The sequence below is a fragment of the Megalopta genalis genome, chromosome 3, assembly GCF_051020955.1.
Source record: "Megalopta genalis isolate 19385.01 chromosome 3, iyMegGena1_principal, whole genome shotgun sequence".
Lineage (NCBI taxonomy): Eukaryota > Metazoa > Arthropoda > Insecta > Hymenoptera > Halictidae > Megalopta > Megalopta genalis.
In genome coordinates, this window is record NC_135015.1 from 4,494,937 (window position 1) to 4,941,725 (window position 446,789).

General features: G+C 38.4%; 13 protein-coding genes and 2 long non-coding RNA genes across 28 annotated transcripts; 11 read left to right on the top strand and 4 right to left on the bottom strand.

The window, feature by feature from the left end:
- The first annotated feature begins 1,447 nt into the window (after window positions 1-1,447).
- LOC143259252 (uncharacterized) lies at window positions 1,448-13,058 on the top strand. Its single transcript, XR_013033066.1, has 3 exons — window positions 1,448-1,576; window positions 11,093-11,201; window positions 11,307-13,058. It is a non-coding gene; the product is annotated as an uncharacterized LOC143259252 (long non-coding RNA).
- LOC143258986 (uncharacterized) lies at window positions 2,893-8,280 on the bottom strand. Of its 2 annotated transcripts, none has more exons than XR_013032895.1 (3): window positions 7,165-8,280; window positions 4,753-5,955; window positions 2,893-4,353 (listed from the first exon to the last, which is right to left on the bottom strand). It is a non-coding gene; the product is annotated as an uncharacterized LOC143258986 (long non-coding RNA). The 2 variants fall into 2 exon arrangements; XR_013032894.1 differs by having other exon boundaries at window positions 4,749-5,955.
- A 4,566-nt stretch (window positions 13,059-17,624) lies between the features above and the next one.
- Sytbeta (Synaptotagmin beta) lies at window positions 17,625-143,527 on the top strand. 4 transcript variants are annotated; one of them, XM_076519670.1, is made up of 10 exons: window positions 17,626-18,036; window positions 55,885-56,237; window positions 129,472-129,535; window positions 131,486-131,717; window positions 133,689-133,925; window positions 134,949-135,044; window positions 135,486-135,759; window positions 136,333-136,566; window positions 136,682-136,843; window positions 138,616-143,527. In XM_076519670.1, exons 2-10 carry the CDS (start codon window positions 55,971-55,973, stop codon window positions 138,799-138,801), a joined length of 1,752 nt encoding a protein of 583 aa, XP_076375785.1. In that variant the 5' UTR covers window positions 17,626-18,036; window positions 55,885-55,970; the 3' UTR covers window positions 138,802-143,527. The 4 variants fall into 4 exon arrangements, with proteins under 4 accessions (XP_076375788.1, XP_076375785.1, XP_076375786.1 ...); XM_076519671.1 differs by lacking the exons at window positions 17,626-18,036; window positions 55,885-56,237 and adding exons at window positions 75,453-75,649; window positions 89,900-90,357; XM_076519672.1 differs by lacking the exons at window positions 17,626-18,036; window positions 55,885-56,237 and adding exons at window positions 75,453-75,649; window positions 89,905-90,357.
- An 86-nt stretch (window positions 143,528-143,613) lies between these two features.
- LOC143258988 (mitochondrial disaggregase) lies at window positions 143,614-146,952 on the bottom strand. 2 transcript variants are annotated; one of them, XM_076519669.1, is made up of 10 exons: window positions 146,158-146,952; window positions 146,037-146,089; window positions 145,785-145,974; window positions 145,453-145,703; window positions 145,294-145,384; window positions 145,010-145,217; window positions 144,809-144,941; window positions 144,517-144,729; window positions 144,136-144,433; window positions 143,614-144,066 (listed from the first exon to the last, which is right to left on the bottom strand). In XM_076519669.1, the coding sequence occupies exons 1-10, from the start codon at window positions 146,510-146,512 to the stop codon at window positions 143,921-143,923; spliced, it is 1,938 nt and encodes a 645-aa protein (XP_076375784.1). In that variant the 5' UTR covers window positions 146,513-146,952; the 3' UTR covers window positions 143,614-143,920. The 2 variants fall into 2 exon arrangements, with proteins under 2 accessions (XP_076375784.1, XP_076375783.1); XM_076519668.1 differs by having other exon boundaries at window positions 146,037-146,092; window positions 146,158-146,951.
- A 487-nt stretch (window positions 146,953-147,439) lies between these two features.
- Hsc70Cb (heat shock protein 70Cb) lies at window positions 147,440-156,073 on the top strand. Of its 2 annotated transcripts, XM_076519666.1 has the most exons (12): window positions 147,440-147,805; window positions 148,681-148,879; window positions 149,251-149,607; window positions 149,699-150,020; window positions 150,093-150,348; window positions 150,434-150,564; window positions 150,642-150,922; window positions 151,260-151,367; window positions 152,656-152,781; window positions 152,860-153,099; window positions 153,184-153,462; window positions 153,537-156,073. In XM_076519666.1, the coding sequence occupies exons 1-12, from the start codon at window positions 147,690-147,692 to the stop codon at window positions 153,717-153,719; spliced, it is 2,598 nt and encodes an 865-aa protein (XP_076375781.1). In that variant the 5' UTR covers window positions 147,440-147,689; the 3' UTR covers window positions 153,720-156,073. The 2 variants fall into 2 exon arrangements, with proteins under 2 accessions (XP_076375781.1, XP_076375782.1); XM_076519667.1 differs by lacking the exon at window positions 151,260-151,367 and having other exon boundaries at window positions 147,441-147,805.
- On the bottom strand, window positions 155,312-156,659 carry LOC143258992 (vacuolar ATPase assembly integral membrane protein VMA21 homolog). The gene is made up of 3 exons (XM_076519681.1): window positions 156,282-156,659; window positions 156,092-156,197; window positions 155,312-155,692 (listed from the first exon to the last, which is right to left on the bottom strand). Exons 1-3 carry the CDS (start codon window positions 156,294-156,296, stop codon window positions 155,553-155,555), a joined length of 261 nt encoding a protein of 86 aa, XP_076375796.1. The 5' UTR covers window positions 156,297-156,659; the 3' UTR covers window positions 155,312-155,552.
- A 115-nt stretch (window positions 156,660-156,774) lies between these two features.
- Window positions 156,775-159,138, top strand: Lamtor1 (Late endosomal/lysosomal adaptor, MAPK and MTOR activator 1). 2 transcript variants are annotated; one of them, XM_076519679.1, is made up of 5 exons: window positions 156,788-157,006; window positions 157,226-157,302; window positions 157,373-157,462; window positions 157,585-157,783; window positions 157,858-159,138. In XM_076519679.1, the coding sequence occupies exons 1-5, from the start codon at window positions 156,962-156,964 to the stop codon at window positions 157,945-157,947; spliced, it is 501 nt and encodes a 166-aa protein (XP_076375794.1). In that variant the 5' UTR covers window positions 156,788-156,961; the 3' UTR covers window positions 157,948-159,138. The 2 variants fall into 2 exon arrangements, with proteins under 2 accessions (XP_076375795.1, XP_076375794.1); XM_076519680.1 differs by lacking the exon at window positions 157,373-157,462 and having other exon boundaries at window positions 156,775-157,006.
- A 477-nt stretch (window positions 159,139-159,615) lies between these two features.
- Window positions 159,616-163,440, top strand: Nf-YA (nuclear factor Y-box A). 5 transcript variants are annotated; one of them, XM_076519676.1, is made up of 7 exons: window positions 159,616-159,765; window positions 160,533-160,842; window positions 160,913-161,049; window positions 161,278-161,451; window positions 161,525-161,616; window positions 161,719-161,863; window positions 161,947-163,440. In XM_076519676.1, the coding sequence occupies exons 2-7, from the start codon at window positions 160,551-160,553 to the stop codon at window positions 162,016-162,018; spliced, it is 912 nt and encodes a 303-aa protein (XP_076375791.1). In that variant the 5' UTR covers window positions 159,616-159,765; window positions 160,533-160,550; the 3' UTR covers window positions 162,019-163,440. The 5 variants fall into 5 exon arrangements, with proteins under 5 accessions (XP_076375791.1, XP_076375790.1, XP_076375789.1 ...); XM_076519675.1 differs by lacking the exon at window positions 159,616-159,765 and adding an exon at window positions 159,779-160,459; XM_076519674.1 differs by lacking the exon at window positions 159,616-159,765 and adding an exon at window positions 159,779-160,104.
- A 10,107-nt stretch (window positions 163,441-173,547) lies between these two features.
- Window positions 173,548-186,124, top strand: LOC143258993 (xibalbin-1). 2 transcript variants are annotated; one of them, XM_076519682.1, is made up of 3 exons: window positions 173,548-173,773; window positions 182,674-182,752; window positions 183,604-186,124. In XM_076519682.1, exons 1-3 carry the CDS (start codon window positions 173,689-173,691, stop codon window positions 183,764-183,766), a joined length of 327 nt encoding a protein of 108 aa, XP_076375797.1. In that variant the 5' UTR covers window positions 173,548-173,688; the 3' UTR covers window positions 183,767-186,124. The 2 variants fall into 2 exon arrangements, with proteins under 2 accessions (XP_076375797.1, XP_076375798.1); XM_076519683.1 differs by having other exon boundaries at window positions 173,549-173,773; window positions 183,631-186,124.
- An 18,056-nt stretch (window positions 186,125-204,180) lies between these two features.
- On the top strand, window positions 204,181-282,505 carry LOC143258995 (uncharacterized). Its single transcript, XM_076519686.1, has 6 exons — window positions 204,181-206,273; window positions 252,995-253,102; window positions 253,663-253,827; window positions 256,072-256,169; window positions 265,425-265,584; window positions 275,868-282,505. Exons 1-6 carry the CDS (start codon window positions 206,081-206,083, stop codon window positions 276,110-276,112), a joined length of 969 nt encoding a protein of 322 aa, XP_076375801.1. The 5' UTR covers window positions 204,181-206,080; the 3' UTR covers window positions 276,113-282,505.
- A 1,495-nt stretch (window positions 282,506-284,000) lies between these two features.
- Window positions 284,001-319,871, bottom strand: RhoGAP102A (Rho GTPase activating protein at 102A). Of its 2 annotated transcripts, none has more exons than XM_076519684.1 (12): window positions 316,856-319,871; window positions 309,378-309,534; window positions 308,406-308,522; window positions 302,733-302,914; window positions 294,944-295,159; window positions 294,540-294,690; window positions 293,877-294,067; window positions 292,993-293,219; window positions 290,555-290,666; window positions 289,545-289,872; window positions 287,925-288,225; window positions 284,001-287,113 (listed from the first exon to the last, which is right to left on the bottom strand). In XM_076519684.1, the coding sequence occupies exons 1-12, from the start codon at window positions 318,728-318,730 to the stop codon at window positions 286,774-286,776; spliced, it is 4,197 nt and encodes a 1,398-aa protein (XP_076375799.1). In that variant the 5' UTR covers window positions 318,731-319,871; the 3' UTR covers window positions 284,001-286,773. The 2 variants fall into 2 exon arrangements, with proteins under 2 accessions (XP_076375799.1, XP_076375800.1); XM_076519685.1 differs by having other exon boundaries at window positions 287,925-288,210; window positions 316,856-319,869.
- A 47,123-nt stretch (window positions 319,872-366,994) lies between these two features.
- On the top strand, window positions 366,995-368,746 carry LOC143258997 (uncharacterized). The gene is made up of 4 exons (XM_076519688.1): window positions 366,995-367,490; window positions 367,685-368,077; window positions 368,137-368,275; window positions 368,427-368,746. Exons 2-4 carry the CDS (start codon window positions 367,799-367,801, stop codon window positions 368,693-368,695), a joined length of 687 nt encoding a protein of 228 aa, XP_076375803.1. The 5' UTR covers window positions 366,995-367,490; window positions 367,685-367,798; the 3' UTR covers window positions 368,696-368,746.
- Window positions 368,747-368,885: 139 nt separating this feature from the next.
- Window positions 368,886-373,373, top strand: LOC143258996 (uncharacterized). The gene is made up of 4 exons (XM_076519687.1): window positions 368,886-369,125; window positions 369,474-369,693; window positions 369,960-370,268; window positions 372,537-373,373. The coding sequence occupies exons 1-4, from the start codon at window positions 369,073-369,075 to the stop codon at window positions 372,942-372,944; spliced, it is 990 nt and encodes a 329-aa protein (XP_076375802.1). The 5' UTR covers window positions 368,886-369,072; the 3' UTR covers window positions 372,945-373,373.
- A 296-nt stretch (window positions 373,374-373,669) lies between these two features.
- On the top strand, window positions 373,670-375,497 carry LOC143259253 (uncharacterized). Its single transcript, XM_076520706.1, has 5 exons — window positions 373,670-374,032; window positions 374,400-374,610; window positions 374,738-374,895; window positions 374,957-375,133; window positions 375,268-375,497. The coding sequence occupies exons 2-5, from the start codon at window positions 374,426-374,428 to the stop codon at window positions 375,423-375,425; spliced, it is 678 nt and encodes a 225-aa protein (XP_076376821.1). The 5' UTR covers window positions 373,670-374,032; window positions 374,400-374,425; the 3' UTR covers window positions 375,426-375,497.
- Window positions 375,498-375,658: 161 nt separating this feature from the next.
- Window positions 375,659-379,665, top strand: LOC143259254 (uncharacterized). Its single transcript, XM_076520707.1, has 4 exons — window positions 375,659-375,779; window positions 375,842-376,005; window positions 376,102-376,254; window positions 378,480-379,665. The coding sequence occupies exons 1-4, from the start codon at window positions 375,703-375,705 to the stop codon at window positions 378,665-378,667; spliced, it is 582 nt and encodes a 193-aa protein (XP_076376822.1). The 5' UTR covers window positions 375,659-375,702; the 3' UTR covers window positions 378,668-379,665.
- Window positions 379,666-446,789: the final 67,124 nt, after the last annotated feature.

Below are 446,789 nucleotides of genomic sequence, written 5' to 3' on the forward strand. Positions count from 1 at the left end.
CTATTTTCACCAAAAACTGTAAGAAATCTGCAGTTTTTTAAATCTTTCAACGCCTGTAGCTCGACTCTGGGTTAACCGATTTCAATTAAATTTTCATCGCGCATATAAGTTACCAAGATCTACAAAAGGCATTATTTTAAATTTTTGTTATAGGCTTAGATAAAAAAGTTAAAAAAACAAGTTTTTTAAATTTCTTTCTTTCATTCCAAGTAATAGCAAAATTAAAAGAAAGCTTTTAGTCATCGTCTAGTAGACTAATCCCTCTGACATCTAAAAAAAAATTCAAGTCATTTAGTTCAGTTTTGAAAAAGTCATTGCGTTTTAAAAGGTATAGGAACACTTTTGTGGGCCACTGTAAAGCTAGACTTTACACCTAATGTATTATTTTGTTATCCAAAAATGAGATTCAGAGACATTCATACTCAAGAAATTACTCCATATTTCTCAAATTAAATGGCAAAATAGCCAAGGAGGTGCTTAACCATATTCATAACAAAGAAATTTGATTAACCCTAGAAAGATAACCATATGACAACGTACGTAAAAGATAACCATACGCTTCAGAGGCGCATGCTTTTCTAAGGCGTCAATTTTATACTAACAATGGATATTTATTTAAGTTAATCTAGTCATTTTAAAGGTTTGGCATTATTGTAAAAATAAAATGCATTTATATTATATTTTTTTATATTTTAAGTAATTTTAAACTTAAATCACTAGACCTCTATGAAAAATTAACAAAAATCAACAGTCTTCGCAGGCGCCTCTGCGACGTAGGTTATCTTTCTCGGGTTAAATAACCCATCGATCAGTTTGTGCAATAAACAGTCTCTTGTTATTTAATTCTCGTATCTCCTGCCGCACGGTGTGCCGTAATCCAGCGCATCTTTCTGGTCTTATTATTAACAACATTAACATTAAATATCTCAAAAACTATAAGTCGTTTGCATTGAAAACCGAGTATATCATTGGATTCAGCTTTACAATCTCTATCACTGTGCGAAATCTCATCAAAAAGTGGGCGCGGACTCTGGGGACCTCTTCTAGTTAATCGTATCTCTAACAAACGGAGTTGTTATAAATATTAAGAAACCAGAAATAATAAATTTATTAATGAAAGGAGTTCGATCTAATAACGCATCAATCGATTTGTACAATTAAAATCGGCTTTTAATCTGTGTTGCGTCCAGAGACAAAGACCCATAAAAAGGTCCCACCATTGAGGAAAAACCCTCTCAGGCTCCAACAAGGGTCAAGGCAGACACCCCCCTCCAAGGGGTGATTCGTGCCTTGACCGATAACAAACAATGTACCTCCATCCACGGGTGCTCTTCCACGAATTTCCAGCGTTGGAAGAGCATTCTTCCACCAGCGCTCGCAGAGAGTATAACCTAAAAAATAAAGTTCTCTAATACTACTAGAGACCCTTCCACGTCATTAATTTGCCGTAGGAAGCGCGAATCGAGCGTACATTAGTTCGGTCGCGCATGTACGTTAGGCGACTAACCAAACGTACGGACAAAACAATCTGAAGAAAGAAAAACAGGCGATAGGCTGACCTTTTCTTCCATGAGTCGTAAATATATTGTTATTGTTCTATTCATCGCGCCGACTCGAGGTCGAAGGACCAAATAGATAGCTTACAAAGAAACCTAAATTATTTTTGCAGCAACTCAATATCACATTAACAAACTATTGCTATATGTGTACCACCACTAGTTATGTAATTAGTAGAAATAATTGCTCAATTGTCCACAAAAATAATTACAACGTATAACATATTTATACATACTATTTCCACCATTTAACATTTAAATAATGTTCGTGCTGTATACACTTATTGTCTCCATATTGTATTCAGCACCCGTAGAAGAAATGAAATATACAAGATATTCGCTTCTTGCTAACGTGCCTATTTTTCGTGAACTATCGGTAAAGCTGAGTGCGAGACGAAATGGTAAGGGGCCTCTGGAGCCCTCCAAAACTGAGACAAAAAGCCCATAAGATGCAATGTCTATACGGATCCTAAATCTATATCCTAAGTCTGTGCCTCTGTATTTTAGCGACATTGGTATTTCAGAACATGTGACACGATACCCCGTATGGTATTCAATGTACTGTGATACTTCGTTCGTGCTAACGTCACAGTTGAGTTATACTCGTCTGTGCTAGCACCCAATGTAATGTATTTTTGTGTCACTCAAAAATGGAACTCCTTAAGCCTCATTAACATTTCCGCGTCGCATTCATAGTTACCGATATTTTCAATATTTAAGCTTCGTAGTGAGAATTGAGTATTCTGTATACCTCATTTGCATTACGACACGTTTTATGATTTAGCAGCCAGATATTCATTCGGCGAACATATTCAAACGATGAAAGCGGAAATATAAACAGCAATTTAATTTATTTAAAAATTATGTTTTATATCGAGTCAAGCAAAAATTTATAATGTATTAGCATTGAATATCTGGAATACACAAAAATGGCAATTGGGTTCCAGCACCATCTAGTTTGAAAGAGTAGATTTATGGAGATAACTTGGGTAACAGTTTCAGCTTCTTATCACTATTTGAACTGACGCATTAATATAAATCTATTGTCTAGTCTAAATACCAAAGCTTTTAAAATTGTTATAGATTTTTTTAACAAAAATGATATCAAGTTGTGAACATGTACAAATAGTATTCAAATATTAATTATAATATAATTAAAGACAATGTTAAGAGAGTTAAATTAATAGATAAGTTTATATAGAAACAAGTTAGATAGAATTACATTGTAACACGTAATTCAGATTGGTGTATACTCAGGAATAGAGATGAGAGAGTTTATTAACTTCTGAGGGCTTACATTACAGCTGAAAGATCACATTTTATGACAGGATCTTGAAAAATTTTAATCTCTACCTTTATTGGATCAATTTGCTGCTTCTAGTTGTTTAATATTTGTAACAATCTTTTTTTGACAACAATGTTGATTAGCGCATCCATGACTATTTTATCATACATTTTTTAACAATTACGTGAAAATAAAGTATGAAATTTATAATTGAAGACTCTTGAGCTAAATTATAATACATACGTATTTCACTTATTCAAGCGCAAATACAAATTTATTTTGTAATAACATAATATTCAAATGTAATATATAACGTATACAAAAAAACAAACTAAATTATAATACATACGTATTTCACTTATTCAAGCGCAAATACAAATTTATTTTGTAATAACATAATATTCAAATGTAATATATAACGTATAAAAAAAACTAAATTATAATACATACGTATTTCACTTATTTAAGGCAAATACAAATTTATTTTGTAAAATCATAATATTCAAATGTAATACATAACGTATACAAAAAAAACATTACGAATTAAATTATATTAAATTATCCTACATGATATCAGATTCCCTGCTGCCTTTTAATTTTTAAATTAATCAAATGATCTAAACAGCTTATTGATTAAAAAATGATTTTTATATAAAAATAAGATATTGTATTTTGCGAGGATCAATGATTTTTTCGCAGTTATGATTCACTCTTAAAAATAACAAACTCACTTCGATTAATAAATATGTCACTAAATATATCACAAAAATCTAAATACAATATCGCACTAAATATCACACTGTTGATTTCTGATATTTACGGTACTTAATTCCGATAAAGCACCAATGATTAACGACACTTCCAGATATGAATTATTGTATTAACCGTTTGAGTCCCAGGGGTTATATTCAGAAAACACGGTCGAAAAATGCCGAACAGCGTGATAGCGCTTGTCTTAATTAATTGCGAAGAAAACAAAACAAAAATGAAAAAAGCAGCTATGCGATGTATGTGCGTCACTAAATACTTTTTAAAGTTTTGAAAAGAATTAAATAAGGTTCTACGTAAAAAAATATTAAACTTTTCTTTGCAAATCAAGCAATAATAGTTTAAAACGAGTGATATTTTCGATCAAAAGTTGGGTTAAGTCTTCGGTTTTATAAAACTCGCTGTTTGTTTGGTTTTGATTATTATTAGTTTGTGTAGCTACAGAGACGTTCGGAACCGCAGCTTTTTTTGTTTGCTTCTCAGTTTGAGTAGATGCAGAAACTTTAGGATTCCCAGTTTCTTTTGTTTGCGTCTGGGTCGATCTAGTCTTATTATTTGCTTTCCTAAAAGGCCCCGATGCATATTGAGAGCGAGACGATGGATTAGATATACGTCTGCTTCCATATTTTGATCTCGGATAGCATTTATGATTCGATGTAAGAAAAATTCCACAGTAATCACAGCGATTTTCATTGTAACCGTCCGATCGTTGGGTACTGTTCCATTGTCGTGACATGTTTAATACTAAAACAATGAAAAATGTTCTAAGAAAAACAGAAATTCACCGAACCTAAGTTAAGATTGATTTTGGTGGAACACGTGTCTTTATGCAAAATTAGAAATTTGTGTATCGAATGCAAGAAGCAGAAGCTAGATGGACAATTCTTTCTTGAATAATTTTAACATGTTGATTTTGATCGTAAATTCAAAAAATCCATGGTCTAAATATTATTATGTAATTATATTACGACGTAACAGTAATTCTGCTAAATCCTTGAAATTATCAATCATTTTTAATATCTCAACTTAAATACTACTGTACAATTGATAGTAATATATATATACGATGCATTCTAACTGATTTAAGCTTTTAAACGCGTGGAAATCGTTATCGAGACGATAAGTATATCCATACTCACTGACTTTATTATTCCTTATCCTTCGTCGTGAGCTGTTTCGTGAAATATCAACATCAGAATGCGCCATGTATCGTGTATCAAGCACGGAAGCACGTGGCGTTGGTCACGAATCACAATACATTACAATATGTAATCCGAATCGAGCACCATCTATGTCACAGTCGATGTATCATCACCAGTTTGATACTGTACACTCTACAGTCTACGTGGTAAATTAAAATCACTCTTTTAGATTTGCATTTTACGTGATCGAAATACAAAATCCAAAGATGAAATCGAATTTATAAAATTTCATCTCTGCGCTAAATTCATCTCTCTGCATACTAAAATATTGATTAACAAGTTCAATTTGGGAATTCTGCGAAATCTGTCCAGAGGGGTAAATTTGCATAATTATTTATTCAGTGGTTTATGCGACATTATACAAAGTTTATGCGATACTTTACACACTGATTTCATTTCAGTATACATCTGAGAACGTCTAAGTAAAATCTAAGACAATGAATTCTGAACAAGTTTTATTTTGTATTTTATTGAATCATTTGATTCTTAATTAATATACCACATATTTGTGATAAATGTAGAGCTGAAATGAATAGCTGCAATTGAAAACAAATATACTGGAATCCATTGCTGTCGATTGATTAAAATTATTAAATGAAAAAATGAATTTTCACCTAGCTCTTCATTTCGTATAAAAATTCAATCTACTAATTATTAGCTTAGCCAGAAAATCATCTCACACATTTCAATACTTCAAAAGTATCACATTGTTAAATTGAAATTATTACTTTCACTCTAAGAATTACTAATTAAATATTGAACAGAATTACGTTTCATCCTTTTCTAGCAAATGATCAATTTCTATTTTGAACCGCAATGACCAATTTTGGTGCCGAATTGCATGATCTCTAACATAACTCTATTCCAATAATCGACTGTTTGCGTCAAAGAGCTAGTTTCACAGATCAATGATTTACGACCCTTATTAAGGGTTTGTATATAGCACCGTGATCCATACAGCGACACATGGCGTTGATTTGTGTCTGTAAAGTTGGTGTCTCGTTAGGTAACATCATTATGCGCCCGATACGTGATTCGTTTTGCGTTGTAATGATCACGCAATTCAGTTCCGACAGAATAGCCCGTTGTCACTTCATAACTGTTGATACTTGTCGGTGCACACGATCCACTTCAGTCATCGAATCTGCAATTACGTTCACAACAGTGTATCAATTAATATGTGTCCATCAAGGTAACGCTCATATTAGTAAATGGCGTAATGATAATTAAGAAGCTTTATAAACGCCTTTACAATGTACATGATCGATCCAAAATGTAGAATATAATAATTTATGCACCCCTGATTTGTCTACCATTAATGAGAGATAAACTAGATTGTATTCAGAAATACATTAGAGAATATAAAAGCTCATTCTAAACAATTTACTTTAAAAATTCAATCCAAATAAAAACCACTTCGTATCCTAATCGATCAGCGATTGTTAAAAATAGGATCAATTGTTCAAAACCACTTTGGATTTTCATTCATACAATAACTAATTACAAAGATATTTTTATTGGAAATAATTTGTATAACTCTTCATAAAGTTCACTCGACACTGGCCATAATTAAAATAGTAACAATATAAAATGATCCGAGCAGTATTGTGAAATATTTAAAGTACTAAACAAATTAGCTCCCATACTCGACTCAGGAAATTGATCAATTTATCTCATTTTGTGTGGAATCATTGTATGCAATAATAACTGTGTTGTATATTTGGTAATTATATTCGGTAATATACAGGGTGTCCCAAAAATGTCTCGCAATACGGAAATGTGGGGTAGCTGAGGTCATTCTAAGTAACTTTTTCCTTTGCGAAAATGCAATTTGCGGCTTTGTTTACGAGTTATTAACGAAAAACACTGGCCAATGAGAGGTGACGGCGCGAGAGAGTCTGCAGCACGAGGCTTTGACAGAAGGTCGGGACGGACTCGAGCCGCGTTCGAAGTATTGAACAAGTTACGAAGCGTGAACTTTCCGGATTTTTTTTTATTACGTAAAAGTGATATTTTTAAGAAAAACGTGATTCACCTCTACTTTAGAACGTCTGAAGAATATTTACTAATTTTTCGGACCCGAAATATTATAATATGTAGTTTAACCGTGACAGCCGTTTTAATTTTCTGGTGTGCATGACACCTCATGTGTACCATATGAAATTTTTATGCAAGGTGTACAGTGAAGATTAACAAAGTTCGTAAATGATATTTTAATTTAAATAATTCCGTGTCCGAACAGAATTCAACGAATGATTCGCAAAGCTGATTTAATAATAAATAATCGCGTTAAGGTACGTAAAGGATTTGTTTATTAGAGAAATATGAAAAATATTATCAATAAGAAACTCACCCATTTAGTTAAGGATGCATTTACTGACTCGTACGCACTGACCTCGTACAACGAACAGGTCGATGACCGCAAAATTGACACTTAACTTATTATTAACACTGATCACTTAATTAATCACTGATAATCCGAATCACTTGTGGATATTAAGAAAAATCACTGAGACTCGTTCGCGGATAATCGTTTATTCGACGCATTCGTTCGGGAGTCGACGTTTCACTGCCGAAAAATTCAGGCCTTGACTATGGGCCCTTGTTGTTCGTCGTTCGGTCGTCCGAGGAAATGGCACCCGATACCATTTTCTTCGAACGGCCAAAAGCGTAGCGTACTCCGCCATATAAAATAAACCAGATGTGCAGAAACGTAAACTACGGACGACCCGCTGTCACCGACGGTACCCTGCGCTTTTAGAACGTAAAGGCCGTTCGAAGACCGTTGCGGCACACGCAACGTCACTCACAGAACCGTTATAAATATTAAGAAGCCCGAAACAAAACATAGATACGCAATTCAATCCGCTTCTAATCCGGGCTTCGTCACGTCTCAAAGAAAAAAATTGTTATGGTTGTATTATTCGCGCTGACTCGAGATCGTCCGTTACCCTAATTACCTCGGCTGTAATACGCACTAGGATTTCGAAAACGTAATACGGTAACTCGAAGGTCAGGATTTGATTAACGTCATCCAAGGAGAGGGAACGCGACCGCTAGTTCGACATTGCTTCCATTCATTCGGGTGTCAGTCACGGGTTGCGAAGGGTGGGTGTTATCGTCGGTCGCTCCGCGGAACGTCTCAGTGTTCGGAAAATTTTATTCATGGGGTATTATATCGTTCAGACGTTCGGTCGCTGTATATAACCATCGACTTCGGCTGTCGCGTATTCGGCTTGGTTATAATATTATATTTCTATTATCATTTTTCTCGAAATCGAAGAAGCTTGAGATCGCGCTTGACATCGCGTTTGGGATCGCGTTTGGAATCGTACTATTGAAATCACGTTTGAGCGTTTGAGATTTATTTGACACTACATTGAGATCGTGCTATTGAAATCGCGTTTGAGCGTTTGAGATTTATTTGACACTACATTGAGATCGTGCTATTGAAATCGCGTCTTTGAGATCGTGGTATATTGAGATCGCAGTATATTGAGATCGCGATATTGAGATTACGTTTTTGAGATCGTGTTTGAGATCGTGCTGAAGATCGCGCTTGGGATCGGGCCCATGAATCGTCGTTCGACAATTAGGAATCGCGTTCAATCCAATCCGTGGTGACATATCCGTTTCCGATCGCGTCTGCTAGATAGGGCATTTTATTCGACTCGCGCTGAGCAAAGCTAAGCCGAGCTTTCCTAGTCGATGCAAAGCCAAGCGAGCAAAGCCGTGCCGAGCTGAGCGAAGCCGGGTCGAACGCGCTTCAGATCGCGCTTGGGATCGGGCCCATGAGTCGTCGTTCGACAATTAGGAATCGCGTTTAATGCAATCCGTGATATTCGCTTCTGTCCGGTAAGACATTTCGATCGACTCGTGCCGAGCGAAGCTAAGCCGAGTTTTCCTAGTCGATGCAAAGCCGAACTGAGCAAAACCGTGCCGAGCTGAGCGAAGCCGAGTTGAACGCGCTTGAGTCGTGCTTGAGATCGTGCTTGAGATCGTGCTTGAAATCGTGCTTAGATCGCTCTCATTTCCGCTCTCAATTTCGCTCTCAATTCCATGTTTAATTTCGTGCTTGGGATCGCGCCCATGATTCGTAAAGGAGCAGCGGTTTTCGACAGGTCTCGAAGAAAAAAATTGTTTTTTTTACTGCGTAACAGAGTGCTATTTTTAAGAAAAACGCTGTTCACCTTTATTTTAGAACGTCTGAAGAATATTTACTAATTTTTCGGACCCGAAATAGTAAGTAATTTAACCGTGACGGCCATTTTAATTTTCTAGTGTGCATGACACATTGTGTGTAATATAACCTTGATATAACCTTGACATGACCTCGATTGACACGACCTTTATATGACCTTGACACGATCTTGATATGTCAAGGTTATGTCAAGGTTATTTGAAGGTTATTTGAAGGTTATTGATAATATTCTTCATATTTCTCTAACAAGAGAATCATTCGCTGAACTGTGTTCGGACACGGAATTATTTAAATTAAAATATCATTTACGTACTTTGTTAATCTTCACTGTACGCCTTGCTTAAAAATTTCATATGTTACACACAAAGTGTCATGCACACTAGAAAATTAAAACGGCCGTCACGGTTAAATTACTTACTATTTTGGGACCGAAAAATTAGTAAATATTCTTCAGATGTTCTAAAGTAAAGGTGAACAGCGTTTTTCTTAAAAATATCACTGTTACGTAGTTAAAAAAAATCCGGAAAGTTCTCGCTTCGTGATTTGTTCAATACGTCGAACGCGGCTCGAGGCCGTCCAGACCATCTGTCAAAGCCTCGTGCTGCGGGCACTCGAACTTCGCGCCGTCACCTCTCATTGGTCAGTGTTTTCCGTTAATAACTCGTAAACAAAGCCGCAGATTGCATTTTCGCAAAGGAAAAAGTTACTTCAAATGACCTCAGCTACCCCTCATTTTCGGCTGTTAAAATAATTGTAGAACACCCTGTATATATATATATATATATATATTTATATGTATATTTTTAAATTATTGTTACGAAGTTAATATTGAACATCGTAGTCACTTTTCAAGAAATAATTTTTCAATAATTATCACATACATATATTCAATAAATTCAATAATTTTCAATAACAATCTTAGCCCGAGAAACTAATGACATTCTTTTTAGATAGGATTTTCAGAGATCCGAGGTACCATGCTCATTGCTGGAATCCTTGCGTGGTACGATATTTAATAACAATTGCGACTGACAATGGCTAGCGCATCGTGCACGACGTAACTTCCACTTCGCGCGCGCGCGCGCGCGCGCGTGTGTGTGTGTGTGTGTGTGTGTGTGATTAAGCAGTGGATTTTGCGTCGGTTCTTTGAAATCGGAATTAATTATAATCGAACATATTCCATACCGATCTGTGTCGTGCAACGCGGATCTGTATGGTAATATGTACACACAGAATGCTAATCTTTTTATTCTTGAATTTTACTTCTGAATTTTCAAGTACAATAGCTTCGAGTATAACGTCGTGAACTGATCGCGATTTTGCTCTGAATTTTCAAGTACAATAACTTTGAATATAACGTTGTGAACTGATCGCGATTTTTCTCTGAATTTTCAAGTACAACAGCTTCGAGTTTAACGTTGCGAACTGATCGCGATATTTCCCTAAATTATCAATTGCTTGCCCACATTATCAGTTACTTGTCGCACAGCCGCCGTCGAGAGATTTCCTTGTAGCGTTGCGGGAGTGCACGCGGGAGTTTTCGACTTCGTACCGAGTAAATTAACGTCGAGATTATATATCGATGCACTGCTCGCGCGTTGCTATCGAGAGATTCTGAATCTTGTAGATTAGCGTCGCGAGAAATATACCCACGTCTTGTGTCCCTTTGTCTCCGATCTCCTCTCTGCATGCGAAATATAATTGTAATTCCTTCGGCATCGTAACGAAATTCGATCATATTAGAATATGGAATTGCAATTATTAAAGTATGCAGAGCGGATGATCCGCTGTAAATACGCAACGGTTCATCGCGTTTCCATTTAGAGTTACGGTTTGCATTTAGAGCCACGGTTTCCATTTAGCGTTGCGCACAGAAAAATGAAAGTGCACGGGAGTTCTACACTTTCAATGAGATATAAATTAGCGTCGCGATACATAATGCACTGATCGCGTTTGCTACGTATGTTCCTTAAAATAGCGTTGCGCAAGCACGGTCCACTCGCCCGTTTGTTTTTGCAAATATATATCGAGTGGACCACCGTTTATCCAATGTGATTGCACTTTTTGCTTTATGTTCCAGAGTTATAACGTACTTTCCTTGATCTGTCAAGGTTAACACGCACAATGTTGACGGGTCATAGGAGGAAGCCTTACTTACTCGCCTGGCGGATTCAAAATCGGTGTGCGAGGTTTGAAAGAATTTATTTCTTAATAAATATTTAATATTTTCAGGATAAACATTTTCAAATGACAGCGAGATTTTTTGACGATGGATACGTAACGATGATTTTTAGGATTTCAAAGGAGATTCTTTTACCTCATAGAACGGATACCTCGTATAGGTATATGGCATAATTTGTGGGAGGACATTTATAGAAAGTTATTGATACTAATTACGAGGATGAACCATACTTACAAGCGGATTGAAAACCAGTGTGAGGTTTGAACAAACCTATTTCTTAATAAATATTTAATTTTTCCAGGACAAATATTTTCAGAATAAATATTTTGAAACGATAATAAAGTTGTTTGATAATGGTACGTATTGATAACCTTTAGGATTTCAGAGGAACTTCTTTCAGATATATCACATAATTTGTGAAAGGGCATTTTTATAAAGGTATTGATATTAATCCTAACGATAGTGAGTTTAGTCTGTTTCAGATTTTTAGAAATGAAATGGAAATGGAATGGAAATGATGATGATGATAGAAGGATGCCATCCAATTTAACCGAAGGAATATGAGTCTTGTTGGATTTTCATTGAGAGATTACTTACCTATTAAGGCGTTAGTTTTTAAGGCGTTAGTTTTTAAGGCGTTAGTTATTAAGGCGTTAGTTATTAAGGGGTAGTTGTTAAGGTGTTAGTTATTAAGTCGTTATTTATTAAGGGGTAGTTATTAAGGCGTTAGTTATTAAGTCGTTATTTATTAAGGCGTAATTATTAAGGAGTAATTATTAAGGGGTAGTTATTAAGGGGTAATTATTAAGTCGTTATTTATTAAGGGCTAATTATTAAGTTGTTATTTATTATGTCGTTATTTATTAAGGAGTAATTGTTAAGGCTTTAGTTATTAAGTCATTATTTATTAAGACTTTAGTTAATAAGTAAAACTTGTTGTTGTAAGGAAGGGGGTCATAACGGATTCTGGTTTCGTTCTGACTTCCTTTCGGGTCTCCAGTCACAGCAACCTTCACGTGGTGAGACTCGGGCAATCGATGTAATTTTCTATTTCCAGTCGGTTATAAATTGAAAGAAAATCTATAATTACACCGAGCTAATGGCTGTGAAGCAGAGCTGGAGAAAAATAGATTTTTTAAAATAATAAATAGATCACACACACACACAGAAACAATATTATATATATATATCCTCATGTGATACAGAATTCAATAAATAATAGTCATACATATGAAAATACCATTTCAAATGTATTTAACTACATAATATCCGAATGTAACTAACATGTCCGAAAAAGTTTACTAAAATATCATTTACGAACTTTGTTAATCTTCACTGTACACCTTGCATAAAAATTTCATATGGTACACATGAGGTGTCATGCACACCAGAAAATTAAAACGGCTGTCACGGTTAAACTACATATTATAATATTTCGGGTCCGAAAAATTAGTAAATATTCTTCAGACGTTCTAAAGTAGAGGTGAACAGCGTTTTTCTTAAAAATATCACTTTTACGTAATAAAAAAAAAATCCGGAAAGTTCACGCTTCGTAACTTGTTCAATACCTCGAACGCGGCTCGAGTCCGTCCCGACCTTCTGTCAAAGCCTCGTGCTGCGGACTCTCTCGCGGACTCTCTCTCGCGCCGTCACCTCTCATTGGCCAGTGTTTTTCGTTAATAACTCGTAAACAAAGCCGTAGATTGCATTTTCGCAAAGGAAAAAGTTACTTAGAATGATCTCAAGTACCCCATATTTCTGTATTGCGAGACATTTTTGGGACATCCTGTATATTACCGAATATAATTACCAAATATACAACACAGTTATTATTGTATACAATGATTCCACACAAAATAAGATAAATTGAATATGAAATAAAAGATTATATGAGATCATGCAAATATACGTACTATAAATTTAATTTTTCATATTTATATGTACGTTGAACATACGCGTAAATTTATAAAAAAAACTATAAAGAAGAGAAAGGAGAGGAATTATCAATTCTATTTTTATTGTATTTCCCCGTGTTCGTTGTAGCACTTTGTTGTAATGAGAAAATCTGCTCGTTGCAGCATTCGTTCGTTGTAGATTAATCCGCTGTACTTTGGCAGCTCTAAAACGATTCAGCCCGAGCCACAGGTTGTGGAACAGATCTTTAACTGGTCAAATAATGCCCGGAGTATCGATCAAAATTTCTTGAGTCGAGGGCGCATCGCACGTATGGGAGCTAATTAAGCGAAACAAGAAACTGGGAATTTCTTGGCGTCGAAGTTTTTTTCCTTCCTTCTCGAGGCCTTTGCGGCGCGAGAACGCCGCGCCGCACATAAAATAGAGGAACCTTCCTTGAGAAACTTTATTCCAAGGATAGAAGTATAACATTTTCTCTATGCTTTCAAGTTGGATATGCACAAGGTTCCTTCGTCCCACATAATGCTTTCTTGCACAAACTCAATTCTCGGCGTCTCTCCTTTTATTCTTTGTCCATTCTAGCAACCATTCTCACTTAGCAATCGGATTTACTGTAATAGGTATTTGCTACATCCTGAAAAATTATTATTATTGCTGTTATGAGACGCCAAGACAGAGGACGTCGGAAATTAATACAGAGAAACATTGTGTATCTTGGAAGCATTTTTTCCCTTATTTCGTTGTTCGTGAAATAGCGACTTCTTTCGCTGAATGATGACATTCGTCATTCTCAAAATGAGAAGATGTAGGTACTGATATATTTGCTTCTTATTATATTTCAACGTTATCTTCGTGTTCCCTTTTTTCTCGGAAATAAAGAGAGTCAAGGGAATCGAGACATCACTGTCTGAAACAGGCCGTACACATTTCACCAGACTGTCAGCGCCTGTGTTTTGTCGAAGCTATGCATCTTTCAACAGCAGCCCCCGCTTCTTCAACCATAAAACTTTTCGCTATCTATTACCCTGATAGTGTAAATAGAACAGAAGTTGCTGGGAAATAAGGAAACGCCTGGATCAACTTCATATCGAAGTTCTTTTCATAAAATGTCGCTCAAGAAATCCTAGGATAATGCTTCATCGATTTTTGCTTCACACTTTGAATCGATATTTTATATTTCATTTATGTCAGACATTAAAGAAATACATGTCAAAATCCAAACGTAGAAATTGAACATTTTGCAGTAAGAAATAATAGCCTAATTTTCGATCTACATCGATGTCAAACTACTTATTATGAGTGATATTAATTGAGCCTGATTTAGTTACATATCTTGGTGGAGAAAAATACCGACTATAAATCGAAAATTATATCCAATCTAGCCATTGTTACGAATTTCGTTACTTTCCACAACCACGAAGAAGGAAATGCATGAATTTTTATTCTGAGGAAGGAATTAAGGTTAATAAGGAGAATTTCTAGACCACGTCTAGCAGCATTTGATGTAATTATCCTCGCGAGACGCTTGAAAATACGCGGGTGAAGTTGGACTGGTTAGCCTAAGATTATTTTGTTATCCTCAGGGTTATCTTGTCTCGAAAGTGGCAGCTCCACGTGGCTAGTCCCCGAGGGATGAAGATAAATACTTTATGTCAGTCCTCCGGCCAAATCCTCGATATGATGCGGTACATGTGCGTGTCCCCGAGAAGCGGAACAGACAGGGAACTGAAATGATTTCGTAGAAACGAACTCTGTTCGAGGATGACGACTGTAAAAACATCGATAAACAGTCCGCTGTTAGAAAGTTGGCAGAAATTCATGGGAAACAATTTTTAGGATCGACGTTGAGCCGATTAAACTTTGTTGGGAATTTTCAGTGCCTTCGTAAATCCCTTTTAATGCAATAGTTGAAAAAAGAAGTTAAATACGGTGTTAGATTATTAAAATACAACGATGGATTCAGTTGTAAAGATAAAGTTTTTCCATCCTTCTTCAGTGCTCGAGATTTTTTACTTTATTAAAAACAGTATGGATTTATCTAGCTACGTATACGACACTGTAGCCCGAGCTTTTCTGGAATATTTCTGAACCATATTTTTCTTCAGCATACATAAGCTCGCTTTTGAAACACATTAATTTCTCTCACATTGTCCCTCAGCATCGAAACGAAAATGCGGCTCGTTTTTATAGTTGCATTTATTATCAACAACTATAAAAACGAGCCGCGAGGCTCGAATAATCGTGTCTCCCCTTTTCAAGTTGTTCATTTTTGTTTTAGATTTCAGGGATAACGTGAGAGAAATTACTGTAATTTGTAATGTACGTCGACCAAGATTATTTTTATTTCTGCACTAGTTACTCACTGTAATTCGTGTTTTATGTTATAATAGTTTGTATTTTTTCAATAGCATCAAACCAATCCTTCAATTCCATTAAATGGAATTTCAAATTTCAAATTTCATCGAGTTAATCCTGAAACTGCATCAAATTAATCCTCGCATCGCATAAAATTCAATTAAATAAAAATGTATTTTTTCTTTCGACAATTTTATTCAGTAGAGAATAGTGTAACGAAGTTCTTAAAATTTTTTTATAATATCTTCACAGTTTCATATTCTCCTGTATATTTTGAACGAAGAACTTCTACCATATTTTGCGGACAGATGCCAGCAAAAGGCAGGCAACGCACATCAATCCACCAATTGTAACCGAAGTTCGTTCTCCGAACGTGAATTCCACGATATCCATTGTGAATCACGCAACAGAAAAATCGGACGGAAACGCGTTAAAACCGCCCTTATCGATAAAGAATTGGACAGGCACTCGCCGGCAAGTAATTCACCAACAAAGGTCAAATGTCAGAGAGATACGCGACCCATTGAATTGCGTTGAATTCGCCGACTCAGGTTCCGCCGACATCGTTCTGAGCAACGAGAGACCGAACCTAAGCTTGAGGGATAGGCTAACCAACGATACAACATTGATCGACATTCCACTGGCTAGTGTAATAGACACTATACTGTACTTAATATGTCATGATAAGAACTGTGTAACGTTTTGATAAAATGTTTTAATGAAAAGATTTCATGTATACCGACATTTTGCTATATTCGGTGGATATAAAATAGAAATGTACGCAGATGCACATAAATGGCAGTGGTGATTATCAATGACACCGTACTAATATTCTTTATCATTATTTTGGAAAAGCAGATCATAAAAATACTTGTTCTCTATCCAGCATCTATCTTTTCAAGACTAGTATATTGAAACAAATCACTGTAACATTAAAGAAAATTATTATCGGTGTACACTAAAAATTGTAGTACGTTTCTAAAAGACTGATAAATATGTTAACTATTTTTTACATTAATACGTTGATTGGTGTTGTTTCCAAAAATTGTTAAACATCAATCTTCTATCGCCAGATTGTAGAAGATTCGTATTGAAGGTACACTTTGGGAATTTATTTGACATACATATATTTTTACACATATATGAACCATATCCACAACTTTGTATATCCTGTTATCAGATCTTTTTTCTCTCGCAACTCGAGCGACAATCACCAGTAACTACATATATAAAAACGAAGGCCTAAGGATTTGTAAGGCTGTAAGTATAAAAAGTTTCATAAGTGTATGTTGTTGGATTTGTCAGAAAATAATTTCCAAAGTAGTTCTGCATTGCAGAAATTGTGTGGTGAAATGGAAACACCACCCAATATCAATAAGAGTATGTGTAGAAAGAAACTATGATCGGATATAAGCCGTTTAACAATCTGTATAAATTCAAGAACATAGCTTAGGAGTGCATAAACAAATTCTCAAAGTTTCATAATGATATATCGCTTTGTTAGAAACATATTCCCAAAGTGCATCCGTTGTAGAAATAGGTAAAAAGAAAAAACCTCTTCAATATCAACGAAAGTATGGGTTGAGAGAAAATACGCTTAGAGAAGATTCCGAATGTTTAGCGATCTATAAAAATTCAATAACATAACTTAAGAGTGCATAAACAAATTTACAAGGTTTCATAAAGATACATCAACCGGTTTGTCAGAAAAAAAATTCCAAAACTGCAAACTCGAAGAAATCGATAAAATGGACGAACTCCTGCAACGTTAACGAAAGTATAGATTGAAAGGAAGTATGATAAAAAAAAAGACCGAGAACGTTCAGCGGTCTATAAAAATTCAACAACATAATTTAAGGGTGTATAAACAAATTCGTAAAGTTTCATAAAGTTGTGACACTCGGTTTGTCAGAAAAAAATTCTCAAAGCGTGTCGTCGAAGAGATCGGTAAAATGTACAAAACCCCATCAATGAAAATCCAAAAGATTACCCTTTGCCACGGTGCTCGGTTTTCTCCTAGACCTGTCCGTGCCTTTCACTCACCCCGTGTTGATACTTTCGCCCTTTTCCAGGCGACCCCACGCGGTCGCCCGGCTGAGAGCCATGGCGACCGAGCGAAGACCGAACGCGTTCAGTTGTCAGCGCACCGCGCCGCGAGCAACCGCCATCGTTCTCCATAGTGATCGCTACCGGAAATTCCCTGGGTCCACCGAATCGATCAACATCTCTCCACTCGGGTTCGAATCGAGATTATTCCGTAGATTCTGATCCGAGCAGATGAACTCGAACGATTTCCTTCGGCGATCTAGCGATCGAGATTTTTCTATCGAGATTCGCAGTTCGCATTGTATTTTTAGTGAAAAATAGTGTTCTGTCGGTAGTGAGTCTGTAAACCTGACGTCGGTTTTCGGTGTTCTCGGTTTTTCCACTTTTTTTCCCAATTAAATTTTGAAAGCGTCGCCACCGGAAGTCGGGCTGCCGCCGACAGCTGTCCGAAGAGATCCAATTTCTCCTGGTGTTTCTGGTTTGTGGGGGTCCATGGCCGCTCCTTGATCTTGCCAAGGATCAAAAACGTAAATGCTGCTCTTTTGTTGTTAATTTTTAATGTTGACATGCTGATCTTCGTAGATCGATTTAGCGAAATATCTATGTTATGTTTAATTTCTTCGCCTGAGTTTCGCTTTTTTATTCTTTGCACGAATAAAATAATGAAGTCGATAGTTAATTAGTGTAATTCTAATTATGTTCGCACGACATTTTCAGAGATCGGCGTACCTTCAAATTCTCGTATACTTGTATACTATGTCTACTTATCCCTTGTATTATTTGTTTGATTATTTATAGTACAAGTGCGTGACAGTTGCAATGCGTATTTTCACGAATCCCAATAATTAACAATTATCGGTTACGGATCGAAATCGAGGTCGTCCATGCAGTATGGATAATGTAGAAATTATTAATCGCTCGAGAGAGTGATACACATTTGAATACTATACAAGAGTTTTGCGATGTTGAGTAACATGTGGAATAATGCGATTGAAAATTTGAGGCATTAAAAATCGAAGCAGTCGCTCCGCGTAGACTCTGATCAATTTAATCACACATTTTGTTAATAAGGATCCTATCGCGTTTAAAGAAACTTTTGCACAATTTGCTACACTTTCGCAATTCCATCGACAGCTACAAAGCGCGCGATTAAAGGATTGAGAAGTTGCACGAATCGGAGACGACATTTTGCGATTTTCCTAACAGCTGCTCCTCACCGTTCAGGATGCAAACAAATCAATCCCGAATTGGCGAAGCAAACTTCCAGTAGGGAAGTGAAAAGTTAATCCGCTGGAAAAATTTTATGAACTTTAGTCCCGTAGAGTTGGAAAACATATTTCAGGAGAATGTTTCGCAACTTCTTCCCCTCGCCAACGTTATTGTATTAACTTCACCCGAGTGAACTCTACTGAGTATGATAGACAGTCATTTGCATTAGAGAACTCCGCGATTGCAATTTTTTCAAAATTTCTCATATAATCGGCTTCGCTGAAAGCCTCATTCAGAAGAAATAAAAATGGAATGTTTCCAGTCCTTTGACACCGATATCGATCAACATCACATTTAATCAAGCCATTTTAAAATGCGAGTAAAAGTAATAATTCGAAATTTTATAATTTTATTATTCGAAATAATTGCCATATTTAAATTAGCGGGCTCTATTTGAAACATTCAAGAGTCCAGCTCGATATAATAAAGGGTTAAATGAACTGCTTAAACAGAAGATCGAGCAAAATTATATTCTGTTATCTCAGCTGTTCCACTGTCTGTAGTTCATGTGCTTCCGAATCGTGTTGAAGTTTCGAATTTGGAACTACGTTAGAAGATTCTTTCATTACCGAATGTCCTCTCGCGTGATTACCCCGTTGTCGTGCTTCGTGCCGACACAGAGAACCTGTGAGAGTGACTATTGGGAGGTTATCCAACTCGATGGGGCAATATTCTGATAACAAACCCGCGTCGCAGGACAATTTTCACAGCGAATCAATATCGCTTATCGAACGCGCTGTGTAAACTGTCCTAATCGGGATCCACAATTTTCATATGGAGCAAATCGCCACGTTCCGAAGAACATTCGCCGGTAACTCGCGTTCCCCAGATCATCCTCTGAGTCACTTGCTCGTCTTTCATCATCTCGGATAAGCTCCTTTTGTACTTTGAAAATCCCAGAAACACGCTACTTCGTTATACGAGCATTTTCATGATTATTGGTTACGTGGAACTCATTAACTCTTAAAACCAGAAGTACCGAGCTCTAAAGGTTGCTTCGTTACGACTTATGAACACCGGGCGCTTGAGATACTGCACCGTTTTTTATTATAATGCTTGCAAGAATAATGAAATTCATCATTAGTTCGTTAGAAGAACGCATCGTTACATTATTCTATAAAATTGAAGGACCATTAAATTGAAACTCCGTGTAAAAATATCTTAGGTTATTCTTTCGGTGCACATTTTAAAGGGTGAAGCCTCCACTTTTACACTCTGATACGCAGTTTCTTTGAAAACTACTTCACGAATCATTTTTATTGTAAAATTTAGTGAGAAAATAATTATCAGGTTGTATTTTCTGCCTTTCAAATTTTCATAAATTCAAACGACGAATTTGAAAGATTTTGTTCGATATTCGTTCCATCGCGAGCTGTTTTAAAAAAATGTCTTATCATGAAAAGCCTGAAACCTAAATCGATCATACTGACATACCTGATATTTTGAGGTTTCAAATAAAACATTATCTCGTGACAATAGAATTGCTATCATAATTAGGGATTTAGGTTCCTAAAGAAAGTAATAATTTTACCTCCGATTGAATAAAAAAAACGTTCTGTTTCAAACACGCACGCGAGGCATTCGCTAATACGAGATTTTATTTTCGAGAAAAATGTGACTGAAAGTTAATTAATTCCGCGATCTATGTATGATTCTCACTGCCGATGCTACGAGTTCCGGAATGCGTTCGAACGAAATGAAGCGTCAATCTGCCACTAAAGCAAACAAATTATTTTATTCCGCTCAACCGATATTCACGGGAGGCGAACATTTTGAAATTGTTTTCCGAGGAAGCGAGACAATGGAAGCTCCTCTTGGTGCTGTCACTTTTGCAGATGAAATGCGCAAATCTCCGATTATCCTCCGTTTCGTAGACCCGCCCTAGAACGTTACAGAGTCAACATTCATTTGTTTCCCTTCTTCAAGCAAATATTATATTTCCAGAAATGTGTCTTGAAGGATTTATGTAAATTCATAAAAATAATAAAGTAATGACTGCCAAAATAGTCAAAACGATAGGTTTCCGATTCTGTCTTTTACAGTTACAGAAATTATAAAAGTCTTTTCTATAAGACACTTTTTAAAAAGTTTTACATCGAAACATATGTTAGAATAGAAAAACGTACAAAATTTGATGAAATCCAATTATATCATTGTTATGGAATGATAGCGTTTAGGGCTCGACATAAGTAGTTTCATGTAACTTGGATTGCACATTTGCAACAAAATAAATCAGATAAATTAGGAAGCTGCGCAGACATTAGAAAAGTTTAAGAATGTCATTACATTGTTTCATTTTTACTTATCTGCCGGTTATTGCGAACGATTCGAAGGTTTCGATTCGAACGAAGGTTTCGTTTGCACGAGAAACCGCAGTCAATGCGTAATTGTGTTAGACCGTATATTTCTACAGATTCCGCGAACGTAAATTGCCCTAAAAGTCTGGAAGGGAACCGTTTGATAATGGGCTATTGTTAGTAAAGGGGTCGCAAAGGGCAGCTTATGTTCACCGTTCCGGAGCTTAATTTTATGGTGTGCAGAAAAATGACTTCGAGGCGAATATTAAATTCTATGAATATGGAAACAACAAAACCGGGCAAGTGGAAAATGAATACCGGGAAACACGTAGCACAGTAAGGGTATAGCTTTTCCTAACTGCGGCATCGTTTCGTTACGCGGCATTATTGTTGGTGCTGTCGCTTCCTCTCCCACTGGCAAATCCTCGCGGAGAGGATGTTTTCCCAGCCTTTTCGCTGAGCACGCAATAATCATAAAATGAGTCGGGTATGGTCAGTGGGCAGAGATAGAAAGAGAGAGAGCTAGACATACCTGGCTCCCTTACAGAGAAATAAATATAAAAACCAAGTGGCAATGAATCACCGGAAACGCGACATCAGCATTGTGATGATGATAGTAGAAGCCTTCGAACATCATTCGCCGTTGTGCAACCTTGGAATCGAGCAATCTACCGTATCCCACCCCTCTTGGTCTTCTATGGCGAAAAACCATCTGCTCCAGGCTCCACCATATTTCTTCTCGCCTATGGTAGAAGATGGACCAACGAGAAATTGAAGCGTAGCAGCATCTGTAACGCGAAACGTTAAACTTCGTGATCCCAGTTTTCAAATGTCAGGCTGCACGAAGACTTAGGACATCGGATTCTTTCGTCTGTTTTCGATATTTCTTCCCCAGTTTGATGCTAGAAAATTTCCAAAACTATAACTTCTCTAAAAACTCGAAATTACTCAGACCTACTATTTCCTCTGCATCTGTTCGTACGTGTCAATTTCGCCGCTTTCACTACAATTTTCACCTTTTAATTTTAAGATAGAATTTAGAATGCGGCGCTATCCGATTCTAAATAGTTAAATAATTTTGATCAGTTTAATTTGATTAAAGTATTTCTTTGTGCCATTGTACATCGCAGAAAGATCGTAGAAATATCTTCTTTCTCTATTTTTTCTTAGTTTTAGATTTTTGTTGAAACGTGCTACATCAGACTCCAGATGAGAGAAAATCGAAGCTTCGTCGAATTTCTAATGGATTTAATCGTCAGAGACATCAGGGACGCTGAAATTTTCCAAAGTATAAATTCACTAATTAAGCTTCTGGAATTCTACAAGTCCGGCAGGGCTTTATTAGCATTGTATTATAGATATTGGATATCAGATATCGACAAGCAATTGCGTCAGCATAGAAACGGCGAAGTTGCTCGAATGTAGTCGGATCTAGGATACAGTGCACCTCTTGGATCGTCGGGCAAAGCAATTGAACGGAATTTATAGTTTCGTCACATGTCTCATAACGAGATTGGTATCGAGAAGGTCAGAAAACTAATTTGGGAATAGTGATTATACGGTGTTACGTGATACGTATTAATCGCGTCGTCATTTTCTAAATTTCTGTAACGCACACGTGTCGTGATAAATTGCTGCTCTTCATTTCCGTCGGCGTAACGATGTAGTTTTCAGTGGGACGATTTCATCGGACAGCTTTTCAACCAGCGGAACTGCTTTTTCTTCGTGACACTTGGACTCGTCCGTTCCGTCTTTATGTCACAATCGCCGTGAGAAATGATCAGTGCGGATGGCAAATCCTACCGAATAAAACGGGCGCAGTAGAAATTGTACCGCCGACTATGAAAATAACAGTTCTCTCGTTCCGTTCCTTATCGGATTAGCTTTGACATGAACGCTGCTGTAATTTCGAGACGCGAAACGTTCCGCTCTACAAATTGCTGGATTGCGGAGCGTTTGCTTCTATACAAAACTTGAAAAAAGAGTGCATCTAGAGTTTTAATAGAATTTAACAGCGGCTACCTTTCCGAGGCAAGAAAGTTTCTTATAGTTGCAATTCGATTTGCGCGAGTGTACACTAACAGCCTTTGTGCTTGCTAATGATAGAAAGCCATCTTCGTTTCCTAGAAAGTGATATTTAGTAAATATTAACGCAGCTTTGCAAAGGAGACGAAGTTCCTTCCAGCTTCAGTTTCTTGCAACTTTCCCGCGAAAGACTGAATTTGCATAAATTGACACGGCCTGCCAACGATGCAGAGGATTACTGATTTATTTCTAAAAATGACAAAATGGCATGAAAATTTTAAACACTTTTAAACAAAGGTTCCCCTTGTTTACCGTTTCACCGGTCGTCGCAAAAAAAAAACTTTTGTTTCGGTGAACGGTAACGCGTATTTAACGGCGACGAAAATAGCGCTGTCAAGCCAAACTAGTTGTGTAATATACAATATGCGCAAAAAAAAGGTAAGGAAGTTTCGTTAACGTTCTGATGAAAAACAAAAACCTTCCTTCTGCTTCCGGCGTCGCTTCGAACGTTTACCGTGACAGTTGAAGTTGTTCCGAGCAATGACACTATCGGTGAGACGTTAAAGAAGTGATCGAGTACTACAAAAATAAAGAGTGTAACGCGCATTGATACTGTTTCTTGCAAAAGGCGACTTATTGAAAGAACGATAAAGTTCAACAACGAAATTTCGTAAATTGGAAGAATGGAAACTAATCTCGATATTTCGCAACGTTATGAAGATCGTTAGCTCGCGGTCCCATTCGGCGCAAAAAATTGGATGTCATCCGGATATCCTGGAAAATAATATACGGCGGAACATGAGATACAAATGCCGAAGATCGTCAAGCTTTCGGTTCTATGTTCTCAGCTTCCACTATTGATTACCTGCGTCAATAAATCGCATAACAATAAGACATATTGTGTCACAATTGATCACAGAGTCCGAAAACGGATCAACAAAATAGAGAAAAAACTTCGATTTTATTAACACACGTTTCTTTTTCAGAAAATTGAAACGCTATAAAAGTCGCCAATCTTTGAAACATCGGGAATTCAGTGTTCTCCACTTCTCGTATGCAGCAAGTAATATTTATCTTCACCGCCGTTCTCCAAGAGACTTTTTACTTGGAAATTCTGCATTATAAATGAAATATACCCGGGCTCAACAACCGACCGCATAGTAAATAAAAAGCAATTGAGTTTATTGCGGTAAGTATAAATAAGTCGTGGGTGTTACTCTCGAGTAACGAAATTAATGTCGCAGCTGTCGAGCGTTTCCGTTTCGAATGTATCGCGAGATATTGCGCCGGAATGCCAACGCGATTTTCCAGAAAACCCCGTGTCCATTGACGGAGCATTTCGCAGATTCGTGAAACAGAGAAAGGACTTCGTACATTATCCGGATTCTACCGATTTCGTGGATACTGTTCGTGAATGCGCGGTGAATGGGTATCGATTTTACTGGAGTTTCTGGAATCATTAGCGCTATAATGGCATAGGTAATTCGCGAGATTTATATCGCAAATGTTATTATCTTCCTACTGTCGTTTATCAGTTAGAATTCACAATTGGACATTAGGACAATCGGACATTAATGTACATCGATTTTTAGGTTTTGTACAAAACATTCTATTTTGCACACTTCTTGAGATTGAAAATACCCTGCTAGGTTTATCTTGAATGATTTTATTAGTTTTATGTTTCTTAGATTTCGATTTTTAGAATTTTCGGTTTAAATCTTTGTTTGATAGATATTGTAATGTGAATTTTATATACAATTTTTTTGATGGTTTTAGTGGAGAGTAGAGAAGTTGTGGCATTTTTTAAAAGTGTATTTCATATTTCATAGAATCGCTCAGATTATTTGTAATAACAAAAATGTTTGTCGCGAGGAATCGTTTAGACAATTGAAAGAAATTCCATTGTTTTAGTTTCCGGGGAAATGAGTAATAAAAATGAAAATATACATAAAGATCTGCAGTCTAATACGAAACAATAAAAGCATCTGATATTATTTTTAGCTTACAACTAGAATGCCCGAAAAAAGAAATAAACTTTCGTTCAACTGTTTCGCCTTGCAAAGATACAGCATACATTACTTTTGCTTGAAGATCCACAATACATTTCCACAGTGTGCTTGGTTTGCTTGTCTGACCATTGTCAGCAGTTTCTACTTAACACGTTTACGCTATGATGGTCCCTGGAGGCTTTGGCACTTTTTTAAAAGAGTTTATTAAAACAATTTAATCAAAAACGAGATTTACCTTTGTCGTCTATCTACGGACATATTTTACGTGCCAGAATTATGTATCCAGACTTAAAAATTAATCTTTACGTTATTATATTGACCCTTTAAAATCTATATGCCCACAAAATGCAAGAAAATTATGTATATTAATTCAAGTTTTTAATTTTCATTTTTCAAATAAATTACTTTTATGAAACTTTTAAGATTGCAAAGTGTCACAGCGAACCATCGTCTAAAAGTTTAATTGCTTTTTACCATAAATCAGATCCTATTTTCTAATGAACCACAAACTACTTACTTTATTCTATAATATAAGGAGCATAAAGATCGTTCTTTCTGTTTGATTTAGCGACAACTCTAATAATTAATTACTTGTCGTTCACTTAACGATGTCCCAAACAGAAATATTTTCGTCGTTAACTTGCACAAGTTATTATTGGACTGCGGAGTTTCATGCAAAATAAAACTTGCCTGCATGAATTGAACAGAACAAGAGGTAAATGAAGATGTACTTCTTTTTTCAATAGTTTCAATAGACTAAAAATAATGTAGCCAGATTTTGAAATTCTGATGTCTTCATTGTTCTGTATTTAACTTAGCCAATTCTATCATAATTGTATAAAATCCACGGTTTAGTTATTATTACCAAGCAAACACACAGACAATAAATTCCTTTCTTCTGCCTAATTGTTTCTGCGCTCTGCACCACAAGGGAACAATACCAAACTTCCGTCATTAAGAGTCCGCTGCAAAACGGAGACTGTTTTGTAGCTGACTGCTCGTCTCTATTAACCAATTATTCCGTTGTCAGCGGCGACAGTCTTCCGAGTTTCGTCGACAACCGTGTATGAGCAATGAACTCTTTTAATCGACACGCGTCACGCGCAATCGGAACCTGTCCAGAGCCGAGCTGGTCTCGTTAGGGAAGCGTTGCGAAAGTGAAAAGACTGTCTCTTATCTTGTCCTTTCTTTTTTTGGCCGTTTAAACGTTCGCTTTGTTCTCGCGCTTTTTTATCGAACTAGTAACAGCAACGCTGATTCGAGTGTTAAATCGCGTTATAAAATACGACTTGTTCAGTCTTTTGAGTGCACTCGTCAGTTCTCTCTGGCCGTTCGTTTGGCGCAGGTGACAATTAAACAAGATCGGAATTTCGTTTGAACGCTGATTGCTCGCGCTGTGGAATTAATTAAAATATTTTGTTCGAATGGACTGCGATATTTTTAAACACTTTTTGGAGCGACGCAACATCGATTTGGAAATTTGATGACAAATAGATAAGGTTTTAAGTATTTGTATTTATAGTAACTGCAGATTGGAATACAAAGGAATTTATCTTAATAATAGTTAATAAAAGATTTCTTTTGTTTTTTCAAAAAGTAACTTGCAGGTAACGGGAGGAATTCTTCATTCATTATTTTTATGAGATTGCGTATAGATATTATAACGATTATAATATCTATATTATCTAGATTATAACGATCAGCTATTTAATAATAATAAGTGTATAAAATGTACTGGCTAAACTGTGAATATGTTGCTGTAATATAGCAGCCTGCATCTTGTACAGCATCATTGAGTTCGCTAAATCGATTGAAAAAATAATCTTCGCGATTTAATGAGACTTTGTAAACATCGAAGAAAGTTTCTGTCTCGTATTTATTTTTGTATAACAACATTAATTTGGAATTTGCCAAAAAATTTTTTAATAAATGATGTACAAAATGAAGTGATCCATGATTTTCAATGAAATTTAATGGGTGAAGGATTTCGACGGAAGTTTCGATATTCGATCGTGGGCGAGAGCAATTTCGAGCGGTTTTAATAAGAACCACTTGGATGAGCTCGATATTGGATAAATCGAGAGAGGCCTGTCCGACCAGGAAATATCGAATCGCCGCCAAGTTAATTGAAAGTCGATTAAATCCGACGACGTTCAAAAAGCGTATCTACCCGAGTGATAAAACAAAATAATTGATTTACGGCTAATGAGATTGTAGTTTTCCTTCGAGTTCCCGCTTTCCTCGGCTAGCGTATGAAGTCGAAATTAAGGAAAATATTTTTTCCTCTAAAAACAACCATGTTTTCTATGCATTTTATAAATTTATGCAGTGATGAATATTCAGTTACTAACATTTCCATAAAGTGATTCATATTTCTATCTCTTTTTTTTATATATTTTTATACGAACGAATGCTAATCTTACAGTTTCTGTTATTGCAAATATTTTCGGTGATCACTCGCCAATTCGTCGCTAGTATTGACATTTGTTGACCGTTGGAAAAACACTGCGGTGTCATGCTAGAACAAATATCAATTTATCAATTCCAATCCTCGTGAAATTTCGTGCGAAAAACGACATCTTTGTGATACGGTAGACAGTACACTCGCGATCTCTACTTTACATTATAAATTATTGATTTCCGTGGTTTTGCAAAAACCACGCTGACCCCGGTTTTACGTTCGATCGATGCCTCCCATCCAAATCCATTGTGGGCGAACGAATTTCGTGCGCGCATCCGTTTCTCATAGGAATTTGTTCGCAAACTACGATACGCTGTATGAAAACCTGCTGTACTTTTCCTTGCACTTTGCGTATTTCGTGCACGTAAGTGCATTTCGGACAAGAGTATTCAACTTCAGCCGATGAGGGACAGAAATGTTAACAAATTGAATAATGTTGCTGCGGTTGACAACGTATCGAACACTGTTAGAGAATTCCACATGATATTAATGCACAGTTTTTATTTTTCTCCTGCTTCTGATGTTTCTTATTAACATAAGCGTTATCGATTGATACTTCAACCACATTACGATGTAAATATTCGTGGCCTATATTAATACACAACCAGCTCATTTGTTACAACAGCTAACAAATTTTCTTGCGTACCTAAGTATTGACAAGTGCAGTGCTTAAATTAGAATGTAAGTGAGGCGATTAGAATATAATTATAGGGAATTAATGATTGATGTTGCAATCCTAATGTTCCAAAAAAAAGGTGGCAATATTACGTAACAGTGGCAAAACAAAAACGAAACACCCAATTTCAACTAATTTTGAAAGAAAATTATTGTCACCCTCCCCTTCATCATAATTAGACAAATATGGTTTTAATGCTGTAATTAATTTCTTAATTGAAAATAGAAACCATCTGGATATTACAAACTGTGGAGATTTCAAATTGAAACTGGTGACATTAGTGCCGCAAAACGGACACTTTGGGGACATGACAAGATTACTAATAATTATGGCACGTTCAAAATAAAAATATTTTATTTCGTATTGATCTGTATTACGCTACGATCTTGTTCCAAATTCTATTGTTTCCAACGATATGTAACTTCGTATTTTATTTGAATCGTTAGTTAATACTACTTTACAAATAATTACTTGTTGATAGCTGATCTGAGAAACTTCTTCGAGTTCGAACGGTTAAACTGCTTCGTCGAATCATCGAGATCATCGAAGCATTTATTTCAGCCATGATCCGAAAGAAGATTGGGAAACACTGATCTACGTAGAGTAGCATGATCTAACAATTCGTCCAGTTTCAAGTTTGGACAATTGTTTTTCAGATTTGTTAACATCATCGTGCTGGACAATATATCGCAGCGATTTTAACGACGCAAAAACCGTGTTCCAGTTTGTTTGAAACAGTTCAGAAGTGTTCGCAGCAATGGTTCAGAAACATTCGAACGCGAATTTCATTTCGTCTGGTTGCGTTTCCCTCCAACGCGCTAGTTTAACTACCTACCCTTCGTGTTTGTGAGTCGGATCAGTTCGTGATCATGTTGTCGAGTTTATAACGCGGCAGGTAACTGAAACTTGAATTGTAGGGGCCAATGAGAGTCCCGGGGGAAACGACGAGTTCTCTGATGCACCGTTTCCCAGTAATTACGAACATAGACGCGATAGTCTCAAGTCGGGGGTAGCGGAGCTGTTAAAGGCGCGTGGGTGTAATTTTCGCGTGCAACAAGAACGCGGAGAGAATTGCTAGGATCGTGATTCACCGGGCGTAAAGCAATTTGTTGATTTCAATTCAACGAGAACGACCGGACCGGCGATGGAAAACAGACAATGAAAAGTTGCTTAAAGTCGTTCTCGCAGTGTACCAAAAGCTTCAGCAATTAAAAGTTTTGATTACCACGATGTGAATGTTTTTACGGTTTCACGCATGCTTGGATAAATTCAGGGAATCTGAAATTAAAACGAATGATATTTTATGCGTTGTAATAATACTTTTAGTACGTATTTCACCAGTATGAGAATAATATAATTTCGTGGAATTGCGAGACATAACTTCAAGGAATATGTTTCTTGAATACAAAGTAAGACATATGGATGAATCCAAGAGAAGATAATATATGCGCCCTAGCTTTACTGCACACAATTTTACCAAAATTTTAGGTTACTCGGGATAGATAGGAAAAAATATTTTCAAGAAGCGGTTCCGTGAGACAGTTCAATAAGTATCTACTTCAAGAAGCTCCTAGATTTATAATTGCATTTCTCGGTGACTATATAAGATATCCGAACGAATCCAGGCGCAAATAATACGCGCATCTTAACTCTACTTCACATAACTTTTCTAAAATTGTAGGTCATTTGGGAAGGACAGAAAAAATTACATTTTAGGGACACCTCCACAAGACACCTCAATGAATAAAAATTCAGAGGACCTGCAAGTTTAATAATGTTAAATAAGTATTTTCCGGCGAATGCAAAAATTCGTTTCATTTGTCGTTCAGCACGCGAGCAAGTATCAATCAATTCGGCCACTGCGCCGCGGTAATTTCCGGTCTCGTGATACCGTTGTCTGGCTGCTAATTGGGAACTCGCATGGCGGCGAATCGTCGGCAGGACACATAATTCGGAGAATAATCGAACAGAGCATTAGCAGCCTTAACACCTGAGAGGCAACGTTCGGGTCATTGAAAATCAATCGTTGCTGTACACATGTGGGCGGATGGATTTTACCTTGTAGCCGCATTTCTCTCGTTCGGCGTCCTGTAACCGTCGAATCCATTATCGATCGATCGGTCGAAAGTAATTGATCAGGTGTATGGATCTTGCTGCGCGAACAAAAAGCAAGTATGGCTGCGGACGCGGTACGTGCAACAACATTTTAATATAGTCTTGTGCTTCTTTAATCTTACATATAAATGCAAACAAGGTTGAAAATCTTTGTAGAGTATTGTCTTTTTTACATTTTTAACATATTCAGTAAGAAGGTTCATTAATTTCTAGCTGTTAATAACTATTCTGTATCTACAACTTTATAGTGGCTTCATTGGCTTTTCGAAAAATTGTTGATTCACCATTATTCATGTTCATCTAAAATTTGTATGCTTGATATAGTAAGTACAAAACTATGATCATGTTTTTTCTAGAAAATGTTACAAATTGAAACAATTTCGTCTCTGATTAAATTCATCACATACATGAAGATTGAAGCTTTTTTCTTTCGATAATACCTCAGAAATTGCTGTGCAACTGTTTTTGGTTATTTTATGGAATAAAAATGAGCACCATAAATACAGAAATCCAACTGGTAATTAAAAAAATCAATCTTTTGTGTCCTTGTTCAGGAAATCTCTGAACAACATATATAATATAAAAAACCTATATATAAAAATATATGACATTTTGTTTCAAGTAATGTTGACTGTAGATTCGTAATCAGCAACCTCCGAAACTCCTGAATACTATTTTTTTCCTCAATTACGGTTTTCTTATCGATGTATTTATATTTTTTTCGCATTTTTAACATTTCGAACCATTCTGTGCCGTGGATTGACCCGACAGCCAAACGCCTGCCGTAACAGACAATTCGAAAGTTCCAAAAGATACAATAGTTCAAAGATTACCAGAAGTTCCAAAAGTTCCAAAAGCTTCTAACATTCCAAATAATCCAAAAGTTTCAACAGTTCCAGGAGCTCCAGAAGTTCCAAAAGTTCCAGAAGTTTCAAAAGTTCTAAAAGTTTCGAAAGTTACAGAAGTTCTAAAAATTCAACAAGTTCCAAAAGTTTCGAAAGTCCGTTACTTTGCGTGTGAAATCATTTTAAGCTAGCTGCAATAAATTCGCCAAATATGCGAAAAATCGTCTCGATTTGCTGGTTCACGCTTTCAAAAAAGGCATCAAGTGCAAAGGTTTAACTTGCAAGGTAATTTGCAAGCATGAGTGGTTGGATTAAATATTAACCAACGGACGGAAGCCTGTAGCTGTCGTAATAGAAATTACAGTGTTAATACGTGCGTTATTGACATCGGGAATCGATAGGGAGTTTAAAAGCTGCCACGCCTATCTCGTTTACCAATTTATTCTGCTTTTCCTCCAATTAACCCTCGCCGCAACACATCCGGATTTTTTCAGACCCAGAGCTGGCGGCCTGCCTTGATCATTTGACATTTGACGCCATCTGCCTGTTGTTTATGCTGGAGCAATGGCAACAAATACGTAAACAAATGTAACAAGTGTAATTACTATGTAAAAGAAAGTACGGTAAGATAATAGTAATAGTAATAATAATAACAATAATGGTAATAATAGGAAAATTCAATTCAAAATATTTGTGTATATTTAATATATTATATTATATTATATTATATTATATTATATTATATTATATTATATTATATTATATTATATTATATTATATTATATTATATTATATTATATTATATTATATTATATTATATTATATTATATTATATTATATTATATTATATTATATTATATATTATATATATATATAATATTATATATATATTATATTATATTAAATTAATTCGTTTCTGTTCGATGGTAATGAACACACCTGTACACAAAACGTCAAATCGCAAAACTAGATTACGTTTTCCCTCGAAACATGCATATTGCGTATCCTAAAATATTTTATATTCCAAGTAATTTTTCAAGTCTACAGTTCTGGATTTTAAAGATGGCAAAAGGGCTAAATTTTATTTCTTATGAACGATATAGCGAAGACACTTGTACATACAATTTAAATCGCATAACTTGATCGTGTTGCTTTTGAAAAAAGGTATAATTTAAAAATACTCGATTTAATACATCGTTATTTTCCGGGTCAGGGATTTCATCGCGCTCGTAACTACAGAAAGTTTCCTTTTATTAAAACAGGGTGTCCGTTTTTATTGTGACGTAACATAAAAAAACAGTAATAGAAATTGAAGGAACTACAGTTGCGTAATATTTCGCTGTAGGATAATATTATTTATTGGTTTTGTAATCTTTTTTATCCAGAAAATTATAATTACGATTTCTCTTCGAAATTTCAGCTTGCCGCCCGCGCATTGTTCGACATCAACGACCGCTTAATAATAATATTTGATTAAGTTCTGGCATTATATATCTACACTTTGCTCTATCAACCTTTAAATAACACTTATAATATCCATGCATGCACTTCGTTATTGTAAACAACGCGTCAACGCGAAAATGGAATCAATTTGTATAATGACAAATCGTCTTCTCTTTTATTTCCATTTTAATCTTTATTCGAAAATGTAGATCCGCCATTTTACCTCACCACTGTGGATCTCTGCGATGGATTTAATCCAGTTCCTTCAAAGTTTTCCCAGAGCGGGAATTATTTCCAGTGCATTAATACTTTTATAACCATTTCTATCGCAATCCTTTCGGGACAATGCTAATCCCGCCGTGCTTGTATTCATATCGCACGAGATCCTATCCGGATTTATCCATTATCAATACTTTTATCAAAAATTTGTATGCATAGACTATCGAATGAAATAAAACTCCGACAAGTAGAACTCCAAAGCAGGAATTTTCTGCATAGAAACTCTGATGCATATCAAAAGCTTGCATACACTCCACAGTGTGGAACTTTGAAAACTTAAATTAAGATTCCAGGAGACCTCGAGAGATTAAAATCGCTCAGAACTTCCAAAGAATTTAGCTATTGAGACTCGAGTCCTTAGAGTATGGAGTAATCGATTTCTCGTAGATCAATAATTTTTCGCAGTTGATAAGATTCAAATGGTATAAGCCTGTTCGCGAATTGTCATAACATTATCAAATATTCGAACTTTATGTTAATCGGGACTCGGCGAAAATTTCACTCGCAATTCGACGTAATTGAAACGTGACTTCGAATTGCTGATTTACGCGAACCAGTGGTAGTACAGCTGCAATTTGGATCAGGATTCTTTACCAGGCCATTGTGGTTGAGACCTCGAGGGTTCATTGTCATTCAAGAACGGTCTTCGTGGGAGAAGGACGCAGAAACTTTTGAGAGGAAAATTCGCTACGAGCATTCCCTCGGGAATTAATGTCACTTATTTCGTGTCGGGGAATAAAGAATCCGTCTGTGCGGCGTTCTCTAATTTTTTCGATTACCCAGTTAATTATGCTCGAAGAATCAGACGCAATTATCCAATCGATATCTGTTCCGTCTTTTAACCAGATGGTGTAAATGGATTCGTTCGATTTTAGAGACCATAATAATCTCTGGCGTACAGTGGCAGAAAAGCGTTCGTGCACCTTCTAAAATGTAGTAACTTTTTTAAAACTGGACTAAACGATTTGAATTCTTTTTAGGTGATAGAGGGACCAGTCTACCATACAGTGATTGAAATGCCTTTTTTTAAATTTTTCTATTAACTTGGTATTTAAAAGAAGATAAGAAACTCTCGTTTTTTAACTATTTTATCCGAGCCTATAACAAAAATTAAAAAAATGCCTCTCGTAGATCTCGGTAACTTGTACGTGTGTTGAAAATTTTACCAAAATCGGTAAACCAAGAATCGAGCTACAGGCATTGAAAGATTTAAAAAAACTGCAGATTTTTTCCAATTTTTGGTCAAAATGGTTTGTTTGAGTGTGAGTGAAGCAAGAAAAACAACGGAGCTACAAGATACCGAATTGTCTCCGAATAGTGGCACGTGGCCACCGAATTGCCTTTAAATCGTGGCAAAAAATTAGAAAAAATTATTGCGACTTAGCGCGACTTAGTATTCTCAGATCTGCGTGTTTCGATTCCGACTCCAACATTTTCTGGAAGAAATTATTATACATACAGTGACTCTAATTAATATTCGGGCACCTTTTAAAACGCAATAACTTTTTTAGAACTGGACTAAACGGCTTGAATTTTTTGTAGATGATAGACTGGAATGCTTTTTTAAAATTTTGCCATTGCTTAGAATGAAAAAAAAATAAAAATATTCATTTCTTAACTTTTTCATCTAGTATTTAGTATTGAAGAAATCTAACAATTAAAATACATATTCCTTAAAATCGTTACGACTTTCTTAAAAATTGTGTCTGATAAGGATATTACTGATAAGTGAATGACTTAGCACCATGTTCAGACTCATTCATCAGACTTTTTAAAAACCATCTCCACTGCTTTAAACATCTGTATAAAAGTTGTACGAGTTCTCATTATTGCAAACAGAGATAACGAAAAATTTGAGAAGGAGCAGAAATCTTCGACTAATCGCATCGAATCGGCGGTCTAATGGGAAATGAATGGCAGAAAGATGGAACTTTGACGAAACAACAGGTCTCGCGTATAAATTATAGAGCCAAATCAAGAATAATTTATCCAATCGTTGTGACAATGGTTTCGGCAAATCACCAAAGGGAATACGCCGTGAAGTATCGATCATCGGATGCGCTTGTATCGCAAACACTGCGCGACAGCTAAACAATTATCGAACTAACTGGTTAACAGGTTTAATTAATCTCTAGTCGACCGATCTGTCTGCGATATCTCGTTCCAAACCACTTAGAAGACCATTCGATGAATTAGCAGACAAGACGGAAATAACTCTCGATGTAGCGGTAATTGTTCCTATCGATTGCGTCAGCTATCGATTCTGTAATCTCCTGTTTGACACTGCGTGAAAATACATTTGTGAGAGGCATTAATAAATACAAACAAAAACAGTAGAAAAATTGGAAGAATTTAAGAACATCGATATGTTATTTTCAGTCTGTGGGGATTGTTAAAGAGAGAAATATTCATGCAGTTCTGGCTTTTCAGTATTGTTGTTAAAATTTTTTATTTTGCAACATTATAACGGGGTCGTGGATCTTTACATATTTATAGAATACCTAAATGTGTCAAATCAAAGAAACTGTGTTATTATTATTATTATTATTATTATTATTATTATTATTATTATCTTTTATCATTCATGGATTAGGAAAATCATTAGGAACGTAATGTGGTACAAAAAGAATAGTATAAACATAAAAAATTCATAAATGAATTAATGTCTGCGGCATGATCTATGAAAATCGATTGGCATGAAGATACACACACAGGTTAATTATATTATAGAAATATTTCATAACGATCTATGACGAAGTTATTCGAGTTATTATATAATGTATGCGTATTACCACACAATTTGTAAAAATCTGCCGAAATGGTCTCTGCGGTGGACGTGTTAATTATGCTAATTGCGATACTGACGCACGCCTGTTAATGCATGATTGCGAACAACATGGTTGGGGGTATAGAATTATTAATTAATTTATCGATTTTGATGTCGCCTATTATTGTATCAGCTGCAGCGATGATTTTGAGTGAAAATGAAAGACAAGGAGTTCGGATTGAAGGTATTGATTAATACAGTCAAATTGTTTACCAGAAATTAATTATTAGCAAAGTTCCACTTTCAATTTAAGACTAAAATTTTTGTGAATATTATCCAGACAATGAAATTCACGATTTAATCACGAACGAATCAAACTTGTCCTGAATAAAATCATGAAAAAAGGATGATAAAATTATATTTCTATCAAACATTGCGAATTCGAAATGAAATTCTCGCAACTCACGGTACAATACAGCAAACGCGAAATCGTATCACCGGAATTATATTAAAATTATTTTGCGAACTTGCATGTTCAATAATTTCAGCGGTTCCATTGCAATTGAAACTGTTTGCAACTGTCAAACGAAGTTCACAGCAGGCTACAATTATTTAACAGCATACTTCGAGACACATCGAAACTGCAACAATATTGCAAATTGTACAGTTTCACAGGCATACGTAGCAAAACAGCTGCATTACCATATTTATAGGTGCCTGTGAAACAGGAATCCAATATCTGCGCGACATTATTGAAGCATACACACTCTCGAGGATTTCGAACAAATTCAATAAATTCATGCGAATCTAGGTTTCGTATAATACTATGTCGCATATTTCACAACAAGGAGTAATTGAACTTAAAAGCTGTAACATAACAGTGAAACGAATTTTAATTGTTTGATGTTTATTATCGTAGCTGTTCGTAGCTCATTTATAATCTGTTTGTAAATTATTTGTAATTTGTTTGTAATTTATTCATAATTTATTTGTAATTTGTATGGTATTCGTATGTAATTTGTGTGTGTTTGGAATTTATTCGTAATTTAATTGGAATTTATTTGTAATTTGTTTATAATTTGTTTGGAATTTGTTTGGAATTTGTTTGGAATTTATTCATAATTTATTCATAATTTAGTTGGAATTTATTTGTAATTTGTTTATAATTTGTTTGGAATTTATTCGTAATTTATTCGTAATTTGTATGGTATTTCTATGTAATTTGTTTGGAATTTATTTGTAATTTGATTGGAATTTATTTGTGATTTGTTAGTAATTTATTTGTAATTTGTTTGTAATTTGTTTGGAATTTATTTGTAATTTGTTCGGAATTTATTTGTAATTTGTTTATAATTTGTTTGTAATTTATTTGTAATTTATTTGTAATTTATTCGTAATTTAGTTGGAATTTATTTGTAATTTGTTTATAGTTTGTTCGTAATTTATTCGTAATTTGTATGGTATTTGTATGTAATTTGTTTGGAATTTATTTGTAATTTGGTTGGAATGTATTTGTAATTTAGTTGGAATTTATTTGTAATTTATTTGTAATTTGTTCGTAATTTGTTTGGAATTTATTTGTAATTTGTTTGGAATTTATTTGTAATTTGTTTGGAATTTGTTACTAATTGACGCGTTAATTTCTATACCGCGTAACGGATCTCTAATTGGGACTGTTATGTCCTTAGACGAAAAGAAGCTAAGCGAAGTTTGTCTAATGATTTCCTATTCACAGTTCCTCGCAGTATAAAAAAGGCAACTGAAGCTAAACATCCCTTTCAGCTAAGGCCCCTCCTACATATATCATAGCTTTTTCTTTCATACTCTTGACATATTTCACTATGGCAACGCTTCGCGTTATATTTGAGACGCTACTATTTCACCAGCACTCGACCGACGTGTTGTAATATTGCGCGTTTTTGTGTAAATGAAAATAAATCGCCCATTGTCCCTACAAAGCGGCAGTACATCAGGTAAATTGGCGATTAATTCGAGGAACTTGAACGAAGCTGCACTAAATAATTTTATAATATTAATGAAAGACCTATGGATCGGTTTATCCTCTTATTTAGTGGCAAACTAGTGCGCTAAAGTTATTCATTAAAAATGTTTAACACTAAAACCATCGTGCATCGAAATTAGTTCGTAAATAAATATATTCAGTAATTACCCACAAAAACATCAATAATTGTAAAATAAAATATTTGAAGTCCGTCATTTTGACGAATCTAGTAGTTCTAGTTCTTCATCCATTCTCCAATAAAATGCTTAATAGGATGAAATAATTTTTCTTTGATCTAAGCTCCTTTAAATTCAGTGATGAGAAACAGTATTTACTTGTATAGCTGTACTCTACTATCTACTTTTTCAGCCTAAAGTCTATTTCAGTGATAATTCGCCATGTTAGGCCAACATTACTCGAGCAAATTCATTTTGATTTATTCGATGGTGCGAGAAAAACTACTCCACCGAAATGTTCTAACTATATTTCGTACGTGACCGAGCCTTTCATCCTCGAAAACGTAGTGCACAATATCCTACAATCTGCAAGACACACCGCAAAATAAATTCAACAAGCGCAAACAGGTGTATAATACTATTACCGTCTCTTTCTCTGCGATTAAATCCGCGTTTCTATACCCGCTCATTGAAATGCTCTCCGTGGCAATGGTTGCACCACGTTCTCGCCAATAACGTAAAGTGACGGCTCTAATTTCTAATTCCATGCGCCAGCCAATTACCGATCATCGGATTTACGAAGCTCCGGAGCTTCCCAACTTTTTTTCTCATTTGATTGCGCACGAGCAACGCGTTCGAACCGCATTCGTTCGATTGTCAGCGAGTCAATTTACACGCCCGCGACTGCGAAGTGCGAATCCTCGCACCAGCGTGCATTTCTTTCTTCCGCTACGCAATCCTGCTCTTTTTATTTCCCCGTGACACGAGGTCGCGGCGTTTTATCTCGACAGAACGTAGTCGAAAGGTATAGGTATCACTCAAATAAAGAGGTTTGCAATTTTTAATATGAAGATATGTTTCTGGACGACTCTGGATTGACATCTGACATATGTCTACAAATTATTTACAGCGCAAACCCTTCATTTGTTTATGAGTAGGTTGTGGATCTTTATGCGGAATGAAAATTTGTACGAATACACCGCAGATCTTCGTGCAAAATTAAAGTATCAATAAGTAGAGCGAAGATCTTGATACGAAATAAAAATATCGATGAGTGGACTGCAAATGGTCAGCAAAACAGCAGAAAGGTTTAACGAATTCAAGGATATCGAAACGTTACTTTGAACTAATTACAGTTATTTAAGGAAGAAAGTTTTATCCTAACTCTTAATGCAGGAATCTCCTCCACAATTTATTAATAACAGTTAAATAGAAATTCACTTCTTCTCTTGACAATCTTAACGAGTTGCAACTAATCCAACAGTGAAGTCCAATTGTTTTTTTATGTTTCTACTGTTATGCGTCGTGTCTGCTCAATTTTATCACGAATATTATTTGAGCAACACTCTAAAATGAAATTACAGTTAAAATCACTGCCAAGTCAACGACGTTGCATTCTCTCGTTTTCCGATTATTCCTACCGAATCCCTTCTGAATAGCGAAGCCAGCCACGCGTGTTCTAGCCATGCGTGTCATACGAACAATACATTAATTTGATGAAAGGAGCACGCATCAATATCACCGACGTCTATTGAGGACCGCGGTGCCAGTCGAATGGGACTTAATGAGGGTGATTATTGGTCACAATTGCGGCTAAAAATCGGATTAAACCCTGTTCGTCTGCTATTGAACCAGCCGGTACACCTGCCACGGAATTTTGGAAACGGCCACGGTAGCGAGACTGCTCCAGGTAAAGCAGCGGCGTGAATGCTAAATCAATTAATTTGCCCCAGCAACACAGGCGTGTCAAACGACCTGGACGAGCGGCTGTTTGGCCAGGTGTTGCCGATGGGCTATCAAGAGGAACGATTACGTGGCTACTCGACGTGACTAGGCTCGGCACTCGCTGAATATAAACTTTAATCGTAAAGTTTGTCTAGCTCCGCCGTGTGTATTGCTATTAAGCGAATACCGTGTGCGAACGTGGAGTTTCGCGAGGATCCTACTGCTGAAGGATCACGGAAAGTCGTGTTCATTTTTTAAGACGGTAGTCGACTTTAACTTTCAGCATATTAAATTCGAAGCTAGAACAACTTTAAGCTGTTGTGACAATTTATTCTAGTATTTAGTAAAGGGGAAGATTGATGATCGTACAGGCTTATTTAGACAGGTGTCGAGCTATTTTGTAGACCGCAGTTCACAAATTACTATGAATATTTCACCTCGACGAAAATGTAAGTCGGTGCTCTTTTTCACGGTACTAATTTTAAAATGGGAATAACCGGTGACAATTTGTTGCTTTAAATTACATTAATAATTTATTCTAGTACTTAGTAAAGGGGAAGCTTGATTATCGTACAAACTTATTCAGACAGGTTTCGAGGTATTTTGTAGACCGCAGTTCACAAATTACTATGAATATTTCATCTCGACGAAAATGTAAGTCGGTAGTTGTGTGATGGTGCTCTTGATTTTCAGGATACTGAATTTAAAATGGAAATAAGGGTGACAATTTGTTGCTTTAGATTATATTAATAATTTATTCTAGTATTTACAAAAGGGGTAGCTTCATGATCGTACAAACTTATTTAGACAGGTTTCGAGCAATTTTCTAGACCACAGTTCACAAATTACTATGAATATTTCATCTCGACGAAAATGTAAGTCGATAGTTGTGTGATGGTGCTCTTGATTTTCAGGATATTGAGTTTAAAATGGAAATAAGGGTGACAATTTGTTGCTTTAAATTACATTCATAATTTATTCTAGTATTTACAAAAGGGGTAGCTTCATGATCGTACAAACTTATTTAGACAGGTTTCGAGCAGTTTTCTAGACCACAATTCACAAATTACTATGAATATTTCATCTCGAAGAAAATGTAAGTCGGTAGTTGTGTGATGGTGCTCATGATTTTCAGGATATTGAGTTTAAAATGGAAATAAAGGTGACAATTTGTTGCTTTAAACTACATTAATAATTTATATTATTATTTAGGAAAGGAAAAGCTTGATGATCGTACAGACTTAGAACCATTGAGACAGGTATGGAGCAATTTTCTAGACCACAGTTCACAGATTACTTTGAATATTTCATCTGGACGAAAATGTAAAACTGTTGCCATCTGGAAAGTAAAGGAAACTATTGTAGGTAGTACATCGGTACACATTTCATTGGCAAACAGAGCTTCACAGACTGTAACAGAGTATTCCTCGGATAACCACTAACGCAGCAGATTACAAGGAATCGTTTCAGAGCTAGAGGACGACGATTACTTTTATATGTGTCTCCTGCACAGCGATCGTAACTTGGAATGGAATAAAAGTTTTATAACGAGCATCCGGCAAGATTTTATAGATTCCCCTTAACGATTTCTCGAAAGTTCTTGAACAACTGCGAGACCTTTAGATACCAGAAGAAAGGAACGTGCTGTTCATTCAGAGTTTCGTACAGGAAGAAATTCTCCCCGCGGAAAGAGACAATTGCATTGTAGATTTCAAGTTAGCTGACTTAAATATTCTCCTTTTGTAACGTGTGTACAATGTCCAAATGTAAGAGTGTGTCCATGTTAGTTAATATGAGACTATTCTTTTGACGGGAGAGTCGATTGTTTGTTGTCGTTAAAAAATGTTCTTGTAATAATGTACAGTATCTGTGATAGCTACGCGAGGTTATTCTCACGTTCTCTACATTTTGTCTTACAAAATTCTTAAAATTTAAAGACTCTTTCACAGAAAATTATTAAATCGATATCTTAATTACACAGGGTGTCCCAGGTTCCAATGTTGAAACTTTGTCAGTATATTCTATGGCACAAAGTAAGAAAAAAATGGTATGTAAACATAGATCATATAGAGCTTTATTAAGAAGTTATAACAAAAATTCAGAATAGGATTAATAATGCGTTCAATGAAATGAAAGAGAATAGAAACGAAATTCGCACGGTCATAAATTCGATCTTCGATCGATGTCAATCATGTATTGTCAACAACGGTAGACATTTCGAAATGTATTAATAAACACAGCTTACATAAACACACGGCATGTGCTGATCTATTCAAGCCAATGCTCACAGTAACAGCAAGTTCATTACTATTCCTATTCTGAATTTTTGTTATAACTTATTAATAAAGCTCTATATGACCTACATTTACATAATATTTTTTTCTTACTTTGTGCCATAGAATACACTGACAAAGTTTGAACATTAAAATCTGGGACACCCTGTATATCTTAGATATGTTATAACAGAAATAATCTGACTGAATTCGATCGTGTCATTCTTATATAAAGTAAAACTTTTAGTTTACGTTAGTCGCTCTTAGAGCTCTGTAGGTTTAGCGTTAACAATGTACAAATTGAAGTAAGAAACGATGAAGGCGCTGAACAAAACTATTACATACTTTCATTTCAACATATTGCAGCCACTTGCAGTGTGAAAGTCAAGTATTTTATTCGTTGTCTCGAGTGCATATCACGTTTTTCCATAGTAACCTGCTATCCTCGTTATTGTCTTCGCTTTGAAGAAGCGCTAAGGCGGAAATCATGTCGGGATCGAAAAAACGACCTCTTAAAAACGCGTATCGGTAAACAGGAATCATTTTATCAGATCTCAAACCCTACAATATTCTCTCCTCTTACGGACCACTATGAACACACAAAATCCATAGACTAATTTTTACGAATAGATTGCGAATTTTATGCATTTGTGTTAGAATCGGGCAGCTACTATTTGAAGCGACAGAAAGATTAAAAGAGTTTAAGAACAACAACATATTGTTCGGAACCCTTTAAAATGATAACAAATATAAAGTTCTGGTTCTTACAATTAACACAGATAAGTTTTATTTGGCATAAAGATCCGCGGTCTCTAATTGTGAAATAATCCTGAAGAAGCAGCAATGCAGCATCGACTGCAGCTATCATCGAGTAGCTCCGTGAGTTCGCAGAAGTTCACCGTTCAAAATTTTCCGGTTATTGAAACACCTGTCCGAACTTATTCCTGAGACACTTTGTTCGGTCTGTAAACTTCGAAGACCAGGTTCCAGGCAACGGTCTCCTCGCATTGCACTTTGCAAATTCATGCGATCACGGACTAGTCCGCTCGTCCATTTCATCTTTGTAAGTTGGTTGGAAACGAATATTCTATCGGGAATTGACCGACGAAGGCGTAAGAGGAATTGTTCTTTCCAAAGTGGATTAAAGAATTTCGCTGGAACCTTTGTCCTCGATAGGGATTTGCGTTGACACTGGGCTTAACAATTGCGTGAATTGGTTTACGGTTGGCGGTACACTGTGTGGGCCGTTGATTTCATTGTCGAGAATGTCCGTGAGCATAAGCCGATTCAGAAAACAAATACCCGTTGGAAAATTCCAAAAATGTTTTCGGTTCAATCTGGCAAATCGCATGGTATTCGCGTTTTTCACGTGACGCTTCAGTTTTCTATAAATCGGTGTAATTTCGAAGTCACGTACAGATCTATCATGATTTGTAATCTAAATTCACTTTTAAGTGCAGGAAATTTGGATCGCGATGCTACTCCTTGGAGACGTAAAGAAGAGAACTGCGCGGTTCTGAGATTAAAAAGGTTTTATATTCGTCTAATAATAGTCAAACTCGCGCGCATTTTATTCCGCAAGAATCATCCGAAGACGACACATACGACGCGCTATTCAACTCACACTCAGACTCGCACTTTCAAAATTTCCTTGAACTTCGTTCATTCTATGGAATCGCACGAACTTTCGTTCTGAACTTCAGCGCGGCCTCCGTGCAAGTCACGATCTCGGAGATAAGTTTAATCGAACCGGGACAAGTTCTGATAGACTCAATCAAGTTTTATTGCCTTTGCTTCATGAGGGGATAGCTTGAATAAAAACCAGCACGCTAACTAATTCGCCCGTTTATTTTTACGATAATTGGATCCGTATCGCCTTAGACGAGTTTGTAATCAACGAGATGACCACGATTGCGTAAACTGTGCTATAATCACTGGACCAGTTTCCATTACAGAGTTCGTTAATTATTCATAGAAATCAAACCGGAGTGGCAGCTGCATTAAACATTTCATTCCACTTTGAATATAGCTTCCATCTCTGGAAATTCGTTAAATATTTTACGCTGCATTAAACAATCATGTATATTCATGATAATACCGATCCTGGATCTCTTAGCTTCTTTGTGACAGAATCAAATCCTCGTCAAGAGGAACAAATTCTGCTGGATTGTACATTCGGTTGAAAGCTTTTGCGATGTGCATGAAACTATTAAAACAACTTGTTGCGGACCCTGAATATCCTATATACAACTGAGCAAATACGTAATAAATCAAACTTTATATTCAATTAGAAGTAAACTCTTCCGCTGGACAAAGTCCTAGGTACAGTAATCTCTCCCTAAAACACGCGAGGTCGGAATTGTGACCGACAGGTATGAGAATAGTAAGAAACGATTCTTCGAGCTTTGCGGGCCGCTTTTATAGTTGTCGATATCTCATGAAAGAGAGAGAGAGAGAGAGAGAGAGAGAGAACGAAACTACCAGGAAAGGCAGCGGCCAGCATTGTACATTACTATGAATACAGTATGTTCTCCCTAATTGACGATCAGATTCTGCACAAAAATGGACACTTTGGGAAGAGAAAATACGATTACTTGTTTTTAAAGTATATTATATTTATTATTTTTATTGTTACCGATTGTTGACAACTATTGTCAACAACTTCTTTTCCCAAATTGTCCATTTCTGTTTCCAAGCTGAGCATCAATTAGGGAGAATTTACTGTACATTGAAATGCTAGAATAAAAACGATGATTTAACTTTTTTATTTCTAATTTTTTATATATGACAATTTTTTAATATATTTGCCAGATTTTTCCAATTAAAATGAGACCAAACACGACGTGCTTGAGACCATATGTATTCATTATACATAGCAAGTAACTTACTTTATTTACGAAAAAGGCATCAGAAAAACCGATTCTTATATGATATATTAAAGGCAACGAGACTCCGACGAACCTTCATACCGCGTCATTCATGGCGTAGCAAGATTTTGACATTTGGGGAGAGAATACTGTACATCTATATCTAAAACGAGATTGATATTACTTTCTGAAGTTCCTATATAGTGATAGACAATTAAATAATAAATGAAAGTATAACCAGTTAGCTACTTTCGAGGAGTATATTTGTAATAACAGAAAATGTCATTTCTTCATGACAAGTACAGTAAATTCTCTCCAATTATCCCTCAATTTGTAAACAAAAATGGACAATTTTATAGTCACCGATTGTCAACAAGTATAAGAAGTTAATCGTTCCAAATTGTCCATTTTTGTTTACAAGCTGAGGGAAACTTTTATTAAATAGGAAATTACTGAATGTAACTGCTTAAGGAAGGGATATACTTCGATATTCTTCATTAAATTATATATTTTTAAATAAGTGTTGCATTTAACACTAGATTTACGGAGCACAAAAAACAGCTGTTTTATATTAGTTTATAAATGTAACAATAAGACATTTATTCTTATTTTTAATAAGTGTTATTGTAGCATTTGCTGTAAGTAACATATAAATTGAATAAATAACTCATAAATACATCTTTACGATATAAACAATCGTAAATTAAAAAATTAGTGATCTAAATCTAGTGTTAAACAAAATATGAAAAAAATCAAACGTTACACAGTAACATACATTATAGTAATTTACATACTTTTCAAACGAATTGCAACAGCTAACTGGTTAAATTGCATTAGAAATGAACTTCTCAGCTAGATAGAATTCCAGATACATTTTGCTCTAAAATGAGATGTTGCTTTCAAAATCGAATTAGGAAAATGCAGATATTCGTGCGAAGTGTCAACAGATTTCAAGGAAAAGGCAGCATCATTTCGACGAATTTCTCCGACGGAAATGTCAAGACCTACCCGCCGATGGAAATTAGTATTCCGCGTACGTGTCACCGGTGAATATAATTACGAGGCCGACGTTGCCACGAACAACACAACTCTGCACTCGGGGAGGGCAGACTGATAAGGAGGATCGATTCGTTGCGTGACTGAAAAACCGAATGTAGGATAAGAAAATTCTCGGGCAAGGGATAGGGATCGAAAGATACGAAGATAAGAGGATTTCACGAACCGGCTGAATGTTATCGCAGTGTTCAAAGAAGTTTGCTGGCCGATGAAACTTTGAAACGATAAAGCTCGCGTCTTGCTCGGATAATATTGAATCGATCAACGTCTTCTGTTGTGCTGTCTCGTCGACGAGTTATTCTGTTATTCAACCTTCATTGGAGTTTCTGGGAACCCGACTTTCCTCGGAAATTGCCAAAGTTAAGCAGTGGGATGTATAGATGATGCATATTTGAGCCGTTTATTTTAAAAGTGGCATAAGTCACTTTACCGTAATGAAAAGTGGTGATTTTTTAATGTTTATACGAAATTATTTATACCGAGAAAAATATCTCAGTATGCTGAGATAACAAATACAAGTAAATCTTCTCGAAAGTTAGCATCCATATTTTTAAACGTGTTAAAACGCAAACCCTTAAATATATCGACTTAAAAACAAAGTGACTTATGCCACTTTCAAAATAAACGGCTCATTTATAGTACAGGGTTCCCCGGAAAGAATCATCCGATTTCAAAAATTTATATTTTTAAAAATTACACACAGAAAATTATAATTCAAACACGAATATAACGGGAAAATGTGCGAGTTTTACTTTTTACCCCATTGGCACTTGGAGGTTCGGAATTTTCTTAACACGGAACTACCAAACCGTTAGATTGGTCGCAGTTCATCCGATAATATGGTTCTACACAGTTGGCCTCCGAGATCACCCGACCTAACCCCATGCGACTTCTTTCTTTGGAGATTTGTGGAGGATCTTGTCTTTGTACCACCTTTACCTACAAGTGTAAATGAACTGAAAAAAACGCATTTGTGATGCTGTACAAACAATTACCAGAGATACATTACACCGTGTTTGGCATGAACTTTCATATCGCAATGATATCATACGTGTAACGAAAGGAAGTCATATTGAACACTTGTAAACAAAAACTCACACATTTTCCCATTATATTCGTGTTTGAATTACAATTTTCTGTGTGTAATTTTTTAAAATATAAATTTTTGAAATCGGATGATTCTTTCCGGGGAACCCTGTGTTGCGTCCAGAGACAAGGGCCATAAAAAGGTCCCACCATTGGGGAAACCCTCTCAGGCCCCAACAAGGGTCAAGGCAGACACCCCCCTCCAAGGGGTGATTCGTGCCTTGACCAATAATAAACAATCTACCTCCATCCACGGGTGCTCTTCCACGACTTTCCAGCGTTGGAAGAGCATTCTTCCACCAGCGCTCGCAGAGAGTACAACACAAAAAATAAAGTTCTCTAAGACTACTAGAGACCCTTCCACGTCATTAATTTGCCGTAGGAAGCGCGAATCGAGCGTACAATAGTTCGGTCGCGCATGTACGTTAGGCGACTAACCGAACGTACGGACAAAACACCCTATATATCGCTAGATGTATAGATGTGCATTTATAAATGATAAAAATTTACGAAATATACGGCGACGCAAAGTTCAATCTTTAATATGATTTCAAATTGTCTTCGTATTTATTTACGAAACTGTATGAATTTACGATTATTTACTGAATTGCAGGAACGTGTCTCTCTATTGTCCAATTAACAGTCTCTGAGTTGCGTTCCATCTCTTCGCAGGACGCAAAAGACCAACACTGTTACATTTGTGTATGCTCTTAACTAAGGTACCTTGAACATAATTTCTCAGTGAAAATTGTGTGTTATTACGGAGAACAGTAAACTCTCCCCAATTTTCCTTCATTTCGTAAACAAAAATGGACAATCTTGGAAGAGGAGATACGATTATTCGAGCCTCGTGGTTCATTTTTATAGTTTCCGATTGTTAACAATTATAAAAACGAGTTGCAAGGCTCAAATAATCGTATCTTCTCTTCCCAATCTCTTCATTTTTGTTTACAAGCTAAAGGAAAATTAGGGAGAATTTACTGTACAGTAATTTCTCCCAGAAATATTCGGAGATCGGAATTGAAACCGGCAGATCTGAAAATACTAAGTCGCGATTCTTCGGACCTCGCGGCTCGTTTTTATAGAAACTCGAGACTGACGGCAAAAAAGGCAGCAGCAAGCATGTCGGTGTACATTAATGTGAATACATAGTAATGCTAGAATAAAAACGAGGACTTAACTTTTTTAATTGCAATTCTCTGCCACGACTCGAAGGCAATTCGGAGGCCACATGCCACGATTCGAAGGCAATTTGGAGGCCGCATTACACGATTCGAAGGCAATTCGGAGGCCACATGCCATGATTCGAAGGCAATTCGGAAGCTACATACCACTATTCGAAGGCAATTCAGAGTTCACATGCCACGATTCTCAAATTGCCCATTTTTGTGTAGAATCTAAGCATCAATTAGGGAGAATTTACTGTACGTGGTAGATACGAGATACATGTCCGTCGAATCGTGGCATGTGTCCTCCGAATTGCCTTCGAATCGTGGCATGTGGCCTCCGAATTGCCTTCGAATCGTGGCAAAAATTTAGAAATAAAAAAGTTAAGTTATCGTTTTTATTCTGGCATGAATGTACACCGACAAGCTGGTCGCTGTCTTTTTCTTCTCTCACGAGGTGTCGGCATCTACAAAAACGAGCCGCGAGGCTCGAAGAATTGTGTCCGAGTGTCCGCCGATTACCGTTTTCAATTTCGAGACCGTGCCTTTTAAGGGGAAGATTTACTGTACAGTAAATTCTCCCTAATTGACACTCATCTTGAACACAAAAATGGACAATTTTGGAAGAGAAGATACGATTATTCGAGCCTTGCGAATCATTTTTATAATTACCGATTATCAACAACTATAAAAACGAGCCGCAATGATCGTACGAGCTCGAATAATCGTACTTTCTCTTTCCAAATTGTCCATTTATGTTTACAAGCTGAGGAACAATTGGGGAGAATTTACTGTATTCTGTTTCTAAATCGAGTAGATTATGTTTTTAACATTTCTTCCGGAAGTCGTATACAACTCGCGAGCCACAATTTCTCCGAGACCTGTTCTATATATCTACCTAAAGTTCTACATCAGGATTCCAGGAACGTCGATGAAATCGTATTACTATGAATCGACTCGATGCTTCTTCCTCGAAACTCGGACACGAGCGTTCGCAGCCGAAATGAAATTGATCTCGTCGGACGAAAATTCCTGAGACGCATTACGGAATCGAAGTGATGATTCGAGCGACTTTCAACGAGACGATTACCTGTTTTTCATTCTTGCAGTACAATTGCGAGCGTTTCTCATCGTCGGGATACGTTGTTGAAACGACTCGAACGTGGCACCGATCGCGGAATTACCGGAAATAATTCTCGCGTTCGAATGAACGCGTTGGAAAACGTATTGCTTTATTGAAACGGCAGTATTACGTTCTCATTCTTGTTCTCGTTTCGTTGACACTTCAGGTAATGAAAACAGAAGAATGAGAGAACTGTCGGTCCATTTGAAGAAGTGAGCCGTTTATTTTAAGGGTTTGCGTTTTAACACGTTTAAAAATATGGATGCTAACTTTCGAGAAGATTTACTTGTATTTGTTATCTCAGAATACTGATATTTTTCTCAGTATAAATAATTTCGTATAAACATTAAAAAATCACCACTTTTCATTACGGTAAAGTGACTTATGCCACTTTCACAATAAACGGCTCGAGTAATGACAGAAGAGCTTCGGGAATCTTTCTGGAGTTTCGTTTTTTTAGCAATTATTACGATCACGTCAAAAGTTCGCAGTTCTAGAATGATTAAATTTACCAGTCCGTGAATTTTAAGGATCTACAATAAATTCTCCCTAATTTACGCTCAGATTGAGCACAAAAATTCAGAATTTAAGAAGAGGAGATACAATTATTCGAGCCTTGCGGCCCGTTTTTATAGTTGTTAACAATCGGTAAGTATATTATGCGAGCTGCAAGGCTCGAATAATCGTATCTCCTCTTCTTAAATTCTGAATTTTTGTGCTCAATCTGAGTGTAAATTAGGGAGAATTTATTGTAGATCCTTAAAATTCACGGACTGGTAAATTTAATCATTCTAGAACTGCGAACTTTTGACGTGATCGTAATAATTGCTAAAAAAACGAAACTCCAGAAAGATTCCCGAAGCTCTTCTGTCATTACTCGAGCCGTTTATTGTGAAAGTGGCATAAGTCACTTTATCGTAATGAAAAGTGGTGATTTTTTAATGTTTATACGAAATTATTTATACTGAGAAAAATATCAGTATTCTGAGATAACAAATACAAGTAAATCTTTGTCCATTTTTGTGCACAATCTGAGCGTTAATTAGGGAGAATTTATTGTATTCAGTTTTGTCTATCGAAATGTTTATTTTGATCTTTTTTTGGTAAGTTGTCACTGCAAATTGACTCATAGTTTTGTGGCACAATTATGCAGATATCGAGATTAATTAATTAATTAATTAAATAATAATTAATCATCATGGAATTCAGTTTGAATCTTCATGGCTCGTTTATTCAATTAATGAAGTGTGCTTTTAAAATAACAGCAGAAATTGGAGATCTTTACGCGACTTACTTTATTTGCCACATCAATTTTCGCATTAATGAATCTCTTGGAAAACGTTATCGTTGGCGAACTTACGACGACCTGTATCATTTTGATACCTAATATGAGAAAAACCTAGATAAGAGAGCTTGCAATAAGAAAAACATCGAACATGTTCCAATGAAAATCACACGGCCCTGTTCTTGCGGGACGTCTATTATGCATATACGAAAAACGTCCAAGAAGCCCCATTTCTTCGAATACAATGGCAGGCAACAGACCGCGCTGCTCACAACCACGAAACAAAGAATCCAAAAGGTTTCTGGGTCATATTTGAGAAATAAAATTCCTCTTCTGTCGAACAATGGAACCTCATATTTTTACGGATGATCGAATAAAGAACGAATACAACGAACGTGCTGCGAGATTTTCTCATAGCAACGTCGTCAGAAATTTCGTTCGTAATATTTCGTCTATGGTCGCTGTGGCATTTATTTCACGTTTCTCAGGTGTTCTATTTGGACGGCATTGGAAAAGTATAGAAGTAAGCATTTCGTTCAAAATATACGATGTTTAAACTGTTATGATTTTGTGAGAAAAAACTCATTTTGAACCTCGATGTATCTATTTTTGTAAATCATTATTCATTTTAGCAGGTGTGTAACTAGAGACATAATTTTCCAAAAAAGGAGTGGTACAAACTGAAACGTCCGTAGAATCGCTGTCAAATTTTTCCTCTGATTTAATCTGTCCTAGACTTGAAGAATGAAGCTTTCTCTTTGCAACGACATCTCAAAATTTGATTCAGAATTTCTTAAAAATATTTTACGAAATAAAAATTATGTAAAGTTGGCAGTGTACCCTTCATTCAGATCTCAATAAAACGATCAAAAGAACTCGTATTTTAAGATTAAGGTGTTATAAAGGAGAAACTTGAATTTTCATTTCGAAAATAGGTTCAATCAGAGGAAATAAATTTTTCGACGATTTTAGAGACATTTCAACTCTCTGCATTTTCGAGAGAAGACGTGTCTTCAGTTTTCCATCGGTCACAGAAAAATTCCTAGAAAGAAACGTAATGTCTTACGAAACTAGAAACTTGAAGCTTTAAAATGATTCCAGATTGGCTAAAGTATGACAATTTTTGACAAAGTTACAACAGTTCAAACATCGCCACTGGTCAAGAATCGTGTTGCGACGGCAACACCGAAGGTCGAACGTCCCTGGCCATCCCTTGAGCAATTAAGCAATATACCTGCGACAGTAAAAAATGCATCCGAACGAAAGTACCCTTCGACCCGACGAACGGACAACACGTGCGACAGACTCATAAATTCCATATTTGACAAAACGAAAAAATTACAACCCGAACTTTCGAACAGTTTCCCACTCCTCATTTCAAGTTCCTTCCGACACACCCATCTCCAATCAAAAACGCTTCATTTCCTCCACCAATCAACAAAAAACCGAGGTGACAAGCGGAAAGGCACCTAGAACGTTAGTCAGAACTGTTAGAACTCCCAGAACTCGTAGAACTCTAAGAATGCAGATAGAACGCAAATAACGCATCGCTAAGACCATAGCTGTACTGTAATATTATTAAAGTGTACATAAAAGCAACCAGCGACTTCGTTTCAACTTAATTCCATTTGGAAACAACGCGCATATACAAATCGGAAACACAGTGTTCGAACATTTTCCTAAGTCAATCTATTTTCGATGAAACAATTTCCGCGTGAAGGCTAGCCATTCAGATAATAATATGAAAAGGCCAGTAAACCTTTGACCTTCTGAAGAGCAGGATAATAACACCCTTTCCCTCTTCATGGTTTAATCAATGGCGAAAGGAACGGAGATGGTCATTGGACTCTCGATTCGTGCCGCTAACAATTCACACGTGCGCGCTCGTTCGTCGACGAGCAATAGGAAGCTCGTTCTCATTTTTTTTTATGATCGCACTCATTGTCTCAGCGAGGAAGAAAAATCACCTATGTGCGATCGCCATAGCAACTGAATAGATTAATCCGCGACAAGCGCCCAATTACGCAAAACGAGAAACGTCGAAGTTCAACGAGCCCCTCGATTCGCAAAGATGAAGGAAACCGGTCTAATTTGATCCGGAAATTGCGCAATGCGCGTCAAAATTTAATAGCAACCCGAAGACGGGCCGAATCAGCTCGTAAGAACTTCTGCGATATCTGCGATTTCGTTATTGCTTTTGCCAGTGGTATTAACGCTTAAATGACCGCATATTATTTCAATTTAAATTGAAATTATTATGAGTATGCTGAAGTATCCAGCAAGCTCAAGATTTACAGGGTGTCCTAAAGTTATGATACTTCCAGAAAAATAAGGGATTCCTGAGGTCATTTGAAGTAACCTTTTCCTTAGCAAAAATGCAGTCCGCGGCTTTGTTTACGAGTTATTAACGAAAAACACTGACCAATGAGAGATCGCGTACGGCTGAAGCCCCGCTCTCGCGACCACTGCCGCTGCGTCAGGCGGCCAGCACGACGCGGCAAGGGCGGAGCACCGGTCGCACTCGCTCTCCGATTGGTCAATGTTTTGCGTTAATAACTTGTAAACAAAGCCGCGGTTTGCATTTTCGCTAAGGAAAAAGTTACTTCAAATAACATCAGGAATCTCTCATTTCCGGGAAGCACCATAATTTTGAGACACCCTGTGCCATTGCCGGTTTTTTACGTCTCAGCATTGAAACACGAGAAATCTCGTAAGCGGTCGTTTAAGTTTTAAAGAAGAATGTAAGTTCAATGGCATCGTGAGTAAACTATGAATCTTTGTATGAGTCCCAATGTTATAGAATAGTATTATTCCTTGTTAATATATATATATATATATATATTCCTTTATAAATTTTAAAAATTTTAAAAGTGTATAAAGATTCTGAATTTATCATACGCCCATCCGTATTTCCATTAATAATATTATAATCGTAAAGGTAAACGAAAGTTCTCCATTCGAGATTAGAAAATTCTTTTCCGTGAAAATGGGGCAATATTATTCCTTGAAAATAAACACGTCTTTCACAAATATTGAAGCGACCGTAAATCCACGAAGAGCTTTCCATTTCAAATTCTGCAAAATGTCATGGCTTCTTTTATGACAACAGAGACGAGATCAAGGCACAGTAAAAACATAACTATCGCTCGGTAACACGCGCGCGCGTTTCACTCCAGAAATTTACGACTGCCGGTATGGCGAAGATTCCCAATCTATTCGTCGCGAAAGTGCGAAAATCAGTGACTCCGTTTTTCTCCCGATTTATCTGTTTTCACGATAGCGAACAACATCGACCGGCTCGTAAGTTTCGCCGTGGTATTCGCTGTTCTTCGTCTGGAACAGCTCATTTTCCTTTTCCCGCATTCAGGTGGAATGGCTCGTGGTGTCGCTTTCTGCAAGCTCACTCGTAAACGCGATCGTAACGTCGAGGCACCGCAAAAATATATGTGACGGCAATGGTATTAAACCTGCCCCGTTGTTGTATGTTTATACTTCTTCGTTTCCCAGCGCACGTTCGACAGTAAAGTCCGGGCTTTAGCGTCGGATTGGTTTCATTAGGGCCACTTACTACATGCTTTCTTTCTACCCTAAACGATCGCCGGAACGATAAAATGGGAAACATTTGACGAATGTTGATGGCAGCTTGAGATTTAATTCAGCCTCTGTAAACCAATTTCTTTCGTGTCTGACCAAGTAGTATATAACTTGAACGGAGCTTCGAAACCGTAATAAACAGATTTTTCAATTGGAAACAGATTGTAGAAAAAAGAATAAAATAATGGATTAAATTCTGGCGAAAAAACGAAATCAGGAGACGCATACAATATATGTCCGATTTCAAAGTTACGGTTATTAAAAAAATTGTTGGACTTTTTTCGATGACATCAGACGTGTTTCGAATGATTGTTACACTATTTTCCATTGTATACTACTGTGATCAAAAAGTAAGGTGAATTTGTTTATAAAATGTAAATTCTTTGTTTATTCTTCCAAATCAATTTCATCCCCTTCAAAGTAATCCCCGTCCGATAAAACGCACTGTTTCCGACGCTTTCTCCAGTCCTCGAAACAGTCGGAATAGTCTTTTTCCGGTATAGCCTTCAAGACCTTCTTCGATTCGGTTTTTATCTCCTCAATCGTGTCAAAACGGCGTCCCCGCATTGGCTTTTTGAGTTTGCTGAATAACCAGAAGTCGCACGGAGCCAAATCAGGCGAATACGGTGTTTGCGGAACGATATGAGTCGAGTTTTTGGCAAAAAAGTCGCGAAGAACCAATGCAGTATGACATGGCACCAATCGAGACTTGACGCGTTTGAGACACATATCATCCTTCAAAATGGTTTGGACTGAGCCAAATGATATTCCAACACTATCAGCGAGGTCTCTCATTGTCAGTCGACGATTTTCAAGCACCAAATCTTCGATTTTTTTGGACGTCCAGAGCGCGGTTCGTCTTCAACGCGTTCTCGGCCTGCTTTGAACTTGTTGTACCACTTATAAACGTTTTTTTGTGCCATAGTTTGATCACCAAAGGCCTTCCGTAACATTTTCAACGTGTCCGCACAAGAATATTCGTTCCGCAAACAAAATTTGATGCAAGTTCTTTGCTCAACAAAATCACCCATTGTAAAAATCGAAAAATTCACTTTTGGTTGTTTAAAAAAACACGTGTAACTCGGAGATAATTAAACCTTTTGACAAATAGACACTTGGCAAATGTTACAGACAGTCCTACCAACCTAGGAAAAAAAAATTACCTGCCTTCCTAATGCCCGGAAGTTTTAAATGACAATTTCACCTTACTTTTTGATCACAGTAGTATAATCATTACATGAAAGAGTACAATTTTGATTTAGCTTCAGTTTCCGCAATCTGCTTGGACAATATTTATTTTCTACAAAAAAATGCAGTTTAATTACGGTAAAGTAGGAAGTTGAACAAGTTAAAGCAGCTTTTAATTTTAATAAAATACGAAGCTTAACGAAATTTACTGGAGTTCCTGTAGTTTTTGAACTGCACGACCTAAAAATTTATTCATCGACCGTCCGCCCAAACTTTGCCAACTGCGATAAACAAAAATATATGTAGAAAGAAAAACATATTAACAACGTAAACGAACCAAGCCGAGCATGATCTATTTGATGATTCAAACATAACCTGCCTACAAACATTCTCCTCGAACATTTTAAACTTTTCGAATTTGTTTCGAAACCGATCCAAACGTAATCGCACAAACCGTGGATGACATTTAGCGTGAGCGCGTTTCTCAGAGGTCATCGCGGCGAGCATTTAGCGAGCATAACTCCAACTAATTTCCCGAGAGGAAATAAGTGGTAGCGTGGCACCAGAGTCTAATCTAATCGAGCCTTCTCGCGCGGCGTTTCTTGTCCCGGACGAACCTTTCTTGATCCGTGGATTTTTTTTTTGCAGACACCATCGGAAACAGAGGAGGTGTCCGCATTAATCAACGTGAACGTTGAGGTCTCTCTCGAGAGAGAAACAAAAGTCTAGGCGTAATGGTGACCTCGGCGATCTTCGGGGCAGCTGCAGGTACGGGTTTGGCCCTGGTCGTCGCGGTGACGATCGTGGTGTACCGTTACTATTCCGTGAAACGAAAGGGAACATACTGGAGCAATCTCGATCGTTGGCCCGATCCACCCGCGACCAGGAGACCGGAACCTCGGCAAGAAGATCCGCTGCAGCAGTCACACGCTGCGACCTCCTCCCACGTGCTCAACTGCTGGAACAAACAACAGAAGAACTACTGCGCGGTGCAGTCTGGGGTGAGTGAATGAAACTAATTTTGTGAACGCTGAACCTGCTGAGCCGATCCAAGTGACCGTAATTATGAAGACTCTTTCGCGGGAAAAGATGGAATTTTCTTAGTTTATGCATACATTGTAAGAAGAACGCCGAAAGGTCTAAATAAATACGGGATTGTCATTCTTTTAAAGCAAAACACGTTAGACACTGTTAACCCTTTCGGTACGAGCGCCGGATATATCCGGCATCCATCTAGTCACCTGTGTGGCCGAGCGCCGGATATATCCGGCATCCATCTGATGACCAATATGGACGAGTGCCAAATACATCTGGCATCCATGTAAGCCATATTTCTGTAGGCCCTTTACAGAATGTTTACAGGAAACATTTAACACGTTGACTGCCACGCGTATTTACAACAAAATCTCCTACAGGCCACCCGTGCCGCTATAGGAAGCGTGCGCTGTTAATTCATATCTGTTTCTGTTACTGCATGAACAGTTGGAATCTTTGCCGAGTACCGAATGGTATAACTTAAAATCTCTGCCCTTATTTTTTTCAATAATGAAAAGAGATCGGATTGCCCGGAAGGAGAAGCATAAATAAAATTACATCGTCAGATTCTGATTTGGATACTGATAAATATAATCTTAATGATAATGAATGTTATGAAGATACTATTGACGAGATTTTACGAGAATTGGTCATGGAAGAAGAAAGAAATGTTGATGATACTGAGGAAGCTACAGTTCAAATAAAAGATACGAAATGGACCGATCAGAGGCACGAGCATATCTGAAAAAACAAACAACTTTTTGTCCAAGCTGTCCTGATCAACCTCAACTTTGCAGAGAATGTTTTAATATTATACACTGTGAATAATTTTTTTAATGAACCATTTTTATAAGAATTCAATAGTTTCATTACCTCCTGTAGAATATTTGTCGAAATATTTTCGGAAATCCTTTGTAAGTAGTCAAATCAGCGTCACCCGAATTACGGGTGACGTGGCCTGATGAGAACTTTTGCTGTCACCCGAATACGGGTGACGCGGCAGTCAACGTGTTAAAGAAAGATTTAGAAACGGATTAAGCACAGTCATTACTTAACGCTTAAGAAAATCTTCGTACAAAAGTGGACCGACCCTGCGTTATGTGCGCATTTTCGGCGCGGCACCCCGTACAGTGGGAGTGTCACGGTGGACAACGCGCTCGTACCGAAAGGGTTAAAGCTCGGCATGTTAAGTGTTCAGAGAAATTTAGGGGAACAACCTGGGATCACCGAAATGTTCATTGGACGAACATTTAAGAGATGGATGTTGAGAGACATTTCTGTGACTCGAATCTCTCACGGAGCAATTTTTTCTCGGTCTAAAATGAATGTATTTGACAGAAAAGGTGCTTGAAAATGCCACAACAAAATGTTTACACAATGGAGGGTTGGTGAAACGATAACATTTTACGCTAAATTCTAGCGATAAAATGAAACAAGATTTGAGAAATATACAATGATAAACGTGAGACTTCAAAGTTTTCTCAGAAGTAGGTATTGTTTGTTTTCCAATGTGGGAGGACAGCGTGGGATGCGCTGGTCACTTCGTGAAACACTACATCCGTTACTTTTACGAACTACAGTAAATTCTTCCCATTTTTCCTTCGGCATGTAAACAAAAATGGACAATTTGGGAAGAGAAGATACGATTGTTCGAGTCTCGCGGCTCATTTTTATAGCTCGCGATTGTCGACAATTATAAAAACGAGGTGCAAGATTATTAAGGATAATTTACTGTATTTTTTTGTAGAACAATCCATTTGAGAAAACATTTTTAATTGCCATTTATATATATATATATATATATTCGAGATTAACATCGAAGAGGGGGAGTGAATGGTTACATAAATTTTGATTACTACATATTGTTGATCCCAGCGAAGAATCGAAATAATTTTTCCCAATTAATTGTACGTTCTTGGTAAGTAAACTTGGGGTCGTATGAGGAATAAAAGAAGCTATCAATTAGCCAGCGACTCGCTATCAAAGAACCGATATGTCAACTTACACGTTGAGCATCCTGAGTCGACAGGTAATTATCCGGCTATTTGTATTAAGGGTAATAGCATCCGTCGTTTGTTTTACCCAGTTAATTACCCCGGTTCTTTAGACGGAACATACACGCTATCGTGTGTAACACACTCCATCATCGGAATAACTCGAACGCTGTTCGTGTGATATTTCATAAAAACTTCCGTTAATTTCTCGTTTCCGCTCACAGCTACTTGTACAGGTAATTAAATAATTGTACCGTGTTAATGTATTAGGTCGAAGCAGTGGTCGATGGATGTTAATATGATCTTTTTTTTATATTGTTGAAGCGTCTGTCCGATTACAATAGCAATACGTTTTGTTATCTAACAAAACTAGAAGCAGACTATCATAATAGGCACTAGTATAAATTAGTAGGATATTTTCACATGGAGATTATCCACGGAAAGGAATCATCGATAATAGTTTTCGCATCCATCAAAGCTGAGTGTGCGGGCTACAAACATGTCAGGTTTCCATATGTCGACTGGTTAATCTGGTCAATTTAATTGTGAGCATACGCTGTGTGTACAGAAAACAAATATCAAGAATCAATCCACCTTCGTATCACACAACCGAAGGGTTTTGATATTGAACTGCTTAAACGACTATGCCTGATAGTTTTAATAATCCGGAACGTTATGAAATACTTCAGTACATGATTTGGAAAGCAACTCAATGAAAGAAAGAAAATCTTCGTGTAAAGAAAGATTAATTATATAAGATATTTTCTGCATTTTCTTGATATTGAACTCGTGAAACGATTTACAAGTACTATCGTAAATTATTTTTGCCTTTTCGCCCACAACTCACTGTTTCAGTATGCCCAAAGGCACATTATAATAAATATTATAATAAATAAATTTATATATTTATATATATTTAAATTTATATATATTTATTATAATAAATTATAATTAATACCAAAGTATTTAATATTCATTCGATGCACTTAATTGTTTGCAAACTTATAAATAGATACTATATACATGGTGTCCCAAAAATGTCTCGTAATACGGAAATGGGAGATAGCTGAGGTCATTTGAAGTAATTCTTTCCTTAGCGACAATTCAATCTGCGACTTTGTTTTCGAGATATTAACGAAAAACACTGACCAATGAGAGGCGAGCGCGCGAACTACAACGTGATCGATCACTCAAGCGCAACGTGCTCCAACCGCGGAGCTTGACAGAAGAAGGGGAACGCCATGCCGCGTTCGAATCAATGAACAAGTCACGGAGCGTGAACTTTCCGATTTTGTTTACCACGTGACAGTGACTATTTTAAGAAAAACACTGCTTATCCTTATTTCAAAATGTCTGAAGAATATTTACTAATTTTTCAGACCCGAAATAATAAGTAGCTTAATCGTGACAGCCATTTAAATTTTCTTAAGTGCATGACACCTTACATGTCGATTCGCAAAGTTAATTTAATAATAAATAATCGCGTTAAAGAACATGCAGGATATGTTTGTAAAAGAATTGTAAAGAATATCATTAACAGTAAACTCATCCATTTAGTTGATGATGCATTTGCTGTTCGAAATTGTGGGTCACAATGTCTGTGCACTGACCTCGTACAATGCACAGCTGATCGACGACGCAGCGTTCAAGGGATACTGTCGGAGGGACCTCAGATAACACAAAGTTCACTTTCATTGAACTGTCACCAAACACTGACCAGTTAATTAATCACTGATAATCCGAAACACTGATAATCCAAAATCGTAGAGGTATCCTATGGAGGGAGGGGAGGGTGACGAATTGTTCGATTCTGCGTTAAAATGGAGTGGCCCTGAAATGGGCCGATAAAATCATAAAAATCTTCTATTGCCATGATTCTTCAGGATCATGGCCTCCTTACTTCGTCGCCAATTCTGCGGGGCACGTCGATGGAATAAAACGTGATACTAAATTCTTCTTGAACCGTATACATCTTAACGGAAAACGCTGACGATATTTTACGAGGCACGATCTGCGAGCGAGTGAATCTGACTTTTTCGACTCGTTGGTAAAATTCCTATCGAAGATATGAATGCACGTATTGCAGTTCCCCAACGTAGTCAGTGTTCTTCGTCAATAACTTATAAGATAAAGCCGCAGATTGAAGTTTCGCTAAGGAAAAAGTTATTTCAAATGATATCAGCTACCCTTCATTTCCGTATTGCGAGACATTTTTGGGACACCCTGTATAGTTATTTTCAAATGCTCAAATAGCGCCAGTTCATGGAGTGGTAGAACATTGAAACTACTTGCCAAATATAACCTACAGATGATAATGGCAGCGCCACCATGCTAAACCTGTACCGGATGTAGATAACGTAAATTTCTACTTTATCAATCTTATCAGTTTTCTATTTGATCGACTAATGATGAATAAACTGTAGTGCTTTCGGAATTAACAGGTTACTACTAGAAATCTTCATTAAGAGTTAGACTCGTTAAATTACGGCAAGGAGTTAACAATCCTAAACTAAGACGCACGCAATTATTAACTAAGTCGCATGCAGTTATTAACTGACACGCATCCTTCGGCGGATGATAATCTCTCGGCGGATGATGATCCCACGGCGGATGATAATCCCTCAGCGGATGATAATAGTAAACCAGAAACGACTGACTATTGTTAATGAGAATACAAAAATTGTGACGGGCCTAAATAGGGAACCTAACACCAGCACATGAGCGCCGCGCTGATCTGCACACGAATGCAATTTCTGCGAAAATAATGGAAACGAAATCTGACAAACTTAAATTAAAAATCCTAACGACCTATAAGCGCCTCGGGTATCTCAGGAACGCTACCCCCCGCACTTACTCACAAGCCACTCTCGTGAGCGAGATCCCCTGCGGGATCTCCCATCGACGAAACATCAATTTCAAGAATTTCCGGCCGAAATCTTGTTCCGAACCCTGACTCAAAGTATAATCCACACACTTTATTTAAAAATCATACAGTACAATTATTACAGTCTTATTCCCAACTTTACAATATCGGAAAGGATTCAAAGTTTACAGCTATTAGCTCGGTGTCATCCTCGACTCAAATTGCTGAATTGTCCGGATCTCACCGCGAGGAGATTCCTGTTTTAGAGACTCGAAAGGGAGCCAGTACGAAATCGGTATTTCCTCCGACTTCCATTCTTACAATGACTAACAATGATTTACTCTACTCGTCTACAATGATTTACTCAACTAACAGTATGTACACTCTCGTCTATTTTACAATTTAATGTTTAAACAAAACTAACTAGGAAATAGCTAACAGTACCCGAGCTACAGAAAAATGTTTGAAATACAGTATTTCGAAAATTTATTTCGGTAAATCATTTTCATCGCGCACATATTTTGAAATTTGGAAAGCTCCCAGCTTCAGAAGAGTTTTAAAAGAGTTATTTGTGAATATACGCGTCTTATGAATTTATGGCTTCTAAATCATAGAAGGGTCGTAATACGAATGAGGTATACAGCATACTCGATTCTCACTAAATTTCTGAAATATCGGTAACAATGAGCGCGATACAGAAATGATAATGGCTTTCTCAGAGTCCCACTTTCGTGTGACGCAAAAATCGCAACATCGAGTGCTAGCTCTACTCTTATACCTCATTTGTGGTGACAGTTTCTTTAATATTCTGTATTCAGGGGTTCGTACAGCGCCAATCCACGCTGTGACAAAATGCTCAAACTGTTAGCTAGAATCGACAGTAGGCTATTTTCTGTATGAGCTTCAACATTTTGATATTGCATGTAATAGCGCTATTTTAGCGTAGAAAATTCGTGCTAGATTTTACATTACCTCTTATGGGAAAAGCGTCACGAATCATTTCATCGAATATTTATTTATTTTATTATTGAATATTTATATATATAAATATTTCAATTACAGAAGTGAAACGAAATTCGAAACCTCTCTTGGCGTGTGAAGAAATCAGTATACCTCGATTGTTAACACAAAAGATGATTTTACAATATTTTCCCATTACGGTTTGTTTAAAAGCTCTAATTAAACATTTTACTTTAATTAATATTATTTTATTTACTTTAATTAATTATTATACATTTTACTAATTATACCATTTACTTTAATATAGATGACATACATATAGATCCTTAATATAGATTCTTGATATGATATAGATCCTTTACGAAAAAGGATCCATGTTTGAAAAATGATTGCAACTCTGACTTGTACACTATTTTGAAATCATTGAAACATCGAGTTCCCGTTGGAAATTCAACTCGCTTTCGTCGAAAAACCAATTTTGCATCCAAACAACGAGTATATTAACAGACAAACCTACAAGCGTATCGAAAATCGAACAAAGAAGTTGATTTTCCAAAGCCTGCAAAAATGGAACAATTTTCTGCACACGGAGGACGTTTTTCCAACGTTTACACCATAGGTTTTTAATTGGCAAATTTTTCGAGCAAAAAACTGATTAAAATTGTCGCTGCGACTTCTGACCTTCCATTGTCTACGATTTCAATGAAATCCTTTCGACGTTTAATTACGTGAAAACGTGAACAAAATCGCATAATTCCTCCGAGAGCAAAATAAAGAAAAAAGCATACATTATTAGCTTTTCTTCGGTAAAAGGATACTTCGGAAGAAGGCAAAACTTATTACGCTTTCTGATAAATTGAATGCTAGAGAGTTATGACAATATCACGACATCTACACATTTTTATAAAGACAAAATTCCATATATTTCAAAGTCTTTCTTCGTATTCTGTTTTCTGACAGTTATGTTCTCAATACTTCCAGAAAAACTGAGGGGAGAATACGATCGCAAATATACTTGGAAAAAATAACTTTTTTTATCACAAAATTTATAAAAACTTACAATCGTAAATGTTTTAATTAATTGTTCAACGGGGACAGCAATTTAATTCGTAAACCAAGTTATCTTGAGTAATGTAACCCAACAACAACAACAACACACACACACACACACACACACACACACACACACACACACACGCACGCGGAAATTTCATTGTTACGATGAGTACGTACATCACGCGGAAAAATTACTATTTGCCTGTTTATTAAAATTTTCCCAAAGATTAAAACATTCCTAAATTTTAAGTAATAAACAAGTAAACGATTTACTTCAGAGAAACTGTTTATCTAACACGTGAAAAATATCAACCACAAATAATACCACAAAATCATAAAGTAATTTAACGAAAATCCTGTACGAAAACTTATTAGACTGATTGTATATTGCACAAATACAGCAAATACAAAATTATATTTTTTAACTGTAGTCTTAGAGATTTGAAAGTTTCAACAGATTATCAAATTATTATACACAATTATTATATACACAACATAATTGATAATAATTTGATAATCTGTTGAAACTTATATATATATATATATATATATATATATATATATATTAAAATTAGTGGAGACTATATTTTGCTAATGTTTAATAATAGCTATATTAAACTTATACAGTAAATTCTCCCTAATTGACTCTCAGCTTGGAAACAAAAGTAGACAGTTTGGAAAGTGAAAGTACGATTATTCGAGCCTTGTAGCTCGTTTTTATAGTTGTTGATATAAAATTATAAAAACGAGCCGCGAGACTCGACTAATCGTATCGTACCTCCTGCTCACAAATTGTCTATTCTTTTGTACAATCTGACGGTCAATTAGAGAGAATTTACTGTACATATTTAGTAAGAACTTATATACAATAGCTTATGTCTAGTGTGACTTCTTTGGACAAGACAATTTACAATCTTAATATTAGGATAATGATTCCTTGTTTTCTAAATTCCATTTAGTGTTTGGTGTGTGTCTAGTGTGACTTCCTTGGTCAAGAAAATTTACAATCTTAATATTAGGATAATGATTCCTTGTTTCCTAAATTCCATTTAGTGTTTGGTGTGTTGTGAATTTGTAGTTTTATGTTTTTGGTTTGTAAAAATTTGGATATATGATCATGATTCATCTTCGGGAATGAGTATTGGAAATAATGAAAATGAACAGAGCGTCAGCTATCGGATGTTAGGTTTTTCCCTTAGATCTGGACGACGCGACGCGACGACCGAAGCTCGCGGTCGATACACGATTCAACGAAACTCGTGATGTCCCTTATCGGTTACGCCAGTATACGCGTGCAGTTAGAGAAACTTCATATTCCGACCGAAAATATAAAACCTGGAATTCGGATCGATACATCTCTCCACAACGCAACGTCCGATAAATATCGCGCACTGAAACCAACGCACACGACGCACTGTACACAAACGCGATTTGCGAACAGATAGAACGTCCGATCAGCGTGGAAACAGACGATACGCAGATATTTTCTTGACGCTTTTCTCTTCCTATTCCTTTATTTCACCATCCGTTTATCAGCAGTGACCAGAAACATTATTTCGCGGAACACTGCCGATTGGCCGACTATTCTACTTTGTTTCTTTCGTTCAGGAACGGAAGAACAAAGAAGGAGAAATCAAAAGTTTTTCCATATATCTCGTAATTATACAACGAAATTAGAACGAATGGATAGCAATTCTCTTGGTGGGATAATTTATGCTGTCTTTTCTAGCTTGAATAATTCAATCTTCATTCGCTTGGTTTAGTTTCATAATATACATATATGAGCCGTTCACTGCACAAATTGATTAACTCCATGAAACAAAAAGTGGAGAAATACAATGAAATAATGTGCATTGTTTTTTAAAATTCCTTTTATAATTTAAATCGAAATAAATATTGTAGAATGCATAAATACAAATGTAACTTTCATCTAACGGTATATAAAGTTAATAAGAAAAAATAGTCAAAAGGTGATCGTTAGTAGTGTTACCATTTTTATATTACTGGAGGAGTTAATCGATTTGGCAAGTGAAAAAAGTAATCAATTTAAATTCGGTGTTTAAATTTTTAAGTTTTTTAGCACACAAATTATAAAATATTTTTATTGCAGATTTTTCATAAAAATGAATATTAATGGTTCTATTATAATATATTATTTTTTGTGATATATAAACGAAATATAAACGATGTATTCTTCATCAGCTGCATGTGATGACTCGTCACTTCAATTTATTCTCAAGCTTTTATAGTAATCATGTTTAACAGGAGAAATGAATTTCAGCAGGTCCATCATGTCTCTCCTTTTTCCCTTGTAACAGTTCTACCTCTAGGATATAATAAAAGCTGCTCTACATTTTACAAACTTCGTGGTCTACCTGCTACAGATTTCCTTATATTAATGACGTTAATATATTGACAAATATTTTTGTAGATATTAAATTTCCTCCTCTATTCCTGTATGCCAAATCTTTTGTTCTTTTAAGCAGTTATATATTTCGGGCCCTATTATCAGGATTACAACTTCTTTTCCTCCCAATCAATGTGTTTGTTGCAATATTTTTACTGTTGCAATCAGAAGAATCTGAAGATAACCATAAACGTTTCCTTGAGCCAGCACTTTTTATTGATAAATCGTATTGAAGAACCATCAGATGTTTCACTATTTTGCACATCCACATTATTATTAGTCTCACTCATCTCAATTATAAGGGTATAATTTTTTTTTCAAACCACTGACAAATTGAAATAATTGTTTATAATAATTCAAACTAATATACGATCTGAAAGTGATGTTGAAAAGGCTGAAAAAATATGTGTAGTCCTGTATGACTGGTAAAATACACAGTAGAAGTTAAAATATACCAAATTAAACTTTATTCTTAATAATAATTAATTTGACTTCACAAGTACTTGATTCTGCGACAATTAGACTATGACTGACTAATTTATTTTACTTAAATTCTGGTAAGACGGCACTAGAAAATTCGCCGTTATCAATCATGGCTTGCTAGTACATTTGAGTTTCATTATTGCAACGATTTACATTAGAGTACGGAGTTAATCAAAGTGACCTCTGAAATAAATTATTTATTATTCAGTGGCCAAACAATTTTTGTCGTTTATTGGTGTTAATCTTAATTATTAGGGAAAGTTATTATAAATATAAAATGTTATAACTATACCAAGTGCTTTGACACGTAAATTTAAGATTTTTCGAAAAGCGGAGTTAACGATTTATGCAGTGAACGGCTCATATGTATATCTAATTCCGTTTGACATCAAGCTTCGATTATTCTATGGTAGAATTAGCTGTTTGTTAACATAATACAGCGTAATGACAAGCAGAATATGTATCATCAAAAACAGCTATTTATTCTGATTCAATCATGTTCCATCAAAGTACAAAAGATATTACATCAAAATGGTAGAAATTAATTTTAAAAATAAGAACTTTTTAATTATAATTATTGCAGAATTCGATTATCACCCGTCTAATAATTTCGTTATACAGGGTGTCCCAAATGTCTCGCAATCTGGAAATGGATTTTTGTTAATAACTCGTAGCAAAGCCGCGGATTGCATTCTTGCTAAGGAAAAAGCTACTACAAATGACCTGAAGAACCCCCCATTTCCGGATTGCGAGACATTTTTGGGACACCCTGTAGTCATTAGTGAATATCATAACTTAGCGAAGACTGTTCCAAGCTCGCAGGTACATACATACGTATGTACTTTCAAGAGATATTTTTGTATTACAGACGCGTGAACAGCGACGCGTTTTCGAGTCTTAATAAAAAAAAGTCGCACATAGCGACAGCATTTTGGTATATGTAAATATGCCTAGGTGGAGCTTTATCGGGAGTAACTTTTTTGCTGCGACACGATTCCGATCGTAAACCCGCATTTACAGTGATACATTTACGGCTTCCTGATAGCGGTCACCATTTTTACGCCTGTGTTTCACGCATCGCAAAGAATAATTGAGGGATCGTCCCAAAGTTTTCATAAATCATTCGCGTCCCATTTCTACAACGTTTTATCCCCATGAATTTACAATACCATTTCTAGCTCCGCCGCGACATTTACACGAACTTTTTCCATTTATTCTTACACCGAGATAATTCGATTTAACCTCCCAGATATTCCAAATAAATTTTTTCTTTAAACGGTCTTACCAGTACCGTTGTAAATAGTTTCGAAGAAAATAATTATTCGTGCTTAGCAAATTTTGGGTACATTCTTCAAATTCTTGTTAACGAGAGTACAACGTCTCGAGTTATAATACTTGATATAATTCACGGACAATAAACAATTCGGTTTAACCTCGCAGATATTCCAATTAATTTTTTCTTTAAACGCTCTTACTAGTATTGCTGTAGATTTGAAGAAAATAATTACTCATGCTTAACAAATTTTAGGTACATTCTTCAAATCCTTGTTAACAAGAGTACAACGTTTCGAGTTATAGTACTTGATATAATTCACGGACAATAAACAATTCGGTTTAACCTCGCAGATATTCCAATCAATTTTTTCTTTAAACGCTCTTACTAGTATTGCTGTAGTTTTGAAGAAAATAATTACTCATGCTTAACAAATTTTAGGTACATTCTTCAAATTCTTGTTAATAAGACCACAAAGTTTCGAGTTATAATACTTGATATAATTCACGGACAATAAACAATTCGGTTTAACCTCGCAGATATTCCAATCAATTTTTTCTTTAAACGCTCTTACTAGTATTGCTGTAGTTTTGAAAAAAATAATTACTCATGCTTAACAAATTTTGGGTACATTCTTCAAATTCTTGTTAACGAGAGTACAACGTCTCGAGTTATAATACTTGATATAATTCACGGACAATAAACAATTCGGTTTAACCTCGCAGATATTCCAATTAATTTTTTCTTTAAACGCTCTTACTAGTATTGCTGTAGATTTGAAGAAAATAATTACTCATGCTTAACAAATTTTAGGTACATTCTTCAAATCCTTGTTAACAAGAGTACAACGTTTCGAGTTATAGTACTTGATATAATTCACGGACAATAAACAATTCGGTTTAACCTCGCAGATATTCCAATCAATTTTTTCTTTAAACGCTCTTACTAGTATTGCTGTAGTTTTGAAGAAAATAATTACTCATGCTTAACAAATTTTAGGTACATTCTTCAAATTCTTGTTAATAAGACCACAAAGTTTCGAGTTATAATACTTGATATAATACACGAACGTTTTTTCCTCGAAACGTTTCTATAATACTAGCACTGCTGTAAATTCGAACTACATATTACAGCTTAGAAAAATTCACCCGCATTCTCCGTATATCAACCGACGAAGGTGCGACATTTAGAATGATAAGAATTATAAGAATTATATGGTACCTAATCCTGTAGAACTAAATTTGGTACTAATTCTCAGTGTTATGACTTTAGAAATATTTGTATACCCTACGAATGCATAGAGATCCCTGTCCAATCTCACCGAAAAATGCATCAAGTTATGATTGAGTCACGACACAGACCTCACGTATATATCAAACTTACATAAGACTCTCCAGTCTCCGGGAAGAAATGATTCCCTCGCCGTCGTAGGCGACCGCGGGCCAAGGAATTGCTTTGGAGGGTTCTCCCGATGTAAGTAATGAAATTTCCCAGGTTACGTAAAGGCGCAACGACGGTCCTGTGCGCATAACGCGCATGCAACTCGGTCATCTATCAAAAAACAGTCGATCGTGGAAGACGCTCGCTCGTTATTGATATCGAACGAGCCGCTAGGGGGGTTACATTATTTACCGGCACGCGGAAAACAAGTTTCTTCGGCCGAATCGATAAGCGAGAGGTTGAAAGGCTGTGCGGGGCTGCCAGATAGAGTGTGGTCGGTTCGGAACGCTCGGTTCGAAGCGGAGATGGTTCTCTGAACGGGTTCCCGCGATCGATTCCGCCAAGCTGGAAATGTAGATCGTGTCGGAAGTTTCTTTCGTTTAAAATTCTATCCGGCGGCAAGTTGAACGCAACACAGTGATCTATAATGCAAAAGCGCGAGCCGAGCCGAGCCGAGCCCTCGATAGGCTCGTACCATTGCACACGCGGCCTGAACGATCCAACGATCGACTATCGTCGATCCGATCGATGAGAGAGAGAGTTCGGCCGCCGTTGCTCGCGATCCTCCTCTTTTATTGAAGCCGCAAACCTTTTGTCCGGCGAATTCGATGCTTTCCTTCCGTTCCGCGAGAATTTCAAACAACCGGCGAGACCAACCTAAACGTTTCCGTGTTACAGCTAACTATAGCCGCTGGGTACTTAAGCCGGTTATAGCCGCGTGTGTAACTTTTGCATTTGCGAGTGACCACGACGGAGTTTGCAATACAATCGCATTATTACGCCGTGTGTTTGTCTCTGCTCGTCGTTAAGCGAATATACTACTGTGATCAAAAAGTAAGGTGAAATTGTCATTTAAAACTCCCGGACATTAGGAAGGCAGGCAATTGTTTTTTTCCTAGGTTGGTAGGACTGTCTATAACAATTGCCAAGCGTCTGTTTGTTAAAAGGTTTAATTATCTCCGAGTTACACGTGTTTTAGTAAACGACCAAAAGTGAATTTTTCGATTTTTACAATGGGTGATTTTGTTGAGCAAGGAACTTGCATCAAATTTTGTTTGCGGAACGAATATTCTTGTGCGGACACGTTGAAAATGTTGCGGAAGGCCTTTGGTGATCAAACTATGGCACAAAAAAACGTTTATAAGTGGTACAACGAGTTCAAAGCGGGCCGAGAACGCGTTGAAGACGAACCGCGCTCTGGACGACCATCAACGTCTACCGACGAGGGCCACGTACAAAAAATCGAAGATTTGGTGCTTGAAAATCGTCGATTGACAATAAGAGACCTCGCTGATAGTGTTGGAATATCATTTGGTTCAGCCCAAACCATTTTGAAGGATGTTTTGTGTCTCAAACGCGTCAAGTCTCGATTGGTGCCATGTCATACTGCATTGGTCCTTCGCGACTTTTTTGCCAAAAACTCGACTCATATCGTTCCGCAACCACCGTATTCGCCTGATTTGGCTCCGTGCGACTTCTGGTTATTCAGCAAACTCAAAAAGCCAATGCGGGGACGCCGTTTTGACACGATTGAGGAGATAAAAACCGAATCGAAGAAGGTCTTGAAGGCTATACCGGAAAAAGACTATTCCGACTGTTTCGAGGACTGGAAAAAGCGTCGGAAACAGTGCGTTTTATCGGACGGGGATTACTTTGAAGGGGATGAAATTGATTTGGAAGAATAAATAAAGAATTTACATTTTATAAACAAATTCACCTTACTTTTTGATCACAGTAGTATACATGCGAATTCCAATTCTCTTAGATGATTTCGGGAAAGATTGACGTAAAATTCTTTGCAGTCAATTTCGAGAAAGAATCATTTCGAGTTTTGTCGACATACACGTTTTATTGTACTTTACGAATGTGCTTTTGCAATTGCATAAAAATCTGCAATCCGATCATCGTACATTCGCTGACCAGTGACAAATCGAATGAATGTTAAAGATTGCAGGAAAGTAACAGAAGCTACTCTCTCCTTATGTCAAAGTGAAAATACGCGAGAAGTTGTGTTGCAATGAAATGGTTGAAGCTCTGAAAACCAAGTAAAACACTTATTGTAGGCAATTTAAATTTCGAATGCTATAATGCCCGTGTCGATTTGACCGAACTTCTAAACTCGGTTTCAATATTGCAGCGAGTATCGTCCTAGTTTAAGTTAAATTGCTTGGAAACACCTGTAACGATGGTACACAGGAATCATACGGAACCATCCTATAGCCGTGATAGCGTTGAGTCAATTGAACAATTTACGACTCGTTTGGAGTCATGCAGAACGCTCAAGTGTGAAAGTCGGTAAATTGGCGTAAAATATTCATGCGTTTCACTAGGAAACTTGATTGATTGCACTGTAGACCACGGGAGTCGAAGAAAACATCTAGTTAGCTTAAGAACAGAAAATATTGATAAGGGTCACGATTGCTTTAATAAATTTCCATGAATTTCCTAATGATGAGACTACGGATTTTATGTATTTATAGTACATATAACGATTACCGAGAAGAAACAACAAACTGGAGCAATTTAAGGGCGTTATTATTAAAACTTTTTATGCGGCTTCTGTTTCCTGATATAAATAATTTTCATTTTACACACGACACAATTTCTATTGCGATCTATCAAAATTTGCAATTTATTACAAACTCATCAAAATTTGCAATTTATTACAAATTCATCAAAATTTACAATTCATTACAAATTCATCAAAATTTACGATTTATTACAAATTAGTCAAAATTTACAATTCATAGGATGCTTTAGATCGAAGTGGATTTAAAATCTTCATGTTAAGTTTTCAATTTACAATTCTCTGCAGCGAAACAACTTCGACGAACATTAATTACTGTCGAAACGAAATACTTCATTATTCGTTCGATCATTATGGATCGATGTCCTTTTGATCGTGGCAACATTCTCTCTTGTTCCTCGATGTCCACTGAACACTGAAAAAGTTTAGCAACACTCGATTAATTTGCTCAAAGTTCGGAACAACGCGAGATAGATTTCCAGCAACGTCTATTTAATTAAACATTCCGAATGAAACGTAAATGCAACGAAGGCTCTTTTCGACGAAGGTCATATCTAATTAAAAATTTGTAGAAAACATGACCCTCGGAAGCTTTTTCTGCAAAAAGTTAATAGATTTCTCTTTGAACGAATACTTTATCTAAAAGCATACAGAGTTATCTTTCCGCTGAAAAATCATAAAAAACGCACGATCTCGCGGAACTGGATTCTGCGAAATAAAAAATTGATGGAGATCCTGCTGAAATATGATTTTATCTAGAAGACCAACAAGGGGTTCGTGAAAAAATTGTTTCATTATGAAATGGTAACCGTTTAAAGCGAAACTACTACGCAGAGTCTGCAAGAGAACAGTTTCGAGGAACAAAACTGTTACCACGGCTCACGTCTGTTTAAGATTTTGCAACGGTTAAATTATTACAAGTTGTGCAATATATGCACTTCAAGATAAGGTATTTTTTTATACAACTGAGTTGACTAGTTTGTTGAGGAAAAATTCCCGATGACACGATTTTTCTAAGATCGTTAAGTGAACGTGATTCTTTAATTCTGAGGTTTTTTCCAGTGGAATACGCCGGCGAAGGTCAGCCATTGGCTCGGACAGTTTAAGGAAGATGGTGGGTAGTAAACTTGGCCGCGAAATAAGCAATAAGACCGCGGAAATTTGCCAGTCGGAATTTAATAAATTTATCCTCGAGCGGGAGCGGAGCGAGTTTCAAATGCGACCTTGCCGCATACTTTATCGCGAGTTAATGACGGATGATGGCGGTGTCTTGACGCCGAGCCTCCATCGCGGCTCTGAGAAATGAAATTTCCCGTGACGCAACTTTACGAGTCACGGGAAGATCCACCGGCAACGAACAAACTTTTCTACGCTCTTGGGAACCGTCAAGCCCAAAACAAATTGGTTCTATTGCTATTCGTTTTATAAGCCGGTACATGGTAAACACGCACAAATGTACACCTAGCGTACGTAGTTCAGGAAAATCTTTAAGGACACGTAAGAGGAAAGAAAGTTGTGCTCGTTGAATCGAACCGAAACGGTGCGATAATAGTTTCAGTTTCCTTGGTGCAAGTATAAATCAGCAGAAAATCTACAAACTTTTCCTTTGAGAAATCATGGCAGTGAAGATTTGTTCTCTGTTTCGGATTTTTACTGGGGAAGCTGAATTTTGGAGTGCTCTACATGTTCATATAGCGGTTTTTTTTAATCATGTGATGGATGATGCATTGTATAACAAATGTGAAACAACGCTCTTTTGCTTCACACATTAATTTTTTGAAAGAATTGTGCACGAGTGGGAATTTTTAAAATAGAAGAAAATGCGTATGTTAGCAAACATAATAATTTTGTCAAAAATAGAATAATATTCTTGATGAACGGAATATAACAGAAACATTATTTTCTTATCGGTGCTTTCCGGATTCATGTTTTCATATTTATTTTACGATAACTAAAATATGGATGAAATTCCCCTCGTGCGTGAACTTTCTTCCGGTAAAAACATTGCGAAAATATTATCAATTTTTGCTAACATTTCAATTTCGATGTTCTGACAAATTCCCATTTCAAAGTAAAAAAAATGTTGGCGAATAAAATATAGGAGGAGCAGTATTCGTTTTTATTCATACACACATTCTTCTTCGATGCTCTGCAAATCCCCGTTTTCATGGTTATTGCATGAAAACTGAAATACGAGAAAAATGTACTCTATTGACTAAAAGTTTCTAAATATGATGTAAATATGTGATTACCTTAATGTCAATATATATGTATATTGATATATAATGTATATTAGCATTAAGATAATCACATGTTTACATCAATTAATACACATATATAACTTAAGCTGTCCAGATTTCTAAGAGCGAATCAGAAAGGTCCATCAATTGTATTACTGCAATGGCTGTACAGGGGTCGCAATTGACCCAACTCGGCGATCGAATCGTTAATGGACCGATGCTCAGAGATAATCTCATTCGAGTGACTGATTCACACCGAATCGTTGTGAACGAGCCACGCTCCGCATTTACATTCCTACTTAAGCAGATTACACGGAACGATAAACATTCGCAGAAACGGTTCCAGTCCCTCGATAGCCGAGTCTACGGGGATAGGAAGTCGACGATATCTCGACGGAAATTCAGACGTGAATTAAGCGAAATCCCCCCTTGTAAGATATGCGCTAGGATACGTATTGCTGAGATTTATAAAATTTGATCGCGCTACTTCGAATTATACCCTACACGTTCAAACAAATATTTAACTAACGTACATTTTAACCTACATCAACCAGGAAAACAAACTTTTTACCTCTTCCATTATCTTTTTAAGTTACTACGAATATATTCGTTTGTTCCACTGCTACCAAAAATTACAGCATCCGCGAAAGTTTGATTACATTCTGGGCCCTGCAATTCCTTATTCTCCCATTGAGAAAACCTTGCCACTCCATTTTCCTTTTCCTCACGAAAATCGACTCTCTTGTGCAAAAAATGCTACAAAATCTGCAACTAGCATAGCATCACAAAATTGTACGCTTATTTTGAAACACTCTAAATAAGGCTCAACGGCTCAAAAGGCACTATAGAATAGACTGAAATAATAGATACAAATAACAGAATTATCTCGTATTTTTACCTAGGCGTATTTTCACCATAAAATACGCTTGGTGTCATAGTTTCACGGCAATTACTGAAAATTCTACTTGTGAATTGATTTTAATATTCTGCAGAAATGATAAAGTAGAAACATTTTGAAACTTAAAAACCTTTCTATTTAAAAATCCTGCCATCTTTCTCTCCTTTTCTCAGGCATGAAACCCTTAGAGCCTTCACAAATTTTATTTACATTCCGGACCAAACTGTTTGTCTACTTAAAAATTCTGCTATTTCTTATTCCTTCGAAAAATTGTTCATCAACGCTCCCGGAGCCAAACTGTGACACAAAATCCGCAACAACCACAGACGTCGAAAAACCGGCAAAACTTCCAAAATTCCATGTACCACGAAGAAGATTCGCCACCGCCCTGAAACCTCCATGAAACCTCGGAAGCCACGGCAGCAGAGCCTCGCAAAAAGATTCTCCTTCGCCCGCAAATAACAAGAATCATAATCGCGCGAAGCCCATATTAATATCCGCCTTTCCGCACGAACCATTACCAGACCCAGAACAGCACCGAAGAAAACACGCAAGAAGGGAGTAAAAAAATCCGCGGAAACCTCGAAGGGTGGATTGAACGAAGGAACGAGAGAGAGAGAGAGAGAGAAAGAAACGTGGGGTTGAAAGTAGCTCTGGAGGAAGCAGGAATAGGATGAGGGAGGGAGGAATAAATGGGAAGGTCGAGAGAAGAGGTGCGAGAGGTGTAGACTGGCCGTAGGTAGGGGAGGCTCGAGGAGGATTCCAGGAGCGTATCGAAGGGGAGAGTAACCTGTTGCGGCGCACGCATTCTATTCGGTTGTCCTTGTCCGATTCACCAGTCGCCGCACGTACATTCGGCAAACACACATCCACCAGTGCTCGTCGTTTGCTGTCTTTGTCGCGCCTTCTTCCCTTCGCATCTCTCTCTCTCTCTCTTTCTCGCTCTCTCATCCTCTCTCTCCGTCCCTCTTTAGTCACCCTTCCAGTGAGCCAACCACCACCCCATGCCCGGCCACGATCCACGAATCGCCGTTTACTGGTGGCACACAGACCCCGACGTAGGCACCGTGAACACGGTCGAGAGTAGTTTAGTCGGAGTCGGGCTACTAGCTAGCAGAGGGTCCTCATCGTCCTCGTCGCAGGAAATCGACGTGGCCACGCTAAACGGGACATGCTGATAGAAGAACGCTCCTGTTGATCCTGACCCACCTGCGTCGCACCTGCCGGGCCGATCTCGGTAACGCATTTCTAATCTTGATTTGCCGCGAGACGAGTTTCGAAGGGACGAGTAGTATACCTCCGCCTTTGATCAGACAGATTGGCAAGGCTACAGCGAGGTGTGGGGACCTGTTTGGATTTGATCAGAGTTCTGCTTGAACGCTGGTCTCTGGATTGCTCAGTTCTTGTGTCTTCTGTGGTTTCTCTCTGTTGATACTGGCTCGGTAGGTTTGTCTTCCTAAACTCTTTCGGCGCTACTGGGTGTGTTTGTATCGAAATGGTCGACACCGTTCGGTGTATTTGTGTCACAGGAATATTTGACAATTGTTTTTCACGATCGAATTTTATCACGAATTTCGTGGAACGTTTTTATTGTTCATGCGAAATTGATCTTACCTGTGTGTATCTATTTTGTGATAGAACACTGTTGGACATGTGTTGTTGCAAATAGTGACAGGAGAAAGTATTCGCAGATCTTCTAAGCCTATTTTATGTTATAATAATCGTCATAGTTGTTCAGTTTTATGAGAAATGCGGTACGGTTGAATCGGTTGTAGGTTTCTTCTGATTACAGCAGGGCTTCTCGTTTGCGATAGTAATTGATGGCAGACCGCCAGTGAAAAATGATGCGCGAGAGTGGATGTTATTAATAATGAATTCAATCCACTTTGGAAATTTGCTTTGCGTTTCTTAATGGAGAATCGATGAGGATTGTGATAAATAGACGCGGCAACGTTCATGCTAGAATTAATTTACCGCGTTGCTTCGTGCACTTTTATGAGGAATCTAAAAGTGGCTCTGCTAACAATATCCAGTTATTACGTGTTACAGTTGCGGTATATTTCAAATTAGCTTCGACGAATATTCTCGAGTCTACCACAATTTGTCACGAAATTTGTTGGTGCTTGTTTCTTGGAAGAATGATTTTTACCTTTCGTAGCACATGAACACGGTTCTGTTTGTTGTTATTATTTGTTTGTCAGTATTGTATGTTAGTTTGTTACTATTTTTGTTGAAACGTGAGCAGATTTTTCCGGGAATGTCGAACGCATTCGGCTACTTCGCGATCGTTAATATATTTACATAAAAGGGATATAAAAGGGTTACGGAATATCGTTATGCACGTCGATGGAGTACAACAAAAAATCATGCGTGCGCGCCGAGAAACGTAATACGTCCACGCCGAGCAAAAAATCGGCATGAAGTCGTGGCTTAAAATTGCAAACCAGCTTTCGGAAATTATTCTCCCGGTGACTCGACACGATTGTCCAGTCTTTGAAAAATTTCTAATTTATACTCCAGTAAAAAATACAAGAAACGGTGGATCAAATGAAAAATGTTTCCCCATGCAGCACGATATGAAATATGAAAGTTGACCGAATCGAATATCTTAGTCATCCTCTTGAAAATTGCTATTTTACACCCCGTTGAAGAAATATAAGAAATATTGGATCGCATTATATCTCTAGCACAAAATTTTCTGTGTCGAATTCTTTCTCTGAATTCAACGCTTTTGATTGAATTCATTCAAAACATTCTCTCGTATCCGAATTCTTATAACGAACAAAACTCTAAATAGGCTAGCTAACCGATTACTGGGGGTGACCAATTGCTGTCCCATTGATCTGTTCTCGAGCATAATTAACTTTATATTTATCGATTAAGATATATTAGATTTTTTTATTAAAAAATGAAATAAAACAATAAAAGAACTTAACAAAATTTAATCAAAAGAATTTAATAAAAAGAATTGGAACTCAATAAAGTTTTTAGTAAAAATATACGTGAGGTGATCTAGCGATTCCAGTATTTTTAAACGATGCTATTTTGCAAATAAAAATTCTCTGCTGCAGTTTCTTCTGCATCCAAATTTTAAATACAAAGATTGTCTCAATTGCGATGTTGTAAGAAATTATGTCATGCAACAAGGAAGGACGTGATTGCACAACGATCTTCAGACCACAGCGTACGTTCGATGAGTGCAACTCAAATGTTACTGCCCATGTTAAAATGATTTACTTCGGCAAATTGCTTTGTCACACGGCAGAAGCGAACCTCTCGCGTCGGGCCGTATAATTTTTCAATGTTCCATCGATCGAGCCGCCGTCGTACCAGTAATTTTTGGTTAATCGAAGGTATTCCATCGGTGGCTCGATCCCATCGCCGGGATCCATTATAATCATCGAACGTAACGCTTTACCCGGTCATGATCGACAGCATGAACTAATTGTGACCTCCGTTCGATGGAGTCGGGTCAAAGGAACGTACTGGTCATTCATCCACGAAATAGTACGTAGAGGAAGCTGGTTCACCGGATGTAAATGAACGAAATGTGTTCCATCTGACTACGGAATCTATCGGACTCGTGCACGCTGATTTTGATCGTGTTTTCGCGACGCGGTGCTCTCAGAAACGTTGCACACTACATTTAATAGTACTTTTATGTTAACTCTTGTATGAATAATTCAGTTGGTACGATCTCCGAACATAGCCGTTAAAACGATTTTTATTAATACCTGAGAAATTGAAGATTATCCAGACTACTTTATTTTAGAAATAGCGTAGTTTGCAATCAGGAATCTAGTTCTGCAGATCTTTAACACTTTATCTGCAGGCCAACAACCGAAAAATTTTATAAAATTAAAGTACTTTATTTCATCGAATTAAGATTGAACCGTTAAGTTATATATCGCATCGATTACTTCCTTAACATTCTTACGTTTTGCAGATCCTAATAAAATTAGGAAGATAAAATAGATTAGCATAGAAATTAATTTTCAACTCTGAGCAAATAATTCCGTCACCCACATTTAGATGACGTGGTAGTCGAAATGATAAAAAGGAAAATTAGTTGTTGAAATTGTAGTATTAAGATGGAGAGTGTAAGAAAACATTTTATTTTCTGATCGGTACAATCTAGAATCGAGAATCCAGTGGCATCAAAATTACAAAAGAAAAATTATTAGCTGTTACTGACTGTTACCGTTAAATATAAAATTTTGGAATTAAACTAAGTTTTGGAATTTATGATTTAAGATATGGTATTGTAGAATCTTTTATTCGTTGTATGATCGTGATTGTGGTTGTGACGTACGGTCTTTCGTCGTTCTTTATGGGGCAAGATCTATCGAACAGTAGATTGCGGAAGGTATCATAAGCTTGCCAGTGTTTGACGCCACTATTAGGTAATATACATCGTTAGTTGTCCCTTCAGCAGCCAGAAGATGCATACCGCAGGTACAAATGTGACACTGTATTAATCAGTTGAGTCCATGAAACTCGGCTCGTCGCTCTTGGCAAACCATTAAATTGATGCACATGAAATTGCTGTTTGGCGTAGAAGGGTTTCTATGAAAGTATTTCATGTTCTCTACCTAGACTAATTTATTTGCTCAAAATAGTTTCCATTTGCATACGTACGCCCATTACATCAGAGAGCTAAACGATTCCATATGTAATTTTTGCTCTAATATCTGTGTTCACGGTGGAGTTCCAAGTATAAATTTCAACAACTTGAACATTGTCGCACATTGGATAATGTTTCGAACTAGATGAAAATTCCATTCATTGTGAAAAGTACCATGAATTTATTCGAAGTGGTTTATTGCTGTAGAATCAAACTCGTCATTGTTATGAAAAAGTTTGTCAAGATTCTCTCTGACAAGGCAAAATGATTAAAAACACTGGCAATAGAATTCTATTAGATAATGCATTAATATACACGTGTTCTTGTATTTTAAATATCCACAGATGCCAGAAGTGCACGAAATCATTTTAAAATGCATCTGATTAAATTATTAAAGGCTGAACGAATGAAGATAATAAACCAATGCCACGAATTGTTAACTTTATCTCGAATCATAGAAAGGTTAAACACTATGCTATCAGCAATCTCGTATGCACCAACCAACTATTCATACATTTCAATGGGGAGAGAGGACCGTTTATATTCTTTTCCGGACTCGCAGACGTTCTTTCTCAATGTCGTCGACTTCTGTAGCGAACTCCTCGTGAGAGCTCCTATTCTTCGCCGGAATAAAAAGCGGCATTGTCCGCGGACATATAGGTTAAACCATTAATTGTTAATCGAGTTGCTCGCGGGAGCACAGCTTCCGTGGTGGACATTAGACATTTCCTTTTACGTACCATTGTCCGGCGGGACCATTTAATGTCCAATTCGTGGGCGTTTCGTCTTTCCGTATCCTCGCGAATCGTTAATCCGTCTCGTTCGTATCGTCCTGTGAAAAATAGCATTGCGAATACAGGTTTCATTCGAATGCATAATTTATTCATTTATTATACTGCTAATGGGGTTAAGTATGAAATAATTATGAAAGGCGTTCCCGAACCTCGCCGCACGCATATATTTCTCATTGTTAATTATCATCGTGTTTGCAACAGCAACAAGAGTTGTTTATTCATCTCCCAGTTTGTGTGATTACCGTGATATTATTAATGAAACTCTATGCGATATCTGGGTCTGCATGCAAATGAGTGTTTCTATTCATTAATGTAACGATGCAATAGCATCCGGTATCCGAAAATTGAAAATTATATAACGTAAAAAGTATCATGTTTTGTGTGTTAACTTTATCGAAATTCCTGTTCTGCCAAAATGTATTTGCCAATGTAAGCCATTGATGCACGAAGACCCACGATGTATGTTATTAACATTTGTTTCTAATGAGTGTAAACAATAATCGGGTGAGAGACGCGAAAATTCGCGTGGTAATCAACGCGATAAGGAGCAACTAACACAGTTGCTGGTCGAATAATGAAGAGAGGACGGTAGGGGGGGAGGGGCTTACTTTGTCAGAGAAGGTAGCAGAGAACAAGGGCAACAATTAGTGTAAATATCGATTCCGACCCGGCGGTCTGATCGACCTAGCCACTCTCTACTCTTACGTTCCCGTAGGAAAACAATCGGCTATTGTTTGAGGTGCGTGTCTTTGATGTTTCCATTCCGTGTTAGCATTTACCGGGGAATGTATTCTTCTCGCTCGATTTCTGACAGCGGCGTTCGATCATTGATAACCTATTTTTATACACCTACGGTGTTCGCCGCGGTCTACAGGAAAATTGAAACGAATCACCGATAGTTGTACAAAGTTCTTGAAAACATGAGCACACGAGCTGAAAATATTCTCTGCAGACAATTGATACAGATAAGCTAGAATTTGTGAACTTAGTGCCATCAAATTTTGTTGGAGGAACAGCAAAATGGTGCGAAAAGATTCTTAACTCTTGTCCACTCTTCAGGAATATTAGTATTAAAAATATTTAAGATACTATTGCACCCATTTTCGCGCTTTATGCACTAAATTAACAAATGTTGTATCAGCTATAATGTTACATTTTTTGAAAATGTATCGTAGAACACTGCGAAATTAAATATTTCGCAAGATCTAAAAATAGAAAATTCATGTAATTTTATCCTGAGGAACGTACGAGGTTTCAAAATTTACAGGATGTCACAAAAATTATGGTAGATCTCTCAAAAAAAAGAACGGTTTCATTTAAAGATGAAAATTTCGATGATTATGTTACGATAAAGTGGAACGTTATGAGAAAAATCGTGATAAAGAATTGATTCAGCTCATTTGTTATGGAGTATAGTGTGTGTGTCTGACCGTTATCGACTAGTTCTACTTGCAGCGGATATTGATTATTCAAGAATGCTGCCTGCAACGCTTCCATCATGTTATTTTCTATCAGTATAGATCACATTAAGGTAGACGATATTACAGACAACATTTACGAGCACCGAGTACAAGTACAATTCGACGGTGATTATCAGACGCTATTCATTAAAGTGAAGAACTTTCAATAAAAGTAAAAGAAAGAAAGCCTACAGAATTAAACTGGAGCTTCGAGGAGTCCTTATTTTTTAAAACCACTGGAGATATCTTATTCGTTTTCAATCAACTCCATTCATTTTTCGCTCGGAAGTACTTTTTAATAATACCTTGTCCAAGAAAACACAGCTCCAGCATTTTTAAGTATTCGAACTCGAAAAGACGCGACATTGTCGGCGCGTTGACGTTAGTATAAATGGGCCTTAAAAGTGACACCCTAGATCAGAGTATCTTCTTAGAGAGAAAACACTCGCCTCATCTTCTCGAAGAAGAAGCCGAAAGCTATGAAGAGCCATCAGCTGTGTCTCCCGAAACTCGGTTACGTTCCGCAGCGGTTCGTCCAGCTAATTAAGAAATTCCATCGCGAAGTTGTTCTCGCAGCAGACACGGAGCTGCCTGCCGGGTGTCCCTCGGTTCTGGAAGTTCGGGCTATAGCTTCTCGAGATGCGAGATGTTCCAACGACTGCGAAATTTGTCTGTTCTATCGCGAAGAGTATTCGAGGTCCTCTCCTTGTAAGAAGGGTGCTCCGTTCGAGGAGAGCTTTTCTCTTGCCGCGGAGAATGAAACACGGAAAGGGGAGAATTTTCACGAGCGGGAAAAAGATTTTCCCCCGGCTGTCCTCCGCCTTTCGACGGGATCGAACGAGCCGGGATGAAAAGGAACCGAAACAGGGTCTCCTGGCTAAATCCTGCGAACTAATTGAATCCTGTCCGGCAGATCTCTGGGAAAGCGTGAGTGAGGCTCAAGGTCGGGACTCCTAATTCTCGGTAAAACTCGATTTTTGCTCGCCGAAGAAACTGAATGACGGGGCCAAGCAAACTTACGGCGTCAAATACGATTCGGACGATACTCGACACTTTATCTGTCGTCGATTACTTGACAGTCCGCTAAAAATTAGAAGACAGAAAACATCTTACTATATTGTTCCATAATGATAGCAATTTTATTCTCGCATCAAGGAGTTGTATTCGGTAATAGAACGCAATAATTTATTCTAAGATTATTATTTAAAGTAATACTCTCTCTTTGGAACTAAATTTCTGTGCTGGAAGCAATTTTGACTCATTGACTCGATACTTATCAATTTTCATTAAACCAGAACGTTTGTTATTAAACAGATTAAAATTTTAGAAACTTGTCAACAAGTTGTGTGCTGCGTTTTCAAAATTCATTTCTATTTTAATGTATTAGAACTAAGTGAATTGTACAAGGATGTTTAGAATGCAAACAAGTTAAAATACCATACGCTATGGTAAATTTTAAATTTCTAGTTTCAGTTCCGTTAATAAAATTATTTAGATTTTGTGGACATTGTAGAAGTGAATTTTCGGCACCCGAGGTGTTAATCACAGAATTATGTAAGCTTCGAATTACAGTACGATCACTATACCTACAGTATCTCCATTTCAGTGCAAAGTTTCGAATTTCTTCGAAGTACAGCAGATTGATTCAAAAGCCTTCCAGTAGACGAGAAGTATGAATTTGTCGTAAAAATAATCTGTAAAGACAATCGTAAAAATGTAAAAGTTTCGATGAATTTTTGCGCAATTATTCGATCTTTTCGGTCGCGACCATTAGTTTTTGACAAGAACGACGTGAAATCTATTTCCAATTGAAACAAATTCGAGCGCGCGTTTTTCGACTTGAGACTATAGAATAACATTTTCAACGTGCATAAGTAAACACTGATCATGGTGCTACACCGTGTGCGTCCTATCGATTATGAATGGTCATGAGAAGCGGACGGCATGGCACCGCGACGCGGCGTACAGTGTTTATAAGCCATTATCATAAGTAGAATTCATCAGCGATGCACGGTCACGAGAGCTAACAATTGGTAATCATTGGACACACGATTATGCGATGAATTCGCAGTGTAATTTAACCGGAAGTGAAGCTCGTTCTGCGAATCATTTTTTAAATAACGTAGTCGATTGTGTTTCATTTGGAGGTTTTTCATTTTTCACATGAATGCAAGTGATTCCTTCTATAATTTCTGTAAAGAGATAGAACCATATTCGATTATTATAATCATTCTTTCAAACGTTATCAATTGTTCTTCTTTGATGTACAAATCGTTCTCCAATTTAAACGTCAATAGGATAACAATATCTCTAAAATGACAGGACCATGTTTAATCTCTTTAATAACTTCTTCAAACTAGCAGTCAACTAGTTTGCTTTTTCGATGCACAAATCATTCCGCAATTTCAACATCAATACGATAATAACTTCTCTAAAGTCTCAGGACCATTTGCGATTTTTTTAACAATTTTTTTAAACGTCGTCGAACTATTGTAATTCTTTCGTGCACAAATCATTCCAGAATATCAACGTCAACACGTTAACAATTTTCCTAAAATGTCAAAACCATTTCCGATCATTTCAACCACTACTTCAAACGTCGTCAACTATTCTGCTTCTTTGCTGCACAAATCGTTCCGCATTTTTAACGCAAATGCAAGTATTTCCTTCGCTTGACACGTCAATAATTTCACCAAAGAGTCAAAACGATTTCCGATCTTTTCAACGACTCCTTCATACACCATCGTCGTCTATCGTGCTTCTATAATCCACAAATAATTTCGTGTTTTTAATACGAACGCGCATGTAATTCCCTCCCTCGGACCGTGAATAATACGGACTGTCCGTTCTCCATCGGGCGTAATAATTATGCCCGCCTGAATATCTCGGCGAAAGAGAAACTATATTACGCTTTGCTAGCACCACGCAACAAGATCTTCCTGTCGCGTGTCCTTCGTGATTTAACTATCATCCTCGCCGCGTCGTGTAGTTAAGCTAATTAAGATATTTCGTTTCAAAGACCCGCCGGCTGCATAAAGACGACTTGCGGCGTCTATCCGCGAATACTGGAGGTCTGATTACTTCGTTCGAGCAATGTTTCGAACTTACTATTACTCGCACGGTTAATGACAATTGACGCTCAGGCTGTGCATAAAAATGGATAATTTGGCAAGAGGAGATACGATTATTCGAGCTTTGCGGCTCGTTTTTATAATTGTTGACAATCGGCAACTATAAAAACGAGCCGCAAGGCTTGAATAATCGTATTTCTTCTTCCAAAATTGTCCATTTTTGTATACAATTTGAGCATCAATTAGGGAGAATTGACTGCAGAGACAACGAATGTCCGCCAACTATCCAAACGTGTTTCCTTGTTGGTTCCCAGATTCTCGTTTGATCGGAAAAATCCCGGAGCTACAGGGAAATTGACATTCGTTTTGCTTTCGTGGAAACTCGGTGGAGCTTCTTTGTGCTCGCTCGATATGCTTTTATTAGCAGACACGAACGGAAGAGTAATATTATTGTTGCAACGATACCGAACGACCGGTGAAAATTATACGATATATCGAGGGAAAACATCGTTTATACGTGCCTCGTCTGTACGAGCGAAGTTTCTGAAGTTTCTTCTTCTTCACTCTGAGAACTTTTGGACCTCCTTGAAACGCGAACGAAAGTGTACGCGAAAACGTCGTGGCAAAAGGTTCCGTACTTTGCAGAGAAATCTCATGAAACTGCAGAGAAAATTCATTTCTATTGTGGTGTACGTTCATTAGAATTTTTATGATATAAAAGGCCTAAAACAATAATATCTATGACGAACTTTAATTTAAGCGATATAGTTTGCTCATTCACTAAATAACTTTGAAATCTATTTTTGAAGATGGCGACTCAGCAATCGACATTATACATTTCACTGGACTGATAAATTTGCATTGTCGCCTCAACATTCCACTGCAACGTTTTATTGAAATGCAGAGAATCGCACGATAGTCGGGGTGTAAATTTTCTACGAGGCGTGAACAAAGCGCGACGGTTCCTTGCATGCAATGGAGGATCAATTCCTCAGCGTAATTCAATATTCCTTCGTATCTTGCTGGCGCGAAAAGAATCGCGAATATAATACACGGTACTCGACAGCTTATCGCGTTCATTGAACACATTCAATAGAATTCTAATAATTCTACTCGAGCTTCGGCTGTCACCCCTTCAACAACGGAATTCGGGAAATCCTTTTCTTCCGAGCACTGAACTCTTCGAACCTCCGTATTTTCCCCGGTCGGGTCGTTGATGAAATCTTAAAACAGTTGACATCACGTAACTGTCGAAAGAATATACTGAAATGCAGAATTATTCGCATCTGTAGTTGAAACACATCGCGTTGACAATTCTCTTAGAAGATGCAACTGTTCAAAATGCAGACTGAAGCGTATAATTATTTGCATCTGTTTTGTTGATATTTTTCTCTGAAATATGGCTTTGTGAATTCTGTTTGAAAATAGTAAAAAGAATTGATAATATGCAACTGTTGAAAATACATCCTAAAAAGCATATTTATTTGCATCTGTTTCATTTATGCATGGCTCATTTATGCATGTATCTTTGAAACATGGCTTCGTAAATCCTTTGGAAAATAGTAAAAAGAATAAATAATGTGCAATTGATGAAAATATAAATTAAAAGGCATATTTATTTGCATTTACTTCATTGGTGCAGTATTAAATACTTTTTGGTTGCAACATAGCGTCGTCAGTTTTCGTGAAAAATATTAAAATCGTTAATGATACGCGACAGTTTTTTAAATCTTTTTAAACGTTTTTATGCAGTCTAAAATGCGCAATTGCGCCCCTTTTATCGAGAGAATATTAAATAATTTATAATTAAAACTTCGCTTTGAAAATTCCGTTGGAAAATTGTGAAACGATTATTAATACTGAACACCTGTTAAAAGTGCAGACTAAGATGGATCAATTATGTACTTCTCTTCCATCGGAATGAAGTGAAATCTTTCTAATCGAAAACTTACTGTGAAAATGCAGCCTAAGATGCATAATCATTTGCACCTTCTTCAGTCAAGTAGTATAGAATCTTTTCTTAATTGAAACTGGACTTCGTCAATTCTCTCGGAAAATCGTGAGACGATTAATGTTGCACGGGTACCGAATCGTAAAGTAAAGTGCATAATTACTTGTATTCGTTTCATTCAACTATTATCGAATTATTTTCTGTTCAAACATCACCTTAACCCGAGAAAGATAACCTACGTCGCAGAGGCGCCTGCGAAGACTGTTGATTTTTGTTAATTTTTCATAGAGGTCTAGTGATTTAAGTTTAAAATTACTTAAAATATAAAAAAATATAATATAAATGCATTTTATTTTTACAATAATGCCAAACCTTTAAAATGACTAGATTAACTTAAATAAATATCCATTGTTAGTATAAAATTGACGCCTTAGAAAAGCATGCGCCTCTGAAGCGTATGGTTATCTTTTACGTACGTTGTCATATGGTTATCTTTCTAGGGTTAAAAATACGCTACGGAAAGTCGTAAAACCATTTACATTTCGCAACTATTTACCGTGTGAACCACTATGCCCAAATAGTAGCATCTTCTCCATTGGCGTAACACCGAATCTTTAGCCCAAACTTTGCCGAGGAAGTTCCCGGAGAATAATCGTAAACTCTGACTTATTGTCCCCGGCATGAGGTGAACAGCTGTTATTGGGAAATATCGCGCGGTCCTCAACAAAGTGGAATAGATGCCGTATCGAAACCTAGCTTCGGTCTTCCGAATATTTCTGCAAACGAAATTCGAGATTCTCTTTGTCGGAATCGAAGAATCAACTTCGCCCGCGGCGATTCTCTTCCGTGCTCCAGCAATGACAATAACGTTCAAGTATGTCAAATATATTCCGGGCTGAACTTGCGTGCGACCATTGTTCCGACGATGTAAAGTCAAAGTTCGCCGTCCACATTATTTATCGAAGCAACAAGCGCTACGTAACCGTGCGCAGGCATCGGGCAAAAACCTCTTGTCCGGCGAACGTAACGCGTATAAAACACGCTTTGTCCCTTTGTTTATAGCGGCGGCACGATGTTTACCGGCTTTTCCGCCCCCGGTAATTCCGTGCAATTTATTATAGCGGTTTAACAACATTCAGTTTAATGAAAATTTTAATTAAAATCTGCGGCACAGACACGCCGCAAGTATTTCGTCCTCCGTTTCGTCAATTAACCTAATTAGCTACCCGCTGGCCGATGCATTTTTAACGGTGGTTCGGGACGGGCCGACGATAGCTTGCTAAGAAACCGTGCCGACCCAAGTGCCCCGCGTTTCATTTCTCCTGGATTTCCGGCGGTATTCATCAATGGGAAATCGTCGGGACCGTCGAAGCCTCGAGTTGTCGAACGTGCATAGGAGCAACGCCGCTAACTTGTTTCGGATCGGATCCCGACACGGCTTTATCCGCGGTGTTTCCGACGGAACTTACCCACGGCATTCAGCCGAGCAGAATCGTCTTGGAACTTTGAGTCTTACCGTGTGTTCCGGTGCTCTCCGCGTCGGTCCAAATTGTTTCCCATGCACTCGACAGGTCGATCAATAAAACCGGGACATAGAGCGTCTCAACATATCTCACTGTGAGCTATTAGGATCGCCTCGATGCTGGTTTTCAACAAACGCCCCCATGACCATCTTTCTCATCCTCTCTGGACAATGTTCAATGCTTCTGTCAGCACTTTGAAACTGTTGCACTATTTTATTTCGCTGCTTGAAAATGTTGCCGATGGTCTGCAGCTTTTTATGCAGATCTGCATTTTTATAAGAAGATTGCGAATTGTATGAGTGTTTGATGGAAGCAGTAAAGAATATACAGTGGGTCACAAAAGTGTTCGTACACTTTCTGAAACGCGATAATTTTTTTTAAACTGGACTAAGTGACTCGAATTTTTTTAGGTGATAGAGGGACTAGTCTACTAGACGATGACTAAAATGCCTTTTTTAAATTTTGCTATTACTTGGGATGAAAAGACAAAATTAAAAAGCCTTGTTGTTTAACTTTTTTATCTAAGCCTATAATGAAAAATTTTAAAAATGTCTTTTGTAGATCTCGACAACTTACATGCGTGCTGAAAATTTGATCGGAATCGGTTAACCGAGAGTCGAGCTACAGGCGTTGAAGGATTTTAAAAACTACAGATTTCTTACAGTTTTTGGTCAAAATTGTGTTAAACCTGCGATTTTTACGATCTTTAATTTGTTGTAACTCATAAAAACGTGAACCGATTTCGATAAAATTTTCAACATGCATATAAGTTACCGAAATCTACGAAAGACATTTTTTAAATTTTTATCATAGACTCAGATAAAAAGAGTTAAAAAACGTGAGATTTTTTTGTCATTCCAAGTAACAGCAAAATTTAAAAAATAAGCATTTCAGTCATCGTCTGGTAAACTAGCCCCGCTATCATCTAAAAAAAAAACGCAAGTCGCTTAGTACAGTTTCAAAAAAGTTATTGCGTTCTAAAAGGTGTGCGTACACTGTATGAACTAGCAGAAGAATCGGACGGTTCTAAAACCGATTCCTGTATTCATATCTTCATAATCGACATCAGTAATTATTACACCTGCAGATTACTGTATGTATCCAAAAGAAGAAGGTATTTCTAACTAATTTCTAATTTCGAAACAAATAAACCGGGTACACGTAGTTTTATCATTCACACGCAGTCTATTATTTAGGACGGAAAGCTTCGATTTACTGTTTCAGTAAGGATGAATAAGGTGGATTTGTAACACGGTATGTTGTAATTTCAAGCATGGACACGCCCACGTATGTTACAAGTCTCTCCCCGTTCCGTTTGGAAATGTCTATCACTGCTCTAGCCATGGGAACAAATAGTAACGTGTTTGACATTTCTCCTGAAAATGTCGTGACACAGAGGCTCGACAATGAGAAAAACGAAGCGGGAGAACGTCTGCGAGTAATCATTGCGGTGACCTTAACGCTTAACCACTCAGCAGCCTGTTAGTAGGCTATTTCTAGTCTGTCAAGTGGGAGAGTAATCATTTTTATTTGGACAATGATATCGTGAATTCTCTGGAAAACGTTCGGTAGGCTAAACCTTCCTCCGAGGTACATTGCAGATAATTATGGTATCGAGGTTGACAAATTGAAAGCCCCGTTTCGAATATTACATTACGCTTGATCCGTAAAGGTTGCGCTATCCTTGGAGGAGGGATCCGCGTTACTTTAGCTGGCAAAGGGAGCATTCGCATTATTTTGGTTACCAAAGAAGGCAATCTGGTCGCTTTTCTACAATTGAAGACACGAGTGCAACAAGAACATGAGGATTTAGGCATTTATAACCGGAACGAGATAACGTGCATGAAATTTCACGTAAAGATCATTCTTCTTAACGCGCACATTTTCCTGTAGCCGAGAATTCCAAAATTGCCATAAATGCGCTAATGTCTGCAGTCTAATTGTTGCGCTCGCATTCTTCTTGCAGAAAAACCATAAATTACCGGCATTATTTCTCACTTTGGTTCTCGCTTCCAAACTCGTAAGCCAGGCCCGGTAGGTGGTGTTAACGAAGGTTGACGTCAGTCTAGGTCATAGTGTAGCGACCGAGGTCTATCACAGGAACGAGGATCTTTGGGCAGCCTGTCCACATCGAAGGTGATCAGCGTTGGAAACGAGTTAGCGCTGCTAGCGAAGGCGCCGCAGCGGAATCAGGGTCCCTGGGGACCCTGTGAGAAAGGTTCCCTTGAGAAGAGGACTTGGACACCCTCGGCAAAGTGCCGAGTAAGTTGTCCGAGGTCCTGGGCGATGTCCTGGAGCTAGCATGCGGCGGAGGAGGCGGCGCTGGAGCCGTCAGCGGGAGCGGTGGAAATGAAGCAGCCGCGAAGCCCGAGAACTCGATCGGAAATGCAGCCAGCAGGATCGGAGTTATGACCGGAGTGGCGACCATAAGGGACAAATGGGCGCAGCGGGGTCGCAGGTCGCCGCTGTCATCTGTGGCGAACACCGACAGCGCGGACAGTACCACTTCGACCAGCTCGGAGGTTAGTGAGTCCGCTAAATCGAACGATGTTCTGTTACTGATCAGGGCTAGTTATGATTGGCTCCGCTATATCAAGTAATAGTCTGTCATTGATCAGGACCAACTATGATCGAACCTGCTATATCAGACGTACTAGATCAAGCAATAGTCTGTAGTTGACCAGGCCCAACGATCATTACGTCCGCCAAATCATTTTCTATAGCCTGCCTTCTGAAAGAAAACACCTGAAATATTTTTAGCTAGATTGTGAATCTTCACGCAAATTCCTGTTTCCCTAGTCTGTTTTATAAAAAAATAGAATAAGAAAGATTCGTTAATGTCGAGGTAATATATGAATACATTGAAAATGATGGTTATCAGGCTCATTTTTGCAATGTTCCTAATCTTTATATAGTTCTTGCGTAAATCTCAAATAAAGCTAGAGAACGGCTTAGTAGATTGGATCTTAGAAATTTGGTCATGCCATAAATGCATAGAGATCCGCAATCTAGTCATAATAAAGCGGATATTTCAGGTATGTTCTTTCGAAAAGCGTATGTTTTTTTTATACAAATTCTTTACATTTTTTACGCGAAAGAGATTGCAACAAAATTAAATTGTAGTATGTACACATCAGTGATGATCTGCAACTGATATGATCATCTGTATGTGTTATATAGGCTGTCACTGAAAAATTTAGATAATACACGTATACATAAAAGAACTGAAGCATTTTTTTATGCTTGCTACATTATTTTATATTTTTTACATGAGAAAGAGTCATAGAAATTTGTCGAAAGTAGTAAATAACTACTGAGTATTTTATACAGCATTATTAATCAAAACATCGACAGCTAAATAATTAAAGCACTAATTACTAAAATTACGTCAGAACTGGTCGAAATATAATTTTTTCATACCGAACATATGGAAACAAATTAAACAAATTGAAATGGAACCTTGCAATTGCGATGTACATTTTTTACGCAGTTCGTAAAAAATTTTTGCAGCGCTTTATGAAAAAGGCTCCGTTACTACCTGCTTCACCTCCCTTCACTCGCAGAGCACACATAACTTCCTACGCAGTGCCGTAGCGAGTTCCATAGTTCCACAGGTGTACCTCGAAATTCAAATGTATCGCATTTGAACAGCATTTGTTCAATATTTTCATCGAAAATATTCTTTCTTCTCGCCACGAGTAATTTATTTCTCTCTGAGTCAGAGGTAACACACAGACAAGATGTCGGAACGCCTTGACTTTGAAGCCGTTAATTTATGGAAGATTAAAGGAAATGTAACGAATGTTTTCCTTGATCATTAACGACAGATTTGATGTTTCATTCCCGGACAAATATTAATTTCGTACAGTTCGCCGAACGTATGCTCGTACATTTTCTGCGAATAATATGCATCGTCCGTGTCGCATAAATATTTTAAACGTGTATCGAACAATCGAACAACCGCACCGCGCCTCCCAGATTACATAATCCAAAAGCACGGAATTAAAAAGTTGCTTGACAATTCATGTTTAATAATCGACAGTCTTCTTACGTTCGACAAAGTGATTGCGTTATTAAACTGCCTCGACAATGGTGCTTAATGACTATTTATTTATACATTCGCGAAAAAAAGAATATTCGCAATTACTGCCGCAGGAAATTGCTACTTCACTTTGTAATTTTAATTAAAGTCTCATTTACGAGAGCGACAATAATTCGAAATTATTTTTAATTTTCGAAAAATACTCTATTTACACTTCTCTACATTTTATTCGGTTTTAAACGTCAAGTTGCATCAAACTTTAAGCAAAGAGGCAGTATTGTCCGGAGACCGCGATTCCAATGAATTTATCTGTCGTCACATTAGTGCATAATTTGTTTCAACATTCTGTGTCCAAATATCGAATGATGTCCGCATTCACTGTCGGCTACCTCGAACCGTACAATTTCCTGGTGGATAAAAATTGAGAATCATGCAAGTGATTCCGGAAAAAAGAGGGAAAAACATGGAACTATTTTATTACGTTTTTCCCGATAACAAGCTTCGGATCGAGTAGCAACGAGCACTGGCTCCATCATAATTTGTCAAACACATGTAGAACAGCGTTTTTCCTTCGGTTGTGAATGTTTCCCACAATGGGATACACACGCTCTATCCGTCGACCACTAATGATGGAAACGGAATCGAGAATTGCTCCCGCGAGTCTTGAACCACAGAGTGCACCTTTACTTATACCGAATCGGAGACCATAGGATAACGAGCAAGTAACGAGAAACCAGCAGCGGAAATTGTGAAGTAACAGTTTTTTCTCTCGAATGAGGCAAAACGTTTTCCCAAAAGAGTTAATCAATTATTCATTTGACCTTTTACGGTGAACCGAGAGAATGTAAATTAGCATCGTGCCAACGTTCGGTGTCCTTCTTGTTATCAAATAATGGTTGAGAAATTTCGATGAGGCAGCACCCGAAAATGCAGTATCAATGCAGTATCGGTGATTTCTGGAAAAAGTTCCATCGATTTTTCATAAGGTAATTTTCTGGATTCCCTGGAGTATGTGGGGAGAAATACAAACACCAATACGAAACAAATCACGTCGAAACACGTAACGAATTGATCGACATAAAGTGCAAACGTTGCAAAATGCATAGGTTCGGACGCAGACGCACTCAAACAACGCGCAACTCGATTCGTGTTCGTACGGTGAAGATTATTTGTTAATAGAAAAACCGCGATAAATATTAAAACAGATAGGATAGCATTCAAACAGATAGGATCCGGAAACAAAGATGATTCTGAATGACGAAAAATTATAAAGAAACTCATCTGAGTTTGAATAATAAATCGTTACAAATATTTTGATCTAAAACGTAGCAATTTTCTAAAAATTTTAATCAAATCACAAATAGAATCGATTATTTGAAACTTTGCTTGAGTCTACATTTACCTTTAGCTTACTACTCAAACCTTTTCAGTTCTGTTGGCTTCTGTGATAATAATTATTTGGACCGCACATTTTATGTATTTTCAACAAAAATGAATAGGTCAAACAATAAATGCGACAAAGGAATTGAAGGATACTAATTATATTTCTTAACCCTCGAACGGCAGACCACCGTGACAAAAATATTATTTGAGTATGCTTAGGATCACGTATAATTTTGCTTATCAATTTTCTTCAACATAATTCTCAAGACACTTTTTCTATACGAGTTAGTTTTCCAATAGATCTTAATGAAACTAATTAAAATTCATTTTTATTGAAAAAATTGAATGTTATTAGGATTTTTTTAATACAAAAGGGTTAAGCTAATATTTCCTTAACGTATTAACTGTCAGAAACTAAACAAGTAAGAATAAATATTAAAATAAGAATTGATACTCTGCGTTCTCAAGTGAACTCAAGTCGTCACTGTCCGAGTGCTAAAATTATAGAGCAAGACACTAATTTAATTTGTAAAATTTTTATTTTCGAACTGATAATTATTGTCTGCTAATGATTTTTGTTGAAAAATCAAATGTCCAGTTCCAAGAGGTGTTCCGAGAGGATTTTTGAACAGATGCAGCTTCCTAGGCAAGATCAACGTCGTTGGAAATCTAAATGCACTTGTTGCATTGATCTTACCGCGGCTGTTGCATTTGCATATCGCACGTGCGCTTTCGGCGCCGAGAACAGAGGACCATCTATCGATGGCCACTGCACTCCCGGCCGTGTTTAAAGGTAAACTAATACCGTCGTTGTTCCGAATCCACCGATAGACGTTCGGTCATTTGATTTTATTGTGTTCGAACCGCTATCCGTCGCATTCATGCTTGCTTCCCGTTCTGCATCGCGATATCGAATCACGGAATTTCGCGTTCCGCGGTTCACGCGTGTACTGTCGTCAATATCTCAGTCAGATGGAAATGTTGCAAACATGACAATGCAACAACGCCGCAATTCTATGCACTTTCCTGTGCCTTCCATGGGACATCCTTTCGAAATTTGCTCGTATGCAGGGTGCGGAGAAAATTGTGTCTCTCTCTCTCTCTCTCTCTCTCTCTCTCTCTATATATATATATATATATATATATATATATATATATATATATATTTAGCTGCTTTAGAAATAGGGACACTTCAATTTATAATATTCTATATATTTTACCAGTTTAACAAAACATATTAATCGCAAAACTGGACAATAAAATTTACATTAAATGTTCAAAAGCTGTTTCTGCTTCAATACATCTTCGAAGCCTTTTTCGAAAATTATTAATGATTGACGCGCACTCGGTTATTGTATTTTCGTTCCACGCATTTTGTGACGCCAGTTTTAACTGAATTCGTCGACTTGAATGATTGATGGAAGGTCTTTTACCTTCAATAATTCAATCATTGTAAAATTAATAAATTAATAATCATTGTATTTTTATTTTATTTTTACAATGAGAAAGCTATTGATTATTAATGGAGGATACTTTCTCTCATTTCTGATTGTTATGAATTGGCCTAACAACATAAGAATTTGCTTACAGCAGGATTATGTTAGATATAGCTTATGACATAACAGCTTATGATACAGAATGCCATAACATTTTGTTCACCGTTCTTGGACATTCAGCGCGTACGTTATCGATCAGAAATTATGTTCGGACCGCGATCGCCATTTATTCCACGGCGCGCAACCATGCGAAAAACAGATTGATCTCCGCGGAAGATTCGAGGGTATCGATTCTTGAATTCCTTAGCTGGAATACACAATTTCATCGCTCCGTATCGACTTGGGAATCAAGCAGTGCGAGTCACGCGCTCCACGAACAGGTCATGGGATGCATAAATGATGTACAGGGGGATGTTTCTCCGTTGACTGGATCGAGGACGATTCGAGATTCCGCGAGAAATTCCTCTCTTTCTTCCACGTGGTTGTTTGAACGTCGATTCCGGCCGATAGGTATCCTCTTCACGGTCCAGTTCGAAAGTGTTTGCAAATGAAATCTATTTCTCGTTAGTTTTCCGTGCCGGCCCAGCGGTTCGCCGGCAGCTGCGTCCCTCGGCAACTCTTGTCATCGAGCGAAATTGAAAAGCAATTCGATATTTTAATGGAGTCAAACAGTGAGTCTTAATAGCTGTTTGAGACACGCGCGGCCAAGTTACTGAGACGGGGTATTTCAACGGGCAGGAGAAATTCAATCGCGTCGTTCTCAAGGTGAAAATAAAAACTGCGCTCTGAAAGTGGACGTACTGTTTGCGCGGAAGCGTGATTTTAGCGATTATTCTCTTCTAGGAAGCTGTTGATTTTAAGAATCTGTCGATCTGCAACTTTTTCTTTGTTCTTCTTTGTTCTGTTTGCATTGTCATTGGACTTCATAAATTTGAATACCTCTAAGTACTCTGTGATCATATTCTCGCGCAAGAATAGTATATTTACATGTGATTGCTAGACAGCGGATTTTCTGCATTTTCGACAAAAAATAGATGAATGGAAAACAATTTTGTGGAGAGATTAAAACGATTTAATAATGTTATTACATTGTTGTCTGTGTATTAAAATCATCGGAAGGAGAAATATAGTACATTTTCAGCTAACTCCTATTGCTTACAATCGACTTGGACCATTTTTATTTTGCATAAAGATCTGCAGTCTAGTGATTGCTCTTTGGACAACGATACTTCAACTTCTTGCATCGATATTCGATATCTTAGAGTCACGTTTTCAGCTAATTTATCTCTTGTAATACATATATGAGATTATAACGAAAATCTTGGATTTGTACACAGAGTTCCTACATTTTTTAAGAATGAAAATACTATGAAATTACTATATGCCTCATTTGTTCGGTCTATTCTGGAATATGTATCTCCAGCCTGGTCTCCTTAATAGAGTTATCTATCCGATCAATGGCCGTCCTACACGCGGTATGTCCTATACCATTATTTGATAACAATTACATACCGCTTCGAACTAACAATAAGCTTAATTTCTTACCGCTCGAAAGCAGACGCATGATACACGACATTATTTTTGCTCACAATGTAATACTTAATGGCTTCATTGTCTGTCCGGAATTATTGGCTTTATTTTGTTTAAGTTGCTCACCAGCGTCTATTAGATCAAAAATACTTCGACAAGGAACCCACCGCACACTTTTTTGCCGAACAGAATTGTGTAAATCGCGACTTGATCAATGTGAATCGCTGTTGTGAAGCGTTTGATATTTTCTCCCCGTTTAACCTTTTTTAAACAGGTACTTAATTTACTTATCTCCCGTCGTTTATTGAATCAATAAATAAATGAATTATGGAAACATTTTTTATGGAAATGTTTGCTGTTGCAGATTGTTTTACATTGCCGTTCTCGAACAATTAATTTAGCATTGCATTGTTGGTTCCGTACGAGTACCGCCGTAATTGCTGGTGAAAACAACTTGATCAATACGATACAAATAATACGGTTTAATTGTAGGTCAAAACGATGCGCTTGTTCGAGCAAGTAGAAACTGCGAGCACTGGCCAGACATATCAATCAATCGCATTCAATCTCGCTTGTCTTCCGAAAAATGTTTACAGCAGATTTTCCTGAAAATGTAACACGTGAAAATATTTAATATAAATCTGCAATTTTAATTTTTTTTTTGTTTCCGAGAATTTTCATATACTCCGAACAAATAATACTGACTCTGCATGATACGTTTCTCATTCTTGTTTATATCAAATAGCACTCTGTATTTATTGACACTGTATTTACTCGGATCTCTAAGTAAGTATAAAATTAGAAATTGAAGGAAAGACGAATCATGACAAAATATTAAATCATGATAAATATCAATACACTTCATGTTGTTGATGGAGAATTAATGAAACATATACAACAAACGAAAACACGAAAGTTCATGTAGCCTGCCTGCATTTTTCATAAAAATAATATCATGACCTTTAACACTGGATTCACGGAACCCGTCAAAATGACGGGTTCCTAATTTTTTAATTTACGATTATTCATATCGTAAAGATACATTTATGAGTTATTTATTCATTTTATATGTTACTTACGGCAAATGTAACACTAACACTTGTTAAAAATCAAAATAAATGTCTTATTGTTACTTTTATAAACTAATATAAAACAGCTGTTTTTTGTGCTCCGTAAATCTAGTGTTAATAAATCCCGAATCGACACTGTGCGAAGGTGACGAACGCAGTACATATCAATGAATTTCTTGACAGCTCTGAACTCGGAAAGCGACATCGGTAATAAATCTATCGGACATAACGTTATATCCGCGTTGATAAATGCTCACGAAAAATGAATTAATTCATGCAATGCTGGACACGGTAGCCAAATGAAATGCTGAACTTGTCACACGGTATCCAGAGAACGAACCGACCGCAGTTCAACCTTGCCATTCTCTCTTCTCGCTTTGATGTCATATGTCGTGTCGCGTCACGTTCACAGACCGACGATTACAATCGCATTCGGAATGGTATCGAAGATAAGAATTGACAAGGCCGCGTCTGGCCGAGTGTTATCGACACCGTGCTGGGAAGGCCTTTCTGTCGTTAAGGACGATGAAAACCGACGTTCCTTGCTAATTGAATCGACCAACCTTGAATCCTTCGTTTCCTCGTTTGAAAGCACGGTCAGGGTTAACGCGACCCCCTAGAACCGCAAATCCAACCAAACGCTAAAAAGCAAGGTAGCTAAATGTCTAGAGAAAAAAGAAACAGCAAAAATTTTACCTCTTCAATCTTTTTCAGCTCAATTTATACTACTTGTAAACAATACTTTTTCATTACACATTTTTCCATGAAAATGTTGAAATTAGTTTAACCCTTAACCGGGCTGCTAATTACTGTCAATTATTGGTTCAGTAAATATGTCCATATTAATAGGTACAAGTACGTTGAAACATTGCAAGATTGATGAGTTAATAGAGGATTACATGAACTTTTAAATAATTACATTGATGTATATTAATGACGACTTGTTTAAAGTCGCAGCCATCATAATCCGATTAAGGATTGTGGACTTATGGCAAGGTCATCGTTCTTATGATCCCGGAGATAGGTCGCAAGATGAATCACAATTTTTAGAATAATTTTGGATCGATTTGCATTCACTAAATTTTAAATGACTTATACCCCTAGCACTACAACTGCGTTAATTATCACTTCTTCTTTATTAATTATTTCTCTGATAGATCGTTTTTTGTGTATGTTATCACTTACTTTCATACCCAGATTTTGATAACAGAAGGATAAAATTTTGTTTCGATTCAGAAGAAATGACCGACATCCACATTTAGTAGATAACGTATAAAATGTTCGTCACGCGTCCAACTCGTTATTGAGAAGAAGAAGTTAATATATAGAAGGAGTTAAACTTATTGGATGTCGTAGAAAATTATAGTTATCGATACAATAATTTACTATTCAATGCACTCTAAGGAACAGAAATTAGGAAAAAGAATGTTTCCCTGATCATACGATCCTGTTAGAGTTTCCAATCGACGAATCTTGTTCCCTGTAAGCAAAACTTCTTATCGCTGAACGTCGAAGCGACGCAGCAGCCCTTTTGAAAGGGTGTCCTTAAGAATCAGAATCCGCATCGCCGTCGAATACACCCCGAGACGAACGAGGATCCCCGGTCGTAAATCATATCTCGATAATGAGAGAACCCGAGAACCAGGGCCGCGCGATGACGATAACGAAGTCGGCAATATGATTTATTTCGCCTCCTCGGCGTCGACGGCGACGTCGACGTTTTTACCGCGGCCGCTATGCCGCGTCATTGGCATAACGAGCCGTTCAACGTCGACAAGCGAAACGTCCGGCTGGATAGAAAAACGCTCCGGATTATCACCTGGATTCGTGACACTCGTCTCTGATTCTTGTGGAACCACGGTTTGATCGGCACATATGTATAGCAAAATATTTTTTATTCATTTATTAAATCTTTGGACCTATGTTAGTCTATAAGTTACAAATGGTGACTTTATTATTATGTCAAAAATAAAATATGTTACTGGATTATAAAAGTGATTGAAAGATGACAATGTGCAGCTCCGTTTAAGCAGCTGTTTATTCATATTCTAAAACATACTCTTTTATATCAGTTTGTCCGAATGCTTCTTATTGCATCCATTCATACAATCTTCGATTGAAATTAATCACCAGGAGCTAAATAACTATAGACGATGTCTTTGAAATTCTAACTTAAGAAAATAGAATATTCTTAAAACGCAGGCCATGTTTCTGTAAAAATTAGCAACTACAATCCGTTCTTTGTCACCGAATTTATCAGCATTTTACAGAGACGGCGTCGGAAACGACGTTTAAATAATCGTCCTTTAGGGACGCACGTGTCTAAAGCCATTAATAAACTCGTGAGCAGAATCGGCACCGTGCGAAAGCGTTTTCGCATATAACCGCAGGAACAAAGGTACAGATTAAAACATACAGCGACCTGACAATACGTCGAACACGATGTTCAAAGGTACCGATTAGTCTCCATCGGACAGGCGGTGTGTGCTGCACTAAAAAAGAACGCGGGTGAACGAGTGGTACAAGTCGGCGTAATTGAACATCCTATCGTTCGGCCGGGTCTCCCATATGCACCGAAGTTACGGCGAGCCGTTCCAACAAAGATTATATCCAGGATAACGAAACCGAAATTAGCTTGATCCAATATTTTTACGACAACGCCGAAATTGCTTTTTAATTGTCCCTCTTTGCCGGCCGCTGTTCCTCCGCTCGGGCCGCGCCATCGATCTCCACCATCCCCAGGATTATCGCTCATTCTTCGTCGACGAAGGGCTGTCCAATAATTCCAGCAAACATGCACGCGTGTCCCGTTATCTAGGGGATAGAAGATTAAAGATGGGAGCGGCGGGATAGACCGGTTGGTCGAGGGAGGAAGGTCGATTTTACTCGTTCCTTCGATTACTGATCCTTGCGCGTTCACTTCGCAGAATTTTACTGCTTAACGCTAGTTAATCCTGTGCAACTTTGAACTCGCTCATTTGTTAGTTGCGTTCTTCAAGTTGTTCCGACTTCGCATTTAGCTGTAGGTCGCAACCATTGACTGCTCAAACCACTTCAAACACGATTAAACAGCTCTCCTCATCACGTCCGCGTGAAACAGCTTCGCCATGTTAATTTAACGACAAGCATTTGGTATTCGTGGCGGTCATTTTGTTTGTAGATTGAAGAACAGAACACATAAAACATCCCTATCGTAATATTATACCATTACGCAAGTCTTGTTTAATTTTATCGTCAGAACTTATAGCGACACTGTATTGTTTTCCCACTTCTTTGCAAATGTAGAATTTTTTCGTTACGATGAAACATTGATGCACATTGTACAAACAAATTTTACTCGATGATCATTTTGTTTCGAAATAGAATCAGTGGATTATGAGACGTTTCTGTTGTTCCTGAATGGTATTTTCAACAATACTTTACGAAGAAATGATAATGACACAACACATGATTTGAATTCGAAACATTTCGGGATATTTAATGTTTAATTTTAAAGCACCGGAATGAAGGACGTTGTGCAAAGAGGATGTTATTGAAACAGTATGAACACTTTATTTACGCGAAGCAAATATTGAATTCGATAAAAAAGAATTGACAACTACTTGTTTGTTCGTCTAATAAAATGCTGAAGTTGAAATGTACCTTCATTTTTATATCGCTTCGATTACTTATAGTAGATTTTCTCCACAAATATGTGCGAACAAATACAGTACATATAATAAATACATCTACACAGTTTCCACATGTCCCCGATAATGAACAGTAATATATCCGTAGAAACGTGTGAGAAATATTTCCATTGTCGCAATTTTTATTGAGTTAAATCTTCAGGGATTGTATTCGATAAAACGTCACACCCTTGGTTACCGACGCGTTAATTAGTCCACTTTCAATTAGTCATTTCCATGTGGACCGACGAACGACATAATGTTTATTTTTTAGGAAATATTAATTGATCTGGCCTCTGGCCTGAATTTTGCATAATCGAATACGCGCCGGCCATGTTCCCAATGAATTTATCGAAACGAGAATAATTAATTGTTTGCGCTGCATGTATTAATTAGCATTATTTACGGTGCTCACATTTTAGCGAATTATTTAGAGCGTTCGCGAAAGTATTGGGATGAAAATGTGAAAAACAATGTGAACGATCGGGAAACGTTCATTGATTAACTGTTCCATGTGATAATTAATGAGCCTACACGAACCGAATTTCAAATGATCGCTTGTAAAATGTTCCTTATGGTGATTACATTTTAGTAAATAATTCTTCTTCTGAGACACTGGTTAAAATCATAGAATTATCCTGCATATGAGCAATTATAATATCAAATGTATCTTTAAGCCACTTCATAAGTTGCAAATTTTCATTCTTTTGAAGCGCAGATGTAATAATACCACAAGTCAACATTTTTTATTCAATCTTTATTCTCAACTAGGCCCGGAAGCTGCTGTAAAGCAAAAAGTGTCTGCCGTATATAGACGACGCTAGTTTTGTAAAAGGGTTAAAAATAAAATAATAGAAACTATCCAGATCATTTTGATCAATACGTTGAAGATCACAAAATTTGATTGTTTAACAGAAAAAGGCATTTACTATTCAGTTGGCAAGTAAGTTCCCGCCGTTTTATTTTAATTTTTGGCATAATGTTTTAAATCATTCGAAAGAAAATATTTTGTTCTAGCGGAATCTATGTTTAGTTTTTTTGTTCGAGTTAATTTATGTTAATTTTCAGATCATTAAAGTGGAATGTCCTTCTTTTTGCTTTTAATCAATCATTTTGCTGTAATCAATTTTTTAAAAGTTTATTTTTCAATAAAAATTAACAACTAATTAATCAATAATGTATCCTCCCTTGTTGTTTACAACTTCTTCTCACAACGTTCAGCAAGATATTCACTACCTCGTTGGTAGTAATCACCCGGTTTTGAAAGAATCATCCAACCAAGCTCGTTGATTTTTGTTGTTGTCACTTAAAGCATGCGGAACCCATGCTCCACACTTCTGAACCTTTCTCATTGAGTGAAAATGCTTCTCTATAGCAGCGTGGGAGCATTCCATTTTCTCTATCAGTTCCCTTGCCGTTTGATGCGAATTTTTGTACAAAAGTTGGTTTAATCGCTCTTCATCGAACTCAACTGGACGGCCAGAACGAGATATGTCTTTTTTTGGTCAAAATTTCCATTTTTGAACTTGGCATGCCAATCACGAGCGGTTCTTTTAGCTATGGCACCCTCTCCATACACAGCACAAATGTCGCGAGCAGCTTTTGCGGCCTTAGAACCTTGATTAACAGCAAAACAAAGGAAAATACTCATTTTTTTTTAACATAAATTAACTCGAACAAAAAGACTAATCATAGATTCCGATAGAACAAAACATCCTCTTTCGAATGATTTAAAACATTATGCCAAAAACATTTAATGACATGGGGAATGTTAAAATTTAAAAAAAAACGGCGGAAATTTAGTTGCCAACCCAATATTTACTCCGATAATGACTGTACTAAGAACCATTGTTGCCGTGATTGTAAAAAATGGTAGCAATGTCGTGGCTCTCGTAGAGAATCTCTGTAATTCGGTTTATCTCTCGCGTGCATCTTAGAGCGATTAATCTCGGCTCAACAGTCTGTTCTCAGTCTCTGGCCCTCGCCTCGTTCGCACAGCCGAGATCAATGTCGAGTGGTTGTTACTCTTGACCGAAAAGTGGGTCAGAGTTCAACGATTAGAGGCGCCTAGTAAATCGATTCCGTCTGCTGGGCCCAAACAATATAATCCCGATTTGAATGCGTCATTACCCGAGGCTATACACCGAACACAATAGTTTCGCGATGACACGTTTCCGCCACGATTCAGCCGCAATGTCAGTCTCACCGAAGACGCCAACACAAATCCACACAAATAATCAATTGTTTTTCCCAAATATCCCCGAGATATTAGTTCCGCAAACAGAAATCTGCTGGACGCGAAACGCGCGTTTAGTCATCTGCTCTAAGTGTTGCGATATTGTGCATTTCTGTAATATGATAAAAAACACAATTCCTTTATTAAATAGTAAAATGGATAAAAATAGTGAGAGTATCTTTCGTACAATTATTTATAAGGTTTGTATGAGATTTAAGAGCAAACTATGATTTCAGTAAAACGGAATTCGTGCTACGTACAGTGACATTTTTTTCAAAGTGAACGAAATCTGTTGAATTTGTTGTAAATGTTACAGGTACTAGTTTACTATACAGTGACTACAATACGTTTATTTTTTTTTAATTTCACTATTACTTGGAATGACAAAAACAGTAAAAAGACGGTTTTTAACTTTTTTATCTGTTTAAATTGTCGTAAAAATTAAGAGTTAAAAAATTAAAGAAAGGCGAGTGTCTTACCCTTTTTTCCATTCCTGCCAATTGAAATTTTTACAAAACATTTTGTAGACATTGCTTAGTAAACTGGTCTCTTTAACATTTCAAAAAAATATATACGAGTTATTACATCCACTTTTGAAAAACTTCTGTTTTATAAGGTATTTGAAAATTAATGCGAGTCACTGTATGAACGAATGCATGTAATTAACTTTAAACATGCACCGTTGTTTCATACAACCAAGACTAATTATCAACGGTAAATTACTAAAATGTTCTAAATGTTGGTTTTTCAACTGGATAATCGATTTCGAAAGCACGAGAATTTTTCCAGGTGCAAATTGATATCGCCAGTTTTATTCGCCCGAATCGTGTGACACTCTGTGCAAACAAATATTGCATTAAATTGCGTACAAATGGTAGGTGAAATGTTTTAAATAAAGGTCCTTGTGGAAAACAGTGACGAACTTGTCCTACATTTATTCCGATATTTCAAAAATAACTCAACCGAGTACAATACAACAGCAATATCAAGCGATATAATTCTTCGATCGTAATCAAAATTTAATTATCGTCGAGCAAACTTTAACTGTGAAGTTTGTGTCTCAAATTTCTCGTTTTAAGATCGTTATCATTATACGGATTCTTTCGTAGAAAATGATTACAAAATTTTCTTTGTTCAAGACCACGTTAAATCAAAATGGCAAAAAGTCTAAACAAATTCAGTCTCGTCATTCTTTTGAAGCGCAACAGGCGTCAGTCAATTTTAATGCTCATCAACTTAGGAACTTTCTCGAATATTCGGGGTTGTATTAACACTAGATTTATGGAGCACAAAAAGAACCAGCTGTTTTATATCAGTTTATAAAAGTAACAATAAGACATTTATTCTGATTTTTAAAAATTGTTATTGTAACATTTGCTATAAGTAACAATATAAACAAGTATAATATAAGTAATAATATAAACGATATAAATATAACAGTATAAATTGAATAAATGACTCATAAATGTATCTTTACTAAATTAAAAAATTACTGGCCCGCCATTTTGACGGGTTCCGTATATCTAGTGTTAAAGATCGTTTGATTTCGGAATGCGAATGATTAATAAAAATATTCGAAATGCAAGCGTGAACCGGGATATCCGGTGTAAGCCTGGCATAATCAAGCTTCGATCTCAATTCATCAGAAACCATGCTATAAACTGCGCCACATTAATGGCTCTCGTAGCTCGTATAGCCGGATCGTAACAGCCGATACGGTATAATAGGAGCATCGCTATTCATCAAAGATCAATTTGCAGCTCCGAATCCGTACGCGAAACGATTTATTCGTAACTAGACGGAACGTAAACCTCGACAAACGTGAACGCACGTAATCACGATCAGTCGGCAGAGGAGCCAGCAGTACGTTCTTTAATTAGCCGAGGCGGCGCGCATTACAGGCCATTTCACGCAATCTCGCAAATTACAGGGGGCACCATGTTTGACGACACACAGGAGCTTTCAATTTGGCGGGCACACGTAACTGTTTCGCACCGTAAATCGTGGACCACGACCTCGTTACACCTGGGTGAGTTTCACGTCGGTTACGATCGAGCCAATTAACGCGAAATTACTAGAGAAAAGTGCTACGGCACGGCACATGGGAATCGACAACGGTCCGAAGTTGTTTGAGATCTGTTTGTTCGGGTTTGTATCAAACCTGAACATCAACTTCTGTTAAAACTAATTGTAAGGGCAAAATGTCTCGAGAAAACGATTCATTCATTCAAGAGGCTATCTCGTAGTGTAAATCACATTTTTAACATCTTTTGCAGGGTTTAAAACTACATCATATTTACAAGGTTTATTTATACATGTTTCAATAACATTTAAAAATTTGTGGCGTAGCCACAAATTAAATATAGTAAAATTTAAAAAAAATCGACCTATTGGTGACCGTGATTGCGATCAGTTTGTCTATCTGAATTGGAAAAACGTGTCAATAATTACAAAACTTGATAATTAAAAAAATGGTAACATTTTGAAATTTGATTATCGATTTTTTATATATATTGACCGTCTATAGCCCGAATTGTTTATATGTATTCAGGATAATTTATATTAACCACTACTATTATGTCCGATGGGAAATCTGAAAATGATGTAACACATTCTTGATGGTAACGAAGAAACAACAGAACAAGATACTTTTGCAATATTCTAGCTAAAAATGAAGTCGTATTAAAAGATAATGATAAATTGGTTCTTGTAACTTCCAAAATATTTATATTAATACGTTATTGTCGTCTTGGTAAAATCATCAGAACAGGTCCTTTAAGTTCTCTCCGAAATGATTGTCTTTTTAATCTACATCTTGTAACTATGTAAATCTATGTTTAGAAGACAAATAGAATTTTCTGATAGATCTAGTATAACAGAATACAGTTCGCACAACTCGATACCGTGCAATCTCCGCATAATCCACGATTGTATTTGATCTACAATGGCCAACATGGCTGCCGCCTCTTACATATTATGCAAGACATCAATGTCAGATTCTCGGCAACCTACTAAACACGATTCAATATGTAGGTTCCTGTTATAAACACAGTATTATCCTGTTCCTTGTTCTCAGAACACAATATCGTAGATGTGCCTTACTAAATCGGCTTTGAGACGCGCTATGTAACGTGCTGCACACGAGAGTAGACGTCGGCCATGTTGGACACTAAAGACCCTGATGACTCGCATATCTTTGGCAGTATTGATTTCTTTAACACTTTATACTGTGTTGCTACTTTGAACTACCAATTTCAATAGAATATTACAGCCATTTTTATTTAACGTATTAACTCAACCAATATGAATATCGAAAAAGTTTCCCGGTTAAAAAATTAAGCGAAAGAACGAGCTTTCGTTCTATAGAAACCTACATCGCTAATTAAATATATATTTTAGCTTCCGACTGAAATATCGGCAAAAATTCTGTAACCTTCGTTGAGATACTGCGGTAACCTAAATGGTCGAAGTTAAATCAACCTTAATTCAATTTCAAACGGTTCGAAGAATCTATAATAATTTTCGAAAATATGTATGTTAGGATATTTTCTATTTGAAAGCCTCGAAGCAGTAAAAACAAAAGCAGACATTTCCAACAGAACGCAGGCGAACATATTTTTAGCGCATTCCATCCACAGCGTTTCCCTCGAAGGAGATCATGATTTCCGGAGATATTTTCCATCCCGAAGTTTGCATTTTGCACGTACGTCGAATGTAAGCAGAAACGAGTTCCAACTCTACCCGGTATCGAAAGTATCCCGTCAAGATCGGATCCTTGGGAAGAGGAAGATGAACGGATGCACGTCGGGTAATCCGGCTCGATCATAAACGTACAGTCGACGATCGTGTTTCTGTCAGCTACTTCAACGCCAATTAACCGCTCTTCCGTTTCTCGCCGAGTGGAAAGCATCGATCCGGGAACACGAATGCCGAGTGCATCGTCGGCTAGGCAGCTGCTCGGCGGACTTTAATTAATCGCGCGAGCGTGACGATTATTGCCTGTCATTCTTAAGTCACCGGCCGGCGACTTCCGGCCGATCATCATGCCGAGACACCATTTACAGCGTCTTTTATCCATGCCCCAGCTGTATCTATCCGATACAATTAACCCTTACAAGTCTCTTTCAAGTAGATTAAAAATTCATCCGTTCATCGAGAAAATCTCGTACTCATTCCTAGTGCACATTCCTAGCGTACTTTCTTTAATGCGTGCATTAAACAAAGTCTCCAGAAAATTTGATTGGAAAATATTTGTACACGCAGTAATTAATGAAGTGAACGTACTACAAAAATATAGACAATTATATGCAGATTTGTACGTCGTCGATTAAAGCTATGAAACGAAAGAAGAATTTTTCATCATTTCAAATATCCTTATAACCATGATTTAGGGCATATTTTGAAGTAGATTTCCCGAAGATTTCGTCAAAAAATATTGATATTTGTAGACATGGCAGCCGACGGAATGAAGACTTTCAGAAAACATACACAAAACAAGAATTTGTCACTTGTCGGAGAAGCTCTGGCATAAAATGTAGCAGTAACTTGTTAAACAATATTTATGACCACATTGCAGTACGTATTTTAAATTATATCTTCAGACAGCTTCGCCAAAATGTCCATGATTACTCTCAAAAAATATTTCCACCGACAAATGCTGTTGTACAAAACACAAGAAAAATGAACAAATTGTATTTCATACAATTGACAAACTAGTGCTTCATGTTTGAATGATGCTATTGGATATCTTTTGGTACAGCTTCTTCCAGTCGGCCAGTGAAATTTCGGTTAATGAAAGAGCTGTACGAAATAAAGGATTGATTATTTTGCGTACGCGTGCAGAGAACAGTATTCCCGTTGCACAATGATCGGTTGAATTCATAGCGAATATAGAAAAGCCAGTCGTGCTCGACGCTACGCTCGGTCCATTTCATTTAGCGATTTAATATTTTATTAGACGTTGCGTTTTAAAATGTAAGCCGCGCGCCTCCGCCCGGAAAATCCACTCGCGCTTTGATCCGCTCGGCGAACAATCGCAAGCTTGTTGAATGCAGAATATTATGAAGCTCTTTATTATTGGTTCGCCTCTATTATATTCTGTATATCAATTACACGACGTTCTGTTCGGCGCTATATTATAATTCGTTAACTATAAGTCCTCTTGCAGGGGCAATGGCGATTTAACGATTCACTGCCTCCGAAACGAGAAATATTAACACCCGTTGGTGCGTAAAATGGCCGATATTTTGACATCAAGATAACGAGAAGATAAACAATTACGTTGCATTGGTATCGAGAGAGAACAAATAGGGAGAGAAATTACTCGAGAGAAAATAGATCAGTCGTAAAAATAGATGGTTAGCTTATTTTATTAAACCATTTTGCATTCCTTCATTACAATTCTAGAGGGCGTAGAAAAAATCTTCACACAAAATTAATAGAACATAAACAATTGTTTTACATGGATGTAATACAGTCGAAGGAATGCAAAATTAATTATTCTCCTACAGTTCTTCACTGCATTTGTTGTTATATTGTATTGTGTTTAGTTTGTATTTTCTATAGAAGTGTTCAAAACTTTCCTAACCGATCAAACAATATTTCTGTTCATTTACAGCTACAAAGCGGGAAGGAAACGCAAAAGGTTAAGATAAGTACAGGCTGACGCTTCACGCTGTTAATTTATCGTGCGAAATAAAAAGAGTGAAAAATTTAGATAATTAAACGTGTAAAACATGAAATGTATCCTCTGTTATACACCTGCATAGAACCCAGGACGTCAATTATGCAAGCGGCAGAACGCGACGAAAGTCGTGTACCGTGTTTACGTTTACGTTGGAGTAGAAGTTCGCAATAATTTGCGAGCGAACCTAGCCCACTGCGTTCTGTGAATACACAGTCAAGAATCTCGGTTGGTTGCGAATAAACAAAATGAGAAGCAACGGTGAAAGAAAAAGAGCCTGGGCTTTAACGTCGAGTCGACGATGTTGAACGAAAATGTATTTCTTGCGTTCTAATTTTCTAGGAGCCGATTCGAATCATTAGCTGTTTATTAGTATTGTAAGTTCAATAAGTTGATCTCAAAGAACTAGGCTCAAAAATGTGTAGAAAGATCTTCTGTGTAAAAATTCGAATGAAGACGTAGCGATAGCTGTCAGAGGTGTGCGAGGGCACAGAAACATCGGGTCGGTCTGAAACTACCTCCATGGTTCGAGAATGTTTGGACTCCAACGAATTTCGGGATTCTAGGAAATTTGGTGCTGCACTCGTCTACGAAATCCAGGAATTCTCGGGAATCTATAAATTCTCGGGAATCACTAAATTCTCAGATGTCTAAATATTCTCGGAAATCTCGGTACAGGCGGGAAACGTAAATCTCTTGGAAACTTTAACCACCTCGAATCACAACACATCCGATCCCAAGATGAATCCTGAACCCGGCAGGATATTTGCGTGTTCTCGTACACTTTCAGCCACCACGAAATTTCCAAAAGCAGTCACGCGAGGGTCGATTCCCATTTTCACCGGTTTCGTCGGTCATCTGTTTCCTGTATTGATTCCACGGTTAAGTTGACCTCCTTTCGCGAGATCTTTTGTGTACCCAGCGTTCAGGATGGCCGGCCACGGTGATAAGCAATCGGCGTGACGCTAGAAGCGTTGCCGCGCTTTGTTGCTGCACATTGTCGAGCCATTTTATGGTGCAACTGCATTTGCGTTTTTGCTATCGGTGCTCGATGGTATTGCAGAGGCGAACCGTGCGCGCCGAGAACCATAGCGGAGGAAACGCGTTTATTTTTCCTTGGGGACAGAGAAGTGGGATTCGAGAGGGTTGGGCGGGTAATTGATATAGAAACGACCCCCAACGTTTTACCGTTAGCGACGAATCGACGGATGTTTACTCGAGAGGAGACCACGCGGCGCCTGCGTTTCTTACGATTGCTGCGAACGGATCTGGGACACGATCAGGATGTTCTTGTAACTTGTGCGTCAATTAGCGACGCGTGAATTCCGCGAAGAAATCATGGAACTTTGAAGAGAACGATCCTGCGAGTCTTTTGTTTCAACACATAATTATTGTTAGATGTCACGAGTAAAATTTTCCAATTACATGGCAATTGATTAGAATGCTAAGGTTTCCAAATAAATTTCTATATAGCTTTGAAATGATTCAACCATTTCTGATCCTCTCTTGAGTGTTATCGTTAATAAAAAGTTTTACAAAGTTTTTGATGTAATTATTTTTGAACATCGTGCGAGGATAGATGGCAGTCCTCTTTTTTAAGATTTATTGATTCAGCCCTCAGGTGAAACTGTCTCTGGCTATATCCGTCCAATTCTTGAATCTTAAAAAGTCAGATTGAGGAAATTCCAATGCCCTCCGGATCTACCCGACACCCACGTTGGCTAACTATAACTTAGACGATCGAAGAGACAGATCTCTTCTCTCAGTCCTCTTTTTCTTCCAAGTTTAAACGATTAAATGAAAAGCAAGTAACTGGGTTCGATACTTTTATTTCTCACAGGAGTTCGAGAGTTTGGAAAATTCAATTGTTTGTTTAATCGGTCCAGTCGTTTTACTACTGAAGATCTTACTTGGGTTTGTATTAAATAGATTTTTGACGTTCTTACTGTCTTGTATCTCACCTACCAATTATGAATGTAATCGATGTAACGTGGCAGTCACATTGTTCCCAAAGATGTCGCGTTCACCAACATTTTCCATTAAAACTTTCCGAATCTAGCGTCAGAGAATGAATACTGCTGACGCACGATAGTCCCGCGATTTGTTTCAAGCTCGGCTCGAGTATCAACCGATAGATTGCAAAGTTTTTCATATTATTCCACTGGAGTTGATCTGTTTTGATCGAACAATAAAGCGAATTCCACGGTCAGAGACGACGTCACCGATGACTGACATCAATGGCGAACGCGTATATCGCGTGCAGGTCCTCGACGAAAACACATGGGGGGAGTGAGAACAAAAAAGGAAAAGTTTGTCGCTGGTAAAAAAGGAGAAGAGAGAGACAGGGAGAGAGAGAGAGAGAGAGAGAGAGAATGAATCGAGCTACTCATGGGAATACGGAACTGAACAATCGACAGTGGAAGCCATGAGAAAAGCTATTATCTCGGTCGGGTCAGGGTCGCGCGTTCGTTATCAGTCAAGGCCGCACTTTTGCCATAACATCAAAGCGTCTTCGATTGTGAAAACATTTTTATCGAATAACAAACTTCTATATATGCAATGCTAAGGCGATTAAAGTTCGGAAAAATGAAATCTACCAATCAGACGCCCTATTCTATCATATTGGACCTCGGGACAATGATTTCATGGAACTTCAGTAACAACGAACGTTTGTGTTTCGAGTATTTGGGACTTCTGAAATGACGTTTTATTGGAAATGGAAGAGATACGCGTGAGCGACTCGTGGGAAAATGGAAACAAAAGATTCAATAGTATCGAATTACTGTTTGCCAGAAATACAGTACAGGAATACTCCAGAGTTTTTCAGAAAGATGCACATTCTCTGCGAAAAATGTACTCGATCAAATTACTCGCAACAATGTGTGAAAGAAACTCGTTTGCCACAGAAATGAGTGTGTTTAATTAATTAAAATTACCACAGGAAGGTTGAAATTCCATGAAAATTGTTCCTAGCAACAACAAAACTTCATGCAAGCATCTTTTATATTATAATTAGTATTATATTTATATTATATATTCGGAGTTCAATGCTGAGTTAATAGAATTATTGACACAGAGAGAGAGAATCTTCATAAGAAAGATTTTATTTTACATAAAATTTCACGCTGTGCATATTTGTTATGCTGATATTATTCTCAGATCTGAATCATTTACCGTTACAAAATAAATTCAGGCTATTGATAAGTAATTTAAAGCAATCTCCAAATGCGAAGAATCATACAAAAACTAAATTTACATATAATTTTAGCCTTCGTAGAAAACGTATTTAGCAGGAAAGCTGTATTCAGCATGAGGATCCGCAGTCCGTTCATTAAACCAATATTACTCTCAGATTAAACAAAGTTAACTTTGCAAAATGAGTTGTTCGAAAGCAGTTCTCGATTCTACATCGGGCTATTACTGCGAATGCAACTCAAATCGACGCGTAATATCGTAGACTAAGCTGTCGGAAAGTTCGTATCAGATCAGTGTACACGTGAGAATTCTGATCCGCAGACGGAAACGCTGCGGAACGCTTTACGAGAGAGAAAAAGCGGTCGAAAGCAGTCTATTCCCCGGAATAAAGCTCCGATCAACACGTGGCCGTACGCCCACTGGATGCAGTCGCCTGACCTAGACACTGCCACCCAATTCCGACACCTACGTGTCCGCCTGATAATCTGATTATGAAGATCAGGAAGTGACGTGTTAATTGTGCAATCTGCCGGTTAAGGTCACTCGAAACAGTCACGGGACCTGGTGTCCACGGTGTCCAGGGAGCCTGAGCTCGTCGCATCGAAGAGAATTAATTAAGCGGATATTGTCCACGGTTATCGGCGTATTGTAATGTTCGGATCGTAATTAAACTCTGGCCTTGCTACAGAAACCGATGGAACACGATTTTTTCGTGAAATTAATTTCGTCGACATTCTCATTGGTAATTAGTACGCCGTCGAGAGGAAGTCTTAAAATAACTCGATGTGGGACAGTGTTTGTTTTTAACACTGCAATCTTCTGCACTTCAACCCAGCTTTATACAGCAGGCAAATAAAATTAACTAAATAATAATTAACCCTCTAACCGCGATCGGGTATTATTGGTTATGCAATTGCGTCTTAGGAATTAGATTAAGAAGGATATAAAAAGAAAAACACTAGTTTTAAAAAACATAAGATGTTTTATTAATGTCGTGTTACATTTTCAGTAAATGTGACTATTGTATTTAACAAGAAGTAGCAAAAGAAACCTAAACTAGAAAAATATTTAGAACACGAATTCCGTGTTATCCGCAGTTGATGGGTTGAGTGAAGTGAAAGAAGTCGGAGTCGCCATTCGAGTACAAATGGTTAAAATATCGAACTCAGAATTTAACAGTAGCCCACAAATTTCCAAGTTAAAATTTAATGTTTCCAAAAAATATCGTCTTCTAATTGAAAAAAAAGAAACGAAGCTGCTTTAACGATCACAATAATTCCTCTGTTCCACAAACGTTCCGTCGGATAACATTATTTTCCTTTCACAGTTGCGGGAAAGTGTTAACTGTTAAAGACCCTCCAGTGTTCACGCGAGCCGCGTGTTTATTGTTCGGAAAATGGTGTAGTGAACGAGCGGAATCGTTATTTACGAATCGTAAATTTTACGGCTACCCGTAACACGATTCCTGGCGTACATAACCGGCCGAAATGTGAAACATAACACGGTCCGATGCGAATTCGATTTGCATGCACATCTGACGCTAATACAACTGGTAATCTTCTCTTTGTCGTTCGGTAACACTTGTCCGATTTATTACGCTCTGCTTCACTGATTATATCCTGCTATTTGTGTTTCCAATCGAAATCGTAACTATTGCTACACTACCTTTCGTTAGAATTTCCTTCCCGCAGAATGTATATCCGAACTGCGCACACAAATTAATACAAACGTTGTAGTAACGTTCTTTAAAAGCTGTATTTGTTTGAATTGGATATTGAATATCTTTCATAGTGTTCGCTTAGCTTGTTTCCTTTACATTTTACAAATAATCTAATAATCTTGTTACGATTACTATTACAGAAGAATGACTAATCTCTCGACATCAATCTTCAAATAAAAACTAAACAAATAGTTTTTTTTGCAGGAAGTAATATAGTAACAAGAATGTAAATGAGACTTCAATTTTTGGTGGTGAATTAATTGTTTAGTTTTCATTTGAAGATTGATGTCAAGAGACTAGTCATTCTTCTGTAATATAGTAATAGTCACAAGATTATTAGTGAACTGTATAATTCCATCAACTTTTTCGTCCACCGTTGTCGTAATTCTTCGATCAACAAAATCAACGTTTCGATGAATCAGGAAATACAGATCTAGTTTACAGTCTGAGATATAGAACCATGGAAAGCTTGTAGGTATTATTAACTGATTTGAATCCGTAGTTTCACGTAGCATCACCTGATCTCGGCCGCGCCAAGAACCACACATAGACACCAGGAAGATTCCCTACGGGAATGGGTCATCGTGGTGCAAGCGTTCCAAGGCGGCTTGATTATTTACCGGGCCCTGTCACCACCTTCCCCTTTGCGTCGGACAGGTGAAACTTTCCCGAATAATTGCTTCTACGTAGAGCAACTCTTGGGCTGTTACAATGGCGGAATAAGTGCCCCGGAGGCTCTCTAATAGGTATTTTCGAACTTCCGCAACACCGACTTTACCTAACAAGTTCGATTATCAGCAGGTAGAGTCCGACTCAGAATGAAACTTTTCTCCCGGCCATTGTTACTGCCAAGTTGATTCTCAGGCTGTAAGTATTTATAAGATCTAAACAAAGTTTCCTCTCGCGGCTGTTAAAAGTGACCGGATGGTTTTAAGGCGATCGTTGTCACCCTCTCTCTGTTTGTACACCGAAGCTGACACTCATCTTTGAAGGCTATGTAATTCAGACGCATTAGGGTAATGGAGTCGATTACTATGAGATTACCAATTGCTGCGCCTTCGGTTTGTTTTCGGGCATAATTAACATTGTATTTATCGAATAAAATATGTTCAATTTTATTATTCTTTTATTTTATTTATTTTTGAATAAATAAATGTAATATGTGTTGTTCGATAAATACAAAGTTAATTATCTACGGGTCTACGTTTTTTAATGAGATACGCTGTTGATCAAACGAGTGCAGTCGTTACGGCGAGCTACAAACTCTTCTTGGGCGAAACAAAACACAGAATTCATTCAGATGCGCTATTAATAATATTCTGCCTTTATCGAAGGGATACATTGTTGATCAAAAGAGAGCTGTCGTTAAAGCAAATTGCAAACTTTGCTTGGACGAAACAAGATGCAAATGAAAGCACTGAATCTTTCTACATTTGCAAGCCAAAACAAAAGATTATACTGTCTTCTTGTTCTCTGTAGTATAAACATTGTAGGTTGCTAATGAATTTGTCCTGGGTTCAGAGAAGCGAGGCTCCGCTGTATAAAGTACCATGAAAGTGGAGAACATTTTCATTAACGATGACGACAAATGCAATGACGAGACTTGTAATGCATAACGGAAATATGAAGCTGAAAATGAATATGCTTTCCTGCACTGGATGAGAAAATACCTTGTCTCTAGGAAGTGTTCAGTCAACCATAAATGCTGCTTCATCCTACGAAATAAATATTCTTAAAACCCACATTCTATGTATGAGTTAGCGTTCTAATACCTTTCGATGCACAAGCATGATATTTCGCGGAATAATCAGCGAGACACTTTCTAAGGGCGACGAGGTGCAGCAAACTCAACGGCAGGAAGCCTTTCCTGCAACAACGCACAAAGAGCAAGCGCAGTTTAAACTGCAACAGGGCGGTATCATCGAGAGCAACGACTCCTCCGGGGTCGCCGCGAATTTAGGATGGCTTTTCTCGAGGCGGGCCAACGTAACATAATTTTGCATTATTACGCAGGGAAATGTATTGCCACTCTCAATTAGGCGAGCTGAAAGCATCATTGCTATTGTAGGCCTAGGGCAGGCGCGACGCAGTTTCGCGTCGGCGACCGTGGACACGGCCGTTGATCCTGAAATTTAATTGTCTCCACCTCTGGCCTGGATTCTCTGTAACGATATTACTATCCCTTATCACCCGCCCCCTCCCCCTTCCACCGTTACCGTGCAACATTTATGCGACCCACTATGTATTAATTAGTAAGAAACGGTTTACCGTGGATACATAATCAAAACGGCGTAGGACATTCGAATGGATCCTTCGGCGTGCTCGACCAGGTTACGTTGCTCCCCTGCGGCCTGCTCCTGGAATTAGGGTCGTTCATGAAGTTTTAGTAGACTTTAGGTTACGACCGGTAAGCCGGTAAATCCGTGTTGTGACGTAACTGGACCAAACAACCTCCATCGGGTTTACCGTCGACGTTGCGCCGATAGTTCCCGGCCAATATCTCCGAGATTAGGCGATCCTTCAATTATGGACGTTGTTTCGGTCATTGGTACCGCGTCGCCTCGTGCATCGACTGCTGACCACGTTTTTATTCAATTTAGGAGACTTTGTCTTATCCTTTTAGCTACGGCTTCGCTATTGGAACGTGGATCTTTCAAAAATATGATTAACAGAAATTGAATAAAACTAAATTGTTTCTTTTAATAACTTTGATAAGTTGAAAATAATATTATTATTACATACTTCTTATGTTTTCACGATTTTATACATTGGCTGCTCATCATCATAACTGCGTAAACTCCGCAGTCTACTAATTAATAAGGTGATAAATTTCTTGATGAACTTCTCTATAGCAGCAATTTACGGTCATTGAGAATTCTATAGGATTTTTAATTATGTCCTTCTATGTCAGACGTACCCTACATTTTATTTACCAATCTTTGCCATAAATGTGTAAAATCCGCAGTGGATATTGCATAATTAATATATACATATGCATGTAAACTAACTATGCCAGGTTCACATCGCTAATGGTATTATTGTTGAAATTACCTGTTTTGTACCGGGCTTGCTCATCACGACATGGTCAGGTATTATTATTATTGTGAATGGATAATGCAAGCACAGCAATACATCTCCTTCGTTCTAGTTTTGCTGGAAACCAATTTGTAGGAATGGTAAATGGCATGAGAATCCATAGTTCAATGAAAAGTCCCGAGAAACGTTCAATAGTGTTTCGTCGCAAACGGAATCGCGTTAGGAATAATTCCGTTGGGTGGTTCCAAAGCTTGATAATAATCGAGCGGAAAAAGCAAGGACACCGATGACGATCATTGTACCTGCTAAGAGAGTAGCTGCTGGAGCAGGGGCTTTCAAGTTACCTAAATGGCGGTACGTTTCGTTAGATAATGATGGAAATTGCATTCCCAAGGCGCTCTAGTACACAAGTCGGATGCACTCGACTACTCGCGTACAATGTTCCACGGTGATTCATCTTTGTGAAGAAGACAATTCAATGCACTTCACACATACTGGCAAGATCTACTTTTGTGTTCCCGTTAATTATTTGTAATTATTTGACGATCGCCGTCTATTAAATTTATTATACTCGCACGTTCGTTGCGGCTATAGTAACAGACGCTATTGAACCGTCGACATACAGTATGCTCAACAAGTGTATCAATGGTTCCTGAAACATAATGTTTTCTATTAACACAGATTGAAAGAGTCGAATCTTCGATTAGATGTAAATATCTGCATTTAAAACAATTTGAACAGATATTTATGGTAGGAGCCTGGCTAATAAAGTGAGCCATATCAGTATAATCAGTATAAACACAATATATGTAGCATTGTAGAAACAAAAATATTTCATTGAATCCTCTCGCTATTTTCCTAGCCACGATATGTATGTTCTTCGATCAATTTTAGTAACAATTTGCCAGATGAAAAAGCTATCGTAACTCCGACAATTATAAAATTGACTTTGCTGTAAATTTCTTCGGTCACACCATCAACGTAATTTCTGGGACATGAAAATGTGTAAATACATGTTTTCCAAGTCACTTGCGCCAGCGTGCTCTACTGAGATTTATTTAACACATTTCAGTCGCAACGAACAATTTCAACAGTCAGGCACATAGAGCTGATGCGAATTCTTCGCGAATTCCCATTAATTGTCGAGTGAAAAACGAAGTTATCCTTTCGAGCGAAAATAAAATATGCGGCCGGCGAGACGTGAATCGCATAAAGCGGCAGTCCCCTTAAAACCGCGTATAATTCGTTACCTTAAAAACGAAATTCTAAAGACGGGACTTCCACCCACGAGTTAGCACACATTCAATCCCGCATAAATACGTTACGGTGGACTAAGTTCTATTCGACGCACAGAGAATTGAATGTCAAAGATGGAACGTCTACTTTGTGGTTCGTACATTGGAAAAATGAGAATAAATTTTCAGGACAAATTTTGAAAATGATTCTGGTCAGTATCGCTAAAATATGAACATAATCAAAGACTGAACACTTTTAAAAAATCCACTGCTTCAAGACACAAAAATATAATCAAAAATTCTACAGTGTAAAGTCCAAAGTGTGTAAAGTGCGTTTTTCTTTAACTTTCTTCGAGATTTTTTTATGAAGAAACTGTAACACGTTTTGCAGTCACATTTACTGTGCTTATTTATACATGTTTCAACGATACTTACAAATTTTTTGGGTTCAAAAAATTATAAGTAGTTGGCTAGTTTGAAACATAGATAAATTTTATAAAGATGGTACCACGGAGACCACAATTACGGTCACTTTGTTTATCTGAAATGAAAAAACGTGTAAGATACTTGATGAGTTTCGTTATAACAGATACTAGAAGAAAAGAAAAAAGTCGACAATTAAACAAATGGCGCCATTTTGAAATTTGTTTATCGATTTTTCCTACTGATTTAAAAAACCTGAAAAAATATAAAAATAAGAATTTTGGGTTGGTTCTAGTTCGGACCTGCATTTTTTGGAAGACAATTGGTTAAGTAAATTTGGAGAAATCATGGTCACATTTGAAAAACATACATTTGATAAAAACACATTAAGGTTTTATATACTACTTCATACAGAAGGCCTAAAAGAATCAATGTTTTCAAAGATTCACATTAGGATACACCCTTAAATAATTCGCGATTTTATTTACTAAATTAATAAGCCTGATCAAAGAGTAGCATCATCCACGTACTGCTAACGTGGTAATTAACAAATAAAGTTTTGCACTGTCGAGTATCTTGAAAGTAAAAGAAGAAGAAGATGTTGCAGGAAGCCATTTGAATAAACGAAATTTCTCGCCGGAGGCGACTGCAGTTTTTAACAGCTCTCGTGGACCAAGCATGAAACAATTGCAGTCGTTTCGAGTCCTTATCGCATTTTCTTGGCGAGGATCTCTTACGTCGCGGACTGGAAAACTCGTGAATACGCTTTGAAACGGGCCTCTTAGTTGGCGTTACTTTTTCACATAAAGGGAAAAGGAGTTATCGCGTTTTGCACTCGACGTTATTAGAGAACGCTTTGAAGGACCCGCTCGAAGACGGAAAACTCGGCTCGCAGCCGCTTTTAACGCGGTTGGAGAAACGAATCATTACTTAACACGACGTCGTCGTCGCCGAGAAAAATATTGCCTTCAACTAATTGTAAGTAACGAACTAAGAAGTTATACGATGATCGTGTGAAACGAAAAATTAAATGGGACGCTGCAACATTTCATATTTATAAAGCAAAGCTCCTAAGAAACTAAAAGCTTCGTATTCTGCCTCTGGTTTATTGCTATTCGACGTCTACTTATCAGGCACAATTCTTACGGAACTAGAAGTTATAGATACATAGAGGGAATTTTCTATAAATATGTTGGAGACTTCAAGCGTGTTATCGAAATATCTTATCCTATCTCGAAATATACTACCTTGATTTTCATGGTTCAGCAGGATTCAATGCGAGTTCGAGCTCGAAAGTGACTCAGTATCGAGGCGCGGGGTTTAAAGAATGTACCGTTTCAATATTAGTTTCGAGATCGAACCGTGGTTTCCGATGGTCCATTTTCGCGATCGCTCCTACCGGGCGCGACAAAACACGGGGACAAAACTTCAAACAAACACGTAACAAAACAAACGTATAGACAAACACATATCTTCTTTGATCCTTTTTATGCATCATATAATCGGACTGCGGAGGTTACGTATTTCTCACGCGAAATTGGGTAGTTCCAATTTAAAACACTATAAAGATTAAATGAATTTTACATAGAATCATTGCATAGTTTATAAAATAGTAGAGCTGGTTATTGTGAGCTGACCAATTGCTGTGCTTGTTTATTCTTTATATTTATCGAAGAAGATACATTAGATTCTTTTATTCAAAAATAGAAAAAATAAAAGGATAAAAAGTTTAGTTCAAACAAGTCTGTAAAAGTGCAGCATAGACCGTAACTTTAAAATAAAGTTAAAAACACGTGTTCGAAACTATCAGATGTTTTGATTGATCCTGTACGCTAGCCACGTCAGCGAGGTTTCACTCAGTATAAAGTTGACGAAACAATTAGTACAGGGAACTATACTTCGCCGATGCTAAATCGTTTATGCTTTCTTGACCGCGTTTAATTAATTGACCTTAATGGGTCTTGACAGCACAGTTGAACTTTTTTTAAACCTTGTGTGTGCAAGCGTCCAGACACGGTGGAGCCTCCATTATGTGAATTAATCGGAAGATATTGATTGCTCGACGTTTACGGGTCTGCTCGACGGTACTAAAAACGTTCGTAGTTCGTTGAAAATTTCAACATGCGAGAAATTTCACTGAACGATTCGTTTTCATGATAAATAAAGCAACGTTACCAATGTATCGAATTTTTCAAGATGTTGTAAATCAGAATACAACAATGCGAAAACGATAATTAAATATCTGTTCAAAAGTTCCTCTACATTTTTGCTCAACTCATTGGGATAATTATATGTTTATTAGTTGATTGTGGATTTTTACGAGAACGATGAACTTTTATAAAATACAAAAACAGTTGTATATTAACAAAAATTAATATCACATTTCCCTCGAAAAATTAATTTTCCCTTCGTTTTAATTTTCAAAAAATGAGCTGCTTAAGATCGAGCTTGTATAAAGATATTCTATAGTCTGTTCACGAGATTATAAGTGTTGTTGTTCTGAAATTAATTTTTAAACAATTAATACCCGACGAATCCCAGTTTTGTAAACCACGATTTTTTGAACATATTTTTATAGCAGCATACAATAGTAAAAGTGAAAACTTATTGGTTCTGGCTGTATGCGCTCGATAATGAATCTCTAACCACTCGATTCGTGAAACACGATCCACTCGACAGTCTAGTAACAAAATGGCGGCTACTTGAAACCGTGTATTTTTGTCGCCTGGTAGAGTCTCTGTGTTTCCCGATTTGTTTCCAGTCGGCGGGGTATAATGAAACATCAAATATGCATTCCCACGTTTTCCATCGTTTCGACGCGTGTTTCCTCATTCGAGATGATATAGCAACCGTCTCTAAACTTTATAATTAAATTAATTGGCGAAATATCAACGCCCCTTTTTCTTTGATTATTATTAAATTGTACGAGTCTGAAATCGCTGTACAACTTCAAAATACGCATTCTATGATCCTTTGTTTAAACTTGCACTTGGCTAGCTTATTAATGAGTTGTGGAGGTCTAACCAAAGCAGGCAGGGCCAAACTTTCATGAAATTTAGTCATTAATAAGTTTCGCAGTTCTGAAACAATTGTGTACGTCACTAAATTACGCAGTTCTGGCATCCTTATACAGCATCGAATTCTGATTTCTTCATACTCTATCGATCAAACTTGCGTTTTACCTACTTATTACTAAATTATGTAAGTCCGAAACCATTATGCAACTTCAAATTCTTGTTTCCTTACCCCCATTGAATAACCTTGCACGGAACTTGTTCACCGACATCAAATTCTCACACATCCGCAAAAGATTGAATTAAAATGCGTGTCAATAAGCAGTGCAGATTGGAATGGGAATTATTAAAATAGTGGGACGTATTCCACTCTTGCAGTCATGCTATATACTGTAAATTCTCCCTAATTGACGCTCTGGTTGTACACAAAAATGGACAATTTGGGAAAAGAAGAATAGTTACCGATTGTCAACAACTATAAAAATAATGCCAATAATCGTATCTTTTCTTTCCAATTTGTCCATTTTTGTGCACAATCTGAGCGTCAACTAGGGAGAATTTAATATATAAGTTTAATGTAGCTATTAGAGTAAACATTAGCAAAATATAGCCTCCACTAATCTTAAGTAAAATATAATTTGATTCTATACGTATACAACATAATACTATTATACTTGTCAATTTGATAATCTGTTAAAATTTAAAAATCTCTAAGACTACGTAAAAATGACTCTTTCCAATTTGTCCATTTTTGTGTACAATCTGAGCGTCATTTAGGGAGAATTTACAGTATTCCTGCAATTCGTCTCCTATTCGCAACTCAACAATCTTTGGACGCCTTTAGATGATCATCTTTCATACTTGCGGCTTATCTTTCGCTTAGAATTGTATCATTTGAAGCTGCTCTTAACGGACGCTCCCTCGCAAAATTTGCGTGACAAAGCGAACTAATTTCTCTGTATTCGTGCTGAATTAAAACATCGCCGAGAATGGGACAAAGAAGTCCGTCTTCCCGGAGTGTTTTGAAAGTGTCGTCGAATGCGATTTCTATTTGAATGTTTAACACATTGAACGTCGCGCAAATTATACATAACGTAAATGTAATCAGTTAACTGTTGCGACCTCTTCGGAAAGTGCGTACTATACAATTTTTCCATAATAATTATTTATATTTTTTTATTTGTTCGTTTTATTTCGTCGCGACTTCAAAATATTCGAAACACCTCAACTTTACGAATATAGCTTAGTTTTTACTAAAATTGCAATTTAAACGAAACGTTGTAACTACTTTTTATACATGACGAGTACGCTCGTCGTAACACAAAATATTGTCGTTCCTTCGTGGCGAGAATACTCGCCAAAAACAGCTGACTATAGTTGAACAATGTAAATCCAAACTCTGTCAAATCCATTTTCAAGAGAAAGCGAGAACAAAGGCATCTAGTCCGGGGGATCAGTGCCCTTTCTCTGCTTTGCCGTTTAACTCGCAGCTCTTTGCTCCAGCTGTCGCGTTTCTCGTTTATCACGGGAATATTTCGCGCAAATGAAAACCGAGCACATCCACGGCAATTATCTTCCGTTAAGTTCGCAGTCGTCCCTGTAAGAATTCACGGACACTATGTAAGCGTTTATCGCGAGCGCGTCGGAAACAAGAATGGTTATAATTGAATAATGGCCGTGTTTGCGGCGGCAAGTTTGCGCGAACTATATTCATTATACGGACGCGTAGAAAGGACATGGTGAAATCTGAAATATGGAGCAGCAACATAGCTGGCCAGATCCAAGGAAAGTCGTAAAAATTGTTATTTCACTGAATCCTTCTCGGATGACGCACATCCTCACACGCGTGAAATACGTTCTGCATTCTTTCGTCGGGAAAGTCGAGTCATCCTTGCTCTTTAAATTTTCTAGAAAATATTCAAAATTTCAACATTTGTCAATGTTTTTGTCACACGAAATTCATTGAATTTAAATTACAATTTTTGAGTTTTGTCTGAAAAGTGTGCACAATTAGCATTTAATTAGGATTAGGATTTAATTGTTGTGCCTTTGGTTTGTTTTCGCGTATAATTAACTTTATATTTATCGAATAAGACACGTTAAATTTTTTGTTAGAAAATGGACAAAATTAAACAATAAAAATATTTAATATGTCTTATTCGGTAAGTGTAAAGTTAATTATGTCCGCAAACAATCCAAAGACACAGTAATTGGTCACCTCACAATACCCGGCCCTACTACCCTATTTGGTTGAAAACAGATGAGAATTTCGTTTGAAATAAACCAGCAGTATCGATTTTACGGACGCACGGTTCACAGTTTACTTAACCGCGTATATTTTTCATACAAATGTAATCTACATAAAAATTGCATCCTGGCCGTAAAACAAAGCTCGTTCTCGTGAAAACACGAATAAGTTCGCACTTTTATAAAATATATTCACGTGTACATCCAAAGCTAACATTGATGGGTTATTCTTGAAAGTATTTAAAGCATGAAAAATGCATGACGAATGAGTTATTTCTTTAGAGCATGCTTTTTCACTTACGTAGAGACGAGAATGCAACGAATGAATGAAATTTTTGTCGCGAAGTATATAACGAAAGTGACTTTCGAAATTTCACGCTCCTTTACGATTACATTTGCGAAATATCATAACCATATTTCAGAAAAAAGATAGCAAACATTGCCCAAGAGAATTGGTTTTCATTCGAAGTAAAACAATTTCCTTTCGTTACACAGTGTCTAAAATCCACTTCCGCCAGAAATCCTAATTTTCACATTATTGAGAGGATGTAGGAAACTATATAAAATAAAGAAGAAAAGTTCAATAAAAGGTTGTAGTGTTTTTATTTTCTATATTACAAGAGAATTAAAACTTCAAAAAATTATGGTTGATGCAAGTGAATTTCGATAAAGAAGGCTATATGAATGACGCAGTCTCAATGTAAGTCTATTTACCTTAAAATTGAGATAAATAAGAATTTTGCAAGTTACTTGTAAAAACTAACAATATCACTAATAATGCAAAGCACAATTTTTATTGTAAGATGACATACGAATAAACTTAATCAGAAGAGAAACAAAAGAAAAATGTCAATGCTGTTTTGGAAAAAACAATTCCCTCTGAACAATTTTGTTTAGGCATTATTTATGAAGAAATCGACTGTATTGATATATCGAGCGAAAGATCCTATATTTTCAAAGAAAAATGAACTTACACTGATGGGCTTCTGAAATGTCCATATAGTTTCCTAAATATTCACTATTTTGAATTGATTGTATCTCCATTAATTTAACAACAATTTATTTATTAATATCTATCGCAGTTCTGATCAACCGTAATTTTCTTAAAAATTTTTTACTTCATCATCTGGTAAACTAATCCTTCTAACGCCCCACCGAAATTCAAGTCCTCTGTTCAAACTACAAAAGAGGTATTTTGCTCAGAGATTGTTTGGAAACTTGTTCAATCCATTTCATGCTTTAAAATGTTTCCACGTGTTGGAAACAACTCAAACAATCTCGTTGCAAGGTATCCGAGCAGAGATCGATCTAGGAACGTTGAATCGCGACTGCTACCGTTTACAAGAGCCATTTCCCCGTTAAAATTACAGCGGCTCAACGCGTTTCGATCTCTCGGCATTGGAAACGACGTCGTCGACACGTTTGTACGATTTACACGCGACAGGAAACGGGCGAGCGTTTATCGGCGTGCGATGCCGGAGCTGAATCGAAGTCGCGGGATCGGAGGGTGAAAAAGAGAGGAATTTGCCGAAGATTTGATATTTCGGCACGATGGGCGGAACCATGGGTTCTGTCCGCGCTGCTAGAGTATCGACCCGTGAAAGACAGCTTCCAGCGACCTCGCCCCTATCTGCTTGGCTATCTCCGCGTCGACACGCCGAAACTTCGGTTCCGAAACTGTTTCTCGCCAACTGTCCTCTACCTGTTGCCCTAACAGCACGTTCCTAGCATCTTACCCATCAATGCTTGTCTAATGTTCCTCTAGAAATCAATCAACCATCGAAAAAGTTGCAGTGACATGACAGATCCATCTTTTACACATTTTGTCGACTGATCTCTATCTGTTGCCTTAACAGCTCGTTTTTAACATCTTACCCGAAAATGCTTACTTTCTCCTCTAAACTCAATCGACTATCGGAGGATTTTTGAATGAATGTCAACATACTTCAAAAAAATAACTTGATTATGTAACATAAGATCAGGACATATTTGAACTTGGAATTCAAAATAATTTTCCCGATTTATAGTACATATTTCCATTTTATATAAACTAGTTTATAGATACGAAATTGAATTTTGTCACTCATGCAACAGTTACACTTTCAACGGTTTTTCCCAATATAAACAAATTTGAACATGTGAAAATTCGTTTGAAACGTGATATGTATAAATATGTATAAATGTATATATGATATATATAATTTTCAAGTTCGCCACTCGAGTACAAAGGATTAATTGTTCCCATCAAATCTTCGATATATGATCTAATACTTTGAAGAATATATTTTCTTAGTCATTTAAGAGATGTGAAGATGATTTCAGTGTATCAATACTTCTCTCATTTAAGATACTTTCTCTTTTAGAATTTCTTCGATGGTCATTGTCAGGTAAATACAATAATTGCGGTTTTAGCTTGAACATCCAATCGATAATTTGCAACGTGAAAGCGGCAAGCATTACGAGATTCAAATTGAATCTAAGTTCCCACTGATTCAAATGCCGTCTGCATACCTAGCATTGAGAGGTTTGTCACCCTTCAGTCTCGTCAAACGCTCGCTAGAATCTTTTGCGTGGGACGCTCAAAGGACTGACGGCTTCTGTGGACTGTGTACCTGCTTGTTTTGATCGATTTTTCCCAGAACTAGGATCGGCGTGATCAGCCGTTTCAGTTTTTCAACGCGTTTGTGACCGAATCCTTCACAGAACGCACAAACACGCTCTTTTTCTCGTTGACCTCGCTTTGTCGGGAAAATCAAATAACACGCGGATTTAGCAGCGAACGAACGAGAAAGAATTCGTAGAAATGTAAAAAAGCCACTTTTCGAATCTCCGCCTTAACGAGTGAGCAAATCTCGAAGCATACAATGTATTAGGATGCTTTCCAATTAACTCATGCTTTTAATTACTTAGAAAATGTTTTCGTTGCAGATGCTGGATTTGTAACTCGAAATCCCTGGCCGGAATTATTATGTCGATTTATTTCACAAATTCGCGAGTAGGAATTTACAGATGGCGAACTGAGAAGATTGAAAGTTCCAGTATTTACCCGGCACACAGTCTGTGTCGTACAATTGCGTTTAAACATGTACGTATCTGCGGGAACGTTTACGTTTAAGACTGTATTACGCTGGCAATAAATAATATTCGATAATGGCCGTGACACGTGTTTCGCGTTCTACATACGCAAAATGCGCGACATTGAACAAAAATATCAATCCGTGAACGTTCTTAGTCTAAAAATAATGGCGGCGGTTTTGTGGTAGAGAAACCTTTAAATCGACTAAAACAACTTTTGTATTAGTAACAAACAATAGTCTTTCTTTTAATTAAAGCTCGGTCTCGACTGTGACGATTATTGGCCAAAATGGTAAAATTTGTTAAAAGGCAATTAATTTTATTAGCAACAAGTCAGGTTTCTTAGGATATCTAGACTGGGGATCTACATGCAAAATAAAAATTTTCTATATCTATTGCAAGAAACAGGAGTCACTTAGGAGTTAATAGGCTGAAAATACTGTATTGACACTTCTTCAATACTTTTACTTCTTTAATTGATTAAAATTATGGTTATTCATATTTGTTGTAAATGCATAAAATCCGCGATCGAATGATTATAAAAGACGTGAGAAATTGTTTATATTTGAACTACTATTTGTAAGAATTGAATTTTTTGTACAGCAAAATTGAACAAAACCAACAGAGCTTAAAAATTTGTTTTCCCTCATTCATTTCAGTGTGTTGTTGTAAAAAACAGCAACTCCTTTGCAATAACCTGTTGTTAGTTGATTTGCTATTTTTTATCGTACTCTGAACGAAAAATGTGCCGTAGGCGTTCATATTTTTAAAGTAATTTTCAGATTTTACAAATGTGTTGAAATAAACTGGTTTCTCGGTGAATGTCGAATTTTTGATCTTTTATTTCGTAAAATCCCTGTTTGATCTACAACAGCCAACCGACGGGTAATACATATTTGTCGACGATTTTTAATTTGCGATGCCGGGATAAACAAGTTTTTACAGGATATCAGACCTGCTCAGAAACGAAATGGTACTACAGAAACGGTCGGTTACAGAAAAATTCGACAAATCGTCGGCGAGTTCTGCGACTTGGTCAAACGATATTACGCTACACCGAGAATAGACGTTTCTCTATATTTTTCTTTCACGTTTATTTTTTTTTTTTATTCGCTGACCCACATTGTTCGCGGTTCTTTGTTTTGAAAAAACGCCACGTACTGGGAAAAGTTAACTTTTGAAATCGAAATCCCGTTCCATAGATATAATCTTCCGCGCAGGTAACGGTCGCGTCACGTTCTCCTCTTAAAAAAAGAGAATTTCCTGCGGGAATTGTTCTTCATAGTTCCTTTTCGGTAAATGAACGCTGAAGAACTAGAAGTGATAACTTTCTACTGCGTTATAAAAAAAAAAACGAGAACGTATTGAAACCAGAGTTGGACATTATTCAAATTATTTCAAATATAAATATTTACCTAAAATAATTATCCTAATGAATTTTTTTTAGTCGAATATTTTATTCCACTAACAATTATTCATTATTTGTAACAAATTATTCTATCTATTTATTCCAATAATTCTTCATTCTTTATTCGAATGAATTATTCGAGTAGAGATTGTAAAGTCGTTCGAATAATAATGTCGTAAATATGAATCCTGGAATGTATAAATAACTCCTGCACCCGAGGAACAATTCCTAAGTTATGCACCGACGATTAATCTATACAAAGGAAACATACTTTCCTATGCAGCAGTTGAAAAAAAAGTAATTGTAAATTAACATGGAAGAAATTAATAATAAACTATGGAAAAGCACTATATTCTATAATTTGTGTTCAAATCAATTATCTTCCGAATTAATTCCTTAATTCTTATTTGTATGAAATTTTTTTTTTTTGCTGAATAAAATCTTTTTGAATTTTTGCTGAATAAAATCTTATTCAGATAAATTGTTATCTAGATAAATTTTCATTCGATAATGTCGAATAATATTTTATTCGTTAATCCTTATCTCTTATCCATCATCTGAATAAAATTTTTCCCAGCCCTAATTAAAACATATTAGGCGATCATTATCGTCATAAAATTCAACATAATAGTTCATAGCTCAATTGTCTTTATTTCTTGTAGATATTATAACTGAGTCTTCTGAAATATGCTATAGTGAATTTCACGAAGGAACACAGAGTCGTAATACAGTAGAGATTCTCTTGTCTGAAAGTTTATTTTTGTAATATCCTGATACTAAAACATTCTATTATCTAAAAATTTAATTCAAGTTCTCTACTGAGCGATAATATATCTAAATAATACAATGATTAGATAATGGAACATTTGTATATCAGAATATTGTAAAAATAAATGTTCGGATAAGGGAGCGCCAATTGTACTGGAATTTTATTTTCAATCTACAGTAAAATCTACAGTAATTTGTCTGAAACATATCAAAATGCTGGAAATCGGAGAAAATTGAGATTTGCAAAGAACGATTTTAATGTGAAAATATTTATTTGAAACATTGTGTCTAAGGATTATTATCTTTTGCTATATACAGTGGGGTGAATTAAGGTTACACTAAGCTTGTTCTGATAACTTTTTATTTTATCGAACATTAAAGATCCTAATAAAGAATTCTTGTTTCAGGAATTCAATGTTGCTAAAGAGAAACGCGCTGTGCAGCCATGCTCCTCGGTGGTGGTCGAATCTGGTAAGATTATTCCCTCCAGAATTCTAAATAAACGCCAGCGAACCTCGACTCTTTTATGAAACGAGGAATAAACGAGCTTTCCGTAAAACAATCTTTCTTTATAAACTGTACAAATGAACATCATCTGTTTATTCTCTTCATAAAAAGCAACACTAATAAATCGAATCTGGAATTTCCATCCCAAGTAACTTTAATACAATTGAATCAGCATCACAGTACCTTCAGAAACTTTCGTTTTCTCAGAATCGAATACTAAATAAAGTCTATTCTCTAGAAGATTAAAACGAATGTTGGGAATTTACGGGAACTTTCTTAATCAAGCTGACCAGCGGGTCAGTGGTAGATATAATACTTACTTTATGACAGAGAACTGCGTCTAATTGTACGAGAGTTCGATTAGCCCTTAAATGATGTAAAACGCTGATGTAAAAACAATTCGTCCTTTGGACAATAATCATTTCCGACGAATTTACATCGGTGAATAAACTAGCTCCCGGGAGACAAAAATTCGTCGAATCGTGTTAGGTCCTAACTAATCCTCGCCTGTTGCCGCACGTCAAAATGGCGGATGGCGAAACGTGTGCAGGATGCAGAAACGGGGATGTCCCTTTGCTTGGCTCTCTACGATCGAAATTCTGATCCCGGATAACTTGGTCAGCAGGGAACAATACGATCGCGAGAACGTGAAAGCAGACCAATTGTCTGTGCAAGAATGAACTCTCGCAATAATCAATTGAAAGGTCGCAATATCGGTTTGTACAGAATACAATTTGGAGCGCAGCAACAGATTAATTTATCTAAATGACCGACTCTGGAACCTCCCGCATTGCAATCTGAAAGTTTCAAATTGGAATTCACTGTAGGCGTGATCATCTTTGAGCATATCGATCGTCGACTCGGAAACAGCAGAAGTTCGATGGAATCAACGCAAGTCAAATTAAGTTTGTGTATATCATTATGTTATAATTGTATGACATTTAATAGGAGATTATATCTGCAAAGACTGTTTCTGAAAGTTTTGATCCTGAACGTTAATTAATTAATTGCTATTTGAATCCGCTTAAACTTTGCAGACCGTGATCGGAAATGAACTTTTAAACCTGTGCAAATAATTGAACGCATTAAAATACGTATTGTGATTCAAACAATTTTTGAAGCTTGCATTGCGTTTGGCACTTTTTCTAGACGACTTTCTGATTCGCTTTAAAAGCACAGGAAACGTCAACGTAAAACCCGACGTTTCAAGTTTATTCGCTCTCTTAAAATATACTACGATGTCTCGTAAAAAGAGCCGTAACTACCGGTGCGTCAACGAGTGAACATGAACCAATAAACGCGAAGCAATTATACGTATCGTGCTCGCCACATTAAATATTTAATTGGAAAATCGACTTAAGGGGAGCCCGCAATTTTCCACATAGTACATTTTGCGTTCTTCGTATTAAATATTTCATTGAGAAACCCTGCTTGGAGACTTTCATGTATGATCTAATTTTCTAAGAATTAACAACCTTTTATTTAACAAAAAGAAAGTCGACTGAATTATCTATACAGCAAAAGTTCGTATTTTTTTTTCTATCTGAGGCTTCAATCAAAACTAAGACAAGATATTTGAATTATTTGATTAATAAAAGATCGACATATATATTATTCCAATTATTATCTCTCATATTATATCATATATTATTAGATCATTATCTCTATTTTTAGAGAATTATCTCTAAAAATCAATAACAATTAGCGGCAAAGGCCAAGTACGAAATACCGAAAAAACTTCGCCTGCAAGGAATTAAAGTGTTAATCTGTTCAGCCGGTTTTCTTTCCCTCTGCCTAAGTAGCTTACGAGATAAGAATTGTTGCCGCGGCGACAGTGGGGATAATAGGGTGTAAAACACCGGGATAATTCCTCTTTGCTGACACGCGATTACCTTGAATTCCGGGTTGATGCAGGGAGTCTGCCGCATCAGAGCCGAAGCTACCCGAGCGGAAGCAGCGGAAGTGGAGGAAGCAGTGGTCGGTTGTACACCAGGACTTCGTCGGTCAGCTCTCAAAGTTCTTTGGAAGGACAACCAGGACATCGAAGCTCATCCCACACGAGGTCCTTCGGGCCTGACGGACGCCATCATCATCATCGCGAACCCCTGCATACCGCCTCCTCCTACCCGCCCAGCAGAAGTTCAAGGTCAGCTCCTCGTACACTGAAAAAAGTCATTTGCACTTTTCATTAGATTGCAATCTGCCGTAGAAACTTCAGTATCGAGTGGCTACAAATAAAACTGATCTTTACTGTGCACGAAATGAATACATAATACGTGAAATGCGCACAATTTTGGCATTCAACGTATTGTTAGGTCCTGGTTAGAACGCTAAAAATGAGATCATTTTTACGATTAATTTTTGCCCCTAAAGAAATTTGTAGTAATTCTTTATGATGCTTATACAATGATTTACCTGGTACTTGAAAAATACATACTTAAGTAACAATTTTTCTACACACTCCACTTAAAACAATGAAAATAAGCTGCGACATTTTTTGAAAGAAACCACAAATTGGTTCATTTTGAAACATTAAGGATAATTGAAGGAATAATTTAAGGAACGTACGTGAATTCTTTAGCTGACAAATACAGATGTATAAAGACAATTATCATTAGATTGCAGATCTGTATGCTGTATAACAATGGTGAAACTTTATCGATCAAATGAACCATGAGCAAAATAGAAATCGACAATAACATTTCCGCTCACTCGTTGTATAAAGAATGTTTAATGGATAGCAGTCTACTTGTAACAAAGTTGCAAACGGTCAGATCAACCTATCGACACACAGTTCACTCGAAGCTGCGATTCGAGGCAGATCGAATTCTCTGCCAGGTTTCCCGAAATTGAACGTATTAAAATTGCTTCGATTGACTCGATTTGCCAGGACAAATTATTGGATCGGCCGTCCAATAACGCTACCCGGGCGATAAAACTCGGCGAGTTATTAACGCGATATCGTGGACGGTAGGCCGGTATCGCTGAACAGATGGTCGATGTTTAAATATCGATGCGTCGGGAAGGGAAGGCAGATGTCGATCATTTGCCAGCCCGAGTTCAACGTTAACTCGCGTGTAAACGCCGCGCCATGAAAAGTAATTAAATGGATCGAAACGACCGCTGCCGGACAACAATTTACGTTGACTACACCAGGAGCTGGTTCCGCGAAAATGGATTCGTTAGTTTGAAGCTCCGCCCGGACTGGAAGACCTTCGCCTCGACGTGGAAACTCGTTACTTCGGGATTCCGTTCGCACGATTTCACCATGAATTTGTTTCCTGCGGATATCCATAATCGTTTCCCATGCTGACAATATAGACTGGACTCCTGACGGAATAAAGTTGCAGAGAATCGCGGGGTAGAGATTACTGTTACAATCGAATTCTATTTTGTCATTCTGAAGTTACTTAGCGTTTGTAATTACTAGGCTGCGGATTTGATGCATTTTAGACAAAAATGAGCGGATGAATCCTAAAACTAGTAGTGACATTATTAGAAGAATTTAACAATTCGATTGTATTATTTATAATTCGTTGAAATCATTCAAGACACAGGGATCAATGTCTATTCATTTCCTGTTCCGTGAAATCGAGGCAGAAACGTTTTATTCTGCATGAAGATCCGCAGTCTAATAATTACAGTAGAACACCTTAAAAGTGATCTGAACATAATATTATTTATTCTGTACATCAATCGGCACTTTACTTATGTAACTGTTCTGTTATGCTGTTATCACAGCATAAAAGTTACACCATAAAATTGTTATTACATTCTCAAAAGCATCAGATAGGCACAGAGATTTTGTATCAGAGCAATGCGACAATAAACTAAGCCAGAATGCTAAAGAAACTATCTAACTAACAATGAGCTAAAGAAAGAAGTTACTCCTGTAACCTTGAGTAAAAAATGTTAAATATTTCGTGTGCCTGGGACCTGTAAAAAGAGACCCAATATTTTAGAATGAGCACATAGGTCATACGAATGTTGGATACGAAGTTGCTGTAGTTGAAATGTCAGCAACTCGTTTTTAATTCCGTGGAGAGGTTTAGTGGCAATTAAAATCGATACTGTCAAAAATTAAGATGCACCACGTAGAGAAATCCTATGCACACAGATCACCATCACCTGGCCGTGCAGCATCGCTAGATGCACGTTGCGGAAGTCCAGCCAGTTGTTCCGGAAGCCTTCTGAGCAGCAACGCGTCACGCTCCCAGAGCTCTCTGTCCTCTCTGGCAACAGGTGTGAGCTCATCCTGCGGGGGCTCTTCGATAAGCGTTGCCCACGGAGCTTCCAGATCAGCTGGCAGAAGCCTCTCGCCCCTTCTTATTCCACCGTTGCGTACATCTGGAAGGTGAGAGACCTCGAGAACCGGATTACGCGCGAAATCACTTTGACGCTTGCCTGCTTTTCATCTGGCTACCATTGCACACCGTTTCTTTCCTCCTTTCTAGATGTTTGCATGTGGTAACAGTGATAACTATATCATAGATGTTTATGCAAATGCATAATCTAATTTTAGAAAATTGTAGTCGAGAACAAGTGCATTCCTCAAAGAAGTGAAAAATTTCATTGAACCTTTTTCTAGAGTTTTAGAAGACGCATGATACATAACTATAAATCCACTCAAAAATGTTTAGTTTTTATACATTGTAGTTAATCAATGAAGTATGCCATATTTGGGATTGAATCGGAAAACGATATTTTTCTAAAATGGGATCAATTTTATTAGATGAGAATAGAAAAACAGAAAGGAAATAATTTATTCTTGCTTCATAATTAAAGAAGCAACAGAATAGAACACTTTATTACACAAGAATCCAACGAAAAACAATAAAGCAATAAAATGAAATTATAACAATTTAGTAATGCGTGTCGTTTAGTAATCCGCCTCTACATTCAGTGAGTTCTAATATTCGAACAAAACTGACCATCTATCTACGAAAAACGACCTTTAGAATTTTGGTTCTGTAATTATGAAACACTAACGAACTTGAAAATTACATTTAAAAAGATACATTGTTTCTCAATACGATTTCGGGTATGGCATATTTCATTCATTATATTAATACCTATGTATAAGAACTGAAAATATTTTAGTGGTTTTATATTTATGAGACGTAGTGTAGTATAAATGTATGAACTCCGTAATGTAGTTACCGTTGAAACTGGTAAAGTGTTCTAAATGATTTTAGGTTTCTTATTTTAAGGTCGACCAATTGATACAGCTTGACATCGTTTTTGACATCGTGTTCAATAAAAACTTGGCTTATCTATTCTACGAATGCTAATTCTCAATTTGTGTGCGCAGTGTTCTGGTCCTGTTACTAGAATATGGATAATTAAGGCATTGTCTTTTTCATTTTTGGTGCAATAGTGAGGGTGGGCCGCAGCCTCCAGCTTCGCCATTGGGTTCCATTCAGCCTGATCTCTATTTGCCGAGAAACGGTCCCATTTTCCTAAAATCTCTCGGGTATGCGACAATTTTAAACTTAAATTTCCCATAAATTACCACAAATTTAGTTACTCGAATGAACAAACTAACTTTTCAATGAAATTTTAAAGAAGTGGTAGTACTATTTGCAAATAAGAGATATTGCATTTTTATAGAAATATTACTTTTTATATTATTTTTCCTTTATACAACTTTTGTTCATTCTTCTGAAAATATTTTCGTTTACGAAAAAAATTTCTAATTTCTGAACGCTATTACATCGCTTCATAGTTTTAAAACCAAAATTAGTAAAGAATTAGAAGAGTCGTGAAGCTGTAGTTCTTTGGACACTATTATATCGATTTACAGTTTCAAAGTGCGTATACAGAATTTCTTAAATACTGAAGCTTTATGATGATGAATACATACATTCTGATGGCTCACACAAGGATAGACTGATGAAGATGAACGGAATTTTAGGAACGGCAAGAGCCTAGGTCGATTACACTTGCGGTTTAAGTACGACTTCAATCGATCGGACCTGCACGTTCACCTGATCGAGGCACACAACCTGGCTGGCACTGATCAAGGAGGATTCAACGAACCTTACGTGAAGTTGACTCTCACCCCTGTGGTGGACTCGAGGAAACGAGAGACACAGATATACCGTAACGAGGCGAACCCGTTCTTCGATCAGCAATTCAAGTTCCCTGTCAGCCATGATGAATTCCACGATAAAACCCTCGTTCTGCAGGCAATTACCACGAATATATATCTTTATTCGGCAATCGATCTGTCACAATCTATCATGCTACAGACGTAATATACCACGCACCCTTTTGCATATGGCGAGCCACATAATTGAACACGCCCTGCCACCTCTTTTCGTAAACGAATATGTCAACATTTATGACGAGATTTAACAAAAATTGATGCCGCTTCTTCATAGTGATTAAGACATAACATCAGGCATATCCTTAAAAGCTATGAAAAGAATTTCCACATCTTTTCTTAAATTGTCTGTTCACGCACGTTACTTTGAAAATAAATCGTAAGGCAAAGGGTTATACTGAATAGTATAACGCAACATAAAGCGAAAAAACAACCTTAAGGATAATTAACTCAATTTAAATTTGATCTATATAAAAACTTCTAAATATTTTTTCTAGAAACTAGAAACTCCATGTTTTGTTCAATTCAAACTATTCAGTGAACATTTGGGTTTACTTAAGGAGTCATGGGTCTTTTAAAGGAAAAATCATTGGCTACACCACCAATTTCAAGACAGTGCAAAATAATATTGAAAAGACTGTTTTTTCTGCGCCAGGTGTTAGATTACGATCGGTTCTCCAGGAATGACATCGTAGGCTCTGTAAAGGTACCATTGAACATTCTTCGATTAGACTCCCCTTCGTCGACAGAAGAAGTTTGGGGTCAGATTGAACGCGAACGAAAGCCACCAGAGCAAATACAAGAAGTTCTGCTCTCGCTGTCCTACCTGCCAAGCGCGGAACGTTTGAAGGTCGTCATCGTAGAAGCGAGAAATCTGTTCCCACCACAGGTAACATCTTCATCCCTTAAACGAATAGCTCTCCAAACGTGTCGCATCCTGTGTTCATCCAATTCGTGTCAAAATTTCATACCTTCGAGCTTCCTTCTCGATTCTTTTTGCACAGGAAAAGGAGACGCTGAATTCGTTCGTGAAGGTGAATCTTCTCTGCGCGGAGAAACGGATGAAGAAGAAAACTACAGTGAAGAAAGCGACAACTAGTCCTATGTGGAACGAGGCGATGTCCTTCGATATTCCCTCGAGCTCCCTTGCGTCGTCCGCCATTGAAGTAAGGCATCAACTTATTTATTGAGAACAGCTTCCAATCCTGTGAAGACAGTTTAACGATGTGACTAGATTTTTCAGTGACTCTTTATTTGTTTTTTTAGTTATGTCAGAATATTATTTATTTATTATTTAGTCTTCTATTTTATTTAGTCTCACTTACACGAGATTTCATTCATTCGTTTACTGTGCTTCGAAATTTGGCAACTGAAAAAGATTTTCATACTTGGGAGCTTAAACTATTTATATTTAAAATATTATCAATTTTTCCAATAACATCTGACAATGAGCAATTGTTTCAACTAAATTATGTTAGTCTCTTATCCTGCGATTTCTTTCAGAAACAAAATATTAGACAAAATATTAGGTTCCATAGTTTTAGACATTTCACTTGACTATCTTAATTTTCTTATCAAGAATAAATGACTTTATTCAAGCAGATATAATAAAAATCGTGCAAGATCTAAATAAATGAAATGATATCGTTTTTATGAGGTAATATGTATCATTTTTACGTATTTTATGAGAAATTCGTTGATAATTTTCTTTCTGAGAGCTTCATTTTACGGGAACGTTAACACAATCATTTATGGATACTAATTGAGGAAATACGAGTGAAAAAGTATAGGATACTGTGAGAATGTTTCAGTAACACTGCGAAGTAATTATATCTCATTTCGTAACACAAGCTTTTACAAAAAAATGTCTTTTTATAAAGACAAATAAATATTACAGAGTTCTATAATGATCATAGGCAGCCCGAGTTTATTCGATCCGTATTTTTGCGCAATCCGTTTTCGACGGAAGTAACCACTTTGCCGGGGCATAATTATCTCGGATGAGGTTTTTAACACTGGATCCGAGAAAAACGCAAAATTATTATTTAACTCAAAAGCTCGCGAATCGATGCACATAACAAAATTCTCCGTGACGCGTCAGTCAATAACGCCCCCGTTAACGAGGGAAAAAGAGCCGATAAGAACAAAGGAAGAGACAAAAATCGAGTCTTTATCGGCACGAAAGAAATTTCATTCTTATAAAGTTTATGCCGCGGAACGTAATTTCCTCCGTTCATTTCCGCCTTTTTTGCACAGGCATTTTCCAAATATTAGAACGAAAATCGTGCTGGAATGAATTTCTCTTCTGCTCCGCTGAAGGCGTTTGAATTTTTGTAAATCTCGCCGACGAAGGGAATTTTTCTGAAAAACATTTTTCATATCGCGTTACAAAAGATCCTGTATAAGGCAAACTTTGTAGCAAAGTTTTGTGTCAAATATTTCTTCTTGTTGGCGCCTAATTCTTACAAAGCCGAACAATCTTTCACTGTTGGGAAAATTCCTTCAGCAACAGAAACGACGGATCGCGAAAATGCACCTTGAGGTGCATTTCAAAATTTTTGCTGCGTTGCTTATGGACGAAGTTGTAACGATGTAAAGAATTTTAAAAATTGTGCTCAACTCATTCGAAGGACAATTTTCACTTTAAAATTGTAGAACTCAGTCAAGGAAAGTCGTACAACAAACAACCAACGTTAATTTTACACAGAAAATAGCTCGATCTTTGAATGATTCCATTTCTCGTGATCTTCGAGATAATCATCCGCTGTTTTCCCACAAATTGCACTAGCCGATAAACTTGTTAACATGTTGACTGCCCAACCAGCACCCTGAAAAGTGCTGTAGAAAATTAAATTGATTTAATGAGACCCAAAGTGCAGTGAACGTGTTAATTCGATTTGTGGAGCGATAACTATATACTAACCCGAGTTTCCAAAAGGTGCGGGTAATGGACTCGAGCAACGAATTCATCGGCGGCAATGCGATCGTGGGCTCCTGCATCATCGGTCCAGCAACCGGTGCAATTCCAGGTGTGGAGAACAGCGGCAGTCAGGGAAGGGAACACTGGCTGCACATGACCCAGTCTCCCAGGGAGACCATCCAAATGTGGCACACGTTGCACTAAATCGTCCATCTAAAAATTCGTGTCACCGTTCACTAAAAGGAAAACACAGATGAGAGAACGAAGATTTCCGTTTGATCCATTGCAGGTAAACAGGGGGTAAAAGAGAGGAAAAACGGTGCTGCGGCATGCTGCAGGCGTACAATCAATGTTTCTAGGGTAAATAATCGTTAAACGGTATATGTAAACAAAAGTAGCCGTGTTATATGCGGAACCGCTTCTATGGGTGTACTCTCGAAACCACTAACCGGAAACGAAAACCACGAGCGACCCGTGTCGCCCACTGATCGATGTCTCCCGAGCCTCTATTAACCCTCTCGTTCCTAGAGACGGCTATAGTCGCCCTATGTCCAACAATTACTATGTTCTGGGGGTGACTAGGATGGGCTAACGCAGAGCGTTCACTGTGCCAGGTGACTGAACTTACCTAGTCAAATTGTATTCTGCTTGACAGATCTGGTTGTGTTTATATTTGCGTCTTGAAAATCTGGTGATGCTTGGATCTATTTACCTACCCTTAGTTAGTAATTTCTTAATTATGTTCCAGGGGTCAGTTCTTGTATGACAGTTGATCTTATTGCACCTGTTTAAACAGGTATTTAGTTCATTTCATAGCTGAAAACTGAGTAATCAGATCATAGTTTCAAAATATCAAAATGGTCTCGGATACGTTTGCCCAAGGGTTAATTATGTTTTCATTTTGTGTTAACACTTTACCAGAAACTTATTAACAGACTGGCCTTCGATAAACTTGATAGCCTTCTATTAAAAAATAACAATCTTAAAAGAACTGATTACATTTCTCAAGGTGAATTGCTATTGGATAAATTATCAAGAAATCGTAAGTTATGAATCATACGACTTTGTTATTATTTAACAAATTACTGAGAATTCTTTAGCTACGATTCGTGCGAAAAACTACCCCCTATAGATTGTCAGCGAACTGATAAACGCATGCATCGTTACGAGAGGGATAATATTTAATTACTTCAGACTTTTCCTGGTTGATTCGCGACCTGTCTGAATTACATGCCAGAACGAGAAATTATAACTCAACGACGATGAATGACTGATAATGGAGTCGTGAATTTGGCCCAATTTCGTCAGCCATTTACACGCTCGACGACTGGGGACAAATCTGTTGTGCGGTGATGCAACCGTGGAACGAATGGTACTTTGATTTCCGCAATCTATTCTTTGACGATGGTTGTCTCTGATCTAAGATAGTACTACATTCGGGGCAATCTGAAAGAACAAAATGGAATCCGCTAAATCAAAGTTACGGCCTTTCTATTATAACGTCTGCCTTAATGAAAATTTCTTGGCCTTGTTTAATTAATCTAGTACAAGCAGTGCAGAAAATAGGGAAATCGAAATGATTACTCGCTAATGGAACGAACGGGATTCAGTGGTTACATTGTATGTAACGACGATAAGAGAGACACGTCATGCTTCAGTTTACAGAACAGATTCAGTTTTCGTTGTACATACATATTCAGTATAAATATGTTTGATCGATACAGTAATGTAATATATCCTGAAAAATAATGCGCGTTTTGTGTCTGATTCTTTCTTAATATTCTTTTCACGCCGAAGGCAATACATATACCAGCCAAAATATTTGTTGCATTAGTGGATTATCTGGCACCGTAATCTGTTATACCACACTTTGTGCTAACACATCAACGACCGAAAGTCTATTAATAGACTCTTTAATAAATTTGTTGTAAATGTAAGAAACTTAATTTTCTTTTTAAACACTGATATCTGAAAAAGCTTATACAACCATGGCACAAATAGTTCAATCAAACGTTTATTATTTGGTAAGGAAAATTTTATCGTTAACGATAAAAACAAGTAGAATGATAAGACTCCTCATAAACGCGGAAAATATTTATGTAAAAATGAATAAGTTTATCTTTGTATAAAATACAGACTTTTTTGTTTAGATTAACATATATAGTCACAAAATATTTTCTGTCAAAGCAAGTATTGCTCCAGATAATTTTCTATTGAACAATGCATTACAAAATCCTCAATCATCCATTCTGTTTCATTACTGTGTGAATCAGAGCGACGATTCTCTCTGTGAAAGACCGCAAATGATTTTGATAATGTACTGAACCACAGATTGAAACGAACACTATTTTTTGGAATATCCTGCAACCTAAACAATGTATACACGTACGCAGACGTGCGTTCTAGGCCTAATAAGTACTACGCTACAACACTGACCTGAGGAGTAACGCCTTGATTTCGTGGTGCGCATGATTTCCAATGAATCGGGAACCTAAAAACAGTCCCCTACCAATATAGCATGACAGCGTTCATCGTTGTTAATATTGTCAATACCATTTCGTCGGGTAATTGACGCGAAACAGCAACAGAGAATGCAAACCTACAACTAGTACCGATAGCAGACCTGAATCGTGGAACCCATCCACTTCCGGTCGAACGGAGATCATTGGATCGTAGGATCGAATGCGAGTTTTTCACGAAGATCGTGTCGCGTGGACCGGTTCCGGTCACGTTTTTTGACAGATTTCTCTAGTTTTTACGTTCCTATTTCGCGAGCCGCAGAGAAAAAATACCAAACCAGTTCTTCTGGGAGCCTCAGAAAGGAGAACCTGAACATTTCCGACCAAAGTTCGTCATATCATATTGTAATACTGATAATTTTCGAAGATTCTCCCAGAGCTTAGATCTATTTAATTCCTAAATTAGGGGCTCGATTAAGAAACCCGCACGTGTGTTGCGACGATTTCGCGTTTCTGATTCATTAGTAGACTGCGGGTTTTATGTGACGGGAATGAGTAGATGCAGTTTGATATAGTAGAAAGATTGAAAGAAAAACATTTCTATTTGGCTCCTGTTCCTTGCAACTGGCGCAGAACATCCTTATTTTTGCATAAAGATCCGCAGTCTATTCATTAGCAACGGGGAGGAAAAAGTGATAACAAGAGCGCTGCATAACCACCGTTACCTGGAAGCAGAGGATATAAATTAAATGTTGATGATCGTTAAGTATGTTGAATAAATATCATACATTATATTATAAATATAATTGCGTACGGGATGTAGCCACCATTTTTATCACCTAGGGTATCTTCGTCATTTTTGGAGATGCAGGGACATTTTAATTACTATGTCAGTGGCGTCTGTTTGGTTTTAAATCTTATATACTTTTTGCTCCTTGTGGAGGACATTTAGGGATTTATTTACTGATTGATCAAGGCTAAAAAAGTGTAACACGTCATTTAATGAAATGGAATCCAAATTCCTTAAAAATTCTCTACTCACCAAAAAGTGAAGAGCGTTTTTCTAAACGCAGTTTCTTCCATTCTCTAAGGATGATGAAGATTTTAGATGGTGAAAGTTATAGTTACACACTGTATTTAAGTAACGAATGCGTTAAAACGTAAAAACTTACTGGAAAGTTGTAATGGTTCGTTGGGAAGAAACGCTTAACAATACAAGCGCGGTCCGAATCGTACGCTTAACTTACTACTTAACAGTATTTCTATTATATTCTACGCGTCACGAGAATGCGCGTAGTATTTATATTCAAAACAAAATATATATATTATGTATACATACATATACATATACACTATATAAAGATGTTCTTCTTATATGTGCACCATGTCGTATATACAATCAATTTGGGTGTCTAATGAAACGTGCTTTAATCTACTGATATTTATAAATAATTACAGTACCATTGATGATTTACACTGCTGACCATGTGCATATATAATTTTCTTGTAGATCCCTCGAAATTAAATATGAAAACGATGAAAATCGTTGGAAAACATTATCATAATCTATTCTATGCTGTACAACAAAAATTTAATTTGTATTATTACAGTGAGGAAAATTCAAAATGGGGTTTAACGATTTAAAAATAATAAACTTATTTCATGAATGTACCCAAGAATTGTTCTTGCGTATAATAAAAAATAATCATTTTTCTTAAGCTTTTCTCATGTAATAAATGATTGGAATTATCGTCAGTGATGTGCTTGGAATAAATCTATAAATACAGGGTGCTTCCAATATAAAGACACTAGTTTGATATCTGATCGAAAATTCAATCCTGTCCCAACACTTGTAATAAAACAAAATTTTTATAAGCAAAATTTGATTACATTTAATTTACAACTTTCTTGGAAGTTTTAGGTGAAAAATGTAACAAATTTTTAAGCGAGCACGCGCACATTGACTAGAACTCTAACTTAGAATGAATTTTCCAATCAGATTTTAAACTCCATAGTATCTTTATTCTAAAAGGGTCACCTTATATGCATGTCAAACAAAATTCGTATAACTCCGCATTTACAACTCAAAGTGTCAAAACATTCTGTGAAATTTCTGGTTTCTACCACCGAACTGTGAATACTGATTTCGATGGATAATAGTGGTCTTTAAATCAACAGGATACCCTGAATGTTGATCTGAATTTGCCTTGCGCTATACGGTGAAGCAAAAAGAAGACGGCCACCGCGAATGGGCCACGATCGTACAAAAAATTGAATAATGAAATACAATTTACAATGTTACTAACTAATCGTTGGGCAAGGCAAGTTTTCTGAGTGTTTTCGAGGATGTTTCTTGTCTTATTGCGTGGTAAAGAATGTACAATGTATTCTAAATGTGATGTGTAACCGATATTTTCATGTAATGTATCCTTATGATTCAAATAAAAATAAAGAATCACTTATTTCCGTCATATCCCAGCTTTTTACTTTTCTTTCAGAATATGTACTGCCATCATAGACGAAAGCAAAGGATTGTCTCAACGATACACAACACTCGTTTACAGGTTGTTACATGTTTTATAATGTACAGTTTCCATTTACAGTCAGTAATAAGAATTAAAAGAAATATTGCAAACTTACTCTGCTACATATATTTCTATGTTGCATTAAAGAGTATTTTCTGTTACAAAATATGTTTTGCGAACGATGCATATATCTACAATAAATATTATTACAAGTATTCTTTGAGGATAACTAGATTCATTTAAATTAATATTAACTCATCTACGAAAGTTTCAGAGATCAACTATGAATAACATTCTATACTTAGCAAAATTGTACATTAGAAATAATTATTCACAGCATTAGAAGGACGAATTTACAGTTTTCTTTAAGTTATCTGCGTCGACAATATCAACAAACTCCTTCACACCTTTCGATCGTACAGACAAAACTATAGTGGCGCCATTTTCATGCCATTTGGGTTTAAGCAAAACGCAGCATCCTTTCTCTGTATGTAATCAAACACTTTGTTAAAATGTAATTGAATCTTGACAGAAAATAAGAAAAATATACGTACCTAATTGGCCCCGTTCGTGGGCAGCAGCCAACTGATTAACGACACGTCTCTCGACTTCATATTTAATAGAACGGGCACCATAATGAGTGTCATATCCATCTGCTAAAATGGAGAGAACCTCCCTGTCCCACTTTAAATCTATCATGTGTCTTTCCTTTGCACGTATCGCCCACGCTTCCAATTCTTTAGCAACTAGTTTTATAAGTTCTGATCGAGAAAATGGTAAAAAATATACAATCTCATTTATCCTTCCCAAAAATTCATCCCTTCGGAAATGAATTTTCAGTATTGGTCGTACCTACGATACATATAATATTTGAAACAAAATAAAAAATTTCAGTACTAATACATTCCATAGTATACAGATAGAAAGCTGCGAACCACTTCATCCTTAAATTTACGGGATATTTCGATGTGCTCCGGAGACTGATCCTCATCGGAATTTTTATCCAATCTAAGGTTTAGAACTCGTTGTGCTTCTTCTCTAAGTTGTATCGCGTGTTCAGCAATTACTTCACTCGCTAAATTCGATGTCATTATAAACGTTGCATCTTTACATTGAATTGTTTTTCCTTTGCCATCTGTTAATCTTCCCTGTAAGAAAATAAAAGTTAACATTTTAGCAGGATCTTTGATCTCATGTGCCAATGTGTAGTATCAAAAATATTTATACCTCATCGAAAAGCTGTAATAGAACGGTTAACACATCAGGATGAGCTTTATCGACCTCATCAAACAATACAACGGCATTTGGACATTTCTTTAGAAGTTTTGTTAATTGCCCACCATCATCGTGGCCTACATACCTACAGAATAAAACAATATAAAAAAATGTTTCGGTAATAACAAGATATGATTATATGACTATATATACCCAGGTGGTGCGCCAATCAACTTAGCAACTTCATGTTTTTGCTGATATTCGGACATATCTAATCTGATAAATCCTTCCTGTTTATTCTTATGAATATATGCAGCCAGCTGTTTTGCCAATTCAGTTTTTCCAATGCCTGATGAACCTAAGAATAAGAATACCAGGGGGTGTTCTTCGTCTATCCAACCATTTTCTTTTCTCCTGATAGCTATAAATACACAGGATCATATTAATTTATAATCTATTTAGAACTTATCATAATTATTAAATAAAATAAATCGTACTAGATGCTACAACTGATATTGGTCCCTCTTGACCAACAATATGTTGCTTCAAGCGTTGTTCTATTGGAAATCTACGACGTTCTTCTTTTTCCTATTTATAATATTCGGATCAGAAATAGTATCATATCGAAATTAATATTTTAATTTAAATGGATGTACTTTTTCCTTCATTATTTCATCATATTTCGAAGCATATTTTTTGAGCATTTCTTTAAGCTCTCCATCTTTAGCATATTCTACTGCACGATGACCAGATTCATTTTCTATTGTTGGATCAGCTCCTCCATCCAATAATGCTTTTACACACGTTTTAGAGTCCACTAATACAGCATAATGTAGAGGTGTGAAACCTTTAAAAGTAGCTTTACTATTCAAAACATCAGAAAACTCCTTGTCCCTTATCATTAATACTGAAAATTTTTAAAAAACGTACACATAATTTAATAATTAAAATGTCACTTAAGTGCTACAAATAATATTTACAAACTTACCATCTAAAGTATCTATTCCTTTTTCAATAGCTGTCTTATAAACATTAACAAATTCATCTCCTGCATTAACATCAGCACCATTCTTTAATAAAATCTGTATAATTTCCAATTTTTCATTAATAGCAGCAACATGTAACGCTGTCCAACCCAATGAATGACGTACATTCACATCAACACCTTCTTTTAGAGTCTACAAACAACACTTTTGTTATAAAGACATTGGTATACAGTAAAATATATTTTTTAACATACCCTTTCTAGCTCAGGAACATTGCCATACTGTGCAGCCCTTAAGAACTGTTTTTCTGCTAAAAAAGCTTCGTTGAAAAGTGATATTTTCTAATATAGAATTCTTAATATAAATAGTACATACCCTGCTTTTGGTTCTGTGCCTCGCAAAGGACTATAGTCAATCCAATTCCACTTAATAGGAATCTCAAGTTATTGTTGTATTTCTTTCTGCAATTAGTGTCATACTTATTGAACACTATTTTCGTTGTCGTTAATAGAGGATGATATTGATTCGATATAAGTATTTTTAGTAACTTGTACAATGGATAAAAATGTTTCTCCAAATTCCAACATATTCGTGCATAACCTATACTCCTACGATAACAAACATTTTCGGCTCCACTGTTTTTCAGAAGTTTTAGATTACTTAACAAAGCATCCGAATTTTTCAAGGTTTTTACGCGAAAATAAATCAACAAATTACATAAACGTGACATTTCGTATGTGCTTTACAAATGTATGTTTGTACGTCCAAAGCATGGGTTTTTTCTTAAGAATTGCACATTAATACTACTGTATACTAAATTATCGATGAGTAAAATTCTTGAGTAACTGCCAAAGACGTTATATACGAAGATTCACGATATAAACACATTTTTCATTTTTCGTTCATATTTATGGAAAGGTTTGCTTCGTGTTAGATTCTCACGTGCAAACGTACAGACAACACTGTGCATCACTGCAAGATAAGTAGAACATTTCCGAATTATGTACAACTGTACATATTATCATGACGCAATCGAAAACGAAAAACATTTGCATACATAAAATGCCAATATATACACCTAAACTTATTTATTCGTGCATATGTAATAGCAATTTGGACAAAACGTTGTTTCATACAAATATCCAAATATAAAAGATATTGGATATGCACGATAGAGATATTAAACAATTTTCTATAAGTAAAAGTTAATTCAATTGTTCATGCTTCGATATCGGCGATTATCGAGAAGCAATTTGCGATTCCATGGAGTTAAACAATTCGAGGATGATTAAAACATTTGAATATTCGTTTCACAACCGACATATTGGCGCTTAAACCAATCATACCGATGCGCGATCTATGCCATATATAAATTCGAAATTCATTGCGAAAGGATAGGCAAAATATAAACTGAACATCTGTTAGAAATAGCGCCTCTTATTGGACATTAATTTTCAGATCCAGCAGAGTCCTTCTTAGGTCACTTGTTTCGTATTGATCCGTTACTTTCGATCCTTCCAGAACGAATAGGCAGGTAACTTGCGTTAGACAGATTCCGGCGCACAATTCCAGAATGTTCCAGAGCATTGATTCGACCAATCAGAGACGAGCACCGCGACTACATGATTGGTGAATTTTCAACAGAAGTTAGCAGAAAGAAGTATACATAATCGCAGTCATCGTGCGGAACAGTGCGGAAGGCATTTCGTTTAGTCTGTTGAGTGAGTGGATCCGAGAATCAAAGTGGAATCGTGAGTTCAATATTCACGTTGAATAAACCAACGAAGAGACCAAACGTTCAGTGATCAATTATAAATCGTTCTCGACGACAAACATCGAATACACGGTCTAATTTCGACGATTAATTCAGTGTCGCACAGAAAACGTTGTTTCAGTCTCTATCAGCCATGGCTGCTATGTCCGTAATCGGAATCGACTTCGGCAACGAGAGCTGTTATGTGGCTGTAGCACGTGCTGGAGGCATTGAAACAATAGCTAATGATTACAGTCTTCGAAACACACCGTAAGTTTCCGTCACTGGTACAATCATCTTCTAATTGTTTAAATAACGTTACATTTTACCGGTGCATCGAGCCGGCCTTCGAATTCAGTCGTCTTCTATCGTGAATTTTTTGATGGAAATTTATTCGAAAGAAAATGAAAGTCTACCAAAAGAACCGGGAGAATCTCGATATCATAAATATTCATATAAAAATTCAATCATTACCATTTACGTCTACAACGTTTCGTGTATTTAGGTGTCCCTGTGCTCACTTTCATATGACTAACAGTGTACAAAAAAGTTCATCGCGTAGTCGTAATCGATGAGCTATTTTTTCCGTCTTATTCAAAATCTGATATGCTCAAGACACGATATGCTGTCGATCTATAAAAGACATTTTTAGAGGGACTGTTATTAATGTCAGGTGTTATTGCATCTGCATTTTTTATTTCCGTGGATCAAAGGAAATGTTACTTGGTTTTGATTAAAAGACATTGAAAAAGTACGAGTGTTCTGTGCAGAGAATTTAGGGCGGCTCGCAATGAAGAGAATCAAAATGTTAATGAATTTTAAAGAATATTGTTATTAGTTATGTGTTATAACTTACTGAACACATTTAATCATTAAAATTAGTGTAAGCAATGTCATTTAAAGTTGTAAATTATTTTTTATTCAATTTGTACTATTTTTTAATGGTGTCATGACCTTGAACACTATGCAAGGTTTTCTAATGAAGTTATCTGTGAATGGTAACAAGTTTAATGTCTTGTAATACATTGATATAATTCCTTCTGAGTCTAAAAATATATTAATTACAAAAGTTACACAAATTTTATGTGCTTAAACTTCTAAAATTCTTTATTCATTTTTTAATTAATGAGAATTATTATTTTTAGGTCATGTGTGGCATTTAGTGGGAAAAATCGAATTCTTGGAGTTGCAGCTAAGAATCAGATGGTAACTAACATGAAAAATACTATTTATGGATTTAAACGATTGTTAGGTAGAGAATATAATGATCCTCAAGTACAATATGAAATGAAGATGTTACCTTTCAAAGCATCTCAGCAGTCAGATGGAAATATTGGTATACATGTAAGTACTTGTCAATTTTTTTGTTTTTATTGTTTTAATATTAATAATTAAGTATAAGTTAATAAAAATACTTGTAAATGAATAGCTCCTAATGTTAAGGTTTCTAATAATTTCTCGTGATTTTATTATTATTTAAATTCCAGGCATAATAAATATAATTATAGTTTTTAATGTGAATGAATTCAATTGTAATTTGGGCATGTTGCCAGGTTTCTCACATTTATGGAGTCTCATATTTTATTTATATCACTTTAGAGCAGTTATATTTGACGAATCATATTGCCTGTGTGCACTATATACTATGTACAATACATATAAATAGTAGTGTTTACAACTCTAAAAGATTGTATACATTCATTCATGAATTATAGGTACAATACTTAGGAGAAGAACACATTTTTACACCAGAACAAATTGCTGCAATGTTGTTCACAAAATTGAAGGATATATCTGAAACAGCTCTACAAACTGTTATTAACGATTGCGTTATTTCTGTTCCTTCATATTACACGCAAGCTGAGCGTATGGCATTGTTAGATGCTGCAAGAATCGCAGGATTAAATGTCCTCAGATTATTCAATGAAACAACAGCTACTGCTTTATGCTACGGTATTTATAAACAAGATTTGCCTGCAACTGAGGCACCTCCAAGAAATGTAGTTTTTGTAGATTGTGGTTATGCCAGTTTACAAGTATGTATTTGTGCATTCCACAAAGGAAAATTACAAGTGAGTATCTGTCCATGTCTCATAGATCTGATTATATCACCTGTAACAAACTTCTATGATGCATGATTATAATCTTAAACATTAATTGTAGATGTTAGCGAGTGCTGCCGACAGCCAGTTAGGTGGAAGGGATATAGATTTTATTTTGGCTGAACATTTTTGCAAAGAATTTCAGTCGCGTTATAACATTGATGCACATACTAGTCCACGTGCTTATATAAGATTATTAGCAGAGGTAGAAAAGTTGAAGAAACAGATGTCAGCTAATTCAACGACACTTCCTCTTAACATTGAATGTTTCATGGATGAAAAAGATGTGCATGGCACCATGAAACGTGCAGATATGGAATCAATGTGTGCACATTTATTTAAACGAGTGGAATCTACTTTGCAGAAGTGCCTTGAAAACTCTAGTAAGTTCATTGGCTACGTGATTAAATTCGCATAGGGGAAATATGTTACTAATTGATACCTTACTTTTTTAGAATTAAAATTGGATGATATTCATTCAGTAGAGTTGGCGGGGGGTTCTAGTCGTGTTCCTGCTATTAAACGATTAGTAGAAGAAGTCTTTGCCCGTCCTGTGTCTACGACATTGAATCAGGATGAAGCTGTCGCGAGAGGTTGTGCACTTCAATGTGCAATATTAAGTCCTGCAGTAAGAGTTCGTGATTTCTCTGTAACGGATATTCAACCATATCCGATAACAGTGAAATTGAGTACTAATCAAATCGAAGATTCGTATGTATATTTTACTAATATACTTTTATTATTATTATTAATAATGTATCTATTTTATTATTATTAATGTACCTTTCCATTTTAGAGAAATGGAAGTGTTTGGACATAATCATGCTGTACCTTTCTCGAAGGTATTAACGTTCTATCGATCAAACCCATTTTCACTCACTGCCAGCTACAGTGTCACACCACCGTCGTATCCTAAAAATCATATTGGTATGAAGTTGATTTTTACGTTGCAGTAATTATTGTCATTGGTATATTTCTATCTAACGGCAATATTCTTTTTATAGGTACATTTGTAATAAAGAATGTAAAGCCAACACCAGAAGGAGAATCTTCAAAAGTGAAGGTAAAAGTGAGGATAAATTTGAATGGAATATTCACGATTACCTCAGCGTCGCTTATTGAAAAACACGAGCTTTCACAACAAGAGAAAGAAGAGGAGGAGAAACAGCAGCAACAACAACAACAGCAGCAGCAACAGAAACAGCAAATGGATGTTGATCAACAAGCGGAACAAAAAGAGAAACCTGATCAGGAAGCACAGGCTAACGAACCGCCAGCACCGGAGGTACGTATATGCACGATCACATTTCGTTTCTTCTTTTTAATAAATATGCATATGTAAGCGATGCGGTAGTCAATGTGTAATAATAGTACATAATATTTTCTTTTTAATGTATTCATGAAATTGTGTTAGCTACATTTCTTCTTTTTTCATTGAATAATGATGAAATTAATTTTACTTGGAAAGGGGAGATTAGCGCTTAATTAACACTTGAATCACATACATAACAAAGTTACCAGATTCATTTTATTGGGGGAGCTAACTTCTTACGCAGGAGTAAAAGAAATTCATATGGTCATGAGTGTCTGGTGCATAACTATGTGAGTTTGTTGCGGTTTAGGTGAGCATGGATAAAACGCGACGGAATTCAGATGCTGATGATGGTGGAAGAGGTTCGTCGGGTTCTGGCCCTTCCTACTCCTCCAGGATTCTCTCTTGGTTCAGCTCGGTACGCGACACACTATCATTACTTGGACCCATATGCATATGTTAATTGAAACATATGCAATGATTTCCGACATTTGTCTTAGATCGTTGCATTGTTGTAATTCGCAATGGCTACACGAGTATATTTTTATGTGTAAAGGTGATATACATACATATCTATATTATAGATCTTTTATTTCTTTCATCACGTCAGCATCGTCAGTCACTTGTTACGAGATCACTGTGACTAATACAACTCAAATATCCTGCATGATTGTAACGAACACGTGTTATAAATGACACTGCAAAACTTGTATATATGTATATTCTTCTATCATTCTTCAACGTTTCATATTACACGAAAAATAACGTGTCTGTGCAAACGATTTTATTCATAAAATGCGCGATATATATATACGAAGTATTCTTCTTCTAAATTCCGTGTATAAAGTCGTTCTCTCATTCTATGGAAGGTGCAAACGATTTCGTAAAGTAGGCCAGATGTTGAGAGTATGAAAATCATAATTGTACAATGCAAATGGTGCATCGCTGCAGAAGCGCATTATTTATTGTAGTTCGTTTAGTGCATGGCATTAGTTCTGTTGAGAATCCTGAAACCTGTGTCGATTTCTTCTGCAAACTCGACCGATTCCAGTCGTAGTGTGAAAGCGTGTATAAAAATGAAAGAACATTAATCATACGTTGATTGATATTTTTATTGATGTAAAAATGTATAGAAGTGTGAATCCATAACGTGTCACAATGCATATGGGTCCAAGGTACAGCTGTGTCACGCCGTGCTGTCTTGTCTTTGTTCTGTTATTCTTTCCACTGGGTCGCAGAAGGAAAAGAGACAGTGATTTTCTAATACGTTCAATAGTTGTCGGTATTCTAAAAAAAAAAAACACTTTGTGAAACCAGGCGATGCGGTTCGATTTTCAATCGGTGTTATGGACGATGATTTTTAGAAGAATTCGTATGCAATAGCTACAAAATTATAAAATTATGCCTCTTTTTATATTCTGCTCGTATCTATCATCACCTGACTTCTAATTTACCATTATGTGTCTTAGTATATTTCTGATATGTCTTTGATATAAAATATGCCATTGTTGTCCTCGTTTTGTACCTTATGGGTAAGTTACTGGTAACAACTGTGCAGAGGGAAAATGAGAAACGAAAAATTCAATTTATTTTCACCATTAAGTGTTTTGTATATATATTTTCTTAACGTTTACGCAAAAGAGAAGTTGCATCGAATTGGAAAATTATGTAATTAATAATTTAGGTTTCGTTATATTGATTTTTAGGGAGACGATAAAGGCGAAGACAGTAAAAGTAAAAAGAAAATTCCTATTCGTACCGTTGACTTACCCTGGGAGACACATGGATTCGGTCTTTCTCAGCAGGACCTGGATTCTGCACAAGATAAAGAGGTATGTTACGCAATTAATTACAGGATAACACGACGATTTGCACGTAACGCCCATTAATATGTACATTTTGTATTACAGTGTAGAATGATTGCCGCAGATAGACAAGAGAAAGAGCGCATCGATGTCCGCAATGCATTGGAGGAATATGTTTACGATTTACGTTCAAAATTGTCAGAAGAGGATGAGTTAGCAACATTCGTCACAGAAGCAGACAAAGAAGCACTTTCTCGCACTCTAAATGAAACTGAAGATTGGCTCTATGAAGAAGGTGAAGATTGTCAACGACAGGTTTACGCAGAACGGCTGCAACGTCTTAAAGTGAGTTTCGCTATTTAAAGGGTAATTAATCAAGAGTATACTAAGATCTATGTTTGAGACAACATGTGTTCTATAATTTTTCAGCAACAAGGCGAGCCAATTAAAGAGAGGCGACATGAATTCGAAGGCAGGAATCAGGCGATAGACGAATTTACACATGCATTAATGGAAGTATCTGGGATTGTAGCAAACTTTGGAAAAGATGACAAATACTCAAATTTAACAAAAGAAGACATCAGGAAGCTTGAGGAAGCTGCACATGAAAAATGGACATGGTTCGAGTTGAAACGCATAGGGCTCGACTCAGCAAAACGCACAGACCCACCACGGGTTACTATCGCTGAACTACGTGCACAAAAACAGGTACTTACAAATTTTAATTACCGTACATAAAATTTTATACAGTTTTCGTTATTGTAATTAAATTTTGCTTACAGTCATTGGAGAGTATTATCTACCCAATTCTCAATAAACCAAAACCTAAAGTCGAGGTTCCAAAGGAAGACAAACCAAAAGATAAAAATACTGTAGATCATCACGAAACCAATCAAAATAATCGAGGCGACGGTCAGCCACAAGCTAATCAACAACGATCACAGGAAGAGATGGATGTTGAGTAACACTCATCCCGTTTTATGTTTTAATACTATTGAATCTATCATAATTAAAATAATGAAAATTATTTCATCATACAAGTCATCTGTAACATGTCACAAAGCACTTGATTCGTCTGGTTAGCGCATGCGATGTTTCGTTTTCTTTTTTCTTGATATGATATATTCTTCTTATTGATATGATAACTTGACCTACTTAAGGACAAAATATCATCAATTCAAGTATATTGAAAATTAAAGAATTTTTTTTCGATCGTAATTGAGAATGATTTCATATGTTCATTTTGCATTAACTTGATTTGACAAACATTTTGTTGAGGCGAATAAGGATATTAAAAAAATTGACGCGTAATTGAGAATATACTCTGAAATTCGTCTCGAACACATTGTAATTTTTTTATTTTACTTCAGTCATAGAAATATATGAATAATTTCTCTCGTGAAATTGTAGATTTTCTATCTTATTTTAAACAAGTGATCAAAACAGGACTGTACAGAATTTTTGTTTATTGAAAGATGTAGTTCTTTTATTTTTCACGGAAACACGGTATCTCTTCGATATTAAAAAATTCTCTAATCTTTAGTATACTGATAGGAAAAAGTGCAACAAAATTTTTATCAGTGGAAAACTCTACAAGAGATCCCTGATTTCATTGCCAGTAAGAAGATTTAAGACAAATGCTAAGTTAGAGCTAATGACTAAATTAAAGTGTGAAGTAGTTAATATCGCTGGCGATCTTATGTATTTAATACAGTAAGCATTCATTCCAACACTTCCCAGGCCGACAGCAAACTATCCTGTCACACAAAACTTCTGTTGCATTTACAATACTTAAATAAATTAATATTTCATTAACGAAGTTTATACAGCTTGTAGGATTTGTTTTGCTATGTCAGCAAAGTGGCATCTGTATAGGAGCTAAAAAAGTTCACTTTATATACATATTACAATATTTTATTTTTTAAATGCTATCAAATTTTGATGACATGACATTTCTAAACAAACAAAATTATAGTTAGGTATATTGATGTACATAATAGCGGTTCACAAAGGTAAAATTATTTCCTTCCTCGAATTGTATGCTATATAATGAGAAATAGAAATAATTTAACATCAGTGTTTGAGAAATACATTACTTTAGTTCTTATAATTTCTCTAACGATTTTCATTGGTACTCTCACCTTGTATATTAATTAAAATTCATTTGTCATATTTATTCTGTGTAGAAATGAAAAGATAAAAAGTCCGTACTGCTGTTCATTGTCTCTTAGGGGTGAATCTGTTTTAAGCTTTTTATAATAGTTTCTATATTTTCAATTTAGAAATTACTGTTCCTGTGTGTTTGTAAAGGAACTAATTGTTAGCTCAAAATACCACCAAACATTGCAAATTCGCCCCTAATTGCCATTGTACTGTGATCATGAAGTGCACTACAATTAATTTATCCATCAGGTATTATATTTATATATATAAATATAGCGGCACTATAAAATAATCTATCGCAAAATTATTTAAAGATAAAAACAGAATATATCAAGGAATTATATTCTAAATAGATGTATGAATGTTACAAAGTTTGTGCTGTACAATATGCAAGTTTTGTGTGGGAATGTCTTTGCTCTTTATTTAACAATTGTGTTTTCGTATTAACTGATGCAATACAGGTATATTCAATTTCTACATATTTTACAGTATTCAATAAAAAGAAAGAATATTACCTAAATATTGATGGGAACTGTGAGAATTATAAGATACAATACAATGTAACATCTTTTTTTCAATAACACGCGAATGAAGATGTACTTAAGTACATATTTATATGAAACACAGAAATAGGCTTAATCTTGTTTCGACTGCGTTTTAGATTGATCATCGAAATATGCACGGTATATAAAAGCTCCGAGAGCCACGTGTAACACGAGAATCGCGACTACAGCTGAATATACATTGCTTGGCACATGATTCAGCCCCAATAAACCTAAAATGTATAAAAAAGAAAAGTTTTAATTTATATCACGCATTCGTTCCGCAAAATACAGGAGTAATTTTTTAATTCAGAGCATGCTAATTGACTATCATTTAAACGAATATATGATGTAAGTAGTACACCACACATTTGTACACATAATAGGCTGAACAATTATTGACCAGAAGAAAATAAAAGAGAACAGAAGAGGTATAACACCTATAACACCCCTAGTTTGTAATAGGAATTTTAATTCTTTTGTGTAAAATATATATATCTAAATCATTTAGTTTTCTTAAGTTTTCTTAAATGTTTGTAAAGAATTATGAAGTATATATGTTTTGCAAATAACAAGAATGTAAAACTGAAAACAATTAAATATTCAAATAATAATATTGATTGCTTCCATACCATCAAAGATAAAAATCTTGCTAGTAAAAAATGATAGTACAGGTAAGGCTATAATAACTACACAGTGGAATAATACTGTTTTGAAGACCTGTAGCTCAGGCAATTCCTGAAAATAAAATTGCATGTCAGCTTCAAATCAAAATGTATAATATATTCATTAATTCCAAACAACCAGTATAAGAATACATACCTTTATAGTGGTCATGATGAAATTAGAATTGATGTTTGCCTTTAAAACTTCAACTTTATTTAGTATCCCACAATTGCGATAAAATTTTAATAATATTCGCTTATTAGCTTTAATTTACATACTACTGTGAAATGTATCGAATTAATTTAGTTCTTGTGCAAAGAATGATTTGTAGATTTATTGTAGCTTATATAGCGACTTGAAAAATCATATTTTTATTTTTAGATACAGATTTATTATATGACGCAGTATGTAGTAACACTTCAAAAATCTGATATTCTGTGATAAGAACTTTAGTAATTTACAATTTGATTAACTAAACTGTCATTTTACAGAGAATTCACAAAATTCATACATCAATGGACTACGACCTGTTATAGGTTATGTTTTTGGCTTAGTACTGCTTAGTACGCTCAAAATTCCGCTAGGGACGTCACATGTGCTGATGCGCTTGACATTTTTCAATGGAGTTTTCGTGTCTGGTTTAAAAAGTTTGTCATTTGTCACACATTCACACACATTGCAGTACATTTGAGTACATTTTATTTGTAGATAGTGGCAAAAACGCAGTTTCGTACGTGCACAGCTGATTCATTCGATTGTTTACAGGAATGAGACTTAAAAAATAGTACGTTGTGATACGTATTATTAGCGAAACTGTCTCATCGATACGCTTAAGTATGGGATGTTGTTACAGTTTGTGTAAAGAGGACAGCGGGTCACAGGTAAACTAAATTGGCGAAATTAGTATTAATATCAGTTGTCTGGAATGTTATCGCCCAACGTTCTATATACATACTAAGCATCCGGACTTTTATCTATTCTGCCTACTCGGACAATATCAATTTACACGAATTATTTTTTAGTAAAATTAAAATGTTTAATGTATTGTTCACTACACTTAAATTATTCGATGATTGAAATGATTTTATAATTTTTTATAGAGCGGGGAAGTAAATGAAAGGACACATTTGTTGGTGGATCCTGTCAGTAACAACACAAACATACCCAGAGTACACAGGTATATATTCATATTCTATGAAGTTTCACAACATTAAGTACTAAGCTTTTTCGCTTATTTCGTCTTTCAGTGATGATTATGTTAACCAATATGCAAGCTCTGCACCCAAGAAAACAGATGAACAAAGCGCATTAAATAGAATCTTACATGAAACAGCAGCGTGAGTGTTTGTCTCTCTTGGATTTTATATTTGTGTTGCATTCTTGCTTAATTTCATTGTATGTTTCATTGTAATCAATGAGCTATTTGCGATGGATGTACTATTGTTTAATTTTATTGCAGTAATGTGATAGATGTTGGAGCACTAGACTCACATAACTTGGAGCAACATGAATACATGGAGAGATCACGGGCATATTCTAAACGCATTGAAGCTGGAAAAGTCAAAGTCCCTCAAACTACATCTTGTCTACTTAAAGATATTCCTGCCCCAGAGAAAATATTAGCCACTGATCCTCTAGGATCTGGTGATCATGGACTGGTAAATAATTATAAACATAAGAAAATATAAAAAACTAATTATAATAATAAAATAATTATTTACCGTTTTTACAGATTACTGAAATGGTCAGTAAGGCTGTCACAGCATTAGGAGATGTAAAAGTTGAACACAAAGAAGATCTAGTTGTACCTTTCTTATCGTGATCTTATTGTATTTCCTCAACAGGATTGCATCCTGTCTGAGTGAAATTCATGTGCTACATGACACTATGCAACATACATCTTCTCAAAAATCAATTTTCAATACATTAATCAAAGTCTGAAATTCCTTCAGAATTTACTTGAACGTCGATATCAATAAAAAACTAAGATGCAAGTGTATTATAGATAGAGATTCAAGTACTATTTCACACAAATAACGTGTTAATTGCTTGATTGTTGCTAAATGTACAAGGCTATTTTGAAATGTTACATATGACAGTGTTTCCAAAAAAACAGTTTCTAACGAATGAACTGAATTTGGGTAATACTATATTGTAAAAAGCTGATTCACTGTTATAATTCCTCACTAAGATATAAACTGGAAAATAAGTAACACGAATGCTAGTTTGTCATGATTTCACAAATGCATTGACGATTTAGATTTATGAATCTTTATGTGTGTAAATTGCAAATTGAATTTTATTTAAATTGGTAAAAGATTTCTATCAATTTCTAACGAACTGCTTAATGTACATTAAATGCTATTGAAAGTGATAAGTTACGAATAGTTTTAGTAAATCTCAACAGTTAAGATTGGCTTAAGTTAAGTATCTCTTCTTGCCTACATTAAGCTGTGTTTCAATTAACATTGACATTTTAATATTTATCACGTCTATACCACGGTAAAAGATTTTGATATCACAATTATACATACCCAAACTCCTGATTCAAAGATTCGTGTGATATTTCTATTGATTTAATTAGTTTTATTAGCACCATTGTATTGCTTGGTAATTGCCAGTTTTTGGTACACACATTATGTTAATTGAAACTCGTTAATTATAAATATTTTAAAAATTGTGTTGAATTATTATACAGTTACGATCGTCTATTCATTTAAGTGCAGTGTAATGAATTAAAAATGAATGATAAATATATCATTTTGTGAATAGAAAAATCTGATACGAAATAAAAATAATTATCTAAGCAATAAATCCACAAATTCGTAATATTCTTAAACAAAATTCATTCAAAAAGAATAGTGAACTTTGTTTTCTATAGAAAATGTATTTACGTTTACAAAGCATCGGGGCTTCTTAATTTTGTCGTTTTTTTTCATATCTTACATTATATTTTCTCAGAATATACACGCTAACATATTGATTGTAAAATATACAAATTTTTGCAAATTAATTCCTGTGTGTTTCAATTCATACCACTCCATTAATTATAAATATAATATTAAAAAGGATTGTACATTTTACGCATGAAATATAATTCTTACGTTGTACTAGGAATTTTATATTCTAATACTATGAACTCTGTATTCTAGTATTATGAAATATAAATTTCATTATTTTAGTTAAGACAAATGAAAAAAGACGATAGTTTAAAATGTACTGCAAGAATTTAAATTTCTATACATTTCTGTCTCTTTTTAAAGAAACAATTGTTGTAATTATATAAAATCAATGATACTTATGCTGAATCGATCGTACATAAAAATCTTAAATCTCGCAGATAGTTATCGAATATCGGTTGAATCGATTTGAAAGGAAGCGGGAAATAAGCTGTTAGGAACGCGCGAAGTTTGACGATAGCGCGGGAACGGCTGGGTGGGGATAAGTCAAGCCAGTAGATTGGTTAGGCGCATCGAGGCGCGGAGGGGCATCGACCGGTGTGGCATCGGGCTGCTATCGGACTGGCAGGTCCCCCCGTTCAGTACCACCAATACACAAGAGCCGAGGACTCTCTATCGTCGACCATTGGTCCTCAATTTGCCGACCAATCATTGGGAAAGTGCCCACGAAAATATCCAATGTAAGTCCACAAATTATCAAACATCAACGGGGTACGCGTACGGCCGCGCACGGCTGCACGATTAAACGTGTTCTCGTCCCGTGAACCGTTTCGAGTGCGGGCTCGCGTCTTTCCGACATTGAAAATGCCTTTCTGCACGGCCATGTTTGTCGAGACGAGCGTTTCTGGTCCGAAATCCGCGTCGTTCGTCGCCGAGTATGTCGCGTTCCGTTCGTCGCGGGTCGGTTCATCCTTCGACCCTCAACGTTCGCGCGTTCAACATTCACGAGGATACGAGGTTAATCATACCAGCGAGAGCAGCATCGATATCCTCCGAAACCGTCTTCTGGTCAGCAGAAGGTGATGATTGCTGTCTGGCCTCGATTCACAGTCCCACGTATCTAACATTCCGCACGTGGGCTTTCAAACCCCCAGTGTGCTCGCCACGTTGGCGATCTTTATCGGTGACCGCAACCGTGAACCGCAGCTTGAAAAATTGGTGAAGCACCCCAGGAGCCTAACCTTTCGAAACTCCTATACACGGGCGAACGCTATTTTTATTTATCTCCGTTCGGTGGAACAAAGACAGCAGTTGTATTGTATATGATTCATGGCACTGTATACGATGTGTTTACCTCTATACATAGTCGTACTCGTGGCGTGCATGTACCTATGTATCTGAATCTTTGCAATATGTAATGTTAATTCTAGAGAGGTCATTTTCGTTGATTAACTTTGTGTATGTTGTTCAGTTAGTTTCTGTTGCAATGTTAATGCCTTTTGTTTAGTGATAAGAAGAGCCCAGGATGGAACAACTTGGAGAAGGGCAAGCTGTTGTGGTTGGCGGAGCTGGTGGCACTGTCCAGGTTGTTCAGATGGGTCAAGGAGGTCAAGCTATGATGTTGCCACAAGCTATACAAGTTGCAGCACCTAATGGTCAAATACAAGTAGTTCCAGTCTCTAGTTTAACTAGTACAGGGCAGCAGATTGTAATTCAACAGCCACAGACACCACAAATCATTCAAACTCCAGATGGGCAAACATATATTTATCAACCTGTACAATTGGAAGGACAAGTGCAGCAGACACAACCAACAGGTAATGTATTTCATTGGATCTTTGCCGGTTGTTTCGTAAGAACTGTTACTAATATGAAAATCATTTGTAGTTATTAATATTAATGGGAACCTTATGCAAATTGCTGGAACAACATCCCAGACAGCGACCACAGCAGCAACAACAGCACCAGTACAACCTCTAGCAAGTCCTACAGCAACCGCTTCACAGGCAGGAAATGTTGTCATGGTACTAATAGAATGTCTCTTTCACTTACATAGTCTGTGTATGTATATTATACTGACTTGTAGTGACTATAGAGCAAAATTACTGTCAGCACATTGTCTTATTCTATTGTGTATACAATGAATGTGACATGGACATGACAACATAATGTGTTTTCAATGTGTCTAATCTATGTAGAGATTAATGCATTCAAAGATTTAGTGATATGAAATTGTAATCTTTTGTAACTAGATGGTGCCAGGAAACAGTGGTCAGACACAGTTTCAAAGGGTAGCATTGCCTAACGCTGAAGTGTTTGAAGAAGAACCTCTCTATGTAAACGCGAAGCAGTACAGGCGTATCCTAAAACGTCGTCAAGCTCGCGCCAAATTAGAAGCTGAAGGAAAGATACCTAAGGAGAGACCAGTAAGTTATGATTCGTCTGTCGAAATTACTGTCGGAATTCTTTGCGATAAATTAATTCTATTTCATTTGTCAGAAATACCTACACGAGTCTCGACACCGGCATGCAATGAATAGAATTCGCGGTGAAGGCGGTCGTTTTCACTCTGGTCAAGTCAAGAAACGAAAGTAAGTGTCTATTGGTGCCTTATTACCTGCGTTGGTCTTTGTACAAAGCAAGCACAGTGTCTCATTCAATATTTTACGCATATAAGAGTGTAATGGTTCCAGTAGAACAAGTGAAAACTCCATGATAACCCAGCACATCACAACTTCGGCCAGCACCAATACCGTTCGTACTATAGCAATAGCAGCAGCAAATGTAGATGTGCAGTATCACGACACAGACAATATGGCATCCACTATTGTTCTCGAAGTGAGTGCGGTTTTCATAATATAAATAGTAATAAATATATTCTCAAATAGTTCTTAAACGTTCAAATTATCTTCTTTTTACAGAAACCGGCTATTCCTCTTCAGGACATGATCTCTGAAGATGATATCGTTACATCGAACAACCGTTTACTGTAGATAAACATCGAAATCGGATGGGATGGATGAAACAAGTAGCAAAAAAGGAAAATGTGTCAGTGATAACAGTCTACTTACATTTGCGTTTAAGTCTTGAAAGAAAACATCTTTGTAAATAATACTCATCTTCATTGGAAGAGTAGTGCAAATATGATTGTCGGGGACAAGGAAGAGCTGTGAGGAGTTAACAAAGTTGTATATATTACGCTTATAAAAGCGCCTTAGGTATCATATTTTTTTTAACTTCTCTTTGCCGAACATAAACCCGATAATATTGCACAGTACCATGTCGCGATATGATGGAAAATTTCATCAGAAAATGATTTCTCTTTGCTATTTTGACAAAAAATAGAAAAAAGAATTGTATTATAGCTTAGCTAATATCATGCATTCTACATATACATTCAACATGTACATACATACTGAAACTTGCACTGTAACATATCGAGTGTAAAGTGTTTGTACAATTTCATATAACAAACAAACGTATCGTTACATTGGATCGAGAGACTGAACTATAATTTATTATTTCGTGCTGGGTACCACTTGTAGTGTAGATTTTATAAGTGAATTAGTCCTTAACTTTCTTTGCAAATGGTTGAACGGAAGAAGTGTGTGAGTCGATGAGACATTTTTGTACAATTTTTGAGTGCAAGTACAATTAATTTAGTCGAATGAGAAGGAAAGCTTTATGGGACATCGTAAATCAATTAAGATTACATCGTAAGAGATAATTTTAATTTGTGTAGTGGCTTATTGTAAATAATACGTTTAATTTTTGATTGCTAACTACTTTGGCTTATTAAAGAATGTAAGTGACACCTAAATAGCTATTCAAATAATTGAATTTTGATTGTTACACTTGATTTGTTTTTCCTACGTATGAACTACGAATTAAAGAATAAAAAGTGATGTAAATTTTCGAAGAATTTAGAAAAATCAAATAAAGAGATAATAATTATTATTTTAAATTGTACGATGACAAGTGTATATCTCAGATTAATTAAATTTATTCTGCAATACTTTCTAGGAATTCAATTATTTTATGAACACTGTAACATGACAATTTTTATGGAATTAAGTTAAATTTATTCTTAGCAGATAAATGAAGAAGGAAATCAGATGTTTGGTACCTTGGAACTGTCTTAAATGAAATAAACATACAGTACCTCTTTTATTAAAGATTACATCTCGTGTTCATAAAGAAGTATCGTGAAATGATCACTACTACAATCATGAGCATGTAAATAATCTTTAAGACTAAGAATGTAAAATTTGTTCGAATTATAATGATATAATGTGGGTGATGCGTGGGTGTGATTATGTGTAAATTGATAATTAAGATAGACGAGAGTAAAAAATAATATATTTGTAAAGTTATTCAGTATGTACAACAAAAACAACACGGGTTGTGTTTTATAACTTTCCTGTGGTAATTTACTTATGATTCCTCCACCTATAATTGTAAGCGTAAAACATAATTTTTTCTATAGTATATTAATTACCAAATTAGATCACGTTAGACGGAATTGCAAGTTTCTTTTCCGCTAATATCTGAGAGCATTCAGAAGGTGGACTGTCTGGTGCTTTAACATATATTTTTGGTTGAATCGGAAGTGGTTCTCCTAATCGCTTTTCTTGAATTACTTTAGTTCCAGTAGCGGTAATTGTAGTGTCGTACTCTGTATCTCCAGTTCTAAAGAAGGATAACACTTAGAAAATTAATTCTGGTATACAAAGTCAGAATAAATTACTAATTTTGTACCGTATGCGAAGAATTTCTCTCTCCTTCTGACTAGGAACTAAATTGTCAGGAGGTTTTCCATGTCTGTTAACACGAAGCAAAATTTCAGAAGCAATATTCCATGGATTTCTGTAGGATTTTCTTTGAATTGTCTCTGATATCACCCAACCTTCCGGTAAAGGAATATTTTTCCATCTTCCATATATGTTGGCTCTTGGCGAATATTCACCTACGTTAATAAACAGTTACATACTCGTATACTGATCAAATTGTGATCCACGACTATTCTGTAAAAACACGAATGTTTGAGTAAACTATGTCGAACCCTTAGAGTAATCAAAGCTGTACACAGTTTGCTTCGATTCATTTTCGTTTTGTTCAATTAACTCCTCGTCTGGCACCAATTCCGGAAATACGTTCCTCAAACGTTGATGCTTTTCTCGGATCTAGACATTAATTATTCTTCTAAAAATTATGTAGAAACATATATAACAATACAGTAAAACGTCTACTGTAATTAATATTCGGTCATAACAATTGATTTACCCGCTTTAAACATTCGTCAGGATTTTCGGTTTGTTCCTCCAACGGTAACGATAAATTCTTTCGTCGAGTGTTCAGACATTTTTTATACGGCCCATTTAAAAGATTTAAAGGCAACTCATAAGCGGTTTTCGGTCTGTACTCCTTTCGTTTCTCGGTTTCCCTTCCGAGGAAATCCTTTTTGTAGATCGTAACAAAATCGCGTGTTTCGTCTTCTATTTCGAGAAACATTTCTTTTGATTCTTGAAATTACGCGAACACATGGCAAAAGATTCTTACAAAAAGTGAAAAGCTAGAAATAGGGTTGTGTGTTGATAAAGTGGTGAAAGATACTGAAGTTGTCGACTAAGAAGCTTAAAATTCAATATTAAATCTATAAAATTGTACTGACACATATATTTATCAGTAATTTTAGTAATTAAAGAAGCAGCAAGACTGACGAAGCAAGATGTAAAATGGGGCGTTTGAAAAGGCAAGAAAATACAGAGCCTAATGATTCTCCGATTTCTCGTGGCTCATTATGGGGGAAATATAACAAGAGCTGAGGCATGGCACCCTTGTGTACTATAAACGCCAATTAGGACGCGACATCGAATTACCCCGGTATAGGTGCGTTCTTGTTGCGGCTCGCTTACTCTTTCTTCCCCTTTCGATCTCCTTTCTCCCTTGGCTCTTAAGGAGGGTTAAAAAATAGACACGCCGGGTCTGAATTTAGCACGAAAATTTTTCATCGTGAATGGGGCGAGCTCCTGCGATTTTTCAGTGGAGTTTCTTTAGCGTATTTCCCCTTATCCTCAATTCGACTTCTTCCTCTGCGATTTCTTCGGTTCGTTGATCAGATCTTCCTTGTTAATAATTTCCTACGAGAATTTCATTTCGATTTAAAATAATTTAATGACATAATAGATTTATAAGTTAGTTTAATCTTTTTCGACCCTCGAATAAACTAGTAGTCCTCCAATTACATTAATAAGCTCTAATCCAATTTACATTAATAATTATCTAATGTGCAATTGTTTGTAGACTCGTATATATTTGCATTGTTTCACTGCATTTTCTTACCAAGCAAAATTAATTTACAATTATTCACGTAACTCCATATAACGGTTAAATTCGTTCGTAAACGGTTAAATTCGCAACGTAAGTCTCGTACAACTTGATAATTATTTTCATATAGCTTCAGCAGCACATTCGTATTATAGTTCCTCAACCGCAAGCAATTTGTACTCTACCCTTCAACTCTCCCCTTTCTAGTTACCAGTTACCACCCACGTAACGGATTCATAGCTTTCTCGAGAGGCAGACCAGGAGCTTTCTCTTGCACCTCTCTTAATGTCGCGTCTTCTAACTCACCTTTTCTTCCGATCCATTGTGAATCTCCTTTATATTTCGATCACGCACGAATTTCGTTATTCGCCGAGAGTCACCGTGCAAGTGGGCGTAACGGGCGCCGCCCTTGAAAACTGGGTACTACGTATTCTGAAACCCGCTGAAAAAATGTTTAAAGCAGAAACTTCCCTTTTCGGGAGCCCCAGCTTCGCGATCGTGGGTGTTGCGTGGGCATCCTCGCTATTCCAGGCAGTTTCAAACATTGTTCGCTTCGATCTACTCCGAGAGAGCCGAATATATTTCTCCAATACAGTTTAATTATATCGAGCAATTTTGTACGTCGTTCGTTTTAATTACGGTTAGGATCATTAAACCCGATATATACATCTTTCCGTCAGTTTTATCCGAGATATTACGTTACGATGCCGTAATATGTACTTAGTACATCCATCTTCTCGTTAGTTTTATTGGAGACCCAGTGCCCAGACACCGTGATTTAATGAGCATTGATGTAGCTATTTAATATACATTTTCTTGGTTGTTCATTTCGTTTTCGGTGCTGCGAAGCAAAAGTAACCTTCTTTTATTTACGCATTAATATGAAATAAGACTGTTCTGCATGATTTGCACGAGAACAGGAGCCAGAACAGGTAAGCTCTGTAATAAATTTAATAAATTGATAATAATTTACCGATATTCCTCAATCTTATACTACTTTTTGTAATTTCATTTATTCATTTTTCGTATAAATGTACAGAACATGCGGTTTATTGTCATACGCTTCTCAATTGCAAGAATGGAAGAACCAATTAGAATGCTCCCAATATGGACTTTCAAATTTAACGTGATAAACATTCGTAAATACATTTAATCAGATTTAACAATTTGCAGTTTATTGTCACGGGCTTCCTAATTGCAATGATCGATAAACAAATATTGGGTTGGCAACTAAGTAATTGCCGATTTCAGTTATAGATGTCTCTCACTCCCATTTTTATGATATCCGTAAATGTTATACTATAAAATTATTATTATTATTATTATTATGTTATTTTTTATTATCCGTGAATGTTAGCAACTGGACAAATTGAATGCAGCGGTCAAGGAAAAGCGACCAGAATTGGTCAATCGTAAAGGTGTCATTTTCCAGCAGGACAATGCTAGGCCGCACACGTCTTTGACCACTCGGCAAAAATTGATGGATAAAATATTAATTAATAAAAATTGATGTTACACCCACCATATAGCCCTGATCTCGCGCCATCGAATTACCATGGATGATTATTATTTCGATCCCTGAACAACTCCCTTCGTGGTAAAACTTTTAATGATGATGACGCTGTAAAATCTCACTTAACTCAGTTTTTGGCCGAAAAGGATCAGACTTTCTACGAGCGTGGAATTTTCAAGTTGTCAGAGAGATGGCAAAAGATCATCGAACAAAATGGAAAATACATTACAGATTAAATTTCATTCCAAGTAAAAAAAAATTTTTTATTTCATTGAACAAGTCGGCAATTACTTAGTTGCCAACCCAATAGAAATTAGAGATTACTCTCAGCAGCAACATCGCATCGAACAGTAAAATGACGATCTGAAAGTTCAAAATTTGTAGGAAATCTGGTAATAAATTGTCAGGAACAGAGAGAGTTTCGGGATTAGAAGCGGTTCCATCGTCTGTGTCATCGAAAACGTGAGCGGTCGTCCATGCATTCGACAACGTGTGTATTTATTCGTTAGCACACGTCGATCACAGGCAGGTTTCGTTTCGACTCCCGTTGAAAGGGCCTCTTGAATAATCTGAATTACGCACCCCCGATGAATGGTATCGAGTGCATTACATAAGTAATTTTGCCATTGAACCTACCATTACCCCTGGCACAATGTGATCATTTTAGCGGCGTTCTCATGCGGAAGACTCTGATTTATCTTCGCGCGGTATGGATTCCCATTCTTTTTTTTCTTTCACGTGTTCGGGCTGCTTTATATTTTACGGGGAAATAGCCGTAGGGAGCTCGGATCGGATCGATGGCTGCAAACAAATGGGCATGTCATGGTTGTCGTGGTGAGAACAGGGTCAAGGTGGAAGACATCATACGCGAGCGTATTTTGAAGCCGATTTATTCGTTATCGTCGAAGACGCACAAATCAGAAACGAGAAAACTCTGTGATAAATTCGACATAAAGCAAATACGGAAGAGTATCCAAAGCCGAGAAGTATAATGATAATTTTGTACTCAGGTTAGCTGACAGCTTGATCCGCAAATCCGAGCTTGCGATTGGTTAATCGGCAATGATTCTCGCGGTTTAAATAGCAAACCAGAAATCCATATTGTCGCGAACAACAAACGTGAAAATCTGCAACGTGACCAGGGTAATTCCGAGCAAAAATATTTTACACGGATTTACATGGTTCGCGAGGTAGTTTCTAACTGATCGTATCCTTTCGGAAATCGCAGGCTCGATTTCTGTAATATTGAGCGTACTGTTACTCCGTTCCGACAACGAAGTTTTGTCATCATCAATAACGCGCGGATACCGGGGAAAGTCGAGCCGTCGAATAATTTTTCGCTAACGATGAAACGCGAGAAAAAGAAGTAGGATGTTCACTATTTTTCTCTTTTCACTATTTTCTTCACGCGGCTAACACAAGCGGAAGATCTGTGAAAGATAAAGTACGAATAAAATATATTTCTATTAGCGATGTAATATAAAGCAGAAGTTGAAAAGAACCGCGAAGTTTTATCTTTTTACGATCCGTAATTACGGACATTTATTGTGCACAAACAAGCGTTCTATTGATTTTTGCTTTAATTAGGTTTAACTGTTACAAGTCTATTTTCTTGTCTCGCAGCGAGGCGAGGGAATTAATTAACGGTGGATTACATCACTTATTAATCAAGTTAAGGAAGTTCATCGAAAAGTCAACTATACAAGGCATTTCGATCCGAGCTGCCGCTTCAATCAACGTCGATTAAACTTTTAATACACTCGCGCGTGAATGAAAGTCTGTTGAACAGTGTTCTATTGCGAAGATCGCGATGCAAAGTTCCCTCTATGAAGTTATGGCATCTTTCAATACCTCGTCAGCAACTAGACAGAAACCTGTTAACCAAAAATAATTTGTGACCTATTATTTATTGGAAGACACATTAGTTTTATTTACTGATATTGGATTATTTTCTCTCTTTTGAATACTCAGAAGTTTTTCCTTCTAGCATATAAGTTACAAAAACGAATCGACGCCGAGAGTCTCGACAGAGTACCATTAGATAAACAATGATTTCATATGTATATAGAACAGAGTGCTCTTTGTCTCTAGGTGACGTTTTTGGTTTCGTCTTTGTGAATAGTCTTCAGTCTCCTGGAGCAATCAGGAGAGTAAAGACGGTCCTTCCTCGTACATCAAATTAATAAACTAAAAGGGATAAGTTTAATTCATTGCGTTTTACTTTTATTTATCTACCCATTTCCAATAACTGATGAACTGAATTATTATAGTAATTTGAGCTTTTTTTACAAATTATTTGTCTAGATTTGAAAGCGAATTTTTATATTAACATAGTCAGTTTAATAGATTTTTACTTCAACAAGTATCTGTAATTTATATTATGAATAGAGTTTACTATTATAAATTATCAGGTCGCTATGATGCTATATATGGACAAATGAACGATCGACAGAGGGTGGAAGCAAATTAAATGCAAGTCATTTTGTTCCACGGTGGATTGTGATCTTCTGAGAATCATTTCCTCTTGGTGAAACAATTTTGATTAAGTTGGCATTCAAGCTTCTGTAATTAACGTTCGCGGAACTCTCATTGCGCTTTCTAGCCCTTATTAACTGAGGTAGAAGCTAAGATAAAAGTGATATTCGATTTAGAGCCCTTCAAGTTATTTCGAAGTAAAGTAAGAAGAAATGAGCAGACCTAATTTAGCAGAAAAATTAACTTTCGGCGGTATTTCTGTTTTATATAACTCTTTGCATTTTATGCGCACGACATTCAGCCTATTTGTTCATAAAACAGCTTCGTTATTTTAAAAATGTATTAAATATTAACTAAAATAATATAAAAATTCGTTTGAAAGATAGCATGTAAATGCATATTTTGCTCTCATCCGTTGTAACTGCCGCAGAGAAAATGTTCATTTCGCATTAGGATAGGTGGTATCGTAATTAAATAACAAAGTGATCCAAAGATCGCATATATGCTCCGATATGGGATGCGCAGGAACTAATGGCATCTAACTCACTTATCACGGACAATAACATTGCTTGCGTTTCGATCCTGTGCTTGTTTAGCTTCCATGTCTGTTCAGTTTACGTACTTGTTTATTTGCAATTATCCAGGACGTTTATTTGCGTGGCGCCACGCCCGCACGCACGCCCGCAACGTATCGATATCCTGTCCTATTCTTCTCACTTTTCCATATTAACTTTGGCATTTCGTCATTCAAAGTCCTCCACCATCGGTGCGAACGTTATCTTTTTGTCATAACGAACCGCGCGCATTTCCTATCGTGTAGGATTCATCCTCTTTTTTTTCCATCAAACCGTGATAGGATGCGATGTTTCGTAGTTTCCCGGTCGTTTGGTCTACCCGTTGATTAAATAAAATATTATTTTCGCAGTAGCCTGCTACGATCGCAAATTAGAAACAGAAATTCCTGTTCAGGAAGTTCGCGTGGTTCAATCAATCACGTTTGACTTCGATAAGGGGTGCTTCATCATCCGAGATGCGGTATAATCGATTTCCCTCGCATTCTAAGAAATCGATTGTGCGAATTGATTTCGTAAATCAACCGTACCGAAATCGATTTCGAATTTCTCGACTTCGTAAGATGACCGTGCTGAAAACAATTTTTGTTTGATTCAGAAGCGTTTCGCGAGAGCCAAACGAACTTTGGGGCATGTTTCAGTAGAATGCTCATATTGCCTCGGTTATCCTCCCACGTCCAAGCTTGTAAACTCTGCTTAGATAGCCATTTCGTTAATAAAAGTGATTATAGTCATCCATTGCCGAGGGCTTGTTTTCTAAAGGTAACAGGTCGTTCCTCAAAATTTCATACTAAGACCCTATGAGATTACGTACTGTATATAAACTATGATGACTCCTACACAGTTTGAAACAGGGCGCAATAATTTTAATAGGATCAGTAATTCTTGGTAAAATGTTAAGTAAACGGTAAATCATTCCCCGCAGATAGAGCAATTTTCACATTAATTTTCGCCCTAGAATATTTATTGAATGCTGTGAAAAATCGCTTCTGTTGGAAATTGATAGGTTCACCTTTTTATTGCTGTAATAAATCATTGTTTGTAATAGAGGCGCACAGAGTGTAGCTTGTTGATCCTCGGGTGTTCCTCAGTGTGAAAATGTCCCCATTTTCTTCTCTCAGATGTTGCAAGGTATTTTTGAAAAATCTGACATTATAAATAGGACATGTTTTGTTGACTCAAAGTGCTAAGAAAATAAAGAAAATATTGTCCTAGGATCATTTCTGCATCTATGACTCGATTTTACATTTTTTATTTTCAACTTAATGTTTTAAGATTGCAAAATTTTGCAATAATTTATGGACGTTTCTATGATAGAAATAATTTATTTAAAGTGGTTGGCGGATTTGAAAAAGTGATTGTAAGCTAGAGTGATATGTGTCAACTATGACACAGAATATTGCTGATGGGACGAGAAACCCCGAGAAACTTTAGATCACATTACGGGCGACATAATCACGATAGGCACATCGAGGATACCAGTTGCTTCGCAACCAGTTGCTCGTTTTAAAGCTGGAGCGTGGTTGACGTAATAAGCCTGGGCTAGCTACCCTGTCGACGTTGCGAATATTTACAAAAATTTTCACTCCTTTGCTAATTTCAGTTATTAATCCCCGTACGTTTGTCAGACGAAAATCCACCCGTTTTCCATTTTAAATACCGCGAGATCTTTGATTTTAGTTGACTGTCATTTCATAAATTTATTATATATATATATATATATATATATATATATATATATATATATATATATATATATATATATTTTGTTGGGATTATGGAATGAAAATGAATATGATTCTAATTCTTTTCTTAAAAAGGACTTTATTTTATTCCTTTATTGAGAGAAGGTATATGAGCGAAACCGATCGAGCGACCAAACTCTACTGAGAGTCCGGTAAGAAGAAACGCTTCTTTTATACCCTTTTTGGGTTCGTCGTGTCCACCAATCAGAAACGTTTGATTTGTCGCGTCTTACATTGTATACGTGACGCTGGGATCCCCAAACAGTCAGGGCACGATGTGTATCTAATGATACCGGTGATGATGTATCGCGGTATCTATTATATACAGTTTACATCACCGTCGTTGCCCGCTGACGGAGCCGGCGAAATGTAAACCGATATCTTAACTGAAGATATCTTACTAAGTAAACTATAGATTAATTTTTGTTCGAGGCTAAAATTTCAACATATTTAATTTCATAATATTTCGTTATTAGATTTAATTTAAGTAAGCACCAATTTAAGCAGGGTGCTAAAAGATTAAAGTTTCGGTGGAACATTTGTTTTCCAACGTTTGGGTAAAATGGACCCATTTAGGCAATGTTCGAATTCTGCCTGAAAGTTTCATGACAGGTAAATGAATGTTACTGCTTCTTCCATAAAATGCTCCAATTAAAAAAGAACGAATTGTCGTGCAAGAAATACGCTGCCTGATCCTCTACATCATGAACATTTGGCAGAGATAATTAATTAAATAAAGTCTGCTGCAACTGTTACCTCCACAGGTTGTCATGACAGTTATGCGAATATGCTTGTGAAATTACTACCAGCAGCTACTGGACAACCATTGTAAATTAAGCTATGTGTAATTTGAATCAAATATTTCACGTCTATCCTCGCAAAGATTCTAATTGCAAACACATATTTAATTTCTGAACAAAAGATTCAACTTTATTTTAATCACAAAGATTTGGAAAGTCGAATTTGTAGAAAAACTTGTTTTGCGAAAGTATGAATTTGATCCATAAAAAGGTGAATTTGAAGCGCAAACCTTGTAAATGTTTGATTTATTTGATTAAATATTGAACGATTTTTGCGGCAGATAGTGCTTCTACAGATCGGAGGAAGAGGGAAAATGGAGGGTAGACTTGCTCTGCAAAAGGGTGAATTATATTTGCAAAGCGGGGAATTCTATTTGCAAAGCGGGGAATTCTATTTGTAAACGGGTTAATTTTATTTGAATAAAGGTGAATTTGTTATGTGAACTCTGTAGATGCTTCATTTGTTTGGTCGCATCATTTCTTTTCCAGGAGGGTAGTATTTTTGAAGATCGTAGGAAAAGGAATAGTTGGTAAATGCTGTTGTGGCAAGGGGTGGGTTTGATGTACAAAGAGGTGAAGTGAATTTTGAAAAGGGCGAATTTGTAATACAAACCCTGCAGACACTGTGATTCGTCTGGTCGAATAATTTCTTCCGAGGGTAGCACTTTTGAAAATTGAAAGGGGAGGCAAAATGAGCAACCACCATGCTAGCTGAAGCTAAATTTGACCAGCGAAAGGGTGAATTTAATCAGTAAAAAGGTGTGACTGGATCTACAAACCTTGTAGATGCTGATCTAACAACTGGCGGGAGGGTAGCAGTTTCAAGGATCGGAGGAAAGAAAATTAGGAAGTGGTCGCGTTGCAAGAGGGTGGTTAGGCATCTCCGAAAGAGTCCAGCTGGCCATCGGGCAGATAGTCATCCCCCTTCGATCCAGATGTCCTGCGAAACCATCGGGACGGTGTCCAGACACCACCAGCGACCGTAGAATTTCCCCGAAGTCTTATCCTCTGGTCTCGCTCTCCGCAACGAGATCCTCGTGGGGGCAAGTCGCCACGCCTCCCGCGTCTATATAAGCTACCGGACCGGTGTGGAAACCTCACTTGCACTCCGGCTACGGACTGGGAAGGGTACGCAACATCCACGAGGATTGTTTCACCGAACACAAGGACTAAACGCAACCACCAACTACCCCCGAAACTGATATCACCGCCGAGGAACACCATTGGAATCATGAAGTTCTGTTTACTCTGGCTATTCTGCTTCCTGGTACTGCTCGCCGACAGGTCCCTGGGTAGCCCGTACATCGACGACGAAGGTGAGTATCGCGCCACCCTTGTTGTTCATTTCCGAAGGATCGTGAATGGAGAACGAGCTCCGAGAAACTGGACTTGCGGTCAAGGTTTCTCAGGGGGTGAGTGTCGCTATAGGGTTGTTCTTTGGTAGCTAGAGAGGGGGATTGCTAGTTTTTCACGTGGAACAGATGGTAGCGGTTCGTCGGGGATGAAAATTCAATTGCACGAATTCCTGTCACGGAATCTGTTCTAATGGATCGAGAAAGGGGTAGTTGTTGGCTCGTGGCAACGAAGGGTTGCTATTATTGTTTGGTTGATATTATTCTTAAGACCCATGCAGGTCTGCGTTCTTTGCGCAATCTACGATCTTCCTTCATCCCGTTTCGCTCCTCTGGGAGAGACACCTTCCGTGGTTCTGCAGTTTGTTGGGTCTGCAACAAATTGCACGGGGCGGAAATTCCAAGGGACTTCATTTTCTTTATATTTTATATAGCGTGGTTGTATGTTTGTTATTTTGAGGAAATATCTTCATCGCGTGATTGTTTGAAAAGAAAATAACATTTTTCGAATCGAGTCGAAAGAAAAATTCTGTAAAAATCATTTATCATTTATTCTACAAAAAAGTTACATTTTTTTTTTCAATTTTGTGGATTTCTCCTGACTCTGGACAAATTTTCTGTGTTGCAACTTTTGCGTCCGTTCTGCAAGCTGGTTGTAAATATGAAATCTTTTGAACATTTGGATTTTGATTAATTTTTACGCTGAGGATACGGTATAACATCTCGTGTTTAAAATAAAAATGATAAATTTTGATTGAAATATTTCGTTACTTGGTCGTCTTTTCTTCAGGAACTTATCGATCATTTCCGAACAACCAAAATACATCTTGTTCTCGAATTCGAACGAAAACTATGCAGAACTGAGGACCACGATTAGAAAGCCTTTCGAGTCGATCATTTCGATTGGATTCCCAGCTAAAACCAGCCCACAATTCTAATTGTGGAGACCGGCGTGACGCTAATCAAGACAGACGCGCGGCATAAAATTAGAGCTGCGAACAATGATTACTATTTTAAAGCCGGGAACAATATTGGTTATTTTCAGAATCAAAGTTCGATATTTCGTTTTTATATGGAGGTTTATTTCTGAGTTACACGATAGCCTGGAGTTGACATGCTTTAAACGTATTAGTTCGTTAATGATTATTTGTCACGGGGGCTACGGATACCTTTTCAGGATACCACACGTACACGCGCACACATCGCTCGGCAGCTGCTATAGTAATTGAGTACAAAACCGTAGGGAGTTGACGCGCTAAATAGATAGATGAATGGAATTTCATTTCGGACACCCCTGGTGGTTTAATATTTTTATACGGCGAAGAGTAATAGCGCTGGAACCACCGTGACGAGACCTATATCTGTCATAATTCCGCGAACGAGATACACTATGATGGCGCGGGATAGGGAATTATTATGGAATCGTTTGAATTGCAAATCGTACGGTGCTCCAAGAAAGTGGGGCCGCAGTCAGCGAGCATTATCACATTGTGCTTTTGACATTTCTTTCTGTCATTTTTACAAAAATGGTTCACCTCAAAAAGCCGAAATAATTGGTAACATATTCGGCGCTGTTCTCTTGTTTTTTTTTCTTCTTTTGTTTAGTGTAGCGTCCGTGAGGAAATGGGGACACAGTCAGCAAGCGTTACACAGCTGTGGATTTTTATGCAAAATTCACATTGCCCACGCTAATTGCGGGAGACTATATGTGCATTTATTTATTTTCTTATGAATTCTAACAATTTCAAAATAACGCAACTGTGTTTCAAAATTCTTGACATGTTTTCAATATTTATTTCATAGTTATTCCAATTATCCTTCCAATAAATACATAAAAAATTATAGCGATGTACGTCCACGATCTCATTTAATAATTTTAAATAAAATATTTACATTGAGAAAGCAAAAGCACAGTTATCATCGAATATTTATGTAATATTGGTTATTTATTACAAGACTCTGCCTCTGGAATCAATTTTGACAACTTTTTCGAAAAGGAGCATATCAAACAGTCTCATACTTTCAGCAGAATCGGGGTTATAATGTCATTGTAAATTACCTTAAAACGTAATGATCGAAGTTCGTATAGGTTTATATAACTAATTAAGTACTTCGGTTAAATTATTAGCTGTTCATTTCTTTTAACAACGTTCCCTGTTACATTGTTATCGACGCCAGCCAATTGATACGATGGTATCAGCACTCGATCGAAATGTATTACGCAAGGGGTGACGATTGCGAATAAAATTGCATCAGCATCAAGCTGCGATCGCCCTTGCATTGCGCTTTAATTGAACGTGCGTTTAATTAATTTCGAGGGCTTCCCTACACACTTCTCACTCCAAGACACGTAACAAAATGCACAATCGTCCACTGGTGAACTTAAAGGAATTATAGGAGCTCTTAATCAAGTGACACATAACAAAAGCACGCGTGAAAGTCATAATTGATAATCCAGATACAAATAAATTACATCTCATGGAGAAGGATCATCCACTTTTACATGCCTACAAACAGAATTAACAAGAAACGTGCGCCTCGATAAATATTCTTAATTACGAACAATAACATGTGTAATCGCAAATGATTGAATGATCGATTAAATGAACAATCATTCAGAATTGAACTAAAGCCGTTCTGCATTTACATCGTGCACAATTTCATGATCGTCCAGGTTAAAATTTTTAATTCACAGGTTACTATGATTAGACCGCGGACCCCTATGCGAAATAAAAATGTTTCGCGTCAATTACAACGAACAGAAATTGCACAGAAATTTTATTTCTTCGTATAATCTTAGTAATTTTAAAATAGCATCTCTCTTATATTCTCCCAGTGTTTCTACTATTTTGTGTTTCACGTTATCATTTCTTATCATTTTAAAATAAAAATTAGTAACAACTGCCGAGAGCGTTATTTATAATTGTGAACAGGGTTACGATATTTGGTGTGCGATTCGAGTTCAGCGTGGCATAATGAACGCGATCATAATGCCGGAACTTGTCCCGCACGTTGCTCGCGCGGAATTTATGCGTCGACGTGCCAACCGCGGGGATGTAAATCACGAAATAATCAGGATGTCTCGTTACGTAAACCACGCTTCTCCTTCTTAGCCATTCTCTTCGATGCGTTTCCTCGAACGGATATAGAAATTCCTAGACTGCGGGAAAATCCACCGAAGCTCGGCGTTCTACTTACAATGCCACTCTCTCGGGATCGTACATTTTACTCTGAGTTTCTCCGCGTTCCTTAAGTCGGCTGGAAATTAAAGGTATCGTGTGTTCTCGTAAACAAGGGAAAATGTTGATCCAACGAATCCACGTTCTTCTTGGAATTCTGTTCCGCGCCGCGTAAGCAGCTTTCGGGGATAACACTTCTAGAGAATTAGTTCTGCAATTAGCGCCGTTGCAGGGCTTCAATCTGTGCTTTCAAATAAAATTCTGTAATAATACCCTGAGGTATTGGTGATGATTATCTCTCAATGTTCAGATTTTATTAAAGTTTCCAAGGTAGATCTTTTACAAGCTAGAAGAAAGTAGACATTGTTACAAATGTTTATGAAAGCATTTGCAAAATATTCAAATAGAATTTGTAAAATATTCAGTAGTCTTATTAAAATGAAAATTATTATTGAATATTTTTATTATTGAATATTATTATATTATTATTGAATATAGACAATTTTTAGTAACAGACAATTTAAGTAGCAGAAATAATTTCAAAACGTTCAGTACTCTTCGTAAAACGGAGATCAGCATATCACTGTGCATTACATTAAAATTATTCAACAATGAGTTCTCCTATTGTCACACCTTCGTTAAGTCTATGACTCGTACGAATGCATGAAGTGATTTAAGACTGACAGCCCCACAATCTGCAATCTAAGACAAATTATACCTCGCGTCAATTAATAAGAAATAATTCGAATTTCATTTAATACAGCATGAACTTGAATAACAGCATTCCTCTCGTGCACATCCCTCTCGATCCCGCGCAACAAGTAGCTAAAATCAATCCGAAAAATCGCGCGGCAGGTCACGAACGTTCGTCGATAGCTTAGGTTGGGTTCGATCAGCTTCGACGGAGAAAATGTTCGCGACAGCACCCGAAGGAAGGTTTCATAATTTCATAGGGAATATTGAAACATTGGCAACATCCTCGGGGCAATGCCAATAGAGAGAAAGAGAGGGTGGTCGGGAAAGGTAAGAGGGAGAAGACGTCACGTCGGATTATCTTAATCCCGGAGGCCGTCGATGGGAATACCGAGGACCAAGAAAATGGAGGAAGCGAAGATAACGAATTGTCATTGCGTGTACAGCTGGTCTGTGTAGTATGAAGCCTCCGCGAATCCTGTCGGGATTACCTCGAAAAAATTAATGAATTCTTTGCTGGTTTCGGGGTTCCATAGCGGTCCTCGCAGTGAATCATAGATTACTTGAATCACTGTAACATTCGATCGGGATCTTCTTCCTTAACCCTAGAAAGATAACCATATGACAACGTACGTAAAAGATAACCATACGCTTCAGAGGCGCATGCTTTTCTAAGGCGTCAATTTTATACTAACAATGGATATTTATTTAAGTTAATCTAGTCATTTTAAAGGTTTGGCATTATTGTAAAAATAAAATGCATTTATATTATATTTTTTTATATTTTAAGTAATTTTAAACTTAAATCACTAGACCTCTATGAAAAATTAACAAAAATCAACAGTCTTCGCAGGCGCCTCTGCGACGTAGGTTATCTTTCTCGGGTTAAACTGGACCTTGAGAATGGTGCAGCAATTTCTCTCTAATTCGTGCTCAGGTTGCGCACAAAAATGGACAATTTGGGAACAGGAGATACGATTATTTCCAAATTGCCCATTTTTGTGCACAATCTGAGCGCGAATTAGGGAGAATTTACTGTATATGGAAATGACGCTTTGAGTCTCTGGAAAATGTTAATGCAGGTCGTAGTCAGATCCTTTTATGCATTCACGGTGTTCGCTCATTTTTTTAATGCGAGGAAATTTCTACATTATACATAATTTCTCGTTTAAACTGGACCTTTGACAATGGTATTTTAAATAACGGTCAACACGACACTTTCCCTGCAAATTGTCGTCGGTAGATTGTGGATCCTTATGCATTTATGATACTTACGTATTTTTAATATTTAAGCAAACTTTTACATGGATAAAAATTGCTTTACATTTGCAGTAGAGAATTTTCTAGTTGGTAAATTGAATTTGTTTCTTATCTTGATTTTTATGAAAATTTGCATAGAGATTCGCAATCTCATGCAGTGATCTCATGCAGAGAATCTCTTCTGTGAATATCAATATTTCCTTGAGAGGAAATATGTCTCTTTCTGTTCAAATTTTACAGTGAGTAGTTTGCGAGATTATTTAAATTTTTCATTCAACGATTGTTCATAATATTTGAAGACAGATCTCTGATTTTTCACTTACACATTTTATGTTTTCTGTATATGTTTTAAATCGTGCAGTATTTTATCCGAGTGTTCGTCTTACTCAAATCAAATGTAAACCAGCGCATTTAAATGACTAAATTAAAAGCAAACTCTGAGAGATTAAGTTTCCTATCATTTACATACTTTGACAGACACGCCGAAGCCATGTTGACATTTATTCGCCGCGATTAATTCCACGGGAATGTTGCATGCAGTCAGTTTTGCATCCAGCTTTCGCGAAAGGGGATGGAAAATAGAGTTGAAGATTTTCTTCAAGGTTTTCACGCGGTGTGTTTAATATTCGCATCGCGTTAAGTAGTCTGTTTACGTGACGCGCTTTTCAAAAAGGGTCTGCGAAACGTGCTTGTTAAAGGACGCGCGTACCCTTGCGAATTACAATTCACTTCTTGCTATTACGCTGACCTTCTTCGACTAGTCGGTAAAGTCGATATTTTGCACCAATGCTCGATAACGGAGTAAAATTGTTTTTGTGGATTGATCGATTGAAGAATTAATCAAGAATCTCTTCTGGAAAAGTTTTCGTCTTCGTGCAAATGAAAATTTGTCTGGGCTAATTGTCTGGAGGATTGGCCAAGAATTTCGTCTGGAAAAAATTCATTCGTGTTTCTCTGCCCATGTTCGTGCAAATTGAAAATTCTCTGCGCCAATTTGACTGAAGGATCATCCAAATCCTTATTTTTAAGGACTACCAGAATCAAGGATATTATTTACATGCAGGATATATTATTACTTGCAGGATCTTCAGTCGATGTTAATGCAAATTCTAGATTTTGGTAAACTAATAGACTGATTAATCACGAATCCCGGCTGAACTTTTGTGAACCAGTTGACTGGAGGATTAATCAAGAATTCAGAATAATGTTTCGGAACTTCTCTAATTCGTTGATTAGAAGTTGTCCCCTTGTTGACGCACGACGAAATGTCGCGGGATGAATATTACATTGTTGGGGAACGCTTTTCCCTTATTCAGTCGCAAACCCTCGCGCACGTGTTTTACGACGACGAAAACTCCGCGACCGTGAATTTTATTCGACCTTTTTACTTTACTGCTTTTCGTCCCACTTTTCGCCCTACTGTCTATGAATGCAAATAAACCGATCCCGGAGCGAATCATGGAATCATAAATTCAATAACATATCGTGGTGCTTCTTTCACGTTACTTTTACGGGTTTCCCACTGATCGGAGGAATTACCGACGATTCTGCAGGTGAAGGCATTTAGCTTTCGTCACTGAAGCTTTCCAATTTCCATAGTGCATTTTTAGTACTACAATTTATTTTTACGAAATAAATGGATCTGTGATCATTCCACTTTTAATGCTTGTACACTGAAGTTAATGAATTTTTTTAATACTAGTGAAGCATGATTGTTCATTTTCCCTTTATACTGTGACTCCCGTTAATATTCGGACACTCTTCAAAACGCAATAACTATTTTAGAACTGGACTAAACAATTTGATTTTTTCCTAGATGATAGAGCGATCAGTTTACTAGACCATAACTAGAATGCATTTTTTTTTAAAATTTTCTATTGCTTAGAATGACAAAAGAAAATAAAAAAGCTCGTGTTTTTTTAACTTTTTTATCTGAGCCTGTAACGAAAATTTTTAAAATATGTTTTGTAAATCTCGATAAGTTATGTGTATGTTAAAAACCGAATCTGTTCAAAGAAATCGGTTGACCTTCGTACAAGCTGTAAACAATTTAAGATCGCAAAAATCGCAGTTTTGTCGCTATTCTTGACACTTTCGACCAATAAGTGTGAGAAATTTGCAGTTTTTAAAATCTTTCAACGCTTGTAACCTGACTTTGCGATAACCGATTTCGATGAAGTTTTCAGCATGCATATATCTTACCGAGATCTACAAATTTTCATTATAATTTCAGATAGAAAAGTTAAAAAACAAGAATCTTTTATTTTGTTTTGCCATTCAAAGTGATAGCAAAATTGTAACAAAGTAGTTTGATCATTGTGTAGCCTCTGTGATCCTCTATCATCTAAAAAAAAGTTCCAATCATTTATTCTAATTTTTAACAATTCATTACATTTCTGTAGTTTTTTTGATAGATTATATTAATGAATGCTTTCATCAATGAACTTCTTCCAGAGTAAGATAATGTTACGTTTGTTCGGTTGAAAGTTATGCAAGTTCCATCCTCATTTCGTAGTTCTCACATTAAATTATCAATTATTTTTATCAAGCGCAAAAAAAACTAAATTGACCTCTAGAAATGGACCATTTTGTGGGCAACGAAAGCAGTCTCATAGAAAAATTCAAGTTTTACAAGTTTTACAAGTTTTTGCATAAATGAAGGATCGCTCAGCTCGGTGACGAAATAGTGGTGGCAGTATGACGGCACCTCTGACCTTCGTGCAAGCAGATATCTTGGGTGATTCCAAGTCCCATGTAATCCGCTTTGCATTCCCGCGGAGCGTGCTGCGGTAGCTCACAGTCCTTAGTCGTTACTCACGGAACGATTGAGTCACCTAAATACCAAGAATAAAGGGAGATGTCACACCCATGCGATTTTCGTGCGACAATTAAACACATCCGACAAAAGATCCTTTTTATTTTCATCCCTTCCGGAGCTAGTCTTTAAAAGCCCGTTAACGATCTGTCGCGTCGGTGATTAATCGATTGTTAAACGATACGTTCCCCCTGCTGGAAGATTGATTCCCCGACTGATACTTTCCGACGATCCTGTAAATTGCTTTTCCAAAGGTTTCCGGTCGACATTTTCTCCCGATTGGTGGGAATATATGGCTCGGCGCCGTTCTCGGATAGAAAAGACGCGCAGAACCGCCCGTCACTTAAATTTATTGTCAAGCGATGCTCCGAAACTTGATGCATTTGATATTTGAAACTGTGTTTCGATTAAATTTCGCTCACGAAACTGGCAATTCTATTTTCTAATTAATTTTTGAAAATTGTTACACGAGAGATTCTCTTTAATACACTAATTGTGTTCTACCCTCCCACGTTTGAACTCTATGCTAGTTGATGCTATCTTCATTTAACATATTCTTCTTTTCTCATATTTTAATTTGTGTTCTATACGCTCATATTTTAACCAATCGTCGCGATAAATTGCAATTGTGGAGAAACGAAGCATTTACAGTGTTTAATCCTCCGACTACTGAAGCGTAGCCTCCTGTGTTGAAGACATTTCTGCCTCAAATTGAAATTCTACTAATATATATTTACATCCCTTCTCACCACTCTTGCTCGCCGTGACTACGGCACAGTAGACGGATGGTTAACGGAGAGAATAAATGATTTTTCGCTTGGTAACGTGCGAGGGTTTAAAGGCTAGCTCTCGTTTTATAAAATCATTGAAATCTATCGTCTCAGATGATTAATATCGCACTTTTTGGCTTATTGCAGAAGAAGATGGTCTACAGGATGTAGACACCGATTATACAGATAATGCATTAGAAAATCTGTTACGAGCAGCCCAACAAAAGTGAGTATTTACTACTCTGTGTCGTCTATTTCCATCCCCGTCTCATCTTTCTCATGAATCTCATCTATACATCCCCTCAAACACTTTTAACCCTTGTTGCGTGGAAATACATGCTGTGACGAGCGAATCATACTTGTGCGTTACTTTAATGTTGCAGCGAATGAAGAGTATCTGAACCAATAATTTATTCTCATCGTGATATTCACAAACTTTGCGTCGGTTTCCAACAAATCCGATGATAAATGATCCAAGTTACTGTACGAGTAACGTCTTTTAATTTTTATCCAAAAGTATAGTAAACAGATTAGCTATTGTGACTTAGTTAGCGACTTTAACGTTAATATTTTGTACGAAATTAAATATTTGAAATAAATGAATACACTACATGATGCTAAAGTATATTTCAACAAAATGAGCCACATATATTATAAGAACTGATATAACGACTTTCTGTCTATCTAATAGATAATAACTTGTTGATTAGAATGGATTATTGATTGGTGTACCCAAACTCCGAATCCCTGAGGCATCTAGCGATGTGACGTATGTTTTCCAATAATCTTTATGCGTTACGAAATGCAAGAACACGTTCCAGTTAAGAAATAGCCACTGAAAATGGGAAATTGCACGAAGATCCACTAGTCTACTTATAATCAAATGTATTTCGTACGTTCTGATAAAAAGACAAGCTTTTGATTCTCACGAAGTGTCGAAAACAACGTCGCTCCGCAAGATGTCTTCCCGGAGATGCGAAAGGCTTGATTGGACAGCCGCCATCTTCCCTCCTATCCCCGTGTCGGTGTCTCGATGTCACGACAAGGCATTGTTCTGATACCCCTAATCCCGAATAGACGTTCCTCGTTGATTTACCTGTTTAGGCGAGCCTGCATAAAACGAGCCGGAAACTGTGACCACCGGCCGAAAGATTGTTGCCACAGCTCCAGCTGCAGGTGCAACTTGTGGGGCTCGAACTGCCGGTGCCAGCGGGCCGGCGTCTTCCAGAAATGGGGCTAAAAACGTCACTCATCCGAGCGACGCCCGACGCAAAAAACTCGCAACGACATCATTTAATTACCGACTACCTCGAAGTTCCTTTGATTTCTCGCGATCGTTTCATACCCTAGATCAGATCTGATCCCTTGTGCTCTTCGTTCTTCTTTTTATCTTTTTAGAAATACAAGACACCTTTAACATCTGAAACTTGGCGAACGTCAACCTTGATCTGTTTCTGATAAATCAAAAGACGCATCGATAATCAAAGATGATGGCACAAGTTGGATAGATTCACGCGCAAAGGGTTGACACGTTCACTATCAATCAAGATTATATGTTTAAAAGCTCGGTGTAAATCGATTAATGAGTTTGCTCTCGATGGAAAAATTGCTTGGCGTTTAATAACGTTACACGATCGTAGCGGTTGATGTTTTGCGAAGTTTCAAGTGTCTTAGTTCATGGCAGTGAACGCGTTAACCCTTTGTCTCCGAATTTAGTATTTATTCAGCGGATTATTTCAACAAATTTTTGCGTGTTTTGAATGTCATTGTTCGAAAATCAACTGCAATTGCTGAAAAGACGAAAACAGTGAAACGCAAACAGCAGATGTCGCGCGAAATGCGCGAACGGGAATTTGTTTAAATAATTGCTGCTGACATTAGACCAGTTCCTTTATTCGCGTTTTATTCGCTCCATCGTCGAGTCGGTGAACCGTTCGAACAGAAACTCCGCAGGAGATGAATTTTTCATGCGAATTATTCCGGAGTTAGCTCGTCGATGTTCTTTACTCTCTGTTGTCCGTTTTCGTTTTTTGTTTCCGTGCGGTGCACGTCTCGTATCTACCTCCCTCGCGTGCAATACTCGGCTAACAAATTCGCCGCGAGTTTATTCTCCGTTTTTATCTTTCCCGTTTCGTTTCACCCGCGACATTATACAGCGCCAACTGGCTTCTGTTATTGTAATGCCACCGCCGTCTCGCCCATCTCTTCTTTGAACAGCTCTTCGGACAATAAAGTTTTTCTATCCTCTCCCGCGGATGGAACGATTCCTTCTCGCATTCCGTTTACAGTCCGAGCTTCGCTTTTTAACGCGCACTTTGAGGCCTTTCGCGATCTGTTGCGAACACGGAAACCCCATCGAAGCACCGAAGAATGGCACAAAGTCGGACTTCGCAACTTTATTTCTTTTAGTAGAGAGGAAAAGTTCGTGACCATAGGAAGCTGTCTTCCAACAGACTCTGCGCGGATGATAATAACATGGCGGAGAGTTGCTGTACTAGCAAACGCAAGCGACTTTTCAGAAAGATTCTCTGTTTCGACGATTATCAAATTATTTCGTTGGATTAACGATCGCCTAGAACGTTTGCTAGAATATTTTAATATGTCACGATATGATGCAGTTGGAATAGGAAACATTTGATGACACAGAAAGTCGTCTTCTAGGTGGCAGACTTTGCGCGAATAATTCTCCTTTTTATCGATTGTTGAATTATTGTGCTGGATTAACGATTGTTTAGTACGTTAGTTCGATTATTCTGGTATGTTTGAACGATGCAGATCGAACTGGAAAGAGTAAAAGGACATAGAAAGCAAACTTCCAGAAGGCAGACGCTGTGCGGGCGACAGTGAAATGTCGGAGAGTCGTCAAACTAGAAGATCCTTTCTGTTGTCGAATGTAAAATTATTTGGTTGGTTTGACGATCATTTAGAACGTTCGCAAGATTATGTCAATATGGTAAAACAATGCGGAAAGATGCAGATGGAGTGGCCGAATTAACGGGGATTTCGATGATTCCCTTGAGTTCCTATGTTTCAGTTCCTGGCGAAACGATCGTTCATCCGATCTTTGCGATTGATTTCATTAAGTAGGAAAGAAACTTGTACAAATTTACCATAGGAGAGGCAAAGTGCGGTAAATTCCGAGGATACTTTTTCTGTCCCGATTCTCTGGCCTCAAGACGCGCCATCTTCGTTCGCGCGGCGAAAGAAATTCGGAGAACGTGTTCGACGAACCCTCGACGGACAATCCGAAGATCCTGTTGGAACACTATTCTCTGATTGGTGTTTCTTCTAGCCACTTTTTCCCAACCAGACGACAGTGTTCCATCCCCTCTAATTCGTCGGCCGCGGAGATGACCGCGCGTATATACATACGTAGAGTAATTGAAATTTGTCGAATTGATTTGTCGATCAGAAGAAAGAATTATTTCGGAGGTACGTTCCTCCCCTATTGAATCTTGAAACGTGTATGTACGTATCCACGTTTATGCATACTAATTATAAATTGAAAAATACAATAATGGATGTTATCGTATCGTATCGGAAGGTGGATGTACATGTACCGATATATTATGGAAATATAATATATATTATATATGTACTAGCACAACTGATTCTGTCGCCTCAATTCCCATCCGATTCTTGTCAACGATCCCTTTTCGTTTCGTCGGAACATTTTCCTGTAGATTAATCATTGATTTTATGCATTTACGACAAAAGTGAGTAAGCGAAATTTAAAATGATGTTCCAGTTTTTTGAAATTGATGCTGGAGATTTGTGTTTTGTTTAAAGAATCTACAGTCTGCGAATTACTGTTAATTACAGAAACTATTCTATTCTATGCAAGTTTATACTTACATGTATAGTATCGTATTTGCATTATTAAATGGAGAATATCCCTGCAATTTTTATTTTGCGAAGCACAGTTCTTCAAGAGCGAGTTTTTATTTTCATGAGCCATTGTCTGAAGGTACTATACCAACTCCCACTCAGTCACGAATGAACGGCCCCTTTTTACAACTTCAAGTAGCTTATACACAGGAGACTTCTTCAACTGTAACGTCGACTAATCCTTTGATCGCACGCTTTTACAAACAGCCATCAATATCGTGCAGCACGATATCAGTACGACAGTTCTGAGACAATTATACAGTTATTATCGATTGAATTTCTTCGTGAAGAATGAAAAATAAAGGTCGTTCGAAAGATCTGCGAATTGTACCGAGGCAGACTGGACATATGAGCCGTTTATTTTGAAAGTGGCATAAGTCACTTTTTCAAAAAAATCGAGTTAATGATAACACTAATTACAATTGAACGGTATCTTTTCATTTAAAAAATATTTGCAATCAATAAGTTGAGAACTATTGAGATTTGTTCGAGAGAAGTTTTGCTAATTAACGGTATAACAAACATGTTTATTTTGAAAGTGGCGTAAGTCGCTGTACTCAGGAAATTAATTGCGGGACTTAGTGTAAAAGAAGTAGAAACGTATGATAAGTGTGTGTGAAGTATTGTATTGAATTATTTTTAGTATTTTTAAAAAAGTTGTGATCACTGGACTTATTTTTATAAGTGCGAAAGAGAATAGTGCAGTTTTGTAAATTATATTATAGTGATGTGACGGCTACCTCCAGACCCGCCAGCAGATGGCTATAAAATGTTTTATAAACTAACTTTAGATGAAAAAGATGAATTTCTAACTTTGGATTTGTCACCAAAAAGAGGAAGACCTAGGCGTTATTCGCAAATAGAAATGGATCCGTTATACGCTGGATCTCGTCCTGTTTCTTCAGCAAAATAGAAAGACATGATGGACTTGCTTAATTATATACCCCCAATATACCATAGTTATTTTAAAAATTTGAAACAAAACACGATTTCCGGGGACTTAATCACTCCTATTGATGACGAAAAATAAATTGAACCGATGTATTTTCATATAAATTACTTATACTTATGTTTCAAAATGTACTAATTATTTTTGTATTTTATGAATATTAAAATAAAAAATACTTAAATGAAACCTTTATATTAAATATGTTCATGGTATAAATTATTATTATATATGTAATTTATTCAACAATTTTAGTAAATCACTGTCCTTTCAAAACATCACTTCAGTAAAATACGTCGGACAAAATTAATATATGTTAGTCATTTTTCTAAACTATTTATTTTGAAAGTGGCTTAAGTCACTTTACCATAATGAAAAGTGGTGATTTTTTAATGTTTAAACGAAATTATTTATACTGAGAAAAATATCAGTATCTTGAGATAACAAATACAAGTAAATTTTCTCGAAAGTTAGCATTCATATTTTTAAACGTGTTAAAACGCAAACTCTTAAATATATCGACTTAAAAACAAAGTGACTTATGCCACTTTCAAAATAAACGGCTCATATGAGGAATGTTTATAAAAAACTTTTTAAAATATTCTGTGCCAATGGGAATACGTTAGTATACCATTTAGGCACAATATCTTTTTATAAATAGTTATAAATAATGCTAATAAGACATTGTAAGTATCATTGCATCACGTGGAGGACAAGCAATGTACTGTGAAAAAACTTAGGTTCTGGAGGACATAAAAGTAAGTATTGAAACAGAGCGAGACTTCCAAGCTTTGTATGGGAATATATGGATAGTAAATATCATGACTTTTACAAAAGTTTACCTGAAATATCATAAAATAAAAATTCTTGCAATACCTCCTAATAAGAAACTTAAAACATCATCTAAAAGAAACATATTTTAGTTCCTCTTATAATTTCTATACATTGATATTCTTATGTAATTTGCGATAGAGAGAGTTTGTCACTTACAGTACTTTCAGATTTAAAGAATCGGTACTTTCAGTTCTTTCTACAATTAGAATGTGACACGTACAGGCTTTTCTCTGAAAACAATTCTTTACTTCATAAATTTGTGTATTATTAATGTGATAAATAAAAAAACTTTGTTATGATTTTAAGCTATGGTCGTCCAATTGGTTACGTCTAAAGATAAGAATAAATCAAGTTTTGTTAATAGTTCGAAGGTAGCAGTGTTTTCTCTTCCTCCTAAAAATTACATTTTTGTTGTTCCTATTACAATTATTCTTGCTCAATATGCTGTTTAATATATTAATTCTCAATGCTTCTCACTTTTCCAAATCTTCTGAACTGTGCATCTTATTGATCAACGTTATATTTATTTTTCGAACGTTGTGACTAAAATAATCTCTCTAAATAAACAGGTATTTTAACTGCATTTTGCAGGTTATAAACAAATTAGGCACGCTTGATCCAGCCGTGGAGAAATTAACTTTAAACTGTGGTTGAACAATTCCATCACCTAGATATAAGTGATACTGCATTCACACGTGTCATTCATTGTCCTAACTCGGCCTATCCTTTGATACGAAATAGATAAAGCCATGATAAAGGTATTATTAGAATAAGATTGTTTGCATCGTGTGCAAATACTAAAGCAATAATGATAGTTAACACTGGAAACTTCATTTCTTTTCCAATATATCAATCAAACCAAACTTTACTAGAATCCACAAGATATAAAGAGGCTACAAAATCAATTACAGCAACAAATTTTTTTCCCTACCATTATTCTAATTTGATGTTAATCATCTAAATTTTAACTTCGCTCTCCCATGATCCATATACGACTAACTTATTCCGATCTTAATCGTATCATCTATCATGTAACACATTTATGTAGTCTCTTCGTCACTCATCACTAAATTGCCGATTTGTATGCAAAATAAAACTCGTCTACACTAATTGCAAGATAGTGATGCAACACAAACATCTCCTTCTCTCTCTCTCTCTCTCTCTCTCTCTCTCTCTCTCTCTCTATCTCTATCTCTCTCAAATCATTTTATCCAGTTGACAGTAATACAGCAGCGCATTTAAATGTTTCTACTGTTTTGTATTTGATCTACTCATTTTTATCACAAACGCATAAAATCCGCACTCTACTCATCACGCACTGTCTATAATGTAATATAAAATATAAACCGAATACTGTGCAGATTGCTATTTCAGTTTGTAATAAAAATTCAGTATTATGGTTAGAAAACTGAATTTTTGCGGATGACCCTAACTCGATGGCACGTGTCAGAACTCTTTTTTCACAGTAAATGCTACTAAAAGAACCGAGCAAGCTGAGTTAGAAGGAAGGCACCATCCATCAGCATGGCTCATGGTCCCGTGCCCGTTGAATCGGGCAATTCGTAGGACACGAGTGAGCAGCGTAAAGGACACGACGGACGATCTGTCTGACAGGACGATCGGGGAGCATGCCTGGGAGAGTCACGAGCCCGAAACTCGGCCGGGACACGAAAGAAGACGTTGTCACGGATCAGCCGGCGACCTCCTGGTACGACACGAGCGGGTACCGTGCTGGTGTCGGTATGTCGAGTGGGTCGAGTAACTGGATCGTGACGTTCTGGTATCGCGATGGTGGTTGGTTACTGGCGAGGATATCGGGCCCAAGTAAAACGCAGGACCTCGAAACCTCGTGGACCAACGAGAGCGTCCCGATCGAACGACAGACGTATCTTGGATCGAGCAGATCCTCGATATCTCGGCCGACCATGGCAGGGGAAGGTTAAACGAGTTAACCTCGAGGGACCGGGTCGACCTACGGCTCCGCGTCGTAAAGAATCTCGCCTCGCAGCAATGAAACGTGCGGCCACGACCGGTCACCCGGATTATTCGGGATCGCCGGCCTCTAAGGAAGTTTCTTCAGGGGTTGATCCTCCCGCGGGATGTTTCGAGGACAACTTCGAAGAGGAATCGCGGAACCGAGAAGCCTGGAGACGTCGTTACGACGAGACAGATGCCACTGCTTTGAATTTATTCGGCCGACTTTGAATAGCTCGTTTCTGACGAGGGTGTGGAGTGTCGTTCGCTGGGGTAGCTGATTGTTGGGGGAGGAAAGCTCGGCAGGAATCGGATGGCAGTTTTATGGGCCTGGTGGCGATGGGCTTGCCCTTCTTGGATTTATTAAGTGCGATCGTGATGGTGGGTGGATGGGAAATGTTACTAACTAGGGTTCAAATGAAGTTGTATGCTTCGTTTGAGGCCAGGTTACCTTGGAACGATGTTGCCAATTAGTCTGGAGGAATTTAATCTGTTGTGGTCGAGTGATGACTCTGAGCCAGCACTCAAAATTGTTAAAAGTGTGAGCGTTGTACGAGTCAACAACTTTTTTTTTATTTGCAGTTAAAATGGCTACCAGTGCTAATTTGTTAGCTGTGCAAGATTTTAAGCAAATGTGCAAAATCTCTTCAGAATTGCTGAAAAGGAATTGCATGGTACAGTAAATCCTCTCCAATTGTCCCTCAGCTTCTAAACAAAAGTGAACGATTTGGGAAGAGGTGATATGATTATTCGAGTCTTCCAGCTCGTTTTTATAATCACCGATTGTCTACAACTATAAAAACGAGCCGCATGGCTCGAATAATCGTATCTCCTCTTCCCAAATCGTTCACTTTTGTTTAGAAACTGAGGGACAATTGAAGAGGATTTACTGTACCATGCAATTCTGTACAATAAATTCTCTCCAATTTTGCTCCAGTTCGGAAACAAAAATGGACAATTTGAGAAGAGGAGATACGATTATTCCAGCCTTGCGGCTCGTTTTTATAATCACCGATTGTCTACAACTATAAAAACGAGCCGCATGGCTCGAATAATCGTATCTCCTCTTCCCAAATTGTCCATTTTTGTTTCTGAACTGGGAGAAAATTGGAGAGAATTTATTGTATATATCCTTCAGGGATTTTTCTCGAAAGAAATGTTACTTTCGAAAACATTTATCACTATATCAACAAATGTATTTGTTACAATTGCTTTTGTAATCTTCTTATGCCTTGTGAAACCTAAATTTAACGGGTAACGCGGTGCGACGTTCGCTGCGTATTTAGATGTTTAAAAACCACATAAATTTGATCTAATTGTTAAAAAAAATTATTATGATTTTTACACATTCTCTTATTTTTTCTTGTATCTATAATTATGCCAATATATTGTTATAATAAAATATTAGAAAATAAACAATATCAAAAAGGAATTTCGATAGTTTGTAAATTTCATTCATAGCAATTTCAATCATGTTGAGAATTTTTTTCTTAATTTCATTGTAACTTAGAATGAATAGTTTTCAATTTTTATTTAATATTAGCTGTCCTATTATAAATCTGCACACGCATGTTTCTTTGAAAATAGGTCGTAAGGCGAGGGGTTACGATAAAAATAAATTTTGAAGTTTAATACAAAAAATTTTCGTCGCCTGTACACACCTGGTTAAAGTGTTACGAAGTTATTCTAGAATGTTTATTTCAAACAGACCCATTAGAGTAACACAAGCAAGCATTGATCGATATTTTTTTGATTAATAGGCCTCTATAAAAATTTATTTACTCCGTTGAGCATGGAAAAAATAGTTGGCTGATCGCGAGTGTCCAATTTGTCGGATAACGAGCGCACCAATAGCGCCGGATTTTTCTATTTTACATTCGCCAAATGGAACGTCTCTTTGTATCGTTTTATTTTTAAAATCGACGCCGGCAATAACATTGCAGGAATGTTGAAAATGCGTGCATATTTATAGCACAGTATCCGGCGCTAAAGTTAATCGGCCGTGTAGGTTTAACTGGGTGAGATTAAATCGATCGGCCAGGAATTCTCATTGAAACATGCGTGCATTCCTTTCCAGCCGGGTTGACCAGCGATCGAACTTGGCCTTCTTTTCTTTGCAATTTTCACCAGTCGGGGTTACATCGCGTCGTAACTTTCCCGCATTACAACGTGCAATATTTTCGTGTCGAACGACTCGGACAGGAAACGCGTTCTCGTTGAACCCAATATGGAGATAATTTTAGATCGTTCGCTGTGCACGAAGAAGTAATTGATCGAGTTATTGCCATTTTTATACATCATCTGGCTGCAAATATTTACAAGCTATATTTATAAGTTGTAAGAAACGAATTAGGTTTAGTATTTCTCGTACTCAATTTTGTTACAAATACTGCAACTTTTTCTTTTAATAATTTTAGTAAATTCCTCTAACGTTTTTACTCTCTTGCATATACGTTACATTTTGTTTGTCATAATTGCATGAAATCCGTGCTCGTGCTGGTCACGAAAAATATAAATCCTACTTTTAATAATTTTCATAAATTCCTCTCATATTTTTGCTCTCTTCCGCCCCGCCTGAAGCTTTGCCGCAAATGCATAAAAATCGAACGACCACGCGTATTATAAAAATAACCAGACTCGTTCTGCTACATATTGAGCTGCTCCAAACACGTCGTACACGTAGATTATCACGCGGAAATGTATTTCATTTAAATGCATCCAGTTGCGCAAGTTCTGTTGCGTTTCATTAATTCCGAAGTAGTCGTTAATTCGAGACGAATGAATACGGCAAAGATTAGCCCGTTAAAACGAGCGACACCGATAAAGTTGACGGATTCTTGTGACGGGGCATGTCACACTTTCTCTCGGGCACGTTTCAACGTTTTATTGGACTTAGGTCAATTGGTTTTCCAGGTCGTGCGGCCTCTCTCAATTACGTCGCCTAGCGTAATCCAGTTAAGGAAAATAAAGTGCTCGCCGAGGTGACGAAATCCTAACAAGCTCTTCGGTTGAGCCTCTCCTCTGTCGTTCGATGAGCTCCTTAGGTTCGTTCCAAGTATCCCGGGACTTCGATCATTTCACGTGCAGCGCGATATAATCTTCGAGAATAATTGATATCCCCAGACTGGGAGTTGCATCGGTGTCTGAAGCGCCGAGGTGCACATTTGCTACTTACATCGAGTGAGTCACCTAGATTGCCATACGTAGATGATTGAAGCAGTGACATCATCGAGTACACAGCCTATTCGCATCTCGCAGACACCCGAAAATAACGAACTGTGACGGAGATGGCCTTGAAGCACTTCCATGTGCCAAAAATGGGGATTCACGCCTCACTTTGAGTGACACAATTTATTAAATTGTTCTGTCACTGTTCACGCTTCATCCGACCAATTCACGCTTGATGATCGCTCACTGCAGATTTTATGCATTTATCGAAATTAATTGAAGAATATCGATACGCTGCTTTCAGTTTATTTTTAATTTAATTTTAATTTATTTATATATACGGCTAAAAAATCATTTTTATAATAACAGAAATGTCTTGAAATGATTCAAGTCATTTGAATCAATTTGAAAAAAATTAATTTTGTTTGAAAAGCTATCAACATACTTCCCGCGGCGAGTGTATATGACCTGTTAAAACGGGTCAGTCGAACTAAATCTCGATTTATTAAAATTATTATAAATTATAATTATTATTATAAATAATCTTAATTATACTTTTAATTATTATTATTATATTAAATTAAATTATTATTATATTAATTATTATTATAAAAGAATTTTTACGTGACTCATATTTTTTGCAACTGATACAGAAAGTGTCTATCTTGCATAAAGATCTACTGTTTAGCGATTAAGCCCGTCGTCAAAATGAACGTCATATGCATTCGTCATATGATTTGGTGATGCATTGAATGGTTGATGAATTCTATGGTGTTCGCACAACTTGTTTCTTTGAAATAAAACGTCGCGCGAATTAATTTCGAGCAAATATTGCACATATATTCCATGAAACATTACAGATGTCATCATATAATTGCAGATTTAATCATCATATAAATCGATCGATACAGATCCGAGAAAGTCACATTGTAAAAGGAAATGATACGTTTTGAGTGCATCAAATCATGGTAGCCATCAAATCGCCTGAAACGACCGCCCTCAAGGGTGAAATAGTCAATAACAGGATTGCAATTGCGCTCTGTTTCCGAGGTAAAGTTGCGATAGAATTCCCAATTGGCGTAGCGCATTCTTAGCCTGTAATTGATATTTGTGCACGCTTGTGGCATGATTGGATTCGGAGTGAAAGGTTGGGAACGAAGCTCGGAATCACTGTCAGCGAGTTCGATGACACGGGCGCAGGAGGAACCACAATCTGTGGATCACGTTTTGCACGAGGTTCGAGTTCAACGAACCTTCTGGCCTGATCATCTACGGCGCCATCCTGTTTTTCGGTGTCCGTGCCATCGAGGTAGTGAAAGGTTAGCGGGGGTCGCTGGAAAGGATCTGCTTATCGTCTATCCAGTCCGATCACGGATTGCTTTCTCTCGAAGTCTGGCGATCTTCTTCCAAAAATAAGAACGTACTGTCCAATCGGCGAAAATTCGAGATTCGATTTACATATTTAGCCGTAGCGAAGTGGAATGTTCGAATTAAAATACGTTCCTTTGTTTCTCTCGTGGCATTTCCTCTTATCCAAGCGAATAATCTTGACCTTTTCAGTTCACCGACCCAGCAAACAGCTAACCTAGCAAAGTACTTACTCCACTCTCGGTTCCGATTCCAACGGCGTTTCCTTAAATATTTTCACAGAACAAATGTTAGCAGACGATTTCTCGAAATGAAAAATGGTCGGTGCCTACTTAGTCTGCGCATATACAAGCAAGGTTCAATATTTGTGTGAGATTTTTTAATCAAGACTAGGACGAACGCTGATCCTTTTCGTTTATTAAAATCATTTGACTAAGTTTTTCTGCAGGTATTTTCATTGTCCCCGGGTAAATATGGCGTCTGCGTTGTAGTTCTTCTAAAACCGTTTTAATTACAAACGGAAGAAAGAATGGCGAAGAGAAGCGGAGAAGAATGGAAGGCAGGGAAAAGAAAGGTTGTAGTTTTAGCGTAATTTCGAGATTATGCTCGTGGGAAGGTCCTGCGCTTCCTTCTGCTCGGATAAAATTGTGCGTCGCTAACGGAGCTGCCCGACCATTCAACTCCCAGTTGTTGGTTTCCTTCCTCCCGTTTCTTTTACACCAGTTTCGTCAATTGTCTACATAATTTCTGTCAATTTCCAGCAGCCGTTCTTATCATTCGCCAACATTTGACTACCTAATGAAATGTGGATGCATGGACGTCGAGACGCGCATTAGGAACCATGTAACATGCTGCTCATGGTTGCTACGCAACTAATTCGCATACTCTTCATTTATTTCCAACTTTATCTTGGAGATAACGACATTAACCGATCAAACGACTGTGTAAATAGCATTCCATCGCTTAACGAGCAGTGGTCCAGAGTACAAATGACCGGAGAAATTCTGCGCCATTTATCACGAGCACGTCGTTACAGGAACGAAGAATGCATCGATCTCGCTACCGATTCGCGCGCGATGCGATCGGTCGCGATTTGCGAATTCATATCGCACACAATGGCATTCCACGGGCAGCTTTAATATTCACGACGCGCCGGGTATACGTACGGCCTGATCCGTGGGATTTATCTTTCTCGAATCCGTTCGACCTTTATCGGCCGATCGATCGATCCTCCCGCCGCGAACACGTGCTTCAAGAGCGCGCGGCATCAGTTAACTAACGGTGGTTCGCTTTCAAACGTGCACCGTTTTCTGTGCTCGTTAAATCACCGGTCCCGATGAATCGGCTTTCCTCGGGGTGCCTTCTATCGACACGTCTGCCAACGGAACGATCTAAACACCGTCTTTTGACGCGAACAGATGTTCATCCCTCGCCGATCACGAGATCGACGCGACTTATCCGATCATACGTTCGCTTGTGTATTCTAACAGCGTGGGTTGCTCGGAACGTTTCGCATTGTTGTTCAGGCCGGATTACGGTCAGCGTAAAAGTATTCGAACAACTTTTAAAACGTCCTTAAGTTGGAAGAAGATCGCTTCTTTTATTTCGTTTTTCATTCCAAATAATTGCAATTCTTGGGAACTATTTTTTAGCCATTACCTAGTACAGTGATCTTTCTAACATCCCAACAAATGTCGATCGCTTGGCTTAATTATAAAAAAGGTATTCCTTTTTCAAATGCGTACGAATATTTTTTACACCGACTGTATATCAAATATGAATGCAAGAAGTTCGAGATTTGATACAGTATTTTCATTTGCATAAAAATCTATTAGGTGAAATTCGAAACTGTAAACACATTGGTAGAAGTTGGGAATGTTTTTGTACAACTTATTAAAATGATTAAGAGAGGGTAGACATTTTCATTTGGCTTCTATTTCTTACAATTAATTTAGACAATTTTTATTTTGCACAAAGATTCGCTGTCTAGTAATAGTTGGCACAGTTTTCGTTTGTTCGTACAGTGTATCGTGTATCATTAACGTGATTTTTAAGTCATCTCTTTGAGAGAACTTGTTACAAAAATTAAACTGAAACATTTATTTTTCTCTTCTTGATACTTTAATTTCAATCTACAGAAGTTCGAACAGAACTCATTAACCCGAGAAAGATAACCTACGTCGCAGAGGCGCCTGCGAAGACTGTTGATTTTTGTTAATTTTTCATAGAGGTCTAGTGATTTAAGTTTAAAATTACTTAAAATATAAAAAAATATAATATAAATGCATTTTATTTTTACAATAATGCCAAACCTTTAAAATGACTAGATTAACTTAAATAAATATCCATTGTTAGTATAAAATTGACGCCTTAGAAAAGCATGCGCCTCTGAAGCGTATGGTTATCTTTTACGTACGTTGTCATATGGTTATCTTTCTAGGGTTAACGAAAGTGCTAGAAACGTTACACGCCGCTAGTTGAGGATCGAGGACGTTTCTTCGAATAAAATAATAGTGGCACGATCTGATCGCAATAACCGCCGTCAAAGAGAATGAACGTGTTGTCCGTTGACTTTCATGGAATTCCTCAGACCGCGATAACGACGCCCCTGTCACCTTTAACGACACGTGAACTGCGCTAATTACGAGATCGCCTCGATTACGATTTCTAATATGATCTCAGCTTCCTCGTTGGTCGTTCTCGCAACACCCCCGAGTTGTCGACTTGTGTGTTTTACCTCTTGTCTTGGTTATTGCGTAAGATTACTATGCAAGAGTGCAACGAGTAACCTTGAGAAGCCTCAGGCGAGCTGCCTACGCCTTGACGTCGTTGCTCGGGACATTCTCCGGGTACTCTCTTGATATAATAAAGCGTGCTCGGTGCTTGCGCCGATTTTAATAAGAAATCAATAGTTTTCAGCGCGAACATGACCGTCGCACTCGGAGACGTCGAACAAAAGGTTCTCTGCGTGCGAACATTCACTATACTTGCGTTTATCTTGCGGCCTGTAAGAGATATTTCAACGGAAAACCGACCGCGATTGGGAAGATTCGAATCAAAATACAATTTTAATGGTTTGTTAAAAGGATCGACGTACGAGCTTTGTTATTTGTTTCTTGATATCTTAGCAGATGGTGATCAGATTGCTGATGTTCTTCAAACATAGTAGGTGACCCGTCGAATGGGAACCTAGATTCCTAGATTGTGACCCCGAATCCATTTGTTCTATTCGCAAGTTCTATGATAATTTGTATGGTTTTAAATAAATTCACCAATTTTTCACCAATTTTATAGAGTGTGCATGTAACCCTTGGATGACAGATGCTTAACCCTTTGCAGTCGGAGCCATTTTAACTCGAAATTTAAAATAGTTTCTCTGACCTATAGTGTTTCCGTCTTATACGAAATAGAATTTTGCAGCTCGTGCAACAATTACGCGATTAAGAGTTTCATAAATATAAAGTAAATTTGATAACGTTAACATTATTTTCAAACGTGACATAACAATTTTTAGTGGCGCCTTAGAGTCGTCACTCGTCTGCAAAGGGTTAAATATCACTGAAACAAGCGCTTAAAAAGTACATTCAAGAAATATGAATAAATAAATGTTTCAACGAACCAAGTTGTTGCCACCTGTTCAGTGCTCGAAACACTTCTGTTTCTGATATCTAATTCTCTCAACAGACTCGTTCTTTGTAACAAAACCGAGTAGCTGCAATTCGAGACAGTAGAAAGCTCAAAGGAGGACTAAAATTACTGGAAAAAGATGCAGATTTCTAATTGGCTCTTGTTTCCTGCAAAAGATCCGCGATCTAATCGAAGATCTTGACACGCCATATATTTGAACGAAATTCTGGGAATTAGGCGAACGTTAGAGAAACTTGGACATTCCGTCGGCGCGAATGTTAAACATCGATTCCACAGACCGTTCATTGTTAACACCGAAGGAGCCGCGGCTATTGGCGTCGTTGTACGCCGCAGTATTATCGTAACGAATCGTAAGGATCTTTTGTCGTGGTTTCTAAAGTGATTCGTAGGTAGGAGAAGACAGGCAACCAGACCTACATTTCTATATTTGAATATCTGCCGGTAACACAAAAGTAGTCTAACTTTTTCTTTGCGCCGTAGGAGCGAATGAATGCGAAACGAGTGCGCGAGCGCGTGGAAACTTCTATGGTCTTGCGACAGGGGGGAAAGTTAGAACGGATTCCGGAGTTGGCCGGAATCAATCGTCTCGTTGCGGACATGCACATGGAAATTGTTGTGACGCCGTTTCCGCGAGGCATGTAATTACTCTTAACCTTTCGGATTCGATCAATTACGATTTCCGTGGGAAAATACAGCGTATCGAAAAATCATTGATGCTAAAATGGTACAGCCGTTATTGCACACGGTGCTTTTCTCGTTTGTCAATGTTTTTAGCTTCTTCATTTGCTGAAACGTGATCTGCTAATTGCTGCGTGTATTATGTTTCTTGGGCAATCCGAAGGGCGGGGACAGTTTAAGGCCGATCAGTGGTACGGACAAAATGTGTCGGCGTGAACACTCCCACAATCACTATATTAGCATGATAAAGAGTTTACTAACGGACAGCTTTTTAAATAGCAGACCGGAATACAATGTGGAACATTTTCTGGCAGAGAAGTAATTCAATAGTAATATCATTTAATGCAATTCTGTGTACTGGTATCTAACTGGTTCTAACTTTGGAGATTCATTCTTGTAGGAGTCTAAAGAATTTATGACAAAATTAGAGGAAAACAGTGATACCTTACTTAACCTTTTAGGCACCACGCGCCACTATAGTGGCTTTCGCGGATGTCATCTTTCAGAACGACACGCCACTATAGTGGCTTTCGCGGATGTCATCTGTCTGGACGACGCGCTACTATAGTGGCTTGCACTAGTAGCTCACTCGCTCATCGTTTGAATCAAATAATCGTCTTCATATGCATTGTTTCACACTTCTTTTGTCTTCACATCGATTTACAACAGTCTACAGGGTGTCCCAAAAATGTCTCGCAATCCGGAAATGGCGGGTTCCTCGGATCATTTGAAGCAACTTCTTCCTTTAGAAAATTTTTCTTCGAGGCACCGTTAACGAGTTACTAACGAAAAACAGTGACCAATAAGAATCGAGCACGGCTGACGCGAGGCGGCTCAGTCAACCAGCGCGCGAAGCCCAGTTCCGCTCATTGGCTCGATCGCCTCGCGCCAACTGAGCTCGCCTCTCATTGGTCACTGTTTTTCGTTAATAACTCGTTAACGGTGCCTCGGAGAAAATTTTTGTAAAGGAAAAAGTTGCTTCAAATGGCCTGAGGAACCCGCCACTATCGGATTGCGAGACATACATACTCTCTCTGTATATACAGTATCAGACTCTGTACAGTACACATCAGACTCTACCTCCAGAGAAATAGCCTCGCGCAGAATTCAGCCGTACCTAAAAGGTTAATCCGATATATTATATTCAACATACTTAAAAAGTAGCAACAGATTTGTATTTCAACCTTACTTCTATGATCGATGAACGCGATTTTTATTTTATCTGATAATATGGTTACTAACAATGACTTTTATCATTCTGGTTCAACTTTACTTTACCATTTTGGTTTTTTTGCAAAGTAACTTTTACATTGTTACTGATATCTAAACGAAAACTTAAGGAAACGTCATATTTGTACATTCTCATATCCTACTATTTCTAATGTACAAATATGTAAATACGATGTTTCGTTAAGTATTTGCCTAAATACCACTAAAAATGTAAAAGTTACTTAGAGTCTATAATTATTCACACCGCTGTACCACCATATTATAACATTTGGTCAATTCGCGAGCACGTTTGCTCGTGTGCAACCGATTGATCGCGAAATAACGGCATTCGTTTAATGTCCCTTTATGTGACGACAAGTTGATTGGTTCTGATTATTGTTGTTGCCAGGGGAACCATAATCCCAGTAGTATTCGATGACAGATTCTAACCGTGCGCGTGAATGGTCTATATTATTAGTTCAATTGTCGGGAATCCGCTAAGTACAATCCGTGTGAGCGAATCGCGTCACGCGGATTTGCCAACGGGGAATACATTAATTAGTTTATTAGCCGTGATAACGTTGGCTCGTGTAAATCCACGTGGAGCATTCTTAATTGAATTTCTTTCAGTCGATCGCTAATTATAAAGGCTCCGATACCGGCGAGCATCGAAAGCATTTGCACGAGGAATTCATTAAAATTATAATGAATTTCTGTTCCCTGTTATTTCGATGGTATTTTACGGCGTTGACAAAAGAGTCCGTTTGCATATCTTCGCAAACGTTATTTGAATAACTCTGGGTTTTCTTCTTTGAAATTCATCTCGCGTGGGCAGCTAGTTGTTTAAAATGAAAATTGTACGAGGAACGAATTAATAAATCATGCGGTAAATTGCAGGAAGCGAATATTTCTTAAACTATGCAATTAAGAGCGATCGCTTACCGAACTTTTTTTCATTCTGGTCTATGTAATTACAATTAAATCGGAACAGAAATTCATCGGTGCACGTACAAGGGGAGAAAGAGCATCGAGATTACACTCGGTACATTAAGCGACTCACGGCCTTGATATTAATTACGCCGATACGTATTTCGCTCACGTTGGTCTCCCCAATTGTTGACATTGCGGGCGCGTACCATTGCATTTCCTTTTTATTGTGTGCAAAAAGCCACGAGCAAACGTTACACTTCCGTAATTGCACGGTTCTGCGTCATGCCTCTTTTTTTCTTCGCAAATATGTGTTTAAATTGTCACTTTATGCGTCTTACGCAACGCGAGAATCTGCTCACGTGAAGATACTTTACCTCTCTTCGATTAAATGATGTTGACAATCTTTTGAACGGAATATAAAACTATTTATTGCATGTCTTCATTTAAACAGTTAGTTGCATCAATCTCTTTAAAAAGTGTGTAAGTTACTGTAATTATATTGCATATGTTTGATTATCATCAGATCTTGTTTAAATGCGATACTTTTAAAAAATACATATAATTTAATAAAGAATTTCAAAGTACACAGGGTGTTCGGAAAATTGTGGTACATCCGGCAAGGGGATGATTCTACATGCAAAAATAAGTCGGGAAAGAAGAATAGCATTTTTTCATTTCAAACTTCGTTCTCGAGAAAACTGAGTTGAAAGATGCGTTAAATTCGCGTGGCTTGTACTATGACGAGAAGTAGAATTGATATATCATGACCAGACACGCCAGTTGATTTCTTTTCAATAGTATTACTTTTTCAACTTAATTTTTCTCAAATGAAAAAACGTTATTCCTTTTTCTCGACTTATTTTTGCATGTAGAATGCACCCCCTTGCCGGTTGTACCGCGATTTTCCGAACACCTTGTATATTCTTCTTAACTAGTTGGCTGCTTTTGATCAACTCGTTATGAAGAAATGGCAACATTTTGTGTTAGGGCGAGCATACTCGTCAAGAATAGCTAACTTATGAAGGAGAAGGTTAACAAATTTTTTAATTACTGGTAAACGAAAATTGGACTGATAAAATGGTAATCTCCGTCGAGATTTAAAAGCTGTATATTATCAGACTGCATCAGCAGACGACTGACCAGTAAACAGATTTACCGGTGACGACGGTTTTAGTGGTCGGTAAAATCCTCGAGGTGTTGTTACGTGCACAGCTCGACATTTCCGTCTCGTCTTTTCTCATCACGCGTTTGTCTTCTTTTCGCCCGCGAAAGACAATATAAATTCGCCGCGGCAAGCCTTTTATTATCTTTCAAACCGCATATTAAGCGCTGACGTCAGGAGACCTTTTTGCGTTAGCTGACGCTCGTCGCAATGTAAATATTCCGGTACCGAATGTTCAAGATGTGGAACGTTTGCTCCATTCTAAATCGACCGTTTCCAGTTCACACTCTATTTACATTCACCGCGATGTTCATTAAAAGTGTACCGGGCCGGGCAGACGGCGAACAAAACACATGTCTCGATTTAGATAAGACACGTGGATCAGGTTTGTCTTTTTGTCGAATCATGGGTTTATGCTGTCACAGATGCTGACAATTCAAGCCCGGCACAGCAGTGTTGGAAGACTCATTTGGTCGAATATTAATGATGTTAGAAAAATATAGTGTGAAGAGAAATAGGTTTTAAAAAAGAATATTAATTAAGAGATAGGTGCTTTGATTGTTATACACAAATTTTAAGTTTCGTGGAAAAGCATTGGAATATTTTTTAACACTTCAAAGAATGAAGACGATGACCAAGCTTCTTTAACACTACATTTACGGAGCACAAAAAACAGCTGTTTTATATTAGTTTATAATAGTAACAATAGAACATTTATTCTGATTTTTAACAAATGTTATTTGCCGCAAGTAATACATATATCGAATAAATAACTCATAAATGTATCTTTACGATATGAATAATCGTAAATTAAAAAATTAATGACCCGTCATTTTGACGGGTTCCATAAATGTAGCGTCAAATAAAAATTAAAGCAAACACGCCGATAGCTCTATGGTAGTGTTGCATTCACAGATAATAGACAAAAGTCGGCTTCAGATGAAAGTGTTTTCACTTACTCTATATTCAATATTTATTTTTACTCTATTGGTACAAGTAAATAATTATCGGCAGGTATTTGAATAGTACCGCAACTGCAATAGTTCAATGAAGAATTGAAAAATTCAAACAGTTCAAGATTGAACGATAATACCCAAATCAATTTTTAAAATTTGTTCAAACACTTGAATATGGTTAAAACTTGCTCGAAAATTCCCAAACGTTTCACAACAGCAAGCAAATTGGATTTATTTAAACTTCGTACGATTTTTATTATATTATATGCTCGTATAAAGAGCTTCATCAAAATTTTCTCCTAGAAACATTTTCATAATATTTAGAATTGTGAAAGAAGAAATCAGAAACTAATAATTTCAAATGGATTTGTATTCCGGTGTGAACCCTTTGCACCCGAAGTCGTTATAACTTAAAATCGAAAATAGTTTTTCTGACCAGTAACACGTTTAACAGTTTCGAACATGATATAACAATTGTTCGCCGTGCCCCAGAGTCATCAATCGAGTGCAAAGGGTTAAACAATCCCTAACCGTTCGTCGCGGCTCCGAGTCAAGTATATTGAAAAGCTCGTCTGAAATTCAAAGTTCGGGTAACAGACACTAGGCTTCCCGCATAACCAGCCCGGCAATAAAAACGTAAGGTTGCATGGCGCTTCCAAGAATGCAATTGTAACGGGTGTACGTCGTACGAAAGTCATACGACGGCCGATGCAAATCCGAGCGTGGATCGGTAGAGGGAGTAGTCGCGCGAAGAAGATGGCAGTGGGAGAAAGATCGTGAGCGCGAGAGAGAGGGGTAGTGGACTGGTATTGGCCTGTGGCATTAGCGAGAGAGAGAAGGAGAGAGAGGGAGAAGCCGCGGCCTAGGAGGAGCGTTCGAGTCGGGCCGTCGGTGCCGGTCGCCTCAGTATGCCGCGCAGCGCGCAGGCTCGCGTACGCGTATTGTTTCTTTCTGTTCTCGTCTCGTTTGCGCGGCCTTTGCCGCCCGTTTTCCGTCTCCGTCTCGCTCACGATCACCTACGTACGTAGCGCGGCTGGAATACGCAAGTACAAACATCTCGCGGCTCGCCGTTTGCGGGTTTACGCGTCCACCCCCGCGCCCCGCCGTACTTGCGTCCATCTAAAAGCGGAGGAATCGTGGAAATTCAGGTGTCGTTCAGGTGTGCTCACGAGCGTACAGAGTGCCGCTGGCCAGCTAGAATTCGATTGGCAGAACCTGTTAAAGAACGCGAGTGCATGCAGCGGGGCTCGTTGACACAGTGACACGGAGCGTAGATCGTTAGTACGCGAGCGAGTGCGCCGGCCAACGAGTTGGCGAAAGAGCGGGAAAGGGTTTTTCAAACTGGGATCGACGGAAAAGGGACACAGGGATATCCGGTGGAACCGATGCGGACACGGACCAGGAGGACGCGGTCACTCGCGGCTTGGCGGCAGCGGAACGATTACGAAACGCGTGGAAGGAGACGTGGCACGAAATGAAGTGAACGTGGTATCCCCGCTCTCCCGGGATCGATAAGTTAGCGCCTTGGTAAATATCAAGTCGGTTCGTATGTCCAGCGCGCACGAACCTAACCTAGCGGACTGCTACGGTGCACTGGCGAACACGATCGATCGTGTCTCGTGTCCCAGCATTTCAACGTTCCCCGACGAGGATGCCGTTGTGCCGTCGTGACAGCGATGTCTCTCGCTGCTGATCAGTGGAACGTGGAACGCCGAGACATCTCGGGAAGCCTCGTAGCCGATTCAGGAAGTAGCGTTACCCCCGTCCTGCGCCATCTTTGATCGTCCAGCGATGACAGGTGGTGGACGTGATTGTTGATCCGAGGTACCGCGGGCGGTTCGATCGCGAGCCGCAACGACGATCGAACACGCTCGATCGACGCATCGATATCGAGGGGAGGAGGTGGAGGTGGTGGAGGCGGAGGGATCGTTCTGGCACCATTCCACGAAGGTTCGCACACCCGGAAGGATCAGCAGGATCTCGGTAACGAGGGGACAGAAAATTGCGGGCGTCGGATGGAGCATCGGACGAGAGAGAATACGAGGCGCTTTTATTTTTAGCCGACGCCGGTTCGCGCATCGCAAAAACCGGTTCCCCGAGTGCCGGGCCGTGCCACGAGGTAGCGAGGCGCGTATACAAGAAGAGAGGCGAGAAGGGTTTTAGGTGAAAAGGGAGGAAGCGAGAGGAACGGACGCGCACACGCACGCTATATAGAAAGGTGGAGTAGTACCGTCGTCGCGTCGGTGTGTCCTGCTCGCTTCGCGCGGTCACCCGTCGGCGAAAGAAAGAAAGAGTGACACCGAACGTGGAATTCGCCTAAGCCGATACACCTCTACGCCCGCCCGTACCCCTCCACTACTTTCTCTCCCACCGGTGTCGAGGTATCGATTGCGTGCATGCACGCGGGGCTCTATCCCGTGCACCGAGCGGTACGTGACATCGGTGAGTGTGTGAGATTCGATCATCGAGTGGCGCGGTTCGACGTTGTCGTCTCCGCGTATGCGATGCACCGGGCGGATGCAATTAGTCGGCCTTGATCATCGCGTTTGAGCATACGGCCGGTCGTGTTCGGTGGTAATCGCGGGACCGAATGTTTCGCGCGGTTCCATTGTGAGACCGAAGTGAGCGCGCGCGGCGGTGAACGAGATACGGGAACAAAGGGAACCGAGCGGGAGAGGGAGAGAGAAAGAGAGAAATAAACGATTCGCCGCTAGGAATCGGCAAGGGAGAGGTTAGAGACGAGATTGTTGCGCAGTGGAACGAGATCGTCGAGACACGGGAACGGAATGAAGAATGGCAACCGATTCGAGCAACCGTCAAGACGTAAGGGCGGTCGCCACGACGACTACCGATCCGCAGCGAAGCGAAAAGCGCGCCGTCGCGGCGCGAGGCGCCGCCGGTGCTCTGGCCCTCAGTGTTCTGGCCGTGGTCCTCCAATCGGCGGCCACGGCGACCCCCACCTGGGGATACTTCACCAATCCTGACGGTGAGTCATGCTTTTGAAATTTCTCTGCGGAATCGCGCCAGTCGATGCCAGATCCCGTTCGAAACTGTCCATTTTCATCGCAATTGATTATTGATACTTTAATTACGTTTATTGTTATTGACACTTTAATTACGTATTATTGTTATCGATTATCGATACTTCAATTACCATCAATTCTCGATTATTGATTATTTCATTGCTATCGATTCTTATTTGTCGATACTCTCGTTACGATCGCTTCTCAATTACCATAATAAGAATAATGTAATTATCGAGAGTGATTGCTAGAAATAATCTAGTGAAATTGTGCAAACTTAAATGCGCGCTCGTTTCCTTCATTCCTTACGTCGCGTCGATGCGGACCGACATCGTCATCCGTTGCTGGATCATCGATCGCGCACGCTCTCTACTTTCTAGTCGATGATTTCGAATCAGCTCGAGCTCGTGATAATGATGCCATCGAACGAGTTCTTTAGCTTGTAAATGATTTCTGCTGACATTTTAGATTTTGGAACACAGCGTGAAAAATGTTGTAAACTTTTAAAAATATAACGCAATTTTTGTCGATCAAAATCACTTTGTTCAAACGTAAAAGCATTATAGTTAATTGATTAGTGACTAACGAGGTTTCTATTCTACTGGGTCTTCAAACGGGTCAAATGCATAAACATAGACGTCGCGTTCTCAAGGTCTTTCCTTTTCCATTCGAACGTCCCCCGAGATTAAGATATTCTCGCAAGTTTTATTCCAGAGAGACGAGTTCGAAGAAAATGTAATTTTACATGACTTATACATTAAAGCGCAATAATTACATTCATTATCAAATTCGCCACGCTTTAAATCACATGAAAACCATCGTGGCGATTTTACGAGTATTTCGAGAATCCGAGTGTTAAACAGACTAATTGACGATAAACAGTGTACTGGCGACGTTGGTTTTCCTCTGAATGATTTATCTACATATACCCTCCGACGACCTCGAAATACTCGGACGCGCGTCCAAAGAAGCTACGACCGTGGCTTTCGTTTCCCAAAGACATATTTCCTCCATTCAAAGTTTGGTCAAGGCCGCTCTAAGACTCCTATTTAAAATCATCTGGATTACAGTCCCCGAAGATTCGTGTGGTCTGTAAGCGATCTTCACGCGAGCAACAGTCATTATTGCATTTAACACCGCACACCAACAATTTCTAAGGCAGGATCGGTCGAACAAGAAATACACTTTCAAACGGGAGAGCGCGTAATTACAGTCTCTCACGTTTTAAATTTCGTTCGAACTATCCACTCCGTTCCCGGTCCCGCGTTTTCGCATGCTAATTATTAGTTCCTCTCCATTAATTTCTCGGAAGCTTCTTGAGAACTCGTCCCGAGCTCGTCGCGTATCGTTTTCCTCCTTTTTCTGACGTACATGCTCGCAAACAAGATTAGCAACCATAAACGACCGTCGCGAAGCGAACCGACGCGACTCAACCGGATTATCTCCGTGGTACCGATTGCATAGTTTACGCGGAAGTGCAGCGTAACTTAATAGAGGCTCGATAATATCGCGTAAAAGACCGGTGCCCGAGACAAGTAGCGTGTGCAGTAATCGCTGGTTCGCCAGGAATACGCTTCTCCACGGTATTTAAATCGAAACCCTTCTATACATCTGCTCCTCATTTAACTGTTACAAGGACACGCACACCAGTGGCCGTGTATAGGCTGTCCTTTGTGCGCGAATTAAAAGTTGTTACACGCGGCGCGAGCACTTTAGGCGGCGAACTTATTGTTACTTAATCGTTGCACGTTTGGTCCGCAGATTGTTGCATAACAATCCGGCTCGCTCTGTTTCCAGATCAGAATACAATGGGGATCGACCATCGGGAACGGTCCGGTCAACTAGATCTCTCGTGTCGATCGTTTGCGATAAACATTGCGTCACTCTAAATCCACCGCTGTTTATTTTATCGAATCTTCGATATATCTTAACGTTTAATCGCCTTATTCCTAGCCTTTAGCATGTATTGGCTGTTAGTCTAACAATTCTTTTAAAATTTTACTTCTTTGTCTTATGTAACATAGGGGTTTCCCGTTGAAATAAGCAAATTATAAATAAATAACGTGGCAAGAATATTCGAATTTGTTCACAGGTAATTTACTATGAACTGCAGTAGCGAATGCGATAAGAGTTTCTTCGATTCTCCCAGCTTTTCATCATTTGTAATTCAACCTTTAATTGCTGCAGTAGATTCTGGTGAACAGAGTAAACTTTTCATATTGTCTTCGAAAATCAAAATTGTTGTAAAAAGCATCGTTGCAATTCTATTGGTAAGAAATAGACTGCAGATGTTCATACAACGTTGCTTTTTATACACGGTAGGCCAGAATTCGTAGTATCACCGAGCACGAGTAACGTCGAGCAGAAAATCGACTTTAATATTTGTTCATCTTTGTATAGGATTTACAACCATTGACAATGATGGAAACATTCCGTTTACTGCATAATTAATGTTTGTAAACACTATCTCGGGCGGAGGCTAGACGACAATTAAATCCTTTAAAAAAATGAACAAACTATAAAGTCGATTTTCTCGAAAACGGAGCCCCGGATAAAAAAGTGTTATATCAAATTTTTGTCTTATTTTTTTCACGTAGATTCACCCCCTGCTCGGATGTACTACGAATTCCAGACCACCCTGTATATTCGTACGCTTTATCTAAGAATCTATACGCAAGATGTTCAGCCTGGTAGTAAAGATAGTCTAATCATGATTAAAAGTTTTATCACGGTTTCCCACAAATTCTGCAAGACTTTCAAAAAAGCTTACTTCAAAAGAAATAAACAGCATCATGTACCATTAAACTCTGAATTTTATTGCTGTTTAACCATCTTTACCAGCTGTGCATGCGTTTATATGCAAGTTTTGCAGCCTAGTAATAAAGATTATTAAACTAGCTTAACAGTTACCACAAGAACCATCTAAATAGCTAAGAAGAAATCTTTCAGTCACAAATTTAGTTTGAACGACAACTATTAGCGTCGTCGACGGAAGAAGTACGCAGGCACATCGTAAAATAGACAGCGATTGTCAGAAGCAGTCGAGTAAATCTGGCATCGAGTAGAATTTCGCTCGGCCAAATGGAGTTCCTGCGTACATCGATATCTATCCACGCATCGGCGCTCTTCCCACCGTTGTTTTCTTCATTCATATCGGATCTCATGGATCTAGAAAGGACAGTTTGTTGCACCCACCGGTCTCCACGAGAGACCAGAGTGACCTAATTCAACGCACGGTTCCCCGTGTATCGAGTCAATTAATTCCAGCAGGTCGTTTTTACAACTACAACAAGCTGCCCCGCCTTTCGTCACCCAGCTCCCTTCGACCTGTTTCCCCTTTAGATAACGACACACAGGTTGCCCACTAGCAGAGGCCCGATCCGGCCTTTATCCACGATTGCCGCGGTCTTTTCTCTTCTCTTCTATGTCTCGAATCGAACCGCGAGACACGGTTACCGTTTTTACCTCGGCTAATGGACGGAAATTCTAGCTGCGCTAGCTGGTCCGCAATTAGCGGTACAACCGACGAGCAGATGATTCCGACGCGCGAACCTAAGTCCGGTTTCCGGAAAAATCGGATCTAAGACCTTATCGCGTTTTTCGTTTATTACTGTATCTTAATGCGAATTGCTCTTCGTTTTTCCCAATTATCGTAATGAAGAGATGTGCTCTAGTAGGTTGTTTTCCAATCGAGGATTGCTATCAAATAACTGTGAATCGCGGTTGTTAAGCGTATTTTTGTTAAACGTTCACTGCAGAAGCATTATTCCGAGAAGTTAGTAAGGTTCTCTTTTTTCTTTTTGTTTTTGTTTTTCTAGGAATTAATGATGCACCGTATTTGAACATTTCGAATGCCTTCAATTTGGAAAGAAATTCTTGACGCGCATATCTGTCAACATATTAAACGCTAAACTATTGGGTTGGCAACTAAGTAATTGCCGATTTGTTCAATGAAATAAAAAATTTTTTTTTACTTGGAATGAAGTTTAATCTGTAATGTATTTTCCATTTTGTTCGATGACCTTTTGCCATCTCTCTGTCAACTTGAAAATTCCACGCTCGTAGAAAGTCTGATCCTTTTCGGCCAAAAACTGAGTTAAGTGAGATTTTATAGCGTCATCATCATTAAAAGTTTTACCACGAAGGGAGTTGTCCAGGGATCGAAATAAGTGGTAATCCGATGGCGCGAGATCAGGGCTATATGGTGGGTGTAACATCAATTCCCAACCAATATCCATCAATTTTTGCCGAGTGGACAAAGACGTGTGCGGCCTAGCATTGTCCTGGTGGAAAATGACACCTTTACGATTGACCAATTCTGGTCGCTTTTCCTTGACCGCTGCATTCAATTTGTCCAGTTGCTAACATTCACGGATAATAATAATAATAATAATAATAATAATAATAATAATAATAATAATAATAATTCTATTATATAACATTTACGAATATCATAAAAATGGGAGTGAGAGACATCTATAACTGAAATCGGCAATTACTTAGTTGCCAACCCAATACATTGAACAATTCCATGAAGTGAAAATAATTTAGTTACTGAGACGGAAACTGCAGAATTAAAAATTGATCACTTTTGGGTTCCTACAAAGTTTAATAAAATTGGATTCAGACAAATATATTATGCTAATAATCCGATTTTAAAGATAGACGTGTTCTTAACTATTTGAGTCCCAAGCAGTGCGATCGGGCTGTTCAGATTTTGTGTCGAAAAATTGCAGAACATTTGAACGCTATGGATAACTGACTGTACACTCACAGATTGTCGAAGTAGTGCGTTCAGCTTTACTGACGCACGTATATCGCATAGCTGCTTTTTAAAAAATGCAATATTTCATGCATATTTCATTGTTATCATCTCATAATTTTTATTGAACCAAACTTGAAGTGTTTATACTAAGACGCATATTTAAGACAAGCGCTATCGCGTTGTTCGACATTTTTCGACCGTGTTTTTTCAATGATCACTGGGACTCAAACGGTTAATCTTTCTATTTTTACTTGTTTCAAAGCTGTTTGAATACTTAAAGACGCATAAAATTGATTGAAGTACTCTTAAAGCGTTTAACAGATTAGCAAGACTGCATCGAAACGAAATGCCTGTTGCAGAACTGTTGCTTCTACCGTAAACGGTACACGTTCCTCTTATTTTTCCTAGCCGATCCGCTCACCATCAATTGTTTTTTTTTCGTCGATTGATGACAGGCTTTGAGCGAAGGTAAAGAACTAATCGGATTAGTTGGAGTAATGTACTTACATGACTGGTTGAAGCAGTCGAACGAAAGAATATCGCGGACATACGAGCGTCCAGCACTCAGACCTTGACCGCTTCAATTCACAATAATTACTCAACGTGTAACAGAAACCGTTTGTGTCTGCACTTTTTCAGTAACGGGAACGGTAAAGAAGGAACAGTGGTGCGATCGTAAAAGTCAAAGGTCCGATGAGGTCATCATCATTCAGGAAAAGCCGAACAGCGAAGGGGACATTTTCTAATGTAGTTGATGGTATTACTTGTCAATTAAATTGTAGAAAAGTATTCCAGAAACAGAAATATCTGCAGTGTTAAGTGGTATCAATTGGCTGGGAGGTGTAAGTTGAGTCTAATGTAGACACTGGTCCAAATTCGTCAGCTTTTCTCTAATTAATTTAGAGCTTAGTTTGAAGGCTGAATAACTCTTTTAATCTTCTTGCATCGAATTTACTACGCAGAATGTATCATTTGCGAAACCTTATTTTTAGGTATGTTAATTTTATTTTTAAGCGTAATAAAATAACGTTGATGCTACCCCTAGCGCACCTTGAATTTTTCACGGTAGTATACTTCGACAACACTGCCATTGAAGTACAAGAAGGTTAACCCTTTTACCGAGGGCAAGTGTTTGATTTTTCGGTACAAAATCGTTGGCTAGCTTATTTATAATGCAGATGCGTCCTAACAATTAGATTGAGAGTTATATAAAAAGAGAAACAAAAGAAAAAAAAAAGAAAAAAGTTTTTTAAAATTAGAAATCCAAATTTTTTTTATTTACTCTGTTTTGTTAAATTGCATAAAACATGTAGAATGCGAATTCTGCGTTGTCCGTGGTTGGAGGGTTTTTTTAACTATTTGAAGCATTCAAATCTGTCAAAGATTTATATTTAGGAAAAGACCGAGTTAACTGTGTATTTACATATTATATATATATTATACGTCTTTTAAGGGAAAACAAAGAGTATATGAGAATACGAAAATATAAAGCTTAACTAACAAAGTTTTGACACCGACTGGAGGATGCAGTTTAAGTTTACGTAATTGTTTATACAAAATATGGTTGGAGGGTTAATTAGTATCGAAGTACCTTCAAGATAAAATACTAGAAGTTTCAATTAAATGTCCAGATGAAGAATGTCCAGAATCTCCAAACATAATTCAATCGAGTAGTATCCTATCGAATAGAACTGCCTTGCGGAAAAGAAGCAAGTCGATAACGCGAGATAAAATAGACTTCGACAATCTTTTATTTTATTAATGACAATGACGCGGCTATTACACGTAGAAGGGAGGAAATAAATTAAAAACTGGATTGAACTGTGGAATCTGCTAATTGTTTTTCACAGTACCGCGGTTCTCACAGTTCTTCCTGGTGCCCATTCCTCCCTCTAAGAGGAATACCAAGGTGCATCGTGGTTGCCCAATATCCCACGAGTTGCGGCTTTCCGCCTGTCGAGTTCGAGATCTACCTGCTGCTAGCCGAAGAAGGTCCGGCCAGACGCGTATTTCACATGTTTCTGTAGAACCGACACGGTTGCACGCGCATATGGCGTACAGGTAGTGTTTACATAAGAACTGTCGGGGCCATGTATTCTTGTTTGAGCATTCGAATGGGTTTTGACCAAAAATCGAGCAGGTGGAAACTTCCAGCGACTTTGTTTTCCATTTTTGGATCGCTGTCCACTTTTCGAAAATTGTTCAAATTTTCATGTTCTTGAATCTCCTTAGGCTGACAAAATTAAACATCTGAATCTCCCGTGTTCCTAAATTAACCGACAAATAGTCGGCTATTTTTTTTATTTTATTGCTATAATTCGCAAACTGCAGAAGTTATAAAGAAAGTATGTACTAATTTTGAAATATGAATGTTCATATCTTCTCAACGCCCACGTTGGAAATTCACGGTATACAAGTATTAAATTCAAACATAAGTAGACAGGGGAGCTTTAGGAGAAGCATCGTTCTCTTCGGATTACTTTACAACTGCTGGAGGTACAATAGTGATGGTTATTGATGAAGAGTTTCATCGGATTATCTCATGAGAAATGCGAGTTTCTTTTCGTATTTTAGGGGTGAAATATAGAAACATTACCACACAACCATTACAATACCGTTTTATACATTTCTCACTGCTTTCTACGTGTTTCTCTTCATGTTACTGTATTTCACCTTCATGTTCTTGTATTTCACCTTTTAACAATATAAATGGAAATTTGCGTTGTATATAGGATGACCAATCAGTACAACAAATACATTGTACTATATTTCAAAATGCAGTGGTCATCATTTAACTCACAGAGCTGTATAGTATATTCTCCCTAATTTTCCTTCAGTTTGTAATAAAAAATGAACAATTTGGGAAGAGGAGATACGATTATTCAAGCCTCACGGCTCATTTTTATAGTTGCCTATTGTCAACAATTATAGAAACGAAATTCAGGGCTTGAATAATTGTATTTTCTCTTTCTAAATTGTCCATTTTTGTTTATGAGCTGAAGGAAAATTGGGGAGAATTTACTGTACAATTTTGTGCTACGAAAATGCAGATAGTACTAAATATTCCGAGAATGCAGAAGAATGTGTACTAAGAAAAAGAAGAAGTAGCTAAAAGAAGCATTCGAAAATTAGTAATTAATTTGAATGGGAAAGATTATTTTGACGTGGTCTTGCCAGATCAGAGATGCGTGTAAGTATTTAGAAATGAATTGGAGTAATTTGAGGAATGCGCAAATTTAATTGGGAAATAACGAGTGTACGATGGGATTTCTTTTTACCGATGGCTGCTTGGAATATGGAGACACTGGCCTCGGTTTTGTCGAGCGTTCAGTCGGCTCTAATATCCAGTCGAACGCGATCCGTTGGAATGTGTGCCGTAAATACGATCATAAAGAATTCAGTCGATCCATTCGATGTGTGTTCGTTGCACAAAGACCTTCGCGAAGCGAGACACAATTTATGAAGGAGCGCGAGTGCGTCACACGACCGAGCGAAACTATTTCTGAACGCGATTTTCAATTTCAGTTAATGCGTTCATTAATGTAGCACGCCAATTTCATTCACTAATCTCGCCCGCAATCGCCGATTCTCTTTTACATCGGACAAGGTAGTAATCAATTTTATCTGCTAAATGAAAAATTCAGTACAGTTTTAAGTGAGATTCGACCATTCATGAAAATGTCCATTCAGTATGATCAACTTATGGCGGACGCTTTTAACGATTATCTCGTAAGCGTAGGTAGATCCTCTTAAATCTCTATGAATCAATTTTTGCTGTCGAAAAGTAGTTCAGCTCCGAATTTTCCACAAGTAGTCGATATTTAAACTGTTTTAATTCTGTAAAAAAATGAACGTTGTAATAAACGTTTTAGAACCACTGTAAATAGCTAATCATTTAATTAGGCTACCAGAAAATCCGGATTTCGATGAAACATTTATAATCAGAGTTGGAGGAAAAGTGATTTCATTAATGATTAACGATTATAACTCGTTAGTTATTATAACTAATTTTATAATAATTAACTAACAAGTTAATATAACTAATTTATAAGAATCTATAATAACTAACGAGTTAGTATAACTAATTTATAAGAATTTGTAATGACTAACGAGTTAGTAACTAAATTATATTATAAATTAGTTATAATAACTAACGAGTTATAATCGTTAATCATTAATCAGATCACTTTTTACCCATCTCTGTTTACATCACTGTGCCAAGATAAACCCACCATCCCAGAGGTATAAGTGAATATTTTTATTCTCCGATTGAGAGAAAACAGAAATTTAATCGAGTCTAGATAGACTCGTACGCTTTCGACACGCGAACTGCATCGTTCTTTTTTTTTGTGTGTGTCCCGGGTGCATTGTACTCGACGGTCACCGACGAATGCAGCAAGAATGAACACGGTGTGCGTGACCCTAGCAGGTGGCTACTACGATACGCCGACCGTGATAAATATGTGTGAACGGCGGTCGTACGTTTACAGCAGGTGTATCTGTGAATGGGTGTCGCAGGTACGTAGTCACTAGAAAGATCTCCGCCATTGACAAGCCTCGTTCTTCCATTATACCGAGATCCTAATCTTCTTCCTTCGCTTACGCTCTCATGTCGATCGTACTATTTCCTAAAAACAAATCGATCAATTTTTACCATCGTTTTCTGTTTGAAGTTACAACACTTTGTATTCTTCTAAAACTGTCGTTACTCCGTTAGACAAAAAACAGTCACATAGATTCCATTTTTTCTATATCACAATTATACTGAAGATTACACAGTTTTTATAGCATTATCAATTAACACCTCATACAGACATGAAGAGACTGATTTACACAAAATCATATCTTTAGGTATATTGTCATTATGTTTGGCAGTTTTTAGTATCTTTGTTTGCACCTCGTCCACATACTGTAATTATTAAGCAAATATAAATTCTGTCAAGAAAGGATGATCGTTCTTTAGATTTATAGTTTCAGAATGAAAGTGTTAAATACAAAAGCTTTAGAAAAGCATTTATATATTTTGACTGATTACGCAGGGATTAAAATTATTTCAGAATAAATTAAAACAGTACCTCAATACGGGATATTAGTATTAGGTCTACCGGGGAAAGTTCTGTCCGTTTGAGAAATGAAAGGAAATAATAGATTTTTCATAAATTTAGTAATATTTATTGTACAATATAATTTCCGTCGTTACTTATGACCTCTTGTCAGCGTGATGGCAATTTGTGAGCAACATTTTTCAAAAATATATGTCTCAAATGAATATGTGCATATCTATTGAAATTTGCAATGACATTATCAGACAGAACTTTCCGGTAGACCTAATATTACATTTTAATTAACATTTATTTATAGTTTAAGTTTTTTATTAAAATAAAATAAAATATAAATATTATAAATTATAATATATATATATATATATATATATATATATATATATATATATTAATATAATAATATATTATAAATAAATAGATAAATTAATAATATAAATATTATTTATATTTTAATTTAATTTACATTTTAAGTTTCGCCGAGGTAACTTTAAAGAAGAATTATCAATAATCCAGAGATATTAGTCTAACATTTTCAAATAAATGTAGGCAACGCACGCCGCCATCTTCTCCCCACTCATCTAATCTCGCCGCTTCATCTCGCTCGGAATATCACTTTCCTACACTCTACCAACATTTTGCTAAATTCGACTACATCTCGCCACTCACCGGCACGTTCTAACTCTCTCAGATTTAATTCTTCGGCTTCACGCAACCGTATCTCCATATTCCTCTCGACTCTGTGGCAACGGAGTTCAGAGGCTAATGCTCTAGCAATAGAAGGATGCCAACTAAACCCTGAGAAAGTTTCCGCGATTACCGTCGCGTGAACACGGGTCTGGCTTCGCTAACGGGTGTAATCGCGCGTCATCGTTTCATTAAAGCGGTGAAAAGCGGCAGAAAGTCCGACACGGGAGAAGAAACTCTCTACGATTATGGGAAAAAGATTCGCTGCGGTTGATACTCTCGATCCTCCGAAAAATGGGTTAGCAGATCCCCGCATCCTGTTTGCACGATGCACCACCGTGGCGATGAGCTGGCTCGCTTTATCGGTTTCTGTTTCTAGAATGCTTGATTCCTCGGGACACCTCCCGACCGTAAGTCTGCGGTCTTTGAATACTGTTACTCGCGTGATTCACGTCGCGCATAATGCGGTTGTCTTTACTACCAACAGGGACTACCGTTTGTCGGCGAACTTTTCAGTCATAATTACCAGCCTGCTAAATAGTCTCTTCTTTGACTGCGTTCATATAATGACACTCGCTTCGAAAGATGCCAGAGATTTGCTCAATGATTGACTATGCATAGTGACAAGGAATAGCTTGATTTTACACATTTATGGTAAAAATGAGTTCGTCAACTCTCATCCGTCCCCCATTTCGACAGCATAATCGGTCCTTTGACATCAAATTGACGCAATGGTAAAGAATGAATAAAATGGAACAATAAATAATTAATTTCGTAAATTCTTTCTTTAAGAATGAAAATCTAATACGAGGTGAGGCAAGTTATAACGGAAATCGTTCACGTTGTTTAGAAACTAATAAAACGATCTATACGACAGATTGTCTTCAGTATCCGTGAAAGCTATGTCAAATTGACACGGAGGACAGATGACGGTTAAATATAGAATGAGTAGAAACATAAAATTCTTGAGATGGAGAATGAATTTCCATTAGACTGTGCTCATTTTGAAATTCTTCCAGAAAGACTGCAGATTTTATATGTTGATGATAAATTCGAGCATGTATCATATAAAAAGAAGACACTTCAGAAAAATATAACAGCAACATTTCTAGTTCCAATCTCTTGAAATTCCAAAGTCGAGGATTATGCTTTCTATTCGACCCATTTTTCCTGAAATTTCGTCAGAGAATTTTATTCCTGCGCAAATCGAGTAATAAACAATTTACCTTCAACGCACAAAACGCTAGAAGATTTTTTGGAGCACAGAAACTGCTTGTATTTGTTATCTCAGGTTACTGATATTTTTCTCAGTACAAATAATTTCGTATAAACATTAAAAAATCACCACTTTTCATTACGATAAAGTGACTTATGCCACTTTCAAAATAGACGGCTCAGTTGTGTCTCGATTTTGATTTCATATTACTAAAACAAATCAAAACAAAACAAGTAGAATAATACGTGTACACGATAAAGAAGATGTAGTAAAAATCTGAAAGAATAATTTTGATAAATATAAAGTAAAGTAAATGTTATCGCATTCCAAACATAAAACAGGATCGAAGACCGGATATCAGATTGAAGTAGCATGAATATCGGCTTGCTCGTGGCGTACATAGTTGTATGGTGCTGCGGAATTCACCGGGGCTATAGAGTTGTAAGATATAGCGAATAGAGACCGGCAGAATTTCTCTGCATAATAAACACGTAAAAAGACGCAGTATGTCGTCCGAATCATTATGAACGGTACTATACCCGCAAAAGAAGCACGGCGACAGTAGTGTACGCCCGGTACGTGGCTGTCTACTACCGAGAAACTAGCTAACAGCCGCACACAGGTGTAAAGTAGGTGGCTCTGGATACTGTTACCCACGCACACGTATCGTCTTGTAACGTGACGGGGATCTGCCACCATAGGGGCAGGCGTGTGCAACAAAAATGTTAATCAGAGGCTGAGAAACGGGAACTACCGGAAAGGTTCCGCGATGCAGACGATAAGGCTTGCACGTGCATTTTTCGTACGAATTTCTCCAACCTGATAATCTTACAGCGGAAGACTGAGCTTGCCTTCCCCTGCGTAACTTGATCAAAAGGATGTGCTTCCAGAGGAAACGCAGAATTGTCGACAATGCGATGTCTTTTCAAGAATCGTCTTGGTCATCTTTGGCTATCAATTCGAGGAGCGACTTCTGGCCATCTTTGATTACTCGATTAGATTCACTTCGATTGTTTTTTTTTGTTGTACTTCCTCGCAACCTCTTTGATCATTTCTTGCTAATTAATCGAAAGATTCCTGACCATCACTAACCACTACTTCAGAATCTTCTTGACCGTCTTTGGCTACGCAATTAGAAGATTCTTGGTCATGTTCGACTACTTCTTCAGAATCTTCTTGATCGTTTCTAGCTATTTTTAGCTACTCAATTAGAAAATTCTTGGTCACGTTTGGCTACTTCTTCGGAGTCTTCACGATTGTTTTTGGCTTTTTCTCAATAAATTCTTGATCACCTTTGCTTGCCTACTTCGAGTACATTCGATCATGTCCGACTAGTTTCGGTAAACTCTTTGTTCGTTCCTCAAACTTCCTACATTCGAAGAGTCCCTTCTTTGAAGAGCGTTTTTGACAACTTTTGATCATGATTACCAAATAAATGTTCCTCGTAACTACCAAATAACACCCTTCCAGGTCTTCTAGACTCTCTCGACGTCTCGCAGTAGTATCTAGAGGTTAGTATTTCAACTTGACAGGCTTCAGTGTTCTTGAAGTGCCACGCAAAACAGCCTTACAGATTAGGAGTGATCATCGGTAACCATAAGAAGACTTTTATGTGTACACCACCAATTTGCCGTGGAAGAAGTGAGAGTGCTGCCGGCATCGGCAGCCGATACGCGTAACTGTCCTCTAAAAAAATTGAGACAGTGTTCAGGGTGTTATTTGATCGTCGCAGAAGGCAGCCGGAACAGATAAGAACGCGTAGAAGTAGGCTAATGGGTTCGATGAAACATTGCGCAGAACGATGGAAAATAAAGGATCGAGGAACCGGTTAGGGAAGATAAATGATCATGCATGCGGATAAAACGATCGCGAACATGCAAAGAACAAAGTGAGGAAGGCAGGTGAACACAATCATGTACGCGATGTCGACGATTGGTCTATGAAGTTCGTTCGGAATTGAACGCCATGAAATAGGACAAATAAAATCAGCTCCGATGAGTACACACTTTATTCGAGTCTGCCTCGCTTTTCTGATGAGAGCCTATTGCGGCAATCATTGCATTACGCCTGCTAAACGTATTATGATCGATTCAGGAACCAATCAGCTCATATAAATCCGTTCATTACACGGTTAATTCTGAACTGATTGTATTGCAGCTTATAATGAAACTAATCCGCTCGTAAAAAACAAACGCGTGCGTGGCTCGCGATCTTTTAAATTAATGTTTCCCGGGAGACAGGATTCTCGTGGAATCATACAATTAGATTTTCAACATTTATTTTGATATAAATTTTCTGTTTTTTCCATCGAGGCAAAGTTTACGACACTTTCGTCGAACCAATTTTCATTTATCTGAAACAAATGACGATTCCTTTTCAACACAGATGTCCCGCCGTTGTCTGTTTCTGATTTGTAGAAAGTTTGGAATATTTTTCTATTGAACGATACTCTCATTGTTAAGAAAACTGCCTTGAAACTCATTGATGCAGGTTTAAATCATGAGAGGTGTTACGCAGAGTTTCAGTCGATATTGCAACTGCGATTGATATTACGTAATATCGATGGCAATCCGATATTTGACGTAGCATCGAGATGCTGGTTAATTAGACATCGTTCCTCTCCGTCGCCTACTTTCACGCAATAGTATCTTTTTATAGTCAAGTATCTCGAATCGATGCAATATTCAGAACAGCTCAGCCCACGCGACGACTATGATTCCGTCGTGAGAACAACTTCTGCGCTCGGGAAAGAATGTCATGGACGAGACGTACGTACTACTCGCAGATATCTGTTTACCTATTGCTGTTGCGCAATGCTTTCAGTTATTACTTATTCTCGTGTCTCTGCGTTGGTCCCTGTATTTTCCTTCAATTAAAACGCGAAACAATTATCCACACGAACGATGGAAACACATCTACTGCCACCAGAAATTACACAAGAAACTTAATGCTTTAAGGGCCCAGGTCGCCGCACACTATGACGACCCACACATAGAAGAAAACCATATACGTACATTAGTTTTAGAGGTTTACATCGACCAAAACTGACGCTTTAATATCGAAGTGTGCAGTTCACAAGTGGAAAATTTAGATTCCAAAAAGACTAAACGACTGGGCTTCGGTTGTAGAAATATCCGTTTTGCAGTTATTGCGGAGATATTTGCAATATTCGGCCAGAGTGGTGTCAATGTCACGAGCAAGATGGCCGCCGCTAACAATTTTTCGTAAATATCGAGAGATATAGAGCTCGAATGCCTTCTTTTTGTTTTTTCTTGGCATTGTTTTTATAAACAACCTATGCAACTTCTTGCATCGGTATTTTTCGCATTGTATATATTTGTTACTCATTCAACAATATTCAGAAATTTTAACAATGAAAAATATCCGAAATTGATGGTATTTTTCATATTGCATATATTTGTTACTGTTTCAACAATATTTAGAAATTTTTACAATGAAAAACATCCAAACTTGATGGTATTTTTCATATTGAATATATTTGTTACTCTTTCAACAATATTTACAAATTTTTACGTTGAAAAATATCCAGAATTGGTGATAGTACACAGCCTTCGTGAGTGTCGGAGAAAGATGTTCTTATAATTGCCATGATTCATCAATCATCATGAATTATCATCGTTTTCTTCTTTCAGACAAATAGAACAGCCGGAATCATGGCAATTATATATATCGTAGAAATGCTACCATAACTCCAAACTACCAAAACTCCAAAATGCTACCATACTTTTAATTATCTATTTGTCTACTTCCCTCGTCGCACTTCGAGGCTAGCTATATATATCATTGGATGGTTATTAGTTTCTTCCTAGCTTCGAGAGTGCTTTTCCATTGTCCCGGAGATACAAGGTATGTTATTCTGTCTATTCACGGGAATAGTCTTTTGCGCTCTCTGTTGGCGTCGCTACGGCGATATTTATATGCTCCATAACTCCACGGCGTCACCACAGTGACACGCGTAATTTGCATGACAAGCTAACATGCGCAACCCCATATGCACACCTTCTTTTGGAGAGTTTCAAAAAGAAAAATCCAAGTTCCATTTACATCAGAATAAAGTGGAGGAATCACTTGACGCTGGCTTTAAATATAATATGTAGTAGGTACGTTTCGGGAAAAGTTGCTGCTTTTATTGCCATTTCACATTTTGTGTTGGAACAAAAGGAAAGGATGCAAATAATAATAATAATGACTTACTTACTGTTTTCCTTAGGGATTACGGGTGGTCCTGTATCCTTACAGCTTCTTCCTTAAATTATCTCTATACGATTTAACTGTAACTTCATTCTGTTACGACTATTCATTACTACTATGCATCCTATTTTTCTAAATATCATAAAATCAAATTAGCTACTTATAAATATAAAAATGCAAATACTGCTGATGTCTTTCGATTCGACGTTTTTAACTGTTATAATTAAAATAAGAGAACCAGAAATATTCGATTAGATCATGTTCTGTGAGCCTGTCTTTTACCCCAATATATTCATGAATGAAACCATGATTACGTGTAACGTAAGAACAATTATAGTAGAGTAGAACTTTTGTTATCCGAATCGATTCGTTCGAATCCACAGGTCGGCTTAGTCATACTAACGCGTTCTTTGATGATGGTGTTAGAAAAGGATGGGAATCGAATCGTCCAAATGTCAGTATATCTCGTTTTCGAAGTTCGAAATGGCCAGATGGAAACAGCAGGTGTGCCTCTGTCATTCGAACTGCCTTGTTCTCCGAACTACTCGTCCAAACTAGGTTCTACCATATTCCTAAACAGTCCCATTTGGTGATAAAGTTACCTAGATTAGTGGAGCCGGTTACTGTGGGATGACCAACTGTTGTGTTTTTGGTTTGCTTCCAGGCATAATTAACTTTACATTTATTGGATAAGACACAAGAACAAAATAAAAGAGTACAATTTTTACTCAAAAATAAATCGAATAAAAAAATAAAAAATCTAATTTGTCTTATTCGACAAATGCAAAGTTAATTATGTCAGAAAATAAATTAAAGCCACAACTATTGGTTATCCCACAGCAATCAGTGCTACCATACTACAAGAATACGACCAAATGATACGACATGTTAATAACTTTTTTAACTATTTGAGTCCCAAACAGCGCGATAGCGTTGTTCAGGTTTTGTGTCGAAAAGTCCCAGGACATTTGAACGCTATGAACGATTGACGGTGCACTCACAGACTGTCGAAGTAGCATGCTCAATTTTACTGACGTAAGGTAAATTCTCCCTAATTGACGCTCTGATTGGGCACAAATTGCGGCTCGTTTTTCTTAGTTATTGACGATCGGTAACTATATCGCTTTTAAAAATATAAATCGCTTTTTCAAATGTACGTAATACAACACATTTTGTATTTCATTGTTATCTTCTCAATAATTTTTATTGAACAAAACTTGGAATACTTATAAACTATTAGTTCGCATATTAAGACAAGCGCTATCGCGTTGTTCGGAATTTTTCTATCGTGTTTTTTCAATGACTCTCGGGACTCAAATGGTTAATACAACAATTCAATAATTAATTCCATTGCTGCTTCTCCTTTCAGCGTTTCTCTAATTTCGTCCCAGCCTCGATATCGGTTCTCTGATCTCAGCGGTCCTCTCGGATGGTTTCTTCAAGAAAGTGCATAGGCGTGAAGTCCGAGAGGTTTCCGAGGTCGCAGACGCAGTGTCGCGGTGTCGTAACGTAGTGGCTGATGGAGAAATCCCGGCGGCTTATAATAATGTATCGCGTTCCGTTAAGGTCGGGCCTGTTCACACTGGCGAACGAGGCTCGCGTGGACTATAACTTTTAGAAGGAAGATGGCACGCCGAGTGAGAGCCAGGAAAAGGCCGTTGCACCCGCCAGCTCGAAGACTTTCCTGACGGTGCATAGCGGTACCTTAACGTTCCCCATCTCTCTCTCTCTCTTTCTCTCTCATTCTCTCCCGCTTTCTCTCTTCTTCTTGTTCAGCTACCCGCGTCTTTCTTTATCCCTCTTTCTCTTCAACATCGCAACGTACGCGTCGGCACGCGCGTGTGTGCGCGCAGACGACAGGGTGGTGTACTTGTTTCCAAAGCGTAATGGCGTGTTACGTTGCGGCGCATTGTGCCGCATCGGGAATCGACAATGACACATCAATTTGGCCTGGCAAGAGAATGCGACGCCGCGGATAGCAGGTTTCCCTGCCGAGCGCTCGCCAATGGAATCGTGTTGCTCCTCGCGAGCGGACTTGTTAGAGAATGCGAGAAAAGCCGGCGAAACTCATTGACGAATCTCCTTAGCGTCGCTAAAATTCAAAGCTTGGTACAATTTAATACGATTTTGTGTTCGCTTTTGAACCTATAAAGTCTGGTTCCGTCTTCTAAAATCATTTTTCTAATGCCATTTTACGAGATTAACTCGTCGATGTAATGACATCCCTACAGCATATAAACTGAACCGTAACTATACTTACTTCACGAAGTATGTGATCTTGGACTTTTTTTACAATGACCGGCTATTATATGTTAAATATATCACTAATAACGTCAACACTGCAAATGTGTCCATGGACATGATTTTTCGTTTTGGTAAGAATTTTAGGAATCCTTTTACTTTCAAAACTTTATATAATTCACATGTACTATGCCATTTGGAACACGCGAGCGTTATATGGTCTCCTCAACAAAGCAGATATATTCAGCTTAGATATATTTAAAAGGTCTAAAGTACGTCATAAATACGATGGGTAAAGCGGAAATCGATAATATTGCTATGATTGTAAACGGATTACACGCCTATAAGTGTCTGGAAGCCATGATGTACTTATAATAATCGAATCTCGCAGATGATTTATTTTTCTCGTGCAGATCTGTGAGTTCGCTCGATTACAAAATAATTACACTCGATTACGATCTGAAAATATTTGTTTCACGTCTAAATTGGACATTTATTAAAATAAATATTACATAAATATAATACAAATTTGTTTTGTACCTAAAAAGAATCTTTAATATACATATAGGTAACGATTAAAGTGGATAACAAATATAAATGTTGAACTTGAATCTTTGTGAAATGAATACGATTGAAATGATTTGTGATCTGTGCTCTCGCACAGAAATACTTACGAAGCTTAAAATTTTTAGTACGTGTTTACATGAAACTAATTAAATGTAGAGTTTATTTATAACATTGAAACAATACGTGTTAATGAAGCGACGTGTCGGCCGGTTCGACCAACGATCTCGTTTCGAACGCGATCGGAGCAACTTTCCTGGAACACGCGAGGCCGCGTATTAAACTATAACATCCGGAAGTAATATTAATGCGATCGATGTAAAACAAACCGAACACCTAGAATAGATTAGTTATGTTATGGATCGTCCACGAGCAACACGACCAAGATTTCTCGTTTACGATTTCCATAAACTTGTCGCAGGTTGCCGATTAAATCGTGGTTCCGGCTCGATCGCAAATGCTCTACGAAGGGAAAAATCGATCGATTCGCGGAGGACTATCGTGAAACAATATTTTCTTGGTTGTATCGGTCGGGATCCGAGAACGAGATCGAAGCGAACAGTGGTCACGATTCTGCAATCGTTTTCATTGATTGGTGGCTCGGCAGACTGAAACAGGACTCGCTTACCGGCGCGCGGCTGGTCACATGATATCGCAGGAATGGCGGAGCTATTATAAGCAGAACGGTCGTAATTACAGGGAGGAAACATTGCATTTCTATTTCAGGAAAAAATGCTCGGCATTAGAGCCGGTATCGAAATACATAAGAACTACTTGCTCGGTAATGCGATAATGAAATGTACTTTGTCAAGAAGCACAAGCATTAATTTTTATTCATTTTGCATCAAAGGGCCAAATGCTCTTCTGATTCCTCTATAAAAATACAAAATATTAATAATAATAATAGTAACAACAATAATAAGAGAAATAATAATAATAATAGTAATAATAAAATAATAGTAAGATGCAAACAATGGATACTATACTTACATGTGCTCATAGAAAAGATTTAAGAACAGGAACCGAATCAAGAGAAGTCGCGCTAAAATTAATTTTCATAATTAACCGGTAAGTTTGCACTTTTCAATAAAGCATTAACACGTTGACTGCGTCACCGTCAGCTGAATATATCTGCTTTGTTGAGGAGACCATATAACGCTAGCGTGTTCCAAATGGCATAGTACATGTGAATTATATAAAGTTTTGAAAGTAAAAGGATTCCTAAAATTCTTAACAACGTCTGCGTCACCCGTATTCGGGTGACAGCAAAAGTTTTCATCAGGCCACGTCACCCGTAATTCGGGTGGCGCTGATTTCCGAAAATATTTCGACGAATATTCTACAGGAGGTAATGAGACTATTGAATTCTTATAAAAATGGTTTATTAAAAAAATTATTCGCAGTGTATAACATTAAAACATTCTCTGCAAAGTTGAGGTTGATCAGGACAGCTTGGACAAAAAGTTGTTTGTTTTTTCAGATATGCTCGTGCCTCTGATCGGTTCATTTCGTATCTTTTATTTGAACTGTAGCTTCCTCAGTATCATCAACATTTCTTTCTTCTTCCATGACCAATTCTCGTAAAATCTCGTCAATAGTATCTTCATAACATTCATTATCACTAAGATTATATTTATCAGTATCCAAATCAGAATCTGACGATGTAATTTTATTTATGCTTCTCCTTCCGGGCAATCCGATCTCTTTTCATTATTGAAAAAAAGTAAGGGCAGAGATTTTAAGTTATACCATTCGGTACTCGGCAGGAACAGGAACAGATATGAATTAACAGCGCACGGTTCCTATAGCGGCACGGGTGGCCTGTAGGAGATTTTGTTGTAAATACGCGTGGCAGTCAACGTGTTAAACTTCGAAAAATATGAAACGGTGTTGTTTATAGCAAGCACCCAATAGATGGCATACTCTATAGAATGGAGAACAGGACTCCACAACTGTAGATGGGTATTTTCAGTGGAAATTGTTCGGATGAGCAGTTCGACGTCCCCCGAGAAAATTAAGCTGCACGATATGTGTAAGCATATATTTCCGGACCGCGTGAACGCGGCGCGTCTTGAGTTACGCATTGTGGTCAGAGGACTTTTCCAGGCGAAAACAGATACTACACTAGGCGTTAACAGAAGTCCAAGCATTCAAGAGTTATTTTTATCCAGCGCGAGGGGTACGAGTTTTTATTCGCAGTCAGCGGTTGGAAACTAGTCTACGAAATTTAGAGTTTACTTTAACTTCCTCTAGCGACAAACCTTTGAATAATAATTAGAGTACATACTTGAAATCCTTTAATCACATTTTTTCAGGTAACAAAGTCAGAAGAAAGTGTGGTGTAAACTGTGCTGTTTGAAACAATTGAAATTGTTATTGCTGTTGAGGGATTGGTTAAGAAATTGAAAAACCAGCTGTTAATCATCGACTTCAATTTATATCTTTCGAGTAAATCGATACCTGCGAAACATCAGAATGCAAAACTGCGACAAACTTGATCAGACTGTGGATTTTTATGTAAAGTAAAAAATTGTCTGTATTCACTGTAAACTACAGACACTTATTTCTTTTTTTTAACAATTTTAAATGCGTTGATAAGATTACAATGGTATTTCTAAATTCTTTAAATGTCTTTTCCTGTTTTGTTTTTCAGTGGGTTAGAATCATAGTGGCGTCGGTCAGATTTTCGAAAATCTTGACTTATATCTTATAATGTAATCTGTACATACCAAAATGTTAAAAAGACAAATGTGGTAAATTGTACAGTTATTTTGAATTAACTTAATTCTGAATTATCTTCACAATAAATTTGGTCAATAAATAACCCCTTTCGACTTATGTTTACTAAGCTATTTTACTCAGTACAGTGTGTCCTATCTACCATATATTTATCGAATGCTTTTTTTGAATGCCCTGTATACACTATGAGCGGTACGGCAGTCATAGTGTTAATGGTACATGTTGATGATCGGATTGAGAACCGCGGGACTAGACAAAGGTTGCCGAAAACCGTGTTTTCCCGTTTTAAAAAAGGGAGAAAGAGAAGAATGGCTGTAGGAACGGAGAACAAAGGTGACCCACGGACGTTCTAGTCGGTGGATCGGTGTTTACCCGTGGTAGGATGGTTCCCTGGGAGTTCAACATCCGGCGTATGAAAACGGAAACGGGAGTGTGCGCTGTCTAACGCAGAGAGGAGTACGAGCTTCGGTCTCGGTCTCGGTCGCGGATATACACACGACACGTGATTCGCTTGCACGCTCGGCATTCGGACCAATTACAGATGGTTGTCTTGCTGGTAATAACCCTAGGGACCAAATGGAGACCGAGGGGACCATGACGGGACCACGAGCATCGCGTCCCACGAGTTCACGAGTCGTCCTTTTAGTCGCCGTTCGTGAGATAATTGTCATTAGATCAACGATTTACAGAAACACGTGGGCCCTCGTCGACCTTATCGAATTATTCCTTGCTCCAAGAATTTTATACGTTTATTACGTTCTTCAAATTGCGAAATGTAACAATTATTACCAAATTCATCGTTTTCACCGAGATGTGGTAGATCTACCGGTTGTGGCCAGTGCACCGTTTCTAGCTATCTGTACTATTATTCATGTTTTCTTAATTGAAATTAGCTGTTTCCTAACGATCAACGGAATTTCAAACTAGTGAATGTATTGCTTCTAGTAGATACGTGCAATTAATGAAAAAACCATTTTTTCTACAAAGATTCTTTTTAGCAGAAGACCTATGGAATTGCATGTTTTTCTTTCGATACACGGACGAAGTGAAGTAGTTATATTTACTAACTAAACGTGCGAAATATGCAGTATTACGGTACAAATTACGGTACAAATTATGGTATAAATTAGTAAAAAATTTAAGGCACAATTGTAACTAAATAACTGTTGCATTATTCGAAGATCCACGTCTCCCCGATTAGTTCGTGTAATCGAGATTCTACTGTATTAGAAAGAGTTTGTTACGCATGTTATAATAAATTCTCTCCTACTTCGTATAATTCCAGCTGGAATCGCAGCAGTACAGTTACGGTAGCGCGATTTAACCAGCCGGCTTCTCACGAATGATTCCGAAAGCAAGGTTCCCCGGTAATTAGTGAGAAAATGCGGTTATTTTGCATGCTAGGAGTCCGGGAACAATTCGTGAACGCGTAACGAAACGCTGTACCGACAAAAGAAGACACAGAATATTCAAAGACGCGTTGCACGGTACCCTGTTTTTTGTCCGTCATGGACACCGTTACACGTGAGAAAAGTCGGCATGCAGTTTTTCACGGTGCCGCCGAGACGGCGCATGAAAAATACATGAATGTCGCGGAGAAAATATTTTCATCGTCGCAGAATTTGACCCACGTGAATACACGTATACATACTTGCAGTACGCCTGCATAAATCACTTTACACAAGTTATTGCGCGCTCATAATGGCGAACGCGAGATAAGGATTATTTACAGCCTCTTTGGGAAACTAGTTTGCATTATATTATCATCTTCCTTTTTTTGGTTACGACCACGATCATTTTTAATCCTTTTGTCGGAGCGTAATCTTCTTGATCTGAGATAATAATTGTGCCGACGATTTTCCGTTACATGGGGAAGCGTAATGCAGCTTGCAGGATCGGAGCGAATTGCCTTGGCATAAGAGCTTCGTTATCAAAGTGCAGATACATATGCAGTGTTATATTTTTATAGCATTTTTATATAATTGCAGTCGGAGTAACTGTGATTAATTAGAAAGTTCCTTGTAGGATAGTTAAGTGCAAAATGTTAGAAATTTTTGTGTCACTAATTATACATAATTTGCACATGCCATGCATGCAGCAAGAACCACGACCCACGTAATACGCATTTATAAAATGTGTATACAGGATGGGCTAGAATTCGTAATACAACCGAGCAGAGGGTGATCCTACGTGACAAAATAAGAAATAAATTTAGTATAACATTTTTTTATCCGGGCTTCGTTTTCGAGAAAATCGACTTTAAAGTTTGCTCATCTTTGTAAAGGATTTAGTTTTCGTCTAGTCTTCTACCAAGATAGTGTTTGCAAACATTAATTGTTGTGAACTATGCAGTAAACGGAATGTTTTCATCACTGTCGGCGTGAACAAACTTTCAAATCGATTCCGGTCTATCTTGTATATTTATGTGTTCAGACAGGAAATTCATTTAGCAAAATTCGAAGCAGACTGCAGATCTTTGTACAATTGTCGTAGATTTTTTAAACCACTGACTTCTCGGACTTCTCGGCATTGATTGAAAGATTCTTTGCGGCGGAGCTAAACTAAAAGTGCAATTAATTTTTGATTACTAATATGCACATGAATGCACGAAGAACCAGGATCCATTCATTACAGACTCATAAAATGTGCATATATTTGTCTTCAAACGAGACATTAATTTCGTAGAATTATAAAGGTGTGGATGCTTCGAGTCCACATCATTATTGGAAAAGTGGTAAATTGTGTTTAACTGTATTTTTCCGTAATGCGACCGCAGAAATTGGATGTTGCGCAAACATTCTTAGCTAAATCGTAGTTTATTGTTGCAAGAGGCGCCAGGTCCTCGTTCTTGCGGCGGTTAGTGCGAATTCCGCATTATGAAGGAGTTTCACCGGTCATCTATCGCGTTAGGAGCTCGTAATGTTCTTGTTTCTTCGAGGTGCACGCGCAATGAAACTTTGTCTCGTTCTCCGGCGATAAACGAGCCGATTTAACGAGGCACTTGTTTAAGCCTGTCCGGTCCGCGGCATTTTCGAACGACAGTTTCACATCTTTAACGCCTTGCCGCGGTGTTTAACTTTACAAGCCATTTAGTCCACTGATCGGCTTCCGGTTGATCTGTCTCTATAAAATTTAGTTTCAATGTCTCTTCGCCATATTTTTATCTGTGATTTAACTCTTTAAGTGATATTGGTCGGTGATGTTGGCGGGCTCGCATAACGCACCGTTGCTCGATAATGATATTATCGAATATTTCGTACCCCATTTTATATTACTTTTCTCTCACTTTTCACTTAATAAAAAAACGGCGTTATTTATGCAATCGTCTTAATAAATACGATAGGCAATTCTATAGCAGATTCAGTTGCACCAGAGTTAATTGTTCTTGGCTGAAAAAATTGCGTCGATTAAGTTAGAAACATACTAGTGTTACATCACGCGAAGTCATGTGAAATCATGTTAAATCATAGGAATGAAATCCATTTACACGTGTTAATATATATGTATAAACAGCGTGACGCGATACCGATCTGTTTCCAACTGATTTGAGATAATAAAAATAAGCAGGCTCACACTCTTCGAGTGTCATATGATTTCACGTGACGTGACATTAGTGTGTTTATCCCTTTATCGTTACTCTGTTTCGTGCTCGTGGTACTGCTTGTTCACGATTGAATTCACGGAATCGTCGACTAACAATTTATAGTTAATGTTCAGATAAATGAAACTCTGTTATTCGAACGCAGATTGACTTTCCAACACATGAATATCTACATCGAAATTGTACGATGAAGCCGATTTCTATGTTTGAAATATGCTGCTGTTATTACAGCTGCTGGTTGGCATAGGTTGGCGAATTCTCCATTATCGGGCTCATCGAATATTCGAATAAGTGAGGTTCTGTATAGTATTCACACGAAACAGTTACTGCGTTTAATTTGATTCACGTCCGAATAGAACAATAAAGTAAATTCGAAAACTTTAGAATTGCATTGCTTATGGTAATGATTACACTGCGGATTGCATGAGTTTGTGACAAAATTGAGTAGTTGCAATTCAAAATACCAGCAAGGTTAAAAGAATTAAAAAATGACTATGTATTGCTTTTAATGTATTACAATTATTAAAAAGAGGAAAAACTTGCTATTTAATTTTCATGTCTCGCAATTAATGCAGACAATTTTTATTTTGCATAAAAATCCGTAATCCAGTGATGATGAGCGACCTTGCAGTCTTGTTAGGATAAAAAGTACAGTGAATAATAAGTGAATGACTTAATCCAATCTGATCTTTACGCGAGGTTCACGGTTAATATTTTATGAATCGAGTGTTTTTTACAAAGAGGATGTTGGGAACACGTTATTTTCGTGTTTTTCTCACGATAGGATAAGGAAATTCTGCCTTTTTAATTTTGTACTAGCCATCGACTTATCGACGTCAGGTCATGGTTCGTGTGTTCGTGACGAACGTGACGCCGCGATCTGCAGGATGTCATGCGGATGATACACTGTATTTAACATAGATCGGTGTCATTAGAACGGTTAATCATTAGAACGCCTTGCGACAGAGTTCCCCCTCCCCTTTGCCGTTAATAATTCTTGTCACTGTTTTCCTTATTTAATATACTGGAACTTGAGGAAACGGGAAACGTTCAATCGCATAACTTGGAGCATGTAATTTCGCAGGGGTCAATGACAGTTGAATAACGTATACGAAGGTATAAAATATTCGGAAATTGTGATTGGATTCTTAGAGGAATTATTGGATCAGTGGTTGTTAAATTTTCTGTTGTGTAATTCAGTTTTTGGCTGGTCAAACTGGATGAGATACTCTACAGGTGATTTTAGATGCACAGCAGCAAGTAGTGCTGCTTCTTCTGCTTCTTCAGCAAGTAATGACTAGAATTGTAACAACAAAAATACACAGAAATTTGTGGAGGTGACTTGAGTCTATATAAATAAGTCTGCCGAGTTTTATAAAGATACCTTACTTAAATAATTTCCAAATATTCACTTAAAACAGACTGAAATTTGAGGCGATCCGCTGAAGGTATGTTAACTGACTTTACATTAAAAAATGGTTTGTAAAAGCTTGTTGGTTATCTCAAGAAATAAAAAGAGACTCCAAATTTATGATAGGAAAGATATTTTTGATTTATTCGTTTGGGAAACACAACACACTTATCGATCAATCAACGTAGGTCCACATGCTAACACATCAGGCATCGGGACATAAATTCATTATTTTATATCGAGTGAAACAGTGACGTTATGCCAATACAGGGGATCGCGTTATCTCGTGCTGATACGTAACCCGATAAAACCTCGCGGACGTGTCAGCACTAAAATTAGATAAAATCCGGGAAAAGCGATCGTGAAACAACTCGCCCAAGGAGAATCTCTTCGTCTCATCCAATAAGAAGTTTGGTCACAGATGCTAATTCGCACAAGGAAACTTCGGAGTCCACTAAAATAGGATTAAACTGGATGGTTAGCAAAACTTCATAAGGCCGACAATGGGATTATCATTTGGTCATACAAGACACAGTAACAAGGCAACTCTAACACTTCGTCTTAATCACAGAAGAGCTGCGTTAAGCAGGCAAATTAAAAAGCCAGAAAAGTTTCAGTAACTGAAGGACGAAGCACCATGAGAATTCATCAGATGGCTGGCAGGATGCCATAAGAGCATCAGGGAGATCATGTGATAGACCCTTTAGGCAAGTGCATAGAATCCACCATAAAACTTCAGGTCCCAGGAAAATTGGATGCAACTCGAAAATAAGCCAGCTAGAACAGTTTAAGACCAGGAAGATTGTTCGTTGCTCGATCCCATCTGTTGCATTATCCAATTCGTTGACACTGACGCTTGCCTGCAGACCCAGACGTTTGCCCATTTCCATCACCGACCGAAGCATTCACTGAGAAGCGACACGTGAAACGAGACCGGAGAGGACACCAGGGCTAGAATAATCCCAGGAAGCTACTATCATCTTTCTACGCCGGTCTAATCTACTTAAGCCTGTGCATGGCCACGGACTGAAGGAAGACAGGGCTCTAAAGCCAGGTGGAATTGGACTTTGCGACCTGCGGCGGTATTTTTCTTCGCGTCACGTACTGCTCTCCTCCGGACGCCATTGAAGTTATCGCGCTCGAATGGAAAACTACGCGTACGGTTATCTGCAGCCGTGTACGAGCTACACGAGCACCTGTATCCTTTGCAAGGCCTTCCGGCCGAGTACCAGGATATCGAGGAGACCCGAGTGTCTGCGAGTCGGACTCGAATGAATCGGGTCCCCCTCGGTGGCAATGGAAACACCGTCTCTTAGCTCCGGAGACAAGATAATGGAAACGGTGCCTGCAAGTCGATCTTTGCGTTTTTGAGACTGTGAGACTGTGAATTTGCTTAGCGATTTCCTATTGGAGATTATTTAGACTGTATTGAATGTCGCGCGCGCGAAGAGGATTTTATTACGAGATGATTCTATTAAGTTTACCTCCGCAGGTTTGTGTAGAACAGACCTGGGCACATTAGAAATGAAATTAGTTAAAATATTGTTCCAAATAATATGTTATTTTATAATTATTTGAAATAATTGTTTGAAATAATTATGAAGTTAAATTTAATGTTTGGGGCTGGTTCACGCCTTTTTGCGTTATACGAATTCTGAAAATTTCATCAAATAAAATCTTTTTGTTCATTATCATTTTTAGCATTGTTTCTAACAATTTGAAATAAAGGAATAACGACATGATTTGTTATTAGAAATCGCTTTATCTCAAATGAATCGATATCGTTTTTATTTTCAAATGACGGTGTTATATATTGTATTTAGAGTTTGATTGTATTTCGAATTTAATTGGCAATATTGTTATTTGTGTATTTTTATTGAGAGTACGACTATGTGGTATTAAAAGTCGTTTAAATGGTAGAAGCATTTTAGAATATCGTGAACATTTTACCAAGATTGTTGAAGAAAGAAAAAGTTTTATATTTGATTCCTGTTTCTTGCAATCTGCACGTTTCATTGCAACAGTTCACACTAAATCTACCGGACATCAAAAGTGATTAATATGTACTGCGTTATGAACATATGAGAATTGTATTATAGTGTCTGCGTGGATTAACATTTCTCCCTGAAAGCATGTTCGCACCCCCAATAATTAATGTCAGTTTATTATAATGTCATTGTACGTGTTGCAGTTCCTCATGAATATTCAGCGATTTCCACTAACATTCGGACTTACAAACGAATAACTTTTTCAAAACTGCCCTAAAGACGCGACAGTAGGATGATGCCCTAAATGATTTTGTAAAAATTGATAATCAAATCTCATTTCTTCAAATATCATTTACGCACGTAACTATAAATTACTGACGTTACATTATTAATGGCTCTAAATCAAGCAAGCTTCAACTGATTCATATTTCTCTATCAACAGCAGGCGAGTTACCCAGGTGACCTGTTTCGAAGGCTCCAGCCTCTATGTGCATGTTCCAATTTCCCACGAAAAATTCCGCGGTTCGTTGACTGAACTACAGTTTTCTCTTTTTATCTTCGGACAGGTACATAAGAACTACTTCTTTGACTGTCACCACCATCTGCCTCGCCAATGATGACACCTAACGCCACATCGCGACCTTGTGATTCATCTTGTGAATCATAATTCCGACGGATTACTATCGATGTATTCGCATCGATTAAGGTCAGTTTGCGGATTTCCGCTATGATTCCTGGAGGAACTTTGACGAAAAAAAGACGCTAGAAAACAACGTCGAATGATCGAGTAACAAGCGGTCGCGAGGGACTTTCCTTAACCGGAAAATCACTCGATCGTTCCACGCGAAATTGTCGGTGAAATGGTCGTTCGAGGATCGCGTGGTCATCCGATCGTTTCGCCGTGAAACTTGGTCGCGTTCTCGACTCTCTTGCGAGTGAGCGAGCTCTTCTTTCCCGGAGCGGGCAGCTAGCGTTCTCGCTCGAGCGACTATCGTGTTCCGGGTGGCAGCCGCCGGAAGTCCTTTCGACTCGCCTAGGTCCTCTCTCTTCCTCTCCTCTCCCGCTATTCTCGTCGGCTTTAGCCCGGACTCGGATTTTATACGCCCACGTGTCGTCGATTCGACAAATCCGCATTCTGCTGCTTAGCGATTTCATTAACTGGCGAGACAAGATCCGGACACCTGGACACTTGTTCTCAATTTGTCTTCATAACTTCGTGTATATGGTACTTGACGAACAACAAAACAGCCGTGGATCTCCACTTTTTTTGACAGTGAATCCTTGTGCCCCCATATTTCTTTTATAGTCTTTCAATCAGAGTTCGGTATTGTTCGAATTGTTTATATTTAAGGTAATTATCCGAATGAATTCTTTTTAGTCGAATATTTTATTCGAATAACAATTATTCATTAATCGTCGTAAATCATTCTATCTATTATTCGAACAAATGCTTTTCTCAATAATTTGTTCGAGTAAATTATTCGAGTAAATTATTCGAATACAATTTTATTTGTCAGTTTTCATCTTTAATCCATCATCCGAATAAAATTTTGCCCACCTCTGCCTTTTACACAATGATTTTTTTCACTGATATGTTGGCCAGCACTTCTTTATTCTTAATAATTTCTCCAACAGAACGAGATAATTGTATGTTTTGATTTACTTTCATTCCTAGATTTGGATAACAGAAGAATCAAATTTCGTTTCGATTTAAAAGTAACGAATATTGTGTACGAAATTTTTATAGATTATTTAATAGATTATGTACGAAATCTTCATTATGAGTCTGACTTGCAGTAATATTGTCGATCTTTGAACTCCTGTAACTTCGTACAAAAAGATGTTCTACTTGCGCACGTTTCAAAACGTGAACTTTCCACTTTCGCACCCTAGAATTTGGTTTTCATCGAGAAACCAAGAATGTGAAATCGAGGTTGATTTGTGTCTTACGATGATGTACAATTTCAGTAACACACTTTCCATTTAAAATACAATAAAACGGCGATGAAAAAACGTACATCTACTTTCGGGAGGTGATTGTAAAGAGAAGATTTCTCTCTAGAGGTTCACATCGAAAGTGCCACAAAAATTGCTCTTTCATATATTTCTAAACACGCTTCTTCGAGATGAATCATATTAGAAAATTTGGATTTAGGTGGAATGTTTGTATCTCTTTGATAAAATTGGTCCAATGTTTGGACAGGGATAGTAGATTTCACGATTTCCAGAATGGTAGCACTATTTCCAGGAGAAATACAGGCACCGACTTTGTTTTATGCTAAAAGATCCCATCTCGCCACCCCTTCTCCCGTATTTTGCTTTGCATCGAGTATACCTAAGCGTGCACAGAGCCGATACCATCGCCATTGCCGCAACACCGTCGCATTTTATTGCACTACCGTTTCGTACTACTATTCCTCGCCGGCACAGGAACTGTGTACCACTTTCATCACACATACTCGTGCAGGTAGTCGCGCCGTGTGTAGATCTCACGCGCGCGGACATCGACCGTTTCATTCAGTCGCACGTTGTCGAGGAAATTGATTTTATATAATTCGTTCCACGTGGTGTTTCGTAGACTACCGCGGAACAGAATGCATAAATCGTTTCTCGGTTGTCACAGCGTAGAGAAAATCGAATCCATGTTTCCTTGAGAGATGAGTCTGCGACGACGTTTCAAACTATTAACTGTCGTTCCAATCGGCGTTGGGCATTATTCGAATAAAATGGTATTTGAACAAAAATAACGTTAAAATGAATCATTATTCCCTTATTTACTATTCTAGTTGTTCATTATTCCAGTTATTCTAGAAATCTTTAAATAACGAATAAATTAAATTTATTTCTTATTCATGAATGATGAATAATTTAACGTTATTCGCGAATAACAAATAATTAAACTTATTCGATATTATTTTATTCGTTACTTCGAATGACATGTGCCTAACAGTGATTCCAATAAATTGGAGTTTTGTTGAACATTGTTTCGACTGATTTAATTTGAGTTCACGCGTCCGAAAGTTTGTTATCTCAATGAAATAAAAAATTGTATTATTATTTGCAAATGAAATGTTAATTTAACTTGTAATTTGTTATTTATTATTTAAAATACAATTTGCCCAACTCTGCGTAAATGCATAAACATCGTCGGTAAAACAGTGTGTTCTATCTATTCGTCCAGTTGGAAAGACACGAATGCGCATCGATGACCTGTTGCAGCGTCTCCCTTCAGGTGGAAGAGGGTCTTGCGGCAAAATGTCCCGGCGAGGAACTTCGGTCGGATAGTTTCTTTTGTAGCAGCCGATCCAGAGAAAAAGAAAAGAATTTTCTCTCGGCTTGGTAGCTTAACGGTTGTGGTCGATCGAACTCTATCGTTCCTTAGTTTAGACAAGAAACCAGTTCCCTTCGATTGCCGGCGCACGATGCAGTGATTATAGATACTAATCAGCAACGAGTAGTTCCCTTTCGACGCTGCTCGTTCGCGTACTTAAACGAAGTTTCCATTTGTGCATGTAATAATCGATCTCGATGCATGTCTGCGAATTATGCAATCGACGGACGACACGTCAAAAAATCGTGCGGCTGCTTCGAAACGTAGAAACGTGTAATTACGACGCGTCCAATTACTGCTGCATCGACGCATCGATTATTCATCCACAGTGCAATTAACGCTAGATAAATGTATGTATGCTACAGCTAATTTCTTAGCTTAATATATTCACCGATGTCGGATTCTAATACACTGCTTGGGATTTCTGAATTTCGAATACGAGAGTACATAATTCTCTACACAAATTCTCGATACGAGAGTACATATAAAACCTATTATTGTCAAAACTTGTCATTGGATGGAATTATATAAAAACTCGATGACGTCGTAACATTTAACATTGAATAACACATGTAAGTATTGCGCAGCAAATATTTTATAGGCACTGTCATTTATTGCCTATTTTATATAGAATTTCAAATAAATACCATTCCGTACCGCATTTTCTATGAAAGTCTCTCAATCTATTTGAATCTGCAGTCTTCGAAAATTATAAAATTCTGGCATGCTCCCGTTTTCCACCGAGCCCTTATTAAAGAGAGAAATAAATTCTTAAGTAGCTTCTGTTGAAGTGAGAGAAAAATCAATTTTCATCTTCAATTACCTCAATTAGATAATAAGGATCTCATGAAAGTTTGTGTGGATGATATTTATTTACTTTGATTAGAGCTTCAGAATATGTTGCAGTGGCAGTCGGTTAATGTTTCGCCGATGTTTCCCTTGTAAAGACAACATCGTGGACCCGATGCGTACCTGCGGCGATGTCCGCGAGGATGGAACGCGCATCGTTCGTTAGTTATAATATTAAACTGTCCGTGGTTTTGTTCTAGCGAACAATGCGTCGTGAATGAACGCGTGGGCGGTGAATGATGCACGGACGGGACCGTATCCGTGAACAGATCTGCGCGGTGGTAATTCGAAACATGTAATAACGACGTGCATTTAATATTCCGCGCGGAAGGGAAGCGCGGGTGTACGAAGCGTGGAAATTAATTGAAATTCTTGCTTGAGATTGCGGGACTCGCCGGCAAAGTTGCGCCGCTGACAAAATTTCTATTCGCGACAACCGTGGACAACATCGACATTCAACTGTTTCGTCAAATTATGCAAAATTCCACATGTCTCAATTCCTGGTTTCTAAATTTGACTGACACTTATACTAACGACATTGACTTCCTCATTGATGATTTTAAAATTTTTAAATCAATTACATAATGTTATCAGAAGCTAGGATGTTTAGTTTGTGTTTGCTTTGTATATTACAATCATATTGTGTGTTCTCACTTTCACTCTTTCATTTTTATTATTATTCTATTACTATTGCTATTGTTAGTATTATTATTGTTACGTTGAATTTTTGTAAAAAAAATTAAAAGGGCATCTGATCCGTTTATGCGAAACAAATTAAATTAAATCGAGTTTCTTAAACCACTATAGTTGCAATTTCCGTCATACGAAAGCGGCAGTTTTATAAGAGAAGATTTTCCTGGATCAAGAGAAAGGCGCATTGTTGGTACGATCGATAAAAGTAAAGACTACCAGCTGTTAAGTAACAGCCCAACAATTACCGCGACAAAAAATCTCTACGGTAATGCAACTTTCGTCGCTAATACACCTAACACCGTCGCGGGAATTGCCTAATAAGGGTGTGCAAGGATACTTAATGGTCCTCCTTTGTCCATTAGAGCGACTTTCTTAAACGCGCCTAATTGACGGTAAAGTGTGAAAGCGTACGGGCCGTTTGTTATTGCTACCATCCCGTTCGCTTATCCTCTTATCCGAGATTATGCAATATCGGTAACGTGAACGATTTGTAGAACACCGTTCTAATGAGCCCGACTATCTGCCGGTTAACAACTCGTGGATGCAGCGATTGGAATCGGTGCAGACGCAATCGCGGACTATTTTTGAAACCGAAACCTGCAAACGGAAACACTGCCTTTTAATTCTTCATCTTATTTATCGAACTCTGAAATACTGATCTGATGAAAGTTGAAGCGAAGCTGCAATAGTTGCAGCAGCGAAGCTGCAATAGTTGCAGCAGCGAAGCTGCAATAGTTGCAGCAGCGAAACTGCGGCAGGTTCTGCAATAGTTTATCGAGTCCACAAGATGTATTCTGTTCTTATTATACTTAAATTGTCCTAACTAACATCTCTGATCATCCAAAAAATTAAGCTTTGATTTAATAAAATCATTTTTAAATAAGTGAAATCAAATAAATGGAATTGCATTTGGAACTATACGAAGTATACAGAGTATTCTAGTTTTGCTTAAGAGATAAAGTACACACGACGTTACAAATGTTTTAAAATATCCTAGAAAGTGACAAATTAGTCGATAAGATATTTTAAATAATAATAATTTTAAAAGATAATAATTCTTATTTTTTAAATAAGAACTTAAAAACAATCGATTTTTTGTTGATTTTCTTAAAATTTCAAGTGTGTAGAATGTTATGTGAAAGCGATATTGCGAAATTCGAACGTTTGGCGATTGAAGGTAAAGTTTAAAATATCTGCCTTATCAGAGAGAGAAGATACCTTAAAACTTTTTTACGTTTTCCTCGATACTGCACTTTTCAACATGACCGTCACGTAATCTCTGGAACTATAGATCCATTCATATTTTATGAAGATATTCTGCAACAGAGTATCCTACAATGTAGCGTACAATCTTTTTGGTATGCCAATTATTTTATTTTTTATAAGCATTCGAAGTTGTTTTCTGAAATGAAAACAGTTGTTTATCTCTCGAAACTGCAAAGGGGTTTCGAAAAGAACGAATAACTTCCCCATCCTGCACGATTTTTACTGTTAAAAAAGTTTGAAAACAAAGCTGGAACTTCAATGGATATTCTTTTAGAAAGATTACATTTTTTATTTGGTAATTACCTGTAACAAAATTCCCAAACTTTATCTCTTTCCTAACGCCTCGGGGCGGTATCTCCCCCTTAAATCAATGAAGTCAAGAAGTTGGATCGAACTAGTGCAGCGTCGTGACGAAGCTCGCAGACTTAGCGCAAAATGGCGAATGCGATAGGACCATGGGGATCGATACAGTGGTCCCGATTGACTGGGGTTCGCCGTATCTCGTGTGTCCTTCAGGACGAGTGACACCGGAGAAGAGTCGTTTCTCTTGGCGTAAGATCGGCTCGAGGATCGCCGAGACACGGTCTGGCAGCTCCTGTGAGAGAGGAATCGTTGTGAGACCGATTTTCGCATTAATCGCGTATCGTGTTGCGGATATCTGTCGGCTCGGAGCAAATCGTTCTGGATCGGTCACAGGATCGCGAACGATCGATCCATGGAGTACATACATGCACGTGGGAGTGTATGTACACTGCGTGTGTATACCTTGCTATAATATTTATTCATAAATTAACCACGGGTTGATATTGGTTTTACCAGCGACCGACTCGATGAATTCAATATTCATATTCGTGAGATCCAGGATCTAGATCGACTCATTAATATTTATAACTGTTTTCCAACACTTGAACAAAAAGAGAAAAACTTCTAATGCAGAGCAGAGTTTGCATTACTTAGATCGCGGATTCATAGAAGTCAGGATGTGCATTGTCCTATGTGCCGTTGCATCAAATACATAAAGATCCTTTAATTATGGTGTCAAGATACGGAAGAAAAAAGTGTTACGTGAAAGGTATTAGCTAAACGGACCCAGAGTCCCAGAAACCTGTATTCTTATCTGGAGACCCAGTCTTTGGGTCCTTGGTGTCCCACTGTGACGAAACAGATTTCTCGCGTCAGCGACCCACATCTCTAGCGTCGCCTACTGTTCCCTAATCGGAAACCTACACGGTTCCATTTTCATAGGTAGCTTCTTCACACAACATACGTGTCTTAATTGTTCTTGTAAACGTCTATTCTGTTTGGCTTTGCTAACTGATTTCTAGAAAATTTCAAAGTGCACTCACTTGACAACTGATACCTTTTCCGGAATATAATTATCGTTTGTAGTCTTGAACATTGACCTTCATCCCGCCCACATAACCAGAGCTTGAGTTTAACTGTAAACTTTTATAAATGAGCCGTTTATTTTGAAAGTGGCATAAGTCACTACCTCCAGACCCGCCAGCAGATGGCTATAAAATGCTTTATAAACTAACTTTAGATGAAATAGATGAATTTCTAACTTTGGATTTGTTACCAAAGAGAGGAAGACCTAGGCGTTATTCACAAATAGAAATGGATCCGTTATACGCTGGATCTCGTCCTGTTTCTTCAGCAAAATACAAAGACATGATGGACTTGCTTAATTATATACCCCCAATATACCATAGTTATTTTAAAAATTTGAAACAAAACACGATTTCCGAGGACTTAATCACTCCTATTGATGATGAAAATTAAATTGAACCGATGTATTTTCATATAAATTACTTATACTTATGTTTCAAAATGTACTAATTGTTTTTGTATTTTATGAATATTAAACTAAAACATACTTAAATCAAACCTTTATATTAAATATGTTCATGGTATAAATTATTATTATATATGTAATTTATTCAACAATTTTAGTAAATCACTGTCCTTTCAAAACATCACTTTAGTAAAATACGTCGGACAAAATTAATATATGTTAGTCATTTTTCTAAACTATTTATTTTGAAAGTGGCTTAAGTCACTTTACCGTAATGAAAAGTGGTGATTTTTTAATGTTTATACGAAATTATTTATACTGAGAAAAATATCTCAGTATCCTGAGATAACAAATACGAGTAAATCTTCTCGAAAGTTAGCATCCATATTTTTAAACGTGTTAAAACGCGAACCCTTAAATATATCGACTTAAAAACAATGTGACTTATGCCACTTTCAAAATAAACGGCTCAAATATAAGTTATTTAGCAAACTTTTAACTATGAATTATTTATTTTTCTGTTTGAAATTAGCTTCTACAATACCTTTTACAAAACAAAGTTCAATTTTGACAATGATTTTGTATTCGATTGAATTCTGAAGGAACACTTATTTCTTAACGGAAATTTTAAAGAAGTTTTAAAATTAAAAAATATATATAATATACTATATAAATTTCTGATTTTTATACATTTATTTTATTGCAAATCAGTCGGGCTTTTCAATTTTCGTTTTCAGTAAATAAACTCCATGGAATCTCGTTACGTATGTTTCAATCAGCGATTCATTTATACAATGCTCCTGCTGGTATATTTTTTTCGTTTCGAAATTCGGATACCTACGCGAAAACAAACAAAAGTTGGTCACGCTAACTTCGTTGCAGCCAGTGGCGGTGTGTGTAATATCAGACTTCTGAATCAGTGCGCGCCGCTGCGAAACGCAGAAATTATAAGCAAGGGTACAGAGTTGGTTACGGTCAATAAAACAAGCTCGCTTACGCAAATCGCGACAGTGAAAAGCACAAATGAATAGTTTGCACGAACACGGTTGCGACAATAAAAATACGTAGACACTGCAGGCACTCGAGGAAGTTGTAAATAAAGTCAGAATGAATTTCATATTGCTCTGCCGGTTTCGCTATGACGTCGAAAACGCTGTTGATCTTTGAGCTCCTGTAACCTCGTGCAAAAAAGATGCCACAGCGATCCACCTGTGCTCATTTCAAGGGATGAAATCTGCTTTTCCGCACCCTCGAACTTCCTTCTTCAAACACCCCTTTGTGTCATTATAAAACTGTGTGCGAAGCTGAAGCTCTGCTGCTTCTGTATAATTTCAGTATCATCAGACTTTGCAATCAAAATACAAAAAGATCGTGAACAAAAATCGCAGGACAACTTCTGATACGTTGTTACAAAAGAGAGCCTTCCCTCTGTAAGGTCACATTGAAACGAAAGTGCAAAAATATTTGTACAATTCCGTGGTGTCGTTTGAACATTGGAAATCCAATATTCTCAACATTGATAAAAGTTTATTTCTATCTGAACAATTGCAGCCGCGTAATAAATAGATTTGTATTTGATAGTGTCGAATAAAATGTTATTTATTAGCCTCTATCTCTTATCCGTCATCCGAATGAAATTTTGCTCGACGCTGATACATTTGTAGACGACCGTAGTGTCAATAGTTATCACTGAAATTGAAATAACTCGAACAATAATAACATTTTCGAGCTGAAATGTTTACTGCAGTTTGTGTACACAATGTTGAACAGAATTGGGTATGGATTTTTCACTCTGATAATTTGTTCACAAAAAAATTTGTTTATTATCACAAAATTAGTTGGCAGAATAATTTACACACAATTCGAATCATCGTAAAAGATGCTATCCAAGTAGCATATTTTCAAAATTTTATCTGGAAAATGATTGGCAGTGGATTTTCACTTTAATTGCCCTTCCCTTAACCACATAGCTGCGTCGATCTATTTTTAAGATCAATTTCGTATGCGTTTTTTATCGATCACACTGGGCGCAGTTTCTTTCGGCAAGTTTTCCTAGAATTACTCTAAAATGTGCGAAATTTGAGCCGTTTATTTTGAAAGTGGCATAAGTCACTTTACCATAATGGAAAGTGGTGATTTTTTAATGTTTATACGAAATATCAGTATCCTGAGATAACAAATACAAGTAAATCTTCTCGAAAGTTAGCATCCATATTTTTAAACGTGTTAAAACGCAAACCCTTAAATATATCGACTTAAAAATAAAGTGACTTATGCCACTTTCAAAATAAACGGCTCATTTATGAATATATTTCACGAGCATTTTAATCTAAATCGTAGGAGAAGTATCTTTGTTTGAAGATGTAAAATTACCATTTTTACATGACGCGTATACACGTCGTCCACAGCTAAGAGGTTAAGATCTTCGGTTTCCCTATAATTAATCCTTTAAGCAAACAAATCAATGGAGAATCTTTCCACTTAACCAGCGCACCGCGTGCTATCATTAACCGCCGCCACGAAAGAGATTTAATTGTCCAGTAAGGATATCCCGGTCTCGATTAACGAGCGGAATGAAATGTTAATGTCTGTATCGCAACCTATTAGTCGGATCCGTTGATCATCAATTATTTTTTCCAACGCAACGGTTGCACGGCCGGATAACCGTACAAGGCGGCGGTGTTTACCGTTGCCCGCCCACGCACGGATTACGAAACGAGCCGGCGACCCTAATCATCCTTTTTTTTCTGCGGTCCGACGTGACTGCTGCGTTACCTGCGCGCACTTCGTTGTTGGAACTTCATCAGCGGAGCGAACTGCGATCGCTAATCAGTGATTGCCGCCAGTTTTACGGCACCTTTCCCGCCGTGTTTCTAATCGCGAGCCGCGATAAGATCGCGCGCTCGAGAGTCGCGATTGGAACCATGGATCGTGCCGGTCGAGCCGCGAATCGTTTCCAATTTAATTACACAGAATTCAACACGGGTCGAGCTGCCCGCAGCGAACCGCCGTCGATACATATTCACGCGGAATCGTTAGAAACGAATATTTAAGAGACCGTTAACTCTTCGCGTGCTGCCGCTGGAAGCGGATTCGACACGGACGACTTGATGGATCGGCGATTTCATGTTGCGAGCGGTTCTTGGAATTCGGTAGACAATTCATTCCAGGTGCGTTTAAATTAGCTGGACGAGTGGTACTGTGTTCCACGATTCTGGGTATTTTTTGCGACTCGGAAATTACGATTCCGTTGAAAGGTTAATTGTTGGAAAGGTTACTGTGTTCCTGTAAAACGGAGATTGCAACTTCACGTTTACGACGAACCCGTAGGCACAAAAATTCTCATTGGCTTCTTTACATTGCTGTACAGCTTTCATTCGGAGCTACAGTGACTCCCATTAATATTCGGACACTTTTTTAAAACTGGAATGTACGATTTTAATTTTTTTTTTAGATGATAGAGGGACTAGTTTACTAGATAATGATCAAACTACTTTGTTACAATTTTGCTATTGCCTTGAATGACTAAACAATATAACTTTGTAAGTAAAGTTTATGAAACTTTACAAGAGCATGCTGAAAATTTCATCGAAATCGGTTAACGCAAATTTAAGTTACAAGCGTTAAAAGATGGTAAAAATTGTAAATTTCTCACACTTATTGATCGAAAGTGTTAAAAATCGGGGCAAAACTGCGATTTTTACGATCTTTAATTGTTTACAGCTCATGCGACGGTCTACCGGAGAAATTTTTAACATGCACATAACTTACTGAGATCTACAAAACACATTATTAAAATTTTCGTTATAGACTCACATAAAAAAAGTTAGGAAACGATAGTTTTAATTTTTTTTATTTGTCATTCTAAGCAATAGGAAAATTTTAAAAAGCATTCTAGTTATGGTTTAGTAGACTGGTCTCTCTATCATCCAAATAAAATTCAAGTCGTGTTTAGACCAGTTCTAAAAAAGTTATTGCGTTTTGAAAAGTGTCCGAATATTAACTGGAGTCACTGTAATCAACCATAAGAAGAAGAATAGAAAACAATAATAGATAATAAAAGTTGAGAATTCAATCTTTAACCCTTTGTCGTTCTTTGATGTTGTTATTTGAATTCGGAAAAAAGTTCCGTTCGTTTGCCATCAATATTTAAGCGTTCAAGTAAGAGTTGACACATGGTAAATGTAAATTTTCTTTTTCTTTCAAGAAATTATTAAAATCGGAGAAGTAGCGATCGTTGTATCTCTGATGAAGGCAAGGGGTCAAAATGAATTCGAATTCACCGTTTCACTATTCTTCTTCGCGGAATTGCAACGCTTTATTCATCGAAATTCAAATACTTCCCAGAACAACTGTATATTTGCAGTTGTAATTAGCTCCTGCCTACGCAATGGGAATTTTCATCCCCGAAGTCACGCAAAGTTTCCCTTCAGATAGTCTGCAAGCTTATAAACTTTAGGAACAAATTCGTATTTTCAAATTTAACGAAACCTCTTTCTGAAGCCCACAGAAGGAAACAAACAATAGCGTACCAAAATTGTTAAACAGAAACAAATTCTTAAACGACTTCTGTTTCTTGCAGCAGATGCAAGTCATATTTATTTTATTTCAAATTTAAGCGACCAGAGTCACTCAAACGTCCTCTTCAGATCATCTACAGGCTTATAAAGCTTAAGCAGTAACCTGTTGCAATCTCTTTGAAAAGTCTGTAAGTTACTATAATTATACCGTGTACGTTTCATTTTATTCATATTTTGTTTAAATGCAACACTTCTATGAAACATATAATTTAATAAAGAATATCAAAGAAAATTCTTCTCAACAAATTAGCTGTTTTTGACGAGCATACTCGAAGTGGCAACATTTTGTGTTGTGACGAGTATACCCGACAAAACAGCTAACTGGTTAAAAGCAAATCCATATTTTCATTTTGCGAAATTCTCTTCTAAGGTTCACAGAAGAAAGCAACGTTTCATTTCGATCGTTTCACCTAAGAGACGTCGTAACGATAGCAATGCAATAAAAATGTCACTAACGGAAACGTCGCCAGTATTAATTTCTATATCAAGACGGAGCCGTGGAAAGTTACACTTGGCTTTTACGGCGATCCACGGTGTCATCAAATATAACTCTGTTTTACGAGCAATTCCCTCTGTTTAAGTATCCCGTGGAAATCAATTTAGGAAACCGGCGTCTCCGCGCGAGTCTGATCTTTGCCGCGGACTCAATGTCAAGCGTTTTCACCGAACACGGCCTGAATTCCCCGCGAAAAACCGCGGACACGCTCTCGTCAAGGTGCACGGGCAAAAATGCAATTTGTCACGGAGGCACGATCGCGTGAATCGCGTGTGAGCAAGCATCGAGCACGGAATTGAGTAACTGGGCCAGGCTAACGCTGAACACGCACCGCTCGCAATTTTTCCCAGTTAATACTGTTTCCGCTTCGGCGTCTCCTGCGCTCCGGAGAAGTCGGCGGGAACAGGTGTTCCTGTTGCTTCTCTAAACGCCGCTGCTACGGATCTTGGGGAGTGTCCGCAGTAGAATTAGACAGCGCTAGTCAGACGTCTTATACATCCGAAACTTAGTCTCCATCGGAGTTGGGCAAAAAGTAATCCGAATAATATAATATATTAGGTCTACCGGAAAGTTCTGTCCGATAATGTCATTGTAAATTTCGATAGGTATGCACATGTTCATTTGAGACATATATTTTTGAAACATGTTACTCACAAATTGCCATCACGCTGGCAAGAGGTCATAAGTAACGACGGAAATTATATTGTACAATAAATGTTACTAAATTTATGAAAAATCTATCATTTCCTTTCATTTCTTAAACGGACAGAACTTTCCGGTAGATCTAATATAACATGCTCTCGATAGGCATCGTGCATGTGTGACGACCACGATTTTGTATTTCACGTAAAGAACATCATATTGATTTTGTGAATATAATTATTTAAAATTGTAACACTTGTCACATGATATTTAGAGACTTTATAGCTTCTCTTTGACGACGTTTTTATTGTATTTTATAAGAGGGTGTGATGTATTTAACACGATAAATGAGCCGTTTATTTTGAAAGTGGCATAAGTCACTTTGTTTTCAAGTCGATATATTTAAGGGTTTGCGTTTTAACACGTTTAAAAATATGGATGCTAACTTTCGAGAAGATTTACTTGTATTTGTTATCTCAGGATAACTAATACTAATACTCTAATTTCGTATAAACATTAAAAAATCACCACTTTTCATTAAAAAAAACTATTAAAAATAAACGGCTCAAATATAACTATGCCTAGTGATGCCGAAAGCGAACGTGTTAACGATTATAATTAACGCGAAATTATGTTTATGGATAATGATTGTGATTACGTACCAAGTAATCAAGTAATCAAGTAATCATGATTGATGGATAATTTAAGTAATCAAAGTAAATGTAATCGTTTATAACACGGTAACCATTGCTTTTTTTATTATAATTAACTGAAAAATCTGGTCTTATGGAAGTTAATAATAACCCTGAATAGTTTTAGAAAATTTGCATGTATTTCATGATTTGACGGAAGACTATTTTTTATATGGGTCCTTCAACCGGACTCAATACTAAGCGATGAGTAAAGAGATAAATTAATCATTCGCGTATAATTAGAGATTTCTGATTAATGATTACAAATTATTGATAATTATTACAGATCACCAAATGTAATCGTGACTATTGATTTATTCTATATTATTAATTATTAACGATTAATTGATTAGTTATTATGATTACCATGATTAATTGTCGTAAACAATGACAAAATGATCGAATACAGCCTAACTCTGTTCTCCATCTGCATTAGTTTTTTTCATATTTATTTGCTCCTTGGTAAATTGACACAATTGTAAAAGATCTACATAATGGAATTAATATAACAATTTTGAACTGAATTATATTTATGTACAATTAAATATAAATCTAATCGAGGATTGTTTTATGCGTCTGCTTTCTTTGTCATTTCTCATCGATTTACCGCAGTGTTACGACTGTGTGAAATCGTAATAATTTTAGTATTGTTATACTAAAATTTAGAATACTTCCCTTTTCAAGATGCAATGAAAAATGTATAAAATTGGCACATAGAATGGATGACGGTTAGACGGAACAATTTTTCTAAATTATAAAGATTTTAGAAAGTTCTTCTTGATTTTTAAGGATTTATTAACCATTTAATGTAGAATTTTGAATTCGATTTGATGAAGATTTCAATCAGTACACAACATAAACTACTAAATGTAAATAAATTTTTTCATTGTAATCAAATATTCATCAACTACGATAAACGCGCGGACACATAAGATATAATAATCCCTTAAGATACAATGAACAACAAAAATATTCTAATTAGCGATCTTGAAACAATAAGAGAAATCGTACGGCAAAGAACTAAAACAAATACGATATTTTGTTACGTTTCAAAGGGATCTCTAAATTCTGTTTTTATCGAGAAGATATTAACAACCAGAGAAAAGCGGAATGTTCCACATTCTGCTTCATAATATTTTCGTTTCTTTGGAATTTTTCGTTTCACCACAGCATTGCTCCTATACTATTTCATTACCCCGTTAAAATGTTTGACGCTCGTATCCCACACACTGGGGAAATCGACGTTCCATCGCCCACGCATTGGCGTCGGCGTGTGAAATACAATTTTTCGGGAATGGTTCCAGCCGAAGTTTCCGTTGCCCCGATGTTCACGCTCCACCGAACCTAGTCGATGTCACCTGTCGCTTTAATAAATGCGCGCGTTTTGAATCAACGTCTATGAATCACCGACTCCCACGCAACGATAGCAATATGAGTGGCACATTTATCTTTTTCGTCCTCGTTACGGCGGGCGTCATGTGATCTTCATCCCCCTTTTTTAGGGGTGGCGAAGCTGTTTTCGCTGCTCGGATGAATCGACGATTTTCCGAGAACGCGTTCGCCTACACGTTGGGTACAGGCTGTTCCAAAATTATAGCTGCAGAAAGTTTCAAAAATACAGATACAAGTTTTTGCATGTAGCCAACTATTGCACTTAGGACATCCTTTAACCCTTTCATACTATGCTTCCCACTCATTCAAATATTCCCACCGTGGAAATGTGCTGTCATCTTGAAAATTCATACCCCATGAAGGGGTTGAATAATGCAAATCTTTTTCCATCTTTTTAGAGGAATAATTAATAAAATACTTAAATAGACAAATGTAATTATTCCACAGGTTGTAGATAATTAATGAAAATATGTTCAGCTGTTAGATACAAAAAATAAAAACAAATAATAGAAAGTATTTCATAACGTCTTTCAATATTATTATTTAATACAAAATACATGTTTACAATGATAAGTGCAGAACTTATACTTTGCACAGAAACATGTTCTAATGTTTTGCATGTTTTACATCTGCTAAAGTGTATGAACAGTTCCAACGAAAAACGATTGGTTTGTTTGATCGAATGCTTCGTGCCAGGCAATTTTCAGACAACTTGTTATTCGAATAGGTTCGTGTGTTATATCCTCGTGAAGGTCACAGTTCACCCTACTGGCTTGTGCAAATTGCTTTCGTTGTTTCGTGATGTCCATTCCAAAGTTGCTTCCAATATTAATCGGAGCACTTTGACAGGTTCTTATAAAGTATGCATCTAAAAATATTTGTCCATTCTATAATATGCTAATGATTCTTATCTGTGTGCACAAAATGGAACCTCGACTATCAGAATTCTCCATTTTCAGCATGCGTATTAGATTAGCATGATCTACAAAATGCAATGTTTGAATTTTTACAAGCTCAGATAAAAGTGTTAAAAAAAACATCACTTTTTGTCATTTCTTTAGTGTTAACACTAGATTTACAGAATCTACGTAATACTGAAAATCTGAATAAATATAAGCTGATAATCTTCATAAAGCAACATAAAGCAGCTGCTGCTAAATCTAGTGTTAAAATCCGTTGGAAAGGGAGCAAACAGATGTTGGCTGATCAGCTGTATCAATCGACTCGTGACGCACTGAGTTTCACCGTACAAAACACGGTACACTTGGATACCTACATTTCCCGGTTCCTCTTCCTGCTCCTTGTTGGAGAAAGAGAAAAGGCGGGATGTACAAGGGATCGATTGGTAGACAGTCGAGCGAGAGGTGACTTCTACGGGTCGTTTGAACGCTGCGCGGTGGAACGAGCTCCGTGAAATTACAGTTTCCAGTTGTCTGAGGTTCTCCTCCGCGTGGGAGATCACGCTCGTACGGTTAAGATCGAGGCTACGCCGCGCTCGTTATCCGCTTTTTCCTCGCGGGTTACCGATCCCTGATTGTATAACGCTCTCCCAGCCACATTCATCGGCCCGAAAACTTGTCTCGCTCAACTGGCCACGATGATTACTCGCTGCGGTAATCGTACACGTCCCCGCAACCACCGTCGCCGCCGTTGACGCTTGTTTCAATGATTTACGGAGCGTACGTGCTCTTACGGCCGGATAGCCATTTTTCTTCATCGAGCATACCTGTACCATTCGAGCAGGCGAAGGAAGTCTACATGCAGTCTTGCTACAACTAGGATCCCGACTCCTTTCGCAGTCCTTGGGCCTGGTTTTTCCTGCGCGCCTCGTGCTAGAATTTGTGTTGCAGGAAACCTAGATTCATTCAAACGTCATGATTTTTATACTAAACCGAGCACTAAACATCGGCCATGAAAATAACAACAATGAATAGATTTGAACTTTTCAAGAGTTACATAGTTGCTTTACCGATATTGAAGATTTACGCGAATGCGGATGACTGTACCTACTGAGATTGTACATTTTTCCAGGTTTATTATAATGCGCTGTTGTAAAGGGAAGTCTCCCCTTTAAGGGGAGTTAGGGCAGTTAGCTGTCACACATGACGAGTATTCTCGTCATGGAGAAATTGAAACGTATTTGTACATTTTAAGGTGTTTTTAATATTTCAAATACTTTTTAAATAATAATTATGAAAAAACGTTAAGTACTATACTCGTCAGCGCTTACTTTTCGCGACGCATTTTAGGTACACAGTTTTCAATGAGGTCGCACCAGCTAACTGGCGGGAATAAGCTCACAAAAGATGATGTGCGAGGTTGTGTCACTGTTTCATTCCGTTGGGATCAGGGTAACACAAAGTAGGAGTGATAATGCAGTGAACGAATGATATTTGTTACAAAACACAGTAGACACTAATTTTGAACGGCTATCTTAAAGTTGCTTTTATCTTGCCTGTTATAGCTGGATCAGCAGCCGAGAAAGGATATTTTGGTCCATGGAGACAATGCAAACTGCTTTTGTACGGTCGGGAGAGGTGCGGCCAGGGTGTTTCGAGGTTTCAACCAGTGTGTGAGTTTTGAAAACGCAATTAACCAGTTCATCTGATTAGCAAATATCCGTGTCGCAGTCAAGTTGATAAAATTCCAAATTCTAGATTTAAGTTTCATTTAAATTTTAAATTCTAAACTCTCTCTCTCTCTTAAATTTCGTACAAATTTCAAATTCTAAATTCAAATTTCATACAAATTTCAAATTCTAAATTCAAATTTCATACAAATTTTAAATTCTAAATTCAAATTTCATACAAATTTTAAATTCTAAATTCAAATTTCATACAAATTTCAAATTCTAAATTCAAATTTCATACAAATTTCAAATTCTAAATTCAAATTTCATACAAATTTTAAATTCTAAATTCAAATTTCATACAAATTTTAAATTCTAAATTTTACTTAAATTCTTTGAACGTCGTAGATTTAAAAAATATGCGCACTTGAAAGGGATCCCTATTTTGTTGAGAGCGTAACGTGTCCTTTAAAAGGATGCTTTCACCGGTAGATATTGAAGGTACATGGGAAACGTTGAATGGTGAATCCGGATGAGTTTATCTTTGATTTCATTTTGTGCAGTGGCTGTGTGGGTGGCAGGACTTGCAGCGGCGACAGCATCTGCTCTTTTAGCCGTCCTGGTCGGTCTCGCCGTGTTGCAGCTCGCAATGGCTTCCTCGGCGAAACGAGTCCTCGTCTCGTACAGCACGGCTTTGATAGGGAAAGTGGCCCTTGCTACATTGGCAAGTAAGTATTTCTGTGTGGCAAAAGAATCCTTGTACCCGGTGAGCTGATTTCGATCTTTGAAAGGACAGAAAGGAGCGCGTAAACGTATGTTCGTACGCTGCGAGTCGTTTTTCTCTTTATGAGCTTGCAAGTTTATAAATTATTTCACGGAATGTTGATTTTTAAAATACAAATCAGTTTATATTAGATTTTAGAATCATTTTTTGGGAATAGTAGAACAAAGAGACAAAAATGAGGAGAATAGAAAGAATTATCACTAGACTCTTCTCTGCAAATTTTTATGCAACATGAAAATTGTATGCGTCAATTGCACGAAATGACAATCAAATAGCAAGTTCCTCCTTTCTTTAATAAAATTAATAGATTAAAAATAATACATTGACATTTTTTTTATTTTTTCGTTCATTCTTTCATTTTAAATTGCAGTTACTCAATTTATAAAATCCGCAGTCCAGTTAACAAATTTTTGCTATATCGACGAGGGGTGATAAAACGTTTTGATAGAAAAAGCAAACCAATTTGTTTTACCTTTATTGATAGGAAATGGTACAGCGAGTCGTCGAGTAAAAATACAAAAACAATTTATCGATAGAAAACAATAACACTTCTTCACAGAAAGACGAGTATAAAAATCAGTTTATCTTGGCGTCTTCCCGATAGAAAATAATAAGAAATTACAGAAATCTATTTATGCCACGTCCTCTTTAATAGAAAAAGAACAAAGCAATGAAAATGCAGGTATCAATTTATATAGCGTGTTTTTCTATCGACAGGAAATAGGGGAATAAATAATGCAGTAGAAAAACGAGTAGATTAGATTTTCTTGCAAGGATACGAATACGAATCAGGTGGCAGTGGAGCCGATTGAAGTTAACGGGTCATAAATCAAACTTTATCGCATCTACTTCGTGTTGCAAGAAACGAAAAACGTTTGCGTACGTTAATTGAAGAGGTAGGCCATTGTGTTGCGCGATTTATTCGGGTCGATTACCGACGAGATACGAAGAAGAGGCGCGCGTGAGAAGATTAGAGCGTGGCGCAGTATTTCGCTGCAGGATTATCCGAAAGTTCTGCAATCCGTCGACCGCGATAGGATTACCAGACTGTTGTCTACTTACCGGCCTACTTACCAATCCTTAGACACGAGGAATCGAATGTCCGCGGTGGATCTAGTTTCGTTAAGCGATACCGTCTAATCTCGTCGAATCGAACAGGATCGCGGCACCAGACCGCACTAATGAATCTTGAAACGAAGATAGCCGCCGTCTCACAGGCTCCTGTCTTTTTAACGCGTTTATGTACGCGTCGGTCATATATGGGTGACACTAATTTTTAACCCCTTGTATGCGGAAGATTTTTCTGATATAGCTGCCGACAACTCGGAGCGAATTTTGCAAAAATTGTGATATTGCTATGTAGAGTTGAATGGAAATAAAAATCATTTTGCTGTGAAATTTTACAATTTCTACACATAAAAGATTTTCTGTTTTTATTTATGCATTTCACATGATAAAAAGATAATAATTAAAAAGAATGCCAATTTGACATGAATATATGTATAGTGTTACTATGTCGGCGATATTCGAGTACAAAGAGTTAACTAGGTTTTGAAATTGATTTCGATTCTAATATATTAAACTAATTGAATGTTGCCAGAATTTTTAGAATGCAAAAGGGTTAAACTGTATATTTCCTACGGTAAATTTTAACTTTCTAGTTTTATATACACCGGTGTAATTAATTAAATGACTTTGATATTTTGAGTGTTTTTCGAGTTTATATTTGGGACTTAACGTGCTTCACGATTTGGCAAGCTCGAAAATTCTATATAATCATAGCAACTCATTTAATAAAATTAATTGGCTACCAAGAGCTAATTAGACGAATGCTTTCTAACTAAGAAACTAAGATAGGTTATTTAGCAGGCACACACATTTTAGCAAGCTTTAGAGTCCTTTAGCAAGCTGAGGATGAAATGCTCAGGACGATATTGAACAATTAATATACCTAGAAGTCTTTCCTCCTTAATGCATTTTGTAGACTCTAATTAAAATTTGGATTGTTTCGTAACTGTATATGTAGACGAATAATTCCATCTCCTATCTTCGGAAGACTAGCCAGTCAAACTGTTCAAGCTGAACTACGAAAGATAGCGTTAAGCGTTCCGCACCGATACCTACGGTTAAGCTAAATCTTTTTTCAGTGTTTCATATCAGATAAAAATGCACGTTCTTCTTTTTTCAGCGTCATTGGCCATCGTAGCAGCCAGTCTATTCGCCCTGCAGACCGACGACAGAGCCGGTAGTTTCATTGTCACGAGGGGAGAAGCGTTCTACATGCAGGTAACATGATTTCTACAATATAATTTATTCATCGATCTTTCATTCTAACCCATAACTGACATTCTTGTTCATGGAATTGCAAGAAGAAATGACTCTATGACGAAAAGAAATAATCGAATTCTGTATTAGATAGGTCCAGAGTTGGGTCTAGAATTGATTTATTCGACTAAGAATTTATTCGAACAGGAATTCATATGGAAAATAATCGATTTGAATATAAATGATAGAATATAAACTGTTTTTTTTCATACTTTACTGATTCATTTGTTCCATATTCCCGTTTTCAAATGTTGCATCGGAGAGTTTGTTGCTTTTAGGTAGATCGATCATTGATACATGATTAAGTAATTTTTCTATGAGTACAGAGGAAGGCATCGGAAATCTTTATAATTCTGATTCAGAATGTATTCATATAATATATGTATAACAATAATAATTATGCATATCATTATTCGAGTAATTTTACAATCTCTATTCCAATAACTTATTCGAATAAAGAATGATGCGAATAATTTGTGACGACTGAATACCCGTTATTCGAATAAAATATTCGACTAAAAATAATTCATTCAGATAATTGAGCCGTTTATTTTGAAAGTGGCATAAGAGTCACTTTGTTTTTCAGTCGATATATTTAAGGGTTTGCGTTTTAACACGTTTAAAAATATGGATGCTAACGTTCGAGAAGATTTACTTGTATTTGTTATCTCAGGATACTGATATTTTTCTCAGTATAAATAATTTCGTATAAACATTAAAAAATCACCACTTTTCATTACGGTAAAGTGACCTATGCCACTTTCAAAATAAACGGCTCAATTAGTTTAGATAAATATTTGCCCGAAGTAAATCTGAGGTAAAGGTCCAAATCTGTTTTCTACAAGAAATCATGTCACCACAAAATTTGATCTAAAAAAATTCAACCACACCTTATAATGATCGAACCGAAACTCGTACAACAAAGGTCAACTACAATAATTATTTTCAAGGCCAAAAAGTATTTCTCATTTTTTTCTCGTTATTTTTCCATTATTCTACAACACTTCAGTTATAGTTTAAAAAGGCCACTCTGATATGATTCTACGAAAAGTTCTTCGCTGTCAAACCCCAAGAATCGTTCCGCGCGACGCCGTTAATGTCTATCGACGGGACGCCGTTTGTCGCCTACTCATCGTTAAAACCTGTTGCATCCTATCTTGCGGAAGAGAAACCGTTGCAGCATGCGTTTCGCTGGATGCGTCGTGGCCCATCGTATACGTTCACCCCGCTCAGACTATCCCCTAGCCTTGAAGAACGATCGCCGGATGATTTATCCGCACAATTTCCTGACGCCGACGGATCCCGTTCGAAGCCAGATGCTGCGACTTTATGCGCCGATTATGCTACGTCTCCCGGCCTTTCCGCGCACATGCTGTTATCGGCGCGTGGGTCGAGGCGCAGCTGATTCGGCCGCTTTCGAAAATTTACCGTGGCCAATAACGATCCGCACCGGGACCTCCAAGGCCGCTTATGGCTCCCGGAACCACTCTACGTCGATGTACCGTCCTATACCTTGGCACAATTTCAGTTGTTGCATTCGAAAATTATGGCAGTGGGATGATTTTCTTCTGGTTCAGCTAAGGTCTCAATATATTCGTGCACTTTTGAGAACAGTTTTAATTTTGAAGTTTTATGGGCTCGCATTGATCTGATTCAGCTAAAAATCTCAATATAATTCGTGTATTTTTCGGATCAGTTCTAATTTTGAAATTTTAGGGGTTCGTATTGACGCGATCATGAAGAAAATCTTGATTCAACTGGATCTGGTTTCTGGCTTTATTGTAGTCAGCTGAAGTCGTTGAATCTAATAAACAACGTTGTTTATTTTTTAGCAGTAGGTTCAAATATATATATTCACAAAATAGTAGTTAAAATAGTAGGTTCAAATATATATTCAAAATAGCTTATTATAGCAGTAGGTTCAAAAATATGCTGATCTGTTTTCGTTGTTTCTTTTCTAGAATTTAAAATATCTTCGTCCTTCTTAACCCTTAACTGCTAATGTTCATTACGTTATTTTTTACTTTCAAAATGTTAAATAATAAATCAAAGTCAATTGTTTTTATTTTGCACAACAATAATGAAAGGTTGAGTAGAAGCATGTGTATTAAAGACGTTTCTTTTTTTACAATTTTTCTTACAATTAATTATTAATTGTTACAATTAAGAATGAATAAGTAATTAATAGCGATCTCACAGATCGGCAATAGTAATTCAGGGTGAACCATACAAAATGATGCAAGTAAGAGAATATTATTCTAAGAATATTTTTTGTCAGTAGTTTTCCAAAAGCAGTTCTCTGAACATTCTAGGTTGAAAACATAAAAACCAAGCACCTGGCTCAATCATAGCACCGAAGAAACAAAGTTCTAAGCTCGCCTAAACGAGCAGATGGCTCCGTTTAACCCCAATCTACGGGTACTCTAGTTTCAATTTTTTGTTTCAGAAATCGTGCAGGTTGCACAATTCCTCTTGAAATTCGTCGCGTCACGACCTCGAGCCACTAATTGCTTAATAGAGTCATTAGCAAAGAACCGGCCTGATAACTGTACCGATTATACGCAACTTGTCCGATCATTGCGTGCGCGCGCGCACGTCAGGTGATCCTCTTTTTGCGAACGTAAGGAAAGGTATCGGGATTCAATGATGTCGTCACTGTTACCAAAAAAAATTGCTCGCACCTTCGATGACAGTGGATCGTCCCGCAATAATGTCCCGATTATTGGAACACTGCGAGCTGTAACGATAATGACGGCACGCCTCGGACATTCGCTTATTATTGCCAAACAGGGTCTCCGGTTTCACTTTTCCCGCAGGCGACGAGTTGTAGTTGATCGATCGTATGACGAATGCTCGCTGGAAAAATGTGGCATCTACTGTTCGATGGTTAATCATCATTGGACTGCTGACTTATAGTGATTTTCAAAATACAGTTTAAGATATTACAGGAATTATTTAATTTCGAATTGTCGATTTTATGGATTCGTGGCGAGTGAAATTTCAAACGTACGAACAATTTAAAGAATTCAAGAATTTCGAGAGATTTCACATTTTTATTTTGCACAATAGTCCATAATTTATTTATTACTCACAGATTCAGAATTAATATTGATCGACCAATTTATCCACCCTTTATCTCGAGCAACCTAGTGGAAATAATATAATTGAGTGGTGGGGTATAATTTCTGAAGTTGGAGCGATTTTGTAGACTCCAGATTGTGTGTGTGTGTGTGTGTCGCAATTATACGTAATTCAATTAGAAGGCTGCTCGCTATTGTGTACCGTTTGAAATAGCTCGAGTTAGACGTATTATTTTAATAATTTAGACCTTCATGGGAGAGAGAGCAAAGTTGAAAATAGAGAGGTTTTCAATTATAATTGTATAATAGTTTGCAGTAGGTGATTGTTCCATGCTTGGTGCATCCGTGGGAAACGCGATTGGAGGAGCATTTTTCTCTTCTCAGATTATAGCAGTCGAGATTTGAAACTGTTTTCTTTAATCTTAATAAAATCGCCTTCCGCCATTAGATAATTACACTGTTGACGTTTCTGCAAATTAATATATTCCTTGAATAACATCGTAAATTAAACTTAATGAATTATGTACGTTAATTTTTAATATTCGTCAATCCACTGGTCGTTATCAAATATGATGTCCTAATAACTTACGGCGACAGGTTTCCAATAACCTACAAAAATTACGAGAGAGAGTTCATTAAAATTCTACTCGATTTTTTCTTACTGTACATGCGGCGTAATAAAATTCAACTCCTCTCAGATTTTATTCCTTTGAGAAGGAGTGCCATCATTCGAAAGGCATCAATTAAACGATTTAAATAACAGAAGATCAGTACATATATTCTCGCCTTTTTCAATATTCTACGTACTTATTTGCTGTATCTTTATTACTGTATTTTTACGTACAAGTTTCAGGATTTGATCGATTTCTCTTTTTCACTCGAATGTTACAGACTCGGTCTCATTAATTATTTTGCGTAATTGTGAGATAATTCGCATTGAGATTACTAGTGTACCAAAGGCTGCAAATTTAATTAAATTAAACGATCTTGCCCTCTGACGGAATTAAGTTCAATATCGTGTAAAGTCCTCGTGCGCAGCGGGTTAATAATCATAAAATAAATAGATCATTCGTCGACTCCAGAATAATTATTCCCACGATTTCGACCATAATCCAGCGGCCAGATCCGATTCGTCGATGGCAAACGCTTTGCCGCGTGGAAACTTATACGCGAGTCGCGCGCGATCAGGGAATTAAATACTAAAAGGCCACCTGATCAAGAACAGCTCGCAGGTGTCTCTTAAGCCCCCCTGCGAGGCTTAGTTAGTATGTGTCAGGGCACCCAGCGGCTCTTGGACACTTTAAAAACAATGAGACGACATCGGCGGTCGACAGTGAGCGTTTTGGTGCGGATCGTTGGACAGCTCGTCCGCGTTCTCCACTTTCTGCATGGGTTATCCTCGTTTCTAAACGTACAACTTCCAAATGATCGTTTTCGATTATTTTCTTGATTCCGCGATATCGTTCGACGTGGTTCTGTATTTTTCGGTGGTGAAGTAGACAGGAAGAAGCAGTTCCCCTCGATATAGGAAACGAAAAATCTTGTTGCGCAAGGATTGTTGTGCCCGTAGTGAAAGTTGTTAAGCGGGTCACTGTTTCTCGGGTAACCTGTTCGTTGAAACACGAGACCCGGCGGGTTACCCGCCGATATTGTTGCTCGATTAATGGACGGTACCGTGGTTAACCGAGGGAACCGAGTATTCGTGAAATTTTGACGCGTGCACGCTATCAATTAATCAACGAACGGGCGTCTCCTCGCGATCGTGCCGGAGATCCGTGTTGCGCATTCTTGTCGGGCGCAATTAAACGGCCGTTGAATGCCGAGTAATTGACTGTTATTCGATCCGAAGAAAGTGCTCCGAGTGAACTGTGAATCTTACGATTCTTCGCGTACTTGTGGTTTGCAAAGGTTCCGTTGCATTCGACTGCTGTACGCGTGGTCCACCATTGTTCGACGTAAAGAAAGTGTAATACTAGTTTCTTTTAACAGAGTTCAGTTCACTCTTTGACGAACTGCTGGTGATGTCGATGTTCTTCATGTATGTGATATTAAGTATTATGTGATCAATCTCAAACATTATTTTTGATCATCTCAATCGGATCGTTGATTGTTGGTAGACCGTTGCATTTGCGACAGAAATGGATGAATCGAATACAAAACAGTGATGATATTTACAGAAATAAGAATATCGCTGAGTTATTTTCAATCTATCTATTTTCTAATCTATCTTTTCAAACTTATTTAGAAGAGAAATAATTGTCTACGTAGCTCCTGTATCTTGTAATACAGGGAATTCTTATTTTTGCGAACAAGTTTGTAGTTTAGTTATTCTTGTTATGCGAAATTGTTCAGTTGCCAATGAAAGGTTCAATTTTGATTTGGAGACAAGCTACTTAATTTAGAGAAATACGTTTTGATTGAATAATAAATGAAATTATGTTTAAGCAAGTTATCTTTCCGAATACGTTAGTAGAATAGCGAATGACTAAAAACATAGTGAATTTCAAGCATTTAAATTTCACACATTGACTGACCTGATTTTTTGTCCCGATTTAACAATTTTTATACGGATCTAAAATATTAATATGATTTTGATGCGGTGTCTGAAATTTTCATGGCAATCTGTTTGAATTTACATATTTTTTCATGAATTTAAATCTTCACGTTTCATGACACATTTATGACAAAAATGCGTGGACGGAACACAAAGCAGTGGAAAAATTGAAATACTTTAAAAATGCTGTTGCATTATTTTTAACCTACCGGACCTGCTAAGGAAGAAAACACTTTAGTCTATTACAATTGAGGTAGGCAATTTTTATTTTGCACAAAAATCTGCAGTCTATTCATGAGTGACATTTTGGAAATCAGCATGTTGACAAGAACAGAGGTTCAACAATTTTTAGTGAACAATTAATCGAAATGCATTTAAATCGGTAATTGCCAGAATTCAACGATTTTAGTCAACCAGAAAGGTGTGTGAGATATGAGCCGTTTCGAACTTTTGGAATATGTCAAAGTTACTCGAATTGCAACGCAGTTTCGAATTCCATTTGTCGCGCTGAACAAATTTATTACGGCGGGAAGGTGCGAATATTGGTTATGAGAAAACAGTGCTCGTGAGTCGAAGCGGAAAACAGCGTTGGAAGTATAACTATGTGCTCGTGGATATATGGAACGGCAATATTTTCCTTGGTAACGGCGTGAATGCTGAAACCCACGGGGATTTGCTAAGGGAATCTCGCGGGGCGTTACGTGACAATTGTTACGCATACGCCGGGTAATCCGGAATCCGAGATGATGGAAAAGAAGAGGCATAGCCTTCTGCGGGAGGCCAAGGACGAGATCGAGCTCGGCAAAATGAACAAACCGAAACAGGGCAAGGTAACGTCCATTCGCAATTTATAACACTGTAAACGCTGCAAACGACGCAAACGCCGAGTCGAGCCAGTGCTGTTCGTCTTTGTGGTTCGTGACAGGAAATTACTTTGTTGTCGAATTCATTAAGTACTCTTTCGTTTGAGAAATAAAAGAGCAATTGTTTGAACAAGAGAATGATCGCGCCAACGAAGTGGTCTGAAAGATACAGTTGTCGAACTCTCGCTGCGATCATGCGGCTGTCTTTCATGGAAAATGATTAGAACTTATTTTATTCGCGCCTTGAAAATTGTCTATGCATTATCTGTATATTAATACACACGATTATGAATTTAATTAGTTGAATTTACAGGGTGAGTCACTCTTAACTCTTTCACTTTAATTATTTATAATTAAATTTAATTATTTATATATATATATATATATATATATATATATATATATATACAAACGTTTCGAACGAAAGTTATTTAGTATAAAGAGGAGCAATAATTAATTTCCCGCTATTTTTCTTCTTTATCAAAATCTGATGATTATCTTGAGTTTTTTAACTATAATGTACAATATTTAAACACTCTCTCTCTCTCCCTTCGAAAGCCTATTAAATACAGAATAAGAAATGATTAAGGTGCATGGGTTTAGAAATTAATGTTTATTCGAGTTACTCTTTCGTTGATTTTTAATGGAAGAAATGTTCAAAATGTCGTCTATTACAAATCAATGGAAGCATTTGGTGTTTCATATTTTGTCAAGTGACGTTCATAGTTTGATAAAAAAAAAGAAAAGAACGAAACGTTAATTGTTGCCGTATATTATGCTTCTCTTTATACCAAACAAGTCTTGTTGGAAACACTTTTCTCTATACATTACGTAGTTTACAAGAAAAATTAAGGTGAAAGAGATAAACGACTCATCCTGTATATTACTATTTTTTAAAGTTGTATCTAATTGGAGAACTTTCTAAACACATTGAAAAATGTTTTCAATCCCCCAAAAATTTTGTAAAATTCTTAAACCAATCTGCGTAGGATCTGCAGGGAGTGAAATTCGATTTACTTTGAACCTCCTCTGAAGAATTATAATTGGTTTGCAGAGTGATCATCTTTTTCTTGATAAAAATGTTGAATAAACGTAGAACTACGTTCTCAAGGTTAAGCATATACTGCGATGACATAAGGGAGTCGGAGGCAAGGTAATTAATCATCTGGCCACCGGTCTGTTTATTTGGCTTTCCCGTTTCTTGCTGCTTCTCCGTGCCCGGACGTCGTTTGGGCCACAATGGGAGAAAAACCAGGGAATTAATCATTGCGGCGAGACAATGGCTTCCCGGTGTCTCTTTGTACGTCTTAATTGAACAGCACTTCTCTTCTGACCTTTTCCGCTCGAGGTGTGTTCCGCAAGAAGGAGCACAACGTCGATGACACGTGGTCACGAACGGTTCGAGCCACGAAACCGAGCTGGTTGCTCACGAATTTCGGAACAATGCTATTGCTATGTTTCTATTGTTTGGAGTGTGGCAACGAAACCGTGAATGTAGCTTTTGCTGCTCCCGCATATCTTATTCACTTGCACACTTTCTTACTTGCTAGAATTAATTTCGAAGTTGGCAATCCCGTATTGTAAGCGTAAGAGACGAAAGTTAAATAGTACTCCTTTCTTATGCGTATTTGCAGATTTCTCTTTTCAAATTGCCACTTAACAATTGTAAATATATTCTAAACACTTCTATGCATACTTAAAACGAGTTTCGTATTTTTACCGTATTAGTGTCGACCGGAAATGTTATACCTAAGCGAAAAATACTGTGGCAAGTCGATTGTAATTTGGTAAGGTTTAAGGAAAAGGTTATTAACTTTTTGTAGAGAATAATAACTATGAAATTCATAAAGGAATTCACTGAGAAATGAAAGTTTTATTTATTAAAAATCGTAAGATATAAACTTTTTTCAATTGTAGCCAGCAACGATATATTATAGTTCGGTAATATAAAAATTAAACGCTCAGACGTCGGCAGAAGCAAAGAACTAGTTTCAAAAAATATTTATATTGGGTTGGCAACTAAGTAATTGCCGATTTGTTCAATGAAATAAAAAATTCTTTTTTACTTGGAATGAAGTTTAATCTGTAATGTATTTTCCATTTTGTTCGATGACCTTTTGTCATCTCTCTGACAACTTGAAAATTCCACGCTCGTAGAAAGTCTTATCCTTTTCGGCCAAAAACTGAGTTAAGTGAGATTTTACAGCGTCATCATCATTAAAAGTTTTACCACGAAGGGAGTTGTCCAGGGATCAAAATAAGTGGTAATCCGATGGCGCGAGATCGGGGTTATATGGTGGGTGTAACATCATTTCTTAACCAATATCCATCAATTTTTGCCGAGTGGACAAAGACGTGTGCATTGTCCTGGTGAAAAATGACACCTTTACGATTGACCAATTCTGGTCGCTTTTCCTTGACCGCTGCATTCAATTTGTCCAGTTGCTAACATTCACGGATAATAGAAAATAACATAATAATAATAATAATAATAATAATAATAATAATAATTTTATAATATAACATTTACGGATATAAAAATGGAAGTGAGAGATATCTATAACTGAAATCGGCAATTACTTAGTTGCCAACCCAATATTATTTGATGAAAGAGCCAATGGTCAAAGTGAAAAAGCTTCTGGCAGTGCATCTAGTTAGTAACAGAAATTGGTTGACGAAATTTTAGCTGTAACAGGACCGTCGAAATTTGCTGTTGCAGTTAGCTGCAATTGCCTTGAACTTCGGAGTGCTGGTCACCGCGGTGTACGAGGGTATTTATGCCAGGCGAGGCGGCGACCCAACGAAAATTAGGGTTGTAGGTGATCCTCGTGCGGCCACTATAAATAATCCTGGCTATCGGGAGCATCAGCCCACGAATGGTGAGTTTGATCCAACACTTTATATTCCAACTTTCTTTAGACTTCTAATTTTCTTAAGATTTCTTTAGATTCGGCAATCTCATTCGTTGACGTATAAATAAATATATGTGAAAACATTTAGACAATACAAGTTTTAGATAAATCCTAGACTTCGCTTAAAATATAATTATTTATAATTATATATATTCTATTAAAACGATAAGAAATAAGTCAATAGGATCAATTTAATAATAAAACAGGTAATATTAAAGAAACTCAATTTAACGAGTAGGGGGGAATGTGGGGCACAACCGGAACCCGTAATGTATATTTCTTGTTAACAAAAAATACTTATCGTAATGATTCTTTAGATCCAAGTGTTAGTAAAGAAAATAATTCACAAGCACAACAGTGGAATTTTTCACCTTCGAATTTTTAAACTACGCTTTACGAAGAACGACAATATATTCTAGTCTGTGACTGATCTCAAACTGTTGCAAGATCATTTTTTAACGTAATACTATACGAGAACTACGTATCACAGCTCTCATCCGGTTTGACCCGCGTATCCGATTTTGTATAATACGACATTCCCCTATATTTTTGAGGCGGGGTTAAAAATTGAAGATATATTATTTATCATTAGAAATTTAATTCTTTTTCTTTTAAATTTCTTTCTTAATTTTTTTCGATAATTTAATCAAAATTTTAGAAAATTGTTTAACTTGTACATTACAGAATGAGTTCTCTGTATCACATAAATCCATGTTTCCCTTGTGCAATTCTGTCACAATCAAATCGAATTATCAAAAAATCATTTATATCGAGAAAAGTGTACTACTATCTTTCATATATATTATAAATTTCTATAAAAGAAGAGATTATATTTTGAAACGAAAATAATTCTTTATTACGCTCTTGTATCTTAGTTTCCTGATAAGTATCTATGATTTATAATGCCTCATATTTCGTCGAGTAATAATAGAAAAATCTTTTGTCGAAGACGTTACGCCCTTGGCCGGAGATTCTCATTGTTTATCTTTTTCGTCGATTGCACAAGACGAAGCGCATTCGTAGTGATGTTGGAATACTTAACGCTGTGTTCCCTTCTGCTCCGTGTTTCAAGGAGACCTCTCTGTCACGGGACTATTGCCGCTCATGTTGAAGGTTTCGTGAGAGGCGATAGGAAATTTTGTTACAAGAGGACGAGAGACATTACGAAACGCAGCCGACAAGCGTGCGTCGAATTCCTAAGCGAGCTCGGTTTAAATTCTCCTATTTGTTTCCGTCTCGGCTGTACGCGATAGCATCTGCCGTTCTGCTTAATCATTTTCAAACAATTCAGGTGAAACCCAGCGCGATTCCAGATTCGTGGATTCGCGTCGTCGTCGCGGCAAACTGAAACAAACACGATTGCAGAATTACCAAGCGTTCAAGTTTCCCTTGAGTCGTGCAAAATAGAAAGGTTAACAAGCTGGAAACAACGCGACTTTTAGAATTGTTTTCTGCAAACATTAATGGACAACCTGTTTTAACGAGTGCTTTATTTAAACGTTCATATATTGTGCAATATAATTGTAGTAATTCTTCTGCAACGAAATTTTACAAAACGCCAGAGCAACCATTTTTTCCTCAGGAACTGTAAATCAAGAAGCTGTAAATCAGAAACTGTAAATCTTCAAAGAGAGAGTATTCGTTTAAATAATAATCTAAAAAAGAAATCGTTCGATGATTTTATTACCAGTATATCGTTGATTCGTCAGTAAAATTGCTAATACTATTTAACAAATTTTAATTGCGAATGGTACATTTTTAATTTTGATCAGAACTTGTGAGATGCAAAGCGATTGAATCGGTTGATAAAATACGTCGATTTTGTGTGATATTTTTGATCGTCAGTTTCACGGTCAAAGTTAAAAAAGTGGAATATGTGGGATGAATTATTCGCATTGACACAGGAACGAGTGCGGCGTATTATTAAAACACAGATGTTGCGTTACGAGCATGCAACTAGTTTAATTGCGACGGAAGTTTCCGGGTTTGATGCTGCCTGGATCAACAGTGGCAAATGTAGTTTTGTTTCCCTGCTTTTGTCTTTTCAATTTATGTTGGAAACTTCCTTTGAATTTAATTCGAAACTCGAGATACACGTGCTGCGCGCGATGTAATCCAGTCAACGGAAAGCAGATGACGTTATGTTAACAACAACAAAGAAAGAAAAAATTTTCTTCCATTCCATGGAGAAGATAATTTTATTTCCTGATTTCTTTTATATTTCGTTTTCAAATACTCATGATATATACCGTAATTTATGAATCAATGATATTGCAATTTTACTCTTAGTATAAATTGTTTAATGCTAAACCTATCGAGCACTGACACTGTAAAAATTGTTATTTTATAAGAACGACGAGACTGAATTTATTTAAACTCCCCCCATTTTTATTATAACGTATGTTTCAATAAAGAAATTTATTCAATCGTTTCCTATGAAGCAATCTTTACAAAATCGACAATCTTAAAATGAAAATCGTGATTGCGGTCATTTTTGACCCACCGGTACGGTGGGTTATGCGATAATAATCTGTCACTGTCACGAGTTACTAATTTTTGTAAATGTTGACGACGATGCGGTCAAAAATATGTTTCTAATTGTCCGTCTAAATCAGGAAAGTTAGTATTTTGGAAAATTCGATTTATGAGGGAACGGTAATCTGTATTTTGATCAATATTTTCGTCTATATCAGTTTTCGATGTAACAAGGTCGAGAGAGTGTTTCCCAGGATAGGGAGAAAGCCCAAAGCTTTTACCGCGAATGGAAAGCCTTTCCCTCATCGGAATGTCATTTGTGCTGCTAACAAGGGAAACATGTCCATTTAGCTCCTAATAAGGCTTCGTATAGGAGCAGCACGTTAAACAGGTCAACCGAAGGTTACACATGATATTGTAGGAGCTAACATAAGATCCGGAAAGCGGCAGCCAAAATTAATATACGTTCCAAAATCAAAAGATAAAACACGCTAAACAATTTCTTTCTCTCTCTTTCTCTCTTTCTTTCTCTAATAATTAACACAAACTTCATTATATTGATCCCGCGAAGATAACAGCAATATATTAATATTTTATCAAGACAAAATGTTATCCAAACTTGACTCACGACAATTACACTTACATACTGTGCATAAAATATTAGTGTACAAATTTTCTGTGTATTTTTTGTAACGAATACGATGTATGAAATTGGAACACATATGAAACAAAAGCTATGTTTTTCAAATTACAATGTTCAAGTTAAATTCATGGTTTGAACTCGGGACTTTATTCAAATTTTCATTCTCACATATGTCATTTTACAAAAATTAGGATTTTTATTTAAGAAAATAAACGTTTCTTTTTTAAAATAAAAATACTATTAGACTTAGTTGATTTGTACGTTTTCTTGAATTTTAATAATCTGCACGCGTCATAAACGCATACAGACGCGTACAGACTAGCAGTATACTAATAACTAGACTGAGGAAACACTAATCATTTAATTGAATGAAAAGGAGAATCAATAAAGGATTCGCCTTCCATTCATCAAGCGTTTATCGATTCGATTCATCAGCCTCGATCGACGCCGACAGAATCGCTGAATTTTTCACGCGAGAAACACTTTCAGCTTCGCTACACGTGTTCGAGCCGCGTCGAACATTCACGCGGAAGGTCAACAAAACCGTAAGACCGCTCAGGTTCAAGGCTAGTCATTCACGAAATTTCTGATAAGATTTCGATTTCACTTTCACCTCTCTCGGTTCTCTGAATATTTCATGGGATTTTTTCGGAGAGGATACGCTTGCCACGCAGCGCAGGAACGGACGTTAAACGTTGCGATCGATCGGAGTGGCTTTCACGATTCCTCCTTCGGGAGAGACGGTTGCCCGAAGTCGGGAGACCTTCGCCTGGCAGCTGATGGAAACTCAATATGCCGGAGAAATGTGTTCGGATGTGAGCCCGATGGGAATCAAGGTGTAGGGAGAAAATAGAGGAGATGTGTTTGCCGCGGTGGACGCGTATGGGGCTGTCGAAAGAAGGACTGAGCGATCCAGTGAGAGGGAAAGCACCGACTGGAAGAATGCGCGACATCTGAAATCTCGAATGTTCATTCACGAAATCAAGTTCATTGATCTTCGAACTAGTAAACAAATATTTTTCAGCAACAGATTACATTCATAGAAACATCTTTTATCGCGATGTTTCCAAGAAGTAATATTAAACTTAACGAGGACTACAGAAATCGATAATGCGTGTTGATTTATGAAAATAGGAAGATTGAATTTATTTAGAATCCGCACGATTTTTATTATACTAGTTTATGGTCCTTGCGGTTGACCAAACGTAATTTAAAAATTAATTTGAATTACAGACTGTTAAATAAGTCAAAGTTTATTAGGATCAATGGGGTGTAAGATGCTTAACACACACTTAACGGGTCGCGTAAATTTACGTTTCTCCATTCTGACATCCTAGGACGGGCCACGTAGATTTATATTTTTGCTAATATTTTTACTAATTGCGAATTTTTATTAATACTTTATGAATATTTTACTAATACAAGACAATGTAAATAAATAACTTTGTAAAATTCTATCAGAAATAGTGTTGATTTAATAAAACTGCATCGCTTTAAAACCGTACATATATGTTTATTTAATTCTCTTAAAAAATGCCTGGAAACCGAGAAATGCAGAGAAAAAGCAATCCATCTGTTAAGAGTTAAAAAAGCAGTTACTATTATAATAAAAATCTTGTATTTTCTAATGATCAAGTTGCTCTAATTTTATGCGTCTTTAATGGACACTGGTGTGCTCGAGCTCAAAATTAGGTGCTTGTATAATTGAAGACTGACGTCTCTGAAGGAAAATATATAGTGATAATGCAAGAAACTTAATTTATTCTGTCTATCCTTGTCAAACAAACGATTTCGTCTCACTGAAACAAAGATGACCTCGTTGTGACAAAACTGTTATTTTTTTAAAAGGAAACCTGAAGGAAACTATTCTTCAATTTATTGGCGAAAAAGCTTCCACAATTTTAAATGAGAACGTTTTTGTAATTTGAACGGCCGAAGAGTAATTGTATAATAAGAAACTGAAATGTTCGCGGTAGTCTTCTGATCTCCGGTTACGCCGAAGTAACTTCTGTAAAGGATACACCGGAGAGTATTAAACGCGCGAGAGTCACGTTTTTATGAAACGGTCATAAAAAAGGAGGCACGGACGAAGATTTACACGATTTAATTTAATGGAACAATGGCGCCGGCGGCGTCGGATTTCTGAAAGAACAAACGACTGTAATACAGGCGATCGTGTAGGAAAATATTGTAGGGCCGTTGAAATGAGAAACGAATCAACTGGAGGAAACGGAAAAAATGAGTGGCTGGAAAAAAAATCGTGATGGAAAGTGTTGTTCATTCGCTGTTACTTCATAGCGTGATGAAAACCACTGTAACTGGCGCACTCCGGTAATATGTCGATGTGTGGTCTGGATTACTACTGTTGGCTTAGTCGGGAAAAAGTAATCCTTTTACAGCGAACGTTTTATTTATGTCGTCGTTGAAGGCTGAAGGTTCTGTCATTCACCTTCATTCCAATAATCTGAATTGCTTGCGACGTTTAATGAAGCTGCGAATGCAATCAATTTTATGACGTATATGCGAAAACTTGACTAAAGAACGTAGAGTAGATCAATAAGTGAAGTTTCGAAGAGACTTTGGGAATCTTCATCAGGAACAAGGCTGATGATATATGAGCTGTTTATTTTGAAAGTGGCATAAGTCACTACCTCCAGACCCGCCAGCAGATGGCTATAAAATGTTTTATAAACTAACTTTAGATGAAAAAGATGAATTTCTAACTTTGGATTTGTCACCAAAGAGAGGAAGACCTAGGCGTTATTCACAAATAGAAATGGATCCGTTATACGCTGGATCTCGTCCTGTTTCTTCGGCAAAATACGAAGACATGATGGACTTGCTTAATTATACACCCCCAATATACCACAGTTATTTTAAAAATTTGAAACAAAACACGATTTCCGAGGACTTAATCACTCCTATTGATGACGAAAATTAAATTGAACCGATGTATTTTCTTATAAATTACTTAAACTTATGTTTCAAAATGTACTAATTATTTTTGTATTTTATGAATATTAAAATAAAAAATACTTAAATCAAACCTTTATATTAAATATGTTCATGGTATAAATTATTATTATATATGTAATTTATTCAACAATTTTAGTAAATCACTGTCCTTTCAAAACATCACTTCAGTAAAATACGTCGGACAAAATTAATATATGTTAGTCATTTTTCTAAACTATTTATTTTGAAAGTGGCTTAAGTCACTTTACCGTAATGAAAAGTGGTGATTTTTTAATGTTTATACGAAATTATTTATACCGAGAAAAATATCAATATCCTGAGATAACAAATACAAGTAAATCTTCTCGAAAGTTAGCATCCATATTTTTAAACGTGTTAAAACGCAAACCCTTAAATATATCGACTTAAAAACAAAGTGACTTATGCCACTTTCAAAATAAACGGCTCATATGGTCGATGTATTTTTCAATGCTCAAAGTTGTGTAAACCTGCAAGTTTAATCATTTTCATGTCGAACCGATCGATGTAAACTTGAGTAAAAAGCCTACTGTTCACTACACAATAAGGTTTCAGAGACATTTCGCGAATTTTCTTCCATAACAAGGTTTACAGATATGTATTCCATCTATTTGTCAATGCTCAAAGTTGCCTAAACTGTTCACCAATCCTGCCAATTTAATCATCTAAGTAGAAAAAAAAAAAAGTCTAGAGTTTACTATAAAATAAGGTTTCAAGGACACTTCGCGAATTTTCTTCAAGACCAAGGCTGACAGATCGGCATTCAAACGCAATTATTTTCGCGTTAATCATGCAGATCGTACAGTTGACAAAAGATCGAATTTCGAGGAGCTTATAAATTTTCAACAAGAACTTATAGAGAAAACTTGAAAAGTGCAAGTTGAAAATGCACTCTTGGTCTTATTGAGCTTTGATTTTTGAAGTTTGATTCTAAGAAGTTTGAGGCTTGAGCTGTTTTAATTTTTGCAGGATTGATATTTAAAGTATTGAATTTTAGATGGTCTGATCTAGATCCAGCGCTTAATTCCTTTTTTTTAAATTAAATAACGTTCCCTTTTGGGTGCGTACAGTTGCTGATATCGTTGAGTGAAACATTATCGCCGCCTTTAAATTTTTCTAGGCGGTTCTAAGAAAGTGTCTCGTATTCGTCGCACGTCGAGCTAGAAAAACTGAAACTGCAAGAATTTGCGCGCGTCGACACAAGGTTGCAGGTGTGCACCTAAATATTACTTGCGCGTACGTGGCCGCATCCCGAGCAGTGGTTCTTGGCACGTGCGCTTCGTCGCGTCGTCGTTTCGCATCTGGCGTGTCGTACAAATGATTCTTGCTTCTGCAGTTGAGTGACGATTGCCGGGTAAGAACGATTCCAACAGGTTCTTCGCATTTCGTGTTAACTGTTTCTGTGCGGTATCGTCGCGCGAATTAAGATATTTTCCGCTTGTCACATGCCCGTCGTCAATTTTCTGCAATTGTATATCGGTAAAGCTTCTAATGAGTTCTGCGGATGACAGTGGTCCTTCCCGGTTAAAATTCGCTCGAAACCACGGTTGTAACGGTGAGCATCAATTATCGTTAACGAGATCTGTCGCGAATACATTAACGGTAATTGTTTTTCGTTTCTCGTAGAAATTCGCCGGGTTTTTGCTCGTTTTTATACGCTCCTCCGATGAAAACTCTGGCCGAGCCTACGGAAACCTGTTGGCGTCCGCATCAGGAAATCGTTTTAGAACTTGTTTCTGTGTTATCGCCGCGCTGGACGTCACGGGAAACGCTATCGTTACCGCTGGCGCTTCCGTGTTGCGCTATCGTAAAAACAAATTCTCTTCGACTTTTGTTAATCCTTCCGCGGAACGTTCTAATACAGTTAATTGGATGTCGTGTTTGGGGATATTTTAGTAATTGGAAAGATAAAATCCTTGGATCATTTGCGTCGAGCCTAATTAGCTATCCATTGTTCTGTCCCAGGTTCAACGACTACAAGAAAATCGAAAACTAAATAATGAGTGATTGAATTATTACAGCTACCTGCGGGAATTTATAGTTTTACATTTAATCGCGCAAGTCTCAATTAGAAGGTTAATCATAGTGAACTGTTACTGTTACTTGTTATATGATGTACTAGCTGCAGTAAATTCTGATTACGGTTTAGTGTCTATAAATACACTGGTCGTAATATTTTCATATTGGCAATTATTATCACATTCTTTAGATATAACGCCATTTCATTAAGATTAGATCTAAATACTGAGTAAGTGTTCACATTATCAAAACATTCATATCACTTCGCTTAGCTTGGATAGTCGAGGTTCCACCGTAGTGAATCGTGGTAAATAATATGAAACATAGTTCTAACAATAGTAAAATTTTGCCATGGCACGTAGCATGAAAGTCCATAACTTTCCTTTGCATAACCAGTGAAAGTTTATAAAGTACTATAATTTTTAATTTTACTAAATAAAAACTAAAATTAATATATAATAATAATATAATAAATATATAATAATAATTTTACTAAAATAAAACTAATATTTATACTAAATAATACGAAACATAGTTCCAACAATAGTAAAATTTTGAACATTATCATGCAAAGTCATGACACGTAGCATGAAAGTCCATAACTTTCCTTCGCATAACCAGTGAAAATTTATCAAGTACTATAATTTTTGATTTTACTAAATAAAAACTAAAATTAATATATAATAATAATATAATAAATATATAATAATAATTTTACTAAAATAAAACTAATATTTATACTAAATAATATGAAACATAGTTCTAATAATAGTAAAATTTTGAACATTATCATGCAAAGCCATGGCACATAGCATGAAAGTCCATAACTTTCCTTCGCATAACCAGTGAAAATTTATCAAGTACTATAATTTTTGATTTTACTAAATAAAAACTAAAATTAATATATAATAATAATATAATAAATATATAATAATAATTTTACTAAAATAAAACTAATATTTATACTAAATAATACGAAACATAGTTCCAACAATAGTAAAATTTTGAACATTATCATGCAAAGTCATGACATGTAGCATGAAAGTCCATAACTTTCCTTCGCATAACCAGTGAAAATTTATCAAGTACTATAATTTTTGATTTTACTAAATAAAAACTAAAATTAATATATAATAATAATATAATAAATATATAATAATAATTTTACTAAAATAAAACTAATATTTATACTAGATAATACGAAACATAGTTCCAACAATAGTAAAATTTTGAACATTATCATGCAAAGCCATGGCACATAGCATGAAAGTCCATAACTTTCCTTCGCATAACTAGTGAAAATTTATCAAGTACTATAATTTTTAATTTTACTAAATAAAAACTAAAATTAATATATAATAATAATATAATAAATATATAATAATAATTTTACTAAAATAAAACTAATATTTATACTAAATAATACGAAACATAGTTCCAACAATAGTAAAATTTTGAACATTATCATGCAAAGCCATGGCACATAGCATGAAAGTCCATAACTTTCCTTCGCATAACCAGTGAAAATTTATCAAGTACTATAATTTCTAATTTTACTAAATAAAAACTAAAATTAATATATAATAATAATATAATAAATATATAATAATAATTTTACTAAAATAAAACTAATATTTATACTAAATAATATGAAACATAGTTCTAACAATAGTAAAATTTTGAACATTATCATGCAAAGCCATGGCACATAGCATGAAAGTCCATAACTTTCCTTCGCATAACCAGTGAAAATTTATCAAGTACTATAATTTCTAATTTTACTATTTTATTAAGAAGATAGCCAGTGAAAAGTGGTGATAGTGAACGCGTGAGTTGTGAGTCTATTTTCACCAAATCGTTGATTAAATACCAACTGACGATTAATTAAAATCTGTACATATTTCAGGAAGGCTTAAATTAAAAACTAACACGTTCGGAAGACGCGAATGAAAAACCACGTTGAAAGAAATTGCAAAATGAAATTATGAACGATCCTAAGCATATTCAGTCACATTGTTGTCAAAATGGTTCGTTGCCCGAGTGTTACGGGAAATCTGGTTTTTCCGGATGTTGGCATTGAAACGTCCTCTTGAAACCGCAATTTCTGGTTTGGTTACAGGTGGCAGCATCTCGATGACAGACGCCAGCGGCAAGCCCTACGTCGGCGGCGCCGGAAACGGCTCTATGGCGTCGGTAGCGACTTCCGGAAGCGTGACCAGCGCGGCGTCACCGTTGCGCAGCTCGTTGAAGAAGCCGAAACCGCTTGGGATCCACAATCCCGGCTTCTCGGCGCATAGTCCGACCCTGTCGAGGAATGGTTCGCAGAAGAAAGTTCGTATCCAGACGCACTCCACCGAAGTTTAGAGGGTTACGCGCGCGAGTTTGCTCGAATCTCGAACGAACGAGACGCGAATCGAAATTGAAACGGTCCTCGTACGATCGAATTGTTTCCCAACCCTGTGTCAGAAATACCTGAGGCTGCGAACTTCGTTGCCGCATTGATCTTTCGCGGGACTTTCTCGCAGCGCGTCGATTGCTGCCGTGTTTCCGTTGAGGCGAGGCGACTTTGTGATCGTTAGGGAAAGGTCTTTGATCACTCAACCGTCGGCAGAGCCCGTTCGCTGGAATATTGCGGCGGCGGTTCTCTCCGATAAGATTTATCGCGCGGAGAAATCGAAGAACGAGAAGCTGAGGAGCGTGAAGCCGGAGAGCGGGAGGCAGAAGAGCGAGAAGCTGAGGAGCTTAGGTTCGCAAGTCGAGGCGCGATTGTGTCTTAGTCGCGTAGGTGGAGGACTCGAAGGACAGCTGATCAAGGAATCGGGGGAAATTACTCCGGCCGCAATTTCCCAATGGCGTCGCGACGCCTTCGAGAACGCGGTGACCTTCGGCTGACGGCGCTCGTCTGACGCGCGGACCAGTATTTATAGGTGGCGACAATCCGCAGGACACCTTACCTTCGGCTCGATGCGTTGATTGATTTCCGGCTTGTCTTCTCCGCTGTTTCGATTTTTCTGGCGACGGAGCTTAAAATAGAAAACCAGGATCAAGAGGGAAAGCAATTTACGAGACCCTGTTGTAAATAAGAAGTTATTTTATTGGAAGTGTTTTATAGGGGTAAGAGCGGTAATTATTGATGTATCCGATGATTAGTATCTCAGTTTAGTTTTAGTCGAAGTTAATCCATTGGTAAATTATGTACGTACGACGGATGCGGGTGGTCGTGGCCGATTAAAGGAAAGAAACCGCTGAAGGTACCTGAATCTCGAAGCGAACGACGCCATTGGATCCGGATCCCTCGATCGGCGATGATCAAGAAAATTTACCAGTCGTGTTCGGTGAGATTACATTATTAAGTTCCGGGCGATTCCAGCTGTGAACGCTGACGATTCTATTCGTAAACGATCATTGATGAGTAGCCTCTAGGAGTCCGTTGTTTGATTACGTTCTAAAGATAATAATCGACGAAGCAGCTTGATGTGTTGGTTAGTTGATTCTAACATGTTGAAACATGTCCTTTGATTTTTCTGACGTATTCTATCACCATTGACAATCATTATCTCAGAGTAACGTTTAATCGTCTACGTTCTGGATTATTCATACTTGAATTCTTCATTGTTGTCAGCATTTTAAATAGCTCCGGATACTTCAAGTAGGTACATATAATAAAAGTACAAAGATTTTGAAGAATTGAAACAAATCTAAACATATCTTAATGTATCTTCTGGATATATAGTGTTAATTTACGTGATGATTCCGAAGGCAGTTTAGAAATGCAGGCGAGAATGAAACTTTGTTTGAAAGGAGACTCAAACTTGGACCATGTCCAAATGAACACAACTGCTACTTCAGAAACCAAGATGATCATTTATTTTCAAGTGAATAGGTGCATTGAGTTATGTTACTTGGCTGCGGATTGCGAGGAACATAAAAAAATATTTTTCTTTAATAATCTTGCAGAGTTGGAAACAATGCAACGACACTCTTAAGATATTCGTTTAATTTTTGCTGATTTAAATTTCATCTACTTATTTTTGTTACCAATGCACAGAGTCCGCAGTCTTTTTAGCATCAAAGATTTTACAAATCGAATGAAGTTGCGACATACAAAGCATGCGAATATCATCTTAAAGCTTGTTTTTTCGGATCGAAAAAATTCCTGAACAATTACTACGGATCCTCGAAATATCAAAGAGAGTGTCAACTGTTGGAAATTCTCGGTTCGGTCAGGATATTTAATGAATCACTAGTTTGGTTATTTAACACAACACCAGGATTATTAACGGATGGCTACATCGTCGAGCACGTGCGCGGCGAAACCCGTGATTGTTTGGTAAACTTTCGTTGTATTGAACGATGAGCAAACCGACAGAACGAAAATTAACCATGGCTCCCATCAATCGATAGATGCATCATTGACGTAGCATGAACGCGAGCCGGTTTTAATTAACCGTGACATTCGCGAGCACGTTTGTATTCGATCGATTAGAGACTATTCGTTAAACGTTATCTGAAAGGACCAGTTAGAGGATCCAAATATACGTTTCGTGATTCTCATTGATTTCATTCAAAACATTGCCTGGTGTCGTTATATGAGCCGTTTATTTTGAAAGTGGCATAAGTCACTTTGTTTTGAAGTCGACATATTTAAGGGTTTGCGTTTTAACACGTTTAAAAATATGGATGCTAACTTTCGAGAAGATTTAGTTGTATTTGTTATCTCAGGATACTGATATTTTTCTCAGTATAAATAATCTCGTATAAACATTAAAAAATCACCACTTTTCATTACGGTAAAGTGACTTATGCCACTTTCAAAATAAACGGCTCATATTTAGACTACATATCTTCTTTTTCGATTCTTCTTTTCATAATTTTAACAAGTTGTTGATTCTTCTAGCTCTAATATTGATTAGAAATACACACAAATCTGCATAGAATAAAATGGAATTCGTTAAGAATTAATCCCTTAACCCCTTTTTTGCACTATAACATCGATACAGACTCATGACAAAGATATCAAACACAATATACTAAATATGGATGTTATTTATTTCTTCTGAATCGAAAAAGAAAATTTGATTCTTCTACTATTAAAATCTACGGATGGAAGTAAACGAGGACATGCAAGATGTATAAATTGTCTCACTCTATAACGGAAATTGTTAACATTAAATCTATCGAGCCAATCTACCAACCGGTTTCACATGTTTCGTTGTGAAGTTGCTGCAGTCATAGAGACTCTTCCATAGAAATTGATTGAATAAATTTCTTAATCCAAGGGTACATTATAATGAAAATGAAAGAAGATTTAAATTAATACAGTCTTTTAGTTACTTATTACCAGACTGCGTATTTGATGCATTCATGAAAAAAAGTGAGTAGACCAAATACAAAACGATGAAAACATTTAAAGAATTTAAAAATACTGTTGCACTATTTTCAACTCGATAAAATGATTAACACGTTCCGTGCCGAGCTTTTTTTACTCGAATCTTCACACTTTGATATTTTACTAAAACTTGATGTATTACGTGCAATTATTAATTCTCGTACACATAACAACGTAACAAAAACTTATCAACGCCCATTCTTGCGGTGGAAATTGATTCTTCGGTTCTAAATTTCTTGTAAACAATTTGTTCAGTTCACTAAGTAAACATGCAAGCGTGTACCATCGATGGTACACGTGGCACGGAACGTGTTAAAGAATAAAAGGAATGTCTGTGTAGTTTCTATATCTCGCTATTAATACAGGCAATTCTTATTTTGCATAAAAATCCGCAGTCTACTTAATACTAGTTTCCGTAACTTACTTTTAGGGCTCGGTGGGTTTAGTGTTAAGGACGAAGAAGCGCTGCTCGACGTATCTGTGAAAGAATTCGTAGTGTCAGGTAAGAAAGAACCTTGGGCAGTTTCGCAGAGTAACCAGATGCGAGAACACCCGGAAATGATCCTTCATGCAATAATTTAATGGAAGGATCACGGAGAAAATATTCACGGCTGGAACCGCGTACTATTAAGGCTATTTGTTGAACGTTCGAAGGAAGAGAAACTGGAATGTGATTGTTGTTAAGCGTCCGTTTCAATCACGAAGATAATCGATGTAACGTAGCGACGAGTGACAATCCGCCGCCACGGGGATCCATGATCTTCGATCGATTCGATCCGAATGATCGAGCATAGTTTTCACGAAAACTATTCGGCGTTTTGTTGGTCGTCGCGTAAGTCGCAGGATACGTGATACGATTTTTTCTCTCGTTTAATCCCCCCTCCCCCCCATTTTCTTTCCCACTGATTCTCTCCTGCTCGGATCCTTTTCCTGTTCTCTCGGTGTAATCTTTGTTCGTCGTATTAGGGTTAATCCAGCGTGCCCTTGCTCGAGGGCACGAATTATAAATAAAATACTTATTGCGTCGCATCCGTCCAGCCCTCTGTAGGCAGCTAAGCCGTGAAACGGTGAGAGTTATATTATATATATATGTATGGAAATATATACATATATATATACAAATATAAATATATAAATATATTTATATTTTTTAGCGATTGTTTTAATATACAGGGTATCCCGTGATTTTCTGGCCAAACTGTGAGAACATAATCTACAGGCCAAAAGAAGACGAAAATGTTATATGAAGCTTGCGAATAAACGCTTTGTTACAGAGATCTAAAGAAATAATGAAAAATGGTCGCTCGTTATTTTTCAATGGTGGAAGGATATCTTGGGATGTCTTGGGAAGTAAGGTAAAAGTACCTGTTGTGGAACGCTTTTCAGGGAGTATAAGATTAAGTATCATCGATTCTATTACGACTGAAGAGTGGTATTATTGAATATTTATACTATTGTTCAATAGATTGATGTTTCTAGATAACATAATGAACTTTGAAAAATATTTATTTAACCCTTTCCACTCGAATGGCGACTCCAAGGCACCATTACAAATTGTTATGTCACGTTTCAAAATAATTTTATTAATCAAATTTGTTCATATTTGAGGAACTGTTGAAAGGATAACTGTTGCATCAGTCACAAAATTCAATTTCATACGTATAAAATGCATTAGGTTATATAAAATGGAAATACAGTGGGTCAGAAAAACTATATTAAATTTTGCGTTAATTCGGCTTCGAGTGCAAAGGGTTAATACGAGTAAGAAATAATACGAGTAAAAATGAAAGTACAAGCATACACATATCATGAAATGCTTTGTGTGAGTGAATTTACAAAGAGCAAAATTAACAAACATCGGTTTAATTTTTACATTCATTTTCACATGCTTTACCTATTTTTTATTGTATTGTTAGTGCTACTGTTTCAAGAAGGGGTCACAATCGAGCGACGTTTCATAATACGTACTTTCACATTAGCTATCGAAGTTGCTAATGTAATATCTTTGAAACGGAATTAATTCGCAAACTTCATGTAAAATTATTTTCTTCATTTAGTCTCTAGACTAAGTTCTCGCAGTTTGGCTGGAAAGTCCCGGGACACTCTGTATATGTATATAAATATGTATACAAGAATATATTTATATATATATGTATACATATAAATATATAAATATGTATATGTATGTTGCGCGTACTCGAGATATGCATTTTTTGCTCGTGTCATTGGTCTCGAAGGGAACGATGCTCATTCGCTCGTTAGAAATTATTTTTTTATCGTTACTGTTGGTGAGTGTCGTGGCACATCTTATTTTTTCGATGATTTCTCCGTACTGCAATTGTTTTCTCTTCGTAGATTCGTTCGCTTTCCACGAGATCTACTCTTCTTCACGTTTCTTGTAGCGATCCTGGTGATTTCTTCGTCTATCGATTCTTGTTATATTTATTTAACGAGCTAGTTTTCGCGCGTACGACGGTCTTTGAATTCGAAAAATTGTCGGTGTCGTACTCGAGTCAATTATTCCTTCTTTCATTCTTATCAATTGTTTTCTCGATTCGTGTCTTTCGGAAACGTCTATTCCTTTTCGTAGCGAATTGTTTTGTGATCGATGATAATTTTAAGTGGAGGATTATGCTTGGGAGACTGATCCTGTTGGATTCTATCGTTGTCTTTGTACTCGTCGTCGAGTCGGATCATACGAGTTGTATGAGCGTCTTTGAGCGAGGCCTGTGTGCGTGAAGAATTTTGAGATCCTTCGACGAACAAAATTTCAAAAAATCTTGAACGCTAATAAATTCAATTGAATTGTTAAACAGTTTACAGTCAATTTAACGAATGGGACAGTAACGAATAAGACAAAATTTCTTCAGAATTGTATCGATCCTTAATTGCATCGTAACAACAGTATTAAAACGGATAACATACTCGCGTTTATTGCGAAGTCAAATAGAATTTATTCATCGTATCTACTTACGCTACCGTCTACCGAGAAAATTGCCAAGTCTAAAAATCACCGATGCAAAAAGGATTAGTTTTGTTTGCGAATCTTGTATTATTTCGATTCCATCGTCGATTATTTTCGGACGAATTTACGCGACCATGCCTCGTCGGGGAAAACGATCGTGATGAGAGAGTATTTGAATATATTCAGACTGTATCTTCGCACGTGCAGACCAATCTTGTATCTTAACGGAACTACCGAATTTGTGTATCACCTTTTGCACTTCTTTGCTACCCGATCCCAACGGACCGTCCTGTTTCCCGGCGTTCGTTGTGTCCCGATGAATTTTTGTAACGACCATATGATCTTTATGTGTGACGAGGATTGTATGCGAGGAAATTGATAATAAACGAGTTTCTATAATTTACGATCCGCATTGTCCTGCTCCGTTCCCGCACCCGTGTATATATTTATTCTCTAATAATACTAGCTCGTACTCCTTAATTTACGCTTTAAATCAAAGCAGTACTTTGAATCAGAGTTTTCGATAAACAAAATATTTAAACAGACAAAAATTAAACGATACGTACACAGTGAAGAATATGCTAAAAATAATGTATGGTTATCGGGCCTTCCTCTAAAGATTAAAGAAAATGAAGAATCTATAAATAGCCAGGGATATATACATATTTAAAATAATCTGTGCTCATTGGACTAATATATAAAAATTAAAACGAAGAAGAATCTAAACAGTCTATTATATAAAAATATATGCAATCTCAAAGCGGATATAGTTGATCAGACGAATATTGAAAATGTTGTGTGACGATTGAGCTTTTGTATAACAATTAAAGAAAATAAGGAAGAATGTAAATAATTAGAGCTGCATTAAAAATAATTTGTGCTAATTGAGTTTCTATATTAAACTAACGTTAAAATGATTGGTAGAGTTGCACCAACAGTGAAGAAAAATGGCGATTGCTTGAGGCCCAAAATTATCCAATCTTCCGCTTGAGGTGTATTTAACTCTTAAGTACTAAAATCAATGGTGTTGTACAGGATGTATAGAAATTATATGTTACGGCTTTCATAGCATGATTCTACACCTCTCGATCGGTGAAGATCTGTTAAAAGAATGGATAACAAAATTCTCCTTGACCTTGATTTTCGATGGTGGTCGTGACATATAATTTTTATACACCCTGTACATGCTATTGGGTTGGCAACTAAGTAATTGCCGATTTCAGTTATAGATGTCTCTCACTCCCATTTTTATGATATCCGTAAATGTTATATTATAAAATTATTATTATTATTATTACGTTATTTTTTATTATCCGTGAATATTAGCAAGTGGACAAATTGAATGCAGCGGTCAAGGAAAAGCGACCAGAATTGGTCAATCGTAATTTTCCAGCAGGACAATGCTAGGCCGCACACGTCTTTGTCCACTCGGCAAAAATTGATGGATATTGGTTAAGAAATGATGTTACACCCACCATATAGCCCCGATCTCGCGCCATCGGATTACCACTTATTTCGATCCCTGGACAACTCCCTTCGTGGTAAAACTTTTAATGACGATGACGCTGTAAAATCTCACTTAACTCAGTTTTTGGCCGAAAAGGATCAGACTTTCTACGAGCGTGGAATTTTCAAGTTGTCAGAGAGATGGCAAAAGGTCATCGAACAAAATGGAAAATACATTACAGATTAAACTTCGTTCCAAGTAAAAAAATTTTTTTATTTCATTGAACAAATCGGCAATTACTTAGTTGCCAACCAAATATATAAATCTAAAAAATTCCATTTAGGAATTCAGACTAGGTTTATGACTTGGTAGGATTCTAACAGGAAGCAGAGAAGTTTTGGAACATTCACAGAGAGGATGTGGCTGGGCTCGCAGAATAAGCAGCTCGGGATGGTAAAAAAATTAACCTTCATTTATTAGCTTACAGACTGAAAAAAGAAAAACTTAAACGACGAACAACAGCGTCTCTCGGGCCACGCGTCCCTCACGGCAGTACGCGGATTCGTTCGATCGATTTCGTCTTATCCTAAACACGATTTCCAAAGAAGCAGAGAAACAAACAGGGGATCGAACCAATTCGACATCCTCTTTCCTTTCTTTCGTTTATTTAGTCCACCATATCCCCCACAATTGAATTATTGTACAAGAAAAGAACATAAGAACGCCCTGCGATCGATGAAAATCTGATTTAATGGCTCGTCGACGATTCACGCATCATCTTTTCAGAGAGATACAAAATGGCCGCGACGCGAGTTCGAGGGACTCGGGGGACTAGTCTTCTTTCATTCTTGGCTTTGGCTCGTCGTGGACTTTCCACATGAATCGTCCATCGTGCTCTAGTAATAAAAATAATTTACAAATCGACGCTAACCGGTCGCTACTACATTAGAATGTTATCCGTAGACACAGATCAATATTCCGCAGCTTCCTCCCGCAGAAATAATTACGTGATTAGCGACGGGACCAAGTACTTCGTTCTTTACTTCGAAACCCAGCGGTATACGGTCACTTCAATAATCACGATAGTTTCTTATCAATAGTCTGCGGATCTTTACACATTGATAAAGCATATCAGTGTTCAAAGTGTATTTCCAAACCGTAGAAAATGTGTGCATTTGCACTGGGTGACGTATGTTTGAGTCTTTAGTCACTCTGATCTAAAATAAATGGACATGTTATACCTTAGATCCAACACGAATGGATAAAATGCGGCAAATGAATCAGAGTGTGTCGGCAAGAATTAACAAAAAATCATTACAAAGATCCGCAGTATTGTTTGACATTTATTTTTCTCAAAGCGATTAAGTCTCGAAAACTTGGCATCACTTTGAGACTGATATGTATACAACTTGGTTAATTAGAGTCTAATCAAAGGCTGCGGATTTTTACGTATTTGTGATAAAAATATGTTCGGCAGAACATGAAACAGTAAAATAGCAAAACAGAACAAATATTTTTACGGGATGAAATCGATTTTCATTGAACTCATACCTCCTGCAATTAACGAGGATTATTTTTGCATAAAAATCCACAGTCCGGTCGCGATAGAAATAATTTCGATGTTCGTCTACATGTACCCTAAGTTGCTCACAAAAGAGTATTACTCGATCGTGGCAACAGGAAAGAGATTGTTATATGAAACAGCTTCTTCTAAATTGTATTCCCTCTTACATAGCTTTTCAAAATTGAAAGAAATGCTGATGATGGTTCCAGAAGCTAATCTGGTTCCCGAAATGCAGCATGCGTTTACGTCACCGCTGGGTTTCCCATAATTTCTGCACTTTACCACATCCTTTTAATGATTCCACTGCACAATTCCGAATCTGTCTTAATCAAACACCTTCATCATATATTAGCACAAGACCTATAAAATCGACCTTGGTTGTACTTGATCCCGTCGCGAACGCAGAAAGATTCTCTCGGAGAGACTCTCGTGCACGCAGACGAAATCCTCTTTCAGAGAACGGGAGCAGAGCGGAGAGAACCAAGGACACGTTCGCCTTGAAGCTGCGATGGAAGCTACTGTTCTGCTTCGATGCGAACACTTATAAAACAATAGAATGTGTTTCTACGCTTCGATCGTTCGTTGCAGCTGCAAGAAGATCGTGTTCCCGACATGGAGAACGAGAGAATCGTTTCGTCACGGAGATCGTTGCAAGCGCGAGGACGGTAGTCTAGGAACCAATAGACACCCCACGATACCGAGGACACGGATCCCGAAGATCGGACCGTGTCGAGGAACACTTTAGCCAGGCCACGCCTGATCGGCAGTGACTATGTTTCGCGGAGACTTCGACGATCGGATAGGACACGCGCTTGGACCCCTTTCGTGGCTATCTCCACGCTTTTCTTCAAGTTTCACACGCTCGCAACCATTTTTTTTTAATGGAAAACTATTGTGTAAAATGCTCGAGAAAAAAGTGCAGTTCGACCTACGCGGATCGGAGAAATATTTGATCAGATTGTTCTGTTGAACAAGAGATAGTTGATTGCGAGCAAGTTAAACACTTTCCTACGTTAATTTAGAATTTTAAAGCTGTACATTCATTTTGCACGCTGTAGATTCTTAGAAACGATCGAGATCATTAAGGGGTTTGCTACGTACAGGGCTCACGTGGCTTCAGTTTTATTTGCACATCTATCGAATTGGTCACCGTTTGTACACGTTCTTTGAGAATCATTTCAATTCTTTAGCGAATGAAATCGTACAAAATTGTCAAGACGTTCAACTTCTCATGAAACACGTGATAGAATCAGACAATTGTTACGGTCGATAGTGGAGCAGTTTCATACCACGAATTACCTCTATAAATATTCATGAAACATGAACGAATACGTAAGGAACGCACACGTTCCAATATCATTCAATTCATGCTTTAATTCACGTAAGAGCCACGGTGTATGCAATACCCGAATGATTTCGAGAAAAAATCCGTTCTTCGAAAAACGATCTTCGGCGGAAGAATTCTTAACAGATACTTGGACGTTCCTGATTAATCACGGATCCCCAAAGCTGCCAATCTAGACCCTACAGAGCCCAGCAACAATATTGAACACAAGAGCGTGCGAATCCTCATCACGAAGCTGTTCTTCAGGAACGATGGACGAGAGAACCCATCGAAGTCATCCAAGGTTCGACCCAATCGTCACTGGAACGTCAGGGCTCAGAAGTACCCTTGCCTGTCCTTGGGCGCGCTGGAAATCAACTCCCTTCGTTTCCAGACTGGTTGCACAGCGGCTCGTTGACTTGGCGCGCCAGCTACCGAAGACGAAGAGGACATTGCAACAGAGGACGACGAGGCTACTGTCATCGTGTTCTTGCCAGCCAGGGTGTCGGAGTCAGGGATGTGTCGAGTCTGATGCCTCGAGTCTGTGTAACGCCTCTTTGTGTACTTTTTACTGTCCGAGGAGGTCGCTGAAGAGCTCGACTTGCTCTGGGAAACTGTGACTCCGGTGTCGGGTCTGGAGATGTGCAGCATCCTCTCAATGTCTGCTGTCTTCGACCTGGAGGACAATTTTTGGTCAGTGAAAGTTACGTAGTTTTAGCTTATGGAGGACTTGGGATATTAAAATTGTTCAGTTTATTAGACCAGCGTTCATTTTGTCCATAAGTGGACAAATTCTTGGTAGATAGACCTTTCACTTTAAGATAAACATTTGGGGTTGAATAGAAAATTGCTTATTTTATTAGGATTCTCATTATTGTTCGAACATTTTTAAATTGACTATTTTCAACTTGACCATTTTTAATTGTTGAAGGAATTGTTATACGTACTTCTATCGAAAGGTTATATCTAGTAGTGAACGAATTCAAAAGCACAGTTGCAAATGTTCATATAATTGTTATTTCCTCATTCTCTCCATATCTTTCTTTAAATTTTGTTTCGCCCAAGAAAGTTAAGGTAACAGCAATAAAAATGATCAAATGACGTTTTAGAAATATTCATAACACAGAAACTAACAAAAAAGATTGTATAAACTTGGACAATTCAATTTTCCGATAATTTTAATAAAAATAAGATTGAAGGCACATCTGTACAGATTCTGTCGTATAATCAGCCAATAAATAACAATAGACCAATTTCGCTTAACCCATGTCAAACCGGAAGTAACTTGAACCAACGAGTGACTTTTTCATAGTCAGATGAGCTAGTTGGATGACCCAATACCCAAATATCTAGGCGAACGCATGCTGTACGTTGCCCCAAATTGGCCAGGGTTATCGAACCGGCCCGAATGTCCGGCACAAATACCAGGACGCTGATTCGCCTAATTCCTGGAGACAGTGCATAGTCGAGAGGGCAAGGAATCTCACCTGAGGACCGCGCCACCGATGCTGGTGATACTCGGCGTGTACGGTGCCGCGGTGCTCCTCGAGGACTCTTGGTTGTTCGACCTGGTCACTTGGCGGACTTCGCTCGAGGTGGTGAACGAAACCCTCTGGAGGACGGCTTGCTGGTCGGGTATGTAGGAAACGGCTGTCACTGCGCTGTCGGGGCTGGCTGGTGGCGAGGACGCCCATGATGGTGGTGAACTAGGGGCCTGGTCTCCGGATAAGGTTGCCGAAGAGCCCACGGCGCTGTCGCTTCCGTGCCTCCCACCTTTGAACATAATTCCTTAGACTTTTCAGTATGTGAGCTAAATTTGTCATTCGACGCTGCATTTTGTCGAATGTCAATTCTGTCCTATTATAGTTTATTTAAGCACAAAAATTAGACTTGATCCATTGCGCTACCTAGGTTATCTTAGCTTAACACTATGCTGTCCGCAGATCTTAGATATGATTCTTTTGTTTGACGCCGGTATAATAGCTTGGAAATTTTAGATTTTAACACGTTCCGTGCCACGTGTACCATCGATGGTACACGCTTGCATGTTTACTTAGTGAACTGAACAAATTGTTTACAAGAAATTTAGAATCGAAGAATCAATTTCCACCGCAAGAATGGGCGTTGATAAGTTTTTGTTACGTTGTTATGTGTACGAGAATTAATAATTGCACGTAATACATCAAGTTTTAGTAAAATATCAAAGTGTGAAGATTCGAGTAAAAAAAGCTCGGCACGGAACGTGTTAAAAAAGATTTCGAAGATGGCGGTAATATAAATTCCTAAAATTAAGATATGGCATCCAAGAATTTTCGTACTTAATTCTTAGTTAAATAAGCACAGTGACATAGTTAGTTTGCTGCCTTTTAACACCCACGAAATATAGTTCAAATGTTATTTCGGTTTTTTAAAATGGCACCAAAGTGGTACCACCGGCATACAACAGACAGTTTTTGCATGGCACCAGCGTGGTGCCACCGGACGGCATAGCGTTAATTAACAGACCGTGAGTAGACTGAAAGAAATTGATTTCTTTTGGCTTAATCCTTCATAGCTTTTAACATCGCTGCAACTCAAATTCAGCAAACATCAATTTGTAAATATAAATCAACAATGAATTCACATTCCGAGATAACGGAAAGCGTTATTTTTGTCACGATATGGCTAAAAGCGAAGTTAGCTTAATTAAACATGATAAATCAGTAAATGACAGCAAAGTTACGCGGAGCTACAAAGAGTTAACAGATTGAAATCTGCGGCTGTGATAGAACTCGAGTGGTGCTGCAGGATGGTAGAAAAAGTGAACAGGCACAGGTTCTGCCACTGGTTTTACTGTTTCGTGTTTTTCCTGTTCATCTCTGTCGAGAGTGCACACAATCCGCAGTCCGCTAATTAACCACATTGTAGGACGTTTGATTTATGAAGCACGATGATTCAACGCTAATCTTTGCGTGCTAATTAACCGTAAAAGCTTTTTTTAGTTGCGGGGCTACCAGACCAAATAACCAGTTTCAGATCTACGATGAACAAAAGTGCTCATTTAGATCTTGATAGACATATTCTTGCGAGTAATCCGACGTGATAATATTATATGTGGAGTAAGCTACCTTCGCTGCAACCGGAGATCGATCGCTGCCTCTGTCTCCTAGGAGGAACGGTGGGCTGCTTCGGTGCTTCCTCGATGTAAGGAATGTCCGGATCGTCGAGGTTCAACGTGAACGCTCCGGACATTGGTATCGTTAGGCTGGCGGTGATTACCATGGGTGACGATCTTCGCCGTGGATCCGCTGGATCCTCGCTCGATCCGCTGTCCACACTGTTACTCCTGCCCTCTTCCTTTCTGCGGCTTCCGGGCCTCTTTGACCGCCGCGGCCTTGGACCTATGTCTCCACCTATTCCGGCTGTTTGATGAAGACACTGTTCTCTTGTCCACACCTGTAACAGCCGCATCCAGTTGCTCATTTACCTACTTTTTAATTATTCTTCATCAGCGAGACCACATCGAAACTGTTTCGAAATATGGGAAATTCTGCAACGGCACTTTCGTTAACCAAAAGAGATTCAGTTTATCGGTGGATTATAGTTATTAAAAAGTGGTTACATTTTCAATAAGCCTGATTGTTGGTCACTGAAAAATCGACTCTTATTTTCTAGAATAGATTAAGAAATATCGGAGAAAACTTAATTTCGTCGTTGGAAGATTTCGGTCGAAGCATATTCCACGTATGTTTAAACGTTTATCATGTTACAAAAATATATACCGTTGCCTTTGGCAGAATCTACAGACTCGTTTCACGGAAGAAACGTTCGCGGAAAGCAAACACAATTATTACAGTTGTCAGAATCACCTGAAGGCTTTCCTAACGCGTATACGCTCTACACTGTTATCAATGCAAACATAGTAGTTACTATATGAGAAAACTACTCTATATGGTAAAATACGAGGTGGCAAAGAAAACAAAGATTGCGGGTCCCGGCTGATACAGCGTCCCCTTCGAGGAAGACAGTATTTTATGTGCGTGGGAGTTTGATGGCCTCGGTCGGACGTTGGGCGCGTTAAGATAAGAGGGTTCCGTCGACGTCATAGCGATATCGAGTATCAATCGCGATCGATTACCTTTCTGGCCGACGTGGTCGTTCCAGCCGTGGTCGTTGTCGACGTCGTCAGGGTTTCTTCCACCGAGAACGTCTCCGCTTCGCTGCACGGGTCCGCTTCGTCTCCGCATTGCCTGCGAGGAAAAACGCACGAAACGATCTGTTAACTTTTTCCGTCTCTCCGTCGCTTCTTGGATGTCTGTCGTCAGGATAGTACAGTATTAAAAAGCTGGAGACTCAACAGACAGAGTTACGAAACCGCAAGTTGTTAGTTTGCGCCGTGGATTTTTTGGCGAATTTGTCGAGCTCGAGAAGGTTGCTAAGACAACTCTTTGTTGCAGCGTCATTTTTGAGGGGAAGAAACGTTTCGTGTTCTTGAAAACTGTTTTATGCTGCATTTACTGGAGGACGATGCAAGGATAGTCTGATGAATTCTTTCATTTCCTCGTTTTTGAATTGCAGAACTTTTACACAGTTTGAAGATCGAAAGCAGACAGCTGGATCACTGAAATGAATTCGTGGGTCATCGGTGTTCAATCACAATGTTTTTAACAATGAAATCGTTTAGGTGTCAAATAGCGTACAAATTTTGTGTTCTGTAGCAACAGGTTCAACAATACAATCTTGTGGTACAATACAGTTCGCATTCAGTGCAAAGGCGATACTTGATACTCAAAAGGCGATGCCGTACAAAGAAATTAAAAAAATTATTTTCTTTCTTGATTTTATTAAAGTTTCAAGTGTATAGAATGTTATGTCAAAATGATATTTCAAAATTTGAATATTTAGCGACTGTTTCAAAAATCGTATTTTGTCAGACAGAAAAGTTATCTCAAAACTTATTTATATTTTTCTCAAAATTGCACTTTCCTACATAGAGTAGTCAACAATGTAGCGTACGATTTTATTCATATGTCAATTATTTAATCATTTAATAAATATTTAAAGTTGATCTTGTCGGGTAAAAATAGCTGTTTTTCTTCAAACTGCGGCTATTCCTGCAATTATTACAATTCTCGAAAACCCGTGCACTATATTTTAGATAATAGTTCCTAGTTTATGAATCAACAACATTTTTTTTAATTCAGACATTCCGTTACTTGCTAACTATGACGGCCAGCAATCAGTGTTCTACGAGAAGGGGTTTCGAAAACAACGAATTAGTCTGCCATTTTGTAGGACTTGTACTTTTAAAAAATTTTAAAAGAAAGCTGAAACTTACATTTATATTCTTTTAGAAAGATTAAATCTTTTATTTAGTAATTGCCTATGAAAAAATGCCCAACACTTCATCCATTTCTTAATGTCTCTCAATGTAACCCGGCAGTACACACGTGGGAGTCCAGTGTGGACCCAAATCATTATCTCCCCTCCCTTCTTTCTCGTACATATATTATATTAATTATATTATACTATTATATCATACTAATTTTAATAGACATAAAAAATATATAGAAATTCATATATTATTACAAGTAAATGTCACTTCTTACTGGGGGTCCATGAGCACCCCATGTGGGAACTTTTGTTTCAGAAGTTCACGTATGTATTATCGGATTAAACACTTATTTCAATGAATGAACAATGAAGAAATGTAGCTTGCACTAAGATTATCTATGGCAAAATCGCAATCTCGTTCAATTTAACACGTTGACTGCCACGCGTATTTACAACAAAATCTCCTACAGGCCACCCGTGCCGCTATAGGAAGCGTGCGCTGTTAATTCATATCTGTTTCTGTTCCTGCATGAACAGTTGGAATCTTTGCCGAGTACCGAATGGTATAACTTAAAATTTCTGCCTTTATTTTTTTCAATAATGAAAAGAGATCGGATTGCCCGGAAGGAGAAGCATAAATAAAATTACATCGTCAGATTCTGATTTGGATACTGATAAATATAATCTTAGTGATAATGAATGTAATGAAGATACTATTGACGAGATTTTACGAGAATTGGTCATGGAAGAAGAAAGAAATGTTGATGGTACTGAGGAAGCTACAGTTCAAATAAAAGATACGAAATGGACCGATCAGAGGCACGAGCATATCTGAAAAAACAAACAACTTTTTGTCCAAGCTGTCCTGATCAACCTCAACTTTGCAGAGGATGTTTTAATGTTATACACTGCGAATCATTTTTTTAATAAACCATTTTTATAAGAATTCAATAGTTTCATTACCTTCTGTAAAATATTTGTCCAAATATTTTCGGAAATCCTTTGTAAGTAGCCAAATCAGCGTCACCCGAATTACGGGTGACGTGGCCTGATGAGAACTTTTGCTGTCACCCGAATACGGGTGACGCGACAGTCAACGTGTTAAACGTTTTCTGTAGTAATAGTTCGATGCTGTACGAAGTCGAAGTATCGATACTTCGAAGAAGAGAGAAGTCAATAGAAGCAGGTTCGTCGGGATCGTCGAGGGGGGAGATAAGGATAAGATCCTCGTAAATTACTTACTCTTCGGAGCGTCGAGAGAGGGCGAGATCCAATTCGACTGGGTGGGTGTCCATCATGTGCAGGTAGACTTCATCGAGAAGGGCAGCCGGCACCGTGAACAACGTGGCAGCGTGTTCCAACAGCGCTCTGACCACATTTATTACGTCTATCCTCTCCTCCGCCCTCTCGGCGGACACCTCTGACCGCTGGCCTGGCTTCACGCAGTGAAGGATATTCGGTGCGAATACCTTAACAAAATGATCAACATCCCCAAGTTTAGCCAACGCATCGGAAACAATTATGTAACACCGGCATGAACAATGTTGAGCTAAGAAACTCACGCATAATGTTGTGTACACAAGAATGTTCCAAGAATAAACATCGATAGTTGGAGGTACGAAATTGTGATATAGTAATATTACAGTAATATTACATATAATATCTAAATAATAATTTCTCCATTTTCCATGAAATGACAGTCTCAGAGGAAATGAAAATGTTGTTATTCAAGGTCACTTGTTGTCATAATTATAATTGTAATTATAGTTATAATTATAATTGTTAATATTATAATTGTCACTGCAAATTTCTCGACAGGTTGCTAATCAGTAAATTAATAATTTTTAATTTTTCGATACTTTTACTAATCAAATTGTTAAGATAATTTAGAGTTACGTTAAATTAACGTTACTTTAAATTAAAGTAACTTTTTAATTGTCCTTCTTTCACTTGTCCTATTAACATTTTGACGTGTATGGACTACATTTTAAGCCACATAAGTTAAAATTGTCGAAATGGCTATGATTCTGACCTACTCAAATTGTCACAAAGCTAGCACCCTGTTGATTAACGTTTTAGAAGATGTCTTTGATTAACGTGGAGGGAAGTGAAGGATATATACTCACTGTGGCTAAATTGGTCGTGTCCATTTTGTTGCCCGGCATCCATTCGCCCGCGTCGTTCTTTTGATCCTCGCTATTCGCCGCCACCACGCTGAGGAAGTTCAAAAGTGCCCAGAGCGTCTCACGGTTCGGCGTGGGCAGGAGCTGAATGAGATGCTGAAGAGCTTCTTGCTGAAGCCGCCTGTTCCGGATCTCTGCAAGAAACCGGATCTGTTCAATGCCTCGAGATACTTATACATCAGAGACGAAGAAAAAAAAAAGTGGCAAAAATTTGCGCTAGAGCTATACAATCGAGTTCTAAAACTACGTTCCTAAAATAACTTATAGGTCCTGTAGACTACAGTTCTAATGTCTGGCAATGTTTTATTATAAATATGATCAGAGAAAATCGATAAGTTTGTGTGTAAGTAGAATAAGCAAGTCAGAGACAGACGTAAGAACCAACTGCACGTTCCATCTGTTGGATTTTGTAATTTCTAAGTATTCTATAGATTCTATAATTTTAGTTCAGCAATCAGTGCCCGTTCAATAGTATTAATATATCCTTTACGCGATTGCTTTGAATGGGAAATACTAATGAATGTCCCACATTCAAGAATATCCTTCTTAGCTTAAGAAGCTTAGATAGGCTACTTATAATATAATCTCCATTCAAGTTGGTCTTACTTTGAGTGTGGACAAAGGCTTGATACAGGTCCCTGCATAGCAGAGGGTCAGGCAGATCTCGAAAGTACTCCTTCAACAGTGCTGCCACATCGTGGGGACACTGGTCGGGTCCGATTTTAGACTCCCGACCGCAATCGAAGTCTTCTCGCAGCTATAAGCACACAGAAGTCTCCTATATTGTATTCATCGTAACAAAATAATTATTAATTCATTGGTCATTCATTCTTCAATTGAAAGCCTTAATTCTGTGGTTCTTCTACAACAAGATCATTAAACGCCGGTCTGATATTATACGTGTAATTTTCATATTCAGTCTGCCAATTAATTGTAGTTTTCCCAGTACGTAAATTTCGTTCACCGCTTTCCAGGGAATCGTGGAGGATCAAAGATTACATTTCGCTCACCTGTCTGACCCTCTTTTTCGAAGGCGACACCCGGAACACTCCAAGCGTTCGAAGACCCGTGATCTCCAAATGCCTGATGCATTGTCTGACTACTGCGGGTACCGCGTCCCATTCCCCTGGAGGCCCTCCCCCGCCACTGTCGCTGAGTTCCAGGACACCGGAATCACTTCCGGTCAAAGCACCCCCTTTAGACGACAGAGACTCGCACGAACCACCCTGGAACACAATTTTTATTCCTTCGTTCACTTCGTACTTGCTGCGTCACTTCAATTAAACGTCACGATTATTCGTAATTATCTCTCGATTTCAAAACAGAGCTTTTATTCTTCGTTCTATTTTGCAAATTTAATAATTTCTTAAATTGATACAATGGTATGTAGGATAAACATTTACGTTTGGAACGTTGTATTCGAAAATGATAAATTGTGGTGAGATGAGACGGAAGTAATATTTTAGTGGAATAAAGTGACAATTGACTATTACAGATGCAGTGTTGGCCGAAAAGAATCTGATTAATGATTAACGTTAGTTACTATAACGAATCTATAATACTTCAACATATATTAAGAATTTTATTAAAAGGTAATCTTGGTGATTATAACTTGTTAGTTATATATATAACTTGTTAGTTATATATATAACTAATCTATAATAATTTATAATAATTAACAGGTTATAATAGTTAATCATTGATTATTACTGATTGATTACTTGATTACTTTTTGCCCAACTGTGTGCAAAAAGCTGTTGAGGCTTTCAGATGTAAGGTCAAATATGTCTAATTGATATAAAGGATGGTTAAGTTAATTTCTTGACATTTTTTTCTACAATTTATAAGTTCTTTAGCATCTTTTCTATTTGGTCTACTTCTTTCTAAAGCCATAACTATTACCCGCGCCATGTGTTGCAAGAGTGTAAAAAATTATTATTATTATTGATTAAGAAATACGTCTCACTGTTTCTATCAACGCCTAAGAATCTGAGCTCGCTAATGACGCAGAACCCGCGCAATAATCGACGGGTCCAACGAGTTTCTATAGCAACATTGCCGGCGGATAATCGATGGAGCTCGGTCGACAGAAAGTCTTGCAAAATTTCGGTGGCTTAATTAATTCCCCGGTTAAAACGAGCGCTCTCTCATCGTGGATCTATTCGCGTCCACGATCCGTGACGTCACCGTCGATCCAAGAGACGCGTGACGTCGTGCTGCAACGTTACGTCGTTCATCCCCGAGGGATCGTTTTAAATCGATCAATCCCGCCGGGGCTATTTAAGCTTGTGGCCTTTCATCGCGACACCGAGGAAACGTTCACCGCGAACTTTATAAATAAGACACACGTGCCCACCGATCTGACTTTCGATCGAGAGGGAGCCCGATTGAACGATCGTACGTTGCTCGACTTAGCAATAATTAAAGTTTGCCTAAACACTCGTTTTTCTACAATTCGAAAAGCAATATTCTCGTTCCATCGAATTCTACCGAAAATTTAGGCGACCTTTCGTAGTTCGATTAAATTACAGCGCCTATGTTTCGTTAGTTGTAATTATTTTATCTTGATCAATGAGTGCCCTACGTTCGAAAAATCGACGAAATCCGTAAATATTCGGTTGCAACATAAATTCGTTTTTCCGGTACAAAAATTGTAAAAAAAAAATAAGGGGAATACATGTTGCACCCACTGTTGCATATATTTCTGTGAAATGAAATATCATTTTCTATATTTTCATCAAGAGTAAAAAGAGAACAGTTAAATATTAATGCAAAGTGTTAAATGGTAATTTGTAATTTGCAAGCTAGGTGGGCAGAGAACTAAACATCGTCGTACATATTCTGTGTTGAATCTAAATGAGTTGGAAACTGAGTAAAAAATAGTCGATTACTCCATATCTCGTCTGACTATTGCGGCATGATTCTACTTGCGCCATAAATATGCAAGTAACAACAAACAGCTTCCAAAGTCGACAATTTTGAAATCACAGGGTTGTATATTAAACTTTCAATACAAACATGTTGTCATTAGGGAATAAACGGTCACAGAATTCTGGCTAAATTAGTTTCATATCTGAATGAGTTATCTTTAACAAAAGTAGCTTCAGGACTGAAATAATTAGTTGATTCCTTTCTTTATTTTAAATGTGCAAGTAACAACAATCAGCTTCCAAAGTCGACAATTTTGAAATCACAGGGTTGTATATTAAACTTTCAATACAAACATGTTGTCATTAGGGAATAAACGGTCACAGAATTCTGACTAAATTAGTTTCATACCTGAATGAGTTATCTTTAACAAAAGTAGCTTCAGGACTGAAATAATTAGTTTATTTCTTTCTTTGATTTTTTTCTGTCTTTATTTATTTATGACACAGTCTTCTGGAACACATGCAGTCGAGAAACTAATGTTTCTACGAAAATTTGTATCATTAAAAAGCGAGATAGGTTGTATCAGAATAGAGAGCGCTCGGGACGTCAGTTTAAATCACTCGAACGATCCTTCGGCTCGCCCTCCCACTCGTTTACACAAAGCGTCCGACTTCACTACCGATCGGTTTCCCGGAAGTCGAGGGTGGCATTGTCGTGGCGAACGTCACAATAAATCGACGCTGCATCCACAGAGCGTGAATCACTCATTTCTGTTACACGAACGAAGTTCTATTTCTGGGGGGAAGTTGATGAAAATTCACGTTCGAGGTTTCCTGCTTTCTATTCGCGGATTCGCCGTTGAATTTGATCACAAATGACTTGCGGATACGATCCACGCTCGTATAATTGGGCAATTCGATCAGGATTTAAAGATTGTTATGTGTTTCGAATTCAATGGAATCGGAATAGCGAAGCGTGGTGTAGGGACGATCAAATCGGACCTGTTTCCAATGGCTACACCACGTGTTTGAACAAATCGCTCTAGGCGGGGCCATAAACTGAAAAATCAATACGCAATAGCGTAAACGCGGATAGCAAGTTAAGATTGAATCGCGTAAATCACGAGTCACAGGTCGAATCTTCGACTTTCTTAAAATAACGTGGGGAGAGAGGCTTGATCAGAGTTCTCCGCGTGCTGAACACGAGGTGAAAAAGAATAAAAGTGTTACGCGGCCAGGTGGCGCCGGTGCTTCTGAAACCAAAACATTTACTTCCGGTCGCGAAAGAGATTGCTTTCAGAAAAATAGAGTTGAAAATATGGTAAAAATAGAGAAGCCGCCAGCGTAATTTAGTGATCGCTACTATATCATTTTTACAGCGATAGTTTCATAACTGCTGAACGGGACTTGTATTTTTACGCTCCTATATTTACAGGCTCGGGAATTAACGAACTTATAGCTCGAGGATTCACCGGCTCGAAGTTTCAAACGTTCCAAGATTGGAGGTCTTGCAAAATTTTTCTAAATTTTGAGATACTCAAAAATTCGACGATCCATAGGTTCGAAGATTCAAATATTAAAAAATGCAAAGTCTTAAACACTTAAAGATAGAAAAGTCTAAACATTCTAAGATTTAAAGATTCAACGACTCAAAGATTTAAGGCTTCACCGTTTCGGGAGTTCCAATATTTAAAAAAATCAATGATTCAAAAATTCAAGATTACTGAAAAAAATTACTTAAAAATTACTTAAACTCAAAAATTCAAACATTCATACATTCAAAAATTCAAACGTTTTCTCATTCGAAAATTCCAAGATTCGGCGACTAAAAGATTTAATGATTAGAGAATTCGAAGACTAACCACTCAAAGATTCAATGGTTCAAAAATTCAAATATTCAACGACTCTATAATTCAATGATTCGAAAATGAAAAAATTCAATTATCCTAGGATGAAGAGAGAAATTCAAGAATTCACAAAGTCAAGGATTCAAAACTTCTAATTCACAGAGTTGCAGCTTCAGCAATCTTTCCTTCAATAATTCCAATAACTGAAAAGTTGTTCCCAAGATTGCACACGTCTCAACAATTCACAAGCATCGTTTTCTGCGTGTTACGGACAGGCAGTTCGACGAAGGTGCCCGCGACATCGTTTATCCTCATTTCCCTGATTATTTGGAGGGTGCAGTGAACGTGACGTCAGGGTCGCCCATTGGCATTTAATTGGCGAGTAACGTTAGTTAAATCCGGTAAGAGGATTTGGCAAAGAGGCGTATTCTCGAACGTGGTGGACGGCGGAATATAGAATAAACGGCTGTTCGCCGGCGTATCGTCGTTCTGACGTATCCGTCAAAAAATAACCACTTGCGGCTCGGCTCGACTCGGCTCGGTTAGACGAGTCGAGCACGCGCAAGTGGCCATCGATAAACGCCCTCGCCCTCGTCCACACGATCCGTGGACACACTGACGCAACCGATGACGCCGTTTATGATCGCATTCATGATCACGACCGGTGTCCGTCACGCGACGCCCATTGCAACTCGGTTTCTCGCGGTTTCACACGCTGGGTCAACGCCTGTCCTCCTTCATCCCCTGATTTCGATGGAACTCACCGAGGCTCCAAGAGACTCTGCTAAACGAACGTCGCTTCAAACTTGCTCGAGAAAGTTGCTCGCTACGTACGACTGTAATGTAATTTAATTTCGATGTAATCGGGATCTAATGAGTCAAGTAAAAGTTTGATCAAATCACTAACTTCAATGATTGTGGTTAAAGGCGAAGGCCGTAACTTGCGTCAGATCTAACGATTGGAGACATCTAAGGGAAACTTAGTTATGGCTTACAATTAGTACAGATTCAGTCGTGCGACCCTGGCTAAAGACGGATTACAACAGATTCAAACAGTTGTCGGGGATGTAGTTGTTGTACATTTCACTATTAACGTATCACGTCTAAAGGAAGCTTAATAATTTCCTCTTGAACAAAATTAATAGATTATCTTGATCAAGGTAACTTGTTTTCCGAATGAAATGGCTGTAGCTATTATAAAATAGCAATTAAGAAGCTCAGATCTGTTACATTTAGACGACTATTTGCAAATCAATCGCTAGCATAATTCTGTATGACGAAATATTTCGCCACAACTTCAATGAATATGATAACTTTTTTCGTCATGAAATTGTTTAAAGAGCTTGATTTAGCGTTATTTTAGCGTGATCATGTGGTGAAACTTCGAATTTGCACCACTATAACGTTTTTTTATATGCAGTAGACTGAAGGTATCAGGATATTCTGAAGATAACTGTATAACACGTAACAGGATATATGTATATTTAACAACCTCGAAATAATTGTTTCAATTTTTTAAATTAATTCTTTCTACGCCGGAAATATTTGCGCCGTTTATTTTTCATATAAATTGTATTTTCATATAAATTACTTATACTTATGTTTCAAAATGTACTAATTATTTTTGTTTTTTTTTAATATTAAAATAAAAAATATTTAAATCAAACCTTTATATTAAATATGTTCATGGTATAAATTATTATCATATATGTAATTTATTCAACAATTTTAGTAAATCACTGTCCTTTCAAAACATCGCTTCAGTAAAATACGTCGGACAAAATTAATATATGTCAGTCATTTTTCTAAATTATTTATTTTGAAAGTGGCATAAGTCACTTTACCGTAATGAAAAGTGGTGATTTTTTCATGTTTATACGAAATTATTTGTACTGAGAAAAATATCAGTATCCTGAGATAACAAGTACAAGTAAATCTTCTCGAAAGTTAGCATCCATATTTTTAAACGTGTTAAAACGCAAACCCTTAAATATATCGACTTAAAAACAAAGTGGCTTATGTCACTTTCAAAATAAACGGTTCATTTAATTTATATATTTTCTAAAATAAGTGAAAAGCGATTTTTCTTATTACTTTAAACGCGATAATATAAATTTTCACTCTGAAGAAACAATCGCCGATGAGTTGAGCAGAAGTTAATTCCCATATAAAAGGTTAATAAGACTATATTGTCTGAAAATTACAGTCCTTGATTTCTGGGATGTTCCCAGTCAATAATTTGTCAAAGAAAATTCCTAAACGCGGTGACATCCATTTTCTCGGGCCATCGAGGACCTGACAGGGAGAATTTACAGAGCAACCGTACACCAGGCATAAGAATACAAAAAAACCACCATTACAATCGGCCATTACGTCTTGCGTCACCGCTATGCTTAGCGTATTTCATCTAAAAAAAAGCATAGCCGCGCGACTATTCGTATGATGCATCTATTTTCGCCGTGGCCATATTTCCGACCGACCGAACGGACGCTGAAAATTTCGATCGGGACAAGTCGAGAGAGCGTTTCGCGCGCAGATTAGTTAACGTCAATCTAAAACAGGTGACTCGGATTTCCAGGCGCGGCGTGGGCGGCCGAGCCCCGACCTCCTCCCACCTCTTCCTACATCCTCCTCGCGAGTAACGAGCGCCGAATGAAATCTCGGATTGTAAATCGCCGACGGCGATTTCTCTACTTTTTTTTATCGTGCGTAATTCCTGCTCGGGATCCGTTTCAGAAAGACGACGGTCTAGCTGCCAAAATAAACCTTCTCTGCCACTTTGTTGCCGTGGACAATCTGCACCGTGCCAGGCGTTTCCGAAAGAATTTATACTCCGAATCGATTTTCCAGACCGAACTTGTCGATATTTTGTCCATAAATTATTCTAGGACGTTTAAATGTCGCGGACACGTTTCAGGAAACTTTTAGTTGCCACTACTCCAGGACAATTATACTTACGAGTATAATTGTCCGATGTACGCATCGGAATCAAAACGTCGATCCTTAAACCGTAATTATTTTTATGAAAAATTATTCCGGATAGAGGGATACAGAGAAAATATCTACAAAGTTTTGGTTCTACTGGTTTCTTTTTCGTGAACATCTTTGTGGGAGATCGAAGAACGTGGATGCTTGTGAACGGCACTCGAGTCGAGTGTCTGACCATTACTGGCTGGTTCTACTTGTGGAAATTACTAGAAAGCTCGAGGGCGGAATGGAGTTGTCTTTTAGAGGTCAGTTTAATGGATATTCTACACGTTTCGACATTAGGCTATCTTGTCTGTTGTATAATGGTACACTCTACTTTCTGTTTCTTATTTGTTCTGTTTGATTTTATTGCAGGTAAACATGATTTGCAGCAGTAAATGCTAGAGATAGAATGAGCATGATGCGACATTTTATGCGGAAGTAAAAATTTGCTTTACAGGCTATTTTAAAATACCTTTTGCTTATCTTAATTCTTGACTTTTCATTTTAATTTTGTCTTTCGTTTTTTATGTTTGTAATTGACGCGCTATGAAAGTTTTCCGATAATTGTTATATTCCAATTCTTATATTCTAAGAAATATTGAGAACGATTATGTACAATTTCCATATTGGTCCGATTAAACATGCATATGTACTACTTAATCGACGAGTTTACACGAAGAGTTGACTCTACGAGTTAATCGAAGAGTTGAACATGAGATAAATAAAACTTGCTAAAATTATCTAATGATTAAAACATTTGGGCTCGCCAGTAAATAAGCAATTACTTCACAGTTAAATATACGAATTCTTGGTCGACTAAAGACACTTTTATATTTCGCAAAAATTTTCGAAATTCCTTGGCAATATCTCAGTTCTCCCTTCACGATTATTTTTCAAGCGTGCAGCTAATTCAAAAGTCGCAGGAGAATGCGAAAAAGATTGACAACTCGTCGGTGCCCTAAATAGATGTATTCAAACGTTTCCAGCATAAAATACTTCGATTCTCGATTATAAAATAGACAGAAGGAAAAGCGCTCGTTCGTATAAACCTGTATATCCGTCTCACCTTGTTCATCAAGTTGTCTGACATAGGCGAGGACCAATCTACTTACCTCATCGGTCTTGGCTGCCACGGTGGGCTCGATGAGGCTCGTGAAACTTGTCCTGCTCCCGTGTCTGCTGCTCCTTGACAGGCAACCGATGTCGGCGACCTCGCCAGCAGCGATTCTAGCGATCCTATCGTTCTCTAAACACTGTGACAACGGTATGCCAAATACCAGGCCGCCCGTCGAATCTGAAATGCAGAACCAAAGTATTTCATCGGTCTCTCGACGCATCTGCTTCTGCACCATCTTCCTCTATACGTCAGCTATAACTAGAGCGCGGATTTTATGCGTTCACGACAGCGTGCGACCGAAGAAGTTGAATCCATTAATTTCTATCCTTTCTATCCATTAATCAAATTTTCGAATATTTTTAGTCAATTAAGATATGCCAGATATGCTGTACTAACGATCGTGTTGGTACTAAGAGGCCTGAGATTACTCTTAATTCAGTTTCTACTTATTAAATCTTCTCGGAACAAGCAGAAATTTTTATTCGACTCTTTCCTCTGCGTATAATTATGGACTCAAAGCAACGTTTACATTGTTAGCGATAATTAATAATGTAAGAGTTACTGCGAGTTTATAATTATTCGCATCGCTGTGTGTATACGTATAACACAACACTTTGTCTAACTTTAAAATTATTGAATTATCATAGAATGTCCGTAGGATTTTTACGATCTATGAAAAAGAAACTATCACTGATAACTTTTTATTTTGCAGCCTCGATTAGAATGACTAAGTTGCTGTGATTTCTTGAGATTTAAGAGGCCGGTTGCGACAGGAACACGAAGCGAATTTACGTTGTGATTTTCAAGAATTATAAGTCTGTTTCTCATGCAAGGGATGTCCCAACTCGTGTGACAGCGCGTCTCTCGGTGAAATCAAGCGAGCAGCGCGGAAAATGCGTTCCACTCCGGAAAAGACACGTGTGCGTGGCTCGCGTGGCACGAACGTGGTCTAAAAAGAGGACGTCATTTAAGTGACGTCCCCTCGTGTGATCGAACATGTCAGAGTTTTGCGTGGCCGATGCTCTCTCTCTCACACTCTCTCTCTTTCTCATTCTGTTTCTGCCTACGTAGTGGGGCCGTCACGAAGCCAGCTAAAAACCGAAAGGCAACAAACCGTGTCTCTATACCGGTCCGATTATAGACCACAATCTGGGCCATCCCAGCCTCTCCAAACGAGCTCCCTCTGATCGTGGAACGTTCGCCACTCTCAGGAGGCGACAATGGATCCGGAGAGCCAGCATTTTCCTGGAAGTCCTGGTAATATCGACACTTTCCCTCGTTTGTCTCCCCCCCCCCTCTTTTTTACTTGCCACATACTCGATCTACAAACTGCTAATTTTACCTTTGAGATTTTTACTTGAGTCTGTAGAGTTGCTAACTAAATGATAGTAGTTTAATTGACTGGAAACTTCGTTGTTACGTCGACAAATCAGAAAGCGAGATTCAACATTAAAAAAGGAAGAGTAGTATAGAAAAAAGAGTGCGCAGCTTGTGATTTATGAAAACAAATCCTCTCGCCACTTCAATTTAAACAGCAACTTTTCCTTGTAATTTCTCTACACCGCGAAATAATTTGTTTTTTTTTTAATCAAGTTATATTATGTTATATTATGCAAAAATTCATGTTTCTTTCGAATAATTTGGATAACTAAGATTCTGGTATAGTAACGTTACGAAGTTGTGAACATAAATCGAGGGTTTCGAGAAAATGCAATTACATCCTGTCGAAAATTCGTCTGTAAATCTGATAAATGAACGAATGTATAATTTTTCGAACGAGGATGACAAGTCCACGTGAGCCTGAAAACGAAATACGAATGGAACTGGCGTTACGACGTAAGCGTGCAAAGAAGTTAGACCGGAATGGCCTTACACCGGCCAAACGAGATTTGGCAAACGCCGAGCGTGACGCGGGAAATTGTTTCATCGGATTTTCTCGAGTCTTCTTCGATGGTCATCCGCGCGACGCGACGGAAACGTAAACTTCTCAGGAAACGAAGGAGACTCGATCGAGCATTCCTGGCACTGTAGTCATCGTGATCGGCTACTTTGTCGTGAACGGTCACGAACACTTCGGAAAACTTATTGGACATAAGAAACGCGTCCTCGATTCGTAACGAATACATGATGCTGTGCTATTTCAAACGGTTCCGCAAATTCGTTCTCTGAGGGCAGTACTCTGTTACTGCAAGGTAGTAGAAACGTTAATAGAAAATTTCAAGCCTCATTTGATACGTTCTTCCCATGTCTTGTAATCTCCAATTCAACAATTTTAAGAAATTTCATCAATATTCGACAATTTTAAGAAACACCTGTGACGTTCTCTTCCTTTTCTCTTCTCTTTATACTCTCATACTATGTAAATATTATATCAAGTTATTCTAAATTTCATCTACTTATTTTCACCATGAATGCACAATATCTTCAGTCTATTTAATCACAAATAACAGAGATTCTTCTTCGAACAATGTTCAGAAATTCTTCTCGTGTTTCTCTCTGCCTACTAATTTCAGTAAATTGTCAATATTACATTGTCATTCAAGAATTCTTTTAAATCTTCACTGTTTCCACCATTTTCACCATAATAAGCCCATGAAATCCGCCCTCTAATTACACCCAGACAAAACTGTTCTCTTCGCTGTTACAGTTACCGAAGAAGTTGTATAAATTAATTAGGGCACGACGAGGCCGCAGAAATCGAAAATTTCCTGGAAAGAAGTCGGTCTCGCCGGGTTCCTCGAGAAACGCGAGAAGGCTTTCGGCCAATGCGATAAAATGGAAATACCGGGACCAGTTCCATCACGATCAATCGGGTTACGGACTTTACAGCCCGTTGTAAACGGGACAGACCCGAAAACCGTGTGATTTACGGCGGGGCAAAGTCGGAGAGAAGTGTTTCTACCGCTTGCCGTGCAGCGATTCAAACAAATACCGCCTGGTCACGGGCAAGACGATTTTAATGGGCGTTGAAACCGGCTCGAGGGGTTGCGTAAAACGGTTTCGCGGCGGCGTAGGGGCTCGAAGAGAATCGGTTCCGTGTTGATGACCCCGTGACACGGTCGTTCCGGATCCTGTTTGACGTCCGGTAGTCCCCGTGGCACTTGTACCCGTCGGTTACCGCAAATAAACTCGGTATATGCGGAAATATGCATCGCCACCAAGCACCCCGTGGCTAATTTTAACCGGCGAAATTGTGTCTCATACCAGGCTACCCGATGCTGTTCCCGCCGAGAGCTGCCCGGTACTTGCACATGCATTGCTGCCTTTTTTTGCTATGCCGCTTCGACGAGGATCGCGAAGAACGTCGAGACAATAGAAAACACCGAGTTTCTGACTCGAGGCAGGCTATCGAAGCTTGGAGAGCATCAGGCAGTTGGGAACCGAGGTTCAAGGACATTTTAGATTCACGTGCGGCGATGCCAGTCCTCGAGGCACACTCTTCGGTGACCCACAGTTGACAGTGCTTGCGAAGATCACGGGTTTGTGGAGGATTCTTTATAAAGGAGTTGGCAAACTTTGTTTCGGTGTAGCTGGTTGGTCATTGGAGAGTAAGAAAGTTTCCTGAAGGTTATGTCAAAGGTTAGCGCTTGGTTGTTTAGACATTTTTGATACTACAGAGGATATAGAAACATTATTATCTTACAAATTGAATGCATTCTATGCATTAGTATGTTAAAGGTTAGCGCTTGGTTGTTGAGACATTTTGGATACTATAGTGGATATAGAAATATTATTACCTTACAAATTGAGTGCATTCTATGTATTAGTGTGTTAAAGGTTAGCGCTTGGTTGTTTAGACATTTTTGATACTACAGATGGTATAGAAACATTATTATCTTACAAATTGAATGCATTCTATGCATTAGTATGTTAAAGGTTAGCGCTTGGTTGTTGAGACATTTTGGATACTATAGTGGATATAGAAATATTATTACCTTACAAATTGAGTGCATTCTATGTATTAGTGTGTTAAAGGTTAGCGCTTGGTTGTTTAGACATTTTTGATACTACAGAGGATATAGAAACATTATTATCTTACAAATTGAATGCATTCTATGCATTAGTATGTTAAAGGTTAGCGCTTGGTTGTTGAGACATTTTGGATACTATAGTGGATATAGAAATATTATTACCTTACAAATTGAGTGCATTCTATGCATTAGTATATTAAAGGTTAGCGCTTGGTAGTTTAGACATTTTGGATACTATAGTGGATATAGAAATATTATTACCTTACAAATTGAATGCATTCTATGCATTAGTATGTTAAAGGTTAGCGCTTGGTTGTTTAGACATTTTGGATACTATAGAGGATATAGAAATATTATTATCTTACAAATTGAATGCATTATGATAGTCTGGAGAATTATATAAAATTAATATGTATGTGATGTGTGAGAAATTTTTGTACTAATTGTGTGTAGCCACAGTTCGAAAGTGTTTGAAGTGTTTCGCTGTGTCTTCGCTGAAATTATGTTGAAAATGTCTGAATCGCGAAGGCTATAATATTAATTTGAAACTGAGAATCAACGAGATCTTGAATAGAAATAGAAAGACAAGGTAAGGATTGCTTGATCGCGCGAACTAGGAAGTCTTTGCTCCCGATTTACGCAATTGTCAGGCAGCGGAATCGAAAACGAGGAAGAGGGAATCCGATCAGCAGCGAAATTTGTCCCAACGATAATATTTGTCTTTCCTACGACTCGATTAAATCGAAATACGCGCACGCGGGCATGTCGTAAACGCATAAAATGATAGAGTAGCCTCCTAGCAAACTTCAGCAAACAGAGTCGCACCTGAAAATAGCTGGACTAGTTATTCTCCAAACAAATAATCGGACGATAAATCTGCGACCGGTAACTGTGCCGCTTTCCGCGCATTAAACTACGCACTTAATTCACCGCATTTAATTATTTACTCTATATCCAGTGAATTTCTATTGCTGCGCCCCGATTGGAATTCGCTAGGAGACGTCGAAAGTCTAGCTGGCGTTTGTTGTTGTCTGCACGAGACATTCAAGGCTTTCGGGATCCTCAAGACTTCCGGGATTTCCAAGCGACTCGAGATTGCCAAGAGCACTGTTGTTTTTGAGATTTTTCTGATTTTCAAGACACTGAAGACTCTTTCAACATTTTCAAAACTCAGATTTTTAAGATTTTTAAGCCCCGCGAGGTGAAGATTTTCCAGGCTTTCAAAACAAAGATTTCCAAGGATTTCAAAACAATGTTTTGCAAGATTTCCAATACGAAGTTCTTCATGGTCTTCAAGACGAAGATTTTCGAGGTTTCCAAGACAAAGTTTTTCAAGGTTTTCACAGTAACGTTCTTCAAGTATTTTAAGACATGGTGTTTCAAGACTTCCACAACCCTCGAGATTCTCGAGACTTTTCAAGTTTTTCAAGATATTCGAAACTTTCAAATAGCCCTAATGTTGCAGACTTTCGGTGACTCTGAAAACTTTGACGACCTGCAAGACTTCGAACACGTTCAGAACGTCCAACCTTCGAACTTCTCAAAGTTTCTCGACCTTGAAACTTTTCCTCTAGCTCTAATTGATCCCAAGATGGAAGGTCTGAAGCAGCGCAGATACACGAGAATCGACCGATCTCCCATGTTTCCCAACCGTTTAACAAAATAACACGACTAACAAGTGTACACCTGTCACTCACCCTTCTCCTTATCATCCTTCCCTTTGTTGTCGAAGAAACCTGTCGTGAGAGCTTTCCTCTTGAGTAAAGGTGCTCTCCTCTTCGGCTTTGCAGTAATAGAGGTGCCGCTGAGAGATTCTGCATACAGAAAAAAAAACAATACAAAACGAATAAGCGCTTTCCACTTGATATATTTATTAAATCGCCTCGCTCTGACATCAATTATTCGTCGAATCGACAGCTATTCATGGCACCGCATTATTATTAGACTCAAGTGCCAATAAGAAATCTTTGTGCTCTCTTTCCCATATTGTGGTTTCATTCATTCACTTCCGCTTTGATACGGAAGTGGAACAAAGGAACACAGAACGCTCCGGGGCAAATGGGATTCGGTGAAATACGATACTGCTCTGCATTGCTGAATAACGTTGACGATTACAAAATCAATTTACCGCTGGCACCACTTTAACAAGACTTCCGCAAGTGATAGACACGATTATAAACCTTTTTCACTCGAATGGTTATTACAAATTACTGTATTGTAATTTAAAACAATTTTTACGTAATTAGATTTGATTCTGATACATTGCACTATGCTAACTCGATAAGTGCAGTGTCGGTTACATACATGGGCGACGTGAATTTTTTACTAATTTTCGAAATTCATTTTCATTCTAATATATTCGTACGAATAGAATTTTTTTAGGTCGTTTAGAATCCGAAAGAGTAACAGTAACACTCACTGTGATAGATTTTAGTTTCCTATTTTCAGTTTCGTTAATTAAATCACTTCGATTTTATATGAATTTTTGGGGTTACTTCTCGGCACCTAACGTCTTAAACATGTTTAGGTTCTGTTAAATGAAGAAGCATTGAAAGAGGAGTCGCTAAAATTGACTTTTGAATTTTCTTTGATCTTCTCTTGAACTTTGACAATGTGTTAAAATTTTGTTGTTAAAGGGCTGAGACAATGAAAAAGCTAAAGAAACTCACCACTGGGCGGTCTGATGTGAACCCCCAAATTCAGGGCCTGAAGTTTTGCGACTGCCACCTTGCAAAGTACCTTCCTCTCGACTTCTGACAGCGATCGTAGCGGAGTATCCTGCAGGGTGACTCGTCGCCCACTGGTTCCCGCCCAGGTACACTTTCCCTGAAACATAACACGCTCTGAGAACTTTCTCTTGTTGCAACGATCCCGCACGCGTAAAAGATTAATCGTTATGCGACCAGATGCCCGTATAACACACCGCAAATAGGGGTTCTTGAAACAGTTGAATACACAGTCTACATTTTCATAGAGCATCGAGGTACGCGCAAATATTAAGTTACGATGCATGCAAATAATTGAAACTCTGCACGAAACATTTTGAACAAAAGTGCCTTTAATTTTTAACTATTTTATTCTTCCCTGCGTTGCACAGCCTGAACTTTCATTCATTCGCAGAACGTACTTCTTTAAAACTGTGGAATTTGCAGTGAACTGTAATTTATTGATCTAAGGTATAGAGGATAGTAAGGCGTATTTTGTCTTAGTATTTCCGATGGAATTATTTTTCAATAGAGTATGGTGGTTAATGAAGACGTTGAAGTAAAGTACGTCCAATTATGAATTGATAAAATGATAATTCCTTAATCTGTATTTTAATGGAATACCTGCAATAACTAAACTGAAATTATTATGGAATTATTTTTCAATAGAGTATGGTGGTTAATGAAGACGTTGCAGTAAAGTACGTCCAATTATGGATTGATAAAATGAAAATTCCTTAATCTGTATTTCAATGGAATACCTGTGCAATAACTAAACTGAAATTATTATGGAATTATTTTTCAATGGAGTATAGTGGTTAATGAAGACGTTGAAGTAAAGTACGTCCAATTATGAATTGATAAAATGAAAATTCCTTAATCTGTATTTCAATGGAATACCTGCAATAACTAAACTGAAATTATTATGGAATTATTTTCCAATAGAGTATGGTGGTTAATGAAGACGTTGAAGTAAAGTACGTCCAATTATGGATTTATAAAATGAAAATTCCTTAATCTGTATTTCAATGGAATACCTGCAATAACTAAACTGAAATTATTATGGAATTATTTTTCAATAGAGTATGGTGGTTAATGAAGACGTTGAAGTAAAGTACGTCCAATTATGGATTGATAAAATGAAAATTCCTTAATCTGTATTTCAATGGAATACCTGCAATAACTAAACTGAAATTATTATGGATTTATTTTTCAATAGAGTATGGTGGTTAATGAAGACGTTGAAGTAAAGTATGTCCAATTATGGATTGATAAAATGAAAATTCCTTGATCTGTATTTCAATGGAATACCTGCAATAACTAAACTGAAATTATTATGGAATTATTTTTCAATAGAGTATGGTGGTTAATGAAGACGTCCAAGTAAAGTACGTCCAATTATGAATTGATAAAATGATAATTCCTTAATCTGTATTTTAATGGAATACCTGCAATGACTAAACTGAAATTATTATGGCATTCCCACTTTGAATAAATGAATGCTTACGACATCCACCAACGAGTTCACATACGCCAAGTTGATACTATATTTGATCCGCGAGCAATAACGTTGGGAAATTTATTGGCATTTGAACCATGGTTTTGTTTCGCACGTTGTCACTTAATAACCGATTCCGGGTAGTTGGCACATTGTTCCCATTCTAGTCGGCAATTAGTTACTAAGCCTGTCTCCGTGAAATAAATGAGTCCCGGCAGTTACCCTTTGCCGGCTACTTTCCTGGTTTCGAATGCAATTACGAGAAAGAGGCAAACGGAAATTAAATAAGTTTAAAAATGAATCGCGAAGTTCAAAGCGCCGAGGAAGAGAATGTATTGGTTCGAACTTTCGCGTTCGACGCAGAAACTAATTACGATGCATTATTGCAAATCGCTTCATTCGTTTGAATCGGGAATCATGAAAAAGTGCTGCGGAGAGAAACGGCGAAATAAGTTCATTAAACTCGTAAGCGTGCGAAGTATTATAACCTGTGTACAAAAGCGAAGCAACGCTAAGACCTCGAGAACGAGGTAGTTTTAATTAAAACTTCTGCGTAGTAAGTTTCAATTACGCCTCGGTTCCGCGTTCTGTGATAAACGTTGTCGAATCCCCGCCCCGGCAATATTAAATCGTCGAAATTATTTAATTCGTCGGATCAACGGCGCGATCGTCATCGATCGTTTCATATTGTCGCGAGAAAGCAATCGCGCCTTCGTTTCGGTCGTGACAGCAACGGGATGGGAGGTCGTAACGAAATTGAAATTTCTGGTTATTTCTAGCCGCCTCAATTACCAAACAGACGGGAGGAAAACAACCGAGATATTACGTACATACCGTTATATTTTCATGCGCGTCCACGGGAATTTTGTTTACCGACTTCCCTGTCTCTTTTTCATCAGCAAAATTCTGCGCCGAGAGATCAACCGCGGAATCGAAGTCGCCTTTTTTTAAACCCGAAACAACGGTTGTCAAAAATTATCAACGGCTCCAGACGTTTGAGCAACGTTAATGTTAAAGCGGAGATGTTAATTCGAGAAGATCACATAAGTTATCAACAAGAATGAAACCTTTATGATTCTGCCTACAATATTCGTATATTTCAAAAAGTGGACGAATAAAATGACTGCAACGATAAATACTTTAAAAAAGTATAATATCACCAGCATCGAAAAGTGACGCAAAAAAGTCACTTTATTGACGTAATTGTATCGGAATTATGATCTTGATGCATCGAAGATGGCAACGAAGGCGAGAAACAAGATTAACCCGAGAAAGATAACCTACGTCGCAGAGGCGCCTGCGAAATAAACAACTGACTGCACCGTTTTTCATAGAGGTCTAGTGATTTAAGTTTAAAATTACATAAAATATAAAAAAATATAATATAAATGCATTTTATTTTTACAATAATGCCAAACCTTTAAAATGACTAGATTAACTTAAATAAATATCCATTGTTAGTATAAAATTGACGCCTTAGAAAAGCATACGCCTCTGAAGCGTATGGTTATCTTTTACGTACGTTGTCATATGGTTATCTTTCTAGGGTTAAAATCCTTATAATCCTGTCTAAAATACTGTCATGCTCTAAAAACTATAAAACGTACAACGATAATATGGAACATCGTCGGTAACAATAGTTGCATTAAAAAGAATGTGATTTTACCGAAAATAAGCTACAAAGTCGTTTCCAATGGATTTCATGTTCAATTCAACGTTTGTGGACAATTGGGAGTACAATATTCGTAAACATCGTCGTCCTCAATGAACACGCATGACCGAATAATGACGAGCAAACAGTGATCGGGACTTTGTTTTCGCATTCGGCTGTTCTCGAGCGTCCCCGGAAAATTCGCTGCCTCTGATGTAATGAATTGGCTCCCCGTCAATTTCGGATTCAAATATTATCGAGCGGCATCCTCGCTCGGGGACAACGATGTCCAATAATTTACGATCGTGATTCCGTTTAACCGTTTCAAGAACAACGCGCAGAGCTCGGCTAATTTATCGCGATCGCTTCCTGGATTCAGTATATTCGCCGAATGCCTAGGCTTCATCCCTCTTTACAGTCGCAATTAGGCGACCTGAACATCGGAACTGTTCGCGTTATTATATTAATTGGAAGACGAATATATCGTAATAATAATAACTGATTTTTACAGTCTCGATGATGAAAAAAGTGGCACAGAACAGCGGTAATAGTGGTTGAAGGTGGTTTACTTTAAAGTCTTGGAACAATATTTAACAACAGGATACATGGTTTTCTGCAAAGAAGCGAGTTTGTAAAGTGAAGACCGTTTTCGAAAGTGGGATCGATCGAGGGATTAGAACACGAACATCTAAAATAGCAAATGCATTCAAAATCAACATTTCTATGCTAAGCTATTTCGACGTACGAGCTGCCTGATCATGTCAAAATGTTAGTTGCACTATGCAGGTGTCGCTGACAGGTTGAATTCGCAATCTCTACAATGTTGGAAAATGTACACAGCCGAGTAATGAATCCCGAATGTCGGATCGGTTTATTTTTAATGGTCTTCGTCTTCGAGTATATTTTTGTGTTCCCTTCTCTCGTCGTTGAACAACAAACCGTGCTAGAAAGTATGGATCAAAGGATCCTCCCCGATTTCTAATGAAAATCTATGCATTTCCTATCTAGATAATTCCAACTGTTACCTAAACGACTGTGCAAAATCAAATTTCGGGATCTACAAGGTGATTCGAAAATCAAGTCGTAGCAGCTTTTTTGTCATAATTTTAAAGGGTTTTTTTTTAGAATCAGTACATTAAGCTGGAAGTATAGAAGTTGTATCAACTTTTTCATACTTGTTGGTACTTTCGTGTAATCATAATAGTTTTAGAATCTCAAAAAAATGATACTACAATCAAACTTTATGAATTAGGACTACTGTGCTCATTTTGTGATCTCATGCTACTGTGATCTCATTTTAAATAGTCAAAATTCATGAATAGTCAATATCAGAATTGAGAATCAACATGTTCTCCAACTATTTACCTTAACATCTTCCTTAAGGACATCGAATTGCCAAAATGAAACTGTTGATAGATTATCAAGGATCGTTTCAAGATATTTGTGCAACAGTCGCATATTTAGAAGTGGCACCAACAGAAAATGACAGAAGGAATTTTTAGAAATTACTGTCACTGGCTGACAATCTCAAACGACTGCATCCTCTTCCAGGACATTATGCTACCAGTTTAGAACTTGGAGTGGATTTTTAAGACTTGTTTAGTGTTGTTCATGAATGGATAACTGATTTGATAATCTCGAAAGTGGCACTGCAACTAGTCTGGAAGAATTTCAGTTTCTGTGTGAATGTTACAATTATAAAATGGTAAAAAACTATATCCTCTTCCAGATCAACGAACGATTAAATCAGAATCTGCAGTAGATATTTGAGATTCCTTTATTGTTGTCCACGTGTCACCAATGATTTTTCAAGTTACGAAACTTACACAGCGACTATCCTGCAAGAATTGCCGTTTCTGTGTGAATGTTACAATTATAAAATGGTAAAAAGCTATATCCTCTTCCAGATCAACGAACGATTAAATCAGAATCTGCAGTAGATATTTGAGATTCCTTTATTGTTGTCCATGTGTCACCAATGATTTTTCAAGTTACGAAACTTACACAGCGACTATTCTGCAAGAATTGCAGTTTCCGTGCGAGAATCTCAAATGTCTAATACTAAAATTAAAAAGCTCACATCATTCTCGAGAACATCGACCAACCGGAGAAGAACCTGCAGCAGATTTCCGAGCATCTGTTGCCGTTTATCGATCAATAACGGATTCGTATGCCGAGAGAATGACAGTTGCAGCGGGCACCATGATTCCCGACCACCGTAGTTGTAACTGCACGCGGCTGGTAGTAGAGGACTACACGCGCCGGTGTGTCGACGATGCACGTAGTAGTAGTAGCGCAGGGGTTAAGTATAGTTTATACACACCACCGTGGGCTGACTATTTCTGGCGGCGCCAGCGAAATTCCGAGGCCCTAAATTGGTTATCGCGCTTACCACTTAACGAGATCGCCGCCGGCAAGGTCGAGTCTCTTCTTCTTATTCTCGCGGCCTCCTCCTTTTTCTCTTTCACATCGTCCGGCGTACTCGGTCACACGGAGATATTAAACGGCGGCGAACCGGGGGGTGTGGGAGGGGCACGCGCGAAAAGGGGAGCCGGAGGAAGAGGACGAGGAGGAAAGAAAAATAGACCGACTGTCGAACCGATGAGATAGATCCTCGAAGAAGCCGGCGAAGAGGCGAGCGGATCGACCCGAAAGGTGCACACGACGCCCAGAGAACAAGAAGAAGAAAACCGAAAAGGTGTCATGGCTTGGATATTTCAAAGAGATTGCGTGACGTTTGGATTACCGATTTAGATCGAATATTGTGTATAGCCAGTGTGCACCGTGTACAACGTACGTCAACGCTTAAGCCTGTTGAAGCAACCCGGACTAGAAGAATCGTAGGACGTGTTTGTTTCGGCATTTTCGGGATCCCGGGCGAAAATGTTTATCCTTCCGCGCGTGCATTCCTTTTTTTAAGTAAACGACTTTCATATGTGCTCGATAACGTCGATTTTCTTACGAAACGATAGGACTTCTTGGATACTCGCGTTCTAAAAGTTCAAGGTCATCGTTGACTTCTTTACGAAGCAGCACCTTTGGATCGGCACGCTATCGTGGTCGATGTAAAATTGAATTCTTTAGTAAACCACACGATTATCTTCGTATAACCTTGAACGTAACCACAAATCACAGTGCGATTCAATTTTGAGGCTTTACGTTGTCCTCGAAACCTCGGAAACGCCTAGAATATGTTCGACAGCTACCATGTCGCATCTGTTTCAACTACTTTACCAATTTCTGTCTATGCAGTTCTTGTTACACAAATTTTTAAACTTCTCGAACTTGATTGCGAATGGAAGGAAGGATCTTCGTTTGATTTCGATCCGCAGTTTCTGACGAACTGGCCGTTAATTAACGAACGCCGCTTCGAAAACGAACAGCTTAAAGTCAGCCAGCAATTTAACGATACGCTGCACAGGGAAATGGTCCGCACAATGGTAATACGAAATATTAATCCACGGGTATTATTAAGAAAACGGCCGGATTAGCGTCGTTATTAATAGCGACACTCTATTTTCGCGGCGGACCTTAATAGCGACATCATTAATTCGTTTTCTTTCTCATAACGAGGCGGACACTCCCGGCTATGCGGCGACAGGTGGTTTAAGCAAATTATTCGTAGACGTGTTTTGGCAAGGGAGAACTCTATGTATAGCGCGCGCAGTTCGTTCTTGTTTCGTTTACGGACCGTAAATAAAATTCGTTTAAAACAAAAAAGAAGCGCTGCTTGACAATGATTTTGCTGGTCTCTACGAGGAACGTACTCGGATCCATCCTTTAATTAGAAAAGTGGATGCTACTCACAGCTTAAAGGAACACGAAGTCTACATTTATTCTGTTCCCTGCTTATACATTTTTCTCATTTGACACTTAACCTACCGAGCTCTAAAAGTGACTGACGCGTGTTGCTGTATAAAAATAAAAATGTTCGTCATCGAATCCATCGAACGGAAGTTGAATTGGAATTTCTTACATCGAGAGTTTCAGTCTGTTAAAGATATAATAGTACATAAACACGCTTGAATTGTTTCAACCTTGCTACTGTTTCAAATTACTTAATTTTCTGCCAGTCATAGCTTACTTTATTCGCTATGAAAGTCTGCACAAAAATGTGCTTTTTAACCATTGAATGGACAACCAAATATCCAGAACTCCGCTTACCATTTTTCATGACATCATTTTCTATGACATCGATCTACATTTTCAAAACTGTTGATCTGTCTCAAGCTATCTAAAGCAGCAGCGAATGCGAAAATCAGGCTGAAAAGACATAAGCTGAAGAGAACTTACTTGGGGGGTCCAGACGGAGGGTTGATTGGACGCCCTCGAGGTGCTCTTGCTGCGGGACCGCCATATCTTCTTGGCGACCAGTCTGCTGCCGTGATGCACCACGCTGCTCGAGGACTTGCTCTTCTGCATCGCTGTGCCACCTGCGGAATTTGTCGACGACGAGGTGAGTGCCGGCGAACCGGGTGCCGAGTGCGGCTTGTCCTTGTGCGCGTTGGAACCGTGAAGGAGATGGGATAGGAAGGACTGGTGATGATGATGCTTGGGGGTCAGCGGCTCTTCGGAGCCGAGGCCAGCGTCGATGCTGCTCCTCGAACTCGCGTTTCGACTCGCCGGCGAACCGGTTGTATCAACATCGGACAAGTTTTCAGAAGGGTTTTCTATCGACGACATCTCCCTGTAATTCACCGCCCAATTGTCCTCGGTCTGGCAGCCCTTATTGTTGCCGTCGTCGTCGCTCATCTTCGTGATCTCTCCTTTGGCCTTGATGTTCCGGAGGTTGCGGTCGTAGTTCACGCGCTTGAACCTGTCGATCTTATCGGCGTCCATGGACTTCTTCCTGGCCATCCGCAGGTACCTCTTGATGGTATCGCTGACGGATGGAGAGACATCGTCGTTGTCCACGCTGCTGCGTCTTCTGCTGCTGGCTTTTTGCGCCGGTTTCTCCTGCAATGCTTCTTCCCTCTCCTTTTCCAACAGAATAGCGTCCAGCACTTCCCGAGAAACAGGATCGGTCTGTACACCGCCGTCTATGGGCCCACGATCGGTGCTGGGTTCCTGGACAGCGATCAGAGGGGGTGTAGAAATTGGATCCCTCCAGGTGGATAACCAGTCCTCGTCTTTCGTAGGTAATTTGGTGCGCTGATGAGTCCACCATCTCGACGAGGGCGATGTATAAGCACCTGTCGCTCGAGGACCTCTGAACCCCCTGGTGCACCTCAGGTCGAAATACAGTTTCTCCAGCAGCTTCCGATCCGTCAGAATGTCCGTGATCACGTGCTGTCTGGTGCCCGATTTGTTATAGTACCGGCCGATAGTCTCCATCAAGGACTTGTGCACGTAATCGCCCTGGTAATGCTGCATGGACTTCGGCACCTTGTCCCTGTCCTTATCCTTGTCTTTCTCCGCAGAGGACTGCCGCACCGAGAGCTCCTCCAGCCTAGCCTGCGCGACCATCATGTCCAAATGCTGCTGGAGCCTGTCTATTAGGCTCTGGTAATCGAAAGCATCCTTGCCAGTCAGCTCGGACCTGCCGCCCGACTTCGTCGTGCCAGCGACGTCGCTCTGCATGTTCAGGTACTTCTGCAGCATGTCTGCCAAGGCCTTGGCCTCCGTGTCCTCCTGCTGGAACTTCCTGCGCTCCACAGGAGTCGACGGTGTGCTACCACCTTCGGTCGCGAGCAGCCATTCACGCTTAGCCTTGGCCAAGTCGAACTTCCCGGTCGTGGTAGCTTGCAAGACGAAGGCTTGAGCGGGTCCTCTGAGATCGTCGGCCTCGTCAGCCGAGCTGGCTTTCGTCCTGCAACTACCACCCTTGATCGGCCTTCTACGCCTCGGTGCCCGGAAGCCTAAAGTCCCGGGACACGAGCCTTTCCTCCAGAGCAGGAACCTCGGCTCCTTCTGGCAGACCTCCTGGAAGTACTGCTCGATCTTTGGGATGTCCTCCGGCCGGTTGTGGGTCCCGTCGGGGATCAACCGTCTGCCGGCATCCGCCATGTACCGCCAGGTCTTCCTGGTGAGCAGCCATCGCTCCTTGATCGGCTTGCTGGACCGCTTGGTTCTCCGGTCCTTGGAGGTCGGCGGCGTGACCTTAGCGGTCACGCCGGTCTCCACGCTGTCGCGACGCGAGCGTCGCCTACCACCAGGACGCTCCGCCATCGTCGCGTCCTTTTCCTTCTTCGCCACGCGAACCACTTTCGCGGAATCGTTTTCACCGTTCGGACACGATCACCGACCGACGACCCAGGCAGCCGTCCCACTTCCGCGAAGGGCACTAGATCATCGCCGGGGAGTCACTCGCGATTCTCGAGAAGGCAGAACACCATGCACCACCATGCGAAGCACTGTATTATATATCCTGTCCTACGACTGGCCGCGAGGATCGAGCCACGACGATCCCGATGGACGAATCTCGATGGACGAAAGCGGCGCTTTCTTCCTCGAGATCTGCCGATCTGGCCGACCACCCAGCCGAGTCTTGAAGGGAGCCAGCTTTGCGGGCGCCGCGACGATGCGTGGCAAGGTCGCCAAGAGGAAAAGGACGATCGCAGCCACTTGTTCTCTCGCGGGCACCGTCAGCAGTCCGGCGCGCGATCCCTCGCCGGAGAAACTGATCCGGGTCCCCTGATCACGCTTATTTTTGTTCCTCGTTGAACGAGACTTTACGCGCTTTTTTACGCCACCAGGCCCGTGTGCCGGACCTCAACAACGGGCTCCAGATTAATTTAGACTTCGCAGATCCGGCTGAAATTCAGCTGACCGCAACGGTTCGCCGAGAAGCTGGCCAGCTCCGTTACACTGTGCGTTCTCTGGACAGAGGCGAGAAGATCGAGGGAGGATCGCCGATCGAGCGCACCGTGTTCCAGAGACGAGTCCAAAAGCCTCGACCCAAATTTAACTCGTCCAACTAGAAGTTGTCCGCTCAGCTTGGCGGGCCACGATCAACGTTGCGACGTTCCTCGGCCGGACGTCCTTGTTCTTGGCTTCCAGGTCCCTCGCGGGGACCACTCGTTCGCCAAGGATGGCACACGCTCCGGATTCGCGAGGATTCGAGCGGGCGCAAGGCACCACCGACGAGAATCGCGTTACGTTTCAGGCCGCGAGCCGGCAAGGTGGAAGCTGCCTAAGATACGCGACTACTGCTTCTCAAGGCGTCGCGACGCTCGTGGACGCTCCGTGTCTAAAAGCGTCTTTGCCCCTTCTCTCCTCCGGTGGCTCTCTTACGCGAAGAGAGCAGAGCCGCGCGCGATAGACAGAAAAGTGAGAGACCACGGCCTGCCGAGAGAGAGAGAGAGAGAGAGAGAGAGAGAGAGAGAGAGAGAAAGAGGGATGCGGTTCGGCCAGGGAGAAAGAGAGACGCGGAGAGAGACGGAAAGTAAAGATGGACGGTAAGAGGACCGAGACGAGGATGGACCAGACCGTGGAAGAGGCAGAGGCTGCGGTCTAGGGTACCTGGGACCGCAGACAAACCGGAGGTGGTGTCGACGACGTTGTCATCGTTTGCCAAATACCGACGCCGCTTTCTGGCGAGCACCGTCTAACGTGCACCACTCGCGTATTTCATAGTACGATAGTCCACGCCTTGACGATTTGTTTATAACCATAAAGCACAGCAGCCGGACCCGGCAAGAGATGCCCGCGGCAACCCGCGACCGAGAACGCGTTCCGTGTTTTCGTAACACCGCGTCCCACTTCCATCATCACAGCCGTCCAAATAGGGTTCATGTAGGGTGAACAGATGTCCCGATTTTTGGAGAGATTTGCCCCTATTTTTAGTTCCAAATACCGGTCTTCGTGATACACCATTTTCGGGATCGTCGTGTGTCCCGATTTTTTACACATTCATCGTGTTTAGTCTCCTTTCATAACGTTCCAATTTTGAAACATGTCTCATTTTCTGTCAGCACGTGATACAAGTGATAAGAAAAATGAGCACTGTTCTGTTGCTCTATTTGCAATGCTGAAGAATGTGTAAATATACGAGTATACATAATTTTGTGTAGCCAAAGAAGTTGACCTGCTGATTTTGTTATTTTGTTCAGCCTTTACATCTTCATCTGGCTTTTCCATTTTTCATCTGGCTCGATTTCGAATTCTAGGGTTATTAAAGGACCGGTCAGTTCTTTGACGAGTGTTATAACCGGTGTTATGTGGACGCATGAAATGTATACGCGTGTGTTCAATATTCTTCATATAACTATCGCATAAGAATCCGTTAATTGAGAGTCCATAATTTAAATAGATTTTGTTATTAGTTACATTGTATTATGGATGAAGCAGAGATTCCTAGGCATTGTGTCAGTATGGTCTTACGGTTGCAAACTGCGACGAACATTTATCATCGTTCACGTGGGTAAGAGTGATGAATAAAGATCGAACTATCGCTAGTGAACAAAGCGTTGAAGAAATGAATGAATAATTGATGAACAGTTCCGATAGACTTTGCTGTGGTTTCACTATCTGTTTCAGCAATACCTGTAGTCTTACTGTTGTAGAATATTACCACCATTCATCGTCATAAACTCGAGCGAGAATAATGAGTAGAGTTATAAAGCGAATTGTCGAATGAATATCTGTAATCTTCAAACTCTTTATCTGCCGGTTTCAAATGTTTAACACTTTGACATTTTGTGATCTAAGATCTTTGTGACTCACGTTCCGCGTCTAATCGACAGGAAATAAATAACCGATTGACGCTGCAGACAATTGCATGCATACTTTGCGAGCAAGAGAAAGAGAGAGAGGGAAAGAGTGCAGTTGGTTGCAACTGTTCTTCCACGAGAACAAAGAATACACGGATTTCTATATTGTCACGGCGATCGAACGTAAATACGAAGCGATTCGCGACACAGTTGGTCAGTAACGTCGATCGAACGACGCCATCATACGCGCAAACGAACGAGAGGACACAGGGAGATCAGACAGTGCAGCATGAAGTAGTAAACTCCCCTAAATTGCAGGAGATTCTGTCGACGGTATCGATTCTGTTTGCCAAACACTATAAGAAATTCCTGGCGAACGTGCAATTTCTAAATTCGTCGGTTCAAGCAACTCTGCCGCAAACTTCTGTCGCGGTGGATTGCGTACAGGTCTGCCTAAAAAACCGATCATCCAAGGAAAAAGACTTCGATGAATCGTTAACAGAAATGACTGTAATAGGAGAAAGAAATCCATTTATTCGGTGTTGTTTCTATAGGACGCCGTCGTGCGAAGTTTTGGCGCACCTTCGCGTCTTCGATACTTGTCTCCCGTTCAGAATCAATTTCCGAGCTTAATCGTTCATTTCCAATAATTTTTCATGCCGGAAACCGTGTGCTGAAGATTTCTGCAAGCTTCACTGGTACACATTGATCATTTTGGATTTATATTACAGTACAAGTGCGTTGCAAAAAGACACTTTCTTTAATATTAATCCTTTGCGGACGATGGTTTTATATAGAACCACAGATAAGTTTCTCGGAGAACTAGATTATTTATCAAAGACGAATATATCTTAATATATTGTTACGTTCATGGTCAAATTACATACTTGCAACTTCTGGAATAAGAATTTAATAATAAATTTATAGTCCTGATATCGTCCATATGTCGACATTCGTCCTTAATGGGTTATAACAAATTCATTATTGAACCTAGTTTTGCTTTAAAATCTAAAGATATACAAGCTGTTTAAAATAATAAGAGCTTCGTGAATGGAAGAATGAAGAAAGAGTGCAAAAATATGAATTCTGTTTGGGAATTAACAAAATGTATTATCCATCGTATTGACATGTCTAAAAAATGGCACCTATCTCTGAAACACTAAAAATTAATGCTTTTTCCAAAAGAATGAAATGAAGCAGTATACTCCACAGCAACAATCTTCAATTTGCATATTCTCCTAATGTCACTCGTTCTAAATTGCAGCTGGACGATTTAACACAAAACCTACCGTGCCAGTAAAAATGACACACATTTTTCATTCTAAAATCGTTGAAATTATAGAGGGTCTTTCGCAGAAAATGATGGAATAAATTTCTTGTTTCTAAATAATGTCTAAATAAATTCAGCCATGTAATTCTTATACAGCAACACCTGTCAGACCGTCTTTAGTGCTCGGTAGGTTAGTGTTACGGTGCCATTTAGGAACTTCCCTCTTTCATTCAAATCTCGAAAACACGAGATCCACTTAATGTACAAGGAAATAAACGTCAAGATGGATATCCAGAAGAAGATAGAAGGTTCTCCCAGCGATTACCTAACGTCGCGAAAGAAAATCTGGGACATTTCTTTCTACCGGGGGCCGTGCAGTGACGTAGGACGATAAAAATCGCCGCGGGGCCGCGTTGCCTAATATTCCCAGGGATGTATTCCGCGTCCGGAGACTATTTCGAGACTCATTCTCTCTAATGCAAGTCAGACCGCACCTCGGCCCGCCTATATGGCGTTCGTCCGTAAATCAGGGACGGGTTAGTCTCGCGGCACGGGGCGCTCTTTATTTTTTCGTGCCGGGAAAATCGACGAGTGATTTATAGGTCGGAATTTCTAGGGCTGCGAACGACCAGCGCGGAAAATATGATGGCGGGGTTCAGACTCGTGATTTCGATGCCGCGATCACGTTCCATTCCTTTCGAGAAACGCGCTTTCCGTTAGTCGCCGGCTGCGCCGCCGAGTAACTCGATTGTCCTTCGATAAATCGATTCACTCTACCTGCTGTGAATAAGTTCTCGGCGATTGTGCTTCTTAAATCAGTTTTGGACGATTCGGTAGCTCGAGATTTGCGAAATGTTTTTACAAATCTGGGGCGTCGTTCAATCGTATTTGACTTCTAAGTTTGCGCGAGCAGTGTCGGTAGAATTTTATGATCTGCATGCACTTATTTCCTTTAACACGTTCCGTGCCACGTGTACCATCGATGGTACACGCTTGCACGTTTACTTAGTGAACTGAACAAATTGTTTACAAGAAATTTAGAACCGAAGAATCAATTTCCACCGCAAGAATGGGCGTTGATAAGTTTTTGTTATGTTGTTATGTGTACGAGAATTAATATAATTGCACGTAATACATCAAGTTTTAGTAAAATATCAAAGTGTGAAGATTCGAGTAAAAAAAGCTCGGCACGGAACGTGTTAACACGCGTTGAGACTGCCGCGTCACCCGTATTCGGGTGACAGCAAAAGTTCTCATCAGGCCACGTCACCCGTAATTCGGGTGACGCTGATTTGGCTACTTACAAAGGATTTCCGAAAATATTTGGTCAAATATTTTACAGAAGGTAATGAAACTATTGAATTCTTATAAAAATGGTTTATTAAAAAAATGATTCGCAGTGTATAACATTAAAACATTCTCTGCAAAGTTGAGGTTGATCAGGACAGCTTGAACAAAAAGTTGTTGGTTTTTTCAGATTTGCTCGTGCCTCTGATCGGTCCATTTCGTATCTTTTATTTGAACTGTAGCTTCCTCGGTATCATCAACATTTCTTTCTTCTTCCATGACCAATTCTCGTAAAATCTCGTCAATAGTATCTTCATAACATTCATTATCACTAAGATTGTATTTATCAGTATCCAAATCAGAATCTGACAATGTAATTCTATTTATGTTTCTCCTTCCAGGCAATCCGATCTCTTTTCATTATTGAAAAAAAATAAGGGCAGAGATTTTAAGTTATACCATTCGGTACTCGGCAAAGATTCCAACTGTTCATGCAGGAACAGAAACAGACATGAATTAACAGCGCACGCTTCCTATAGCGGCACGGGTGGCCTGTAGGAGATTTTGTTGTAAATACGCGTGGCAGTTAACGTGTTAAATGAGTGATATTTAATTTTAATTTGTCGCAGCACAGGTTTTCGTGTTTGACGATGCCTTATGCTTTAGCACTAAACATACCGTGCCATTCAAAATGACCGCTTTCGCATTTTTTATTTCGAAATTGTCAAAATTAATAGGTGCTGGTGAATTAATTCTCCGTGTCAACTAATATAGATCATTAGTTCTGCTATTGCAGTATGGCGGAAAATTACTTCTAATGCGTATAATAGTGCACTTCGATAATTAGTGAGCGACATTTGATCGTAGCCCAAAGAACGCAATTTCTATTGCATTATAGATGTTGAACTTCGCACCAAAACAGAGCATTTGCGGGAAGCATTACATTTCTGATTCCACCTCGAGAAATCTGCTGCTGAAAGTCATCGTCCACCAGCGAAGGCTTACGGGATAAGCATTGAAAATCGTTGGATGCACTTGGAAGGAATGTCTGGCCACACCTGCTGTATTCACCAGGCATTGCTTCTTCGCATTGTCATTGGTTTCGGTCGATGCAGCACGATCTTTCTCAGCAGCACTTCAATACTTAAGAGGATATCCAATAATGTGTTGATGCCTAGATCACCTCAAAGGAACCTGAATTTTTCTATCTTAAAATCTATTTGTTACACGAAAAGCGGGAAAGAGTTCTGTCTCTTCAAGTCTCCGATGGACAATATTTTGAATAAAATATTTATAAAAGGAATTAATTCGAGCAAGATCTTTCCTAAGGAACGATCGTATAAGTCTCTTCATTCAGGCTTACATTATGATCAAAAATTCAATTTACATTACATAAATTCCATCTTATCATCTTTATACAACAAAACACGTTAGTTACTTTTAGAGTTTGGTAGATTTAGCGATAATAAAAACGATTGTACAGTTCTGTTTGACGTAAAATGTTCTATAAAAAAGATCGTATGCATGGGTGAACAGCAAAACGGTATATTTAATAAACGACAGGTCCATGATAGCGATCGCGTCTAAATATAGACGATTGTTTCACCAAAACGTGATGGTACAGTCGCCGTCCTTATTATGGTAGTATTTAGCAGTGTTGTTTGCTCGTGACGGTGTCCTGGCAAATCTCTCGCAACGGTAACGTAGCACGTTTTTATTCGCAGAGATTAACGCGACTGTGACAACACAGGCTGAATATAACACTCTACCCTTTTTTTCAGGACACGGTGTTTCATTCATAAACTCCGGTACGAAATGTACGAAAAGACTTTCTTCGCAAATCCTGCGTTCACGAGGAGTTTTATCGTTTCGAGCGGCGTGTGCGCATCGGTTACGACGACCAGCTTTTAAACATTCCACGATATTTAAGGTCTTGATAGCTCTTTTATCGCTGTCGAATCCTTTCCGTATTTTGTTTTGCAATCGATAACACGGCGTCCATCAAGTTTCCCATGTATACGTGCACGAATCGTCGTAAAAGTAAATCGCCGGTGGTCGCCGTGAACGCAGGAACGAAATCGCTAGAATTCCTAAACTAATCCCTCGAAATTCTTGACAGTGAACCAGCCGAGCGATTGCGAGTAAAATCGATAACGAGATAACTCTCGTAAACCGCGAGCGAAAAAATAAAAAACAGCTTTTATACCGTCGAATAACAAGGCTGTAAAAATTCAATGTCCGCGAAAAAAATTTCACTTCTTTTAACTAATTCGCAATAACGTCGAGAGGATAAACTAGTCGGTTCGTTGAGCATTCAAAGCGCAATTAGCAATTCGTGGAACAATCATGATCGTCTCATAGCGTGATCGGGTAATGAGCCCCAATAAAAAATCAATTGTTCTCGTTTTCAACTTTATACGATCTTATTTACGAAATTCTAGCGACTTTTACGTGTGCGTCCCGTCGATTTTTACGCGTCCAATTTCACTCGATCGTTGTGCACCAAGTGGGCTATCGAAACAGTGTCAAGAATCGTTCGCCCGAACGACAGGAATTTCGTGTTTGTATTAGGCAGGAATACTGTTTGTCGGAATTTTTATCTTGTATATCCTCTCTCTCTCTCTCTCTCTCTCTCTCTCTCTCTCTCTCTCTCTCTCTCTGTGTGTGTGTGTGTGTGTGTGTGTGTGTGTGTGTGTGTGTGTGGTGTGCAACAGCTTTTGAAACTTTTATATCTCTGATTTTGCAAAAACGATTTCGATCGCATATTCAGTAAAATTTAACTATGGTGTTAATTTACGAGGAAAGAATATAGAATCGCTTGGCGCTGGCAACAACAATAACAATTTTATTTGACGATGTCACCTCGCCACGTTAAAAAAATAATGATACTACGAATGCAATAAATGTACAAAAAATTGAAAGTAAATATAAAGTGTGTATAAAAGAAACATAATGTACGTAGGACAATGAAAGTGTACCATTAACCCTTTGCACTCAAATGGTGACTCTGAGGCACCACTAAAATTTGTTATATCACGCTTTAAGATAGATTCTATATTAAAAAGGTTTAGATTTAACAAATTGTTAAAAGCGTAACCGTTGTGCGAGTCCCAAGTGTCAATTTCATGTGCATAAAATGCATTTTGTCATATAAAATAGAAATACTTTAAGTTAGAAAAATAATGTTATATTTAGAGTTAAAATAGCTTCGAGTGCAAAGGGTTAAATCAATTATAACACAGAAACAGTGTGTTGTTCCGTTGCAACGTCAAGGTGCAATATCAGCATCGATCGAAGTCATAGAACTTTTCTACTTCTGTAAAAGTTCTCCAGTAAATTGTAAAATCGTGTAATTGGATGAAAATCAATCAAGGTATCACAGCTGTTGTACTTCTATTAAGGTTCCCCAGTAACATAAACAGAAGAATCGAGGAACAAACTCGGAATCGATTGAGCTAGTAATACTTTTGTGCTTCTATCAGGTTCCGCGACAATCAGCGAAATTGGAAATCAGAATCGGTGTCGACGAGGCAAGCAAATACTTTGCACTTGTATCAAGGTCCTCCAATAATCCTGATGATCACGAAGGGAAGTTAAAATCGATCTACAGCGGTCCACAAAAGTGTTTGTACAGCTTTTAAAACGTAATAACCTTTTCAATACTGAACCGAATGATTTGAATTCTTTTTGGATAATACAGGGACTAGTTTACTAGACGATGATTAAAAAGCCTTCTTTTCTTATTTTGCTATTACTTGGAATGAAAAGAAAAAATTATAAACCTTCGTTTTTTAATTTCTTTATCTGAGGTATAACGAAAGTTAAAGAAATGTCTTTTGAAGATCTCGATAACTTATATGCGTGCTGAAAATTTGATCGAAATCGGTTACAAGTATTGACAAATTTTAAAAACTCCAGATTTTTTACAGTTTCCGATCAAAATCGTGATAAAGCTGCGATTTTTGCGGTTTATAATTTGATGTAACTCATAACAACGTGATCTGATTTCGATGAAATCTTCAACATGCATATAAATTACCGAGATCCACGAAAGACATTTTTTAAAATAAGCTCGAATGAAAGAGTCAAGAAATGAGCGATTTTTATTTTATTGCCATTCCAAGTAATAGCAAAATTTAAAAAAAAGCTAGCAGACTAGTCCCTCTACGATCTAAAAAAAATTCAAGACATTTAATTCAGTCTTAAAATAATTATTGCGTTTTAAAAGGCGTGCAAACATTTTTGAGGATCACTGCATATCGTGAATGTTTAGCAATTCCATCAAGAACCTGCAGTAATTTGGCAAATCGAGAATCAAAGTTCAAATCGATCTACATAGTAAATATTTAGCAATCCTATCAAGATACTGCAATAATTTGGCAAATCGAGAAACAAACTTCAAATCGATCTACATAGATAGTAAATATTTAGCAGTTCTATCAAGATCCTGCAGCGATTTGGCAAATCGAGAAACAAAGTTAAAATTAATCCGGGTAGTAAATCTTTAGCACTTCTGTCAAGGTCCTCCAGTAATCGGGAAAATCGAGGAGCAAGATTAAAATCGCGATCCAGGTAGTAAATCGTTAGCAGCTCTGTCAAGGTCCTCCATTAATTAAGCAAATCGGGGAACAAATTAAAGTCGATCTGGATAGTAAATCTTTAGCGCTCGTACGAAGGTGTTCCAGTAATCAGGAAAATCGAGGATCAAGTTTCAGAATCATGACGGTAAAATGCAGCTCTCGAGATCATGCGCGCAAGGAAAGCACGTGCTTGCCGCAGTAGCCTCGGCTCGTCAATGGCAAAATGGCAAGAGCCGCGGCTCGTCATCGATCGATGACGATCCGACACGCGGCAGGATGAGTTGGCTGATGACCGATCCGTCGAACCCGCCGTCGCTAGAAAGAGAAAGAGAGAGCAGACCGCGCAGTGTCATCGACTGATTGCCCGCTATTTCGGGCGTGCACACCGCCAAGCCTATTTAAAATCGTTTGCATCGCCACGTGATCATCGGCCGGCATAACAGACGGTAGAATGTTGCGCGATATCGTAACCTCGTGACACGCGAATTAATCCTACGCATCCTCGTCCGACACTCCGGCTCGCTTTCGGGGACAAACGATAAATCCGTTCGCGCGTCGCGAGCATCGTCGCTTGTCATTTCTTTTTCTCCCGTTGCTCATCTCTTTCTCCTTTCATCTGCAACCGCTCTCCCCGTTACCTCGCGAGCGAGCGTAACTGCGTTTCCAGGTATTCGGGAATTTATAGGCTTCCGCTGACTCGCAAAAAATTCCCGAGACACTGGAAAACGCCCCGATGCCCGCAATAATCGTTACCGAACGATTTATGCCGGTTCTCGTGTCCGTTCGAATGATCGAATGTTAATTAATCCTGCGGGAAATGGTTCAAAGTGACGCGGGCGACGTGGGTCGAATGAAAATTCCACCGCGGAGAGAGATCCGGTCCTTTTTATTAATTCTGTTCGTCATTTCAATGTATGATCCGTCACCGACTTCAAAATCAAATGAATTCGCGTCGCATCTTGCTAGGACTCGCGAGATAAACTGGGGGCGGCAGATTTCGTGCATTTATGAGACACAGAATAGTGAACGAGTTAGCAGAATTCGAAGGTATTGTATTATTTTCGACCTACTGTAATTATTAAAAGTAGAGATCTTTTTTCAACGCTTGTTTGTTCACACAAATCGTGCATAATTATGTAATGTGATAATTTCTAAATTGAAAATCTCAAGACATTCTTTAATCAACGATCGAAAATATTTCTCCTCGTTTTAACTTGTGGCAGATTGAAGTTTAACATTTCAAGTTCCACTCGATTATTTTAATTTTATGGAGTTTTTTTTTTGGGCGAGGCGACGGTCGAATGGTTTCTCCAAGTTTAACGAGCTTTTCCACGGAAATAATTGGTCCGTCGATGTAATTAAGGTATCGGAGTGTTTTGAAACGGCGTAACGAAACGTAGAGCGGTGCCAGAAGTACGCGACACGTGGAGTGGGTTTCTTTAAGCGCGATCTTTCTAAAACATTTTAATCTGTTTCGTTTGAAGAATCCGCGCCTCTAACGTCAGGCGGGCAGAAAAAAAAAGTGTATATACGCAAATCGGAACGTGATAATATTTACAGTTCCGAGTGTAAGAAGTACGCGGCGAGAATAAATATACACTTCGGGCAGTTTGAATACCGAGTGCCTTGGGTATCCAACGATTTCGAATACCTTTGGAGCCTTGGAGCTTGCCCAGTGTCCCGTATCTACGGATTATCGAGCCTCTCAGTATCGACGAGACCCTTTAATCGAGCTGCGATCCTGCCACGCATATCGTAAATCAAACTCTAATATCGTCACTTCGTTCGAGGAGTTTTATAAATTGGCCTGATTAATTTATTTCATAAAACATATGAATAAATTCTGCGGCGTCATTTCTTCTCAGACCATCCTCATGAAATTGCAGCAATTCCTCTAGTTACGACAACAAAATGATAGCACATCTTGTGCACTGTAAATTTCACACAAGATACTTTTTTATACCCTTTGTACGTTTTCGCTTGAAAGTATTCAGTAGTGAAATTTTATATCATCATCTTATAGACGTTTCAATTCAGTCTTCAGATAGAAATCTGTTGAACAAGAAACCTTTTAGTCCAGGAAATGAATTCACCCTTTAATTGTAATTCTCTAAATCAGTCCGTGACCTCAAGAATCTCCACAAAGGACCTTCGATTGCAAGAAACAGGATTATTTCTCTTTCCAGTAATTTGAATAAGACTCGAGCGGTACAAAAGAGGACTCGCAAACTTCTAGTCCGGCGCGATCGCTCGAAATCTGCGATCCGATTATCGCGACTCGTTGTCCAGAATTTCAACGCACATTCGTGATCGAATCGCGTAGTTCTTATGAACATAATGCATCGATTAAATCCAAATTAAATTGAAAGCCACGACAAAGTGATCGCCGATTAATCGAACCCCTGGGGAACGAGGAGGCACGATGTTATGGTATTCGCGTTGCCATTCGCCGGGGCGAGGCAACGAACACTCTCGGGAGGGACGAGTTAGTGCGAGAGAGAAAGAATTACGGAAGGACACGGGTAGCGTAACAGCGCCAGAATAATCGTCCCAGTGGCGTCTTTTAATCCGAACCGCCATACGAATCTATTTTTCGCCGGACAATCGCGCCAGAAATACCGGATTGGCCCCCCTTCGTGTTAATTCTGTTCTGGTGCTCACATGATCGCCAACGCTTGGTCTGCGCCGCGTACACACCGTCGCAAATCCTGGCATTCTACTGTCCCTTTCACAAGAAACGGCCCCGAACAGCCTATACAAACGTTTGCTCAGCATCACAATATACGTCCAACTATACCCTAGTCTTCTTTCGAGCGGAAAAGAACACGAGACTATAATCCTGGAAAAGAGTATCCTTCATACGTTGTCGCCATACGATCTTCTAACGCTTGAACCAAAATTTTTGTAGCAAAAACTTTAGGACCCTGCCTTCAGAAGAGGAAAAGTGAAAGATAACGATGGCCGCTTGTTTGCAATTGTTGTTTCATCAGTTTTCTTTCTGCATGTAAATTCATTTGAAGTACTGAAACCATCAATGTACCATTTGTTAACATTAAAGCAACTATGATGAACACGACACGTTCTTATTTTACAATTCTAGAGACTGGAAGCATTTTATATGCAAGTTTTATAATAAAAACTTTACAGAATCTAAATGAATTCGATCTTCTCACTTTTGTAAGGTACTGTTACAATTTGTTAAATAGCTGCAATATGTTTTATCATTTTTATTCCATTGCATAAATTCGTCTCATGTACGTAAAGTATCAACATAACATATGCAGAAGGTTATTCGTTTAGAATTATTCCTTGATCGTGTGAATTAATTGGTATCATGTGAAAGCTCAGTGTATCAATTGTTAAATAGCTACATGTTTCACAATTTTGATTCGATTCTATGAATTCGTTCCCATATACATAGCGAATCTATGTACATATTTACACAGATATTTACACAATATTCACACATATTCGTTTAGAATTATTCCCTGATCGTATACATTAATTTCAGATATGTAAAAGATCAGTACATTTTCGCCAGTCTTAAAGTTACAGAAGAAGAACCTTTTTATTGGAACAGTAAAGAGTATCGATGTTCAAAATCATACAGTTATTTCATTAGTTTTAAAGTGGCTTGTAGGTTGACTATACTTGCGGTTCTTATAACACCCAGCTCCGAATGACTCAGTAACATTTTGCTTGAAAGAGGACTCAAAATTATGAACTTGCTAGTGTTCAGAAAAATTACCACGCTTGCACTTTCTAATTTGGAAATATGCAATATTTACTGAAACAATGACTGACAGTGATTGGTAGTCCGGTTAAGGGTTAAAAAAAAGTAGTAGGTCCATCCAGATCATTGAAAGTTAACACGCTAGATCCAACACCGATCAATGCATATTGAATGTGAAAACAATAACTTTACAAATTTTGTAGAAAATGTAAATTAAGATTTTAGTGAAAGAATAGTGCAAAGACAGGTCTTTTACGGATAACCGAGTAAATAAAAATTTCTAACTCGAATGAGAAGTCTGTAATGAAAGATTAATGTATGCTACATGTGCGAGGAAACGACGAATAGAAATTTGTTGAAGTAGAAAGTAGAAAAGTCGAGCGAAACGGACTTCCGAAATAAGAGGATTGCGAGCATGAAATAATGAGATTAATGCTTTGCATATCCGTGGGACCGCTATATCGAATGTCCGGATGAGAGCATGGCCTAAAAATAAACGTCGCTTAGATTAATGGCAATACAATTAGATGCGACTGTAAAAGCTTCGGATGAAATTCAATCGTGCATTCAACACTGGGCGGTGTGACTCGGGACAAAGAGGCAATCATTGCGAAGATGTCTAATCGGACGTCAATTAAAACAATATTTTTCTATCTCTGAACAATTATTCCAATCGGCGTTACTCAATACTAAACGTAATTCTCTTTCATCCACCATTTCAGCCTAGCAATTAGAAACCCTTTCGGTATTAACATTTTCTTCGAATAGACAACATTTTTGTAACTCTTCGCTAGAATTATCGAGCTGACACATTAATGTTACGTTTATTTTTTAAGAATTGTAGATTGATATTAAAGAATGATTAACGGTGGATAACACGATTATTCGAAATCGTGCGAATAGCACGAGGTTTCAGCCTCGAATTTTCGAAATGTGCGTGGCAACGTATAGCGTGCGGAACGATCGACGATCGGCGAGGCTCGGTCAGTCCTCGCCGGTCGTATTATAAAATGTGCGAATTATTTTTAGCGGGGCGCAAAAATATCGCAAGGTCGCCGCACGCGCCGGTACTTTTGCTCGGCCATCGCAGTCGCGTGCGCCGCGGGCTTGCGATTTGAAAAGCTCTCACGACCGAGCTTGCCCTCTCCGAACTGCGGGAGTCGCCACCGTGCAGACATGCCTCCCACGATTTTCCGGCGAAGCTCGTTAGGTGGCGGTCAAGCTTGCAAGCTCAGAAATCACTGACTTTCCTGACATCGGTACAAACCGAACGATTTCGCTGCCTCGATAACTAACTGGAAAGCTTCGTCATTTTTAGACATATTTCTCGTCAAGAATTAAACAAAATCACAAGAAATGAGCTTCACGCTTCTCATTTGTGTTTTTGAATAGTTCCCGCTATCCTGCTCAGATTTTAATTCTGTTATGGAAGTAATAGTATAGAGGAAAAGGATGTTAATTTATTTTTTCCTGAATTATTATATGTATACTTTAGAGAAGAAATATTTACGATTCAGTATAGATGTTTCAATGAGAAAATTAATTTTATAAAAAACTAGGTAAAATATCGTTTAGGTAATCATTTTACTCCATGAGCACAATGTAGCAAATGCTACAATGAATTTTTATGTAGCTTTCATATCGTTTTGAATGTGATGAAACCCTTTACCGAAAAGGTGATTTTTAAATTGAGTCCGATCACTGATAAATTTCTAATCAAAGCTAAAAATTGGCTGATGATTCGTAGTTTCATTATCAGATAATAGTAAAGAAAGAAGTAAACATTTCGGTGTCTGGTACCGATACGAATAAGACACGTGATCTTTTATATCGACTTTCCTCTGAGCATCGATAGAAACGTTCTCTTAGTTACCGAATGTATTTCATCGAAACGGAAAGTTTCCTCTATCGACGGCGTGAGAAGCCTAAGTTTTTTCAAATATTACGGATAAACAGATGACAAAACTTCTCGTCCGGAGAAGAATGATAGATGGAGGCTAAAGTCTTCAGAAGCGTGTCGCAGCAGCAGAAGCATTTAGTCTCATTAATTTCGGTATTATGTCATGAAATAACATCTGCCGTGTGTCATGCACGAATTTAGTAGCTGTAAACACCTCTAGTAATTATACGATAACATTCATGCTTCAAGGGAACTTGACTCTATTTGTAGAAAACATTAAAAATCGATCACACTTTGGAAGAAACAAGCCTTTATTTGAGATTGATTCCTTAAGATGTGTGATTCTGATGTGTCTGGTCATGGCCCGGTTATTCTACTAATTCGTCGTCGAGAATTTATTTTCAATTAGGACGTACGTTCGATTCATTTGACAATCTAATCGATTATCTCTTTAACTAGCATTTTTGCGACACGTACGATTTTGCAGCGCGTACGATCATGGCCTAGTTATTCTACTCGAGCACCGTGAAAATTCTGTTTTCTACTGTGAAGTATTGCCGGATCATTTTAATTGCCAGCCTAAGTAGAATTTTAGAGTCACGCGTTTGTTACGCGTCTGATCACGACCCACTTATTCTACTTAACTTTCGCGATGATTCCGCCTTCTACCGTGAAGTACACTTGTTAATTTTAATTGACTCTTTAGACCGGCTAGCATGTATCCGACATGTCTCATATTTAATCATTCTAATTGATCATTCGTCCGGCCAGAATTTTTCAATTGTATTTGACAAGTCTGATCATGATCCACTCATTCTATTATACCATACATTCCTGAAGATTCTGTCATCTACTTCAAAGCGCGCCGGATTATTTAACAAACTCTCAATTCAAATAGGCGTTTCGAAACGGCGCGTAAGCCGCGTCTGATCATGACCCACTTATTCCACTTATCTTTCGCGACCGCGGTCTCATGCTGCGGAGCGGTACCACCTCCCAAAGAAATTCTCTGCCACAAGTTTCTTCTAGAAATTCTACGTAAACCTACCACCTGCCGAGCTCCAATAAAATTCGTGCACTCGATAAAAACGTCCGACCGGAATCGAACCGTTCTATTCATTACTCCCGCGGCGCCAGCGTCAGAAATAGTTCCGCTGGAGAGAAATTTCGACGAAGTCTACCTCTATCTACCGGATAGAAATGTTCGACAGCGAGATAGCGGTTTCTACTTCCCGCGAGAAACTCTATCCGCCGCGCCGTGTGTGCACCTATCGATCCGTGTCTACGCGTGATCGACCCATTCTACTTATGCAATCCAGCAACTTCCGCGAAACGTATTCCGGCAGCTTGTACGGCTGCGTCTACCACTCCCATTCGAGTCGAGAGAGCTCGTAGAACGAGTCTACTTTTACACGTGAGGAACGTGTCTGCGCGTGCGAGCCAGCGAGCGAGCGAGCGAGCAGGAGAGCAAGCGAGCGAACAGCCGCGGACATAGCACGCCAAGTTCCCCGAACCGCGCTAGACACAGCGGGACAATAGTGCTCGCACCCGTGAACTATGTTCGCGGTCGCGCGAGTCGCACAGGATTCCGGTGAAAACCCGTTCCAGGAACGACCGTGTAAAACCGGCCCGGCAGACGGCCCGTCGAAAATAGCCGAAACGCCGGCTATTTCCAACATTGACCGCGCGAGCACGCGCGCGCGGACGTACACGAGATTCGCCGGACGACGATGATTAATACGTCGTAACGAGTAAGAAGGCTAATTAAGCCTCAAGGTTCCGTCCCATTAAACGTATGGTGGTCTGCGCCGACGACAGATTATTTGGATTTAGGCTCGATCTTGGGATGCTGTGAAAAATGATTTCCGGTTGAGATCGTGTGTGGATACTGTATTTTTCAGCATCGTTTCATGGGGCATATAATTTGTGATCCTTCTCGACAGGATATAGTTAACAGAGTTTGTGGTTCGAGCCGCATTTGTAAGCAAATTGTTGCATGGTTAGGGAAACGCGTAATTTTCTTGAAGCTTGATCTTTATTACTTTCAAACTGCTCAATGTTGTTTTATAATATCAAATCAGGCTTGTGATCAAGATTGCTAACGATGCTACGTATGAAATTTAATAATTTATTATAAAGTATGTATGAAATTCCATTCATTTTAATTCGCGTGTTTAAAAATTTCGAATGAATGTAAGTTTACAGTAAAATGTATATTTTAGTTTGTTTATTGGGCATTATTAGCGGCAAACGAGTTTTGATTGTCGTACTTGCGAAGGAAATCGTTAGACATGTACGATTATTATCGTTATGAAAGGTAAGTCAAATTCAATTGTCTTGCTTGCAAAAGAAATCATAAAGCAAATTTAATCGTTATAGGTGCGAAAGAAATCATGAGATAAATAAACATATTTTTGTTAACATAACAAATACTGATTTATTTCTACGTATGTATGTATCTCAATCTTATTAAATCATTGCAATTATGTAATAAATTAGTAAATAGAAACCTTATTCTGTTTTAGCAACATTACACGGGTTATGTACAAATACCACCCACTTAGGCAATTACATTTTAATTTCGACACCACACAAATCAATTATTCCGTTTATTCCATTGCAACTACGTAATTATTTTATTATTCACACGTCGATGACTTCTTGTTTATTGCAACGCCAGGAGAATATGAAATTGTTAAAATAAAGATTGGAACTTTCTTTTCTGGTGAAAAATCTTCAAATCTATGATATTAATATTAATAATAATAACAATTATTATTATTTATTTATTTACGGGCTAAAACCCTTTTTACTTAACACTATGTTAACCCCAGAAAGATAACCTACGTCGCAGAGGCGCCTGCGAAGACTGTTGATTTTTGTTAATTTTTCATAGAGGTCTAGTGATTTAAGTTTAAAATTACTTAAAATATAAAAAAATATAATATAAATGCATTTTATTTTTACAATAATGCCAAACCTTTAAAATGACTAGATTAACTTAAATAAATATCCATTGTTAGTATAAAATTGACGCCTTAGAAAAGCATGCGCCTCTGAAGCGTATGGTTATCTTTTACGTACGTTGTCATATGGTTATCTTTCTAGGGTTAAAGGAGTGTACAGTTACGAGATGTTTACATGACAATATCTAAATGTTTCTGAATACATTCTGTCGGAAGGCGCAACATGTGCAATCAAAATTGAATCTATTACAATATCCATTCACACTATAAATTATTCTATTTAGACAATCACAGTAATTTCTTCCTAATTCGAGCTCAGATTGCGCACATAAATGGACAGTTTTGGAAGTGCAGACACAATTATTCGAGCTTTGCGTCTCGTTTTTATAGTTGTTGCTAATCGGTAACTATAAAATAATCGTATCTCCTCTTCCCAAATTATCCAATCCGAGCGCGAATTAGGGAGAAATTACTGTATTACGAGCAAATCTTCAAATTTACGGTAAATTTAGTTGCAAAAGAATCGTCGAGTGTTTTCAAAGATGCTACAATTTTGCGGAATTTTCTCCGGATACCTTGCAGAAATCCGTCATAGTGTTCTGGCTAGATAATCGGCGGTCTACCCGACGGAAGCCGTGCAAGGAGCCGGCTAAGTCACGACACGTGCGCGTTTTCCCCGCTGGCCAGCCCGCTGCGATCCGCTTCTACCAGCTCGGAAAGCGATCTTAGGCGAAGGCCTTTGGCCTTTCGTCGAGTGCACCGTTTCTGCTTACACGTGTCTACCCTCGCCGTACGAGAAGCAGACACGCAAAACCAATAATCCCTCACTCGAACGGATCTCCTACCTGCGAGAACCGGCCGCGTTATACGGGCGGAACCGATGCCGATTCGGACCGGATGATAGTCAGCTTATTTATGGATTACGCGTGCGGTCCAGCAGCGTTGCGCGTCAGAGAATCTGCGAAACAAGCCTCGTGTGCTCGGAGATCCACGGTGGTGAGGATTCGAGATAGCTAGATTGACAGTGGGATGTTGTTCCTCACGATGGGAAAATTGCTGTTAAAATAGTCGCGCGGCTGGCTGGGATTGTTCGCGCCGCTATGGTGTCTGTCAAGCTACTGCGAACATTTCTTGTCTTTTTTCGAATGTGAACTTCGAGGATTTTTTGGAACGAGTACAGCTAGATCTTTTGTTAATTAAATTCGCCCGGCGTCTGTTATCGTGCCAGTTCAGAATTTTCCCGACTATTCTTTGTCTACAAGAAGTCTGTAAGTCTGGATTAAATTTTCTTGTTATTAGATGGAGTCAATAGATCGACTGTCCGAGAGCAAGACACTCTACGTTCTGAAAACCGTAGAAGTTTATTCGGAGTTCTTCAAAACGCGCGAGAGACAATGCGCTCGTTCTAGAAAAAGCTAAGAATAACATTGAAAAGTTAGCTATAACGTATCTTCTGTTATTTGATTCGCAAAGGAGTCTGTAGATCTAATAACAATATTAACTTTGATCTCGAAGAAGCGGATTGAAAAACGCATAAACGAAAATATACCGAAGACTTTCGAAGGACGTTGCTATGACTGCCGTGAGTCACATGAAACGTCCATCATGCAAGAATTAAATTATCAACCTGATTGCGTAACTAGAGACTCTAACAGTGATAACATAACCTCTAGTTAATCTTACCGGGCTCTCTGTGGTTCATTCAGTGCCAGCATTGTAATTCGACCAAATGTATAACGAACCATGTATCGACCAGATTTCATTGTAATAGCCGAGATCGGACCTGTCCAGGAAGAATTCAATTATGTGCTGTCTGTTGCGTCCAGAGACAAGGGCCATAAAAAGGTCCCACCATTGGGGAAACCCTCTCAGGCCCCAACAAGGGTCAAGGCAGACACCCCCCTCCAAGGGGTGATTCGTGCCTTGACCAATAATAAACAATCTACCTCCATCCACGGGTGCTCTTCCACGACTTTCCAGCGTTGGAAGAGCATTCTTCCACCAGCGCTCGCAGAGAGTGCAACACAAAAAATAAAGTTCTCTAAGACTACTAGAGACCCTTCCACGTCATTAGTTTGCCGTAGGAAGCGCGAATCGAGCGTACAATAGTTCGGTCGCGCATGTACGTTAGGCGACTAACCGAACGTACGGACAAAACACTGTCAGCTGACGATGTACTTGGTCCCAGCGGTAATGTCAGCCGGCAGGATCGTACAGCGCACACGGTACCAGGATCTCTGCCAAATGCTACACCACGAAGCCGAGTAGATCGATCTGGTCGTTGTACATCGTCGAGAGGATTATGAGAATCTCGCGCGATTTGTCAGCGGAGCGACCGCGGCGTAATGGCCACCATTGACACCGATACGAGGCCAGTAATAGATTTGAAACCGTGTGAGACAGGATTTAGTTGCGGTAACGATTCATTAGGACCATTAAAACCGTGGATTCACACCAATCCAGATAATGATTCGACGGCCGCGATTATTGCAACATATTAAGAGACACGGCCGGCTCAACGTGTCCAGCGAACTGATAATAAACTGAGCAAGGTGTGGAGTCGACGATAGCGGCGTTCAATCACCGTACCTTAATTAATTTCTCGCCTCTCGGTACTCTGTTCCAGCAATTAATTTTTCTGTTCGCATACTGTCTGATTTATTTGTACCTCTGCGGCATGTGTGGCGAATATTTTGAGAAATGGATGCGAAGGAATATGACGATTAAGATCGCTTAAGATCATTTATTGACAGCAAAAAGGTTGAACGATAAAATGACGACTGACTGGCCGGTTAATCGCATGTAAATGACACTATTCTTCGATGTACTCATCGAGGACCTCCATGCATTTATGCCAGATGCAGATTTCGATAGAAGATATTTATGAAAATCAATTCATTCATTGAAACAGAAGAATATTTTCCCTTGGTTTCGTTTTTATATTAAGATCCACAATTTATTTATCGGGCTTAGAAATGGAAAATTCGAGATCGTTAAGTTTGATCAGAATTCGTAGCACCGAGGAGAATTGAAGAAGTGATTTACTTTGATCGATTGTAACTTACCAATTTCAGTTTGCTCAACTAATCTGCTCTTCAATCGCGCAAGATCTTTAGCGACTCGACGGTTGACGTGTTAACAACATATTTTCCCATTGATATTGGAATTTTGCAGCAGTTGCGCACTCGTTTGAACATTATTTCGCACCGTGCAAGCGTGCGCTGCGTGATTATAATGTTCTGATCGAGCCCGACGCGAGGCGAACCGACGCGCGACAAGCCATTTAATTACCAGATGCGATTGTGTACGCGAGGGAATGACGGATAACGAAAAAAAAATATTTGGACCGTTCGGAAATAGCATACGCGGGTTTTATTAAGCATCGCTGTTCCCGCGTCCACCCTCGATCGGATCTAAACCCGTTCCGAGACCAGATTAACGAACGATAAATCTGGCTTCGTGCGCGAAGATCGAACGCGTCTCGATCTGTGTTGATGCCCCAATATCCCTATGGAGGACACGGAAACTTTGCACACGCGTGTACACGGTCAACCGGGAAATTCGGGCGTTCTTTGTGTGTCAGGTTTTATTTGTAATCAAGCGAATTTATTTTAAGATTCTATTTATACGAGCACGGTTTCCCTCGTCCGTGCAAGATACTATTGTTGTAATCGGACAGCGGATTCAACGATCATCCGTTTTCGAGAATTTCAGATTCTAGGTTAACGAAATTTCATATTTCCCGCCCGTGCGTGAAGTCCCACGCTTTTTGCCTAATTAAGGAAGATTCCGTGACGCTTTGAACGCCGTGAACCATTTTAGTTTAATAACGGCACGCGATGCTCGCTAAGCCTCGCACACCTACTTCTTCATTTATTTTTGTCCGATTTTAATGTTTCTTGCGCATTTATTATCTCTCTGCAATCGGGTGACGATTCTGAGGCAGTAAAATAATTTTTACGTTATCAAATTTGTTTATCTTTACAAAGCTGTCGTAAAGCGTAATTGTTGTACGAGTAACAAGATTCAATTTCATATGCATAAAACGCGCTAAGTAAGTCATATAAAATGGAAATACTGCAGGGTAGGAAAACTATTTTGGATTTATATTTATGGGGGGCTCCGAGCGCAAAGGGTTAAGCAATATTGGTTTTATGATCCTTACTTCATCAGTTCTTGTTTTAGTAGAGAACTTAATGCGCGCAGTAAAAGAGCAATTATTATTATTGGGTCGAGTGGAAAGTTTGCTCCGAAACGCAAATTGAACAATATTTCTGAATTCTGTATGCAATGTACAGTAGAATGAAACTTGTGAAAATATTTCAATAAAATTGGACTGCATTGATAAAAACGCGAGAACGTTACTGTCACAAAATAGTCCTAAAACTTGTTGGTTCCGAAATTCCTATTAATTATAATATTATATTTATTATATATATTATTATATATATTATTATATATAATATATAATATTAATTAAAAATTATATTAAAAATTACATTACATTAAAAATTATATATATATTATTTATATTATAATTAATTATAAATAATAAAATAATCCTGAAATTCCTGAATTCCTGTTTCTTGCAACTGCAACAGGGAATTTTGATTGTGCATAAAGATGCGTCTAAAATCTCAATGTTGATTTCAAAGAAATAGCTTTAAAAATTGAAAGACACTAATGCCTATTTTGAATGGATCAAGTCATGGCTGTCATAAAGCGATCAAAAATATCCGCCTTGCGTCGATCGACTCGACTAATCGTGTTCTACCAATAGTTTTACATTTGAAACAATGAGAATAGTTAAACGACAAGTTGGCGATGATTCGCACAGATGCAACGGTAGGCAGGCAATAAATCAACGAAAGAAAAACAACGAACTCGACAGTGAAGTAATCATTCGTTCAACAATCAACGTTCGTCCACCGTAAATAAATAAATAACATCGTCCCAACGTGATCATGCAAGATACGGATCAGATCCAACGTCTAGAAGGTTGAGACCATTAACTAACAAGATTCACGGAAGCTAGTTATTCGCGGTCCCGACTGTATTATTTCAAAGTAATGACGTAGGCGAGCAACTGTCAACCAGAAATTTTCCTTGACGTATCGTACGAGCTGCTCTCCCGTCCGTGCAAAACGCGTGGTTTCCGCGCAAACGTGCGCACGCCCATATAAACACGCTCGTACACATGCCCGGCTCACGGCAGTTGGCCGAGATCCATGAAAACGATCTCGCCGGATCTATGCACGAAATCGATGTACCGTCTAGTTACCGAAAATAAAGGCTTTTTTGCATCGTGCACGTTCCAGAACCGAGAATTCACGATCGTCTCGCGAGCAGAGCTTGAATGGGACTGTTAATATTTCGGATTGGTTCTGACGTAACAGATATTTTTTGACTTTTAACTTTTCGGTTTTAAGAAAACAGTTGTAAGTCCACTGAAACTTTTATTCCATATATTTATGAATACACAAAAAATGTTTACTTTTTCAGAAATCGAAAACTGTTCCAGTTGAACGGTAACAGTTATTCTGCTTTGCACAAGTTGAAGAACTTTCAAGCAAATTTATCGTTTAGTATTAAATGAGCCATTTATTTTGAAAGTGACTTAAGTCACTTTACCGTAATGAAAAGTGGTGATTTTTTCATGTTTATACGAAATTATTTATACTGAGAAAAATATCAGTATCCTTGAGATAACAAATACAAGTAAATCTTCTCGAAAGTTAGCATCCATATTATCAAACGTGTTAAAACGCAAACCCTTAAATATATCGACTTAAAAACAAAGTGAATTATGCCACTTTCAAAATAAACGGCTCAAATGTAGTCGAGCCTTGCAAACAGTTGATTTTGATGTAAACATAATAGAATATTGGATTGATCGGAGATTTAGAAATCAGTTTCTATATCAACAGCAGTAGCACTTCACAATGTCCCTTATAACGTAATTAAAGTGTTAATTTAAAAATTGACTTGGAACAGAAAATGAAATAATTCAGAAGTTAAGAGTAAAATATAATAAAATAACATATTTCTAAAAGTTTCCAGCTAAATTACAATTAAATTCAAGGCCTGCTCGTGCGGCTGCCACGCGAACTTTTATTTTGCAACAGCGGATCGCAAATTCTGACAGCCGTTGAACAAAACGAATTGGCAAGTAAATTGTATACTTTAACCGACAGTGATATAGACACGGGACTTTGTTTCGTTGTCAACTGTCTGAGAAGTAATTGTTTGTTTGAGACGCAGCAGGAAATCGTTGATTTTCTTTTTCAGCGATTTTCAAAATTGTTTCTGAGAAAATTGTCACGTAGTGTAATTGTTATAGACGTCGTTGCTTGCGTGCTGTAAGGAAGAGTACAGGGAAATGATTGATATTCTACGATATTCTACGAAATTATGTTTGATACGTTGGTTGCACGATTTGTTATCCAGGTTAAAAAATTCGTTTCTACGGTAACGTACTTGAATGAATTACTTTTTCCGAGTCCCGCAGGCTGTTCAAAAAATAGTGATTGTTTGATAAACGAAATGCTCATCATCAATCATCGAACGGAATAAACATTTTTCTACGTATTCCAGCGAAACGAACTGAGGAATTAATTCAACTTTCTGCATGATATCATGAAGAATTAAATTAGAAATATTTTGCTTTGGAATCGATTCCACGTTTCGCACCTGGTTTCTTCAATCTACTTACTATCGTCCAATCTCTTTCACGGATGTTAGGAGACCATTAAACGGCAGGGCGTGTTTCCATCGGCCGTGAAATGAATCGAAAGGCATATTTGAGGAAGAGACCCCTAAAAATAACGTCGCTTCGTTTCGTTTCCCAGCGAGTCCGCCAGGCCATCGATAAACACTGTGTTACGAGCGAATCGATTTTCTCATTAGCCGCGGTGCATCCTCGCGAGAATTCGAGGAGGTTCGAGTTCCTCGTGGGATCGGTTAAGGGAGTAAACGCGAGCTGGACGACAACGGTTGTTGGAATTTACACGAAAACGGTTCGACGGTCGATGAGTTATCGAGCGCCGTCAGTCTTCCTGACGTACTCAAGACGGCCCGGGAAAATCCGTGACGGAACGGTTTTAAATATATACGCGGACCCCACCCCGATCGCTGTCCAGCTGTCGATCACGTTTCATCAACTGCTACAGAAACGCCCTGTAAAATAGCGGATTGCTCGTGAGTGCTTCGAAGTTCCTACTTCTGTCTCTGTCTTTTCAATTGATACGCAGAGTGATCAGAAAACAGAAAAGTCTTCACGGGTTTTGAGCTCCATTTTTCTTGCTTTGTGAGATAACTCTTAATTCTTGATCAGAACCAACTGATCTCACAGATTCGCAGTAGGCAAATTTTTAACACGAGGTTCGCGCAGCACTAAAAACAGCGCTATTTCATGTTGCTTCATAAAAGTAACAAGCATATGTGTGTTCAGATTTTTAGCGATTTTTATTATAATACATGTCCAATGAAAGTTTATTGAATAAATTCCCTATATATGTATCTATTTATAATTTCATTAAACGTAAATTAATTTAGAACCTGTCATTTTAACAGGTTCCTTGAACCTAGTGTTAAATAGGGACGCTTTGGATTAACCGTCCCGTTGTTTAGTTTAGCATACTATTACAGTTTTCATTTTGTAACAACTTAAGAGCTGCATCATATCATAAATCTTAATATGTCAGTCTCTGTTTTATTAAATAAATTCCTTTCATTTTTGTGGTTGTAAACGGCTTTATGGACAATTGAATGCAAGTAAGGTTAATAAAGGTAAATAAAGAGGTAAACGTAAAATGTTTCTTTTTTTTAAGCATGTACAGTACAGCATTACTATCGTATACAATAGTTGAAACAAAAACTTCGTCATGAAAGATGTAGATATAAGTATTAAAACTGATCCCTCAGGGTAGATTGGCTACTATAAAAAGCAGGATGAACTGTTGGAATTTTGGAAAATTCTAGGGACCAATGGGGCGGTGGTAGACAAGAGAAAAAACTTTTCAGATTTTTCATTTTCACGGTTCCAAACATCGTGCAATGAACATCCATAATGTAAACAAACAATTTTGAAAATAAAAAGGAGCGTACAATGTCGTCAATAAGGCTGGAGAATTTTCAAAATTCTGGCAACTTTAAAAGCAGTGTATGGAAAACAAAGTTTCCCAGCTGCTTTAATATTAATGACAGTCTACACATAGTACATACATATTTAATTGGTAGGAAATAAACAGTTATTTCAACTATGAATGCTATAAATAATACACACATTATACAATATATGCAATATTGTAATCGTTAATAATCTTATTGACGATTGGCTATTTGTATCCCAGCAATATAATATCACACATCGGGGACAAGAAGAAATTGTAGAAATAAATATGAGCTAACAAATGATATATACTCTTATTCATGCAACCATAGCAAATCGTATTTAAAAAGAAACGAGAAAAAAGCTCTGTACAACATTGTTATCTTGAACTCTATCCGTGATAAAACATTATTTATGTTATGCGTTTTCCTCTAGTGTTATTATTTTGTTCTCACCGTTGGTTCACGGTACAATAGATTGAACACTATATTGCAGAAGTTTATAGAGTTTCAGTTCAATTCCTGGTAGCATGATAAATCTGCCAAGTTGAATGTAGTTGCGCGTTGAAAACATCGGTCACCGCGGTACACGTAGGAAATGAAATAGAGCCGATCGTCTTGCACACGTGATGATCGTTTACGTCACATCACTGACTCATTTACTATAACATAATAATTAGACTGCAGAATCTTACGTCAATATACGCCTAATAAAACACGTCTATATAAACTACAATTTATAAAAGTCAACTGAAAATTTCTTTTCCTCGTTCTTTTCGCATTATAAACTCTGCCATAGATGCATCCAATTTTAAATGTATTCTATTTCAATTCTCATGATTATCCTTTAATTTCTTTTTTTTCTTTCGATTTCCATGTATATAGCTACGTGAATACGCGAACGCATTAAAGTAATCTTTATCTTGATACGTTAGATTTTAATTCTTCGATCAGGATATCTTTTCAATCTAGATTCAGTCTATCATTTCCACAATTTCTTCTTACTTTCCTTTTCGACCCCTTGTCTTGCAATTTTGAACAGAAGACGTTTCAAGAACCATAATCCCTTGCATTATAACAGCTCTAGTCAGATTCACGATGAAGATTTTATACATAATCTTTTAAACACAAATGTTATTAATTTCTCTTAAATCGAAACGAACCTTGATTCTTCTGTTATCAAAGTCTAGGTATGAGATAAATAAGAAATATTTTATAGAAATATTTATATTAGAAACTGTTCCGTTCTGTTAGAGAAATGATTAAGAACATAGAAGTAATAATCAACGTAACTGAAAGAACGTACGTGAAAGAAATCATAGTGCAAGGGGTTAAGTCAAACGCGATGAATACGAATATTCTTTAGTGCATAGTGATCGAAGAAATCTATCATTTTTAGTCTAACGAATATACTTGTTTGCTTGAATGCGAGATTTGATCAACAAAATAAATCGCAAGGTAGGGGGATAAAACCAGAAAAAAGAAATGGAATTAAAGGAAAAGTTGAATCTTACCGATAATGTGGTGGTACTTTTCGACGAATTGAGCGGTGCTTTGAATTCCCATGAGTGCCACGTCGATGTTGGTATACCAGGGCGCGGATAATCGTCGTGGCTCCGGCTCGGCGCGACCGACAACACCTAACATCTGCTCGACCGTCACATAATTCCCATCTGGGTGATTTGATTCCGATACTGCCGTCTTCGGCCTCCTCCCCCGCCTCTTCAACAGCCACTGATCAATTATCACTCACTTTTGGAAAGTCAATCCTCCGAAGTATAATAATTGAGGAACTCGAGGACCGTCTGACCATGCACCGGCTTCAACCACTTTCCTCACTATGCGATCGAAACATCCGAGGGAAAAAAAATCACTGTAACGATTCACTGTCGATTCAGCGTACGAGATCCTGGTTCACTGATTAATTATCTAAGCGGGAACGGGTTACGTTGATCCACTTCCACCGTCCAGCACAATATTGCTCTTTTGCTACCTTCCCCCCTCTCTGCCTCACTTCTTTTCTCCCCCTCTATCTCTTTCTCTCTCTTTCTATAACTTTCTCACAGGTCAGAAACGACCCGTAAACCCCCTCCCCTCTCTCGGGCCGTATCGTTCGCCGTTTCCTGTAATTCAAATATTTGTGGTCAGCCCGTTGTAATCGGATAGCCGCCGGGGCGCGCGTGTGCCGCGATTTACACGACTTTCATTCGTGGAAAACGTTTAAGGTGTCGGACGGCTGAACTAATCGCGGGACCCGACGAAGATTTAGCTTCGTTAGGGACGCTCGACGCCCATCCGTGCGTCACACGCCATTCGGTTCGGTTCGAGGGAGAATCAGGGTCTCCTCGGACAATTTTAATCCCGAGATAATTAGCGGAATTGTTCGCGTATCCTCCGTGCTTTTGTACCTGAACCTTCTGAGAAAATTGCTGATTACATTTGAAATGTTTTGGCGGTTTTTTTTTATGGAGACGAAAGATAGTTTACGCGTTCAGCTTTTGACTCGGTAAAATGACATGTAAATTTTCCGGTGTCAGAAAATTCATAGAATTACTCTTTTGTGATATTTTTATACATTTTTGATAGAAGAGTTTGTATAGAAGCAGAAATTGATAAATAGCGTCCGATATTATACTATTCAATTTTTTGTTATATTGCTCCATATAATTGAAGGATCACGAGATTATGGCCGGGAGATTGTCAATCTTTGTCATTTAAAGTATGATAACACTGCAACGAAAAATCACAGATTAACTTTTGAAAGGCCATTTTGAAGAGAAGACTTCCCCCTACAAGATCAGATTCAAATGCATGTGGAGCAAAATTGTTGAAACTGCGTGGAGTAGCTTGAACTCGTAAAATTTCGAAATGACAGCAACGTCAATTTCTCACTCTGTTTTATAACAGAGAAAGGCATTTCTAAACAAAACAAAAATTGAATTTAAAGATGTGAAAGTACAGATTTTACTTTTTAAAATGAGCATAGATAGAACATTGTACAGTCTTTTAACACCAAGTTACAAAGGTTCAGATAGAATCCGCGCTCCACAAAGAATTCGTTCTCATTTTATACAAGATAAAATATATAAATATTTCTACGTGAACTAAAAAAACTTTAATCGTTAACAGAAAATTCTCCATTCACCTACTATATAAAATCGTGTCATTGACAGAAATCTTCACGATTATTTTATTCCAAATTCAACAACAAAAAATTGTGCTCATAAATCTCTTTTCACGTCGAGAAAAAGAACTTTTTGAGAATGCTCTGTTACTCAGTAATTTTCTCAGATTTTGCAATAAGAAAATAACTATAAGTAAGTAAAGATAATATATATATAATAATATATATATATATATATATATATAATATAATATATAATATATAATATAATATATAATATTATATATATATATATATATATATATATATATATATATATATATAATATATAATATAATATAATATATATATAATATATATAAGTAAGTAAAGATAAAATGATATGCTCGTTTAAAAAATAAATTCGTTAATCTTCTTGGATAAAATTCTGGAGAATTTATGTTTAATTCAGATTGTTTACTAGGCGTGACTCCTTGACGAAAAAACACGCGGTAGTTCGGGCAGCGGACGGACAAAGGGGCAACAAAGGGGGTAGCAGTTTTCAGCGGGGAAACACGCTTGCGCGTTTAATGAAGTGCCACGGGAAACATTGCTCCTTTGATCCGCCATTTGTACCGGCCCAGCCTTTGTGTACAAACTCACCCCGCGCTAATATCGCTGCATTAATATACAACGCGGCCACCCCGGGGTGACTAGGCTCCGTTGCAAAAGCAGTTTGTTGCGTCTCTGCTTTCAGAAATTTACTCGGGCCGCACGCACCGTTGTTTACTATATTCATTGTCTTAAAATAACGAAATATAGCCGGCGAGCGCGGGGAACAATGCCGCGGCGACGTACCGAATACCACGCAAATTATTCTTGATCCTTATCCTCGCTCGAATATTAACACCTACGCGTTGATCGCGAACGATTTTTTAACCAAGCGTAACCTCTACGATTTCTTCCGGTCAAATTGACCCGAAATGGATCTTATTCATGTATCAACTTTAGACTGTTTAAATGGTCAAAATGACTGGCGCCAGATTTTTGATTTTACAATGATTGAAATTTACGGGAAAATTATTGAGTAACATCAGAATATTTGAACTTTTGAAATCTGAATTTTCATATTATTTTTATATGGTAATGCGAACTATTCGCTTTTCCAGCTGGTTTGTTCTAATATTAATCTTGTAGAGGTTGTGACTGACCTGACAGACAAATGAAAAATCTTTTACAAATATTTTACTCCTTCAGAAGACAATGTTTATAATTTACTTAATAATAGTCAGACCGTTTGCATATTCTAATCAAGTTAAACGTCCATTGCGAGCACGTATGGTCTTGATTTTGCAAATATTGAAACTGCAATATAGATTCTTAGCGATCTTTGAGCATTTATGAAATATTCGCGACCTCAGGAATGTATAGATCATTATTTTACTTTCAGTAAGTGCGAATTTGGAATTGATTTGATTCGCGAAATATTAGTGCAACAACTACCAGAATGGTGTACCCAGATTAAGAAGTTCTGTGATAATCTATCGCGAAAATCTAGTTTTACGCTGTACGACGCGCGGAAACGTTGACATAATAATCGCTGCTATAAATCGCAGCTTTTCAGATTCTGTGGAATTTTTATGGACGATAGTTTGGCACGTGTTAGCCCTGCGCAAATCGAGGTCTTAAATATTACTTGTTTCACAGAAACAGTTATTTAGTATCTGCGCTGCGGTGATCACTTTCGCGGAATGGAAACCAGACCAATTTGCGAGCGATGTTAAAACACGTCTGTTCGATTTATCGAAGTAAGCAGATACTACTCTCTCAATATTCTCAATCTCAGAACAAAAGTAATGTCACTAACACGTCAAATTGATAGGAAATCATTTTCTCGTTGTCTCTATCTCCATAGCTTTGTCTCGTTCGTCATGAGATAACGTTGGAACACGTCGTAAAACGTTCGTACAAAGTCTTTAAACCGAGATATTCTATGAAAATATTTTGCCTGTGTCTGTCAGATCAGAATCTATTTCCCGTGTTGCACTCTGTTTCAGTGTCTGTGGTGTATATTCTCCAATGAATCTGCATCGAACTTTCTCAAGGACTATCTACCGTTTCACAAACACGATACTATAAGGAAAACCTAACAAATTCCGTAACACATCAGGCAAATTACAATACTCACTGACGTGAAACGGAATACCGAAACGCAAACTCCCAGAACCAATCACAAATATACTAGAAAGACTGTCACTGACTTGGAATCGTAAACGACAAAATCCCCGAATCGAATCGAAAGGAACACCCATCGGTTCCTCCATTTGCACGACGTCGGTAGCATCATCGGGCGCACCACCGAAAACCATTACACCCGTGAACGATGGCGAACGATTCACGTCCATGTCGAACATTCTCCCGTACAACACCCCATACGTTACGCGTCTCCATTCAAGCATCAACGCTTCCGTGACTGGTGTCTCTGCGGATCGGGGCTTAGTATTTTTAAACGAAACCGAGCGTCCTCGTTACACTTTCATTCCGCAGCCACGGATCCTTTTAATCTCTCGATCCCTCTCCAGCTGAGCCGCGAACACGAAGAAGGCGACGACGACGACGACGAAGAAGAAGAAGAAGAAGAAGCAGAAGGAACGTACCGCGCGACATAAATCAACATTCGCCGACCGACAGAAACAGAAACAGAGACTGAGAGCAGCAGAAAAACCGTTTCTGCGACTCGGCCGATCCGCGGTAACTGGAGACACGGAGATCTTCACGGCTCGCGGCTTGCAAATCATTTTCCCGCGCTCGCTGTCGCAACGGCCGGTCCATTCGAGACGCTGATTACGTCTATTTTCGCGATGGACCACCGGCGTGCACACCTACACCCGGCACGCGGCTATCCTTTCAAGGGAATCACCTTTCGTAATCCAATATGGCACACGCGGCCGAGCAACGTCGGGTAACAAGACGCTCTCGCGATCGGCGTACCTGTGAGAGCCCGGCAGCTGAATCCTCGATCCTCCGAGATCGCACTCCGCGAACCACGTGTCACCTTGATCGAGCCTCCTGAATTCCTCCAGCTAGATCGGGAGACCTTGATCGAGACACCAAAATCGAGAAACCGTGATCGAGAAACTGCGAGTCCGTTCTCGATTCTCCGATCCGATGGGTACGCGAGAAAATAGTTGAATAAGGACGAAGGGAAGATCGTTGCACCGGTTACCGCGCGATTCTTAGGGAGTCTACGCGTCAGCTGGCAACGGGATACCGCTACGACGGCGACTATGCGACGACACGGCTGTTGCGAGGACGGTGCACGATCAACGACTGCTGAAAGGGAGAGCGCGCACGTCCGACAGACTGGTTGGACCGATAGGCATTGGCAGAGCGCTGGGACTCTCGCGAGCTTATTTTAACACCGCTGTCCTTCCAACTCGAGCCGAGCGCGAGTTGTAAACGCTGCGCCGGCACCGTGTAATGGGGCTTCTTGGCAGAGTCGAGGAGCAAGTGTCCGATCATTACCGTTTTATGGAACCCGGATCGGTACCGGGAACCGTATCGCGTGCTACCGGTTGCTGACCGATCGGCACCGAACAGGCTTGACGGTGATCAATAGGGCTGTCGCCGATTGGGGTACCCTTCCTCGAAGGATGGCTTCTTGTAAAAGGGGAGCGCGGAAAATCGTTTCTCTTGATACCAGCATTTTTCGGGATTCTTTAAGGCCGTTTAGTTTTTTGTAATAAAGTCTCGCGAATTTGAAAAACCGATTCTAGATTATAAGAGACTTTTTTGGACGGTCGTTGAGAATGGAAGTAATCATCCCCCGAAAGATGACTTCTAAATGGATGGTGTAGACAGTCGCATCTGGAGTTATCAATATTTTTTAGAAATTTCTTTGAGACGCGGTGTTCTGGAATCCACTATTCGGAGAATTTGGAGAGTCGATACTGGATCGAAAGAAATTTGTCTTATTATTTTTTGGGTTCTCCGTAGTTGTAGGAATAGTTCTATAAAGTAAGGATATAGTTTGTCGAATTAGCTAGCTTGGCTTGAGTACTTTTTGGAAATTGTTTTAGGTCGCTTACATTTCTGGAATCGAGTCCTGCGAATTTGGGGAGTCAGTTCAAAGCCTTCGCAACATTGTCAGTTAACTGTAAGAGACTAGTAATAAGCTAACAATAGGTTTCCGAGTTTCAGTCTCTTTCCGAGACCAAAGCTTTCCAGAAGCTTTTGCGAATTGTGAGGCGGAATATCTGCAAAATCAGCCGCAATTTGTAGTCACGCGCTCTCCGTCAAACTTGACACTCGTCGACGTTATGTCGCGTGAATCTACGATCTGCCAAGAAACCCGATGACACAGTATCGATAGGGAGTGTCGTGCAGTGACTCGCTATCGTACTATACGTGGCCTATTATTTTTAATTTCACTACCGCATACGACAGGTACGCATTCTCTTCCTCGCGGATAAACAATCGAAGTATGTAACACCGATTGTTATGCGTCTTGTGACTCGTAGATCAAGTGCGTTCAAATTTTTCCTCTAGTTCCTGATTACTAACTTCTTTCATGGAAATGATACTCAATTATCGTCGGACACTGTTTTCATAACAAATTGAGCATTTCATTCCGAGGAAATCATTTTAGTCCAAGGCCGAGCGACATTTTCCTCGAACAAAACGTCAAAACGATGATCCGAACGTCGACTGCATTGTTGTCCCGACGTGGATCTTATTAACATTAATTTTCGGCGCCAAACAAACACATCTGACGCGTACTAAATTTAGTTTTGTTGATGCATTCGACGAATAATATGCATTATAGTGAAACAAAATCATAGCAGCGGAGCAACGGCGATATTTTACTCATATTATGTCGCGTGCAATCTCTAGAATTAAGAACTCGAAACTAAAATTCACCTAAATTCATAATAAGTGAACTCTGCTATCGGACTCTTTCAAATAAGTGAATATACAGGGTGTCCCAGGTTTTAATGTTCAAACTTTGTTAGTGTATTCTATGGCACAAAGTAAGAAAAAAATGTTATGTAAATATAGGTCATATAGAGCTTTATTAAGAAGTTATAACAAAACTTCAGAATAGGAATAGTAATCAACTTGCTGTTACTGCGAGCATTGGCTTGAATAGATCAGCACATGCCGTGTGTTTATGTAAGCTGTGTTTATTAATACATTTCGAAATGTATTAATAACCGTTGTTGACAATACATGATTGACATCGATCGAAGATTTTTTTTTATTTTTTATTTTTTTTTTAGTTGATTACTATTCCTATTCTGAATTTTTGTTATAACTTCTTAATAAAGCTCTATATGGCCTATGTTTACATAACATTTTTTTCTTATTTTGTGCCATAGAATGTACTGACAAAGTTTGAACATTAAAACCTGGGACACCCTGTAGAGATACGGTTAGCTAATAACGATGTTGGATACAAAGTTCACTGTGGAATAGTAATTGTAAAGTATAGCACGAGCATTACGACACGACAGTGGTTATCATCGCCTACCAATGACACAAGTACGATATCGAAAGGAACTCAGTATCGTGCAATTAAGTTAGACAATATTACTACAACGTACTGGTGACAGACAAATTTTCAGTGACGTAGACAATTCAACAAATGTATTCCAAGAACAACATAATAACAATTATACATATTTATTAAGAAGCAACCTTTCCTACTAATTCATGTGCCACGCTATAGCTTAGTGGAGCCAGTTACTGTAGGGCAGGGGTGTCAAACTCAAAAGCTAACTTGGGCCATAATAATAAATAAACAATGCTTAACTTTAGGTGGGCCGCAAAAAAAATCAATGTTCATAGAAACAAATATTTTTATTTTAACTAGTACATTGTAATAAACATATATAAAGATAAATTATTGTTTACGTCCTGATACTTGACATCAAAAATGTTCATCTCGGGCCGCGAGTTTGACACCCCTACTCTAGGGTGATCAATTTCTGGGAGTTCGATTTGTTTTCGGGCATAATTAACTTTATACTTATCGAATAAAACATATTGAATTTTTTAATTAAAAAATAAAGAAAATAAAAGAATAGACAAATTGTAGCATGTCTTATACGTTAAATATAAAGTTACTTGTGTCCGAAAACAGACCGAAGGCGCAGCATTTGGGCAGCCCACAGTAATCGGCTTCGTTACCCTAATCTAACGAACAACTGAAACTTCTCCATAAAAATGATTTTCGCCTCAGACACGCAAATTCGAATAATGATTAGTAATAATTAAAATAAAAAGTATTGTGCTATCAATATATCATAAGATGTCATCTTCTGACTCGTCAAAAACTTCTCTCCAAGCAATCACGTACATATCAAGACATTTCATAGAACCAAAAATCAGGAAACATTGCCACGATTTAATCAAAGAGAACAGCATTGACAAAATTAGTACAGAATTTTGAGCATCTTAGAACGGAAACCTAACTTTCGCCGCCACATCCACCGAGCCTCATTAATCACCCGGCGGTTTGCGTTCCTCGGGATATTTACCTTTAAACGTGCACATTTAGCGGCGGTCTAATTATAATTAGACTTAAAAATAGCGCACTATAATCGCTCTATATTATACGTTCTATAAACGTTCTATAAACTCGTGGTACGCTCGCGGCTCGCGTTATCGTGTAAACTGGCACCGCGGCTAATATTTTGGCAGAGGCGTCGCACGACATAACAACCGAACCGTCAACCTGTCCGCGCACGCGAGACGAATCGGAATCAGGGGAATGTAGTGGCTGTATAAATAACGAAACAGCTCGCTAGCCCAAGCGAAGAGTTAAAGGCGATTTCTTTCATCCGTCCGGTAGCGTTATAAATCAGCTAGGTTCCCCAGTTACCAGCCTCGAGCTAATTGGTCGGCGGCTAACGAAGATTTTGGCAGGTACGGCGGCTGTATCGCCATCTCCGGCCGATTTGTCCATGTTCCCGCGACTAATTACGTCGGGGAGTCGTACACGAGCGATGAGCGTCGTTGATTAGGCGAAGATTACGTCGTTGCGCTGCTAGTTTCTCTTATGATTTGAAAGAGTTCGGTTCTAGAGACCGGAGAATGTGTGATGTCTGAGCATCGTGATCAGACCTGGGCAAATTTTGTTTGAGACGAAAATAAGGAATAAGTGTTCGAACCGTTATTTTCAACGCTGTTTTGTGAAAATAAAAATAATACCGATCCATCTGAAACAATAGCAATTTCAGATTACGAATTATTTCATTTTCTTATTTTAAATACGACAAGAGAAATAATTCTCAAAATAATATGCAACATGAAGATTTTAAGACATCGTTACATGAATTTGCTTTTAGCAGAGAGAGAGAGAGAGAGAGAGAGAACTCTTTCTTAAAGAAGTCCATCCTTAAGAGATTTTTATTCGGATTCATCAGGGATGTCAAACTCGCGGCCCGTGGGACGCATGCGGCCCGAGATGAACATTTTTGATGTCAAGTATCAGGACGTAAACGACAATTTAACTTTATATATGTTTATTACAATGTACTAGTCAAAATGAAAGTATTTGTTTCTATGAACATTGATTTCTTTTTTTGCGGCCCATCTAAAGTTAAGCATTGTTTATTTATTATTATGACCCAAGTTAGCTTTTGAGTTTGACACCCCTGGGATTCATTTAATATTTTCGTGACAGAAATGAATCGTTCCACTGATGTGTGAAGATGACAGAGTTGTGTTATTCTTTAGAAAAATGTTTTTTTTGCTATCGGATAATCATTCAACATTGTCGGATCGGTCGGAAATGTCAATGAGGATGTCAGTATAAACCAGTCTCAGAGCTTATAATTACATCACCGTATAATCTCCGAGCAGAATATCACAATTATCTCAAATAATTATTTCAACGAATTGTAAAAGAAAATGATGTGTTTCTTAGAATAATCTCAAATATTGTTCTTTCAGGTGTGCTCAGATTTTACCGATATGAGATATTATAATATAACCTTGACGCATTGAATAGATATTGTTGCGTATTATCAATTGAAAGACAGGCCATTTCTATCGTTCTTTAATCTGTGATTGTGTGTTTCATGTGCGCACACAGTGTTGATTTCTTGAAAGCTAGCACGTAGAAAAATTTATTTGCCTCGTCTAAATAAAATGATTGCTTAGAGGAATCTATGGATGCGAAGATAGATATATTTGAACATGTATGGTTCCTTTTAAATTTCATTTAGAGAGTATTACTTTCTGAAAAGAAGGTTCACATTTAGAATTTGAAAATAACCTGAGAACATTTATAACTTGAATTGTAAACGATTAAAACGTTATGGAAGGATTTTCTTGCGAATAAAATGAGCAAAGTTAATAGCAGCAAAGGATTCAATAAAACTGCTGTTCGATAATTAATATCAAACTAACATTAGTCCCAAAACTCAGTTTAGGACTAAAATCAGATAAGTTTAACACGTTCTACCCGGCGTGGACCACCGGTGGTTCACAAATGTTTATAATTTTATTTCAAAACCATACTTTGTGTGTGCATTAGATACCTGGGAAGGGACAAAGTGATAATAAACATTGGGAAATAAAAAAAATCTATTTGTCGTAGCTGTTTTCAATATAAATAAAATTTAGAGACATCGAAATTCGATATAAATAAAATTTAGAGACATTAAAATCATAGAGACGTCGAAAAAATGCGCCGGGTAGAACGTGTTAAGTTCAGATAATTAGATAGACTTGCAGCAAATTTTATCTATTTTTAAACTGTCCATTCGTTTTTCAGTCTGTTAGGTGTCTTCTTATTGATTTATTCTCGCCGTATGTAGCACGTTCTTCAAGAGGCGCCGTGTTTTCAAACGAAACTAATAAACGCGGTCCGACAAGCTGGAGCATGGAGGTTCCTTGAAATCCAAAAACGAACACGTGACACCGGCATCGAACCGGCATTCTCGGGATTTTGAACCGGCACGGTGCTCACCTACCAAAGAAGAGCTTCCTCGAACAAAGGATCTGAATCAGTTTGTCCCGTGGAACCAGCTGCTGCTCGTAGGAAACGAGGCGACACGTTCCGGATGAGACACATTCCGAAAATTAAAAAAAAATGCTGTCCACCTTTTCGTTCGCCTCCGCGAAAATTTAACGAGCGCCTCAAAAGACACCATTTTTCTTCCATACCAGCCTGCTAGCGAAATGACAACGATTTCGGAATCGTGAAAGGAAAGTTAATTATAACATTTCGAGTACAGATTGTTCTTAGATCGTCGTCCTAAAGTCAGACAAATTATGTTCACATTTTTCACGTCGGATGAGTCAATATTGAATTGTATTTATGTCGAAATTTCAATCTAAACATCATACTTCTGTAATCTTTATTTTAAACAATCTTGATAATATTGAAAAGTTTTCTTCGGATTCAAAAATCTGCAGATGCGAATGCATTTACATGAGCATGAACCGCGTTGGAAAATTTATTTGCTTGTTGTAAGAGCAACCTGGACCAGCAAATAGGAAAAAAGAGGAAAACGATGTCCAGATTAAAATATTTCTGTAGAATTTGAATTTTATATTGATTCAGAGTATATCTTGATAATATCGGTATACTCTTAATCAATATACAATTCAAATTCTACAGAATATTGATTCAGAATATATCTTGATAATATTGTAATAAATTGATCCGACGGCGTCGCTGTAACAACAGAACTTCATCGTTTACTTTTATCTGTAGTCATTAAGATCGGCGATGATTAAGTAAATTATTGTAAGTGTAAATGATGTATTTCAATAAATACTTCTAGCAATAGTAATAAAATTATCTGAATAGGATTCATCATTCATAATCTGAATCAATATTCAATTCAAATTCTACAGAATACTGATTCGGAATATATCTTGATAATATTGATAATCTGAATCAATATACAATTCAAATTCTACAGAAATTTTAATCTGGACATTGTCTCCTACTTTTCGACCCAGTTTGCTCTTACAACAAGCAAATAAATTTTCCAGCGCAACTCGTGCGGATGTAAATGCATTTACGACATCTGCAGATTTGTGAATCCGAAGAACACGTTTCCACTGACAACAATGAATACTTGTACTTACTACGATGCTACTATAACGTAACAAATACGCTGGACAATTAAACGAAGTTTCCTTTCATCCTGAAGTTTGGTAAAATGTCCGCAAAAGTCACAGTTTGCATAAATATCATCGGATGAACGAAGACAGATCGAGCACGCGAACCGAGACAAATCGTGTGGGGCGTCATTAAATTAAAAATCATCCGTTCAGTATGATGGCGGACGGCGCGAACGCCGGCTCGCGTGTCTCATTAAATTTATACCGGCGTTCACATTCCCGTCAGGCGACGTAGCACCCAATTAAACGTTTGATATAGAGTGGCCCCCCTCGTGTTTTGACTTTCGGGGCGCGGCGCACGTCGCGAATCCGACAAAAATAATCCGCGGCACGCGAAGGGGGCCAAAGGGGGAGAGGGCGCGGATCCGCGGGCGAATTTCCCGGAACGACAAGTTTCGCTCAAGACGACCGTACACAGTGTAAAATTACTGCCAGGAGGTAAGCCCGACCCGCGAGGTCGCCCTTTTTTCATGCTCCCCGTTCTACGTCTCCAACTGTCTTCTCCACTGATAGTTTTATCGTCCCCGACAGCAAAGAATATATCCTTCGTTCCAGTCTCCTGAGAATCCGCTTAATTGTTCCTCTTGGATTTAAGGAACAAAGGGCTGAGACAGAAATGGAGCTACTTTACGGGTTGCTGCGTTTTTCTTGGGCGTTAACCTTGTCTCGATGACTGCCACTTGGACGAGAGTTTATTGCTGCTGCTAGGCAGAATTAGATCCTCCGTGCGATGTTCTTGAATATCTGCTTAATTATCCCTGATGAATTTCGGCAGCGGGATGGTGCTGGAAGGTGCGGGGAGTTGCGACGCTATTTTTGTTAAACTTCGGTGTCCTATTGGCGAATATTGTTCATTTTATTGTAGCTATAAGAAAAAATTAGATCCATTTTGTATGATTCTAAAAATCTATCTAGTTATTCTTGTCGGTTTTAATGACAGATCGAAACAAATGGAGAACTGCGGGAGCAGCCATGTCATTTTTGTTAGTTTCGCTTCTTGAGTTTCGTTCAAATTATTTTATTATATTTGCTGGAAAAAATGAAATTCGTTGTTCATGCTCATAAAAATCTATTTAGTTACTCTTGTCGATTTTAATATGAATTTGAGGCATGAATGATGAATCCTATTCAGATAATTTTATTACTATTGCCAGAAGTATTGAAATCCATCATTTACACTTACAGTAATCTACTTAATCATCGCCGATCTTAATGACCACAGATAAAAGTAAACGATGAAGTTCTGTTGCTACAGCGACGCCGTCTACGTGAATCTTCCTCGGATCAATTTATTAAGGTTATTACGAAAAGCTGAATCTATAACTTGCACCTTGTCTAATTAACGTCAACTTTAAAGAAACACTGACGCTGACAGAAAATGAAGCAACGTCATTTTTCTTGAACTTCGACACCGTCCAGATTTCGGACGAGGAATAATCACGACCGTGCAATAAAGTCACGACGGTCCGTGGGTAATTCTCGGTTGATATAAGAAACGAGACGTTGCAGACAAAAATGATGTTTATGCGGCAACTATGATGTCATTTCTCCGCGCATCAACGTCGTTTTAACAACATTCTGTTTCCTTTCGATATTTAATCGAACAGCGTGCATTCAAAACTGAGATTCAAAACGCAGATTCGAATAAATTGTTGCTCGCGACTTTTTATCACCAGAAACGTCGTTAAGTATGATTTGCTCGGGTTCGGTCGGCTGCATAAAGTTCCCGCGAGATATGAAATCCTCGCAAGAGAATCTGTGCTCCCGTCATCGTTTGACGTTGGAAATTTTGGCATAAAGTACGTCGGATCACCGAGGCCTTCCCGTCGGACGTAAACCATCTGCTTCGCGTCGTTACCGACGATCGTTCCGTCAAATTAATTTGTCGTGATTCCTGTTTTCGTTCCCGTTTCTCCGCGTTCCCGTTCCCGCTGCGCGATGTCTCAGAGTCATGGCCATAAACGTCCGGTTGCCCAACATTTCTTAAACACTGTTCCAATAATTGCTGCGCTTTTACCGTGCTTTCATTACCTTCCATCTTCTTGAACAATTTCATTTTACCATTGTATTCTCACTAATTGTGAGTGAAATATAAAATCGTAGTAACAATAGAAAAGTTTAAATGAGTCTAATGAAACTTGAACTTTCGACCGTTCTAATCGTTCTACTATTTCTATAATTTTACAGTTTAATTATTCTTGTCATAAACGCACGAAAATCGAAAATTATTTATTGCTAACTTTCAAATAGGGTTTCTTGAAGATCAAGTGACATAGAACGGTTCACTGAAGATTCTCGCCGAAACCAGAATAAAAATCTCGTAACGTGTTCTTTCTAAAAACGGACAAAACGGTGCAGAGACTGTAATATATAGATGAACCCTGTCCCCTGTCCGCCATTTTGTTTTTCCAGCGCGTACGTTTAAGAATCTAGTGGAGAAAAGAAAAGGGGACTGTGTGTTAGGGGACCGTAGTCGATAAAAATCGTTGACAAGAGTCGCACCCATAAATTTTCGTCAAGAAAGAATTATTGCTGACGGATAAAGACTCGAGACGGCTAGCAACGATCTGACCAAAAGCGTTCGCGGCCACGGAGTTGTTGAGGAACGTGGCGTTACCGACATCCAGTTGCAAGCGCGCTCTCTCTCTCTCTCTCTCTTTCTCTCTTTTGCGAGCTTTCTCGAGCTTTTCCTTTTCGGAAGTTCTGGATGGTTCGCGAGTGTGACTCAACGCGACGCCGGAAAAAAGAGGAAAAGCAACCGGGGCCAAGCTATGTCGCCGTCTGATGAAAGAAGACGCTGACAAAGGAACGCTTGCGGATTAACTTTCGCATTATTTTCCACTTGCCAGCTGAGGAATTAAACTTAACGACATTTGCTGGCACCGCCACGTTCTCCAAGACGGTTGTCGCGCTTTGCAACGGTACCCGTAATTTATTGGAATTTTTCGATTGTTCTTTGAACCATATCTGCATTGTTTGCGCGCGCGTCCGTTTGCGACTGTTAAGACATCTATTAACTTAAGCCTTGTTAATTTCTCTCAAATCTGAATACAGGGATTAAGAAATACAGTGTCCCATAAAAGTGTTCGTGCACTTTTTAAAACGCAATAATACTGAGTTTTAATACTGAACTAAATGACTTAAATTTTCTTTAGATGATAGAGGGACTAGTTTACTAGAAGATGACTGAAATACTCATTTTTTAAATTTTGCTATTACTTGGAATGACAAAATAAATCTCACGTTTTTTAACTTTTTCATCTGAGTCTCTATAATAAAAATTTAAAAAATGTCTTTCGTAGATCTCGGTAAGTTATATGCATGTTGAAAATTTTACCGAAATCGGTTCACGTTGTTATGACTTACAACAAATTAAAGATCGCAGGAATTGCAGTTTTATGACAATTTTGACCACACAAACTGTAAGAAATCTGCAGTTTTTTAAATCCTTTAACGCCTGTAGCTCGACTCTGGGTTAGCCGATTTCGATCAAATTTTCAGCACGCATGTACGTTGCCGAGATCTACAAAAGGCATTCTTATAATTTTTCGTTATAGGCTTAGATAAAAAATATAAACAATAAGGATTTTTAATTTTGTGTCTTTTCATTCCAAGTGATAGCAAAATTTAAAAAAGCTTTTTAGCCATCGTCTAATAGACTAATCCCCCTATCATCTAAAAAAAAAAATCAAGTCATTTAGTTCAGTTTTGAAAAATAGTTATTGCGTTTTAAAAGGTGTACGAACACAACGACAAAGGTGGACAAAGATGGTGAAACAATGAAATCAATAACGTAGAGGAGTCATCTTAATGGATATTTTTTTCAATATCATATTACTAAGAATAACTATTTAGGTACACTGTAGGTGCCATTTAAAATAATAACAATTGCATAATTATTAATCGAATCATCTGACTTGAAGCGTCGTTCGTCGAAAACTTTCTCTCAGCGATAATATCCGTATATTTTATAAATACAGTCTGAGATACTGCGGAAGAGATCAAAGCTCTGATTTACGCTTCCGCGAGATAAAAATGGCAGTCGTCACGCAGTGTTCACGCAGCGTCACGTGTCCCGTAGACACAACAGGTGTCCTAATACTCGTATAAAGGAGGGTATTATAAATCTGCTAGGTAAACAATCCGTCCGTAAATTAAGCCGTGATCGTGGAATAATTTACTGACGTAACAGTTGTGTAAATTCACCGTGGGGTGAGATGATTCAGGTCAGACAGACGGAAGAAGATGGCGGTCTCTACCCCGAAACGGATCACTGAGAATGGCGTTCCAAGTATGAGGACATCGTTAACCGGCCGTGACGCATCTTCCAGAAATCCGTGCAATCGGAAAACTAAAATCGTATGGGGACAAGACAAATAGCCCGACGTCGGTCTGCCGTTCGTCCCACGGCTAGGAAACGAGAGGGACCCCGTCGAAATAGAAACGGGACCATTAATGTTCATTAGCACCTCTTGGCGCCGCCTCTTGGGCGATTTAACAATGTTATAGCGCACGCCGAATCTGTAATGCTTATAAATGATCGGCAGAACCATGATCGAGGTGTTGTCAGAGAAATCGAGATGCGCCGATACGGATTATGCGGAAGTCGACGATCTTATATAAATGGAATATTGAATAAGAGGCTCAGGTTTCCTGCGTGGAAATTGGAGGGGCAAGAATCTTGTTCGCCTAGGGAAATTAGTCATGAACAATTTTAGAACAATTATTGACTCGTGATTCTTGTGCGTGATTCTCGTGATATGCTCTTGAATCTCAACTTTATTACTTATACTCATAATCAAACATACTCATAAACATACTTATAGTCATAATTATATTTATACTGATACTTTAACGTATTAGACTTCTGAATTAATTATCAGACGATTTTAAATCTACGCGCGAAATAGAAACGAGGAAGAAGAAACATTGCTTGCTGAGATTCTAATGAACCTTTTCAGCTGATGGCTATAAACCTAGATTTTATTTGCCAGCTCAACAGACAGGCTAAAAATTATACACAAAGCAAGAATATTTCATGATCAAAGCAAGAATGTATCGTATAAATTGACGTTACTCTTGAATTAAATATCATCAAAGAGGCAGTCTATTTCAAACGACGACGTTCAGAGGCAGTAATTACTGCTAACATAGATTCTCCATTTTCTCCAAATCTTTATACTCTTCTAACATTGTTGATTAAATCGATACAGCAAAGACTAATGAACGTTAATTGCCATACTTTGATGAATCTGACTCGTGATGGAAATTTCTACGAATAAACTGTTAAGTATGAATGTTATTCAATTTCTTTAAATCGAATTAGTTAAGTACTGCATGATAGAAGAAATATCTACTTTTGGCATTATTTTAATAATTTTATATATTATGTTTGTATGCCATTCAGATTATACAATTTGTACGTACATAATGTTCATATTATAAATTATATAATCAAATTTGTCATGAATATCGCCGATTAAGCAATGTACTTCTCAACAATTGCGCAATAAACATGATTTTCTTCTTCTTCTAAAAAGTGATTACAATCGAATCATTTTCAGTCGTTGCAACGACGAGGATAATAGTACGACACGAGGCTAACCATGAACGTGGTAGAGCATCACCGACCGAAGCAGTTGCCGAAAATACTCGACGAAACGGTGATTTCGAAAGGGAGGCATCGCCAGTCTAATTATTATGAAATTGGACAGACAAATTGTCGCGTCGCGTTCCTCCCGGTAGCCGAAGAGGTTCCTAAAAAATCATGACCGTTCGTATGGGAAAAGAAGAAGCGGGAGACGTGTCTGAACGACGTTCATTGTCACAAGACGACACGAGGGAAACGAGGAAGTGGCCGCGACGAAATCGGAACCGCGGGGTGCCGTCTTCAGCGTCGACCTCGACGTGGATCCTATTGGCCGACTCCGTCGGTGGCGAACCGAAGACTTGGTGTTCGCTTCTCGTCGACGAACAACGCGACGTCACGGTTCTATTCCTGGCCGTGTGGACGCAGCGATATCTTTAGAGCAACCGGTCGGTACAGTCCGTTTCCGAGCTTTTCTTCCCGCGGGTGCGGGAAGGTTTGCCAGCGGCCGGGCGGAGACGACAAAGATGATTCGTTTCGCCACCGAATTTCGACGTTCCGTAACGTCATCGTTTCGCCAGAGTTGAGACACGACGTCTGTCGCATCGTCCGATTTGGACGAATTCACTTTGACGCCTTGTTTTACGGGCCCTGAGATCCCTGAAGCTCCCTCCGCTCTTAGCCGGCTGAATAGCTGTGTTGAATAGCTTCTATCTTCGGGCTAAGTGGCCCGTGTACCACATTTCCATTCAGACGGACGCTCTTCTTTTGCGAACTTTCTTGCGCAGACGGTGGAACATGTCTAGATCGATAGGCAGATGTTTTGTGATTTTTTAGGATGTGAATCTTCTTGAGAGAATATAGAATTCAAGATTCGGTACTGCTAAGTATAGCAGATCTTTATGCAGTCATGGTATGCACCAGTTGAAAAGCTGTACAAAAGCCAAAAGCATTAGTAACATTTTCTATTTAGTCTTACCACAAGTAATCGATGAAAGAAATTTGCCGTTAAACCGTTCTTTACGCAACAATTACATGGAAATGGAAGTTTGCCCAAAGATCCACAGGCTAGTTAATATATTTGAATAAAAATTTTAGTCGGCATCATGATCTTGAAATATTATTGCATCTGTAGTACAATAAAGCCATTCCATCCTGTCAGCAATATTTATGTTTACGTATGTTCTTGAAGTTAATCATTTTCAAAAGCTCCGCAATTAGTGTCTAAACACTATGTTGTGTTGATCCGACTTGTCGTTAGTGAAACTACTTAGTCGAGCAACCAGCTTACATTTAGCAAACTAGCTACAAAATATGCTAAATTGTTACATCTCACCTCTAAAATATATAAAAGAAATGATTTGTCGTTCGCTTGTTCGTTAAGATTGGCATTGAAGAATCGTTTCTTGCTCGACGAAGTCATTACTTTTTCGAATAGAACCAGAGGTTGCTTGGACTTTCTAGAAGTGGCGAATTTATGAAATATAAGAGAAGCTGTAAATCTGCAAAATGCTTATTCTATTCTTATTATAAGTATACGAGTTAGAAGGAGCAATTCTCTAAACTCAGTATCACTTAAAGTATCGCTTAAATACAGAAGCTATCAAAGCAGTCAATACAATTCCAATTCGTTCAAATTTCTCAACTATGAAGTCTTGAATCTGCATCAAAATTCGCAGTTTAATTATTATTAAACGCGTAAAGTATAAGAAAATATGTGCATTTAGCAAAAGTGCCAACACATTTATCTCGTTTCCACCGCGAGGGATTGTTTCGAATTTAAGGAGAAAGAAGATCTTCCTTTGCTCTGTCTTTTACATAACGATCTACGAAAACGGAACTTTGCATAAGGATCCGAGGTCCACTTATTATTGACACGTTGCGCAGGTATCCGCCGTTGTGCAATAAAGAGCACCGCGTCTCGTCGGCATTGTTTGACGGGAAGTTGACAGTGGGTTGTTGGAGAGTTTATTGAGAATCCGAACAGGCTCTGTCCCGGCTGCGGAGACACGACGGATTCCGGAAGCGGAGTGACCGAACTCACGAACCGATGTATCTCTAAATAAAGCATGCACGACTCCCGGTGTACTGTCGATTGCAGTCGGTGGCCTGTGTCTAGTTCTCCACATTGAACTATCTGTTGGTCTTGGCCTGGGGCCAATCACCGATGAAAAAGTAGGGGTGAGAATAAGATTGATGCCCGTGCAGCCCGACCGAAACGAATCGTTCCTAACGCGCAAAATTAAGCCGGTTTACATACGAATTCTATGCAAAGTACTAATATTACGCGCACTGAAATAGTAACGCAACGGGCCGGCTAACAGTAGACGGGTTTAGAAAGATTGCTGCACGTTCGAACGGATCGAGCACGTGTCAAATATTTGTACACTACGTGTACGTTTTATCGCTGGCTAACAATTTATCAATGATCGTTGCATTAAGCGAGGATTAGAAAACGTTATGATACGGATCTTTACGTAATTCTGAATTTTCATGGGTTTGAACAGTTCTTAAACTATTTTAACAAATTAGAAATTCATTGTGAAAGCAAGGACGTCATTGTGCAATCCTAAATTTTCATGGATTATTTTAACCTTTAATCTCTTTCTTCAGACTAAAAATCCATTAGAAAAGTAGCTCAGAGAATGTCATTGTGAAATTCTAAATTTTCATGGATTATTCGAGTATTTAAACTATTTCTTTAAATAAGAAATTATCGTAGATATATCATTATATAATTCTGAATGTTGATGGACTATTTTAGTTTTTAAGCTGTAGCTTCAAACTAGAGATTCGTTATGAAAGACCGTCATAAAATTTGATCTAACTTAGAACATCCATTACTTCAATGGCAAGGTACCATTTTGTGGAATAATAGTTCAGAATTGTAAGGAGATAGTTTTAATTATTCTCGAGTCAGTCTGTCTCCTTTTTATTTAAGATGAACTACGTCAGGCTGAAATATTGACCTGGAAAATGGATAATTCCTATTGAAAGTGGCCGCAAGCCAAACACAATAATCCCGAAACGGCCGGTGCCATCTTCCGCTAATACGCGGCAGCTTTGTTCGGCATTGCGAGTAAACGCATCGGTCTACGACTATTTATTGGACACGGTTTATTTGTTCAACCAACGTTGCAACTTAAAATCATACACGGCTGACTGTTCCCGGGACGGTGGTCGCGCTACTGCCGTCCCGTTTGTTTGAACTGCCGCGAAATTACTGAACTTTCGGTCCGCGAACTATGTTACGCCACGAGCAATGCCGGTCAAAGGTGTCTGAATGTCACCGCAATCTTAACAGTTGGAATCGCGATTTGCTCGACAAACTAAATTCCAGTTTATTGGCAAAGAACGCGCATTTCACGCCATGTACTCCGTTACATAGCTCCGGAAAGTATGGACAGAGCAACCTTTACCGGTAAACCATGATTTAAGTTCCCTTAATTTCTCCATTTCCTGTAAAATTCGAGCAAGCCGAATTCTCTCCAAGAAAACTTGCAAAGATGGATTCGAAGTATCTCTGTGAATAAATGTCTGAAATGCAGCAAACGCAGATCATAGGATGTGAAAATCGCGCGAGAAGATCATCGTTCTAAGTAACTTATTTGAACCAGAAATTTGGTCTTCGTCTTCTAGTTTAGATAGTTCGTTTATTTGTCATTTTATTATTGCGATCTCTTGGTTACGATTCTATCTAGTGTGCAATAATACGAAATTCGAAGGAAATGATAGTAGTCGAGCACAAATTCTAGCTGATTGTAACAGCTAAATAGCTGTTTAATCGTTACAGGCTTCCATCCAAGAAGAACAAGAATGGACACCGCCAAAAAAATAAATTCTCAGTAGCAGCAGAAACATTTCCCGCAACGCTGCCATGGTTCAAGGATAGAATACAGAAGCCAGGATGGATCAGTATATCACAACGTATCAAAAAGACTACGTATGGCCGTCCAGGAAGATCCAACGAGCAGCATCGAAGCTGCAGGATGCCAGCTTCTGTCGATGCGATTCCGGCCAGTCTCGCGAAATTAAGGTCACCGAATTATGCGGGGACCAGCAAAGTTGGAGTCGCATCGGTCCCATGGGACGTCTTCTAGACCCTCAGCTATTTCCTGCAAAGACTGGGCCTCATCCAGAAACAGAAGTGACGAAGTTCGATCAGCCGAGCACCTACATTAAAAAAGTAAATTGATCGTAACTTAATGTGAACTTGCGTTTGGATGACGGAGATCGTTGTTCTAGCTAGAGGAGAAGCATCCTAATCTCTATGGGGTCTTAAAAGATGCAACAGAGGATGAGATTATGCTTCGAGTGGACCAAGATCGACTGATGACCACTTATCAGATAGATTATGGCCCGAAAGGACAAGAACCTTGCACCCGTAAGATTGATTTGATCATTGAGTATCTTTTTCAGAGAATGAAAGGGTTTGCAATCCTTTGACGAGAAGAATAGCTTTCATTTGAATAGAACTTACAACGCAGAGTGTAGATAGATGAGAAATACTGCTAAAGTAAAGTTGTTTATAATAGCCGAAGAAATGCACAAGAAAATGAAAATTGACGCGAAAGAAAGTGTGATGCCGTCTGCTCGAGCCGCATTGATTAAAGAACGAAAAATGAAGCAAGATAAGGAAAAGATGTCTAAACCAAAGAAGGGCGAAGAGGAGACTCAAGAAACTCGATTACCGCCGTGGCGTTCCGAGTACCAAGATAGCATCAGCAGATTAGGCACCGCGATCATGAACATGAAAATTCATCAGAAGAAAACTGCAGCGCCCGCTTGGGCTATGGCAAATTAATAAAACAAACATACTTCGATCGAGCGCATTTTTAATAAAGCCACAAACGTACATGGGCAGCTTGTATTTCTTTGCGCTATGTACTACAGGAATCTAAGAATCCTTAAGTAGTTAAATTAAAGACGTTGCAGTGCACTTTTTTTTTAAAGAATTGAAGTTTATAAAATTACCGTCTTGATCGTCGAAATAAATCGTCTCTGTGAATGCATTTCACTCGAGACGTTCAAGGCTCTGAAGTTGCCGAAGATTTTTCCTGTCAATTTACACGAAGGAGACAGAAATTGTATAAACTGTAAGAAAGCAGCGCCGTGGACAAAATTCTGCGTAATAATGCATAAATTGCTGGGCGATTTTCGGCGGCGTCTTTCTAGGGGCGAATGAAAATGACGACCTCGCCTCCTAGTCGTATCCATGGCAGAATGACCGACGAGTAATAACCTTTTTTTAACGCGCAGCCATAACTCATTGACTGGCATGCATTTGTATGCCTACGAGTTATCCAAATCTTCGTTAAAATTCTTCATATAATAGAAGCAATTTTTTAAAACTTTAATTAGCTTCAAGCGATCAGCCAAGTATTATGTTTGTGTTGACATTGCCCATTCCATTTACATTGGTTTGCAATACATTTGATCTCGAATACAAGAGCAAGTTTCAAAGTGATCGAATTGATCATTATAGTTTCATCAATTTCGATTTGAGTAAAGGCTATTTTATGTGAAATATTTTTCACCGACAACACGTATTTCCGAAGACGTTAACTAAACATTGCACTAAGATGGTCGCCGAAGGTGTCGGACCATCGGAAAACGTCGTCGCAGACGACGGGATGTCATTGGCAGAAGGAAGTTCCTCCAAAAACCACTTCGTTTACGGGTACAGGATCGAGGATCTATCAGCAAGCGTGCGGCTGCGACCACGAGATCAATTATATGGGGGCGAGGACTTCCGAGGAATCTGAGTGCGAGCCTGAGGACACTCGCGTCGATAAGAATACCGTATGATTAATACCGTTTATTTTAACATTTACGAGTCGAACCGTGACGTAAAGCAAATCGTAGGAAACGGGCGCCACGTGCCAGAACACCGAGATTTTTGGGACACTGGCAAGTGGTTTTCCCCAGTGAATTCGTTGTCTGCGAAGATTTCGAAGAAACTAATCGACGAGACTAAATATAAACTATTAGCCGATTGAATCGATTTTTAAAAGCACAGCTTTGTTTGTTCCGCTAATAAATTTGATACAGAAAGCTGTTCTCTACAGTTGAAGAATAACGAATCGGTCTACGTTAACATCGCTCCGAGGCCTGACAACCTCGCTATCAAATACCCACGTTTTGCTCATTACGATGGCAACTATGCACCGGAAGCGATCCTGGCAGTGCAGAAGCTGCGGAAGCTGAAGGAGCTGCAGATCAAACGGGACATGAGTGAAAGATACTACACGCACGCGATTAAACGGCTGATCGGCGAGTATTATATGGAAGCGAAGACATTGGCGTCGTCCGTCAGCCCTCAAAGGGAAATACACAGCGCCAGCTTTCCTCCATATGCCAAAAGCAGAGTGAAAAATGTACGTGAAATACCAAAAAATATCTTCAGTGTCGGTCGTTTCCTTTTTACTTAGAAAAGCTATTATAAAATGACGGAGACTTTATTTTTCACTACTAAATGCTTTACGTAGTCCTCGTCCTTACTTAATTCTGTTTGAACTTGTTTGAACTTCACATCAACTAAAACATGATAATTAAGGGATTACAAGAATGAGTTGCTGCTTTATTTTTTTTCAATTATATATATTTTTTTATTCAATTTATATATTTCCAAAATATTGAATATATACATATATGTTACAGTTACAGAAATATCCTTATACCGTTTCTACGGGATTTATTGATTAATTGATTTATTTATTGATTTATTGATTTATTGATTTATTGATTTATTGATTGATTGATTTATTGATTTATTGATTTATTGATTTATTGATTTATTGATTTATTGATTTATTGATTTATTGATTTATTGATTTATTGATTTATTGATTTATTGATTTATTGATTTATTGATTTATTGATTTATTGATTTATTGATTTATTGATTTATTGATTTATTGATTTATTGATTTATTGATTTATTGATTTATTGATTTATTGATTTATTGATTATTGATTAATGTCGAATTTCCTTCCACTTTTGTAATTAACTCGGCGGTAGGTGTACCCCATATTGTAACACAGGTCTTCGCTAACGGGTCAGAAATACCCGCATCCGATATGTTAAAAACTATGGTTTTAGAATATTATTGTTTAACTGGATTATTTTCATATTACAGCCCAGTGTTTTGAAATGCGAACAAAATTTAAAATATATCTGGAAATCTTGATTAAACTCTTCTAAAAAATCGTAACATAAACTCAAACAGTCTTCTTAATTTTACTTGTTTTTTTTTTACCAAGTAGCGCATCCCGCCGAGTTAAAAAATCCACAATACATCCACAGCTGCGCACCAATAATAATTTTTTATATATTTGAGGTGTAATTAATTAATTGTAATCACTTCTCAATTTCATGTTCCAACATCAAATATAACAAAACGCCCTTTTTCCGAGCCGGAAAAAGCTCATACTATTCGCCAAAATTATCCATAGATGATTATTCTTAGTGTTCGTATTCTGAGACAAATGGCGCCACGGCGCAAAGTTCAATAGAATATAAATTTAGCGCCATTGCATGTAGTGACAAAACGCTGAAACTAGTAGACAGAGTAAAAATATATCGATAGTCGGTAAATGATTGAGCAGTTTCAGCATTTTGCTGTAGTAACGCTATTATTTGTTTGTTTATTAGAGAATAAGACATTGGATCGCAACTGTTTCATAAATCAAAAATACAACACATTGTCATATTACATATTAACTTGTAATTATATCAACTTGTATCATATGTATGTATATGTTACAGTGAAACACCGAAATCTGGAGAATGTCGACTTTCACCGGTGAATGTCAACATTCACATAGTCGCTTGGTGTATGTCCGAAGTATTTGCTAAATACCCTTATTTCTGACTTACACCGGTAAATGTTGACATTCACCATGCACTAATGGTGAATGTTGAACATGTTGGAGATTTATATTTTCTTCTCCGTAATTCAGTCGCTATAAAACGCCACAAGGGTGACGTAACTTTTTCGCCTCTCTTTCTGAAAGGAATGACCAAAAATTTAAAATACACGGTACATTCTACATGAGAAAAGAAAATAATAGTAATAAAAAAATTACTTACTTATGTGATTAAAATCTTATTTATTGCAACAACTTAAACTATTATGACACTTTGAATTGCACAAGAGTCCCTTGCTTTTACAACTGCATTTATTTGTGGAACACTTCCTTTTGCAATGACAGGTTTTGGACCTCCACCAGAGCATATCTGTGATTGTCGACACACACCGGAGAGGGTCCGAATGTACAACAATGTAATGAAATATTCGATCTTTCACCGACGTATTTGGTATCTGTTGACATTCACCGGTGAAAGTCGACATTCTCCAATTTCGGTCATTTACGGTAACATATACAAGTAATTGCAGCATTGAAGAATTAACTGATATAAAAATAGAAAAACTCTAGAGTATATTATTGCTTAAACTTAACTAAAGATATTGAGTCAATAGCTATAAAGCTGTTAGATAGATCTGTTATGCATTTTAAAAAGGCGTTTACTATTTCTAGTTTTTCAAGATAGTTTCCAATCTAGTTTTGCAACGAAGAAATAGAACTAAAGTTACATTGGAATTAAATACGATCCAGCACTTTATAAACAAATACGGTTTCAGAGTCTAGAACCGTGTGGCACAATGACGACCATTACGAAGCTTGATTGCGGGTGCATTCAAGAAACGGCCAGACCAATTTTTACGACGACGAGGGGTCGGGTTCAACGGTGGAATTGCAACCAATCGCAGGAAGAGATGTTCCTGAAATCGACCCCGCTGAATCCTCAGGAACACCTGTTTGCCACGATAGAGCAACGAAGCGATCGGCCACGTAGCAGCCTGAAAAAACGGCCCGACATCGAAGCGAAAGCTTATGCGAAAATTTCTGAGGATGCTGACAGAGTTTGCGAAACGGAAACTGAGAACGAAATGTTGAATGAAGCCGGGAAACCGAAAATAGCGGAATGTGTCTCTAGAGCCTCGTCTCCTTATGAGAATTATAGCGACGCTTTTGTTGGATCGGCTTAGAAAATATTCTCCATATATCTGTGGGACTTTTCAATATTTTATAAAATATTTTCAATACTTTTATTTTCCCACGCTATTAGACGTTATTAATGCATTTACGGATTTTCTTATGCAAGATACAGACATTAGCGTATGAGATGGCAGAATTATTTTTCTTCACCTACTTTGATTTCATTTTTCTAGATCCTTATCTATTTAAAATTGAATTTGTCGCTAATAATTATAACTAATGAACATGACAAAATTGAATTTATTTTGCAATTGCATCTTTATAGTTCAGTTGACTGTTAACTAAACTGTAATTGAATATTAAAGCTGCAGAAAGGTTATTACTAATTATTAGTTATCATTAATTATCTAATTATGTGAAAATCAATGGATCTGTATTCATTTTATTAAATAAAGACACTGTATTTCTGCTTCATCGTATCTCCTGCATACTTCACTAGACACTCTATGCTAAACTAACAGCATTTTTCCACGTCTCCAAACGTGGTAAAAAGAATCGTATTATATCCTGACAAACTTGAAATTGTACGCCGCATTTGCAATATCTGAATTAATCTGTATTATCCTGCGATCAATTTCAAGAACTAAAGAAAGTAGCAGACGGTCAATCAACATCGAATTTATTTCGAATTTCGAGCGATGCGAAGGTACACAAAGTTACGCTGCTCGCGTGTAACTTCGGGTCTGCTGTCGACGCGAGCGTTTTCTTTTTCTTTTCGTTATCAAAATGTCAAGCGGAAAGATGGGAACGATTTCGATAAATTTTTAGAGGTGTCGCAGGATGTTCGGGGCCTCTCTACAAAGTGGTGATACTCGATCGAAGAGGCTCCACGTTGCGCGCATGAACGACAACGTAACGCTGACGAGCGGTCCTGTCGGCGCGCGTATCGGTATCACGTTTTTGAACGCCGTGCTGCACTACGCACTCTATAAAGCTGTCGTTGCCTCGATCGTGCTGGCTAAAGAAACGCTATGCTGGTTTTTTCGGAGGCTAACGAAATCCAGAAGTGCATCCAGCGCCGATCATCCGTCTCTGTCATGTAACGCTTAGTCGCTGTCTTCTTGCAATTAAATTTTCGGTGAGTCGCCACTGCGCGAAATCGCGAAATTATCGCGCATTAATCAGCCTGTTCTGCGTCCTCCGAAATATTCCGATGGCGCTGCAAAAACTCGCCATCGGCCGAATATTCGAAAACTGTTCGACCATGAAATATAGATATCGAAAACTCTCTTAAGGAACTTTGAGAAATTGCACCCAAAGCAAAATATTCTTGTCAAAGCGTCACTATGTAGTCCGTCAAGAATAACATTTTTGTAGCTTCGGATCAAATGCTTTAAGTTTTAATACAATTCTTCATCAAATTTCTGTGTGCATTCAATTTACGGTTAGATTGAATGTTTAACTGCAATTGATGTGTTCTTTCAAAAGATCCCTGTAAATTTTAGTATCGTAATCAACTCGCTGATCCACAATGGCTGCAGCGCAACAAAATTTCGGCACTGTTACTCATGATGAGTTCAAATGGCCGTACGCAGTACCTCTCGTCGCAAAGCCAGCACAACCACCGATGAGTACCGGCATTCGGATATTCTCTCCCCGAATCGATCCCGAAGACTGCCCTTGCGATGTCCATGGCCACGAGAAAAATAAAAATAGGTAAAAAGTCTGGATATTTCCTGTGCCTCTTTTTGCTGAATCGATTCTGAGTAAAACTTGTGGGAAGATTTTACTTTGTGTTGTTAAAATAATATTGTTACTTTATTTGCTTCAAACATATTTGCAGGTACAAGTACCTGGCGGACAAGGAACGACAGATTGTTAAAGAACTGGTGAATGTTAAGACGGAAATGACTAATCTGGCGTCTGCACTATTGGACAGCAATTGTGAACAAGCGGATGACATAATGAAGAGCGTTTATAAAACGGATTACTCGAAAAGAGGTACGGATTGATTTGATTTTGAGAAAATAAAGTCATAAGTTTTCTCACTGTTTGGGTTCAGGTTTGCCGATCCAAGATTATAGGCAGCTGGCTGCAGCAGTCGATTCGCCATACTGTTCTCCAATCGCGACGGAGGTTATGGAGATAAAAGAGGGATACAGGGATCATAGAAACTTTCGACACACGGCTATCGAGAGACCGCATATACAACCGGTTAAGAAGTTTACACTCTGCGAAGGTAAAAAGAGCGTAACAATTTTTGTTCACCCGTGATCAATTTTTAAGAGAAATTTAGTCTTACTAGCATAAGTGGCAGCGTCCGTAAGATTTGTTGTCCGTTGAGATTTGGTACTGAAAACAATGGGTATGTAGTTCCAGAAATATTCTCCATATGGGAAGAACCATTCACCAGTCGTTCGGAATATATGGACACCATTAGTAAGATCGGTTTGAGCAATATGAAGAATCGTCAGCAATATTTGGAGCCGATACCTTCGTCAAGAAGAAGATTCGGCGACTGTAAATTATGAATTCATGTTCTGAAAATTTCGATGAGAATGTTCTGAAACCTTAATAAATAATAAACTGAACGTTTATGCGAAGTCCGTAGGCTCATTTTCTTTAACGGATACTCTTTTTGTTAAATTCATTTAATACCTATTTTTATCGCTGCTAAAAATACGCCATCTTGATTCTGCATAGCAAATTAGACTTCGACAATTCATTTATTATTTTGATATAACCAATGTAACTTTTAATTTTCTATTTTCTTTCCTATGTGGAAATGTGAATAAATTCTTGTCTAAAATGCCAAATTATTGTCGATTGTTACCCACGGAATATAGTCGGAATTATGTAAAGAGAAGACCCGTACCAGCTGAAATGTGAATAACGTTTCCAAAAATCTGTGGGAATCCTATTAAAGTTTACGTAACATTTCTGACAGAATTGTTCCAAGAGATCGTTTTTCGGAACGCATCGAGGAAGGAGAAATCGATCCACGCGTTGCATCGATCCCTGCAGAACTCGACGAGGCTGCTGAACAATTAGTTCGCAAACATATCCTCGACTATCAACAATCCGTTTACCAAGTCTTCTACAAGGATCACTGTAAGTCGCAATGTTCAAATAGAAAACTATTTAATATGAAGCACGTTGTTAGATACAGGAACCACAAAAATTTAATTACTATACTTCAAAGTGTAGGGACTCGCCGAAGGAAATCACGACCAGACGATCCAGGAGAGGAAACCGAAAAGGAAAAGGATTTACAGAGCGAACTGTTGCTGCACATAGAAAAACTATATTTCAATCCTCATACTGAGAAAGTTCTAGCTCCACCTCCTACTGCCAAACGAAGTAAGATTTACCTTGAAATTAAATAGATGTTAGGTTGATACATGAGCCGTTTATTTTAAAAGTGGCATAAGTCACTTTTTCAAACAGTCGAGTTAATGGTAACATTAATTACAATTGAATGGTATCTTTTCATTTTAAAAAAATTTGCGATCAATAAGTTGAGAACTATTAAGATTTGTTCGAGAGAAGTTTTGCTAATTAACGGTATAACAAACATGTTTATTTTGAAAATGGCGTAAGTCGCTGTACTCAGGAAATTAATTGCGGGGCTTAGTGTAAAAGAAATAGAAACGTGTGATAAGTGTGTGTGAAGTATTGTTTTGAATTATTTACAGTACTTTTAAAAAAGTTGTGATCACTGGACTTATTTTTATAAGTGCGAAAGAATAGCGCAGTTTTGTAAATTATATTATATAATATATATATTATATATTATATATTATATTATGTTATACGCTGGATCTCGTCCTGTTTCTTCAGCAAAATACAAAGACATGTTGGACTTGCTTAATTATATACCCCTAATATACCACAGTTATTTAAAAAATTTGAAACAAAACACGATTTCAGAGGACTTAATCACTCCTATTGATGACGAAAATTAAATTGAACTGATGTATTTTCATATAAATTACTTACACTTATGTTTCAAAATGTACTAATTATTTTTGTATTTTATGAGTATTAAAATAAAAAATACTTAAATCAAACCTTTATATTAAATATATTCATGGTATCAATTATTATTATATATGTAATTTATTCAACAATTTTAGTAAATCACTGTCCTTTCAAAACATCACTTCAGTAAAATACGTCGGACAAAATTAATATATGCCAGTCATTTTTCTAAACTATTTATTTTGAAAGTGGCATAAGTCACTTTACCGTAATGAAAAGTGGTGATTTTTTTAATGTTTATACGAAATTATTTATACTGAGAAAAATATCAGTATCCTGAGATAACAAATACAAGTAAATCTTCTCGAAAGTTAGCATCCAATATTTTAAACGTGTTAAAACGCAAACCCTTAAATATCTCGACTTAAAAACAAAGTGACTTATGCCACTTTCAAAATAAACGGCTCACATATGAAATGTCGGATTTTTAGGTGAATATATAAAACTGCATATCTTTTTTCAAAAGCAGTTTATTTAATCAAAATATGCTCAATTTGCTTCAATACACTTTTCCCAACGAGATTTTAATGCATAGATGCTTGTCTAAAGAAATTCTGATCTTTAGAATCAATAAACTCTGATATGGAATTTTGCAGAGTGTCTTCATTTAGAAACTGTTTAGCCCGTAAAAACTGTTCTAAATGTTTAGAAAAATGAAAGTCGGTTGGCGAAAGATTCGGCGAATAACCTGTGTGCTGAAAATTTCATATTTTAATTCATTTAATTTCGTATGCGGCCGAGCGTTGTCATGGAGAAGTATTGGGCCATGCCGATTAACAAGTGATGGGCGTATATTTTTCAATTTTTCATGCATTTCATCAATGTGTTGGCAGTACTTTTCGGCTGTAATTGTCTCTCCAGTTCGAAGAAATGTGAATTACTGAAGAATAGTGAATTATCGCAGACATATTCGACCAATGCTTTCAGAACATCATTTTTCACAGACGTTTTGGATCTACGCGGTTCATATTGTAGGGCAAAATCGCCAGATCGAAAATTTTCGAACCAAATGCCTGGATTATATTGCGTGCAGCTTTTGCAGCATTATTACCAAGTTTATACTCATATACAAAAATTGCACACGATTATCGGTTGAATTCATATCCTTATGATATTCAAAACAAATAACAAAATGGAACACTTTTGAGAAAATCTTTGTTGAAATGTAACTCTGGCAACGGACAGTACGACTATGAATGAGGTTATACGAAAAATGAAAGCATAACGAAAATGGGGAGACAAATGGTAAAGAAAATCCGACATTTCATATGCACCGACATAAAACAGTAAATTTTCCGTTATAGACGTTCAGATTTTGTAAGAAAATGGGCAATTTGGGAGGAGGAAATACGATTATTTGAGCCTCGCGGCTCATTTTTATAGTCGCCGATCGTCAACAATTATAAAATCGAGATGCAAGGCTCGAATAATCGTATCTGCTTTTCCCAAATTGTTCATTCGTATGCACAGTCTGAGTGTCAATTAGGGAGAATTTACTGTAATTGACACGTATGATGATACGTTGTTGCATTAAATGTACCTAGTGCTCGGCTACATCAGACCAAAACTGTTGCACGGAAGTCTTTCGACGTACCAAGATACGTTTGCGCGTACAGGAGCCACGGTTATGTTGCGACAGCACGAAAAGAGAACTTCCGGAGAAGCAGAAGACGCAAAAGGACCGGCTAAATTAAACGATCCATGTGCCGAATTCAATATCCAAGAGAATTAGTTGTTTTACGTCACACGTGATTTTGTGTCGATTCTTTGATATCGAAACTATGTACCTCGAATCGCGAACATATTTCATACTATTGTAACGTACGAAAAATTTCTCGACGTATTTTTCTTGTTCCTTCCTGGGAGCGTGCGCCGGCTGGCACCGGCCGGCGGGTTCGCTCTGTATATTGTGAGTCACATACATACCTCCGAAGGGAGTACTATGACGAATTTTCTGGGACCAAGGCACATATGGACATCTCCATTATCATTTTTTTTTTAAATTTGGGTATACAAAGGGCTCAAACGCGACTAAAATCGGGCTTAGTTTCAAGTCAGTTACTGACGAAGGAATGCTAGCGAGATCGAGTCTGATTTACGGATTATCATTTGAGTCTGATTAACACTAGATTTACGGAGCACAAAAAACAGCTGCTTTATATTAGTTTATAAAAGTAGCAATAAGACATTTATTCTGATTTTTAACAAGTGTTATTGTAACATTTGCCGTGAGTAACATATAAATTGAATAAATAACTCATAAATGTATCTTTACGATATGAATAATTGTAAATTAAAGCGTAAATCTAGTATTAAATATATCAATGACAAATTACATAATTTCGATGTAGCACCTTTGCACCCTTAGGAAGATTAAAGATTAGGTTATTAAAACTGCAGAAACGGTTGCAGATCCTTCTTGGTCCTATTTGATGTGAAACCGCCAATTACGCAATTCTAATTTTATTGAGCTGGCCGAAAATTTTGTTCAGTTGAACAAACAATTAAAATTAATAAACGTTAGATAAAAAATTTTCTACAGCCCCTTTTACGATGTGCTCATAAAATAAGCTACTTAAAGACGTTTTAATAAATTGAATAAATAACTCATAAATGTATCTTTGCGATACGTATAATCGTAAATTAAAAAATTAGTGACTCGTCATTTTGACGGGTTCCGTAAATCTAGTGTTACAGACAGCGTTACGAATAAATACGATTTCGCATTGAGTTGATCAATTTTCGAGATTTTTAAAGTTCGCTTGCTTTTGGAAAGCAGTCTTTCGACCTCCGTTCGTTGAATTAGCGTTCCGTTGATGTAATCGCATTGCAATAGTTTGTTTTTCAACTTTCCAAACGCTCATGCTACGGCTGGAACAAAGAGCAGGTCTCGTCGCACCAACAGCTCAGATGGGCACATCCGTGACTTGCCATAGTATTGCAAAATTAGCACTCGTCGGTTTAGTTAATTTTGAACAGAAATTGAAGTTAACGTTGCGAATAAAATAGTCGCGTTGCAATAGCTTACGTTCCGACTTTTCAGACAGCAGCTGCAACAGTGTACACGACAAAATAGCCACGGGAGTATTTAATAATATCACTGGCAAGAAGAGTTTTCGTAAATATTAAACACCGAAAAGCAATCAATTAATTATCGAAGCTTGTCTGCTGCAACAATTTCTCGAAACATACGTGCTCGAGAAATTACTCTGTGTCTGATTCTATCGATCATCTTCGCAAACAAATTAAATGGCAAAATAGCCAGTGGGATGCTTAACAATAATTCTAACAGACAGAATTGTTGTAAGTATTAAGAAGCGAGAAATAATACATTTATTAACAAAAGCAATTCGATATAATAACTTAAACAATTCGATCGATTTATGCAAGTCTCTTGTTAATTTAACCTCGTTGGTGCATTTCATGAATAATTTAAGTGATGAAATAATTTATGGGGCAACGGATAGCATTATTGCAAAATAAATTATCGCGAATATTAAATAATTGTAAATTATCGAAATTATCGAAATTATCGATCGCCGTTGATCGTCAAAGTCATGGGTGTCCTTCGGTTGCTCGCTCGGCTCAAAGTTGTTGTTCAATCAGTCGGAACTTGTTTACTCGTGGAATCAGTCGCCTTTCAGGAAAGCTCTTCCAAAAGTGAAATTATAATGAATCAAATTGTTAAGAATTAAGATATAATATCATTTTCAAGGAAAATTAGTGCGCGTAATTACTTAATTAATTGTTGGAACAACTACTATAACAGAAAGTGTACAAAATCTAAGTAAATTGGGTCTTTTCACACGTGTTAGGCAGTGCACAATCAATTTTATTGTTCGGAAAGTTTAGTGTTAATCGAAACTCGTTTTGCTTCCTTCTAAAATCAATGTTAATTAATTTTCTATTTAATTCGAATCTAAATTTATTTAACATTCGGTAAAATTATTATTAATAGTTATCTGTCAAAATTGTATCTCTAAATTCAACGCGAATTTTAAAAATGGTTTCCAATAATTTCTAAATCTTTTCCAAATGGAAATTAATATTTTCGATTAAAATCTTAAATGTGTGTGTTATGGAAACTAGTGCACTTCTTGGTGTTGCTTCCCCCCTCCTACTGCTGTCTTCTCTTGCTGCTGCTATTGCTGCTCCGCTGCTACTTCCGTTTACTTCTTCCTACTACAAATTCCAGAACCAACATCGCATCGAAATGTAAGTCGCATGCTCTTATCATACCAGTAGTTTTCTCAATTTTTCGAGTACAGTGACCATATACTTGTTGCGAATTCTATTGTATATCTAGTTAGGATGTTTTCTTGTCAATAATTCGAGTTTTCCGTTTGCATTCAATTGCCGTTACCCTTGCCAATACTTCTGTCATTGTTACTTCCAGTACTTTTTTGACATTACTATTGCCGTTACCCTAGCCAATACTTCTGTCATTGTTACTTCCATTACTTTTTTGCCATTATTATTGCCGTTACTTCTCGAGCAATTAAATTCGCGCGTAGTCATCGAAACAGATTAATTTTGAAGAATAATTCGAAACTAATAACACCATTTTAGCTAGGATTTTCAGGTTCTTTATTTTCAGATTAATAATATTGTAAGACAAAAATTATTGTGTATATCATCATGTATATTATTATGTATATGTATTGTTAATTGGTCACTGTACTCGCTGCAATAGTAACAGTAGTTTTTGTAATACTAGTAGTAGTATTTGAGCAGGCTTTGCCACCCCAACGATCAGCGCGCATGGGCACATCCGCGACTTGCAATAGCGTTGCGAAATAATCTCGCGTTGTTTCACTGCATTTTCAACAGAGATGAAAATTAGCGTCGCGAATAAAACCATCGCGATTATCATTAGTATTGAAATTAATTATTCAAAGTATAGCGTGACGAATGAAATAATCGCGATTTCATTTGGTTCGACATGTAAGAAGCGTCAAAGACAGCGTTGCGAATAAATACGATCGCGATCCAAGTCAGAAAATTTCGAAGATCATTAAAGTCCACGCGCTTTTGCATCTCTGTTCATTGAATTAGCGTCGCGACTACATAATCGCGTTGCAATAGTTTACCTTCCGACTTTTCAGGCGCCCATGCTGCAGCTGCGACGAAGGGCCTCGCCGCCCCAACAACAGCTCGGATGGGCACATCCGCGACTTGCCATAGCGTTGCGAATTATTCACGCGTTGCTATAATTAATTTTGTACAGAAATCATAGTGTTGCGAATAAAGTAGACGCGACTTTTCTTTGAATTATCAAGTGCAATAGCTTTGAAAATAGTCTTGCGAACTAATCGCGTTTCAACTTTGCAATTCTATCAGATTTTTCAAAATCTACAGACTCGATCTTTGCAGAAAGGAAAGTTAAATCTTTCGGATTTCTGTTCGTTGCATTAGCGTGGCGTTGAAATAATCGCGTTGCCAGTAGCTTCGTTCGACTTTTCAGGCGCCCATTCCGCAGCTGCAACAATGGACCGAAGTCCCAACGATCAGCTCGATTGGGCACATCGCGATTTTTGCATTCCAGCGTTGCGAAATGTATTATCGCGTTTTGTCTTCGAATTAGTTTCGAAGTTAGCGTTGCGAGAATAATCGCGTTGCAGTAGCTTCGTTCGTCTTCCAGAGCCCATGCCACAGCTGCAACGCTCCGCAGTGCAGGCATTCGCAATTTTCCTTAGAGTTGCGAGACGAAATTAACAACGCGTTGTGTTAGCGTCGCGAAAAATTGCCAACGCGTTGTGTTAGAGTTACGAAAATTGCCAACGCGTTGTGTTAGAGTCGCGAAATAAATGCCGCACTGCGATTAGCCGTACCAAGGATCGTAGCATCGTCTCGCAATCGTCGACGATTTCCTTTAGAGTTGCGTGAAAACAAATCAATGTGCACGGGAGTTTTCGCTTTCGGATCTGACGAATTAACATCGTGTGGCGGCTACCTCCAGACCCGCCACCAAATGGCTCCTCTTCCCGCAAGTAACCGATCCGCTTCAATTTGTATATATACAGACTTCGTCTTTCCTACCAACATCCCAATGTCTAAGGCAAGGGCCCGCTAGGATAGCCTTACTGATGAGTCCTCTAGCGGGCCCCGGACGAAACGTCTTCCCCTCTCCTTTTCTTCCAAACATCGCCGCATCACCACCGCCAAAATCGGATTTAATATTTAGACGAATTAGCACGAATTAATATCCACTTCTAATTCTCGTGGATTAGCGTCGCGAGAAAGGAGTCCGCGTTTCTTTGCCACTTTCATTTTGATTTCCTCTCTGGCATCCAAACTCAAATTGTAATTCTTATATTCGGAGACAATATCCTTGCGAAGCATTGGAAGATCACCACCACAGGGAGCGAGAGTATTTAATTCCTTCCTTCGGGCCTTTTTGGGCCAGGTTCGAGCACGTGGTGCAAATTCCTGCAAAACCACTGCGTGGAGTAGGAATTCATTTTTGCGATCCGAGAATTTACAAGACGTAGCGGTTGGCGCAAAATCGCGATGCACGTTACTTATGTCCAAGTCTTCGAGCTCCTTCTGCCGAGATTATCATCCGCCGAGGGTTTATCATCCGCGAGGGAGAATCATCGGCCGAAAGATGAGTCTTAATTAATAATTGCGCGCGTCTTAGTTCATAATTGCCTGCGTCTTAGTCAAGCAGTGTTCTTAATGTAAGTTTGTTAGATTTCGTTTCCAATTATTTTCACACAAATTGCACTCGTCTGTGGGTTAACTTGGCACTCCTGCGCTGGTCTTAGGTTTCCTATTTCGATATATATTCACACTAACTTGAATTCAATGGTTCCAGGTTCATTACAGAGATTATCATTCGCCGAGGGATTATCATCCGCCGAGGGATGCCGAGGGTCCGCAAGCGAGTACGGGGGCTAGCGTCCCCGAGGAACCCGAGGCTCTTGTAGGTTTGTTAGGGTTCTTAATTTCAGTTTGTTAAATTTCCTTCCCCCTATTCTCTCCAAAAATTGCACTCGAGTGCGGGTTAGCTTGGCACTCCTGTGCTGGTGTTAGGTTTCCTATTTCGGCTTGCCACCCATTTTGTATTTAGACTAACTTGTATTAAATCATTTCAGATACATTGCAGATATTATCATCCGCCGTGGGATTGTCATCCGCCGTGGGATTATCATCCGCCGTGGGATGCGTTTTAGTTAATTGTTATTCCTCCGATCGGAGGTCCCTCAGGGGCTCGCTCGCGGGTGGGGCCCGTGGGCGAGTACGGGGGGTAGCGTCCCCGAGGAAACCGAGGCGCTTGTAGGTTGTTAGGATTCTTAATTTAAGTTTGCTGAATTTCGTTTCCTTCATTTTCTCAAAACATGCACTCGTGTGCGGATTAGCTTGGCACTCGTGTGCTGGTCTGCGTGGCACTCGTGTGCTGGTTAGCTTGGCACTCGTGTGCTGGGTAGCTTGGCACTCGTGTGCTGGTCTTAGGTTTTCTATTTCGACTTGAGAATTCAGACTAACTTTAATTCAATGGTTTCAGGTTCATTACAGATATTATCATCCGCCGAGGGATTATCATCCGCCGTGAGATTATCATACGCCGTGGGATTATCATCCGCCGTGGGATTTTCATCCGCCGTGGGATTATCATTCGCCGAGGGATGCGCCTTAGTTAATAAGTGCGTGCGAGTTAGTCAATAAGTTTGTGTGACTTAATTTAAGATTCTTAACCTCTTGCCGTACTTTAACGGGTCTAGCTTTGAATAAAGATTTTTCTTAAGAATGAACATTATTTTATTCCTTCAAATCCGTCTAAATTTCTCTTCTTTTCACTACAATATTTACTTGTTCAATGAAACGTAGTCAATCTCACAATAATTAGAATTTTTCTTCTCCTTCTGAGAAATAATTACAATCGGGAAACTTCTAGTCATCATAAATTTAGAGAGAATGGTTCGGCAAGGGGTTAAGTTCCCTCAGGGGCCTCCGACCCACGGGAGCGCCCGTGGGGGGCACGGGATGTAGCGACCCCGAGGTACCCGAGTCGCTAATTTCGCATATGTCCAGTAGTATTGCCTTAGCTTTACTTTTTCGCGTCTCGTTTTTGACTCCGCCATAGCAGAAAGTTGTGGTGGCCTTGCTTGCGCAAACTCTTGGGTAAGTCCAGACACATCTCGATGTTCGACGAGTGACCATGCGGCGTGGTGATTCGAACGCGGACCCTCCTTCTGGGGAGGCTCTCGCTTAGCGCATTCGCATGTAAGCCGTCCTTAGCTCTCTTTTGGGGGCGGGGCGCAGGGCGATCCGACTCATTGTGGGATGATCCAACTTTGGATCATTATTCCTCATGTGAAAACGGCGAGCATCGAGATCTGCGAGGCTCCAGACTTGTGCGAGCATTGTACGCGTCGCGTCACCCTCGAGTCAGTGTCTTCTGCATTGACCGCCCTTGTTTCTTAGTTTCGAAGAATCAGAGCCTTCTGCACTGATTCATTTTGGTCCCCGTGGATCGGAGACTTCTTCTTTGATTCACTTTGGCCCGCAATAGTACTTGACATATGCGAGCGAGTGAGTGTGTGGGAATGTGTGATAGCTAGCTAGCGAACGAGTGTGTTAGTTTATAATTCGTCGTTGTTAGAAAGGGAGCCATAGCGAATTTCGATTTCGTTCTGACTCCCTTTCGGGTCTCTAAAGCAGCAACCTCCCCGCGGTGAGACCTGGGCAATCGGTATCATCCTCGATCCAGAAAATGTTGCGAATTACAATGAGTTTTGAATCGGGGATGATACTGAGCTAATAGCTGCAAATTTTGAATTCTTTTTGATATTGATATTTTCTAATCATGAATGATGTTATTATGCTACGTTCATCGATAATTAATTTACGGGATGACACTTAGCTTACTTAAATCAGCATCTTCTTCGATATTTCTTGGTGTTGCGACGGCAACACCGAAGGTCAAGCGTCCCTGGCCATCCCTTGAGCAATTAAGCGATATACCTGCGACACTAGAAAATGCACCCAAGCGAAGGTGCTCTTCGACCCGACGAACGGACAGCGCGACTCATGGATTCCATATTTCCCAAAACGTAAGATTTACAACCCGGACTTTCGAACAGTTTCCCACTCCTCAAGTTCCTTCCGACACACCCATCTCCAATCAAAAACGCTTCATTTCGTCCACCAAAACCCACCATACACCAATCAACAAAAAAACCGAGGCGACAAGCGAAAAGGCACCTAGAACGTTACACAGAATCGTTAGAACCACCAGAACTCCTAGAACGTATAGAACTCTGAGAACGCAGATAAGACCATAGCTGTAATATTATTAAAGTGTACGTAAAGGCAACCAGCGACTTCATTAAACTTAATTCCATTTGGAAACATCGCGCACATACACTTGGAATCATCCGAAAAAGGAAGGTTCAATGCAGTGCGCGAATGTCATACTTTCATCGACAAAAATCATCCAATAGCATAAAACTGCTTGGATTCCATGGCTTCGGCACTATAAATTTTTACCTTACTTTTTAAGACTCATATTACCAAATATCTGCATTCGCATACTGCATTGAACCTTTCTTTTTTGAATAATACCATTAAACAGCTAAAAAAATATGCGTTAAGTTAGTTAAGTATCATCCCGTAAAGCCATGTTTCGTCTCATTTTGTCGGTAACTGTGTCCTCACTAGGGACTCTAACCCCTTATGTCTGTGATAATATTGAGTCCATTCCTATACCTCGTCTGTGCTAATACCTTGTCTCTGCTTATATCTCGTTTGTGCTCTTGTACTTTCTGCATCAATACCACATTTATGCTTGCGCAAGTTCCCAGAGTTGCAAGCCTACTTGGTCATTGAAATCAACGTTAGATAACACCACCACCTTTTGTTCGAACTACACATTTATATCAACTTGAATTTCATTAATTTTTACTAAACCTCCTTGACATAATATAGCCTATGCAGCTTCTGTTCTTCATTCAAACAACGAAGCACAACTTTGTCGTAAAATATCGATTTTCCATGCAACACAGTCACTCCCGTGAATTGTGAATAGCACAGGTGCAAGTGGCAAGTGCACAACACAATAAACCCGATGGAAGTCGGCTATAGATGTCCAGCAATCTACAAGCATCTCCGCAATATCAGATTCTCCCGTTCTTAATATCTGGCAGTCTAGCACCGTTTCGCTTTTCACCTTGCTCAGATTTTTCTGGGTTGACCCCGAGTGCTCTTCGGGAAACGCCACCGCGGGGATCCCACCAGTCAGCATCTTCTGCATCCACTGACATCCACTTTTATCTTCTTCCCCGTTCTATCTTTTTTTACTCCGTCCACATCATCCTCCGACCACCGCCTCCCTTGCCTCTGCTTCCTTCCGCCTGTCTTCTTCACAGTTCCCCTCGTCACCCCTGTCTCCTTCCTTCTTCATCCCTTTTTTTCCCTCGAACGTCTCTTGGAAAAGCTGCGCCCGCCGCGATCTGCGATATCGGACCCTCGTATCTGATCACTCCTAGTCTTTAGCACATATACCGGTTGTCCCTTGCGCGACGATCTCTGACAGGGTCTCCTGGGGTGTGCGTCGCCAGATATTTATATCGTCGACTATATCACGGTCGCGATGGTCAAGTGCCGGCGCAGCAATTTCCCTTGTTCCCTCGTGAATATTGCATTCGCGACGCAGTCGGCCGCCTCTGATTTATAAGAATGTTTCCCGCTGCAATCGAACAATTAGACGCGGACGCGATTTATCGGTTGAAAATTCTGGAATAACGCAAACATTATTTCTGCATCCCTTCCTTCATCCCTCTGTGATAGAAATGGACACTGTTGGACCATGTTGGATCTGCGATAATAACCTTTGACCTGTTAAACGGTGGTTTAAGCGATGTTAGTGATTCCGAGAAAAGATCACTATACTCTTCAAATTTCATAAGATGATACATCGATGTTAAAAGATATGAATTCGCGAGAGCTTCATCGTTTACTTCATTCCACTCTAAAACAAATTCGTTATTGTGATTTGTACCATTCCGATCCCAATCTACCAAACATTTAATGAAGACTTTGCTGCTGTTTCCATCGCCATCTTGATTTCGTAATCGCGACACCTCATCCTTAGACACCGTGGGTATATTTTCTCTCGCCTCCATTTCAGACAAAGTTCTCCATGACTGCATTTTGGGAGCATCAGGCTCACGGCGGGATCCAATAAAACGCCGGCGGTTGCCGCCGTAATTCATAAAGCCGGCGTATCTCGTCCCATCGGTGTCTCCCGATAGAAACAGGTTGCGCCGGCGAGCAGTTCGGACGGCAAACATTCTTCCGTGGTTCGACGAATCGACGTCTCCATTAATTAGATACCGGTCGATCGAGCGTGCGACGGACCACGTCGCCGTCGCAGCCTCCCGTGAAATTGTGTTCCCGCTGATTTACGAGCACGCGCACTGCCGAGGAGCGAGCCCTCCGATCCGATATCCTCCCTCGGCCACGTATTATTTCCTTCGCGTCGTTTCCCAGAGATGCGATCCTCTCCTTCTTTGGTGCACGTGGCCCAATTCACCTGCGATCCGTCCGGCTTCGTTCACTGCCCGCCGAGTCTCTCGGGTTCTGTTCAAAAGTAGGTTTATGATCGAGCTAGAATAGAACATCGATTAGAGGAGACAGAAGATGATCATCTTTTAAAAGCGATGCCCTGGTAACTACTTTAATTGTCTCATTGTGAAGTGATAGAATGCTTTGATAAAGAGATTGCAGAGTTATTACAAGTGTAAGTAAAATGGCGCGAAAACATTAGATTGACTTTGGAACTCCAAACGGAGAATTCGGGTCCCCTCGTATCTCGAGACTTCTATGGTTGGGCCCACAATACGAGCCTTGAGTTTAAGCATTAATATATCCCAATAAGCATTGGATGTTTTAAAGACGTCCATTTTAAGTCTGAACGTCGTACGCTCTGAAATAGATGTTTTTAAGATGTCTCATTTCAGACGTTTGAAATAAAACGACTTCAAGACGTTTTGGACGAATTGGACATTCTTTTAACGTCTGAAACAAGATGTCTTTAAGATACTTGAAATATATCTTCAAGGCGTTTTTTAATGTTTTCAATGTTTTTTAAATAAATCAGTCAAGAACTTTTAAATACAATTTTAATATAGACGATTGAACCACAAGATAAAAATGACGATGTGAATTTTGTTTCTACGATTTTTATACGAATTGGTGGTCACAAAGAGCGCTCCGATCAATAATTTATTTCCCATAAAGATAGCTTTTCCAGAAGATCGCCCGTTATAGTAGTGGTTACTAAAAACGCCTTCAAGAGATATTTCAAGACGTCTGTTTTGGGACGTCTTTAAGATATCCTGTGCTTATTGGATAGAAAGTACTTCATAATTTTACCTACTCCTGCTCTAGTTGATACACTTCTAATTAAAGACTAACTTGGAAAGTATGTATGAGAAAAAGTGTGAACACCGTATTGCGTGATTTACGCACCCGTTGTCTCCTCCGATTTATCATGTATAACTTTGCAGGATGTTTTGGAAGATCATTTACAATTTTATATAAATGACGCATGCTCGGAAGCGTTACGGCGTGGGAAAAAATTAAATCTGTAAAAGTAATAGTAAAATTTAATTTCGGATAAGAAAGTATATTACATCTTTGTGCACATCAATTACATATAGTAGAGTATATTGAAATTATCAGAGTTGAAACCAAATTATTCTATTGATATTCTAAGTCGAGACTATAAATATAATTTTGAAAAATGAACGAGTACAAAAATTTTGTTATTTAGAAGTTTCAAAGATGTCTTTGTGCTATTTGAGATTGTATGCTTTCCTATCTTTCTTTCAAACGGTTCTCAGAACATTGATTTATATTTGTTCACGGACAATAAGTCCATCAACACGTTTATCAAACTTCTATTTCTTATAATTTAACGAACAGAATATTTATTTTGTATAAAACTCTGTAGTTTACAACACAGAATTTCTTATTGAACCGGAACGCAAAAGAACCAAAACGCGCACTTTGTTAGCTACCAAACACCGTATTCGCATTTTCATACAATCGTAAACAAACGGGGATTTTTGATAAAAGATTTCACTGCTTGACTTTACAGTCCGATTGCGAAGGAAATCTCTTCTTCGAGGTCCTCCACAATTATGGAGAAAGACGGAGCCAGATCTGGGCTACGAAACCGATGCAGGACGACTTCGAATTTGAAAGTTCCGGGCAAGCAACTTTGCAAATGCTTCAAGGCAGAGAACCACAATCGAAAAGAAGCTCTTCGCAATTGCGTGCAACAGACGCTGAAAGCTATAAAATAGGAACACACGGTTCCTCGGATCTGTAACTCTTTTCGTTCTCGAGAAACAGTGGCGTATGCATTGTTATTACTATGATTTTATCGGATCTTCGATATCGCAGTAGCAACACAAGCGCGCTGAAACGCATCTACGAAACGAAACGAAACGAAAGGGGTGGAGAAAGCGGCGGCGAAGAAGCCGAGCGGAGAAAAAAAGCGACGGCGTTCTCGAGTCCGGCGAGGAAGTCTGGATTCACTTTGCTCGCGGAGCAAAGAAGCATCGGCTAGAGTCTAGCCGCTAGACCAAAGTATGGCAAAAACCGCGTAAACACGGTGCTCGGATCCAATTCGGGATCTGGTCCGTTCCGCGAGCAGATAGAAGTACGGGAGACGGTTCAGGGGCGGAATCGGAGCGGAGGCGACCGGGGCTCGCTTTGTTAAGGCGGCGGCGCGGAATCGCAATATTTTCTACGGTGGGATAGGATCGCGTGTTATGAATCACTGCCGTGCGGCTGTTTCGTGTATATTTCATTACGTGGCCAGTTTCCCAGCAATAACAAATAACGAGGAACGGGGAGAACGAGGAAAAAAGAGATCGGGCGGGGAACGGTGGGGACGTGGCGGGGAAGGGGTTGAATAGAAGAGGAGGCGCTAGGACGCTCGGGACGAAGGGTTGAGCTGCGAGGGCGGGCGAGACGAAGGAACTGGAATGGAGATACGAAGCCGAGTTTTCGGCTTACTGGACCGATGCGAATCTGGGGGGTAATAAGGAAAAGCGGAGACGGAAGGCGGCGGATAGCAAACAGAGGGTGGGACAGAGAGAAAGGATGCTCGCAGCGTCGCGTCGGCCAACTGCGCGGAGAGACTTTTCTTATCGCATGAAATATGTAGCGGTCGTACGTTCGTTATGGAGATCGTGGCGCGGGAACTTTTTCCTCTCGTCCCCATTCTTCCTCGTCGCGATGTTGCGCGGTGACACAGCTTTAAACAAATTTGCGATACACCGCGAGAAATCGCGGCTCCGGGACTGGGGTGAGGGAGCCGCATTAGAATAGAAAGCCGCTCTTCCGAGTGCTCCTCGTTTGCGTCTTGCCCGTGGTTTTGTCTCGTCGGGGAACGTCGCTCGACAGGAAACTTCTGATTTTGATGAAAACTTTCGGGCGAGACGCGTTGAACGTTTCGCTGCTTGCTCCCGGGCTGCGGATATCGGGACGCTCCGCGGATGCAGATTATGATACACAGAAATTGTTTACGCTACTTGCCAAGACTCGGCGAGTAACAAAGCTGTTGAACATCTGCGCAGTCGGGATATTATGAGCACCGTGCTATCTGGTAAATAAAGATCGGGGATTGTCCCTTGAACAGTGAATTCCAACCGGCGCGCAGCTTCAAGGAGATAGGACAGTGGAACCGGTTACTGTGGAGTAACCAATTGCTATACCTTCGGTTTACTTCCGGGCATAATTAACCTTGTATTTATCGAATAAGACATATTACATTTTCTCACTCTTATGTTTTATTTATTTTTTCATTATTTCCTGCGTCTCAAGGCGAAACCACCAACTTCGTGGCTTTGATACTTTGAATGACAACCTTTGACACGTCATTGTACTAATAGGTACTAAAATGTACCTAAGAGAAGTACTTTTACACATAAACGTTTTACACATTATCGTTGATACAGAGAGTATAATATGGAAGGATATACAGGGTGTTCCACAATTATTTTAACAGCCGAAAATGAGGGGTAGCTGAGGTCATTTGAAGTAACTTTTTCCTTGGCGAAAATGCAATCTGCGGCTTTGTTTACGAGTTATTAACGGAAAACACTGACCAATGAGAGGTGACGGCGCGAAGTTCGAGAGCCCGCAGCACGAGGCTTTGACAGATGGTCGGGACGGACTCGAGCCGCGTTCGAAGTATTGAACAAATCACGAAGCGAGAACTTCCGGATTTTTTTTTACTACGTAACAGTGATATTTTTAAGAAAACGCTGCAAGGTCATGCCAAGGTCATGTCAAGGTCAACACATGAAATTTTTAAGCAAGGTGTACAGTGAAGATTAACAAAGTATGTAAATGATATTTTAATTTAAATAATTCCGTGACCGAACACAGCTCAACGAATGATTCGCAAAGCTAATTTAATCAATAATAATCGTGTTAAAGGACGTAAGCGATATGTTTGTTAGAGAAGTATGAAGAATATTATCAACAAGAAACTCACCCATTTAGTTGTAATAAATAATATTTCTCTAACAAACATATCCCTTACGTCCTTTAACACGATTATTATTTATTAAATTAGCTTTGCGAATCATTCGTTGAGCTGTGTTCGGTCACGGAATTATTTAAGTTAAAATACCATTTACAAACTTTGTTAATCTTCACTGTACACCTTGCTTAAAAATTTCATATGTTGACCTTGACATAACCTTGACATGACCTTGGCATGACCTTGGCATGACCTTGGCATGACCTTGGCATGACCTTTACATAACCTTGACATGATCTTGACATGACCTTGACATGACCTTGACATGATCTTGGCATGACCTTTACATAACCTTGATATGACCTTTACATGACCTTGGCACAACCTTGACATTGTACGAGGTCAATGCACTATCCTGCACACATTTCCGTGCGTGAAGTGGATTTACAACTAGATGGGTGAGTTTCTTATTGATAATATTCTTCATACTTCTCTAACAAACATATCACTTACGTCCTTTAACACGATTATTATTTATTAAATTAGCTTTGCGAATCATTCGTTGAACTGTGTTCGGACACGGAATTATTTAAACTAAAATATCATTTACATACTTTATTAATCTTCACTGTACACCTTGCTTAATAATTTCATATGTTACACACAAGGTGTCATGCACACTAGAAAATTAAAACGGCCGCCACGGTTAAATTACTTACTATTGCGGGTCCGAAAAATTAGTAAATATTCTTCAGACTTTCTAAAGTAAAGGTGAACAGCGTTTTTCTTAAAAATATCACTGTTACGTAGTAAAAAGAATCCGGAAAGTTCTCGCTTCGTGATTTGTTCAATACTTGGAACGCGGCACGAGTCCGTCCCGACCATCTGCCAAAGTCTCGTGCTGCGGGCTCTCGAACTTCGCACCGTCACCTCTCATTGGTCAGCGTTTTCCGTTAATAACGCGTAAACAAAGCCGCAGATTGCATTTTCGCAAAGGAAAAAGTTACTTCAAATGACCTCAGCTACCCCTCATTTTCGGCTGTTAAAATAATTGTGGAACACCCTGTATACCACCAATTATATATAAACGTCCACATCAATTATATATAATGCATAGGGTGTTGATATAATAGATATGTGAAACACAAGGAAACGTATTGACTTATTCTAGCGATCCTTAGTCTATCGATGAAAGATTAAGGTTGCGATTGATGGAACGTGATCCGCGCGGAATCATTTGTCCAGTAACGAGAGAACCAATGCGGTAATTCGGAACGAATACCGAAGAGAAAGGAGTGGCCTGCGGAGGGAGGAAAAACGAATATTGCAGCCACGGCCAAGAACGCGCAACTTTTCTTATCGCGCGGATGTGTGCTCTGAAAAATATTGCAACGCGCATTCGTTAGGAAGAAGCTTAATGTTCCGTGCACGCGCCGATATCGCGAGCTGGACGACGCCAGTCCGGGAAAGGAGGAAAAACCTGGCTCGATGCTATTTTTGAGCCTCGAGATGAAATTCATTGCAGCCGGCGCGCTCCACGTTTCTCTTTCCGAATTGGGAATTAGTTATCCGCGTCTCGGACGTAGCAGAAAAACGATCCACTCCCGCCACGGAACGGAAATCGTTAATCCTTTGGGCTCTGATCATTTACGTTTTAACCGCTATCCGCTCGCGCGGAAAACGCGGAACATTAAAACGCGGAAGTCGATGAGAGGAAACCCGCCGAAACTGGTCGTTTGTGTTGATTGAAAATAAGTCCGGCGTGTGCCCATTGAATCGCGACGTCCGTGTTTCGAACGGCTAATAAAAAAATATTGGACACCAGAGAAGAGGAACGCGGCTTCTCTTATATCGGCTATGATCGACCGTTCTTTTACCTTTCGAAATAGCATAGCGTTTCGAACGCGACAATAAAATTTCCCGACGGCAAAGAGAAGGCCGAATACTCGCCGCGACATTAATAACACGCATTCTACACGCAGCGGATCTACTGGCCCGTAATAACGCTCAAACGCGTTTTAACATTTAAACCGCCATCTTGCCGGGCCACTGGCATGTCGGCCGCTTTTGAAGGCGGGAAGTCGAGCGAATAATTTTAACGATTCGAATGAATTGACACGGGAAACGATTTCGAAATGAATTTTGTCAATCGCACGTGCATGTATCCGAGCCGGTTTCACTCAAGCTCGTCTTTGTGCACGCTTGCAACAAAATCGAATAGACTATGTGCGTGTCTATGACAGCCATGTTTGTTTGGTCTCGAACAGATAACGCGAAAATTAATATTTCCTGTCGCACTTTATGGGATTTATCTCCCATACAAAAGCAGAATGATTTTCTTCGCTACACCCGAAGATACTCAGAAACTCACGCGATGCTCAAATATTTATTGTGCAAAGGACATGCTGCAGCTCTGGTACATACATTTATGACATTTTTATGAATCTTTGAAGATTTATATCTTATGGAATACGCGATTGCCAATTTTGTAAAGCAATTCGTCCCGAGAGGAATTTACATCGGTGTACGAATTGTCGCCGGATCCTCGATATCGCTTAGAAAATCGGTCTGCGAGATCCGTGATTACATCGCGAGATGGAGGCAGCGTTAGAAAGAGCCGTGTGAAACGAACGAATGGACCAAGCTGCTCCAGCTCGGGAAATACATTTCTCTTGCTCGGTTACGTTCTTCGCGGCGCAATCTCTCGAACACAAAGGAATCGTCGTCAGCGGGTCTTGTACTTGAATCGTCGTATCCAATTTAATAATAGCTTTCTTTCCATGTATAAACGCAATCGATACTGCACTTCAATTTTCTCAGCGCGATGGCGGCTCGAGCCCCAATAATCCGAACGCTTCCAATTGTCGGTTTAATTTCGACGGACTTTGCCGACCGAACCGTGCGGGACATAAAAAATTCTAGATGCAGTGGTCGAACAATATTTATACATATGTACTCATAGACGATTCGCTTTGAAGAATCGAATCAATAAATTGCCTTTCAGACACATCTTTCACTTGAATTGTTTAAAAAGGCACGTGTTATACCATCGGGAAGGAAAATTCTCCGTCCTGAAAGAGAAAATATGAAACCGAAGGATCGCCTTACAGTTAAAATTTAAAAATAAAATAGTTAATACATAATAATCGTATCTCTTCTTCTCAAATTGTCCATTTTTGTGCAAAATCTAAGCGTCGATTAGGGAGGATTTACTGTACTTTTGTTACAAATAACAGTAAAAACTCTGGTTGCTTACGTAAGAATTAATTATTTGTCCTTTCAGCATACAGATGAACGAGATGAAGTAAATTGAAATAAACAAATGGCGGACATGTGAGAGTTAATTATACGCTTCTGACGTCGGCGATCAAAGATGGTCGACATAAATAACCGGCAAACCAGCACGCGCAAGACCGTGATAAGAAACGTGATGAAACGGTATCTCGGTATTCCATTATTGCCGACGGGCGAGGGGATATAAAAGTTCATCGACGGGTCCGCTATCCGACAGGTCTGTATCATTAATTTTTAATGTCGTTTTCATCGAGGGACGGCGGTGAGGGGTGCTCGCGCGATAAATTAGCCCCGACAAGGGGCTTCTTATCGAGTACTACTAATTTCCTTAATCCGCGACGTCCTCCTTCCGCCTCGGAAGCGGCCGTTCCCCGCCTTGGCTGCTTTTCCTTTTGGGATCGGAGTCGTGGAGCGAGCGACATTTAATGGAAGTCTGCGACATCTGTCGCATGGGGCCACGCCGCTAATTTAAATCCCATCACATGGCCACCATCGCTTCCCAGCGTCGACAGCGAACATCCCCCGTCGCGTTTCCCGCCGTCCTGCCTCGGCCCCGTAATCCGCCATTGCCGTTTACCTGTCGGCATTCCTTTCCTTCCTATTCTCTTGTGTTTAATCGAAAAGTAATGCCTCAATTACGTCTGTCTGGCGTCGCGTTTGATGGCGTGCGATCGTCCGGTCGAATTAAATTTTAATTATCGCGTTTTATCGACTACGCGTTCTTTTACGCGATGCACGGACCGTCGCGGCAGAATAGGGGGCGGCGAAAGTGGTGTACAAAGGCGCTACATTTCATTCATCGAATCAAATCATTTTAAGTGATTTCCTGTTTCTCCTTTACATCTAGCCGGTAGATATGGCAGCGATATGTTAGCGAAATATTCGCTAACATGTAGGAGAGAATTTTGTCGTGGAGCCTGTCGGTTTTCATTTCATTTTAGGTCGGTTAATCGTTCAACCCTTTGTTGTAACATGTGTTTCTTTAAACCGCTCCACAACTAATGTAACATATGAGCCGTTTAGATTGACGATGCATCTTTTCTTGTCTCTGTCTTTTCTTGATCGTGACCGCTGTCGATATTCCGGAGCTGTTCTTTTTCTTCTCGACCCAATGAACGATGTTTCTTACGTGATATTATGTCATATACTACGGATTTTTCTATGCATTCACGTTTATAATATACGAGAAGCATTTAACCCTTTTATTGCCGAATAAAGAGATTGTGCCCACGCGAAAAATATCGGACCAAGTTGACGCTGTTCGTTGAGGCATCAGCGGAATTGATTAACAGTTTTAGTGCTCCAAAAAGATTCTCCAAAATTGTGCATAATATACAAAATTGAGTATATTATAATCGGCATGTTTGTAGCGAACAGCGATATATCGTCTTTCTTGCTAGAAGAAAGCCTTCACTTAACACTTTTTGCTCGAGCGAATGTGGGTGCGGATTGCACACTGGTTTGGCCAGTTTTGGTTATCGCGTGAGTTTGTGTTTTAAAATTAAGGTAAAAAGGAATGTGTAACAGAGAAGAATTTGCAGCTTATTAATGGAAGATTAATTTCAACATAATTTTTGTATTTACTTTATCGATGAAAAATTAAAATGTTAATATTTGAGCCGTTTATTTTGAAAGTGGCATAAGTCACTTTACCGTAATGAAAAGTGGTGATTTCTTAATGTTTATACGAAATTATTTATACTGAGAAAAATATCAGTATCCTGAGATAACAAATACAAGCAAATCTTCTCGAAAGTTAGCATCCATATTTTTAAACGTGTTAAAACGCAAACCCTTAAATATATCGACTTAAAAACAAAGTGACTTATGCCACTTTCAAAGTAAATGGCTCATATCTTGATTTATTTTTGTCCTTGTTGTAGTAAGAAGAACTTCTTTAAACTGAGTCGTTATAAATGAAACATACCTTGATTTCATCCTGTTCTTTTCGTCAAATGTATTTCATTAAACTATAACGTTATAAAGGGAACATATCTTGTCTTGTTTTTTAATTCACCGTCTTTGTTCTAGGATGCAATCCTTGAAACTGTGACACTGTGAATGAAAAACAATAATTATTTGCCCAAAGAAAATTACTTTTGACGTGAATATGTTATGCGTTGCAAATTTGATTAGGATTCACAAAATCTAAGAAAATTGAGAAAACTCATCTGTGCCGCATCTCTTAGTTTCTCAATTTTTATTTCATTAGTTTCATTTTTTAATTTTATTCGGAGCATCTACAAGACGACAGTGCCTGAACTTGCATTCTGGGAAACGTACATCGATAAAAACAAATCAAGAAACTGTTACAGTAAATTCTCCCCAATTGTCCTTCAACTTGTAAGAAAAAATTTGAAAGAACAATTTTGGGAAGAGGAGATACGATTATTCGAGTCTTGCGCGTCGTTTTTATAGTTTCTGAGGATCGGCAACTATAAAAAACGAGATCCAAGCCTCGAATAATCGTATCTCCTCTTCCGAAATCGTCCATTTTTCTTTGCAAGCCGAAGGACAATTGGGGAGAATTTACTGTACTTGGTTCTAACGGTCGCCATATCGTCTTCAAAAATGTAAATGAATATGTTCACAGTCTAGTTGCACACGAAAAACCACCTCCAAGAAGAAATAGTGAGAAATGTATGCGCGGTTGGTTGATTCGACTAATTCTCTGAAATATTATCAAAGCATAGCGTTTTATCAGTGCCCCGAAGCACGATAATAGGTGACTGGAGGCCACGCCGCCTCATCTCGAGTTCCCCGGATCGAACGAATTTTTTTTTGTACCTGGTAACCATAATGTATTTCATATTGCTGCATTCCCCCTGGTAAACGAAGCTACGTGGCGCGGGTCCAACGAGCTTTGGCCGGCGCGATTGTACGGCAGAGAGCAAAGCGAAGGGTGAGCCCGAAGCCCCGCGAGATATCTGGAAAAGCAATTCTCCGTGAAATACATTAGTATTGCACGGCCCGTTGAAAATACAATGCTCTTTCATCGTGCCCATTCTCCGCCGTGATCGTAAGTCGTTTTTGCCTTCGAAACGGTTACTTACCGCATACCTGCATTATCGACTATACGCTGACGTTGGTCGAAGCTTCCGCGGTCGATTCTAGATGGAGAGAGTTTGGCCTTTTCCGGACCGAACAGAACATTCGCTAAAATGAAATATTAACATGAGCAACAATTTGTGTTTTTTGCCATCCTGTTTCTTTCTTAAAGTATAAAGTAAAAGTAAATTATAAACATTAATTTTTGGCAGAATTTTTAGGCAGAATATGATTACTTTTCTCACGTTCTACAATAAAAATTTATAAATTTATTCAATGTACTATTGAAGACGCGCAATAACAAATAGAGATTTACAAGTGGATTTGTAGGCGAAATCAAAATTATCGACGTCAATTGCAGAAAGTAAGATTCACACCGAAAATATTTTTTAATACTAGATTTACGGAGCACTAAGAACAGCTGTTTTATATTTATTTGCAAAACTAACGACAAGACATTTATTCTTATTTTCAATTACTGTTATTGTAATGTTTGCCGTAAATAACACATATATCGTATAAATAACTCATAAATGTATCTTTATAATCTGAATAATCGTGAATTAAACCCGCCATTTTGACGGGTTCCGCAAACCTGGTGTTAAAAAGTAGAATAAATTAAAAATAATATAGTAATATCTTTCAATTTTCTAGATGCATTTGTTTCGTATTTCACCTATTTAGTTCTGCCATAAGTGAATACCTACACTCCGCAATACACTCGTTCGTTCTAGAAGCATCCACTGAATCTCTTCACAAGCGAACACTTTGTTTCGTTACAATTACAGCACGAAACGAACATGTCGTTTAGAGACTATGATAAATTCCGGGCAACATTATATCTTAAACCAATCGGTATATACACTGAAACAACTCCCAATCGGCTCTAGTAGACAATTTGGTAAATGTTATTGGTTTCTCATGCCAGCTAACTTAGGTGATATCAGATTGGAGTAATCCGCCGCGGGTTCGATCTGCAGTTTCAACGAATATTTCGAGAACCGTGGATACTGCATAAACCAAGCAATGTCGTTTACGAAGTTGGACTCGAGCTACCAGCCAAGGTATGCAGGACCGCAAAACATTAATACAAAATATATTAAATGTCTGCCGGGTATAAGTTCCGAGTGTTTCGGTGGGACATTTTGTTCGCTTATTCGACGTTTTCGCGGAGCATTCGCATTTAAATTAACTGCGTTTTCGATTCCCGTATTTAAATTTTACCTTTCGAGTATATGCTAAGCTTCAATCGTTAATTAAATTTAAAATTACATACCACACAATACCCACCAAATTCAGGTTATAGGTCTTCCACAATGCAAGACAATACGATATTTGCTGAAATATAGTCTTGATCTTGAAAAATTATCGGTAATACAATTTTGTCTTGCTCCCATTTCATTCTGGGAATAGGAAATACTGATTCTCAATAATATTGGTCTCGTATTAATTTCTTTTTTTTCAATTACATACCACTTTTCCAATGATAAATTCAATACATAAATCGACACGTTTTCATTTTTTTCATTATTATGTAAGGAAATAAGTAATATGACAATGTGCGTATGCATGTATATAGAAGTGGCTTTGTAAACATTTTAAGGTAAAACTAATATTTATATTATAATCATTATTTTATAAAATGAAACTATATTCTTAAAGTAAATTATACTTTTCAAGAAATCCAAGTGATTTAAATTCATTAAGATAAATACAATATTCTACTTAACAATATTTTAATCATATTGAAAATTCTAAAAAAAACAGGACCAAGATTCTTACGAGACATGTGTTGTTTATATTCTTGCTTTAGAGAGTCTCGATCTCGTATTGAAAATGCTTTTAATTTTTCATCTTGATATCGTCTTGGTTTTTCGAGACAAGACGACATAATATCGATATTATCCTCGATCCTTGTGGAAACCCTACGGATTTGAAACATCAGAAAGTGTCGATTATTGAATCCGCAGTGTGATTAAAATATGAAAGCGCTAGTCGATAGAGTTATAAATTCTCCTCAAACTAGACCTCGAAAGAATGATTTTCTGATATAATAACACAGATATTGATTGCATAACGCAATAGATCTTCTGACATTTGTCACCGACATATCAAGTTACCTGGACGGCTGTTTGCACAGTTTCCAACAATTCCACGATAAATGTAACGGAGACGGGAAAAAGTGCAGGCTGGCGGCAACGGAGATGCCGCAAATAAACTGTTCTACACAATTACGAATCGCAGCGTCGTTGGATGTCGAGTGAACGTCGCGGTTTTAATTGGGTCACCCGTTATAATCTGTCATGCAACGAAGTAGACAGTCCTTGCAGCTGTTTCAACCCGTTCTCAGCCTCTCCGTTTTCGTGAATTGCGTCACCCCCGCGGCCCTTCTCTCGCTTCTTCCTCGGATTCCCGCGATTACCTCGAGAAATTGCTGTTCCTACTGTTTCCCGTTCCAAAAACGAGGTTACAACTGCCAGTATCCGGGACGATGCCATCGTCTCACGAGCCTTTCCGTTCCTTTCCTTTACTCGAAATCACCGATATTTATGACACGTGTTCCAGCAAATTAAACTGTACCTACGTACGTGAAATTGTTTCAGACTTCAATGGCGCGTCCAGAACAATCAAGAAATTCGATATTACGTACTATGGATCTGTGCGGTTTTATTGCGTGAACGAATCCTTAGTACAAGGAAATTTCTGCGATGGTAAAAATTGGGAATTTTTCACTTATATTGAGTTTTGTAAAAAATCTCAGAACATGAACGTTTGCTTAACCTTTGGCCGCAATACGGCGACTCTGTTAATCCTTATCCTAACTGCCGATTGCTGCCAGTTATTGTTTCAGTAAATATCGTACATTTCCAAATTAGTAGGTGCAAGTAAATTCGCGTTGAAACATTGCAAACTTGACGGATTAATAGATGCATTTTTAAACAATTACCTTAACACTATGCCGTCCGATGGCACCACGCTGGTGCCATTTTAAAAAACTGAAATAACATTTGAACTATATTTTTTGGGTGTTAAAAGGCAGCAAACTAACTATCGCATTATACTTATTTAACTTAGAATTAAGTACAAAAATTCTTGGATGACTTATCTTAATTTTAGGAATTTATATTACCGCCATCTTCGAAATCTTTTTTAAAATCTAAAATTTCCAAGCTATTATGCCGGCGTCAAACGAAAGAATCATATCTAAGATCTGCGGACGGCATAGTGTTAACATATATTAATGACGACTTGTTTAACGTTGCGAGGGACCGTCACGACCACCATAAATTGATTAAGGGTTAAGTACGAATGCTATTCCACTTTTTGAAGTCGAAATAAAATTCCGTTCTTTCGTCGTATATACTTTTGCACACAATAAATACACATTCCCTCTTCTCCTAAGAAATAATTACGATCGAAGAAGTTCTAATCATTGTAACAATAAGAAAATGCCAAGGGTTTAAGGGATCGCAGTTTAATCATTATCACTAGACTGCTTTATACAAAATCAAAATTATATAAATTCATTGTAAGAAACATAAGTTAGATGTTAAATGATAATGGTTTCCCCATTTTAATAATTGTAATAAGTTAAAAATAATATAACGATATTCTCAAATTATTCTAATGTAATTTGTCTATCCATTTTCGTCATAAACGCATAAAATCAGCGGTCTAACTATTATCGTCGATTTCATATTATCTTCCTTGAGATATCTTCACACATCGACTATAATCTTCAGTTTGTCCAATATCGAATGCTGAATATCGAATAGTTTTATATCCATCAATTCGTGTCACGAATATCGGTGAATCGTAGATCACGAGGAACTCGTCTAAACCTCGACGGTTACAATTCTTTCGGTCTATCGAAAATTCTTGGAGTCTCGGTTGCGGTGGTGCGGGGCGGATAAGCGGCGAGAGACAAGCAAAGGGTGGCAAGAGTTCGCGAGAAGCGCCTTAACGAAATTTCTCTCGCACTTGGATGCACGGCCTGGCAAAGTGACACTCCCTCGGTGAGTAATCGAGTTATTCGACGTCTTATCAGACGTCTCTCTTCTCTCCTCTCGTCGCGACGTTCTTCTCGCGTACGCCGACGCTCTTTCCCGAGACTTTCCCGGTTTTCCACCCCTCATACCCTTACGGGGCTCGTGATCGCTTGCCAGGCTGCTTCGGCGATTTGCTGATTACTCTGCTGAGGGGGAGAGGAAGGAAGAGAGAGAGAGAGAGAGAGAGAGAGAGAGCAGCAGAGCTAAACCTCGAAAAGAAGGGGGAGGAGAGAGACGAGCGACGCGTTCGAAACAAGCGGATCCGCTATCCAACTCCCATTTTCTTTTTCCACTTGCCTTGCGCCTTCGCTGACGTTGCCGGTGTAACGTCAGGGACGCAGTCATGTCAGCGACGCGAAGGTTCTTCCTCTTCCGCTCATTGTCATCCTGCTAATACGCTGCCAATTGTTCTTTAACCCCTTGCCGTACTATTTTCTTCACAATCACGGCGATCGCAACTTTTCCGATTGCACTCATTTCTTAGAAGAGAATGAAAATCTATATTTATCGTGTGTGCTAGATTTTGAAAATCTTCTTCTTATTGTAACATTTTGTATAAACTTGAATGTTACTGGGATTTTTGGAATACGGAGGAGTAAACTAATCTCCCTATGACAAATTTTTAACTTTCTAGTTTCGGTTTCATTAATTAACTAGTTAGCTGTTGCTTTTCGAGAAGTGTACATACGATTGTTATAATATAGAATTAAGTTGTAATGAAATTACTGTTTTATTTTTTAATTTTATTACTAACACTTATTTATTTACTTCATTGAATCAATCAGCTGTTTTTCAGGAGTATACTCGTCGTAACACAAAATCTCGCCATTTCTTCGCGACGAGTATACTCGTCAAAAAGAGCGAACCGATTAAATGACCTTGATGTTCGGGGAACTTTAGAAGTTAATCAGATAATTACTAGAATTAAAATACTAGAATAAAATACAGATAATTACTACAATAGATATACAGATAATTACTCCATTTCGTGTCAGATCTGTGAAAAATCCATTCCGCGATCACAGATTTTTCTTTTCCATATCTACAAAATAATTGTTGCTCTCTAACGAACGGTAGTTGAGACCGATGTTCGTGAGAGTAATTACATTGTGCATTTTGCACGAGGTCGACTGCTGTCAAAAAGTATAGTTTACACATGTACGTGTAGCATAACGCGTAGCGATTGGACACTTCAATTATTCACAATAAAAAACCATGCGGACGATTAATAATTGAAACGGATACCGGATCGATATGGCTTTAATTAGCCACCCGCTGCAGTGAAAACATTCATTCCGGTCGGATTTTGGGGTATTGGTCCAGTTTTTAATCACATTATCGCACTGCACATTTGAACTGTTCGATTCCTGCTCGGAATTATCTTCGAGCGAGGAACGAAATATCAATAACATAAAAATCATTCGAAAATTCAGCGAAATCAGTTATACCCTTTCATATAATCGTAAACATAATATTAAATTCATGAGATCAATTAAGATTAACAAGCGTAATAATTAGTAGATCGCTCCAAAAACAATTTAGAAACGGAAAAGCGAAATAGAAGGCTAAATCATTGGAAAAATTCGTTTTCACTTATATAATTTCTACTTTTCACAGTTTACATGGAACATTTTTATTTCACACGAAGATCCACAGTCTGCTACTACATTCGATGTTTCTTCTCTTTAATCGGGATTATGTTCTACAAGAAATTTCCACGAATTTCCGGGGACTAGATTTTTCCTTGTCCACGTTCGAAAGGCTACATCATCCGTGCGCAGGGCTATTCTAAATCTTAATGCCGTCACTGACCCAAGCAGGGGAGTGACGTCGTCCCAACCCTCTTCTTAAGCTTCTCGAGAGACACTGGCCGTACTAGCAGGACTAATGAAAGGCGGCTGTGTTGCCAAGATTTTTTTAAAAGGCACCCGAGCCATGCGCACCCTTCCCGACCTCTTTCCTCCCAGCTTTCTTTTGTGTCCTCGAAGGCGAGCACAAGGGACAGTGATTGGCCGACGCGGCTAATTGTAGAGATCTATCGGCATTCGTTTCTTCCTCTTCTGATTGTACACTAATTGTCGCCGACCATAAGGGGCTGATTCCCGACTACACCGCTCGGCGGAAATTCGGCTAGCTGCCTCGTCCCGAAAATAAATCACTGGTTCGCTGTGGATTTTATGCATTTACAGCATGTTTGACCTTCAAGGAGACTGCCTGCATAAGCGCTTAAACAAGTGCAATACGATCTCACATTTTTCACATTTTACATCATCCACTTACGCTACTACCTGTACAATCAATGTTTCGTAACTTCCACGTATATTACTCGGTTGACTTAAAATCTTGTGTGTGACTTAACCCTTTGCATTCGAACGGCGACCTGAGACGCCACTAGAAATTGGTACACTATTTTGTCAACATCATTGTAAGAGCATCAGATTCGTTTATATTTACAAAACTGTTACTTGCCAATAGGTTCAATTTCATATGCATAAATCGCAATAAATTATATAAAATAGAAATTCCGTAGATCAGAAAATATATTTCGGATCTCGATTTCAAATAGCTTCGACTGCAAAGGGTTAAAGTCTTGATACCTGCGTGTCACTGCAGTTATGGTACTATTTGATACTATTGGTACTATTTTTCGTTTCAGTCTTTACTTGCAATGGTTCGAAAAGTTTCGACAAGTTTTTCAAATGAAACGTCCACATCGAGGTTAGTCGAATGATACCCTCAGTTTCACAATTACTCAAGTATGGTCAAATCGTCGAATTGTAATAGGCAAAATGGTCGCAATGTATAATATTTATATTTACGTCTACTTTTAATTGTGAAACGAAAATTCGGTGAAGCGTATTAATTATAAATAAGATGGCTTAATAATCAGCGTTGAAATTTGCATATAATAATATATATAATGAATAATATCCATAATATAAAACTTGAAGAAATCAATTTCTTTTTAAATAACTCTATTTCTTAAATAACTGTACATTTCTTGTTTTAAAATCATATTATAACCTACGATTGATGTTTTTCAACATTGCCACATAATGTTTCTAAAGATAAATTGTTTTTTAAAGTGAAATAATTTCTTTTCAAACAATCCGTAATGGAAACGCATTTCTGCCACGTTCTGCAGATTTTCGACCAGAATGCTACGTATCAATTAATCGATGCGGCCGAATATTGGGTGCGGTATAGAAATGGTCGTTGATGAAGTATAAACAACGCTGTTTCTCGGAAGATCATTCGGTTTGATTCGTATCGACTTCGAATGGCAGGCTGGAATCGCGCAAACAAACAAGCTAGTCGTTTCGCAGGGAGCACATGGGCGCGCGGGACAGTTCCGCGCGACACCCACGCGCGGCTTGGTATTCATACGCGTGTCGGCCGATCGTCATGAAATCTCCCGTCACAATGCAAGTTTCGATCGCACGTACGGGGCCGCGTATTCACTCGTGAATTTTGATCGCATTCCGGCAACCCCCGCGCCGTTGCGCATTGTATCGTTCCTATTATCTATTTGATCCAGCTTTCGCCCCATTAACTTCGCGCTGGGGGCAGTTTCATGGAACATCCACAATTCCCGTGATAATGTTAACATTCTTCGATTCGAAGTCGTGTAACTCGCGCCGAACCCGGGACTCTGATTAAAGAATAGCGAATCTTACGCGGCAAGTGCGTTCCTGCGCAGAACGTTCCGCGAACAGTATAGTCGGTCGCAAAAAGAAACTACTGTTACTAAAGTGAGCTTTCAATCTCATAGATATCTTCTAAGGATCCCTTATTTTCAATTTGAAATAGGCCACATGGTGTGTACTTTCTTTAACTTCTTGCCTCGTAATATCGTGTCAGACTTGTTAAGAAGATTTAGAACATGACCTATTATCACGTTGAATGCCACGCCGGTTTTACAGAAATTGTCCGTGGCGCAACGATGAATTTTCTTTTATGTGATACATATAATGTTGAAATATTATCTACAATAGATAAGTTACAGTGTATAACCATGTTCGACATGTTAATTGCGACAGGGGTCACTGTTTGAATTGACGATGGTAATAATACAAAATTTTAGATATTGACATTTGTTTTTAATTATACAGGGTGTCCCAAAAATGTCTCACAATCCGGAAATAGCGGGTTCCTCGGATCATTTGAAGCAGCTTCTTCCTTTACAAAAATTTTCTCCGAGGCACCGTTAACGAGTTATTAACGAAAAACAGTGACCAATAAGAATCGAGTACGGCTGACGCGAGGCGGCCCAGCCAACCAGCGCACGAAGCCCAGTTCCCCTCATTGGCTCGATCGCCTCGCGCCAGCCGAGCTCGCCTCTCATTGGTCACTGTTTTTCGTTAATAACTCGTTAACGGTGCCTCGGAGAAAATTTTTGTAAAGGGAAAAGTTGCTTCGAATGGCCTGAGGAACCCGCTACTTTCGGATTGCGAGACATTTTTGGGATACCCTGTATATATTTCTATCAATTTGGGCGCGCCGGTCACCGGTGACCCCCATTGCGTCACCGCCAAGTTAAGTGTCGGTCACTGGTGACCCCCGTGGCATTCAACGTGTTAAACATGGATATTCGCATCCTTTAACGCTTTGTCTGCCACGCTATAACCACAACAATTTTTGACGGATGATAGAAGAAGAATATATAAGAAGACATAATAGATTAACGTAAAAATTAATTCTCTATTCTGAGCATATAATTCCGTCACCTACATTAGGCATGGGCGAGTCATTTCGGCCACGGGCCACAAGCTCCACTATCGCTACTCCGTGCACAATGCTGCACATAACATGGACAGCCCCGCGAGGTACACAGAAGAGACAATGTCATATCGTTTCACGTGTGAAGTGTGTGTGAGGGACAAGCCACGGGGGCCAGATTTGGCCCACAGGCCGCGACTTGCCCATGCCTGACCTACATGTAAGGTGATGCGACAATCAAAGCGTTAAATCAAAATAAAATTCTACTCTTCTATCTTCAATATTCAAATATTGAAATAAAGATTGGCATACCGTAGGTATAAATAATCCGTTTTCCGTGGAAATTTATTAATAACAAACAAGCGTTAATCATCGTAGCTGTGAAAGAAATTGTGGTGTAAGGGGTTAATGTAGTTTTGATTTAGAGTGACTCGTTATAAAATAATAAATATGATACTTTCATAGCTAGTACTGCGAGAAGTAGATCCAGTCGAGCACGTTCACATCTCCGAATTGATTTTTTTTTGGAAACGATATATCAAATAAAAACATTGCATGAATAGAATCACTTATGCTACTTTATATCAGAATAAATTGCAATGGAGGACCAAAGAATATTGTTTGTACCGATAGATTGCCAGGCTTTTACAGCGGTCTCTGAGAGTTTGTATTTTGTTAAACAACCACAGTACAAGTACGAATCAAATTGATCTAATAAAAGTGAACATTGCAGATGCTTATAAAAAATTCCAGTTGAGATCATTATACAGACTGACAATTAAAGGAAGGTAAAGATTGGATCCCGGCGAACTTCGTGCGAATTTTAAACGCATCGGTTCAGGAAAAAAGGGTAGAACGATTTCGCAGATCGCATAAACGGCTTTCACGGCGCGAACAGCTCACTCTCAGCGGCTTTGGCGTTCCCGCGAGCGTCCTCGGAGGCAGCTCACGGTTTTAGTCCTCTAAATCATTGATAGAACGGATAGAAAAGGAGGAATCCTTCGAGGGTCCTCTACTCCCGGTCTGCAAACCGGGTGTATCGGTAATTGGGAACTTAATGCTCGGCCGCGCGAACGGTAAAAAGATTTCTCCAATTAGCAGAGTAACTCCCGATGGAGATAAGACACGCCCATCCGTTGCACGATAAACATCGGAAATAACCAATGCGTCCCACGTATAGTCGAGCAGATAAGGATACCGCAGAACCCAAGGAACGTCATGCCGGGGTCCTCGTATTGACGCTAATAACCTGGATATCGTATAGGTTCGAGGGTTGCCGGCGTTCCTCTGCCAAAGTTACATTTCAGGGGCGAGATCCTCGACGTTATATTGAAACCTCGGGCCTTTGAAATGGTAATACCAACAGGACGCGCGCGTCCGTTTTTGTATTAGAACCGGGCTCTAAATGCACACCGACGAGAAATAATGTAATTTTTCTAACATTAGGCTGCATTGATCTTATCAGAATTATAGTTATCATTCCATTTTTCTTGTAACTCATTCTATAAAATTATTAATATTTGACATCCGACTGTTTTCTCTGAAGGGACATGAACAACCCGAGATACTCGAGAGTATCGTTCGTGTGATATTTAATACTAGATTTGCGAGGCCCGCCAAATTAACGGATCATTAATTTTTTAATTTACGATTGTTCATATCGTAAAGATACATTTACGAGTTATTTATTCAATTTATATGTTACTTACGGCAAATGTTACAATAACACTTGTTAAAAAACAGAATAAATGTCTTATTGTTACTTTTATGAACAAATATAAAACAGCTGTTTTTTTGTGTTCCGTAAATCTAGTGTTGAAGATTATCATCAATTGTGGCACTTACCAAATTACATTTAATTAGAGTATTTACTTCTTAACCCGCATCGTTTCATATTTTATTTTTAATACTTTAACTTCCGTGTCATCCACGTCTTGGTGACGAGATTATTCCCTCAGATTGGAAACTTAAGTTTTAGGCTGATCTATTATATTTTTCTAATTCTATTAGGATCCACAAAACGTAAGAATGTTTAAAAATTAATTAATACCCTACATGTTTTAATTTGGCGTGACAGTGTTAAGCGTTAATGCGTTACTTATTACTTAATACACATAATTAACACTAAATCTACCGAGTCTTAAGTGTGCCCTAAACGTTACTTCATAATGATGACAATACTGAATTTATTTAGACTTTTAACAATTTTTACAATGTATGCTTGGAATAAGAAATTTATTCAATTATTTCCTATGAATAGATAGTTACAATTTCAACAAGATATGAATAAACAATATGAAATCGGCCATTTTGAGCTTAGTGTTAACACTTAGCCGTTTTAAATTCTGTCGATTGATGACCGAACGGGGAAATCTGCCACATTCAATTTTTAAAAATTAAAGATGGTTGCTTAATTTTATTAACCCCCTATGGGCCCATGTAACTTTCAAGTCACAAGCTAATATATCCATATTTTACCTAATAGTTTTAGTTTTTTTCGCAAGATGATGTATACGTCTTAATTATGTAATGCCTCTGAAATAACTAATAACAATATTGACGACGGTTGGCAGCACCATCAACCTGAAATGTCAAAATTAATACCTTGCAAGTTGTCTGCAGATAGAAACCAAAGGGACCATCTTGTGCAATTGAGATTATTTGTGCTTTTGTCGGTGTTTACCGAATAAAAGAAAACGTATATAATAGCTCTGGGTTCGTATATCGATAACAATTTACTTATTCGCATTTCAATAATCATTTTGTTACTATTTGTATATGATACCGTTTTGTAACTTTCAGGTTACATTGGGATATCGTGGTAGATTCGAGTGTATTTAGGATAATAATAGTGCTTTCTTCTATTTTCAAATTTATATATCAAATACCCAAAATATGGATGCAAGATCATATAAAAATAAAAGAGGAATTAGAATTAGACGAATTAGCGGTAACAGATCCGAAGATTCTTTATTAGATTCTGAGTCCGATGAAGATCATCCGGTAGCATTTACCAGACGACGCATAAATATTATTGACAGCGACGATGAATTTAGTACCGAATTATCGTCGGACGAGGAAAATTCAGGACCACAAAAAACTATTTGGCAACCAGTTCCAAACGCAACGTACATCGATGTTTAACGCCAAATTCAAACTGTTTTATGGAATTTCACGCTTAAGCATTTATGCACAGAAGTGGAAACATTGTAAGCCGTTGTTACTTCAAAGTTACAAATTCAATTAATTATAATAAAGTTGTTCAAACTGTTAAATATTTTTTTAATTAGCATATATAGGTTAATAATAATAGATTTTCCGTTGTGTAAATTTTTTTATATTTGAGAAAAAAATTCGGCCCATAGAGGGTTAAGATTTGCAAGAGGTACGAATGTTGAAGAAGTAATTGATGTCATGTAAGTTTGCTTCGTAATTTTTGTTTAACTGAATGAAATACTTTAATTCTATGAAATTTTTGAGGTTCCTGGCGCGGTCGTGGATATGTTAAGATGTGAATAGGCGTTTAGAAGAAGTTTCCACAATATCATAGAAGCCATATATCGTAGATTAACATAGATCTTCACGTGAGATGTCTGTTTCATGTATTCTTTTATTGAGATCAACGTTGATCCACTTATCGGATCCACCATAAGTGGCTAATAATGTAAAAGGCTGCGAATAGGAAGAAGTTCGCCAGCATTGGTACCACTTTAGCAATCACAGAGGAGGGCGATAGCAAACCGCGAAATCCTGATCGTTCGCAGAAAATTGCTCACAGCACGTCGACCCGTACGGGAGCCCAATATTTTTTCATGGAACTGTGTAAGCATCGAGACACGCGCGGCTGCGTTCGTCGTCGATGAATTAACAGGCCGAGCTTGACTTTCAATAAAAAAAAAAAACCCAAGGAAAACAGATTACATTTCATCATCGATCGCGTCCGGCCGGTTTCATACGAGTTTTCATTTTGGGAAATTGCGCACGGATGGTAACTCTGTCCCAACCCTGTGGGGGGCGAAAAGGGTGCAAAAGAAGGGAGCGAGGAGGCGCGCAAGCGAGCATTCGAAAAAGCGATTTCGACTTTTCCGCGAGGCGGACGGCGCGCTCGCTCGGGGTGCAGCCGCCGATGCGAAAAAAAATATCAATTTCAATTGTGGCGAGACTCGATCATCTCTGTTAGAGGAATGCTTGCGCATTTTGGCCGGATCTGCGACGAGCCTCCACATCCATTTCGTGGCTATGGAAAAATGTAGGTACGCGGGGTTATTGACCCGTGCCTCTTCCATCGAGCCAACGCTTGCACACCCTCTACCGGGTGATTCGAATCGACACGTTCAGATTTACGATCTTTCGCTGGCCTTCTCCGCGAGGGGTGGGCTGTGTGCTTTGCACGCATGCCGCCTCGTCCGATCGCCGGGCAAAAAAAAAACGTCGAAAGCAGAAAATAAAAGTCGAAAACAATGCGGCTGCTTCGAGGTATTTTTCATGAAATTCGCAGCACGTCCGGCGTTCACGCGTGAAAACAATTCTGGAACAGCGAAAAAAACGTGGCGAAAACAGCTCCCTATTCTCTTCGTTCGGATAACAAACCGGGGAAGGAACACAAAAAAAAAAGTGAACACCGACCGGGGAAACGGATAACCGGCGTGTTGACGTATGCACGCGTGACGGCTCGATTCGCCGCGATCCGCTGCGATCGAAACCGGCGACGGGTCTCGTTATCCGCGGAGGATGATCGATTTTCTATTAATCGAAGGGGGGGACCCGGCGTACGGTGAAGAAAGCTCATCTACCTGGGGCGGCGAACGCTTTCGTGCCGGGGCAGATCGCGCGCACGTGCGCCCCTCTAAACAAATAAACCGTAACCGTCGAAGCCTGGCGTTCTTCCAAGACGAGGTTCCCGTCTTTTTCTTCGGCCTGCCTCGTTTTTCCGTGGATAAATCCGTTCGGCCTATACTCGACGAGGAATTACGCTCGGGAAAATTTTCCGTTCGGCTCCGCGAACGCATCGTCACCTGTTCCGCGCGCGCGCTCGGAATTCGTTGTGCGCAATTAAGTGCTCCCGTAGGATGGTCTCCGAGAGGGAGTGGGCGCGCACCAGTCTACAAACTCGAGTGTGAAGGCCGAGCTTGCACAAACAACAAGATGGCCGCCGGGCTGCACCCGTGCACACACTCTAACCTCCTCTGTGCACCACCTATACCCCTGCAGACTCCTCTATCCGCCGGCAGACCTACGTCCCACGACGCCAGCCTGCCCCACGGACGAAAGGGTTGTTTTGCAGGAGCGCGTACCTCGTCAATTCTTTCCGAATGTCTGGCCGTTTGAAATATTGGCCGGCCTGACCTGGAAAGCGTATTCGGTCCTTCGCTTTCGGCGCACGCGATCGTTAAAAATAATGAATATCCGCGATCGCCGGTCGATATCTCGCCCATCCCCCCTTACCCTCGCTTTCTGCCGTCCGCTCGTTGCTCGATAATCGTTCCCCTGATTATTATGCAGTAACAACTTTCGTTCGGTTTTTATCGCGACGAATTCGCTGGGAACGAATGGCCAATCAATAGCGCGCCACGGAATTGCTGTTCTAGCAGGGGACAACCCGTTCGCCGCGCTTTTAATCTGATTTTACCGGCAAACACCCTGCTTCTTTAATTTCGAAATGGCTTCGTTTATTATATTATAACTAGGCTTGGATTCATCGAGATCGAATCGATAGAAAAATTCGTTCGTTAACACTTTATATCCGGTACATTGATGTAATGCTCTAAACATATATTAACACGTTCCGTGCCGAGCTTTTTTTACTCGAATCTTCACACTTTGATATTTTACTAAAACTTGATGTATTACGTGCAATTATTAATTCTCGTACACATAACAACATAACAAAAACTTATCAACGCCCATTCTTGCGGTGGAAATTGATTCTTCGGTTCTAAATTTCTTGTAAACAATTTGTTCAGTTCACTAAGTAAACATGCAAGCGTGTACCATCGCTGGTACACGTGGCACGGAACGTGTTAATCATTCAAATGAGCCGTTTATTTTGAAAGTGGCATAAGTCACTTTGTTTTTAAGTCGATATATTTAAGGGTTTGCGTTTTAACACGTTTAAAAATGTGGATGCTAACTTTTGAGAAGATTTACTTGTATTTGTTATCTCAGGATACTGATATTTTTCTCAGTATAAATAATTTCGTATAAACATTAAAAAATCACCACTTTTCATTACGGTAAAATGACTTAAGCCACTTTCAAAAGAAACGGCTCAAATATTAACATTTTAATTTTTCATCGATAAAGTAAATACAAAAATGATGTTGAAATTAATCTTCCATTAATAAGCTGCAAATTCTTCTCTGTTACACATTCCTTTTTACCTTAATTTTAAAACACAAACTCACGCGATAACCAAAACTGGCCAAAACAGTGTGCAATCCGCACCCACGTTCGCTCGAGCAAAAAGTGTTAAAGGCTTTCTTCTAGCAAGAAAGACGATATATCGCCGTTTGCTACAAACATGCCGATTATAATATACTCAATTTTGCATATTATGCACAATTTTGGAGAATCTTTTTGGAGCACTAAAACTGTTAACCAATTCCGCTGATGCCTCAACGAACAGCGTCAACTTGGTTCGATATTTTTCGCGTGGGCACAATCTCTTTATTCGGCAATAAAAAGGTTAAATGCTTCTCGTATATTATAAACGTGAATGCGCATAGAAAAATCCGTAGTATATGACATAATATCACGTAAGAAACATCGTTCATTGGGTCGAGAAGAAAAAGAACAGCTCCGGAATATCGACAGCGGTCACGATCAAGAAAAGACAGAGACAAGAAAAGATGCATCGTCAATCTAGCCGATAATTGATCGATCATCAGCACCCACCAAAGATTAACTGCTGCTAACCACGAGACCCTCTGAATCGGCACACACCGGTCTAGATTCATCAATTGCGATTCATGGAACGCGACGAGACGAGGCGGATAGAGGATGATCGCGATTCATCGCAGCGAAGAATCAATTCGAGACAATAATCGTTCGTTTTCTCGGTAATCGGGCGCCACTTGGCCAACAGTCGAGCGAGTTATCAGCGAAACTTTGCGTAGCGCACGCGATAAATCATCGTGGCCGACGCCGATCGTGCTCACCAATCCGGCAAATTCCCGTCGGTAACGGGACAAACGGTTAAGTTATCGCGTCTGTTTAAGAAAGCGAAACAGATACAAGGGATCGCGCAAGGTAGGAAACACATGCGCGCGGTTCCCCATGATATACGAGCGCGGCTGTGTCATAAGATATATGTAACTTTCCGGATAGAAGCATCTGTCGAGCGTGCCTCTTGGCGCGTTCCTTTCGTTATTCGTTCGCCGGATCTGGTGGCTGAGGAAAATTCAACGTCCGATCGACTTCGTGAAATGGAATACATACTTACTTCGTACGTATCAAGAAACGCGAGCGTGCGCGCGCGCGCATATGAGCTCGCGTTAAGGAATGCAGGACCACCAAGCGGAGGAAAAACAAATTCCTTCCTTTGTTTCCGTTCGTTCGTTTTTTCCCTTCCATCCTTTCGCCGCGCAACGCCGTTGTGTTCGTCGATTCCGGATGAGATCCCTTATCCGGAATCACCGTGACGTCGAACCCCCTTCTACGCCCCCGCGAGAGCCCCACTGCCTCCGCTCCCCGATCGCCGAAGCAGAACTGAAAAACTTACCTTTATGCTATACAACCGGAAGTCGTGAACTGGCGAAAGGACCGCGCGGCCGTCGGAACTTGTAGAAACGAATGCGAGGAGATTGCCGATGGGGTGGCGGCGAATGGGGTGGTTCCACAGGGGGGACGGGGCGGCACCGTTGAACCGGAGGGGAGAAACGATACGACGCTTTGAAACTTTTCCACTTTAACAATTATGAGCCGGAATTGAATACAGCTTGGACCGATTGTAAGTTCACTCGATTTGCTATCCTTATCGCTATCGGCTGTCTCCATAAATAACCGGCGCGATCTTTTCGAGCTCAGCCGGATAGTGGCTGGCCCGCGACTCCGTCAAGACGAGCCCAGGAGATGGCTACTTTTATTTTTCTCCTCTCTTGATTTCAACGGTCCCCCGCACTCTGAATTCCGGCTGCATCGCGATCGAAAAGTCACCTGTTTCGGTAATTCCGTTTCCCAGGCGCCTGGTGTTCATGCAGATTGCTGTTTAGGTTCATGACTTCTGTTTACGTGGAAGATTATGCTAATGCTGGGACTCGCTGGTTTCACGGTCGGTGGCTTTATGACGGAGCGAGAATCTTGCGATCAGCTTGCTCCGTTTATATGGCTTTTAACCCCTTCTTGCATAAAACGAGCCAGTCTCGTCGTACGAAAGTCTGAACAAAGGAGTTTCTTTCTGACATCGACAGTCTGTCGACATCATTACGCAGAATAAACATTGTCTACAACAATAACGTGTTGCTAGGATTACGTGAAAATATGTTTCTTCTCTGATCACTATCTAGTTTCTTACGATTAATTAAAATTTTCATATATTTCATACAGGTCTATACAAAAAGCAGCATGACTAGCAGTAGTATGTTAAGAAATACGTTTACAAAAATTGCTAAGTGGTATTATAAACATGATCCTAAACATGATCGATTATATTTTCGTCAATAAGGTCGGCAATTTGAATGTTAATAATTTTACTAAGCTGAAAATAACACGACAATAGCTACTATTTTCTTCCAATCTTATCAATGGTTCGACTTTTACTGCAATTGCATAAATTCCAAATGTGGACAAGAAATACTTTCTGCTTTTTGTTACGATAGTATTAAGAATAAAGGAAGTTCTAATAATGACACGATATAGCGACGTTTTAGTTGGCGATCGTGACAAAGAACGAATATTTCGTTGATCATTTACGTTAAACTGGCTGCATTTCGCAGCCGTCGATTTATATACCAGATGTATTATACTTATCCATGTCAGCGTGTTGCAACAACAATAATATCGACAACCATTCAGAGATCGTAATCCATGTCCAGTGACGATAAAAATAAATGAGCATTAACCGGATGTGCCCCGGGCTTTATCATGCGCGGCAACGTGGACACCCGGGAGCCGTTACAATTTCGCGAAACGAAAATACTCGATTGAGGAAGAACCATGGGAGGAGCACGCTAGACAAACGATACGTTAATCCGCGAAATAATTGGAGGATCTCCGTTAATCCACTAGCAGAAACGTTTGAATTTGTCCGCCACGGTGCACGCTCCTCCACCGTTCCAACCTCGCTCAAAAAAATCTTTGTTTCTCTAGAATACCGTCGATTCATTATTTCGAGGAACGTTTCCGTTCATAATACTTGAAGTTGTATCGCGATTCAAATATGTATGTGCTCATATCGGCCGGCTATTGCGCAACACGAAAAAAACAATAAATTTGCATTGCGCGATCGATGCATCGTTTCAGTTGTTGACACTCGACCCGGCATGATCATGTAACTAGAACAGGATTCGCAGAGAGATAAAAACGACCAGTGAAACTACTGTGTTATTGCTGCAATGGCGTCGCAAAGAGCACAATATTTGTCATTCTTTTTTACTGTTACTGTACAGTCTTTTCTGATCGAAATTTTAAACAAAATTTAAGAAACACGTAGATTGTATTTATTTCGTCCAAATCAAAATGAAATTCTACTTATTTTTTTCAGGCTAAAATCACCTTTTATTCAGATGTCTTGTAGAAAAGAATCGTGTAACGTCTTGAAAACTATTGTGCAATTTTTATTAACACTTCGACTGTCACGACAACATCCTTAAAAATTTAATAAAATTAATGTAGTGTATTTATAATCGTACTGTTTTCTTTAAATTGAAAAATTCAATTATACGACATGAATAGTAAAATTAGAAAGATATAGTAGCTTAATGTAATATATAATTCGCAAATCTGAGCAAATAATTCCATCACCCATATATGGTTGCCGCGGCAGTCAAAGTAGTAAAAGGAACGTAACTTAAATACTCTTAGAGTTCGGTAGTTCTACAGCGAACAACCGGTTGTGATGACTGTACTAATACAAATTTGTTCGTTTCCTCGCAGATGGATCAGCGACAAAGAAATTTCAATAAACACCGCTGCGAAAGAAGTCGCGGAGCGAGGAGTTAAAAGAATTTTCTGATTTATCTGCGACGGGGGCTGGCCGGATGTCCCGTAAACAATATCAAAATATCAATCGATCAGAAAGCTTGCACGAGTTTTGTCGGCATCTCCCGAAAGTATCTCGCGGAAGTTTGCGCCGAACAAAACGATCCCGCTGCCGATGCGACGTCGAATAGGTGGGGCCAAACTGGTAGCGTCCAGCATTTCGACGGTGCCCTCCATTATGAAAGCGGGACGGGATCCGGTTATTCTGTTTAGTAAACACCGAAAAAAAGCATTGTAAGAACGAGCTTTTTGGAGACCAGGTCGGACATACCGGACGGAAACGAACGACGGCCACCGCCGTCTATTTAACTTTAGCCCGATTCCTCGGGATTTTGCATCGAATACGACCGGGCTACCCTTTTTCCGCCTCCTACCCTACGCCACCCTTGTCGTTCCCCAGTCCTCACCCCCGGTGGCGTTTCCGCGTTCTCCTTCTTTCCTAGGACCCCCCGTCCCCCCGTTCCATCGTCCACCGCGTTTTGTCGTTCTCTTCTTCTTCTTCTCCTTCTTCTTCTTCTTCTTCTTCTTCTCCCGCTGCCTCCAACCGACTCTGACCGCCTCCACACCCCCGCGAACCCTTTTCAAGCCCTGGCAAACCCCTTCTTTTCTCGTCCTCGAAAACAAACAACGTACAGACGCACACTCGAACGCTCAGGAATGGCACCGACGACCGTGTACGTCGAACTTTGCCTTTGGATACACTTAGCCGGCGGGCTCGTACACTAGGCCGGCAACCGTTGAAACTTAACGGAACCGTTGGGGAAACTTTTAAACGCAAATTCCGCGCTCGCCTCGGCTTACAATGCCGCGCGCCGGCCGCCTCTCGCCATCCCCCGCTCTTCGTTTCTCTCGTCTTCCAATGGCAGGGCCCCGCGTATCGATGGACGGCCATTTGAAAACATTCCAGAAGGTATGATCAAACTTCGATTATCGTAAACTTTCTTCCTTGTTCCGGTCTGATTGTAAACAGATTTGTTTCATGACGCTTCTCGAGGTCCTTTTCTGCGCCGGAAGCATTCGCGGAACACCCGACGATGCAGAAGATCGATTTCCGGAGGCTGCGATGGCCGCGGCGATCATTGTCTTCAGAAACTACGATTCACCGGGAATGAAGTAAACAGGACTCGGGAACTACACAGGTATGCGCATTTGTTGAAGTAACTCGGGATTGGTATTCTTTTTTTTCCATGCACCGTGGACGTTTAAGGTAGAATTCTGTCGTTGATGTAGATTGTTTCGTAGAAGCTTATTTTGCTGATTTTTGAGTCCTTTTTCTCAATATTTGTTAACACGTTAGCTGCCACGTCAGTCGCCGGTGACTGACATTGAACTTTCAGGCCGCGTCAGTCATCGGTGACCGACAGTATAAAATACGGTATGAAACTAAAAAATTACATTGTCCTTCACAGGAGTCACAAAATGTGCTAACTTGCGTGGCCTGATCGCGATTCTCTCATAAATGCTCGTGGCAGCTAACGTGTTAACGAGCTAACTTGTCCTGAAATAAATATTGTCCCTTAGATTTGTCATATTTGGAGCGTCTGTAGATCAGACATTTTTAACCGATGTCTACTCTTTTTCATTCTGCTCCCGTCATTAATTACATGTCCGTTTTTTGTATTCATTTAGGATGACGAATATAAGAATGGAAAGAAAGTAAATTCGTAAATCAATTTTGTATGAACTTAGAAGTAACTCATAAAACAGTAGAAACTGAACGTAATATTAATTTCGCGGTTCATCTTGAGGATGCGACCAACAACTATACAATACCAACGTTGCTTCGAATTAATTCACATTAAAATGACAGATTTAATAAAAATGTTGTACAAGACGTTGCATCCAACTCAAACGACGCTACCGCTTTGAAGCTTTCCAAAATTGCGTGAAAAAGGATCCCACCACTCTCCAAGGGTCATTTACCGCAAGTCCAATTTTCATCACGCCGTTCGAGACCCTACTATAAATTCTACTCGCTAAGCGAAGCTACTAATTACAGAAATGATGTAGAATGTTCGACTGTGGCGACGTATCTCACCTTCAATTCACATCAGTCCGCCGTAGCGGTTGTAATTACAAGTCAAGACACGCGACCATTTTCCGGTGACAGCGAAGTTCGTTGACGCGCGGATAAAGCAACAATAAATGGCAGCCAGTAAAACTCGGCAAAAACCGGGGAAGAGATGCGTGACAAACAGTTAGAGGAACAGAAAGAACGTCGGGGTAAAAATTTCCTGTCGGTTTTGCGCGGCTCAAAAGAAGGGAAAACTCGCGGCAAACTCCGTTTTGAACTTTCTTTCACCGTGGAATTTATACGGGCATCGACAATGTCAGCTTCATAGCTGTGCTTCAATTCGCGACACTTCCGGCGCAAGGACGCAACAACTTTTCTCTTGGAGGAAAGCACGCCCCGCAATTGTGTATCGACGACGCCGGGGCATCGAGCTTGTTTTATGGCCAGTCTGAGGGCTTCGACTCACCCACGGAGACGCGATGCTCTTCTCCTCTCCCGCCTTCTCTCCTATCCTCTCTTCAATTCCTCGTCCCTGTCCAACCCGTGGAAACGGGAAAAGCACGAGGAGACGTAGTATCGGGTGCCTCGTGGCCGGTTCTTGCAGAGTTGACGATAAACTTTCGTATAAGTTAAGTACAGGCGGGATGAAGATGCATTACTTCGTTCGCGCAAGATGGCGGCCGATACTAAATTGAAGGGGGAATCGGCGCTTCGCGACCAAGAGGAAATGACTAAAACGAAATCGCGACGCCTCTTCGTCTTTTTCACTAACTTTTGTTTTTTTTCCCAAGTTACCCGCGTTTAGAGAGATTCTGGACATGTCCCACTTTATAGAAAACTGCTCGATTCATATTTAGTGTAAAGCAGTAATTTCTCTGTAATTCGCGCTTAGATTGTGCACAAAAGTGGACTATGTGGGAAGTCTTCGAGTCTTGTGTCTCGTTTTTATATCAGGTTTACCGGAAAGTTCTGTCCGTTTTTGAATTGAAATATAACACAATTTTCATACATTTAATAATATTTATTGTAGGATATACTTTCGAGCGTTACTTATGACTTCTTGCCAGCGTGATGGCAACTTGTAAATGCCATTTTTTAAAAATGATTTATTCTTAGAGGCGAAGAACTCAACTAGTGCTTGGTTGACATCAGCTTCAGTTTTGAATTTTTTTCCTGTAAAAAGTTTTGCAAAGAGAGAAACAAGTGATAATCAGAGGGTGCTAGGTCTGGGGAGTATGGTGGATGTGACAGAATTTCCCAGCCTAGCTCTGCGATTTTCTGACGAGTCGCCAAAGCAGCATGCGTTCTGGCATTATCATCGGTAGCCATGTTTTCACGATCGCGTCTCGCTTAATAATGACATGAGACATCTTTGTTTCAGTTTATTTAGGAGAGTACATGTGTGTAAATGCAATGATAAAGAGGGATAGTCATATATGTCTCAAATCAACATGTGCATATGGATTGAAACTTGAAGTGACACTATCGGACAGAACTTTCCGGTAGACCTAATAGTTATTGACAATCGGTAACCATAAAAACGAGCCGCAAGGCTCGAATAATCGTATCTTCTATTCTCAAATTGTCCATTTTATATGTGTCCATTGTATATTCGAACAAATTGAATGTTATTATGATTTTTAGAATACAAATGAGGTAACGATCTAGCTTGGACTTCATTAATTAAACAGCTTTCATGTTGTGAGAATTTTTGGAGCTGACATCCGGCATTTAAAGTGTTAATGCAATATTTTAGTAATTTCTCTTTAATATCGACCTTCTTTGTCATGTATGCACCCATGTTCTGCCGACGAGAATAATTCTTTCAGTAACAAACAATCACATGGTATCGACGTTTCGACAATGGAAAATATATTTCCACTTTTTCCATCGGCGCTAGAAGTTGATTCTCTGTCACCTGTATAAATATTAAGACTAATTGTACAAAATATAACGACGATCGCGGCACGAAGAAGAGTGGCACTCGACGACACTCGAAAGAAGTACGATACTCGATCGTTATGTTCGATGAGAATATTTTCACACTGCGTCGTTATCGTTCCTGAGATATGTACGGTCTACTTTGATGCATCGACGATAACAGCTGTTATTTTGATCTCTTTGCGTCGTATAGAATTGTACAGTCGCTCGGATAAGGTTACACTTTTCCACGATTTGCATCGTCCAGTATGCCTCGGCGCAGCGTTTTGCGAGGCGGAATGTAGCAGTCCTCAATGGCCGTTGGAATAGTTTCTAAAAAGAGGTCAGACGTGTTTCTTTCTTACTTCCGAGCGTAATGAAGACGCAAAGAGAGGAGCTCACGTGAAATGGTAGTCAACTAACACACGGCGGTCCTTCAGAAAACTCTGCTTCATAAAATTCACGGAGATGCTCTATGCAAAGTTTTCACTGAACAATCGCGCTGCTGTTTCAAATAATGTCCATTATATTACCTTCTGAATTAACACGAGAATGTAGTTCATGAACGGTATTTCAAATAATTCTCGGATGACGAGAATCTTTTTTTAAGGTGTACTTTTTATAGACCCTTTTGTAGCTTTCCTGTTGTTCCTGCTTCTATAGGAATATATAGAAAGCTATTGTTTTTTTAATCACCAGAAACTAGGTTGTTAAACGATGGTTTTGATACAGTGATACAGAACTGCAAAATACAGTTGCAGTTCGTGTGAACAATACATAGATAACGAGTGTGTTAAAAAATTACTTAATCATTAAACTTAACACTGAAACTATCATGGCGGTCGAACCGATCAGTCTCCCATTTTTTATTTTCGAATTGTTGAAATGACGAAGATTCTATCTTAACCCTTAAAATTAAATCTTAACCCTGTCGCCGTTTGACAACACGATGCAAAAAATAACTTATACGTATCACACTGTAACCAAATGCGCATTGTAGCCGTTTGGCAACATACGATAATTTTGTAATAAAAAAATATTTTCCTAAAGATATAATCTTTTCGCTTTATTTTTCCCTTAATATACACTCATTTTTTAGCAAAGTTTGATAAATAAAAAAATTGAAAACAAAAAATCGTGCATTTAAATGTTAAAAAACGACTGAATGAATTCTTTTAGCCAAGCTTACGTCGTAACAAAAATGGTGAAACGTCTAAATAAATTCAGTCTAGACATTTTTATAATGCAACATACGTTAGTCACTTTTAGAATTCGATACGTTCAGTGATAAACAGATGACTTTTTTGAAAGCTTCCAATCCCCGAGTGTGAAGATTGGTTTCGCCCCTCTAATATATGAATGAAGACTAATAGAAAAGTATATGTCGGACAATATTGTAAGAATTGGACAATTCATAAAATTGGACCCATGTAATTTGTGAACATGTGTCCTTATCAAAACCACTGTGACGGTTGCAACAGGGCGAAGGAAATTAATATCCGAAATCTGTAGGTGAACAGGAGGGTTGCGACCGGTGGTAATCTGGTCTAAAGCGAATGCCACTCGGACAGGGGAAGTAAATTAAAAACTGCGATACACCATGGGCGTGTCGTTGTCTAGTTGACGGCCTGGAGGCGGCACTCGAGGTTCACCCGCACCCCCGACGACCGCACTGACGCCGTTGCCGGCGACATCGTCGTCGTCGTCGTCGTCGTCGTTGTCCTCGTCGGCTCGCGTGGTTGTAGTGCAACGTGACGGTGGTGTAGCAGCCGGCAGTAGGATAGCGACAGCGTCGACGAGGGTAGTGGTGGTGCAAGCCTGGAAGGCTTGAAGGGCCTGAGTTGGCAATAGTGGAGAGCATCCACTCGTTGCGACACTCGTGAGCGGCCTCATTGTCTCTCAAGAGGCTCCTCGCTTCTCCAGCTTCGCCCTTTCCCCTTCAAGCCCACCTAACACCCCCTTCGCTCCGATTTCGTCCCCTCGGCCCCCTTCTCCCGCTTTTGGCCGAGTCTGCAACGTTCCCTTGCCGTGGCGCGGCGCGACTCGCAGCCTCTATTCCAGGTGCCCCCTTTCGGTGACATCGCCCCCCTCGATCTAACAATCCGGCAGCTTTACCCCACCGTGCCGCGCCGCGCCGCGACACGTTGATCGGTACAGCAGGTTCCTGCCGCTCCTCGCTTCTGTCCTCCTACCCCGTTCTTTTCTCCTCCAACCCTTCGCCGGCCGTCTTCTTCCTACTAGCTGCGCCGCTTTCCAGGTTCTTCTTCGACTAGAGCAAAAGGGGCGTGGGGGTTAAGGAGAGGGTAGAAAGAGCACACTGGCGCGGCGTGCTCGGTGACGCGAAACCGTGGCAAAGCACCCAACCTTAATAAGCTTATGCAGCACTCTCCAACTATGTTGGAGCTAAGCTCGACCCAATATCTTCGTCGACGTCTTCCAGACGACATCGAGGCGCTTTGCTTCTCTTTCGACGCGCGACCCTTTCCTTCGGCGAACGGTCTCCGGCCGTTTGTCTCTAGGTCATTCGAGTTCCCATTTCCATACTAATCCCGGACGAACCTTCTCTAATCTTTCTCTTGATCGATCTACTCCGCGGGTATCGCTCGATGCGGCCACGGTCTACGGCGGATCAGCCTTTCGCCGGGTGCTGCGGCGTTATTCGCTTGGCGTCCGCCCGGTAATGGTGTTATTCGCGCGATAATGGGTCAGGTGCGAATAAAATTCGCGGCACGGTTCCGTTAGTCAGCTCTTGGCAACTACGGCCGAACGGACGAGCGAAAGGAATCGGCGCGCACGGGACGCGATCGGGCACGTTGCGAGACAATGACAACTAAATTCCGCGGGCTCCTACATCTTGTAAGGTGGGCGTCGCTTTTGGCGAAGGTGCGCTACGCCGGTGGAAGGAGAAAGACAGACGTGGAGCGCGGGCGAGCAGGTAGACAAGGTGAAGAGACGGCGGAGGGAGATGGAAGGAGTGGAAGGGAGACGGTAAAAGACGGGAAAAGAGATCGGCGGAGGATGAAGCGAGAGGTCCCGGAATAGAGGTTGGGGGACCGGTTGATGAGTGGATGGAGAGAACCGCGAAGAGGATGGGAGGGTGGAAGTAGAACCCGGATCGGGGTTTGGGAGCTGGGGTCACGTCCAAGAAGGGACTGCATCTTCCCTTTGTGGGAGTGCCGTAACGCTGGGTAGACACTTCCTTTCATCCGTAGCACCAGACACGATGGGTCGCGCGGCGTTTTGCCGAGGGAGCCGGGGCAAAGGGGAAGAGGGACAGAGTGCCGACCGAGATGGAGGTGGAGGAAAACGTCGTTTGAAATTTTTACGTTGCGCCACGCTTATTCTCTCATGGATTCTTTTGGATGAGGTATAACGATGTCGCCTCGACTATTCTCGGACGTACCCTCGCGCGGACTCTCTCTCTCCACCTCGACCTGCGGCTGGTGCTCCCTTAAAATCTACTTTAATCAGCCGTATGTGCGATTCCGCTTTTTCGCGATGATTAATCTGCTGGTTGTCCTACGGAACGCGTTTTGGATTTAAATTTCCATTCTCGGAAAGATACAAACAGTCACCTGCATCGTGGCACACACATGTACCACCGACGTTACGTGTTCAATAATTACCAACTATAATAGCAGGCAATTTGTTGATTGAATTAGTAACGCTAATAGTGGATTCATGCAATTTGTATTAGATGTAAACTGGATTGTTTTTCATGTACCGGATACTCCAGCGGCAAACATCTGTTTTTGCGGATATAATCAAATATTGTACAGGGGAGTGATTCACGGAACTGTAACAAGCTACAGTAAATTCTCCCTGATTGATGCTCAGATTGTATCAAAAAATGGACAATTTGGGGAGAGGACATACGATTATTCGAATCTTACGGCTCGTTTTTATAGTTACCGATTGTCGACAACTATAAAAAATAATATAATCGTATCTAAAAAATAATCGTATCTCCTCGTCCCAAATTGTCCATTTTTGTGCATAACCTGAGTGTCAGTTAGGGAGAATTTATATCTTTGTTTTGATTCGAGTTAGGAAAATATTTTAGAGGAGAAAGATGAATGGTCTTAAAGGGGTCATAATGCGAAATAAATAGTTTTCCCGTAGGTGAACACCGTAAAGGTCATGTAAAGATCATCGTCGTTTTTCTAAATGGATACTTACATTTTTTCGCATAAATCGAATCCTTTCTTTATTCTGCGTAAAAAAGTGTTAAGGTAATATTATCGAAAAATGAATAGTTTAAAAGATTTTTTGAAAAAATGTCTTCATCGAAGTAACTATTCAAACTCTTTCCCATCGCATTTAAAATATTTTACACAACACGTTTTAATTAATTAACGAAATAAATCATTTTCATTACTGAATTAAATTGTTGATTGGTTATGTCAATTGGTTATGCTCTACAATGAACTGTAATTTGTTCTTTTAGATCTATACTAAATATTAATGGGATATGCGTGCACCTTATTTTTTGTCCCCATAGAAAAAAATCTAGGGGATTCAGATAAGGTGAATGAGGTGGGCACAGCATTGGAGAACGTGTACTGAAATACTTGTTGCCATATGTAAGTGTAAGGAATTGCGTCTTGCACTGTGTGCTGGTTGCATCGTGTTGAAAATATTCTAAAGTTGATCGAGTTTGTAAAGGAACATCATGAAAAAATTTTTTAAAAAATCTTTTAAATTGTTCATTTTTTGATAATATTATCTTAATACTTTTTGTATGTAGAATAAATAAAGGATTCGATATATGTGAAAAAAATGTAAGCACTAATTTAGAGAAACGTCAATAACATGACTTCTACGCGTCCACCTACGGAAAAACTGTTTATTTCACATTGTGACCCCTTTAAGACCATTCGTCTTTTTCCTCTAACATTTTTTCCTAACTCGAACCGAAACAAAGATATAGCTTGTTAGAGTTCCGTGAATCACCCTGTACATGCATCATTCTTTTGTATTATATTTGTAGAATATTACAATAATTTCTCAAGTAGAATTTTCAGAGATTATGCCATAGCTTCGCGCCACCATAATTACTGAAAAATATATTCATATGAAAATTAATATGTTCGCAATTGTATGGATAACAGAACTGAAAAATTAGACAACGATTCAGCGAAGGGACAATACGTAATTGTTGAGGACACTAATGATTAGTCTGGGGATTCTCGTCGTTTATGAGAAAAATTAGTAGATCAAATGCAAAACAGCAGAAACATTTAAACAGTTGAAAAATATTATCGCGTTACTCTGACCTCGTTAAATTTATTAGGTAAAGGAATAAATGTCTATGTAGTTCATACATCTTGCAATTAATATGCATAAATCTCATCTTGCATAAAAATCCAGTCGATTAATGATTATTACTAACGCGTAGTCATGATTGCATATCGGTATAGAAATACGGTGCGTAGATCGTTGCGTGAAGGCAACGCTTGAAAATGATTGCCTGGCTCAAAATGAAATTCATATAATACTGTCGATGAAAGTGGTATCCCGGCGTTTCTATGGCGAGACGTCAACAGGATTAGGGACTTTATTAACTGTACACGTGGCCCGTCGTTCCAATGCTCTAGTCATAAACGTATATCAGGTGGTTAACGAAGCGACAGAGCTTAACAAAGCAAACACATTAACGTTATGTCACTCATAAATGCGAAATGAACGTTTCAATATTCCGGTCCCGCTGAGTGCCAGGAAGGAGGAAACCGATGCCGCGCGCGAGACGAGGAACGACGTATTTATTGGTGTCAAATCCGCCCCTTCCTCCCTTCTGACTTTTACTTTCTAGACCTCACTGCCGTGGCGTATCCCCTTTCCCTCATTCAACTTTACTGCTCTGCTTTTACAGCCATAATCGGAAGCGACCGTGACGAGTCGCGTGTATCTGTTTCCCCGCGAAATGGTGGCTGTTGCTCTTCGCCCCTCGCTAAACGCTGAACGGAATCTATCGAAACAATTATTAACACACTCTGTGAAACTTACTATTTACGCTGTATTATTTTTCTATTCTATATTCTTGTTTAAAACATTCATTTCTATTAAACGTGCTTGCCTAAATCGAAATTTGGTAAAAACTGGTCAACATGACCGCTTCCATTTTCTTGCAAGACGTTTAAATAAGTTCTTTAATCCAAGATTTATTATATTATAGATTTATTATATTATAAATTTATTATATAGATTTATTATATTATAAATTTATTATATGATTTATTATATTCTAAATTTATTATATAGATAATATTATATAGATTTATTATATTATAAATTTATTATGTAGATAATATTCTATAGATTTATTATATTATAAATATATTATAGAGATACTATTATATAGATAATATTATATAAATTTATTATATTATAAATTTATTATATAGATAATATTACATAGATTTATTATACTAAAAGTGACGGAAGGTCCTAGTAAATACAGTTCTTTCATTGTCATAAAGCAACACGCATTAGTTATATTTAGAACGCGGTAGGTATAGCATTACGATTTATGGGATTCTGTAAGATTTAAACCACGTTCGATTTTGCGACATTTCTCAGGATGTTGTAGGTTAAATAAAACAAAGCGATAGGATTTGTAACAGAGAAGATAAATTATTTTACCACCGCGTTCTTTGATTTCAGCTTCTCGGACACAGCGAGCGCAGGCTCTCCATATTTCCTCTGAACAAAAGAAACGTCTTAGTAATTGATAACAGAAGAATACAATTTTACTTCGATGAAAAAAGAAAGGGATATCATTGTTTGAAATTTGCATCCAACCGAATATTATACTGCGAGGGGGTAATACTCGTGCCTTTGCACGGCAAACAATGTGCACGGCGAACGACAAAGAGGAAAGCCAGCGCTACGTAAATATAGAAGTTCATCGAAGCCCTGCACGGCGAGCGGACAAAAAGAAAGTGAAATAAGGGTAAGCGAAAGAAAACGCCTGCGAGAGGAGGCAATGTAGCAAGAAAATTCCGTGGAAAGAGCACCAGCCCTTCTCGACGCGGTCCTTTTCTCGCCCCCGCCTTACTTCGGCGGACCTTGAAAGGGTGCCGATTTCGTCCGACGGCGCTTCGGCACGACGTGATTCCGCTAGCAATAGCGCAAATTAAGTAGTTTCCGCCGGCGGAAAGCCGAGCCGTCGCTAACCGATGCACCCGCGCTTGTTTCCCGTCCGTGCATGGTCGGCCGGCGGCTCATATTCTTTCTCACGGTGTCTCCACACAGCCACCCCTCAACTACGTTTTCCTCTATTACGCATTTCCGGCTCGTTGGACCGGAAACGCTAAGATAAGGCGGGCCTACGGCGCGCGAAGGAGAAGAAGACAGGGTCGGGTCTCCGGGTGTGTCTTATCCAGAAAATATTATGGGCACGTGGCCGGCATCGATCTTACGTGTAATGGGTTGGTGAAACGTGCGCGATCGAATTCCCTTTTCCGAAATTCAAAAGGATCCGGCGAGTCCAATGCGCAACATCCGTCAGCCGGTCGGAGACAAAAATCACGACCTTCGAAGCTCCCGTGACACCGGAATTTCCATAATCTTTCGGCCCATATAAATTAACCCCAAGACGTCCACACTTGTCGGATTACCTTGCTGAGCCGGATTATAGGGATCGGACATTTCAATTAACTTGAATGTCCCGTGTTCGGTGCGGCGCTGGATCGACGCTGCCGGAAATCCTTCTACGATTGTTTTTTGCTTATTGAACAGTTTGATATCTGATTTGCAATATCTTTTTCCTCTGTTCACTTCTCACTTGCTCGCTGTCCAGAAAATTGGGACATTTGTTTCCTGAGAATTAGATTCGATCGTAGTTGGTATCCAATCCTGGAAAGAATTTTGACATAAAAAAAGGATATGTAAGCTTCGCACATTGACTGCTGCATCAGCGATATGTGGGTGACAGAATTATTTACTCTGATTTGAACATTAATCATTACGCTAATCTATCTAGAACTTTACTTTTAAATTTAAGTTCGATTAAATGAAATGCTGTAATTTTACAAAATTTTTGGGATTGTGGCGTGACGGTCGAATTGTTACCAGGTCTTGTCTGAAATCTGAAATTGAAAGTTTAACCATGTAGAGTGGTGAAGCCAGTTACTGTGGGGTGGCTAAACAAATCAAAGACACAGCAATCGGTCATCCCACCGTAACCGGCTCCATTTCAGCAAGAGAAAACACAATTAAGAGCGAAGGTCAGCTCTCGCGTCAAACTGACCCGAACAGTGCTCAAGCGTTAATAAATTGGCGCAGTTTGATAGCAGTTTTTATTGACGCTTGCTGCGCTGAGATGGAATCAATAATAGTGTTGAACAAAGGTTACGTTGACATGCAGAACGGTGGATGAAAGTGGCGAATCCGTAACTGCGCATGGGACAGTCCGATGCTAATTGTAGTAATACTATTTTTGAAGTTCAACGAAGTCGAGTGGGAAGGTCGGATGGTTAAACAATGCGCAGGTCAATCGATATTCGCGAGATGATAAAACCGCGTTATTTACCGCAGCCGAACGTTTCCATATTCATCACGCTTTCCGAATACTTTTGCGCCGGTTATTGCGCCATTTGAATATAGTTAATCGCGTCATCTAGACGACATAATTCGGGTATAATCGATGCATTAATCGGGCTACGTGCGTTCGCGAATCTATTCCTTGCGATCGAATTTTAAAGTGATCCAATTAAAGCTTGTACCAATATGATATTGATCTCTCCGGCAAGGTATAGCTTTCGGATGCGGATTATCAAATATTTATACGTACGCGTTTCGATTCGCGGAGAAAACATTTTCGTTATAACACCGTCGCTTAATTGAAGCACGGTATAAGTAATTATCTACAATGTACGGTTCAAATTGGACAGCTTTTCCGAGATTAATAAGGGTAAAGTTTACTTCGTTATTGAAAGCAGCGACGTCTAGTCTCGTAGACTAATTAGCTTGACTACAAGCAGCATATACTGTCACGAAATAATTTATAGCGCAATGGTCCCTGCAGTTTACAGTGTGAACATTATTTTAATCTCAGGTGTAATCTTTCACCTCAACCTTAGCACTGTACGTTGCGTTGTTACTATATTTGCATAATTCTCATACCTACGTTTTAATTATGACTTCCCGAGAATCGTGTTGTTTCTTACCGCGCTCCATGCATATGCATAAACGTCTGTATTTTATTACAACGTTTTGACAGAAATTTTTTCCTAAGCATTATATGTATCGTCATGTTAGAGAGGAGAATTATTTTCAATAAAACTGTTGGAGCTAGTAAACTGAGATTTTGCAGGTGTATTAATACATGTTTGATGCAATGACACACACTTTAATGCGACAGTTTCTTAATGATTGTGGAAATTATTAACAACAGGACAATTATAAAACTTGCTCGAATAATGTGATTTATTCAAGCATTTATTTTTATGAAAGAGTCTCTGTGAAAAGTTTGTAGAATTATAAAATATGAAACCAGTTATTCTGATATTTGATTAGACAATATAATTAGATATTGTAGGTATTTTCTTGTTAGAAAGGAGAATTATTTTTAAAAAAACTGTTGGAGCTAGTAAACTGAGATTTTGCAGGTGTATTAATACACGTTTGATGCAATGACACACACTTTAATGCTACAGTTCGTTAAAGATTGTGGAAATTATTAACAACAGGACAATTATAAAACTTGCTCGAATAATGTGATTTATTCAAGCATTTATTTTTATGAAAGAGTCTCTGTGAAAAGTTTGTAGAATTATAAAATAAGAAACCAGTTATTCTGTTATTTGATTAGACAATATAATTAGACATTATAGGTATCCTCTTGTTAGAGAGGAGAATTATTTTCAAGAAAACTGTTGAAGCTAGTAAACTGAGATTTTGCAGGTGTATTAATACAATGCAATGACATACTTTAATACGACAGTTTATTAAAGATTGTGGAAATTATTAATAACAGGACATGTGTCTCTTTAAAAAATTGTCTAATCAAATAACAGATTAACCGGCTTTTTACTTTATAATTCTACAAACTTTTCACAGAGACTCTTTCATAAGAATAAATGCTTGAATAAATCACATTATTCGAGCAAGTTGTATAATAAAAATTTTGCAAAATCTACATGGATTCGATCTTCTTCTCAGTTTTATGAAACTGATTGTGCAATCCACAACCACTGTTAGGTAAGTTTAGTGTTAACCCTTAAATGCATGATTTTTTGTTTTGAATTTTAAAAAATCGTTTTTTACGGGGATGTAGTCATAGGTTACGTAAAAAATAAATAAAAAATCTAGGTAATAATATTGAGTATTTATTTTGATAAAAAGTTGTATGTAGACTTTTGGTAACAATATGTGTTTATTACTAAAATATACCCAAAAATCTGGCATATATCCAATAAAATTTTCAAATGCAACATCAAACATTCATAGCTTACCTGACAACAGATGAGAAGTAATTTTCTTTTTCCAATTAGATAAATCACTCCTTTATAGGAAACTCGAAAAAAGAAAATATCTCTCCAAGTAACACATTGAAGGTTATCACCCACCACATTCAAATGTCAAAAAACATATAACTTACTCGCCAAAAGTAATGTCAAGTCTTTTATTTCGCACATGGTCTATTGTCTATTGTTATCAACGTGTGTTCGGAAACGCACATACTCAGGTTTTTGAATAAAATTAAGTGGAACTGGAATGTAGACAATTGGCAACAATATGCATTTAAGGGTTAACACCGTAAAACGACAGGACTCGAATGATCAGATATTTATCACGGAGATTGGAGTAGGCAGTGAGATTCGATGCTCCCAGGAACACCGGAAGTGTCTCGGAGGTGAAGGGCCGCAGCGATTAGCCAGCATCCGCGGAACGATTTGAGGCTTCTTTGAAAGGTAGTCACTGTTTTTTATCGACGGCTCGAGTGCCATCAAAGTCGATGAAATGCCTGACGTTGCAGTCGCCTCGCGAATCCGCCGCGGCGTGAAGTACAGCAGGATATGCACCCTCCGTCTCTTGCTTTTCCGCTCCACCCTTTCCCCTCTCCTGTTCTCTGTTCCGCGGCGTTGACGACTCCGGGAAACGCCCGACATCCCCTTACGACTGCACCCGACTCTCTTTTCCTGAACCACCCCCTTCGCCTCGCCTTTACCCTCGCACTCGTCCTCCAGACCGGGTATGAATATCGTCAGCTCTTTTTCACCCTCGTCGAACATATTTCAACGACAGTAGGCATCGAGAGGCTCGACGGATGACTCTGCCCCCTCGGTACAATCCCCGAAGATGCCGCGGAATGCTCGATCGCTCATTCGGCTCAATTGAGATTTCGGCACTTTCGCCGCACCGGAACGGGAAGCGTAAAGGACCTAACCCAACCACGCAACACCGAAGAGCGCCGCGGCCACTCAAAGGAAAAGTATATTGAAAAAGCGAAAGGACTCTAAGTAAAGAGATGAATACCATTACTTTCTACTCGACGCCGCCGTATTTCACTTCGAGGGCCAGCCTTGGCCTTTCCTGTCGATCCCATAAACACGGATCATTCGTTCACTTTCTCAATTAACGGCATGCAAGTGTGCTAATTCGAATTTTGATTAGGCAAATAGGCATGGGTAAGACAATGTTGCGTCCAGAGACAAGGGCCATAAAAAGGTCCCACCATTGGGGAAACCCTCTCAGGCCCCAACAAGGGTCAAGGCAGACACCCCCCTCCAAGGGGTGATTCGTGCCTTGACCAATAATAAACAATCTACCTCCATCCACGGGTGCTCTTCCACGACTTTCCAGCGTTGGAAGAGCATTCTTCCACCAGCGCTCGCAGAGAGTACAACACAAAAATAAAGTTCTCTAAGACTACTAGAGATCCTTCCACGTCATTAATTTGCCGTAGGAAGTGCGAATCGAGCGTACAATAGTTCGGTCGCGCATGTACGTTAGGCGACTAACCGAACGTACGGACAAAACAGACAAAATGTTCGCGAAAGTAACTTATTTTCTTTGTTCATCGTCAGATCAATTTCCATGATTCTACTATTCGTGGTTCGCCTGCAGTGACAATGTCAGTTCTTCGATATTAGTCGATATCGCGAGTAATATAAAATGTCTTGAGCATAAGAAAATGAAAAAATTGAATTTATGTAGATCTTGCATAATTTTTATTATAACGTAAAAGCAATACAAGGGAATGTAACGAGGGCACTGATAAGCATTTCGAAGGAAGAACTTGATGGGCGCAACGGAAGCGAAGTTATATTATTAACAAGCTTTCGATTAATGAACTGTCTCTAAGAGATGCTCGATGATCTTCTTTTAAATAATAATTTCGAGAGGCTCGTTACATTATATTCATCTGAATAATTTGATCGATCATGTATGAGGTGAGTGTTGTTTTTGAACAATTTTTTTAAGAAACTCTTCAATTTTAAATGGATTGTAAGTCAACGTCTCTGGTGGATAAAGTGTTGAATGGATAGGCGAGATACTAACGAGGCTCTAAATAAACAATTTCTATGAATTATATTCCTCTATCAATCATTTTCATCTATGAATTATTTTCTACTGTTTCAAAGATCCGCCGGTTTCTGGTCTTGATCAACTGATGCCCCGTTTCGAAATTGATTGAGTGATAACTGTATATTACTGATTATTACGATTTCGTTACGATCGATGAAGAGCACGGGAGGCTGCCGATTAATTTTCAAGATTTCGGTATAATTTATAGACAAACGGTTCAGCGGTTGAAGCCCATTAAGACTTCTTCTCTGTACAAATTGCAATCACTTTTTTCTTCCATCCGTTTACGAGCTCCTTTAAAAATCCCTTCCTCGCCGACCTGCAAGCTTTACTCTCGCCTCCTCCTTTTTCGTTCCGGCTTCCTCCTCGGTAGAGAGGCGATGGCTTACATCATTTCGAAGATTAATTCGCTGGAACGGCTGTCCCGACATTCCCCGCTCCACCCTCCGTCCTCGGTAGAGTAAAGCCCAGAAGCTCGAAGGTGACGAGAGCCCGCTGGAAGAGCTACGAGGCAAGGGACACCTATTATCCGCCTTACTTCGTTATGTCCCTTTATTTTATTTCGCTTCGTGTCGACCCTTACGTATCCCCGGCCATTACCGCTTATGTCCCGACGGCTTCCGTCTCGGTAACCGTCGCTTTGCGGTTCCCGCCCATCGACAACGATGTGCCGTCCATACTGTAACCACCCTTGTTTTCCTGTCGTCGATACCACTTATCCCCTTCACGCATATTCCTTTCTTCCCTCTGCTATCTAGCGGAAGGAGTCCAACGGTCCCTCTTTTTCACGGAGATTTTCTTCTCCGTCTTCGGGACGACATTTTTATTAATATCGCCGCGACAAATTTTTATCGCCGGGCTTTGCGGAATGGTAACGGCTGAGAACAATCGTGCGGAGAAAGATTTCTGCTTAACATGTTCAGTGCCGCGTCGATCACATATGGATGACATTAACTTTGGCCTAGTTTTCGAAATACATTTTTATTCGAACAAACAGAATTTCACTCGGGTGTTTAGAATGGAAAAGTGATAAAATATCATTCGCTTTATGATAAATTTCAACTCTCCGATTTCAGTTTAATTAATTCAGTTACTTCGATCTCGCGGCAGGAATTATTGGAGATGATTCTCGTCACTTAGTATGTTAAATACGAGAGATTTAGATTTATAACAAATTTTTAACTATGCCGAGATAATCGAATTTGGTAACAAAATATTTGAATCGCTTTTTATTGTAAGGTATGAATGAATCGGTCTACCGAATAAATTCTCACAGAAGCATTTTTATTTCTACCTCTATGCTACGGTTTGCAGAATTGTTAAAATACGGAATTAAATATGTATCGCTAATCTCTGTTTGAACAATATGGATACCACGGTTGTTACGAAGTTTTGAGATTCGTAAGGTTGTAAACATGGGAAGTTAAACATTAGAAAAGTAACGGTCCGTGATTAAACAACAGCGATCCTGGTTTAGCAGCAGAATCGTATATATCCATGATCACCGCTACCGGTAACATGGATGCAGTTCTAGGCGATAACGATAACGTCCACATTGTTGGTATCGAGCCTCACGGTTCTAGGTCATCCCTATCGTATTCTACGATCTGGAGATTGGCAATATCCACGCGCACGTGTTAGGGGTCATCGCTATTTGCTCTCGCAAGTGGAGGGATGTGGTAATCGTATTTCATGACTCCTGGCTGATCCCTAATTAACTCTCTGAATTCTGAAATTGTCGTCAACGGATCCTGTGCCTCGAGATCGTTAACAGCTCAGATCGAAATTTGTCCGTCTCAATTGATACAGGTAGTAAAGCACTATCATTCAGCAAATTTCAAAATTTCGACACCGTCATTAATTTTAATATTAATATGCTCTGAAAACCTTAACTGAGATATTTACTTAGATGCATCGAATTTAACAAAAACTAAATTATAAAATAAAAATGGAAATGGAAACGTGGGGCGAAATAGAATAACGAATAAACAACATACGTAATCACTCTTAATAATAAAACTCGTAATAATTCTTATTTCTGTTTACTTTATATCTAGAACTAAACGTGAGAAAGTTGTTTCGTTTTTCGAAACAATATCGTCCTGTAAGGATGTTGAGAAAGCACTTGGTTCAACATTTTGCCAATAAAAAAACAGGACTTCGATGAGTATAAGATTTCAAAGCTACCAAAGTATGACGAAAAATTTATCTTCTTTCACTCTTACTATTCAAAAATCGTCTTTCATTATTTTGTGTAAGAATAGGACATTATTCCGAACGAACCAATAAAACTGGACCAAATTATATACAAAGATCGTAGTCTATAAAAAATAGGAAGATACTAACATGCCAGCTTTAAGTGGTTGAAAGAAGCCAATTTTAAGCGAAGCATTAACCCTTTGCACTCGAATGTCTCCTCCCAAGGGACATAGCGAAACCGCTGTTAATTATCTTACTTTCAAAATTAATAATTTCTCAATCGTAAAAAAATCATTCTCAATCTTTTAATTTTTATTCAAACAGACCAAATATTCCAACAGTTCTATCACTTTATATATATTTTTTAGAGCGTCAACATTGTCAATAAATGCGTGATCAGAGAAAATTCTCCGAGTGCAAAGGGTTAATTATTTTGATTCTATGTAATAATAATTAGCTATAATACAGTTAACGGTAGAAATAAATTCTCTGTTAAGTTCGATAATATTTTTATAAGCAAACCAGAAAGTGCGAAATAATAACTTGAATAGATTGGAACAAAAACTATGTGTGCACGTTCAGCGATGGATTGGATGCATTGGATGCATATCGATGCATTGGAAATCGCATACAGCTGAAACAAACCAATTGGGGTGGTCTGAAGTTCGTATCAAAGGACGTCGCTGCACGCTGCGGCTATTCGATGCAGAACTGACAAATAAATTACGAAATAGAAACTAGGGCTTGTTAGTTTAATGCAGAGAAATAATGTCATATATGAAGAGCACCTACTCGATCCTGATCTTCGAATTGCCATAGGCAGTACGGTGGAAGATGACTCATAGTACTAACTCCTGTACAAAGATGGTGCCACTTGCACTGTGAACGCAACCTGACAATGCATTTTCGCTTTTACTGAGACAATAGACCATTCTATTGTAATACCATCTGTAATGCTATCATTAGATTTCTTTAAAATAAAAAATGCACAAAATATTTTTTAATTTTGTAACGTAACACAATCAGGCTAATTTCCCATCCCCTATTTATCTCTACTGATTTCTTTATTAAATTATACCCAGTAGCAGACATCGATAATTTGTCATGCTGCTGTCGATCAAATCGGTGGAAATAAATTTTCTATATCTAAAGATAGTTATTTTGTCGCTCGGAGTGGTCGGAAGAAACAGTCCGAAGAGTCAGCTTTCATTTGCAGTTACGCGATCCATGAAAGTTCACACATGTTGAGCACCGGCTTTCAACGAACGTGTTTTTCGACGTGGGGTAAAGCCGAGAAGTCGAAACGATCCCGTCAAAACTGTCGGACCAAGAGCCCCACATCATCGAGTTCGGTCGCAAGTGTCACATTTCTAACGAGCAAAGAGGAAATCTTAATCCGGCCGCTTCTCGCAGATCCCTAATCACCGAAACGAGGACGCGTACGATGCACACTCGGCCCGATTTGATTAATGACATTCTACCTTGCCTGGGAAGTAGCATCGCCAGCTTGGTGGGCTCTACCAGCGGCGAGGCTGGTATTACAGATGACTTTAACCCTTTCTGGTAGCGCGGTAAAGTCGTTAAGGCTGCTCGAAGCGGCAGATTCGAGAATGTCTTCCTTTAAGGGATCGGCGCCATTAGCTCTACGAGGTGCTGTTCTTTAAAGTCCCCCCCGAGGGTTGCGAGAATAATAGATTGCTCCGGTTCACTGATTTCCGTCGTTTACTTAAAGCCCAACTTAGTCGATATTTCAGTGAATCCAGCGCGTCCCCGAGACAATCGCTTTGTCGCTGACGGAATACTAATTCCGCGCGCACGTATCGCGGACGGAAAAAATCGAGGGAACGAATCCGAACATGTGGCAGATCGTCGGAGAAAATCGCATCGACGTTTCCAGTCCAACGACAAGGTCCTCCGCTTCGGGCACGAGAAGATCCCGACGATAAGCGGCAGATTCTTCTCTCACGGGACCCACTCCGACTATTTCGAACAAATTATCCCTTTCAAGACGGCCGCGGGATAATCTGGTCGATTAGCATCCTAGATGCGGCCCCATCCAACGCAATAACCGCTTTTAATCTACTTTTCACGCTTTTGTCTCAGCCGGAAACTCCTTTCCGCGGCTAGTAATGGGATTAGTTCCTCGGTCCTGGGGAGATGCGTCCCTGACGCGTGAAGACGCCTAGTCGTTGCTACACCGAGAGACGGGTTCGGCTTTAATGACAAGATTAATTGATACACTCCCCGGAAAACGTAGGTCGCAAAGTCAAACGTGCTTAGCCGGCGATCTTCAAAATCCCTTTGATCCGGGGGAGAGGTCCTCGGGGAAAACGGGACTGAATCATCCGGTGTCGGTCGACCGATAACGCGCCGGAGAAACCGCGGCGTGTCTCCGACAAGCTTTCCATCTCGCCGGGAAGCGAGCGTGGCCTTTGTGTTCGCCAACGACAACCCTCCGTTACTTTCGGCGAATGATTACACCCCCGCCGCGCCGCTTCGAGAGCACCGGAGTTTGCGGCCAAAGTTTGCATCGCAAGTTTCCGTGGCAAGTGACGCACGTAAGAAATCAATGCCTGGCCTCCTAGGATGCCTCCATCCGCTACCTTGGCACGCGCGCCGAAAACCAAATGCAAATTTGAATCGCTAGCGAACAAGTTTCCCTTGGGATCGTTGAAAAACCGACGGAATAACATTTGACGTAAAGATACAGGTGTCTCTACTCTGTAGTCTCTCGATCATCGGACGCTCGGAGCGCTTCAAACACGGTTAGGCGGTCTAAACAACTGCTTACGTACGTGTTCGTAGGTATAAAAGTATCTTCTAATTGGCTGTCCCTTTCTACCAGCATTGCACATACAATTTACCACTACGACACGTGAACCAATAGAAATGCAATTCATTCGTTACGTTCAAACATTTTCATACATCGAGATCGGAAGAACACATCTGATTTTCAAAATGGCAACATCGCGAGCTCTTGTAATAAATGGAATTTATTACAAATGGAATGTTTGTGTTACCAAAAAAGCATCGAACTTACATCACTCATTAAACTAATTAACACAATGCTATTGACATTAAACCTATCTCGAGCACTAAAGGTGTTTCACGTTTGTAGGTTTATAAGTATTACAAGACTGAATGTATTTAGACATTTTGCTACTTGTGCTATTTTTACACCCTGCTTGTTTTAAGAAATGTATTCGACCATTTCCTACGAAAGGAATTTCAACGATTTTAAAATAAAAACCTACCACGCGCGCGCGCCGAACAAAATAACTGACTCCTCATCTTGTAGTTTAGAAGTGTTGAAATTATATAGACTCTTTCATAACAAATGAATAAATTCTGTAATTCTGTAACAATTAAATAATTCTGTCGTAATTTTGTAATGAAAATGGCGAAATGTCTAAATAAATTCAGTCTTGTTAGTAGGTTTAGTGTTGAATACTGGTATAAAACGTAGGACTCAGCTTCAAGGATCAGCAAAAATGCGATTACTATAACTACTATCATAAGTGTAAGTGACAAGTTGTTTTGCACCACAAAGCTAAAATACAAATATCACTAGTGTGTTTGACACTTTTCAATTGTCTTCTAAAAACCTCAATGAAAGCTCGCCGAATCTCGCCTTTAAACATTGATCCAATTGTAAATTTGTTATTGGCTACCTGTCAGTTGGAGCTCCACTTATTCGGCAATGCGTTTGCGACGTGTAGTAAAATTTCATGACTAATTTTTCCGGTCGTTTCGGATAATTACTCCCCTGGAAGTAATTACTCCGAAGCGGAGTTCCCTTCGTTTACTCGTCCGCGGGTCGGAACGTACGGTTGATCCGACGACCTTAACTCCTCGACCCCTCTTTTCCACCGAGTCGATTCTTTGTCGGTGGATTTCCCGGTGGTATCACTGCCGATGGTCTGCCGCCCCCGCTTCCTTCCCGGCTCTATCGGCATCGACGCGATCCGCATTCCCGGATTGCGTCGTTCAAACACCTGCCACTGTTTGCTTAGGACTGGCGGCGCGAGTGCGCTAATTGACTGGTTTCAACTTATTAGTGTGTCTGCAGCGCATTTTAAAACTGGATTAACCGGACGTGCCGCGACCGTCGAGCTGCTTCCACGTACATGCCTGCACGTTGGATATTCCGCGCGCCGTCAGATCGATCCTTCGCTTCGTGGCGACCTTTCGTAATTTCATCACCAAATTTATCTTCGTCTACGTGGCGCATGATCACGAGGAAGCCCGAGGAGAACGGAGGCGATGGAGGCACTAATAGAAACTATCCGAGTTTGAATATGAGATTTACCGAGCCGGCTATTCAAATTCGGCGAACCCCGGGTGCCGAGACGGGGCTCACGATTCCCCTAATCCGTTGTACCTGATTCTACAGATTCTATGGATACGGAGGAATTGAACGGGAATACTTTCCGATTGGCTCCCGCGATAACACGTGTTTACACGACGGTCGTTCGAGGTGGTCCCCGCGGTTCTACCTGGTGTTCACCTATGGATTTGTTCATCGGGCCGATCCGCTACGAACGTATAGGTTACGCAGACCGCGATCCTTAAGCGCTGACGCATTGCCAAGAGCAATTAGCATCATGCTTTTTCACGCGTACCTCGGCTGACGCGTGTCACTCGCGAGTCGCGACGGGGAGCTCGGAGCGTGTCAAGGGAGGAAAGAATAGGTAACGCACGGAAGTCGTTAGCGACGTCAGCTTGTATCTTGATTCGCCTCTTGCAGTGTGAAAAATTGTTTCGGAACGGAACTGGGTTAATCTTGAGACGTGAATAACTGCTTCGTTACTGAAAGCTCCCTAATAGGAAGAAAATTGCTAGAAGGATGCCTCGTCTCGCCGGCAAACAATACACCGTTCAGAAATTTTTAATAATTCCATTGTGGTTTGGTGCGTGTTAACGTCGAGCGGAATGGTGTTGAGTGTAATTTTTCACCGGCCTTTTGTTTCAACCAGGCCTGCATGAACACCGATGGAAAGTAACGATCGTTCCCACTACTTTATTATCATCGCATTCGAAACTGCCAATGGACGAGTGACCATCATTTTGGGATGGGAGAGAATAAATTATTTGCAAATAAATATTTGTTCGGATTGATGCACCGCCCTTTTCCGAGACAAGAGGAATTGTTTGCGTAAACATTTATTCGAGCAGAGCGTGGAACATTAAACATTGTATTTGGTAGCCATTGTTAGTATGCTGCACAATTTATTAATATAAACCTGCAGAAACATATAATAATAATTGGACAGTTCGAAGAAAAATTGATTGCTTGTTCGGCGAGATTATGCGATGTAACTTCGTTCAATATAAAATTCGTTCAAATTCAATTATTAACCCTTTGCACTCGAAGCTATTTTAACTGTAAATATATAATCATTTTTCTAACTTATAGTATCTGTATTATACGTGACAAAATGCATTTTATGCGCAATAATTGCACTCTTAGCAATCTTTTAAATCTAAATTTTGTTAATATAAAAATTATCTTGAAACGTGATATAACAAATTTTTTAGTGGTGCCTCAGAGTCACCGCTCGAGCGCAAAGGGTTAAGACTGTATTTACCGGAAGCCTTAATAGGCTTCTCAATAATTCCTCTTTTCCTCTTTCCACAATAATTCCTTTTAAATAATAATTTAAGAAGAATTTATTACATCATATTAATCTAAATAATTTGATAGATTTTATGTATGAGATTATTGCAATTCTTGATCACAATTTCTTAAGAAATTCTTAACTGTTGATCTTCGATTTTAAAAAATCTATTAGAAAACTGCCGGTAGAGAGATAAAGTGTTAAAATCAGAGACAGCAGGAGACGTTGATGTACTAGATTGAGAAAGATAGTAGTCAAGTAATCGTTGAATAAATTCGATTCCACCGGAAAGGAGATTGAATAGTCGCCGAACATGTCGAAGAATCCACTTACCGTTATCATTCGTCGCCGCGCAAATTTCGGCGTTGCTTTCCGTATTAATGCGATTTACTCCGGTCGCGGGGGAGGGAGAGGGGGGGATACTAAAACACACACGCGCCACCCTTTGCCGGTGGTGCGAGGGCTTTCATTTGGTGCGAAATGTCGCGAGGCAGGCAGTTTGTGCGTACATAGAGGGGTGACTGAAACCTCTCAATCAGATGTCGAATCAGAACGCGCGTCGCGCGAACGAAATTCATCGATCAACTCAATTAACTACTTGTTCCCCTTGCAGCTCACCGTCGGATGGCCGGGCCACCGTCCGTCGCTTTTCCTTCCCGCGTGCGAGAAACACGTCAACGTACCCGGCCGGTTTTCACCCGTTCGTTATATTTTCTGCGTTCATTCAACGCGGTTGGTTCGAATCCCACCCCCTCTGGCCAGTTCCAGAAGAGGACACTCGAAATGATCCACTTGACCGTTTGTGTTTATTGGTCACTGGGTTTGCGTATCGATAGCCTTTGTATCGGCTCCGGCTCCGGCATCGGTCGCCACGAAAATTACAGCCGGACGGAGATGCCGGGGAACAGCTTTTGAATTTCACGCTGATAGATAAAAGGATGCGGTCGGCAGCCGATTAAACCGTAGGCAAGATCGAGCACGCTTTGTCCTCGCTGAAATAGTGTCCAAGTTTCGACGGACGACCAATTTTCTATTTTTATGATGCTAAATACCACTTTCGCTGCCACGAGGAGCCCGGCCAATCGATAAATACTTTAAACCCCTTAAGATCTCAAGGTGGATTATACTTAGTTCGCTAGCCTGTCCTTCGACAAAAATCACAGCTTACAAGTACTGCTGTTATGAATCATTTTCACCTGCTCCCTGAGATTTTAAATGTGAGAAGTAAAAACTGCAGTTAACCCTTTGCACTATAACAACGAGTCATGACGATTTCATGAATAATCTACCAAACCGATTGCTGCATTATGCGCCTTCCAAATGGATTGTCTAATGGTATTTAATGACCACAACTACGATTGTCGTATGTTCAAGTTTAAACTTTGTCCTCTTCGCACACGCTATACTATACTTGATCTCTTATTCGCGTTTAAGGTCATCAATGATTCCATCTCGTGCCAGTTATTATTAGACCGATTTTATTTTATCGCATCTCGAACATCCATTAGACATCAAACTATTTTAAAACAAAAGAGTCATGCCACATTCTATAGCGACAATGACAATTGAAATAAAATTTCTAGAATCGATAACATCTTATTATAAACAGTTGGATTTAATCTGTATAATCTCGTTAATTTGTAGTCCCCCTGTATAATTTCCAAAGCATTCTTATTTCCGTAAATAAATACATAAATGAGCCGTTTATTTTGAAAGTGTCATAAGTCACTTTACCGTAATGAAAAGTGGTGATTTTTTAATGTTTATTCGAAATTATTTATACTGAGAAAAATATCAGTATCCTGAGATAACAAATACAAGTAAATCTTCTCGAAAGTTAGCATCCATATTTTTAAACGTGTTAAAACGCAAACCCTTAAATATATCGACTTAAAAACAAAGTGACTTATGCCACTTTCAAAATAAACGGCTCAAATGTGAATGTTATGAAAGTAAATGAAGACAGACAAGAAACCAAATTATCTCGCCCTATCAGGGAAATTATTAACAACACAGAATTGCGAAAGAAATCATAGTTATAAGGTATCAAACAGTAACGACATTCCAAGTCAAGAGTATCATTCGTTGTAATTTTTTATGGGAGCAGTTAATTATACTTCTCAGAGAGTTTATGACAAACTTAACTTAATTATTTGTTTTGTCTTGTTGGAATCTTAACGATACCCTAACGTCATACTTGAGAATAAAAAACACTCTTACCGATGACTGGATTGTCGCCATATTTTCATAGCCAATGTTACGAAAACCAAAACAAGAGACGTATCTCTTGGATAAATTAGAAGTTTCCTTGCAGCGAAACGGAAATAAAAATATTGTACTTCTTTTAAGACTGTTTTCCCGTATCGTAGAAATTCCTTACGAAGAGATTGGTAACGTTTCCCGGATCAAACTAATAATTTTCCTCGTGTAGCCAAGGAAGCCAATTTGAGCAGTCGAGCGTTAAAGTTTTATGTCGCGCGATTTCGAGACGGAAAATCATAAGACCAACGTTGAAGGCGACGAAATCACAAAAGCGTCGTTTTTATTATCGAATTTTCAAGGTGAAAATGAGCTGCTGCAAAAGAGAGACGCGCATGAACGCGTCAGTGGCTGGTGTAACAAAATAAAAGCGACGAACGAGGCAAAACCGATAAAAATTGATCGATGTTTCTCCGGCTTAATTGCAGCAATCGTTGCAAACCGTTCGCAGCCTCCTTGTTTCGTTCTGTCGACGACTCGAATATCTCGCCATCGACGACCCCCAGTCTCGTTCTCGCGAGCCGGCCGGTGTAACACGAGATTCCATTCCCGTAACTCGGTAGCATCTTCGCGGAAAACGTTGTCTCCGTCGGATCGCGAGACGCGGTCGACGCAAGAAATCGAGGAAATAATCGCGCATGTTCCCGGTACGAACCGGTTGAAAAGAACGGGGATCACGTGACTAATTAACCAGTTCTATTTCACGATGCAGCGGCACAATGAAATCTCGGTTGTTGTAGAGCATTTCGCTGGAAGCGCGGCGGGTTCGTAGAATGGGTCGTTAAATTTTCATCAAAGCCCGTGAGCATTCCCGTACGACGCAGGCATTGCATAATAAATCGCGGCCGTCATAAACTGGAACTGTTCCGTCGTGGTCCTCGGAGTCGGATCAAGGGACAGGACGCGGAGCTCTTCGGGCGTATTTTTCGCGTTGGTTCCGCGTCGCGAGACGATAACGCGTCTCGGCTACGCGCACCTAGGAATCTATCGGGCTTGAACTTTCGCAATTCCCGTCGGTCTAGCTTCCTTCCTTCCTCCGCGGGCTCCGGGCGCCGTAAAAGTTTCCCTCCGCGCCGGCTCGGCCACCGCACCCGGAGGAAACTCGATAAATCACGGTGCACGCATCGCGCGTCAGGGAACGATAGAATCTAATTTCCCGTGGATGCCTTACCGGGAAGAGGACCTTGAACGGGCAGACCGCATACGCGAGAGCGTATGTGTCCGCCCACACAGCCGAAGGATGCGTTACACGTGTTCACGCAGCATGCGTGCGGAGTCCCTCTCGAATTATGCAAATTCGCTGCAGCCATCAGTTGTATGATCCGATGCTGGCCCGACCAAAGGGTAAACTAATGACGATAGCTCGCCACTGGCCTAGCTCCGGGCTGCGCACCGCGCCGCAGGCACAGAGAGATAGATAAATGGGAGAGGGAGAGAGAGAGAGAGAGAGAGAGAAATAGCGAGAGAATGAGAGAGCAGGTTGCTTTGGGGCCGACTAAAATCCCCGAATAGTGATTGGCAGGTCCCCGACGGTCCTCTGGGTCTGTCATCAGAACTACAGGAGCGTGACTGCGACAGAGTCGGGCCAAGGGGAATCATTTCTTACCTCACGTGAATGCCGATTTGATTCGATTCGAACGGTTGGCTCCTACGCCAACCATTTTCCATCGCAATTGATTACTTCTATTTGGGGGCCGAACTGCGAGAGCCCGAGAAATCCTCCTCGAACGGTGCCCACCGATGATGGACACTCCCAGGACCTCGTTGAATCGCAGATCGACTGCGAAACTCCTCGCTATCTGTTCTACACGTTTCTCTCTGCGATTCATTGTTTACGATCAATCACGAAAGTCAGCGTACATTCTTATTGTCCTTCTGTTTTATCGTCGCATCAACTACCGCAACCGGATATTTTTTGTTCCATTACATATTTTCTATTATTTTTGCGTCCTTAATGTATTCGAGTGATTTATTATTATCTAGATTGTTTGCAAAGATTTAAAGACAGCTGTCCGCACATTTCGCGGTTGTTAATTTACTCGTTACGATGCTCCTCGTTTAACTGCAGATACAAATGAATCGTACGGTATGCTGGAACGTCGAGGAGAGCTGCAGATACTTATGCAAAATGAAAATATTCTGCTCCAATTACAAGGAATAAAAGTTAACGATCTTAATGCGTATTCCAAATGCAGGACGCAGAATTACTTTTTCAAAGTCAGCGAAGAATGTGTCAAATTGATACCGGCAAACGAGGCTAAAAAGTAGCCGAGATTGGACTTCCCAGCCTAATTATTGCAGTTCGCGGCGAGTGATAGGACTTGTTCAATTAGCAGCACAGGTTTTTTCTGAGATAAGAGAACACATTCTAGCAGCTCAACTGTTGATAATCAGTTCCCCGGTTAAATTGCTTCTAATTGCTAATTACCTATCCGCACGACAGTTACGGTTTTTCTCTCTACGGAAATTATAGTAACACGAACGGGGGAGGCAGTGCA

What these genes read in the sequence shown, in the direction of transcription:
- LOC143258997 (XM_076519688.1), top strand. Translation starts at nt 367,799, where the DNA reads ATGGATCAGTATATCACAACGTATCAAAAAGACTACGTATGGCCGTCC. An exon ending in CGAGCACCTACATTAAAAAA is followed by an intron (nt 368,078 to 368,136) that starts GTAAATTGATCG and finishes TCGTTGTTCTAG; the next exon opens with CTAGAGGAGAAGCATCCTAA. An exon ending in AGGACAAGAACCTTGCACCC is followed by an intron (nt 368,276 to 368,426) that starts GTAAGATTGATT and finishes TGTTTATAATAG; the next exon opens with CCGAAGAAATGCACAAGAAA.
- LOC143258996 (XM_076519687.1), top strand. Translation starts at nt 369,073, where the DNA reads ATGAAAATGACGACCTCGCCTCCTAGTCGTATCCATGGCAGAATGACC. An exon ending in CATGGCAGAATGACCGACGA is followed by an intron (nt 369,126 to 369,473) that starts GTAATAACCTTT and finishes CATTGCACTAAG; the next exon opens with ATGGTCGCCGAAGGTGTCGG. An exon ending in CCAAAAGCAGAGTGAAAAAT is followed by an intron (nt 370,269 to 372,536) that starts GTACGTGAAATA and finishes ATACGGTTTCAG; the next exon opens with AGTCTAGAACCGTGTGGCAC.
- RhoGAP102A (XM_076519684.1), bottom strand. Translation starts at nt 318,730, where the DNA reads ATGGCGGAGCGTCCTGGTGGTAGGCGACGCTCGCGTCGCGACAGCGTG. An exon ending in GAAGGATGATAAGGAGAAGG is followed by an intron (nt 302,915 to 308,405) that starts GTGAGTGACAGG and finishes TCTGCATTTCAG; the next exon opens with ATTCGACGGGCGGCCTGGTA. An exon ending in CGACCACGTCGGCCAGAAAG is followed by an intron (nt 289,873 to 290,554) that starts GTAATCGATCGC and finishes CGGCTGTTACAG; the next exon opens with GTGTGGACAAGAGAACAGTG.
- Lamtor1 (XM_076519679.1), top strand. Translation starts at nt 156,962, where the DNA reads ATGGGATGTTGTTACAGTTTGTGTAAAGAGGACAGCGGGTCACAG. An exon ending in AAGAGGACAGCGGGTCACAG is followed by an intron (nt 157,007 to 157,225) that starts GTAAACTAAATT and finishes AATTTTTTATAG; the next exon opens with AGCGGGGAAGTAAATGAAAG. An exon ending in AACATACCCAGAGTACACAG is followed by an intron (nt 157,303 to 157,372) that starts GTATATATTCAT and finishes TTCGTCTTTCAG; the next exon opens with TGATGATTATGTTAACCAAT.
- LOC143258992 (XM_076519681.1), bottom strand. An exon ending in CAAGATTTTTATCTTTGATG is followed by an intron (nt 155,693 to 156,091) that starts GTATGGAAGCAA and finishes TATACATTTTAG; the next exon opens with GTTTATTGGGGCTGAATCAT.
- LOC143259253 (XM_076520706.1), top strand. Translation starts at nt 374,426, where the DNA reads ATGGCTGCAGCGCAACAAAATTTCGGCACTGTTACTCATGATGAGTTC. An exon ending in AACGGATTACTCGAAAAGAG is followed by an intron (nt 374,896 to 374,956) that starts GTACGGATTGAT and finishes GTTTGGGTTCAG; the next exon opens with GTTTGCCGATCCAAGATTAT. An exon ending in GAAGTTTACACTCTGCGAAG is followed by an intron (nt 375,134 to 375,267) that starts GTAAAAAGAGCG and finishes ATGGGTATGTAG; the next exon opens with TTCCAGAAATATTCTCCATA.
- Hsc70Cb (XM_076519666.1), top strand. Translation starts at nt 147,690, where the DNA reads ATGGCTGCTATGTCCGTAATCGGAATCGACTTCGGCAACGAGAGCTGT. An exon ending in GAAGTGCCTTGAAAACTCTA is followed by an intron (nt 150,021 to 150,092) that starts GTAAGTTCATTG and finishes TTACTTTTTTAG; the next exon opens with AATTAAAATTGGATGATATT. An exon ending in GTATCCTAAAAATCATATTG is followed by an intron (nt 150,565 to 150,641) that starts GTATGAAGTTGA and finishes TTCTTTTTATAG; the next exon opens with GTACATTTGTAATAAAGAAT.
- Nf-YA (XM_076519676.1), top strand. Translation starts at nt 160,551, where the DNA reads ATGGAACAACTTGGAGAAGGGCAAGCTGTTGTGGTTGGCGGAGCTGGT. An exon ending in AGATACCTAAGGAGAGACCA is followed by an intron (nt 161,452 to 161,524) that starts GTAAGTTATGAT and finishes TTCATTTGTCAG; the next exon opens with AAATACCTACACGAGTCTCG. An exon ending in GGTCAAGTCAAGAAACGAAA is followed by an intron (nt 161,617 to 161,718) that starts GTAAGTGTCTAT and finishes TAATGGTTCCAG; the next exon opens with TAGAACAAGTGAAAACTCCA.
- LOC143258993 (XM_076519682.1), top strand. Translation starts at nt 173,689, where the DNA reads ATGAAGTTCTGTTTACTCTGGCTATTCTGCTTCCTGGTACTGCTCGCC. An exon ending in CCCGTACATCGACGACGAAG is followed by an intron (nt 173,774 to 182,673) that starts GTGAGTATCGCG and finishes GGCTTATTGCAG; the next exon opens with AAGAAGATGGTCTACAGGAT. An exon ending in TTACGAGCAGCCCAACAAAA is followed by an intron (nt 182,753 to 183,603) that starts GTGAGTATTTAC and finishes AATCCCGAATAG; the next exon opens with ACGTTCCTCGTTGATTTACC.
- LOC143258988 (XM_076519668.1), bottom strand. Translation starts at nt 146,512, where the DNA reads ATGTCACGTTTATGTAATTTGTTGATTTATTTTCGCGTAAAAACCTTG. An exon ending in GGCACAGAACCAAAAGCAGG is followed by an intron (nt 146,093 to 146,157) that starts GTATGTACTATT and finishes AAGCTTTTTTAG; the next exon opens with CAGAAAAACAGTTCTTAAGG. An exon ending in AATATCAGTTGTAGCATCTA is followed by an intron (nt 145,218 to 145,293) that starts GTACGATTTATT and finishes GTGTATTTATAG; the next exon opens with CTATCAGGAGAAAAGAAAAT.
- LOC143258995 (XM_076519686.1), top strand. Translation starts at nt 206,081, where the DNA reads ATGGCAACCGATTCGAGCAACCGTCAAGACGTAAGGGCGGTCGCCACG. An exon ending in GGCCCTTGCTACATTGGCAA is followed by an intron (nt 253,828 to 256,071) that starts GTAAGTATTTCT and finishes TTCTTTTTTCAG; the next exon opens with CGTCATTGGCCATCGTAGCA. An exon ending in GAGAAGCGTTCTACATGCAG is followed by an intron (nt 256,170 to 265,424) that starts GTAACATGATTT and finishes TTGCTGTTGCAG; the next exon opens with TTAGCTGCAATTGCCTTGAA.
- LOC143259254 (XM_076520707.1), top strand. Translation starts at nt 375,703, where the DNA reads ATGCCAAATTATTGTCGATTGTTACCCACGGAATATAGTCGGAATTAT. An exon ending in AGACCCGTACCAGCTGAAAT is followed by an intron (nt 375,780 to 375,841) that starts GTGAATAACGTT and finishes CATTTCTGACAG; the next exon opens with AATTGTTCCAAGAGATCGTT. An exon ending in ACCTCCTACTGCCAAACGAA is followed by an intron (nt 376,255 to 378,479) that starts GTAAGATTTACC and finishes AAATGTACCTAG; the next exon opens with TGCTCGGCTACATCAGACCA.
- Sytbeta (XM_076519670.1), top strand. Translation starts at nt 55,971, where the DNA reads ATGGTGACCTCGGCGATCTTCGGGGCAGCTGCAGGTACGGGTTTGGCC. An exon ending in CCGCCCAGCAGAAGTTCAAG is followed by an intron (nt 131,718 to 133,688) that starts GTCAGCTCCTCG and finishes CTATGCACACAG; the next exon opens with ATCACCATCACCTGGCCGTG. An exon ending in ATTTTCCTAAAATCTCTCGG is followed by an intron (nt 135,045 to 135,485) that starts GTATGCGACAAT and finishes ACGGAATTTTAG; the next exon opens with GAACGGCAAGAGCCTAGGTC.